The 576,716-nt window shown below is 38.7% G+C and overlaps 3 protein-coding genes across 3 annotated transcripts; 1 reads left to right on the forward strand and 2 right to left on the reverse strand.

The window, feature by feature from the left end:
- Positions 1-53,709: 53,709 nt before the first annotated feature.
- UTRN (utrophin) lies at positions 53,710-378,084 on the reverse strand. Its single transcript, XM_082303315.1, has 75 exons — positions 377,989-378,084; positions 354,605-354,666; positions 339,531-339,623; positions 338,035-338,112; positions 336,214-336,306; positions 335,211-335,383; positions 331,758-331,873; positions 330,538-330,701; positions 329,750-329,953; positions 328,601-328,782; positions 327,744-327,894; positions 326,119-326,238; positions 325,399-325,500; positions 322,295-322,402; positions 321,665-321,844; positions 320,226-320,392; positions 317,848-317,971; positions 316,007-316,094; positions 313,968-314,203; positions 313,516-313,696; positions 310,747-310,892; positions 308,015-308,227; positions 301,839-301,952; positions 300,855-301,010; positions 299,806-299,976; positions 297,377-297,556; positions 295,657-295,791; positions 295,004-295,153; positions 293,502-293,663; positions 293,041-293,169; positions 292,412-292,585; positions 291,681-291,836; positions 290,153-290,323; positions 287,769-287,948; positions 286,025-286,153; positions 285,712-285,882; positions 284,986-285,135; positions 283,762-283,899; positions 282,792-282,944; positions 276,417-276,608; positions 274,452-274,624; positions 270,465-270,615; positions 268,961-269,136; positions 267,937-268,072; positions 266,765-266,914; positions 265,509-265,593; positions 263,751-263,956; positions 262,480-262,597; positions 259,174-259,379; positions 257,468-257,622; positions 251,927-252,116; positions 175,390-175,562; positions 169,878-170,034; positions 146,193-146,322; positions 134,309-134,577; positions 132,042-132,188; positions 130,596-130,674; positions 125,650-125,710; positions 114,516-114,577; positions 113,446-113,520; positions 107,281-107,482; positions 100,370-100,455; positions 93,398-93,555; positions 90,876-91,042; positions 88,360-88,471; positions 80,608-80,744; positions 78,952-78,990; positions 78,644-78,709; positions 75,212-75,277; positions 67,699-67,857; positions 67,073-67,316; positions 60,703-60,811; positions 59,158-59,244; positions 56,524-56,546; positions 53,710-55,866 (listed from the first exon to the last, which is right to left on the reverse strand). The coding sequence occupies exons 1-75, from the start codon at positions 378,080-378,082 to the stop codon at positions 55,858-55,860; spliced, it is 10,449 nt and encodes a 3,482-aa protein (XP_082159441.1). The 5' UTR covers positions 378,083-378,084; the 3' UTR covers positions 53,710-55,857.
- Positions 378,085-442,007: 63,923 nt separating this feature from the next.
- Positions 442,008-442,874, reverse strand: STX11 (syntaxin 11; the record flags this gene model as incomplete). Its single annotated transcript, XM_082277293.1, has 1 exon — positions 442,008-442,874. One exon carries the CDS (start codon positions 442,872-442,874, stop codon positions 442,008-442,010), a length of 867 nt encoding a protein of 288 aa, XP_082133419.1.
- A 31,548-nt stretch (positions 442,875-474,422) lies between these two features.
- Positions 474,423-475,725, forward strand: SF3B5 (splicing factor 3b subunit 5). The gene has a single exon (XM_082302771.1). It carries the CDS (start codon positions 474,602-474,604, stop codon positions 474,860-474,862), a length of 261 nt encoding a protein of 86 aa, XP_082158897.1. The 5' UTR covers positions 474,423-474,601; the 3' UTR covers positions 474,863-475,725.
- Positions 475,726-576,716: the final 100,991 nt, after the last annotated feature.

Here is a 576,716-nt window from a genome sequence, read left to right on the forward strand (position 1 = left end):
AATAGTTTCTGTTAGTTCTCAAACAGCTTTCATTTTGAGTACTTCTATATATGAACACAGTGTTCTAAGTTCCCATTTGTGTAAATGATGAAGGAAATTTTTGTTTCAGAATGTTTCATACAAGCTTTCCTAGGTAAAAGTTATCAGAGACATTTCAAACCAATTAAAAATCAGCCTCAATGTATTCTGTTTTAAAATGTCCCCAGGGACCTTTTCAGTCACTGCTTTTAACACTAGTTGCCCTGCTCTGTAGTCTGAAGTCTGCTTCTCTGTAGCTCACTCTTCCTAATAAACATATTCGTTTTCAAAATTGGATTAGCCTGAAAAGATGCAGGTTTTCCTTGGGGACCAAGGAGAATTTTTCTGCAGAGTGTAAAGCACATTGCCTAAACTGTTTCAGAGCTAAAGATCATTAAAAATAAATTACTCGTTTTTAATATTTTAAGAGCCATTGCTATAAAGATTAGAGGTAGCTATCCGGCTTGTTACAACTTGGGAAATCACCACTAAAAAGGAGAAATAGAAATAACTGGAAGCAAATGAGAACTTGTTTATAGTTTATGAAAGATTAGTTGGACACACATAAGTTAACGTGTCATTTGCATAACACGTTAATAAGTATTTTGTATGGGGTTTTTTCTACTTGTCCTTTGAGGGTTTTTTCCTTTGTTTGTTTTTAATAGAGAAAAATGGGAAAAACCCAGGAGTTACTTTTTGGTGCAGTTGAACAAAAATCTATTTGTCCTGGTGAGGTCAATTGATGAGGAAGAATGGGAGGAAAGCATTTTCACTTCAGAAGTGATCCTCCATCACTGCTTCATTCCACACAGGGTCATAACTAACTTGTGAAAATAACAGAAATATTCACACGAGTCATAAACCTTCCCTTGGTCATTCCCTGCCCATGCCTGCCCACCTGGGTAATTTCCCAAGAAGCTAATGGTACCCATCTCCAAATTATTTGGGAGAAATGAATTGACTCAGCCCTCCTTGGGATAGTATTGACTAGTGAGCATCACCTGCTTGAAAAAACTTGAGAAATGCACAAAAAAGGTCATCACTTCCTCCTTCATCTTTCTCTCAGTCAAGGCATGGGTAAGAGCATGTCAGGAATCTGCAGGAGGCACCAGTCCTGCTGGGCAGAAATATCTCAGCCTGCCACAGCCTGACTCTACAGCTTGGACTGGGCAGGCAGCTGTGGGAGACACACCTTGCCAGCCCATATATGTTGGAGCAGCTGCAAGGAGGAAAATGTTTGCTTGGTTTGCAACTGGATTGTTTTCCAAGGAAGCAAGTCTTGTCAGGAAAATACAGAGAGATGTAGAGAGACAAATAAGGGATCAAAATTCTTCCTCGCTTTCTTGCCTACCCTTGGATGGAAATAAAATTGCAGATAGTCCGTTTTGTTCCTTTACGCGTTTGAAGATAGTAACCAAGCTGCAAATAGTGAGCTGAATGACAAAACTTCTGACCCTCTAACCCTTTTTCCCACAGTCTTACACGAGCTCATTGCCTTTGAACAGTTTGTGGTGAGAAGGTCCAACTTCTGGCCTTTAAAAACACCAATGGTAGTCTCCCAAAAATAAAAATACTCATTTTCCACTTTAATTGCACTTCAGAGGCTCTATTACCTTCCTTCAAAGAATACATTGGAAATTTATAAATCAGACTTTTGCTGACTACTTTTCTGGTGTAAACCTTGTTTCTCAATGAGAAAACAAACACAAAGGAAAGATCTGAAGGCTATTTTCTTTTTTTTTAGAGGCACAATGTGATTCTTAGACTCATAGTCTACGTAGAATTAGAAGTCACAGAATTTAAATCACAGCAGTGGTCCTCATGAATGCTGTGTAAGCTTGTGCTCTAGTATGAATGAAGAACCAGATTCCCTTACATCAGAAAATGTAGCCAGCTAGACTGATAGGACAAATTTCCTCACTACCTGTGGAAGAAAGGATCATTTTGTGGCAATTGTGAGATTTAAGACTCTAAACAACATCTGCTGACAGCTAGAAGATGCACACAGCTGCTCAACTCTGCCTCATTCTCTCCTTATCTGCACTGATAACAAGAATTCAAATATTCAGCTTCCTGACATTACAGCTGAGCATCTCTAATACATCAAAAACAGGCACTTAGGCTCCCAGCTTTCTTTATAGCTTGGCCTTATCCATCAAAGAAAGCCCTTCTAAGCTCATGCCAAATTGACTGGTATATCTGTTTTTTTCTTTTCTTCTCTGTCCAATGCTCTCCCCCTCTCAGAATAAAAAATGTGAGAGCAATATGAAAAAGGTGGCCCTAGCACCTTTCTTTCAAATATGATATTGTTTTCTTTTTTCAAATTGGAAGGTTTGCAATGCAAGTGACCAACAGCTGGATGTATGTTTTTTCCTCAAAATTTGAGTTTGTTAAGCTTACTTGAGGTAAGAGAAGGAGAAATTCAAGTGCAGGTGTATAACTGCTGCATATAGAAACCCATATATATTGGGAAATGTACAGTTGTACAAAACACAGTACAAAACCTGTTAATGGGCAAAATATTTTTGCAAGTTTATGTCTTTTCTAGCTGTAGGCATCCAGTTTACTTTATGAAAGAGAATCTTCAGTTTGCACTATAGGTCTAGGTTAGTGATTAGTAGAAAATTGTTATTTCACATGCCACTTGATATTAATGATTATAGTATTTTTTTAATGACTAGTCTATTTTTTCCCATGTTCCCTTGACAGCAATTATCACATTGTTTTAGGAATTGTGATTAAGGATGGTAATTTCAAAGGGTGTAATTTACTTCTGATTACTATATTGTGTCACATGAATAACTATACTTCATTATGGTGTACACTACTGTGGCAAAAAAGAACTAAAGAGTGCCTTGCCTGAGGCATGATGGAGGGGAAGAAAATTAAATGCTAACATGAAGGAAAGCTTCTGTTTAAACATACAGTTGGTTTCTTGGAATACAGCACTCTCAGATGGTCACTGCATAGTGAAGATTAAGACAAACTGAAGAGAGTGTGGAATTATGCATCCTCATAAATATTTTCTTTTAATCCTCAAAAATTATTCAAATCCTAAGAGAATGGCTGTTGCTAAAGTTGCCTATCTACAGAAGTAACCAGGGTAATATATGTTTATTTATGTAAAGTAACACAGGCAGTACTATTTGATGACAGTGAACTGTTACAGCCTTGTGTAAGTCACCTGAGTTGCTCTTACATGTTTCTTTCTATTTCCTATCATGAAGTATCTTAGCATCCTAGGCTAAGAAGAACTACATTGCTTTATACCCTCCTATATTATTTAGGCTATGTTACAGATGGCTACATTATTTACTCCATTATCCTAAAACATGAAGTACAAAAATTAAGAGGTTCCTGAAACAGCTATTTCACTTGTACAACCCAGTCTCTTGAGCAAAAAGTTTTTTAGACTTCTGCCAGTCATGTATGCAGAATTTTTTGTCATAATATTTATGCCAGCTGTGAATAAGAAGGAGCAAACTTGGAACCCTGTCACCTCTCTCTCTTCCAGCTGCATACTGGAACAGTAAAAAACAACTCAAAATATTACAGATGTTCTACAGCCTTGGGGAACAGCATATTGACCCTTTCTGTTCAAGCAGTGGAACAGTTAAAACAGTACTGACACACTTCTTTTGTTAATATGGGAGCACTTCCTTTGTTGGTACTGGAGCAGGCTGCCATAAAAGTGTCACCTGATCTAGCAAGGCACCCATTATCTCAGGACATTTTGTACATATAACTTTCAGTGGATTACTTCAGCACTAGAGCAAAATTAAAAAGATAACTTGGATCTTACTGCTTTCCAAAAAAATTCAAAAGCATCCTTTCCACCAAGCCCAATCCTTCAAGCTGCTAATACTGATGAGCTGTTGGCTAAGAATGTCTAAGATGAAAAATCAAATTCCAGTGAAGGTCACAGACAAAGCTGCTAGATCTTTTGAAACATTAAGAGGTAATGAAGTAATACACTGAAGAGTAAAATAATCAATAGGGCCAAAAACTTATGTTTAGCTTTTCCTTTCTAGACTCATACATCTCTTTGACATGCAGTTGTGTATGTGGCCACATTATGAAATATTGTATCTCCCCAAAAGGCCCTTCAGCAGGCAAAACTGCTAACCTTCGTGCAAAGACAGCAAGAAGTACCACCATATCACTTGAGGGCCTTTGAAAACTCAAGCACCACAAACATTTTACTTGCTCTGTGTTGAAGTTAGAATTAAACAAACGTCCTGTGGATGGGAACAAAGGAACCACCTATTTTTTTCTGTTTCAAGTTCAAGATGGAGATAAAATCAGATGTCTAAGTAATGGATTCCCATAATCACCAGAACATAAAATAATGTCAGGGCAACCTGGCAATGAGAAGAGACTCAGTCTTGCTTATTTCTTAAAAATTTTCCACTTCAAGTTTCCCATCATACAGTTCAGCCATTTATCAGTGAAGAAAAATTGTGGAGAAAGACAAAGTCTCAAAGAAGAGATGTAGAAAAATATGAGAGATTGATTAACTAGCCTGAAAAGCATTGACAGTGGCTGAAGGAAAAGGGTGAATCATAAACTTAAAATTCCGTATTTGTTTTGTGAGGTACTGCCAAACAGTTTGACATACAAGCAAAGCAGCTGCTGACAAACCACTTTATAGAAATTCCCTTTCCTAATATAATTGTGGGATGGGATCTCAGTAAAGTCTGTAGAGTACAATTATGGTGTGTATGCAGGATATATATATATGGAGGTTATTTTCTTAGTACTAGAACTTTCTAACCAGAGGCCTTGACCAGTCCAGCAATATCACTTTTAAATTTGACCAAATTAGTCTACAGCTGGTGCTAAGCTATGTCCTTTGGTTTAGCATTTTATTTGTTTGATATTTTTCATGGAAGATTGAGATTGCTGAATCAGGGCTTTTCTGCTTTTTCCTTCTTTTATAGAAAAACATCTGGTTCCTAATGATTAAAGCTCAGCAAATGGAAAAGGCTGGGCACTTTGGACGGCATTTTTTTCAAGAATAGTACATTGAAATTCATGCTCACATTCAAGCTCCCATTACATTTCATAAAGATCTAGGGTTCAGTTCAGATGCCTAGATGTGGACCTCTAATACTCTTTGAGTTACACTATGATATCCAAAATACCCACTCAAGAGTTGCATGTATGAATAGAGCTAATGGAGTTTAGCAAGCAGTTCATGTTTCCCTAAAGCTGATACCTAAGACTGAGGTTAGTTGTTTAAATAAAGACACAAAGTGCCATTCCAAAAGACCCAGGTCATGCCTCCAAACCTTCAGTCAGCTATGCAGAGGCACTCTGGTCTTTCATAGTTTCCACATTATATCTGACTACGTGAATGCCTTGGGAACTCCAGGATAACTCAAAAACACACAGCACCTCTGTCAGGGCAACTGTCTTGAATGCAAGATTCCCATTGACTACAGTGGGAGCATAGATAGCTGCCTTGCATGTAGACCCCCAAAGAACAAAGACCTTTTTAAGATGTCATAGTCACAAACGGATTCCCATCCCAAGCTGTGAGTGGAAAAATCCTTAACTCACATAAGTCCAAGGTTCCTGAAGCACAGTACTGGTGGTGTGGTCACACTTTCCTCAAATTTGGTTTCCTCTTTTCCTCTTGCTTTGTTATCTGGAACAGAAGAGAGTTGTTAAGTGGTGTTCTCAGCACTATTTTTCAGTTAAGCTCAAAAGTGGTTTTGGTTTTTTTGCTGACTTATCCAAACTGGATATTTAAGAAATGGCAATATTATTTGCTTGGTGTCGCTCAAACTTAGCCTTCGGATGATTTCTGGAATAGCTTTAACTGAAGTATGTGTTGGCTTTTTTTTTTTTCCTTTTTCTTTTTTTTTTTTTTTTTGCTAATAAATAAAAAATTGTGAGAATCCTAGATTTACTCTTCTGCAGTAAGAAAATCTGTCTTTAGAAGACTTGTCAGTGTCCAGACAACAGCCATTTGTGTCCAAGCAACAGCCTCACTCGTTCTGCTCTTCGACCTCTTCCTCTTAACTGACTGGAAATGTTCAAACGATGACAAATAGAAACATTGTAAACTCTCTGAAAAAGGTTGGCATCGGTGAGGATGAAGCTCACAATGTGAAGGTCACAGAGCAGCTGAGACTAAACATACCTCAGGCAGTAATTCTGGCTCTCAGAGGGCTCTCTTCAACCATGGCATTAACAAGACAGCTGCAAAAAAAATCTTATCTCCAGCAATAAATGATAACACAAATACTTAGGGGACATCTTTTCCATGATGGCTGTTGGCAGAGGCTTCAGTACCCTAAGTGCCCTAATCCAGTGCCTGCTACTGCAGCTCTCTATGGTGAAGATCTACGTGACTTGCAGTCTCAGTAATAGTTCATGTCTCTTACACTATTCAGATGAAATATCAAGGCTTCAAGTACATTGCAGGGGTTTTCTTTGTGGATTTCTCACCCTTCCTGGCTATTTTTTTTTTTTTTTGCTTGAATAATAGGGAATCAAGTTTTTAGGATGATGCTGTATCAATGACTCTTCTAGTCTTAAAGTCACCAATCCCGTCCATCTCAATCCACTTCAAATTGCAATTTAGGATGGTTTGGAACTGTTAAGCAGCTGCTCAGTCCTATTTAATGTTATGCTAAACATTCCAGGAGCACACAGACAAGGATTTAACAGATGGAGCACCATTAGAAAGATTATGGTACAACAAGCATGTCTAGTACACAGGGTAGTCATGGGATAGCAGCACTCTAAGCCAGCTGGTCATCTGGTCTCTTCCCCACTCTAGGAAAACACAAGATTGCTAGCAAGTGTTTAGCTTCTTCCTATAAACCCTTCTTTCCTTCTTCACCATTTTCATTCTTTGTACTTCTACTTCTCTCCAGATGAAATTACTTTCATATCAGCTACATTTCAAAAATCTTGAGTTCTGCTCCTTCTGAATCACATATTCAGGGAAAGGAAAAAAATGTCTAGTAGCAGAGTTATCATTTGAGCAAAGTTCCTCTTGTACAAACCAACTTAATGGGAAAGTAAAGCTTAACTTTGGAAATCCACCAGTGGAAATGAACGCATTAAGAAACAGGCCTGGAATTAGTATAATTCACATTATACATCTAAACATTTCTCTGTATTTCCACACATGAAGAGTGGCAAGTCCCAAGGAATTTAATGGCATGTGCTTTGAATGGTTTGCATTTGTTATTTTTTCCTTCAGGTTCTGCTATGTGTCCTTAAAAACAAAAGACTACAGTTACCGCATTTTTTACAGTTCAGATAAGGGCTGTGGCTAATTAACATGTTGTCTTAGTAATATTTTTAATTTATTTGTTTATTTTATTTTATGTTGTTTTATTTTATTTTATGGTTTCAGTCAAATTATGGCAGAGAAAAAGCATCATATATAATGTTTATTAACTGTTAAAATATACAGTTGATGAATGACTTACTCATGCTACCCAATGGATGCCTAAAAATAAAAACATGCAGAATGCAAAATGCTGCATGAACTATTTGCAAACAGAAAAAAAGGGAATTCTGCCAGCCCCAGATGTTAGAAGATAATACCATTTAATTTGGCATTGATGAAGCACACTTCATTTAAGATACTCCTATTTATAGAAATGGAGTGACTTATCATAGGATCATAGAGTATGTATTTTCAAATATAGAGTACATGAAAATTCTCATCTCTATCATTGTGCTGTTTTTTAGAATTTAAATAATTTGGCACAATCTGACCATCAATACTATTCTTGTAATTCACCAAATGTGTCATTTTCCTTTTGGGCTTCTATAAAAAACCAAATACTTGTAGGTACTTTTTCTCAGGAGAGATTTATTTTCTAATTAAAAAAAAAAAAAAAAGCTGTCCACAATTACCTCCTCTGTGTTTCTGGAGTCACTACAAGACCTTAAAAAGGATTTGTTCATAATGCTTAGTATTTAACCAGAGGATATCTCTTTTCCAACAAATTTCTTCCTTTACTCAAAGACATAAAAGTCTTTGGTTTGATTACAGTGAATCCTGAAGCTGGCTTTCCATCATAGAGTATATCCCACCTATTGTATAAGAACTGCACAAAAAGTCTTTCAAAAGAAATAGAGGCAAAGGAAAGGAAGAAGCTGTTTCTGAGAAGGTAATTTGTCAATTGAAAACAGAAAGGAGCCATAATATAAAAGTGTTTGTAATAACCTGCAAACCTGCTGCAAAATATCTGTCCTTTCTCCTCCAGAATATCTCAAGCAAAAGTAAATTATTATTTTATCTAATAATGCCAAATCAGCCTTGGAATTTTGTACTTGTAACAGTGCTCTTCGGACATATAAAACAGGTGAGGCTTGCAGGGAGAAGTAGTGGGAAGTATCTCTTATGGAAACTGAGAGAATAATTTGTGAAGTTGAACAAGGGTTTTATCATTCAGAAAGCAGATAAGAGGATAAACTGCCCTAACAGAGACTTGCTTCTCCTTCTATAGTGTGTCATTCTCCTGATGTGATTGGATGATTGGTGGTTTTTCTGCTCAGATTTAGCACCATAGACAATTAAAATCAGAAATTTTAGACCTCAGAAAAGGTTTTGAAGTTCTTATTTTTCACTAATTGGAGCTGGTTCAAGGAAGTAGGGTTGCTACAGCAATACAAAAAAAAATCTCTTTGAGTTAATGTACCTTTAATTAATACACAGTGACCCAAAGGGAAAGAGGAAATCTATAAATACTGAAATTCCACATCACGCTACCTTTAAGTGACTAAACAAGATGTATGAAGGAATAAAGGTCTTTGTAAGCCATATTACTAAGAGTTGTTTCCTGGGCTCTGTCACAAAAGGGTGCTGCTTACCTCAAGAAATCCTGTGACTAAGAAAGTAAACTGGATTCTGGATTCCAACATGCAGAAATATTTTTACCCCACAACTAGATCAAGAAATGTCAATGGGCAACAACAACAGCAGAATAAATTAGAACAAACAACAAAAACTAGGTGGTAATTCACTCTATAACCTCTTTCTCTCTAGCAGAGAACTGCAAGAGGAGTTACTTTTTCTATCAAAGCATAAATCACTTTTGAAGTCTGCCCTGCTCAGCCTTTTCAGTTCCTGGCTCCCTTCCATTTCTCTAAAGGATCCAGGAACATCTAAAACTTTTCAGAAAATACCAAAGGCCATCCTATAAGGAACCGCCTTAAGAACAGTTTGATGAAATTTTTATATATGTTTAATATTTTTACATATCCCTCCCCCTTTTGTTAGTACAGTCACAAGTAGGGGAAATAAGGGATTATGTACAATGTAGCTCTTTATTTTTCTTGGAATAATTATTGACCCATCATCTGAAGAGTTATGACACCTTAATGTAACCGGTCACAGTTTAAGAAGAGCTGGTTCAGTCACACAGAAAACTCCCACTTCCACTGACTTGGCCTACTGGTGCATCACCACTTTAACTTTTATTTGCTACAGTCAGAATCAGAAGGTCTCACAGGCAAGACACTGTGCTTGCATGAGGCTCATCCTTTAGCTTTATGCTTGATCTTTATTGTCGACAAACAACCAAGTCACAGCCTCCCCTTGCGCAATGCAGTTAACATATCACACCCATTGTATCTTCCAGCCGTCATACCACTCATGTTAGTATGGAGGTATCGTATGAATTAAAAAGGACTTCAGCCTTATTAAGGGGAATTCTTAATATTCACTTATTCACTTAATACTAACCAAGATTATGCAATCAATGTATTGAACCCATACAATAGTTTAAAATTTAGTATGCAAGAGGTTGATCTGAAATTGTAAGTCAGATCCAGTTTAAAAACACCACAATATTTTTGTTCTGTTTGAAACAGAAAACTCTTCTGCTTGACTATTCCATTTAGACCAGGAGATATCAAGGAATTATTAATTTTTACTTACATCCATTTTCTATAATAAGGTACTAATAACATGGAGTTGGTAAAATCTTCACCCACAGAATTTTGGGAAGGTGCTTGCTGCTGTGGGTAAGCAATGTAAGATGCAGCCCTCCTGAACTGGTAAATTTACAAGTGTGGATGTTTTTACAAAAATGAAAGACAGTGGAGAATGAGAATCGCACATATCTCCAAGGCCATGAAATACCACAGCTTCATAATTCTCCTCCTGATATGCAATTGTAATAAAGCAACTTCTTTCATCCCATCTCAGCAAGCACAGAAAAAGGAATCTCTTTTTTAAAAACTTTTCTTTCAGATTTTCTGTCAGAAATATCTCTCATGTGAAGGACATATTTCTTGAGGTTTTATCTTCATCAGCTGATCTTACTTGCATTTTCAGTTGGCATTTTCAGTTGGCTATGTAGAATGAATATATTACTGTTAAGAAAGAAGTTTCCATCTTTACTTCAAGAAAAAATTTCTCTCGATACAATGTCTTTATAGTTTTGCCATCAGATTGTTTCATTCAGTTTCTGCAAGATCAGTCAAGCTTTATGGACTTAGGTTAAAAAGGGTGACAAAAATGAATACAAAAATTTTGAAGTGAAATTTCCATTAAGACCCCTAGAATTTCCTGTTTCAAGATAATGATCTTAGATGAATATCTCCTTTCTAAAACAAATATCATTTTCACAATACATTTGTCAGTGACCATAAAAAATGAAAAGAAAGCAAGAAATGGACAGTTAAAGAACAAATCTGCCACTAAACACTACTATGAAAAAATTAATTTTAAATCCAGCTGAAAATAAGCACTATTAGCCCAAAACCCATCAGCAATGAAAGGTGATACATGAAATCTCTCCCACTGAATGCCAATATTTTTACTGATTTCAAGTCCTGAATAAGAAATTTAAAAAACCAATCAAACACTGTATTGGTCAGCCATTTTTGAGTGACACCCCAGATTTTGTTCAAATCCAAACCCCAGGAGACTATATTTATGGTCCCTGCCAACTCAGAAACACCCCAGGTGGGGAAAGCAAGCATAACATTAAGGAGACCTTCTAGAGGAAATATTTGGATGGTATTGCCATAGCTTATTGCCAGGAGTCAAAAAAATCCATAGAAATGTTGATACTATCATTTAGAAACACTTACTTGACAGGTTTTCCACTTGTGAGATCACTTGTGATCACTTGTACTTGCATAGATAGCACTCCATGTCCAGTTCTACAAGCTGAGGCTCCTTAAATGGATTTGTCTTTCATTGCTCCATGCACAAGTGTTGCCCCTTTAACTATGTGCCAGAATTTGGAGGTTTTGTAGCAGAAAGGAGAAATCTGCAACAAAAAGCCCCACATTTAAGTTTCCATTTAAATGGAGCCCAGTATGTGCTGTGCAGACTGCACACGGCCAATGCCCTCTCTGACAGCTAACAAACCCAAAACGATGCCCAGATCCTGGGAACCATCCCATTGCAGACACTGCCCTTCACATCTGGAGTAGGCAGCAAGCAGTCAAGAGTGATGCCATGCAAGACTTCTTCTTCATTCAAGGCAAAATGTAACATACAGCTTCTCAAAGCACATGACAGAAATCTAACAACGCAGGGTGGTTTTTTTAAACAGCTCTACTGGGGTACTCCTCTTGTTCCCACTAGGTAGCTTGAAAGAAGGGAGAAGAGCAAACACTTAGGGATTGCCAAGGACTTCAGTCAATGATAACAATAAAAGAGCATGAATCGTGTCTTTTTAGCAAGTTCATATAAACTTTTTCCTGTTGGTTTGAAACTCTTCCACACTAAATAATTGACTTAAAAGAAAAAAAAGGTGGAGAAACATAGCTGCCTTATGAGGCATCAGTAAGAGATCGTTCCAAGGCAATGGATGATGTTGCTTGACAGTGCCACCTTAACAATAAATCTATAGGGAAGTAGCCATCACTCCAATTTGGAGTTACATTTGTAAATGAATGATAGATTTTGAGCTCTCCCAAATTCTTCGTGAGTTATTGAGTCTAGTGCCAGTTCCTATTTTTCTGTCTTGCCCACAGAAGTAAAGTTCAGTTTAAAAGAAAGTGTGATCTGAAGAAAGTTGCTATTACTAGATGTGTGAAGCAGTTTTCAAATGACTTTGTTATGCCAGTCGCTAACAGAAATTACCAGCAATAATTTACAGTAATGATGAAGAATGTGCTGTAACTGGTGGATTGAGTCTGCACCAGTTCTTCACTATCTCATCCACAGTCCCAACAGTGGATGCAGAGGCAGCTGTGCCAGTGAGGAAAGTGGAATTCACTGTATGGGCCATTCACAGTGGGTAAGTGATACAAGATTCTGGAGCCAACTGCAACAGAAATCAACCCCAGAGTTCCTCCAGCTGACCAAAGGTTAAATCAAGAATCTGTGAACACAAATTTTACTTACAGCACTTTGTTCTTGATTGTATGCATGATGAGAAAATATACCTCAGATTCACTCATGAGTTTGGTATAAACATAATCAGATAATCAAAGTTCTATGGATTGAAAGGAGGAAATGACCTTTGCATTCAGGAACTCTGTTTTATCTATCTCTGCACACAAATAACTGCATGCTAAGAATATGAGAAATATACCAAAGGAATTATTATTTTCCAGCAGAAATATGTTTCTTATTGTTGAGTGACTAATTGATTTTTCTGTTTCTCTGCAGCATAATACAATTATTGGAAATTGCAAAGCAATATCAAAGACTCAGCATGAAATGGTTAGAGGACAAGAAATAAAAGTCAGGAAAAGAATAACTGCTTGAGGCATAGATCATCTGTTGTGCTGTAGAAGTAGTTCTAACTACATTAACTTTGTTGTACACCTAAAACTTCTAATTGCAATTAAGGCCAGTGTGTGTTTCCTTGAACTTAGGTGAATTCAGAGCACTGTCAAAGAAATTTAAAAAAAAAGAGGATGTGAGAAGACAGAAAGCTCACAGTTCTACTAAGAAATGTTTTTCCAGTTTCTGTTATCTGTTTTCCATGGTCATTTTTCACACTAGAGTGGAAATGCTGTCGTGATAGACAACACCTGCTCCCCTGGGCAGTCATCCTTGGGTGGTTTCTGCTGTGGTCCTCTTCTGCCAAACACCTACTGTTTAACTCAGTGCTGCTCTGCACTTCACTAGCCATTTATGTCTGTGCAGTCTGGCTGGAAACTACTAAAAATACCATGAGGGAATGAATGCAGGATTATCATCTGGTAGTGATTTGCTTACCTTTGTGCCTGATGTAGCTCATGGAGGAGAGGGAAGAAAGGGGCTGTGGCAGTGCCCTGTCAATTTTTTGGATTCTGCTACTGCTGTTATCCATCCGTGCACTTTACAGAAATGAAGATGACTATGCAAAACACACTGAACACCAGAACATAAGTCAAGAATCATAAGATAAAAGGAATTAAATATTCTGTTGGGAAATATTGAGATATTAGATTACTCACACTGGAATACAGTTTCTGTGTTTGACATACCTGTCTGTTGATATTCAGACTTACTGCCTTCGGCAAGAGAAATAACAAAAAATACAAGTATACTTTGTGAAACAAAATGAATGTTTCTGTAGGTTTGGGGTTTTGTTTTTCCCCAGTAAGCTTATATATTTGCCTTTAAGCCATTAACAACCAAGGCTTAACAAAGTGCTGTTTCTGAAGAGCCTGAAAAAGCTCACCATTATTAACACGCATGACCTTAGCAATCCTTTTGATGCCATTTCTCATTTTGTCTTCATGTTTACTTAGTAAAAAAGGGCCACATCAACAAGGCAGCCATGAAGGAGGAAGGGGTGAGACAAAGTGAGGGAGTGAGCAAAGAAAGGCAGACACTGGGAAAGTAAATCTTAGCTTTGAGAATTGCACCAGCTTATTTGCACTTGCTATCACACACAAGTCCAAAATTTATGTTGCAGAAGGAATGAGAAAAATCACCATAAAGAAAACACACCATTGGATTGCAATTCATTAAAAAGTTGTTCTTGAGTGGGTTTCAAACAGACCTTTGTAGAGTATCTCCTAAGAGTTAAAAAAATCACTCTAATCAATGAGATGTTGTTCAGTAATTTCAGCCAAAGTTGCAAAATTTAATTGTCTAAATTTTTTTCACTATAGGTAACCTCACAGAGCACTCAGCCATTCCTGATGTCAGTTGTAAGCAAAAATGTGATCAGTGCAACACAGTTTGGGCACAGGTTTGTTTGCACACCTTGCCCATCATTCCCTATGTAAAACATGTTGGTGTGCCTTGCCTGCTTGGCTTTTTGTTTGGTGATTCTGTGTGTCTCCAGCTTTAATTCATTCTTCAGAACTTAGGACTTCAAATCACTAGAGTAATTTGAGGTATATTTAAAGAGATGTTTCAATCCATTGATAAAAAATAACTGAGATAGCAGTTTCTAAGCTCTCACACAGGAGTTCCTAACCTCCCTCTGGAGCCTGCTCTGGTTGGAACTGCCACCATTGGCAGTGCTGCAGATCAAAGGTCCATATTATCAGAGTATTTTTCACTGAATACTTAATCTACTTAGCCTATACTTCTAGCTCCCTCAATGCATTGCATAAAGTCCTTTTGCGAGAATAATGTTAGAAACTTTCATTTCCACTGGCTCTTCTTTACTGATTCTTTGGGTTAAAGGCAACTCAGAAACTCACAACAGACTCTATATGAGAGTATATAAGCTCATTAGACATTAGACATTAATTAAATAAGCTACTTAGTCTGCCTTTTATTATCTTTTCTACGGAACACAATCAGTGTTTTAACTCTGCGAGCAGGAGTTCACATTAGCATATGCTCCAGTAAGTGGCTGTGTTTCCATTTCAACACAAATATTAGTAGCAGCCAAAGTTAACACAGGTTTTCACCTTTCAGTAATGTTTTCAAATACTTCAGGGTTTACTCTGGTCAAGCTTATTCTCTGAGCAGTGGAACATACTATTCTTTTTATAAAGCTTGGACTACATTCTGCGGTCATTTCAAAAGCATTTTCATTTATTCCTCATATGTTTTAAAAATATACATCTGTAAATTGTATATTCCTAACAATTTATAGACACTGGGAATGCTCTGACCAGCCTGGTTTGTTTTGTAGTCTAGACTGAGAATCAAGAAATTTTTGTAGGCTACACTGACAATGTGGAAAATTAAGCAGAGGGTTTAAAAAAATGTAAATGCCAGAATGAGTTTCATGGCTGTCCAGGAGGTTCTGCCAGTTGCAGTTGTGCATCAATAGTTTTGTATTGGATATTCTTTTGATGCTGTTTCTCAGGCATACATATTCAAGGAGTTACACATCTGGAAGGCTCTGATGGGCAAAATGTTTTCTCATAACCATTGGTCCAAAACATAGCCCCAGAGAGAAAACAGTCTTTGCTCTCTTTAAGGTCCTGACCTGGCTCCAGAATCAACTTCAAAGAGATTCACTTCTTACAGATCTGGATAAGATCATCCAAATCTCCAGAAGACTGATTGCATAAGGGTTAAAACCAATGCTCTAGTAAGATCCCAAGCCTTGAATAAAGTCTTGAGTTGGTTTTCAGGATTTTAAGTAGTAACTTACCAGCAGAAGTTTGCTTTAATCTTCTAATCATTCAGTAAAGCGTTACCTGTCATTCTTACATATCATTATTGGCTTTTGTTTGCTAACAGATTGTTTTTATAGTTTCACTTCTCAGGTGGTCTTCCAGGGAGGAGAAGCTGATTCTGAACGAGCTACTGGGATCTGCGTTCCTGGCACTGAGGTGACAGCACTATGTTCTCTGAAATAGATATGTCCCATTTGCAAGCCTTTCTCAAGCTCATCCTCTTACAGAAAAATGAAGATATCAAAAAATATCGTCTTTGAACTGATCAGTCATTGTATTGAAGTTTCCCTTTTGTTGCACTCTTAATGTTATCAATTTTATCCAAAACAAACACTTACATGTATTCATGCAAAGAAGTGAATATTCTTCTGAAGGAAGTATTAAAGGAGGCCAGAACTTTATTTTACTTCCTTCTATTTACACCTAACATAGGAGGGAACATTTACCAAAGAAATACTTTATATGTAATTCAAAATTATAATTAGTCCCAAAAGATACAGAGTTGAATATCACATAAAAAGGGGATTTTTTTTTTTTCTGGATGACTCTGACACTGACCCCTCAGTGGAGTTGCTAAAAATTAGAATACTGCAATCTTTGGAAAAGCTGGAATAGGATATTCTGTATTTTTACAGATTGTGTCTTTCTACTTGGTTAACCCAAATTAATCTGCCATTCATTGGCAGATTCTAATTAGATATAAATGCTTATTATGGGAACACTTAAAAACTCTTACTTTTTGGTTTTGGGTTTAGATCACATGTTTTGAAAGACTTACAGGTAAGAGGACTGACACAAGATGAAAAAGATGAAAAGAAAAGTGTACAGGGGAGATCAGACACTAACTTCTCCCAAAACTTAAGTCATTTGTTTGCAAAAGTACAAGGGAGAATGTGTTGGATTCTCCCATTTTGTAGATAGAGTTTATAGGTAATGACACTCCAGTAAGTTGAACCACAGAAAACATATATGTTTGCAAGGTTGTAGCACACTACTGTGAGTGACATATGCAGTGGCAACATTCGTGCACTACTCACCTTCCTTTAGATTGGATCACGCCCCTCACTGCTCTCAAAACTCCTCTTTTTCACTGGAAAATAACTGGCAAAGTTCCAAAATGAAGAAAAAATCCCTAGATCTCTAAAATAGGACAGGCCAGGGAACCATCAGAGCCCCTCTGCTACTGTTTAAAATTAATATTTCGCTCAGAGAGGAGATAAGAGTTGGAGCTTATCAACCCAGGGATAACTTGAAAGACTTTCCCTTCTTTGATCTTCACAAGAACCCATTTATGCTTCTGTGCATCAGCAGTAAATTTCCTGGAAGATCCATAGCTACTGTCATTGAAGGAGTGACTGATGTTTAAAATACAAAGTTCATCTTCATTGCTAGGTGTCACTGCAGCAAGTATACGAAACTTACGGAAACACTGCTTTACATCAGTTGGTTGCTGGGGGTGTGTTATAATATTGATTCATAATTCAGAACAGAAATATTTCCATCACTGTGTGGTAACAGCAATGTCAGTAGTCCTCAAAAGAGTAGGGAGGTTTTTTTCTCATCAGCTGCACAAGTTCAAATCATTACCTTGTATAGCAGGTCTGAAGTTTGAACTGAGAAGTATCTCAAGATACACTGCAAAAGGTGTGCTCAGCCACGTGCACGCTGTTTTTTTATCTGTTTATTTTTATATGGCATAAAATAATTAATAAAGTGAATATCAAAAGAGTAGAAAGAGAAAAAGAAAAAAATACCAAAGAAAAACCTGGGGGGTGGGAGGGGGGACAGAAGCCCAAAACAACCAAAATCAAATACATCCCAGAAGATTCAGCAGCTTATCGGAAGAATTTTTAAACTAAGTGGGTATGTGCCTGAGAAGGCATGTCCTCTCATAAATACATCTGCAATAAGAATCCCTGTTTCAATCCTACAAAAAGGAATTTTCAGAGCAAAGCAACTGTGCCATGTAGGTTATCACGATTTCTTGACTTCAGTGCAGTGATTTGTATCAGTGACAAATTGATTTCAGACAGGAGACATGCATGGTTGTTATGCCCTAAGGCTGTTATGAGAGTCAAGTTAGTTATTAAAGAATTTGAGTTTAACTAGTAGTTAAGTATTCCAAATGTCATGTGAAATACTTGTGGATAAATTTGTTCACCTGATAACTGGGTTCTATAAGCGTAACTAAGGCCAAATTCTCCAGCACTATCTCCAAAATAACAGTACATTTTACATCTGTTGGCCATCTTATGCCAAAAAAAAATAAAGTACAAACATAAAAAAGATAAAAAATTGCTGGGAAAATTTTCTTTTTTGTTTTCTTCTTTGAATTAGCTAAGACCATTAACTGTGGCTCTTCATTTCTTCTTAAATAAGTATGTGATTTCTTGGAATAACCTTACTATACCTGCTCAGTTTTGAGCCTAATAAAAATAACAGGTGTAAATTAAACCTGCTCTAATCATGATCTATCAGACAGCTGACAAGCATGAAATTAAGAGAGCAGAGCAATATGTTCACAGTTTTCAACAGATCACACTATAGGTAAATATGTTGTGAACTTTAATGAGTATTGCATGTCTCCCAGTTTTCTAAGTACCTTTTGCAATGCTGTCCTTTTACTGTGGAATCTAGAGTAAGAATAAAAACCCAAATGGCTGGGAAACGTTTTTAACTTCAATTTAGCAAGCCAAGTTTTGGAAATTTCTTGCACTGTTCACTTGGCAATTATCATTTCCAAATGAACTAACACAAAACGTGTCTTGGTCTGACATGTTTTTAGTTGATTTTACATCAGAGGAATTTCACTGAGGGAACTTATTCAATATTACTACAAGTGAGATAAGAAGCCTGTATTAGTGGACCTTAGTCAAACATCAAGAGCAGCAAAATGTCTGCACTTGGACTACAGATAAATTGTTTTCATAATGGATTTTATTAATTGAATTACTTTTCATGTCTAAACAGGATTTAACTAGGGTCATACTTGCAACTATCATCCAATTTATCAATCACCAACTGATTTAGAAGTGCAGTATTCCACAGAATCATAGAATCATGGAATGGCTTGTGTTGGAAGGGATCTTACCATCTAGCTGCAACCCCTCTGCCATGGGCAGGGACACCTTCCTCTAACCAGGTTGCTCAAAGCCCCATCCGACCTGGGCTGGAACACTTCTAGGGATGGGGCACCCACAAGTTCTCTGGGCAACCTGATTCAGGGTTTCACCATCCTTACAATAAAGAATTTCTTCCTAATATCTAATCTAAACCTGCCCTCTTTCAACTTAAAGCCATTGCCCCTTGTCCCATCACTGCATGCCTTTCTGTTTCCTGTATTTTAAGTCCCAGACTTTAGATGAAGAAACTCAAAAGTGACTTATTAATTTTGCTTGAATGAAAAAGATAATGTCTCAGTAGGCTGGGACAGTCACTTTTTTTCCACCCCAGACAAAGGTTATGGTTACAATATTCATATATGTTGACATTAGGTACCTACCCATATGCTTTGTATTCTCTGGAAAGTAGTCATTCACATAAAATCTTCTATGTTTGCTCAACATAAACAAAAATCTCCCACAGTAGCTGAGAGGTACATTTTTCTTCTCAAGAGAAATGTCACAGACTTCACTAGCCTAGGCTGTGAGCAGTAGGTTCTCCAAAATCATGGTTCATTAGGTAATTTTTCTGTTGTTCTGTTTGTGGGTTTGGTAAGCAGTCTTTGAAATACATTATGCTTTCTCTAGCAATTACTTCTCTTTGCAGAGCTGCCAGACTCTAGCTTTCAACAAGTCCTAAATACACACCCCAAAATATTTTAAAATTAAGGAATTTTCTAAATTTTTTTTTTTTACCTGAAAGTCTGGAAAAACAACCCATAAGCCATTCCTCTAATTGCTTTTATTGTAGAATCACATAAAACTGCCTTTGTATAGAAGGCAAAGCCTTCCTGAAGGCCTCTGTGAATCTTCTGACATGTCTGGTAGAGGAGTAATCAGAGGGCTGAAAGTGATTGAAGAGACAAATGTAGGCAAAGGAGAATGAAAGGCTCTTGGGAGTCATTTTTGCTTGTCTGAAAGGGAAAAGAAAAGGCATAACAAACACAAAAGTAGTGCCAAGTGAGACAGTGGAAAGAAAACCCAGCCACACCGTGAAGACTGCAATGAAATATCTGAGTATGCTCCAAGATGATACCTTGCCAATTATCGTTTAAGCTGATAATACACAGAACTCCTGCTCACCAGAGGTCCCATTCACCTCACTATCTTATTTTCCTTATCTCTAGGCCAAGAAGGACAAAGATGTCCGAAAATATACATGCTATCAAGGTCACAGGACAATCAGTGACAAGTGAGTTAATCATTAGTTTGCAAAATTGGATTTGAAGAAGCAAGGAGCTGAAATTACTGTAGAAATGGAAAATCCTTCTGTATCACCTCTTCTGTTTTATTCATTGAAAAATCAGAAATCAAGTTTTTAAATTTCTTTAGTGTGATCAGATTAAAAAATTCTTGCAATAATCACCCAGGTTATGAGGACAAGACAATTCTGTACCTGACTGAGAAAGTAAAAAATTAGAAAGTCTACAAAGTAAATTATCCTACAATGATTTGTTGCTTCTCGTTGTGACATACTGTATTAACCTGGATATCTAGTAAACTAATCTAATTTAAAATATGTGTATTTTATAATGCAAAAAGTTTGAAAAAATACAGCAGATAAAGTGAATAAAACAGATTGTTTATTTCTTCAACATTCAGTAAAATAATTTGACAAGAAAACATTCCTATTGCTTTAAGAACTAAGGCATCCTTTAGTCAGAAGATGTATAAAGCATTATCATAATGATTTAATGTGTATGTATGTATATACAGCAATACTTTTAAATTGCTTGGGATGTATTTTTTAGAGGAAGAAAAAAAAAAAAAAACAAAAAAATAAAGGTCCTTGAATTGAATGTAACCAGAAATACCCAATAGTGGACCACACTGTAGGTACAGAAACTAGTCAGGTAGAGAAGGAGTATTTCAAGTAGATATGAAGTCAGTCTCTGCTGCAAGCATACCTTGAACGGTTTCTTTAGAGGATGCCTTTCTGAAGGAAAAGACTATATTGGGTATTAGCCTTGCTAATGAGTAGGTGATTAGAAAGTCACACAGAAAAGAAGGAAGAATCAAAGTTGGGCCTTTCAACAATCAGAAAGTCAGTTCAAGCAGAATGAGCAGTAACTTAAATGCATTTTCCCCAGTCACAATATCATAGAAGATATTTTGACAATTAAATACTTTGTGTTTTCAAATGCATTTCCTCCTGTTTGTTTGGAGGTGTGTACAAGTGTAAAGTACAAAAGCAACTGTCAAGAGAATTGTCCAATGACATGTTCCTGCTGAGCTACAGGACTAGCCTAAGGTCTGCCACCAGAGCAAGCTGAGTAGAGTTTCTCATGGGTTGATTGATAAGAAATTGCTGTCAGTCTCACAGGTAAAATTTCCTTCTCAGTGACTTTAAGAAAGAGCAATTAAGTTGCCCAAGAACATTAGTATGAAGGACACTGGTTGTAAGAGCGCTGAATTTCTCTTTGAGTCTTAGAGTTCAGGTTTAAGCCAACTAAAGTCCATGGTCTACCCAAGGCTAAGATGAATGACAAGTAAGTACTAAGAACTAACCACCACCATCAGATATTGATGTCCCAAGAGGTCTTTGCACAGTCATATTGATCATGGTATCCAATACAAAAGACAACAGTCCGGGTTTTTTTGACAGCTTCAGATCCAAATTATTTACAGTGAGACCCTACTGATAACGATATTCACAGGAAAGGCTAAAGAGAAGTAATGCTTGGTGAAAAGGAAGATTTCCATGTGAGTAGGAGCTCAGAACACTAATAATCACTTGTGGATAAAGCAGACAAAACTATATTCAAAAGCCAAATGACCATAATCAGGTTCAAAATCAAAGATTCATCTGCGTCTACTATTTTATATTTTTAAATGTGCAGTACAGAAAGCATATATGCAGATAACGAAGTGAAAAGTTGATGGGACAGCTATTTCTTTTATTTTTTAGTATAAAGTCATGAAGAGTTTGCTTCAGAGAAAAAGGTAGACAGTTTTTCCATTCTAAGAATGGAAACACAAGGTAGCTGCTGTAATTTTAAATGCTGACCTTGTTTAGAATTCTGTATGCCTCTCCAACTTATATTTTTAATATGAAATAAAAATCTTCTGCCTTCTAAATCAATTGTTATATGCCTTATTTTTCTACCACACACAAAGAATATGAATCATATAAATTCCCATTCAAAAATTTTAGTAAGTCACTACAGATATAAAAAGATAATAACCCCAGTTCTAAGCCCTTCTCATTCACAGATTGGTATTGTTCTCATAATTCTTACTGCATGAGGGAACAATATAAGATCTTTCCTATAATTAAATTATCCAATGGATAATTTAACATTCCTATATGTCTGCACATTTTCTTATTGGATACTTTTCCATTTATTAAATAAAATAACAACATTATAGTTGGAACTAATAAACTTCTATGACCTGTAATTACACGAAATATTTGGCAGATGCTTTCTCTAAGTTTTTTGTATATTAATATGTCCTATCTTTCAAAAAAAAAAAAGCTAAATAATTTAGTTCATTTTTGCTAGCGTACTAGTTTGAAAACAAACCAGTGGGAGGCACCAAGTCAGAATAACAATTTAATGGGGAAATTAAAAAAAAGGGAAAAACTAAAAGAAAACACTGGGTCAAATTGACAGAATCAAGATACAACTGTTAGTCACCCTGTTAGTCAGGTGCTGTTAGTCAGGGTGCTGGTAGCAGTCTGGTAGAATGGTGGCTGCAGTCCTCTGAAGTGGTGATCCTGTAGTAAAGGGGTCTGCTCTTCCTCAGGTCCAGTGGTGGCTGTGTAGCTCCTGTCCCCTGGCAATCCAGTAGAAGGGCTACCTCTGGTGTTCAACTCTCAGATTATATCCAGGATGGAATGCTTGGTTCCTCCCTCTGGGTGGAGCATCTCACAATGGGGTAATGAGTCATGAGGCCAGGTGTTGATTTGGCTCATTAACAGAAGATAGTCCGGAGGGAGTTATCTATGAGTCAGGCGGCAGGGCATTGATGGGCCCTTAACAGAAAGATAGTCTGGGGGGAGGAGGCAAGGAAACACTGCCCCACCTGATTTCAACAGCTCATGAGGATGGTAATAGAATACACTGCAACCCAGGACAGCTAGGTATTCTTAAGATATTCTTTTAAGTAAAAAGACACATTGAATACTCGTTTGGTAGTACAGAGGCCTCTTAAAAATGTTATATTAAAGTCCTGATAAAGTTAGTAAAAGATCTTAAAATTGATCTTTTGCTTACTTAGAATATACCCTCCAGACAGGTCACCTTAATAGATCAAAAATATAAATTAATATTTACTATCATTTGCTTTGGCCTGTAAAATTCATACAGCTTTGCAATACAAAACCAGCTTAAACAGAGAGTTTCATATTTATTAACTTTGTAGGTTTAAAAATTAAGTCCTTGTAATTAGTTTTAAACTCGTATCACCTATATACGCCTTTTTTCTCCCAGAAATAAAGGAAGCCATGCTTCAGAATGAGTTGCGAGCAAATGCCCTGTGCAAAAATCTTTTGAGTTGGTAACATCTATACTTCAACAGCAGCCTGCTCTCCAACCTGCCAGGTAACCTGCCACAGATTTTCTGAGCATTTATGAAACCTGATAAAGTAGGAAAAAATACCAAAGCCTCAAGAGGTTTTCTTTTTCAAGTTTTCCAGTACACTGTAATAGTGGCAGACCATATTTTATACACTGCATAAAAGTAACTTCCACTGCATTTTTGTCTTTACGAGGTTTAGGGATGATCTCTGTGTTTACTTTTCTGCTCATGTCTTTCCTCCATTAACACAGGGGAGTGTATTTTCACTTACAAACAGAACTATTTTTATAGAGAGACAGTCACACAATATTAGACTCTCATATCTCCAGCACAGATAACTGTTGCAGAATCCAACACTTCTAGTGCATAAATGTAAATATAGGAATAAACTGTGGAGTGAATAATAATAAATCAATCTACGTGAAAGTTAGTGTTTGTTTCAAAGATTGGAAGTAATATCGTAACTCCAATGAGGCCAGCATCTGAGCAAATCATAATCCAACACCTGAGCAATATATAATTCTGGGAAAAGAAGCATTTGGCAATGTAATGAAATTGATACAGCCAGAACAAATGAGGGTGTCCTCATAGCACTTCCACAGGGAAATAGGAGAACTGCTGTAAACACAGTGGTGAAAAGTCTCTCAGGACTTCTTTCTTGATTTTGCAAATCCTAGATAATAGAGAAATTTCAAAACCATCCTGAGCAGTAGGAGGTTCTTTATCCTTAGCCACAATTGTGACTTCTGCAGGCAATTTTAAGCTTGGTAATTTAAGAAATATATGAAAAATTACATAGAATGGAAAGGTCAAGAAATAATTTCACAACAGGCAAAACACAAGAGTAAAGAAGGTAGATTTAAATAACTAAATAAACCATTCAGGAGGGAACATCATCACAGACTAACATCTCCTCTGAGTTTACATAACAATAGAAAAATAATTATTCCCAGGTGAAGAAGAAGGAAGGAGAAGGAGCCAGAGCTGGACAAGATATCATTTCATATGCAAAAGACAAATCATTTGGGATTTAAAATACTATTGGGGAGGCTTAATCCTGCATAGTACTGTGTGAGAGGCCATCAGGATGCATTACTTAAATTATTTTTCCTGGCTTTTCCTATCCATAAATTGACTTCACTCTGCTTGTCAGAGTCCTGAGGGTGCTTCCAGCCCCCATGGGCCCAACCCAGCTTCCTCGGGGGTCTCCATGTGCTCTGCCCCTATTTCCAGGAGTGAGGGGAGGGTGGCCTGTGCTGGGGTCACCTCAACTGGCCTGCCCTCCACCAGCAGCTGGCCCTTGCCATGCCCTGGTACCTGTCCTTCCTCAGACCTGGTCTTCAAACAGGGTCAGGCTTCCTGCAGGGGGCAAGCAAGCTGAGAAGAGTAACAACCCAGCCCAGATCTCATCAGTGAAGTTCTACCGTTGGGCTCCAAAGAGCTAGGATTTCACCACGGGTTTAATATTCCATATATACCCAAAAGAAAATGATGTTCACAGAGCTGGATGCACGTTCCTCACATCCCTGCACCCCTGAAAATGGCTGCCTCTCCCACAATGTTTTTGGGAGCTTCTCAGGAGCTCAAGAAGGACACTTTAATTTTATCATATATTTCTGTTGCAGACTAGTCACATCTTTCCTAGAAAAATGAAAACAAGTCTAGAGAAAGAGTGTATCACTGTAGACATATGCACACTGGATCAAAAACATGCAGGATCAAAAATATGTCCCTAGATGAATTGCTTCCCACCCAGAGGGCTGCAAAGCATGTAATGTATCAATAAGTTTCCTGACACCTTAAAATTGAAACACCTAGACTTCCCTCCTAGTTTAATTTTTTTCTTTTTTCTTTTTTCCTCAAGGTATGATATGATAATTGGCTTTTTTTTTGCCTCAAAACCCATGACTAAATTTCTTTAATTTTAATGACATTATTGGAGTTCTTCAATCATAGGGTTAAGCCTTTCCTCTAGCTCAAGGCACCTCATAATTACCTTCCTAGAATGGCAAGCACATCAGAACATTCATAAAACAACAAATATTAAAATGTTGCAGTATTGACTCAGAACTCAAATCTCTACAAAAATATCTCAATATAATACATATCCCTAAGTAGTGTCTCTCCTGAGACCTACAAGCCAGCACTGCACTTCCTCAGAAGCAGCACAATGCACAGCACCTCTGATCTGTCCCAAAATGTTAATGAGATCATGTAATTCCATCACAGTAACAGTGAGGACTGTGCAAATGAAGGTTTTTCAAATGAATGAGATATTAAGGCCATTATGTTCTGACTATTAAGGCAATGTCAGAATTTTTTTGAAGTCTGGCATATAAATGAAACAAACACTTTTTACTGTACTTTCATTAAACCAGAAAAAGCACAGGAGCAAAACCAAGTAGTTTTTATGTTTCACTCTGAGGTGCAGAACTCTCTTTGAAATATACGATCTAGACCTCTAGAATCCCATCTGGATCAAATTCCAAATTCCAAAGTCTCTTGCCATTGAAAGATTTGTCAAAACAGATTTCGACAGATTTTTTGCAACAAGAATTTGGCTCTTCCTGAAATTTACTTTATAAAAATCCTGACTAGCTCTACACAACCTTCCCATACACAGAGTAACAAATATGCTTAAAATATAGCAGTGAGGTTCTGCCCGTGGGTATACAGGTGTCTGTGGAAAAATGATAAAAAACTCTGCCACACTGAGGGGCAGCATGTTTTTAAAATTACACACACTAGTTTTAAGATCAAGAGAAAAGCATCCTACTCACTTCTTACTCTTCTGGGTGACAATGAGAAAATCACTTCCCTTCTAACACTTAAAGTAAGTACAGTAACTGCATCTCTTTGCAAAAAGCTGCAAGATCTATTACTGCAATGCACAATAGTTGACATAAGTATCAGAGCACTTTACTCATGACACACATCTCCAGAAACCACAGTTCACACTGGGAGTAGTTAGACATTAAAAAAATTACCAGCACAGGCTGTGGAACAATGGGCAGCTCTGAAGATCTTAGGCCTCCCAGGAGCTTTATGAGACAAAGGGACACAGAAGGGGTGCCAGTTCACTCTTACCTGTCACTCAGAGGTGGTGATTTGCAGCATCTTAGACATAGACATGGACTGCGTTTGTAGGTTACATTTTGCTGTGTCTGGTGAGCAGGACAGGGCTTGAGATTCCCTTGATAAAATTCTATGACACCCTTACCTCTCGATGTTGATCAGCACAACACAGGGATAGGGTGAGTGCAGCCAAGAAAATAGCACTGAGAGTAGAGGATCGACTTGGAAGTTGCTGCTTCTGAAATGGTTCCCTCGGGGACGGTCATCATCAGCTCCCTTTTGCAGGCATTCTGCCTCAGTGAGTTCAGGAAGATACTGATCAGATTCCTGTGTTCCCACTTGTCAGGCTTCAGCATGGTGGCTGTCTGCCCCTGATCATAGGAAGCCCTGCTCAGGCTCTGCTCACCCCTCCCAGGATGTATTGGGTGGCACAGAACCTGCTGGCTTTGTGCCAAGGGCTGGCAGCAGCATGGCTGGAGGTGGGGATCCAACAAACACAGGAAAGCAGAGGAAGGTGAGAGGAAGCCCCCAGCCTTCTCTTCCAGCTCCAGGCTGACCCTGCTTCTCTGCTGGGTGTCTGTAAGACAGCAGCCAGCTGGGGAAGAATGTCCTGATGGCATGTTCAGGGTGTTGAGAGGGGAGAGCACGTTACCCAGTGGAGAGCAGCTCCTCTCCACAGTCTCTCAGCAAACCAAGCTGGGCTTCAACTTATGGCTCTGCAAAAACAGCTCTTGGCCAGTGCTTTTCCACAAAGCAGCTAGAAAAGGGACTGTGGTCTGTGCAGGGCCCATAATTGTCCATTCCTGACAGTCAATTAAGCCATGTAGTGTTTTGTAATCTCTCTCCACATTTGGATGCCGTGTTTCCCAGCTACTTCAAGGCTGCTTGCTGTAGTAGCCAGCTTTGGAGCCCTTGGTGCAGTCTACGTGTCCTTTATTCCCTCTGTCTATACTGTGATCAGCACAGGTACCTGTCTCAAGACGTTCTCTAAAATTGGATTTCTTAGTCATGCCAGATGGCTGCCCTTGTACAGTTGATCCTTCTTGGACTTTGTTCAGATGGAACAGAGGAAAATATGATGTTACAGTCCATGGAGAAGGCACTGGCCTCATCAGAGCCATTAACTCTCTGTACACACATTGTGTCTCCTTACAGCATCCTGCTAGAGACAGCACTTGTCTAAGCCCAACAGGCCAGCTTTCTGTGGTGTGAGGCCAAGGCTGAGGCACAGTGACTGCTAGGGCATTGTGTGGGACATGGGAGACCTTTGAAGGAACTGGGAACAGCAGGGCACAGTCAGACCTGGCAAAAGTCGAATCTATATTGTATTCATGTTCTGGACCCCAGCATGCCTTACGTGCTGGTCCTCACCTAGGTTTCCTGTGATGAGGAAGCACCTCCCTATCACAAGGCTAGAACCCAGACATGGACCAATGTGTCAGTAGCACAGCATGTGAGATGATCCAACAAGCCCACCAGTACACAGCTGCTCAGCCATGGGGGATCTGTATTTGCACCTGGGCTGCTGTGGAAGGGCACAGCATCTACAGCTGCCTCTCTGGCAGAGCTCTGCTAAGATTCCAACAGGTTTGCAAGGGAGGGAGAGAAGAGAAAGCTGAGCAAAAGCCTTTGTGATCTTTAAAGTGTCATTTTGGAAAGATCTGAATGACTTCTCTGAACTCATCTCAACTATTAGGGAAGTTTATTTCAAGAAGAGTGCCCTGGGAGCTATACAGCAGGTGTACACATTTACTGTTGTTTTTACAAAATAAACCATTGTAATTTAATGCCTCTGATTGGATCAGATGGAGGAGTCATTACCCCCATTTTGAATACAGTTCTAATGTCAAAGGACTCCTGGTTTCCATGAAAAACAGTCAGGTGGTAGACTGAGAAATAAGTGCTGGGAACTGGAGTAGAAAAAGAGTATTTCAAACCATCCAGGGTTTCACTGATAAAGAAACTCCATTTATTGCAAAAGAAAACTATTTAACAGTAACAAAGGAATTTTTATTTGTAAATAAGCTCACAGGACCACTCTTTAATCATCTGGGCAGGTCAGTCTAGTGCTTGCTCTGAATTCCTTGAGGTAGTTTTAATTTTCAATGAGTGCAGAGAATTGTTACCATACCAGCCATGCAGTGGAGGACTGAATACTGAATATTGAGCAGAATCAGCTAAACTGGAGGAGGAGCTTTTCTATTGATTTTTAGCATCTGAGGGTAAGTTGTGCAACAAAACGACTTTTACTTCATCTTTCTCTTGGAATATGGATGCTCCCTTGGTTTTAGTAATTAAATTGCTGGAGAGAATCTAATTACAAATTTTAAATTAACTAGCTGAGAATTGTGGCACCATACAAAAGAGTTCTTCATAATTTCAGTTACACCTCTTCAGTAGTAAATATCATCGAGTTTTCAGCTTAGAAGAGACAAAAACCTGTAGAACTGCTTTTTTTCACTTACTGGTAAATGTTGGTTCTGCAGCACCACAAAGTTTTGTAAGACCAAAACAGCATGCAGAATCAAGGCTTCTGTGGTGGGAGAGTATTTTATATGGATAGTATTTTATATGTGAGAGTAGATTCACATGTTTAGACAAAAATGGTTTGAGAGCTAAAGCCTTAAACCATTCCTACTACAGACAATAGGAAGACCCCCATCTGGCTCCCACAGACCCAGCACAGACTGCATGCATTGGCAGAGCCCTGACCTTAAAGGAAATGGCAAAGTCTCGCTTGATGAAATGAAGACCACTCCTGAGCCATCCAGCTTCTGTTGGAGCAATGTTTGTTCACCAAGGCAACTGACTCTATACTCTCTTTTGACATTGAATATGATTGTATTTTTTTTTCCCAGTTCCAATCCCAGGGAAGCCATTTTGAGGCAATTCCTCTGCACTGTAAGAAATCTAAATTACTGGGTAACTTCAGGTCCTCACCATTTGCAAGGCTCACTCTGGTTTTACATGAGCTAAGACAAATTTTAAAAACACCCCTAGAAGGAAGAAATTGTTCCAGTGTAAAACATGTCCAAGTGACACCAGGACTAGGTTGTGTAAGCTTTCCCACCCATAGATGAGCACACACAATCTATTCTAAGTGCTCCTCTCCATTTGCTACTCTTTTTTGTGAACAATATTGCTGCTGGGCTCTGTGAAATACCAAAGTGAAATCAGGTGCATCTCAGTCAAAGTGACACAGGCATCCTGTCATACAAACAACAGTAGCCTGGGGTATCACACATATTTGTCACCCAAAAAATGAAATGGAAAGCAAAAATTAACTTCTTTTTTAAAAATGAAGGCTATTGTTTCACCCACAAAAAATTATTAACCAGAAAATGCTAACAAGTACTAACAAAATATTTTCCACTACTTAAGTATAAAAAGTATGGAATGGCACAACCCATGGAATTAATCTTGCAGAAATTAAACATTTCCACTTTTTAATTCAAAATGGTTATAGATTAATTTTTTTATTTCTTTGGAGATAATATCTCCAAAGCTTATCCCTGATGATTTTTGTTTGGTAAAATTAGATGAACAGACTTATGATAAAAATGCTTATGCATCTTTATTCAATTTGGATCTGGAATACTACTGAAAGATAATCTTTTCAACATTGAATTACTTTCTAAAAGAAGCCCAAAAGCACAGAATCATATTAAAATTTTCTTTTTTTAGAGTTCAACAAATTTCACTTAAAAATTGTTTTAGGTCAGTGATGGAATCCATTCTCATTTTATCTGAGTCATTTTAGGCAGAGCTGTCTACAGATACAGATAGGTCATTTTTACTGAAAAGGGTCTCTGGGAACAGTTCATGTATCAGTAGGACCCAGAAGGGAAGGTGAAATCACAAGTGTACACCTCTTACTTGAGTCTGCAATTACACAAGATCCCTCTCATCCCAGATGTACCATTATGATGTCACATTAAGGAAACAATCTGTAACACAGCTGGACAGAGCCATTACTGGGCCAAGGGCTACTGGTGAGAAAAAGCGCATACCTGTGTTCAGGTATATTACAATAAATAATGAGTTCAATTTTCATGGAATCTTGCAGCTCTGTTATGATGATCAGACCCTCATGAACTGATAAGTATCCTCAACAGAGCTGTAGAGTGGCCTTTGTATAATCAGCCAAAGAAAATGTGATCATACGCTGCTTTTTATGTAAGGCTGTGGAGTGCGAGTAGCAGTGGTGATCCCTAAGTGGGTCACCATGCTTCTTCCCACTTCCCTGTGCTCCTTGTCCTCATTCCCACACTACCTACTGTTCTTATGGCAAGAACCTGCCATGCATTCCTTTCAGACTCCCCAGAATCTTCCTGTTTTTCCCTCTGTTTTTAAATTACTCTGAACAGCAGTTTCTTCCTCCCAACCCTATGGACTGGGCTGGCTACTGGATGCCCTGCAGGCATTAAAGGGTATTTTCTTACCTGCAGCTGTAACAGCCAGGAGGCAGAGGACAGCAAGAAAACTTGTGCTGACCTGTTGAAAACCTGAGCTGAAGTGTGCTCCTTACTTCACAGAGATGGGCTATAGCCTGACAGGTCAGGGTGGGGTGCCAAGGGTGCTTGTTCTACACAAAGAGTTGCAACAAACTGTGGTCAGCCAGGGACCACTTGAGACAAAGTGAGCAGGGCTGCATGGAGGGGGCTAATTTATACTCTACATTTACCATCTTTGTCGTAGATGGAAGTTACTGAAACTTCTTTCATCATATTTTTCACTTACATATCAGCTTAAGGGATGCAGGTATCTGTGGGCAGTTTGACATGTACTTTGCTGGCTTACATGGGAGCTCTGTGAAGGACAAGAGAAAACAAAATTTTTTCATGGATATTAACCACTGCACCTGTCTATTTTCTTGCCTCATTTCTATGCCAGTTTTCTCCCTAAAGATACAATTAATTGATTCATCTCTAATAAATCCACAAGGTGAACTGTAGCTACAGGACAGCTTATTTACCTGAAAGCTATCTGAAAAATAAGGTTCCTTATGAGAAACTGGGGGTGAGATGAAGAAAATATGATACAGAAAAAAATAATTATTAAGACACTTGGGGCAACAGGAGCTTACAATTAAAATTCTATGTGCTATAAATACCCACTTGGTTGAAAAATTTCTTTTAAACTTGACTAACAAAGCCCAACTGTGTTGAAAGTATGCTGACCTATTTGCTGCAGCTTTGGTTCGCATAGTAAGTTCCATAATGAGTTTCAGTCTTCAGGCTAAACACTTCCTCATTTATTGTCTCTTGTTTTACTAGTTGGACTTCCACATCCACAAGTACGTGACATGCAAGTAATTAATGGTACTGTGGGTATTCAGAAGCCGTTTTCTGCACCTACAATCCTGTACAAGGTCATAAGATGTGTCTAAAAGTAATTTAATAAGTATTTTTATGACAAAGGAAGTAAGAAGTGCACTTTGGTATTTGAAGTCTCAGGCTTTTTATCCTGAGTTTTGAGATTGGAAAGATGTCTTCCTAGCAAATGGAAGCTGTGATACTCACCTAATCTGAAGATTTAAGGGCTAAATGGAAAAATCTGAAGTAAAATCACCAGAAAAAATCTCAGTCTAGGTGGCATTATGGTTAGAGACCTAACTGCAGTTCTTCTGTCCACTGGGTCTGATACCTTGAGCTGCATGCACTGCCATGGGAAAGAGCACAGTAACTTCATGGAGAAAAGCTCTTCTCCCCTGCTACAGGGGGAAAATGAGCACTATTTTAAAGGTAGCAAAAAAACCTGTAAATGCTTTTAAGAGCTGCAGTCTCCCAACAAACACACCATGTGTTTTGTCAGTGACTTGCTGGAGCATGGTGAACAACCAGGAGTTCACCAGAGCAAAGGCTCAGTTGCCATCTGTGCTGTATCCTCCACTATGAACTGTGAGTGTTCATGCCTCCAGGTGAGTGTTAGGACATGGGCTTTGTTATTCTCTGCACCGCTTGGACCAGTTACAAGTACCAGGAACTTAAGTTCCCATCTCATCTGCCTTTTGGGAGCAGCCAGACCTCCTTGCACCCTGACACACAGCTCAGCAGTACCAGAAAAAGCATGAGGTGGTTGACCACAAGTAAGTAGGGGATGTTGGCTTCTAGGATGAAGGAGATCAGAGCTCTGGTGCCAGGCTCACATTGGTATTCGTCCGTGAGCCAAGCAGCCCAGCAAGGCTTCAGCCACATGTGTCTCTACTACATCTGCTCTGTAGGGTATCTTGGGCACCCATTATGCTCCCCACACCAGCTGCCATGTACTCCTTCTCTGCATGCCACGTATTCCTTCCCTGAGTGCCTACCTGTGTCCGCAGGAGCCAATTCACTCAGGGCATATTCATGAGTTCTGCTGCAAAACCCATGTGCCTTAAAAGCTGCTGTGGTGTGACAGTCGGCACAGATATGCCTAAATGGCTTTGAGCATCTGGCATTTAGGTGATAGTGCAAGTGAGAATATGACTTAATTTGGAAGAAAATCAGAGGGATCAAGTAGAAAATTATTGACGTACAAAGACTTATTACTGCTAGTGATGAAACATTCATGAAAAAAGTCTTGAACATCAATGTGTCAAGCCTTTCTGCTAATCTAGGACACACCATTACGATTTGCTGTAAACAGCTGTCAGCTTTTTCATCAACAGTTTTCCTTTGCAATTATTGGTAGCACATCCATGATCGAATATTAACACCCCAGACACCAGAGCAAAATGAAAGTTCAGTTATAACTGCGTAGGAATTTTCCTACAGTCTTCCCAAAAGGAAACCAAGAGGCAGTAGGTGCCCAGAATCAACAGAGGTTCTGTTAAATAGTCGAGATTCCATGAAACTCTCTGTTAATGATTTCTCAATTAACAGTCAGAAGCTTCATATTGCTATCATATCAGGCTCACTAGAGGCCCCATTAGCAAAAAGCAAAATCCAGAATTCTTCAATATGTTGAGGAATGAACTGGAAACGACAGAGAATAGATGTCTAGAAACAGGGGAAAAAAAGCTTGCTCCTTCCATAACCTTTGGTAGCAAACATTGGTTTTGTCCAGAATAAATTAACAGTAAATCATTAGAGGTGATTTAGATCAGTTGCTAACAGCATTAGTTCAAATGACTTTTAAAACTCACCTGAAATTTCTCCACTTGTGCCGTGAGCCTTAATTAATCTTATGCTTCCAAAGCATGTCTGTGTGTTTAATTTGAAGACAGGCATTACACAGAATTCGTGCATCTGCATTTGGATTTTTTGGTTGTTTTCTCAGCATGTAAGTCAGTGTTTACTGGCTGCTTAATCCCCTCAGTGAAACAAAAGTCAGCTGGGAGACTGAACAGCACCTTTCTTTTGGGATAATCCAATGAATTAACAGGACAGGGCCACCTCAGAGGGGCTGCCACTCAGTTTAATATTAGGAAGCACCACCTAATCCAGTTCCATGTATATCAGCAGTTTCCATGTGAGGAGTTCAGAAAACAGAGAATCTGCTGCTGTAGTTTATTTCAGTGATTAATCACATCTTCTGGTAAACATAGCAGTGCATCCTAGACTCAACACAGGTCACAAAGAGCCACTTCAAGAAAGTTGTGTCACACTGTACATGCTTTGTGATATGCATTTGTGAAACCATTTTGATATGGTCCAGCATTGTTAAGAGATTGTTATACAGAGTAATACACTAAAAATAATGAAATCCTTAAAATTCCAAGAGTTATAGGACATTTTGAAAGAAAAATAAAACTTGCTTAACAGATGGAGTGGATAAAGCAAACTGATAGCTACAAAATAATTTAACTGCAAGCTTTAAATCTATGGCAAGTGCTGCCAGTGTTTAGAAAGATCTTAACAGTAAGCAGAGAAATGAAATCAGGTCTAAGGTTTGAGGGATTTTTAAGGCAGTGTGAAAATTTTGCACTAAATTTCTTGAACAAACAACTCTTAATCTAACATATTCTATACAACTCATATATGTATTCTCCTCAATAAAAGTCTTTGTTTTAAGCCTAGAAATTAAAGACATGAACTGAATAAAATTCCCTCTGACTCCTTCATGTTAATACATGTGCTTGCATGTGGTTGCAGTAATTTATGGATATGAAAATTCAGGTCAGTTTGAAAAACATCAAGACAAATGTGAGACTTTGCATGTGGCAGAGTCACTAACAGTAGCCAGGCCAGTGGGTGGTGACCAAAACCTTTGTTTTTCTAGGTAATTACAGTAAATACAGAAATCAACTGTTGTAACATTACTGGATTCAGGAATACTTTTTTAGTGACTTATTAAAGACCTGTTATACAAACAGAGAATCACACTCCACATAATAGAGAAAAAACTTACTATTTTATGATGGCTGGTAAGAGACACAAATTCATCCCTAAATTACATATATTGCTTATACATATACTTATAAAGTAGGCTTACAGATGATCACTGTGGGGAATGAATTGCAGAAGAAGGTGTTTCAGAAGTTAGAGGTTATAAATTGAGTTTGTGATCAGAATTAATTCATAAGCTAAGGAAAGACCTATCATTTCAGATAATTCTGAGCAATTCAAAACTGCAGCCTTCTGGAAATCTGGCCCATTAACAGAGCAATGGGAGAAGATTCCTACCTGAAAATCTGTTGCAAAACCATGCAGCGACGTGATTATTAATGATTCACTGTAAATACTTGCACTGCCTATTTAGATTAAAACAAGTTTTCATTTCCCCTCTCATCACAGTATCCTTGTTGTAACAATTCAAAGATATTTAATTGCCTTAGATCTGCATTCCCACATCTTACACCTTCACATCATTGCAGTGGATTAGGTCTCATGCAGGAATATTTTGCATTATTAATGATACTTTTAGGCTTGGGAGATTTGTATGTGATGTTTCAGATGTCCTGTGCGCTGGCAGTGCAGTGAGATGGTGGTGTGGGAAGGATCTGGCTGCGTAGCAAAACAGGACTGACAGAACTGTACGTTCCCGTCTCACTGAAGATTGGCACTTCTCACTGTTGGCATTAAAGATGATTGTTTCTCTTGAATGGCTGCCAGCATTAACACCCTGAGTACACACAAGGAATTTCCCTCCCCCATTGCACCAAATGTGCCATTGGAAAGCAAAAGGATTTTATGATTTTATTTTGAAAAGGTCCTTAGAGTAGAAATGAATCCTTTGCTCACAAACACCTGTAAGTCACTGGGCACTGAGTGTGCTGGACAAGTGCCCCTGCACTCCTCAGCATTCTTGACATACAACTACTGAGGAGCAGCACTGGGGTTTACTAAGCATGTTCACCAGCAGCAGACCTGGCTCTGAAGTCCTCCTCCAGTGGCCTTTTTGATAGAGACTACCAGTTTCCACTGACCCAGAACTCCATCCCCTCCTCTTCCCTCACACAAAGACAGCTGGCTGGCTGACTAAGGAGCCACTTCTTTGCATGTTGCAATAAGCAATTCCTCACTGAGTTAATAAATTTTTGGGGTTTTTCTCCTCTGGATCCTTCTGGTTGTATTTTTTACCCTACTCTATAACTGGCTTTCTGAAATTGGGTAGGTGAATTATACCTTGAGATGCAGACATAATCTGTTACGTGCAAGGTTGTCAAAGTCCTGTCAAACCAAGAAGCGGGCAGGCCTTTGTTTATCCTTCTTTCAGGAGAAAATACAGGAAGTAAAAACAGGATTTGGGTGTGAGGCTTGGAGCATCTTTTGCTGGTAAAAAAATTAATAACTTTTCTCTGGGAACATAATCCAATCTTAAATCTCTCTCCAGACTTAACTCTGATGGCTTGTTTGTAGTAAACAAAAGCCATCAGAGCACTGCTGCTGACACCAAGACATACAGGGACACCTCTAGTGCTGCTGTAGGTTACAGACCAGCTTTACAGGTGAGATAGTTTTGATGCACAGCTGTAACTTGATTATAAGGGACATAACTTGCTGCAATGATATTTAGTGTTTAATCACCACCATCTGCTCAATGCTGCCACAAAAGCCAGAGCATCCAAACCCACATCAATGACTGATCACCTTTGTAGAAAAGAACCTCCCTCATTTACTCTGCCTGTGAAGGGGTAATACAGCTTAAATCTCACTGTTGCCTACATCCCATTTACAAAGGGGGGAGCTGGCTTTTCAACTAGGACTAGTTTTACTAAGTTTCTAAAGCCAGGACAAGATTCTGAGCTTGGATTTCTTCCACTGTGCGACGACAGCAACCATGTTCCCATATGGAGCAAATGTTGGGAGCTGTTTCCTAGACACCTCTGACACATGTAAAGGAAAGTAAATAAAAATTAAAAGCAACTGTTAGAAGTTTCATGTCCAATGTATCTACTGGCTGAAGGAAGATCATACTGTGGCAGGAAGTGCAATTGTCTCTAAGTTACAGAAATATTTAGCAATGTGAGGTATTGTAACAAGAATTAGCACAAAACTGTACCAGTCCATACGAATGTCAATGATAGAAGAAATTACAGGAGAATTAGAAAAACAAGTCAAGCTTCAAAATTCAGTAAACCTAGCATCTTTGCTCCAAATTTTCAATTCCCCTGATTTCATCACTTTGCAATACTATCTCAGTTACGGCTTGCATTAATTTGCTAACCAATTAAAATATAAAGTGAAGCTATCATGGAAAATGTTTTGGACTTGAATTGAGAGGCTAAAGCAATTCTAATTTGAGGAGATATTTTCTAAATACATACCAGTAATTGGAACGAAATTGCCTGAAATTAAGATTACTATGGATATTCTTCACAAGTTTGACTTGCTTTAAGAACAATTACCCTTTTTTTTACTTTTTATGATAATTATACAACTCTTCTGTAGCTATCATTTCAGTCAAAATAATCTGTACATGAACACTGTTTAAAGAAAAAACATTTATAGTTATATTAACCTGTAAATCTAATTTGCAGCCTTGCCTTTAGGAAACTTGGAAGGTAGAGCCTTATCATATACAAGTGGTAATTTGCATTAACCCTGTGGGTCATCAGACTCTTTAACACTTCAGTTCACAAGACACAGCAACAACTGTGGTTTGAACAGCCTACTAATTTTTATAGCTCATGTTCTATTAATTCACCTCCCTCCCCATGGTTATTGCCCTTACACACAGTAGTGACTCCTGCAGATCCTTAAATTAAATAACTAGCAATCAATACAACCTTAAACTATATCAGATTTTAAAGGTATTTTCTCACAACTCATTCTGTACAGGCAGTGTCACTAGCTGGGCCAGCCAAAGAGAGATATCATTATTGTATTACATTTTGTTCTCCCATCACTGTGAAAATACATAGGAGAGGGAAGAGACTGATATGCACAGCAGCTCTCTAACAATCCTGTCACCATCAGCACAGCTGTCACTACTAATTCATAAGTATTGGTACAGTTTCACAGCAGAGAGTTCCTAGGAAATGGCAAAATGCTGTCCAAAGCAGACCTGAAAACTCTTGCCTATCCGACCTCAACACCCTTAAATTAAAAACCAGGAGAAATTAGAGTCCTCTCTCTGTAGTCATTGCATACAAATAGTGGTTCCAAAAGCTACTCCTGTGTTAGTTCTTTGAATGTGGAGGGAGTGATACTCTTATCCTATTTACAAAATATTATTGACAGGGATCATCAAACATCTCAAGGGAGCACAGCATGTGTTACACATCTTGTCGGCAGGGACCAAATGAACCCAGTTTCCCCAAGAAGGATATGGCTTAACTCTGATGCTCACTGATCAAGCAGGACTCCTATCATAAACATTACCAGTAGTCCTAGGACTTCTATTACTAAGTAAAGCCAGCACTAACCAGACAGTAAAACCAAGAACTTTGCTCCAGACTGTTTCTTCACTTGGTATCTGTGAAGATTAGATATGTGTATGATAAAACCAAATGAAAATCCTGAGATGCCTAGCTAAAGTTTGGGTTGTACCAGAGAGTATCACATCTGGCTTCCTGGTGAGGGCACTGTGAACAATACAACAGGAGCACCTGAGGACTCCAGGTAACACAAAGCTGTTGCTTTGCCTGGTACTTTAATTTGGTTTTGACACATTTTCTGACACTCACTAGCAGGACAAAGCTGTGCTGAAGGGGGTGCACGAGACTTACAGACTTCAGAATCATTTTTAAAAACCACATGGGACTCTTGTCTGCACTTATAATGGTAAAAAAGCCCTCTAAATTAAAACTAAAAATGCAATGCATTATGTATTGAAACACAGATGACTTCTGCTGGCAGTGTGACTAATTGCCACTCTCTGGCATTTTTGTACTGCTGAGTCAAGGGAATACAAGAGGTGACCTTCCCACTTCCCTCTCTGAGCTTGCAGAGAAGTAGTACATCTGTCTGTGCAGGGCAGGCACTGTGAAAGCAAGGGGCAGCAGTGCTGGGATCATCTAACCAGAATGTGACTGACAAGCTGCTCTGCTGAAGGTGGGTGCTGCTGTCATTGGTAATATTGGCACTGCAGATCTGGCTGCAGCAAGTCTCTGTTTGAGAACCTCCCTTGCACAGCCTCTACTGCACTTTGGCTGTTTGGGGTTTGACTCCTACGATGTCAGTACCTGCCAGGCTAATGTGTTGGAATTCTGGCTCTCTGCTTTCTGCAGACCAGCCCTGCTTTGCCCTGCTGGGTACAGGCCTGGGGATACAGACCTTGTGGCATGACCATCATGGCAAGTCCCCAGAGCCATGGTGGCTAAAGCACCAAGCCTGCCTTGCTCTGAGCAAGGAAGAAGTAAACTCCTTTCAAGCACACAGCTGGTCTCCTTGCTGGCTTCTATTGTGTAGAGTACTCATCCACAGTCACCACTCAGGAATTTCTCATTTTAACTACAAAACTTATGTGTAATTCTTTGACAAACCTTCTTGCAAAATGTGGTATTTCTAGGCTGGAACATTTTAGGCATCTGCAGACTTCCAGTTTTAAGGGTCTAGGATGAAACACAGGTAAGAACACATTGTTTATACACAGTGAGTAACCAAGGGAGAAGAAGGTAATGAATGTTCACCAGATAAAACCTGACAGTTCAGCCATTTTTTTTCTTTGTTCTCTTTCAACTAATCGAAAAATTTATCCTACCCAAATTTCAGCACATATCTAATACAATATCTAGATGTGTCTATTATACCTATGTGAGAAATCCTTGAATAACAGGGTTTATAAATTAAGAGGCTGACATAACATTATCTATGTCCAACAAGAGGATCTCATTAATGCAGAACAATAATCCCAGCCCTAAGTTTTGAACTGGGGAGGTTTTTTTAAGCTAAAGAGAAAATAATTCATAGACAATGAGAAGCCTTTAATTACACAGTGGAGCACGGAGTGGTTCTCCTTTCTAAACTTTATTGCTTTTGAAAAAAACATACATAAAGTATATTACCATCCATTAATCCTGCAGGCCAGCCAGCTGGAACAGCATGGAACAGCTGGTTATACCTAGTACGGGGATCTACTGCCCTGGAAAAGATGGGGTTGGTTTTTTCCCAAGCTCTAGTTCATACTTCCAGCTCCAGAGTGACCAGAATAGCATCTTCAGGTTCTCAGACCAGTGAGGTCTGCGGGGCCTCATCTGTTCCTTCTGGCTCCTGAGCATGAAACACATCATGAAACAGATCACAGCAAACAAACTCATGCTGGAGCTTTTAAAATACTAAACCAGTATTTTATTCCAGTTTAAGAATAGCTCATCAGATCAACTTTTCCCTGTTCAGAACATTTCTGTAGCATTTTTGACACATCTGAGTCTTTGCTGACATGATGTCACCCAAGGAAGAGTGAAGAAACATTAAAAAGGCACTGGGATGTTTCATATCTCTATGGATGTGAAAATAATATAATGCAAATATTTTTCTGCAATGTATGTCAGATACAGTTTAATGGTGACAGGGGTGATTCATTTTCTTGGAATTTGTTTCAGATTAACTCTGTAATTTTTGTTCATCTCTTCACAAACAGAAAGTTGTGATTTACATTTATAGACCTCAAGTAAAAAATGAAATGGTATCTTTATGTTATACATGTACCATTCATACCTCCAAGGTAACAAGTTTCACTTGATTCAATGAATCTTGATCAGTGGAATTTAGACCTGCTAAATTAAAATAATAATCCATGAGGGTCTTTATCTTCAGTGCTGTCTTTTACCCTCCTCCTCAGAAGTATGTTTAAGGAACCCTCAGGAGAATAAAGTTCAGAGATCAAATAAAAGATAATCCAAGCCAGCACCAAGCTTCTCAAAATTAAGGGTCAGCTTTGAGCAGCTGAAGCAGTGTTATGGCTAGCACTGCTCATCAGGAACCCTTGGCAACACAGCTCAGGGGCACTGTAGTGCCAGCATGATGGAAAAATCACCTGACATTTGCTGAGAAAGGCAGAAGGTTTGCCCTCTCTGAGGTGTGCTCTAATGGGAGTTTTGAACCAAGATGTGCTTTCCCAGACATCAAAACAGTGCTGCATTATACATCTCTCCTCATCCTTAGTCACTGCAGGGATTCAGCTTTACTCTGCAGCTCAGCCACCAGCTCTCCCTTCCCTCAGAAAACAATGAATTTGTGCCAGGAACACACAGGTGTCATGGTTTAGGAATTATATTCTCCAATTTAATACTCCCACTAAAACCAGTCCCACTGCTCGCTCCAGCTGGAAGCACAAAAGGTAAAGGTCATGGGTTGAGATAAGAACAATGCACTGGGAACAGGAATGAGATAAGAAAATGAACAGTAACAACATTAATAACAGAAGGAACACCCTTCAGCCTGGAAGCTACAGTGAGTCCCTTTCTCCTGCAATGGCAATTAATGAGGTGGTACCAAAAAAATCGGGGTCCCAGCCACACCCCCACAATCAGGTTCCCTCCTGGCTACTGCAAAAAAAATGTAACCCTGTCCTGACTGAAACCAGGACAATGGGAAACAAAAATTTTGTTAGGGAAGAGCAAAGATGGGACCAGTACTGCAAGGAGACAAGAACTCTTGAGGTTCAAACAAGCCCTGAGGGCAGCCAACCTGAATGCAGCTGGGATGACTGATGAAACAACAGTTAGACTTCACTGGCTCATTTTGTTCTTTCTTTGTTCTGGTCCCTACATAAGCATCTCCTCTGAGGGGATGGAGATGATGATGGTTGTAAGATGGGCCCCTGCTTACTGTGGGATGGGAAGAGTGATATCCTTGTGTTACGATCTGGTTTAGACCCAGGAAAGCAAAGCAACCTAAGTCTCTGAGCATAAACTGGAAAGAATTTAGAAGGTTCAAAATATTCCCAGAAACGAGATTAAAACCAAACGAGGTTAGGTGTTGATGCCAAATAATGGATGTATTTTATGAAAGAAAGAAAGGAAAGAAAGAAAGAAAGGAAAGAAAGAAAGAAAGGAAAGAAAGAAAGAAATGTGCGTGGGGGGTGGGGGAACAGGGAGAGGTGACAGGGATTAGGTGGAAGCAGATCACCCATCCGAGGGTCCCAATGACATCTCCTTGCTCCCCTCCATCTGCTCTGCTGGTGCTGAGGGTCCCCCGTCGCCACGGTGGCCACGCCGCTACATGCTGCCACACGCCATGTCATGCCACCACACGCCAAAGAGTGCAGAATCCCGTGGGTTAATACACACTTCGGGCCAGGTGGGAATGCCCACGTGCCTCTCTTGTAGCGGCTGGCTTAACACACTGTCCCTTGCAGCACTGAGGGTCTGTTGCATCATCTCTGGTGCAGGGTCTGGAGACCCCTTTGAGGGGGGCCCCTGTGATGGGCCATGTCACCCCCTCCTGCTGTGGATAAGCTTCCCTCCCTGGTGAGGATCCCTCAGCTGGGCTCCTCTGCACAGTGGAGGATGGGCAGTCACTGCACCTCTGACCACAGGCTTTTCCAAGATACCCAGAGCCTCTCCTCCTGCCGCCCTTTGGTGGAGGGTCTGTGTGAGCCTGGCAGCTGATAGCCCTGGGGCTGTGGTCCTCATCCTGGAGGTGTTAAGCCTGTGCTCTGTGAATGTCCCCAGCCCTGAGTTGTTACTTTATCTTATCTTCATCAGCGAGCAGTGTCAGGCCTCAGGGCCCCATTCAGGGTGTGGTAGTCTTCTCTGCAGCTTTTGTAATAGAGTTTTAAAAGTCCTTTAAGAAAATGTTTAAGTCATAAAATATAATAATTCAGTCTCTGACACCTTATAGCCTGAAGGACTGGGGAAGACAGGGGAGCAGCCCAGTCTAGAATGAGACCAGGAGGGGGATTCAGTGGCTGAAAGAGTGTCCCGGTGGCAATGATTCTCCCCTTTATCTTCAAGAGAGAGAGGGTAAGGACTGTCTGCTGGTACATCCCTTATTTAAAACACTCAAGTCAAAGCTGAAAACAATCTTCTCTGACTGCAGTAAATCCATGTTGTTTGTCACTATGGCTGCTGGTACTCTGTAGTTTTAGATGCCAGCACTAATGATTTGTAAGGTCGAATAATGTGCAAAAGGGCTCTGCTTTTAGTAGCTGCCTGGTGTCTCACAGGATGAAGTTACAAAAGTAGATGACAAACAGCTGGGCGATCCAGAGATTTTCTGGTGCTGCAGGGCAAAAACTGATCCAGAGATTTTGCTGCAGGGCAAAAATGGATTCCTTTCAGGCTTTACCAGTAATAGAGACAGAATAAATATCCCGTACTAAGATCAAATCATGTTGGATTTATAGGCAGGAGTTGGGATTTGATAACAAACCAAGTGTTTTAGGAATATTGTATTTTTCTCAAAAACATCCAAACAAACCCAAATCAAAACCCCTCTGGCTTGAAATAAAGATGTGGTAAGAACTATTCCCCTTCTCTGAGTCTGACATTCTTGAAGGTGAAACTATGTGGGAGTACTCATAGCTGTGAACTTTTAATGGTGTAAAAGCCAAGAGACGGTCTCTGATTCTAACATAAGGTATCAGGTCTGAACCCTCTTAAAACTCCCATGACAGTCAAAGAGTGCTGGGGTTTTAGCTCCTTTCCATTTTAAATGTGGATATTTGCAGTGCAGATATCTCAGTGATTGTTCTCAGCTTGCACTGAAGTGGATGGGGAGTAGCCTTTTCCATGGACTCTCTTGCAGTTCCGTTATCTTAAAGACAGCTGCAGCTCACAACTGGTAAGTCTGGTAATGCCCAAGGCTTAACTTGATACTAATTTTCCCAAGAGCACAGCAGAAGTGCAAACAGAAGAACCTTTTCTCATCAGTTTTTTGCTGAGTGGCTTTCCAGGGCTTGTCTTGGTTTTGGGCAACCAGGGAGGAGTAGGAAGAACTGAAGGGGTGCTTGTGACTTAAAAGGGAATAATTTAATTTATAAGACCTTTGGAAAGCAGCAGCTCTGTGTGCATGGTGCTGTGATTTCCCCCCTGCCATTTCAATAGAATGCATTGTGAGCTGCATCTTGGTTGTAAGCTGGAGGAAGGGTCCTAAGACAGGCCCAGCTGGGCCTTTGCAGAGGAAGACTTTCAGCTGAAGAGTTGTCTGATGCTGTGGGGCCCAGGTGAATAGGAGACCCTCAAAGTACTTAGCTTTGCCTAGCTGGGCATTGCACAAGGCCACTGACTTCTCCTGGCTTTGGTCTGATACTGTCTTGAGATGCCTCCCTCCCTCCTGGGAGCATCCATATGGCAGTGATCTGACTTCCTGAAAGGAAATTGCTTGAGGCAGGTGCTTGACTGAAAAGTAATCTTAGTTTAATTCTACATTAGCACAGTGTATGTCTATCAATTTGATACTGAGACACAAAGCTGACAATGTAGATGATGTTGGAGTAGGAATTGAGGCAGCTTTTACTCAGTATTTATACTTCCATTTTCCTGCTTATAAAGACTTTCTCAAAATCTGAAAGCATCTTAGCTTTTTTATGTTGCCATCCCTCTTATATAATCCTGAATCACTTCCAGAGGAGTGACTGGGTCCAGGAGCTCTGACTGCACCTGGAGCAGCTGAGAGAGAGAAAGCTGGAATAGTGTGCCTCACTGTCACTAGTGGTGAAATAATATGTGTATGTGACATAGAGAGCCACCAGCTCGGTGGCTGTGCAACTCTTGAGTACGAAGGGGAAAAATAAATCTGAGTTAAGCTCTCCATGCCAAACACAAATGGGTATATGGGCAATTTTGTAACTTTGGCAACTGGCACTCTTGGGTACTGCCTCCTTCCCAACATACACTGATGTTCTGGATCTGCTCTAGTGAAAAGGAAGGCCAAGACTTTCCATGAGTAAAGAGCAAGAAAGACAAGGGCTGAAAAGCTGTTGTTTCCCACTTTATGAAGTCAGGTAAGGTGAAGGAGATGAATTAGAAAGCTGGCACAGCGTTCAAACAGCTGGAGAAAGGGCTGCCTCTGTTTCTAGGAAGCACTTCATTGACCAGTGTGATTTCATACTTCACTATTTTTTAACTGTGTGCAAAGGGTTGTTTGTAGCATAAAGCCTTACAATAGTCTAAATAGAAAAGTTTTTAATCTTAAGACACTTTCACAGACTGATGGAGTGGTTGAGGTTGGACTTCTGGAGGTCATCTTGCTCAACATCCCTTCCCCACTCAAGCAGTGCCACCCAGAACCAGTCACTTGTACAGCTTTTAAATATCTCCAGGGATGGAGACATCACAACCTTTTTGGGCAGCCTGTGCCAGCACTTGGAGACTCTCATAATAAGGAAATATTTCCTGATGTTCTGAGGGAATCTCCTGTGTTTCAGCTTGTGCCCATTGATCCTTGTGTTGTCACTGAGCATCAGAGAAAACAACCGGGCTCTGTCTTTTTGGACTCTCCCATCAGGTATTTATATAGTTGGTCCCCCTCTTCTCAAGGAGGAACAATGCCCACTCTCTCAACGTTTCCTTGTTGGAGAGATGCTCCAGTCCTTCAATTATCTTGTTGTTCCTTGGTAGTGCACAGTCAGAAAAGCCACCATGGATGGCACCCTGAGCATGAGTCAGTTTCTGTGTGTGAGACATACAAACTGGGGAGCAATTGACTTTAAAAAAAGACAAGTAAAGACAAATGCAGACAAGAAGTGATTATTTAGTGGATAGTAGTAGACTCTTGGCTGAAGTAGGATTAATTTTTTCCTATGGAATGTCTGAACTCTTCAATCCATGCATTTGATACATGGATTTTTTGTTTAGGTTTTGTTTTTTGAATGAAGTGAAGGAATTTTTCCCAGAAGTGGTTTCTATTAAGAAAGAATGCCTGATGGCTGTTGATATTTACAGTGAGGTTTTGTCATTAAATGTAGTTTATATTTATATATTTTAATGGCATAAGGGAGCTCATGAAAATGGGCTATAGGAAAATAGCTAGTAGAAATTTTTGCTAAATTTAGCATCGTCTTAAATGATCATCATTCATTTCTTTAACTTACTTGGTTAAGCCTTTCCCTAGTTGCTCGCAGTGTGATTAAGTTCTTACCCATGAAATATCCTGTAAATGCTTTGACATAGATTGCTAACCTTGGACAGCAGTATGTCATTGTGATAAGAATAAAAATATCTTTCAGAAAGATAAAAGTCATAATTACTGTCAAACATCCATCTGTATTTCCAGCACAAGAAAAAAAACCCTGGAAATATAAAGCTTCTGAGATGAATTCCTTAAGAAAATCTTTTAAGCACCACAGGTTTTGGAGCAAACACCAAGAGTAGGCACGCACTACCAATGAGAAGGGGTTCATTAACAGGTATAAACACTCACAGACACCTTTCAGGGCTTTTACAGAAGATAGGGTAAGGTGTGTAAAAAGCTGAGGGCTAAAGCACACCACAGGCAGGATTAGTGTTGCATTCTTTAGGCTTTTCTTGGTTCACCCTTTTTTTTCCCCTTATATAAACATGTCTACACTGTGATATGAATCTTAATTTTCAGATGCTGGCTGCCTTCTGGCAAAGGTAGAGTGTTTGAGAACCATGGTTTCAGAGTCTGGGCCCTACATTGCTGATTACTTATTCTTGTCAGTATAGTTCTTGGTGTGGGCTGGTTGGTTGTTTTTGGGTTTTTTTGTTTGTTTGTTTGCTTGTTTTTTGTGGTTTTTTTAAACTATTATTTCCATGCAAATGTTTTACGTTGAGATGTCAATACCTAAGATATTGATTTACCATTGAGAAGTCCAGTGCCCTTACAGGAAACCTGCAGCCACAGATGGCAAGTTCTTAATGCCTAAGTAGCCAGGAGCCACAGCTAGACTGTAGGTCTGCTTTTAGAGTTCTTGCAGAAAGAGCATCTCTGAAAAGTCCTTCCCTCTAATGCCATAGCAATGCCATTGACTTACCTTAAATTCAACAATTTTTTTTTCTTAGAGACCCTATTTTTTCTTGTGTGCTGACAACAAAGGCAAACTTCTGGCCTAGAATGTACTTAACTACTCACTGGCAACCTAATTTCTTGAAGTTTGGCTTTTGCTGACACCTTTGCAGCTACATTAGTTTTAAATCTGCTTGAGCCTACTGCAAATGTCATAGGGAGACAGTGGGTTGGCAAATCAATTCCTTGGCTCTTACTAAAGGTATTTGCAGTACAATACAGCACTGGTGGAATACCAGAGGGAAGGAGGGGGAGTCATTCCAAGGCACACACTCGGACTGGCACAGAGTGAGTGTGTTCTGTCCTCTGTGAACTGCAGGAGACGTGAAATGGAAAGAGATGCCCATCTATTCCCAAAACATTTTCTAGGGCTTCTTGTGGGAGAAGGATAGCAGTAAGGAAACTTCTAGCAAAACCCACTATTTCAGTGCATGTTGAAACTCCTTGCTGTAATTCTAAAATGAGTAGTTTATCAGTTATACTAACATTTATATCAAAATTGCCTCAACCCTGCTAGATCAAGGTATTTGGGGAACTGAAAGTGCAGTTAATTCCATGACAGACCTTGTGCTTATATGTATAAAAGATGGTTTGTGATGACAGAAGAATAGTACTTCTTGCATGTGCCCACTCACGGAGAAATGAATACTGATTGTATTGACTTTAAGCAGCAACTCAGGGATACATTTTTAATGCAGAGTCAGTTCCTACATGGCATTCTAAATACTAAGCTGAAGGCTAAACATAAATGTTTGCAATCTTCAATCAAGAAATTTCAATGGTGATGTGGGAATAGGTAATTGGCCAAATTATTTACTGACTTTGATGTGAATGCTTATTCGGTGCTTGCTTCCCTGGAGCTAAAGCAGGAGATAATTGCCCCAGCCTTCAGTCTCTGTTCTTTCTCAAGCTCTAAGATAAGCGCACATTTTAAGGTGATTATTACTTAATTACCGCCTTTATGTTGCTAATACCCACTAGATAAACACAGCTTTCCTTTTCAGTGTTGCTGAACGAGAATATTAAGTGGTCCCAGGTTGGGGATGGGACTGAACTGGGATATCCCCCTTCTTGCCTTGCTCCTTGGTGGGGAGGACAAGGCCTTGGAGTGCCTGATGGAGTGGGAGCCTCCAGGGGCCATTAGTGCCTCTCCAGAGAGGAGACTGCCCTTGATGGGGATGGGGGAGCTCCAGGGAGCTGCTAAGGCAAATGGTGTGGGAGCCAGCTGTGATTTCTCTTTTTTCCATTTTATTTTCTTTTTCATAAATGTTTATTAAACTTTCACTGGTATAATCCTGTCCTTTTACACACAGTTGTCTTCAGTGTGTGTATGTATATAAAAGTATAATATGCTATATGTGTGTATATATACATAACTGAAATAATGCCATGTTATCGTCTGTGTTGCTACTTGGGGGGCATTTCTTATTGGAAGGGTAGTCCTCAGGACTGATTTTTTACATCTGCTTCATTACAGCAGTAATATTTTTGATTTTTGCCTTGTCACTTCTGCCAGTCTAGGAAGAAGGGTAGATGGTTTTGGAATATCTTGGTTTTAATCACATCATGTAATCCAACTTTTTGCTATGTACATTTTGTCTGAGAGGGGCATAATACTACTATTAGAAACTAGGAAAAAACCCACCTCTTTTTCTTAAGCATCTATTTATATCAGCTATCCAAGCAAAAATAGATTAAGAAAAAGTACTCTCATTAACTAAACTGCCATATTTTATCCAATCTCTGTGGAAACAGATGTGCTATAAACTTCTCTTTCCTTTGCAACTGGGTTAAAAGCTAATAAATAAACGCAGTGACTGGAGACAAGGCTGACAGGCTTAAGCTTCTGAATGTACAGTGATGTTTTTTTCAAAGATCCTTGAAAGGTATGATGGATTTTTTTTTTTTTCCTGGATTGGTTTCTATTAACCCTAAAAGCCCTAAAATCAGCAGTGTCAAGAAGAGATCATGTTTGAGGATGCTTGTGGTCACCCTTTAAGGAATAACTTAGTGGCATGTAATGACCTTGTCCTATTCATCAAGTTGTTATTTTAGTCAAACTTTCCAAGAAGCTTTCAGTGGGAGCCCTGCTTTGGGCAGAGAAATGGAAAGTGTACCAGTTTTGTCCACTTGGTAGTAATTTCTAAACTACAAGAGATGGCATAAATAATTAAGTGAGCAACAACATGGACAAGATTACATAATTTTTAATTAAAACACTAGGTGTGGTTTGGTTTTTCAGCTTTTTTACATTCAAAGGTTGACTATCTCTGGACATGTGAATGAAAGAAGTCAATCCAACTCAGATATGAGTCAATGCCTGGGCAAACAAGAGATTCTTCTACAAGAGGAGCAGCTAAATGAAAGGGACATATTAGGAAATATTTGTCTCCTAATACCATTCTTCTAAATAATATTATAAATACTGTGATTTGCAGGGAAAGAGAATCAAACTGCCCACAGTAACAAGAATGTGAATAGTTATCAGAAGAATTTCTGGCAGCAAAGGGAGGGTGTCCTAACAAAACTCTAATCTGCAGATCAAAGGGAGCGACTATTCCCTTTTATCTGGGGAGACTGGGGCTGCGTTGCTGGGTCCAGCTTCGGACACCTACCAAATGGGTAGAACAATCTGCATTTTGAGAAATCAGATGAGTTTGAATGCCAAAATAATTCTCTTCTACTACAGCCATCACTAATTTTCCTTTCACAGCAAGCAAGCAGACATTTTGGGGAGGAAGTAGGCAGCAGACTGACAAATCCTATGGTATATCTTGTTTGTGTATCAAGCTTGGCTCGTATTTCATAATAAACTCAACTGTTATTTTGATAGTTTACTGCCATTTCACTGGTTTTACTTTGCAGAAACTGGGATTTAGGGGATGAAATAACATTGTTATTCTGCTCACGTTTCAGCCACTCGGGTTTTCTATTTGTTCACATCTGTATTTTTATAGAAAATTGATTAGTGCTGTAATTACAGTCTGCTGAAAGCAAGTAGGTCAGAGCTACACTTTCCATTCCAGAGGGGCTGCTGGCACTGGAGAGACAGAGATACAGCTGGATATTTTTACTTGTCTGGGTGTTGCTGCCATTCATTAAACTTCTCACAACTGCTCACCAAAATACTTTCAGAGATACTGAACAAAATCAACCAAATCATCTGTGTTTAAAAGGTCCTCTAGTCATGAGTTACAATTCTCTGGCAAAAGATTTTTTCAGGACTTCGTGCAAGAATTATACTAACTGTTGAGGGAAAAATTCTTAGAGTGTACTGGTGACAATTTCTTCATATAAATGACTGAGAATCTGAGGAGAGGAGAGACCTTGCTGGACCTCCCACTCACAAAGGAAGAACGGGTAAGGGATGTGAAAGTTAAGGGCTGCTGTAGCTACAGTGACCATGAGATGGTAGTGCTCAGGATTCCAAATGGATTAAGGCAAAAAGCAGAATCACACCCCTGGGCCTCAGGAGAGCAGACTTCAGCCTGTTTGGGGATCAAGAAGAATACAGATATACTGCCCAATCCTGCAGGGTTAGGAAAGCCAAGGCCTGGTACAGGATACAAAAGGTGATAAAAATGACTTTGATGAGGACATCAGCAGAAAAAAGCAGGCTGGGGAAAACATGAAGAGCACCTGGTGGCAAGGGACACAGGAATGTCTGAGGTACTGAATCCCATCTTTATCTCGGTCTTTATTAGTAAGACTGGCCAGAAGTCTGGAGCAAGGGAGATGTCCTCCTCATTGGTGGAGACAAATCAGGCTAGGGAACACTTAGGCAAACTGGATGTAATGAACAAACTGGCCATGGGATGTGTTGAGACATACCCATGAGTGCTGTGAGAAGTCGTTGGTATCATAGCAAGACCACTCTTAATTACCTTTGGAAGGTCATGGGAAACAGAGGAAGATCCTGAGGACTGGAAGAAGGTAAAGGTCACTTTGATCATCAAGAATGAGGATCTAGGTATTTCCATTCCTTACTTCCATTTACATTTAAATCATGTGGATTGTCAGTGGCAGTCACTATTGTATCTTCTGTCTGTTCTATTTTTTATTCATGTATATGTCATTTGTAGGTTAGGTGAGTGATCTCTCCTGTCCTTATCTCAACTCATGAACTTTCATTATATTTTCTCTCCCCTGTCCAGTTGAGGAAGCGAGTGATAGAGAGGCTTTGGTGGGCACCTGGCATCCGGTCAGGGTTAACCCACCTCAGTCAGAAAACCAAACATTTTCAGTGTTTATCTGACTGCAAAAAGACAGTGACTAACAAGAGCATGAATAGTTAATCTGTAAATACAGATTCAGAGATAACAGTGAGAGAGGACAGACAGCAAAGCATAGACACTAAGGTGGTGTATGAGGTTTTTTAATTTTTTTTTTCCTTTCCAGTGTACTCAAGACTAGCACAGCAGCTCTCTGGATTCTATGCAGATCTCCTGGATTCTCACTTTTAATAAGTATACTAACATAGAACAGGTTTCAATTTCAATGATATCTTTGTGTTGGCTGCACCAGTTTGCTGCAGTGCTGAGATGCCTGGGAAAATGAGCTGAACCAGCCCACTCCTGGTGTCTCAGAGGTGTTTAGAAAAGCAGCTGATGAAAACACTACCTATCCCTTCTGAAGGTGGCTGCTGCACTTGCATGCAGCTTTTCTTTCTTATTTTTAAATTTAAATTGTTAGGACTGTAATTCTTGCTGGCACATCATGGAAGTGGCACTAAAGACAGAAGATAGGTTCCCAAAGCTATGTGAGCCAAGAATGATTTCACCTTTTCCAGCCTCAAAAACATTGTTTGAGGAACACAACAGCTGATGACTACTGAGAGCTTTTTTGCTTTTAAGATGCAAGAGATCTCTTCCTGCTCAAAAAATTTCCCCCCCCTAGAAGTTGTTTGGGTTTTTTTTTCATACCCCACTGTTATTAATTTACACCTTGCCAGGATTTTAAGACTGATTTTATTGCTGTTGTTGTGGGAACAGAATTCTCAGCCATATGGCATGACATCTTCATTTCTGCATGACAGGAGACAGGATCCATTATTCAGTTTTGCAGTGCTGCAAAAAGGTACTTTCATGAAGGTTTGTCTTGAAGAAACTCCATATTAAAGTAGAGAACAAAAAATACATATAATGAACAAATTCTTTCCCAAGGGGTAATTTGTACTGCAAATGCTTAGAAAAATATTTTGGTCTTTTGCATAAATCCAAAACTTGCCCATTCCAGTAATAAATTTTTAATTTGGCTGAACTTATGTTTGTTTGTTTGTGTTTTTAATTTTGTCATTTGGTGAGGTTTTGGGTTTTGGGTTTTGTTTTTTGTTGTTGGGTTTTTTTCAGCTGTAGAAATAACAGAAGAGAGGACAGAACCCCTGACCCAGGACAGTGAGGTGCCACAAATTGTCATGTGCATACTGATGGTCTGTGTCCAGTATCTCTGACCTAGCAGGGCTGGTGTCTCATAATCTGTCTTGATTTTGAATATCTGAAGAGCCTTCTCTTGGTCCAAGAAGAAATAATACCACCCACATGAAGATGATTGTTTCACTGTGGAAGTTCCCCTGAAGATGAAGCCCCAATAGCAGAAGGACTTCTACCCTCTGATTGTAATTAGATGCATCAACCTTGCATCTTCTCTGAAAAAATGAACTGACATGTTAATACTACAGCTTAAGGGTGCTTTCTAATGAGAATTTAAACAGATATGCTATCGACCAATGCCATCCATTCTGGGCTGTGCAGGAGGGTGTCCCTCCTGATGTTTTGCATAGATGTGTTTTGGACACAGACATAATCCTTCCCATGAAAAGTATCAGGTTGGCTTTATTGGGCCTGACAAAATAACAGCATAAGAGGCTGGTGGGTGCTTAAAGGTAAAGGTTGGGTGGCAAAGTGAGGGAATGCTCACCATTGCACTGTGCATGGAGGACCAGAAGTGGCCAAGCCCTGTCCCCAACACCCCTGAGAAAAGCTCTGTGGCTGGTGAGAAGTGGATGTCATTCTGTTCCCCCTGCCAAGGACCAGGACCTTTGTGGCACAGCACTGAAGCACTATTTTTAAGTGGCAGCATTACAGAGCTCTGGCACCTGCTACCTTAGCAGTCAGGGCACAGAGGGTGCAGCTTGTAGATAGGAGCACTTCCATGAAGTATTCCCAAAGTCAGGCCCTGGTACTGATCCATACCTCTCTTTTCTGCTGCCTTCAACTCTACAAACATATAATTTAAATGTTCACTTTTTAAAAAATGACAGATTGTGTGGTTTAGTACATGCTTTAATCCAGCACTCTCTTCCTCTTAGATACACTTACTGTTCTAAATACAGAACTTCGACTTTTTGAATTTAATATTTGCTAGTTCTGTAGTTAAATTCCTTGCTAACTGCTGAATCACTTGAATAATGTGAAAAACCTTCTCTTTGCCTACAACTTATTTGATAACCATCCTTTTACAAACTGAGGGAAAAGGTCATTACTTTGACACTTATGTTTGACATTTGTTAAAAAAAAACCAAACAAAACCCAACAATTAAACATGAAACCGGTACCAACTGTTATGATAAGGAAACAAAAGTGTTAGGGCTTTGGACTTCTTTTTTCCTTTAAGTGTAGCAATTCTAACACAGTCATTAACACAATTTGCATTAATGCAAATACCTCAAACCAGCACAGGGTAGGAAATATACTTTCTGACTGAATACCTAATGCTGTGGTTCAGCTGAGCATGTTGACTGAAGGCCACCAAAAACCTGAAGACTCATTTACAGTTCTCCTATTTGACAGAGCTTCATGCATTATTGCTGCTCTATAATACATGCACAGAACATTAAAAAAAAAAAAAAGCAGTCTGCTTCTCAGTGATCAGATTTACTATCTGTCATGAAACTGAGAAGGATTCCAGACTAAAATCACTAAAGATGGAAAACTGGAGAATATATGCAAGACTTATGAGGAAAAAACCCACTGCTTATTTATATAAATTCAAACCACACAGAGAAAAAGCTAGGCTATACAAATTGACTATTACAGCATGCTCATGTTAATCTTCAGAATGAAATTTTCAGCATTTAGCAATGAGATGTGCCATCCTTAAAACCCACAAAACTTGGAAGAACTCTATATTTTTTCTCATGTTACTGCAATATATTCCTTTTATTTATTATTGTCTCAGAAGAATGTTACAATGTAGTGTTTGAAGCAGCATTTACTTGGCAGCAGAGGACAAAGGATGCATACAAACACAGGCAGAAAAACAACTTTATACATAGCCTCATATTCAGAACAAAAATAAAACCCACCAAATTCACTACTGAGTTCTTTTTATACTTATGTTGGGAGTATTTTTAAGGATTTTTTCCTAGAGAATTATGTAGCTTAATAAATGCCAAGTACTTTGCAGAGAACAGAATATAAAGCTATTTCCAATACTACTTATGAAGATAGGTCTGAGGTAGAAAGGTGGTCATGGCTTTCCTCTTCTGTAAAATGTGGGATTTCTTCTTCTCAGAATAACTACATAACATTTTAATAGATGAAGCATTTATAGGAGCCAGCATCTTCTCTTTTCACCTTGACAACTTTGCTCCACTTGCTCAAGACTAACACTTAGCAATTCTACAGAGCTTTTCAGATGCTAAATGAGTCCTACATCACCTTTGAGAGGTAAATACTATCACCCCCATTTTACAGATGGGAAAGCAGAGGCAGAGTGGTTAAATAATTTGCCAAAGGGTTCAGAAAGAACTGGCACTGGTGCCAACAGTAGAAGGTGGTCAACACTGTGCCTGAATCACTCCTTGAGCAACAGCAGTTCAGGAGTAAATATTGTGGGTGCAGGACAATCTAGTTGGCAAAACTTCACAAAACCACTAGAAATTCCTTACCTGCTCTTTTAATGTCCCCTAGCATCTTTTTAGTAGCAGTAGAGAATTTTACACCTCTTTCAATAGCATTTTGAGATAAGGTTTTTTTTCCTTCAGTAATAATTAAGAACAACACAGTTTTGTTTCTCTCTACTATACATGAAAGATATTGCATGCAGTTTTACCAATTAAAGGTATGTTCTAGAATTAAAGCAAATGTCCATGCAGCATTGTAAACTCTGTGAAGGCATTAAAATCTCTTATGATAATCTTTAAACTAGAGGTCATCTGATCACTGACATAAGTTTCCCATAATGATCCTTATCAAAAGTACATAAATAAATCATTTCAAAGATAACGATGATCTGCAAGATTACAATGCCAAATGATAACATCTAAGTGCATTGCAGTTCTGGAGAAAGTTCTGTGGCGAATAGTATTGGAAAGGGCTTTCTAATTGTCTCTTCATTTCCAAGAGGAAGACAAAAGAAGGGGATCTCACAGAAATGAGCTTTACTTCATAGACTGTAAATTCCAAAACTTGAAGCAAGTTTGGCACAGCAGGGAACAGCAAAGCTTTGTCTTTGAACAAAGTTGGGAAAGATTACACTAACTTAGTTCTTACTAAAACCAACTTAAGCCATCATCTAAGTCCTCTTTTTAGCTATCTCCTGATTCAAAGTAACATAAGGCTTAGAAAAATAATCCTCCAAATGGAGTGTGTTGGCTGGAAATAACGAAAAGAAAGTTAAAAATACCACTTAGGTACATGAGGATGCTGATTATGACTTGAAATGAGACTTTACCTTGTTTAACTGAATTAAAATACTGTATCTTGCACCCAATGACAGTTATTGTTAACCAGTAACAATAATACAGATTATGGGAACTTCATATACCAATGCTGAAAATAATGCAAGGATATTCTGAAATCTGTGTGGTCAGATGGTTAGCATATAAATAATCAGTACAGAATATTACAGGTGTGAGAAAATAAAACTAAGAATACTTTACAATGCAAAAGCAAAGAGCTGAAAGGAATGTATAACTGTAATGTTTTGCTCCAAACTCCTTAAGCAGTTCTCTTTACGATTATCAAAAAGAATGTATAGAAAGCCCCTGCCCCTTTTCCCCTGGCTGTATATTTATACAAATCAGTGACAAATATTCCACTGCTCATTAATTTACAGTTGCATAGAAATGGAAGAAGGAAAAAAAAAAAGATACTATAAAAACAACATCCTCGTCTTTGGGTATTCAGTGTTGTACTGTTTCAAGTAGAACACGCGGTCAGAGCGCACCGCGTGTCCCGGGGTCCCGTGCAGGCTTCTGATGAGGTGGAACGCGTGGCCGGCAGGTTGTAGAACAGGGCTGTGCTGCACGCCAGGGAGCACTGGCTCACATCCCAATGAACACTTCACATGGCCTGTCGTGATGAGAAACAACATCAGTACCATGTGCTAACACACACAGAAACCTCTAACTGCTCTGGGCTCATTCAGCTCAGGACTGGGATGTCATCTTACAAAATCCCTGTATGTTAACAATTTACATGCATTGGCCTGAGACTCAGGTTAAAAGAAATCTAAGTTTACAATATTGCAGTGTTTAAAGTTCTTGTTGAAGTGCTTGCCTATTTAGAGCAGGCAGCTTAATCTAATGCCTAAGGTGCTGTGTGGCTCCTGATCCTTGTGCACTGGTGCCCATAGGTCCTGAAAGTGAAGCTGCGGGAACCAGGGCACGAGGATATATGGAATGTCTTTGCAAGAACCAGCTTTGATCTTGCAAGCTGATGCTGGCTTGAAACTAATTGGCCCCAATAAATGCAAACTGGTTCCATCTGGTCAGCAATGCCTAACTGCAGAACCATAACACCTTTGGCAGTGTCTGAACTAGTAGAAATTTTCCACTACCTGTGATATGCTGGAATCTGGCCTTTCTGTTGTATCAGTCTAACTTCCAAATAGACCTCTACGGAAAAAAGGAGACAAAAACCACCCCAGCCCCTTTGCTCTAATGGAACTTTTCCACTTGCTTTACTTTGTTTCCAGTGCCTATGCAAGTATATAAACGTGTCTCGTACCTGTGGTCTGCCAGTGAAACTTGCTGCAAATAGAAAAAAAAGGTTAGAAATTTACATGATTCTGCATCTTGACAGTTTAAAAACAAAGCTCTTATTGGGAAAATCCCATACTACAGAAGAACAAAAAGACTTATCTTTAAAAGACTAAACATTTAACTAGAAATGTGTTGTAATGCTGTAATTCTTCACAAACTTACTTTTATCAAATTTATAGCATTACAAATATGTAGGTATTATGAATTATTTCATTTTCACCACTTGTAACCATATAAACCCCTGAGTGATGTATTACAGTATCATCTGTTAAAAATGCTCTGTTCTGGATGTCACTCAGATGCACAGACAAGACTTCTGCACAGTGTTGTACACCTGCCTACTTCTGAGGACAAGTGACATAAATAAGGAAGGAAAAGGAGGCATTATATCTATGATCAGTGGATCTGAAGGACAGAAAAAAATAAAACCAACAAACCACAAAACAGCAAAATCCACCATTAAAAGCCTTGCTGGCCTTACTCTATGAATAATTGCTTCATGAAGGATATTTAGCATAAATAAGACTGATTTCAAGATGAAAAACCCATGAAAACAAACAAAGCAAGTAAGACAACTGTCTCTGTTAAACGATGAAAATGGGATAAAAATTATTTGCATAAGGCTCAGGTGCTAGTAACTCCAGTAACTCCTAATGGAGGTTAAGGCCATGGCAGAAGAGACAAGTAAAGATGAGGTTGCGAAAAAAGTATTTTACTTTTTTTTTTTAATAATTGGACATGAGATGTTGCATGTGTTTAGATAAAATTTAGCTTGGTTATAATTAAAAAGGGTAAGGATGTTGCTCTTTAATGTTAGGAGAAGTCCATGGAATCTACATAATTTAAAGTCTTACAGAACAGGTTGGACAATTGTCCGGCCAGGAAGACAGAACCCTCTTGAATGGCCACAGGAAAAGATGATGGACTTAGATGGTCTGTCATGGTCTTCCTTAGCAAAACTCAGAGTTTAATGCACTTTTTTGGGAAGGCCAGACTAATAATCCTCATTCCAGGCTTCTAAAACATTTCAGATATGAATCTGACACAGTCAAAAAAATTTACTCCCAAGTAAAAGATGTTACAGAATGACTGAATGAGAACAAACATAAGTAGTACCTAATTGGGGCAGTGTGGTTTAGCCTGACAACGGGGAAAAAGCTGCATGAAATTTGGAACTGTGCCTTCTTTTAATCTTAAATGCTCAGACACACTTCACAATATGAAGAGGCCATGGTTTTCATTCGCAGTATCCTCCTGCCTCATTCAAGGTGTTTGTTCATAGAATCAGAATATTTTCTGTTTCCCAGTCCTGGAGAACAGCTGTCATTACCAAGCTTTAAATTAGCTTTAAATTCATTTCGGCCAAATGACCCTGCAGTTGTATAGTCACATAGCAAGAGAGTAATTTGCAAAACCAAGAACAAATGCTTGAGTTGCATTTATACAGATCTGTACACACACACATCCTGGAGGTGTGCTGAGGAGCTCCACCAGCTGTTGACTTCAAGACAAGATGCTCCTTAGAATCAAATCCTTAATTTGCAGAACGATGGGCTCTGAACTATTGAACTCATCAACAACCAAAAAGGACAGCCGAAACAAGACCTTTTTTGCTAGAACCTAATCTGCTTTTCCAAAACATGCAAAGTGCATCTTCTGTGATGCAGTTACTCACAGCCAAGCAATGTATGTACAAGAGATAAAAGGGGTATTTTAACAGGGTTCACAGAGTTTATGAAATAGCACAGAGTTCAGTCTTGATGCTTCCAAAAGAACTGCGCATAAACAGCCACTCTCTCACTCCTGCCTTTTAAAACTGACCATTATTACATTTCATTTGAAACTTTCAACAGTTTTGAGAATATATCAAAGCTTTCACTACTGATTTTCTAAGGCAAAACAGCTGAAATATCTATATAGAGAGACATGTATATGTATAAATGTATTTCACAAGACCCACCAAAATACATGAGATAGCTCCTCACTTTTGCAAGTGCAGTGACACTGGAAGAAGGAGGTTAAGTATGTCAACTGATACAAGACAAGCATAAGGAATCAGCTGGTTTTCCTTTTGATCTTTCTTTAACAGACACTGAAAAAAATATCAGCTTCCACTGTATTTAAGCAGGAAAAGGTGTTATGTGCTGCATTCACAGATTTCCTCTGGTCTATTTAATAACTAGTTCAGTAATTAGTCTAAGGACTAATGGTCTAAAAACTTTTTTTTCAAGCTTTATTACAAAAACGGCATTCAGAAATTCTGAATCTACATTCACTTAAGTTCTAGAAAAGGTTTTTATTAGCAGCTAGTGAGATTCTACATGTCTTTACCCTTATGTGGGCACTGCTGAAAATTCGACATTGAGATACAGGCTTTTCTTACAGTGAACCACTTAAAACAAGAACATTTATTTACCTTCAGAAATAGTGTCTGTGGAGGAATTTTAAAGAACAGAATTATATAGCTTGCATATCTTGACAAGAAATCTCCTCAAAGACACTTCTTTTCCTAGTCAATACCAGAAGATTGAGCTTTTTTTCTTCAAAAGACCACCTCAAATTCAATACTATCCTCAGAGACTTATTTTGTTAAACTTACAGCAGCAAGCTGGAAATGTGTTGTTGATTTGCTCCATAACATCTGTTAGATCTGTGTTGGTATCATGAGGTGGAACTAACAAGTCATCTGCAGATATGACAACAACAAAAAAAAGAATTTTGTAAGAAGAAGAGAAAAAAAAAAGGACAACATTATTCTAAAAGGCATTCTTATCCAACCTTCCAGTTAAATAGGCCTTTTTATTTCAAGGGAAAACACTACCTCAAGCCTCTGTAATGTGCAAGAACTATCACTGATAATTGCCAGCCTTGGGAGAGGAAGTGGAAGTTGCATTATAGATTTGCAGTCAAACTCATTTCTCTTTTATTAAAGCTTAACCATTGCATCCAAGATTTATCTAGAACAAGTTGCCAGCAAGGAACAGTATATAAAAATTTACAGTTAAAATAAATAAAATGTTGACAAGATGAGGGAATTAAACTGAGTAGCTACTCAACTAAAATTCTGTTCCAACTGCATATGATTTGTCATGTAACTTTGAGTGAATACACCTTTCTTTTTCTGAAAAAATCCCAACATTTATCTTTTAGATGGTCTTTATTCAATATGTACCAGCCATTTCAGTAGTGCTAAAATCCTCCTTGCCATTTATTTGAAAAATGATGCTTAAAATTAGCCAAGAGAATGGTTAGGGAACATAACTGGCTCTGTTGTTGGCAGTCCTATTAGACAGCATCTTTCACAAATCTACCACTGCATGAAATCAGACTCAAAGAAGTTCCATGATTTTCCAGATAAAGTAAAAACATATGTTAGTGTTGAATGAAAACTGTTCAGTATGCAAGAGAATATTTTTCCTGTTTTCCATAGAAACAAAATAATATTTAATCTATAACACAAGGTTTAAAAAGAAAAATAGGAAGAACTTGCACCTAAGATAATTTGAGAAAAATATTTTCCCTTGCCCCCTACTTTTGACTATGTGATGATCTGTAGTTATTTCTGCCAACTCCAGTGAAATTAATGAGTTTTGATACTGGAGAATTTAAAATAATCTTTCAAGAGAGAAATCCCTTTATGTGCAGAGCCTGTACCTATAAATACTGAATTGTTCCTAAAGCTGTGAACCTTTTGGGAGTGGGAACATCAAAATACCAGGATAAGCAGAGGTTACACAAGAATTTTTAAAGCAGACAGGAAGTGTAGATTACATGATTTGGACATTTGGGCCTGTATCTGACAGGTCACTTGGGTCCATGTGTATATGTAGGACAAACAGCTCTTGGCCTCTTCAGTCCAATGAAGTCTGGTTACCCTTTCAGTGAGGATGGTTTTGCCCAGTAAATTCACTTGGTCAGAATAGATGGAACCAAGGAGTCTATTGACAGAAGTCTGTAATTCAGGGTATCTTAGGATACCACAGCTCTTTGCAAGTGTGAGGAAGCAACACCTCCAGCTGCACTGAGCAGAAGCATCACAAAGATCCATTCCTTTTGATTTAAAAATCTTTCCAGAAGATGCCAACAAACCTATCCAGTAGTCACCTATGGCCTCATGAAGACATTATCTGATCAGAACACTCACCTGTCTGATGGAACTGTGAGCTTGTGTCCTGCTCGAGCGGGAAGCCAAGGGCAGAGTGCTGGGGCGAAGCACAGGGAGAGGTACCATTGAGCCGGGAGTCTGACTCGGGCTACAGTAGAGACAATAACACACAAATTTATGTTATTTGTATCCACATAATTTAAATGTGGGCTTGTATGCAGCTATCTTGCTCCTTTCCTTTTTTATGTGCTCTTTCTTGTTTGTCCTTCAAACTACTGAAAGTTGGCTTAGGTCTATACAACTGCTGAGGGGTAAAAAAAAAAACCCAACAAAAATACCCAAACCAAGAAATTTTTAGAAAATTTACACTTAAGAACAGTTCTTTACAAGACTCCAGTTGATGGTCTTGTTAAAAATAGTGTTCTGTTGCATCACAAAAACACAACGTCATGTACAACACACAGTATGTCAAGGTTCCTAGTCCAGCTCTGCAGAAAGACTACACAATGGGATTGCTGGGGTTGTATTTATCTGCAGGGACATATACATACATACACACATAGAGAGAGGACATTCAGCTAGGGGCCCCTAAAATCCTTTACGAGGATGACTAATCATGCTTAAAACAACTGTTCAATCAGGAACAGTTTTACAGAACTCCAGAATCAAGTGAAGACTCAAGACAGATTCAAAACAACTTCATTAAATCTAAAAAGTGGTAGCCAGCCATCACTCCTGCTGATGCTTCTTCTCAACCATGTGGAAGACAACAAATTTGCAGGAATCTGTACTACGTGAAAATTTGTACTACATAAACTCCTGAAAATTATGAGAAATAACTTTGAGAAAGAAGCTTTTCTGGACCCTTAAATTCACTTGAAGAATCACTGACATTGATATTACATTTAGCTGTAACCATGTATGTGTTTGAGATGACACTTAAATCTACATATAGGGACAGAAAATAAGAAAAGAACATAGCAGCTCAGAAATATTGGAAGGGACCTTGTTCAGGCATTTTTCCCTTCTTTTCCTTCCTTCTTTTAAAAATTCTTTTGAGGAAGAGACTACTAATACAGTATTTGAGCTCCAGAAGTGATTATTCTGAAAAAAAACCAGAAATAAGTGAAATAATATTTACATATGAGGTAGATGTAGCTGAAATTGTTGCTGCTATTAGCTTTTTGATTGCAAATCATCAAATTACTTCTGAACAGCTTAAGGAGCTGGTTATTTAAGTAAATCTATTAAAAGCAGATACTGAAGTAATACAAAAGATCATTGCTTTTAAGGTCTTTGAAACTGAACAAGTACCTAAAACAGCTATGAGACTTGATGCAGTTAGAATACAGAATGGCTGTTAATTTGTGCACAAGTTTGCTCCTCACAGCCTCAACAGCAATATTCAATTTCTTGAGATGGCTTGCAATTTAACAAAAACAATGCTCAGTAAAACTGAAGACTGTTGAACAATGAAAGATACTTTTTCTTCCATATACAGTAGTGAGAAACAGAAGAAAACGTTCTGTACTCAGAACATGTTGAGCACTCAACAAATCTCTTTTTTTTCTCCTCTAAATCTCATCTCTTTCAGTATAACAATACTAAGGGCCAGCTTTGACTAAAAGAATAAACCAAGAAATAGTCTGCATAGAAGACAAAGAAAAATGGAAATGTTTTCAAGCCAGAGAAGGATTTTACTGTCAAGACACTTCTATGAACAGTGAATTACTATCATGTAGTTAAGCAATTTGCCACTCAGTACCAGGCTTCAATCAAGCTACAGAGTCTAAGCAGAATGAGTGTGATGATTTTAAATCAGCGAAGACCGGGATAACATAACCCAGGCAATTCTGTAATGCCAGCAACCACTGTTTGAGATGTTAGAGCTGTAATGGTAAAGAGAGGAAGCAAATTCTCCAACAGCTAAGAGTCCCTTCAATACAGAACAACAAAATTAACTCCAGCAGCAGAGTGACTGCTTGCCCACCCGACAAACAGATGAACAGAGAGAATGTGAATAATCCAAAATACAAACTTGCACCTGGACTAAATCTCTGTCCCTGTTCAAGGAGCAACTATGAATGAATTGTGCAGAGATGACTGAGGGTGAATGAGAAGATCTGTGCTGGACATACAAAACTACAGTACAGCACAGGCTCAGTCAAGGGTAGTGAGACATTGCAAAGTCAACAGTTCATGTTGATAGATAGAAACTAAAAGCCTGCAAACTCAGGTGATGAGTTAGTCAAGGTACCACTTAATAGTTCTATTGTAACTGATAAAAGAGCACTACAGAGCACAAGGACTACCAGTGGATAAACAGAGAAAACAAAACATACTTGGAATACCTTACATTGGTGTATGAATGAAATATTGCAGCTGGATTTAAAAACAAGTCAAAAACCACAAAACCACCATCTTCTAATCAGAGGGCAATGTCTGATTACTTAATTTCATTTAAGTATACTGATAAACATTACACTACATAGTACCAGTGACTGCAATAAAAAGAAAAGCCAAAACAAACCAAATTCTTCTTCCAAATGAAAGACAATATTGTTAAACAGCTGAAGAGTGGTGTTTGGAGCAGAAAGTGAAGGTTTGTGGTAGTGGTATAATTGCCCTAATATAATAATCAGACACTGGAAAATGTTAAATGCAAACCAGTTGAGGATATAGATATATCTGCATTTATTTATATGGTTTAATAATTTACTGTTAGAGAACTTGAGAAAAATAACAATAGAAAATCATATTCTCTCTGACGCCAATAGCATAACACCTACAAAATATGAGCACTTCCATCAGCCATCTTCACTTCCACTTCAGCCATCATGAAGTTCATGTATTCTTATTCAAAACAACACAGCGGACAACCCTTAAGCCAGAAACCAAAAGAAATCAGCTCTAGATGTTATTATATACTTGCTGCTTCTTCTTGAAAGAAATAAAAGCAGGGATACTGAGCATGCCTCTATAGGGATGAGGGAGATGTTTCCAACTCCAGCCTCAGAGAGTTTTCAAACTTCTTTTTAGGCAAAACCAAACAAAGATATGAAGGGACAGATAGGTTCTTCTCCAGAAAACTCTGAAACCGGAGGGTTTTTTCTGTATTACAGCAGTTTTTAAAGCATTTCAAAGGAGATATTTATTTCAACCAGTTTTAATCTACAGTGCCTTATTTCACTGTGCCTCCCAGTGATGTCTTTCTCAAAGAAGAGCCTGAAGTGCTCTGTGGCTTAACAGATAGCTAAGACATACCTGCTCTTTCCTTGACGACTTCTACTTTTTGTAAAAACTGAACTATACCTCAGTGTCCCCAATCTAAAATCACAGGAAACCTCAACAACGCCAATTTTATTACCACATTCATTACAGAAGTTTCTTCTTGCTCCAGACTTTTTTTCCCAGCTACAAAAGAAACAAACTCTCCTTGCTCTTCTGATAAAGCTCCTCTGCTTTCAGCTGGAGAGGGAGTTGCAGCCCCTATTTACTCTCTCAGTCTGATCATACAGCTGTTGACAGATGATTTAGCTCCCATGTACTTCAATATCAAATTCTATATGAAACCTCTATTGAGCAACTCAGAAAAAAACAGAAAAATACAAACAGACTTTAAATGCCCTTCATAATAGACCTCACTTCAACTTTGCAAATTCAGTATCTATAAAGGCTGAAAGAAGAAAAATGAAAATGAATTCTTTGTTTTTTCTCTGTCTGATTAACATATTAGTATCAAAGCTGTCACATGCCAGTTCTATTTCACCTTCCTCTTTGGCACCCTACTCAATCAGGCAGACAAAAATGACAACATACTGTGACAGCTACCAGTCCTTTGGGCTTGCTAAAATAAAATAGTATGGTAACCTCAGAGCTGTGACCTGAAGTAGACAAATGTGCAGTGAGGATGCATGCATATTTCTGCTAAAGGTTCTCTCTGAATAATGTCCTAGAATGCTGTCATCTAGATCAAACAGTTACTACATGAAACTTTCTTTCATTAACTCTCTTCCCCAACATCTGTGTATAGACAGACTCACTCCAATCTTTTGGAGAAAAAAAATCCAGTATTTTATACTCAGTAGTATAAACCAACAGTCAGGAGGCTAGTGGAGGAATGGGGAGACTTGCTGTTGATAGAAGCGACAGAGATGGCATAAAACGCCATCTGTGGCAAAGATATTGCTGTAAGACAGTTGTATCCTTTAATGCTAGTAATTACACTGTTGTTTTATATTTTGAGATTGGGACTTATGAGAATTAATAAGAAAAGGTATTCCTTTTATCCACTAAAAATAACTGGGACAGCCAGTAAAAGCAAAAGAAACAAATAAATATAAATAGGCTTCCAGTAAAGTCCTTCCTCAAGCAGTGAGAGAGATAAAGGCTTTCATAAAAGGTAGTGGCCAAGCTGACAGAACAACAAACATGCTGAAGAGTGGTCATTTTTTCAGAAAGGGGGCAGTAACGGAAAGCAGTGCTGCTTCATGATTCTATTAATGTCAAAATAAATTTCAAAGAACATTACAAAAAATTTAAACTATTTGTAATTTCTGAATCCCCATCAGGGGAGTAGCTGCAACATTCTGGAAATAGCTTGCCAAACATCTGGTAAATTAAGTAATGATATGTATAGAAAGCAATAGTGAAAAGCCACAGGTATGTTATAAGAGAAATAATGCAGACCTTCTCATATACTTGACTTTGTACCAGCCACTTTATTAAATGACAGAGGAGAAACAAAGACCTTAGGAAATAATACTTGGAACAATCAGAAGCATGGCATGACTCCCACAGAGACAGGACAATTCAGACAGAAAGCAGAAGAGCAATAGTACACAGTAAATGAGGTAAACAGTCAGAAATATTGAAAAAGGTCACCTCTATTCTACTTTACCCTATCTGAACCCAAAAGCTGCACAATGCCTAGAAAATTCCAAAGGCAGAAATGACAGGGAAGAATTACTGTCCCTTCTCCCACCCACTTTATCACAACAAAAATGTATACCCTAAAGGTGTTACTAAGAATGGTATAAGGATTCCAAAAAGATTACAAAATTGTAAGATCATCCTCAGCTACATTAGGGGAAAAAAAAAAAGTTTTAAGGAGTGAACAAGTTTCTGCTCCGAGCACTAAGCTGGAAGTGACCATGGATTTGGCAGAACTTCTGTGTTTCTATTCAACATGTTTCTTTGCATATTTTAAACCCTCTTCTGAAAGACCAAGTATTGGCCACATATCCCAAGATCCTTACTTTATAAATTATTTTTAACAGTGCACCAGTTGCTATCTTCCCTGTGAAATATTTCATCTACTCAAATACTGATTAAAGATGCTAGAATAACAGTAGCAACAAAAAAATTTACTCTGCTAGAGGGGTAGGGAAGTCATTGGAACAGATGCATCTTAATCCTATTCAGCCAAAACTACCTAGTAAAAATAACAAAGTCAGCCAGTGAAACAAACAGCAAACACCTTAATCCCTGTAATGAGTGTGTCATCTACAGCAGGAACTTAGGCCATTTTGACACCTGGTTTATGTAGTCTGTTTCGTGGCTTAGTTAAATCCTCTACTACATACAGCCAGTTATCTGACTGATGGAAGGCAGGAAATACTTGCCTTATTATACTCTGTCCCAAATGTAATGATTAGTTAGAAGAAAACATTCACACAAACTTATCTTCATTACTCAAGCTGCCACACATGATATAGTACAAACTACCATCTCCAACAACACCTGGTATATGTTGCTGCTGTTATTTCTATAACCCAGGTGTGCACATGCTGACTTCCAAAGCAATCAGTGTTCCTTCCGCCAACAAGGAAACCCTACGATCTCCAGCTACCAGCACTTGATAAAAGGCTCTTACCTCCAGCATTCCTTGTGTGCAAGACCACTGCTGTAGCTTATTGGTCTAAATATGCTACTCAAGAGGAACTGGATTTTTAATGTAATTAATTGCTCCTTTGTATTTCAGACATATCTTTGGCCATCTGTCTCTGGCATGCTAAGAGAAGTTTGAGTGACTAACTGTGACAACAAATAAACATTATTTAAGGGAAGTGTCTGGGAAAACTGAAGTCAAACATGGGATGTGGCTGGCATCATTACTTGGAGTAGGGTATATATTTTCTTCTGGTGTTTTTTAATTAATGAAAACCTATTGCTCTTGTTTGTGTTATTCCCAATGCTTCATAAGTTCCCATGATCACTCCAGCACTTGTAATCATTTTCTGCTCATTTGACTTTAACCATGGCCTATACTGGAGGGTAAGAAATAATATCTCATTAGAAATTATTGATTGCAACAGACCAAGAGAGTATAATAAAAATATCTGCAGTAAAATGTCAATGCCTTTGTTCCACCAAGAAATCCATCATGCAGAAACAAGTGTACAGGTACCTGTTCGAGTAGCTGCCGTAGCCGGTGAAGCTGAGACTCCAATTGTTTATTGTGATCTTCCAATATTTGCATCCTTGCTTCCAGACGACCTTTATGTTGCCTTAGGAGTTTAGCTTCAGCAATGAGCTCGGCATCTTCAGAAGCATGCTGAGGTGACACAATGGAGTCAGGAGGTGATGCAAGAGGGTTTATTCCTCTACGAAGATGTTGCTCCTTTAGTTGCTCGTACTCTATCTGCAGACTCCTGGGATATTGAAAAGTGGAGGAGAATGACAACTTCATCAAGTAAATGAAAATAAAAGACTTCTTAGATCAAAAGATGTTAGCACCTCCAACTAACAAGACATACAAAGCTCATACAAAGACAAGGCCTTGACTTGTTTTATGGGGGATTAACAAACAGGCAGTGAATTAGAAGTGAAACTAATTTATTTCTTCACAGACACTCCCTCTTCTATCTAACAGCCAGGCTATGCACAACATATGCCTTGATTGTGGATTGTTGGGGTTTTCCTTTTGCTAAAATCACGATTTCTAGGTCTTTCTCATCTTCAACATTGTACATGCATGGCTCAAACAACAACACCAAAATGACAATTCGGACACCAGTAGGATGATTATGAGACCTTTGCTCTTCCTCAAGGTCAGCAATGATACGCTCCAACTCTCCCCGCTCTTCCTTCTCCACTGACTTGAGTATCTGAGCAGGGCTCTGTGGCTGACTCACAGGTGACTCTCCTCCTAGCGTCTGACAATACTGCTGGATAAGGGCATGCTCATCCTCTCTGAAACAATAAAACAACACAGATAAAGACAGAGCAGTAAAACATTTATTATGTGAGCAAACATCTCTATCAAGCTGGGGGATTTTGTTTGTTTATGGAAAAGGACCAAGCGAGAAGGAATTAAGCCTAAAAAACATACTGGAAGGAAACCATATGAACATACAACACATAGGAAAAGAAAGATTTATCTGTAGTAAGGGATCAGTTTAATCTATGCAGAAAGAACCAATGCTGCTAGTGGCTTGAAAAGAAACAGTGAAAACAAGAATCGGAGATAATATAAACCAAAGATGACTGATTTGAAATGCCTTAAAAAGAAATAAACAAACAAGCATCTGCTAGATCCACTTTTTTAACAATATGTGACATTTTAAAAATCTTTAGGATGTAATTTTGGTTTGCTCAATTTACCCATTAAAATTAGAGGAAAACGTTCCATTTTTTGCCCCCTATTTTGATACAAAGAAACAATACCTTGAAATTCTGCATTGGTAGCAGATTTCCTTCTTAGAGGTTCAGGGATAGAAATAAACTATAACACTGTCCTCCTCCTGACTCACATGAAATTGCCTTCTGGTAAGGAGATAGAGAAGTCCTGACACTTTCAATTATGCTTTAATACCAAAGTGAATTTGGTTTTATATAGATATGCCTTACTTTCCAAGTTGCTGGCTTTTCTCCATAAATAAAGTCAGATGGATAGAAAGTGAAAGATACCACATCCTAAAACCAGTTTGCTTGCTTGCTTACTCAAGAAAGATGAATCAACAGAAAAGATATACTATTCATTTTTTTAAGAGACAAATTGCTGCAGCAGTATAAATGTTGAAGAAAATCCTCTTTAAATTATCTTCTTTACTTGACTACAAACCAGAGACTGCATACCTTACGATACCATGAAGTATTGCCCCTACAAACTTTACCCTAAAGATCTCCTACAGTTAAAGCATGGTCAGAGCAGAGTGACAAACACATAGGCAGTATGCATGCACATACTCAAGTATCATTTAGAAAAGACGCTTTTCCACATTGAAAATATTTCATGTGCTAACTTTTTTCCTCCTATTGTTGGAAAGTAGCAGCTGTGAATGCTGCTATCAACCAGTTATGGAAAGAAAAGTATCCTTACGGACTGCCTTTGAAAGCACATGCAAAGAATCAGAAGTTCATTTTATGCAAAGTATTTCTTTTCCAAATAAAAGTGTAATGGAGCTTTTCAAGAGGCTTTTTAAAATTTCTTGTCAGTCAATTTAACATCTTTCACCACAGAATTTCCAAATACAGTCTCATTTGAATGAATAGTAAAACCAGTTATTTAGAAAAGTATACCCTGGAAGAAACAGCAGTTATTTCTGTGCTGAAAAATAGTCTATAAATAAATGCATGTACAAATAAAACATCTTAGGTGTCTTACAGGCCATGCATATGGATCAGGGGGGCCCTCAGAAATAAGTTCAAACTCTTGGGACAAAAGGAGAAAATGCATGTGATAGGAATAGATGAGAGTTGCATAAATACTGTTTGTGTAATGAAAAACCTTATTTTATCCTGTTGAACCAAGATTTTTTTGTTAGCTCACTATATCAATATCAATTTAAAAGCATCATCAATATTAGAAGCAAGACAAAACAGCCAAAGATTTAATAAATCCTGATTCCTGGTGTCTGTCTCTTGGAAAAGTACTTCTATCATTTAGCAAAATGCTTTTGTTCTTTGTAGTACTGCTTAAGACAAAATTTGTACTGAAGACTAATTTTATGCTAGAACAACACCAAATTATTTCTTCCCAAGGATAACTATTCACTATCTACCCAAAGCTATCATGTGGCCCTCAATTTTCCAACCTGTCATTGAGACTTGAAAATTTAGACTCTTACAATCAAAGAAATGTACATCAAGTAACACTATGCCTGCCAAAAAAATCCAAACAAACAAAAAAAGCCTGTGACAGTTCTGTCCAAATGAATAAAAATTTAATGAATTTTTCATTAAATACATATACATAGAGTTTAAATATAATTGGGGTTGCATGTGCATATAAGTCCTTAAAAAAATAGTGATATCCAAGAGTGTTAGCTGAAAAAGAAACAGAAGGAAACAGAACAGTGTTCCCTTCCCCCACCACTCTTATCTAAAGAACAAGAAAAAGCCTTTAACTGCTTTATCTTCTTCACTACTTGGGTGATCTCAGGGAAACTCATAATCACTGTTATTTTTCATTAATACTTCATGTCTACTTAAAACTAAAACAAAGGCTTGTGCAGTTAATGGAGTTTGGATCAGGTCCCAGTGCGATAATTAAAACCTCACTGTACTTCTCTACCTTTTAGTCATCCTGACAAAAATACCCCACTCCTTATAGCGAAATTTTTGCCAAAGTGAGGTAACCCCTCTGGGGGCTTCAAACTGCGGGGCACAGCCCTGCAAAACGTGCAGAGTATCCTGTGACTGAAATGGCCTGGCAATTCAATGTCACACCTTCGGCCAACACAAAAACAATGTTAAAGCAGGCAGGTGAGAGAACACAGCTTTATCATCCGGGCTTCAAAACACCATTTACGTGTGAATTTAAGTGATAGTGTGTGACTACACATACAGCCTTCTTTTGTGCAAGGGTGATGATGATGTCAGGAAACATTTACTTGATCTAGTTTAGTCTGGTTATTTTAATTAGGCATCAAAAAGCTGCTGTCTACGATTTAAAATTGTGAATTAGTTTATAAACAAAATTTAGGTCATCTAAAATGGATCTTTGTAAAAACAGGGCTCTGTAAAGATGGATATATTATATTTATTTGACTTCGTTAAATCAGATTCTGTCAAAATTTTGCATTGGGTGTAACCTAATTTTTTAATGAAACTTATAAATACTTTTTTTTTAAAAAGAGTTTACATGGTAAATGCTTATATACTCTTGGCTGTATTGTGATCCAGTAGATGAGATCAACACAGTTACAATACAGGTAATTTTATATTTTGGTCTCACGGTTATTCAGTCTAGAAAAAACTTCATTTCCCTCTTCTCCCACTGGTTCAGAGTCTCAGAAAGCCTGCTGGAGAGGTTGCAAATATTGATTGCTCTTTTTTCAGGCATCACACGTTGCAACTGACAGCACGCTTTTTCACAGGCACTTGATAAAGGAAGTCTTCTGAAGCAAAAGTGTATTTTTACCATGTGTTCTACCTTTGGTCTGTCTTGCAAAATTACTAGTTGGAAAAAACACAGCCTTGAACCTGTACCAACAAACCTCATGACTGTAATTAGGACAGATTCATTAGCACAGGAGTCTCAGGACAGATCTTCAAATGACCTACAACATAAGGTCATTGCTCTATGCCGGGCAAATACTTTCGTTTTGAGAACCTAGGACATTGTTCTGTAGAAGTGGTGGGAGATAGCAATCAAAATAAAAGCATCACGTAAAAATTAATTGCTCACTCTTTCGTGGTGGTTATTTTATTGAATACCCTGTGTGCTTTGAGAAAACAACTAGAAGAACACAAAGTCCTTCAACAGCAGAGGCTGTAGCTCCTATTCTGCATTTCACCATAGTAAAAAGCAGCAAACAAGATATCCCAGGAGGTCAGACTTGAAAGAAGTACATCTCAGAGGAAAAGAACACCCCAACAAAGAAGCCCAGGGAAAACAGCCTTTGAAGTATCCTATTCACTTTCTGGACATATATTTTCAACATGTCTATTCCAAAACATGCATTGTGCATCAAGGAAGCAAGAGGCAAATAAAGCTGCATATAACCTCCCTTTTATTGGACTATGCTGTAGAAAAAAAAGATCCGATTTCCTAACCATCACTTTTCACCAGTGCCTTATTTTATCTGATTAAGAAAACTGATTGCTAAATTGGATGTAAGGAAGATGTGGCTACTTGTGAACTTACTTCATTGACAATATTAATTTTTTGCTGTAGCTCTCATATTAAGCATCATGAGTTCTAATCCAAATAAAGTGTACCTTGACCAGCTGATGCTACGAGACATACTAGAACAAGGATGAAAAAGGTACTCAAAAATACTTCATCTAATTTACTTGTTCTTCTCCTAATCTTACCATCACATGAAACAAATTTCTCACTGTGACAAGATACCTTTTCACCACTTACATCATGTCACAGTATTCAGTTACTACACACTGGGGCTCCAGTTTTACTTACATCACATTAAGTAGCAGTGCCAGGTAAAGTATCAATGGCCTTCACTTCTGAACCTGTTCCTACTTCTGGACCTGAGTGCAGAGTTCCCTAACAAATAAAATTTCAGATATGTTCCAACTCTGCCCTAAGATGAGTGTGAAATAGCATCAACAATGCTGCAGACATGAAGATAACTGGTAGTAAAGGCACTAACCAGAAAACAGCTACTAAGCATCTGCATTTATTCTGAAAGTATGTCTGTTATGCCCAGTGCAATTAACTTCAGTATGGGCTGGATAGGACAGCTCCTACACTACAGGAATAGGACAGTTACGCTCTTGTCCTATTTCCCTAAAAAATTTTATTTTCATTCTACTACACCATGATCTATCAAATTGTGAGGTATAGCTTTCTGTTAGGAACACTATTTATCATTCTTTGCTGTAAAGACCTAATTTTTTCCTTATGCTCATCTTCATTTGTGATTAGGTAAGTCTGCTTTAAAGAGAGAGATGTTTTTGCATGAATTAAAGCCAAATAAAATCCATCACAACATTCTAGCCTACACATTTAGAACTTTCTAATGTAAAGAGAAGATGACATGAAGGGAAAACATTTCTAGTCAATGTACTTGTACCAGAAAATTCATGCCTGAGAGCATTAGAATGCTTTAAAGAAGCTGGACATACTACAGTAGAGACTGTGCCTATTTTTGCTATCTACAACTATTTTTTTGATTAAGGAAAATGTATTTTTTTAATGGAATTCACATATCTTTAGGAAAGGGGAGGGAGTTAGAAAAGCTTAGTCAGAGAGACAGAATTCACGACATTCAAGAAAACAGGTTAGTTAAAACCCAAGAATTATCTTTGATGAGTGCTTTCTTAATCAAATGGCATATTGCAAAGCATTCCTGAAAATAAACTAATCATTTTTAACTAAGAGCAGAAGTTCTCTTCTTCAAATGTAGATGACTTCTTACATATAATCTCTGAAACATGAAGCATGTTAGAAGTATTGTTGCTGAGCTGGTGAACCTGACAAGACCAAAGCAGTAACTTTCAAAATCAAGTGCAATACTGCCTCTGTTCTATATTCACAGTAAACTGAAGGACTCTTCAGGACCAATAAAAATAAGATCATGAAAGATAAATCCAATTATGAGAAGCAAAGAATTTGATTTCCAAACTAGTAATTGTTTCCTGAATGTTTCCATTAACACTATAAAAAGAAAAAGAAGTTTGGCTCAGAGGTTTATATCTGAACTGAAAAAACATGCATTCACATTTCAAATTGCTCCTTTGAATTCCATCCATATAAGAATGATTACACCATCCCCATTTCTATGTTAAATGGCATTTAAAAAATAAAAATAGATTTGAACTATAATCCTAAATTCCCAATGTTTCAGCAACTTCTGATCCAAACTGGGATACAAACTGGATAGTTCTCTGGAAAAACCTCTTCATCTAAAAGGGCTGTCAAGCATTGGAACAGGTAGCCCAGGGCAGTGGTTGAGTCAACATCACTGGACATATTTGAGGGAGGTAGATGTGGCACTTGGGAATACAGTTTAGTGGTCGACCTGGCAAATGTATGCTTTATGGTTGGATTCATGAGCTTAAAGGTCTTTTCCAACCTAAATGATTCTATGACAATAGTTTAAACTTCAAACCACAGGCCTTCAGAATTTTGAGTACTTCAGTACTTACACCTTAATGAAAGCATGCATTGTAATCTGCAAATAAAACAGAAGGTGCCATTGCGTACAAGGTTACTTTCTTGTCCATATTTCATTTGTGTAACAGTCCCCTGACTGAGACCCAAATTCAGAGGTACCTATCACATGTTGGTACACAAGCTTTCCATGTTAATTCTTTTTCTAAGGAAAAGGAATGCAGGGAAATTGCTTTAAAATCAACAGGTGATTTGCTAGTAAAAAGTTAAGCATACACCCACCTTTTATCATTGGGATGGGTGGTTGTTTGGTCTTTGGATATGAGTAGGCTCATTAATTTCAAAACACACAACTCAAGTGTATGAGCATTTAGTTGCCTTCAAGTTTCCAGCTTTACTGCCAAATGACAGTGTGTTTGCTCTTTTTTTTTTTTTTTTTTTTTTTGTGGAAGGGAATCAAAAGGGAATATTTTGGCTGCATTTTACTCACTGGTGAGTGTGCCAATGACAGAAACACATTAAAACAGTTCACATGAATAAAAGTTTTACTTGGTATGTAAATAGAGTTAATTAATCAGGAAAGAGGCAACATTTAAAGAGGGTCACATGCTTTTTTCAAGCAATATATTTTAAATCTCAAAATGTTAAGTACACTCATGGATAGAATAATTGTATTATTAGATTTTAAAACAGTAAATGAAAGTATTACTGATACCAACAGCATTTTCTAACTAAAGCTGAACAAGAACAATTTTGGTTTTCCTCTTTAAAAATGCTGATGGTATTTGTTAATAACTTGGAAGAGGCAGAGTCCTATACCACTGATTTAATTAACTGAAGGGATGATAAAGTGAGGTTAAAACATTTGTTTTTACATTCAAAAAAATCGTATTTTATTCATCAGCAATTCAAGGGGTTCTATGCTTTCCAAGTTTACCAATGCATTTTAATTAAGGTTTTTACAATAAAAGTGACACATAATTAAAAAAAAAAAAAAAAAAAAAACCCTGGCACTGGTAGAATTAATGTAGGACTATGTTTATTACATAGTAAAATTCCAGGTACAAACAGATGGATCAGCAGCCAGAAAACTGAAGTATAAACAAGAAGTAGCAACATTGTTCTGGCTCTGAAGAATCTTCAAAGTACCGATGATATTTTATTTTAGTAAGAAAGTTGTCTAGGGTCTAGCAAAAGCCTAGAAAAGGATTTATTTTCTTTTATACTACAATAAAAGCAGGAAAGAAATAAAAAGTAGAACCTACAGATCTGTGGCCTTTTACCAGTCACATGAAATATCCTGACTTTTGAAGCAGAATGGCTGACAAATGTAGAGCTCCCACACGTTGTCAAGTGAACATCACCAGTTTCTACAATTGGTGCTCGGAATAATTAAACTTATGCAGGCATCCGTGGGCTCACACTTATTAGCTGCTTTCACTGGGACTAAGTCCTGTGTTGGAACTGATGAAGATTATACCATGAATCTATAACCAAAGTTCCTGACAGCCTTAATGAGTTACTTACACGCTTCCTGTGGTGGAGCTGCTGTCCATAAGGAAGGAGCCATTGGTCCTTTCCATCTGCGCAAGCCTGAAAGGCAGGGAAAGACCACGACTTTCAAACAACATGCTGCACAATTTAAACACAGGCAGTGTGAAAATTTATTCTACTTAGAAACAGCTCCGATATGGCAATCTTTGTATACATGATTAGGAATAAACTCCTAGATTTTGTGACAAAACCCTGTAATCCAGAGGACTTTTATGAGAAACTTGTGCTATGATTAATTAATTCTACTTGCCAAACAACAACAAAAAAGTGTATTTTCTAACTCTAGTATAATTATCATTAGCATCGCCACAACTCTCATGGCAAAATTAGTTAAAGAGATGTTTTCACAGATGGTTTTCTTTTTGAATTTTCTAAAGCTGGACTAACAAAAGAGGATGAATCCTTTTTAAATATAGCACATGCAACATCTGAAATTATGCTTGGCAAATAATACCACACTCTGGACAGACAAGTCCTGGAAAACAGCAAAAAAGCAGTATAATTACAGGGAGTCATTGCCTACGGTTCCTCATTTTGGAAGGAATTAATTTAAAAAGTCTAGATTATTAGACTGTATATACAAGGTCATGCAGTTCTTTAAAATCAAAGCAGAAATTTTCGATCTATTCAAGTTTCCAGGAAAGATATACCTTATGTACATGAGAGATGTACATAAAAAATTAGGAACACTCAATGCTCTACACATATATTCAACTGCACCAAATACAGCTATTTCCTTTACTATAAAGATACCTTAATTTCACATATATTTTTGCAAGTGCATTATGCATTACTATAGACATCTTCAAACTTCCTTTTGAAGGGAGTGTGTAAGGCCCTAAAGATCTGGGAACCCTGGTGACTTCTTTTAGAATGGAGCAAGTTTGCCCTTCTGTATATTGGTTAGTATTCCTGAGGGTTGTAGAAGAAGAATAAATGAAGGCACACACTGGGTGTCTTCTTGATTGTCTCATCCCACCATGGCTGGGGTGGGACACTGTGCTCCAACACCTCCCCTGAAGGGAAGAGAATCTCCAAAGTGACTAGAGACACTCAGATCATCTCTGCTCTGGGGCATCTCAAACAAATCTAGTTCACAGTGAGGAACATGCTTACAAGTCACCTTTATAAAGCTATTTAGCTGAGCATCTTTAAATCTTTTGATCAAACATAGTTTTAGAATTTAATCTTCACAGTCCCTTTGTCACATAGGGAAGTAGTACAACCACCATTACTTTTCAGAGAGAAGGGTCTGCCCTGAATCCCTTAGTGAGTAACAGATATTCCAACTCACAGATGCAGATTCCACCATTATCATCACATTTAGGATCTCCATCATTAATGAGGATTTGCTTGGGATAATATGTGGAACCAGCAGATGGCCCTAATCAGAGAGCACAAAGTGAGAGGGAAGGGACCCTAGAGTTGCAAAGAGCCTTCAAAGTAGGATAAAAACTGAAAACTGAGGAAGGAAATTAGAAGCTTCTCAGAGGTGACACAGCACAACAGAACAAGGAGATGGTACCTAATTCCAGGCAGGGGATTTTGTTAACAGAAAAGTGCGAGTTGAATGTTCTTCAATCAGTGACAGTGAAGGCTTTAAGCCCTAATATACTGTTTCTGCTGGGCACTGTCTTATTAAGGAAGCCCTGATAATATTTCTTTAAAGATGCTTAACTGAAAAGATCAGAACAATAAAAAAGATTTATTATATGAAAGACACAGAATTATGTCTTCTGTTCTCAGATTTTATTCCTAGAAGAAAAACAATCCTGAGTATTTTTAGATTACCTATGAAGCAATTAGTATTAAGTTTTCAATTTTGCTAAGCAATGTCTGCACATAGCAGGTACAGATTTAGGTTTGTATCCTGAATGATCACCAAGTGGTACACAGTCCACCTTCAGCTAATCCAATCCCAAACAGAACTGATAAGAGCTGAGGGGGAGGAGAGGGAAAACAGCTATTACACTTAGGACATCCACTGATCCTTAATGAGAGTCCGGAGTTTGAGCTTCATCTGGACACAAAAAGCTACAGTATTGTGGCAACACAGGCTGAAAAAAGGACATAGGTAGACAGAAAATTCTTCCATCACCTAGAGAAATTTAATGCATCTGGTTCGGGGGTTTTATTTGATTACAGCATGGCCTAAGTTATAGATTCAAAGAAATGTTGGTTGATTTATGCGAATGACATGTTTCAAATAACTGAAAAGTTCTATAATGACTTTGTGTGTCATTGTGCTATACTACTAATGAAGGATGAAAATATTTGCTGCTGGGAACAAAAAATTTGGCTGACTGCAGCTAGCCCTTCAGCATTATTTCCTGCCCTATTTTCTCTTGCTGCAAAGAGCACGTGCAGCATATCCTAGGCATTTAAAAAACTGCTCAGAAGATTTTTAAGGTGCTCATAAGTAAGACTGCAGTTAACTTAAACATCCAGTCTGAATTTTTATTCAAAAGACTGAAAAAGTTAACATTGATTTTTAGTTGTGGAGATCAGATATAACAATAAAAACACCTGAAGAAAAACCTAGTCAGTTCCCATGGTACTTATTTTTGAGAGGGTATCTCTGGTTAACGTTTCACCATCATCATGCCCTTAACTCAGAATGAGAGGAAATGGCCTTAAGTTGCGCCAGGTGAGGTTTAGGTTAGATATTACAAAAAGTTTCTTCTGTGAAAAGGTGGTCTGGTATTGGAATAGATTGTCCAAGGAAGAGTTGGAACCACCTGGAAGTGTTCAAAAGGCATGTGGGAGTGGCATATGGACATAGTTTAGTGGTGAACACAGACATGCTGAGTTAACTGTTGGGCTTCATGATTTTAGAGGTCTTTTCCAACTTTGATGATCCTATGATTACCAGCTCTCAATGTACAGAAGAGAGTTCAACAAAACACAGGAACATTGAGATGGACTTGGCGTAACAGACATTTTATCATGACAGGACTAGGGTGATCCCACAGAATCCAGAACATAAAACATCCATCATTACAATCTGGCCTGCTAAAAGCCAATAGTAATGCAGAGTGTCAGCCTATCACAGAAGAAAACAAAACCGTGGGTCTAACATCCTACTGGGAAAACCTGGATATGCAACAAGTTCAGCTTATTTCAAAGGTTAAAAATGAAGAAACAAAACAATAATGGCACATTTTAGAAATAATGCAATTTTGCAACAGTTTCCATTCTGTATGAGAGATGATAGATTTAACACATGTATTTTACATTTAATATGACCGTAATCAGAAGTTAATGATTTAAAAACATTCAACTTACTTTTAAGTACAGAGAATTATATATTTTTAATAAATAATTTCCAATCAGCAGTGTGTATTAAAACCTGCAGGAATCAACCACAGAATGCAATGGACTAGTGAGAAACTGTGTTTCTCTTACCTAGTAGCATACTGTTCTATCCTGGAGTGTGTGTCATCATGAAACAGCTGTGGAGACTGGGAAGGACTAGTTTAAAAATAATAATAAAAAAATTAGTGGTGTCCAAAGCAATTCATTATACAGACAACATTATTTTTAAATCAAGTTAGACTGATGACAAATAAATACATGCACAATATTCCTGAGGGAGTTATTGCTTTGGGTCAGCCATGCCCTATAGTTCAGGGACATCAGATTAGCTGCAACTGAGCTAAAAGAAAACAACTGGCAAATGAGGCTTTCCAGATAAAAGGGTTCTGCATACTCACTCATATTGCTCTGGCCACATACTGATGAGAGTGATAGGACTGTAAGGAAGACAAAAAAAAAGAAAAAAGAGAGAGAAAGACTGAAACTATGAAACAAAAAATTTAGTACCATTAAAGCAAGAGAAAGCTGGAGAAACACAAAATGTTTTAAACAGCAATCCACCCTGAACCAGTAACAACTGATGTAGAAAAGAGACAGCAACACTGCCACGTGTCATGGAGAGACAGAAGATTGGCTTACATACTTAATTTTGTTAAATAAAAATCAATTTAAAGAAAAACCCAAATCAGTGTTATTGATTGAACTGCAGTTTATAAACCATAATCAATTCCATTAAAATTCTGCTCAAGCACTGGAACTTTCATTTTAAAGTAACTAATAAAACGTATTAGAAAAAAAAGTGGGGGTGCAAAAACCCCACCAATAAAAAAACCCCACCAAAAGCCACAGTTATCAATGCTTATTTTCCTTACACATAAAAATAATGAGGTAAATACATATTGTATTACATTCTCACACTTGAATAACTATAAAGGATTTTTTATTCTCTTTAATTTTTTTTAAAAGGAATGTATTACTGAGTTTGCCACCTGCAGGGCGGAGAGCCAATACCAAGAGTTTTCTCAGCATGGTGCTGACAATTTATCTGCATATTTCTCACACGACTGGACCGACAGAATTTTATCCTGACCTGTGATTACAGTTTTGACATTCCAGTTTCTGGCAGCATTGGCAAACTTTCGTCACATTAAAGCAGCTTTGCTTTCCTGTGTTGGTGGCAGCTGAAGACTGCCCTGGTGGGTAACATTTGAACATTTGAATGTGCATTGCTTCCTCAGAAGCCAGGCTATCAATCAGGCAGTTTTCAGATTACTTCCTCCTGTATCTTAAACTGCTAATGAGGATGCTCTGTTTACTTATTGCAAATGAAAGCCACATCCCTCCAGTCATGAAAGCCCTCAGACCATGGGCACTGGCACTGAGCTGCTGTGTGAACGCAGAGCATCTTTGCTGAAGTCTCGCATGGGCTGTTGCTAAGTGGCACTGTGTTCAGACAGTGCAGTAGTGCCACAGACTCCAGGATGTGAGGGACAGTCAGTCCATGAAACTAATTCTAGCACCCTGTCAGCACGTCTTAATTTTGCTCTTGTAAGAGTGTCTTTTGCTGACAACGGCCAAGTGAGTAAATAAAGTGGAGCATTTCTGTCAGCGCCATAAATAATACCGTGGAGACACTGAGAGTGCTCTCTCTGATTAGGCCATGATTATTTCTGAAGCCTGTAGGACCCTAATTAACTCAGAGATTTCTAATTCCAGGAATTTTGACATAATCAAATATGCAGTGCAGTTCCAAAAACCCAGTCTTCTCAAAAGCATTCTCTCTAAAACAGCTATTACCAACATTACCTGCTTTGTCCATTACCATGGACATTGTAAAGTCCATGGCTTTATAATGAAATGCTGATGAAAATCTAAGCATAAAATATGTTACTTTAAAAATAATAGAGAAGATCTGCAAATAATGTGAAACAATACAAAATAATATAGCACAAGTGTCTGCAACTGCTGTTGGCTATCTTTTGAATTGCAGCTTTTTGTTTCTGACAGAATAGGCCAGTGACTCCAGGAGCAATTGCTCTATAAATCAAGCTTACGTCTCCAGGTTGTCACCCTCCAATACTGTTTGCACAGGTAAGTAGCCAAGTCGGGGATGCTTTGCAAAATACTTCTTTGACCGGAATTTATTCTTCAGCACCTTTGTGAAGTCCCGTACATCTTCCCCAGATGTTGTCTTAAATAGAAAAAAGAAATAAAATTCAACATTACTAAATAGTACTGATTTAATATCAATATTATTGACTTATACTGCTGGTACCGTCCTGAAAAAGAATATGAGGAAGAACTTTAAGATTTCAATGATGCTAAAATTGCCTTTTCAGTCTTCTGAGATACAGTACAATAATAATGCTAATGGACCTAAAAATTCTCTTCTACTGAAAAATAATAACAAGGCTTCAAATTCCCAGCGATAAATGCATTTATCAATTACCTTATAAATTAGAGAAAAATTGACATAGGTTCAAGTCTTAAGTGAAACATTTATAACCAGCCTTAAAAACCACAAAAAATTAATTTTTCAGAAGAACTAAAGAGGGCAAATCAGTTGGTAAGATACAGCCTTCTGTATTCACAAAGTTTGACAAAATACTCACTGCCTCCCATTTTAGACCTACAACAGAAATCACAAGATGGAAGTGGTATGTGCTAAACCATTCTCTGCTGCAATGGCTGAGATTTTCATAAGCATTTTCTCTAGTTACCAAATATCTCCCTATGGGATTCTGCCACTACCTGTAATACTCCAGAGTCAAACAAACACACAGATGATGTGTACAGCCACTGTTCAAAAGCACAGGCAGACCTGATAAGAACAATTAGTGCCAGAAGTAACAAACTGAGACTGATTCAGTGGTCTCCTTACTACCAAAGAGTAAGATTAGGACATAGATAAGCCACAAGATTCTACAAATCTAAATTTACAAGTTACAATCAACATCTTCCAACCCTCCCAGCAGCGTTTTTACTGGTCCTGACTGATGCACCCTCTTCCAAAACTGCTCTCTGCTCCCTCCCTGCCCACAGCCCTATCCTGAGAACAAAATTAAAATTTACTCAACTGCTTGTAAAAATAATTTTAACTGGTGATAATCACAGCAACAATGGCAGCACTGCTTTGGTAGTACTATTCAGCGAACTTCGGCTACAAAAGCAGGGATACATACAGGCATAAAACACAAGGCAAAAATGGCAATAAAGAGATCTGCAGGAAGAAACAATAATATACAGTCTGCCTTTAAAGTGTATGTGCTCAGACTGTGCTGAGTACTTCAACAGAGCATCTCCTTCCAGACGGTACTATTGAGCTTTTTTCTTTCAACTGCAGTGAAGAAAATGTGGCCATTCACCTCCAGAATTACCTGAAGATTTGCAACAGCTTTTACAGATTTCCAATCCAGCCTCTGCAACAAACTAGAAATTGCATTGCTGTACCCTCTGCTTTGGGAGAAGCCTGTTGGCATCAAAGGATGCCAAAGCGGATGGACAACCGTGTGGAAATAGAGAGGAAGACTTGAGTTTTGTAATCTCTTTCCTGATGTACTACAAAGAGGTATAGGAGCAGGTCAGGCAAACTATTCTCTGCTGTCAAAACATAAAAATACTTCCATATCCATCTCCATATTTTAATGTATATATAATATATGCAGTTACAAACTTTGTAATGCACATCAGGCAAGCAATAAAAACAGTAAATAATCAAACTGGTGTTGGTAAGAGTTTCTCGTATGTGGCTTTAAAAAGTAGACAACAAACAGAGCAAGTTTGTGACCAAGAGGTATTTGAACCCCTGAATTTTAATATAAGTGAATCCAGGAAGGCTTCACAAAATCATTCTCAAAAAGCATCTCTCCACCCGCTGCACCATCCAAAGAAGGAACATGAGGCAATGCAAAAGGCTGCTTACTCTCATGAAGAGTAACTCCAGCAAATGGAACTCTGCCTCAAGGCCAAGAAATGAAAATTTTAATACCCATACGTTGTAGAAATAAATGTCTACTGAGCTGCCAAACTTTTCCTCTGGTGTGTTCTTTATTCGGTATGACAGCCTGATTCTTGGAAAGAAGACTAATATGACTGTACTGACTGAGCACTGCAAATACTAACCAATGAAATTTGAGCAGATTTGAAAAAACAATTTTAATTTATATGCAATTAAGATGCAACTCCGAAAAATGTCTTCTATTTTTTTTTTTTCTTTTGGGCATATAACTGCAAAATACAATCCAAAATCATGCCAAGGGGATGCACTACAATGTTTTCCTTTAAAAAAAAGAATAGCCAGGAACTGTTGTGTAGAATCTATCTTCTAAATTAAAACTAGCAGGTACCTTGTACACTTCCCTACGTCATGACATCTTGACTATTTCCACACAAATCAATAGTACAAATAGCACCATTGTTACAGAACTACTTCAAAAGCAAAGAAAAAATACTTTCCTTCACTGAAAATTCAGTCTAAAGACCATGCTTTCAAACTCAATTTAAAATCTCAGTTCTTAGAGCAAGACAAAGTTCAGGAAGAAACACTTAATATCCATGGCTGCACACACAAATAACTAAAAAAACATTGGTAGCGCAAAGTCTCAAGGTGTCAGTAGCTACAATCTGTAACAATCGACAAACTGGCATCAGCACTCTTCAATACACCAGACAGGCATACAGAGAATTATAAGCAACAAACTAACATACAATTACTTGTAGTCCAATAAAAATTTAAGAAATCAGGATTTCCTGGAAAACAGTGAAAAACACCCCTGAGTATGGTGAAATATGTTTTTCACACATATACAAAACAGTTGGTATATGCCTTCAGAATACTGAAAATAGAACAAGTCTTCATTGGTAAAAAGTAATACCAAGATTGAAATAAACTAACTGTAGAGCTCTACATTAAATAACATGTTACATAAAAATTACAATAAATATATGAAACATGAATAAATCATATAGAATACTTACAATACATATATATTTTTTATTTTATTTCTCACTATTCTTTTTTTCAAAGAAGGAGTAATAATAGAAGCCCACATTCTTATTCCTTTCACTGCACCTACATATGTAAAAGGACTAGTCTGCACCTAAGTCATCATTCTCTTAATTACATTTATTATATCTAACACAAAACCAATTAGCTGTTTTAATATACACAGAGAAACCGATTCCCAGAAGAGATGTGAACCTCACTAATGTATGCTTTCATTAAGCCCAGCCAGACATTCATGGGTTATGAGGAAGCTGGTAACAAATGTACACAGACACTCAATATTAACAAGGAAATTCCAAGAAAATATGTTTTGTATAAAATGACACATTATTTGTATAATAATCTCTGCTCAGAGATGCAAAATTTATAGTATAAAATGACATCTACGTTGTTGAAAAGACTTTCAGTTTATTCTTTAATTAGGTTATTAAAGGTATACTAACTGTATTACGCTGTCACTCTCACATCAGTGATGTCTGCACTGGGTAGCTTTGAGAAGATTACCCTTCTGTGACCACTTTCCAATACGGGCAATTTCTTAGCAATTTCTCACCAAGAGGAGAGATCAATTATAAATTTTGTGGTTTTCAGTTTACTCCAATGACGTCAAGCTGTAATTTCAAGAGTAACTAACAAATAAGCTATTCTTCTCAAGGTGAATGGTAATCTCTGAATTCCACAGCTGCAAGTGATGTTCTGCATGTGAAATAGCCAGATTCAACCATTCTTGCAACTTTCTTTCATCTTCCCCACAGAACAATCCCATTTTGTTAACAGTGAAGCATCATGCCTGGTGCACTGCTAAGCATGTCAGGATGAAACCGCTGACTTAGTTGTGTCAGTTTGTTGCTTATAAAACACCGAGGCTGCTTAATGTTCAGGAATGTATCTGTCTTCTCTGAATGTCGGTAGGAATTAAGTTTTCAGATGACTTACTTAGAGGAGAAGTCTTAACAGGCGCTATTTCAAATAAGCTTTACTGTGCCTGGAAAAAAAATTCACTCTAGGATGAACTATCATTCAGCCAATAATTTCTAATGTCTTGACTATCATGTTCTGAGCTCCTGTAGGGAAATAAAATTCTGGTCATCTGGAAGATGAAGGGGCTATCCTTAGTTAGCATTGTTTTGTATAGAAAGGCTACCAAAAATTACTTCCCTAAAATACGGAGCTGGGCCAGGTGAGTTGCACAGAACTACAAAAATTTTCATTAAGGCAAGAAAATAAGACTACTTCCAATGGGAAAATTTTCAGAACTGTGATTTGATATTTGTGCATTACTCCAGAAAAGCTTCTTTTTATATTCCTTGCTGTGGAATATAGGATTTGCAAAGTGGAAACAGTTCGGAGGAAGAAAATAGATGCAGTAAATATTTCCGTGTGAAATTCAAAGGATCCATTGGTACAGAAACCCACATTAATGTAACACAAGTGCCACTATTGAGAGGATTTCCATTGAAAAAAAATCTAAAAATAAACCATGTAGGTAGTTACGTAGGACTATTCCCAAATTAGATACTAGGAAAATCTAACAATATTTTTACACATCTGTGTAAAATTCTACATTAAAAATCTTACTTCTCCATCTTTTCAGAGAAAGACTGTGTAAAGGTGAAAAATAAATTAGAATAACTGCATTTCTACTACTTAAGAGAGAATTATGTTTTCAGATGCTTCTCAAACACATCTTTAAATTCTGGATGAAAGAAAAGACATAACTGAAGTCATTATAATCTTGTTTGGGTTTTTTTGGTTGGTTTTTTTGGGGGTTTTTTTTGGGTTTTTTGTTTTTTTCTTTTTCATTTTCAGCATCAAGAAAACTAAATTGCAAGAGCTAGGACAAATGCAAAATGGCATTACAGATTAGAATGCAGTAAATACATAGAGCTATGTGGAGTAAATGGTCCTAATCTGAAATTATAAAGCAATTCTTACCTAATGCAAATATCACAAAACTCATTAAAATGGAGAGCATATTCCTTAACCCATTCTCCAAATTATTTTAAATTTAAGAAGAACTTACTATGCTTCTGAGAAATCCCTTTATACCCTACACTGAACTGCTCACCTGAAGACAATTAAATGGTCTTCCTCCATCTGTGACTAAGCTCCAGTTCCAAATGCCAGCTGAAGTAATGGAAGCATTTTTTTTACCTATTTATTGCTAGTATTCTTGATAAAAATTTATTAATATGCATTAGCAGTAACAAAGTGAAGCTGGATTTTATTCATGCAGTTTGATGAGTACATGCATTTGTACTCTGCTTTTCAACACTGGCCAAAAAAGCAACATTTTAACATCAACAGCCTTTGAATTTAGTTGAAAAGATAAAGCACTCTTCCTGCTCAGGCTATTTGTACTGTAATATAATGGATTCTAAGGAACAATTCAGTGGCCTTTGGTACTTTTATTTTATTTCACAGACTCAGGTCTATGCTATTTTCCAGGCATTATTCCATTTAAATATATAAGTTATTCTACTAACTGCAAAAAATTTTGCAATTCTTGACTACTGTATTGCATTTAATGAGTTCAATATGCAGAGAGGTTTAGCAACAAGTTAGTATACCAACCATAGTGTATTATTACAAATAGAAAGAATAAATAATACAGGATTCTTTTTGTGAAATCAATTCTTTATTCCAGACCTAGACCAGGTAAGACTTGTTAAAATAGATTGTATGTGGGTAGTGATTATGGAAGTCTAACAGGCATGTAGGTCTGTTCATATAATGGGTCATTTCTTTTTACAGAAAAGGAGGTAGCAGAGTGTACTCACATCAGGACCCAAGTAAAATTTCAGCTCTCATATTCAGCTTCCAAATTAACAGGGGTCAATGCTGGACCTCTAATGTTATGCATCACCTAAATTATACGCCATTTCTTTAATTCTGCTTTCCTTAAAACTTCCCCGAGCTCCTTCTTTTCCCCCTTACACACTGGCCTTCCTTCATTCACTCTAATCAAGAATGTAATTTTACTCCCCTTATTATGCCAAAGTAGATTCATCTCATTCCTCCTATATGTCATGGAAAGAAGGGACTTTTGCCTTATGTTACCTTATTTTACATCTAACATTGCTTTAAAACGACGTACTTTCTGCAGCAGTAACAGAAATCTTCATTATAATATGAGCCATCCCTATTCCCAGGGACAGAGAGCCATTTCCAGAATATATTTTTCAGTTTGTCAGCCTTCACTGGGAAATGAGATGGCTCACAGTTACATAATGTGGACTTGTTTAACAAGAAGTGAAAATTCCTCTTAGATATCAAATCTGCTGCTTCAGACAAAACCTGGAATTCATCAGAAATATACCATCCTCTTCTAGGGAAAGTACAATACCCCACACCAAATGCAATCTGTATTTGACTAACTCAACAGGAAGGATATCTTATCCTGCAGACCAGCATTATGTATTTCAACACTCCTTACACCTCAATTTCTGAATTTTCTGCATATTACAGGCAGTACCAAAGAACATTTCTGTTCCACTAAAGATGAGGTTTATAAGGAGAAAAAAAGTGAATTTTTAATGATGTCTAATCATAGACCTCCAGATCCTGAGGTTAGAACACTCATGTGAAAAAATATAATAAACATTAGAACCAGCTAAAAAAACAAGTCTATTTTAAAAATATTCTTCAGAGTATACCCTGACATGTCAAATTATCAATAAAATCCTAACATTTGGTTACAGAACTAATGAAAATACATTAACATAATTCATGGTTTTTTCTGACAACAATGAAGTAAAACACTACTTAATAGAATTTGAATTCCATTACAGGAGACACACCAGATGAAAGAGAAAGGAAAAAAAACAGGTAGTAAGTCCAACAACTACAGCAAAAGAGTCAAATAACTCAATGAATTTTTGCTACCATAAGAACGCACAGAATCTTGTAACACTATTGAAAATTGAAATAACTCTATTCAATCAGCTCTAGTTACATTCTGGTCTGAATTTTTCTGAGCATACAGACCTCTCACAACTGTTGTATAGAGTACATACCAATTATCCTATTAATTTATTTCTGAGTTAAAATTCTTGAATGTAAACAACTACCTGATTAAAAAAAGTGAGAGTGGTATTTGCATGTAGCAACCCAGCCACTCCTTCACTTAAGACAGACTCCTAGGAATCTCCTTAGAAAATTGTGTTTGAAATATCATTAGGAAAATACTGTGTTAAAAAATTATTTTTTGTTAGCTACTGCTGGTAAACATCTCACACCATTTCTGGTTAGAAACTATCAATTCTATTTATTTTTTTCCAGCAACACACCAACTTTTATATATCCCAGTAAACAGTAATTACACAGCAGAATGAAACACAACCTATTTCTAATCACACTTTAAAGAAGCAACCAAAATGCTGGACCCAAAACCAAAGATCGCACCCCCCTAAAAATATGAATGTGCATTACTAGAATATTAAATATTCTTTACCATGGTATAGCAATAGTAAAGTGAGTCCTTTTTCTCTGATAGGTTCTTACCCTTACAGTGTGTGTATATATGTAAGTATACAAGAACAGCGGATACATTTAATATTCAAGCTTTGTTTTACCAATCAGAAGTGAAGTTTAAGTTCTCTCAGAGGTGGGTACTGCTACCCATTTCTATAGAATCCAAATGGTACCCACAAAAAATCAGCAAACCCTGCAAAGTTCCTGACAAGCCATATTAAACATATGAAAAAGAAATCCTGGCTAGGTAACAAAGGCTATGAAAAAAAATTTAGACCTAAAATATGGGTTGTTATCCACTAGAAACACTGAGTAAATTGGTACTCACAGGTATACAGTACTCCACCATTGGATAATGCAATTTATGCCCCTTTGCTGTACGGCCAGAAAAGAAACAGCTCTGACAGACATCGTAGTTGAAATGTTTTAAGCTCCGGTACCTGTGGGGACATTAAACCAAGTCATTAGAGTTTCCTAAGTTTACTTCTAATTAAGCCTCACAAAGAAAATTACTCTCTGAAATGGTGTCACCTGCTTTTCAGCAGCAGCAACACAAGGACACAGTGAGTTTGTTGGGATTAGCTCAGAGAGAATTTTGAAGTGTGTGGGTGTGCACAACCAGGACGTGGCACAGCCAACGCTCATCACAGCTGCAGGCCCAGGGACATCAGTGCCACTGCAGCAGCTTCAGGGGACACAGGAAACCTGCAGCCCTCTTAGCCCACTTCCCAGAACCTTCCTACACTACATACCTCACTGAGTATTTAAAAGTTTATGTCTCCATATCAATATAGAGCCATTGTCAATCCCCTGCTGCCCAAGTCGCTTTGATGCAGAAAATCCTACAGGCATCAACTTCATAGATGAACTGGGAAGAATTTATAATTTTTAAGTTTTTATTGACTTTAAGCTATATTGCTTTAGTTTTTCTTTTCCTCTATTTACTATTCAGATGATATCTCAAAAAACCTTTCATAAACCAGACTGGTTTATTTTTGTTTTTATACTGAACAGTTATATTTAATGTTTGTAAATCATTTTGATGCTCAGAAATCCTACACACATCTCAGAAAATTAAATTCTCGAGAATTTGTGAATTGTAAGAATAATTTAAAATTCAGTTAAAAATACACAATGATTTGTTTAATTTTGGTCTTTTTTTTAAAAGAGTGTATGTATAAATAGGGTAACAAACTTCTACAGTATCCCTTGTACTAAATGTAATCACCAGCAGCGTGATTTATTTAGACTAAAGCAACAATTCAATTCCAGATTCCACCCACTGTTTCTATGCTATGGCTGTTCTGACTGGATGAGGTAATATCATTTGTATGCAACTAAACTAACTGAACCAAATTGAATAGCTACTGAATAGTTACAAGTTTAAATTAAATTGCTTCCTGAGAGCAGTTTTCAGTACCCGTCTACACTTTTCCCCTGTTGAGTTTTATGTTTTGTTTTGCAAGAGAATATGTGTCTATAAATGTAAAGGTTCACTTCAAAAGATGCTGATCCAACTTCTTTATAATCTTTTCTCAGAGCCTGTGCATTAAACGGCCACATTTACCTTCTGCTGGGATGCAAGATGTTTTGTTGTTGCAGATCTTTAACTTCATAGTAGAAGTTATTTAGAATGACCCATTCTAAACAGGTCTTTGTCTTTTTTTCTATCTCTCTGCCCTCCTACACATAGTACAACTTAGACAACTATAACATAGCTGAGCTAGAGCTTTGTTACCCTATGCTTCCTCAAACAATAATAAAGAGAACACTTAAGAGAATTTCATCTCCTCTTAAGACAGGCAACAAAGTTTGATCAGATTTATTACTTTTGCAAATACTGAAATACCTATATTTATAATAAAAAAAAATAAAAAGAGGGTTGCTAGCTCAATCCTGTAAGATTGACTAAAGCCAGCATTCCTACAAATAGGCAAGATGAATCAGACCTCAGGATTCATATTATTATCCTCTAAAATAATAGAAAGATGGAGAACAAAAAGCACAGTGAACAAAAATTACTCCTCTACCTAGATATCTAAAGAAAAATTTTAGAAGCACTTACATGATAGACTGCTTTATATTTTTCCTAGATAATACATCAGACTCCATGGCCACAGTAGAGGAAAAAGCCAGTTATGCTTAACTCTAGCTCTAGCCTCTACTGTAGATTTTGGGGGTGGGGGTTGCTTTATACACAGGAGCAATCAATGCACAAATGCATGTTAGTCATAACTACTTACTGAAGGGTACCAACTACAGTTTAGGAGATTAACATGGAGAATATTCCCCATGTAATCTTTGCTTTTAGAATTCACATCTTTCTTTGAAAAGACAAAAGTTAGATTATGTTCAGGGGCATAGACAGGGACTTTGCAAGTCTCATCACAGCAACATATCAGTGTTTGGTTTAAGCAGGGGAAGACTGATGTTGAAGGGTGTTTTATACTGCCTGGCGTAAGTTAGTTTCCCAAGCCTTATGCAGGAGAGCAGACAGACAGTCCACATTTCTTCTTACTGATCACCTTCTTTTGATCTTATGCTTACAGAACACATGGGCTGCATTTCTACTTCATCTGCTGTCTCTTGGATCCACCAATCCAAAAACACCTGATGACAGCCTACCCTATACCTCTATCACTCACAGGACCACTGAGTGTCTAACAGCAGCACTGCATGAGCCAGAACTGCACTGGCTCAGGCCACACTGTGGCCTCACCACACAGATCCCATGTTAAAGAAGGAAAACAGTGGAAAAACAGACAGCAGGAACTTCACTTGTTAGAAGACTTAAAAATGTGGATATTTTCAGAGAAACATTGCACCTAACACCTCTCCTCTTACCTAAATCCAACAATTGGACACTCTTTACAGATGTTGCACTTGGCCTGATGTTTTGCTGTTTCTGCAGCTGCCACACGATGTAGAACTGGTAGCCACACCATAGACTGTGGTTCTAAGCGCATCCAGTCTATAAATTGCTTTACAGTTATTTCTGGCTTATTGTGGTTCTGCGGAGAGAAAAAACCCACATCAAAATTAAAAAAAAAACCAAAACAACAAAACAACAGACACCCAGAAGTAGATTTTCCTTAGAATTCTATGGAAAAAAAAATCCCAACAGCCTGCATGAATTCTTTCCCTGACAGGTTAATCCAAAACCACTTACAGGATACAAGAACTAACCTCATCTAAAATGAAAATAAAGAAAACAAATCAGTAACACCTCAGAAGGCTAAACAGCTGTGATAGAGAAGACAGATAGTAACAAAGATGGAGGACAGTAAAGAAGTAACAGAGTGCATAGTAAAGCCATGTTTCAGCTGTAAGGACTTGAAAAATAAATATGAGCATGAAAGGGAAGCACATTCTGCAGTTCGGACATACTGAAGATATGGCTGTCTTCTGAGTTAAGATTGATGACAAAATGCTAAAAGTCAGTATTGCTTGCAGGTGTGTACTGATTGTCCCAAGACTTATCATTTTTTTATTGTGTTCTAAGCCCACAGTGCTTTTTCTAGTTAGCACATTAAATATAACACACACACATGACAAACAAATAAACAGGCAAATAAAGAACAAGAAAGGAAGCTGCCATTTATAGGCAATCACTTCAAGAATATAGCAGAGCTAATATATTAACATGATTGTTTTAAGAAGCAAACAAACACACTTCCATATCCTCTTTAAGCTGTAACCACCACAGGAGCCTAGCTGTAAAGGTATTATATTCATCAACTTTGTCAGCAATAACAACAGAGGTCACATTTCTGACCTCAGTAGAGGCAATAAAATAAAGCTTAAAATGAAAGTTATTCTTAAATGGTAACACATGATGGAAAGCAATGCTAGGTGTCTTAACCTATTCATGGTCCGAGTTCATTTCTGGCAGTAAGAGGGAGAAGCATGAAAAAAAAAGAAGTGTGTTTCTTCCTCACTAACAAAATATTTGTTTTCACTGGGCTAAGATAACTGACATGCAGCTGCACATTTTCACTATGCTCTCCTAATGACCAAGGACTGAACTTGAACTATTCATGTGAGATGAGGGATGCAGCCTCATTATAAATATAATTGTAATAACACATCAAGTATTTAAACACTACCTTGCTGGTACCCCCTACCCATAATTGAACAGCATGGGAGATGGGGAAGATCCTTGAGGGCCATAAAGATCATTCCTCTGTCACACAGAAAGTCTGCGACTAACAAATGAATGATTTATTTCAGTATGACTCAAACCACTCAAGGCCAGTGACAGGTATGTCAAGCACCATCCCTTATTGTCTGAAGCAGCAATGTTAAAACATCGGGGGAAGCTTTACATGGTTAATCAGTCAAACCAGCTTCCATAAGTATCTACCAAATTATTCATGACCTGGACAAACACTCTTCCAATTCTAACTGCCTGAATCCAGAAATGAATCTAATGTTTCAAAGCACTGGACGAAAATGCAGAAATCTCTACGAAAGAATGGCAAAAGAAAATACTCTCAAAGTTCACTAAAATCTTTAAAGTTCAACTCAATGAAATCAGAAATATTCAAGTTAGTAATTTTGTATAAGCCACGGTGTATTTTTAATCCAAATACAACTTCTGACAATGCTCAAATCAGCTGCTTTCACAAAAATAATGCACTGAAGCAGTATAGCTATCACTAGCTAACAGTTGGAGCCTTAGGCATCCTTGAAAAAGTCAGAGCTAATTGTGTTCCATTACAACATCCTGGTTTTAATTCTCATCTTCTTTAAACAGACAGCCACTCCTTGCAGCCTCATTAACCCCCTGCATGTAGTGTGGAGCTGCACAGCAGGCTGCAGGAGTTTTATTCCATGTTCTGATCTGTCGCAATATAAAAATGACTACGCTTGAAGTTTCATGCAACTGCAAGGTCTTTTGTCAGTAACGTAATGCTAAATAATTTCCTGGTGCACAAGGTCAAAAATTACTACCAACATAATTTGCTTGTTCTGTTGAGATCATGTCTTGTTCCAGCATGGAAAAGCATGTTGTTCTGACAGTATCAGGTTGCTTTGAACAATGCAAAGCAGCATAATTGGCTGCTACAAAATTTTTTAACAGCTTTTAGAGCAGCAAACACTGTCAGAATCATGAAGATTTATAAATTCTTTTGGCTAAACATAATTTGTTTGATCCTATCCTAAACTGTAAACCATCTTTTACATCAGCAGTTTCACATTAATGTCCCATACTTAGTTGCAGGAGCATATTGATTTCTGTTCAAAACTCAGTGGACGTTTTTATATTCCTCTCTTCTTTTTACATCATCATGTAGAAGTGAACCTGTAGACTTCAGAGAGGGTTTGGTTTTGTTTTATTCTTCACATGAAGGTCTTTATCTTACCTGTTGGAAGCAGCTGCGCACACTGGGTTCAATGTTGCTGCCACCGAAGGCTGCCACTTCCCCAAGCTGCCGTGGAATCTGGATAGCATCGTGAAGCAGAAGGCCCAGCTGCCTCTGGTCACACATTTCTGTAGGGCCTGCCACCTCCTTGAAGAGATCTGCAACACCAACAAAAGACACCATCTCATTTCATTTCCATGTACACCTCCTTTCCTTCAGTAATGCTGCAGCTCAAGCTTTTACTTTCTGTATTATTGTTACGGTTACAAATGGCCACTGTCCCATTTACAAGGGTTTACCTTCATCTAATCTTGATTCATAACCATACAAATGAGGAAAATAAGGCCAAATAAATGAAACTTTATGGCTTTTCATGGCACATGGTGGACAGGAAGGTGATTTGAGGCAGCACAGCATCACCAGCAAAAAGTCATGCCTGACAAACCTAGTGACCCTTCTATGACAGAGTGACTACATTAGTGGACAAGGCAGTGGCTATGGACGTCATCTCTCTGAACTTCTGTAAGGCTTTTGACACAGTACCTCACAGCATCCTCCTCTCTAAATTCAAGAGAAACATATTTGATGGGTGGACTGTTAGATGGGTTGGATGGCCACATCCAGAGGGTAGTAGTCAACAGCTCAGAGTCCCAATGGACATCAGTGACAAGTGATGTCCCCCAAGGGTCCATATTGGAACCAGTGTTATTTAATATCTTCATTAATTACACAGAAGAAGGGATCAAGTGCCCCCTCAGCAAGTCTGTAAGTGACAGTAAGCCCAGTGCTGCAGCTGACACACCTGGAGGACAGGATACCACCCACACCTGGACAAGCTCGAGAAGTGGGCCCCTGGGAACCTTGTGGGGTTCAACAAGTTCAAGTGCAAGGTGCTGCACCTGGGTTAGGCTAACCTCCATATCAATTCAGGCTGGGGGATGAAGGGACTGAGAGCAGCCCTGTGGAGAAGAACTTGGGGGTGGCTGGTAGATGAAAAGCTGGACATGTGCTGACAAGGTGCACTTGCAGCCCAGAAAGTCAACTGTACCCTGGGCTGCATTAGAAGCAGCATGGCCAGCAGATTGAGGGAGGTGATTCTGCATACTCTGCTCTTGTGAGACTCCACCTGCAGTATTGAGTCCAGCTCTGGGGTCCCCAGCACAGAAAAGACAAGGAGCTGTTAGAGCAGACTCAGAGGAAGGCCAAAAAACTCATCATAGGAGAGATGTTCCATTCCTCTGAAGAAAGGCTAAGAGAGTTGGGGTTGTTCAGCCTGAAGTCTACAGAGAGACCTTACTGTGGCTTTTCAGTACTCAAGAGGACATGTAGTAATGGTTTTAAAATAAAAGAAGGCTAGTTTAGACTAGGTATTAAGAAAGAAATTTTTTACAATTAGGGTAGCAAGACACTAGAACAAGTTTCCCAGAGAGGTGGTAGATGTTCTATCCCTGGAAACATTCAAGGCCAGATTGGACAGGGCCCTGAGCAACCTGATCCAGCTGATAATGACCCTGCTCATTGCAAGGGGGGTTGGTCTAGATGATCTTTTAAAGCCCCTTCCAAACCAAACTATTCTACAATTGCATGAAGAATGAAATAATATTTCAGAAATCCACATCTTATGCTAAAAAACTATGTCATGCTTCAGGTGGTTGGGGACAGAAGCACGATTACTCTGAACTGAGACTGGAAGTTACCACAAGTCACAACTGGCCATGTGAGAGAGCTTAAAACGAGAGCAGCAGCCAGAAGGACAATTTGACCTTAACAATAATCACATTTTCTTCCTGGATAACCATGTCTGCTTCCATGTACTTTTCCTTCACTGATTCCATTTTCCTAAGGTAGGTGTCAAGCCCTGCAGTATAAATGGATGAACCAGGATGACAGTAACAACAGAAAAAATTGTTGCTGAAAGGGATCAAGAAAATTTTTCCAGATACAGGCTCTGGGAAGGAAGATACTGCTTGTACCTACACTCACAGTAAAGCACTGAGTTAAGAGACCTGTCAGCAGTAGAGTTACTATTTCTCAAGTGCTTTCTTAACATGTTTCTTTGATTGGACAATTTTAATTGTTAAAATGCTCAGCTAAAAATTTTAATGTTTCTGCCAATAATTTTGATTGATGAACTCTGTAGCTGTGTACATTATCATTTAATTGAAAGATTAATCTTTCCTGAAAACATCTTAAATGCTGAGTTTATCCAAGAAATATTTTAAAATTCTGTGATAGGTTACAGAAGAAATGGAATCAAATTCTTCTGTTCATTCCAGCTGGTTTCTACTACAATCTGGTTTTGCACTCAATGGCTGGCTTGGATTAAAGCTCCAAATAATCTTTAAAGAAAAAGAATTCATTTAAATTATGACCCTACTTTTCCATGTTTCCCATCAGAAGAACCATTAATAAATTAGAAATAAATGAAATTTGAAAATTCAGTCTGACTACACTTCTGATTGAGAAAAACACAACCTTTGCTCAGAAACACTCAAGAGTAACTCTTACTGCATGGTGTAAATTGTTTTGCCCTTTATTTGGAGCAACTGTCGAGCTTTGTCAGTGTGCTTCAGACAGTCTGGGCACACTTTTTTTTCCTCTCAAAGGAGGTGGAAGTAGAGGAAAGGATCTTCAAAAGATAAAAATCAAGATGATTTAACTAATTCTTAGATTTTATTGTATTTTTCTCACCCCTTTCTTGCCTAGCCAAACAGCAGCTACAGCATCTTGGCCACTTAGTGTTGAGGAAAAAAAATGCACAGACAATAGCAGTGATAGAATTTATACTGCAGAGCTTCAGGCTCCTCTTGGCAATCCCAGATCCTGGCTATCTTCTTCAGCTGAGGATGGGACAGTTTTTCAGTTTCTAAGAGTCAGTTTAAAAAAAAGGCTAGTTTAAAAAAAAAAGGAAAAAAGAAAACCTAGTCTTATTCTTTCTGTTTGCATCAGTCTGCAGCAGAAACAGGCCATAAGAGAAGAACAATTCACTAACTGCTGGAGCTGGGAGGCAGATGAAGTAACTTCCTAAACCTTAAAACTTCAGTTGGTTGTGGAGCTGGTAAACAGAGGAAACCTATGTGGCTGAAGAGGGAATAGGCCCAGTAGCTAGGAGGAAAGTAGCAAACACCTTTGAAGAGCTCAAACTCCTCCAATTTATTTGTTTCTTAACACTGGCAGCTGTGCCACAACCAAAGACTGTCCAGGTATAAGGGAGTCCACGGATGGTATCCTCTTTTCCAAACACCTCAATGCCTTCAATGCGACACACAGCAGGAGAGCTCCTAAACTGAAGGCATGGAAAGTGAGCATACTCTTGCTATCTGGCCTACCTGCTTCCAATAACCCATGAGCTATTCCCTGGCAAGGGACGCACGGCAAGAGCCACTCTCAAGCGGCAGATGGAGGAGAGCCTGGTTTAGCTCTGACAGGGAGCACCCGGACACCCTATTCACCACACTGGGAAAGGGGACTCTCTACATCACCCACCAGCAAGCTCAAAAACCCAAACTCTTTCAAATGGAGTCTGTTAACATGTATATACACACTAAAGGAGTTTCAACATAAAATGCGTTGATATAAAAGTTAAATTGTATAATGGACTCTACCAAAGAAGAATGACTGAGGAAGCACAGAAAATATAATTCAGACTTGAGTCATATGAAAAAAAACAGAAACCAGGAAAAGAGAAATCAGTCAAATAAATTCAGCCTCACACTAGTATTTTGAGGATTACAACCAGTGGAACTCAAACTGCAACTTAGCTGGACAACCTGAAAAAAATGTACTTAATGATTGATAAAGAAAGGGATACTTGAAAATATTGAAAAGTTTATTAAATTCCTATCAAAATTATAATAAGATAATTAGTAAAACGGTGTCCACAAAACAAATTTTATGTTGCATTGTCACAAACAGAATGCACATTCTAATTTCTTCTTTTTATTTTTTAGTTAGTTCCAAATGGTTTGAAAATGTGCAACAAACCTAACAGTAAAAAAAACCCCACCACATTCCAAGGACATTGTACATCACTTGAAAACTGAACTGATTTGGAGATGAGATTTATCAAGTAGCCCTTCTTTTTCATCTCAAATCATACAGATTTTATACATTAAAGGACATGACCCAAAAGCTACACACTGTAAAAAACTCCATATGGGTCTTTTTCTGTTTCTACTGCCAGATTCGGCTTTGGGTGTTAGAAATGAGTGCAGGTAAGAGTGAAGGACACACAAATGCATTCTTATGTATTTCACAAGTGACCCTCCTGGTTAGAAGAGAAAGCAGAGAATAACATGGTTACAGCCAGACTCGGATATTGGCCTCAACAACAGAAAAGAAGCCTGAGACTCCTCGTCCTAAAGCATAGATGTAAGCAGCTCGCAGTTACTGAATTACTTTTGCAGATCCATTTTTATTCTCAGGAGCACCCAGGCATGTGCTTGAAGTTAAGCATGTCTTAAACATTTTCAAGAATAGGCATTCTTTAATTGAGGCTTCAATGTTTCCTCTAAAGCAATTGGGACTTTTAATTAAATATCCATTTTCACATCAACCCTGAAGTCTAGAATCTTAAAAAGAATCTTAATTAAAAAAAAAAAAAACCAAAACCACAGAAATTTCTCTAAAACATTTGTTAAATTCACATTTGTTAATTAACATTTGTTAATTTCTCCAAAACATTTGTTAAAAATGTGTCAAGTGGAAAGATCCTACCTATACTGGAAATGAATATATAGTCTCTAGGAAGGCTGAACACTTGAGCAGCAAAAGATCCATTCAAGAGTTTTACAAAAGAATGAAAGGCTCATCCAAAAGTTTTTTAAACAAGAAACTTGCTTGTTTTACCACCAGCTACCCTAAGAAGAGCATGCCTCTCCAAAGCTACAGCATTTAAGGCACAGTCTGTGCACTGCTAAGGGCTCTAACCACAACCATCCAATGCCCGTCACTCTTAGAGGAACCTGTGATTGCCAACGCCTCAGAAGTGCTTAGAAGAAACAGCCAAAAGGAGAAGCAAATGCCAGGAGCTGGTCCAAGAAAGGGAAAAATCAGAAGGCAGGTAATCAGTATTGAGCACCCATGTTTGGGGGTCCTGCTTTTTCTTCCAAGTGACTGACTTTCTTGAAAATACTTAGGAATTACAATTTTCACTCAAGGACTGAAAACTCAGTAGATATGACAAAATTTCTCTCAACAAGAGGTGATTAGTAGGGTATGACAAAATCAAAACAAGTAAAAGAGCTCATATCAAAGATGAGTCTGTGACAGCTCATCCCAGAGGACCCCAAAATGCTGACTTCAAAGCCAGCACGAGCCAAGAACAGTACCTGACATACACTCCCTTCTTTAGCAAAATTTCTTTTGAAGAGATTTTTGTGACAATTTTAAGGTTCATAAGGACAATAAAGCTAACAGATATCAAAGCTTGGTACACTGATCAGAACAGGAGTTACAACAACAAAAAGGATGCATTATCTGACTATTAATTCTCTGCTTTGAGAACACGAGCAACTACTTTAATTTCAGATGTATTTCAGGTTGAAGTTATGATCACTTGGTGCAAAAGTTTTCTGAGACTTATTCTCTACTAATATTTTTAGGACTTCTCACAGCATCCTTCAGAGTAAAAGTCCATCTTGTTGATATAAACCATGTAAAATCTGTAGCCCCCATCAGCTGCCATTTTAATTTTACTACTAAACACAAAGCAACAACATAAATATGAAGTTGACCAAGTAATTTCCTTATTCTGCTTCAGTGCCTGTATTTGGCAACTGTATACTAATGTATTACCAATAGCAATTTAATGTGAGTATTCTCAGGTTTTGGAGTTTTTTTTTAAAAACCATCTTTTCCTAGGGTTATCAGTTTATCATTCACAGCCTAACTCCTACACTTTATGAAAGTTTTTTATTTCACACAGAACAGCAGATTACCTTCTGAATTGTCATTATGGAACAAAGGTATGTCTGTCAAGCTCTTTTTAGTTATGGAATACTTCACACATATATCAAACAACAGAAGGAAACTAAAAAACCCAAAGTCTCAGTGTGTCATTCAGATGTCAAAATATGTATGCATAAAACACCTCTACTTTTGTTCAATGTTAATAACTGAGTTTACAAGATTGCCTAAAAATGCTCCTAAGGAAAGCAGAAATTTTTGCAGAGCTCCAAAATTACATGAAGCAAATTCAGTCTCTCTATACTTTTTTTCATGTGTTTCCAAAATAAGTCAAGGAACTACTGTAAAGAACAGCAAATTTAAGATTATGTGCATAATATGTAAACGTCCATCATCTAGAATGCTCTAATACAGTGCTTCATCTTTTTTTCTGTATTTGTCAGGGGGTTTTTGCCACAAAGTTACTCAATCCTCTTCTGCTCCTGCACTTATTTTTGTGAAATACCTTTATACTACTCAGTATTTCTCAAGCTTCTGAGATTACTAAAATCAACATAATTTAAAATTTCATTGTGCAATTCTGGCAGAAAGCACATATACTGGAAAACCATTTTCAGAGTTTAGATAGACTTTCTCGTAAACCACTAAATACAATTGCAGAATTTTGATATATTTCCTTGCTTTATCAACCATATCAATCAATGCAACCAGCACTAACTTGCTTGATTTTTCCCTAAACAAAACATACACACATAAAAGAGAGAACAGAATCAAATACAATACTTCTCTATCTTCCACACAGCTATATTCTCCTTTTCTTTTGGGGACTGCAGTACTGTGACTTCTGATGATTCAGAACTGACAGCAATACTTTCCAGTCGAGATATAAATTCTCCTTTAACCATTGTCACGGGCGATAATGAAAGTATTTCTATTTTACTTACTCAAAACAAAACTGCTTTGCAACAGGCATGAGAAATGTTTTACTACAAATTTTGCTAGGTGCTTTGTCATTGTACATGACTTAATTATATAGAGTATTTTGTAAAAGAAATTCTTCCTTACATCTGTACTTCTCTTCCAGAAGGCCCTTAGAAAGAGACATCAAGCCAATTTTCAGGGACTGCACTCGAATTTTTCCAGTTCGGCCACTGAAATTATAAAGATAAGACAATTCAGTACAGTTTCATTTTATTTCATTTCAACTCAAGTCTATTAAAAAATACAAAGACATTGGAGAGTTGTATTTCAAATATACTTCAGATCTCAAAAAAAAAAAAAATTAACGCTACAAATTACATTGTGAATTCTTCCCTTACAAAAGCTCAGCTTCCCTTCCAAGTGGTTTACATGTCAAAACAGCTTGTATTACTACAAAAGAACAGACATTTAGCTCTGTAAAGTTCCCAAAGTCATTTCTTAATGTGATATAGACAGAAAAAAATACATGAGCACACAGCAGGAAGGCCTATTACTCAGTGTGAAACACAAGGACTGCAAAATAAAACCAAGTTTTCATATCACAGTAATTAATTCTGATGGGGTTTTTTCCCTTTCTTTTGTCTCATTTGTTTTGTTCTGGTTTTTTAGTTTTTTGTTTTATGTTTAAAATGTTCTGACATACACGTAATATTGGGACATAAACAGGCAATCCCATGCACTAATTCAATGATGTGGAGCTGTTACTCTTTTTAAGCAATGTGACTTCAGGCTCATCTTGTCTAGCATGAAAAAAAGTACGTCCAAACCTAAAGAACAACTTGAGAAGAGGTAAGTGGTACCAAAGCAAGTAATGTTACGCCTGAAAGAGAAATGCTGTTCAAAAAGATACTAAAACAATAAACCCAGTTTACATGGAAAAGAAAAATTTTAAAGTTCAAAAGATCAATGCAGAAACATATCCTGAAAAATTCTTTCTTCTTTCAAAAATGAAAAAACATGACACAATTTGTCTTTAAATGAGATGTGGCATAAAAAAAATCATCAGAATAGTTAAACTGTATGTACTACACACATAAGGTTAGCTGGGTCTTTCAACAACAAGTAAGATAACACTAAATTTGATACCCCTTCAAACCTTACTTTGGTCCTTTCTGCACACAGAAATTATATATACTTTAATTACTTCTGGAGTGATTATTACATCTCTCTTTCTATCCTATCCATTCAGCATATGGTCTGCTGTCTGATTTACTTCACAAATGTTGTGCTGAATACAAAATTATTAATTTACTCCTGGGTTCTTGATAAATTAGCTAAGCAACTTACAAATATTAATGCATTTTTCTTTACAACATCATCTCATCTAGTGACACTAGACAGCAGTATCTTCATTCCATAAGATGGAATAGAGGTGCAGAGAAATTATTGCCAAATTAATCAAAAACATCTATTACTTTTACTGCCCAGCTGGAAAATCAGGACACAATTTTCCAGAATGTTATAAAAGTGCCACCTTTTTATATATTCAAGCTTAGCTTCAAATTACCTCTTTCAATCACAGACACTACATCATTCTGGCATACCTTGCCATCTAAATGGCTCGTTTTACACCCTGATAAAGTTATTTCCCTATCCTTTCCTGTGTAGGGTTGTTTGTGTTTTAAATTTACATTCATCAGAAAAAAAAGTGAACATTCATTTGGGTTTGATTTAACTCAGGACTGACCACATCATTTGTTTATTAAAGACAAAGTGAGACTTTGCAGCTAAAAGATATGGGCACTTCTCTCAAGGCTTCAAGCTTCTCCTGATTTCAGGAGATTTCTGTAGGGTCTGTGAAAAACTTCCTTCACACAAAAAGCATTTTCTCAATAAATTACATAAATAATTACAAAGCCTGCAATATTACATTTTTTGAAAGAGCAACATATTTACCCCTAGTCTCTTTCTTGGAGACAGATAAATATTAGCACTGTAATGACATATATACAGTAAAAAAACCCAACACACCAAAACCAAATGCCACACACACTCCCTCTCTGCCCCCCAAACCTATAGACTTTGTAGTCCTGACATTTCCAAGTCAATGGTTTAAGTTTTCCCAGCTTAGTGAATCACAAAACCACCTAGATTAGGAGGGGCTTCCAGAGACCAATGCCTCTGCTCAGTTAGGTAGAGCAGGTTTTCCTGGATCACATCCCATCACTTCAGTATCTTCAAGGATGGAGACTGAATAGCTTCTCTGAGTAACCTGTGGCACTGTTTGATCACTCTTACATTAAAATAATCTTTTTCTCATATGTCAAAATTTCCTGTGTTTCAGGCTGTGCCTGCTGTTTCATGTACTGTCACTGCACAGCACTGAGGGGAGCCTGGCTCCATCTTCTCTTCTGTTCCCATTGGGTATTTATGCACATTGATAAGATCCCCCTGAAACTTCTCCAGGTTGAAAAGCTCAGCCTCTACGGATACACTCAAGTCCTTAAACTGTCTTCATGGTACTTCACAGGACTCATGCCAGTTTGTCCATGTCTCTTTTATCCTGGGGAGCCCATAACTGGAAACAGCACTCCAGATGTGTCTCATGAATGCTGAGCAGAAGTGCAGGATCACCTCCCTCGACCTGCTGGGAGACTATAAGGCTGCTTTGCCACATGCCTGTCTTGCAAGGTGCCTCTGAATGGCAGCACAACCACCTAACTGCCCTATGTGTATGAACATCTAAGAATCAAGGCCTTACAGTAGCAAGGTTCAAGAAACTTTTTAATGCCTGAATTCTTAAAAATTTATGGGTCATATATGCCACAAATGTCAGCCCACTATTCAGACTCATAGCAATACAAGCATCCTTGTCATTACAAAATCAACTGATACTGGTTTTTTGCCACTTTAAGCAGCTCAGATATTTTTTGCTCTGATCCTGACGAAGGGGAGACTGAATCTATTCCTTTCTCTAAGTAACTTCCTGACACAGAATTAGGATCCAAAACTTCTTTGATAGGCAAACACAGTCTATATCATAGCCAAAACAGAGGCATGTGAATCTGTAAATTATAAACATACTAAGTATATAATTAATATGTAATTGCTGAATGTAAGTGTAAAAAATTACTGTTTACCAGCAATGGTATGCAAATATTCTGTAGCATTGTGATGGCATAGACAGACCTAATAAATATAAGCATTTTATCTAAGTATGTGAATGCCAAAGAGACAACCAGTGATGGGCACAGCTGCATACAGGAGTTAGCCAGATTAAAAAAAAAGTTGTCAAACAGGCAACAAGATTAAATATAGGAGACTGCAAACAGGAATACACAATAAAGACTCTTAGAAAACAAAATTATGATATGAAGTCTAGAGGAACCTATGTCCCTGGGGGAAGAGGGACAATAGCATAAAAACATCAGGTACCAACAAGGAAAACTAGAGAATGAAGATGAGCCCAGCGCAGTTCAGCCTTCTCTTGTCACAGAGCTCTCAAGCCTAGAGAACACTGACACTGCAGCTAAGGACTACCAGGACTGCAGCTACCAGATACCTGCACAGCCCAGCAACACGAGGCAGCCTGGTAGATCCATGAAGGTCAGCACAGACACCTCCCCTTGATCACCCACAGACAAGTCAGACAAAGGAGCTCATTCTCCTGCCTTATACAGGGCCACAGCCTTCTTACTGCTATCAGAGCCTGCTAAGCAGCCATCATAAACACAGGGGATACAACTGGAGTGCATGCAGAAAACTTCCATCAGCTACTGTCAAAACCAGCGCATAAAGTTAAGGCTGACTGAGCAGGTGTCTCATCCTCATTCCTCAGAAGTTCAGATTTTACTGAAATGAACACGCTGGTGAGGCCGGGGATATTAACTCAGCCTGGTGTTAGAAGCTGCCAGGTGTATGAGCGCAATGATAAATCACAAAGTTGTGATTTTTCGGGGGAAGACTGGGCCACAGAAAATGATCATGAAAGACAGTTTTGATCACACAGCATAAATACCACAGATACCCTGCTCAGACTAATGTACCAAAGAAATTCAATTTAAAAGAAGGCATTATCAAAAGCATCATAACATTAGAAAAAAAACCTTAAGAAAATTTAAAAGTTGAAATACAGGAAGTCAGATAAACATTGCAAAATGTTTAAACAGTGCACATAAAGGTTTCTTTATGGGTAATTCTAATTGAAATGAGTCATCACCCTGAATCAGTACATATAGAAACAACTCATTTCAAGGGGTGTTAAGTTATTCCATTAGTACTGAAAGCTATCAGTCCTTTTTATATAAATGATGTCTGGAGACTTCAGCAAATTTGACAGTATATAGTTCAAAAGAAAAACCACCAGCTCTTGCTTTTGGATGCTTTAAACACCGGCCTAGCCAAATGATTTTACAGAGCAAAAAATTTCCTTCACAGTTCTCATATTAAGTATTAAGATATTTATCTTTAATTTCATTAAAATAAAAAAAAATAATAAAAAAAAAAACCAACAACTCTGGACTAGCCAAAACAAAGAACTTTAAGTTTGGAAAATGTTTACAAGGGCAGATGTTGCTGTCTGGAAGAACCTTTGAGTCCTTGACATAGTAAAAGTCACTGAGTAATTTTAGTGTTTCTCTCCTCTGCTCAGAATGAATCATTCCTGATGTGCCAGAAAATACCAGAACATAACAGACCTTTTCTAAAAATAAATTGATTCTTTTTAAGGGCCAAAGACATCTGCAGGTTGTCTGGAGAGCCATTCAGTTTGCCATTAATCTGTGAATCTGTAATTAAATCTCAGGTGCAGCATGTGACTAACACATGTTTTTGTAGGCAGTTTAACAACTTGACACATTGTATATGTGTAACACCAGTGCAATATATACAATGGAAATGCCAAGACACAAATTAGCTCTTTTGCAATGCCCAATTTAGAAACAAAACCAAAAATTCCAGCTTAAAATTGGTGCCTGGTCTTTTTAGCATTTCTTTTTCTTCCTGGAGTGAATTTGAAAGGGGAACAAGGAAACAACTGTAAAAGGTAATTTTCTCTCAGTAAACCTTCATCCTTGATTTTTCAAAGTTTGAATAAAGACTCAAGTATTTAAGGGGCTTGAAGAATTATCTACACTATGTTTTAACATAATACTCAAGGGGAAATGGGAGAAACTGGAAACATTATTGAAAAAAAGGGTTGCTGCTTACTAAGTGCATTTTAAATATGAACAGATTAAACAACTGACTTCTAACTGAAGTTAGGAAGCAAAGGTAAGCTGAAAAAAATACAATAGATTTGTGTTCTGTCTGAAAGAAAACAAAACCCAACCAGTAACTACAAAAAATTCTCTGACATTATTATGTGTCTTATTCTAAACTGCCAGTAACATTTAAGTCAAGCAACTCACCTAATCTACTGCAATGTTTGCAAGTGATGTGTTTATTCACTCACAATACAGAACTTTACAAAATAAAAATAATTGCAGGAAGAAGTCCTAGTTAATATTTGATGGACCCTCTAATTTTTCATCAGTAATGAGGAGAAGTCCGACTAACAAGAATGTCACAATATTTAACAGCAATGTTTGAATGCCAGTAGCCACCACATAAATGATAAATGGTTCTATGTACTCTGTTCCCTCCTTCCCTCTCCCCGAAAACCAAAATAAAGTAATATATCCATGAAGTATAGGAGAACTGGTATGTAATCCTCTGAGGGGAAAAAGAAAAAAGCTATGAACTCTTAGAATTTGGGACTGAGTGAACATATTGAAGATAATGCATACATCTGCAAGTAAAAGCTCCCTTTTGCAAAGCCAGGTATAAGAATTTTTATCACTATTCAAGAAATACTTTTGCTCTTTTCAACTTCAAATGGAGAGAAAGAAATAAATTTTGTAACCACCCTCATGGAGCTCAGAAATTCTGATTTGTAATTCTGTTTATAGCTCTGAAGTATAGCACATATTCAATCAGAGACACTGAAGTGACCACAACCTGTACTGCACTGCTGAGACTTTAGTCAGCTCCAGAAGAGTCCTGAAATGCCTTTGCTGAAGCAATGTAAGGAGACACATTATAGGGCACGGAGGAGCTGATAGAAACCAAGTCTTTCTCCAGTTTTCACTACACAATGGAGATAAGAATAGCGAATGCCACTAAGAAAAATAAACAACGAACTCATGACTATAAAGCACAACTTAATTAAAGCAGATTGGTTGCAGGTCATGCAGGCTGACATAGGGCAGGGCAGAGAGGGCAGAGTTCAATTTCCAGTAGAAGAAAGAAGGGGCAAGGGGCTCAGAAAGAACTGGCCAAAACCACAAGGGGCTGCTGGAGTGGACATTCTCATGTTTTTTGGGACTTAGTTCTCTCTGGAAACCGCAAATGTGTATTTATATAAACCCACAAGTTCTTACTGTAAGCATTCCAAAACATTCTTGAGGCAAACTCAATGCCCTTGGGAAACACAGCCTTGCTGCCAGAACAGGGGCAGGTGGACCACGTAACACCAGCCCTCAGAACTGATCCATGGCAGGAGCTGTACATGCTGGCATTGACCCAGAACTAGAACACTGCTGACCCTCCAGAATCAGACAGGCTTTAATGCTGAGATCAGAACAACCTCCATCTGATAGAGGATTCGGTGCAGGGAGCTCTTCCAGGATTATGTGTGCAAGTAACTAAGTGTAAAATACATGAAACAACTGTCCCCACCTATGGCAGAAATAGAATCTGATATGAATGGCAATCAGTCTGGAAAATTTGGAACATTCCCTATAGGAACACAGCTAAAGCAGTGTTCTAGCTCTCTACTCACATACACGTTTCTTGAAATCCTTTCAGTGTTTCTTTGTTAGTAGTGTAAAAGCAGTGTAACCTTAGTTCAGTGCTGAGCAGGACAGCATAAGAAACATCTCATTGCATGCAACTACACTTTCGTTATGGACTCAAAACCATCAAAAGATAACCTTTCAATAAAGAAGCTTTTAAGGCGTTATAATTTATAATTCCTGGGGGTACGCGCAGTGACAAAAAAACCCCATTTTTCTTACCTATCATACACGTTGAGTAGCCAGTTAAGACACATGTCTACACAGAGAGGAACATTCACCATATCTTTGTGTTTCTCTTCAAGTCCACTGTAGATGGTAGTGAGACAGCTGATCACATCCTGGACACCAATCAGCTGATCATTTTGACTCAACTTGTGCTGTTTGAAAACTTCACTTGTTGTGTTCAGGTCCAACAGGTCCACTAATAATAGGTTTAAAAAAAAATAGTAAGTTAAAAAAAAAATAGAAAGAAATTTTTTACAAAAAAGTGTGAATGTAGATGCCTGAGCATAGCATTGACAATAATTGCTCATGTGCAAATTGTGGCAAACACTGCAAACAACTGGCCCAGTGGCTTTCCTTTAGTAACATTATAGTGACAAAACATTCTCTGTGACAAGTCAACAGCATTTTGATACTATATATTTAAAAAAAAACTAGAATAAGAACATCATAATGACCCTGCTCAGAACGGCATTAAAATAGCTGCTGAAGTAGTCTGTATAATTAGAGGATCCTAACTTTGGATGCACACACAGACAATTCACTAGGCTTACAGGATTCTTCGCATTTACCATAAAGCAAAATCCTATAAAATGACGATCACTTTTGTACAAATTCTTAGGTAAGAACTCTTTCTTAAAGGTCGTAATAATGTAATGAGGCCTGATTAACTGAACAGTTGCTAAATTAGGGCTTAAAAGAAAGCAGGGAGAGGGACACAGGAACAGTATTCACTGTAGTTTTCCATAACACTAAATGCTATTTATTTATTTAAAAATATTTTTATCTCCTTTATTACAGAATTCTTTATATAAGCAGTTGGTGATGCAATGAATATCTTACCCAGGAGAAGGGTTTTGCTCTCAAAACCATTCAAATATGACTCTGAAAATCTGGGGTTTGCATGGTGAAAATAAAAGGCCATCAATGAGCTCTTCTAATTCCTTTTGCAAAAGGAAGCAGAAAAGAGGAATACATGGTATAGTCCTCAGTGACTTTTTTTTACAGAAGCAAGGACTTTAAGTAAAAAAATAGTTGCAATGTATTAGTATGCTTGCTACAATATACATAACACGCAGTTGAAGTATATTACAAGCTCATAGTGGGCTGTTTGTGAAGAGTCAGTAACACACTCGCACTATAAATGTCATCTCTCAAACAAAAAAATAAAATTAACATGTTAATCTTTGACGTGCTGTGAACTGCTCTTCATCAATCATCAGAATGAATCATAGAATCAGAAAATGATTTTTGTTGGAAGGGACCTTAAAGATCATCTAGTTCCAACCCTGTTGCCATGGGCAGGGACACCTCCCACTAGATCGGGTTGCTTGAAGTCCCATCCAGCCTGGCTTTGAACAGTGACAGGGAGAGAGCATCCACAACTTCTTTGGGCAACCTGTGCCAGTGTTTCACCACCCTCACAGTAAAGTATTTCTTTCTAATATCTAATCTAAATGTCTCCTCTTTTAGTTTAGAAGTGTATCCCCTTGTCCTATCACAATCTGGCTTTTTAAAAATGTTCCTTTCCCTATTTTTTACAAGCCTCCTTTAGGTACTGAAAGGTTGCTATAAGGTCTCCCTGGAGCCTTCTCTTCTCCAGGATGAACAACCTCAGCTCTCTCAGCCTTTCCTTATGGGAGAGGTGCTCCAGCCCCCAGTCATCTTCATTGCTTGCCTGTTGACCTGCTCCAACAGGTCCACATCTTTCCTGTGCTGAGGGCCCAGATCTGCATGCAGTATCCAAGTGGGGTCTCACAAGAACAGAGGAGGAGAATAAAAATGTTAAATAAGGACTCCAGATTTGCAGCCTGTGAAAATTGTGTAATTCTATCTGGGTTGGAAAACAAGTACAGCAGAAAAAGAAGCAGGAGCAAGATAACATTAACCGCTATGAGCGATTCTGTCAAGAACTCAATAATCATCTACCAAAAGAAGGTTACATTCCCAAACCCTTTTCCCTCATCTACCCTTCTTCACATGTTTTTAAAGAGAGAAACAGTACCTCACAGCCCTTGCCTTTCGTCTCCTGCACTAAAATTGGTACATTCTGCTCCAACTTCACAGCATCAAATTTGCAGAGGTTTACATTTGTTTGTTTTTCATTTTCTTGTTTGTTTGTTTGGGGATATTTTAAGTCCTTCTCTTGGGCTTGCAAACAAATGCCAGCCATCTATTTATCAAAGGGGCAGACTGGTAATTGCAGCAAAACACCTTGCCACTAGTTTGACCTGAGGTAGCCGAAATGTTTGGCAATACACTCACTGCAGCATAATCTTCTACAGCAGCTGGAAAGGATGTGATACACTGGAAAAGGCTCACAGGGATATTTAGAAACAACATGAACCCACAAACAGTTCACAGTGTAACCCTGACTACTTTTTTGAGCTGCGGAGGGTGTGGGGTGAAGCCAAGTGAGGCTAACCTGCTATCCGATCACATAAATACTGAACTCAGATGGCCACTTTTCACACTTTCTATTAATGATTTCAAAAACCTTTATGACAAAGAAAACACCATAAAAATTAATGCAACCAGTTTTCTGGTTTTGTTTTGGAGTTAGCTTTTGGTTTAGGTTTGGGTTGTGGGAGTTTTTTGCTTGTTTGTTCATTTGGGGGTTTTTGTGTTTTCTGGTTATTTTGCAACCTGTTTCTGCAAGGTATTTAATGGCTGACTAAAAGCAGGTAATTAGCTTCATAAAACAGACTGACAGCACACAAAACCTGCCCCTTCTAAAGCCTGTGAAAATTCAGAAAGCTTTGGAATTCCAGAAAGCTGTAGCCTTTGGGTTTGGCTTAACATAACCATCCTTGCACTGAAAACAGCAATTCAACAGACACTAAGCATGCTAACTTCTTGTCTTGACCTTATGGCATTAAGATTTCTCATTCACATTTCTGCCTAAGCATTCCAGAAGGACCTGGGAGAGGTACTTCCAGTATTTTTGTACTAAAAACCACAACAACTCTGATGCTATACTAATGCAAATTAAGCTAAACTTACACTTTCAGATGGCACTATCCATGGAGAACAACCAGAGGAAATTACTTCCATTCCTGCTTACTTCAGCACTCACCTGGCTGAATAAGACAGGCAGTTATCCTGTTATGCCATTCCTGGTACAATGCCTACACAGCTTTCAGTGCATTTTTGCAGTACCATTCTGCATCTGCTTAAATATGCTGAATGACCAATCCTGCTTTTAACCAACCAAAGGGCATAAGGGCCATTTCTTCCCTTTCTGCAGCAAGGAGACTTTCCCAAAGAAAAACTATAAATAGAAACCATATCATTCAGCACTGCTAAAGCAGATGTGAGTGTGTGACTCAGAAGCAAGTAACTACATGCAGCTGCTAATGGCAAATTTGAAGCTGCTGTAACCCCATGGAAAATAGTCAGGCATTACTGTAGAGTTTTTGTATTAAAAAGACCTTGCAAATGATAGCAGTTCCTGCAAAGAGACTGCACTGAGGGAAGTGCTCACAGCTCTCACTTTTAGTCCCTGGTGTCTGAATGTTCCATTTTTTTCCCCTTGTATGGTTGACATTCCTATTAAGATTCTTAAATTTCAAATCACCTAGAGGAACTCAGCAACAGAATTCTGAGTATGCATGGTGATTCTGTTCCCTTCTTGCCTTTCAGTACTACACTTCAGTATCTGGGGCATTATAATTTCTTGAAAATGAGCTAAAGTATGCTGCACAAGAATAAAACATAGTCAGGACCTGGTGCTGCACAGTTGCCCAGTACAATCTGCAACACAGAACACTCTCTCTGGCCCCGTTCTTCTGCTACAGTGGAAAGCGCTTTCACTACATCTGCCCCACATAATCCAAGACAGAGAGGCTAAGAATTTGTTATTTCCAACTTGCAATCTTTCTTATATTCCTGCAAAATACATACATGTATATGAAAATGTATGTCTCTGAGGGAATCTACAAGTCAAAAAACAAAACAAGAAGAAACACAACTCTACCTTCTCATTTTAAAAGGAGAATGAGGAAAATGTGATTAACTTCCCCAAAGCCAAGGATTTTTGACGCTTACCAAGAAGAGATAAGGCATCAGCAAAGTCTTCTAAAGTACAGCTCTCAAATGAACTTTCTAAAGTGAAATTGGTCCTGAATCTGCTTGTAAAGCATTCACACTGTATTATCAGTCCCCACTGCAAAGCCAAAATCTATCAGGTGCAAGTGGAACTGTGCATCCAGCTCCAGCTGTGCTCTTGGCAGTTCCCACCAAACATGCCTTTGACATTATATACACACCATGGCCGTGACAGCAATTTGTCACATTTTACAGTGACCTCCATTTTTGATGATTTGTTTTGATGTTTTCTTTGCCTTAGCACATAAGCCTTTCTGAAGCATTCGGCAACCAAACACCTTTAAAATGCATCTGCAGTTACAATTATAGGAAGTACAATGGAAGACTAAAGTAACTCAGACCAAAGAATGAATGGCAGTAGCACAGAAGACGACTCCTTCCCTACCTTGATTCTTTATCAAGCACATGTATAATAAAGAAAAAGATTTTTTTGGCTGTTGCCCCCTCCCATGAAGCCCAAAGATGGAACAAACAAACAGCTTCACTGATAATGAGGCAGACTGGACTTGTAGAGATGTTTTACTCCTAGCTCTTTCAAACTGAAGTATTCTCTTTACTTCTTACTATTTCCTTCTGTCCTCACTTCCACCTCCCTCCCCTGAAACTGGAGACAACAGGATGGCATTTCTGAAATCTGTGAATGAGGAGAGCTAACCATAGCAGTTATTAGAGAAATTGATATATTTTGCAGTAAAAGCAAAAGCTGAAAGTATGTACCTCTTCAAAGCTTATTAGAAGTAACAAAAGTGAAGCTTGATGTACACAGGTCACTAGAAAAGCTGTATGTCTGTCAGAAATAGGCAGCATGACTAGCATCTGCCACATGCAGTCTGTTGTTTCCCACTCTTCCCTGTGGAGCAGCTCACACAAGGAGAATTTTACTTTGCTTTCTGATCTCTTGCTTTGTTTTTTGTTTTTAGGTACATGTTGATGAATACTTTATACCCAGAACACTGACAAGGAAAAAGCTCGTAATAGTCTTTAGTCTTCATCTGCTGGGAGATGAAGGTGTAGTCCTTGGTGGGACCACATCATAAGAAGAAGTGGCGAGAGGTACTCCTAAGAGCCTGTACTGCACAGATACAGTCCAGCTTCTGGAGTAGCTAGCTACCATCTCAGGCAAAGCTTCATTTAGTTTGATGCATATCTGAAGTCCAGCTAAGTTCAGACTGCTGTCTTCTAGGCTGTAAAGAAAACTAACCACCTGGAGGGTGGGAAGGGATCCCTCTTTGTGCAGCTCCTTTCACGCTTGCACCCCTAGGAGGGCTTTGCACTTCTTGTGTTCCTACTCAGCCTGCAGTACTGTGCACTCCTCAGGGCTGAAAAGTCCTTCCATGCCGAGGACTCCTAATTTATAACAAGAAAATTTGGTAATATCATACATCTTTATACCCTCTGTTGCCAAGACCTTTCAAAAGGTCCAAAATCTGCGACCTTCACACTCATTCACATCCCACATCTCCTTCCAAAATTGTCCAGTTTCCTTCTGCTTTTTCTACTTCACTCTATTTTCTTTCTGTTAGATGTATGTTCTTATGTATTTCATTTTCCATTCATAGTCCTAATAGTTTTTAAAATTCAGCTTGCTTTGCACAGGACAGAACTGCAGTGTGGTACTTGCTGTGTGACTTGAAGTCCCAAGTCCAGAGGCCAGGACAAGATCTTGTGATCTATCACTTCTGAGGCTGCTAAATTTTGAATGAACATGGTAATCCTGCAACTTGCTGCTGAACTAAGTCATAATTGTGATATAATAAGAAGTGCTTTTTAAATACCTACCAATATAAATAATACCTGCAGAACAGAAAATTGGAGATACAAACAATTCTTAGTGGGCATACCATTTCAACTTACCTGCTGCACCTCTTTTTTTTATTAATTTATTTTATTTATTTGCAATAATGACACCTACTGTTAGCAATTCTTCTTGCCATTTTGCTGGTTGACAGTGTGTCAAGGATGACTCTGGCCCACTGTTAATGTTGTTAGACTGAAGCTGACCCTCCCTTCCCCAAATACTGTAGAGAAACAATTTGCCTCAAAGGCCCAACTCACAGCACAGTGCTTTCTGCAGTCTCCGGATTTTGATGGCCGTGCGGTAGGCAGAGAAGCGCACATTGTTCAAGTCGGCTGAAACAGCAGAACAGAAACATGAGCAGCCCTAAAAATAGAGCCCATAACTTTCCTTTATGTATAAATCTTCATATTTTGGAAAAAGTCTGATATCCCTTCTCTGCAATGAATTAATAGAATGTATCAGAACATTAACAACAAATTAAAAGACCTGACAAGTTGGGACCTCAACCTGATCCACCTTTAGGGAAAGCCTCCTGATTCTGACAGTCCAGGACCTTAAAGAGAGTGGCCCTGCAGAAATGCTGACACTATTTGACACATGTAATACATATACATACAGGAGAGTTTCACATACATATAATGCACTGGTATGTAGTTTCCAGGCAATTACTCAAATACAGTAAGTTTCGCAAATAATTTATAACTCCATCAGATAACAGGAAACACAGGGCAGCAAATGTCACATTAACAGAAAAAAATGGTTTAAGCTATAATTGACTTAAATGACTTTGTAAACCGGGCTTTACAGTCACATAGCTGTAAACTCTGTTATAGAAACGAATTGGTACAGTAACATTTTTTCCTCACCTAACAGCATTTTTCCCCTTCCTCTCCTTAGAACGGGAGATTTCACAGTAAACGTTGATGCTATCAGGGTATGTTGAACTAGTTGAACAGTTCATAATACAGTTTATCTTTTACTGAGAAGGGAGCTGCTCTAATTATTACCAAAATTAGTTCCTCGCAGACCAGCACCCTGGTTTAAACATGCAGAGAGACTGTATCACTGGACAATTCCTTGTGAAGTTAATAGAAAAAAAAAAAGGTACTGCATTAAAGCATACAGTCAGAGCATATGGTTCAGAATTAATATTACCAAAAGACAATACATGGCATGACCAAGGCAGTAGGTTTTGGGCAAGGTGTGTCTCATCACAAAATGGGAAATGCTGTTATACTCAGTTCATGGGAACTCAAGCATGGTCAGTATCCAAATGCAGCTTTTATTCATGGAATAAAAATCACAATGTTTTAATGAATGCACTCACCTAAGGACTGGAAGAGATCAGTCATTTTTGGATGATCCCAACAAGTTGTCTGTGTCTCATGACTACAAAGGAACAAAGTAATCAAAGTTTCAGGAAATACACATATGCACTTCCAATGAATAAAATCTTAAAGATTTTCTGATTTTCTGCATTTAAGTGCAAGAAATCCCTCAGCTCTAATTAAAATACATGATCTGTACCACCCAGATCCTTGATTTTATAATCACAATGTTAGTCAGACAATAGCTGATCCCTGTTTAACAACATTTACTTCTGATTCTAAGTGTTATGGTAACAGCTGGACTCTGACCCTGCAGCTAAGAGGTACACTAAGAAGATAAAATAAAAAATTTCCTGTGCTGTAAAACAATAAATACAGTTGCAAAAACAATTTTAAAAGTATTGAGATTTTATTTCAATCTTCCTTGCATATCTGAGCACACGTATCAGAACACAAAGAATTACTTTAAGCTTTACCTGTAACATTTATTTAACATGTAACATGATCTTTTAGGTTGGAAAGGACCTTCAAGAACATGGAGTCCAGTGGGAACCCTGATCACTGTTCACACAACCAATCAATAAATATGTTGATTTAGGGGGTGTGCTCTACACCGCTGTTCACAGAACAGAGATTCAATAGGCTTCATCCCTTAACCTACTGTTTAGTGTTGCTGTTTCAGTTTATCAGGGTTTCAAGCAGGCAGCCATAGAGGTCAAAACATGTCAGGTCCACTGAAATCTCCAATTCCCTTCTACAAGCCACGCTTTACTTGTATTTATCAATATTAACTGCTGTAATGATTGCACATTATCTCACAAAGTATTTACATTTGAATTAGATTTGCAAGGTAATTAATCAGAGAAGTCTTGTTAAAAGGATCATAGGATTCCCCTTAAAAGTTAATGAAAATGAAATTATGCTATGTTAGCAAATTTAACAGTAATGATCAGAGAACACTAAGTATTTCACCTTTGTTTCAACTTAAAAACTGTAAGTGTACCTATTTTTTTTTCCAACATAGATGAATACTTGGTTATAAATAATGACTTTAAATGCCATTTTGGCATTAAACGTAGTGAACTGTATCATCATTTGCTATACATAAATGGCTGTACCTCAGTAGGTGCACAGTAATTTATCATCATTGTTTATTTTTTAATTGAGAAACCAACCAAGAATAAACCCTTTTATGCTAGGTGGTACAAAAAATTGGATAGAAAGTCCTTGCTCCGACAAACTGCAGAGAGAGGACGCATACCATAAGGGAAGGCAAGCTCCTAACAAAGTAAGTGCTGAGGACCCTTTTGTGTATGCATCAGCCTCAAACATACACCACTGGAAAGTGCATGATCTCTGTACATGGGACGTGATCCTCATTTTACAGTCCATACACCAGGATAACCCTTCCAGCTTTGAGTCTAGTCTAGGTATTCAGAGAGAGCTTCTCCCCATCATCATGCTTCATACTCTGCCATGGATCTCATTTGTCTATGTGGCACCATCACAACTTTGTAGGGTGTTTTTCATGGAAGTTCATAGGCAAAATATGTACTTCCTATTAATAGAGTAGGTACAAATCCTCTTTTCCCTCTTTGTGATTACTCCCTAGTAGCTGACTGAAAGGAAGAAGAAGCCCTGCACATGACTATATTTAAATAAGAGAGCTATATACAATAATCAAAACAATTCTATCAGACCTTGGTTGAATCCAAAATACTACAGTAAACTCTCCTCAATTCAGAAGAAAACACTAAAATACATGTTTACATTTACAAAAAACACATTTTGCTGAATAGAAGCTTTTATTTGATTTCATTTTGATATCATTGTCATATGAATTGCATTCACATTTCAAATTTCCAATAAGGTGGTCGAGGCTCTGGTAATGCTGAACACCAAAGTTAATGCACACCAGTAAATCAGTGGGTTTGCACTTTTTAGAAAGACTTCTAAAACATCACTATTCTTATCCTTATCCAGAAAAGTGATTTCAAAAACAAGTAGCTTTTCCTGGAAAAGGCACACCAATAAATCATCGTGGAGCCAGCAACAAGAAAGAATATATATAGATGTTATGCTTTGCCATGGTAAAGGCAGGTGACTGTCCAGCATTTTCACCCTGGTGTCAAAAGAATACAGTATATTGGAAAAAAGAATATGTACAGCCTCAGTAAATACTGAAGTAAATAGGAAGAGAAAATACAATATAATGGTTCATACTGCTCAGCTTATTTAATAATCTCAAAGCTACTCCTGAAGTTGCCAAATGTCTGCACTATCACGTTAAGAGGATGCCACAAATATCATGCTGCTCATTTAGAATTGTTGACTAAACCTATTGCAACTGCCCACAAATGGATACAACATGTGATCAGTTTAATAAAGCTTGTTTTAAGGACACTGCTTTAACTCAACTTCCCTAAGAAGCAACCTCCAAAAGTCATGCCCCAAAACAAAATAACAAACCCCAAAACAAGTGATTTTACCATCAGGATCATAGGTGAAAAGGATTTCTTAGGATATTCTGAGAAAAATAAAGCCTGTGAGAAATGAGACAACTCTTAAAAAGATTAGTTTATTGAAAACAGAAAAATTGAAAAATTACAGAAATCAGAAAAATATAAAAATTTGGGATCCTATGGCTCAGTAGATGGTATGCCCCAGGAGTGCAGGGATATGAGATCTTCTGGCTGAGACAGCACTAGACCTTAGGTACAGAAAAAGAACTTGCAGTGCTGGGTTGACTTTAAAAAATTACTAAAAGCCCCTTAAAAGGGGTAAGGCTTTGAATGCCCCAGCACCAATGTCTCCCACAGCTAGTCTGGAGAGAGCAAGAGGGGAAGAGAGAAGAGAGCCCGCCTCTCGGCTTCGTCCTTTTTATAGTTTTTGCTCCGCCCCCAATCCGCCCACAGCCCGCCCCTTCGGTCCAAGGCGATTGGTGCTTTCCCTTTGATGGATCATCTCTGTCCACCAATGGCTCATCGTTGTCAAGGGGGGTGGTATCAGTTAGAGATAAGGGAATACAATGCCTTCATTAAAATTCAGGTATTCAGGTTGCCATGGAACTTGCCTGCAGAGTAATGGCTCTGCAGCTAGAAATAGCTGCTGGCTATTAAGACTGGGTGGGGGGTTTGGCCTTGGAATCAAAATGCAAGTGAAACACCTACAAAAAGTATTAAAATACATCTAACACACCTCAAAACACTTGTAAAAGTATACAGTAAACACAGGAAAGGTAACTCTTATGGTGTACCAGTGGTTTGTAGCTTGAAAAGGGGCAAGTTTGTGATTTTTTTACTGGGAAAAATTTTAACTGGGAAGGGTGCAACTCTATTAATAAACTTTAAACAAATGGAAACACTGATAATGGAGCTGGATATTTGTACCTGGGCTGATGGGTTAATTGTAACATTCAATTTAAAAATAATTAACTCAAAATTAATTACTTAAAGCACTTAATATGCAAAGACCAAGCACAAATAGGGATTTCATGTACGACAAGCCTTAATGAAAACACCGTCAAACTTCTGTGTTAAAAATAAAGGCAGGCAGCAGTACTGTGAGAGAAGCTGTACATACAGGTATACACAGAAATACATTTCCCTCTATTTTAAATGTTGAAATATTAATGCAAACACTGCATGTAAACTACATGCAATTTAGATAAGTCCTGCTAACTGCCTTACAAACTATGATGTCAAAACTAGCCGTGATTATAGGGACTTCGTTGAATCACAGCTTTTATTTCCCTATTTTCTGGCATTAGAAATATGGTTCCATGAACAAATATATTTCTGACTAGTGGGGGGCTGTAAGGATATTCCTGAGAGGTGCAGCAGGAGTGCAAAGGTTATTTAGCTAGGTCCAGAGACCTTTCCTTTTTTTTTTTTTTAATTATTTTTTAAAAATAGAAGAAAAAATAGTTAAGTCCTTGATTAGGATGTGGGTATAGTTAATTGCAATTTAGATTCCAGCTTCTAAGTAATTTATAAACCCATATGCAATGCATAAGAACTGATTTTACTAATCAAACTTTATCCCTTTAATCAAGTTTCCAAGAATTAAGAACAAACAACGGTTTCATTATTGAAATTGCATACTTTAAATACAGAGTTTCACTACAGTTGTAGCTAAAATCACCTTAATAGTGACAACATGCCATACCAAAAAAAACCCCACTTTTAAAAAATTTTTTGTTTACTTTACAGGAAGCAGAAAAAGTGAATGAGATATCAAAAAGCCCTGTATCCTGCACTGTAATCTTGTTTCTCCATTTAGTGCAGTTTTCTCTTTACAGAAAAACACAAAACATGAAATTTATGCCTAATAAAATAATGACCATAAAATATTTTTATGTTTCTCTTTTATTTGCAAAATTAATACATTTGTGCCAGATTGCATAAAGACCAATGGGTTTTTAAAACTCATCACTCAGTTTCTTTCTATTGCACACAGAATTTGAGAACATGACAAAGGAGGCCAAGTGAACATCATCTGGTGAAACTGAAAAAAGGTGAGAGAGAATCCCTTCCATAATTACCTTGCAGTCAGTACTACCTGACAGCTGCTAAGTGACTACAGAGGGTGAACATGACTGTGCCAGCCTAATCCCAAAACACCTAGCAAGAAACCATTGGTAACAGCCAAGCAATTCTGTACGAGGATCCCACAGAGAAGAGGAATGGGCTAAGAGTGAATGAATCACCAGCTCAACAGTCTGTTCAGGTCACGGGAGGCAGCAGCTTCACTGTCATGGGCAGTGCTGCTACCACCATTAAATATATTCCATGGGTAGGTTTCATTTAGGCACCAAAGCCAGACTACTCCGGACAGAGCCATGGAAAAAAACCCCAGGAATGTAATTTTAATAAGAACTGTAAAAAAGTCATCTCACTGAACCAAAAAAATTCAAAACAAGCACTTAACCAAGAGCAGAGAAACCTGCAGAGTCTTCCCTCTCTGTTACAACTACCATGGCACTTCTGTCCCAGGTAACAGCGATGACTGTGCCAAGGAGCATCTTCTCTTGCAAGTACCCTGCTAATGTCAAGAACTACTCATAGAGTGAGGTGATTATTAACTTTGATTGAAGGTGAACAATAGGACTCATTATTCCTTTCACTTGTAGATGGCACAAAAAAAATTTTTTTCAAGGTGTACTGGAGCCCCGGTTACTAGATTTCATTCTGTTCAGTGGGTGGCATAAGGAGGGATTTCTGCTATTACAGAAGTGAGCTCCTCTACAGGGCAGTAACCCAAGTGGCAAGAACATATTACATCTTTCCTCGTGGTTTAGTCAGGGAAGAATTAAAAGCATTTCACTGAGAAGCAAGGGTTTTGTTACTGTCAAAAGAATGAGTTATTCAGAGCAAGAGTCTTCTAAATCTCTTCTGCCAAACTTATGGACCCAATATGAGCCACACAGCAAAACATGCATGCATGAACATATTACCTGACAAAGCAGTGTAATTCAAAAAGTCTAAATGCATTTGTGTAAATTCCACTAACTAAAAAACATGATAACCATCAAATACTCCAAACTACAAACCCCCCACATGTTAATGAAGTGCTCTAAAGCATAGACAAACATTTGCCCTTACAATCTGTTTTTCTTAGCCATTATGTTTGCTGGCATCTTTCTAATTATAATTGGCAAAGATAATCCATTTTAAAAACACTTCCCAATTGTAAATAAAAAGCTAAGAAACAGTTAACATGTAATTTATTCTCTTTAGAAATGAAAGAACAGTCCTGTTGAAATGAATGGATTGAGTTCTACATCTCCAAGTGTTTCAAGATGCCCATGGAGTTGTGAAAAAAAAATCCATTTGTTCTATTTCATCTTTTTTGTACAAGAAAGAAAACTAGAGACAGATTTGTGGGTCTTTTTTATCATTTCTTATCACGGACAAGGCCTCTGTTGATAATCACAGGCGAACACCACAAGAAACAGCACTCTGGCATGATATTAAGTACCTTTCTATTCCTGTAGTTATCTGCACAAAATATTACCCGAAATCAGAATCTTTACTGATCACTAATGAATTGACAGCACTCAGAACTCTGACTTTGCTACCCTTGCCAAATTTCGAATGGCATAACATCCCCACTTTATGTCGTGGTGTTTTGTCTAGATACTGCATATTTTCTTCTTCTTTTTTTTAAGCCCATTAGAAAATACTGTTTTGTGGTGAAAAGAGTTGGCATAATGCATCACAAGGGAATTGCACCTTAGAGATTGCTAGAACAATTTATATGCAGATATTTTGAAATCACTTCAGAGAAACGTGCTACTGCATTTCTTTAATTGAAAACAAAGACTAGCACAGGAACTGGTAATTGAAGAAACTCTCAAACCCTCAAACCTGTATTACCTCCTCTGTAAATTAGATTTTGTTTTCCCTTCTAAGGGAAACACCTAATACTTACAAGAATGAGATTACGGATATAATTAGAATAAGAAAAAAATTTTTTTTTCCTCTGTTCCATTAGTTCTCTCCCTCTTCCCCACACAGGCATAAACCAAACATCAGGAAAGACTTTCTGAGGAGTCTTAAAACATGGAGATGCAGAAAACATTTTAATCCAGTCTCCCACAAAGCTGAACACGATATAGGAGGTGATAAAATAGGATTTCTAAGACGCTGGTGATGCCAGCCACTTTGCAGGATTACAGAAAAGTAACCAGGGCAACTATGGCATTTGATATCGATCAATTTAATGGTTGCAACAAGAAATTGCTCTCCCAATGTAATGTCCTGCATGAGATTAAACTCACTGTGACCTCTTCTATATTACCTTTTTGTTTCTTCTGCACAACACAAATATCTAATAATTTATACCATTGAAAGGTACATGGCTGAAGTACACTTAAATTATACTTAAAAGAAAAAGTGAGAAATACTAGGGAAATTATGCTTCCTGCACATTCATCATGTTTCCCTCATGGATACTTAATGATCATAGTGTTTCATTTATTATTCTGTTTCTCTTTAGAATATTTTTATTTAAATGCTACGTAATAAAGGCTTTATTTCTTTCATTTACTGTTACGGAGGCCAAGGATGTCTTATATAGTTATAAACAAACAACAACAGAAATTTTTCCCTATTGAATCACAAACCTTTACAAACCAACCTATGAAAAACTTATTCAATAGCAAGTTTGCCAAACCTTTTGTCCAAACCTCACGCTCTCATCACCTAAAGTGCACTGATAAATACTGTACCTTCTGTGTTGTATTCCCCTCCATATGCTTATTAGGTCAATTTAAAAAGTATGAAAGACTATGTTGTTTTTTTTTTTTTAGCAGTCCCAGGATTTTACAGATTAAGGTTTTCATTGAATTTTACTGTGACAGAGAAGACACAGACTACAAAAATATAAAATATTCTATAACTGGCATTAAGAAAAAAAATCAAACAGGACGCAAAAAGGATTAAATAAAATCACATCAACAGAGGCAGCAACATTTCACAAATCTGACTTAGACAGTAAGATGATTCAAGAGAAGAAAAGTGACAGGGTAAATCATGTGTATAAGTTCAGTTCTATCAAATATCTACCACAGCCCAGGAGACACACACCTTGATAAACCTGGGCCAAAATCCTTCTTCCAGCTAAGCAGGATAGTTGATCCTTTCCAAAATGCTCCAAGCCAGACTGCCTCTGTCTGAACTTATAGGGCAGAGGAGGTTGTACCCTGGCTTTTTGATATTTCCTATGCTTCATTACCTGATTAAATACAATCCCAGAAAGGGCAGATGTGCCAACTGTTAGCAAAAGGGGTGGAAAGAACCAACTGGACTCCAAAGCCACCACACCAAAGACCTTCCACTGAGCCACTTCTCTCTACTCATGTAAACTACCTCTGGTGTCAGGAACCAAAGTGCTTCTTATCTGAAAATACAGACATCTTGCATCATTTTGACATTCTCCTTACAGATTAAGTGCTGCCTAAAGTAATTCCTCCTGCCTTCTTAGGTGCAGTTCCCTAGTTTTTTTTTAAACTACATTCTGTGTGCAATAAAGTTGTAGAGTGCAGTTGGTTCTTTCTCTTATTTTTCCCAAATACTCATCTTAACAGAGGCACATCATCATCATCTGCAGCTATGCCACTTTCTGAATATTTTACATTCAAGGACACTTACAAAAAGCTATCAAAATGAAGTAAAGGTATGAATTCATGGTTATCTAAAAAAAAGTGTTCTTATTCAGAATTTAAGTAACCTGATTTCGATTAGCATTTATGTTTCAGAATTAATTTTAAAACTTCTCATTTTTCAGCCACCAATCATCGGATAATACTTTTATTATTCGTGTTCTGCTATACCATAAAATGAACAACTGGTATCTTAAATCTTCCCTCTGAACATAGAAGTCTTCCTGCAAATACAGTCAGTTGCTCTCAAATGATAAAAGTTTTGAGACTTACTGCAACTGTTCCTTCTAATCATGCTGTTTTTTATATCAAAGGCAACTCATTGAAAGACGTTAGTATAATTTAAAAAAAAGAGAAAATTAAGACAGTTTCTCCCTCTTTGCTAGCTTTTCTTTCTATATAAAAACCACCATTAAATCTTATTGACTGTTCTCTTGAATTGTCTTACTCATGTAATCATTCCAAACAAGCAAGTTTTTCTTGTCAGTATTGTTTTTCTCTCTTCTTTAAACTGTGTCTGGAATTAAGTAACAGACAAAGATTTAAAAGGGTATTTAAAGCCAAGAGTACTCTCCAGCCTGATCATAACAAAGCAAATGAAGTTCAGAACTAGCTATTTCCTGCTTTATCTTCCACAATTCTCTGATTTATCTAGATGCTGCTGAAAACAATGAAGTTTAGATCAGTAAGAAATAAAAAATGTAGGAAACTGCCAAGGTCAATCTGCTTTCCAGACTGTGAAGCTTCTGAAATCCTCAAGCTTTTCAAAATAAATAAATCCTACCAGTTACATGTACCATCATTCTTTTTCAAGACACAAGAATCAAGACATTGCTTCAGCAGCATATATCATGTTGAAAGTAGGGTAAGATTACTGGAAAAGTCTTATTTGAGATGCAGTAGTTAATTCTGTTGACTTCATTAAAGCCATCCTGAATATAAAACAGTGGTCTCTGATACTATAAAGACCTCAACCCTTAAAGAACTTGCTCTACACTTCTGCCCCCTTATTAAACTTTCTGTGCAAGACCACTAAAAACAATTTCTAAGAGATGTTGGGGTTTGTTTCTGAGCCCCAGCTGGCTTCATTCCACAGTCTAGCTCTAGGGCTGCCAACACACTACTATGAGAGCAAGGCCACTGTACCAGGGGATGCTTTGCCACCAACTGGTGAAAGATTGCACCTAGTGCACATACTGGAAAGACCTTCTTCTGAATCAGCAATGAAAAAAATGAAAAAAAAAAAAAAGATTTCTCAAAAACTGAACTTTGGCTGAAGTAGGGTAAGAGAGATCCTCAGAAACTTAGAAGAATGTATTAGATAAGAAAAACAAAGATATGCATATGAAATACTCAAGTTTAAAATCTTTGCCTTGCTCAGCACAGATCAGAAGGTATATCTTAGCTTGTTCCATCTGTTCCTAACCCTGAATGTACTGGTGAGCTCCACAGAACACTCTGAGGCCCACTCATGTCCCCAGATCCAGCTATCGACTCTGATAAGGTAGAACAGGAACATGAATCTTTCAACACCCACTAAGGACATAACCACTAGAAAAAATGACAGGTTTAGGGTAGTTCTCCTCTTGTTTTCTGAAGTTTGCCACTTAGGCATTTTCCTTGAATTACTGCTGCAGGTATGATCATTTTAACAGCACTTCTGCCTGAGTCTGAGCAGTGAGTATGCCTCCACATCCAACTTCTGCCCTCTCCTCTTCCACTAGGGAGGGAGGCAGGAACCTCTTCTCCAGCGTGTCACAGTTCTCACTGCCCCTTGCAAAACTTTTGAGCAGAAGCACAAATGCTTTTATAGAGAATTCAAGGATGTTCAAAGTAGGTTTTTGCTTTTTCTGGTTACCTACTCAGACCCTTTAAAGAAATTAATCTTCATATGACAGTTTAAAAACAACTGTCACATCTCAAGAATGCTAACAGCTTTGATTGACATAGATTTATTGCTACCTGCTTTTCAAAGCTCTCAAGTACTTGTAAATTGTTTGAAGCACAAAATGTGGCTCACAGAGTTACAAGCAATATGCAATAGTAAAAAAACCCTCACATTCTTTTAAAATGAACTATCTTCAGGTCCAATTCATAGTCATCCTACAGACTTAAAAACCCTACTCTTTTCTTAAACCAAACTGGTAACATTTTAACACAGATTTCCTTCAGCCTAAAATGAAGTACTCTGGGTCTCACTCATACACAGTACCTTCTTAAAATTCCATTTACCTCTCTGGCAAAGACCTATCTTCCTCTCAAAGCTGCAATCTTTGACCTTAAAAGTACTGGCAAACAAAATAAACATTGGTAGAGTATGAAAAGCAAAGTTAGGGATTGCTCTGAGTAGAACACCTTGAGATCTCTACAGCTCTGTAACTTAGGTATTCCCCATTATTTTAGAAATAAGTATCTTAATCATTCCTTTTGGTAATCAAGATATTTGTAAAATTTACCTTAACATGAAGCACTATAAAAACTTCCATCAAGTAAAGAAGATGACAAAAGGACAGACAAGGCATGTCTACTGCCAAAAGAATTTTGCACAAAATGATGAATGGGCTCAATAGATATTAGTCACCACTGTTCTGCTCTAGGTTATAAACTTTGTAATTTTAAATACATTATTTATTCAGGTTTTTTTCCCCTCTACAGTTTATACTCTGAGCCGCACACATAAGAACAAGTTCAGTTTGAACACTGACAATCTATTACACTGGAGTGGCTCTGCTGTTTCTTGTCTGAGCGAGGTTTTTAATCAGGGTTTGTCATTTACTTCTTTTTACATATTTCTAAGTTAACAGCATGCAAAGCAATAAACATAACTTTATCGTATAGGCAGTGTAACTCTACGTAGAGAAACTCTTGATATCATTTCTTGCAACTACTTAGTACCTATGTTTTTCTGCTAAGTTACGCTGATAGGACCCTCTGTTATGCTTAAGAAAAAAGAATCAAGGCAAACTTACTTGATATAATAGGGCACTTTGTTATGTGAAACAGATCTCTGCCATGGAAACTGTACTGAGGCTGAGGAAATAAAGAGACGGTTGTTATTAGAAAGCACCTGTCATATTAAGAAATCTCTCTTTTATTTATTTTACAATTAATATGGTTATAATAAATTAAATGGAAACAATTAAAATTTCCCAGGCTATTTGCAGTAATTAGAAAAGCAGCAGAAGAAAATTATGGCAATCTATCAGGATGATTACAGACATCTATTTGACGCCATGCTGGAAATAAAACAAATGTGATCATTCTACTTCAAAGGAGGATGATAAATTCTGAGCAAGCAAGCTACCCATTTACAGAAACTGCAGACACTTGTTTTCCTACCTCTGTAGGATTATTATCAGTTTTTGCTTTTAAAATAAATGATTCCACTACTATAAATAATGTTCTACAACAGAACAAGAAGAAGAAACATCAACCTTATTTTTATTAGTTACAACCCTTACTTCCTACTTGCAACTCAAATTAATATTAGCACTGTATGGCCAAGAAAAAATGAATTAATCTGTAATCTTTGCAGAATTTATGCAAATCAGGTATCATCCACAATATCAGGAAGCCTTCTGTACACTGAGTCAAAAAAGACATGAAGTCATGCATGACACTACAACTCTGCTGATCTAAACATCCCAGGGGACAAAAGGTAAGAAGTGTTCAGGCCAACAGGACTGCTGGTGTTCAATTTAAAAACAGCTATTTACTGAAAAACCATAGGTACATATATCAGAAATTACCAGACTAGTGCCTGGGTAATTAGGGTTTTAGCATTGAAAAAACTCTTTGCACTAGATTCTCTGCAGAAGCAAGATTGAAAGAACAGGTAGGACTAAGCAATCATCACAATGAGATGAATTCACATTGCACACATTTGTCAGTGCTTCCAACACAGAGTGTGTGCTCTTGGGTCCTGATGCCTCTGTTTGGAACTTTAGAAAAATGAGGCACTGCTTTGATCCACACATGATCTCAAGTAATTAAACTCTCGATTAATGTAATTTTCTGCAAGCATGGCCCACTTTGGGATCCATCCCTCTGGGAAAAAAAAATCCACTCTCCTCTTCCCTTAAGACCTCTCAAAACCGCAGTGAAGGCTTACAGGCTGTGTAAGCCCCATAGGCTGTTGCAGCTACAGACAGAGGTGGGTCTTGCTCTGCTACCAGCTGGCTGTTCCCCTAGGGGTTTCATGGCTGTGACCACTTCCTAAAGCACACAAAATTTCATGGTTTATAATTTAAGAAATATTCATGTACTGAAAGACAGATTAACTGGGAAGAATATTTGGGAAATTACAGGAATAAAGTAAACCACATTCTTTACTAGAAAAAAATAGAGAAAATTCCATCTTTATTTGAAGAAGAAGATAGCAATTGCAATAAAGAGGTAGGTAAAGAAAAAACATAGTAAAGGCTAAATGCTCAAATAGACATAGCTACCTAAAAAATAATCCTTAAGCCTTCATAAATCTGAAAAAGAAAAGGCAAAATCAACCAAATCGGTGAAGGTGGCCATCAGCTTTGAAGTTTCATTCTCTAGTGTTGCAATTTGATATCTATGGTGGCTCCTGTTCTAGTACATTAATTATATCAGCTAAGTAAGAATTTGCTTAAATACCATTTATTTGCTATGACAGATATAGATATTCTGCACTGACATAAAAATGAACTAAACAATGCAATCAATTAAATTACTAATGATTATGGAACAAGTAATGTTCTATTTATTTGGGAACAACTTTTGTAAAACATTGCCAGCTCTCTGCTGCATGGAAGTCTGGAAAATGAGATTACCTTTTTTTTAAAAAAAATCACTGATAAAAACTGAACATAGTAGTTATCAATTTGGCATTCACTAGCAGGCCTGCAGATATTGGTATGGCTTTGAGCAGGCCGCTGGAGACATAAGCTGTTTGTTAGGGAACATGTGGAGTCAGTGCTCTGTGGATGTTCATGGATTCATCTTAGAAAGCATACAAGAAACATAACAGAGAGTAGTGGATCATCAGTCTTGGAAAAGAAATTAATTATAGAAAAAAGAAGTTACTATTTCTAAAGGCAGGAGACACCAAAAGCAACCCTTTTGCAAAAATAAATGGACCTTTATCTGGTTTAGGGATGTGTAAAATTTACTGCTCAGTAATTAACTTGAAAAGTGCTTACCTTCCATCTCAAAAGCACTGAAAAGCAAATCAACCAAATTCTGCCTCCCAATGAAGGGAGGGGAAAAATAGCTCAGCAAAAAGAGCGATCATAGATTGCAGTGGCCTACTAATACAGCTTTACCTCAGACTCATAATGCAGAACATTGTATGAAGGGCTAACACATTGTTTGGTGGTCTTCAAAAATATTTTGAAGCTCTTTAATTGTGATGGTCTGCATGAATCCATGCAATTGGTGTTCCAAGAAGTCAAGCAGTAGTATCAAATGCTGCACTGTGTCTTTTTAGTAATGAAACATTTCTAGCCACTGCAGAGATGAAATCACTGGACTAACAGGGCTGGAACCAGGGTGCTGGATAATCTCATCTATGCTCCCTTTCCCATGAAAGGTTGGACTACATGATCTTTTGAGGTCAGTCCCTTTCAAAGAGGGCTATTCTGTCATTCTATGAATCTGATGAACAGGCAGAAATAGGTGTCTTGCTAGCAAAAATTCCTGATTAAATGACAGCTGGGATCTAGTCAGTTGAAAACGGTGTGATGGCAAGTTATGGTTCCTTGTAAGTATTTGGAGGAAGAGTAACATGTAGGTGAGGCAAATTGAAAATAGCTGCTCTCAGATAAGCACAGAAAAAAACCTGCTCTCTAAGACAGAAGTGCATCTTTGGAAATGGAGATTTGCACAAGACATGCATATATAATCAATGTCAGTTTTAGGAGTTTGAGATTGTTTCATTCAGACTACTACTCTACTTGTTCCTCACAGTTAGAAGTCACTTATTGCTGCCAAAAAGGTTTGAAAATTTTGATTTAGAATACACAGTCTTTCAACCTTTCAGGATAAAGTCCTCAACTTTCCAGATTTAATCATTTTTTTATTATTATTTTACTTTTGAAGTTACTGTTCCTGACTTACATTTTACAGACATTACATAAAGCTGTAGGTATAAGTTCTTTAACTCTGTCTAAAGCTCTAAAAAAGGTTTGGGTTGCAGGTTTTTTGGTTTGTTTTATTCTGTTGGGTTTTTTTTAAAGAAGCTTTAGTTGTACTTGGTGTGGGGAAAGAGGTTGTTTTTAACAAAGGGTTTAAATGGATGACTACATATTATTTGTTTTTCCAAAACTGTGTTACTTAGCTGTAATTCTTTGTGGTATCTACCAACATGCATCCTGGAAACTTTCCCTTTTTTACTTTGGTATGTAACATAAACCGAATGTCTCTTTAAGCCTGAAGAATATTCCCTAAACATGGCTGAGGAATGCTGATAAGGCACTGCAATAGTCTCTGTGGACATAATTCTATAAATGCTTTAACCAGCAACAAAACCAGTTCACCACTCAGACTTATGGATGCGGTGTTTTATTGTGGCATGCTGTAAACCAATTCAAGGAAATGATCCGGGCCAAGACAAACAAAACCAGCCAACCTTTCCTGGCAAGCTTTACATGTGGACTCTTCCACTGATTCTCTTATTCTAAACTAGAATAAGAGAGCTAGAGTCTGAGAAACTTCTTCTACATTGTTTCCTAACCTGTTTTATTTACAGACTAGACTGACTAGTCTCTTGAACAGTTCATTTGGCATTCTTCAGCAGTGCCAAAGGTAGCACTCTATCTATAGTCTTTTTAATAAATTATTACATAGGTGTACTGTCCATGTTACAAGTTTGAGACCACAAGAGCTACAAAACCACTGTGGCAACAGTATGCAATATTTCTAATATAGCTTTTAAAAAGAAATAAATCATATACTTTTAAAGTTGTTTGCTTGATCTGTCAATTTAAAAACAGGACAAAATGGCTCCAGGAATTGCTGGTTTGCATAACAGCTGTAATATTTTATATACACTGCATCTGGTTTACTGAAAAACTAACTGTCAATTTAAAATAAGAACATCGTTGTCACATAAGTCAAGAACAAAATCAAGATTTATTTAGTGGTTTAAATTATATTAACAGTTTAGCTATACAGTGACATACACTACTTCAGAATCTCTGGGAAAGAGCTGCTCATTTTTATGCTGACTTCTCAACTTCTGCAACAATGTTATCTTTATTATAGAAGCTCTTAGTTAAAAACTGGAGAGGTGACTGAGTTAAAATTCTGTCTCATTAGCTCTGATGATGGCAGGTAGGTTGGAACATCAGGAAACCAACATGGACCTTGATAGCACAACCTATCTATGTGTAACAACTATATCAAAACTGCTCTCTTAGTATATGTGAGATTAGAGGCTTATACTTTTAAATGTTTATTTAAAACATGCAAGGATAGGTCCTGAGGAAGTGATGTATGCTGGCTTTTCCCAGCCCTTTACTTGAAGTTCCAGCAATGTATGACATGAAGTCTTTCATTAAAAAAAAAAAAAAAAAATCCAGGCAGCTCTTCCTTTGTGCCATCCTAGCAAGTGTGGAAGCAAATGAAATGGAAGAAAGAGCTGGCAAAGGATGAAAAGATATGGTCATGAACATCCAAAGATTCTGGAACAGTCACTGGTCAGGCATTGCAGCAGAGGACAAAGAAAAAAGCAATGAGGGCACAACCATCTCAGAAAGATAGAGTGGGAAGCACAGTAGTCACAATGTCAGTGAAGTTATGATGAAACACCCCTACAAAAACAAGGAGGTAGATAATATCATGGAAGAGGAACTTCCTCAACCGTTGGGAAACCTGGAGTAAAGATCAGTCAGTGTTTGAGAAAGCCATCATATATTACATGTATCTATTAAATCAAGGAACTTACTGGAAAGAAAATGCTGTGATGCAGGTCCAAAATCTCGGTGTGCCTCCTGTAACTGTTTAAGGCGATCCTCTACAGACACCTACACATAAACACACACATACTCAAAATCTACATTGCGTGTACTTTGCAACACTAGGGTCATGAGAAGAAAATCACTTGTTTACAGTCCTTTTAGTGAAATCAATTTGTTTGTGTGTCACAGCAATTATTTGGCATCCACCTATTTAAGGCTACATTTTTTTCTTGTATCTGCTTAATGAGAATCATGTTCGTATCTTGCAGTGTTCTTGTGTGAACTGTAGATCAATAATGAACAACAGTAGTTTCATGGTGACTATAGCCAACTGCTGAAGTTCCTGACCTCCTCCCAACCCTTCTGTTGTCCAAATTCCCATAGTCAGCAGGTCTCAGCCTGATTGCATTGATCTCACAGCTGCCTTTTCAGCACAGAACCATTTTGGAAGATACTGCTTCACTGGCTGACATGATGCCCCTCAGTTTAATTTAAACTGCTGTAGCACACCCAGCAGTACTTTGGTTGCTTGGGTAACCAAATTTGAGAGGGCGAATACAACACCTCACCCCTCCAAAAAATCCACAAACAAAACAAGAGGAAAAATCCCACTACCAAACAATATTAGGAAAGAAAATGTCTGATATGACACAATAACAGCTTTGCCTCTCAAGAGTGACTCATTCAAGACTACTGGCCCAGAAACTGGTGCCCAGGTTTTGAAAATTCATTCCCACCATCCTCACTAGAGATGTGATAAGTATTTCCTACAAACACAAAAAAGAGAGAAAATTCAGAATTTGATAAATGAACTTCTAACTGATGTAAGAAACTTCACTAAATCATCCAGTGTGAAACTATGTATGAGTTTCAGCTGTAATCAGGCACATTGATTTACCTTTCTTAGACTATTTAAGCACAATAATCGTAACTAAGCAATATGAATCTCAGCATATCCTCTTCTGCTTTTTATGCTACATTGCTATGGCTCTTATCTTGTTATAGCTCTACTAATACTTAAGTCACTTTAAGTGACATTTCCTACAGAAACTGAACATTGAAAGACAAAACAGCTTTCACACAAGCTGGAAACACAACAGAAATATTTACACCAGTTTTTGGTGACACAGATTTATGCAGTAAAATCTACTGCTACAAGACATACAAAAAAAACATGCAGCATTAGTGCCCACTATTGCCCAGAGTTTAATGCAGTTTCCTGTGTGAATACACTGCTGAAATAGATTGAAAGGAAAAGCTTTTGGCCAAACTACAGAAGAAAAGACAGCTCCTTTTGTTGCATTGGTACCAACAGAATAACACCTTAGTGACAGAAGTAATGAACAAATGGTAACAATGCATCTTTTAAGTAAACAGAGGAGAGTGAGAAATATCCCTCCCCACACACCTACTGCACATATGCAGAAGAATACCTGTAAAAGTTTCCACCGCATGTTAAGATCATCCAGCTGACGAGACATCTTTAAAGATGGATAAAGGTCAAGCGGAGACAGCTGGCTGGACAAATCATTCACTGTTTTAACTTTTAAGTTGATGGGAGCAATTTCTTCTCTAAAAGCCTAAAAGGGTAAGAAACATACGCTGATGTTCAATCCGCATCTGAGCAGCACAGAAGCCACTGTAAGCTCCACATGGTGCTGACCTGCCCAGTGTGGCAGCTTGTGCTGAATAACTACACACAAGTCAGTCCCAGGCAAAGAAAACTTCACTCACTTCAATATTCTATTGTATCACTTATATCCACCTTCAGGGAAAAACAGTATGAAACTTACTGAAATGCCCATAAGCAAAGTGCATCCCTAAACCAATCAAATTTATTATTTTTTGTGGTGCCGTATAGCTTTAAAGCTTTTCTTTGCAAAAAGAAATACACAATGCTGTATTAGGAGCTTTAGCAGCATACAGCCTGCCAAGTGTTCTAAAGAAAAATGTGTTCAGTAGGTATAGTTTCCAAGTATTAAGCAGCTGACAAAAATTCAATTTAAAAACTATTATTGAACTAGCAAAGCATGAAGGAATGTATCTTCTAAGGAAAAGGAGTACAATGTTTTACCTGATTAGAACCAGAGAGTAAAGCTATTACAGTGACTAGAAAGAAGTAAAGGTTTATTGAATCAAATCAAACTAAATACAGTATTAAGACAAAAATGATGCAAGTTTTAGTTACAGTTAAAAAGATGCATCAAATGTCGCTCTCGCTGTGAGCAGTTAAGTGCTCAATCCCATAAACAGCTTGATTAAACATCATGGAAAAAGCCCAAAACAACTGTAAAGAAAGTATCTTCTTTGGACAATTCAATTTACCTCCCTTCAAAAATCACTCTCATCAGGCCAAGGAATAGAAGGAATATACTGTCAAGAAAGAAACACTAAGATTCTGGACAGCCAGTAGGTCCCTATTACTTCAGCAGATGTTACAGTTTTTCCACAGCAATGAAAATCGGCAAGACTGCTTTGGTCTACTTTACGGAAAAAGCTATTAAGATATGACAAATCACTTCTTTGCATGAGAGCAAGGAGCTATTCAACATTAGCATCTTATTTCTTGCTTTAGTATCTATATTAAAATATAAGAGAGGCAGGACGAGATTCATTACGCTTCTCAAATCAACAGCAGTCTGGATATTAACTCAGCTTTGACTGTCTTCGTTTTAAAGATTTCAGTTCCATTAACCTTGAAAGTAACAACATAATTTGGAGAATGAGGATGCTTACACTGTGATATGTGAAATAAGGTAGCCCTGTGAATTCACAGACTCTGCATACATAGCGAGAATATCTACAGAAACCTGGTTGCAGCCCATGGACTTTCATTCTTCTAACACCAGCAACCTGTGCTGAAGACATGGACGGTTAGGTAGACGACCCCCTTTCTAATGCTTTGCTGTTTCGGGTAAATTCAGCACTTACTACTAAGCTTCTGCTTCACAAACACAGCTTTTCAGTTTATAAACTTAAGAATGAATATGGTAGTCTCCTCTACCCACATGTGCATACCCACACATTCTCCTGGAATCCATGATATTCACTGCACTGTACTGTTTCCAGTCATCTCTTCTGGCCAATGCTAATTATCAGAGGATATTCCTTCTTGTGGAGCTCTGCATTACTAGGTCTCTACCCAATCCATGAAGTTAAGCAGGGGACAACTATTACTCATCATGAGCAGCCATGCATTGGGATGCTGAGCCCTGCATGGATGGCCTGGAACCCAGGCAGCAAGAACTAGTTTGCCCACAAAAACATTATAGAGTAGAATGTGTTCTTCACTTTGAAATAATCCTGATGAGAAGCCCAGCTAAAGTAAAAGCAAATGCAAATATTCACTCATACAAACAAAAATAGACAGTAGACGTGTTCAGTTTGTAGAAGTTAAGGAAGAGAAATTAAAACTATGTATGTATTTCTGTATGATTGAAAATGCTATAAATGTTTTCCTGACAAGAAGGTTATATACATGATGGCCAAACAGATCTATGTGCGTATGCAATCCCAGCCAACACCGTGAATACGTCCCAGCACCAGACTTGAGACCTCAGATACCATCTTTAAAGACTTTACACCGCACATGAGAATTTAATCATAAGAGTATATAAATATCTAATATGACTAGAGGGACTAATGGAGAGGTCTGACACACACACACAGGCTAAACATTCTCCAGGAGTTCCACACTTACTGTAGTTTTCTCAATGTGATCTGGTAATGAATCTATGAGCAAGTCTCCTACAGGTTTCCAGCCATTCCTCACATTTTCAGCCTCCTTCAAATCAGCATCAAGGTCATCCATGGCACACTGAAGGTCTTTCAGTTTTTCTAATGCTTTGTCCACTTGCTTCTGCCAGATACTGGCACTGGCATTTAGGTTCTCCCATTTCTCTTTTACCTCTGATGACTGCTTACGCATAGCTTTGGCAATCTTCATGGCCTTCTCCTCAGCGGTCAATTCTGCAGAGGGAAAGAACAGTTACGCTGTTTATTTCTTATTTTTGCCTAGTTAAACAGACAGTGCTCCTGAAATACACACTCAAGACAGTCAGCAAGTCCAGTGTCAACTGATAACTTATTTCAGCAGGTACAAGGTAGAAGAAAGTCCACCTTGCCATAACTGAAATAAACCTCAAGCACTCCTGCTGACAACTATTCCTGACTTCCATATATTATGACACCCACAAAGTAAAAGCAGCTTACTGCCAATTTGTTACTTTTGGAGGCACAGGGAAAGGAAATGTATGATCTTCCTTCCTTCCTGGAAACTTCAATAGGTAATCTTTGGACCATTTCACATAGAAAGAGCAAGGACATTACTTTGTTTCTGGATCTCTTACCACCACCTTTCACCCTGGCACCAGGATGTCTCTTCATATTCAGTAGCAAAACCCAAGTCATACTGAGTTCCATGCGGGGTGTGGTTCTGCAGCACTACATTGGTTTTTCCGTGTTAACACCAAAGTCCTAAAAGGCTGGTTTAAATAGATTTTCCAAACCTACAAATGTTCCGTGAAACTATTGATTGAAAAAGAATCAAGCTTACAGTGCACAATTTCTCACAAATTTCAGGCTTATGTGTCTAGATCCCACACAACCCAGCAAACAAGGAAATCCCATTCAAGTCAGCAAAGACAAGCTGCCAATGGTCTTTGCAATAAGAAAAGCTAAGGTAGGGACACACACAACCTCAGAATGTGGTCACACATTATTTCAGTAAATTGCTTATATTGAAATCCCCAGTCCCTGCTGAGTCTGCACGACATCAGGCATAATTCAACACCAGCCCTCTTTGACAACAAGAACTGACAACCAGTCAGTTGCTGGCTTCTCTCACCTCCACAATACATGATTCCTGCATACCAGTCATGTAATTTTATCCGTAAGAAAACATGATGCTTTCTCTGCACCTTCAGTTTGAGACCGAGAAAGACCCAGACAGCCAGAAAGCTAAAAAGAAAACCCTAAAACATCCCCAGCAGGTCTTGCTGTCTACTGCCCAGAGGGTCCTTGCTGAAAAAAAAACTCATGAGGAGCTTCCTTCATCAGGGAAGAGTTGCTTCAGTAATGACAAACAAACACAGCCAGTCTCAGAGGATTCCCCTTCTACATAAAAGCAAGCAGAGGAAACGATATAATGCAAAGACCAGAGAACAAAAGAAGGAGCAGAGATGTGACACGCACTGAAACTAAGCCAATTGGCCTTCTATTCAGTTCTATATAAAAGCCCTGGAAAAGGTTTATCACAGTACTCTTGTGATTAAAATTCAAGTGTTGCCTATGAATAAATTATACACAATCATGCAAAGATGAAAGTACCATTTTTTTCAGAAGTCAGAGGAGACATACAATCTTCCACTTACTGATAAATTGCCTTTAAAATCCTTTTAACTGTCTAAGCTTGGAGTTGCTAATGTGGTGAAGGAGGGTGAGAGGGCAACACACCAAAAATGGTGTGGGAGGAAAGCTTTTGCTTTACAAAGGCCAGATGAATGTCAAAGTAAATGCACAGTTACGGTTGCAAAAGTTACCCTACTATGCCTCTTGTATGCAACTGCTGTCCCACAGCACCCAACAAGGAAAAGCATATTGCAAGTAATTAATACAAAATAAAACATTAAAATGTATTCCAGTTTGTTGTTGAGAATCCACTTTTTTCCAGATAAAAAAGTAACATGGAGTTGCTTGGATCACAACCAGAGTTTCTGCCCACCAATTTCACTTATTTGTCCTGATTTTTCTTTTAAAGTTTTTTTCAAATCTTGTTAGCCCATATTACTCTTGGTATATGCTTGACTATGAATATCCGAAGAGTATTCAACAGCACAATCCAGATGCCATCTGGGAAAAAAACAAAACCAACCAACCAACCAACCAAAAATCAACCCACAATGAAATTATAATTTGCATTATAATTGTTGATGTAGGGAGGACAGAGTGCTGCCCAAAAGCACAAGAACCTTGCTGGGAAGTGGTTATGTAGGAGAAACAGAAAACGAGGAATGAGGAGCAGTAACCAGAGCACAGTGGAAGGCAAGAGCAATCAGTAAGAGCCAACAGCATCAAGGGAAGGGAGGCACACATCCAGCCTGTGGGTTGTGGTGCATGTTTTGACCTCAAAAGAGAGCCATTTGAAGAAAGAGTGCAGCTGAATGGTACAAAAGACATTGTGAGCTTACCAAAATATTCCAGTGACTTGCTGGGTGTCAAAAGCTATCACGTGAGAGCACTGCCTGTGTGTACTCTGCCTGCAAAAGCAGAGGTTATACCCAGGCTAAGGGACACCACAGTGGCAAGAAGGTACTGCAGAAGAGAAACTTGGAATGAAACGGCTGTGAAAAAAACCTGCAATGCTTAATCAGATGCAAAGAGATATGAACTATATGTGTAGCTCTGAGATACAGAGATGTGGCAGTAACCTACAATTTGCAATACTGACACACCAGAATAAAGATGAAGACCAAAGCTATGCTGTGATAAATTGCACCTTATCTCTCGATTTACAGCATTTCACAGTAGAATAAACTGCATCATAGTAAACCACAATTTTGGAATGATCTTTACCCCAAGTTTTGCAAAGAAAATATTTCTTTATTTCTTTTGAAAAGAAATAAAGCTTAAGCTCTCAGCAAAACTCCTTCAGAAGAGAAAATTCTTTTACACAGAAAAGAAGAGCTACAAATTACTTATGTATAGACATCAAAGAAGTTGTTACCATAAGTAATTTTGGAATTATTCACCTTTGAGAATAATATTATTGAGGAATGAATGGGAATTCACTACAGTGACAAAGGGGCTGTGAACAATCTAGAAGTCAAGCTGCACCTAAGGAGCAAAGTTTAGCATCACAGGTTCTCTCACAGGTTGAGGTATCCTATGATACAGCTATCGGTTGTGGACAACCAGACCTCAGGAGTAAAAGTTGCAAGACTATAAATGAGGACTAAAGGGAGCACCTAGACGTGGAATACTTTACATAAGGCAATACTGAGCTTCATTGGAAGGGGACAGAAAGTCGCAGACCTATTGGAGGAAGCCTCCTCTCTGGTATCTTGAACATGTGAATACAGGGGACACTATACCCAGAAACTGGACTAAGTAGAAGTTACAGATATGCAAAGCTGCAGTCTACCATTTTGATCCAACATAATGCAGTCTCATCATCCTTTATCTGCTGCCAGAGCCAAAACCTACCAATTCTGCATAGAAGAGCAGAATGCTGCAAGGCCTGGGCAGTTCTAAGCTAGATTATTAGCCAGTTAAAAAGATCAACCGCTTGACAAAGAACACATAGAAAGCTTTTTAGTAAGAGCTGAAAAATCTTGCAAAACTCTTTGGCTTAAAGGTACCCACCCAGCAGACCCAATGAGTGCTTCTTGCTCTAATAGAGGCAATAAGAAGAAAAGGGGCTGTAGTAATAAATGGATTGGATGTAGCACTTGGGGATAGGTTCAGGCGTGGTTATGGTGGTGCTGGGTTAACAGGTGGACTAGATGATCTTGAGAGTCTCTTCCAAGCTTGATGATTCTGGTATTAGAAGAGGGGAACAACAGCCTGACTTTATTTGTCTGGCCAGCTAAAACAAGGCAACTTTATTCACAAAAGAACTAGTCACTTATTTGGGGATGGGGAAAAGATTCCAGAATGACTGGGCTGATACAAATATCCCAACAGAACTGAAACCCAAAACATCTTTTAAGACCATTTGTCAAATAAGTGTTATTGTGCAAGGATATCTACCACATATTGTATTTGAAAAATATTCATTCATTGCAAGCCTGTTTTATTTCACAAAAGCCTTTGAAGTGCTTGCAGACTTGCACTAAGAAGACATTTACTAGGGAAATAGAGCAAAACATGTGCTTTTATGAGCTATAAAACCATTCAGCATACATTCATTTAAGAGAAATACATCTTGTATAACTTAATGTTTTCCATCATGAAAGCCCAACTTATTAAAGAGCAACACATTACTTCTTTTCAAGCAGAGATTACATTCTTCAAGATACTGGTTGCACAGCATAGAACTGTAAATCTCAAAGAAAGTGTCTTAACAGTAAGAGTTTTCTCATATTAGTTTGGAATTCATTTAATCAGCCTGTCATCAAACAAACCAGCACACAGAATTTCTTTTTGCTGTGAAAAAATTTTACACAGTAGTCATTGCTCTTTTGTTTCTACTTAATATAAAGTATTCTCAATCATGACTTTGATCGGTGTCTTCCCACCCCTTTTTTTTAATAGTATTTATTACATTAGCTTCACTTCAGCAGCTGCTCAGAGAGCAAGAACAGCCTATATTCACGGGACCATATGTTTACCAGAGAGGACAGATAGTAACTGACCTTGCAGTCAGGGAAAAAAAGTCCTCTTCCGTAGCGAAAAAGAGACAATCTTGATTCTAATATAAATTTTTGTCACAAACAAAGTACTGAAAGCTCCAACAGCTTCTCTGTGTCTCTAGCAAAAACTGAGTGCCACAAAAGGAAAACCTTCAGGCCTGAATTTTACAGCATATAGTTTCCTTGACTGCTTACATATATGGATAATACCAGTGAAGAAAATAGTTTTTACTTAAGAATTTATTTTACATCTCTTGAAGTATTTGGCTGTTGCAGTTTTCATTCTAAGCAACAGTGATTGATCCTTATTATGTGGCCTTGAACTAGTGATCTCTTTCCATCTTGCCAAAATTACATTAATTTCCATTCACTTTTGCTATATTCTTAACCAAATATACTGGAACTGGAAATAATTTCATGTTCCCTCCTTCTCACATGATGTCAAACATTGTCTCTTCCTTGGTTCAATCAATCTTTGCAGCAAAAAACAATGGATGACACAGCACTGTATTCATTATGAAAACTTTCAGATCATTTGAATAGGCACAATGGCACTCCCACGCAGAAGATCCAAAATGAGTGCTATCATTGCATCATGAAATCTTTATCATTGCTGCAGACAAAGCATTGTCTGAGCTTCTAACAATCTTGACAGAAAACTTAGTTCTGATGGGATGGGAACAGGAAGTTTAAAGAATAAGCAGCAATTGGTTAAATGCAGCAATTAGTCAGACTGAGCACCCAACCATCCAAGCATAACCCAGTATTTCACCTTCTCCTATTCAAATAACTATTGCATATTTAGTTAAAACAAGAGCAAAGAGCACAGCCATATTCCTTTATGCCCACTTAGGTTTTCTTATACCAAAACTGAAAGTTCTTTAAACTAGAGAAATGTAATTAAATAAAGAGTGAATGAGAAAAGTCTCTTCAGGAAAAAAGACAAATTATCTCTGGTCTACAGAGGACAAAATTGCAAAAGTAGAGCAAATGAAACTGTTGACATCATGTATGATAAATAGCTCTGGTAAAGGCCTGGTGTATGGACTCCAGATAAAGACAACTGAGAACAATACCAGCAAATACACATCTTTTAATAATGATTGTTGATATTTCCCAGTGGGTCCTGGTGGTGAAGACAAAGAAGGATGAAACAAAGAAAATAGCTTATAGGTAAAAGAGATAATTAAGTCGTCCCATAGCATCTCTCTCCAGAAAACCAATGGAGATAACAGCAATCCTGGGAACCAGACATTTATCCAGCATAACCAGTGTCATTTGTCAACATAAACAAACCACACACAATACTTCTCACTATAAACATGCCAACATTTTGCAATAAATGGTGTGATCCAAAGCAAGTTCACAATACTTCTGCATAGTGGAAACCCAAACTTTATGTTGCTCCAGGAACATAAACGAGATACGAGTTCAGTTTTATTATGGTCCTGCCACAATCCCCTGTTAAAAGTATCACCAAGCTGTGTCTTCTCCCAATTGCTGATAAAGGGAAAGTATCAACAGAGAGAGGGTCATTAACACTGTATCTCAGTTACTCAAGGCAAGCAACAAATTAATCCTGTTTCTTTACAAAGCACTGTGACTGCAGATTGTAAGAAGCCTTTTACTTACTCTGAAAATCAATAAAGATTTTTTTTTTGGCACTGCACATATGGCAGGTAGCTCCTCAGCATGACTGCAGGAGACATACATCCCCTAACAGCATTTCAAAACAAACCAAAGGCACCTATTTTATTCCAAAACAGTACAAAACCAGAAAATACACAAGTTAGGCAGCACAAAAGATACGGCTCCCTGATTTGACAGCACCCTTTAGTGACCACACAGGACTTAAAAACATCCATGTTCTGAACTTTTCTGAGCTTCTAAGCAACTCTTCTCAGCCTGTTTTCTCCTTCAGAGACATTACATTTTTTTATTATTCTGCAATTTCCAATTTGCTTTCTTGAAGCTCATTTACAATGTTTTTGAGCTATGTTTGCTCTAGAGAATAAGAAAGGCATTTTCTTTCACACAAAGGTCCTAACCTTTGACAGCCATCAGTCATCTGCACTGCTCGTGACATAACTGAAAATTTTATTGCAACAAAGCTTCACTGGTTTCTAGGGCCTTTTAAACAAGGCAACAGTTAAGCTTTAATAACATGCTTCCACACGGAAAACATCCCATATTTCAGGTAAAACTGGGACACAACAGAGGATAAAGGACAAGAATGAATATGACTATGTTTGTATGCCAAGGTCCTCATGAATAAAAAAACCCGAAAACAATCAACCAGTAATAAAATTAACCACTTTGAACTTAGGCCCACCTGCTTCCATTAAAAAATCAGGCTTTAAAATCCTCTAAGTTTGCACTCACACCACACCACTCAGCAAGTGGAAACAATTTCCTTGAACTTTACTAATATGTATCCAAGCAGACAACCATGTAGACTCTACAGGAAGAATTTCAAGGCTTTACCCAACTGGACTAACTTGTAGGGTGACTAAGAGATCTACCTTGAAAAGGAGAAAGATAATTACTTTGAAATTCTCTCACAGGTAACTGCACATTTCTCTTACCTTAGGAAGAAACTCTTAAAAGTCCCAAGTGAATGAGCTCCAACTAAAACAAAAGCAGCAATGTTCAAAATAGTGTAAGTACTTTCCGGATATGATTCCACTGACTGCCAGTGGGCCATATCCTCTTCCTTCTCCTAAGCACTTCTAATTTCAGACTCTAGACTTCATACTCAGTCCAACTACACAGCAGAGAAAAAAAATATTCCAGTGGTGTGTGATAGCTAGAGAACAAACAAAAGTGACTGAGAATAGAAATGCTGCCTTTACATTAGTAAAGAGTAAATTGCCTATTTTCAGTGAGATCTTCCTTGCAAAAGGAAAAGTTATGGCACAGAAATTTACCTAAATGTGGTCAGTGGTGGTAAGCAAAAAAGTTCAGCTTTTATTTATGTCTGAAATAGGTGAAGATACTGTGCCTCTACAAGTGTAAATAAAGTATCTACATGCCATTCACTGATACTTATTAATATATTTCTTTTACAATACAGATGTGATTGATGGGGCTTTCTATTCAATTAACAGGAGGTACAGATAGTAAATACTTATTTTTAAATGCTGTGTCTATCACAACAACCTTTGCTACGAAATAGCAGCTTTCAAAGATAGGAATCTAATTGTCCTAAGAAAACGAAGAGTTACTGAAGTAGTTGGATAACACTGGAGACTCCCAGAACCATGTGCTATTACAATGAGAATCAGTGTAGTGGCCTGTGATAACCTGCTAGGATGTTCCACTGCTTCAGCAGAATTTTAAGGACAGAACTTCATCAAAGCTGTATCATCAGTTCACAGAACCCAGGGGACATAAAATATGATTTCTGCTTTCCTTTGTCTCTCCAATAGCCTGTAACCTTACTAACAGTACATGGATTTAAGAAGCCAGCTGTAACTATGCCATAGAGAATTATAATTAACATTTTTAGATCAAAGTTTTTTCCTATACCATGGACAAGTGATAAAAAATGCTAAAAACATGAGCATTTTCAATTTTCAATTTCTTTAACCTGTCCATCCATGAAATGCAGCAGCTGGCTTATCAATCAGTTCCACCCAGATGCTGAGGCAGCTCAAATACAGGAAGACAGTGAAGCTTCCTTTTCGTGATGGGGCCTCTCTACAGAAACATGGCAAAACAAAAACAGAAGAAAAGATAGATGGGAGATACAATTAACTAGGAAAGTAGTTTCCTGGAAGATGAAGAACTCTGTCTGAATGTGACAGTTACTCTCTGGTGTAGCAGAAGGCCAACACAGGAAGCATAAGGTGAAGACGGGAAAGAAGAAACCAAGGCTTACTCATAACCTGATTCTATATTCTTGTCATATACTTGAAATTAACAAGACCATTATAGACAATAATGGGTTATCATAAGGCATCCTATAAAAAACGTTCTCTTTGGATGGAACAATATATGTATATATGCACAGGCCCTCAAAACAGGTCTCAGACAGATAAGTTCAAAACGGATTCTTATCAGTTGTCTCCTAAATCCGTCTCATTCCTTGCCCTTGCAACAACGTCCTCCCAAGCATGAAAAGACCTATGGTGAAGGAAAAAATAATAAAAAATATTGACTTAAAAAAAAATTAGATTGAGAGGTTGAAGAAAATGGAAAACAATTTTACAACCTTTATCATCTTCAGATTAGCTAACCATTCCCCCACAAAGACCCCTTCCCTTATAGAAGGTAGGAAATAACCTCAAGAAACTGTGATTTTCCAATTAATGCAAGTTTGAGTTAGTAAAATAGTTTTGCTATTTGTCCTATAGAACCAGCTAAAGCAATGTTCAAATCAAGATTGTAGTGTTGACTGTTTGTCAATATTTTTAGAAAACAGACTGTCAGCTTAGAATCCATAACCACACTCCTTCACCTTTATCAATATGAAGTGGACTTCATTGGAATTAACAAGTTAACTTTAATCAACTACAGAGAACACCAGTGATCAAGAGGCTGATAGAAAATAAAAAAAATTAACATCTTAAAAGCAAACTAAAGCCCACACTCTTCACTGAAAGTGCTTAATCAGAAGAAAAATGCTGTGTGTCTGGCTGTCTTCTAGCTCAGAGATGAAGTTTTCTGGAGATTGGTGGCATCAGTTGTCAGAAAAAAATTACTAGACTCACTCCTGGGTGAAAATTAACAGCTTATTACATATATATGAGATCAGAAAAAATGATTCAAAGACAACTTTTGGCCTGAAAGTCTATTAATCTACAGAAAGTGAATGTCCATTTTTGCACAGAGTGTGAGTGCCCACTGCTGGCAGCAGGAGCTTCACAGGGGTCTCTGGGAGAAGAGGCTAGGGCTGCCCTGTGCCAGGGACATCAGACTCCAGACAACTCACCACGGGGCACACCTGAGGCCCTCAGCCACGCTGGTGGCACCTCAGGGAAGTGTATTTAAGAAACAGAAAACACCAGAGGGAAATAACAGGAGAAACAGCAGTGGGAACATCAAGATGGGAGGAGGAGGAGCAACCCCATGGTAGGGCAGATATTCCACATGGAGATAGCACACAGAGGAAAGGCATGAGAGGAAAGATGGAGAAAGAAACTGCTAGGCTATAACCATGGAGTCATCACCTTCCCACTCTCTCATGCCACTTGTTGCCTCTCTGAGCATGACCAGCATCACAACAAGGGGACAAGGAGACAGGAATGAGGGAGTCAAATTGAGTCTGTGAAAGTGGAGAGGAAATGGTTTTAACGTTTGTGAGGTTTTTTCCTCACTGTGAACCAACTTACTATTTAATTATTTATTTAAATGGCAATAAATAGTTTGTTTTCCCCAAGCTAAACCTGTTTGGCCCACAACAGTAGTTTGTAAGGGATCTGCATCTGAGACCCATCTGATCCTCATCCTCCCCCATGAGCTTTCTCACTCATGTTCTTCCCATCTCCTGCCTCCATTCCACTGTGGTGGAAGACATAAGTGAAATTAGTGGGAGTTTGGCTAGTACTCAAGACTAACCCATCACATGCTCAGAAAAAAAAGTCCATGGAACTACTGAGTGTGAAGAAGAAAGAGGAAAAGAAGTTCTGTGCACATCTATGAAGCTTCCCAGTCCAAACATATGATTGATTTTCAAATACGATGACTAGACCAGAGACACGCACACATCACTTGCAGACCATGGGTGTTATTGCTATGCAGTTTACCATGGTCATCAAATTCCCTGTTAGTCTATTCTCATTGCCACTGGTATAGCGCAAAATAATAATCATTATCTTCATAACAGACTGGATAACAAGAATTTATGATGCAGTTTATCACCTGAAGTTTGGTCTTGAAGTTTGCATCTAGTCAATCAACACTGACTAGATCATTGATATCAACTCTGTTAGAAAATGAACATTTTACATTGGTAATATTCTATGTACTGGCATCATTTGTGCTGAGAGGTTCTATGTTTTTGAGGAGAGAACCTGCAATTTCAGACTTCTGTATGAAATTTTTGTATGAAAGAATGAACAAATATACAGAGAACATCCTTATTTTTCAACTGCAAGCTTGCTTGTGATTTAGACCAACTAAAACACTGGAAATGCCATATAGCAAATGGGTTTGAGAGTAAAGAGAAACTGAATATTTTCAGGAGTCAGGAGTTCAAAAAAAGTTAAGCTAAGGTACCAGCACTAAACAATGAGACAAATGGTTCATTAGCTTTAATCACCAGCTATTCAAACTTTATCACAGAGTTGAACTAGGGAATATGAAACCACTTGAAAATTTGCACAGAAATAACATGAAGTATGGATGCAGGAAAGACTAGTTATTTCCACTGAACAAACGTAAGAAGTTTGCAATGGAGACATATAAGATGATGTATGGAAAGAAAAAACTAGCTCCCGATAAAAGCAGATGTACTGAAATTTTGTGAATTATACAGAACAGTAAATTATTCACATCTTACAGCAACTGGCAGTTCTGCAAAAGCAGATTATTACATTTTCCAAGAACAGTTCTTGTGTAAGCAAAAGCAAGAACCTCATAATGGTGTAGCTTGTATCAGAGACATAACTGTAGGACTGAGAAAATTTTCTGTTTTGTGGTTGTGGGGGAGTGGAGAAAATTTATTACCTTCTTTTTGGTCTCTGATATTTAGATCAATATCTCAACAAATACTATGCAAAAACAGTTTCTAGGATAGCTGTAGTTCCATTCCTTAGCAATGATTCATTTAATATTCAAATCTTTAAGATTCTGTAATGACAGCCTTCCTAAAGCTGATTTATTTTACTTCTAATGAGATACACCACCAAGTATGCTTATTTCTATTTGTGGAGTAAAACTTTGCAATAGACATATGGATGTTTGAATGTGATTCCTTGAAGTATTATTCTGACTACATTTAAGGTATGTATATTATAGAGTTAAGAAGAAAGAACAGAGCTACCATTAGTGTTTTAAATCAAAAACTGGAAAAGGCAGTAGAGATGTTTCTACTTCTTCCATTAAAATGTAAGTACTTACAAATCAGAGAAGTAACGCTTGAATCTAAAACACCGAAATAAAAGCCATCAGGATGCAATTCAGAAAATTCTGAGGTCTGAGCAAGTAACTGGGATATAAAACACATACTAGAGACATGCAAGTCCTTTCTCTCTTTATTTTGACCTTTCCCAGAAGGGAGTGTTTTCTGACCTGTTTTTGAATGCAAGCTCCTTCTTGGTTCCTCAGGCCCCTCAATTGGTTGGTCAGCAAGGAAAACTCGTGCCTGGTCCACAGCATTGAGAATGGTTTGCTCTTTATCCTTCAGTTCACGCCTCAGTGCCTTTTGGGAAGGGAAAGAAGAATGCATTTGTCATTTGACCTTGTGAACTATACCATATTCTCTGTTTTTGTCTCTCCAACCAGACCTGCCTATTGAGTGAGTAATAGCCAATGTTATTCAGACTGCAAGATAAAATACAAATTTTACAAAACAGAAGCTGCTAGAAATTAAGGCTGGAAGGGTAATATTTAGGAAATTGACTTGAAGAAAGGAATACAAGAAAGGTGATGATGGTAAGTTAAAAAAAAGCCTAATAAACTGAAACTCCTACATTAAAATTCTAATAAAAAGTATATTTAATAGGTTTATTGCTTTTAACAGGATTGCTAACATATAGTACATTGCTACAATAGACTGTTTACTTTTTGGATAGCTGGAATAACAGCAAACTGCATCTACTGAGACTTCAGAAAATTATTTAACAAATGATAAAAAGAACTGCAAAAATAGTTAACGTTCCTTAGAAAATGAAACATCTTGTTTCTGTCCACTATTTACTAATATTTTTAAAATTTAGAAAATACGTATCAGAAATTTTATTATGATAACACATTCTGAAAAGGCCATCTTTTAAATTACTCAAAAATATTTTCTTTATGATGCAAAAACCAATTGAAACTTGCATACAGAAAGAAAAAAATCCATTTTTATATAAGATTTTTTTCGTGGTGATGGAAATTAATTTCAGGGTATTTTGCTCTCCAGCATTTATGACATTATTAAAGGGTCAAGTGTAACCAAGCTTTTTTAAAAAAAAGGTTATAAGTAGCCAACTGTTATGTTTCTTATGAAGCATTTTCTTCCAGCATAAAGCATGAATCTGTCCCACCTAGAAGGAAAATGTGCTTCCTGTTCTATCTGTATTACTTTCTACACACAGAAACACAAAAGAAGATACTTTAAACATTATTAGAATGCTATGTTTATTTTTTATAATGTATTTTTAGTTCTAATTAAAAAATTGAGGCTTATTTTACTGTCACAATTCACTAAGGTCCCATTCCAGATTGAAAAAAGCAGTTACTAGTTTCAACATTATATAATAAAATGAGTGTTCTACTGAAAAGTGTGAAAAACAGATACCATAAAAGCATCACAAATGCCATCTTAGCCTTGTCATTATCAAGTCTCTTGATGCCACAATCACAAAAAACACCCTCATCTCGACTTCAGTTTAGCAGGAGGCAAGTTATTTTTCCTCCCTCCTCCCCCACTTCATCTTTTCAAATATTTCCATTCTTCTGCTTCAACTAAAATAAAAAACAAAACACAAAAATACACAACGACAACAACAACAACAAACCCCCAACAAAACCTAATCACTGAAAACACACTAACCTCCATCACATTTAGGAACCTGCATTATACAGTCCAACTTTCAGTAACCATTAACTATTGTATTTATACAATACTCCTCAGAACAGTGCTATCTCTGTATGCTTTTGAACAGCAATAATATTCTTTGTAGGATTCAGTACATACTGCATGTAATAATTGCCATTTAAAAACCAAGCCCTACTTATTCAAAACAAACAAACAAACAAACAGAAATGGGAACATTTTACATTGTAAAAGCAACATTCCTGAAGAATCTCTTCAGTTCATCACAGTATGTATCAATATTTTAATTTCACATTACTGACACTAGAATAAGACATTTTGAAGTGCCATCCATAGTTTAAAAATTAAAGCATTCTCTACACAGGAATTTGTTTCAAGAAAGAAGGCAGGCAGTATTATGGCTGAAAAAATTCCCCATTTAAAAAAGACTTTTTGTTAATAGAACCTATGTGGATGCATCAGCAAAATATAATTTATTTTAATTTCAAAGACTTTGTCAGAAACAGAGGGGTGATTACTACACTTTGAAGTAGGAAATATTTCTAGAATTACTTTTTTCTCCTCCAAATAACTTCCAAAATATTTCCAAAGCATGCAAGAAAAGGGAGGCTATGTCACATTTTGAGTACAACATGAAATTTCAGCAGTTAGAAACAATCTAGAGATGGATCTCTTTTACTCTGTCTCTCCTGTGTACCCTCACATACCGTGTTTCAGCAATTTCTCCTGATGACCCTAAATAAAACTTCAATCAAGTTTGACCTAACAGACCTTGGATTTAATTCTCCACCATCCCTGCCACTGAAGTTGTTCAAATTGAGGTTGACAACAGAAAGATTTTAAGAATTTGGCCCATACAGCTCATCAACTATAAATCATCCATGGCAATCCTTATCAAGATTTTTGACATGAAAATGATTTTTGACATCAATATTCTTAGCCTGAAATACACCATACACTGAAATACTACTACTAAAGTAATTCAGCAGTCGAGTACCTTGAGCACACCACAGACTTCCTACCTAAATTATGTTTGGGGTCCTTTTTGTTTGTTTGTTTTTTATGCCACAGGTGCAAGAGTAATTTTTGGCAGAGCCACTCAGACTTGCTTAACTTTTTCTTAGTAATACTCAATATATTTCTCTGTCCCTCTTTGCCAGTAAACAAGAAGAGCAATGAGAATACACAATGCAAAGATAACCAAGCATACCAATACTCTCGTCCCAGCAAACCTCTCTGCAACAGAACAAAAAAAAGTAACCCACTTATAAATCTGATCTTGAGCTCAGATATCATCTCTCTTGAATGGACAAAATAAAGATTTCATTGGAAAAATCACATCTAGAGGAACACTACAGAGTAAAAGTAAGTCATAAAAAGCCCAGCAAGGAACATAAAACTTGCAATACTGAATCTGATTATTGTAAAGATTTTTATATAGTGAGAAGTACAATCATATATTTTGGTGGTTTATTTAGTTTTGCAAAAGATATCTCTTCAATGGCTACTCAGAATGGAGGGATCTCCTTCAGTTGTCGAGGATATTACTTCATTCTCCCTTTGTCATTAAGAACTAAAATAGTTAAAGCATTGGTAAGCTTTGAGTGGAGCACAGGTTTTAGTAGAGGGAGAATTCTCCTCCTATTGCTGGCTATGCCTTTCAGGAAGAAAATTAGGAGAAACTGATACAGATTAAATAAGTGAAGGCATGGTAAAAAAACTTGAGAAGCATCTCATAATGTGTCATGGAAAACTGTCCACTAATAAGCCAAACACACAGATGCAAGTGATTTTTGAATTCTATTGAGCATGCAGATATGAACACAAAATGGAAAAGCAAAAGCTGAGCACAGAGATAACACATTTATTTTGCCCACACTATGCTCTTTCACATTTTTAAAAGTACAATAATATTTTAAAGCTATATTTGCCATACAAAAAGGGGCCGTACACAACTTGGGCAGTAATTCATACCACTGTATTTCATACAGCAATTATAAATTGCAAAATTACTGTATACTTCAGGTAATGATTTAAAATGAAAGCTTCACTTCCCTCAGTAATCTGACAGGTTACAGACTATTAAATGGATTTAGTCCATTGGTCTATGCTTTACATGCTTCTGTTGCATTTGCAAATCCATTCTTACTTCCTACATAAACCAGGACATGCAAGAGTCCTGTAAAAACCAACACTAATTTTAGGCATTCTTGATTGTTATGAAGGAAGGGGGAAAAGCCCTGAAAACCTAAAATCTGGTGTATGCAGTGTCAACACAATTTGTTTTCGTAGCTGACCTCAAACAATACTAGAGAAAAATAATTTTAAAAAACCTCCTTTAAAAAAAGTCTTCCACTGGTAGATGGATATGGGCCTACAAAACTACACTCTAGAAATATTTTATGCAGCATGAAACAAAGCAATAACTACAATCAGCACTGCAGCATTCATTTTGCAGGTATGAGGTCCCAAGTTAGCCAACTATGGCAGTTACCCAGGACCCAAGTAACACAATCTTCCTCTCAGGGAAGAGAAGAAAAAGTGTTACCTCCATGATTTTCAATGACAACCCAGTGATTTACTCTCCATTTTGATTTGTTCCTTTTTCAGTGACTGTGAAACATATGTTACTCCCTTTATAACTCTGGAAATTATAGACCATTTGCTCTGTTACACCAAGATAATTGAACCCATTTGCCCTCTCCTCATTAGAGATGCATCTGATTTCTAATATAAAACCCAACTCTTCTTGTAATCTAAGACTTTTTAAAGGAATTTGCCTAAACCAGGGCATTACAAAATTCCTGTTGAGAATGCTTTGCAGCTGAAGTATTTCCACTCTTGAAAAATTGAAAGCTACAAAACTTTTGCTATTGTGATTTTTGACACTGTTTAGTGTATCCTGAAAGCACCTATTTCCTTCAGCTGCACCTTAAAATTATTTTTTGAGCACAGTAAGTAGATTTCCAAAATTACTCACTGTTAATTTACAGTCTCTTTTTCTCTTTTGAATTGTACAGACTTGTACAGAATAATTCAAGGAGCAGATATGCTTAATAGCTCCAACAGATGAAGGCAAAGTTAATTTCAAAGAAAACACATGGGATGTTTCTTAAAAACAGAACATATTTAAATCAGGTCTCATTATGCACTCTTTCAAGGAAGTAAAGATGCATGTTATTGTAGCTCATATCAGTTTAGCACACTGTAGCCTCGTGTGCCAATCAGCAGCTCCTGTAGCGTTTAATTACTTATTCATCTTTATTCTGCACCCAGTGCTTGAAAAACTCCTGTTACTTTGATACACTAAGATGAAATGGAAAAAAATAATCTGTGGCATATAATAGGATGGGAAGAATAATCAAGATGATTGAGCAAACTCAAGAGTGAGATGAGGAATTGTTTCTAAAGACCACACAGAGATCAAGGTAAACTGAGTCTCTGCCAGCTGTCTCCATCACTGAAGAATGAGCTAGAAAGAAAATAGCATAGCATGTTTAAAAAAGCGGTTCCTTCCCGTCAAATACTATTTAATGTACACATAAAATTTCAAAAGTGTTTTGGTCTCTGTACACATCTCTCTGTAAAAGTTTTATAATATATCTAACCCAGTTGATCTAGAAAATATTCAAATAAAGAACAATATTTAATTTGAGATGGTGCATTTACCTTTTACTATTTCATACTAAATCTATGTGGCAAGAGAAATAACAGGAGAAAAATGATTCCTAATACACAACCATTAGTACCTGGGGGGACAAAGACAAATGCAGTGCATGGGACTTTAAAGATGAGACTGAATCCTGATAAATCAGTGACAAACAGTGACCAACACCAGAACAGGGAAAGAAAAGTAAATATCAGAGTGGGGGAGGGGAAAGAAAAAAAAAGAGGAAGCTGTTTACCTCCATAATAAATATATATTGAGTATTTTAGATTTACTTTTTTAATAGAATCTAAATAGACATCTCAAAAAGGACCAAAGAAAAGTGTCAAAGGCTGCATTTTTCTATATTTTCTCTCAGTTTACCATTTGCCACTTGCTTTCTCTTTTGCTGTAGTGTCGATACAAAGTGTGCAAACAGGGTGTCAACTACAAGGGTTTAATGTGAGTGTAGACCTGGAAGTCACATCTATGGCAAATTCCTCTTTTTTGCCTGCAGGCACAAGGAAACTAAACTGACAGAAATATAAAAGCATAGATGTGGGCAAAAGAGAATTAGACTATGCATGTTGGTGATCTTTTACCAGAGGCAAATAAATGTTAGCTTACTTAAGACTTTCCCTTTGATTTATCAAAATAGATGCTTCAGGCCAGAAAGAAGGATACTTTTTCACCAAGACTTTCTTGTCCCTCAATTTCCTTTTCCACTCTGGTCCCTGGAGGAGTGCATGTGCTCATGGCTACTCACTGAAAATATCCCCCACCTCCAAATACCCATTAATAGACATACATTACATAAAATAAGCATCTAAAACATCTCTCAATGAAGTGCATTGCAGTAGTACAGCCAAAGAGGTAGAGGAAGGGAAGTATGCTGTATCAGACAGAGACAAGAAACACAAAGCTGTTTCTGACATTCTAAAAACCAATAACCAATAAACTGACAATCTCAAACTGCATCTGTATATTCCTGCGAGACACTTTAACACAAGGAAGGGTAACTGACTTTCTTCTGAATTTGTTACAGTTCAAAACCAGTAAGGCTATACAAAACCAGTAAGGCACCTTCCTCCATTTTCATCTAACAGCATTTTGAAATCAGACAAAGATGTTTGGAAGCCTGTTTGGAAAAGCCACACTTAAAATAACCTCACAGAGACTTTGAAAGGCCTCCTTTGTGCACTAGAAAGGAATCCAGTAATACAGCACAAAGGCAGAAGTAAGCTTAATTGTCACACAGATTGCATCAAAAAAAGACATTAAAAAGCCATTCTTAAATTAAAGAGCACATGGCTATGCTTTTTCTTAAAAATTGAACTAATTCTTTTTTTACACAGTGATTTTCCAAGGAAGAGCTTCTTTAGTCTTTTCTGAAGCAAGAACTACAAGTCCTGCATTCCCTAGAGATGCTACAGGATCTAAATCCAAGTAGAGATGAAGGGAGAGACTGCTTAATTGAGCAAAGGTTACAAAAAAGGAGGCATAATGATGTTCATTAATATGTCTTCCAGCACCAATAATCTTATGTAACTTGATTTCATATTTCCTAGTCCACTGAAATAAGACTTTGTGTTTCTAGGTCAATAACCAAGACTTGGTTGCCCAGAGAAGTTTGGAAGCTCAACAGAGCATAGTCTTTAGGAACTGGAAAACATGGAATGCCTGAAGGCTTTTCTTTTCTTCTTCTTAAAATTTATTTATTTATACTGGGGGTGGGGTGTGGTTTAAATGTGATCTGGAACTATGCTGGGGGGGAAAAGCCCCACACCATCCATCCTTGAGCAAATGCCAAAGACATTATAGTCAAAAAGTTTTTTTAAAAATATATCATTATTTTCATAGTATTTTCTTAACAAAAAAGTGAAAAGACAGGCTTCAGTGTGCTAATGCGAATTCTCTACTGAACTAACTACTGAAATCCTCAGAAATATAACCATTCTGGCCAGTGGAATCCTTTTGTGACGGGTTTGCTACACAGTCCATATCCACTGAACTTGCTTCTTTGGATATTTTTCCCTTCTTCAAGAAAGTAATTTTTTATATTGAAACCTTACTTCGCATTTCACTGTACCATAAGTACTACAAAAGTATCATATAAACAACAGAACAAAATCTGCTAGAATATGTTTATTTTGCTCATCCAGCAAGTTTCTGATGTAAGTGAGCATATTTTGGTTTAAATCCATTGTGATAAGACAGCTAAAAAAGGGCATGAGAATCATTAAATTTGATGGCTTGCATAAATAATACAAAAGTGGTAGATTAAAATAGGCTTGGTTTACATTGCTACATGAAAAAATCTTTGTAATGGAGCTTTTAGAAAAAAATCTGTTTAACATACCTAATCAGGATTTAATATAAGAATTCATACAGATTGTACCCCAGAGACAGCAAAAATGCCTGAATCAGTGTGGAGTCTAAAAGACGAAGAGAGAGGGAAGCTCTTGCAGCTTTCCACTCTTTCTGTGGTAGAAAAACAGTATTTACTTTTACACAACAGCAGTAATCACCCTACTAGCAGTAGAACCAATTTTCAAATGCCAAACTGCCAGTAAAAACACATTCAGCTTTACATCAAAAGGACTACAGTGTGCTTTTGGTGAAGGAAAACTAATCCCACAAACTCTACTATGGAAACATGACAGCTATCCGATATCAACAACCTTGGAAGACTTGACCTCTTTTTATTTCTTTTAAAATTTATTTTGTAGTATTTCCTCATGACTCTGAGGAAAGTCATGACTAGGTTTCCAGGGCTGAAAGCAAAATGAGGCTACAACTTCTGTATTGTATTTTTCCTGGACAGGACTATTCTTATGAAGGTTGAGAGATTTGGGGTTGTTCAGCCTGGAGAAAAGAAGGCTCCAGGGAGACCATATTGTACAGTATTGACAGCACTCCAGTACCTAAAAAGGGCCTACAAGAAATCTGAAGAGGGGAAGGTTCACCTGCTTTGACTCACTGGTCAAACTTCTACCCACTTCTGACAAAATGAATTGTCAGTGATTATTAGGGCAATTCTCGATTTTCTAAAGTAAACACGATTACAACAAACTCCGCCATCTGTGCAACACTGGGAAAAACACAACACAAATTTTCATGAATGATTCATCCAAACTCTTGAAGACAGTCTCTGAGGATTGTGTAAACCAACAGTGTCATCACAGGCATTTTCACGTATCTCTGATCAACAGAAGGCAGGAAGAAAACTAACCCTCTCTACTTGCTCCATGTTTCTTTTGCCTGCCTCCCCAAACTCTGCTCCGGGTTCCTGTCAGAAACAGGATAACTACTTACATGAAAATTAGGGACAAACCAGAACCTTTTTTCTAAAGTATACGAGAACCAGTGTCCAGACACAGGGGACTGACAACAAGAAATCAGCAAAGATAAAATAACATTTTACATTGTCTGCCAAAAGAACACTGAAAAACCCCATAGGGAAAGATCACTCTACAATGCCAAATAAAGCACTGCACTGAGTCTATTTCAAAGGCATTTAAAAAGATTATATCATCTAAAAAGCAACCTTCAAGACAAGGCAATATATCATCAAAATAAGGATCCTTCCATTTCAGATGAAACTCTTTTGTAGAGCTGTCTGCAGAACAGAAGTTACATTTCTTATACACCCTTCAGTGTTGTACCTCCTTTGAAGAAGCAAAGGAAATTTGTGTCCTCCATGCTAACTCTAATTAGGTTCAAACTGTGTAACTGTGCACTGCACAGTGTACAGCTGGGTAGCTTTGGGTAAGAGTTACTTAAAGAGTTACTCAGTTACATAAAACCCACCAAATGAGTTTATGACGGAAACACTGTCAGAGCATCAAACTCCATCTTTTCTTTATGGGTAGCAACTCGTATAACTTCTGCTTTTTATGCCAGGAAATACTCACAGAAAAAGGGGGAGGGATAAAGAACACATAAAAAAAGCATTATTCTGCTTATGCATCCAAAGCATGTACTGCCTCCAGCCTGACACAAGACACACAAAACATCTGCTGCATATTGAATGGCTTATAACTTAATTGAGCAAGAGCCCTCAAATATCCTGTTAGCACTGCCTATTTCCCTGCACCCTCAACAGAAAGTATCTCTCTGTTCAACAGAAGAGAAACATTGTTCTTTCTTTGCTTGCTGGCAACAGACTGGCTTGGGTTTGCTTAGGCTGTGCGACTGCTGAGCACTGATGAAATGCCATTAGTTTCTTGCTTCAAACGGAGATGATGCCACTATTGGCAAGTTGGGTGCTGCCTTGTTGTTAAGAGCAGTTAAATTCAGGTCACCTGTTGCTCATTTTGTGCGACTAAAATCTCCTCTGCATTTCTTCAAAAAACCATGAGTGGGGCAAGTCAAATATGTCTGGTATCATAAGCTACTTCACTGTTAAATGGTACCTACTGTATTAATACAGAGGTCTTGAGAAAGACTTTTAGTAATTAACAGTTCAAACTCAATATGCTCAAGAGCAACTTTGAGTTATGCAGCACTATGAATATTCATTCAAGATATAAAGATAGGATGCATTTGTGAGCATGCCTACATCTCATGAGAGGTTTCCTCTGTCAGCCTCCTTAGTGCAAGGGCACATCAGCGTCCTTGCCAAAGAATTGTGATCACCAAAAAAAATAGTGAATGTACTATATGACATCACCTATAAATTATAAATAATCAGCTCACTGCAAAAAGTCTCAGGAGAGCATCTCCTGTATGACAATTGTGTAAGGGGAGGAATATTCCCCTCTGCAGGAGAAAGCACAGGCAACAGAGCCCAGCTGAATATTGAAGCAGAAAAAATGCTAGGGACCAGTTGCAGTTTGAGGCTAGCTCTAGTGTCCCTGTTCTGTATGCATGCATGCATACATGAGAGAGGACTGCTACTGGAAATCATTTCAGAAGCAGAAACCCTGTCAACATTAATTACTCCTCTTTCTTAGAAACAGTCACTTTGGTTTCTCTTTGGAAGCAAATGGTCCAGACAGACAACTGAATAATCACCAGTCAACAAACTGTCTTCCTCACCACAGTGTACTTCAATCTCCCTCGTAGCTTTTTTTGCTCTCAACTCTTCCACTATGGCTTCCCACTTTCAAAACTATCTAAAATGACAGCATCTTTTTAAAACTGATACCACACAGTTTGTTACTGTCACGTGACAGATTATACTGGATCTCTGCTTTGGGTCACTTCTCCAAAATTTCCTGTCTCTGGATTGTGTGCTACTATATCTAACATCTGCTCAGTAGGGAAAGATTACTGTAAAACCATTACTTAAAAAAATAAGTAAGGAAATAAAAAGGAAAAAAGTAAGGAAATAATAAGGAAAAAAAAGAGGAAATACTCTACTTCAGAAAATTTTCTAGGCATTTATGAGAGAGACATGAGGAAGGAATACCCTAAGGGCAACATGACTTTCCCTTCTGCTTAAGTCACCTCCTTCAGCTCATTCTAGTTGTCATCAGAAGTTAGAGGAACATGAAAACACAGACCTTGGCACCTATGCCGTATCTGTAAAAGCCAATCAGACTTAAGAAGAAGAAAGAAAAGAAGGACAAAAAAGGAAAGCCCCAAGTGCAATATTTCACATATTCTCCAGCACAGCAGCAATGCAGCACATATCACAACATGGTTATGGTGGGGCTGGATTTTTTGGGGGGGAAGGGGGATGTGAGTTTGTTTTAAGAAGAAGAGAATTTTCCCTCATCATGAACCACACAGAACATAAATAAAAAATAGATTTCTGTGGGGAGTTTAAGCACCTTATCAAACGCGGGACACCCAAACTTGTCACAACATGCAATAGACTGTGTTGCTTTATTAGTTCCATTTATGCCTCTGCAAACTAAACTTGCCCAACACAACAGCCTTGTTAAGTCTTTGCATTTTCGAACAGATGATCTAACAATGTCTCATAAAAACAACAGAAAATCCAGCTGGACCTGTAAATTCAATTAATGAGATAAGAAAAAAAAAAAAAAAAAAAAAAGAATATGGCTGCTATCAGACAATCCTACCAATAAGAAACTAGAATTAAAATACTGCTGGGTATTCAGTATACATATACTAGTACAAAACACTGAGTAAACCTACTTGAAAATTGTCAGTCTTTTCCAAATAGTGTTCCATCATCCAGCCACAGGATTGTGCCCTCCTCCTTTCCAACTGAATCCACTATTTTATTTTAACAATCTGCTTAGGGTTTTATTCAGTAGAAAAAGATTGAAATTCAAATAATCCAGGCAAAGTTCTGCAAAATATCCATGGATAATAAAGAAAAACAAAACTTTGTCTTATTTTTACCCATTGTAAATTCTTTTAATAGCCGTTCACATAAACTATACTCCTTGATTAAAAATAATTCTATAAGAATGATTGTTAACCTGGAAAAAAGAAAAAAGGTCCTACTGACACTTATTGCAAAAGTTGTCATAGATCATTTTTTTGGGATGACTACAAAGCAGCTTTCTGATTATGAGAAAAAAGTAATTTAATATAACTGACAGTGATTAGGGGTAAGTTAGAGAAAGATACTAGCACTTAATAGAATATTTCTGTGAAAAAGGGCTATTTAACTCAGCTGAACAAATACTTTCCAATATAGGGCGGACACATTAGAGAGATCACAAGACAGACTTATTACTCATCTTCACTCACTCCATTTCCTGCCTCTGCTTTGTTTCTCTGTATGACAAGCTTTTTCATTTGTAGCTCTTCAGGCAAAGAATTGTAATATTTTACATATAGTAGAATCAGCATGTATTAAACAGGATTTCTTTTTCTTTAGAAATAGAATTTGAAACCCCAAACAATTTCTCATTAAGAAAAAAAACCAAAAAAACAAAAAAAGCATTGATTCTATGTCCTCAATACTTAGATACAAGTTCTATGCCATGGCAAAGCTACCTAATAAATGTATGAAATAAAGTAAAAGAAGTAAAATTCTGAAGGTATAAACAATAACACTGAGAACAGTTATTATATGAGGGAATGTCTCAAAACCAAAATCCAGAATTGGTTTTAGTGACTGGATACCAATGAGTATTTCAACACATCTGCACCAATTTCCCAGAAATGTAAATTGTCAACTTAAAGCCATTTAACAGAAAGGTGAAAACATGCAAATGCAGCAAGACACCTATATACTGCTCTCTTTCCCAAGAAATGCTAGTGAAAACTGTACACCCTAAATACAGATTTTTAAAATGTAAAGGAATTTCACTTATTTCTTGTATTTAGTTCATTTATACTGCATTTAGCAATAGGGTACCCTAGCTTCAGTGCTTTTAACTCTGAAGTCATTGCTTTCTTAGAAATCTCTTCACATTTTTCTACAAGCATAACCAGAATGCAGTAAGCATGCTTACTTGCAATATGTAGAGATTTTTAGGCCACACACATCATCTAGTACCCAAGCTGTTTTTCCAGAACTGCATTAACAATGTGATTCACATCTGACCTGTGTCTGTTCTTCAGCTTTCTCTCCAGCAAGAAAAGTACCTTTGTTTTTACAACATCACGGGGTTTTGTTTTGTTTGTTTTACATACTGTGCTGTTTACCACTAGTCACTCCTTCATGGATCTCACATTAAGATAACTTCTTCCTCTCTTCCAGTGTTGCTGCACAAGCACCATGAAAAGCATAAGTAGGAAGATACAGGTGAAAAAAGGGTTTGAGAAACTACAGCCAAGCAACCATGCTCACTGGACTAAGAATCTTGTAGCAGCCAGAAATGTCAGAAGGTATTATCTGCATGAACTTACAGAAGAATACAAGATCATCAGAAAATCATCCAAAATGAGGCTGACCTATTGAAAATGAGTAATTTAAACCAAGCATGACTGCTTTGCAGTGGTCTGTGTTTTAGTCAAAGCCTGGGGACTTGTTTCTATGTCAAGGACTGAGGCTCCTGAAAGTGTCCCTACCCAGCATGATGGGAGGCGCTCACCACAGCGCTGATGTCAGCATCAAGTATTGCTCAGTACCTCTCTGCTTCAAAACCTGAGATAGAAAAATCATATGCACAGGATAAAATTATCAGATATGACTGAAAATTATCTAAAAATTACAGCCTCCCCCTCCTTTGCATTTATTTGATGATGAAAATATTTTCACAATTAGTCTTCCCTCTCCTTTCAGGGCATCAAAATGTTATTGTTTTAGCACTTTATTCTCTTGGAGGGTTTCTTCCCTGGCTTGAACCTTATCCCTTCAAGGGAGTGAATGCTTACATAAACTTCTAGCACCTCTCTTCTGAGGCAGATCCATCACTCAAAAACAAGATGGAACCACAAAAGAGAAAATGTACTAATCACTGTTATTTAAAAAATAGAAAGAAACAAGAAAGATTTCATATCAGGTTGATTCCAAGGTAAATAAATATAGACTGTATAGGAAAAGAAATTTTAGATGACCTGCAGTAATATATAACTGTAAAATGATGTATTTGTTCCAGTAATTTCTTTAAAACTATCTCTTTTACTATTCTCTCTTCCATTACTGCTAATATTAAATTCTTGCTGACCTGTTACACCGACTTAATGAAAAATATACTAATAAAAGTAATGATTGAATTCAATCATTCAAGTCTCTGTTGATACTGAAAATTTTAATTTAGACCCAAGTAAATCACACAGTTATAAAGTATGCATTTTTAATGATAAGCATAGTCCTTCCATTATTCATGATATTTTACTTTGTATTTTAAAAAGTCGTCAAGAATGTAAGTTGCAAACAAGCTATTTCAAGGGAGAGGAAGTCTGTGGGTTTTTTAAAAAATCTATTCTATTACCTATATTAGGATTTTTAGACTAAAAATTCCTTAGGAACATAGACAGAATGCATAAAATTCAGTCCAGCTTCAAACAAAAGGGAAAATAAATTTATTAGACCATTTTAATGGTTTGTGGCTTTGGTTTACTCTCTCTTAAACTTATAAATATTGTTTGCAAACACAAAATTGCTTTCAACAATATTATAAAACTGACAAGGAAATACCATTGGCATATTGTGTTATACCATCAAACACTGGCATAGATATTTTTTCTCTCCATTTACACATTCTCTTAACAGGTCTAAAAGATTAAAATGCTATCATAAATTACATGACTTACCGTTAGCAGCAGCTATTGAAAAGCTATTCTTTGAGAACATCTTTGGAATGTTCTCTCTCACCACAAGCTACACCTGCTCATTTAAGGACAGCCCCCAGGGGCTAGAAGTTCAGAAAAACTATGCAGCTTTCCATATCCCCTCAAAATCTGTCCTACAGAGAAACAGGATACAGGGATAACCAACAGCAGCCCCCTAACATTAAAACAGTCATGTGTCAGTAGTTCAACTATCAAGAACAAGAGTTAAGGCTGATCTTTGTTCACTGCAGAACCAGAAGAGGCTGCTCATGTCACAGAAGTTACTGCATTTGTATTGTCTATTTGGCAGAGCGGGCTACCAAGTTTCACATTCCGTTAATATATAGTGCTTGAAACCTCTTTAGGACAGAGTAGCTTCACTACTAGCCCTGACATAATGCTACATTATTATTAAGCAACAAGACAGAAAGGACCCTCAAGAAAACTTAGGTTTTGTACAGGATGCTTTTAAAGTGTCCTCACACATTACAGGGGAATAAATTGTAAGATGACCAACCAGGCATGTAAAATAACTTATTAGTAGTAAATGTGTGAGGACAACATTACACTCCTTACAGAAAGAGGTGCCTAAAGAACCATCCCAAAACCAAGACACAAACCAAAAGAAACCCAACCGCCACAACCAACAGCCACTTCATCGAGCAAATATTTTCTATCTTAATTACATCATGCTCATAGAATTCAGTAACCTACTGATTAAAAAAAAGTAATCTCAGTAACTCTGAGGAATGACTGCAGACACTGCAGACCTATCAGGCACAGCACTATATAGAGGAACTGTACTTGTACCTTAATACTGAATCTCAGGGTACCCTGAGTCTTCCAGTGTGGATGACTACTGATGAAACTTTAAATGACATGAGGAAAGGAATCATGTTACTGGCCTCACAAGATGAGCATTCAGGTTCCAGATCTGATTAAAAGAAAAAAAAAAAAAAAAAAAAAGAAAAAAAAAAAAAAAAAAAAATCTCTTCCCCAAAACAACTAACCCTGAATGAATCTGTAAGTGGTAAGGACCTCCAGCAGCCCAGTGTATGAGTGGAAACCCTTGATCCAATATAATGCCTTTCTGAAGCCAACACTGAATTCACTTTGCAGGAACCACATGTTAGCAAAAACATAACGTCCAGCACCTTCCCTAAAAAGAAAGATCCAAATCTTTAAGCACCATTTTACATTTAGCACCCTTTAGCATCCAAAGTTGAAAGACCAAAACTTCAGAGAAGAAAACTGCTTCTAGCAACATTCCTAGCAATTTCTCAGCCCCACAGACTAACCACCCTGTGGGAGAGAAATTCACTAAAACCCAGGTGAGAAGATACAGATGTGGGGTAATTGTCTAGGAACAACTATTAGCCACGGTTAAGAGCGCTTGGAAAGAAAACAGAAGAAAATACCTCCTGTGAGATTACCTTGCCCATTAAACCAGTACCTACATTTGCATTCTAAAAATGCAACAAAACAAAAATGGGAAAGCTAACAAACAAGTATAAGAAGAAGCAGAATCCCATCCTCTCCCCTATTTTGTACATACATTTTGAAATCTAGCCTTTAATCTCTAGAATCTGCATGAAAACAGGAGTGGGTGGCTGCCATGGAAACAAAAGTTTTCCAATTTATTGCTGATGTTCCTAGGGCAGATTACTGACTGAAATAACAAGGGATTGAGGATCCAATAGTTCAGGAGCTAACTGGAATAAATGTGTTTCTTCCCTGAAGAGTCTTCCTGCAGCAGGAGGAAGCAGGATCTAGATTAAGATGTTCTTAACAGAAAATAAAACAGATTCTTCACCAGTCCCTGTTGCAAATGCAGTCAGTTTCAGTGGTAACAGCCTCTCTTGCTGCATATTTAAGAAGTGCATCATAAACTAACGCTTCCGTTCAATTTCTCCAAAACAGTGATGCATAGGGGACTCTGGTGTTTGCACAAAATTCATATGGAAAAGTGTCAGTTATATAAAAAGGTTCTTAAGATTTGCATTAATCCCTAGAAGCTTCATTCCATACCTTGAATGACAAGTGAAAAGCCTTCTTAAATAAAGTATGTTTCTTCTTAGTGGTCCAGTTTATCAAAACAGATCACAGAGAAATCAAGGAGACCTGAGCTGGTTGTGTGACTATACTGAAAGAATCTCAAACTGTTAAATGAGAAAGGTGTGAGGAGAAAAAACAGTTTTCAGCTCTGTCTAATACAAGCTATGAAAGCTCCTGAAAAAAATATGGCAGTGGATACTGTATTATTGTGGCTCTCTAGCAGCACTCTCCAGTTGAAAAAACAGATTCACTGTGACTGTGCCAGTGTTTTTTTCCTGGCTCTCTGCCTTTGGAAAAACAGACCTCAGCAAAAACCAATATTTGCCTTCAGAGAAACGTCCTGTCTCATTTCCTTATACCAGTCCATCTCTGGGATCGAGTGAGGGAGCTCATCTGTTGACATATTGTCCTTAGGTTTCAGGTGGTACCCAGCTTTCTAAAATCCAATTGAAACACTAACTGATCTTAAAAAAAACCGTACACAGATTTAAATCCATGCACATTTTTCTGGGCATTTACAGCTTACAAAAAAAAAAAGTCTTGGGAATTTCATTGCCAGGTGTCTGAAATAATTTGCTTAGTAGGCCACTGCATCCAAAAAATAGCCAATAAAATATTGAGCATCCTCAGAAAGGACAAAACAAAAAGCCACTGTTTTACTACAGTATAAAACATTGCATGGATGCAACTTCATCCTAAGTATCATGTGCAATAGCAGTCACTTCAGCTCCCTAAGGATATAGTGGAGTCAGAAGAACTCGGCAAGATGAACAACACAGATAGCTAAGGGAACAGAGTAGCTGTCTTATGGGTAGAGATTAAAAATCAGTCACTAATACACTTGTGTTCCATCACCTTCCCTGGCAGTGTTCATGGCTCACCCTTGAAGGTCAGGCCACAGCCAGTCATGGTATCGCAGCTCAAGACACAGTAGTGAAACAGATGTCTGGTACATTCCAGTGCATCAAGATGTTACAAGATTTCATTAGTTCTAGATGGGCTACTACTAACAATGATGGAAGCAGAGTGGTCTTTTGTGAGGTGAAATAAAAAGATACCACAGAAACAGGCACTCAACTCATCGCAGCCTTTTAAGGACAAAGAGAAAGGCTGACTGCTGTGCTGTTTCTGCAACGTAAGCCTAATTTATGACATAAACATTCTCCTCCACAGCAATGTCAGAATGACCTCTTATTTATTTGAGGATATCTACAAATCTTCCTTTATTCAGTGGTTTGAAAAAGACACAGTGAGGTCCTAAAAATTTATATGGGAGTCTTTGATTAAAACAAATGGGACAGGGGTTCCTCAGGAAAGAGCAGCATGAGCTGTATACATCAAAATGATATCATTAAAAAGGCAAGCCCACAGAAATGTTTCATTTATTGTACTGGAAAAGTGTTTATGAATTGTTTTTTCCACAGTAAGACAACCTGCTTTACTCTGCATTAGTAACAGAATAATTTGTTCTTTCATTATCCACGCTATTTATTATTTTAAGTATTGATCCATTGCAACTTTCCTGACTTATCGCAAGACAACCACACTTCTGGGAACAAGATGAAATACAGCCAGAAGAAGCAATTTTTCTGTCAAAGTTAAAAATACACTGCACTGGCATCCTAATTTAACACTTCATTCTTTGTGCCATGCTTTTGTTTACACATCATTCTTCTGGAGAAAAAGCCCAGGAGAGCAGTGACACACACCTGAATCATTCATGTAACACACAAATCAGCTTGAGTAAACCCTTAGTGAGCAATGGATTTAAGTCTGTCCACTTGAGAACCCTCATTTAACCAGGCATTAACTCCACTCTTCCTCTCCTGTAACAAAATATTCCCACCCATGATTTCCACCTCTTCCGCCTAAACACACCACAAAGAAAACTCTCAGTTCAAGATTAATGAGTTGTACTCCCCTTGAACAGTACAAATTTTTGGTATAGTACAATAGAGGATTTCTTCACCAATAATCAACATTCAGGATTCTCAAATATGCAAAATTTCACGAGTTCTTAGAAAACTCTTATCCCTTACAAGTTTACTTAAGGAGCTCTCACACTGCTCAGTAATGCTGACTGACTGTTGCAAAGGCTATTCCCCCTCTTGATAGAGCACATAGTTTTTGAAACCACATCCTCACTTCAAAGAGCCACTTCACAGTAGCATGGTACATATTGCTCAAGCTCCTGCTTCCATCACATCCTTGTCCATCAGACCAAATTGCAGCTCTTCCTCTAAGCAAGAGGCTGTATTGATTTTCCAGTTCCAACCATGGACCACTTAATTCTCCTTTCTTACCCCCTCATAGCTCACATCTTAGTCAAAATTAGTATTTCAGCAACCACCAATTAACTGACCAACCAGTTTAGCTGACCACCTCTAAGCAGCACAGATTTTGTGTGCTTTGTCTTATGTGATGAGCAACAAATTAATAAAGCTCTTTATCATTAGGAGCATAACCTAAAGCAGCACAACCATAATGCTTCTCTTTTCACTCTTAGATTTAGTAATTCCTAACATAGAAGCAGATTTTAAAACAGAAAATATCCCAGAAAAACAAATCTAGAAAAATTAAGTAGAAATTTATTTAAGAATAAGCCCATTGCCCAAAGTCAGACAGGCAAACTGAAAGAGTGAAGGAAAGTTTAAGGCTGGAAAATTATTTTTTTCCTTACAGACTTCTCCCACTGTTAAAGAGAATAACAGAACTACAGGCAACCTGAAGGGATAATACCACATAGAAAGTAGTTTCTGGTTGGCTATAGTAACACTTTTGATTAAGTGAAAATAGCTAAGTAAAACAGAAAGAAAGACTACAACTTTCATTATTTGATTACTTTAACAAAACAAGTCTCAAACATGAAATACATAGACAGCAACCCCAAAAAGTTTGAAGAGTATCTAAAATATTAATGACCTATCCATAAATATAAAATTATCAATCAAACATTCACAGGTCCTTTGCCAATTCATTCTGAGCTCAAATGAAGCTATGTTAAGCATCTCTTTGATCCAAGATGCATGCATTATTTAGCATTAGCTAGACATTTGTTCATTTATGCAGACACATGCCAACAGGATTTATGCAAGAGGAAACCCATTTCTGCTTAATTTGAAATGTCCTGGTTCTCTGTCTGAAATATAAACCATAGTGATTTATAGCTTTTAGGTAGTCTTTGTACCTTAGCAAAAGCACACTTTTAAAAAGCTACAGTCAGGAACTCTTCTAGTGGAAAAGTGAGATATATAAAGCTCTCAGTGCAACTCCAAAGAACAAGGTGTCACCATCTGTGCTGCCTTCTCTTGTCCACGCATGTGACTCTAGGTATTTCCATACACACAAAACCAGCCCACTGATTTTTCATGGCACTTCTGCAGCTTTTCTTCTCCAGCATATTAAAATATACACATGGGGTGGATTTTTCAGGGGTAGAGGCTGGGGCAAACAGGCTTGGGGTGGTATTTTTGGTTTTTTTGTGAGTTGGTGTGGGGTTTTTTCCCTGGTCTATGTAGCTGATCAAAATTTGCATCACACATATTAAAATCCTAAGTAAGTATTTATAAGGAAGACTGGTAAAGAACAGAATGAAAGGGAAACATGAGCTGCTAAGAACTAGCTACAGTGAGAAATTGCAATTATGGAAAAAAATCTGGAAATAAACTCTGAAAAGGTAGGTGCCTTCAGTTTCTTTTCCCTATAAACCATTCTGTGTCCCACACTTCTGGAGTGTGAATGTAGACTCAGCTATAGGTACACTCCATATGAACAACTTCTCAGCTCAGGTACTTCTAAACTTCCTCTCAGTGTCCCAATTTTTCCAGCATTCTTGGGACTTGTTGCTCCACAACCCCTCTCTCAAAGACATTTTGAGAATAATCAAAATAGGAAATTCATGCACCGTTGTTTAAGCTTCCTCTTGATCTGTCCCTTGCAACACACAGAGCAACACAACACCCAGGCTGGATGTGCTCATTGCTAGACTGCACTTAGCATTTAGTATGTGGTAAGACTATCAACTACTACAGATGACGGAAGTTTGGCTGAACAACACAAAAAAAGAGTCAAAAAAAAAAAAAAATATTTGGCACATCCTGAAAGATTTCTGTTAATCTGGGAAATACAGGCTAAATATGTAGCCCAAATTCAACTTATTAACATTGCTGTGGGTAATGTTTGCTTTTAAAGCATAGAAGAATGAGAGATATTTAAAACAAAAACAAGTTTAAAAATCAAAAAGCAAACCATTTATTTCCTCCTGTCCAAGCAGGCCTCACTAGCACCCAAACAATGTGAGCCAACCCAAACTGTCACATAATATTGCACTTATCTATCTAGCACTACTGAAGCCAAGTACTGAGTGAGGGAGATACTAAAAGAGGGAAAGGCCAATAGAATTAGTGCCATTAAGCTGAAGCAAACAAGTCATCTCCTGTACCTGAGGGGTGGGGGGAAGTAGGTTAATAGAATTATTGAGTAACTAGAGGCAAAAAATAATGCTAATACAAGAGAATTCAGAAAAACAAAGGGAAGGAGATGAGACTACCATGAGGGCACATCTTACACAGCTGAGCCACTATTTTACCACTTACATTTTGAAGTGCCAGCAAGGACAAGATCAGGAAAGCAAGCTGGAAATAAGAGGAAACGGATCACAGAGTAGTGGAGACAAAATGAGGTACTGAACTGCTCAGTTTGCATGAAGGCAACTTCAAAGCTACACTCAGGTATGAAACTAAAAGAAGGAGGGGAGCAGAGGCACACAGACAAACCTGGGAGAACCTGTACAAGGTCATCTGATGTGGTGCTGCAGAAACTCAACAAGGGATCACAAAAACCCCCTTTGATCAAAAGTAAATCTTACAAATGAAATGTTCCGGAGGTTTAACGCTTGAAGAAGCATGGATGAAGAAACATTTTAAAAAGTACCAGGACAGCTGGTGATGAGGGGTGGAATAAAGGGAGTATCCTTTGGAGCAAGAGAAATCAAGTCATACCTCTGCAATATTCATCTGATATAGTTACACCTCAAATTCCCACTGAGAACTCCCAGCTTAAGGCAGGATACGTATTCTAAATGGAGCACCTTAAAGGCAAAGCAAACGGAGTAACTGACAACATAGAATCACATACTGTTTACAAAAAAATCCACTGAAAGGACAGTTTTGACATAATGTTTTGAAAATAAAAATAAAAATCACAGGAATAAAACTTGTGTTCCTCAACTTAGGACATCTTTACCCAACATCCTAACCACATCAACCAATCACATAACCTTGCCGAGGAGGAAGAAGGACAAGTTTGGAGTTTTGTTTTGTTGGCTTTTTGCTGCTTTTTTTTTTTCCCTTCAGTTTTCACTTTCTATCCAAAAAACCCACAAATTTTCAGTTTGAGCAATCTTATCAGCAAACTGCAGCTTCAGCAAGGAATGAACAGATGCTACTAAGAAACAGCACTGAAGCACTGCTATGACAATCAAACCAATAGACAGCTGTGGTTCAGCTCCCCTCCTCTGGCAATAGCTAACAAGCAACACTTCAACAGAATGTGAAATGCCACCTGCTAATAATTCGTATTTGGTATAGCACAGTATCAGTACATGATATATGAGAATCTCTTGGCTCCCCCTAACAAAATAACTGCTAGGAAACAGTCATCGAGCATCATCTAAGAAATATCTGCAAGTGTAGAGAGTGCTTTTGCTGGCATAGGTACATAAAAAATAAAGTGATACTCAGGGTTGCTTTAACTTTGTGCTGTTGCAGACCATTAATGCAGTTCCCATTAAATACTTGACTCAGGCAACTATATCCAATACTCACTGTGACATTGCAAGAACATATCTTTTCATTTGAAAAATGAAAGAATAATCTCCAAAAGCTCCCAAATGAACTCATTAGAGTCTTAACCTTGACACATAACAAAATATCTTTAAACATAACAGCAAGGATTAAACAACCCAGAGGTGCTCTCTCCTTCATACTGCTGCAGTTGACTAGTGGTCCAAATGAATGATCCAGCATCATTACTACTAAATTTTTCTACCTCAGAATAAAACCCCAGTTTTACTAATCAATTTGAGTTCTTCAGCTGAGAGGCACTACTAGTATTATTTTGCTACTATCATGCACATACTGTAATCTACACAAGACACAAATAAGTCTCTAGAAAATAACCTGTAGAGGTCTACCACCGTCCATATTTAGCTGTGTTTCAGCCTTTTATTGCTCTTTGGCACTAGTAATCCACCATTTGATCATTATAAAAAAATTCACAGCAGATGTGCCTACAAACAGAGCACGATGCTTTAAGTGGATTAGGAAGAGATGAACTCTCAAGAAATAAAGTTCCTCAGTTTGTGTTAATAAATTTACTTTAAAAGACTAAATTAAGGAGAAACATATGCAGATTTCTTTAAACACTTCTATTTTGGAGCGAAGTTGCAAAAGTGCTGCTCATGTCAGACTACATTTTCAGTACTACCCCACAGTATTCCAAGTATTTCTGTATTAGAAAGTTTTTCCAAACTCAAATTTTGCCCTCACTAAACACCACAGCAGAAAAGACACCAGTGTAGCTGGCAGAGGAGAACATACTTATCATGCAATTAGATATATAAAGCTGCATTTGTTCTCTTTCCCTGTTTACACCATACAGATCAACAAACGAGATGGAACCAGCTTTATTAGAACAAATTTTTCCAATGGCAAAACCATCTTCACTTGATTACTGATCAGAATTGGCAAGGTAGACTCTACATTCTACATGAATGAAGAAATGTAGATGCAACTGAGTTTTTTACTGTGAAGAAGTACTTAGGAATTAACAGCCTACCATGTACAAACCAGAACAGGACAAGCAAAACCAGAAAACTAGAACAGCATGCTATAGTTATAACAGTACAAGGCACAGAAAAATTTTAGTTCTCTAATACAGTTTTGAGTCATCTTTGCAGTGTAAATGTGCATCGGTAGGGGGCTGCTATCACTAACATGTAGAAAGCCACTCCTCATGATTTTACTGAATTTACACTCAACTTTGCTTGGTCAATTCTTACTTTTCTATGCCTTCCTTAACTTTTAGAGTAAAACAGCAGTTTCACTCATCAGGATTCCAAAAATATCAGGAAACTGTAAAAAAAAAGTGTTTAGACTGAACGCATGTCTCAGAAATCCTTTAGATGAAATTTTATAGCATATCTTAGTTGTGCTTTACTGGGCAAGGCGGGCAAGCAAAATGGATGGAGACCTAGAGCTTTTTTCTAGAAATTAGTCACTAGGAAGCATTCATCATTTCTCCTGTACAAATATTTGCTTCATTCTATAATCCACAGTATCATACCCATAAAACTTAAGCAACTTACTTTGCAGTGGTCATACTGCTGCTGTAAGGTTGGAACGTCCCCTCCAACAGGCATTTGTTTTTTCAGTTCTTCATCTTTTGCATTCAGCCATTTGATTAATTCTTCCAGGGATGTCAGCAATCTGTTCCATTTCTCTGCACTGGCCTCCAAGTGAGCCCTGTGAAACAGCAAAGAGCATCTTCAAAGCCCTGAATGGCAAAACCAGCGTGGGAAATCAATAAACAAAATGACTCCATCAGTAAGATGAGAATGTTTCAAGCATTTAACTGCAAAGCAACTTTGTGTAAAAAAAAAAAAAAAAAAAAAAAAAAAAAATCTCTATTTCAGAACACTTTGCACAGCAAATCAAAATAAGCAGAGGAGAAACGGGGGAACACAGACAAATACGTACCTGATGTTATATCTAAAACCTTGAACACTGCATGCATAAGCAACATAACAAAATCCTGTGTTTTGGTGTGACTCCACCACTGTTGTGCAACAAGCACAAGCACATTTTGTGAGCTAAAGCACTGCAAAACTGAACTCTATCATGCCAGGACCTTGACTCTCCAGAAGCAAAAACCAGCATGTTCTACCAGCAGTGATCAAAAGCAAATTGTCTGCGCTGCTGAACGTATCAATCAGTGACACAGGTTATTTAATACATCCTCTTCCACTGATGCTGAACTACTAGAGAATTAACACAGTGAATCCATTCCTCACTTGAATTGACAAAACAAGTCAAACTCCACAATATATTTTTCTACAATTTTCAGAAATACCTTGACTTGATGTGTTCTCACTGCAGTGCCTAAAAGATGCATAGAAATCTTCAACAGGTACCAGTTACCCCTCTTTAACTGCAGTCATTCTATGTTATGGTATCATTCAAGACCAGCACACACCTAATTTATGTCAGCAAAAACCATATGTTTCTTTCTTCACACAGAAGGGTAGAGCTGAATGATTAGTCTGAGACCAGTTTTGCAAGTTCCTCCCCTGCTTCTGATGGATGAACTAAACTATAACTCCCTTTCCTATTTTGCACGCTGAGGGTTCTCTTTTTGCTTCTGATTCACTGTGAGTCACACCTAGAAACTGCCACCTGGCTTGTCTTGTATTATCATTTCAAATGGCATTAAAGTGAATGTTTGGGGATGACACAACAACATTTGAATTGAAGGGATGATGTGCTGCAAGGTCAACTTCAACGCAAGGTTATGTTTGGCCACACTGAGATCTCCCAGCAATGCTAGGATACGTGAATCAATATAGCAGTCAAGTAAGAGTATATAGGGAGGGAAATACAAAGCAAAAAAAAAAAAAAAATCCACATTTCTGAAAAGGATAAGCTAAGCACCTTTAGGAAGAGGAATCTATTCTCCTTCAATCCCGTGAAGGAAAGCACTTGGGTAACTACTTGGGAAAAATATAAAATTTAAGTACTTGCTAGAAGCAACATTTTACTGCCTACAGTTTCGTGTGTTATGGTTTCTATTGTCACTTACTGCTCTCACCGATACCTTTATCTCTACACTGAATTGCTACCAGCTGCTTGTAGCTCAGGCCTACACAGCAGAGTCAGCATCACACCCTGCACTGAATTACAAGCAAGCTGTTGCTGTAGGCCTTGGTGTGCAGGCCAGCAGCTTCTGAGTGGAATGTATTGTCTCCACTCTCCCGATATATTTTCAGGTACTCAGAAGTGGCCCTTCTTTCTCGAAGTGAAAACAGAGTTATACTTCTTATTAATCAGGCAGAGGAGAGAACTGCTCTCTCATCTAAGCCAAGGCAGCCCACATTTAAATTTACAGTTTTGCCATTAGACTCTGATAGTTTAAAAAAATATATACCTTTGAGAATTTCTAGAAGCAACTACAACTAAAACGTTCAGATTTATAGCTTTCTGTACATTTGATAGTGCAATCTCTATTCATCAAGACTTCTTATTGTTTCTCGCACATATAAGCAGCTCTCATCTCTGAAAACTGGCACTCTCTGAGGCTTCAAGATTCTGCTCTAATTATTTAGTGGAACTCTTGAATGCAAAATAAATTGGAGCTTTTTAAGGAGGGGGAAAACTTCTGCAACTAGATGAAGGACAATTTAAGGGTGATCCACCACTGTTTAATGTACAGTGCAATAATATTAATAGCGAAAAAAATTAATCTGATATTAATGTGATTGTTATAGCATATGATACTGAATTAAATGCATTGTAATTTACCACTTACTACTTGCGTGCATGCCATATTAATGTCAATACCAAAATAACTCTAGCACATGGTTTCAAAGTTCAGCACAAGTTAACCCTGCAGGGTAGAACAGTAAGGGGTGGGGAGGAAATGGACTATACTAGCAGGGACTTGAAAATTTTTCACTGAGCACAAAGTGAGCTAGCCTCCCAAAGAAAGATATTAAAAGGAAAAAATACGCAGGGAAAAACTCATTACATCAGCCTGGATTTTTCCAGAATATTAGCCTTTTAATGTTATCAAAAGCAATACTGAAAATGAAAGCAAGATGAAGAATCTGAAGACCATACCCAAATATTCAGTTCTCCTGGGGAGCAAAGAAACACACACTCAGCAAATCCCATTCAAAGCAAATGCTGCACAGGAGCAAGGGAGTTGAGATATGCTTCAAATTGCATTTCAGTGTAAAGTTTTAGTATCACGTTTACATTTGTCATACAGACATTATCAGAGACAGAAGAAAAACTATGCAGAAGTTCTGAAATGTTTCTTGGGCTTCTCTGTTCTCTGAGTTGGGATTTCTGGCCTTTCTTTTGGAATTGGTACTTCTACTGATAAACAACCTGCAAACAAAGCTTCAGGTGTTTGTGTTCACGTGACAAATGAATTGGCAAACTCAGAGATTTACCAGGTCAAGTGGCGGCTTAAGAATCTGCTCTGATCAAAATAGAGGTCAGTTACGTATGATTGTTTTTGAGCACAAGTTGGAGCACAAATATTCACCAGCATCAACCAGCTGGTATGCAAAAGCACTCCTAAGGGAATCCTGGATGAACCTGAAGAACACAGATGCTCCCATCCAACTGACCAGACTGAGAGGAACCCTCTCTCCCCCCCACCCCCCATGCTGAATAAAATCATCCAGAAAACAGCAACTCTGACACAACTCCCCTTCTGTTGACCCTGACAGGCTCTCTTCACAGCTGGAGACCTCCTCAGCTTTTGATTCTGCTATGGAGGTAGCACTTTTCCCACAGAGCCACAAGGGAACACATGGAAAAAAATAAGATTGGTGGGTGGTCCAAATATAGAGAAACAGAGAGAAACTCCTTTTCCATTTCTCCCAAACTTTTACCTCTACCCTCCCCCAAACACTAACATCCTCACACCTCCTGCCCCAGGAGAAAAGAATGTCCCCCAAACATTTAGCTTTTAAAAGCAGATCCCCACAAGTCTGCAGCTTTGTTTTCTTCCTAGGAATGAGATAAAGAGAGAAAAACAAAAGTCTACAAGTAATTTCAAGGAGAGAGACAGTCCTCTCAGATGGCATCACAGACACTACAAGTATAGGTTTAAGCAGCTTCCATGCATTTAAAAATATATCAGAACAGCGCTGCTTTTCCAGTTTGGAACTCCCTTTAGTTATAGTAGCAAGGAAGTAGAGGCAACACAGTGACTAGCAACACCAGCTCTGAGGACTAAAGTGATGAGAAAAACTCATACTATCTCTATTTGGGAGAGCAGTACTTTCAGCAATTAAAAATCAGTATAATCAGAATGTACACATACCTGAAAATATTCTAAAAAGCTTATGGAAATTTTAATTTAGAAGCACTACTCCAAGCTAAAAGCCATAACGAAACAATCAGCTTGTTCTTTCTTCAGTCCTAGCATCTAACAGTTACATGCTGTTCTCACTTGACTCATCTATACAGTTTTGCTTTCCAATTCATCCTTGTAAAAAGATACACCAAGAAAGCAAAACTTCAAGGCAGACAGACTTCATATCAGTTCTGTGCTTTGTTACTTCCATATGAAGGCTTTCAGGACTCTTGCACAAGTTAGAAAAGTGAACTGCAATCAAAGGATGGAGAAAAATATATAAATTCAGAAATACTATGCTCTTTTCAGTAGTGACTGAGATTTGAACGGTTAATTTACTTGACTTAGATTTGCACCAGTATTCTCTTCCTTGCCTATCTTCCTCTTTGATCTCAAGTGACATGTGGCTCTGCAGCACTCCAGGTATCAGCAGAGCAACATAAACATTAATGTTGCCCAGTGGGACACACATACCATATCTATGCAGAACAGAATAACTGTGTCTGTACTCAGAACACATATTCCTATTTTTCTGAGCACTGACTGCACAATCGGTCTTTCCGTACTACAGCTTTGGAACTCATTGCTGTACAGGGTAAATGGCTTGAAGGCCCTTTTTCATGGCCATCCATTTCTCCCAACTTATGACCAACCCCAGAATGGCCAAGCAACTCAATGGTTCTTGCTGGGACGCCACAGTTGATAAGCTATTATTTTAAGAGCATGCTTTTGTCTTTCTCTTACACAGACCTCATAACAACCCAAGTTTACCAGCTCTTGCATTAAACTGCCTATGTGGTGCTGCCAGTCTCTGCAAGCCCCCACACCAAACTGTTTGGTTCTTTGGGTCCAGGTTCTGCCTGTGGGCTTTCACAGAGCTGATGCAACTGTTTCATTTAACTGTTTAGCAGGCTGGTGATGTGATAAGTAGAAATGAAAAGTAAATATCACATTTTCCCATATATCTCATTCAAACTCTTGTGCCTGGATTTCAAGCTCAGCTAATTTTCCTGGCCTTTATAAAATTCATATGAATGCTTAACATTGTTCTCTTCTATTAAAAGAACAGTTTTCTTAAGCCAACAAGCAAGTGGTTGCAATTAAAAGCTCTAGAAATTATTTTCTATGTAATTCACTTTCATGTAGCATTTGATTCATATCAATGAATGTGGCAGTATCTATTTTAAAAATGATTACAAAGATTTAGCAATTACTACACTTGTGCTTGGCACTGGCAGGGTCAAAAAAATGTAAAATGCATTCCTTGATTAATAGGTACTTTAAAAAATTTCTCAATTGAATAGCAGCAATTAAAATTCAATACCAATTAAATGGCTCAAAACACTTAAGATGCAAATCCTATCAACCTATAATTTCAAAACCAAAATTTTGTAAAAACAAAACCATCAACAAACTCCTGATTTCTCCTCCAAATAACTGCAGATTCGCAGAATTATTTCACTGACACTGCCATTGATTCACAATAAGGAAAGACTCAACATACTTTCTGGAAATTCTGGTACTAGGTCAGCAAGTTACGACTGCAGTTCTGGAGAGAAAACAAGTAGCTAAGCCTACCTGGTGAACAAGTTCACCAAGCTTTTACATTTGCACTCGGGGGTCCCTCATGAAAGAGAATAGATATTTCACTTCAATGCTGTGGTCATATTTGTCAAGCCTCTTAGAAGACAGGAACTGTGCCCCATTCACACCTTGATATTTTTACTACTCACCTGATGTTAGCTGACTTTGCCTTCAGGTCATTCCAGCGCTGGTTCATGTCATCAAGCCGGTGCTGGAGCAGAGCAGCTTCCTCAGAGTTTCCCAATGCTTTCACCATTTTCTGTCTGTTTCCATCAATGCTTTTAAAGATGTCATTGTGGGCATCAATCTCAGCTTGGATGTCCTGAAATACCAGCAAGAAAAGTTCAAACATAGTTCTGTAAGCAAAGGAGGGAAGAGCTGACTCTAGTACTCCTAAACACTAGGACAGAGCATGTATTCCAACTTTCTCGGTTGGCTCTGATAAAAGATGCAGAGGAGAAAACCTGCAATCCTATTAACATCACTACAAAAGGTCTAGCTTTCTTAAGTGTGAGAAAAGGAGTCTGCAAGTTGTCCTAGGCTGTGAAAAAGGAAATAGAATTATAAACACCAAGTTTTGTGATGTTGTGTTTTGTAGCACTGAAGGTAACTAACTACCTACTGTTCACCCACGCATTTCACACAGTGTGGCATTTGCAAATGCACTAGAACTCATTTCCTTTCCAGAAATTACACAGATTCAGCCTTAGCTATGTCATCTTTTTCTTCTTCAAAACAAAATGTTGCAGAAACTTTGTACGGTCTAGTGAAATGCAGCCTCTATCTAGTATTTTAGGTGACACATAATGAAAGCATTTAACTAAAATCTGTCCCCTTAAACTGCAGCTAAATGGCTACAGCAACTGAAGGTCCGTTTTTACAATTAAACTACATTACACTATGCCCTGAATATATGGAGAGGTAGACATAAAATAGCAGGATGTATTATAATCTGAATTTCATAGTAAAGACTGCAAAGAAAAAGAAAAGCCTGTGATTTCCATTCAGCTGACTCATTTCTCCTCCCCTTTGAAATTAAACACATTTTATTCTCTCATCTACCATCTGCCTCAAGAAAAACATTACAGATGTTGTCTTCATCTAATTGAGCACAGTATTATTTTTAAAAGACATTATAAGAGCAAACAAAACTTCCTGCACCACTGCCAATGGTTTCTAGCATCCATACATCTATGTATACTCCAATAAAGCAATGTAAATGTGTGGAAAGCCAGGAGGTGCACTGGCTGTCTCAATAGGATTAATCAACGAAGATTATGACAGGAACTTGATGCAGACGTAAATAAAATTCTTTTGCAAAGGAGGAAATCAAATAACTGAAATTCCTTAAAGGTTTTTATTCTTCCAGTCAAGTCCTCAGTAATCACCATCTGTTCCCAGAAGCAGAAAAGGAGGGGGCTCTTGTACCTCCCCATCCTAAAGACGTATTCCTGCTTCCACATCTACAAATTAAAGTGGAAAAGTAGCCATGAATTTGAGATAGCATGAAAGCTTTCCTGAGTTAGGGAAGAAAACAAACAAGTCAGGACACAGGTGAGGAAGACTGGGGAGGAGATATGGGGCAGTGGGGAAGGAGGCAAGAGAGGGTGGGAGGCACTGGTGAAGCTCTGTCTCACCAGAAGAGCTACTATGTGACTTTGGACAACTACCTATTCTTTGCCCTGAGATTAACTCCTTCAAAGCAGGTAAAAGGACAGCTTTGCAGTCCTTAAAACAACCTGATTAAAATCACCGTTCTAAACACAGAAACAAAAATGACATTTAAAAGGAAGAAAACAGAGTGGAAGTGTCTGATGATCAGCCAATCCAAATAAGAGTGCACAGTCATCATCTGAATTAGATGCTTATCTGAAAACATTTGCAGCTCCTGTCCTTACAACTCCAGCGTGCATTGAGACCCAGCTCAATCCCACACAGCAGGAGATACAACCTCGTACAGCAGTTATGATTCTAATTGCAACGAATCTGTGCTATAAAAGCCACGTCACGTCAAATATCTTTCTTTTCCTCTTCAAAATCACAAATGACAACTCCATTGAAAACAAACTGATCTCTAATTTTCCATTCTACAATCACAATATTAATTGTAAACCCATTCATTCGAGAACCTTCATAAAGCATTCTTGGATTTTAGTTGAGAGGCCACTTCAGCATCCACGCTCAAAAATGTTTCCTTCAAAATGGGGCTTGATTCTTGCACTTTCCAATCATCATGTTACACTGATTAAGGTACAATAAATCTGCTGTTCACATTCTCGAGTCCCATCTGTGACAATCATGTTGAGACAACTCAGTTCAAAGAATAAAGTTTCACAATTAACTACTCTGTCATTTCTGATTTCCATTTTCCAGGTTAAAAAAAAAAAACCAACACAAGCCAGTGCCAGCTGATGAATAACCCAACAGGACTGATAAAGTTACTGACTGAGTTTGTCACAGTCCTCAAAGAAAAGATGGAGAGAAATTCAACTAACATACGCCACATCAGTGTGCACGTGGAAGAAGTAGAGCAGGAAGGTGGGATGTGAAAAACGGTTAATGGCAAGAAATGGACACAATAAGTTAGGTATTCTCCAATAATGATATAAAACATCTGGATTTTTATTCACGTATTGTCCTCTGGATGATGGGTTCCCATCTTATCTTAAGACTACTGTAATTGGTAGCAATTGGTGGTTCTCTCCTTTATTCACTGTGTTATCAAAGTCCTTCAATTCTCATTTGTAAACATGTGGTTGCCCTCCTCCCAAATTTCTTTATTCAAAATGGAAAGAACTCTATCATTCTGTAAACCCCACAATTTATGTTCCTCCTAATCTATTATTTCTCTTCCTGCCTTTTTCTTGGTCTTTGATTCTCTTTTGTCCTCTATGAGGCAAAAAATGGGATGAAAAAAGTTGATTATGCCTGCTCAGGCCCCAGTGATGATTAATTCTAGCAAGAGTTAATCCACTTTCAATTATGCAATACTTTAGAAGAAACTCGGAACACTCCCCTATCATCACATGGAAGTTCCCATATTCAGAGTCACAGGGGCAACACACTGAAGTATGCAGGAGAAGAGGGAAAAATTCTGTTGCTTTTGCCACGTAAAGAGGGGATACAACTGTGAAACTCCATCACTGCTCTTAGCCCAATGCTAAAGGGATCTGGGCCAGAGTGGTCTCCCAGTGCATGTGAAACAAATCAAAGGACAGAGAAAAGAAAAACAAAACAAGAACACAACAGAAAAAAAACCCCAAAACTAAAGAAATACACTATAAACTAAAAATGTCTTGCTTTATCAACTTTTTCTGAGGCACTCCTACAGAGATGCCATATTTTGCTAATTTTGCAAACATTTATGTGCACCTATCTGTTAAACTGGATTGATAATTTCTTGTATGAGGTCAATGTATTTGTTCACATGCCAACTGCTTGCAGGATTAATGCCCTGAATTAGAAGAAAGCTTTTTGAGGAAAGAATTCATATATAAATCAATGTGAAGGCTCCAAAGTTTGAAAGATTGAAAGGAGAAGAAATAACTAGATTGGCATTTAGATATGTTCTTAACCGTAGCCAGGTATTAGAAGACTGCCACTTCCCTTAAATTCCTTTGAAATATTAAGATTAAGCTGCTGCCTTTTTCTACTTTGGTCTGGTGATTTCAAAATTCTGTTTCCATTCTGAAGCTTCTCTGACTTCTTTGCTTCTCTCCCTCTTTACCTGTCTTCCTGCAGGACTCAAGCTTTCATTTTATGTTTGGATTTGATTTTAAACCTTGTCTCCATAAGAAGCCTACTTCTTGCTTTAACTTCTACCAAATAAAATACTAAATTGCCATGTGATGACAACCAAAGAGCATGTTTTTAAAGAATTCATAAATATGTGCCACTCAGTAAGGCTACAGATGGCAATACTGAAAAGGACCCAAAGACACAGCTGACTCCCTTTGAAGTTGCTACTAGAACAGCCCAAAGGCAGACTGGAGTGACATGCCCAGAGTAAAAGAAGGTATATGACGATAACTGGAACAGAACCAAACTTATGAGCCCAGCTCCAAGATCAACCAGCTACTAAGCTTTTGTCTTTCCTTCTTACAGACTGCAAGGATATGTTAAAAGCAGTTACAACATTAGGCATAATTGTCCTTTGGAAACTATCAATGCTTTATAAAGGCAAAAAAACCTCCAAGCCAAACCAACAGCATTCCCATGATGATGGGCATTCTAGTGTCTTTTTCTAAATCATGAGTCCAGAAGGCCTCTAACTCACTCTGCAACCCTGTAAGCTATTAACAGATTCACTTCTACTCATGTTTTTTTCAGATTTTGTTTGTCTGTATTGGCAATATACCAGTAAAGACGGTAATACAGGCAAAGTTATTTCCCCTTTTATGGGGCCCAAACACTTTTGCTGAAGATAAAAACACAACTAGTGGAAGAAAACTCCATGGCCAAATTAGAGTGGAAGAAATGACGCATTTTAAAATATACAAAATGTTACTCTATTGAATTTGCACTATTAAAAATGCTGGGGTAATTATACAAGGATCTAAAAGAAGCAAGCTATTTTATTCCGTAAGGGAAATAAACATGTTCCCATAGCATTAAAGAGATTATTATCAAGAACCCTTAATTAAATTTTTCTTACATGTAGGCCACAAAACTCAACTTAGTCTCTCAAGAAAAAAGTCAATAGCATTCTGTACCAAACTATAACTTCACAGAGGGTTTTAAGCTAGGACTCATCAATGTTTTACTACAATGTTTTTTAAACCCACTATATACAGCAGAATTCTGCATTACACTCCAATTATTTTTATGTTTATTAGGAAACAGAATTCCACTGAATTTTCATAAACATCTGATCACAGATCAGGGATAGCAAAGTTATGCCACACAAACCACACATGGCTTGCAAGAAATGGACATACAGGTACAATGCTGATGCTGTGCAACAAGCCTGGCAGCATTTTGTGTTGGCACATTGAGTGCTACATCCTTTTAATCCCCAGGTACAAGCCAGAGACAGGCATTCTGTTGTGGCTTTCAAACCACATGTTTATCTTAAAAGGAATTAGTGGGGTTGAAGTTGACTCTTTACAAACCAAAATCAGCTTGAAAAACTGCATTTTCCCTAGCAAAAGTTACTCCCAGGCTATTTTGCCAGAACAGTTTTGTACGTCTTCCACCCAATGCAAATCATGCCAGAGAGTTCTGTGCCAGGTGCACAGAAGTGCAAGTCCCATGAAAATGAATACCCATTTGCCTTCACTGGCAACGTTGAAGTCAGCAAAGACACATTTACAGAAACGCTGCACTTGTCTCTTTCAAAGGTCAGGAATAAATGTGATGACTGCTCATCAAAGTATCTGCAGAAAAATCTTCCAGCTCAAACAGCTGGAAGAAAAATGTCAATGCCAACCAAAGGACATAACTGCATGCCACAGACAACAGCCAGAACATTGTTCTTTGAGGTCTCACAGCAGGTAGCAAAGGAATGGATTTTTTTTTTTTTTTTTAAATAACAGATTGTTTAGTTTATCTTGAACCAGGTACATTTTACCTGCTCCTGCCAACTGCCTCTGGAACACTGCTGTGTCAGATATTACTCCTTTTAGCCTCTGCTTTACTTGGAGCTTTTCACTTTCTGATGACTCTTAAGAAAGGAGTAAGAATTAGAGCATGATAGAGGTGTATGAAAGTGGCCATTGTAAAAGGGGAATTGGACTTTTATTTGTTTCAGCCTTAAAAATGCTAGGGGTAGCTAGGAAAAAAAAAAAGGTTCTTGTAAAAAGATGGCTAAAAAAATCTCATCTCATCCAGGAAGTCTCTGATGTCAGAGGACAGTCATGCCTTTAGAAAGGCTCATCCCATCTGCTGTCTCAGAGGCCTGACTGCAGCAGCAGTTTCTGTTAAGCAATCAGTTCATAATGCACTCACATTCAGAAGAGCAGTACGCATTGAACACCTTAAAGCAGAATTGCCCTTATCTTAAACCCACCAGTGCCAGAAATGTGTATAAAGATGGACATTAAACCTCTCTCAAGTGTCATACACAGACCATACTGGATATCACTACAGCCACTGCAACTATAGTGTAAGATCAAAGCAATTTACAAATCAATTGGCTGTAGATATGACAGAAATGTAATTAATACTTAAACTCTCAGATATTTCATGAACAAAAAAGATCTTTTTTTGGGGGGAAAAAACTTTTGGACATTTTTCACTTCTAATTTTTAAAGACTTGTACTACCAAATGCCTTGCACCAACACATCAAGTTTATAAAAAGTTGTCTTGACTTGCACTTAAGCCTCTTGGATGGTACCGTAAGAGGTGACATATGGTGTAGTTAAAGATTCATTTTATCACAAGAATGATGATGCACTTACAGGAAGGCTGAGAATGCCAGACTGCCTTCAACAACCTCTGTGGCTCCATTGCATGGCATAGACTCAACATCTGAGAGGCACCATAAATGTGTTAATACTGATTCCAGCAGTCACCTAATTATGACTGAACAAAACCAAAGCAGCCCTGCCTACTGCAGTGTAATGTGACTCTGCTTTCGCATAGGAAGGGAGTGCCGTGCAAGCTTCTGCAAATGCCATCTGGCTTCTGCATTATGGCCACAGTAACAGCACTCATAATTCTCTCTGTAGAACATATATTAATGAATCCAGAGAGCTGAAAGGAGCTTACAAGCCAGGATCGCTGTCATAACGCTGTTTCTCCTGGCAGCAAAGACCTCAGGAAGGACAGGATGGGCGTGTGGGGAATCATAAGAGGGAGAGATGAAGCAGGGGAGGAGGGGAGCTTGTTAAAAAATTTAAAAAAAAAAAAAAAAAAAAGGAAAACTTGCTAAATAAGCACAGATTAAAATTTTAGAATTTGTGATCAAAGTCCACCAAATACAATGCTAACCTTCTTCTCCAGCACCAAAATATCCTTCTATGTTGCATGACAAATTTCAGCACAGTAGACAACAAAATTTCACAGCAAGCTTCAAGCTAAAAAATACACCAGAGCTGTGAGACCTCTAAGTTTCAGTTTTGTTGAGAATTGCTATGATCAATTTCTTTGAGATAAAATAAACACTGGAATATTCGAAGTCACAGGGGAGAGCCTGGAGTTTACATATAGGGCATACATACCGGGCTTGCAGGATTCACAAAATACTAGAAACACTGGTTAAAAACTTCTCTCTTAATGAAGTCATGAAGCATCTCAGAGTCCGGCACGTGTCCTAATCTTTACAGGCTACCACAGCAGCCTCTACAAGAGAAGAGTGAAGCCCAGATGACAGACTGGGAGCAAGAGAGAAGCCAGTGACCTACACAATGAAGAAATCGTGTCACAAATGCTATTGCTGTTACTCTTAGCTACTTTTGGAAGAGTCATGCTGGTGGGACCCTGAATAGTGCCTGTCTCAAGTATACCTCTCCCTGATAAACAAAACTGGTAAACTGGTAACTACTGAGGAGGAGAATGCTGGTTTACATTTAAAAAAAAAAGAACAAACTGAAGTTTAGAAAAACACAGAATCAGGCATTACAAACTGCTCTCCTACCGTGTGACCACATTTTTAAGGTGTTTTATCTTAATCCGTAAATAAACTACTTTGTATTTTGTTACGGACTGCAGTCTTGCAGGACATAGGAAGTTCATACAGCGAAAAAAAAGACAAAGCAAATCTAACAGTGGTTACAAGCATGCAAATGAAGTTTCACTGGAAGTGCTGACAAAGAGATGAAAACAATCTGTTCTCTAACATTCTCATGTCTCTTGCTCATCAGCACAATCACTGCAAAGCCAAACCTCCTGCCTCTCAGCATTACTGTTACCAAACAACCTGGTAAGAGAAAGAGTAACTAGTTGAAATAAAAGAACAGATGAAACAGTGGGAAAGTTGCATATTTACTAGAAATAATTCTACTTATAAAAGCCATCAAGAGATCTTTCCAATTTGACTAAAATATCACTCATCTAAATTTAACAGCAAACTCCAGAGCACTGGCTTTATGTCAATAGTGGAACAAGGTCACAGGCAGCCTGTAACGTCCCCTTACGCCCTTGGCTTAGCAAAGCCCAAACTGTTCCTCATGTCCTTTGGAATTTAAAATAAATAAATAAGTAAATAAAAATGCCCACAATCAGAGGACATGCTCTACAAGTAATCTTGTAGGACCTGAAATGGGGAAGATAAGCAACATTAGATTTCCATAAACACGGTACACATGAGGACATAAACAGCAACACAGAAAACCTAGGTTAAACATCAACCTGCCCTTTTTATTTACTGTGTAGTTTTCAAAAGCATACATAGCCTTTTTCAAAGGCATGTGTGCAAGTGCCTATCATACCTTTTCAAATTTTGTCAGCAACTCACGTAAGCTGAAGTTCAGGCCAATCATCATTAAGCATCTCCCGAAGCCTACATTTTCCTGGTACGTCCTCCAAGCCGAGTCTATAGCCTTCAGAAAGTTTCTCTCTTTTTCCACCTATACAGTCCCAAAATACTCCAAGCGCTCCAGTGCGTGTCTCTCTCCTGGGCTGTGTTTCCCTGGGAACAGTTCACACAGTGCCATTGTCACAGTCTCCCTGTCCCGGCTCCTTCCCATGGGCTGGGCACCCAGGGGTGAGCCACTGACACTGGGTGCTGCTCCTTGCAGGGTAGTCCTGACCTCATGGCACTGTGGGGATCTCCTTGTCTCCACACCTCTCCAGGACTGCCTCCAGCTCACCTCAGCAACGGCCTGCAGGATCCAAGTGCTTCTTGCAGGCCTCAAGGTTAGTGTTTGGTCTCAGTGACCCCAAGTGAGAGAAACTATAACCTGCTGGTATATGATGGGAGGAGAGGAGGAACAAGTCCTTCCATGTTGCTCCATTCAAGGGGAAAAAAAAAACAAAAAACCAAGAGAAATTTCTGTCTATGGAAAGCATCAAAAACCAGCGTCTCAGACAAGTTAAAGTGGGATGAAGCACACTTCATCCTAGGAAACACGGTGTGACCAGACAGAAGGCCATCTCTCCTCTGCCTTCCTCAGAGCCAGCACCATGGGCTGGTGCTGCTACGGCAGTAACCAGGTACCTCCAGCCCTCTTCACTTCACCCAGAAGATGCTGTGCCACAGAAAAGCCAAGGCCCATTAGAAGTCGTCTAAAAAGTAACTTTCTTTGTCTATACAAAAAAGAAAAACGTCCAGCAAAGGATCCTGCTTGCAACCTCCAAAGCCTTCACTGGGGATCTCCTCCTTTGGTGCCGTCTGCTCTGACGGCCGTGTGGTAATCTATCCCCGGCATTTGTTTATTATTGTAATCAGCATCCTCCCTTCCAGCAGCCCTGGTGCTGCTCCAAAGCCAAGCACACTCCCCCTTCCTGGAGGCCTCCCCGTTGGAAAACCACCACCACCCCTGAGGCTGCAGAAACCCCAGACCAAAACCCCTTGCTCACCCCCTTTTCCTTCCCCTCAAATGGAAAGGTGGCTGTTCAGTCACTGAGCAAACTTTGGAGCTGTAAAAGCAACCAGTGCCGCGCAAAGCCACCGCGAGCTGGGGCTGCTCAGGAGGGCAGGCTCGGCGCAGCCAGATTGTTTTCCATATGAGTCTTTGCTCGGCTGCGGGAAACCTGACACCCCATGGGTGGCTGTGAGGAAATCACTCCATTTCAAACCATTCCCACTGGAAACCCTGTGTGCATGTGAAGGCCTATTTAAGCTGCTATTAATGCCTTCCGCACAAACACACATTACTCAACCACCAAAACCAGATTCAGTAATAGCTGCCAGCAAGTCAGCAAATGTATAATTAAAACCAAACCAGCAACCCACCACTTGCAAAACCCGTTACAACTAATTCTCCTATGAACACATTGGGTAGCGCATGTTGCTTTTACTTTTATTTATTTCACCCTACCATCATATGAAGTACCAATGAACTGACCAGTAGCAAAACTATCCCTAAAATTATTCTGAGCTAGTGGATTATACTAATATATCTAGTATGGGTCGGGATTTTACAAATAACTCTGAAGGGGGGGAAAAAACATTGGCATTAGCAGGATTTTTACTTGGTTTATTTGTACTTTGCCTCCTGTCTGTATGCTTTATGTGGGCATATTACACAAACTGCAGAAGTGCTTGCAAAATAAACTCAGGAAAATTTTCCAAAGGTGACAGAACTAAAACAGCCTTACTGCCCATATAACAGATCAGCTCAAACAGTCTGAATTTATTCCACTGCTTCTGCAAGCAAAAAGCCTATTTATCATGTTCACATACTATTATTTTCCAAATTAACTATTTACAGAAGGAAAAACAACAAATTAGAGTGAAAAAGTAAAACCATTCTGAAAGAGCTATAACGAGAATCACTATTTGAGAATCTCCTTCCTTCTCCTTCAAGACAAAGTTTGGATCCTATTCCCCTGCACACTAAGGCCTTCTGCTGCTCTTGGAAAAAAACCCCTGTACAAATCAGAAATGAACAGCCTTTAGATCCACTTCAGAGATGTTAGTGCATATAAATAAAAATGGGTGTCAGGCTGGATTACAATGAAGCTTCATAACTCCAGGACTGAATCCAAATATACAACATTAATTTTACGTTTGGTCACAGGTTTCATACTTAGATAACTTGTTTTCCAATTTTCATTTTTAATCAAAGAAATCATACATTCTAGATCTTTCAGCACTATTAGATGCAAATGAAATGCCCTCTAAGGTGCACACATACCATTCTACATAATTCTATAAAAGGTTATCAAATATTTATGTATACACAAGATGTTGGACCAACGCTGCCAGCAAAAGAGCTTTGAAAATTGTACTGAATAACGACTTTTTCAGTTGCTCTCACATGAAAGCACACTGCAGTATTTGAGAAATTCTGAATTTGTAGAAGACAATAAAGTAACTGAAATAAGTTCTACGCTGACATGGGTTTAATATAGCTTCTGCACAGCCAGCAGTTCTGTAGATATGACAATGTCAGATCGTAAGCTCCAAAAATACAACGTACATTTTAAGACCACTTTACATTACTTATTGCTACTAAAGTTTTTAACGTTTTCTTGATCAGTTTCATCGCAATTTCCCTTAAAAATAGCTCTGCATACACTGTTGGCAACAAAAATGCAAATTTCATACTGAAAACTACTGTTATTACACAGATGAAATATTTGAATTGTAGAGTCCAAACAAATTCACATTTTAGAGTGTAAGCTCTCATGATCTACAGCTGAAAACAAGCACAACACCAGCTGTAACAAAGCATCCTTCCAAAGTGCTCTTGTAGATGCTATAGAACCACAACTGGGAATTTAAGACGCTGGAAACAACATACTGCTGCAGAAGATTATGTGCAGTGAAGCTTTTTGTTACTTTTGGTATTAGAGTGGTTTGGTGCATTTTCTCATGTGTCTTAAATAAGAACATAAAACTGGATAAAAATAAAACAACCAGCTAACAGCATTTTATAGCCATTGGTAATGTTACTAATGGCAGCCTGCAAAATGCAAGGGCTGTCAAAAGAAAAGCACTTCTATCAATGGCAGGAAAAGGATGGTCAGCACAGCAGCCTGTAACACACAACTACGATCACATGTGCTGGAAACTGTTTATAGGTGTGGGTTCTGAAGTGCACATCCCACAAATCCAGGCTTAAGAGCCTCATCATTTAGCAAGGCATAATGCAGAGATTATAGAACTAATAGCAGAATTTTACAACTAAAACCTTATTACTGCAAAGAATTAACTAAAACCCCCCTACTTTTATCAAGTATAAATTCAGAAGCAACTGAATGTTAAGATACTGCAAATGAACCAGCAAAATCAATGAAACCAAGCCTAGGTAAGGAGGAAAAAAGTTATTCCATTTCTACTTGAAATAAAAATACCTGATCAACTTGGAGATGATCTTACACACACCTCTAAAGTTCCATTTCAGAAAAGATAAAAGTCTTTGAGACTTTACTGTGTGAAACAACATTAGATATGTATACAATAAAGAATTTGCTTCACACTTGAGATGATGTGCAAAATACGCAAGAAAACTGTCATGCTAAACACAACTTGATTTTGGAATGCAAACTAAAGAAAGGGGAAGGTTTTTTTCTTTTTCTAGAAGAAAAATGGAAAAATAAAGAACAGCAAGAACCTTAAGAGTAAATTAATGAGGTTGTTTATACTAGGAACATACATACATCTTATGCGACTCACAACAGCAAGTAATGACAACAAAAAGATAAAAAGAAGAGTGTTGCCCTATGTGACTCAGATGTAAAGGGCACAGAGGTCAACTGGTGGTTACAGCAAGTCAATACATCCTGTTTTCTCTCAAGACATGCAGCTTCAGGCAGGAACACAAAAAATCCAGCAGTTCAAAAGCACTGCGCTATTTTCACCTGCCTTGAAAAATATCTGGTGTCAATCTGATCAGACCAGGAGGGGGAAATGCCCTCTCCCTTCCTACAGCAGGTCAGCATTTACAATACAGAGTTAACACACTGCTCCAGCAAGGTCAGTCCTACACTGAGGCTTATTATCAATTGAACCCAACATAAAGGTTTCAATTAAGCAGAGGCTCACTGATAACCTCTGCCAGAAGTCAAATCACTTAAGCACCCATAGTACCTCAAGGACTAGCAATTCATCAGGACAAATGGACAAATAAAATTCTTACAATAGAGAGCTACAAGTGGCAGGATAAGACAAAAGTGACATAAATATGATTACCAAAATTACCAGTTCGGTATCTATTACAGTGGCAATTGCAATGCAGATCATGAATTACATGAACATTCCTAGAGCTTAGAGCAAGGCACTGCAACCATTGGATTTGTCTTTTTTTTTTTTTTTTTCCCTCTATGACTAAAGGTATTGGTTTGCCTTGGAAGGTATTTTTACAGGATCAACCAGACACATTCAGGCCTTCCTCAAACAAATGAGACAAGACTTTAAATCTCAAGAACAAAATTCAGTAGAATTCTAGATGTAGTGTTGATGACAGGCAGTGCTGTACTGCCATGAAAGATTAGTAGAGGACTGGGTGGTTTGGTGGTGGGCTTTTTTGCCCTCTTATTTTTAACTTGTTTGGACAGCACATGGCTTTCAGCTTTATGAATCGACCATGATTTTATAATGATTTAGTCTTAAATATAAACTCTTGTGTTCTTTGCGCTTCCCACAAGAACCCAGCCCTAAAAGCAGAATGTTTCAAATATACTCAAAACACAACAAAAGAAGGAAATATCTCATACTTGGAGTATAACTAGAAGAAATTAGATGTCAGAGGGAAGTATGTAGGAAAAGTACCACCATGGCATCTACTTCATGCATAGGGCATTACAAAATTTACTGAACAACAGACCAAGATTTAAATTCCACTTAAGGGACTGACCAGAACATGAAGATTTGAATCGTAACCCTAAATGACAGAATGAAGGAGGCAGCAGAGAGTATGGAGGAAATCTGGCTTTTATGCCAGGCAGGAATTTCCTCATCAGGCGCTACTTTCTGGTAAGTACTGGTGACTAAATAAAATGTTCCTACTTATCAGCAGTCCATAAAGACTTCAATGGGGAAGCCTCCTGCTAAAACTGTTAGTTGCCTTTCCTCCTCGTTTCCCTCCTTAAGGTATAAGACACTGGTGTTTGCTTGCAATAATCAGACTGGAAATCAGAAAGTGTTGGGGCACCTCGTGGTCTGTCTTAAATAGCATTTTTAACACTGTTCTCTTTCCACGGAAATGAAATAAACACATTATCTTAGATACGAACATTTTTATTTAAAAGGGTGAAACTGAAAAGAAGGTGACTATCTAGTGGTGATATAACATGACAGACTGCCAAAGCAACACATCCAAAAAAAGATTCTACAAGCAGCATTAACGCACACCCAGAGTAAATATCCAGTTTCCCAAGTTTGAGAAATTGGACTTCCGCTATTTTGGCCCAACCTGACAAACGTTTTCCTTAAAAATTTTCTTGACTGTAACAAAAAGTTTTATAGCTTTCTGACAGCTTAGTGCAATAAAAGCCTCATTAAGTCCATGCATATTATACATCTTGAAAAGAGGCTTATTCATATATTTATTACTTAGTAAAGGATACCCATCTCTCGAGATACTAAAACTGATCAATGAAAAGATGATTAATTTAGTATTTTTTAGACAAGTACTCAATCCAAGTAGTGGAAAGACCACAAAAAATACATTTTAATTTCAGAGTTTGTATTAAATAATTGATAGACATCTTAAATTCTACAGCATTAATTCAGTATCTGTGGATTAAAATCTCATTCAAATAATGTATTGCAGTTTCCTCTTATTTCACTTCTTACCAATAGCATTAGACTCAAGTGCCTAACATGGCTTCAGTGCCATTTCAGTTATCCTATGTAATTTATCATTTTGCCACACTCCAAGGTTAAGTACCTTCTGACTCAGTCTGCCCATATATTATGCCCTAGCTTGTCTTATATTCTCAGTTAACTAAGTGGCCTTATCTTGCAGGAAGGAGAAGTATTACCTGGATCTAGTTGATTTTTGGGTTTTATGGTCTTTTTGAAAGCCCCTGAGAATGGGACTCTCCCTATCCAATGAAAACTCTATTCTCAGCCATAAAAATACGCTTCAGTGTAAGCTTTCCAAAAGCCACCGTTTCTGTTATTTGAATATTGGCTAGGCATTTTAAAAGAGTTAAAAGCAATGTAATTGGTGCAATTTCAAGTAATTTTTTGTCTATGAAGTGAGCATTCTTAAAACATTTACCAAGGAATGAGCCTCTATATCAACTTTAACGTTGCACAAGAGAAGAGCAGTAAGAAAATTACTCTTGGTAGTATAGCAAATGGCCATCTACTAAGAGGTTCTATCAAACCACAGGTGGTCTATTTCCTAATCAAGCAAGAAATACTGAAGTGTACCACTGCAATTTACCAGAAAGGTGAAGGTTTTGTTTGTTTTCAAAGTTCACTAAAAAAGATCAATGACACTAGACTATAGGGATCTTCCACTAACATTTAAAATAAATCTTTTAATGCTGTGGAAACTGCATCAAAGCAGCAACCCACAATGCTTCACCAAACTGAGCTTTTGCTGTGAGTGGAGAAAGAAGAGTATCTGATGGGGGGGCTTATTTTAAAGGCCTTATGACTGATACCAGAGGACAACCTCGTGTTCATCTTAATTAATTTTCAAACCACAGAATTAAACCTTAAAAACTGGTTTTAAGATTAGGGTCTAAGTGTTGTAATGCAGAAGGAGTATTCATTTTTCTCATTAATTGTGTAATGATCCTCCAACTCTGCAGTTAGATAAATTAAATGAATAAATTATACTCCTGTATCTCCACTGAACATATGAAGAGAATAGGGTTTTAATTTTTTTTTTTTAACTGAACAAGTTAGTACTTATTAAATCAGTAAGTGTTACAGGTAAAATAAAAAGCCCTAGAAGTCTAAGTTCTGATCAAGGATGACAAATACTCAGTGCTGTTAAGAGATGAAATTATTCTATTTCATAGCCAACACAATTGGGAAGAATCATGCTTACATTCATTGTCTAGAACTCAAGCACATCGAAGGAACACATGAGAGATATCTGTGCTGGAGTGACAGTTCTGCTATTCAGATATTTTTATATGCACATGTAATCAGGAATTAATATTAATTACTTTTATTAGTGAGGCAAAATGGAAAAATTGTGATGCAGCACTGCAAGTTAAAGAATAAAGGTAGAGTACAAATGGAAGAGATTATTTTAAAAACACCTTCATTTCTGTCTGAAAAAGAGTTTCCAAGGCAGTTAGAAAGCACTACAGAAAGAAGGGACAAGCCTCCTCTGAAGGCCTTTAGAATTTAAGAACAGTAAATAAAAGACTTATCAGGAGGCATCAAGGAAGCCAATCACTGTATGTTTTCTAGCTGAATTTTATTAATTTAATTAACATTAAATTCATTAACATTAAATCTTCCAACAACCATTATCCAAGGACTTCCAAGGGAATACCATGTGCTCTTAACTAACAGGATGTTTGAGAGCAGTTTTTCATGTAATGCTGCTGATCTTTCTGGCATCTCCCACAGCAAGAAGTGTTCTCCACTGCAGTGCCTGAATAATTTGCCTACAGTCTTTGCTTCACACAGATTGGTTTGGTCTCTTACCTCTCACCTTTTTTTTCCCTAAATTCAGTCTGTGAAATTACTCCTAGCATTTACCAGAGTAAGAAATTAACGTAAAGTCTCAGTAAGAAGTACACACTTAGATGTACCTTCCAAAACCACACCATACAGCTCCTATCTTGTTTCATTTAAGGTAGTTATACATGATTGCTAGTAGCAAATTTGTGTTTGCTTATTCAAGTGTCAAACTAGCAGAAAAAAAAATATATATCCCTTCTTGTTTACTTATGTACTGTCACCCCTTAGCACAAGGTAAGCAAAGGTCAGAAAACAGGGTGCTTAGGGGAACAGACACTGTGCAGACAGCAGGCTGTCCCCACACTCATGCAGAGACTCACAGCTTGCTGCTGGATTTCCCAGTGCTACTGCTGTAACCGTACTTTTCTTTCGAAATACCCCATCTGATTTAAGTTATGAAGCACTAAACTGAATCTCCACACAGATTTATTATCTTTTTGCATTCTGCGTCATTTTGCTAACTGAAGGCTCTCACAGAGATCTTATTACTGGCCTGTTGACAAAAATAAACAGCATTTACAATTGAAATTATGATAATATTTATTCTTGAAATAAAATGTAAGCTGCATTATCCATAACTGCAGCTTTTGCTCTGGTTTGAACAAGAAGCTTATTTAAATACAACGTGCCTAAGGCTTCTCTAGCCCCATTTTATCACAGGCTACTATACAGGAAACAAATAGGGTTTCCAAATTTTTTCAGACAGAACTTTAATTGTTTAATGTTAGTCAGAAGCTCCACTTCCACTGAATTATTTAATGCTTTTATTCTCATTCAACTCTCATTTAAAGTCAAGAACTCCACCTGCTTTTGAGAAGCACCCAAGTTTGTGCTGGAGGAAGGAAGTTGAAAATTTGCACACAAAAGCCTAGAACGAAGGTTCGAGTCAACTTCACAAGGACACAAAAGCATGGGATCACCTTACAGCATTTGCAGCTAAACCATTCTTGGCTTTTCATTAGGTAGTAACTTCCTGAAAGGAGGTTTTGGGGTTGTTTGGGGGTTTTCTTTGCTTCACAAAAAAATTGGCTAGCACTGAAAAAGTCTGGTCAGCATACAGGAAAATTTGAGAAAATCAATTTTAAAAATATCCACTGCTGTACATTCATTCATATTGAGCATTTTTAAAAAAATTTTACACTGAAAATTTAGAGAAAGATTAGCAATTCTGAGGATTCAGATAAAAACTGTTTAACTCTAGGCATGAGAGACAAAAAGTACACCTGGCAGTCATACTGCTGAAGAAATATAACAGTTCATTATATGTGTGCTAGCACTTCATCCATGTTGGGTCCACATAGGATCAAATTCTGTTGGCCTTTCTGCATGCTTAAAGTCCCAACAAGGGGAGAAGGAGGAGAGGGAGCACATATAATAAAACATAACAGAACAAGAATACCTCATTAGTTGTGAGGGTGGGAGAACCCAAGGCATATTCATGTCTGTGTGGAATAAATAATTACTAAAACGGAGTTTCTACAGAGGACCAGCAGAAGAGTAAGGCAGTAGGCATGCCTAGTAAGGCATGGCAGGTGAGCACACCCATTTTGAACACAATGATTCAAACAGCTGTGAAGAGCAGAGGCACTTGCCCCTTGCATTTCCCCCCACCTGTGGAACACAGCTGGATGAAGGCTAAGAACTGAATAGTCCAGAGCAATATGTATTCCCAGAACAGGTCCCTTCTGCTGCTACATTTTCCATTTTAGAAGTTTGTGCCTAGTCAGCCATTTAGTGATAATGTGAAAAAGGTTCAACATGGCAAAAGATAACTCACTGTAAAATATGCAAAATGAAGAAAGACAGAGAGGAGAAAAGAATAAAAAATAGAGTTAAAAGTTAAAGTAAAATAAAATTTTAAAGCATACCCAAAGCCTATCCAGCTGAAAAGTCTCATGTCTTTGGTATATTTAGTAAAATGAAGCTATAAAAATTCCAGGGCAGAAAGGCACAATCAAATGTGCAAGCTGCACCTCTCTCTAAAACTCTTCTTCCTTGCATGTTGCTTGTCTTGCAAAACCACTCTGTTAAATGTGACTTGTTCAACATATTGAACTATATTACTATTCTAGAGGCACTTTAAGAAGAACAGCAGCAAAAAAACCTTCACCTTGACTGTATACTACTGCAAGATGAAACTTATGCCCTTTCACTCTTAGCCACTGTTTCCTTGAAGAGCAAAGAAGGGATATTCTGAGATACCAGCCTGGAACAGGTCGTTCAGGTCACTGGCATTTCCCATCAGTACTGTCATCGCAGATCAAATCTAAACTACCCTGAGACTTCTTAATAACTACCAAGGAATAAAAAATACCCACATGTTTGTGCATACATGGTTTCTCTTACCTCTCTGCTTTTCATCCATACATTATAAGAGGGGATACAAGGAGTAAGCAGATTTGTAACAGAGCAGATTTGTTAAAAAACAACATTGGATCATCTGTCAAGGATGCCAACTACTTGCAGCAACCCTTGAGACTGTGGAACCTTAAAAGCAATATGCTTCTCAGCAAAGCCAGTGTTTATGCACCTAAAGCTAAAGCACACATGAGTGAAAGCTTGCCTGCAAGGAAATGAAGCCCATCAAAGAATAATATTCTATAGCTCCAAAAAGTCACTGTAAATGACAAAAGCTTCTTTTTATTGTGTCAGACACTTTCAAAAACAAAGAATCCTCAACTGTTATTACTGAAACTGAACACCTGCTAAAGGAATCTCTCACCTGTAACAACCTTGTGCATTTTCCTCCAGTACTTGATAAAAGCCATATTTTCTGATCTCACATCTCCCTTGAGAAGTGAGCATTGTGGTGTCTTTGGCTACCCCACATTAAGGAACGCATGAATTTGAAACTGAATGAAGTAGTTCTGAGCTCATATTGGGGTCCTACTGAAAACATGACAACATGGGGTAGTTCAAACCCTGCTACATAGAAAAAGTAACTAGCACCACGGTCAGCCAACTTTAAATATAACTTGAAGTAGTACCTAGGCCACGCTGTCAGACATGATCTCAAATACTTTCTTTCAGAGCTACATTATATGCTGACAGTTGGTGAACTGCAGTTTTCGTGTACAACATTCATGAAACTAAATATATAACAGCTTCCTCAGTAACAGCAGAACACTTTTAAGACAGCCCTTTTGCCTAAAATGTGTAAAATGTACATGAGACTTCTACAGAGTAGCAGAAAAGATCAGTGGTGGAAATAAAAAGCCAGGCATTTCTCAGAAGGGGGACTCAGGAGGGACAATGAATTTAAAATGCTTAACACTTGTGCAGAGATGGAGCTACCTTACAGAGGACCTGGAAATAACAAAAGACATTCACAAGTAGTGAATTTTTAAAGTTAGTTTTCTTTCTGATGGTTTACTGCCTGTCTAGAACAGCAGAGAAGAAAGCAGCATTAGCAATTTGGCTTAAGGTCTTCAGGGAAAGAGTCTCTGCCCTACTTCAACAATAGCAGTTGCTGAGGCAAATTAGGTCTTTGACAGGGATAAAATGAAGTTCCACTGTAAGCACAAAAGAGCTCCCATTGATTTTGGCCTCTTTCAGCTGATGTAAATAATCAAGTAACCATAAATTTGGCAAGGAATAATTGCTGCTTTATCCATTACAGAGTACTGAAAAAGGCATTTAAAACCACCTTGAGCAGAAGGAAAAGGAGAAAGGAAAGCTGAGCTCGGACAGTTCTTCTCCTTCATTAAGTTCTATTCTACAATGTCACCTGCAACAACACAATCATCTTTCAGTGAAAGTGTAGAAAGTGGTCTAAACAGTAGGTTGGAAATTCCATGCTCTGACAGGGTCAGTGGGCTCTTAATTCTGCTAAAAAAAGGAATTTATGAAGTTTCATTTAACCTGCAGACAAACTCATTTGAAGGTAATCTGTGAGCAGTGGATGCAGTGATGCATGGCTCCCAATAAATTTTTCTCCAGTTAAACTTCCACATGGCTTCCCTTAGTCTTAATGGAAGCTCAGCTCATGTTCTTGCAGCCTCAACAGAACATTTCTGTCACCTGATTTTCTTTCACCTCTTGACCTGTACGCACAGGACTTTTTCCAGCAGTCATCTCCATTTCAGCCAGTACTCAAATTAGATTACAGTGTCCCAACAGGACCCTTCTTTATCGAGACAGTTGTTACATCTAAGGCGGCAAACACCTTTCTCCCAAGTGATATGACACAGGCATCCCCCTAGACCAAAAGTACTCACTAGTCAATTTGGGCTAACATCCATGCCTGGGTGGTGTAGAAAGTAAATACATCCCTGGACAGAGACTCTCCCTATCACCACACGGAAATGATTTTGGCTTCAGAAGCTGCTATGAAATTCTTCCAGCTTTGGAAAAGTTGACAGAGTGGCCTTGCACAAAGTGCGGGCGTTACCTTCCTATTTCATGCAAACAAGAATCAGGAAGGCATACCCCAAATAAAGGGGGTGTAATGATTACCTTTGTTATTTCAGGCACCTACAGACTTGGAATCGCCTTTACAACAAAATCTGGTACCTCAAGTTTTGTACAATGATAAACTACTATTTAAACTTGCTTAAAACAGTTGCTGCAAAAATAGTTGGAAATTGACACTTGCATTTCCTATGAGTCTAAGCATGGGGATTCTTAGCAAACCTGCACAGGTCATTGCATCATAAAGGGGCTACATTTACTAAATAAAAATCATTACACCCCTCACTTTAATTCTTTTTTTTCAAGTAACTGCTTTGGTGATGAATGTCAATGAAAGTTTAAAACTTTTTCTTTCCTCTTGAAGTATATCATTTTGCTAGTGAAGGAAATGGCAAGACACATACATCTCAAATCAGTTTGGATTTGTTCTTAATTAATATAACAGTATTAGTGAAACTTCTGAAGGGAATGAAGGGAGAAACAGAAAAAAAAAAGGACCATCATTATTTCATGAAGCACATTAAGCACATTTAGGAATGCTAGGTGACTTCAGAGAATTTTATGTCCATTTTAGCTGTTGCCTCAATATCTCTCAAAAGAACAAAAAAAGTGGAGAAAAGCTGTACTGATCTCAGAAGAACTCAAGAAGCAACGATAAAAAAAAAGTACCTCAAGTTGACAGGAAAAGAAAAACATACCAGTCTTTATGTTAGAAAGCAATAATGCCTGAAAAACATGTACAATGGCATCTGTGAATGAAAGAATTACTATTAATTGCTACTTTTATTAAGTAAGGAGATCAGGGAATAAGATGTTCATGAAGGCTCAGGTACCCAATTTAGGTTTATTTGCAATGTTTTCGGTATGTCTGAAGAGGCTGATGATATAGTAGAACACTTACAAAAGAAAGCAAAATTAGTCCAAAAGATTTTAGTAATATCAAGAACAAAGGAAGAGACCAGTAAAACCTAACAAAAGCCAACAAAATTAAATTGTATATATTTTCAACAATGACATTCTGAAAAAAAACATGAAACAAAAACTTAGTACCCTGACAACTAGAAAATAGAAAATTTAAGGAGTTTTTAGCTTGATACTTTTGCAAGTACTGCATGACATTTAGCAAATTAACAGTCAGTGCAAAGTCAATACCCACTGAAGGCGCATGTCCCTTTTGACTGTTGCTTTCTCTTTTTCCAGGACAGAAAAGATAGTTATGCTGATATGCAGCTGTTCTGCAACAATGAAAATAAAGCATCCAAACATCACACCCATGCTGCATAAACCTCAGTCAGTGTTTCTCATGTTACTATCTGCTGATGTTCTGAATGCCTAGATAAGCACCTGGCCTTGTTTAAAACACCACTAAGATTTATGCTTCTAATTTTTATTTTTAATGGCTCTCAAAATATCCACTTTCGGAAAACTCCATGGGAACAATAACAGCAACACCAAAAGAAAATCCTTCAAAAATGCACAAAAAAATTTGCAAAATCGGTACTGCTTTCTAAATGAAAGCCCATGCAGACCAAGATATGAACATGCTTAGAAACATCAAAAAACGCTTAGAAACACCAAAAATTAGCCTACACTATTCATCATCTTTAACAGATTTACCTAAAATAAAGTCTGCAATATGGCAGCTTTAATAGAAATGGAGGTTCTGTGTGGAAAAAGCTGTTGAAACAAATGCAAGAAGAAAATTCTCATTTACCACTGCATTACAGGAACTGAGATACTGTAAATTGATGACTAAAAGAAAGGTACATTGAACCCCCCCAAAAATGCAGATTTGTGGTTTTAAGGTATCAAAGATGAGTACAGAACACAACAACTGGAAATGCAGATCAGATCCACCATCAGTTAGACAATAAAGCACCAAAATTCAGCTGGCAGACCTTCAGCCTATGAACAAAATCATTGTGTTGAAAGCATCTATCTCCACAACATGAGTGACCAAACAACCTCTGCTGGGCATCGTCTGCAGGCTAACTTGACTGACTTTCAGTATTTCAAATTGAAAAGCTAATTCTTGTTGACAAGATCAACCCAGCAAATATCTGCAGTGAATCGAAGGCAGAAACCAATGACAATACTATTTGACTTGTGACTAGCACAAGTTCTGAGGATTCATTTATGTGCAATATACTTGAATATGCAAAATATCAAGTCATTATTGCTATTTTTAAATAAGAAAAACACTTTCAATCTATTGTAACAGCATACAGATTCTGAAGAGGATTAAGGGGATAGCTCTTACAAAGTCCTTCATGTATTTTAAACACTACATCTCAAAAACTTATTTGAGGTTAAATTACCATCCTGTTTTTGCAAAATCCTTTCAATCACCCCTGAGACTGTCAGTACGGTTTTCATTATTCATGTCTCTGCTTAAAGGTACCCTACCTTAGCTGAAGCTAATTCCTCTGATAATTAACAGCCTAACCAAATTAAGCTTAGCTTAACTATTTTAAAGTATTTTAAATTATTATACATTGTTCAGTTAAACTTACTTAAAAATTACAAATGAAAACAGTGCAGTTTTCCAGACAGATAATGAAAAAAATTGTAATATCATTTTGCTGCAAGAGGTAAGAATTGAACTTTTAACTTTTAAAATGACTGTGTCCCTAAGAAGTACTTATGCTCATTTTGGAAAAAAATAATCAAATATATGATGCAGGAACTGTCTGTGATCAGCGGTACCATAACTCCATTCTACTACTCTAATAAGAAGTAAGATATCCTTTAAGGCACACCAGCAATTAAAGAAAAGTGGCATGACATGGAGCAACATTAGTGACTGATACAAGTGGTCACTGAAATGCACACTTGACAATGTATGAAGCTCTCTCTGAAAATCTCCAGATTATTAGCTTTTATTTAAAAATACAATTAATTACTACTATATTTGGATGCATTTTAGCATACTTACAATAGATCTTTATTAGTTTTATTGAAATGTAACTAATTATACTTGCAGCAAAGATGCATTTTGAATACACAATTCTTTATTGCTGTAAGTTGCTTGATACTTTACTTCATTAACCTCAAATTTAGAGGACACTCCTAATCTAAAAAGGTTACACAACTGTGAAATCCAAAACTTTAAAACTGTGTTGAAGTTCAACATGTCAAACAGGTGTTTTTTTTTTTTTTAACCTTGATACCATTTTCATCATTTTGTACTTGTTTACAATTCTTACTGATTTGTGTTATGGTCTTATACCAGTACAGAAGCAGGAACCTCCAGAACTGCTGTTGAACTCACACTTCAAATGAGTAAGGGTTGTTGGTTGATTTTTTTTTTTTCATATATTTAAACTGGGAAAGGAGTCTTCCCTTCTCCACAGCCTCTTTTTTTAAAGACTGCTTTCGATTTTTGGCAAATGTAGCACTTGCATCTGCATATAGTAAGGTTTCATGATAAATGAAAGAAAGAAATGAAAGAATAAAAATTGTGCCTTCTAAATGACTTGCAGCAGGCTTCACAATGTTCTCTCTCCCCATAGCACCAGTTAAGGAGACTATTTTCAGTAACTCACAGACTTAATAAATCACATGGGGTACCTCCAGCTATTTGGCTCATGCCAGTAACATGCTGAATACTAGAAGACTGCAACTTTTTAACAGAAGCTCCCCATTTGATCTTATTGAGAAAAAAATCTACTTGAAAATCCATATAATTTAAAGTATACATTAGGGATGCTAAAGCCAACCCAAATTAAAGTATATTATTTTTATTAATCTCCTTTGTTCCCCCCAACAGTGTCACCACACTTATTTCAGGTGCCCTTATCTGTGCATTTGGATCAAATCAACCTGTTTTGGATCAAGTTTTAACTATATCTTATAACGCTGTTTGAATTTTCTCTGAGATATGCAGAATTTTCCTTTCAACACTTTAATTGGCAAAACATACCCAATCCAATTCCACGCACTTAAATTATAGAAATGTCTTGTCTGAAGTATCCACCAATTCCCATCATTTCTAACAGAGAAGGAAGGACAAAGGCTGACTTGTGCTATCAGAAAGCACAGATGATGGGTGAATCCCAGTAGAGAAGGAAAAAATGCTCTTTTTACAGTGATCACTTAGAGCAGTAAACATTCCCCTCCAAGAAAACAGAAGCTGCCAGACACACTGGAAGAAGGAAGTTTTTACTGGAAATCTCTGTAGAAATTCTCTAGAGTGAAAAAGGACTGTAATAGTATACAAAACATTAAACCTAATTTTAAAAAATTATTTTAAATACAGTAAACATGACAATAGTTAAGTAACTGTATTAGTCTATCAAAATTATTTGGAATAAAATTTTTAAAAAGGCATGCCAGATGCTGTATTTGACTTGCTTTTCAAATATTTATTTCCCAACTTGAAGTACTAACTGAACACATGGGCTTTCAAAGCTCTGAAACAACACAAACATGTTTATTTTAGGGAGAAGAAATTTTATACCTATTTTAAGGAAAAAGTTCTATTTGAGATCCACTCTAGTATTCAAAGAGTATTGTTATTGCAAATGTACTTACTGGAAGTGGTTTTGTTTTATGGGACTTTTTTAAGGTACTGTAGTTTTTCCTGCAGTCTTTCATTCATCAGTCTTAGTTTTTGGAAGTGAATATTGGAAAATATTCGTCTCTAAAGCATATTACAATTGAAAAATTAAGAAAATATTTATACAGACTGCAAAATCTTTTCTAAACTCTTCCAGCAATGGGCAAGTTCTTGGTCTTTTTAGCATAGTGAGGATACTGTAGGCCATGCAGCACATCAAATCTGAGCTTAATTTGAGGACGAAGCAAGTGAGAGAAAGTTCAGGAAGTGTGCTCTTCTGACAACAGAATTGATATTGACAGAAGGACACAGATGACTGAATGGCATATACAAATTAGGGCACTTAAGCTCTGAATTACTAATGAAATGAGAAACATCTGCCTCTTTTACCAGCTTCTGCTTAAGCTTTTTCAAAGTCTCAACTGCCCCACATAACTGTTATGTGCAATGTCCACCAAGCAGAGTTTTCTTGGCTGTCTTTGTCCTTGCTTAGTCACAGTGATGGATGACCCTGTAAGACAGACCCTGCAGAATTTGGGGAACATTATTGACCTCAGACTGGAATACAAATGGCTCTTTAAAAACTAATGATGTACGGTATGATTGGATTGAAACTGGGAAGACTGCACTAGACACACCTACGGTGATCCCTTGCAATGCCATCTGGGAAGTGTGGGCTAAGAAAGCAGCTGAAAGCTTCACCACTTCAGAGCTGCTGGGAGCAAGGCAATAGAGATGAAGTGAGATCAATTAAAAAGAAGATGCAGCTGAGTTCATGCAAAGGGCCTGGGATCACTAAAAGAAAAACTATTTCTGGAGAATCTTGTTCCACTTATATCCAGAAAAAGCAGTGTGATCTGATATTTAAGGAGTAGCTACAATGGGAAAGGAAAATTACCAGATGGCAGGAGCCAAGGCCTTAGCCAACAGCTCCAGTTGGAAACTACAGAAAGAAATCCTGCAGGACTGAAACAAGGAGAAGGAATTACTCGTAACAAAGTAACCAATTTTTCAAAGGCGTTTCAGACAGGCAGGTTACTCCTCCAATCACAAAATGACAAAGATATTTGGCTGCTCTTTTGATTGCTGCAGATTTGAGGTAACACAGCAGACTTAGACATAGGAATCTCTTTCTCACTGCTACGTGCTACAAGAAAACTACTGGCATGAAAACTGGACTACATGGGGCACTGACATCTCAAGGACCTGTGTGTCACAGGTAGAGAAGAAACCATCCTTTTCACATATCAACAAGCTATTTCCTGAAGTACCAGTAGCACACTAACAATTAAGAGACAGAAGGGAGCAAAACTGAAATAATACTAAAGAAAGATGCTAAAAACAATGAAGCAGTAGAAACAGCTAGCATACTTATTTGTGGATTAAAGACAAAGGGCAAAGAAGGAAGACAGAAAGAAAAGGCAAGAAGTAGTGAAGGAGAGGTTTTTTTATTCTTTTCTACTTGGTTAAAATTTAAAAAAATGCAAGCCTTTACAAAATGCTGCACTGCAAAGCATTATGAACCAAGTCATTCTGCTGAAGGAGGTTATAAAAATGAATTATAGAAATGATTGAAGACACAAAGAAAAAAATATATTCCTGCTACAGTACGGCTTTTTACTGCACTTATTACTGAAAAATTTTGCTACATAGCATGGCAAGAAGCAGTGAATTTACCTATGCCATAAGCCTACTGTCAAATCAACTGATCATATATCAGCATTTTTAAGAAATGGATGAATTTCCAACAGATCTACAAAGGTGATTCACTGCAGAAAGACAAGCTCATGTATCAAGTAACTTCTATACTCTGCACACCTTAGCTGCTTACTGAAATAAGCACTTTCAACAAAAGTCAAAACTGCACAAAGCACCATCACACAAAAACAGCTGTGGGTTTTGTGTTGGGAGGAGCAATAGTAATTACAGCAGCTTAAAAAAAAATAGCCTCCCTCTTTATTTTGAACATGATCAAACCTAATGTGCCCAGAGCTGAACTCTGTTTTGGCCCCTTCCTTGGCACCAACACTTGGATACTTTCATGACAGAGGCACTGCCAGCCCAGGAACACAGCCACCCCACTCCAGACAACCTTTTCTTCCCTTCTGCTGCCTCAGTAAAGGCTGGAGGAGAGCAGGAAAGCTAATTTTTGCAAGGAGCTGAATGACCCTATTGAGTGATTTCTATAGTGAAAAGGTTGCCAATAATCAAAGCACAACTGAATTGTTAAAACCTAATATTTTGCATTCCCATGTATCACTGAGGAATGCCATTTGGAGTTACAAGTAGTTTGTGAACCAGGAGAGAAAAACATTACTGCTAATGAGAGATGTAGAGGGGAGGAACAGGCATCTAAAAAGGCAGCCCAGTCATACCAGAGATCAAGCAAAGTCTAGAGCCAGAACAAAAGACAGCACTTGTAAAATAAAGTTGGCATTGCAAATGATAAGTTAAAAAAGAATCTTTTGAATGCTCCTAATGCATTTAAAATAAATCTGCAAGAAGTGAATAGAAACAATTGTTCCTTGTCACTGAGGAAATGCCGTGCGTGAGCTTATGAATATTATTAAAAAGAAAAGACCTATTTTAGAACATAAAATACAGTCTTCACCATCAGTAATACAAAAAAAATTCTCTGCTTTAGATTATTCCACAAAATAAGCATTGTTTGAAACATGATCATATCTTCTGAAGCTAATAAGCTACTTACCATGTACCATCCCCAAAACTCACCTTCCAGATGTGAGCATGCAGCTAAATTAACAGAATATTTAAACTGTTCATTTTTTTTGTCCATTTATGGAATACATGCTCTATGTATTAAATATAAAGTTTCATATTTTTGCTGCTTCTACAACTTTCTTTCTATTAAAAAAAATTCTCTCTTATTTTAGATCATTACATATATACCAATGAGGGGTTGACATTAGCATATTATTAGCATTTTGATTATGAAATCCTCTGAATCCATGGAATTCCCAAAATGCCAATATGAGGCCTGCAAATTTGAAATGCTGTCCTCAGTGTATATCCATCATCGTGTATCTGATGTTTCCTGATCAATGCACTAGTTATTCAGTAGTTATTGACTTCATGGAAGAGTATTTAATGCTATTTAGCACCGTATCATTCTCTGTTCACTTGGTTTCTTACTTCTTCTCAATATTTAGTTCTGATTCGCTCTCTGTCAGTTTGTTTTCCACAATAAACTCCTTAATATATTCACCCTATTGTAAAATTCAGCAATCCAGCAGAGTCCTGAAGCCCCAGCTTAGATGAAAAGTCTTTCCATCTTCTAGGCCTGTTTGATCAACACTACAGGCTCAGGCATTCTGCCTTTTCCATTAGTGCCCTCAGCGTCAGACAGCCATCTGTGGCATTTTGTATGCTTTAAAAATGTTAGTTTAACACACCCCCCACAAGCAGGGAAGAGACTGAAAAAATGCATCCATTACATCAGAGATGTGTCATGACCTCAACCAGAAGCTACAGTTTCAAAAACTACAATATTTTAATCTTCTCTACACTTCGTAAAATTTAAAAAGAATTTACGCATATCATGCGAATGAAAGAACACCTTACATGCATCTGAACAGGTCAACACACTTTTTTCTGAGCTATTAAACACACCTGTCTAATAAGCACTGTCTTATTCTTTTCTCCAGAAAATAATTTCACTATAGTGAATATCAAAAAGGAAGGTGCAGAAACTTCAGGATAAGCTATATATTTGCTCTTATTTTTGTTCAAGCTTTCTCTGTGAGCATTCAGTATCTTCTAATGGTTGGTTGTCACCTAAAGAAAAGGTTCTTTTCACCCATGGGATGGTCCTGAATCTGATTCCATTACTACAGAGACTTATTCCACTCATCTGAAGTAAGATTTGCTGTATTATATATTACACAGAAACAAAAAAAAAAAAGAAGCACACTCTATAGATCATACATTTTTTTCCAAGTATGATGGGTTACTGGTTCACCCACAAGCAGCAGTCTTAAAGAGGAGTCAATTAGTATTTCAGCCACATACCTTTGTCTCCTTCACAAGGACATAAAATTCACACTGCTACTGTTGTGCCTTGTGTGGCAGCATTGATCATCCCACTAGAAAACTGCTGCTCTGCTGGACAGAAAAATTCTACAGGGGAGACTGGATTCCAAAATAACTTTCATTAACAGATCCAACCTTTCACTGCTCTTAGCATCTGTATACAAACATCTTTTCAACCAGTACTTCAGTAAATCAGATTTTAAAGGAGAGAGGAGACAAGGCAGACATCTAGAGCAGTCTGTGCTACAGAGCTAATAGGTCAAAATAGTATCACAAGCTTGGACTTCCAGTCCTCATTCTCTCTCTGAACTAGCATCTAACAATCAGTGTTTCTAAAATGTGAAACGCAGACAACACCCCCACACAATGAGTACCCAAAGATGAGGTAGTGAGGCATGGTGGGTGGAACTGCAAAGGCTCCAAAACTGACCATTCCTGTATGAATAAACGCAATTTATCCTTCACCTTGGCCGCCAAACAACCCCAAGTCTCAGTGGTAAGGTCCGTGGTTACATCAAGCAAGCCAGCCAGCTTTGCACTCTACAGCAGGGCTTCTGCTATTGGCAGCACTCCCACAGGAGCTACAGCTCTCAGAGCACTTTCTGGGCTCACCTTCCCCCACACTACAACAACCGCAGCACTGTGACAGGAGGGGGACTGGGCCCAGCACACCAGCCTGGCCCTTTGAGAGAGAGGATTCTCTCCTGTTGTAAAAACAAATCCAGCCCTGTTTAAGAGATGAAAGACACATCTGCAGCTAGTATACTTCATCATTTCTGTGGCAATTTAAATGAGGTTCTTTAAAAAGATAATAGAGTTGGTCATTCCACTTAAAATTTCATTTCAATTATAAACCACAAAATTTAATACCCTGAGATGTCACAGAATGGATTTAATATCAAAGAACAAAAAACAAAAAACAAACAAAAAAACCCAAACAAACAAACAAAAAAAACCCAACAACAACAACAAACCAAAAACAACACATAAGCCTTCCAAGTCAGGCTCAGGTATGAAAGCATAGACAAAACATATTTTCATGTAAGTTGTCTTCATAAAAGTTAACATTGTTCAGTGTTCTTATGTTATTTGCATGTGCAGTTGATTGCTCTTAGCCAAGATTCACAACTATCTCGGCACAGCCTTCATGAGTTCTGACTTTGAAGTACCATAAAGTACTTGGAATCTGACTGATACCAAGCCTAGCAGCTACAACAGCATGGGATTGTGTTTGGGGGGTCACACATTTGTTTTCATACACACACACACGTGTGTGTGTGTGTGTGTATATATATCACACTGTGTACACTCGAATGTGGAGGTACAGAAAGTTATTAACTTCAGCATTCTTAAATTTCTTTCATCAACAACGTGTAACCACATGCTTCCTCAGCACAACCAGATTTCAGTTTTTGACTGATCTTTAAGCTGTAATTGCAAGAGTACCTGAATAGATCTATGGCTATTTCTTACCTTTTCAGACTTAAAAGGAAACAAAAAACATATTTTAACTTTGTGGGGGAAAAAGCCACTAAATTTTCATAAATCTGGGAACACCACTTCTGGGGATAGACAGTTTAAAATTTACATCCATGGACAGTAAGCCAGAGCCTCAAGTCTGGTCATATATATAAATATATATAAAAATAAATAAATAAATAAAAATAAAAACATATCTATTTATCAGCAAACATCTATTTGTGCACTCCTATTATTCTTGCTGATGTTTTCTTTGCTATCTTAAACACCTTTAGGCTGACATTTGATCAGAAGACTATAAACTGATGATGACTGATTAAGAGACTTCAACAGTTGTCTGAAGGATTATTTATTTATTTAAAATATATCTAATTAGACTGCATGCACTGTTTGCAAACGAGCAACATCAAAATACAAACACAAATCAGTCTCCTAGCAGGAAACGATGAAAACAAGTTCTCAGGTGTTGGGAGTAAAGTCAAACCAGTGCACCACTGAAGTCTACTTTGTGGCAAGCAGTTAACTACTGGGTAAGAGACATACCCCAGAATTTAAGCAAGACCAGCTTTATTTTTATTGCATAAAACCTAAGTTCAGATGGGCACTCACATGATAAGCAAGAGAGGATTATGGCTGAAAAATCACCTTCTCATCATAAATAGCTATACTTTCCCTCCAGTTATCAAAAACATTTCAGAAAAATCCAGCCTTGTGAATTTCCCTATTAATGGGCAGCAAGAGACAGCTATTCTCATATTTCATTTAGCTTCTTGACTAGAAATAAAAGGTTAAAATGTCATCTAGTCCAAGTCATTATTTTAAAAGTAATAGCAGTATCCACAGTTCTCTCCATTCTGAAGCTCACCCTTCTCTCTACAAAAAAGTTTAAAAACTTCTTTTGCTAGGGTTGCCGACATACATCCAAAGAGATGGTGACAATATCATGTACACTGAGGGAGAGAGAGGGAAAGCAGTTGGGGAAAGAAAAACCCATCATGGCAATTTTGTAACTGCAATATTTAATATCACTGGTGGTGAACCATCACAGTGATTTTTAATTGCCCTCCCTTCAATTTTTAGAAATATCTCTGAAAGTATTCTTGAAAATATGTGGACAAACATTTGGAAATAACACTCACTTTTTACAAGAAGGATGTTAATGGTAAAAATAGAAGTGAGCACAGATTAAAAATTATTGTGCAAGTAATTTTCTGCTGTATTTTATTTTGAGGAAAATCTCCCCCAAACAAGTTGCTATTTGTATTAATGTACCCCATTCCACTTGTTGTGTTCAATTTTCATCATTTGCATGCTAGGAAGTATAACATCAAATTGCATGGAAGTTACACTAAAAAGACCAGGTCTCCTCTTTGCCAAGACAGCACACTACTAAAGCAAAACCCGTGTGCAAAATTCGTAAGAATTCCCTGAATAATTAAGTTAATGAGCGACCATGAGCATTTAATTACTAATCAGTTGGATAGAGTTTTATCAAGCAGTTTCATTTGTAGAATTACAATAGGGACAGCACTTGCAGCGTTTGGGAGAAACAAAAATTCCACTTTCATAGGATGGCACAACCACTTAGGGCCAAGGAGCTCTGCAGCCCAGCAGCTCAACACGAGGCTGATTGCAAAGCTGGGGTTATACTGCTGAAACCATTGTGCAGTCCAGTGTCTCCTGTCTATGCCCTACTTCTCATTTACAATTTATAATGATTCAAAACATGAGGTGTTTTTCCACATCATTTTATATTGTGCATGTTATGCACTTTTATCAATGCACATTTAATATACCACACATTGAAAAAAAACCTAGGTAAAAAAATTAAGGCAGCAGTTTTCATTTCTTGTCATCTTTCTCCTCCTTGCAATACATTCACATGAACTACTGTAGAAATACTACTTTAAAGTTTATGAGTATGCACTTGGAAGCAGTAACAAATGAAATGCTATGGAAAATGCCACTTGAAAGATACGATCCTTTGCAGAGCAGTATCCTATAAGGTAATTAAAAGGAACATTGCCAAAATCTTGGCAAATCTGCACTAAGAATGCCATTCTTTTGATGACATAGACAAGAAATTGTTCATTTTGTGAAATGAGTATGTTGCATATCAATGTGCAATATTTCAAGCTATATAAAATTATCTTTGCAAAAATATAGTGTAACAGCTTATTTAACTGTAAATTAGTTGCCTTGCTACGTCTGCCATTCATTTTGAAAACAACTTGTATTTGCAACAATCTAGCATTACTGATGAATTAAGAACCAGTTTGCTATGCAAAAATGTAATGAGACTTTAATTTTGGAGAAAATAATGCACTAACTCTAAATTAAATGGAAAATCTCACTTCTGCAGAAGAGAACAAAGCAGTATGTACACATAGGATTTGGGCACTTAAAAACCACTTTGAATAAACCTGAAGAGGAACTATTTTACATGATGTTCCTTTACGAACTAGCTGATAAGACAATGAAGGTAGAAACCAAAGCTAGCTGCAAGTAATACATCTATATTGTGAATATAGCTGAAAGACTTACATTGATTAAAAACCATTATAAATTAAAGCTTTATTGGCTCTTTGGAAACAGAATCAAGGGAAAACAGCCGAATACCCATGTAAAAAAGCTTAACTTTCTCTCCCCAGGAAATGTGCCTAAAGAAATACAAATTTCTAATAGAAGTTTATTCTTATGAAATTATCTAATCTACTCTACAAGAAAATACAACTGTTTTCTGGCTCTATATCATGCTAAGAATGGAAAGGTTTAGAATGAGAGCCTTCAGCATACTGAAGCTTTCTGAGGTAGAAACAGATTTATAAAATATATACAAATAAATGTATATATATTTACATGCATGTCATAAATATAGTACCAGAAATGAGCTCCTGAATTAATTGTAAGATAAAAAATACACACAAGACAAGAAGGAGTCAACTGAGGACAACATGAAGGAGGCAAGCAATGTGCTATGCTTCTTACAAGTTCCCTTCCCTCAACAGGAGATTTCTGGTGTATTTCACTGCTATGAAAGTTCTCGATTCCCTCAAAAAAAACACTGCTATGTGGAAGACAAGACCTCTGCTTAAAGTTTCTTCTCAAAAATAAAAATCCATTCCCCCTTTTTGAAACAGTAATGAAGGAGACCATCATTATTCAAGTGAAGGCCAGAGCCTGTTCACTGATAGGAAAGAAGGAAAAGGGAAGGCAGCTCCCTTCATCTACTCACCACCTTTCTACCTGAACCTCATGCAGACCAGCAGTAGTTTACATTCATTACAAACTCCAGCAATTGCAAGAGTATTACAAAAATTACAATATTACAAATATTAATTAAAATGGCAACTTAAATGAGTAGAAGAGATTCCATCCAATTGCTTATTTTCTTTATGTTCATATAGAAGGGTTCTACACTTCAGAGGCAAAAATTAATTAACTTCAAGGTCTTTGCCAATTATTAATTTTGTATTTTAGATAAAGAAGTGAAGACATTTTTATTAAAAAAAATATATGGGCAGTGAGTATTTCCAATAAAATAAGTCACATAAGTCTGCTTTAATGAATTAACAGATATATTGTTTGCTATACCAGAAGACATCTTAATATCCCTCTCATTTCCTTCAGACATTAAAGAAAAAAATCTAAATCAAATACCAGAATTAGTTAGTTAAAAAGGTTTACAGACATAAATGCATTCCTGTCACGTAAGGAGTTTTATTTCCTTTAATTACACTGATTAACATTGCCCCCAAAAATCAGGCAATGGAAGATGTAAAATACTCTATGACATGGAAAATTCCTGTCATTGCATGTTACTTTTCTAGAAACATACACTTGCTGCTTTCCCCACATGAGATTTACAACATTGTTTCACAATGCTGACACACATGCATACAACCATCTTCCTAGTAAAAATTAAAACAAACAAGACTAAGATCCAAACTAGCCCTTGGAGAGTTTTGATTAATACACCATCCGTTAGCATCTGTTTCATTACATGCTGCAGACCTCTAGATTAGAGCAGCATTAATAACTGTCCACAGACTGAGACATTTACATGAGTTTCTGTACTGAAACCACAATGCACAGTGCAACCCTAGGTGATACATTTGGCCTTTACCATCATATAAAAGTAAATTCAGTTGGGAAAGATCCCAATCTACAACTGATGATTTAAAATCCTTGGCACTTTCTACTCAGTATTATTTCAGTTCAGATGCATTGAAAGTAACACAGGATTTGGTACTTCTTTAAAATTCTGCTTTTACCAGCACCTACTCACAAGCAGATAATGCTTTCTTTGCTTTCATTGGGAAATTAAATAAAAAAACTTCCATTAAAAAAAAATAAAATAATTGGGGTATTACAAGGTAGTTAAAAGGTCTTATTCAATCAAGAGACCACTTGAGTACTTCTAGGCCATCAAGCCTTGATCAGGTTAGCACCAGCTGCCACAGGCTTGTGCTCCTAATCCTCTCACTCAAGCATAGAATGGGACCCTGAGAAAGTGGCACAGGTGTCAGAAGAAATTCCTCAGCACAGAAGGAACAGCACTGTGTGTTTGCACAAGCAAACGTGCCAAGCCTGCTGCTTTCCTCTCTGTCCTGCTGGATGCGGAGCAGCAGTGACCGACGGGGGGCTCGCACAGTCCCCAACCCCGCAGCAAAGCTCACACATGTGACAACACAATAATCTGGCCTGTGAGGGGCATAAAGGGACTCTGTGTCCTGGCAGTCATTTCTAGTGAGACCAATTACTCCTTGATGAGAAGGCTCATTCTCAATGAAATTCCTTGCTGAAAATACACCCAGGAAAACTGTTGTGGCTTTAAACAAATGCAAACACTGTTCTCCTCAGAAGAGAGATGAGACAGGAACTACGGCAGCAAATAACTGGAGTTAAGAGAACTTCACCTGCATTACCTGCAACTGTATTTAGTCACTTCTTACGTAGCCTTTGATTCAAAGTCAGCTTTTCATGATCTTGAGAAGCTCAACCATAGTTTTGCCAGAGATAAACTATAGTTATAACAAAAACCTTGCTGGTAGAAATTACACTTCTTGTTCAAAGAGCAACTGCACATTAGTTTTTCACTATCATGTTGCTGTGTCAGTAAATTAGCACAAAGGTATGCATCTCTTTCTCCTTTGCAGTCAATAACTGATTTTCTACAGTCTACAGTTTCACATTAGAAAAAAAATTATCAATTACTCCAGCCAAGAGTCTTCAAAATCACTAGAAATAAGTGAAATTTCATTCCATTTATCAAGTACTTCAAAAATCTATCTAAACATGGATGAACTTGTTCAATACTAAGGAAGTAAAGCAGAAGACAATAGTCAAAGTATTTCCATTGAATACTTCTTCCATAAATAGGGCAACAAGAGTGGACTCCATTACATACAAGGCAGCAGAGAAGGTAACAGGAAGAGAAATTCACGATCTTGCAAGGCTTTATTTTTAAAACCAGTCAGTGAACCAGAGCACACTTGTATATATACACACCAATCCTTGATGGGTTCAAATAGCCTTACATTAGGAGAAGCTTTCTGTAAAAGTCCATATTTTAAAGATACATAATCCAATCCCAACATAGGATGACTTTCCTGGAATCACATGAAACCATTACAACATGAAAAGACATGTTGTGAACCAATTTTTTGTGAACACTCAGTTTCCATATGTCAGGATTTGAAAGCAACATTTTAAAAATACCTTTCAAAATAACAATTGAAAGAAAGAAAATTATACACATCCCATCCAGATGTACAATATTTGCAAAGTATTCAAGCCAATGTGCAAAACTAAGAAGGTAGCACTTTCCTCATTGGTCCTGTGTACAGTCAGCAATGAAATTAGAGAAAAAATAAATGCTAATAAATTTAGACTAGGGTAGCAAGTACTCCAGTAAAACACTACTTACAACATTTCTGGCAAATTTTTAATAGAGCTATACTTAGTTTGTAAAATCCATGTCTCTTTAGGGACGAAAAGAGAATAATGTATATAATGTGTATAATTAAGATCTGCATACTTATGTTTCAAAGTAAATATGAAATCAAGCTTTTATTAAATTCCCATGTTTAATTCAACTTCACAACCTTTATATTGATTATATATTTATTTACAAAATGTGGCCACTACACTAACATTAGAGTATTTCATATTATTGTTTGATGCATTTCACACATTCATACTGCAGCAGATGAGACGTACTTTGGTTTCTCTGAGGTTAATGCAACAGAATTTCGTGGTTTCATAATTGGTTTCATATCAGCACAGAACTACCATCTTAGAGAAGGTTGTCTAAAGTGACATTTTCAACCATGTTAAATCACTTATTTGGTCTAGAAATAATTTTCAGAATATTTGCAAATTAATACAAATCTTATTGGTATGCAATCTCAACACTTTGACACCCTTTTTCACAACATTTCTCCCACCACTGCTCCTGAGAAAGCTGACAGAAATGAAAGGATGTGATTCTGCTATAAGTAACTAAGTAAACATAAGCATGAGTCTAACTAGGAGTCTGTGCTCACATTCAAAGTCAGAACTTGATCTTCAACAGGTGAAATAAGAGCACACTCTTCACCTGAAACATCCATTAGAACTTCACATGCATTCCTTCAGTTAGAGTCTTGGATTTCAATCTCTTGAGGCAGATTGATCGTCTCTATTCATTAATTATATTCAATTTTTGCTTGGGTTTTTTGTTTGATTGCTTGAAAGATAAACAAACAAAAAAAAAAACACCCCAAGGCCCCTCAATAACTTGCCCTCACTAATATCCCTAATATTTTTATGTCAACTTGTTCCTGTTTACAACATTCCATACAAACAGGAGGTTATAAGGCAATTTGTCTTTTCATTCTCTCAGTAACACTTCTCTACATTATTACTAGTATGATTATTTTTCCTTAACACAAAAGATGAAAATTATCTATATAACAAAGTCATACCAGTATTTTTATATTTTCATAGCTGTATTTAAGTCTATGTGGATGAAAAACTACCCTACCTTCTTTAAAAAAAAAAAAAAAAAAATCTTGTCTGATGAAAGCATGCTCTGCTTTCCATAGTTCTACAGAATGGCTGTAAATATGCTTGGGCTAGAACAAGAGGATTTACATCGAAAACCTGAACCAGTCACCATTTATTTTGTCAATGGAAACACAAAAATGAATCTTTCCAAAGGCAACCCAGAACAATTAAGTTCTCTTCCTAAAGACTGAATATAATTTATCCTCTCCTGGAGCTTGCTCCTTTCCATTAACTATATAGGAGAGACGAGGGATTCTACACATCAGAATAACGAGATTCTAGCACAATTTTCTGATGGGAGTGGTAGGAACAAACAACCAAGCAAACTGTTAAAAAAAAAGTGGTACTATTTCACCAAGAAGCTATTCGAGCAAGCAAAAAGAAATCCTCTACTATACAGTATATGTCAGTATACTTCTTATTTTCTTAGTAGCTCAAATCTCAACAAAATAGGAACAAAACTCATGAAATTAATATTTAAAGAAAGTTTCAGAATTTGGCAAACTTTTGTGATGCAAACTCTGACTTCAGTCTACAGCTGAGGACACATTAAAACTGTCACTGTGTTTCATCATAAAGCCAAAACAAAACTGACTTTGTTTTCATTTACATGCAAACACTTGCCGGGGAAAATTTCTGTTTAGATTATCTACTTAATTTGCATTATTCCTTTCCTAAGCAGTATCTTAGCCAAATACTAAACTGCTGTCATTTAGAAAAATGAGGCGTTCGAAAATCTACATTCTCCATTCATTGAATTGTAATGGGAGGATTATCAGAAAAATTTTTTTCATTAAAAGTGAGTCCTGGGTCTGAACCAGGAACAATAGCTAGGAAATTCCCACACTGGTAATCATTGCCTTGCCTTTCTCAAAGAAGTCAGTAGATATCTTACTGAAAACATGGAAGATGGGGAATGCAATCTTTGTAAGGCTGAGCTATACCTAAGAGAGCACCGGCATTTCCATAACTGAGTCTTAAACATCCTTTCTACTAGCCATAATTTCAGTTTTGATTTCCAGGAATTCAGTGGAAGAGGTCATTCTGTGAGATTGCAAATGTCAAGTACTGCTAAAGATTCAAAACCCATGAGTCAAACATAAAAGCTTAACAGACTTCTGTTTCAAGGGCTTTTAGGATGCACTTTGTTCCCTTTATAGTTTTGGGGGGGTTTTTTGTAACACTTTTTAAATACAAAAAATAAGTGAGATTACCACCTAATAACAAGCTCCCAGAGGAAAAGGGGAAATGTTCCAAAACTTGCAATGATGCTGGCAGTGCTGGACTCAGCTGTAACCCGATTAGGAAGGGATTAACGAAAATATCTGTACATGCATGTATCTACACTTTCTCCCTCCTTTCTGTGCCAAGTAGTCCTCTGAGATGTACAGACACCAGGCTGACTTCACCCAGCAATTGAGGGCTTAGAAATTTATTTGTTTGATATGGTGTAGAGGAGATCGAAGGAGATAGAAATAAAAACCACCCAAACTAAAGCAAACAACTGAGCAAGTTTGAACAATTTTTGTTAGCTCTTCTGTTTAAGAGTATAAGTCACTGTGTAAGGAACAACAAATGGGCCAGCTCTAGCAAGCGAACAATTCACTCATATACGTGAGCCTGTGCAAGCATTTTATACACCTATCCTGCAAATGCATGTCTAGATCTTTGCAAATCCTTTTTCTCCTCTCCATCTGTCACAAACTGTTTCTCAGTGGTTGGCTCACTGATGTCAATCAACACACCTTTTATCTGCAGAGGACAAAAATCACTCCCTAGCCTAAAGCACAGCAAAAAAAATCCCAAACATTAAAAGACTTCAACTTGTCCAATTACGATTTCAAGACAGAATGTAGTTTTGAACCAAAACCATAGCTTGCATTTGAGAGGATCAAAAGAGGACCTTCCAACAATAGTGCTATACTATCAAATAAAGTACTTCATACAAACAATGTGAAACCTGAAAGGATCTTCAGCCTCTTTGCTAGGAAGGAATCTACACTTTACTTCTGCTTCTAAATAAAGGCAGAACAGGTGAATGGATTGCCTTCTGGTTTAAACAAAGAACAGGATACACAGCCATGAACGTAATGTGAAAGCAGCCGTAAGAGCTCAGACTAAAGAGCACAACAGTGTATACAATAGCAGGAATCCCTCCTTTGACACACTCTCATCTTCAACTATTACTAAGCCAGGGGACTCAATGAATCAGACACAATCTAAACATCATGTTTAATAACCCTGATGCACTACCTTTTCTGCCACAATTTTGTCCAAACACTCTAAGTTCATTTTTACATCTGGCCACTGCATCATCTCTCAGAAATGAGTCCTACAATTCAATTATCCATCATATGACAAGGCATTTCCTTTTACTTAATAACTTACTGCCTCATTAGATACCTCCTCATTCTCATGTTAGGAGACATAAGGAACAAATCATTCCCTCTTCATCTTCTCCCTGCTATTCAAAGAGTTTATAGACTTCAATGAGATGAGTATGGGCCCATGCCTTTCCATATCAAGAATCATAATTTATATAGAATTATTAATATATATATTCAATCCGATTCTAAGCCTTCCAGGACATCAGATTGCTCCGCTTATCTTTCTCAGTATCTTTTGTAGTTGAACTACACTACACTGAACTTCAGAGGATAAGGCAAATCCAAAAATCATAGTATTCAGTAACATCATTTACCAAGGGCATGCAGTAGTATAAATAATGCCTTCATTTTGTTCTCTCTTCTTTTATTAGAAACTATTAATTACTTTCAATTCCCGAAACTGTCTTTGCTTTTGTTCAGAAAATTCTGTGTCTAAAACAACACTAAACTCAAACTCAGAATTACCCTGAAGATACTTTTTTGAAGTGTAGCCAATTAAGAACCAATTACTGTTCATGTGTAATTAGGACTGTTTCTTCTGGCACAGTCTTTCATATGCCATTTTAATCACCTTAGAAAGCACTGCAACTCTTCACAGTACATTTTAGTTTCGCTGCTTTTAATACATATGTGTGGGCAGTACACTTCAGCATCCCATTATTCATCCTTTTTTCACAAATCATTCACTAATATATTGAACCATAAAAGTTCACCAAGAAACCTAATCCGAAAGAAGACTCCTTCTTACATCATGACAGCATGAAGGGATTTGGTTTTTTTAACAACAAAAACATCAACCACAGTAGCTTCCCCTCCCCGATATATAGATATATAGGGATTTATAAATAAGTTTTGGTAACATAAATATACTATGCTGACTGAATGACTCTACGGTGGCCTTTTTACTCTAAATTTAAAGAATTCTGAAATATTTTTTGTACTGTGGCATCTCAAAAGCTAGTAACTGTTTCTCAATATGTAACAGTTATTTAATAGCTACCAATTCTATTTCTATGACTTTTAGCTGTACTGTTGGTACAAAAAACAGATTTGCTGGTCTGTGATTTCCAGGACTGGAGTATTTTTTTTTTTTTTTTTTTTTTAAAGCTACCATAACATTTGCCACCATTACACAAATGTATATGCAGACCAGTGAAGGACAAATGTTGTGCACCAGAAACATCAGTTCACCAATGCCCGACAAGATTTGCATGAAAATATCTCAGTATAGTAGTCTGTTTATTACTCATTTTAATGCATAGCACCAGCTTACTGGAACTGCTTCTACAGGAGTTCTGTTTGAGAGAGATCCTCAGGCTTGCTCAGAATAAAAGACACAACCTACACCCGGTCATGCACACCTCTCATTCTCTACACATACAATTTACTTGCTCCAAAATAAAATTCAAACCCTAAAATAGATTGGCTTTTTGGGTTTGTTTTGTTTTTCTTTGAAGGTCTAACTTTTGCCTAATTAACTTCTGGAATACTTATTAAAAAAAAATATTTCCCAAATCTGCTATTAGAGCAAAAATGCAAAAGGGCAGAATCAAATTTCCTTCAAACATTTTTACCCCAGGGTCTCAGTCTATATCTGACTCTTGTACAAACCATAAGGACTAAATAATAAACTACATATCAATAATAAAAATAAATACTGTACAATAAAAATTATTAGTAAAATAATCATACTGTCTCTCCCCTTAAGATAGCATATTTTTATCTCATATAGATTTTGGAATAAATCCTTCAGCTCTAGAAGCCTGGTACAGAATAGCTGATTGCAGATTTACATCCAGTTATGTAACAATATTTTAATGTAACAGAGGTGGCCATAAAGCCAGCACAGTCCTTAATGTTACCTGCATTAACTATAAACCCTTTACTTTTGCTCATCATTTCAGCAAAATTTCAATATTCAAGATAGAATTATCCGTTTTTATGGTTGTTTTTCCCTTTGTCCTAATAAAGAAAGAAAAAAGCAGTATTTCAAATAGCTATAGCAGCATACTTCGGAAGAAGGTGTTGTCTCCTCTATCATCAAATCAAAATATAAACCAACATCAAAATACACCAAAACTTGGCTATTTTTCTGAGGATTTAAATGAACAATAATAAATCTAAAGAAATAATACATGTATATATAAATGAATAAGTAAAAGCCAGCATGTCCACAGACAGGGGAAAATAAAGCTTTAGGAGCCGAAATGCCCCACATTTATGCCCACTCTATGTGTTTCAAACCTGGGTACAAGCTTTCCATGTGGAGTGGAGAATGCCAAAACAAACACAGTTGGCAAAGAAGGGAATAACAAACTGATGGGGTGGTGCAACATACAGAAGAAAGGCTGAACCCCACTGTGGAAACATCTGCAATAGAAAAACCAGAAAGAGCAGGTGGGGAGAGTGGAAACTGGATAAGGAATGGGGAGAGAACCTGGGACCAAAAACCATAGGATAAAGAGAAACAAAGAGAGGAGGAAAGCAGGAGTGGAAGACAAGCAGAATAAGTCAGACGTCCACAGCACTAACACTTGGACCTGCTGAGGAAGACGACCAGGATGGGAACAAGCCAGCATGGAGAGAAGACAGAGTAGGAAGAAAGTGGGACAGGGAGGGTTACAACTGGAAGGATCAACATTTGCAGAAGTGAACAAACAAGAAATGTTGTGCAAAGCCTGCAGCAAAAGACCAGTAAGGGAACCTATCCTTCAGTCACCTCCTTGTCAGCAAAAGAAAGGAAGGTTACTCTAAAACAACTGGACTAGACACTAAATAATAAGATTCCTTACCTATACCTACAAAAGAATCCAAACAGCATGATCTAAAAAAGAATCGGGTCCCATATTAAACTACAAGGAAGAGGGGGGAAAAAAAACTGTGCACGTGTTCAGTAAGCAAGTACTGACTTTTGCACACTAAACAAAGCAAGAGGAGAGTGGAAAGATAGCAAAAACATGTAATTAAGGACGAAACCACAATCCAGGCATAAAACGGAGGCAAATTAAGTTTACATAATTGACCTTAACTGTAACATCTCCTAACTTTATTATTTAACATGACAATAATAAAGTTTTCCTAATATTTTGTGTGCAATAGAAATTAATAATCAGAAAGAAAAAATGAGTCTACCCTCTGGCCTCTACAGTCCTCTGGCTCACCTTTCAAACACAAAGCCAAAAGAAGTGAAGCTGATGCTCAGACTTAAACCTATTAGACTTATTCTGCTTCATTAACACAAAGCTTGAACAAAGGAGCACACGACATGGAGAGCTGGCAGGTCAGGGAGCACCAGTATTTCTACAAAGAATACACAGACACATGTTCTCAGCTGATTCCTGAGTTCCCCCAAGTGATCAAGAAGCATATTTCATACTCAAATCTGAGGAACAGATCTGTACCACTGCAGTACTGAGAAAAGTGACATCCTATTGTACAACATATTAAATTATATTTATCATACTCAACTACTTAGACAAGGAGGGTGGTTGCCCTGTCCCCTACCAATCTGAATACATACCTAGGTCCATTCACACATCTCCTACTTTGCACTTTGGATTAATCAAAGCAGGGAAAATATTTTTAATCTGTTTGCACAGCACCTGCTTCAGTAAGACTGAAGGAGGATTCTGGAAGGCGGTCCTGATTAAGAGCACTCTAATGGCAATGCTTCTCCTGTCCAACTACAAAATTGCTCATGCACATTAATGTAGCAGACAGACTGTGATACAGGCCACATCTATATCAGGAAGCACAGAAATGCAACAGGATCAGACCTGGGGAATGCAAACATTTGCTATGCCCTCTTGCAGTGTTCAGGGCTTCAGGCTCATTCTCAACTGACCCTACAGACTGCATGGCTACCAGTGCCTTTGGACCATGCTTTGGTGCGCCTTGGGACTTATCTTCTAGTGCAGTTTCATCCAGAAGAGTTTCTGCATTCCATTCACTTGATGATATGAACCAAATAGGAGGGACAAGCCTGCTACAAGACATTTCCCTCAAGAGATCATTTCTGATTTGAATGGAACTGCTGATAGAGACAGCCACATCCCACTGGCACTGAACAGCAGCTACCAGCTCCAGCACTCTGTCTCACTCCAACTTCCTAGAGTTTTCAAAATCATTCCCTTCTTTCTAAAGTTTCCCTTTAGAAATTTTTCCGATTCTGCTGCTCTGCTGATAAAGCAGGTAAAGTATGAAGTCTTTTGCACAGAATATGAAACTCATTAAACTTCTGTTGCTAAATTTAAATGTTGTACAATCAGAAGAAAAAACTCCACACGCAGCTGAACACTCATTCTTTGCAAATGCAGCACTTGTATACAACTGATTAAATTCCATGTGGAATTTGCAGTACTTGTAAAATTAGCCATTTGAATGCCAGAGTCATTTTTATATAGAGAAAAATGTATTGAGTTAATAATGAATAAAACTGCAGTAATAATAGTTCTTGCTATCTTTATATCTGCCTACATCCCAAATTTGTTCATGGATGTCAACATGCAATCCTCTGGTTTTTTTGCCAGCTGAACAGATGACACTTTACTACAAAAAAAGGGAAACAAAAACAGAGAATGTTGAAGTAGCTCTGGGTTTACTTGCAGAAACTGGCAGTAGCTAAAACAAAAATCTCACCCTATTTCAGTGCAACAAAATGGAGACATTAACTTTTTGGACATATTTTAAAGGCAAAGATTTTACTTATACACACTTTGAGGGAGATAAATAAAATGCATTCATTCATAGCACAGCACAATTCCTTTGGACATACAGCATTTGGAATTATTTGGGTAAGAAATAATAGCCTATAATTTACTCTTCACATAAAATGAGTGAAAAGTAGCAGTACCACATGAGGCTGCAAGATGTAAAATACCTGCAATAGGACTAAGGAAGCAGGGTACCACTCGGTTGAATTTTTTTTCTCAAGCACAAATGGCTTGAGAACCATATTCCATAACAAACACTATTTGCCAACACTTGTGCTGATACTCTTAATAAGTGGTATAGTTCAAGCAGTTACTACTTTGAATTTTTGAGTTACCAGAGGTTGTGGCTAAAGGCTGTTTCAGTAACACTGCACAGACAAACTACCTTATTTCCATCCAGCAGCTCCATAAACAACAATCTCATTATCTTCTCAGTTATCTGTGACTATACCATGACTTGTTTTATATCAACATTGTTCCATCCCTCTAGGATATTTATGAAGTATATATATTTCTCATCAGCTGCTAGGAAAAAATCCTACACTATCCTTCTTTCCTGTCAGCTGCAGCACCTCTTACTTTCTGACCGTCCCATTTAAATTCAATCTAATCAATATATCTGGCACAAAACAGTTTCTTCCAGTGCTCCAACTAACACGACCATTAAATGTCTCAATTTTCTTTCCAAAGCAATTTCACATGCTGTTTGGAGACTCCCTTCAATCCCCAATCTATGTATTACATCTACTTCCTACATGGCTACCTGGGAAAGATTCCCCTTCCAGCATGCTAAGCTTTCCTACTTACAACTTGTTACTTTCTACTGTTAGCATCACCTATTTTGGTTCTCTTGCTAAGAAAATAATTAAAGGAGTCTGCCAACAATGCACTTGTAACCAAGTGAAGAAACAGACACTGCTTGTTTAGAGCACCTGCTCTCTGATCATGTTTTACAATATTTATCACTTGCTTCGATTAAGACTGCAAGTTTTTCAAGTTTTAATTTCTATTTCTGTAAAGTGCTGCTCTTATCATGCACTATAAATGCTACATAATGATTCAAACCATTAATCTTCTGCCAACAGAAAAATGCAACTGGATTAAAGTAGATTAATTTGTTCTAAACATCAGTCTGATTTGGTGGAACATAGTATCCAGGGTGGCTGCTGTCTTTCTAGGTTGGTTTGTTTTGTTTTCTCCTTATCCCACAGATTAGCTCCCATAGTAATACTTTGTTTTTTTCCTGTAAAGAATCAACATTTACAAGAACACAATTTTATGATAAATTAGCTTTTTCAGTAAATTAAGCACTACATCTCCAGCAATACTGAACTGTGTCACTTTCCACAGACATATGGTGGAATAAACCAAAACATACCAGGACCTTTTTGGTACAGCTACTCAGCATTTTTACATCCCCATGTGCATATTATTCACAAGTGTCTGCATCTACAATGTCATTAACATTCTCGAGCAGAGGAATATTTTTGCAAGTGCCTCTTTCAAAAGCATCATTCCAACAACTGATGAAACAACAAAACACCAAACCTCTAAGCTGATTTTGAATCAGGTCATGTTCAAGCTCAAAAAACTGACCGAGTCTCAGCCCACACTGGTGTCAGCATGGAAGGCACCAAAGCACACCAATGTACCTCTGCTTAATCTCAAGAAAAAGTAAATCAGCAGTAGAATCCACAAGCAGACATTGCTGCCACCAGCCTATTACACCTCTTACATCCAACTTCAAGGCAGTCTCCAGTCCTCTCCAGTTTTCTTTTAAACTCTATCACTTTTTGTAAATAACACGTCCAGGCTATTAAGTGACAAACTATCAAAGACTAATTAGGCAGAAAAGGATTTTAATAACCAGCTGGACAGCTTGAGTACTCAATTTTGTAGTTCTCAGGCGTGCTTGAGACACCTTGATGTTGTTTTGTCTTTTTTCCCAACACAAACCCTAGGTTTACAACCTTGTCTTACAGAGACAGGCACATACAGAACTGTAATCAAATTTTGTATTTACTCGAACTTGTCACCAAGGCCTGAAAGAAGAGATTTGCCAGTAAAATAAGCTCATTGCACTCTGCAGTAATATTTAACAGTGATGAAAAAATTATACTGCTTATAGCCATTCAAGAGCTCACCTTTATCACATCTCCCAACCACTGAAATCTCAGCACAGCCGACCTCCTGAATAAGGTCATACCACAGATACCTGGCTGGGGGAGGCACAAAATGAGTCCCCCTCCCCCCAGGAACAGCAAAACTTGATGCAAGAATCCATAGCACTCACTCACTGCCAGGCAGCTCACTGCTCATTGGAGATTGCTTGAGCCTTCCTGCCTCCTGGCCAGGAACACACATCAAGACAAACATCTGCCTGAGGCTATGGCACAGCAAACTCTTGAGAAGGTACTACATAAAAGTGAGAGAGACTGTATCAAAGCACCAGGCTAAAGCAGGTTAGAGCGACGGCCTGGCATGCAAAGTCAATTTCCCCCACATTTAAGATAAATATATGCCCACAAACAGATCTAATCAAAAGCTGCTTTGCCTTTAGGTAAACACAGTAATTTAAAACAGCCATTTTATTTTTGTAAGTGAAATCACATTTTCTTGAAGGGTGCCATGATTTCTTCCATATATCTGCTGCCCAGAGAGATCAGGACTCTCTGGAGAACATCCTATGCATGTCTGTTGAACTTGAATTTACTGCAGAAACTCTAACATTGTGGTTTGTCAGTGACCTTTTTGTCAGCTGGTCTGTAATGACACAGCAAGAAACTCACTCAGCCTGTACTGAAAGGGAAAATCGCAAGAAACAGGGTATCTACAACCACTTCACAATCCAGGTCACTGGGATGCTGTGAAAGACAGACAGGATTCTTACACCAGTCTCATCCTCTAAAGCAAGCTGAAGTGACAGTAAAGAATCAAGAAAAACAATGACAAAAGGACTCAGTAAATTGAGGTGCTAACACTAGGTAGCAAAAAGACTCAGTTCAGGAGTAGCCTTTTCTAATGCACTAAGAAAAGAGGTAAAAAATCCACCTGAATGCTAACAACTCCTTACATCCAGCAAGTCTTAGGAGCAGCAATTTCACAGTTAAAATACTTACTATCCAAATCCAGAATCCACGGTTGCAATTTAAAATCTGGGCAGTAGGGAACAGGAAAAACAGATTTGGCACTCCCCTTTCAAAAATGTAATACCACCACACTGAAAGTGACCATCATTTTGAAGACATCTCTGGTACTCAAAATTTTTAGGAAGAGGAAATACACTAAAGCTTTATAGAAACTTTAAACAAAAACAAACTCATTGGCTGAGAGGGGCTTTTTTTTTTTTTTTAAACACTGACATGTAATAGACAAAGTATAAACATGAAAAGATGACAAGTTATTCTTACTTCCTTGGAACAGACCAGGACATGTAAACTGATGTAACCTCCTTGCCAACACCACAATCTACTCTGCCTCACAGAGGGAAAGCACTGAATCTAATGCTGCACATTTTGGGTACCATCACAATACACATTAGATGCAGCTCTTGCCCTTAATGACTCTCTCTGTGCTTTCCTATCTTAGAATGGACAGCATTTAATTTTGCATGGTGTTTTCAACTTCCAACAACACTATGCAAAAAAGGGTCAAAGATCAAACTTGCTTATCTGACAGCAGGCTACAAACTTTCAATCCCAAGTGAGTGTAATCATCAAGACCTGGCATTTCTGTCAAGGAAGACACAGTGATCACCAACTGGATGAACTACTGTTTGACTCTAGTCACAGTGACAAAAATATTTCCTGAACAACATCTCTGCATTAAAAACGTAAGTATTGTTTTCTGACGCAATTCTAGAAGATTCTAACTTCAAGATTTTAAACTTCAAGTCAATATTTAACACATATGCTGCTGAACCTAAGTAACAGGCAAAGAAATCAAATCTGTAGTTTACTATTTAGTTAGTAATTAAACTTATGATGAAGGCAGGGAGCAATAAAGTTTCCATTGGAAGGTGGCTGATTCTCATCAACGTTTTATTAGTCCATACTGAGATGGAGCACATTCCCCCATTCTCTTCCTAAATGTAAGTGTTGTGATTCAAATGATTATTGGACTGGTTTATTAATTTGATTTTCAACACGTGGTCAGGGAAGAAAAAAAGAAAATTTTTTATTTTTGTTTCCAAAGGTATAATTCACTTAATAAAGACCTCTAGGCAGAAACTGGTATCTTACACTAAGTTGCCTGCACCCTTTTGCAAAATGCCAAGAATTTACTAAACAAATACATATGTGAACTATAAAGCATGTTTTTAAAATCTTACAAGCATCTTCATTTACTTTAGACGAGTCTGTGTTTCACAAATTAACTCTTTCCTCCAACAGAATTAGCATGTTTTTAAAAGTTTCTCTATTAACAAATTTAGCTTCTATCATAAGAAAAAAAAATTGAATACAATGAAAGAAAAAGGCTGTCATGTCTCTCTTCCCAAGTTTCCCTTTAGAAATTTTTCCGATTCTGCTGCTCTGCTGATAAAGCAGGTAAAGTATGAAGTCTTTTGCACAGAATATGAAACTCATTAAACTTCTGAGTCCTGAGTGCATCAAAAATCCCAGTGCCCAACTCTACTCTCACCACAGGAGTGACACCAAGCAGCTCTAGGGATCTAGGATTTCCTGACATTACTTGACTTGCTTGGTAAGCATAGTCAGAACACCTACAACAGTTAATTTCCACACACACTCCTCCCACCCCACGTCCCCACCAACCCGAGTCTTTTAACAGCCTATTTTTAATTCTATTGATAAGGTTCATAGCTTATGAAAAAAAAAAGTACTACTCATCAGACTGTCTCAGTTTTGGAGACAAAACTTCAGTAGGAAACACTCCGGAATGAGCGTCTCCCCTTTTCCTCCACCAATAAGATAAGTGGGTCACAGCAAGTGAAAGTGGAAAAAAACAAACTGTTTATTAACACACAAACAAAACAGGGTAGAACAGGGGGAAAAAAAACCCACCACCTCAAAATACAACAAATTCCTGGAGAGGGAATAGACACGTGGGCTTGGACCAGCCGGGGCCACCCCGCGGGCTCCGCAGACCAGCAAGGAGGGAAGGGAGGCAGTGAGGCAAGGGGAAGGAAAGGGAAAAAAGAACAAGAAAAAAGCCAACAGAACCTTTTCCCAGCTAGCTGGAACCCAAAGGAAACCAAAAAGCAGCACAGCGCTCCCGGCGCGCTCCCTGCCGAGCCCTGCCCGGAGCCTGAAGCCCTTGGGCTGAACCGTTCAACCGCCCCCTCGGGCCCTGGCTGCGGCCCCGCCCCCGGGTCCGTCCTAAAGGCACAGCGTCCTTGGGCACTGAGCGGGTGGGTAAGGAATAAAGCGGCTTCATAACGTCAGCCCAGGACATAGACATGATATGATACTATTGTGGATAGCTCAGAAGGTTAAAATCATTCAGTAACATGAAAGAACAAAATTATTTCCCAGTCTAGCCAGACTGAGATGAGAGCAGCAGATTTCACTTTATGCTTTTACGAACTAAGTACAAGAATGGAGAGGTTTGAAAGACCCACTCTCTCTTATTACTTAGCAAATGAAACCATTTCCTCCCATCCTTCTTGTCCTGGTTTTGGCTGGGACAGAGTTAATTTTCTTCCTAATAGCTGGTACACTGCTGTGTGTTTAGATTTAGTATGAGAATAATGTTGATAACACACTGATGTCTTAGTTGTGCTAAGTAGGTCTTAAGTCAAGGACTTTTCATTTTCCCATGCTCTGCCAGTGAGGAGGTAGAGAAGAAGCTGGGAGGGAAAATGGCCAGGACAGCTCACCTAAACTGGCCAAATGGATATTCCATGCCACAGAGCATCAGGCTCAGTATAGAAACTGGGGGAGTTGGCTGGGAGCCACCAATCAGTGCTCAGAGATGGACTGGGCATTGGTCAACAGGTGGTGAACAACTGTATTGTCCATCACTTGCGCTTCTTTTTTACTTGTGAGCTTTTTTCCCCATTGCTATTATTTTTATAGTTAGTAGTAAGAGTAGTAGTAGTATATTTTATTATCATTATCATTATTATATTTGTGTTTGTTTCAGTTATTAAACTGTCCTTATCTTTACTGAAATGTTTGGGGTTTTTTCCTGATTCTCCTCCGCTTCCCACCAGGGGTGGGAGGGAGCAAGTGGCTGCATGATGCTTAGTTGCCAGCTGAGGTGAAACTACAACTCTGCATCATGTAGTGGAATAAACACAACCTCAGGTCTACAGCAATATATTAAAAATTATTTGCTATTAGAATATAAAGAACAAGCAGAGAGAAGAATAAAAATTCCCTCTTTTCAATGTATAACACAATCTGAATCTAAATTAAACTATAGGATAAAATCGTTGCATATTAATGACCATGACAAGCAAGGGAATACTTGCTTCAGGGGCCCTTGGACTGTTCTGATCCTCAGATGATCTAAGGACATCCTGAATCAGGTCAGCTTCCAGGCATTAACCTGGTCATCATTAGTAAGTGTCAATCTTGTTTTCTGCTAACTTGCTTCTACCCACACCCAGCCTTCCTGCGCAATACAATTTCACATCTGATATTTCTCATTTCAGTCTCCCACCCACAGATTTTCCTGAATTCAAATGTCATGAAGAATCAAGCAGACCACAAGATGGAAGGCAACATTAATCAAGACAAACTGTTATTTAAATAATTTTTCATTTTATCTTATTTTTTATTTAATATTGCAGAGACTGTTGCTTTCAAATCTCAGAAGTGCAGGAAAAATTGAGAGTCCTTAAATACCAAAGCCAGAGTTCAGTGAATCTCCAGAACTGTTTAATCATTGCGTAAAGTTATACCTTGAACAATACAGAATAGAAGGCCTGTAAGAAAGAGTCAGACATTAGATCATCTTTCTTTGGTTCCTTACTGTTTTACCTCACTAAACTAAGTTTTCTATATTAAGACACATGCTGCATGCCTAGATATTTATTTTTTAAAAATATTAAATTGGCTTAAACTTTAATTATGGACATTTATGGAAATTTTAGGGAAAAACATCTATCAGTAGTCCTTCACCTTAGCATCTCCTTTCATCCAAGATAAGTGTCACTATTACTATTTTATGACTGGGAACAAATTACCAGAAAATCTAGGGCTTCAAGTCTGACTGATCACCAGCTCCAAGTGGGCTGGTAGGTCACCCACTATGGAATGACTGCTACCTAACTCCTGCTTTTTTGCAGATGACCTATCACACATCAAACCCACACAATAGACCAGGGGGTGAGTTCCCCCCATTTGATAAGTCTGAAGATGCTAAATGTCTACAAGAATGTTCTTTAAAAAGGATAAATCTGTTTACATAAACCAGGAGTCATTTTAAAAAGCATGGAAAATCGAGAATCTGGAAGTGCATGTATCAGCAATTCATATCCTTGAAGACCATGTGTGAGTATTTACGTCACACATTGACAGGAATTGTACAGCTATAGTTCTAAATGAGAAAACAGTCATTTTTATACTTAAAATGTGAAAAGTTTCCAATATTTAAACATTATCAATACCTTTTCTGGGGGGTGGTTTTGCTTTTGTGATTTTTTTTTTTTTTTTGGACAAACAATTTATTCCACAGCAGTATCACAGCTCTGTGCATTTAATCACCATCTTTCATGGCACAGTAGGGAGGAGAACCCTAACCTGTGTAGCCATCACAGACATTTGGCAACCACTAGGCCAGTCCATCTTCATAAAAAGCTTTGCGTTATTACAGTTAAAATTTATAGAAGTGGCAAAATGGAGACAAAAGTTAGTTTAGATTAATGCTGTTAAGTGGCCTGCTTATTTGTTTGGAAAAGCTTTTCATTTATGGAACACCCCCACCCTAAATTCTGAAACACTTAAGTAATTTATTATTCTTTACAGAAGCTGTAAAAATATAAATCCCTATCCCCAAGGGAGCCAGAATGATTATAAAAAAAAGGTAAATTTTATATATCAGATGCTAAACAGTGACCTCCCGTGACACCTCAAACAAAAGTAAGCTACATTTTTTTGGATGGCAAACACCCCATGCATTCATTGTAGAGCTTCTTTAAGATAGACATGCTTAAGCCTTGTTTTAATTATTTTTATTTTCAATAAATTCAGACATAATTACCAACTATAAATACTGTTATTTCAAAACAGAAAAACAGTAATTAAGAATTAATTCTTGGTACATAAACTGAGGAGCTTGAAGTGAGAGGAGGGCTAAATAGTTCTTTAGCTTTCCACAGTAGAATGTTACTGCTGCATGCAGAGCTTTTTAATCATGCATTCACAGACCAAAGTTTTAAAACAATGTCAAGAGAGACCAAAAATTCAGTAAGGCCAATTAATAAGATAGGCAGAAAATGATGACCACCCTAAGTCGGAAAAAGACAGCATTTGTTTCAAGTCTGCAAAATGTCATCATCTGCTGAGAATACAGAAAACACAAACGAGCATTCTATAAAAGGATACATGAATATATGGGAGGAAATGCACAGAAAACAAAACCACAACACCACTGCCTTAAACCTGCTCAGACACTAAGCATACATCCACAGAGAGACATGAGTCAGGAATTCTGACTGAAAGGCTTTGACAGTTTTTCTCATTGGTACCACCTCATGGTTTAAGCCTAAGACTTTAGCAAAGCATGATCAGCGCTCTATGATTAATCACTTGTGTTACCCTGACGCCCAGAAACTCTGAGCCAAGCATATCAACAAGCAGAACACTGCACAAGCACAGGCTGCGGCGAGCAGAGAGACTGAAGGCAGTCTGCAGCCAAAGCTGAAAGTGAACCACAGGCAACTGGGAGACTAAAGAGAGACCGTCAATACAAGTCAGCATCAGAGGCAGCAGTAACTAGCAGCAAGCTTATTTTAGCAGAATAAGCTTTTTTGAGGCATTTTAATCTTTTATAAAGTTAATACATGTTGAAAACAAAACCAAAGACCACCCTCCTCTGAGACGCACCAAAAATTGTCTTCCAGTTTGTGAAGCAGAAAACGTATGACAACAGAAAACACCTAACAGAAAGGTATAAGAACAGCAACGCATTTGTATAGTGTATTTGTGCAGTCAGGTTAATTACTTAAATCTTTTTGATCTTTTTGCTGTTCATTGTTGATAAATATATTATCTATTTATTTTCCCTTGTTTTCACTGCTGGACCTAATTTAGAGCCTGTCCTGGGCTGACGTTATGAAGCCGCTTTATTCCTTACCCACCCGCTCAGTGCCCAAGGACGCTGTGCCTTTAGGACGGACCCGGGGGCGGGGCCGCAGCCAGGGCCCGAGGGGGCGGTTGAACGGTTCAGCCCAAGGGCTTCAGGCTCCGGGCAGGGCTCGGCAGGGAGCGCGCCGGGAGCGCTGTGCTGCTTTTTGGTTTCCTTTGGGTTCCAGCTAGCTGGGAAAAGGTTCTGTTGGGGTTTTTTCTTGTTCTTTTTTCCCTTTCCTTCCCCTTGCCTCACTGCCTCCCTTCCCTCCTTGCTGGTCTGGGGAGCCCGCGGGGTGGCCCCGGCTGGTCCAAGCCCCCGTGTCTATTCCCTCTCCGGGAATTTGTTGTATTTTGAGGTGGTGGGGTTTTTTCCCCCCTGTTCTACCCTGTTTTGTTTGTGTGTTAATAAACAGTTAGTTTTTTTCCACTTTCACTTGCTGTGACCCACTTGTCTTACTGGCGGAGGAAAAGGGGAGGCCCTTTCCTCCTGAAGTTTTGTCTCCAAAACCAAGAAAGAGCCAGTTTCCATTACAGTTAACAAGTTACAAACCAAAGATATATTGCCAACCCCAGAAGAAGCAAGTATTCTTCTGTGCATATACAAGTATTTTCTGATCTAAAAGCTCTTTAAACTAGTCTTCAATTTTCTTCATTATTACTAGGTTTCTTTATTGAAGTGTCATTTGCCTTGGTTTTTCATATAATAATTTCTTAAACAGCTGCGCATACCAAATTTGTGTTGTGTATTCCAGAAAAACCAGGTTGTGAGCAACCATGGAGCTTTTCAGAATTTCTCCAAGCAGACCTAAACAATGATACAGTGCCCTCAAACATTTATCATCTGCTTAAAGAATTTGCTACTTACTACTCAGCCTTTCAGAGTCTTTAAAGGTAAAAATGCACAATTTCATAATCCTTTGTAATTCCCTCCACTTAAACTTTCCATGCATAAAGTGATCAGAAGAGAGGTTTTGTTGTGATTTTATGCTTCTTTATGCCTGTTTTCCATATACCATTCAGAGTCAATACATGTTCCACGACATGCTCAGTTTCCAACTAGCAAAAAAGTGTTCCAAAAATGCCATCTTTCCCATTGTGAATGTAATTGAGGCAAAATCCCTGCCTACTTTTCAGTGCCAACTGGACACATTATCATTTCAGCAAGATCTACACAGACACCCTTAGGTAACCAACCTTTCTTGGAAGGGTGTTAGGTAGATCTCATTACTACTATATATAATTCGTTTCCACATTTACCTTTAGGTACAAAGACACTGTCAAATCCTTGACCTAAGATATATGTGGTCTTTGCTCAAAATATGTCTCTGCTTTCCAGTATGATAAAATCAGTTATTTTTAAACTGGATACTTCAAAAACTGGCAAAAGTGTCATATACACACTAATTCAAGCATTCATGTAATAACACACATGCTGAGGTTTAAGGTTCAGATCAGATTGTTTGCATAGTTATTTCTAGACTCACTTCTATACTGTCCTGTAAAAGTTTGCTTCACTGCTTGCAGATCCACTTTCTTAACAATGCAAAGACAAGCTGTTATTTTTATAAACAACAACAACTAAATTACTATATTATTTTTAAATTAAACATCCTACTAAGGAAATAGTTAATTTGCTTTATAGAGAGACAAATTCAATAAATGATATCTTAATTCCTGTATTTATAGCAGATTTTTATTCAACCCAGTAACAGGACCACAAAGGGAAGCTATTAAGTAATTATGCTGAGAAGGAAGGAATGTTCAATACTTTCCTCTGCTTCCAATCTCACTAATGAGGAATATCGTTTCAGATACACAATGCACACAGATGAAGCAGCAAAAATCTGAGCTTCAACTGGTGAAAAAAGGCCAAAAAGTAGTAAGTGTGGCTTTCTCAAATTATGCATAACTTATTAAATCTGCCAAATAATACTTAAATAATAGGCTGTTAGTGTCTAAGAGCTATTAGCATTTATCTCTGAGCACCAACAGAAGATGGCAGAAAAATGCAGATATAACTCTTCTCTTTAAATTAGGGATTAAAGAAGGAGCTAAGGAATTTACTCGACATAAGCTTTACTTCAACTCCTGTTGGGGTCCCTCCCCTGCCATGGAGCCCTGGCAGAGGGGCCCTGAGGGCACAGACACGGGGTCTCCCTGCCCCTGCTCAGGCTCGTTCCCATGGGTTGGTTTGTGTTCCCTGCGCGGGCAGAAGGACCCTCGGTCCGGTGACTGGAACAGTTCCTGGGCAGAGCCCCGGCCATGCGGCTGGAGAAATAAACATCTCTGAAACATCTACCAAGAATCTGTCTGTCCGTATATATTTCCTTTCCACAGGACTCCTGGTTTGGTATATGCATGTTGCAGTATCCCCACTGCAACAAACTCCCATGAAAAAAAATAGCATGCACATCATACATCATGTCAGGCTAACTTAATATCCTTCAGTGACAGGATAACAAACCTTGGTAATATGGGAGTGGTAGTAAGTGTCATTTACCTTGACTTCACTAGTTGTCAAAAACCTGACAGGACAGTCCCAGGTGCAAGCATATCTAGCTGAAAAACTGTATTTAGTAGTCAACATATCACTATCAAGGTACTTATGAAGAGAAATTGCACAAGGACTTGTCCTGTGGCCAGTACTTTGCAATATTTTCACTAACAACAGGATAGCAGAAAAAAGTAATCTTTCTGATTTTCACAAAGAAAACTAAGACAGGAGCAGCTACAAAGATGCTGGGGGGGAAAAAAGGTAAGAATTAGAAACAGAGCTTGGCAATTTTGAGAACTGTTCTAGGGGAAAAAAAAAAAAAAAGACAGGTGGCATACCTCTAAGACAAATATCCTGTGGGGTAATTGAGTAACAAATCAAATTGCAAATGCCTTGTGAAAAGGGATGACTGAGAGGATTGCATTGCAAAGACAGGTCTGGATACTCAACCCCGGGAGTCCTCCAACAAGGCAAATCAGAAAGGTGTGGGAGACCAATATCACCTTCCATTCTGCTCAGCTCTAGCAAGGTCTGAGCAGACAAATTGCACCAAGTTTTGGGCATAGAGCTTCATGAAAAAGTTAAAGGAACTGCAAATTATCCAAAGAGTAAATGATAGTTTATCTAAGAAAAAATGAGAAAGAAGAAAGCACAATAGTCTTTTGATATATATTGAAATATGTGTGAACTACCATGGGAATACATTCTTGAAAATTCAGTTTTGTTGTGAGTTGAAGGACCTTATAATATACTTCTTTCAATTATAAGGAATAAAATTTAATTTACATATCAGAGTAAAATACCAACAAAATGCTTTAATAGCTTGAAAAAGGTGACTCAATTTGTCTTAAAAAGAGCAGTAAAAAACTTTCTTAAACAGACCAAATATTCTTGAGTAACATAGGAAGAGATGATCTCAGCATTGAGCTAAGACTAGGTGACAAGCAAGTCTCTGTGCCTTTATCTGCACTATTTCTTACCACTCACATTATTTCTTTATGTACTAGAAACATGAATATAATGTCACCTCAAATGCCTACTTGATCCTTCTGTACTGAATTCTTATGTACATTTCTGAATTCCCCAAATACAAGGGAAGTATCTTCAAATACACAAGAAGTATCTCCCAGAATCATTCACTTATTTGAAACCTACAATCTGTCCATCTCCAGTGCTATCTACAGCATCACACAACCCTTCTATACACACATAGCTCGTCTTTCCATGTGAAAGACAGAAAATTTGGGGGCTCTACCTCAACAAAAAATATTTTTGACACATTAACAATTCAAAAGGAAATGCTGGGGCAGAACCACAAGCACCCAATTTATACCTCTCTCTAATCTCCAGAAGCAAATTTAGCACATATTTGCCTATCATCAGGAACAGATGTTCTTAAGAAGGTTCCTTGCTAAACTCTATTTGCAATTTCAAAGGCCCTTTCGGGTGTAGTCATATCATATACCTCCACAGCAGTGTGTCTCTCATTTTAAATCAAATCCATTTTATCACTCAGGCTGAATGAATCTATAAAAATACCATGACAGACAAGACAGGATAAGGGAGCAGCTTTCCTTTCTGTGCACAGCTTCACTGCGATCACATAGGCACAGTGCAATTTAGTACTTTCTCTAGTCTCACCCTAAAAGAACTCACATACCATTGGTGCCACAGGAAAACCTTTTGCAGTATTCACTTTTCCAAATCTCAGAACAATTACAAGTGAAACCAGATGGCAGTAGCAGATATAGCAAGTGGACAAAATGTAGGATAACACTACTTTGAAGCCATAGCCTTTCTTCATTAAAAAAATCAGAAATAGGTTTCTCCAAAACACACAGCAACAAAATGTTTCATTCTACTTTATGTTTACAATTACATCTCCACCTACATTGCATCAACTGGGAAAAGGCTCATAGAGAAGAGGAAAGAGGGCTTCCTCCTCCCTCAAGAAGTGAACACCAAGCATTTGTGCTGCCTCCTGCAGAGTAATCAGTAGGTCGCGTTTCAATGCACTGACTTTTAACTGACAGGTGACCATTTTGCAGACCTTCACAAAAATGAAAAGGTGGGGAAGAGGGAGTAATCATTTTCCTCTGGAGCATGTCTGAAAACTAATGTCAAATGATCATGCAAAGGAAGTTGCCACAACCAGCTACAGTAGCAGGGGAAATCAGCAAACAGAATTCCTATGGCTGTGATCAAATTATAAAGAATAAAATTAGCCACAAAATATCAAAAGAAAGAGCATTTTATTTACTTTCCTTTGTTCTTCCTTTCTTCCACTGAGGAAAATTTTACAAAAAGAAAGCCACAGGCAGTGATGGCCTTTGCATCTGCATAGATTTACAGCACAAGAGCAAACAAAAAGAAGGTGTACTTTCTTTTATCTCTTAGTACTTTGTGCAAACCCTGACAGTCTTGCTGCTTGAAGGAGTCAAATCACAGAAATATTGCAAAGTCTGAGAAGGGGCTGTATCAGAAGCAAGAAGCATTCATTTTCTGTTGGTGAAACTTTTAGGGGTCTGGGAAGGGGAGAAAGGTTAAAAAAAAATCAACGCAAGTGTCAGCATTTGACTAGGGATCATAGCTCATTTGCTTCCTGTACTGAGAAATTCTCCAGAGCAGTTACTTCATGTCACCCAGTCTCTCACTCTTCCCCTGCAGCAACAGGAATTTATTCTATTTTCACTTCAGAGCATCTACTAAGACGTTGCATCAAAAGAACAAACCAGACAGTGCTCCAACAACTGGGGAGATGGGTGTTTTCTGTAGCTCAGTGCCCAGTTGTGCTATTTTATGTCTTTTTCTCTTTCCAACAGGTTCATTTACTCTGGCCACCTTGCCTGTAAAAGTTCCAGGCTCCCTTAGAAACTGAAGCCACATACTCCAAGTACAGTAATGACTGACTGCCAGCTCTCCGTTTCAGTGTGTTGACACTGACTTCAAAAACCACCCCAGTAAATCACCATTAGGTGAAACAACAAGACCACAAAATTCATACCATCATCATAAACTGTAAGCCAGCTGTTTCTCTTTCTAAAGTGTCTTTAATCTCATTTTATTTTTCCCTAAGTCACTACACAAATGCCACTGCTAAAGACTTCTCTCTTGCAAAGATGCTGGGACAATACCAAAGCAGTCATAAAATCTAAACATATTTTATAATCAAATTAAACAATGCTAAACAAGACAAATTATTATACTTAGCTTTATGCCCTGGCTTTCTAAGATGATCTAAATCACAGTTCCCTTTCAACATGTCCTATGCAATTGGACTAAAGCCTAAAAAAGAAATCGTGTAGAGACTTCCTACACCTTCTCATTTCTATTTTAAAATTTATTGCATGCTGTTCTAGATCTGCCATTCAGAGAGTATCAAAACAACCACCAGTTAAGTTTCATTTCCCTTGATTTCCTGCAAGAAAAAAATAGATATATCCTATGCATATATGGTTTCTTTGTCCTTGATTCAAAAATTCTGTAGGTTGTTTATACATAGACTGACACAACTTCTAGCAGCACTCACCTGGCACAAGAAACTTCCAGTGAGCATGCTGACAGCCAAGTTAATAAAATATGCAAAAGTAACACCACTAGATGGCTTAATTTCTTCTCCCTTGCAGCTGTTAATATTTTGCTCAGCCTATAATGCCTCTCTTTTTCTAAAATCATGTTCGTTACATTTCAACACAACCAACCTGAACCTCCAGGGACCATACACCTTCTCGACAATGTACAGGACCTCAGCAATATTAAAGCCTCTATTTGCTCATTAACAAAATCTTCATTGTCTCCTCAAATTTTGATTTGGAACATTGAGTTTTAAAGATTAACATACTTAGCCCAGCGTATCATACAGTCTTGGACAAAAGCATAACCTTGGCTTATTTCTAAGTTCAATATCCAGCAGGATTTGGACAAACTGGAAATGTGGGACCACAAAGAACCTTATAAAGATCAAAAAGTCGAAGTGTAAGGTGCTGCACCTGGGTCAGGGCAATCCAAGACATGAATACGGACTGAGAGAAGAACTGATTGAGACCAGCCCTGTGGAGCCTGGGGGCCCTGGCAGGTGAAAAGCTGGACATGACCTGGCAGTGTGAGCTTACAGCCCCCCCAAAGGCCAATGACATCCTGGGCTGCATCGAAAGAGGTGTGGCCAGTGGGTCAAGGGAGGATCCTCCCTCTCTTCTCTGCCCTCATGAAACTCCACCTGGAGTTCTGAATTCCAGTCTGGAGTCCTCAGCACACAAACCTGTTAGAGTAGGTCCAGAGGAGGAACACAAAGACAATCAGGGGGCTGGAGCACCTCTCCTTTGAAGACAGACTAAGAAACTGGGGTTGTTCAGCCTGGAGAATACTCCAGGGAAAGCTCATTGCAGCCTTCCAATAATTAAAGGAGGCTTACAAAAAAGAGGGAAAGTGACATTTTACATGGGCAGATAGTGATAGAACAAGGGAAAATGGTTTTAAAGTGAAAGAGGAGACAGATTGGTTTTTAAGAAAAAAATTCTTCATTATGAGGGTGGTGAGGCACTGGAACAGGCTACCCAGAGAAGCTGCAGATGCCCCATCCCTGAAAATGGTGACGGCCAGGCTGGATGGTGCTTTGAGCAGCCTGGTAGGTGTCCCTGCCCATAGCAAGTGGGGGTGGAACTAGATGATCTTTAAGGTCCCTTCCAATCCAGGCCATTCTGTGATTCTGTGATATCTACCACACATTAGCTATCTTTCCTTTGGTTTTCATATTTTCTCTTCTTTACTTGTTACTCCACACAATTGTTCTTTCATGTTTCTTCTTACAAAGATTACCTGTTAACCTAAATTCAAAGGTTCATTATAAATGCATGGAAAAAATGCACTGCTCTTCAGCCACACAGGATCATTCCACTGAAACTCACCATTACTGTCTGCAGATTGGTGTACCAATGACTATTTGTGTTCCCAAACGAGTATCATCTTCTATGCCACAGGAACAAGTGAGTAGCTTTAGACAACCTCAACTGGTAGTCATTTTACACAAGCAGGCAATAGGAGCTACTCTCCTATTGCAGTCACTTACCAGCAATGTCAAAATAAAACCATGTTGCAAGATCTAGCAATGCTATTCCCACTGACACTTTTCCTTCACTGAATTGACCTTAATCCATAGCCAAAAACTTTTATCTGGTACCGTCAATTTATGAGGCTGACTTAAACAAAGAAAAGCACTCCTGAAGTACAGAAAGCTAGGCTATATTTTAGACTGCCATTGAGTGGTAGTCTAAATAGGAGGTTTTTCCAGTGGATAAAGCCTGCCATAGTCCTTAGAATTGAATCACAACTTTCAAAGATTTCTCCACAATCACAAAATCCATGGGCTACTTTGGGGTTGTTCTGCACTCTCTTCCAATTAAAACAATAGTTGACACCATAATTAAAAGGCAACCTTATTTCCAATACTTTTTGAAAGAACATCCCTCACCTTCAATCCCCCATTTCAGTCACAACCAAACACTTGCAAAATGTGTATTCAGGTTCTGCTGGCAGAGTGATAGTTTCTCCCTATGAAGCAGATCATTACCACACCTCTGCAACTGAAAAAAAGGAGAGGAAAATACACTTGCTTTCGTCTGAAATGAAACTGCTGTGCTCTCCTCATCCCATGGAGTCTGAGATGCAATGATAAATTTCAAGATTTCAGGTAATAGTAAGACAAACTCAGACATCTGGTAAAAAGAACGTTTAGACAAAATAAATATTAAACAAAACTCTAGCCTAGTACAAAAATTCTAGAATCCAAATGTTTTCTAAATCTAAGTAATTGTAACTAAGCCAATGTAAGTGCCTTATCACATCAGCTTGCAAAGAGACAATGCCCGTGGAAGGTCATGTCCAGATCCAAATTCTTCAACTAAACCTCCTTAATTATCTCCCTTATTTTCATTTAGAAGTACCCTTAATATAGAGGAAACAATGCTATAAGGGATGAAAGTCTTCCACGATTGGGCTAAATTATCTGCTTACAGATAACAGCTGAATCATTTAAGACTATTCTTCTTACTGAGAGCTATGGGAAGAAATTGAGTTCATTTATCATTACACTGCTGGGCTACATGAAGTGAAAGATAATGGCCTATAAACTGATACATAGCTATGTCACTGAAATAGCTGAGGGACTGCTTTTTGCTCCTGATGCAAACACATGGCAAAGAAGTGAAATTTCATTGACAGGCTTCTCTCTTTTCTTTCTGGATCCATTTCCCCCCTCTTCCAAAAGAGGAAATTGTCATGCTTACTAGTAAAGAAAAAAGTGGGAAAAGGAGATTTTGTGCAATCTGTAACTTTTATTATGCTTCCATCCTTCTCAGAGGTGCCCAAGAATCCCCAATATTGAGTAACTTTAATTTAAACTCTGAAATTTAAAGTTTAATTTCAGTAACAGAAAGAGGAGAAAGACATTTGTTTCAACTAGCTTGCTGTGTTGGAACTCGTAGCAAAAGAATACCTCTCTTTGTAGCAAAGAAAATGAGAGAATAATAACCAAGAGACTTCCAGTATGTGATATGGAACATCCAAAATTGAACATGAAGGGTGAGTGATTATTTCAGGATTAATAATGCATCCCCTCTTAAAAGAAAGAGAAAGTAGGAAAGCAAAAAGCATAGTTCACAAACTGAGTCCAAATATGGCAGGTGACAGAAAGCAGCGACCTCAGATGACTGTTCTAGGACCATATCCCAAAACCCAACACAATTAGTACTAATTGATCAGCAGTCTCAGCAGAAATGCCAAGAATTGAGCAAGCATTGAAAACCAAAGTCTCCACCTCTCCCCAGAAAGGATGCTTTCTCCAGGTCAGAAATTTGGAACACCAGTGCAGAAAAACCAGCACTTTTCCTATTAGCACAACACTGTGCCCATAAATACAGGGCTCATCAGCAACTGAGGAGCATCTACAGATTCATAGAATCATTAACATGGGAAAAGACCGCTAAGATCTTCAATTCCAATCATTCACCCAGCACTGCCAAGTCCAGCACTAAACCATGCCCTACACAACCAATCTACACATTTTTTTCAACTCTTCCAGGAACTCTAATTCCACCACTTTTCCGGGCAGCTTGTTCCAATGCCTGACAGCCCTTTCAGTACAGAATTTTTTCCTAATATCCAATCTAAACCTCCCCTAGCACAACTTGAGTTGAGCAGCATTTAAATTTGTTACTTCACTTGCAGCACCTACCATGTTTACCATATACCATAAACCATCAGTAAATATAATTACTCTATGACTATGAAGAATTTCTTTCTGTAGCACAACACAGGATTTCAAGTATCAAAAAACACTCCTGACATCTTATACCCACATTCAATTATGCAACTATGCAAGGCTGAGCAAGTTACTTTTGCTTTGTAGTAAAATCCTTTGCACCAAAGCATATCAAGAGTGGCCACAGCATGAAAATATCACAGGGCAGCCAGAACACAACACAAGTCTGCAAGCAGTGGACATGAAATAGAAAACTCTCAGGGCAACTTTGGAACATATCTCCTACAGTTTGTCCTGATTAAAAACAGAGGGGAAGGGGAAAAGGAGGACAGAACTGTTCCAGAGTTCCTGATGACTAACAGTGACAGGACATATTCAAACAGCATTATTTTCCCAGCTACCTAGTGAGTGCAGGTTTTTTTAAAAATAAGCTCAAATGATCTGTCTGAAAAAGACAAGAAAAAACTGCCAGTTCTCTAGACACAAGCTGGTGAAGCACTATGATGTTCTAGCCAACTACTGTTTCATGACTTCATGAATTTGGGCAGGGTAATTAAGCCCTAAGGGAAAGAAGGGGGAAAAATTGCTTCCTGAAAAATAGCAGCAATCAAAAAGCACTGTGGCAAAACACTGTGGCAAGAGGCTCTCATATCAAATATTGATCCAGCTCCCGTGAACATGTGAAGTTCATGGAAGTCAAGTTTCCCATTAATGCTACATTCATGCTTTAATAGAACTACCTCATATTTTAGATTCATTTTTGCTGCAATAGCAAAATAGTTTCAGCTTAAAAATCAAACTTGCCTTTAAATAAATGTAAGAGGATTCTAAATGCATGTCCTGAAGTATTTCTCTCATCTCCTCTCTCCTTTCCTCCCTTCCACATTACTACTGAACTGCTATTAAAAAAAAAAAAAAAACCAGCTATATCCTAGAACCTATCTTAACTTCTGTTAAGCTGCATTTTGCTTACAAATAGGAATGACTTATGCAGCACTTAAGAATACTGAAATTCTGAAGCTTTTTGTCCTCTCCCATTTTGTTTTTCCTTGTTCTTTCACCTTAAAGAAACAATTCTATTTCTAGAGAAGCCGCCTGATACATAGAGGCCTAGAGACCACACGGGTTTACAATAATATACCTATTTATTATACAGTTTTATTTGGCACTGATCCTAATTAGACAAATGGCAAAACAAAGTGGTCACATTTAGATCAGCCCCATCACTCAAGATGTGCAAAACCTGTCTGTCTTCTGCTTTAGTTCTGAAAACATTATCTGAAAATGCAAAAGTGGGGGGCAGATTAGATGACAAAGTTTTGTGCTATATTAAAACGCCTTCTACTCCTAGGCACGTAATTCAGATATGCACCAAATGCCTGACTGTACTGCATTACCACCATTGAGATTAGACTAGAGCTAAGGGGTTTGCAAATGAATACATGCTGTGGCTGTACAGCACACTCATAGCAGGCCCAGATTTAGATCAAAATTCAGCAGAGTAGTAAGAATTTTTCACATGGGGTAAAACTGTGAAGCTCCTTTTCATAGGAAGTGAGCAACCCACGGCTGAAAACTGCTGCACTATCATTTTGACTATTTTAGTCTTCACTTATAAGCTAATAGGGCACTAGCACAGAGAATCACAGAAAATCACAAGTTGGAAGACCTCTGGAGGTCAAACCTCCTGCCAATTCCAGGAACCAATTTCAAAGCTGGGTCTGCTGCTAAGGTCCTTATCCACTAAAACTGTTACTGCCAGAGATGGAAATATAACAGCCTCTTTCCTTGGGCAACCCACTCCAGTGCTCAGGTACACCTCCTGTGCAGAACTGTTGCCCTTACAACCAACTCCCTTGCTGCAGCTTATTCCCACTGCCTCTTTTCCTTCCACAGGGCCCCTCCAAGAAGAGCCTGGCTCCATCTTTTATAGTGACAACTCACCAGGTATGCAGTGACAGCAGATGGGAATCCCTGGAGCCTGCTCTCCAAATTAAGTGAAGTCAGCTCCCCTGCTGCTCTACTCCTACATCAGGTAGGAGCAATGCACCTCCAAGCACTGCACTCTCCCCAGTCTCTCACTGTTTGTCAAACTGGGCGCCTGAAACCAACTGTGGTATTCCAGACATGACCTCACGAGTGTTAAGTAGAAAAACATAAACACTTCATCCTGTCTGGCTACGCTCCTTCTCACACTTGTACCCATGCATTGGATTACTCCTTCAGGTGCGAGAATTGGCATTGGGTTTTTGTGGGGCTTTTTTTAAAAATTTATGGGGTTCCTGTCAGTCCATCCCTCCCACCTGGGGCCCCAAGGAATGGGAACAGAACTGTTTTACACAGTCTAGTATCATTTACAAACCTGCTGAGGGTGCACTCCATCCCACTCTGGATTCATAACAATGCTAAACAGTATCAGTCTCTGTTCCATCCCATGAGGAACATAAATGGTCCAAACAGTTGTCTTTCCACATTTTGGCTCATCTATCTTGTCCACATATCCCTGATTTGGCTGTGACAGACCGCATCCAAAGTCTTTCTAAAACCACGATCAGGGAACAGTACTGCTTTGCCTTGATCCAGAGACACAGCAACAACAGCTTGGGCACCCTTCTCAAAATCCATGATGGCTCTTCACAATTGCCATCTTGTCTTTTATGCTTGGGGGCCCTATTACAGTGTTTTCTTTAAGGACTGAGGACACAGGAGTCCTTGGGGAAAGACACTTAGCAAGCTCCTAAATCTCACTATCAAAAGGTCTTCCCAGTAACTTTACCTACAAGCTTCTCTTTGAAATTCTGCTCATTCTTTTACACTCCAATGACAACCAGAATCCACACCTGTCTTCATGAATCAACTTACACTATCGTAGGAAGACCACAGAAATTCTCAGGATCTCATATCTCTCTGACCTATCAAAACATAAAAATATCCCTCCAATATCCCACTGATATTTTTTATTAGATTCCTCCAAAAGACCAAAGGAAATCAATTAGTAAATAACATGCTAACAGTTAACAACATCTTGCCTACACCCCAAAGCCCCTAATGGTGGTTGTCCATCACTGATAGAGTGTATATAAAGGTGCAATTTGATACCAATGGAGAACTGAATTCCATTAGTTATTACATTTCCAAATAGAATTTAATTTCTTGTCCATATTTCTAGTTTTCATATCTTTTGACTCACTGGATAGTCATTTCCAGCCTTCACCTACCTCATTTTTTTAAAGCTATTAAAAATTTTCTCCCTTCAGCCTTCCATTGCTTCTCTAGCTGCTGTGATCATTCTATAATAAAGGCCAGAAGCAAATCAACTGTCACCTCCCAAGACTACCAGATGCCTATCATTTTAAGTATTCTCCACAAGTTTTCAGCTTTACAATTTTTAATCCAAACCCACAAAGAAATTATGTCCATCTCACTCATTTTAAATGACCATTGACTGACGTGCACTCCCAGCCTATTCATGCTCCTTCAAATAAGGCTTATCTTCTCTGTCACTGAACACCATCAAGGTACCACGTTGCCCTTGATTAGTTGTACGTTAGCCCTGTTCTGTTTACAAAACACCCAAGTCACATTTCATCCGAGCCCTGTGCATACACTCTTCAAGAAATCACACCAAAAAACCACATCTTCTACAATCATTCTCAACACAGCCAAGCTGTGGGGTATTTGGAGGTGGGGTGGTTACCAGTCAAGTTGTTTTCTAAAATGGTAAATCCTAAACTCCTGAGAGGCTGATCACCAGATATTATTTACTAAATCTCCTTTTTCAAAATAGTGATTTTGTTTTCACCAGTTCACTTCTAGCCTCACTGTACTTTAGTAGATAATAGTCATCATTATCCAAGGCTCCCTTAATTCTGGCCTCCTCCCTTCTATAAGGCTTTTTTGTAAAACTAAATCTAATTAGAATGTCCTTTATACAACTAGAACCGTATCAAGCAGTCTGGACGTAACTTTCTCATCTAAAAAAAGAAACTGTCTGCATAATTTAGCAATGCTTTTGACGACACTGCTTCATTTTTCAATCAACAACCTTCTTAATACAATATCCTACTTCAGAACATGTTTCCAAAATTAACTTTTGTTCTCACTTCTGCTGTCCAATGAACGTACTACATTGCTGCTCCTTCTCATCCACACTTGGTTATCTGCATTTTATACCTATGTCAAGTGCCAATGATTTATTTTCTAAATCAACTCAAAGTCATGTAAGCATTAAAAAACTTATCTTTGTTGAATTAATTTGAACCAGGATTAACCTACACATTTCTCAACACAGCCTTCCAGGCTTGTTTTTGCCCTGTCCCCATGACCTTCAGATTTTTTTCAAAATTTCATAGGAACAGAGCCTTTGCTGCTACTCTCAAAATTCAACAGAATGTAAATGTCTTTTGGAATGCATCACCAGTATCACAGCAAAAAAAGGATTCTGGCTGACCCCAGCATTCGCTGTGCTTTTAAATTCCTGCAGTTTTATAAATTTAACACTAGCTATTAAAAAAACAGCATAAAATGAGAGGATTACATTTTAAATTATGTATTCTTAAGAAAAAAAAGAACCACGAAATGTGTTTCTGATGTTGCATAGCTGAGGAAGTCAGGAACTCACCTAAGTTACCACACAAAGACTCATGCTGGATCAGGTTTGAGACTTGAGTATTTTATATGAAGAGTTGAGTATTTATTTATTTTTAAATCAGGTTCTTCTCAAGAATTTCTCAAAAAAGTGAGAGGCAAAAATGAGGAAATACCCTCTCAGCAACTAGGTATGTTTCTCAGCCTGTTTTCCAGTGGATGAATTCTCCAGTCCCTGAACGCTAGCAATGTGTTTCAAAAATACCACAGTCAAATTCCATATGCAGGATACATATTTCAAGGTAATCATTTATCTGTCTGCCAGAGATGCACTATTCTTTACCTTCTGTCAGGGAACTTAAAGAAAGTTTCGCAATTTTGTAGTTTATTTTTGTAAGTAATGTTGTAGCTCTGGTCTCTCAGAAAAGATCGATCAATTTGTACCTTAAAATTCTTTTTTCTGTTATAAATTCATTCTAGTCTGAGCTAGTTGAATATAACTAATAAAAGTCTTTCTTTAAGGATCATATTAGCAAGAACACAGCAGATGACAGCCCCTACAACAGTTTTCTGATTGTTCATTATCAGCATCAAAGTCTTACACAAGAGTTTTGAAACAAAGCTGCTAACAACAATAAAGCAAAACTTATTACATACTGATAACACAATGCCAAGTGCAAACATTTTGCCCTGGTATGCCACTAATTTCAGGATAAAAATCAAGCAGCAACAAGTGGAAAGGTCTATCTGACAAAACTCACCTTGGTATGAAGAAATTAGTGAAAGAAAAAACAGCAACAGAAGAAATATCCTAAACTTTGGATTTCATGTTTTTTCAGCCACACTGCAGTATGTCAGCAAAGTGTTTATTTTTGTTTCTTCTTTAAAGAAATTTGCAAAATGTGGACTATTAATTCTGAGTGCTACTATTATATGAGGCTGTTAGAAGGAACAATTATGACTTTCCCCAGTACAGTTCAATAATAAAGCCTTACTTCTTTCATAAACAGTGCAATTTAAAACAAACACTAAACTTCAAGAATTTATCTTACATATTTCATTGGCCCTCTGTTACACTTCAGCGGACACTTCACATGAAACATTTAGATCTAGTTCATGAAGTATGTACCCTGGATACAATGCAATAATTCATACACTTCATAGTAAATAGCTTCTCTTCTGCAGATCTGAACTATATCAGTGTATCCACAGAATGCACAAGACATACAAACATCTGACATTCCAAAGACAGGAGTATACAGGGCACTACAAGAAATCTTTCCTGGCATGCTGTCATGGTTGCTTTTAGTAATTTCCATACATTTTCTCATCTAAGCATTAACATTTCCATCACCAGACTTCCATCTATCATTGCCTTACATTGACACCTGCTGGAAGTGACTGGGATCGTAAACCATTTCTTTTTTTTCCCCCTCAATTAGTGTCTGATTTAACTGTACAAGAAGACCAACAATCCTACTTTCAGTAAACTAAGCACAGACATCTGAAAAAATAAGCCACATGACTTTTTAACAAGCAAAAAATATACAATGTGTAATTTTAAGCAATGTGTAATTCCCAAGGCTATCAGTGCATGGGTTCTCAATCAGAAAATGTATTTTAAGAACGGCTTTTTAGAAGATTTTTTCACTACCCCTTGGGTAGATAATACTCAGCAAATTAAGTACGCAACCATTTACTGGGCTCTCAGGCTAATTAGCAAATAATTATTACTGTAAGAGTCACTAAATAGCAGCTTGACAAACATTTTACAAGTTTATTCAAAAAAAGTGACTAAACAAGGCAATTATAGCCCATGTCTTTAGATTAATGAAAAAAAAATCTGCTTTATTCACAAAAGCAAACAGGCTTTTTAATGACAACTGATAGACAAGAACAACTGAGAAATGTTTCTTAAAATAGCTAGTATATACACAAACTACTGTCTCTCATTCTTCATAATGAAGATGCATCTATTAGTACAGCTTGGTAAACTGAAGCACACTGAACAGCCATTTGACGGCAATGTTTTTCCCCATATGCCAGAACTTCATCTACAAGCTTCACATCCTGAATGATACTTTTCCCTTACTTTCAAACCCTACTCTAAGGATGGGATCTCTCTCACTTGATGTGACTTTTTATATTCCTCATAACAGGAAGCACATTTCAGATTGAAGCAAGTAGGACAAGTTAAGGTGGCTTTGCTTTATCATCAGAACAAGACTTTGGTTCTCACACACCTTGTATGAAAAACACAGACATATTTTCATCAAAAAACATAGACAGTTTTAAAGTATCATAAGCAGCAAGAAGAGAAAAATTATTTCAAAGGCAGCCAAATAGAATTTATGTAAGGTTATGTCAGTATATATACAGCTGAAGACCTATCAAATTTTATACTTTTGCAACATTTCAAGACAGAATCATTATATTAAAAGTTTAATAATACCTCACCACCTCACCAGGGCATCACACTGCAGCAGTATTAACTCACGGACTTTACAGATCAGTTTTAAATTTATTAATTTTATTCACTTACTTTAATCTGGTGAGTGATCAAACTACTTTTTAAAGTGAATTTTACTAGGTATCCTAGATCATCACCATAGTCTTAAGGTTCAGAACTACAGAGCCTATGAAAAAAACAAAAGGTAAACACTGTCTTTGGGAGTAGAAACAATCAGCCTCCAAAATAGGTACCATCAAAAATACCAGTAAGTGGTAGCCTATGTCAACATGCTTTTCCTCCAACTTTCCTGATTTTTTAACCATGAAAGAACTCAATCAGTGAAGTCAGAAATTAATGGCTGCGTATTAGTGTGCTGAACTCATTGCTAATTAAAAGTTTCAAAAAACTCAAAAGAAAAATAACACTGGGCATGGAAAAACGCAGTTATTCTATATAATGGGTACACAGGAGTTAAAGAATCACATTTACCAAGAGCTAATTATTTCCATGGAAAAGAAGTGGTACTATTTTATAAAAAACAAATGAAATCATTGAACATAACAGTTTACTTCCAGAGACTTGAATGGTGGGCAAGAGAGCACTTTTCTAAAAAAAATGTATCAGTCAGACAAGCATAGGGTTGTTTTGGTTTTTTTTGTATTGCATTCTTCAACAAAACACACATGGAGAGCATTACAGCTTTAAACACACTAGACAGCCTAGATGATTTTGACACTCACCCCATGCTCACTATCTTTTCTTTTTATCTCAGAAAGACAACAGAGTTAGCAAAACACACACGACATTTAAGGCTTACGTTTCTTACCTTACAAAGCTTCTGGTAACGGGGAGAAGAAACTGCCATCCTCTGTAAACGATGCAACAACACCACAACTTTCTGAAGAGAGGATCTCACCACAGCCATCATTTTAAGTTTGCCACACTTCTGAAGATACCTCAGAATTTGCATTATAAATGAAGAGCAACTATCATTTCCTCCCGGTCACTGGACAATGATTTGCCAGCTTTCTGAGCATGCTCTCTTCCAGGACTGCTTTTGCAAGCTACAGGCTTTATACGTTTCAAAGGCAAAGAAGATTGATATAGCATAAGTTTTTCTCCTAAAATAACCCCACAAAACAAATGCAAAAAAATAACAGCCTTCACAGATTCTTCTAATCGGTACTGCTCAGCTCTGTTTTTGCAGAGGGCAAATGAAGTTGAGCAGCCGGTCGTCTGCCACCGTTCAGGAGTGCACTAAATAGCCAGAAAAAGGTTATTAATTTAAGCCTGAAAGCTGCAGGAACAAAAAAAGAATTCCTTCAGGAAGACGGCTCCAGCGTATCACAACAGTTGCTCTTCCCTAGTAGCTGCTTTCTATCAGCAGACTGAGTGTTTGCTCCCTCACTCTGGGAAAGGATGCTCTCGTTCTCAGACTGAACGCAGCTCTGGCAGAGCTGTAGAGTGAGTGAATAACAGATTGTGTTATAAATCTTGAGAGAGGAGCACAGGGATACCTGCTCTAATTATATCAGCCATACGTTAAAGGCTAATAAATCACAAGCGTTTCTCAAAACTAGATTACCCAACACAAAAGGGAAAACTGCAGGGGGTAAACCTCTTCCTATAAAAACTCTCTTAAAGCTAATTTAGTCAAAGGGATCTCAAAGGATTCTCACTTGCATCAGAAAGTAGGAATGCTTTTCACAAGTCACTTCCAATTACATATTTTCCAGAATGACTTTAGACAAGAAAAAATAGGGTTTTGATAAAGTAAAAGCATACAGTTGCATCATCAGCCCCTTCTCTAAGTCATCCTTGAATCCAAAGAGCTAATACAATTTTGATGTATTTCCCATGACAAAGCAGAATTTATTTAAGCCAGCTAAGGATGACAGCAGGACATTCAAGAGCATGGAAGTGTTTTGCTACCAGCAAGCACTTCCAATGCAATACAGCCAACGTACCCCTAGGTGTGGGAAAACTGCAGCATAACCAGAGCCAGCTACTCATTGCTTCCAAAGGCGCTGTGATGAATCTACTTAAACCTGTATCAGAGGGGCTGCTGTAGCAAAGGCTCAGGGAGGCCTGAACACAGTAGGTGGAGCACACCACTACAGGTAATCATATGATTTAATGTGCATATTTCCACATGAAAAGGTACCTACACATTTCAAGCACATCAATCAGCACAATATGCAGGCAACAGCTATCCTGACAAGTTCATATGATCCAGAATAACACACAGCTTAGATATCAGCACATTATACACTGCTTTGCCTCTTCTAAGGCACTTTCCTACCAAGAAGATGAATGCAAGGTTCAGGTTCTTCATACAGGACGTTTAAAATCTCTTCCAACCAGTTATGTGAAGACAACCTTCTCACCTTTATTTTTAGGACTGAATCAATGTTTCTACCACTCCTTAGATAAACCCTGTTTACCTGTACTCTGCTTTCTTCTTGATCTGTCTGCAACACTAACAACATCATTTTGAGTAAACAGATATACACATTCTACTCTGTATATAGAAATCTCACCATCCATATTCACCTTGCCAGGCACATTGTCTTTTCTCATCTCCACCACTTATTTGAACTGTTCCTCTGGATGCCATTGCTCCTGGCTTACATCCATTCCCACCAGAAGTGTGCTTCTATAACCTTCTAGATTGAGCCTACCATTATTAGCTGACATGCTCTTACCAAATATCTTTTAAGGAAACCTATGATGCAGCACAACTCTGAAACCATGGAAGCATTCAGAAATGACTGAACAAAAGCTGAAACCTCTTCTGTGTAAGACAGAGCCCACAGTCCACAACTTTCTTCCTTCAGTTCTGCTTTTTATCTTCTCGGTGTTTCAATCTGCAAGTTTGAATCAAGCAGTGAGACAAACTGCCACTACTTATGCTGACTTTTTTTTTTACAATACAAAAAAATCTTTGAATTATTTTGAACGCCGTCATATCTGTAGGCACAGGACTTTACATATATTGCACTACTTCTTACTATTTCCTACCTTATTTTCTGCATCCCTGTTTTAAATTAGGTTTTAATCTCTTTCAGGTCACTGCTAAACATTTTCCAACACAGACTGTAGTGTTTTGGCACTAACCTGAAAGGAAGACTTCTACAACATTTAGATACTGAGAGAATGAATTTAACTGACTGATGACACAAGCGTGGATTTTTCCTTTTCGAAAAGACATTGCTACCACACTCAAAGTCTGCATTATTTGCACAGTACTGTTGCTGGCCTCAGGTATCACAATGAAAGGCAAAACAAGGCTTCAAGTGCTCAGATCACTGATTCCACAGCAGAGTGACTTGAGCTGCAGCCAAAAAAGTTAGGCCCAAAATGTAATGGAGGATAGTCCTCCCAGATTACCAGATGCCAGTTTAACAGATGATCCTATTTTGAAAATGCATGACGTGTAACAATGGCAACAACAACAAATCCATCACGTTTTGTCCAGGTTCAGCTCATTTCATCTAGAATTTATCACACCTTAAACTTATAGTAAAATTTTACTTAATGCACAGGCCTTGAGGAGCACAGACATCTTCATACAGAGCAGAGAAGGTTATAATCCCTGCATTCTTCTTAAAACCATTTAACCACTACCCTTAAAACCAGTATTTCTTCATATATTCAACAAAGCACTAAGAGAACAACACTGTTATTTTACATCACATAACAGAGGAAGAACAGGAAATTATCTTTGTTTAATCAGATATTCAGCTTAAGAACTTGTGGTGATCTGTTTACCCATTGCTTTTCCTATCCCACATTGTTCCCCCCCTGCCCCCTCCCGTTCCTTGCCCCTGGCCACTCCCTCAGGCTCTCGCTACTGGTTCCAGTACCCCAACTCCACCGATGTACCGCCTGACAAAACCCGCCTGCGCCCGGATCACGAGGTCTCTCTGCCTCTGGGGATTGCCGGGACAAGAGGTAACTATTACAAGATTCTCTTAATCCCTTATGAAGAGACCGTTCTCGCCTCCTTCGCCATCACTGGTTGTAACGCTGATAGCTTTTGGAGCAAAACTGCAGAGCAGTCCAAAATGGACTACGGGAGGGCGAAATGGTCGCACTGCCCTAAGCAGCTCCCTTGAGCTCCCAGGGAAAGCTGCAGCTTGTTAAACTAAATCTAGCATTACAGCAATAACTTGCAAGGGAATGGGCTTGATATTTTGAGGTGCAGCAAGGTGTTAGCACTTCATTTTGTTTTCAGAAGTTCAACAAATATTTGAAAACATAAACAGTGATTTGGGAGGGTTTGTCAGTGACATTCTATTAATGTCTTCGTTTACATTTAAAGTAAGACTGTATGGTGGTAGGAGACAAAGTTCATTCTGGAAGTCATTATGACAGTCTTTGACATGCTCTACTTCACTTCCCAGGGTACCCAGAAAAGGCTTACAATATTATATAAGGTCATGGGTGAGTTAAGTGATGATACTTCATGTGCACAGTGTGTAGAAGCAGTCTCAGAAAAAGATGGACTATATCCAGTTACAGGATGCTGAACCAGGGGAGGTCATGCCACAGCACCTCCATCTGCCTTGTCAGTTGTTACAAGCCAGGACAATGTGCATGGTCATGAGTTGGTTATAGACCTTCTTCTCCACACAGCAGGCAGTCTTGCCCAACAGTGGTCCCCTCACAGAGCAATTTTAATCAGATTGCAGCACAACAAAGAATGGCAAACAGCCTTCCACACTCATGGTGCTTCACATGAGCCAACAAATTGTGAAATAACAGTTGTATCTTGGTGTGATTGACTACATAGAGTGCAAGGTAATGCAGAAATAACTCTATTTACACACAGCACTGCCTTCTGTTGTTAGCTGCCTGTGCCCTGTTTTAGCTCGTCCACCTCCACTACATTACAGTAGTTGGGAGCGCTGCCAATAGAAAGCGTAATACTAAGTTCTAAGTGTCACCACTACAGACTAGTCTCAGCATATCACAAAAAGCCACATCTCTATAGATAAGTTACCTGACTGACTAGAATCATTTGAACATTGATGACATGTCATCTTCAACAGATACAAACTGCCACAAAATACTGTGCTCTTTATTACAATTAACGAGAATAGTTTGTTATCAGATACTTCTAACAGTCTTGTTTCATTTCAATTCAGCTTAGATATGTTCAGATTACTATTACATGTGCTACTAAAAGCAACATCTTTTCATTATAAGCTGCTCAAACCCACTTAGATCACAGATGACATTAATCCAAACCCAAAGTGCAGGATTCAGTAAGTGGTGTCAGTAAAACTCCTCAGTCGTTTCTCAGATTTCCAGTCTGTGGCCTGTACAAGAAAGGAAGGTCAGCTGGGGAGCTGCTGGGCAGTAGGAGAGGGAGAAGGGGTAATCCAAGCACAACAACATCTTGGATTACTGGGAAAGCAGGAGGAAGGTGGCAAGCAGAAATAGGAGACAATGCAGCCCAGGAGGGCTTTACTTGGAGGGAAGTAGATTAAATTGTTTGGTTGGACAATCACACAACGTGACTTGGTTTAATCAAGCGTACACTTCCTGAATGTACCCTCCAAGGACATTTAAGAGCCCTCAGTGCCATGGACATACACTAAAGTGTGTACTTCAAATTTTAGGAAGAGAAATCTGCTTCCTTCATACACCTGACTCCTAAAACACTGTTTCAGGAAACACCTTTCAATAGGCTGCAGCTTTCCCCAAGCAAGTAGATAACTCTTCTTTCTAACATTTGCCATTGAAAGAAAGCCTGAATAACAGCAGTATTATTTAGTTTCTCACCTGCATTTGCTTTCTGAGTTCCCTTACACAGACACTGTCCTGAGCAGTGTTCTCACGCTCGGATGCATCTGCCAGAACATTAACTGTTGTCTCTGCCTCTTGAAGCCACTTGAGGAAGCTCTCCAGATCCTTGTGTGAGGCCTGAACTGTCTTCATCTCTGTCTCCAAGAAATTCTGCCGATCGACAGCTCTGAAAACAAGACAAGTGTCAGAATATTCCCCCACAACATACAGCATTATATACATCATAATGAAACTACTAAAAGGAAATCTGAAAGGTATCTCTACTAAGAAACTACACATCTGTACAGCTTGTTTTATCATTATTTATATCACTGTTTCTCCGGTTAGTATATCTATAGCTACCCACAGATGTCCTGAACTGGTTATACATGTCATTGACCTTTTTAAAAAGGCATGCAGAAGAAACTAAGTTATTAATTTAAAACCTAGATTTTCCTTTTAGAGTATTACCATCATCAACTTATGCTAACTCAAATGGTAGAAATGGTATTTCCATGTGTGAAAAATGGGCTTTTCCCTATCAACAAAACCCACACAGAGTAGAAGCACTGAGTGTTTGGGGTATTTTTGGTTCCTCTTTTACAGTGAGCAGAAACACTGCCATAAATTCTTAAGAGTTAAAGTGCTAAGCGATGAAAAGTCAAATACCTGGTTCTTCTCTGCTAGAAGACAAGACTTTTAACACTATCTCTCAAACAAACAGAATAATACACTGCCATCATAACAGTCAAGCCATTCTCAACAAACTTAAATCTAAAAAAAGACTGGCAGAATATAGTCCAAATTTTCAATCATATAAAAGATTTCTGACTGATAAAAATACTAAAATATGTGTCCGTAAGGGGATTTTTTCATGTAATAACAACATAATCCAAATATTTTAACTTATGAGCAACTTCAAACAATTTCCTAGGAAATAAATCACCTTACACTTTTGCGTAACATACTGTCTCCTTGTGATTGAAATGAAACCCAGATGAGAAACTATTATAGTCAGCAACTTTAAAAGCTCTGATTAGCAACATTAATAAAGCATGAAAAACTAAATTTCATCTATTTGAGGCTGTTATTATGCAGCATTCCTTCTCCCAAAATCAGGACAAAAGAAACAAGCTGTCCCACGCCAGCACACTGTAGAGAAACTTCTAGCAAAGCTAACAGCTAGAGTGCTGCTGCTGCGTAAGTAGAAAGTTCAATTTTATTTTCACATCAAGCACTAACTGTATAGTAAGATTTTAGGGGCAAAGGGATATTTAATTTCAAAACAGACAAGACCAAAACACTCAATATTTGGTATTCCCACATTTCTCCAGACAGGCCCAAACTTGTGTCTTCTGCATCCTCCCATCTACTTCAGCTTTCTTTCGTCCTCATGCTGTGGCAGAAGCACTGCTCAGCAGTATGAAGGAATTGCGAATTTCAGTACTAGTTAAAATATTCCTTTTAGAAAAGAAGCAGTGGGTGTTCAGTACCATTCAGACTGACATTTCAAAGCAAGTAGCCTGGTTAACTAGCACATCAGATGAGGCAGATACAAGTAAAAGCTGTTTTCTTTCAAGGACTGTGAGGAAACCTCATGCAACCCCAATTCTGCCAGGCTCACATTCCTAAGTTTTAGCATAACTAATTTTTAGGAGACAATTTGCACAAGGATTTGCAACCCCTACTTTAGGAGCTCAGGACGTATGTCACTTGTTATTAATTGCTTTATCCAAAATAAGAATCTAAGAATCATTCCTGACTTCATGCTTGCCCAAGTTTTGGCTATTAGCAAATGACTAGAAGAGCAAGAAGCCTTCATTCTTGCTTCTCACTTGCAGCTGGTATGCTTCACCCAGTCTTGAGGAAAAAATAATATGTAGCCATGCTAGGGATAACAAGTAGTTGGATAGATGTAGTCCAGAAAAGATAATAAGCACCAGCTAAAAAATTACAGCACACCAAGGAACTGTGAGAAAAACGTAAAGTAAAAGCAGTTATGAGCTCTAACTTCAAATCCCTCTCCCTCTGCAGGGATTTTCTTCCCTAGCAGGGGGTTAAGGCCAAAGGTGGAAGAACAGGAGTGACAACAGGAAGAACAGACTGGTAATAAAGGTGACCTTCAAAGAAAAAGAACAGCTCCAAAGGATGAAACACTAAGTGACCCAGATCTCTAAGTCTATGTACTGATGTACTAGATAGGAATCGAGACAACCCAAACTTTGTAGTTAACAACCTTCACTGAAGAATATTGTGTTCATCCTAGTTTTAATTTCTCAAGCTTTCTGCTTGGTTGAACTTTAAGGAAAGAATTAAATCCTATTACCGTCCCACTGCTGCCATACATTTGAATTAAAGCTGAAAAACAATCCTTTCACTAAATACGTACAAATTTAGAACTAATGTTCTAAGAGTGTTTTTAAAGAGGACATCCATAGCAGTAGCGAGCAACACTTTTACAGAGCAGATGGAAATACTTTCATCCCCTTCTACTAAAGGCCTCAAACATAAAATAGAAAATGGAGAATTCTGTACTGCATATTAACAACTACCCCATGCTATAAAAATGTAACTCAGACTTTCAAATAATTCTGATACCATTAGAGCAGCCTCAACAGACATAGGATCTGTACATCTTCCAGGATGCAAGAACTAAATTTGAGGAAAAGCTAGAGAATTATTTTCAAATGCAGCTAACTTAATACAGTGAGAGTGGAGAAAGTCCATGCAGATTCTATTGGCAAAGACACACCCAAGAAAAAAAAAACCTTATTCTATTATTTAAGTTTTCATGGCTCTGTTTCAGGTTTCTATTCTACACAATTATTTTTTCAGATTTAAACTAAAAATTTGCAATGCATGTAAGTGTGTGACCAAAAGAAATTCAGAAACTAACATCTGAGACAGTACAGAAAGCAACTATAATCCATTTCCAAGGCAGCACAAACACTCAGAATGACTATAGTTTCACCCCAAAGTATAAAAATGGAACACAAATAGCCACTGGGCAAAGTATCCGATTTACACAATGTCAAGCTGGGGAGCTTCAATCTCTTAATGCCAACAGTTTTAAAATAAGCTCCTTGACTTTACATGCCATGGCTACAATCTTCCTGGTAGTGTTCTTGTGCTGTTCAGGACCACAATCCTTTCAGGTGATGTTACTAAGGACCCTTTCCACAACCTCCACGTAGGGGAACAAACTGGTATTTTAAAGCATTATGCTATAAATACAGATTTGTCCTTACAAAAGCCATAGGGCTACATGTCCACTCTATGTACAACCCCGCATGTCCCAAGATCTGCCACAAAAAGTAAGCCTTGTCACTGGTATTTCTATTTCTTGCATTTAAAGCAAATAAAAACCTTCATCCTGTTGAAAAGGTGCTTTCTTTGCACATTCTCCCCTTTTAATTCTACCGTGTTGCTCAGATGGGGTTACACTGGCTACCAACTGGCTCTTAGAGTTGTCCTTTACATTCTGCCACTAGTTAATAAACAAAGCAGATATTCACCTTCCTTAGGCTGCAGACTTCAAAGAGTAGCCCCAGTGATAATTGAGGAGCTTCAGTTATACACAACAAAATGCAGTAGCTTATTATTTTAAACTTTAAGCAGATTCAAAAATAATTAGAGGCTTCCAGGCAGGAGCTCTTCTTTCTGGTCACCTTCTCTGAGTAGTGGGCAGTCTTATGCCAGTTCTAGCCATAAACACTGCAAAGTCTGAATGTGAATGAGACTATTACAGAATTTTAGTCTACTGTCAGTGCTAATCCAACAAGGAGCTGTTTCCCTTCATCCTCTAATTAACTAGGAAACAAGCTGCCACATGCAAAGCACAAAATGACAGAAGAACCATTTTCCTCCAAGGAAGGATAAGATGATGTTCTACTCTGCTTCCTTCATTACCTGCTTACTGAGAATAGTCCTGCTGAGAAAAACTCAGGAGTGCTGGTGAGTGAGAGGCTGGACATCACCCAGTAATGTGTGCTTGCAGCCCAGAGAGCCAGTTGTGTCCTGGGCTGTCTCCAAAGCAGCGTGGCCAGCAGGGTGAGGGAGGGGATTCTGCCCCTCTGCTCTGCTCTGGTGAGACCCCACCTGCAGTGCTGCAGCCAGCACTGAGGCCCCAACATAAGAAGGATGTAGACCTGTTGAAGCAGGTCCAGAGAACCACTAAGATATGCTGAGGACTGGAGCACCTCTCCTATCAGGAAAGGCTGAAAGAATTGGAGTTGTCCAGCCTGGAGAAACAAAGGCTCCCAGGGGACCTTAAGCAGCCTTGCAGAGCCTGAAGGGGGCCTATGTGAAAGATGGAGAAGGACTTTTTGCAAGGGCATGTAAGGATAAGACAAGAGTAATGGCTCTAAACTGAAAGAGGGCATATTTCAATTAGATAATCAGGAAAAAATTCTTCACTCTGAGGGTGGTGAAGTACTGGAACAGGAGAAGCTGTGAATACCCCATCCCTGGAAGTGTCCAAGGTCAGACTGAATGGGGCTTTGAGCAGCCTGGTCTAGTGGACCATGGTCTGCTCATGACAGGGGGCTTGGAACTGGATGATCTTTAAGGCCCCTTCCAATTCAAACCATTCTATAATTCCACAGTTTCTATAATGTTCTCCTCCTCTCACTCTTCAAGAGGTAACATCAGCTCCATAAGCTTTACTAAATAGGCTTTTCATTCCTGTAACTGACATCCCATTCCAAAAGCAGCTGCTTCTTTCACAGGCACACATATACATATAGAATTTAGTTGTCATCTTCCCCACTCCCACATACAGAGGATCAATTTTGTCTTCTCTCCTTCTAACCACAATGCATATAGCGTTTTAGATTGCAGAGTCAGACACTATTCTAAATGTTAATTGTCTATCAATACCATATACTAAAAAACATTTCTGCAGAAATTAGATTACCCTGAAGGAAAAAATTATGCATAGGAAAATACAATCCTTTTATTGAGACATATCTGCAGATACATCTTAAATAGAGGATGAATAGAAAGATGTTTCAATTAAGTCTCAGTTCCTACAGGTCAAGTATTTTCCAGGTGGGAGTACTAGAAGGATTGCACTTGAGAACCCAAAGCACAGCCCTATTCAGGGGAAGTTTCCATTAGATGGAAGGCCATAATGAATTAATACATGGAAAGATGAAGCTGAACACCTACAGCCTTATGAAAAGAAATTACAATAACAAACTACAAATACATAAATCATACCAGCAATAAAGAACAAGAGAGGAACTTTCAGACACTTAAGAGAGTAATAGCCACAAGAAAACCTGAAACGAAACATGATGAGTCCCTTCTTTTTCTGCTTAAAAATATACCACATGAATGGGAAGTCATACAGAAGCTTTCCATTGTGAACTGTGGGAATTTCAATCACCAAAAGAGCTTGACTGCAATTAACTAATTATCCACAGCAGCCCTAAATGCTGCACTAAAGCATGCAGAGAAGAGACTACAATACACACATATACACAGAATGCAAGTTTAACACACCAGCTGCTACATAGAGTGAAATCCTGTAATTACCTTTGGTTCAGATTAACCCAGCAAGTGTTCATTTGGTCAGTGGTTTCCTTCACCTTCCTTGAGTCATCATCACGATACTCTCGAAGTAGTTTATTAGAAAGATCATTGAATGCTGCTACTGTGATGTCACCTCTATGCAAATCCTGTACTAACAGCTAAAAGCAATTCCAAATGAGACAGATTAAAATCAGACTATTTCTCATATTATGCATTTTATCACATATTATAAACAACTCATTTTTTCTTCTTTTCTAAAAAGCAAAATGTGCATGTTTTTCAGCCAGAAGTAAAATCTTAAAGAGAAAATCTACAGATATTAAGTGTCCTGATAACAAACTAATCAAAACAGAAATAGGTGCGAAAAAGTTGTATTTGCCTGAACCACCAGAGGTTAGAGAAATCCTCTTTTATATTCTACTGGCAACAGAAATAAAAATACTTCTGTATTTTGAGTAGCATGAATAAGTTTGAATTATTAAAATAGCAATATAAGCGGCATCTAAAAGTAGCATAAATGAAATGAGCACTCTGAGAATTTGATTTCATTCTTTGGGGTTTTTTTGTTTTGTGGGTTTTTTTTTTGTTTTGGGGTTTTTTTGTTTTTTTTTTTTTTTTTTTTTTTGTTTTGTTTTGTTTAAAATTAAGAAAATATATTAGAAGCGTTTGTTTATTGTGGCAGGGTATTTGTACTGTACCTTGACTTTAGAGAATCTAAACTCAAGATTATTTCTAAATCAAAAATAATATTTCCATATATATATATACAGTTGCATATTATGGCCTCTGCAGCTTTCTCTTTGGGCATGGGCCTGCTTTCACTTAAGAAAACAAAGTAGACCTAACAGTCCATTTCTATTTCCCTGCTCATGTAGAGATAGACACAAGTCAGATAGTTGTGAAAAGCACACAACTTTACTGTGTACTTAAATAGCTATGGATTGGTAAGCAACTCTCACAATCATACTCCCTGCCTCTTTCCACACCCAGCTGTACCCCTACATTGCCCCTTCATGAATATATATATGTGTGTATACATATATGCACATACTTTTAAAACTCTATGATATGCCTGTTCTAAATACTGTACTAATAAGAGCCTCTCCTCACTGCTTTGTGTCTTTAGTTCTCATACTGTGCCACCTACAGCCTGCCCTTTTTCTGATAGCCACCAGGACAAAGAGCACCAGACTTACAGATTTATCGCAGCACTCTTGACATGATATAAAAAGCATCAAAGATTGCATGGAATCCAAAAAAAAAAAAAAAAAAGAGCATTGGATATGCCTGACTACCCATCAGAAGTGAAATTCAGGACAATTTTAAATACCTTAGCCCATTCCTAAACTACTGTTAAATACTTCTATGAAGTCAATTCTGTGGCAGTAGCATTAAACTTTAACTGGTCTGGGGTTCAAGCTCTTTACATAATATCATTTCTTTGATGCTATATTATACTCATTTCAGGTAAGTTTTCAAAGACACACATGCATGCATGCCACCTGTTTACCTCCCAGAATGTGATTCTTGGGAAAACTGATTTATTGAAAAATATAGACAACTAAGAAAACATCATGCCCAAAAAGAGACAGAAAATAGTACAACAACTAAATTGCATATTCACTCATCAATTGAATCCAGTAGCATTACACAGGAATCAGGACTGAGGAATCTGGTATGGAAAAAAAAATAGGCGTAAGTGGTCTTACTTTGCTCTCTGCAATCTGTTTGGCAAGCATCTCTTTTGGGGCCTGCAGGAGCATTCGCAGACGGAGCTCGCACTGCTCCATGAGGTGCTCCATCTCCTGCCTCTGCTCATGCCACTGCAGGCTGTCTGTCAGCATGTACTTCAGCTGCTGCTGCCGCACCTCCACGCTGTGCTGGGTGTTGTCCCACTGGTTCTTCAGCTTCTCCACTGGGGAGGACAACACAAAACATGCAAAATATGAGGCAAATGAACAAGTAGCCATAACTACCTCTTAATTTTCAGGACAAAAGCCAATAATACAACTCATTCTCAAACACAATAGTCTTCATATTCAGTACTTCAGCTCCCCATGTAGTTGACATTCACAGAAGCAAATGAAAAATTCAGGTGTTTGGCTTCCTCTTGTTTAAGCAGGTCAGCATACAAGTAACAACTATTATTTCTAGAATATTTCAAAGGCATTTTTTACTTTTTAAGTGCACACATGTGGGAAGATGCACTGCAGAGACACACAAGACAGCAGAGCTCCAAGGAGCACAATTTTAGGGTGATAGGACCAGCAAGTCATCTTTGTGCATCTGTAACTTAAACCAGTACAAATAAATAAGTAAACAAATACTGTTTAGATAGCTTGTACAAAGCAAACTAAGCATTCCAGACCATCGTGTGTTAAAGAGTCTCATGGCACCTGTACTACAATTTTGGCCAAGGTAGAAACACTCCAGTAACAACCTACTTTGGCAATTTAATTCCACCACAGGTTTCTAAGACTTAAGTAGATGGCAGAACAGAGAAGTTACTGAGTACACCCCACTTCCTTCAAGTATTCCATTCCTCTCTCAATAAATAGTTAAATTAGGTGATGGATAAACACACTTAACCTTTAATAAACAAGGAGTGAAAAAGACAACATGAGAGCCTAGAACAAAAATTGTGCATTACAAAAAGCAGTGAATCTGTCTTTGGAGAGAAATACATGGCATCATACATTTTCCTGGATACTTACAGACCATTAAAGCAAGTGTATTACTTGAAAGATTATAGAGGTGGAAACAGGTTTGTCTACTACCTGATGTGACAGTTACAGGGAACAAATTATATCACTAAAGAATGCAATAAAAAAGAGTGTAGTAAAAAAGTAAATGCAAAAAAAAATCAAAACCAAAAAAACTAAGCTGGATTTCTTGCACATCTCTCCACTCTGAGCAGTAAGAGGTAGGCAGTATGTAAGACATTGAATGTATTTATTTTAACAGTAAGTATGCAATTTTATTAGAAAATTAACATGCTTGACACTCAAGTCACTTCAATTTTCCATGAAGCAAAAATGTCAAAGGTTGTGCTTAAACTGAAACCATTTAAGTGAACTTTACTTTTTTTTTAACCTTTTGCAATTATACAAAGCCATTGTGCTTCATCTGCTTGAGAAAAATCTCTTTACTTTAATACATTCAACAATATTCTGTTTAGTTCCACAAAGCTCTCAAAGACTCTGGCAGCAAAGCCCACGTGTCAGAGTAAATATCACTCCACCATGCTGGTGGACAAACCTAATAATTTGTGCAATACAGATTCATCCATTTCAACCCACAGGCAGCTTGTGGATCAATTTTTAAGCATAGATATTTGACATTTACATAGTAGCATTACTATTATAGAACAAATACTTATTTATATACTTTTTCTTATTAATGAACCTTACTCTCTATACTGCTGACATATTTACTCTTTTTTCTATCTCCAGCAAAACAGGACAGAAAAATAGGGACATTCCTGGTAGCCTCAGGATTCAGTGGGTTCAAGAAGTAAGTTCCTAGAAAGAGTTGTCATGGGTACCAGTCTGCTATCACAGGCAGAAGGACTGGAAAAGATTCCTGATTAGACTGTTTTTAAAATTCCCAGTGTCTATGAAGCAATTGGGAGCTTTTCTTTGCTCCTATGCATTTGCATAGTTACGCTTTGTCTAATGACACAGAGCAGACTCACAGAAGGTTGTAGGACATCAGTATATTCTGATAAATATTTAGTGTCTGTATATACTCAGTGTTTAAACAACGAGGTGCATAAAGCAGACCTGAGCTTCACTTTTCTTCAAAGAGCAAACTGTCCTTAACAAATGTCAGTAGTAACAAAACCTTCATTTTTTTTTTCATGTTTTATGACAGGCAGAAAATCTTCACACACATCGAAAGTATCTACTGGAAGCTTAATCCATGGAACAATATACAGCTTCTCTTTTCCCACCCTGGACGGGTATGACTATAGGGGAACTCAAACTTTCAACATACAGTCCTTTACTTCTTTGTTCAGCTTTTCTGAAGAATCAGGAATGCTTGACCCAATGTCCCCTCGTTGACAGACTCCCATGGAGTACATGGTTATTATCCTCTCCAGAGTTTCCACCTGACCCCTAGTTCTGAGTAACTGCAAAACTAAGTTGCTTCTTTGAGTCTTACTCCCCCCTACCAATCCATAGTCTGTGAACCTCCGACAGCAGATGCCATCTCATCAGACTCCCAGAAAAGCCACCCATCTGTGGGCTTTCTATCTGAGCCTACCATCTACATCGAGTCTTATGGACACCAAAGAAATTCATGTAGGTGTAGTAAAGGAAAACTACATTACAGAGGAGAACATAAGAAAATATATCTTTCCATCTTTACTTCTAACTATGGTATTCCCTGCTGCATGAATTTTCTAATCTTAGGAACCAGCAAATCTTAAGATTTCCAAAACCAGATCGTCCATTAGTTTCAAATTGTGACAATTGGACATTTCTTAAGTACCAGTAAAATAAATTTTCAGAGGGAGTGGGGGCCTTTAAATTGGAAATTAAATTTTCAAGTACATGTCAGTGACTTAAAATCTCTACTGTCAGTCAACAATTTTCAAAGTACACATGCAAACTCATTGTCCTAAAGTCAGTACATTCATGTTTTTAACTGTCCAGTGCCTCAAAGTTCAACAAAAACAAAGACACATGATTAGCTCCTTTTCTCAATAAATAAAATCCTCATCCCTGTGGCTGTGAAGCAACCCAAATTCTTCACAAAATGTTTTGAAATTCCAGCAATACTATTGACCTTTGAACCTGAAAAAATGGCCAGTCAAAAAAACAAGCAGCAATTCTTGTTCCAGGAATTTTCATTAGACTTTTTAAATGAAAGCCACTTAATTGCCAAGTGTTCTTTTCCTTTTCAAGGAAGGCAACTTCAGCTAGGCTCACTTGAGATTTTAAGAGAAAGATATGAAGATTTTTACTGCCATGGAAACAATGTATTCACAAACACAGGATGGAGAAACTTACTTTTTTCTGTGATCTCTGTCCTAATGTCTGAACTGGAAGTTTTATTTTTCAAATTCTGAGCCAATGTAAAAACAGAATCAAGCTGCGGGTGCCGATGGTCCATATCTGCATTGGTTATCTGTTGAGAATTAGGATATGATTTTTAAGTCCAAAAAGTAGAAATTAGTTAAATTCATCTGTATTATTTGTAGATAAAAAACCACATGTGTCTCCACAAGGATACTGCTGGTCCCATCAGTACTTTAACCTTTGAATTGCTACATTATTATAGCACTGCTTTAAAAAGCTAAAATATTGTAAATTACAGTTACTGAAAATCCAGAGGTGAAAGTTAACTGTACAAGCCACAGTTACCACAGTTGTTGCCCAGTGTTTTCCAATATCTATTTTTCACTCCTCCATAACTTATTTTTCTCCTAACCAAGCTGTCATCATTTATATATCTCAGAAGCAGCAGTGGGTACAGGGGGAAAGTGAAGAAGGAAAACAACTGTAAGGAACAATCAGACCATATAATGTTGTTTTATAAACTGTTGTTCTCTTACTATGGCAATGTACCAGAAGCACATATTACAAATATTATACAGTTAAAGCAAAGCATTTCCAAAGCTACTGTACATCATGTTATTCTTTCAAATTCCAGACTATGTGAGATACTCACAGAAACAGTTTAGCACTTGTTTAGCCTACAGTTTTTACTCTACACTTAGTTAATTAAGTCATATAAAATGAACCTTAACAGCTGCATACATCTCACTAATACTGCCCTTAATCACAGTTCAACATAGCATGAGCTATCAACAGAAATAAAACATTTACATCATAAGCATTTCTGTTACAATTTTCAATCTTCTTAGCGTGCCTCTGGAAATCAATTTAGTGTAACTACAGCAAACAAAACCCATTAGAAACCAGTAAAGAGTGAATCAAAGGTCACCCACTAAGCAAACATGAAGCTTCTCCAAAGTCTTCAGGGTAAGTTAACTATACAAACCCCAAAAGGTGTCAGGAGATATTCTCCATTTTCTTTGTTTTAAACAAAAATATAACAGTGCTTAGCTCACACAGGGATACAAGAATTAACCGGAAATGGCTCTGAGTGTAATAAGAACATCATTTAAAGTGTAACTTTCATGTTATACATTTAATTGCAGTCAGGGGTTTTTTCCCCTTGTTTTTAAACACCTTAATTACTTTTCATTTGTTTACTGAATGCAAAAACTATTAAAAATATGAGACAATTTTCTACTAGCCTTCACAAAAACACATACTTTCATTCGTGCAATAGTCCGATTGATCTCTTCAGTATTTCCCACAGTGACTATGTTTGACTTGAGCATCTGGTCAATCAGTACCAACCAGTCAGCCAGCTCAGTTCTAGTTTTGTCCAGATCAGCAGGTGCAGAAAGTTCCAAAGCCTGCTGAGTCTGAACAGGAATTTCCAATGAAGAAGATGCTAGCACCACCTTTTGGATATCTGAAACAGAGTGTGGGGGTTCTGTTAAAGAAAAAGTAATCATGGCCATATGAGCAGTTCTTGGAATAACAGGGATGTTTTGTAATTCCTATAAATATGGAACAGCGTCTATAGAGAAAGCACAGCAAAAACTGTATTTTAACAACCAGAAGCTAAGTAATCAGAAATTTCTTGTGCACCTTTAAGGCAGCTATTTTTTTTACTGCATGCCAAAGACTCATCCTAATGATTCAGCCTAAATTCAAAATAAACAAGATGAAAACTTGCAAAAACCAAATTACATTAAATCTAATAAAATGAAGCTAAACATTCTCTGATACAAAAGGGAATTGACCCTTATGAAGCATAAAACCCAATACTTTTTTTAAGATAAACATCTAAAATTTTCTTCCTCAGTTTTCTATTATGTAGCAAAAAGGTATTCTCCACTCTTGGCTCAGAATAAGCACAAGTCAAGCTTCTGCAATAGATGCTTCATGGACTTGGCATTCGACAGCTGTCTGAGGCAGGGACAGATGCCCACTAGTTCAGTCACATCCTTTCTATCTTTTTAACCTGACACAACAAAGAAGTGAGGAATGAGGTGAATGAATAGTAAGATTCACTCCAGAAGTTGTGTTCTAGTTCCAAGAAACATTAAGTCACATCAAGCTGGAGCATGAATATTTCACACTTCCCTCAAACAATGAAACACAGGAGCTTTGTTTAACAAACACCTTGTATGAAAGGAGAACAAGCTGAATTCAAGGTTTTTAACAGGATTAAACAGAAGTTGGTTTGCCTCAAATTTTGTTTACTGATGCTGAATTAAAAAAAAAAAAATAGTGAGTTAATTTACTGATGTTTGAGTTGCAAATTTTTTCAGGCAAGGGCTGTTGTCTTTACCTAAATTTCCAAAAGGGAGACCTGGGCATTTTGTTTACAATCTGTATCTGCTGAACTGCCTCCAACAACTTGAAAATATGACCAGTGTCAGTGCCTCATACAAGAACATATATTTGGACAGCCTTCCCTAAGACATTCAGGAAGGTAAGTATCTAGCAGATAAGGGAGATCCATCTGTGTCCCTAACTGAGCCAAAAGAAGCAGAATGGCCTTTATTTATAGGACTGCAAAAAATCTGCATGCAAGAGATACTTTACAAATAGTTAGCTGTATGGAAAGCTTCTAGTGGATCTTAATTAGTCAAAGGTATGACCCCAAATCCACAGGAAACCAGCCTGTCACAAACACAGCTATTTTGGTTTCTACTTTGTACCTAGACCTGATGAAGAAGCCTAAGCCTTACTAAAACCTTTCTCCATTTCAAAACTCTTCGAGGAACTCCAAAAGACTCCCCCAGCCCTGAACAGTAGAGTGACTTCTTCCCTACCCAAACATTCTGTCTCTCCCATAGTAATATGAAGGCAGCCTTAAGTACAGCACCGTGGTTCAACATTTCTTATTTATATTTGTCTAAGTTCATAGAGTTTTTTCCTTTTTCAATTACTTGTGACTGCAAACAGGATTACACTCAAGACAATTAAGCAGAACAGAAGGACTGATCACTCACCAGGCGGCTTTGTCTTCGTAACAAGATGGGACTGCCCAACAAATGCCTCCAATTCTCTCACTTTGTCAGGCACTTCTCTGGACACCTACAGACCAGAAGAGAGAAATAAAAACAGTAACACAACCTATATTAATGGCAGAAAAGTAATCTCTTATTGAAAGACAAAATATTCTACACCACACCTCAGATACATTTCAAATATTTTTTGAAGGTATCCTTTAAAAACAATAAAAACTTCAAGAGGTACTCAAGTGGGTTTTTTTCAAAAGATCCCAGTGTCATACCTAAATATTGAGAAGAAATAAATAAACTATTGTAGACTGGTCATTTACATGTTTTTTACTGTCTAAGCACCAAAACTATAACTCATTTGAATATACTTTGAAGAAAAGATGATGCAAAGCATAATTTGTCAGTCGCACAAAAGTAGAGAAATAGGGAACTAATCGAAAAAGGAAAAAATGTTACAACTCCATTGTAGTGAAAACAAATTTGCCTATTTGCTTTTTAAAAATTTTTAAATGCAGTGAGGGAAATGTAGTATACAAAGCAGTGGGGGAATCCCCATTTTCATGGCTGAACTGGTAAAAACACATCTTTTTTCTTTCTCTGAACTATCAAATGCCCCTTTCCCCAATACATTCTTACCTCTGTCATCCATAAAATAATCTCAAATAATTTAATTTTTTTTTTCATTTGGATCTCCAGGCTTTGCTTGAAAAAAATTCTTGTTTTACTCCAACCAGCCTTTCCAATGAGATTGAACACAGGAGTTTCTAATTTATAGCAGTTATGCTTAAGAAGAAACCCAGACACACTTGATAAGATTCTTACTAAGCTTTACCACAGCTTAATTTCTCTTCTTCTTAACTGCTACAAGCATTCAACTTTCCTACATAGCAAAGATTTATTCTCTGAATTTCAAGTTAATACATTAACTGTTTGACTCAAATAAGCAAAATATTTTTGATCTAGCTGATACTTTTCATCCATCTTTCAAAAAAATAAGCCTACACAAAAGAAAAAAACAAAACAAAACAAAACAGGAAAACCTAAGCTAATTAAATTAACTCAATCTGACGGAAAAACGTCCATCAGTATTTTCGTGTGAAAATTGTTTGGGGTACATTTCCTGATCATTCCTGCATGGCTTCCAAGTCATTTTATGTACACACCACATGTCATAGATACAGGAAAAGGAGAACAACCATTCCATATAGTCAACCTCAGGTACCCAATACTGAAGAAATGCACACCTTATTCCACCTCACATTGAGGGACTGCAGGCAATCAGAAAGTTTGTCTTTTTCCTGAAGACCAATGTTTTTATCCAACAGCACTTCAGGTTCAGTTCTGTTCAGCCATTCCAGTCTGCCACCCAGTACTTCCATCTCTTCACTTAAGACCTAAAATGGACAGAAGAGCTTTAGATGAAATGAAATAAAATGCATACATGCTTAAGCAAAAGAGGAAAGCTTTCTTTTAACTCCAATATTAGGCATTTCCCTAAACATAAACAGAATAGCTTCTATTTTGGTTTCTATGCTTGATCTAGAAATTATTGAAACATTTATTATGTTTCACTTCTGGCATTTATATTAAGGCAGATGACAAGAAAAATTACACTTTGATGACAGTCAGGCATCAAATACTCAGCTGACGTGAGTCAATTTGTTTAGGCAAACACAACTGCAGCCACTTTACATCATTTATAAACACTTGTTCAAGACTTCCCACCTAGATTTGGTCTAAAAGAGGTTGGTTGAGATTTTGTTGGGTTTTTTGTTGCCTTTTTTTAAATTACTGATTTTTAAAAAAATGAGCAAGCAGGTTAGTTGGACTGACTATTCCTCTCGTTCTTTTAGTATTACAGAAACATTCTCTTTCACACATCCTACAAACCAAAGACATTTTGTTGTCAAAGCCAGACACAAAATAAACAGGAAAAATACATACATATGCACACAGCTTACTTGAAATGGCCAAAACCCTTACAGTTTAAAAAGCAGATTAAATAAAATCTCACACATAAAAAAGTATTACAATTGCCCAGTAAATGGGACAATGGTATTACTTACCATTTAAGGTTATCAGCTTTCTTCTACAGGTTTTAGCAATTACGAAGCTGACACACACACAAATCATCTCCTGTGAAGTTCTACTTACTAAATTTTATCAGTAGTATATCTATTTCTCACTCTTTCATACACAGACATCATCTTCTGGCTACATACCAGTTACCAACTCAACCCAACTTCATTTCAGGGTGCATCCTGCCTGTGTAAGTAATCTCACAAAATTGTCTCACACAACCATAATATTTCTTTGCCTATTTGCAATGTGAAAATTCCCCTCGCCAAAAGCCATGTCCTGATGCTTTACACAAGACTTACAGATGTATACACATAAACACACTAATCAATCTTGCCTGTAATTCTTGCAAGTTTTCTTCATGGTTGAATGTAAATCTTGTGTCCAGAGCATTTTCTACATTTTCTAACCAACAACGCAGCTCATCAAGCTTCTTTCTGTACTCTATCAGCTGCTGGTTCTCTCCTTTTAGCCTTAAAAAGTGAAACAAAAAGTCCAGCACATCAGTCCTACATTAATTCTGATGCCACAGTCAAGTGCTTTTCAGTGCTGGGAGCATTTTAAAGGATTCATTTTTATCGTGAAAAGATTCTACCATCATCATTAAAATGCAAGATATTTGCAAATAAATACTACTACCTTCAAAACAGATGTATTTTAGTTCCAAAGTCACAAAACAGACTTTTAAAAGGCTGTGGAACACATTAAACGTAAGCGATAGTAATGACAACACCTACACGCCTAATCATTCCAAGTCATTATAAGGCCACTGAATTTTTCTCCTGGAAGTTTTAGGGACATATATAATACTTTCCCTAAATCACATAAAACTTTAATGAAATTTCTCAAACTAAGTAATTAAGCAAGTTCCTATTACATTTCTAAATGTACCAGGGGATGTTAAAAACACGTAATTACATAAATATCTTACTTTACAATATTGTGGTTCAAGAACAATACAAGTTGTTTCAATTAGTGTATCTATAGCAATGATAAAATAAAAATTCATGTGATGTACTTACAGTTCAGCTTCAGCCAGAGAAAGTAGCTGAGCAATTCTTCCTAAAAAGTCTGGCTTTATAAAGAAATTATTTTAAAAACAAAGTACAAAGTGTAAGAAAAGTAGTTTTGTGGTAGTCATTTTGTGAGTTGTACTAAACAAAGGCTTACTAAGCAGTCAACTGCAGATGGATTTATGAGAAATTTGTCTAGACAACAGTTCCAAACTGAGCTCTGAACATTAGGGAAATTCAGATTAATGACAGGGTGCAGTAGAATGCACTCTCTCTCCCAGAGTCTTCTAAATGAAATTCTCCTTATTGCATCTGGTCAGATATCCAAATTTTTGATTAACTTATTACCTCTGTTGTCTATCCATGACCTCTGTTGTGATTGCTTTCCAGCGTCTATTCAATCCTGCCAGTTTCTCCTGTAGGAAGCTCCCATCCGTAGCAGACAGTTTCTGTATGATCCCTTCTCCAGTTCTGTTCAATGCTGAAACACTGGTCTGATGGCTGTTGACTCCCTCTTCGAGTTCCTGTCAGAAATGTAAAAGCCACACAGAATTTTATTACTGACCTAAAGTGACTTTGATCTGGCTCATGAGACATAGGATGAATCCTGGGTGCATATTATTTTACTAAAAACAGGCACTTAAAACCACCTTACTTAGAAATGGATGCTGTTGATCAAATTATTAATGTTCTGTTATTGAAACTAATTCAATTTTCTAAGTGTCATAGAAAGATACTGACACAGAATAGGCTGCAAATACTACAAAGAATCACAAGAATTCATTTAAGCCATCCATGCTAAAATCTACACTCATATTTGATTCCTTTTCTATTAATGTACAGCACTTCCTAGTGGTTCTAACAGATGGTATGACTTTTAACCTGTTCTTTTCATAATCTATACCCCAGATACTTCTTTAACTTCAGAGTATTTTAGCTAGGATAACTATGGCATTGCTGCCATCATCCTAGATGCCACAGAAAATTCATGAAGCATAAAGAAAGTCAGAAGACGTCAGGATTAAATTTTCGAACATCCCTAACCACTGCAAAAATCTTACACTGTTAGCAAAAATATCTTTGCAACTAGATTAGGAATAAGATGTTTCAAAAAAGAGAAGTGAAATTCTTGAAAACTTCAAGCAGCAACAAGGATAAAACACAAGCTGTGTCTTAGATAGAACTTACTTTTCTTTCACAACTCACATCTGACACTTGGATAACTAATATTCTCAAAAGAAAAAAAAGCCTTGATCCTTAAAGTGATGTTTTCTTCTCCTTATTTAAAAGGTAGTAAAATAACTAAAAAGACATCAGGGAGCTAAATTCCAGAACCAAAATCAGAAGAAAAAAAAAAATCAAACATAAAACCCCTGTATTTGGAATCTTCTTTTTCTAGATTGATATACAAGGTAGTATCTTCAAAAGTTATTTGTTTAAATAAATAATTTGCTAAGTAACAAATGACCTTCACTGGGGTCCATTTTTTAAAATTATGAGTTGAAAGCAAGTGAAATAATATACTGGATTTTTTATCTGATTAACATATTTCTGAAGCTGTAACAAAACTTATAAACTGACAAATTATGCCAACATTTGATTTATCAAATTATCTCAAACCTATCCATACTAAGAGCAATTATAAAACCCCAAACTATAAGCAGGAGTTGAGCTCTTCCCCAAGAATAAATTTTAAACTGCAGCCAAAATAGAAATGTTAAGAGTTACTGCTTTTTGAAGTGTAATTGGACAGCCCCACTGCAAATCCATATGTCTATCTATAAAACTACAATTTTAGACAAAAATCTAGGCTTTTTCCATCTTGCTCATTTTCTGCCCGATTCACACATACCTGCTGATGCAGCCCAGCTGTCTGCAGCTCCAGGCTGCCATCTGGTCCACGGGCATCAGCCAGTAACACTTCAGCCTCTGTTATCCAGTGGGAGAGATCATTGAGATCACAGTGGAACTGCCTCCACACCTCAATCGCTCTGTCAAAGCAACTGTGGGAAACCAAAGGATTGAAAAATTAACCAAACCATTGCAGTTAGAAGGCTAGGAATCCCATTCCACTGCATAGATTTGCCTTGCAGAACAGAAAGACTAACACACAACCTGATTAACCAAGTCCTAGTAACTGAAGGCTTCCTGGCACAGTAGCTAGCTGTGGTGAAAGCCAACAGCACAGACTGTCATTAACTTCCAGCTGAAGGAAAAAAGGGCAGTCCTAAGCAAACTTTTGTTTCTACCACTTAAAAAATAAAGATTAATTAGCTACATCAAACTGGTCTGCAGAACCCTTCCCTCCTTTAATCGTGAAACAATTCAGCTATCAGACAGTGTGAAACATGAAATATGATTAATGACTCTTGCTCCTTTTTCTCCTTCGTAAGCTATGGGGTGCTGATGCCCAGAATTTATTAAGTGAGGGTGATTTTGATTATATAGATTATATATTTGATTAAATAGTATTATCAGTGAACATGCATAAGTCGGTCTTACACAATTTAATCACACAATAATTTACCAGATATTTCATTGTCATCATCTTTGTAGCCTCAAATTAATGTGTTGCTTAACTTGAAGGGCAACATGCTCTAGCATGGAACAGGTAAAATTACCACAGTCAGACGGTTGTTTTTTAATAAAATGAGAGCTCTCTTATGTTAACAAGCTAACAAAGTGAGAGCATGACAAAAACACGCCAGAAAGGAACAGAGAGGTTTGTTTTCTATTCCAAACTAATAAAAACAGTCATCTTTAAAGACATATGAGGCCAAGACTACTGCTAATCAGAGGACACCTATTTTGACTGAGGAATGATCTCATTTGCAGCTCATTATTGCAACAACTGCAAACAACTGCACCAGTAAAGACTCTGGGGTATATGCATACATATAGATGCAATCTGAAATTAGCAGCATAAGAAAGAACTTTAAAGAGCTACCATTGCAACTATTTTTTTCACGGAAATCAACAGTCACAGAGTTCTTAGCAAGATTGTTTTCATTAAAATTGAATCTCATTTTACAAAACATACATATTTCTTGATACATACAGGGCTTTTTTGTTATTATTATTATTGGCCAATTCCAGTAAAGAAGTCCTAAAAATCCCTACTTAAGTTTTTCTAACCTTATCTCCTACTTCTACCATTTCAGTTTCTGGCACATACCTTGATTCAATACCCTAGACCAACCTGTAGACTGACCCCAAACCTCAATCTCCCTTTATTTCTCATGTATGTTTCTGTCCCATGATAGTAACTCATTCCACATTTAATGAGAAGATACATTCCAAGCACTTAAAATAGATTAAATTTGATTCCTTAAAAATTAAAGTTTTTGAAGGAGTTTTGACCACATGACTTTTTGAGCAATGAGCAAAGTTTCACTCCAGTTTTGAGTCAGAGGCATGTGCTGCTGTTTCCCTACAGACTGCTTCCAGTACCAAAGTACTTTTAAAAGTACCTGTGACTATTGCACCAAAACTTGGCTATCCTTTGCCTCCTGTGCAGGAATCCACTGTTTCCAAACCACTTCTCATTCCCAAGTCATCAACACTTTTAGCACTGGGGGAAAACCCATAGCAAAAGGAGAAGAACTAGCAAACCAGCACTGTTACTTCAAAGCTTTAAGTCCATATATACACACATTTTACTCTACACATGTTTAACTCGAACTGTAGTCAGCTGGATTTAGTTGACTACTTAGAAGCTTTGCTAAGTAAAGTTTAATTCAACTTGTGCTTGGCTTTATCAGAGCTTTTATCAAAGGTTTAACTACTTAGCTGGCATTCAATCACAAAATCTTTACTACCTCTGAAAACTAAGTCAATCTTTAGCTGGAGGCTTCAAATGCTGCTTCTCCTAATTTTGTAAAATCCCCACCCACACCAGAAATAGAAAAAAGCCTGAGATGATTAAGGAGATTGTCATCTAGCTTATACTTAGTGCAAAACTAGGAAAAGCAAGATTAAACTTGGCTAAGAATTCTTCTTTGTAACGGAAACAGTATAAAAATACTAATGCCATTTTAATATTGCAATTAATAATGTCTTCATTGACCAAAGTGCATGCTTCTATTAAAATTGCAGCATTTTATATATTCAGAAGGCTACATTCCATTTATCTAAATTGCTAGTCCAGTAGTCCATTTTTGTATGAAAACAAAGCCCACTATTATTCTCAATAATATGCAGAGTTTTACAAACTTTATGAAGTTCAAAATTAATGTGTATCAGCAAAGTGACTGAAGAGGTGATCTGTTCCGTTTTGCCAGTTATTCATCAACACTGAACCTACTCTTTGATACACTTACCTTTTTCAATAAGAAGACTACTTTTCTGGTCAGCCCCGGCTACTTAAATGAAACTGTACTCATACTTACAAAATGTTCACATTAGTTAAAAGTTTTTCAAGTAAATTACAAGTAGGAAGAAAAAGGCATAACTAAAGCTGAGTGCATACAGTACCTATGAGGACAATAAAATAGCTGCAGGCTTATAAATATGGATGGACACCAGGTTCTGGAGCAGTTGTTTCCAAATACAGCAGGTGACCACGAGCAACCAGCAAGAACACAGAAAGTTGTACTTAGCTGGCATCACTGCTTTCTAATTAAAGAACCCACAGTGAAACAACATTGCCTGCTGATTTCTTAGGAATCTTCATCCTCCACTGATCCAGGGATCCAGAATTTCTGGAGGTCTCTATTTAGATGATACCATCAACTGATTTTTATATCCCTACACACACATCAGTGCTCTGAGAAATAGTTGCAAACATCTGCTTAAGTAATACACACTCTTCCTAAAAACATCTCTTCAAAATACACTGCCACATGTGTTTGATATCAGTTTTCTGGTGCTACAAAGCAAGTAAACATGGTTAAACATTACTTTATGCTCTGCAAAACTTCTACATCATTCATTACCTTACATCATCATTAAAAAGGAAATACTGTAAAAGCAAATTAACTACAGTATAAGCCTTTGCATTTAATTTAAAATTTCATAGAATAATTTTCAGTCATTAAGGGGTTCTTTGCATAGCAGCAATTTCAGTGTCCACTGCTGCTTGCAGTGTGAGCACCTTCAGCTTTGTGGTAACTTCCTGAACACAGACTTTCACACTTCTACAAATTCCAACTTAAAATATTCACCTAATACACTTTTCCAAGTTTGACTAAGTTGTGCTGGGTTTGTTTATAAACATTTTAAACTGATTCAGATAAGGTAAAAAGTTTAGAGTATCTTCTGTAAGGGGTGGGGAGAAATCAAACTTTTTGCCCAAGTGAAATTACACCTGTTTGTAGAAAGGAAATTGGAAATACATATTTCTTAAGCACTGATTTTAGTAGTCTCTTGTTTTCCTAAGCACAGCATTTTCTAATCAGGTCATCTCTCATCTTCAATTACTCACAACAAATATTATTGACAACTATCATAGGTGCTGTATTTTAAAGATCCCATTCTTTTAAACTGCATCCTTCCCTCAAAAATCAACCTTGAATGTTAAAAGATGTCCTACTCAACATTATTCTTCTAGAACTTTGCTTTGAGATACCTTTACAAAACCAAAATTTCATGTTTTGTTTATAAAACCTTCTATTTAATAAAGTAGAAACAATCAGCTTCATAAAAGCAGTCAAACTGCAATTTCCATATTAATGGTTTCAACATTGAATAATTCTGGAAATAATTTTGTAATACCAACATATTAAAGCTGATAACTCCCAAACTCATCTTCATCATTAAGGTACATTTGAAAAACACTTACATAAACATGTACATAAAGTATTTACCACATGGCCAGAGAGACCAATCATGCTTGACTTACCACTTACGATCATTGTACATTCTATTAATTCTGTCCCATTCTGCATTCAACTGTGTTAATGCATCTCCTATTTGTATTGCCTCTGGTCCAGATGCTTCCAATATAACATCAGGCTGCTTTTCATGTATGACTGCAATTTGATCCCCAAGTTTATCCAAAATATCTTTTATGTTCTGCAAGCACAGTAATGACACAAGCTATTAGTCAACACCAGCAGGAAATAAAAGAAAAGTATCAAAAAAAAATCTTTTCAAAATTCTCTTCCAAAAATCAGCATTACAGTAAGACCATGAGCACCAGTACCAGCAGTTTACAATTTAAATAGGTTTTAGCAACTGAAATGAATAGTTCATCACACCTTTAAAGCATGTGTCCTTTTCAAGTTTTTATTAAAATGATGAAATACTTCATATATATCCAATTTGTCCCTAAGGTAAAGGGACACACCATACTTCTCAAAACAACAGTATCTTCATTATTAAACAAATCTGCCCATGTCATGAAGACACTGCTCATACTCTTTCCCCATGTAAAAAAATGGACCACAAAATGTGACTTTTATCATGCTTCATGTGACCTCCCATATGCACAGAACTGCAAAAGCATAAAGCTCCATAAAGGTTTTAGATTTAAATGACAAAGTTAAAGTAATCAATTTCAAATACCATTGAACTATGATGTGAAAATTCCTTTAAACCAGATACTGTTGTAAGACTGCCTTGGTATTCGGAGGACAAACAGTCCATGCAGACAGTGGAATTTACTTATCTTTTTGAATTTAAAACAGTAATGCTTCTAAAAATTCTATGCTCTGCTATTTGCTTTTTGTGAAAACACCCTTAGAATATACCAAAACTTCAAAATCAGATGAGACACTTGCTCCAAAATGAAGTATTGTAAACCCATCTTATGATAAACACTCCTAACAGCACTCAAGGCAGCACAGAAGCAGCATAAGCAGGGACAAGAGAATTTCATCAATGAAAGGCTGCCTGCTTTGTCAAAGGCTGGCACCATTCCCATATTTGCTTTTGTAAAATGTATAAAAAAACCAAGACATGAAAAATGGAGTCCTGAACACAGCAGAAAGAAAAGCATGCCAGAAAAGTGGACTGGAATTCTGAAAAGCTTTTAAAGGACCTATACAGCAGCTGCAGGAACAACTAATCCAGCTCTTGGTGAGAGGCAAAGCCTGACTACACCTCAGACATGACACATGGATCCTGCTATGATTCCCAGTCCAGAGAGGTACATGTACACTGCACCATGCCATGTGTAATTCCCAACTCCAATGGATGTTTTCTGGAAAAATCTGTTTCACACTCTTTCGAATGCTAAAAATTAACCAGGACTCAGACTTCTACATACTCAACTCCTATTTCCCAGGAGGATTCATTATTTTCAAACACAATTTCTTCATCCCCTTTTGAAAAAGGCCAGGTCCTTAACTATTTCCTTATTATTAATCACACAGGTAAATCCACTGGCTGACAATAAGAAGAGGGAGTTTAAAACTGAAACAGGTACCATCATCTTGAGGCATCACATATAGCTTTATAAAAAGTCAAGAATCACCCTCTCCTCTTCCTATGTGAGCAATTGTTTTCACGTGACCTAAGAACAGCAGCTGTATTAAGGCTATCAAGCAGGAATGTAAGAAGATTGGCTTTAGCATTTCTCTTAGAGTTATTTAAACTACAATGAAAAATAAAGTGTCTACAACAAATTAAACATTGCTCCCTCAACCTCCCACCCAGATTTCATGCTGCTATACTTTGTATCCAGATTATGCATAGAAAAAAAAATAGTCAACAGAACTGTCATTTTTTAGTTTTCAGTGCATATTGATCCTGTATATACCAAGCAAAACCATAAATACAGCAATACAGTTGCAGTGGCCAGTGGTGGCCTTTATTCTGCTGTTTCCCTTCTCTGCTCTGAATATAATGCTTAGGCATGCAGTACCTTCAGTGCATCTTCCTGAGCTGAAAAATCTTCGTAGATGCCAGTATTTAGCTCTGGTGCATTCAGCAGCAGCTCAACATCAGCCATGGCCAGCAAAACTTTGTTGATCTCAACCAAGTACTCAGCTGAGAAAGGCAAGGTCCTAACTCCTGTAGCAAATTGGCCTTTTAACCTCTGCTGGACAGGGATTGCCTAAAAACATGAAAATTAATTTTATATTTCAAACAATAATCCATTTTATGAAAAAATCCTAAATCAATAAGCTATACTCAGAATAAATACTTTTCTACATTAAAAGACAAAACAAAGGCCTTTCTAGCAAAGTTACATAAATTCGGAAAGCTGCAAGTCCTGCACAGGACAGTTTCTCTATTTATTTTAAAAGTTAGAAAACAGTAGATATCATGCCTCACAATGACTGTGTATTATTCTTGATTAAAACTCCAAGAAATGGGAAGGGTACTGCTGTTTCTCTTACCTTGATCCTTCCCATTTCCAGAAATAATACTTCTTGATTGAGCCTGAATCTAGTGTTACAACCAACTCTGCTTCCTTCATCACAAAGATACCAGTTTACTGAAACACACTTTATTTCACATCCATATTCTTTTCAGTAGGCATCCCCACCCACATTTTCTAACCATTTTTTTTAAATAAATTAGTGCTCCACCAGTACTCCAATATTTTGCAGTAGTAAAAGACAGTAACTCCTCCAGAGCTTGGTAATTGTTTTCTGCACTGGCTGCGAGACTAGGCTATCTAGCCAAGTACAATGTTGGCAGATAAGAGAGTAAGAACAATAATTTAATGCAGCTTTTTCTTGGCTCACAAATTGTGGGCTGGATCTGAAACATTAGGAAGCCTGCAACAGGAAGCTATCCCTCAGCCACGCCTGGCAAAAAATTAGCAGAGGCAGGTGAAGCAGGCTGACAGCAGTTTTTAGCAGAAAACCTTTCTTGTCAAACAGGATTCTGTTACCATCTCTGAAAACAGCCCAGTTCTTTAATAAAATAATAAAAATAAAAATAAAAACTGGAACCTAATATTACCAGCACATGTAGTGCAAATTAAGCAAGGACTGAGGCAGAAAAGGTACGTTCACATATTCACCATTCATTATTGCACGCACTAAATGTTCCTAAGGATTTTCTTTGGTTTGCAGTTTTTTTGTTTTGTAGACAATCATCTCTCTACTGAAACTGAGGACACAGCTTTGCTTCCACGAGACCTGTACCACCAAATACAATTTGCTTTCAGTCATTCATTGCATACCAAAGAAACTGGATGCGAGGGCACCCCAGCATAAGTCTACTAAAAACATGAATTACAGAAATGCATCACAAACTACTCAGTATTGCTTTCAATTCAGTACACCAAGCAAGTGCCACAATTAAAAACAAGGCTTACTCCATACACTTTAGCTACAAACCCAGCATCTTGGTCCCTGATGCTCCCCAAACCTATTTCCTTGAGGTTCTGAATATATTTTATCAGCTTCCATCAATGAAATTTGGAGCAAAAGCCCAAGGCTTAGACAGTGATATGGTTTCCTGTGGAAGGAGAGGGCCCCGTTCCAAAGAAATCAGTCTGTGCAACTCAAAGCATCTTTTCCCTAACAATATGAAACAGGTCAAGGTAAGAAAAAAACACCAGGATGCCTTCTAAAGCAGAGCCATCTGCAACATCTTCACGAGGTGTTTTCTCTAACTCCCAATCAGTCCACAAATCCCATTCTCACACAGGCAACAGTCCAGAATCGACTTCACCCAGATGAATAGGTCACTGGACTTTATTATGTTTCTGCTTCCCACACACTGCTTTGTCTCTCATTAGAAAAAACTTGCACAAGGTTTAAAACAGCGTGTTTTGGCATGCAGCAAACTTGTTTTGTACTTGTGCATTGGCATGTTCTGAAACTCTCTGCTTTCCCAGTAACACCATCCTGGGCCAGATTACTCTGTTCTGCTAAGCAGTGAATTCCTCCTGGTGCTGCTCCTCCAGAGCACACCTCATTGCTAATCTCCTCCAGCTGCCTCCCATCACCGAGATGATGCTTCCTCCTCTTGCAACCTTCATTCTTGAAGGTGAACATATGTAAGTGTTATAAATGCATTAGTGCTTTACTACAGCAGAGTTTTAATTGTTCAGCTGTCCTCTACCTTGCATCACAGACTGGAAGCTTCTAAAATGCAGCATACTATGCTAAAAAATAGAAGAGGAGTTGTACGTAACTCTCTCACAGTTACCTGACAAATACCTAAATATCACAGAAGCTGGTTTTGCTTGCTTGGCTCTGTTGGTTTTTTGCTTTGGTTTGGTTTTTTTTAATTAACTAATAAAAAACCTCAGGTAAGCAAACTTTTCACAGAATCAGAATGATTTAGGTTGGAAAGGGACCTTAAGGACCATCTCGTTCCAATCCCCCTGCCATGGGCAGGGACACCTTCCACTACATCAGGTTGCACAACACCTCATCAAACCTGGACTAGAACACTTCCAGGGATGGGGCATCCACAGCTTCTCTGGCCAGGCTGTTCCAGTGTCTCACCACCCTCACAGTGAAGAATTCCTTCCTAATACCTAATCTAAACCTATGTTCTTACAGATTAAAGCCATTGTCCCTTGTGTTATCCCTCCATGCCTTTGTAAGAAGTCCCCTCCAGCTTTCCTGTAGGTACTGGGAGGCTGCTATAAGAATCTCCCCAGAGCCTTCTCCAGGCTAAAAGGCTCCTCTTAGTCTGTCTTTATAGGAGTAGTGCTTCAGTGTTCCCACAGTTTTTCTTAAGCATACACAAATAAAAAAGTCAATCAAAGGTTATTTAAGAGGAAATCTGACTGGATGACTTAATAGTCCTTTTCTACTTTAATTTCAGTGTTGATAGAGCATGCTTAATAAATTTGCTCCCTCTTTAAATTCTAGCAAAAACAAAAGATTGGGGGAATAAAGAGAATACTTGGTTATTAGTGAACATTCTATATATAAGGCCACTCAATGAGAACTGCCAAAAATACTTTTAATTCAGGGGTCAAATAATTTATTTTTTTTCCTCCTATACTCAGCATACAGTTTAACATGCAATTCAGAATTCAGTTTCAGATATTTCTCCCCTCTCCCCTTTTATAGTTAAATATATTTTGAAACAAGATCTACCAATGATTCAAATCAAGGAGATTTTCTGACTTGCTTCCAAGTGAACTTTGGAAGATACTGCCCTAGACATTAACATAAAATTAAATCGATTACCTCCTTGGATGTTTAACTATATATGCATTTTAACCAAAAGTATTTACCCAGACAAATAGCAGATTGTCTTTGTAAAAAAAAATAATCTTTTGAATAGACACAAACTTTTTTACCATTCCTTGCCCCTTCTCTCACACTCAAAATATTTCAGAGCCAGTTTTCCAGAAAAGAGTTTCCCAAAGCCCAAACCTCATGTCCATTTTGTTTGTTTTTCTGTTAATTAATGCACTCAGCAAACAATTGTTCTTATTTAAGTAATCCAGAACCTTTCCTATAAAATTCATACTAGCAAAAACAAATGTTTTCTTTATTACAGAAATAATACTTCAAGAGCCTTCAAGATGATGCCTGCTTCAGTTTATAGGAAAAAATGCACTGTGCCTGCAATTGCATATTCACTTACCATCTGCAAAATTATCATTTTCACTTCAAAACAACGTCCTAAAACCTGGAAAAAATCTCTCAGGAATTTAGGCAACTAATTACCCCTGCAATTCACGGTTTAATTTTTCTCTTTCCCTCATTCTGAACCAAGCCAGAATAGTCAAATTTAAATAAATACTAAATCAACATTAGAAAAGAAGGACCTCAAGGTTCTGCAAACTTCCAATGCAGGCTTTTCTTGCTAATGGATTTGTGGCAAAACAAGGCTTACTCAAAAGTACCTACTATGCAGAAGGATTACCAATATTTCAGAGATATTTTAACTCCATAATTCCTAGAAACATAAATGATGAGGAATATTTATGATCCAGCTACTTCCAGCAAATCAATATATAGATATGACCGTCAAGCACCATAAATAAGTCCTCTCCTCCACACTTGCTTACAAAAGCATAAATAATGAATTACATAAAAGCTTAATTGAAGTCTACTCCCCCGCTCGGCATCTGAAATGTTCCTTTCCCTCCCTGTTTTGTTCACTTCAAACACCAGTTTCTCTTCCTCTGCTCGCTACAGCTTCCTTACATCAAGGTGAGGGCTTAAGCCACCTGCACACTAGTGGTTCAAGAATTCATTTAGTGCTTCTCAGTCCTAAGCTGAGATGAGCAACAAGCACTGCAATTTTCAAGTCTGGTGGCTCCAAGAAAATTCTGGATCAACAGTGATTATCTAAAATGATGATGATATTTGGGAAGACTATTTCTCCCTTTAGCAACGTTACAATACCACACCATTTTCAGTGCTCAAGATTGATTAGTAGAGCCAGTGATAGAACAAGCCATAAAAGTAAAATAAGGCCACTTGAGACAAGCTGGCTTAGCACTCAAATATCAGAAATCTAGAGACACAGGCACATAAAACAAAAGCAGCAGTTTGAGTTTCCAAGTTTCACACCAGTAACAAAAACTGCTGTGGTCCCTTTCTGACAGTGTGGCTGACCCAGAAAAACCAGAAACTACATCTGAGAGAACAAGGATATTTTTACACAACTTAGCTGATTCTGAGCAAGGATAATGTTTCTCCATCAACAGTCTATTGTAATTGGTACGGTAATCCATATCTACATGACATTCCGCATTCAGCAACCAGATTCACTTATCCAGGCATGGTTCGAGCAGTACCAGGCATTAGCTGCAGTATATCCCTAAAGAAAAGGGCTTTACAGGAAACAAAGTATCTTCCTTAGAAAAAAATCAGTCAAGCTGCAGTGAGACCAACGCTGACAATGAAGACCAGTCTGTGGCACAACTGGGCTGCCCCCATTAGCATAGAGCCATGCAGGTGCACCATTTTTCCATTCCTATCCAATAATTAATTCATTCAAAGGATCTGATGGTCAAACAGAAACTGGATAGTGTTGTTTTACTTTAAATACATATGGATCCCCATTTCCCTCAAACAAATTCCATGGCATCAGTCAGGTCCAAAGGAGCTTATGTCACCAGAAGAGACTGCTGGACACCCAACAGAGCAGTCAGATGTCAGACTGTTCAACAGACCCTGGGCCCTCTTTGCTGCCCAGCTCTGCATGGGAGGCTCATAATGTCAAACAATCTAAAGAGCAGCAGATCTAAAAGGTTTCCTTTCGCAGCTGATACTGAATGGCCCGTGTGACCAAGGACAGCAGACCATCTATCACTGGCAGCTGAAGCCACACAGTAGTAGCTGTGAATGAAGAGCACCACATCACAGTTTTGTGCTGCGAGTCTCACAAGGAGCCAGTGCATTTTACCCCTGGCCCCAATTAACCAAGTTAATTGGTTCTGGGTTAAAAAGTTACAGAGCAGTCAAAAATATTGATAGATGTTGATTACGAAGCTTTATATGCAGAAATTGAGAAGTACTTGACAGATTACCTAGCCCTCAAGCTTGTTCAAGAAATTACTTACTGCTTCACAAGATTCTTCACTGTCCTTGCCTAAAATATTAATGTAATTACCACACAATCAAAGTGTTTTTGAGGAAGGAAAGGAGAAATAAGAGATTTAAAAAACACCAACAAAAAATATCCACAAAGCCCTAACAAAAGCAATCGAAACAGTATCTGCATCCTCAACAATTAAGACATAAAACTTTCTGGGCAGTAAGCTTTATCAGACCCTGACATCACATCAGTTGCAAAATTGTTTGTCAAGACCCACACATGTCAGAAATACTTCAACCTTTATCTGTTTGATTAATATTCACCATGTATAGTAATATTCATTACATGAGGGCTGTTATCCCTCTCTAACTAACCACTTTTGGCAGGAAAAGGCAGTGGAGTAGTTACAATATCCTGACCACAAGATGCAGAGGCACTGAATTTAAGCCTCAAACAAGGCTTTTATCATACCTGCACCAAATTGATACTGAATCAGGCTGTTTGAGTAAGAGTTTTTAAAAGGGATTAGTACAATCCTCATGGATCAAGACTGGCAGAAATTGTCCTGAATCAGGCCCACTGCCCAGATCACGCTCTAAGATTTGGGCCTGAAGGATGAGATCTTTGGGACCTATGGTGGCTATGTAGAAATCCCAAACCAGTACATGCTGATAATTTCCTAACAAAAAATGAATGCTGCCATTTTGAAACACTTCTTTCCACAGAGGTGTCCAAAGAAGTTCCATTAAACCTCAGTGTATGAATCTCCAAAGTTCATACACAGCATTCACTGTTTGCTCTAAGAAATAGAAGCCTCATTTACCTGTAGTTTTTGTTCATCCTCCACACCTTGCAGCCCTGACAGACGGTCCTCAGCCTCATTCAGCCACTTCATTAGATTATCATGTTCCTTCTTATACTGGGAAAACACTGGAGAGAGTTCCACCGCCTGCCTCCTTTGAAATGACCTGCACTCCTACAATCCAGCGTATTGGGAAAATACGGTGTAAAAAGAGGGAAGTAGTGAACAGAATATGTCTTATTTATTTGAAAAACAAAAATATTTGAGGGATTCCTTTGAAGGAGCAAATTCCAAAATATGCAATAGTACTAATTTATTTTTGTAATAGCTATATTCTCTTTATCTGCATACACATGTAATCAAAGCCAGCCTGAGGGTCTTGCCCTGCACATTTGAACTACATCTCAGCTTGCCAACACTAGCAGGATCCAAACAGGTGAGCTAAATGGACCACCTTTGTTCAAGACAAGACCATTTTTAACATGGTCTGTGTATGCAAGCACCACAACATACTGCAGTCTGCAGTTACTGCTAATACCCTCTATAGGAAGGAAGAGAAATTTGGGAGCAGGCTCGATCACAGAAAGGGCTTCAGCTGAGAGGTCAGTATGTTTGTGTACATGTGTATATGTAGTCACTCTTCACACAGCCTGGTGGTGGAGATAAACCTCAGTTCAAGGGCCAGCAAGACAGGTGAAGCAAATGCCCAACTCAATGTACCTGTGCAAATACTTAGTGTGGCTCTCTGTGAAACTGTGAAAAGGACTTTAAAAATCAAAAGCACTCCCCCAAAACCTAGAAATGGGAAAATTCATATTTTGGAATTGCAAAGATTCAGAGACTCAGATTGTGTGCACACACATTTAACTCTCCCCTAGAGAATCACGCATGCTGAAAGAGTCATAAGTTATAAAATATGGATTACAGGTTGTAAGTGGGATACCAAAGGGAAAACTGAATAAATGAGTTGTAGTAACTGCCATAACTGTACCTGCACACTCTTGTACTTTTTCTGCAGAAGCAACAGCTGTATGCGGATCTTCTCTCTCTTGTGGTCCTCCATAGGCTGCTGCAGCAACTGCCCTCCTCTCTGTAAAACTTCTTCAATCTGAGCTCTTTGTTGATCCAGCTAAAATTACACAGATCTCTGTTACCTACAGCTCAGATATTAACAGCAGTTGTACCAAACTTTTGTTTTATTATCCAAATGGGAGCCAAACAAATTCAAGCAGAGATTCTCGTCCACAACTACCAAAATATAAAATCCAACTTGCTCATTTCATAAACTTTATAAAGAGATTTTCTGAAGGAAATTTAATGAGCCAGCAGTATGCTGTCACATCAATAGAGTGTTATGACTTTAGCTCCATTTCTTTTCTAGACATTCCTTGAGAATAATAAGCAAGGTCAGAGCAGAACAGCATAAAAACAAAGATTCAATAAATACAAAAACAGTATAAAAGGAAGGCTATGTTCTATAATAATAGGCCTTTATATAGAAATCTTTTTAAATTTGCTTTCTGTGCCATGGCATTTTCCATAGATTTATATTCAGCTTACCAACTCAGTTTATAGTATTTGAGCTGCTTAAAAGGAAGGCAGATAGAGTGGCCTGACAGGAATTTACCCGACTTTGTAGGCAACAAGGCTATAGTGCACAAGATGCTAACAAAACTATGACAGTTTTATATGGGTGAATAGCAGAGCCTAGATAAGAATCTAGAAGATAAATTTTGTTCAAAGTTATTTGGACTTCCAACAGAGAGCCACATTACAAGACTCTTACTTGCACCTTACCTCCAAGCATCCTCTGACCTGACCTATGCACTGCGATTCATTTTATCATACCAGTTTGAATTTTAACCCCATTACTTTTACAGGAAGGATTCCTTAACAAAGAGCTACTTTGAGTAGGAGACAGAAGATAGATAAACAAAACTCAGAGTTCACTACCTGTATTATATAAAACCATGATGAAAATACAGACTCAAGTATGACTAGTTACTCTCAGCATACCAGCCAAGAGGCAACAGCTACGGGGAAAGTATTGAAAAACTGTGCAGGGTTTCCAACAACCTAGTAATTCCCTCCACCTTCTACCCCTAACTTGAAGATAGTTTCTCAGAATTACCCCACAAAGTCTGGAGCAATGTAACAGGAGGACAAGACAGAAAGGGAGTTAGTCAATTATTTAATTGTTCCATTGCTCACAAACCTTTTCATCTTCCCCACTCAACTCCAGATGCTTTTCCACAACTTTTAACATATTCTGTATGTCAGTCTCAAATCTTTCCAGGTCTAGAAAAGCCACTCTAGACTCACGGGTCTCTGACATGACAGGAAGTCGTTCTTGTCCAACAAGCATCTGCAAGCAAAATAAAACCTTGTTCAAAAAAGGAATCTTTTTGAACAACTAGAACTAGAATGAACTAGAATGAAAATCTAGTCTTGGCTGGCACACACAGTCCCCCATGAACAGGTATATCAGTTTGCAGCACCATTAGATGTCAGCATAAATCAAAATTCTAAGAGTTGTTTGATCTGAGAGATAGCTCAAACACACTTGGTAGTTATTACCAAGTTTCTACCTTCAAACTTCAATCTGAGTATTTTGTTCTCAAAATAAATGAAAAGTTTCCAGTCACATTAGCTTATGGTTGTTTTGTAGCTCACAAATATGTATTGCAATATATACAATTTTCTGAACAGTTGTTTGTAAATTTTCCAAGGAACCACAAGCCATCTCATGCTACTCAGGTAAAAAAAGCAGATGGCCTAAAAATCAGTCTCTCTTTTTTTCACATATAAATACCTACACTTAGAAGAGAACTCAAAAGCAGCAAAGTGCTGTTCTAATGAATAATGATATATCCACTACAGCCAGTTGCCATCTTCTTGGCACAGACCTCCCAAGCAAGTTCTGGCGCTTGTTCATCCTCACCTTGGCACTTTTGATGTGCTGAGACACCTTCTCAAAATTACGGTTCAGTTCTGCCAGTTTGGGCTCAACAAGCTCACGGCACGACACGCCGCGGCCGTTCATTAAGATGACAGCCTGGTCACGTACATTGTCCACTCGGAGACTGACATCATCTAATTCAGATGTTAAACGCTAAGAAGTGAAGAAAAATGAAAATGGTTATCTCCCAGGCAAGAAGAGAGACATTTAAAAATAAACAGGAAGCAAATCTGACGTCACTGAGAATCCATGAATTGACTGGTAATATTTTGCCAAATGACACAACATTTCCTACCTTCACAGTTTCCTCCTTTTGGCTAGCTGACTTTTTCTCGATTTCATCCAATAAGGCTTCAGCCTGATACAACCAAGTACTTATGTGGGCAACATTTTCATCAAAAATTTCCAGCTGGCCCTGATGATTCTGGAAAAAGATGAAAATAATGTATGAATATGAGAAACTTCTAAATATCCACAAAAAAAATCCCAACAAAAAAACCACAAAGAAGCAAAAAAGAACCCACCAAACAAACAAACAAACCCCAACCAAACAGAAAAAAAAAAATCAAAAAAATCAAAACAAACGAAAAAGCCCTCACACCAAAAACCCCCCATAGACCTAAAAACACATCAAATAAATCAACCCTGCCAAAATCTTATGAATAGAAAGGAGATCAATAAAATAGTGTTATGGACGCAGTTTGGAATGAAACACTGAAAATTAGATTGTACCTTTCATCTTCAATAGTATTTAGAAAAATTCAATTGTCATTCTAGACCGTTTGATAATATAGTTCCTAATTCACAGCAAAAGAAGTAAAAGTAGCTGAAATAGTTTGTACAACTAAATATAGACAATGTATTACAACATTACAGCCAGACTACAATATCTCAGTCAACAAAAAAACCCACAGTTTTTTCAGTCAGCACTAGCAGGTACAACAGTACGCACTGTGTGTGGTTGTTGGGGTTTTTTAATTGGAAACGGGTTTTGCCAAATTTACAAATTATAGCAGTCAGGTTCTGATATTTTACTGATTACATTAAAATATTTTTTCCTCTTAAGAGAAGTCGCAAAATTGTAGGCATGTTAATTAGGCCTACAAGAGCGAGGAGAGCGAGGCGAGAAGGCCTATGATTGTGCTTTTTTAGGTTAAATTGTTCTTCTGCTACATGGAGCTATAAGCTTCTTGATGTTGATATAGAGAGCATAGACAATACTTGTCACCAGATATGAACATAATCTGGAACACAATCTCATTACGGATCATCCTTACAGCATTTACATATAAAGGTAAACTACCTGATTACTCCTAACATGGAACCATTGGATTACAAAACAAACACTATCACCTGTAACAGGCACTGGACAGGAGGCACAGGGCTCAGCATCCATGTATACACTAAAATTTCAATAACTTCCACCTTCAGAAGTCCCTGATAGGGCTTGATTGTCATAACTAGCTAAACAACACCAAAATATCTTATGTATATAAAAGCATCAGTCTGATACTAGTGACAGTTGTAGACTGCTTCATGTCCATTCAGCATAACTAGCAGCTTTAGGTGTATAATATGGTTGGTCTTTCATTTACTCAGCCAAACAGATGCTGTTGCCATACTCAAACACTTGCAGTTATGGTCTGTCCAAAAGAGCAATATGCTGACAGAGTCCTAAGTGCTCTGCTGAACACCACTACAAAGTTATCCTTTGTCCATTAAATAGCCATCATCTGGGTCTCAAAAAAATCTATCAACACAAACCCATTCTGTTCATGTTGGAGCTGGCACAGAGGCTGAATATTCAAGCTGAATCAAAAGCAGCACATGCAGCAGCCTAGTTTTCCATCTTCCTCATTGTATACCACCTCAAGACTTACCTCTCCATCTACAGTGTAAACAGAAATCCATTCCACATTCTTTTAAGTCCATAAGGCATCACAGAAGCTTCACTTTACGGTAAAGTGAGACAAGTGAAAACTCCAACTGCTCCAAAGGTGTAGAGGGAGAACTGAATATTTCTCACCCATGCAACTTACCAACAAAGTATCACACCAGTCCTCAGTCCAGGTTCGAACTCTACTCCAGCCAGCATTAAGGACACACAGCTTCTCCTCCAGGACAGTCTCACTCCCTTCCACCAGAGACTGGAGCGCAGTGCAACTTTCTGTGATGCTCTTCAGATCAGCTTTCCTCCTCTCCAGCTCTCTCAGCACATTCTGAAAACAAGTTCAGCCATTAACATTGCACTGCTCCCAAACACAAGACATGAGGGAGGCAGATTTTTACCTCCACAGGAAACAAATATATTGACTGTGTGCCCGTGGGAGGGGCTCACGCTGCAGCAGGGGCAGTGGGGCTGCTGCTCCTGAGAGCAGACCCACGTTGGAGAGGTTGAGAGAGAACTGTCTCCTGTGGGAGGGACCCCACGGCCTCACAGGGGAACACTCCTCTCCCAGAGCAGTGGGAGGAAATCTCGGTGATGAACTGACCACAACCCCCCATGCCCTGTCTCCATGCGCTGTTGGTGGGAAGGAGGGAGGGGCTGGGGGGAAAAGGTATTTTAAGGGCTTATTTTACTTCTCATTATCCTCCTCTGATTCTGTAAGCAATAAATTCACTTCGTAACTTTAAGTTAAGCCTGTTTTGCCCTTGAAGTGTGTTTTTTTTTTTCCTCCCAGTCCTTATCTCAACTCATGGAGCCTTTGTTAACTTTTTTCCTTTCTCTCCTCTGCCCAGCTGAGGCAGGGGAGGGTGAACGAGCAACTTTCGTGGGTGCCTGGTGCTAGGCCATTGTCAAACCACAATAATCACACTACTCTAAGTCCAATTTTAAAAGGCTCTTTTATGCACTGTAAAGCACAGAACACAAATTTCAAGAGACGCTCTGGATTTCTCTGTATCTCTTCCTATTAAAGCACTTTACAGTTGGGAACAATGAGAAATGTGGTAGGCCAAGGCTGAATTTTTTTTTGAGAACCATCACAACTCATTACTGCAGATGTTCAATTCACTGGCTACATATTACAGAATCCCTATTGTTATATTATCTATATAGAGATATGTAAATGTATGTATCTTTAGCTCCGCCCTTTTTTCTAAGTCATCTCTGCTTTTAAATAGTTTTTTTAATCTAAAAAACTCCACCTTCTTTGAAAGTATGTATACTGACATGCAAATTAAGTAATATGTCATCTCTTGAATATTAGTACATTGTTTCCATGTGGAAAATAGACCTCTTGCCATACAAGATCACCCATTATTATTGATGATATCTGCCTACTTAGAAAGCTCTTTGATGTCAGTGTACAGTGTGGTAAAGAATGCACTTAATTGCAACCAGTGCCTGGAGCTCCTTGAACATCTTATAATCTATGAAGTAAATAATTTATTATTTTATCATAACTTATTGTCTTAGGAACAGAAACAAATACTCAAGTCACTACATTTTAAAACTGCCTCTAGAAAACCTTAAAACAGAAAGGACAACTTTGCATGCAACATAAAGGACTTGTCCTCCTGATGGTGCAGCATAAGAGTCATTATTTGCATGGCATACAAACATATGGTAAGTATACTTGCAATAAGGATTTAAAAGTTTGTTTGGAGAGGAATCTTGGGGATACTGCCACAGCAAAACTCTACTGCTAATAATTGCTAATCCTGATTGAAATGCATGAGAACAAGTTATATTAGATGTGTTTGCAATTTGGTGAGCTTTCAAGTTTTAACATTGCAGACAGCCCCATTCCAGAAGTAAAAAGTGACAGAAAACAAAAACTGGGAAGATCAGTATTACTGAACTGTATCAACTGACACTTGTTGCTAACTCTAAATAATATCCAAATTTCTACAGTGTGAGAAAATACAAAGAAAATCTGAAGCAAAGTAGCTAAGACATTTGCCTATTTCAATTAAAAGCTTCAACTTTTAAATGGTGAAAGAAAAGAGGGAATTACAGTAGCCTCTTGGTTTGCAAAGTCATGGTTTTGAAGAGAAAGCTGTTTCAATGAAAAGTTACAAACTAAATTTCTCATTAAATGTATTTTGCATTCAATGCACTTTCAGTTTGCTCTACTAATAAAATATTTGACCCAGTCCACAATTATATTTCCTGATAATTTTAGGAATATTATACTTGTGAAATGTGTAAGAGATACAGGAAGTCTTAAATACCTATTAGGATCAAATATGTAGTAATATCCTAAATATTTCACTGGCCATTTAAGGTTGACACAAGATGCCCAAAATGAAACAGATCAGATTCAGTAAGGTACTGAATATGAACTACTGAATCTACTGAAATTTCAGGATGTGGGAGATTTAGCAACAAGTTACAGGGATTTAAACTCACAGCCACTTCTACATAGTATTGCCATAATGTCAGAGATTTATTCTACAAATATTTAGTAAGCATGCTTACTTTGGCCCAGGCAATTTCTGAATCTAGATCAGAAAGCAAGCTCTCTGAAGTGGACTTCTGCACAAGGTCAGCTTCAGTGGTAGCCAGCCACTCTGACAGAGAGGCAGACTCTTTCCTCATTTTGCGAGCCAGCTGGGTTGCCCTTTCGAGGTCTTGTTTTCCTTCTGTCACCTACAAAAAAAAAAAAAATTAAGAGGAAATAAAGAAAACAAAATTAGATTTTAAAAGACAGCAAATGCAGAAGTGCTAGCCAGCTAAAATATCCACCTAAATATATAAAATCCTTGCATCTTAAAACTGTCTTGCTTTAAGGAAGGACCCTAAAAGGAAAGTTTATAAACATCTGTATCTTACTATACAACACAGAATATATACAAATAATTTTAAACTGAGATACACTTAAAGAAGATAAAGAAACCTGCAGACCAATTTACTTATAGCTAGCAATCACCAAATTGATGTTTATCACTTTATTATGATCCTTTAGCTGAAACTCAAGGGAACATAGAATCCAGTCAGTCACTCACACAGGTAAAATTCAATTCCTCCTAGTAATTTGAAAGGCCTGCTAGCAGAAAGCTGTAAAGAAAAATTTCACTGAACATGTAGTCTGCCCTTGAAAATATATCAGTAAAATTAATATGAAATTTGATGTTTGCTGCAGTATAATCATTTGTGTTTCACACTGGTTCCACAATTAGCCTGGTCAAATTTTAACACAGACTTGAGAATAACTCCAAGCATAGTAGTCAGAATCAACTGACATTTCGAAAAATAGTGCTCTGTTCTCAGCTCAAAAAGAAAAATCATAACATTATACTGCAAATAACTCTGCCTTTCTATCCTTTCCTAATCTCTTGTCTACATGCTTTCTAGAATCCCAACCTTCCTGAATGTTCTCAACTTTACAAGTGCAAAATATTTCCTAGGACCCATTCCAAGATGCTCCAACACTAATCTAACCCTTTACCCACAGTTCATTCACAAAGCATTGACCAGACATAAATCCACTTGGGATTCCATCTTAATTTAGATAGAGAGTCCTACCTGCCCTGTAAGGGTTTAGCCATTTTTAAACATTTCTCTTGGATAAGTAACTATTCACCTAATAAGAAAATTATGCAAATTTAATGCAGTTCATGGAAAATACAGGTTTGCCTGCATTTTCTCTTTCACACTGAGAGCAACCATTTAGATGGACTACAATTCAAAACCATGACACCTCCTAAAAAAACTCAGATTGACTCACACTTGTCACATGACAATCTGACCATAAATTATCTTGAAGGACTTTAATGAATGGCAGGTCAGCTTTGCCAGGGCAATGAAAACTCTGTGAACCTTCCTTCCTTCAAGGATACCTCTCCTCCAGGGAGGCAAGTGTAATCTTTAATCTCTCAACTGATTGCTTCTGGATGCAGCAACTAGACTACATACTATCAGCTTTAGAATCAAACTTAAAACACTAACTACAAAGAAGGGAAATTACATGCAGACAAATATTCATACATATATTTATTTTTCTTACCTGTGCGCCCAAGTCATTGTAAAGAAATTTCAGTGCTGTCAGTTGTTCATCCATCCCTTTGGGATTATCTGTCTGTTGTTTCTGTACAATTTGCCTTCCTGTCTTGATGACAGTTTCAACTTCCAATTTCACCTCACTGAGGGTCTTATAGAGTTTCTAGAAGCACAAATATGTATATTGGTGATCAATTTGTAGTGAAAATTTTCTGACTCTGCTTCCTTTGAGGACCTTAACTAAAGTTAAGGTCCTCAAAGTTGAAGTTAATTGCACTTCAACTCTGAGCTATGAATTAATAGCAATATCTGACAAGAAGATTCCAAACTCCTGATGTTCTATATTTTATTCTAGTTTTTATTTTCTAAAAATGAATAAGATCAATAATTTAACAGTGTTTACTCCAAGGCTAATGTGATCTGTCCTTCATCTTATGTATAGTATTTGTTTTGTTCAAATACTGTGATGCTTCTCCAGAGCATAGGGATGAACCTGGGAAGGGAGTTTATAAAAACTCAGCTGTTCCACCATATCTATGATCAACAGTCCACTACTTTTATGTCCTATAAGAATACAAGGTTTTTAGTTATCAAGTGCTCTGTTAGCACTTTTCAATGAGTTGCAATAGTTCCATGATGACTCTAAGCAAAATTTCCTTCAGGAGAGAGTTTAAGCAACAAGAACCACACACAAAGAAAAGCACCCCCAAGCAAGAGTCATGAACATTGCATACATACCATGCACTTCTCCAAGTGAGCTTGGATTACATCTGGGTCAGTATCTTTCACATCCAAGACGTGAAGTTCTGCTTTTACACCATCCAACACCCGCTTGCAATCTAACATGCGCTGCTCAAAATTGGCTGGTTTCTGGAAAAGCTGGTACTTTGTACACACCTCACGGAGCTTTCTCTGTTTTAATGAATATTATGTTGAAAGATTGTTTTAAATTAGTACATGCACTTCAAAAAAATAACATTTAAAGCATCTCCCACCACAGATTATAACCCATCATACTACCACAAATCAATATATATGGAATATATATATGGAATATATTTGGCTTGGCAAATAACATTGCCATCACCTATTCCTAACCTCTACCTGAGGTGCAATAGAGATGTAATTCTGTATCATACGCTTTGAAAATACCCACTCTGCTCAAATACAGAGACTTCCTGACTTTCAGCATTTATCCCATGACACTTGTAAAATTTAAGCTTCCTTGTTCAGTTCATCTAGGGCTGCTTGTTTCCTTATGAAAGCACATAAAAGCACATATTATTTTCTTCTGAGGTTCAGCTGACTGCACCAAACAATTTACAGGCCAACACAGGAGCGTCTAAGTGTGACTCTCATGTCTTTACCTGCAAAGCATCCAGCTGAGTTCCACCACGGGCAGACCTGCATTCAGGAGAAGCAGGAGGGAAAGAGCGAGCACTTTTCTTCAGCTCCTCTAAGGTGGATTCATGAGCTGCAATCTCAGCTTGAATTTTCTGCCATGTCATAGAAACAGGAAAAAAAATACATTACAAAATTGCTTGCAGAGAGAAGAAGGGGAGCTTTCTTACTACCCAACAGAAGTAAATCTACTTTAAAACTTAAACACCACCAGGTTTATTTTAAATATTCTGTCTTCGGTAACAGCTTGCTAAATTGAAAGCTGCTGTTATTCAATACAACCTTCTTAAAAAAAGAAAACACTCCAGATTACAAAAGATAACACCTGGTGCACCAACACAGGACTGAAATTAATTACTAAGTCTAGGCTGAGCACTATCATGAAATATTTCCAAAAGTTTTGTAGTGAAGAACTATAGAGAAATACCTGGGCCTCCTGGGGCATCTGAAAGGCATCTATTCTATCAGTCAGGTAAGATGTCAGCTGTCTATCCAGATCTCCTAAACTTTCCTGCAAGACCTGCAACATGTGGTCGGTTTCTCGCATGGTCTGAAGCTGCTGCTCCAAGGTGATCTGTCGGCTCACCGCCTGAGAAGGACAGAAATGTAAGACAAGATGGAGCAGTAATTCAATACAAATTACCGTAGACTTCCTCAAAACAAGGTGGGAAAGACCCAAAAAAAAATCCTATGCCTGGAGGACTGGCTAAAAAGAATCCTAGAAAGCAGCAATTTTTAGAGCTTGCTATGGCTTCTGAACCAGTAACTGACAAACAGTGGAACAGAAGGAGAGTTCTGCTGCTAGATACATGCAAGATAATGAAAACACACCTCTCCTATCACCTTTGAAGAAAGTATTCTCTTTTAAAACCACACCAGTTTCAAAAACTAGCTATTCAATGGGAAACAGGAACTTTGCAATAGATGACAGATGAATGTTGTTTGATATGTTAATGTTCACACTCCCTTCAAAACAATAAACTCATTCAGTTATACTGTCAAAACAAATTCACAGTTTTTCTCTTTATTGCCTCTTCCTTCAATAGCATCTGAAGTGTCACTACCTGCACAGGAACACAAATTCCCCACTATCAGCACATGCACAGACCAGTGCATGTGGACACACACACAGAGATGTGGAGAGTTGTCAACAGCCCAGTGTGCCAGTGCTGCAGCTGGCAAAGCAAACAGGTTTTTATATGGCAATGAAGTAGTTTGAACAGGAAAAACAGTAGTCAATGCTAACTTAAATGCCAGCACACATTCATGTTGCTCATTGTAATGAAGATGAACCAAAATCTCCTCTTGCATTTCATCAGTGACAGAAAAATCTCCCATTCTATAATTCAGCAGGGGCTTGTATTATTAGGATACAGAACACAAGTCACAAACCTGTGCTACCTGAAATACAGCTAGTCTTCCTCTGCTTATTAAATCTATAAAAGACTAGACTGAAGTAGAAGAGCAAGAGGACAACCCAACAGATGAGTAATGAGAAGAATGTTTTCCTTCTGTTCTTTATTTCAGTGTGACTTCTTCCTAGCTATTTCTAAGAGTGAAAATGTCACTTATACTCCTCATTTTTACAGTTGGGGAGAAAACGACCAGTATTTATGGCAGTAGCAAGGCAATATTAAGTTGTTAATATTATGCTGTTCCTTGAGTTTGGAATTGCCTTTTTGTCAAAATTATCTGAAAAATACCAGGGCGTCCCTACAGTGCATGGTTGCAAAACAAAACTTGACTCATGGCGAGAAAAACAGAGAAGCATCTTACTCTTTGGATATTTTTACAAATTGAAAACAGCTGAGAACACTGACACTTTTTATTCTTTTCCTCTATTGCAGTCTGGCATCTTTGAATTCAGCTAACAAGAGTTATCTCAGACTTAAGGTGAAGTCTACTTCAACCCTAACCCCAAGTTCTTACCAAGTGACTCAATTCCTCATAGCGGGCATTGAAAGCTTCCAATTTTTCACTGATGATGTCATCGAGAATCCCTCCATCAATCAATGTCTGCCCAAGTTCCCGAATCTGGGTTCGGTTATCAGCTGGGTGACGCAAGACTGATTCCAGGGACTAATTAGAAAAAGTTTTAAAGGTCAAGACACTGAATACTATTGTATTTCCAGAGCTGGAAATCTGGTTGCATACACAAGCTTAACACATCAAATGTCTTGAGAGTGCTCTAAAAGCATAAATTAGTTACGGCTTAATTCATAATGGCACATGGCATTATGGCACAGAGGTGATTTTACTTTAGATAATTAAATTTCACAGCCCTTCTTCCCTACTCATATCATTTCATACAGCTATAGCCCTGGAAGGAATTAATCCATTTACACAGGCTAGGAGAGAGCATTTTATCACAGTACCAAGTATGGCACTATCACATACAGTAAAAGTCCACTTTTGGTGGAGGATCTTACAAATATCCATTTCCAATTCAGACTAATATGTTCATTTAATGTGAAGAATCAGAATACTCAGCACATTTCAGTATGCTACTGAAGTGCAGAATTTTATTTTTTTTAAACATAGCTGTCTGAAAAGTTACTCATCTGATAGAATCATTATAATACCTCAAGAGCATCATTAACAGCATCCAATTTATCAGGCAGATTTCCTGTCATTTGCACCCTTTCTTCCAGATTGTTTAGCCAAGCTGTTTCTAAATCAAGATAGTGAAGCAGCTCAATCCAACAGGACCACACTTCCTAGGAGCAACAGGAAAAAAAAAAAATTAGCCTAGAATGCCAGGCATAGGTCATATACCTTATGACCAACTTAAAGATATGTGTCGGAGAAATTCATCTAAAAGAGACAAGTAGAAAATAATAAAAAATATGCCATGGTACAGTATGTTCTAGATAGAAAAACCTCCAGGTAAATCTGGAAGATACAGAGAAATGAGCATAGTAGTCTCTAAACTGGTGCTAAAACTATCACTGACATAAAGGCTCGTATAACTATGTAAGAATGTAACAAAATGCAAATGTAACAAAATCCTCTTTGAAAGACAGGACACACACACCCTAACCCAGGCCATAATCACATATTCTGATTATTATTGGATTTCAACCTTTAATTTCTGCTAAGTTCCTTTTTTGCCATTTTGGAAAACACACAGATGAGTAACAGGTCTGTGAGACAAGTTTACTTATTTGCCAAAGCATTGAATACAATACAATTATAAAAACAAAGTTAGATGGTGTGTTATGAATTCCAAAGACATCATCCCAAGGGAAAGTAATCTTGGAAAGGAGTAAAATGCATTTATGCTGAAGCTACTGTATTCAGACATTTGCAGTGTCGTTCTCCATTCCCCTTTTTTGCCACCTGTTTTATTTTACAGAATCACAGAATCAATCAGGTTGGAAAAGATCTCAGAGATCGAGTCCAACCTGTGACCAAACACCACCCTGACAACAACATCATGGCACTAAGTGCCACATCCAGTCTTGCTTTAAACACCTCCATGGACAGTGACTCCACCACCTCCCTGGGCAGCCCATTCCAATGTCTAATCATTCTTTCTGAGAAGAAATTCTTCCCAATGTCCAACCTAAACCTCCTCTGGAGCCGCTTGAAGCCATTTCCTCTCATCCTGTCACTGGCCTCAGAGAAGAAGCTGACCCCTACCTGGCTACAGCCTCCTTTCAGGCAGTTGTAGAGAGCAATAAGGTCACCCCTGAGCCTCCTTTTCTCCAGGCTAAACACCCCCAGCTCCCTCAGCAGCTCCTCATAGTACTTGTGCTCCAGGCCTTCCACCAGCTTTGCTGACCTTCTCAGCACCCTAATGTCCTCCTTTTAGTGAGAGGCCCAGAAGTGGACAAAGCACTCAAGGTGTGGCCTCACCAGTGCCAAGTACCTACAGAGGGACAACCACTTCCCTAGTCCTGCTGGCCACACTATTTCTAATACATGTCAAGATGCCATTCTGAGCCACGAGGGCACACTGCTGGCTCACATTCCATGGGTGTGTATCAGAACCCCCAGGTCCTTTTTCCATTGGACATCTTCCAGGCACTCTACCCCCAGCCTATAGCACTATGTGGGGCTGTTGTGACCCAAGTCTAGCACTGGCACTTGGTCTTGTCGAACCTCATACCTTTGGCTTCAGCCCACCAAATCAGCCTGTCCAGGTTCCTCCGCAGAGCCTTCCTACCCTCCAGCAGACCAATACTCCCACCCAACTTGGTGTCATCCACAAATTTACTAAGGGTAGACTTGATACCCTCATCCAGATCATCAGTAAAAGTACTGAACAGATATGACTAAGCAGAGAGCTATCCTTCTTACCTCCAAAGTGTGGCATTTCCCCCGGATCCGATTGCACAGTAGTTGGTAGTTCTCCAGCACAACGTTCAACTCGGTTGCCAGGTCCTGACCACTGGATGGCACTTTGGTGACCAACATCTTGATGTTGTCTTTGAGAATCTTCACCCTCACCTCCTTCTGCAACACATCCTCCTTCGCTCTCTGTCAAAAAAACATGTTACACGATCAGCCTTCAATTGCCCTACACTCAGCTACTCACCACTCAAATCAAAGATCAGCAGTTTTCCACTGGAGGTCTTGTTGCCAATCTATTTCTTGGGCCTGAACATAACATACAGCACTAACTTGCATGGAATTCAGATCATGGTAGCAAGTGTTGAAAGATCCTGTTTTATTAAGCATACAGATATATTTACCATTTATGGTTTGTTCATTAAAAACAATCATGACTCAAACCAAAAAAATAATTAAGTTCAGTGCTATTTCTATGCCATCATGCCAACAGGAAAACAAATTAACCAGAAGAAAAAGAAAATTGACATTTGCTAAAAACAAGCGTATCAGGAATAAAAAGGTAGGGTGAACTTACAGAAATTATGAGTCTCAGAGCTCAGTAACTATCTCCCAAAGTTATCCAGGGAAGATGATGTAATTACTCAGAACACGTGCAACTACAAAGCTGGAACCTCCCCCACAGCTGTTGGGTGTGCTTCAGGAACACACAAAAAGGACAGCTAGAAGAATTCCTTCAATCTAACTACACTCAGAGGAGCCTGGCAACACATATTCATACATAAGTACAGTACAACTCCCAACACACAGATCTAGAGAAACTGTATTATCACTTGTCAAATTTTGCCTTAGCCAGAAATGAGGAAGAAGGAAGCTGGAAGACGGAAGACAGATCAGGCAGACCAGTCTGAGTCTCCCTGCTGAGACAAATAAAACCCTTCAGAAATAGAGACTTTCTTTTCAGATTGCAAGAATAATTTTATGCAGTTGAAATACCTCTGATAAATAAGGCATTACACTTTATTGTAGAATCTAGCATAATTTTTGTAGATATATTTCAAGATGTCTTCTAAACGTAAAGCGATTTTAAAAAATCAGTTAATAGAAGCGCAAAGAATAGAAAATTTTGGAAACACTTTATGGCACGATTATCAAAAAACACCTAGCCTTATCTTAAACCTATTCCTCCAAATGTCAGCAGGAGTTCCACTCTCTGTTCAAATGAGAGCAGAACTAGCAAACTTAAAACCATGTGCAAAAATGTGCCAAATCCAGAGAGTGCTCTTTCCCAGTCCTAGAAGTAGTCCTAGGATAATATTGTTACTGCAAATGACAGAGGAATTGTAAGCATTACAATAAGCTTTCTAGCTCACTGACATAACTGTCATAACATACACAATATAATCTGGATTTGACAAAGGTAAATGTACTCGAAGTCTCACAGATTTGCCAATGAAAGGAAGGTTTTTTCTTTTCTTGGCTTGTGTTCAGCCAGCTGTCAGACTGTGTGATCTCAAATGGCTTCAAAGGACATGAACACATTAAAACTCTTGTTAAGGACTGCTTCAAAAAACCCCTTCAAAAAGAACAATTCAAAATTTCAAATAGCTTTATCAAAGCACTTGGAAGGGAGAAATTTTTTTTTATGATCCATCAAGTAACAGTATAGTGGATACTCATTTAAAAAGTGTACACATAAGTCAAAACATTTATGAAGATATGACTGAGCTCCCAGATTAAAAAGCAGAGAATTATTTACTCTATACATATATCCATGAAAATTATCTCTTCAACTGACAATATTTTAATGAGACAAAAATATCTCCTTCCTTTCCATTTCTTTGGCCACCAGACCCAAAACTAGAGAAGCAGGGACCAACATCACTCACCGATCCTTGTAGATGGCTTCCAACTCATGATATTAAAAAAAAAAAAAAATCACTGTTTGCAACAGATGATGAACACATGATAACCTTAAAACACACCTGTTTTAAAGTGATTATCTAAATGTGGAGTTACAATATTTATGGGACAAGAAACTGAGGTCCAAGAGCTAAAAGCAGAAGAATGTTTTTACAACCACTAATTTAGATAGAAGTAAAAGATAGATGATACTATACCTTTCTCAAGTTTTGTATTCTGCAAAAACTTCCTATATTGTTACTGTTTAATATGCTATACATAAGCCTGACTCAACAGCTGGGGATGCTGTTATTTATTATTAAATCCCTACCCCTCGTAGCCAAAAAGAACATCTGCTTTTATAGTTTATGCTTTAAAAATCAAAAATTCCACAAAGCAAAGATGAAAAATATCACTAATCTTGTCATGACCCAAGTTTCTTTCCACAAATTTAATTCCATAAAAGGTCAACCCCCAAAGCCGTAAAGTTTTGTTTCTCTTTCATCAAGCCTCTACAATGAGCTGGCACTGCTGACCTTCATTTCCTCTACTGCATTCTCTAGCTCTTCAGGGGACTTGTATTCAAAATCTTTCTCCAAATATTCTTCTTCAGCTTGGGTCATCCATTCTTGCATCTCTGCCAAATCCTTCTTCAGATTTACAGCTTTTTCCTGACTTTCAGACAGGCGATTTTTCTGACTAATGATCTAGAATCCAAGGTGGAGAAAGAAATAGCAGCTTTGTTACTTAAACGTCCTTGCATATGTGAAAAAACACAAGTCTTTTTAAAAACATTTCACTACCAAAACCTTCTCAGGCTTTTTGAATTAACAAAGCACTTTTACATGCATACACAGACTTATGAACCCTTTTTAGCAGATCAACAAAATCTAGAAGTGAGGGAAGGAGAAATATGGCTTTTTTTTTCCCCCTTCATTGAATGTAAACTGGTAACAATCCCTGGAAAAAGCCAGACAGAGTAAAATCCCCTTCTGATTACAAGTATCACATAGTTAGATATATCTTTATAATGAGCAAGAGAACACTCTCAGGCCTCACTTCTTTCCACAACCCAGACAATCTGGATCTATATCAACAGCAAGGCTCTCCAACACAGATTTTCATCAGGAATTGCAACAAAAGAAGTATGTTTCTACAGACAGCAGAAAGCTTCCACCCAAAAGAAACTACTAAATACACTGCAGTGGTAGTCTATTTATAGCCTTTTATTTTTCAAAGCTGCTTGGAAGCAGACAAAAATGATGCAGGGACAGAATAATATTCCAGACTTCAGAAACAACGAAAAAAAGTCAGACTTTCCTCCCACACTCCCCAGAAAGAGCAGCATAAAGAAAAGTGAACAAATTAATTTTTAATTACAAACAATTAAAGAGTTTATTTTGCTCCTTACAGTTAGATACCAAGAAATATGTGTATTCAAATTGGACTTCAGCCACTCTGACAGTGGAAGTAAAACATTCTCATCCCAGTGTTTGACCACTTCCCCTCTTCACCATCCTCCCAATGCCACACAAGCCGACAGCTGCAGTAACAGGCAAGCACTAGCAACATGTGGAGAACTCACCTGTTTGCTCAGTTTCTCCCATTGCGTCTGGCAGTCTACTAGCCTAGACTTAGTCCAAGTATTTATGCTTGCAATGGGCTGAGCTCTTAGAGCAGCCTCTACTTCTTTCATCTCTTTCAGTGATGGTTCAATTGTCTCCATATCATTGATGAACATCTGAATACACATCAGAGAAAATTAATGCTGTTCTTTAGCAAGATATTACATTAATTTATAACAGTATCAGTAATTTGGCAACTTTTATTTATTCCAGAAAGACTTTTTGGAGCAGATCAATACTGTGTTCAATACCAGACTGCTTAAAATAGTCCTTCAGTGGTTCAAAACATCAGAACTATGCAACTAAAGAACAAAATACAGCTTGCCATACACAGCATGAACATTTTCATATGCCAAACGCCAACGCCAACACAACACAAGTTTGAAGATTACATGCACTAAATATTCTGCTGTTTCTGGTATGCCTCAATTTCTATTCTTCTCCTGGGAACAAACATTTGAAGGTACACTGTAATTACTTACTATAAGATGGAATTCTACATAACTGTGAACATTATGGGCCACTGACTAGCCAGGAATCTTCCTTGTAAGACAGATGCAACTCTAAACTTTAGGACTTTAATCAGAGTTATTTACTTCTTACTTTTACTGCCCTTGTAAGTTTAATGCAGAAAGCACTTTTCACCCACAAGTTCAATTCCATAATCACAAAAAAATTGGGGAATATATATATAAACTTTTTATAGAGGAAATAACGCCAACTTGTAGGTAATTATTTGTAAATACAGTGAAGACCTTTGAAAAGCACAAAATACTATAGCTACACAAAAGAAACCAACTCAAACATGCCCTGAAGAAAGATAAAAATTTTTCTGGTGGGTTTTATGAAATATGCTATGGAGAATACTTAATAATACAAGCAAAATAATAAAGAAAAGATGCTACTTGTTATTTCAAAAGATTCCTTTTAAGAGCAAAACTCACTGTGCACTGATCAAGTTGCCTTTGAAGTCCTTCACTATCTCCTTGAACAGCCTTTTCTGTCATTAAGAAGTCTTTCACACCATCCATCCACTTCTGAACAACTTTTGAGTCAGTCTAAATCAAATAGAACAAGGAACAGTTGATACATTGCTGTGATGAAGAATGTATGGCTGTTGCATTTCAATTTCTAGCAGCTGGCAAAGGGTATTTTACAAGCTGCTGGCATAGTCTTGGTTTTGAATAAGATCAATTTTGGTTTAGTTTCTGGGTTTGTTTTGATGGGGTTTTTGGGAGGAAAAGGGGTATCCCAAATTTCTCTCTCCTCAAATTTATATGAATGTTAAATTCGCAATAGTGATAATCTTCCATCCACGAGAGGATGGTTTAAGTGACACTGCACTGTTCCAGGCTATCTATCCCACCAAAGCACAGGATCAGGTAAGGAGGAGAGCATGGCTTCAAGAATGATGTGGTTATTCTTCACATGAAGGATCTGGCTGAAGGCTGGAAATATGCCTAAAACCTATGGTAAAAAAAATGTATGACTGTTTCCACTGCACTTTTTTGAAAGACAAATGCATTCCCAAGGAAAAGAGAGGGCCCTATAACAACATATATGTGGAGAAGAGGAGTGAATAATGCTAAACATCCTTGACAGGTAGAAACTGTGCTGGGAAAGCCATTTGCATAAGTGAGACACACATAAAAGGAAAAAAACAGATAGGATCAGACTAACTACTAAAATTTTAAAAAATCAGCCTAGCTGTTTGAGACCAATAGCAGCTACTGTACTCACTAGAGCAACTCCTAGGGGAAAAAGTAAACACACACCCAATTTCAGAATACTCTGATCTAACAATTGGCAGTTGCCTTCTACCCTGCAATGAGGTAGGAAGGGAAGGAGACAGAAGCATGGTCATCTCCTTCCCATGCAATCATGGATGTTCCAAATCATCCTTACAAACAAAACCAACATAAACTTAGACAGAGATTTGCACAGAGACAGATTTTCCTTCCTCTGGTTCAATCAACTTGTGGTTGACATTTTTTACTAATATAGCTGGACTATTTGGTTGGAGTTTTTAATGGACGGCATCTATTTATCCTGACACAATCATCACAGAACTGCTCATCAGCTTCACCTTCTACTCTGCATGTCACAGAGAAGGAAAGCATACACTTCATTTCCTTAAAAGCCTCACACTAACAGTTTTTGCAAGATCAGTATGTTTTACACACTGTTTCTCAAAAAACGTGTGCACTAATGAAAATCCATTAGCCTAAGTTCATGTTTATTTTTAGATCAATGCTACCATTTGAGGTCAAAGTCATGACATTTTCTTCATTCCTTTTCCATTTTGGATTAATTTCCTGCAGATGATTAGCCTGAAAATAATTTTCCAAAAAACAGACCCCAGGATGGTTAACAGTGAACTATGGCTTAATGCAAAAAAATACATATCTATAAAGGGTGTCATTTGACAAGGCACTTCAGCACATAACTAATTTAGCTTCCTTACAATAAGCTATTTACATCAGTAGCTGAAAGGAATTAAGTGGGATTACTCAAAGTTAGACACACATTTAAATAACTTGCTGAATCACAAACCAAGCCTACAAAAGTTTAATTATGTAAATGCTCCTACATTGCACAGGTAAATAATTATCAATGGTCAAATAACCAGTGTAGGTTGTTGATGTACAAGAGCTCACAATTTTTAAAACAAACACCCTCATCATAGAATGGTTTGAGTTGGAAGGCACCCTAAAGATCACCCAGTCCAACCCACCAGCCATGGGCAGCGTCATCTTCCACTAGACCCCATCCAAATGGGCCTTGAACACTTCCATGGATGAAGCATCCACAGCTTCGCTGGACAACATTTTCCACTGCCTGACTGCCCTCACAGCAAGGAATTTCTTCCTAATATCCAATCTAAACCTACCCTCTTTCAGTTTAGAGCCCGTTATCCCTTGTCCTGTCCCTACATGCCCATGTGAAAAGTTCTCCTTCAGCTCTTGCAGTATCACTTTAGGTACTGGAATTCTGCTGTAAGGTCTTCCTTATAAAGCTTCACTTCTCCAGGATCAGTTTTTAAAATTTATTCCAAGCCAGAACAAAGATCAAATGTGTTGAATCTTGTTTACTCCTAGAAAAACCACATGATGTACAGCCATGCAGCAGATTTAAAAGATCTGAAAATGATACATAATCAAAGATGCAGCAAGCCATACATTACTAGAGGTATGATAACAGAGAATACAAGATAAAGAAATTTTCTTCTAGAAAATACAAGATGCAAAACTGATAAAGTGAGCCTTCTCTACTTTTCCTATCACATGAGTATTACAGTCTTCCCGGTAAAACATTACTCCCAGTTCATGTCACTAATGCATGTGTTGTCAGCTTGGGGGAGCCTCCGTCACACCACAAATAACAGAAGAGCCACCTAAGCAGCAGGACACACAGGCAGATCTGCCACTGACATGCTCATCAGACTAACAAGGGCATCTTAGTCATTGTTCACCTGTCTGCTCACTGTCAAAATGAAAATATTTACACTGTTTCTTTTCAAAAACCTAAATGTGAGGAGTGTTGTTTTGGGAAATGTCAGTTTTTAAAGGTGATTTAGGAAATAAAAGGATCATTAAAAATAAACTAATACTTGCATGTAGTTGCACGTAAACCACATGTCCTCCAAGCACTGACATTCACTTTTTTTTTATTTTCTTCCCCACTTCAATTTTTTTTTCCTTTTAATATCCAGGTGCTTCAACCCCTCTCTTAGCCAAGGAGATCCTGCCCAGCCATTCTCCAAACTCATCTTGTATCTCTAGTTTGGTGTCTGCACCAGGAAAAGTTAGATCTGGGTGTGTCCAGTGCTGTCACCAGCATTTTTATTCAGCTTGTTCCAGATTGTCATTTTTATTTATACAGTATTAAACTACAAAGATCTCTGTATAGACAATTACCAAAGGAAAAATCAGAGAATATAATATGACTGTCCCTCCACTGACAGCTTTACAAAACATTTAGTAAACACAGGAATTGTGTACTTAAAAATATAGTTCATAAGAAAACACAATGTAAGCCCCATATTTTGACAGATAGCATCAGTAGGTATTTCTTTCATTTTCAATTATTTAACAATATTAATAGTTTAATTTTAATAAAGCAACTATATAATAATTGCTTCCCTTGTTTCTTCAGCTACAATTTCCTTTTTGGCTTCTGTACTTCCTTTTAAGATAACAGGAAAGTTTTTAACATCTTGCTCAAGACCAAATTCTGTTCTCAGATCTACACAAAACAGTGCACTGCTTCACTGCTCTGCCCTCCATAGCAACTCAAAAGTCAAGTGGGCATAAAAATCCATCTTTCACCAGTGAGTGCTTCATATACTTGGTGGTACCAACATCCCTTTGGACAGCTATGGAGAAGAGGGCACTCCACCTTTGAAAAAACTAAATAACTGGTTACTAACTAAAACCCTGCTATGCTAATATGCACACATCTACCCTACTCTCAATATCCTACTCTCAGCTAAACATAAGAGAGAATTTCAGCTTTGAAGAGCCATTCTGAACATAGTTAGAGCTGTGATTCAGTAAAATAGGTGCATGTACAGGCCACTCAACTGAACATGATTCAAGTGCAGAAAGAAGAATTTTTCACATACAAGAAATTAAGAGAGGAGAAAAAGTGCTGCTAAAACTGATGAGTGATCAAGATTTTGCTCAGTGTATCTACAGAAAATCAAGGAAACTACAAAGTTGCAATCATTTGAAGAACAAGACTGACAGAAAGTTGTTGTACAAAGGACACTGAGGCAGGCTTACATGCAGAATATTTATTCTGTCATGCTTAATAATTAATAAGTGTGACCAGAGAGTGCCAGGAAGCAAATGAGACACGGTGGGATATTGTATATTAGGTCAAAGTCAGGAGAAAAATTAATGAGGAGGTGGTTGCTGGAAAGTAATCACCAAGGCTTTGGCTAAGCCTTAGAAGTTAATTTCTTCTGGGCTCCTGTACAAACCACCTCGCTTTGGGCACTCAGCTCCTGCTGACCAGCCCCACCAGCTGCTCCACAGCTCCACATCATCCCACAGGCTGCTGCAAGTAGCTGCTGTAGGATGGGTTTGAAGGAACCAGACTAAAAGCAGAAGCACAAGTACACATGCTCCTGAATACATTTAAGGCAGAGGGGGCTGGGGACAGCTTTTATCTTTATGATTCAGGTAGAACAGCTTAAAAAAAATTAATGACATTTTTCCTCTGAAAGCCTGCAATTCTTTTTCCTACTCATAGGTTGCTCTGTGGCTTTTATTTACAAGTTCACTACCCTAGACTGGATTACCATACCTATGGTATTCATATGCACAGATCCCACACACATGCTGCTGGGGACAGCTCAAGTCCTAAAATTAAAAATAAGTGAATAACACTTCATGAGCAGGATCAAGTTTTTCCCTTTAGGCATTTTTCCACCAGATAAAACCTTTCACCAGAACATGGGTGTGTACTCTGCTCCTAAGTGGTAGCCTGCTGATAGTTGTCCTTTAGTTACAATCTGTTTCCCCTACCATCACTTCTTCCAAGTTTGCAGTTTTAAAAGGGGGGGGGGGGGGGGGGAGAGAAGCTTGAGGATTTTACTGCTTCTGAGCTATAATCAGTAGCGGGTTGTCCAACTTTCTCTGCACCATCATGCAAGTCAATTACCTGGACTTATATTTAAACATATGCAGCTATCCTGAGTAGTTGTTAATGATCCTGTCTGGCTTAAAATGAAAAAAAAAAAACAAAAAAACACCACCACAGTCAAATTGAAATCTGAATGCACTACCAAATAAAGGATCCATTTTCTGCTTAAGAGGGGTGGGAGAGCAAGAATGTAAAGAAACTTCTTTGGAAAAGTGGTGGTGTACATGCCAGTGTTCTGAAGACAGAGCACACAAACAGCTGTTTATGTTTATAAATTGCATGGTGTGACACATCCTCCGTTAAATGGAAAAGAATGTAAATAAATCCGCACATTAAAATATGTTTATTGCATGTGAAAATACATATTTTTTAGCTAATGCACATGTATCTTCCTCATGAGAGAATTTCTAAAGTCCCTCCTTGGTTTTTCAATTTTAAAATGCAATATGAAAATAAAAACAATATGAAACTTATTGAGAGTTTAGTTAAACAATATTCTGGGGAAAAACAATGTCACTGTAATTGGTCTTTTTATACTGCTGTGATCAGCTTATACATCCAAGCTGATACTAAAGAACAGGCAGTGTCTACTTAACCTTTTGGTCACAATAACATTGCCATGAGCTAAATGACAATATATTTTCATATATATCTTCATAATTTTTTCCTCCCCCCCAGAAGAATACAAATAGTCTAAAAAAGGGACTTAAGCACAAATAAATCAATCTAACCAATAAATATTGAGTCCACTTCAGTTAAGTTACTTAAGTACTCATCTCTCCCCTCTATCAGTAGGTTAAACATCTACACACGCTTACTTTTAATCCCTTCATTTTTAAAAGAGTGGGATTTTCTGTCTTGCAGGATTTCATATGCATGTGTAAATATTTATAAAATAGGGAAGACAGCTGAGTAACCTTAATTTTTTAACTGTCTTTCCTGTCACTTCAGAGGCCATGGTTGACACTGGAAAAGTCACTATACCCAACCATTTTCTTTACTTCCTTTTCTAACTTCCTTGTACTAGTTCTTCATTACTTTTGACCAAAATCCCGCTTGAAAGGAGCAGGTTTTCTGTAGCAGGCATGGAATTACACTTTCCGAGGCAGTGGGCATCTGACACCAATCACATAGGAGATGATCATCAGCCCCAACTGGGATCAACAGAACAGTTGACGCACCCTTGACCTTAGCATAACCTTTGCTTCTGGTACAGAAAGAGAGGGACACTAATTTTAAGTGAAAAAGTATTTCTGTTAGAAGACAAAATAATATCCTGGGCACATTAGAAGTCCACTTCTACACTGCTAGAAATATACTATATATGCCTTCAGCCTCTGCCAGACTAGTGGATCATCAACATTCCACTTTTCAATCAGTGTCATCTGGGCTCCTGCAGGAACACAGAGAAAGAAAGGTCTCTAAAGCAACTGAGTTATGCAACCAAAATAAAAAAATCCTTTTCTTTTACCTCAAATATTCTCAACTTGCGCATAATTTCCTCCAGTAGTTTAACATCTTTGGAAATCTTGAGCTTTAACTTGTCCCAGCGTCCCTGCACTTCCTTGAACTCTTGCACGTAGGTGTTTTTTATATCCGAAGATGCATGCTTCTCCAAAGCTTTCGTTTCTTCAGCAAGTTTATCTACCCTGGGCTTCTGGGCTTCCAGTGTCTCACCAACTGTCTATAACAAAGAACAAAAGTCTCCTTCCAGTATTAGCCATACAACATGTACACACTTACATACAAGTGCAAGTACATCATAAGTTTCATTGTGCAGAGAGTACACTCAGTGAAGAGTGATACTCCAGCTACAGTAGTTATTGCAGTAGAGATGTCCAAACAACCTTTTAAGCACCAAAACATTCAGCTGTTCCACTGGTGCAGCAGCAGAGACTACAGAAGGGGAAGCAAAGCTTGGCCTCATAGTTAAACAAGTGCAGGCCCCCACACCTCTTGTGTGTCAGGCAGTACTGCCACTCAAGTCAGCAAAGCAATGGCTGTGCTACACTCCAGTCACAGAGGAAATGGCAGTGTAGACAGACCAGGTCCTCATTGTTTTCATTCCTCCCACAAGTTTGTTTGTTTTAAAAGCACATGAAAACCAGCTGAGTGTGTTCTTCCAAGTTTTGTGAAGTAAAATATAATGTCTTAGTTGCAAAAAAGCTCTGGATACTCAAGTTTTGAAAACTACTTTTCCAGATAGGATACAGGGAGGACACAATCTGAATATATTCACTATGACATTGCTGATATAAAGTGTCACTTGATTTGGAAGAGCTAATTGACTAATATGAAAAATAACAGCTGAAGGTATAAGTGAAAATAAGAAAAATGCCATTTCATTGAACTCATCATTTTGATTATCCTGCTTCAAAATTTGCTTAAGAGAAACTTGCAATGAACACATGAAATTATTACTAATTTAATGGATTTAATTTTCTAGTATATACATTTAATGTGTACAAACAGGATGTGTACATACATACTTTGCTGTATTTTTACTGAAGAAGAATCTTTTTTAAAATGTTCACGTTCTCAAACCTACTTTACATTTATCATATTTCTTTTCCTGGAAAGCGTACCATTTCCTCTAAGACAGGCAGAGAGGTAGCAATGAGGCTGGAAAGAGGAATGCATGCTTCAGAAAACAAGGGCTTTCTGTGCAGGGGACCACAGATGAAGCACTTATCAGTGCCTGCTACAGTGTGCAGAGAGAGCTGGACAATCCCAAGGTCCACAAGCAGCTCCTCATCTACAGTTTGTTCCCCTCTCTGGCACTCTCATTAAAGCACCTACAATAGCACAGTATATCCAGAGTAATTAGTCTCTGAAGAAAATTGGGCAGAGGCAGGAAAAGACAAGCCTCCAAAGGCCAAATGCCATTACAATTCATGTAGCATATGGATCAGAAAATCTCTGCCAAATTTAAACAATACAGAAGCAACACTAAAGAGAAAACCAAAGAGTCAAAGCTTGTTTTAATCTTCCGGTTCAAAAGAAATCCAAAACACACTGCTGTTTACTGGACTTCTAAAAATCATCACTCTGCTAAATAGAGAAGGCTATAACAACACCCAGCAACCAGAGCTCAAGAGCTCCTCCAGAATCACCTGCAGCCTCATTAGACCACCACACAGGGAAAAATACATGCTTCTGAAGGTAGGGGATGGTGGAGAGGGCAGGAAAGTATTTGTTTACTGAGTTTTTTCAAACAAACAAACAAAAAAGGGAAAAAGTACTGGAGATGCACAATTCACCCCCTGGAGAGAGGTCCATCCCTGCCTCAGTATCTGGTATTTGCAAAGCAACTGTCATCCATAAATTTTTGTCTACTTTATAAGCTCACAACAGGAAAAAATATTGTTTCTAATAGAGAGAATTTTTGTATCAATTACCTTTATGGCTCACAAGCACTGTTTTCCTTTGAAAGGCAATCTGGAGGCCAGAGAAGTACAGTTACTGTCTCCAAACACCCAAGCAGGATGAAGCAGGGTGGGTTTGTCAACCAGCTGACCCTTAGACAGTTTAAGCAGGCAGACCCCTCACACCTGGGTGGGCTTTACCCAGTGCTTGGGGGGGGGAGGGTTGCAAGCCTGCACACCACAGTCCCCTAAGGAGAACAGAGGCAGGGTCAGAGAGTCCACTCTGCCCTAGGGGGGGACATGGCCTCCCAAGGACAGAAAGCCCAATCAGGCCAGGCACAGGCATGACTGTGGTGCAACTCAGAAAGGGGAAGTTCCCAGCTCCTGGTTTTCCTCACAATTGCACTCAGCAACAGAGGAGCAGACCTTGGATGAGGTGATCCAACCAAGCCTCTAGAAGAGGGATGCTCTTGGGGTCCTAACACCCATTTTGGAACTCCTGAGTGCAGGAGATACACCAGAGAGTGCTTGGGGAAGCCACCAAGGCCATCTGAGGTCCTTTTCCCCTGGCTGAACAGTCCCAGCTCTCAGTCTCATCTCCTAGCACAGGCAGCAAGAGAAGCTGTGAAGTCTTGCAGGCTCAGTAGGAGATACCCAGCCCTTGCCTGGACACATCCCTCAGCAGCCTGATAACCCAGCAAGCCACCTCCAAAAGCGGGTTCCACACCCCTGACATTGCTCTGAGCGGTGTTAGCCCCCCCACTGAAAACATGGCAGGAGAACAGAGGGCAGCAGCAGCGGAGCAACTTCCTCACTTCAGTGCAAAGGTGAGGATTACCTTTGCCTGCTGCAGGGCGGTCTCAACCGTGCCGGGCTCGCTGAGCCCGCTGGCAATGGAGCGCTGCTCGCCCTCCAGCTTGCTCAGCGCGTCCTTCAGCTGCTGCAGGGACTCCACGTACTCCTGGCTCGGCTGGCTTTCTGTCTCTGGTACCATGTAAAAGAGTAAGGAAACAAAACTCAAGGTAAGGACTTGAACCCAAATCATAGAAGATGTGAACATAATCAACTTCCAAGACCTAAAAAACTCTCCTGCTGATAGCATTGTTGTTCCTTTAAAAATATTAAATATATAATATACAAATATATTACATAGAATATAATAATAAATATGCAACCTCTCAAAAAATTTACAAACTCAATCCTATTTTCAGAAATTTTTTTTTATGCACTTAAGCACCTAAATCTGTTTGGGTGGGTGAAGTGGTAGAATTGATAGTATTTAAATTACATATTATTATATCAATAACAATCCATAGTATTTAAAATATATAAACCACCCAAATTCAGTATTTTGCAGTTTCAAGTTTTAGACATATCTACTATATATCTCCAAACACTCACAAAGATATCTACTATACATAGGAAACATAGTATAGCATATATAATAGCCATATATTACATACTAAATTAAATATACACACTATATATTGGACCTATATAAGCTAGTATTTCTAAATATATCTGTGTGCATATATATATATAAAAACATAAAACACATTAGTGTGGGCTTGTGTTTTGGTTGCTTTTTTGCATTTTTTTTAATATATTTACCTACACAAATATAAAAAAATAGCAGTTTTCAGCCTGTTGCCAGAACAGAGACACTATCTAGGAATAGTGAAAAGGGAATTAAAATTTGAATGGAGTATCTGCTTGCCATCTTCAACCACATCTCAAAATTTGTTCGATCCAGCCCTGTGTGGAATCCCAGGCAGGAGGCAGCACCTCAATGGCATTTCAGAATGAAAACAGCCAATTTGAATAACTGCACCAAACAGCATTTTGCCTGTAAGTCCTGTACTGTGGTATGCACATTCTGGCCTTGGATTCACAACCAATTTTGTTCCTGCCACAAGTGAAAATTAATCTAAGCCTTGTTCTGACTCACCAGGTAGCTTTTCAACAGCTTACCAACAGAACTGTTGGTTCATTTATAAAAATGAGACAACATTTTTAGAGCGAAACAGAGTTATCCAGCTTCGTTTCTCAAAAAGCCAGGATCAATTTAAAGAGAGGAAAAAAGTTTAATAAAAAGCATATAGGTGCATTGTCACTAAACTACAGCAAATCCTGAAGGAGAAGAAAATAGTTAAAATAGCCTTCGAATGACAAAAAAAAAAAATTGAGTCAATTCCCATTTAAAAAATGCCCATAGAGATGAGACTGAGTAGCACTCCATGGGGGAATTTTCAGAGGCTCAAAGAAAAGCCATGAGAGGAGCTGGCCTTCTGTCAGTCAAAGCCTGCCAAGTTCACAAATACCTAGGTCACACCACCAGTTGTTTCCACTAGTTATATGGCTCTGGAAGTTTTTACCTGGCAGCAATTCAAACTATGCTGTAAATAAAGAGCTAAAACCCTGAACTGACATTTCCCTCTATTCTTCAGCAATATAATTTCTCTGCAGGTTGTCTCATTTAAAAAATACACAAATTTAATGTATTAGAATATATTAGGTGTTTCTGCCAAGCAGTAACTGGTTCAAATATACCAATAACACCTCAAGTGACGCATGGCACAAAAAAAAAAAAAAAAGGTATTTTTGTCACATGAGGTATAATTACCAAAATACAAAATACCAATAAAATTACTTACAAGTACGTGAACTCAAAACAGCTATAAAATAATTCTTCACAGTAAGAATGAAAACATACCCTTGTAATATGAACATGGCTGACAGATACTTTATTCATGCCATTTTCTGCATGGATATAATTGAAGTATGCAGGCCTGGTGCAACACATTATATAGATGACCTAACAATTTAGTAATTGAGCCTATTTTTATTACACACAGAATACAGTGTTAATGCTCTTCCATTTGGAGCTGTTAATAAAACACTTCCTCAAATTCCTCTGAAACAAAAACTGAGAACAAAAAAATCTCTTACATGTCTGTGCTGTTGCTCTTCAGCTGTAAAGTACTACCAGAACTACATATTTCATGCACTACATTTAAAATCCTTTAGAAACCAGCATGACTGGTTTGAATGTTCACAGTGAAATTTTTAATGCAACAACAATCGAAGTAGAAACTGCCTGAAAAGCAAGCTAGATTCCAAATCACTTCAAAGATGAAATTTCCGAAAGGAATTATGTATGACTGATGTGCTCAAAGCTATTAGAAAGAATAAATTTCACACATGGACTTCCATTTTACAACGTTCTCCTAATCGTCTGTTTTTGATTTCTAGAATTATTTATTTCTGTAAGTGCCAGAGAGAGACAGATCTTTGAGCTACATCATCTGCCTTAAATATGTCTTGCTATGTAGTTAAATGACGTTTCAGGAACGTTGCATCCTTGCATAATCGTTTTTAACACCATGGAATGATAAATTTTTGAATTGTGCACAGAGAAAGCCATATTCTCCCAGGTGAATAAAATAATTTTGTCAGTTTGACGCAAAGCCTAGCATAATCATACAAACACTCTACCAGAATTCAATGAGTTTTCAGTCAGCTCAAAACAAACAAACAAAAAAAATGCCAAAACACAAGTAAGCAGGGGACTTTGTGTTAACATACATATTTATGTTTATTTATTTACCTCTTTTTAGCTGTTGGTGACGTTCCTCTAGTTTCTGATGAGTCAACTTGAAGTGATCAAGAAAACCACTCAAGTTCTCCTGAATGAAATTTGGAGGCATGGGCTGAGAGGTGAGTGTCTTGCAGGTGGCTTTCAGATGTTCCAACTGTGGACTCAGGCTTACAAGATGAGTTAACTCCTGCTGTAAAAGATAAATACCAAAACCAAATTCACACTTTCCCTGTAAACACAAAGATTTTATTAGGCTACTGTAGCACAGCTCATCCACATTACTAGGGTGACAACATTAAAGAATGTCTGTGACAGAGATACCAAAATCTTTTAGCCAAATCAGGTGCGCTGCATGCCTTAGAAACTGAGTTATTTTACTGACTAGGCTAAGCTCCTCTAGGGCATCCTATGCTTCTGACTTCAAGCTTCCAATCAAAATCAACAAGTTTTGCCAGACTTACCTGACATAAGTCTTTCAGGACTGCTGAGGACTGGGATGCTGAAGAAGCGTCATTTTTAAGCCAGTCATCCTTCTCAATTAGAGTCTTCTCAAGCTCATTCATTTCCTTTAAATAAGCATTTATATCTTCCTGGTATTTTATCTTTCTGGCCACTTCTTCTAGACTTTGAACCACATCTTTCCACCCCAACAAAATTTTCTCCATCACAGTTTTTATATCCAATGTAGGAAGTCCTTCTACAAAGATTATACAAATTATTGTTATGTTAACTGCAACACATTTTCATTAACAGGCATTTAACCTTTCCTCTCTTCAAATACAGGTGCACTTTCACATTAACATACAAAATGCTTTGATTCCAAGTCCAATATCTATAAATCTATACTTATTACTAGCACCATTTCAGCTTCAGACTTCAAGGGAAATGTAGAGTGAGATACTTCAATTTTGAGGAAAGACATATGGAAGTTTTTTTTTTTGCTGAATCGCTCTAGCACAAGAAGAGCCCAAAGTGCTGGTCAGGGCAGCCAGGCAGCTTCTACAAGAGCACTTGATGACCCTGCTCCATAGATTCCTGTGCCCACACACTGGCCACAGGCTTGGCACACCAACACCACAGCAGCCACAGCCCTACGGGCGGAGCAAGAACACAAGGATCAGTCACTGCCATTATGGCACAGCCTGTACACGTCCCAGGATAGAAATGGATGTAGGCACACATGTGCCAGTGCTGTGCAGTATTCCACGCAGGTGTCGCTGGGCCTAGGTCTGGAAAAACTGCTTGGGCCTGGGCTGGACAGAACATATTATCAGACCCTAACAAAATTAGGGGTTGTAGATTGGTTATTTTCTATAGATCCCAGACTTTAAGATGATAATCAATTAGAAAGCCAATTTGTGACCTTATTTTTTTCTGATACAAAGCAGCTTTTCAACTATGCATTCCTCGTTACGGTCAACAGATGCTGGTTTCATAGCCATGACCTATCACAGCTAAAGGGGTTTGTAGAAGAAAGAAGAAGGGAGGATTTCTGTTCAGGTTTGAAAAAAAGAACATCTAAAAATCTTTATAAATCCAACTCCAGGTCAAATCAACGGCTTTCAGCCATCAGCTTCAGGGCAATGGCACCCACTGTAAAAAGCTTCAGCTGCAGTAGGCAAGGAGGGGAGGACTGGACGTGCTTAGTAAATTGGGGCATATGAACAAAGCATCAGACTGCAAAAAATGAGAATTGCTGAGAAATCCAGTGGAAATCAGCAGTTTCCAAAAGGGATGCAGGTCATTATGCAGGACAGTGACACCATCCTCTCTCCTGTCTAAATGCTACCAGCGATAACTTCATCACAAGTCAAGTGCATAGAAATCCTAAAAGACTGCCTCTAGATGATATGAACACCTTTTATAGAGGTATCATTTCACTGATGGAGTTTTTTTCAATATGAAACAAGATTTTGGCGAGGCCTAAAGATTCAACTTTCATGGATGTCAATTACAAGTTTCCCTGGATAAGTGTTTTAACTGACAATCATTTTCCCAATCATATAGACTTCTCTTGCCTTTGAGCCATAAATTGTGATTCTATCATTAAAAACACACTGACAGTTTTTACAACAATAGATAAAACTATGAAAAAAAAGAGATACACATATAAGTATCAAGTTTAAACTTGGCTTCAAAATTTTCACTTCTCTATAGCAATTATGTTTTAAAACTATTACTTAAAAATCAAACTACTTCCACGAAAGCGTGTAACTGACATTGTTACTGAAATAGAAATAATTTCTTAAAATACTCCTTAAAAGACTGCAAATGAACACAGGCACATTAATCAATAATAATCTTGCTTTTCTAAAAGCTTTAATAAAAACAAAACACATAACTAACTAGTAACAGTAACAATGACTAATGAAGGTATGAAAATTAAGGGAGAGGGAAGGAATAAACTGCAGTGCTTAACTGGAGATAATATATTTCAATATTCTTTCCCAGCAACTCAACTGATTAAATCACAAAAGAGAAAGACCTTCAAGTTGCTTACCCTTTCCCATTTGATCCAAAAGAATGTGTCCACTTCGTTTCAGCTCATCTAACTTCTGGCTTTTTTCAGCTCTTTCCTTTTCAACCACCTTCAAAGTGAATCCCAAAAGAATACAGTGGCAGCAAGGGTTATTTTCCTTGACTTCCCTCTTTCCCCCAGGTAATGTCTCTTTCCTACTACTACCCAAAACACAACCAGTTTTCTTAGATACAACACGTTCTGAGGTGCATGTTAGGTCTGCTTTTCAGAAAACAAATACAAAAGGAGTTAGCTCTCACAAGTACCAGGCATGCAAGAGATCAGTACAACAGCACCAGGAATAAAATACTGTTTAAAAGCTTGATGATCCCACAATGTGAAATAAGATATTGGGACAACAGCTAAAACAAGTCACTTGTGATCAAAAATTCAATTGTAATTCTCTAATGTGAACCAGTGGAGAAAAGACCTTCTTCTTAATAGTCTTCATTTCTACAGTTTCTACTGTGATTTCCAGTAGAAGGGAACAACAGAGCTGTTTCCTAGAAGTCCAAACAGCAAGAAGTATAGCACATTAGTAATCCACTCTCATAAGCTATAGTGCTTTACTCTCCTTCAAAGATTTGGAGAGGGAAATTCTCTGACTACCAAGATTTTTAAAGGATCAAGGTCCTCCCACAAGTTATACATATTGGTGAATATTCCTTTGTGAGTCAATAGGTACAATACATCCACAGAGGAAACATGAGCTCCTTGGCCGCAAAACCACAACTTCAATATCCTCTGTGATTACAACGAAGTATCTCCAAACTAAAATCTTTTGAACCTCATGTCAAAGGTCATTACTCTGATTTAGACTTGCTACAGTAAATTCAGAAACATGCACTTATTTGCACAGCTGGGAAGAACAAACTCTATCCTATCCACTTACAGTCCAATCATTTAAAAACAGTACTGTTCATGGGAACCTGGTGTTCATTTCAGAGCCTCTTTTTTAAGGAGCTATAAACAGTCATAAAGATCTATAAATAAAATATTGGGATGGTTGTTTTGGTTTTTATTTCCAACAGTACTTTCATTCCAAACATTCCTACTGGCACCATTTTGCACTACAGCACTAAGGAGGAGCCTCTTTATACCTATTTTTAAGTATTGTTTTTGATTTCAAAAGCAGATTCAGGTCCTGCTAAAGCTCCAGTAAGCCTTCATTAACTAAGCATGCTCAAGAACCAGAAAAAGGCAAGAATACATTCCTGACACAGAAGGAATAGAAAATAAAATGGCTATTTCACAGCTCCCACAAGCTTCTGTAAAATTATGTAGTGTGTCTTGCAGGTCAGCAATATTGCACACAAGCTGTAACAATCAGGTTTTCTCCAAAATTAATAGAGCAAACAACGTGTCCAAGCATTGTAAACAACAAACCACTTTAGACCCTGGGTGATACAACGCTTGAGGAGTGTCACGGCATGATTCAAGGAGTTTCTAAGCACCCCACTGGCCTATCTCTACCAAAATTATATAAGTGGTGTCAATCAAGGCCATTTCCAACTGTGAAACATGAAACGAAAATATGCTACTTACTGTAAAAGATAATAATCCTGAAGACAGACATTTTTTCAGAACTCCAAAGGAGACATCAGTAGTACACATTTTTAAAATTTCCTCTGGATTATGCAATACCACCAGCAAAAAATGTGTCCAGCTGGTCAGAGATTTCCATGTATGCCCAGTTCTGAAACTATTTAACTAAAAGACTTAATCCCCTCAAAGCATGTGGATCAGCTCACACCTCCAGCTGACAGCCAGCTTAGATACAAAGTATACTATTCACTGAAACATGCTCCATCTCCCCATTTTACCTTCAACTTTTCTTTCATGCTTGAAGTCTCTCTCATCTTCTTATATTCTTTGATGTCTGCAGCCTGAATGGCAGATTTTGATTTCGAAATCCAGTTCAAGAGCTCAGCACTTTCAGCATCAAACCTAGTTTAAAAGGTCAGAGAGTGGTTTGTTTTTTGGTTTTTGTTTCATTTTTTCCCCATTCAGTCACTCTGTCTTAAAAATCAAAAGTCTTAAAGTTCAGCACATTATTTGATCCCAAACCAGCAACAATGTACACAAAATTCGTACTTCTCATATTACCACCCACAGGAAGTAGAGTAGAGACAGACTTCCAAAAGCCTACCATAATAAAAATTATACCCACAGTATTAGCCTTCAGGACCAAATTGAGAATACATGAGGCAATTTATCTTTCCTTTCTTCTTTTACACATAGCTTCACACAAACGATAACTGTTTGTTTTAATATGTTACAGAACAGATCTCTCAATGCTGAGTATTTTGAAAGCAATGAACTAAACTTCAAGAACAAGACAAAGAAGAATTGCAGTTCTAAGTTTCATAAGTCTGCAACACTATTTTCTCTGAAGGAAAAGCTGACACAGGCAGTGACAGCTGACAAACATTTCTGTACACTTCCCTGACTAAAGATTAGCTTATAGCTTACTGGTTTTGTCTATAATGGACATACCTATGGTAACAACTTTCTTATTCTTCCAACCTCTAAGCTACAACCTGACACCATGAAAAAAAACCCCAATCAACTCTCAAATTAACCAGTACTGTACAGAACTTGAGAGATGGACAGGTACACTGTACAGACCACAAGTCAGGTCATATTACAATTACACTATTTAACAGTGTCAATCCTAACATGGAATAACAGCACCCCAATAAATGCAACTGTCAATCTCTCAAACCTTCCATGGGAAAATTCCACTTACTGGCCATTTGTTGGTTTCAACATAAGTAAGTGGAAACACACAAAAACTGTTTTTCATGCAGTTTTGAACTCTAGGAAAACAGATGACAGATAAAACTTTTTTTTTGCTCTCAAAATCTAAATGGGTTGCTGACTGCTTTACTGCCCTGGGACACCCACACGCAGACACCACCCCCACCAGAGCTTGGACAGTTTGACCAGTATCCTCAAGAGGGTTTGGGCAGGTTCCTCACCCCTTCAAACCTCCATTCATCCTCCAGAAAAAAATGAATAAACATCTCTTCTTCGTTGTGCAAATACACATCACCTAGCACAGCGACTCCCTAGTCTTGATGCAGCCTCTATCATATCTCTAAATGACCTGACAATGATTTAAACCAGTAACACTTCATGGAAATGCTAATTTCCTTAGCCAAGCACAAAAAGAAAAATGTTGAGCATACAGCATTTAATTTACCTTGAAACAATTCCTTTAATTTTAGGTATGCTAGTTAATAAAGAGAATTCAATGCAAATTATTAAACATTGCTTAGCCTAAGAGGAGAGAAGGCTCCAGGAAAACTTGATAGCAGCCTTCCAGTACCTAAAGGAGGGCTACAAGAAAAGTGGAGGGGGACTTGTTCAGGAAGTGTATTGATAGGACAAGGAGTAAATTTTAAAGTGAAAGAGAGTATATTCAGATCACATATAAGGAAGAAATTCTTCAGTAGGAGAGTGACAAGATACTGCCCATAGAAGCTATGGATGCCCCATCCCTGGAAGTGTTCCAGACCCAGTTGAATGGGACTCCAAACAACCTGGTCTAGTGCAAGGTATCCCTGTCCACAGCAGGGATGTTGGAATGAGATGAGCTTTAAGGTCCAAATCATTCTATGAGTCTATACAGGCAAACCAGCCAGCCACTCCAGAAACACTTTTCAAAGGAGACACCAGTGTAATAATATTCTTACTACTAAATACAAGGGAGATGGAAAATGTTTCTGAGCCTCTTTTTTTGTGCAGTTTCTTCCATTTTTCTCATATATTTTATGGAGATCAGAAATAAATAATAGATCAATCAAAATGCCACCTTTTAAGCAAAGATGAAAAGACATTTTTCCTAAGGAAAGCAAATATAATTCTATATTTTCAGCAAAGGAGCTGAGGTACAAAGGACTGAAGACCTGCTTCTATGAGAAACAAAACATCCCTGTTTTCCTTTTAAATTAATGGAAGCCACAGGTTTTCTGTTGCTCTGAAAACAAGGCTGTATATAACATTACATTCCCATTCAGAGAATCACAGAATTGTCAGGGTTGGAAGGGATGACTGGAGGTAATCTAGTCAAGCCCCCAGGCCGAACCTCACAACTACAACTTAAGTATTGCTCACGTGCATAGAAGAAGAATCAAAAGCCAAGACAGTCTCTGTAGCATCTAATGAGCAAGGGAAAGTGGCAGTGACGTATACTTACTTTTTCTTTGCTTCACTGTCTCCTGGAATTTGCCTTTTCTTTGGGAGTGGTGGTGGGGGCAACTCCTGTCTGGACTGTTTAACCACTACCTGTTCCTTCAATGGTGTTTCTGCAGCAGTCTTCTGTGAAACCTGTGACATTCCTACGCTTCCTACAGCTTGAGTTACCTACACAAAATAATTTAGGGCAACATTTATGTAACATTTTTATTCAAGCTGAACTGCTTTCTCTTATTTTCTTTTATTCAGTCATAAAAGCCTGTTCATTCACTCCCCCAAATGACCACACTGAGCTGTCATGAAGCACCTTTATCACAGGTGCACTCCAAGAAAAAGATCATTATTCTCATTTTACAGATGGAAACCAAGCATCAACATTCTCAGTTCAATTAGAATCATGCAAGTCCAAGTGAACTATGATTAACAAAACGTGTATGTATTTTCTTTCATAATTTGTTCACAAAAAGAACCAAGGTACTTGGAGTTTATTGATAGCAATTCTACATTTTGCATTTTCACTCCATAAAACCAAGCCTAGATCTCAAAGAGCTGATACATAGTGATTTTGACCCTAAAACTCACTCAAGTCAATAGAAACCTCCCATGCTCTTTATCAGGTTATAAGGTAAGTCCCAGGAGACTCAACCTGTAAGTTCTAAGTATGTGCTTGATATTTAAGGGGAGTGAAGGGCTGGAGACAGGAATTGGCATTCTCTAGTGCTTTGACTCAAACACAAGAACAAATTAAAGCCACATGGCTGAAAAGAACCCCTACTCAGACTGCACAACTCATTCACTATACCCTAAATGGATCATGAATTAGTGCCATGGTTTTCACCATAACATATTAATATCACAAAAAAAACCACATATGAGTTATAAAGCTGTCAAATAAAACTCTCACAGAATCTAGTAGGAGTTCTTTCTAAATAAAAACACTACCAAGCACTCAAAATACTAAAATAAACATTGAACAATCCAGCTTGGCTATCATCATTACATGTCAAACAAACAACTACTCTATGTTCAACAGATGAGAAATCATACTCACAAAGCATAAATACTTGCATAACTCCCATTTATTTATCTATTCTGGGGTTTGGGTTTTGCCTTTGTTTTCTTTTAGTATCAGATTTAATCCAGTCCCAGCACTCTTACAATATTTAAAGGCATTTGCATTGACTGATAATACATGCCCAGCCTGCTTTACTCATCAGAAAAATGAAGCTTAATCTGTGTGAGAAAGGAGTAATAGTACTAGTCAGGTTAACAACTTGGGCTTTTGGAGACCAAAAACATAGGCAGCTTTGTCAGCCCCACGTGAAAAAGCACTCAACTACCTCTCCAGCCTGATGCCTAGACAATTTTGCTGACACAGTGAAGTTTGCATACATACAGTCATATAAAAAGCTAAAAAGTAATAAAGCCTAAAGTAAATACCTGGTTAGAGCAATCCTCTAGCTTCTGAACCAAACTGTCCCACCTCTGCGTTAGTTCTTCTTGATCCTGATCAATTTTACTGGATGCTCTGCCATTTCCAAGGATTTGGGCCACATCCTGACCTAGTTCATTCAGCTGGTCTAGTGTTTGTCGTTTCATACCCATGTCCTCTTTTAAAATCTGTAGTTAAAAGAAAAAATTAAAATATGACGTCAAGTATTCCACTTCCCCTAAGCTTTAATTCCACTGCTAAGAGCAACCAGCAGTATCTCTTTAGTAACAGTTACAAATTATTAGTTCAGGTACAAGCTACTCCAATGAAATTTAAAAAAGCCCACACCCCAAGCCTATACTTTGGAAAGCACAGCTGACTGGTAGCCTGCAATAACATCCAAACCCTGCCAAAAATCTAGGGTAGCTGTTCCAGATTTTGGCACACCAACATGGAATGGCCATGGAGTAAGCAATACATATTTTTTAAATTCAAGTGCAAGAATCTGGCAAGGAAAGAATGTTTGCCTGGCTTCTAATGTATCATGCATTCACAGCTCCTACTAGGGTCAAACTTGTAATTTGCCACTCATCTAGTCTATGAGATTTGATGGGACAGAGCAGGATATCAGTACTCACTGCTAGTTTTCGAACATTCACACTCAGGTCTGTTTGATCTTTAAAGTTGCTTGTCTGGACCTTACTCAAAGCCTCTTCTTTCTCAGTTAACCAAGCTTTCAATAAGCACTGCAGATCATAAGAAAAAGAGCACAAGAAAATACTAAGATTGTCAAACAGCTATTGAGAATTGCTTCTTTAAGATCTTTGCATTCAAAGCACAGTTCTGCAGTCTTTATATGCTGGAATTTCAGTTGACTTTGGCAAAAATAGCACATAAAAGAGGACAAAAATATCAGATATGGGAAGTAAGTAATACTTCCTGCAAAACAGTTTCAACATAACCATTTCTCAATATACCAGAGCACACCTCCCCCAAAATTATTTATACAGCAAACATATCCACCATAAAGCTAACACAGGATTTATAAATCATATTAGAATATGTCAAAATAGCATGTATGCTTTGTTTTCCACCCTTCTTCCTCTGACTCAAACACAGCTGTCACAAACATTTTCCCACAGAAGTTACACCACTAGTAATTCATATTTCTTTTAGTCCAGGCAGTTGATCAAAGACTCAGATACTAATTAGGCACCTGCCTGTTTATGGTACCTACTTTCAGCTGCAAAACAACTGCAGCAAATCCTATTTCATTAACTGTTGGCAGCTGGAGTGGCCTGCTCTGAATAGTTCTAACTCAGGGATCTTTATTTTTTTCCATTGTTTTCCTAGGAAACCTGCCCTGGGTCTCACTTCTCTTCAGCCACACAGCACTCCTGTAGTAGCACCAGCAATAACTGGCATCAAGTACCAGGAAGGATTTTATGTATTCTATATTACGTTCCCACGTAATTCTGCAGCTGGACAGCAATCTCCATCGACTAGGATGCCCACCTCTCTATCAAGCTCAGTTGCCCAGCCATTGGTGTACTGCTGTTCCTCTCTGTTTAAAAACAAATCATACAGCAGGACAGACCTTTTTGTTCTTTGAACAACACACTTTACAACAGCCACTAGGATCCCCATTCTAGACGTATATTTTTGGCACTGTCCCAGTACTTACTAGAACAACTTTGGGCCACAGGGCTAAGGCAGTTTACATTTCCAATGTAAACCAATATGCAAAATATACAGACAGGAAATATGATGGTGGTGGAAATGCCATGAGGCTGTGAAAAAAAGAATTATAACACCACATACTGTCTGGAAAAATCATGCTGGCATACCAGCCAACATATTTTATGCATAAGAGGAGCTCAAAAACCCTTCATGCATTCAGTTAATTTCTGCTAAATCAGCAGTCAAGGATAACTCTCCCTAGAAAACTGAAACATAATTACCACAGTGCTAAGAAGTCTCTGGCACTGACTGAGGAATTTGTTTCCCGAGTGGTAAGGATTGTGTTGACTTGACAATGTGGTGTACAAAAGATTTCTAGGCAGCCACAAAAAGGCTGATGCATCACTGTTGCTCATCTCTCCATGTGGTTGGGCAAAATAAAAAATGCTTGTAACTAAGTGTCTTGGTTACTTTTGTGTTACCAAAGTGTTTGTATTCAATTTTTAAGTAGTTTCAGACAGTAATTTTTATAAGGCACTTTATCATTCTTGAGGACTTGTAATTGAAACCTGTTAGTAATAAATGCATGTTCAGGTGAACGAGTACAAAAAGGCTCATCTAAACCACCTAAAACAAACTTCTATTTCCTCATTATTTGCTATCTGACATTCTACATTAAACACACCAATTGCTTCACTTTTACAGAGCAACAGAGCTACACACAAATTTTAAAAAGCTGAGTTCAAAAGTTCAGCTCCAACCAATTATGGCACTTAAAAAGTATTGCAATGGTCCCCAAACAAATGTAAGGGTAGAAGGGGACAAACATGTTGACAGGATGACATAGTGTCATCAAAAATAAGAGCACTTGAAGTCCATACTTCAAACATACACAGCAAGGATTTTGGGGAAATCCTGATTTCTCAACTCCGAGTTACCATGCCTAAGATTTGCCAGAAAACATTAGCACACAATTTTCTGGTTACACACACACAGTTGACAAAGCATTATTTTAAAGAAACATATATAAACAAATACTTGGCATGGGATAAACCAGAATCTTAACCTTGGGTCCATATTAACAACAAGGTCACATGAGCTACAAATTCAGCTTATCAATATACTACAAACAGATATAGGAGGGGTAAGGGAGAAACACACATGCAGCCCCAAAGAACACAGACAAAACATCTTTGTCAAAGAAGCCAGGCAACAACTGATACCAGTAGCTATACCAGCACTGTTCTACTTCTTTCAAATGTCTAAACAACCTGTGAGTACTGCCTTGTTTAAACAACAGCTTACAGTGATAAATATAATCCATTAAGAAAAAAACCCCGAATTTCAGTAAAACCTTTAAAGACAAAAACATCACATATTTTAAGCTGAGAAATGAAACAACCTCAAGTACTAGGCAGGAAAACAGCACATGTAACTGTGTTACCATATTTTTTATGCCATCAGTTAATTTGTGTTTGAACAGTATTTTATATGTAAAATACACAATACCAGAGCTAGAAAACAATCACAGGGCTATCTTCTTCATAATTCAACTGTTCACCTGAACTCAGCAAAATTAAACAAGCTGCATGCTTTGCTAGAGTGACCAAATGCTCGATGTTACTGATTTTTAACATAGTTATCTATTGATTAGTATTGCACAACTGTGTACATGTGTTCATGCTGGAAGCACATATACCTTAATTAGGAAGATTTCTGTAGTTACAAAACTATCAGATAGGAGAATGACAATGTATTTAAGTATCACAGGTATTCCTATTTCTTGGGCATTTTACAAGATACCTTGGAAATTATTTTATAAGGAGTTATAAACTTTTATTCTTAAACTTTGAAAAAATACTTCTCTTCCACTTCAGAGCTACTCTAGTCCTCAAAAAGCACTGGGAACCCAAACAATAACAAAATCTACGTCTTCAAGGTTTCTTTTCCATGAGTTGCTCAACCCCAGTCAGGGGTTTGACTGTTTGGGCTTTTTTGGTTTGTTGTTTTTTTGCCTTCCACAAATCGACCAGTCACTCTGAGAAACTGAACAGCTACTCACCTGTTCTTCCAGCAGTTCCTGCCATAAAAGCTGAATTTCTTGCAGCTTGACCCGCCGATCCTCAGTCCAACGACAAACTGCTGTCCACCGCTCACCAAGCCTCTACAAAAGCACAAAACACTCAGGAACGATCACAAACCTCACAAAGTAACTCCAAAACCAGATATTCAAAAGCATCATTTCTACTTCACATTAACAGCTTTCTACAGTGTTATCTACTTCCCCATCCATTACTGCTATTGCTGCATTGCCAGAGCTGGAGATTAACACTTTCAAAAACACTTACCAATGGCCCTAACTCTGCTTTTGCTCAAGTCTTTGAGCTATTTGATTGACTTAAAAAGGAGTGAACAAAGTAGCATGAATTCTGCTTGAAAAAATTCTGTCTCATACTCACTGTACTCCAGGTTACAGTCCTAAGTGACAGGAAAAGACTTCATATGATATTCCCTAGATAAATTGTGTTCATGTCTTCAAATATTTTTCCTGTCAGATTTTAACTTCCTAAGGAAAATAACTTACATGAATTGTAAAGCAATGTTGCAGGTTTTAGCTTGAGCTGATTTAATAATTCTTTAACTTATTATTACTCCTAAAGAAAGTGTTATTTTAAATTACTTTCAAAGATAAATTGTCTTCAAACACAAAAATTTTGATTAACAATTACATGCAAATTTCCTAATACTACAATTTTAAAAAAAGACTGCTCTAAGATTTTACCTGCAATTGTTCCTCCAGAATAGCTGTTGCACTTTCCCCACTGCTTTCATCAACAATGACCACCATGTGTGTTAGGGAGTTGACCTTCACCTGTTCTGCCTCTAGGTCACTCTGCAGGCTCTACAAGAACAAATCAGAGGTTACCAACTTTGAATGCATTTGCTAATCTGCTATTTTGGCCACAGTGACTATCACAGCTGCTGTGGTTAAGGAACTTTGGTTCTTCAGATTCAACAGTTAAGCACAGATTTTACCACTGGGAAACCCTGCACAGTTCGAATAAATGTAAGCAAAAGGCTGCTAGAAATGAACCCCAAACCATTCTGATGAAATGCTGTAAAAGATGGAGCGCTTTAAGTTGTATGCCCCATACTTGACTAGGAGAATGAGATGACAACTTCATTGACTTTCCATATGTCTGATATTATAGGTAGGAGAGCTTAAGTGTTGCTACACAAGAGAATGAGATGACAACTTCATTGACTTTCCATGTCTGATATTATAGGTAGAAGAGCTTAAGTGTTGCTACACAAAGCTGCTATTGTTAATAAGAAAGGAACATAGGGCATGCCAAACAGAAATCATTGAGAACATTCATCTCTTAAGAACTGCCAATATAATTTCATAAGCATCAGTGCAATAACTGACCATGATACTCCTAAGAAGTCAAAAAACGCAGAAAACATGCAGTCCTGACTAGTTTAAAACAAATCTGTAGATTTAAATATTCATACAACTTGTAGAAGAACAGATTCCATGGCTAAAGCCAACTATAAAATATCTCTGCAAGATCAACACACCTTTACAGTACTGTAAATGTCACTTTTTATCCCAGCATATCCTAAACTACTCTATGAAACACATGCCTCAAACTCCCCAGACTTTGAAAACAAAGGAAAGAATGCAAATGTGGGACAGGAAACTACACAGACAAAAAATACTCCAGTGTTCTTGTTCCGTGAGGTATGTCCCATGCTGGGGAGAAGGTCAAACCTCAGCACTGCGCATGAAAAGGAAAGCTGCAACCATGACAAATATCAAAAGGACATCTTTCTCCTTCACAAAAACACTGCAGGATAGAAAGGCTGGACTTGAACCCAAAAAGTCAATTGAGAGAAAAACCACTTCCAAAACATTGCACACATCAAAAAGCAGTGTCTAAGCATCCCCTCAGAATGCAATTCCTGTAAAAGCAGGGAATCAGTGACTTGGAAGGCCCTGATCATTTTAACTCCCACATTATTTTAATGTGCAAGTCTCAAGCAGACTTCAGCAATGCCTGCCAGTCATTAAGGGCAAGTTTGTCCAAAGTACCTTTCATACTGTTCCTCACACCAACAGTTTACCAGGAGAGGCCTTATTCTCTGCACAAAGGGTAACAATTTTCCTTAAAGGTTTCATTTACTGCATGAAGCAAATACAATAGTTCCTGCTAGTCAGCAGTGCTCAAGTATGAAGTTAAGGCTTCTAATTCCTTTCTACACCATCACCATCCTTTTCCAAACACCAAATGCAGCCATATGTAACTTCTGACACAATCAAGTTTCTCAGTTAAGGAATCCACCAATGGACACATCTTCCAAATACTTCTCCTATACATATCACATAACAGGCAAAAGGTTTACCTTATGTTCTTCTAGCTGTTTTTTAAGTGACTCCAAATCTTCCCCTAAGAGCTGAGACTCCATCTTCTGAATGCGCTCTTCCGTGACTGTCAGCCAGTCAGCCAGCTGCTGCAACTGCTGCTTCTGGAGCTCCATCAGCATGTCATGCAGGCTGCAGGGGGAAGCACAGAGTTACTTCAGATACAGGTTTCCCAAGGAAAGGAACTAAATTCTAGTTCATATAGGAAAGAAGCAAGGCCATACATACATAGTTATCTATCATCAAATAAAATTTTCACCATTAAGCTAAGGAACACAGATAAGTATCCTTGTTTCTTTCTCAATAAAAAATGTTCATGAATTATGCAATTTACATCAGGGATTGTTTCTTCCAATGGGGGCTTGCTGGTACTAAAGTCTAGGCTGAGAGTTGCAACAAAATGCAGTTTCTCCCTTGATGTGCAGCTCTTACCCTGGTAACCCACATACAGGAAAAATTATTCTAAAATATTTTTAGTTGTGTAAATACCCATAGATATCCACATCCACTGTATTGAGAAACTTAAATGCGTTTCTAATATTGTTTCAGTAGTTTATGTAACTACTGCATTTAAATACCATGTATTTAGTCTGGCACAGCTACATAACAATTCACAAACTACTTCACATAATGACCAAACCCCCCGCCCCCCCCATCAGTTATACTCGTTCCTTTTGTTTCACCTTAGAAAGTATGAAGGTGGATTTTGTGTCACAAACTGCAATGTTAATTCTAAAAAAAAGCCTTACCAATGGATGCAAACCAAATTCTCCAAAACACAGCAAGTACCAGAGGTCTGTCCTGAACCTCTAGAAGAGGTTATGTACCATGAACTCACCGGGACTGCCTGTCCATGCTCTCCACCCTGAGTTCCTCCCAGCGGGAGTTCAGCAGCAGCATTTGCTCCTGGATCTCAAACTCTTCTTCGGGTGACAGATTTCCCTGGGCCACCAGTTGGTTTCCAGCCTGCAGAACATTGCCCACACTGCTCTGGTGTGCAGTCAGTTCCATCATAAAAGCCTGGAAATAGTACAAGCAGACATCACTGTGAGGTCCTATCAGAGCTTATAACTTGGTAAATATCCTAAAAAATTATTATGTTTAAAACAGTGCTGTAGAATGAGCTGGCACCATCAAATGCATGAAGATGGCAGACCTGTTCCTTTCCTTGACACTAAATTTTCCATGCACTAAAAAAATTCTGGATTCAATAAATCAGAAAAAACAGCTGACCACCTCAATGAAAGATCTTTTTGGGAGAAGACAGCCTTCTTCCCTCAACCAAGAATACGAAACTTACCTATGGCCAACAGAACATAAAACAAGATCTGAAATGTATTGTAGGAAAGCAATTAGAACCCTACGAGTTAGAAACACATTTACTGTAAATCCAGAACACTTCTTCCTTTGCTTCATGGCTTTAAAACTGTAGCACAAGGAAAAAATTCCTCATATTGACTACCATTCAAATTCTATATTCTATTTTATACAGTAAGCTGACAGGAGAAAACTAAAACATCTAACATGACAATAAACTTCTAGCAGCATTAGGACATTTGTTCAGATTTAGAACAAAGTCAAACCAAAATGTGGAAACAAGAAGAAATTTGGAAACATCAACATATATTTTTGAAACAAACTATCCTAATCATCGCAGAATTAATTGACATGATTATCAATTTCAGCATTACCCTCATTTAGCAGCAAGTGGCATAAGGCTGACCAGGCTTTTTAGTAATTGGCAGCAGGGAGGTACGACAGCCTGGATCAGACTGCCTTTGTATTATGCACACCAGTAATCCAGCCACCAAAGGCAAATTTTAATAAAATAGATTAAGGTTTCAAAGCATACTCCGCTCTAGGTTCTTCTAAAAAGGTTGATTTTGCCTTGAATAAAGACAAGGAAATGGAAGTTGTGCAGCTTATTTACACACACACATACAAAAGAAGCCAAATCACAACAAAAGAATTTTCAAGAGAAGCTTACTTCATGGGTGGAAAATTGTTCTTTGACTTCTTCAACATCACCAGATATTTCCTCCTGTTCCCGAAATGCATCCTCAGCTGACAGCAACCACGTAAGGACTTCTTCCAGAGCAACTTGGTAGCTATCCAAGTCCATATCCACCTCTGTCACTGTGCTGGGAGTCTCTGCTCTAGAACTGTCCTGGTCTTCTTCAAGTGCTACAGTCTAGGCAGCCAAGAGGAAAGAGATGTCTTAGAAGTGTACAGAAGATGCCCTCCCAAATGGTATTAAAAACAGAACAACTAAGATCTCTTTTAATCTTTCATAAAATGTTAAAAGTAATCATTGGATACATTTTAACGAGAAAGGTCAAAGTCAAAATGAAAGCTCATTAGTAAAAAAACTGGATAGAAAATACAACTTTAATCTTCCTCTTTCAACAGTGAATCTCAAAACCAACCAAAACCTCATGACTAACACTGACCACCACAAGTTCCATGGCAAATTCAGTTAAAGATTCTGGACTACCCTCTTCAGCTGATCAAGACATATGAAACAAAGAATAATAATAAAAAAAGCAGCATAACACAAATGGAACTTATACCTCAATACACAGGATTTTGTACATGTATCAGAAAAAAGGAAGACAGAAAGACTGAAGTTAATGACAAAGATGATGCTATGATTTTTCATATTTTCCCAACTGTGTTGCTCAAGACAGAAGGCAGGTTCCAGAGATAACTGACAAACATGAAGATTAGCTAAAATTATACGTCAAAAAAAGAAAGGCTGACTTTGATGACAGACACCTGCTGCATGCTGAATTTTTCAACCTCACACTCCTGCTTGTATCTTCTCGGAAGGGTTTCCACCTCCCGAATGTCTTCCATTGTGACTTGCTTAGGAAGGACCTCAAACAAAGAGGTTAAATACATAATAATGGACTTTTTGTCTGGAAGCTGTACAGCAACATCTGCATCAAAAAGATAAAACATGGGGAAAAATAAATGAAGACAATTTTTTAAATCATTACCTAGAACACAGGTAACAATTCACATATTGTACAAATCACAGATGCTCCTGTTAATTTTCATAAGTTTTTAACTTAGAGACCAGGTTTGACATACTTTAAAAGTAGCATGAAGGAAGAAAAAAAATATGAAAAAAAAAACTTTTCTACATTTGGAAGTGAATTCACATTAAAAGTCTTGATCTTTTCGATCAAGAACTCAGACATGAAGTTACTAAGGAATAAAATCTGTTTGGGGAAAATCGTTTTGAAGCATCTCCCAAGCAGAAATGTATTTCAAGGACAACATCCTACATAAACAAACATTTCCACTTAGGGTTTATCCCACTTCCTATTGTTAGTCAGGTAGTTTTCTTATTTTCCACATTGGAAAGAGTTTCACTGAACCAGGTTCACTTCTCTTGGGTTATGAGCAGTACCCATTCAGTTAATACTTTTTTTTTCCCCACAAGAAAATGGTGCTTGAAGTTTGAGATCTTGTCTTACAGAATGAATCTTTGGAGGCTCACTTCAAAGCAGAGCTATAACAGCTCAGTATTTTAAAAAGGAGCCATAAAGGTTTCCTGGTAGGCATTCCCAGGCAGTATGTACTCACAGCACTGCTACTGCTACTCAGTGCGCATGTAAAAAATAATCAATTATGAGCTCTTAAACCATCCCATTCTACAGAATGCTCTACTACACCTCAAAAGCACACACGCTTGCAGCATAACTCCTGCCTAAAAGGAAATAGAGCCAGCATACCAACTTCACCTCTCTCAGACAGTTTCTGGATGGAAAGTCAACCCGAACCTTAATATTCAAAACACCAAAGCCTACACATGTGCATATTCTTCCCCTACAAATGGCATTATTTTAAATACAAATTTAAAGGTTTGAAATAAAATAGCACTGCACAAAGCTGATGGAATCTTTATCCATACTTAGTATCACTAGAAGAAATTTGTTTCAAGAGAGCCCAAAACAAACTTCTTGTCAAGTAATATAACTATATCCCACCTTCAGGATCCAACAGTTTCTCAATTCCTAAGTGGTTCTTGGCTATGTTGAAAGCATTTTCCAGTCTCTCAACCGGGGACATCTTTGTAACTTTATCCCAGCTGAACAGCTCAGGTCTAAAAGTAAAAGCAAAACAAGGAAGAAAGCAAATTTTATCCAAAAGAAAATTCCATACCTTGCAGAACATCAGGTTATTCATATGATGGTAGCTACCCAAGTAATATAATCATACACATATATACCAAATACCAACATAAGTGCAGATACACAAATGTAAAAAAAAAAAGCATGTATTTGTAGTTATTAGTGAGAATCTGACCATCAAATTAATTGACTGCATGCCCACAGCAACATCCACCTTCCATTCTGTGTCCTAAACAAAGTCATTGACTGCAACAGGAGATCAAATACCACTAGCAAGAACATATAAGCTTTGTTTAAAATTTATCCCTGAACCAGTCCTCCTCAACGGTTTCTTTCATAGCATTACTGTTACTACACATTTTCTGTATCAGGCACACAAGAGTCACTCTGTTCCTGGAAAACATCATTCCAAACTTGTGATATGGCTCAGTGACCAACCCAAACCACCACAGCCAGGAGGAACAGTGGTCTCCACCCCACTCACTTACCCTTCCCTGTGGTCTTTTCCCCCAATAACAAAAACCAGCCTAGAAGAAAACACCCCATCACAAGCGCTCATGAGTCACAATGCAAATCAGGCCAAGAAGCTGATCAATTTGCAGTGTCAGCAGCTTTCATCTAAAATCAGTGTTAACCCAAGGACACCTCCAGTCCAGCTGTGCACCCAAAACACACTGGTGGGTCTCAAGGGGAAAGAGCAGAGCACACAACAGGAAGCAGAGGGAGCAAACGAGGCCCATTCCTAGCAGTACCTACACCCATGGGGCATGACCAGCCAAATGCTGCAGCAGCACAGCTGCAGAGCCATTAAAACACCTTCCATCCTCTTGCAATAGTGGCTTCTCATCAAAACACTGCTATCGATTCTGTACTTTATAGAACTTGGGAAGGAAGAGATGGGCTTGCCTTTAATTCTTTTAATATTTGATTTAGTTGTAAATTGACCTAAGAGTATCCTTTATCATCTGTCAAGTCATTACATTTGTAAAACAGGAAGGCCATAAGCCAACAGTCTGAGAAGCAAAAAGCCAGAAGAAAGCAGGAAGAGCAGGAACAAAGATATACATAGACACTCGTGGAATATTGTACATCCATGCAAAAGCAACAAGAGTAACCACAGATTCCTATAAATCTTTAGTACACACTGAGTTTGAAAACAAAAGTTTCAATAAATCGCAACTAGGTACTCACCTAAGAGTGAGAAAATCGAACCAAAAAGCAGAATTAATTCAAGGAGGAGCTAAGCTAATATTAGAAAATGAGAGACACCAGTACAGTAAAATGCTAATAAAATTATATGAGGTAATAGGTTACTTACATGCGTCAGGTGTTACAGAGTTATGAGATATCATAGCCAAGAGGTAGTACAACTAACAATTGTTGATAGACACAAAGAGAAGAAAAAAATCTCTTAATGGAATCCACGAAGATTCTCCTCTTTTAAGTGTCATATTAAACTAAAATAAAAAAGCAGTACTGAAAAATGCCCTTTAGGTAGGAAAGCACTACTGTCTGGGTAAGCCAAATAGCTTTGTTGTCCTATCACTCCTGCAACCTGCCCCAATCTCCTTGCTCCTTGCAAGTGCTTTTAAAGTCTCTACTTCAAAGCTGAAAAGAGAAGCCCAGCTCAAGATTTCTCAAAAGTGTGGGGAAAATGGTGCTTCTCTGACTAAAGAACTTGTGCCCAGGGACAACAAAGCTGAATTCTGATATGCCAGCAGCCGTCAGGCTCCAAGGAATAGGGAATAAAAGGCTCAGACCCAGATTTTAGGAAGCCACAGGAAAGCACAGTTATTCAGTCAAAGCTTTCAGCTGAGGCTTTTGCTACTTAACAGTGCTCTGGAAAGGGCAGAGCTCACAGACTTCAGGTCCTGCAAAGCCTAAGCACATAATCATAACAAAATAAGGACAACAAACAGCCTAAAACTAATTTTGCTGCTTCTCTCAGGTCACCTAGGTTTCATTTATGTCTCAAGCTGGCACACTCTCCATCAAAAACTTCACACATTCAGCAGCAGAGCAAGGCCACTACAGGCAGTGGTGCTGGTAGGAAAATCACCACTACTGCTCACACCATCCAGGGAAGGGACTTAGTAATACTTACGATAAATTACAGCGAGACCTTTGCTAGTATTCCTCTGTCTTTGCATAACATTCTTTCCAAACTTGCAGAAGCCCTCTGTGCAGTGCAGGCCCTCCTTAGACACCTGTGTAGGCTGAACACAAGCCAGCTCTGGTCCACAAGACACAGAGGTATGTCAGGGCAGACCTGTCCTGATGCCAGCGAGCCTGTGACAGAGCCTACTGCAGTTACCACAGGCCAAATGGGCATGCACTTAAGAGCGGGCTCAAAGTCAAGGTATGTTCTGCAAACACTTTGCATCTGCTGGGTGTAAACATGAGTGTTTGTAAAGCATTTGTTGTATCAAATACCTAGTGGCCAGGAGGTCTGGTTAAATTCTAGAAATTATTATACTCTTTCCACATTTAAATGGTTATTTATGGGTAAGAACAGTCAGACCTTGCAAAGCAATGAGCTGACTTCGTTTAAAAGACACTGGATTAGAATGGATTGCCCACTAGGTCTCAAAGAGGAGATTTTTTAAAACGAAGTAAAAAAAGGTATGCATCTTTAATAGAATCTGTAATGATGATTTAAACTACTGAAGAGTTCTTCAAAAATCAAAAAGAACAGAAAAGACCTGTGCAAAGAAGCTTTAACACTATTTCTTATAAAGTATAATGAACAAACTCTACAGGTACCTGAAGTGTTCTATTATCCTTTGATATTCTACCCCACAGTTCTCCTGAAAGAGCTGCATACATTGTCTTCCAAGCAAGATTATTAAAAAACACTAGAAAAGCTACAGAGTCTCTCATTCCTTCATTTTGAAGCTTCTGTATCCTCTTATCAAAATTATATGGCAATATCCAATGGAAGAAATGTTTCTATTTGCAGAGGAGGGCAGGCAGAAGGAAGGAAGCACAGGTGAAGGAGACTGTCAACTCCCCCTTCCCCCACAGAGACCCTTTCAATATAGTCGCTGTAAAGTGCATAGCAAGTGGGATGTAAATCCACTCCAATCAGCAAGTGTTTGTGCATGTGCAGGAACTCAATGTTACACTCCAGCCTTATCCAGGCTCTGGCAATGTCCCACCACTGCTATTGTTACCACAACAAAAGACAAACAAAAAACCTGGACAATGAATCACCAAAATAAGCTAGAAGCTGTCAAATGCTCAAGCATAAAGACACAGGAAAAAAGCTGTTTACTTCGCTAGGTCGAAGATAAGCTGTTTGCTACTTACTTGTGTCTGTGAATCACAGCATTAAAGGCCAGTCCATCAGCCCAGCTCGTGGTGAAGTTCAAAACATTGACCTGACTGTAAGGTCTCGTGGACTGCCGAACCCAGCTCAGCAGTATCTTCTCACTGTTGGTCTGCTGCAAATCTGACATGATGTTCTTCATGACATCCTTTACCTGCAAGACAGCAACAAGTACACCTTACAGACATATGCCCATTTCCTCCTTACAAAACCAAATTACTTCACTAGTCATGAAGGGGTCTTCCCCATGAAAAGCTATGAATCAAACTCCAATTCCTCACATGAAATTTGGGAGCAGCAGTCTTCAGGCCATGATGCTTCAAGTAATAATGACACATTACTCTTACATTATGATCCTCCCATGCTCCTTGGTGCTGTCTGTGCTAAGCATAGGAAACAATACTCCTCACTGCCTTGTGCTGTGCTTCCACCAGTAAACAAACTAAAAATACAGCTTGTATAGGCTTTCTGCAAGAAGAATATACCTGCTCCTCCAACAAAAGTAGTTTGTTGTTTGCATACTAGTTATACACATCTACCAAAGTCCCTCCAAGTGAATTCAATGATCTTCCCAGATACTTGGATAAACCAGGAGCAATTCAATCTATGAGACTAACAAACCTACAGAGCAGCATGAAAGATGCAAGCCAAACACAGCTACCTAAACAGTAAAACACTACCTGCCTCAAGTCCTTGAGGAAGGAATATAAATACAATGCTTCAGCCCAAAAAGGCTCTCTGCAATTCACACCAGCAGGAACTAAACTGAGCGGCTGAGCACAACTGGGCATATACAAGAATACAGATCATGGGAGGCAGCCAATAGACTGAGAGCAGAAACCAAACACTGGCCTGCCTTTATTTACCAGCCCAAAATAGAAGCAGTGTTTTCTGCCACCAAAAGCCTGGAAAGGTTTGCAAAAATCCCAGCAGAACAATGTACATGATTCCTGGAAAGGAAGAGATCTCACAGCAGCCTCTCACCTGCCAGTGCAAGATAATGCTCCACAGCAGCCCCAGTGTCAGCTTGTGATTTCCATCAACAATGTCAGTTCCTCCAATATTCACCAACTCCACCTGGAAAGGTTGGATCAACTCTCTATTAAACACTGTTATCACAGCTTCAAGTCACAACTCCACCCCACATCCCTGGCTGTTCAGCCAAGTATTACAAAGTGCTCTGAAGTAAATAGTTACAGAGAAAAGCAGACTTGACAGAGAACTGTTCATCTGAATTTGTCATGACAACTGCTTAAACAGCATGACAAAAGATGGCACCAAAGAAGATACTCCACTGGAAGAGTTTTATTCTCTCCTCTAATATACAGGTGCATACCAGCAGTCAAAACTGAGCAACAGAAATGCAAGCAGGAAGGATCTGATACGACAATAAAAGTTAAGCAAGTCTGCTCCACAATTTTTTTTTTTTTTAATTTGACTGACAAATCAAAAAAGTAGAAATTCCTTACTGGGAACCATTCCACTTAAAGGACAAAGTTCACAGGATCACTTGATCCCCTACACCGTAGGTTGGTCTGATCCTTGCAATATATAGTTAAACACTTCTATAAATTATTTCACAAGTTACGAATATTGCACAGCCCACAAACTCTCAAGCAACAGAATGCAACTGCTTCTCAGTGGATGCCTTTTCCCTCCATCGTAACACACAACACACTTTCTAATGAAGCTAAGCAGTAGGCATAAATCAAGTACGTGACCTTAACAACCCTCAGCTAACTAAGACCATCTGTTTACTTCCAGAAACCCAGATCCTGTCAGCTTAAGGAAGAAATAATTATTTATTGCAATTCAGTATTGTTTCATTTATTGTTATAGTACAATAAATCAATTTCAAGCTGAAGAAACTCATTATTTATCCTTTAAAAAGTTAATCAATATTTACAGTACCTCAAAGAACAAAAACAAACAACCCACTGCTAGCTTTGTCTGCTTCCAAGAAATATGACACTAGTCCACCAACACAGAGGGGAAATTGCAGTATAATACAGCATGTTGGTATCACTCTCAATCAGCAGTTTATATAAATATGCCCATGCCTTCTTGTATTTGATGTATTTTATTGCCAAAATGTTCTTATGAAGTTATTTTAGTGACCTGACATTCACAAATAGAAATTCTAAGTATAGAGAGCACACTTATCAGGAATTGCTCTTCAAAAAAGGAAGAAAAACTAAAATCACTTTACTATAGCACTACTGTCTTCCAAGCAGTACAACAAATATTAAACCAAATTATTATTATTTTTATTTTTCTTAAAGGAGGACTTGATTTTGTTTGCTTATTTGTTCTTTTGATCAGTTACCAAAGCTGCAAATCAGAAACACTACACGTTTGACACAGAGCTGATAGGTCAACGAAAAGACCCTCCTCGAAACTGAGAGCAGGACACAAAAAACAGATCCAAGAAACCTGCCATCCCCTTACAGATTTCTGCACAACTTATGTTGCATTACTGGAAATTATTTTTTTATCCTGCTGTGTTCATCAGCTATGCAATTGCAAAGTTTCAAGGCACCTTTTTCTTGGTAGCAGCACACATCTCAACAAACCACAGTTCTGCAGTTAGTGACTTAATACCATTATTAAGTTTGCATTTTAAGATCTCACAAAATTGCTGGACACTGAAATTCTATATCAGGTAAGAAACTATGATGAGTTTACCTGTCTCAATGAAGTCTCATTTTAGGTACGAAAAATCTTTATTCTCTGCATTCTGAACTCATTTACACACAACAGTAAACTAAAAAAATCTCTCAAAAAGTTGTGAAAAAACATGCTCACATTGTTCTGATGCAAGACTTGTAGTACTCGGTTGACATTATTTAAGGCATGTACTCGTGTGGAACCTCGTTCTTTAGGCTGAAAATAAAAAATTACAATCTGTTGAACAACAGAATTAATGGACATACCAAGCAAAACTAGAGAAAAGTTCTCCAGATCTTAACTTTTTTTTTCTTTTAGTAGTAGTAAGAAAAACCAAACAAGATCATCCACAACAACTTCAAAATGAAAACTGGTCAGAACAATATTCCCCAATTCAAGGCACAGGACAGGCTTGGATTCAAAATGTGTTTCAGCTCATCTTCAGCAAGTTCAAAACTTTTATTCCCAGCATCTACAGAACTATAAACTGGCAATGCAAAAGCAAAGAAAGAGCTCCTGGGGAAAATCTGAGGCTTTTGAGCATTTGCCAGAGTAGTTGAAATTTTTTGGCTCCTAAGAGAGAACAAGCAGCAATTTGTTTTTCTGGCACCAAAAGCCTGCTAAACCTTTGCATATTGGGAAGAAGTTACACTTCCTGACTTTCCCTTCCTTTTAATATCAGGGGGAATAATAAAAAAAAAAAAAAAAAACCACCAAAAAAACAAACCTCCAACTCTTGACAATACCTGCCACTCCATTTGCCTTTAATCACCATAATTTCATTCCTGTGGCAGAAAGTGATCATACTGCAAGAGCATGGAGCTGAACTTGCAACACAGTAAGCAACTTAGAAACAAAAAAAACTCCTGTTGTCTTCAGCACACTTCAAAACACACCACAAATTATTAAATATACGAGTAAAATACATCTGCATAAAAAACAAGGTAAGCTTGTAACATGAAATTTTATATGACTGAAGATTCCTCATAAGGTCCATAAAGAAATTTGGGACTTATTATAAAAAGTGAAATCAAGAAATTAATCCCAAGTAATGGCACAGGTTTCACCATATCTCATGCATCTTTCTGAAGAGCCATCATTGTTAGCAGGGGAAGACTTTTCAGCCACACACACTTTCCCATACACAATTTGAGCAGTTTTCAACATTTTCCTGTCTGTAGTTGACAAAGTTTTTCAATGGAGATGCAGATTTTTACCTATTAGCTGTTGTCTTTTTACTTTCTTTTTTTTCTTTAAGGGATCTTTCACAGGCTTACTAGAAGCCCACAGGGATCCAGCTGAAGACAGGTATACCTGATCATCCAGAAACAGACCTTTAAAAGATCTCTATTACACTATATGAATAACACCGCTGGTTTTACATGCTTTGCTAGACAGCGTGTAAACGCTCAAGAGAGGGTTACACAGTTAACCTTCAGCCTGACCCTGTAGCTCATGAGTGGAGTTCATGGGAATTTCACTGGAACTGCAGAGAGCAAGTACACATTACAAGTAAAACAGGGTATTAAATAAATTAAAATTTTTAAAAATCACATGCCTCAGTTTGTGTTTTGTTTATTCATTCATTTGGGTTTTTCTAATAAATGGAAATATGGCTCAGATGTTTCCCTTACCAGAGGTTTCCCCGTCAGACCCTCCAAAAGGTCCAAAAGCTTCCTTCCATCTTTCAGATCTGTGAACATGTCCTTAACTGGGGCCTTCCCACTCTGCAGAAGAAACAAAAGCAGTAATAAAAACAGTGTTTAAGCAGAACTTCCCTGAAAATAGATACTTCTTCCTCTGTATCTTTTAATTTATTCTTATTTGGCACTGTAAGTAGTAAATGAAAGCTAGGGGACTGCTACAGTGATCAAGAAGGAACCCTTCCCTTTTTAAGTGGTTTTTTCTTTCCTCCCCATCGCTGTGGTTCTGTGCATCAGCAGTCTTGTACTAAGGAACCAAATCAGTGCATCCTGGCTCAGATTAGGGTGGATGCATTAACACACAAAGAAAGAAAACTTGGCAAGTTTGAGGAATCATTTGAGAAGGAATGCTTTGGTTTAGCTGCGTCTAAAGGAAGACGAAACTGAGGTTTTTCAGAAAGAAGCTACTGGGACAAGTTCCCTGACATTTAAAAGAAAGACAAAAAATTACTTGGAATTGAGCCCTGTGTAAGAAGATGCCACTGTTCTACACAAACCAGCAGATCAAAAGGTATCATATTTATTGAAACAAATTAATCACTTTCTCTACCATGGAAAAGAAGCGTAACGTGAAACTCAGAGCTACTCTAAATAATAAATTTCTAATTTTTGCTTTCTTTGGGAATGGAGGGACTCTGTACAAGAATTGTGATAGACAAGAGCAGAAACATGTTAACCTTTTCCATGTTTCCTTTTTATCTGATCTCTTCTTGGACCATAAGAAAGTTATTGTGGGACAGCTCTACAGGGCAGGGGGAGAAGACACAGCCAGTAAGTGCATTTTCTTTGTACTACTCACCTGATGTCTGCCAAGAAATCAATTAAACTACTGCTTTCAGTGTCCCTTTCAAGTGCAAATTTGAGGAGAAGAAAAATATTTTCTAAGTATCACAAAAAGTTCCAATATTGCTTTTTTCTATCACCTTGACTTTTTAACATTGCTCTTCAGAAAGAAGGCTGTCAAAGACCGGCCTTACATGACATGAACTAGCTGACACAGATCTCTTCTGCCTTCACTTATCTCTTCCTGCCCTACAGCTGCTGGTAATTGCCAAATACTGGCTAACAAATCAGAAAAAGAGAACTGAACAGCTCAACGAACCCTGTTTTTTGGCAAATGTGTGGTTTTCCACAAAATCCATACAGATTTTTCTTAAGTGTCCAATTTAGTTAGATCTGATACTACTAAAACTACCAACAACACAAAAAAGTCAGAGTTGAACAGCAGCCAAGCCATATTTTATTTTCCTGTACAAAAATGTAACTAAATGTAACTCCATTGCAATCAGCTAAACAGTGGTAAGTATGATCTTCCTCTCAGAGCATGCACTTTTCACAGATGATTCAGATGCTTCACAGCTGCATAGCAACTTATGCTGGGGCATACAAGGGGACAACTGGCTGGAGAGATGAGGGGGAGAGCAGTGGCTATTGTCTGCCTGGACTTCAGCCAATCTTTTGACACTATCTCCCATCATATCCACATAGGCAAACTTAGGCATGTGAACCAGACAAGTGAAAGGTGAGGTGGATTGAGAACTGGCTGAATGGCAAATCCCAGAGGGTCATTATCATTCGCACAGGGTCTAGTTGGAGGCCTGTCAGTTGTGGAGTCCCTGAAGGTTCAATATTGGACCCAGTATTGTTTAACTTCTTCATCAATGACTTGGTTGAAGGGACAAATGCTTCCTCAGCAAGTTCACTGACAACACAAAGCTGGGAGGAGTGGCCAATACCCCAGAGGGCGGCCCTTCAGAGGAACCTCAGCCTGGAGAGATGGGCAGAGGGGAACTGCATGAAATTCAACAAAGATAAGTACAGGGTCCTGAACCTGGGGACAGGTACATGGCTTGGGCTGATCTGCTGGGAAGCAGCTCTGTGGAGAAGGACCTGGGAGTCTGTCTGGGTTATGGACAAGAAGCTGTCCATAAGCCAGCAGTGCCCTTGTGGCTAAGGAGGCCAAAGGTATCCTGGAAGAGCACTGCCAGGATATCAAGGGAGGTGATCCTGTCCCTCTACTCATCCCTAGTGAGGCCACATCTCATTAGCTGTGTGTGTGTGAGACTCACGAGTGCTGCGTCCAGTTCTGGGCACCCCAGTACCAGAGAGATGTAGAGCTCCTGGAGTAGCTCCAGCAAAGGGTGACAAAGTTGATCAAGGAACTGGAGCATCTCCTACAAGGAAAGCCTCAGGGAGCTGGGCCTGTTCAGCCTCTAGAAGAGACAACTGAAACATGATCAATGTCTATAGGTATCTGAAGGGAAGATCCCAAGGGGATGGAGCCAAGCTCTTCTCAGTGGAGCAACAGGACAAGAGGCAACAGGCAGAAACTGATAGAAGTTTCACCTGAACATAAGGAACACCTTTCCTGTGCAGATGACTGCACAACGAAACAGATTATCCAGAGAGGTTGTGGAGTTTCCCTCACTAGAGATATTAAAAAAACATCTGGGTACAATCCTGAGTAACACGCTCTAGGGCTCCCTGCTTGAGCTAGGAGGCTGGACTAGATGATCTCCAGTGGTCCCTTCCAACCTTAACCATTCTGTGATTCTATGAGTCAGAGAAGAGGGTAACAGAAATGTAGATGCAGAGAAGCCTTTCTACAGTTTATGGTGTAATACAGGAGAAGATGAGTCACAGTGCAATTAACCCAGATGCCAATAAAGTTTAGTTCACATTTGGTTTGCATCACCACATTGAAGACAGTAAAAGCAGGTTGCTAAGGGCACAAGGAAACTGTTCATATGACCAGAAAAGCAGGCAGTAGGAGCTAACAGAGGTCTCTGGATGCAGTAATATTCAAACACTCATTTTGGAAGCAAAAAACAAAAAAACCAACCAAACAACCAACTAAACTTGTTAGTCATTGAAGAGAGGGGGAGAATCACTGCTGACCTGCTAGCCACACTTTTTTTTTTTTATGAAGCCCAGGATATGGTTGCCTTTCTGGGTTGAAACACACATTGCTGTCTCATGTCCAGTTTTTCATCCACCAGTATCCCCAAGTCCTTCTCCCTGTGGAAAAGGCTGCTCTTAATCTACTAATCTCCCAGCCTGTACAGATTGGGGAATGCCATGATGCAGGTGGAGACCAGGACCATGTACTTGGCCTTGCTGAACTTCCCGATATTCACATGGGCCCACCACTCTAGCCTGATGTCTTTCCCACTTGCAAATCAACGGCACTTGCTCAGCATGGTGTCATCCGCAAACTTGCTGAGGGCATACTCAAACCCACTGCATGTCACTGGTGATATTGAACCCTACAGATGACATTATGGACCCCTGAGGGACAGCACTTGTTTCTGATCTCCATTTGGACATTGAGCAGTTGACTGCAAATTTCTGGATGCAGCTGTCTAGGCAATTCCTCATTCATCTAACAGTCCATTCATCAAACCCCTATCATCTCTCCAATTTAGTGACAAATGATGCTGTGGGAGACACTGTCAAAGGCCCTACAGAAAGAAGGCCTTTTTATATAATTATAATTAATTGTATAATTATAATCAGAACAACACACACATATAACACCAAAACTGAGAATGTTATAGCCATATATCCTCAATGAATTTGTTGCCTTATGTCCAGAAGTTAAAAAGGATTTGGATCTACTGAAAAAGCAGAAAGATACATCATTTTATACAGTGCAACAAGGGTATTGAGAGCATACAGCCTTCTTTCTTTGCTTCCATCCCCTCACTTCACATGCATGAAAATAAGCTGAATGACTTCCTGCTTTCAGTCGTTCATTTCAACATGTCATGGTATGTTCCAGCCCCACGCAATGCACCCTGTTGTGATGGTGGAAATAATTCAGATCTGCTTTCTCAGGAGAATGATTTTTCCATTTCACTGGCCATCAGAGCACCATGTTTTGCTGTCTGTTTAAAAAGTCAGCGGAAAAGTATTAAATTATTTCTGCAACTAAGCTACTCATTCCTGGTTTGTAAAAGTATATACAAAGTATATACAAAGCAATATACAAAGCCTCTGTACTTAGTAAAGTCTAGTATATGCTCTCTGACGGAAAGAAGTCAGCTCACAGGCCATATTTCCCCACATGCAAGGTGACTCAAGTTTGCTAATAAAAAGTTGCAGCACCCACCCCACCAAGCCCATCACCACAGAAGCACACCCACCAGGAAAACTGAAAACCTGCTTCTCCAGCTTCCCATGCCCACCTGAATCACATGCAGACACCTGGTGGCAGCTGCCACCCAGACAGCCTCAGCTATCCCATCAGGGCACAAAGCAGCCCTGATAGTCAGCTGATGTCCCAATGGAGCAGAGACTGCACAGGCACTGCATCCTGCTCTGCTCACACTGCCTCCTCACACTCATGCATTTTCCTCACACCTGAACACACATTTCCATGCAGGATCTGCTATGTGAACCATACAGTCTGCAGTCAGAAATATCACTGCTCTGTCCTCCAGTGCAGCTGGATACTGGACTGCTTTCTTGGGATGCAGTTCAATAGCAACCCACTGTCCTTCAGGAAGTCTTCTACTTTCCTTATCCAGAGAGAACAGCTACAGATCCCAGCTTCTGACAGTCACATGACTAATGAAGTTTATTAAGCATGTAAGGGTGTAGGAAAATAATTTATTTAAATGGCAGCCCCAAGTGATAGTCCCATACATTTACCTCCCCAGAGAAGACAAGGAAAAGCTCTGGGGCAATGCTGACAAAGCAGCTATGCATGCCCTCCTGTGCCAGGCATGAGCCAGCCCAGAGCCAGGCCAGGCTGCTGCCATCACCCTCTCTTTGTGATAAAACCCACGTAGAGCCTCATAACCTTACAGGTAGGGCCCACCACAGAGCCTTCTGGGGCAGGCTGCTGGGGCAGTGCAAGGGCAATCTGGGAACTGCAATATATGGCCTCTAAGGCTGGACCTGTGCTTCTAGTCCAGGGGCCAGGAGCACACTTGAACCCTGGCTCTGACCCAGCAGCCTGACTCCCAAGAGGGCACCTGTTCCATGCAGACTGCACTGGGGTGAAGCAGGCAGCCCTGAGACCAGCTGTGTGCTGGGGCAGTCTGGTGTGCTGCTGCAAGAACCTGGGCTCTGGGGGAGGACAGAAACTAAGGCATGGGGCTCTGTAGATTGCTTCCATTGCCATCCCTACCCACATCCATACTGCTCACTCCTAATACCCCAAAAATATTCTGGCCTTGTGAAAATTAAAGCCTGTACCCACAGATACACACAATCTGCAGTACGCAAAAAGCACATATATTTATCTCTCTAGAGTCTTCTCTGGCATACAGTATGCTAAAGCAATCTAAATTTCTCTTCTTCAGAACTGGCATTTTACTTTCTAAATACTTAGACTACACAAGTACAAAGTAGTTCAGTCCTGTAAGGAGAAGCAGTCCATCACTGAGCAAAATGGATCAAGAAATTTAAGTATTTGTCTAATAAGAAAGTGTGACAGTGACAAACCATACCAAGCCTTTCACAAGGGCAAGTGGCTAGTCACGGTTGTGTTGGTAAGCACTTAAAGAGCAGCTTACATTGTGCTAAGCACTATACAAATACGAGGCAGATAATGGGTCCTTTCTCAAAGACAAAAGAGAGTCCAGTTTACACAACAGAGATAGTATAAACGACAGGCAGGGACACACTTCATACCAAAGAAGCTGTGCCGGTTCAGGGTGTAAAGCACTCACATCCCCCTCACCGAACACTTTCATCGGTTAACAGAAGGTAGTTTTTCTCAGCTTTGCTTATGTTTGCCGCAAGGGCAGTAAAAACAAAGAAACAAAACAAAAAAAAAAAACACCTGACAGAAATCTCTTTCCCTCTGCCCGTTCAAAAGGGCTTTGCCAGCAGAGCTGTACACAGTTACTGTAACAGACACAAGGGGGGTTTGACAGAACAGACAAAAGAACATAATTAATAGACTTAACTTAGAAAGAGGCAGTGTTGGTTCCCCAGTGTTTTAAATTAGCACTGATAGCAGGAAAGGGGTTGATTCACTTAACAGGGCTGCTGTAAGGGAAAGAGGAAGAAGAAAAAGGAAAGGGAGGCAGAGCAAGGGAAAGGAAAGTAAAAAAAATAAGAGCTAGGGATTGTACATAAGCTGTGGGCTAGGCTTGTGTCCTTATGAACTTTGCGTGGTGACATTTGTTATGCACCACTAGGCGTACACACACAAGGATCAGAACCAGATCCAATCCATCATGTTACATTTATTCCAGCAAACATTTTGGTGCCAGCCTTTGTGTGAACACAAGTAAGGGAGGGAAGAGACAAAGAGCTTGTGCTAGTTATCCACAGCAGAAGCCACTTTTTCTGTTGATTTACCTCATGAGGAAGAGGCAGTTTATTAATGATCTCTGAGCTGGAGACCAGATGCTACCATATGTACACAAGACCAGGCAACTCAGGCATCAGTTTTGCACGTTCCAGCAAGACACTGGCACTATTTGGGACTGAGATACCACACGCAGTGATTTCCTCACAGCAGCAGCCTTCATATGCCCCTTTGGCCATCTTTCAAGTCCCTCTACCTGGATCAGGTTTAAGAGGGTGACTCACACTTCCTTGTGTGCATCTAGAATTACTCACAAAGAAGGGTCATCCAGGCCAGCCAACATGACTGTGCAGAAATCATTCCTTCTCTTTGCCAGAAAGCATTCCCAGGAAGTGGGTGACTTAAAAAAATCTGATCTGGATTTTGTTTAAAAGTCATCTAGTGTTGCTGACAGTAGAAAGCCCAGCCATCAACACTTATACAGTTTATTCTATTAAAGCCACCACAGCTACAAAACAGTGATCACTCTTGAGTATATTCTACAGTAGAACATTCTTAATTGTCCCTTTATTACCAATGGAGAACTGAATCAAAATGAGCCAAGTTAGAGAGAAAAAGGGAGTTGCAAATTCTCAGTAGGACAAAACCTCCTTTTTTTAAACACCAGCTATTATGTATCATATTATCATGAATATTTATGTTCTTTATTCTTGAACATGAAATTATATGCAAAGGCAATCATTAAAGAAGTTGAAATGTTTATCCAGTTGTTTAACTAGAAACATGAAATTTTCTCATATTAATTACCTGTGCTTTAAATCAGTAAGTATTGAAGGTACATTATTAAACCTAATTTTTCCAGTTAATGAATGCCAAAGAGATTGGAAAATAAGAGATAAGCCACCTCTATTTCACATCCTTCTTGGAGATACTGATTCAGACCTCGTAGTCACAACATTAAAACCAGGATGAAAGGTCCTCTCAGTTTCACAGGTAATACACACTGGCTGTCACCAGGAAAGTAACACATTTCATGAAACCATACAAATGACCTTCACCAGCCACTAAGGGAATGCAGCAGACAAGTTCCAGCTGCTCAGAGCAGTGCTGCGAAAAGCCCTGGTTGCCATTTACATCAACTGCGACTTCAGGAGCACCAAAGCAACCTCAAAAGACATAGGAAGCAGTACATACTGACTTTCCATCAGGTTCTTCTGATCTTCAAATGTCACTTTTATGAAGTTAAGAGTTATTTTAGCTAATTATTTTTAACCAACATATGACAATTTTAAACATCTAATAAGATGCTCAATAAATAAGTCAAAGTAGTAGTAGAACTGCAAAGACCCCTTTCCTTTGAGAATGGGTAAATATTGGACAGGCTGGGCTCTTAAATGAGAGCTTGAACCATTCATAGTGTTCAAGTACATTCCCAGGAAACTCATGGTAACTAGTTTAAACTCAACACAGGAGCAAGAACTACATTTTATCATGACCAATACCAAGTAAGAAGCATGTCAAGTGCTGCTACATCATAAGGCCAGTACATGGGAACTCAATGTGGGAAACAAATCAGAAAGCAAAAAGGTCATTGCATAAAGTAAACAACCATGTCAACAAATAATCTTGCCAGTTTCTAATTTAAGACCACAGACATGGTTTACAGCAGTATTTTTGTTAAAATGTGATACTTTTTTCCATTCTACTTCCACTCACATTCAAGAGTTACGGGATTTATCATTTATGTATTTATCATACATAAATACTAGCTATACTGTGACAGATATATTTTCCTTGAGTATGCTCTACTCCATGCTGAATATTTCCAAGGAGTTGTGGCATCTCAACACAACACTAGTACCAAAACTATGAATTCAAATACCAAGTAAAACAAATAAATTAAAAGTTACAATCATAAGAGGAAGACACCTTATAGACAAAATTATATATAACTACTGGTGGTCAAAAATAAAACAGTTACAAGCAACTAAATAGCTATTTAAAACCCCAGACTAACAGGGGGTGGCAGGGGGAAGTAAGACTCATCACTGAGATATGCTGGAAATTTTGATTCTCCTAGATGACAGACATGAGTTTACAGAGCAGTAAAGCTGAAAAGCTAAAGACAGTTCAATTCACAGAACACCTAAAATATTTGACTGACAACATGACCAAAGGAAGGAAAATCTAACAGTGCAAATAGCATAGCAAGGCATCAATAACTGCAGATCTTTCTCTCTCCAGCGTACTTATTAATGCATTTACATAAGCTTACGTTATAACACATTTAATGTAGCAATACTAACCTCAGCATGCAACTAAGCCTCATTATGTTATATTAGCAGCAGGAGCAGCTGGGACCATGCTTACCACTGTCAGTTATTTCTCTTGTAAGACTGAAAGGTTATCCTTTTATTTATAGTTTTTCAAGCCAGATAACTTCAAATTGTAACTTGGATCCTTAAAAAAAATTGCTGCTAACCAGGCTGACTATTCTCATTAGCTAACAGATAAAGGAACAGACAGGCTTTGGTGCCTCTACTAGGTCCAGCTCTAGTGCCTGAGAAGGTCAGACAAACACTCCAACAACTGATATGGTAACCTAGCTCATGGATCAGAGTCATACTCTATCCCAAACCCAGATCATTAACCAAAGTCAGCAATAATTAAGTCCATATTGCTATACCAAGCTTTCAAGTCCAGCAAGGGAGATGCTGCCCACACCTTGTTCTTAGGGCAGAAGACAGCAGCAGTTGAGAGGAGGGCAGAAAAATGGCAAATTTTTTGCTGTGGCTATAGCTGGGAGAGATCACGAATGCTATGTATTATTGCTTTTACGCTAAAAAGTAGTCATCCTTACCATAACTCATTAGCGAAGAAAAAATTATTTTTGTGCTTCTTGGCTAATATATATCCTAGGCCTAGAAAAGGCCTATTTGGTCTCCTCATAAAAAGAGACTAAGTAGACTAAAAATTGACTTTTTCAAGGCCGGCTCATGCAAACACTATTTCTTTTCCACCCAGATTATTACTCTCTTTCCACCAAGGCTGTGGCTTTTTAAGCTTCGGCCATCTTTGAGTGATGTTACATTTTACAGTTTAATTCAGCATTGAAAAATATCAGAAGCAATTAGACTGTATTTTACCAGCCATCAAATATTTCCTTGCTTGTGCCACAAAAACTGAACTAGAAAAAGGACTAGACACTACCTTAGCTGATGTCATCTTGGACAGACAAAATTGCCTAATCAATCTTTTTGGTCTCTTTTCTTTCATGATTAATACACTGAACTCCATAATTCTCTTTTTCCCCCAAAAAACACTTCTGAAATGTCTTTGACCTCAGGTATCTTGGGTCATGAGAAATTAATTATCGTGAATAGGTATGATTTTGTCTTTAAAAAGACTTATTGTAGTTCCTAAGGGTCAGCGGTAGAGCTGCAAAATGTCTTCAGAAGTACAGGACCTGACATTTACTATTATGACGAAACAACCCTTAGAGGAAAGCAGAAAATTAAAGAGCAAAACTGGAGGAAAACATCTATTCAGCACACCACACAAAAAGCTAAAAGACTTTGCAGGTAATGAATGAACTAATGCCTGGTCTAATGAAGGATGAACTGTGTTTCAAGATGCACATAAAGCCGTAACGTTCCAAAGCACTCCAAGTACAACTCATCAGTTCTCCTACTGGCCCTGTCTTCTCTCATCTTTCTTTGGTGTCCTTCCAGGGGAGGGGACACATCAGAGCCCAGGAGAGGAAATGCACAGGAGCCCCACACTGAGCACTTGCCTTCTCAAAGGCTAACTTAGAGCTCAGCCCTGGAGGATGCATTCTGCTCCCAAGCTACACCTCCACCTCTTCTTTACTCTAACCCTAAAGTGAAACATATTTTTGGAAGACCACAGAGTAGGAAAAAAAGAGCTTAAGATGCTGTAAAAGTGTGCGATGTCTGGCTTTATCCACACTGGCAGGTCCTGGCCTGGCTCCAAGCCCTGTCAATGTTGGCCAATGCAGATGTCAGGGCACTAGCACAGGACCTGGAGAATCAGAATCAAACACATGCAGCAAGAACACTGCAAATGCACAAGTAAGACTGTATAAGGCTTCTGTACATTGAAAAAAAGAAATTGAGGGCTTGGATTGGAAAGCGATGGGAACACATGATGGAAAGGAAACAGAGGCCCAGCATTCAGGCATGCAAGGGCTTTGAATGCAGTTCCTGACACCTTGGAACAATGCCCCAGCTGGCTCCATTCAACAGCCTTACATATCCAAGACTTATAACTGAGGGGCAGGGAAACCTAATGTCATTTTCAGAGTGCAGCAAATCTCTGGGCTTTTATGCTCTTTTTGCAGAGCACAACCTTCCTGGCAGTAACGCTTTTTTTGCCATCCCTGTGGGAAAACTTCCCAAATGTAACGAAAAAACAAGTCTTTGGTAAAAAGACAGCCTCAGTTTGCCCATGCTGGATCTGTGAACTTCCTCTAGTGAGTGACAGCACTAAGTTCCAACAGGCTGTGACTGACCTGACTCCATGGGTCTAAATTAAGTTAGGGCATCGTGTTTCTTGTGCTGACTCTGTATTCCACCTGCCAAGATCAGGAATAGCAGAAGAGGAGAGGAACCAATCTAAAAGCAAACTTGGAAAAGTACCACCTCGGAAAATGAGAAAACTAAATCCAGCAAAGACTGAATCCTGCAAGAAGGTAAAGAGAGGGCAAGGTTACTACCACTGAGACAAAGGGAGATGCAAAAATAGGACTGACCACACAAGCATCAAATCCCATAAAGGCTGTAGAGGGGAAATGAAGGGCAGACAGAGCAGGTCTGGAGCTTTGAAAAGAAAAACTGAGTCTTGATGGGAATATACAGTATAGTGACAAAGGCAAAAGTGAATATGAAATAGGCAGGGCAACCAAAACTCCGTATTTGCCAGGCAGGAAAGGCTTCTGATATGAGAGGGTGTAATAGTAAGTGAGAGGGAAAAAAAACAAAAACCAAAAACCAAACCAGAAACAGGGTCAGAGAGTAGGAGTAAAGAAAGAAAATAGGGCAGAAAAAAATTGTACTTGCAGGGTTCTAAAGTGGGACACAAGACTCCTGAATTCCTTAACATGCCTATCAAGTTTCTAGAAACCTTCTAGAGTTACAAGTATGAGCATCCAACTACTTTGTTCTGTAATTATAAGCAGAAGCATCAGAGATGCAGAGATGCTGCAAGATGGAATGAAAAATCCCAGGCCTGCTGATACAACATGTAAGTAGATAAAGAACAAAACTATTCAGATATTTGGATAAACTAGGGTTGATTTCAAAATCTTTGTTCACACTCTACCTATGTGAAACAATATATGGGTACCAGAGCACTACATTATCCTGCAGACTTGAATTCAAACTCCACTGTTAGCCAGAAGTTCCCCTGTGACTCATCACAATCATTTAAAACACAATTTTACATGCAATTACTAACTGTGTGCCAGATTAAGAGACTTCCTTAGATCACTAAACCCAGTCCTTGCTGACACAGGCATAATCATCTTCAAGACCCTTTTCTATGCTGATCAAGCTCCATCTGAAAACCAACCAGATATTTTGGATGGTTTGACAGTTCGCAGAAGAATGAACCCTCTGAATTCTGTCATAAGACTCAAGAGTTCTGTTTTATAACAAGAAATGTCAAAGAAATGTCAAATTCTCTGGGATAATTTAGCTAAAGTCTCAGACTGGGCACTCAAAATTAGTAGCCAGGTCTGATGTTTACTTTTCTTTATTTGCAGTTGCTAAAAACCACTGTGACAAGATAGCACTTTTGCACTGCAGAAAGGAGTTCTGAAAATAATATATAGGTATGAACTGGTAACTATTAATGAAGATTAATATAGAAAGGGATAAAGGGATAGAAAACAATGCTACATAGTGTGAAGAACATATATTAGTTATCCATACAACTAGAAGCTTTAATTGGTAAGGCTATACCACAGGGAAACAGCTAAATCTGACTCCTGAAATTAGACTGGACAGAGCAATGGAAAAAATACAGAAAGTAAAAACATTACATGGCTTTATAAACATATGCTGAAATGCTCTGCCTCAATATTTATTTGAGTGCAAACTTCCCTATTGGTTAAAGCTTGGTAACAGACTATTTATCTAACCACTTTTATTGCCTTTAATTTTAACAAAATATCCTTCCTACACAGCCATCACAGGCTTGTGAGTTGTAGTGCGTACAGCTCTCCTAAGGTATTTCTACAGTGAGCATTGAGTCTTGGCTGAGTACATTTACTGACCTTAAGATTCAATCCACTTAGAATGTTTGTGCCTTGAGTTCAAACAACACACACAAATAGAATGCATTGTTCTAGCACAGTTTAAACTAAGAGCACAAACCCAAATTACTGTACTGGAAACTACACCAAGAGCTCTTATCTCACTGATCAGGGTACCGAAGCAGGCACCTCACAGCATAATTGAGATACTTTAAGTGTTTTACTTACCTACCTATTCTCTGATGAGAGAAGGGAAAGACACTGCTCTCTTTGTAGATCCTTTGTAAAACCCTACTGAATTGTCTTAAATCAAACTTGGCATTATGCAATTGCAATTTTAGGATTTTTGTACACTATGCTAGTTTACAAAGGCTCAACGGATTGCTTTTTATTTTCTTAAATGAAGGGTAAGTACAATATAATTAACATGGAGGGACAAGTAAAATTTTTTTAGTGAAATTTGCAATTCCACACAAAAATTTTGTTTTCTGCAGTGTAAGTCAGATTACTTTTAACTAACCTCTAAAAGCTCTCTATCCTATTAAGCAGCTAAATCAATCTAGTTCACATAAAAGGAATTTTAAACAACCCAAATGACTTTGTACATGCAAAAACTTTGACACAGCAGGACTGAAATCAGTCCCTTAAAAATATAAAGGTACAGTTCAAACTAGACTTTCTTACACGAGGTGATTTCTACTTAACACCATCAATTTCCTTGCAATTTGAACGTGCCAGTCTTCATAAATCCGTGTCTTGTCATGCCAAAATAGTCATGCTCAAATTTGAATTGGACATGCAGCAGTCAAGAGTATGTCCTTTCATAAGAGTCTCTTTAATCATTAACAAGGTTTTCATAGCTTCAGGTGTTTAATGGGCCATGAAGTTACAGAGTTATGAAGCTGCAGTTACTTCAAATCCTATAAGTATCTGACCATATCCTGTGCCAGGGAAATTGAGGAGCTTAGCAGGATCTGTCTGATTACACAGTATAGAAGGAAAGATGCTTTGTAAGATATACCCATGGGTGTCCTAGCAGAATGACTGAAAACAATTCTACCTTCTTCAATACAATGTCCACAGCACTCACAAACAAGTCACCTGGCACATTCTCAGTATGACTGTCATTCATTCTCAGTATCACTGTCATTTCCATGTTCATGCCATCTTTATGCCAGCTACAGGACTATGAACAGTCCTTTCCTTCTCACCACATTTTCTTTCCTTACGTGATCCTGCCCCGCCTAATGCTCCTCCTGCAGGACCACCACTCCTCTGGGCAGCAGTCAAAAGCCGAGCATAGAGCAACCAGTTACCCACACACACTCTTCCTCTAAAGAGCAAACTAGCCAAGAATGTATTGGATGAAGAGTGCAGGATATCAGCTTTCAACCAAAACAAACCTAAGCCAAAATGATTCAACCAAGGCCACAAGCCTTGCATTGCCCAGTGCCCTGTTGCACGGGAAGGAAAGGAAGGTAAAAATTCCTTACATTGCTGATCAAGAACTCCAGAAGGGCAGAGCTCCAGAAGCAGCCATTCACTGCTAAAGCACTTTAGCAGCTTTATTTGAGGAGAAAAAAAACCAACCAAAACAAAACAAAAAAAAAAACCCAAACCAAACCACACATCCCTTCCTTCTATATTTATATCTGCTTTTAGGATTTCACATGCATGCCCCTTTTCAATAAGGGCACACAAAATAGTAGTTACCCCATTTGGAGCACCACACTAGCTAGAAAACACATGAGATTTCCCTGATAATATCCCAGGTTCTTTCACAAATTCAAACCATGAAGTAGGAAAACTTTCCACAGACACTATGCTTCTGGGCAAAGTGTCATTTTTCCCTATCAGGAGAACAGTGTAAAAAGCAGGCTTTAAATAGCATTCCAAAGCAAACTTCACTTCCTTTCTCATCCCAAACCATTAAAGATCCACAGTAAGTTTCAAGCCAGTAAAGAGAATTAAAATGAGAAATGTACAGCATGAGAGCCAAGAAAAATTCAAAATGAGCAAGTAATTATATAAAATTTCAGTCAAGACTCGAGTAGTAACACCAGGTGGCTTCAACTAGAGGTTTGCAGAGTGAGCAAAGCCAAGTCAGTAACAGAATAAGCACAGTAATGAAGGTTCAAAATCTGCTGCAATGCACTCTGAAAACTGCATGTAGAAATCAACTAAACCAAACCAAAACTAAACAAAACCAAACAGACATGCTCATGCAAAAAACTATTCTAATATATTAACAAATAGACTTACATTTTTTTCTTGAAATATAGTATCAAATGTTTATGTGCATGAGGAAATTGAGGGAGCAAACACTACAGTATTTTATCTATTTTCACTCCATACTGGCATTTTACTAGGAGTATTCAACTAGAGTAAGAGCAAAGCATGTTTAACCAAAATTGTTCTAAACAGTGAATCAAACAAAATAAAGTAGTATATCCAAACCAACGTTACCTTGGAAAATCGAGCATTTATCCATTTTGTAAAGGTTTTTTTCTGTACATCATTGTGTTCATCTGGAGAGAGAACAAGAAAACAATGAGTAAAAATGCATTCTTCTTACTCCTAGATTGTTCAATACAGGTCACATTAAACACTGTCCTGAAAAGTGGGAGAATTTTTTGCCTAATCTGTCAATAAAGCTGTTCAACCATCCACAACACTTTGGTACTTGCAGAGTCACACAAATGTTTTGCCTTTGCTAGTAACCACAGCAGCTCCTTTGCAGTAGAATCAGCCTCACAGCACCTCCCAAGCGGGTTTCTGATGCATAAAATTCACAAGCTCCCCATCTGGTGAAAACAACCTATGAAACCATGGGCTTTTAATTAACAGACTTTGTCAACACCTTTTTGCCTGAATGCATTACTCCAAAGGGTGCCAAGGCCCTTATTCAAGCTTCTGATGCAGATAATAGCCTCCTTCGGTACACAGCACAGCTACTGTGGGAGCAAAGCTGCTGGAACAGCCCTTGAAAGCACTTCAGCCTTACCCACCCTCAGCCTGGTTTTGCGCCTGGATTCAGAACCATGTTAGTGATCAGTCACAGACAAGTTCAGCTGAAGCGTGGGAAGGGCTGCTGAGCCCTTCCCTTCAAGTGCCCTGCCGGTGTGACACCAAAGTACCACCACGTAGGGTCTGGGAGACAGCCAGGAGGACCCAGCAGGACAAGGAGGAAGGGCAGGCAAGTGCCTGTAGGTCAAGAGGGAGGAGCAGTGGCCTCCAGCTGTGCAGAGAGACAGCTTCCCAGGATGCTTAAGGAAGCCATTTAGGAGTCACCTGCAATTTTACAGAGCCAGTCCCACTAAACCAGGGTGAGTCACCTCCAGCACAGGACACTCCTGCCTGTATCACAGGACACATCTTGGGTAAATTGCACTGAGCAGTGCTAAAAGTGAGCCTATGCTTCATCACCTGTACTTAAATGACAGTGAAATAACTGCTGACAACCAGACTAGGCAAAGGGGGTTCATCCAGCATGGATTTCCAGGTCTGCTTGCTGCAGACAAAATACATACATACATGCATGCAGCCTGTCAAAGGCTTTAACCTCCAAATCCCTGCACAGACCACAGCCAGGGCAGCCAGTGCCTTACACCAGGCAAACTGCTTGACAGCTGCAGCCCAGATCAGGAGTCTCTGAGAGCCCTTCAAGACTCCACCAGCTTCTTGGCAGATCAGTCTAGAGATACCCTCCAGGCGACCACAACACGTTGCTGTCTGGAATGCTCTCTTGCAGAACCTCTTGGTGGCAGCTGGCATCAATCTTTCCAGACTCCATACCACAAAGCAGCACAACACGACAGTGTTCAGACTAACAGTCCCTGCACTTGGAATGAAGCCATAGAAAAAAAAGCCCAATTGCAACTCAAATTTTCTACTTCACAAAATCATGAAAATTCATGCAGTCTGAAGCAATATCAGATTATGATTAAAAAGCACCACTTACAAGATCATATACCTCAGCAGCAACTGAGACTGTTGTACAATAAAGTTTTATCTATAAAATTCAGATATTTATTTAAAAAAAAAATTTAAAATCACAGAATAAAACCAGAAGATTTCTTATATAGATGACCTCAACATTTCTCATTTCTGGCCTGACATGCACCTGAAGCTGATACCATCCATGTATTCACATCTAATATCTAGCCAGAAAGCTGTTACAGAAACCAACGACCAGGTATGCTTTACCTAACAGCAAGGAATAGTGGCTACAGCTCAGCCCAGATACAAGAAGTCACATCGGTAAGAAATGAAGTTAAATGAAACTTAAATTGTATGAAATTGTTCATATCCATTTAAAATAAACCCTCAGTTCTGGGCTTCTTCTAGGCTACAGCTGAAAAACCTGCTTGGGACACAAAGGGTGCATGTCAGCCAGGAGCCATTGCTTCACCCTTCTATGCCTCTCCTCTTTGGCAGCTAAAGCTGATCCAACAGACTCTACTCTTGAGTCACACCTTGAGCTCAACCAGACATCAAAGACAGACCAATGCATGAAAAGATTTTTCTGAGGAAGATTCAAGATACCTGTGGCAGCTGCACAGCATGCCATGCTCAGAACATTGAAACTCAAGGTGCTGTTTCAGGGGAGTATAATTACCTAAGAAATCTTGTTAACCCTGTCTTTTCCCCTCAGTGGCACAGAGCTCCTTGCCATCAAAGAACATATAGAACCAAGTAACTCTCTGGTAGTTCCTAAGTATCCATCTCACAGGAGCCTGGCAGACAAGATGAAACTCAAAAAAAAAAAAAAAAAAAAAAAAAAAAAAAAAAAAAAATTGATCCATTTTTTCCCTACAAGTCTGTTTTCTTTTTTTCCTTTTTAAGACACAGGAATGGACTAGATTGGTCCAACTGCCACTGTTGGACCAATATTTTCTATTAACATTAATTGAAAACAACATTTGTATTGAACATAGTGAGATTTAAACATGATTCTCTTTTTAAATATCATCTATTAACCTGTCTGCCCCTTTTGTGCCAACACCCGCAAGTACACAGCTGTGAATGATGATGTTTTCCTAAGGCTGCATCTGCCTTTTTCCTTCCTTAACCATCTGTGAGAATGAAGAGTAACACCACAGTTTGAGGTATCACATTCTTCTAACATTATTACTCCTTAGCATGACAAAGGCAAAGAACAGAGAGGCCAAAAACAGTTGTATGACTGTGTAAAAGGAGAGCAACCATTATGAAAAGGATCTTGGATTTATAAATCCTGTGCAGTAGAAGCTCTAGACACCCCACTCTTGGAGAGTTCAGCCCCTTCCCCAAGCACACGAATGGCAGGAGGTGACAGCTCTCCTCAGCATTCACCAGCTTCAGCCTGCCAGGACTCCCCCAGCAGGCCTTGCTCGTACACCTGCTTGCTAGGTGTGCTGCAGTAGCATGCACAGCTCACTAAAATCCAGCGCCTTTTCTCTCTCTTTTCAAAAAGAGGGTTTTCTAGGAAGGGGAAGGAAAAAAATCCACCAAACCCCACATTTTTGATCAATAGAAACTACTTAGTCTTGGTAAAAGGTTTGTTGAACAAAAGAATACAAATATATATACCCCTACTATCTCCTAAGGAGCAGAGCATCTTTTTTTCTTAAGCAAGGAATGAGAACCACCACAACTCCCGTCTTCCTAAAACATCCTAGTCAGTTATAAAATTCATAGACAACCCTTGCCAGTCAGGCTCTGCTTTTATGTTTGCTTTATAAAAGCCTCTGAAACTCAGATTTTTGTAATTGACCATTACAGACATGGTTGTGTCAAGCTTTCTGCTACAAACCCCTGCAAAAAAAAACCAAACCAAAACAAAACAAAACAAAAAAAACAACAACAACAACAACAAATAAAAAAAACCCTGAAATGTTGGTGCTTTGATAGCAACAGTGACAAGTTATTTTATCCCCCGAAGTAATTTTCTTTAGATTCCTACAAGTCTGTAAGGCTAACCCCCAGAGGCCGGCATTATGATTTGGATAACAAATTAGCCACATTCAGTCAAAAAAAAAAAAAAAAATCACCATTCAACAAAGCACACAGTAATCCAGCCAGTCAAGTTCTCACACAAGACATTAAAAATGTCAACAAGTTACAGCCCAGTGAGAAACAAATTCACCAAGTAGCTAAAACATTTGTTTCCTTTCACACTGCAGCAGCCTGACAGTGAAAGCCAAGGACTGACTCCGGGCCAAATTCTGCTTCATTACCTACCATTTCCTCTGGCCAACGTGGCTGTGCCTGCCCTCCAGTCACTTAATGGACTAGTAACAGAATGTCAGAACAGTTTGTTCCTTTAAGAGGAAATAAAAACAAACCTAAACACACACACACAAAAAAATTAAACTCTCGTGATGACAAAAGAGAGAAGAAAAGCTTCCTATCCCGGATGCCTGTTTGCCGAAGCCTGCTTCTGTTACACAAGATGATGTATGTCCACCCAACTGGAGTACGCTCTAAACAACCGGCTCCTGTGATCAGATGTCCAGGCTGTGTCCTGGCACTCAGTCGCCCCCAACAGCCACTTTTGTAGCCTTACATACATACCTCCTCCACCCACAACACTGTCCTTTAATTTCGTTTAGGGCACCTTGAAAACACAGTTCAAGTCCAATCTATTACCTGGTGAAATATGTTGGAGAGCAAAAAGGAATCTAAATTATCTGAAAATAGAGGTAAAAACAAAAGCCTCACTGGACTGCGGTTCGTCCTCTACTCAACCTCTGTTTCGTACTGAAAGAGAAGCTTCTTATTTCCCCAAAACACATTAAATGCTTGTATGACAGAACTGTGTTATTTAGCTTTTGAAAGACAGAAGTTATCGCACCCAAAACAGCTGGCAGAACAGCACTATAATGAAAGTGCCCTGGAGAAGCATAGGCTTGATTGGCAAATAAAGTACAGAAATTGCCCAACCACTCCAGCGCACATTACCAAGGGTCATCTCACATTTTAACACTTAAATTTGCCTTCACCACCTCATTATTTAGGTTCTCAGCAAAGGAATTTAGAAATAAAAGAAGGAATTAGCCTGTGGGTTTCAATTAAGACACTTGGAATGCAACGAAGTTAGAAACATCTCTTTGCCTAAGCCTTTAGGCAGTCGGGAGTATCTCTTGTAGATACCACCCCACCCAAGACTCGCACACCTATGAAACCCTGACAACAGTAACAAAAAGAGGGATAAAGGTTTGTATTTCTGGACAGAAAAAGCATTTTGAAGGCAACTATCTTTTAGTCAAGCTCAGACTAATTCATATAGCAAGAGACACAAAATAAGTATCTAAAATTTCAGCATGGAAACCAACATATTTTTTATCTTTTTAAGTTTTTTAGTTTTTATCTTTTTAAGATCATAGTTTAGTCTTTTTAAAGGAACAAAAAGCAAAAGCTGAGATTGTTCTGCAGATTCTCTCTTCTCTTGCAACACCATGGTAGAAAAAAATAGCTCCAGCAACACATAATTCACTTGTAAACTTTCACCTTTGTGCTGCAATTTTAATTTCTGCAATCGGTGGTATGCACAAAGCTTTCCCTCATTCCTTTTCCTTCTCTCTCCAAACTTCAGCAGCTGGGCAAAACCAGAGTTATATTAATAGTGCATCTAACAAAAAAAAAATCTGCCTACAGCAACTGGCACACAAAATGCAGTTGCCCGAATTGTAAGTTTCCTGTAGAAACCAAACTATGGAATATAAACATTACCAAAAAAAGACTAAAGCAAAAAGAAAAGTCATGCGCCTCACCACCTGGTGTTTCCCAACAGCAGACACCACCAAAAACAAGACACCATAGACAAGTAACGAGGACCACCCTCTAGTTCTACCAAAATGTACTGGAAGTTTAAGCTAAATTGTGTTTACTTCACAACGAAAAACTCCCCCAGCAACTGATAACCTAGAGGAAGGCATCCTCACAGCTGAAGGAATATTAAAATAGCTGTTTCCATTTCCCAACAAAAGCAACCTAACATGCCATGCTGTGGTCTCAGCACATTGGAATGATGATTAAAAGGGAGGTATAGATAACCAAGCTCTCAGGAGACAGAAATAATGCCCAACACGGAGCCTGACAGCCCACACTGGTCAGCCAGTGACCCTGCTGATTTCACGGGATGACAGTGCAAACCCAAGAGCTGCAGGCAGTGTCCCAAGGCTGCTCCAGAGCTGCAGCCAGTACACAAGGCGCTCCAGCAACCCCACGTCACTCCAACAGTCTGCAATGACCCACTAACACCAGGTCTAAGTAAGCAGTGTCAGCTCCCAGTGCAAGACAGCCCTGTGAAGCTTTCACATACAATCCAAGTACACTTGAGCACATATTTCACAAACTGCCCAGCACATGGAAAGAAGAAAAAGGCAGGTAACGCCTGCCCAAAATCTGGCAAAGAAGATGTTTCTAAGCACACAAACAGGAAAGCACTTTAAGAAAAAAAGACAAAGTAAATTTATGAAGACAAATAAAATCACAAACTAGATTTACTACAGCTGGTTTTGTTATGAGCACAGATCAGGTCTTTGAATTTCTAAGTGGTTATAAAGAAAACAGAATCACTTTCCACAAGTTGGTGTTAGCCATCTGCTCCTTTTTCTCTGCCCAAGTTAGGACTATTATTAGGCTCACTTGCACTTGTGGATGTGATTCACAGGATATAAGGTCAGAGGGATCACTGTGATCAGCTAGCATAATCTTCTGCATAACAGAAGAGCCATCCCCACAAAAAGCCCATCTGCATACCAGAAGGAAGCAGAGACAACAGATGTCAGAGACCCTGCACAGGCACAAGTAAACAAGATTTTTAGGACAGAGAAGGAAGCCAAGCCATAAACTGTATCTATGCAAGTAGCTCTCCTAGTTATGGCAGTTTCAAATCAGGCAGACATCACAAACAACCTTCTTTGAACATCTTCACAGTACAAGAGACAATGTTATTTTGTTCTCTGTGACAGGCAGGTAAAGACAGTAGTTATTCACAACACTAAGTTTTTCTGCCCACTCATTCCAGAGTCTCTTCTATCCCAACTCTTAGTCAGAGGTTTTCCTATTTTTCTTTTCCAACAACCCAAAGGCTGCAATCCTAACACCCCCTCATTCCCTGTCTTTTCACTCCAAATATTAAAACCTTTCCTGATCCATCCCCTCAGAGCTGCCTCTCTTTTACCCAAGCTTCTAGAGTCTACCATCATTCCTTTCTAAAACTCTCTAGGTCAACAGCTTATCACAGACAGAATCCAAATTCCTGAGATTCAAATAGTAATACCTGGCTCCTACATATTACTACATGCTCCAATTTCCTAAGTAGAACACAAAGAATGTTTGGCCTCCTATACATCAGTGGATGTCCCACTAGTGTCAGCTCCTCCCACCTCTTCTCTGGCCTCTCACTGCAACTCCCACCCCATCCCAGCACACAGGTACAGGGTACAGGTAATTGGGTATGTACCTGGTTGTTCCTTCACATGCTGACTGGCATATTTGGCTGGTATGTTCACATATCCTCTAAGTGCTTAATTAGCTTTATAACACACAATTAGGTTTATTAAACTTCCACTAGTTACTACAAGTTGAACTAGTTGTGATGGGGGAAAAAAAAATATGGAAAGACTAGTTTAATCAGAGTATCCTACTTTCCTTGTGAAAATGGATTAAATTAAAAGATTTCAAAAAATTGTATGCTGTTAACATTTTCAAAATCACAAGTGCTATTTAGATGTTTCTGAAAGGAAGTTAACCAAGCATCTCTGGATACAGACCATATAGGACCCATTTCAGTGACAGCGGTGTGCAGAGTAGAGTTACTTAAAAACAAACGGAATTTATAACCCCATGGCATTTAAGTCTTTCCTAGCAGTCCAGTGTAGAAGACAATCATAACGTAACACCTCGAGCAGCTGAGTTATGCAAAGTCAAGGTGTTAGCTTTCTGGGTTTGATTGCTTCAAACCTCTAATGGTATTTAGAAGTCTTGCCTAAAGACCAAAAAAATAGCATATGTGTGCAAAAAAAAAAAAAATTAAAAATCACACGTTTTCACAGTTGTATTTCATCTATGGAAGGTAATAAAAAAATAAACATTTCAATGATAATTAACTCAGAAATTAAGAAAAAAAGTAAAGAAGTGTCTTTACAAAGCCTTAACACACTATCTCTTGGAACAAGATTTCTAGACCAAAAACCCCAAATACAATGAACACACAGTTCATACACCCATTGCACTTTTGTAAGTCTTATAAACACTGTTATATCAAAAAAATTCTCTGGCAATTTTATGTGGCTGTCTCAAGGACTAAGCAAGCTTCCACCTGTATGAATCCACTTCTCTTTGCACTGTTACTAGAAAGTTTAGTAAAATTTTGGATTGAAGTGTTTTTATAGAAAGTACAGCATGGTAGAGGTCAGAAGGCATCTACGGAGATCATTTGTCTAATCCAAGCCCCCAGTCAGAGCATGTTGCCCAAGGCCATGTCCAGTCAGATTTCTAACATCTGCAGTGACAAAGACTTCATAACCTCTCTGAGCAACCCAAGACAGGGTTTTAACAGAAACGGAGTTTCCCGTGTTTCAGTTTGCTCCCATTGCCTCTTGTCTTTTCAATGGCCTGACTACCTTCTTTGCACTATCTCGTCAGATATTTATAAACTTCAGTAGCATCACTTGGATTTTGATCCTTTTCTTCTGGCTGAACAGGCCCAGCTCTGTCTTTCCCCACAGGAGAGATGCTCCAGTCCCTTCATCATCATTGTGGTCCTCACTCCAGTATGTTCACATCTCTCCTGTACTGGTGAGCCCAGAACTGGACCAAATACTCCAGGTGTGGCATCACCAGCACTGAGTAGATGGGAGCACATCCAAGAATGTGCAGCATGCTCATGCCTAAAGGAATGACAGAAAGGAAGCAAGCTCCTTTTTCACAAACTTGCCAGCAGTATCCCCAGGTAGCCAAGAAGGCCAAGGGCATCCTGGCCTGTGTCAGAAAGCCTGGCCAGCAGATCATACAGTGATCATCTCCCTGTACCTCGCACTGATAACATCACATCTCAAATCCTGTGTCCAGTTTTGGGCCCTGCATTACAAGATGGACATTGAGGTGCAAGACTGAGTCCAGAGAAGGGCAACAGTGAAGGCTTTAGAACTCAAGTCTTATAAGGAGCAGCTGAGGGAGCTGGAGTTCTTTACCCTGGAGAAAAGGAGGGTCAGGGAAGACCTTATCACTCTCTACAACTGCCGGAAAGGAGGATGTAGCCATGTAAAGTTCAGTCTCTTCTCCCAGGTAACAAGCGACATGGCAAGAGGAAATGGCCTCCAGTTGCACCAGGGGAGGTTTAGACTAGATATTAGGAAAAACTTCTTCACTGGAAGGGTGGTCAAGCATTAGGACAGGCTGCCCAGGGAGGTGCCAGAATCGCCATCCCTGGAAGCATTCAAAAGGCATGTGAACATTTAGCAATATGGTTTAGTGAAAAGCTAAATAATTTCATTTAACAAACTACATATTAGAAAGCTTCTACACACTTCTGTCCAGCTTACAACAATTGACAAACACATTTCATTCTTCACAATTAAGACTCATACCCAGTGATGGTACCTTACATATTCCTGGGCAGGCAATGCTTGGAAGACAGAAGTGGAAGAAACTGTTGCATACCCATCTTGACAACAAAGTTAAGCTCAGTCTTTACAGAAATCAAATAGACAAAGGAAGTTCAAAAAAGCATAAATTGTTTATTTTGTTTCCAGACAGGCCAAGTCTGAGCTTCACTGGCTATTCCATTATTTTGTCAAGGATCAGTCACTGATGCCAGTAAATTATTTACCTTAGCCTATTAACCTTTGCAATTATTAAGATGAAACCTGAAACATAGAAGGTTTAAAGGAAGCCCCTAAAATTCACATGGTGTAGTAGTGCTCTAAAGATGAAGCAGCCAAAAGCAAAAAGAATAAACAGGATAACTGAAGAATTTAAATCCACAATATTTTTTAGTGCAAATTACACCAAATACTCTCATTTCTATCCCTAAAATAATCCAGCAAGTTCATTACAGAAACGGTCACCATAAGTTTGCCTGCTTTTAGCTTCGCATGACCAACCCAAAGTATGTTAAGTGTCTTATACTGCCACCCAACCCTAGTGAGGAAGATTAAGTGAAAGGCAAGTCCAATCCTTGAGATAAATTATTTCCTTTCCCAGTTACATGCCTGTGCTGGCCAAGGAATGGGGAAGGGGGAACACCTTTGTGCAGAAACTGAAATGCTAAGCAAACCTTTGAACATTTTGTCCATGACAAAATTACTGTTCTTCCTCTAGAGGTAACAGTCATAAAGGTGCCTTAGCCACTTTGTGTTTTCAGTGAGACATCTTAATGGAGAAAAAATAAAAGAGAATTGGAGTACAGTACTATGAATGGTCCCTTCTTATGGCTTCTGGCAAACATAAAATTTTCTTTTGTCATTTGATCAGAACAGCAGTAAGTTGAGGCACTGCTAATCCTATATCCTAATTAAACTCTCATTTCCTTCCCTGGCTTACTCATTAATTAGTCCCCAAAGCTGAACCCCCTCCTGATTAAGTGCTTTGAAAGCACATAATTCTGTTTGGGAATAGCAGGACAAATATCTGAACACATTAAACCAGGTATTTATGCAATCAGTTAAGCCACTGACCACCAGTGTGAGCTCACTGAATACTTTCCACTTCAATATAGAAACAGTGTGGAAAAAACTGGAGAAGATAGCCCACTCTCAAAAGACTCCACCTGGAGTACTGCTTCCAGCTCTGGGGCCCCCAGCACAGGAAGGACAAGGACCTGTTGGAGCAGATCCCAGAGGAGGCCACAAAGATGATCTGAAGGCTGGAACATCTCTGTCATGAAGGTAGGCAGAGAGAGTCAGGGTTGTTCAGTTTGGCAAAGAGCAGCCTTCCAGTACTTAAAGGGGGGCTACAAGGAAGCTGGGGAGGGAGACTGTCAGGAAGTACACTGATAGGACAAGGAGTAAATGTTTGAAAGGGAAAGAGTATATTTAGATCACATATAAGGAAGCGATTCTTTGCTATGAGGGTGGTGAGGCACTGGAACAGGTTGCCCAGAGCAGCTGTGGATGCCCCATCCCTGAAAGCGTACCAGGCCAGATTAGATGGGGCTTTGAGCAACCTTGTCTAGTGGAAGATGCCTCTGCCCACAACAGGGGGTTTGGAACTAGATGGTCTTTAAGGCCCCTTCCAACCCACACTGTTGCATAATTCAATGAAAATACAGCAACAGAGCAGTCAAAAGGAGACCAACCAAAGTTCAAAGCCTACCAAGCATTTGGCAGAACCTGAGCTATAAGCTTTCAGCTGCCAATCATTTAGGCAAAGGATTACATGTACACATCCCATTCCCCATGCTTGTATTACTTAATGACAAGCTTTTAAGAGAATTGTGGTAGAACCTGTGCAATTGTAGCATTTGCTTACTGTCACTCTAACATATCAAGTGGGTCTGTGTACAACTTGGAATAGACACATCACCTTTACCTTTGTAGAAACTGGCTAAACAACAAAAAGATCACCTAATAAAAAGAGATAATTACATGTCATATTAATACTGCTGCCTCTGGCAACTATTCCAGTAGATCAGTCACACAGGTATGATCCTGTCCTGGGTGCATTTTCAGAGAGGGTTCTTTTGCATGCCTTCCCAGTGCTAAGGAGTCAGGCAACAAGCAGGCCCAGGATTCACTTTTTTGCCCTCTACCAAAGGTCAATGTCCCTACAGCAGACAGGTGGTGTCTATGCCTCAGTGAGGATAGAGCTTGTAGCTTGAATGTTGCTAGCCTGAGGACCAAAATTATGATAATCACCAGTGAAACTAGAAAAATTAGGGTACTAGTAAAAACTGGCTGAAAAAGAAGAGACAAGTTTATGGAGTTAAGAGTCCACAAAAAGACAGCTATACTTCATGGTTGAAGAGATGCCTGAACTGCAAACCAAAATAGGAAAATAAGGTGATTTAGAGGAAGCACCATTAAAGATGTGCTTATGGAAGAAGTATAAGCACAGGGTATCTACCTGTGGACACCACTACAGGCAATGATGAGGAAATGGTAACAACTGCATGGCAGATCAACTCTCTTTGCCAGCAAGAAAGGCAGGCTATACAGCAAACCAAAATACCAAGTACAGCCTCTGCAGCAGACAAAAGCATTTGATGCAATGCAAAATAATCATTTCCTCAACTGAATGGTTTATCTTGAAACTCAGAACACTTGGTCTTGTATTTTTTAATCAATAAAAATACTTATACCTTTCCAGTGTCATAGTAGACTAAGAAATAACAAGATCAGTACTTAACCCCCGCCCCAGAAAAAGCCAGGACAAGATCACCTTTGCTGGGTCACATAAGGCAAGGGGGAAATTATTCTAAGGCTTTGACACTCCCACCCTCACCCCAACTCAGAAATAAAAGCTATTTGCAAATAGTGTCAAATAATATCTCTAGCTACAAACACTTTTACAGAACAAGTACTTCCTAATCTCCCAAACTGCATGCTATAAGCATAGCTAGAACAAGAGCTGTGCTTAAAGTTTGGGGTCAGTACAACATCCCAGTCTGGTTACCTCTCAGCACCTTCTCTGCACATCCCCAGTTCTCCAAAGAGCCAGGCACACATTAGTTTTGTCAGACCTAGCCATGCAAACACTCCCAAGTACCAGACAGCTCTGGTAAAGCAAAGCCCAACTGCTCAGCGTATTTGGGCAGGTTGTGAAGGGTCTACATTGATGCACAATTGCTCAGAGTAAAGGGTCAAAAGAGGGAAAGAAAAGAGATGGGGATAAGGCAAAGACATACTCCCAGAAGCATACAGAGACTGGCTCTCTATGAAAGAAAAGAAACTCATGTGGTTCCCCAAAGGGGTTAAGAGAAGCCTGTTTTCTATTTAACATGTATTTGCACTTCTGAGTGAGAAAGCTACTGCAACAAATTAACTTCATACACATTTACAAGAATTTCAAAGTCTCAATAAAATGATGCATTTAATTTACCACAAACTATAAAGCTCAGTGGTGAAAAAAAAACCAGCAATGCATTCCACACTCTTCAGGTTATGCAGATAAATGCAACACCTCAATGATGGTAAAAAAAGAAAGATTCTTATTTCTGAAACAATAACATTACCTTCAAAGAACAAACAAGTGGTATGAACAGGGTCAAATAAACAGAACAAATCACAAGATCATCTCCTAAGGATGCTGCTATCATCATATGACTCGCCTTTGAATATTTATCTTTGTGTACTATAAACTACATGAGGAGGAAAAGTGGGGAATGCATTTAGAAAGTATTTTTAACTCAATTTTTAAAATTCATTCCTACAAATTAAAAAGCAAAAAAGATTTACCTTCAACACTCTGCACTGCTAACTACGACAGATAACTTCAGTATTTCTCATAGTCTTACTTGCATCACACAAGGCAAAACTAAAAGCAATGTGATTGATGAAATTTGCTACAACTTTTAAGTTGTCCCACTTTAACATATCATTTTAAACCATTGTAACATAAATACATTTGAAAACCTTAACAGCTTTAATATTAAAGTTATTACAAGATTTTTCTACAGCTGTTTGTTTCTTTGAACAACAGTCCTAAAAACTAAACCACAAAACCACTTATTTTTTTAAGAAACACCATAAACACTTTTTTCATCCCCAACACAATGACATAAGAAGCTTAACTCACATAACACAGATTAGACCTTCATATCTGAAGACCTCTAATTTCACTTGATGTTGACTACCACTTCCAATTTTCCAAAGTATTGCTACATTAAGGCTACTCTTTTAAAATTACAATATTTTCTTGTCCAGAACACACAAGCAAAGCAGCAGCACAAAAAAAGAATAAAACTTTTTAAACTGCAAAGAAGCAAGGAAGTGAGAAACAGTAGTAAGGATGTACAGAAGGGCATATGAGCTCATGCACACTGCTGTCTGAAGATCATGGAGCAAGCTGCAGTACAGTGTTCATTTTTCAGGCTGTCCGCTGCTGACACGCGAGCAACCTGTGGCAGAAGAATGATTATTCACAAAACCCAAGTATTCATGAAGTCTACCACAAAGGGAGAATGGAAAGAATTCCTACAACTGCACACACATCTGCAAGTTGGTGTAGCAGGACCAAACGCATCCTAAATGTCAATCACCTACCTACCTGCTACTTGCTCAAACAGCACAAGAGACATTATCACCGTCCAATAGGTTCAGAAATGAAAATTCACAATGATGAGTAACTCAAGTGGCCAGAAGACACACAGTCTTTTTCTTCATACAATTATTCCACTAAATGTTGCTATGACTGCCCTCAAAGTTACACAGTCCAGCTAAGAGCAGCTCTGGGAGTGCTTAAAAGGCAATACAGATGTGCTTTATCCTGCAGCATCTTTTCAGTCCAACTATGAACTGGCATGACTGGCTTCACAAAATGACATTTGCAGATTTCTGTTTATTCAGAAACAGAAGCCTTGGATTTTGTAAATGACAAGTGAAAATTGATTGAAAGGAAAAATGAGCAAAGGGCAAGTGGAGTTTGAAGGAAGCTAGGAAAAAAGGAATATATGTGAAAATTTTTGCTCTCAAAAGAATTAGCATGATCAAGAGATGACTTAGCAACCTTTTACACTTGTTTCAATTTTGGTGCATTTAATTATAACGTTCTACATGTGAGAGATACTTGTCTCCAGCCCTGCAGAGATAAGTGTATAATAAAAATAACTTACTAAAAACTAAACAAATAAAATCTCAGAAACTTTAGTCTTGTCACATTGTCACTCTTTCTATTCATGTCAAAACTCTTCATTGTTATTCCTCAAGTGTCTACACGGCTGCAAAAACAAAAGCAATTAGGACTGACTACCAACCTTCTAACCCTTCAAATGCAGAATGAAATTTGGGCTCAGTAAGGGAGCATTAGAAGATGACACAGAACTCCAGCTACTCAGTTGTAATAACTGCACCTCCTAAACATGAACATTATAGAAAAAAAAATTCAAATCTTCAGGAAAAGCCTGAATTCCTACCTTTTGTTCTCTACTTTTAGCATATCAGAAGAAACCATATAAGAAAGCAGTATGTGGGGATACTCATTCTTGGGAGAGACAGAAGAGTTAGAAAAGACTAAGAGAGCACAAGGATGAAACATTTGTGTTTGTATTTATCATATCAATTATGACAGAAGTTCTTCATCTGGATCGTGTCAGTCTCCAAACCACAGGGCAGCAGAAAAGAATTTGGAGAGGAAGAAGATGCAGACAGAAAGCAGGTATCAGTTAAAACAAAATCTTAAGACATAAACGCAGAAGTGTCATATTATAGGAACAGCAGGAAAAATGAAACAGGCCTGAGAAATGGAAGATATTTATCAAATAACTTCAAAGAGGTATTTAAGCATAATGACAGGAGGAAAGTTGAAGGTCACACAAAAAACTACCACAGCAGCAGTAAAATCATAATTGTGCAAATTTAAACAACACACACCACAGCACTTACCTATACCAGGGAGATTTCCCCAAAAAAATATTTCTTTGACAACATAAGATACTGTTTTGGAACTTTGTTCTAACTTTCTTAACTGCACATTTAGTTTGTTTCTGGCAAAGATGAAGGCTCAATAATTCACTTATACTTGCATGAGAACACAACAGGAGAATGAATATGCAAAGAGAGACAAGAAAAAAGCTTCCTTGATTTATTAGACATGAGAGAGCATTTTTCCACTGCAAAGCAGTCAGTAATAAAACAAGTCAATCAGAGGTTATCTATTTGTTTCAAAAGTCTTCAAGAGCTAGTGCTAAGCCAGTAGAGCATTTCCCAAGACCTGTTGCTGTTTGAGGCATTTTACAGGAACTTCTACCAACCCTAGAATCAACTTTGCTCTGCTCCCCCAGACTACACTATGAAAAATAAGATGGCTACAGATTTATTCGTAGTGTCACATCCAATTTTTAATTGAACAGGGAGCAATGGCCCTGGCAGAACTGCATGCTAAACTACTGAATTGATGAATATTTATTTTTCCTAATTCCTCCAGCCACTGATAATTTGTATACACAAATATGTTTGGTTCTGTTTGGATTTGGTAGGGCTGTTTTTTGTGGGGTGCTATGTTCAACGGCTAGAGTAAATTTTTCTGGCTAGTCCAATAGTCTCCCATCTTACAGATAAAGAGCACATTCACACTGTCAAAACAGTAGCTAATTATTTACCTGATATGACACTGCTGCGTGTAACATTCAAGGATATTCAGCAGGACAAGACTCTTAGAATATACATGTTCTGTCACTGAGATCTGACTCACCCTCTATCCCTCTGGAGGGTGACAGCTACTAACCATGCAGCTTTGTGCATGCTGCAGAGGGGACTGGAGACAGGGCAGTATGCAGGAATAAGGAACACCAAAAGGGGCTAGAAAACATCCACTACCCCTGCTGATGGTGTCTGTAACCCAGCCTGACTGCTCCTGCAGGCTCCTCCAGTTGATGCCATCAGAAGTGGGAGCAGTGTTCACACACAAGCAGCAGAACACCGCACTTAACTTAGCGGCTGACCAGGACCATTTCCAAGGTGCTGGAAATATCCAATGCAAGTCTGCATGTCTCAAACATGGAGTTCGTTTGTGTAGGTTTTTGAGTCACGCACAATAAAGAAAGGCACAAGGACACAGTGTCAGCCAAACCGTGCTCCCACAAGCATTAGCATATTTGCTAAACCAAACTTTGAATTATTTTCACACATATTTAAATTTGTTTCAGACCAAGAGTGCATTTTTACCATCTGAAAATTTTTGGACCGTAGGTTTTTAAGCTCATACTCTTGCTGAGAGTTGACTGCATGCATATGCTAAGGAAATACAGCTTTTCTCTCAAATAAAAAACATTCCAGGTGAAGATACACTTTAAATAAGCAAGCTTTTTCATTCCTTTGGGGGAAGGGTGGCAAGGATTTGGGAATTAAAGAGAGAAATTGAGTCTGGGAAGATAGGGATAGGTAGGTAGAAAGTGTTTTAGTTTTTCTTCCTTGTTTCACTCTATCTTACTCTAATTGTCAGTAAGTTTAAAAAAAAAATCCCCTTGATCAAGTCTGTCTTGCCCACCGTTAAAACTGGCAAGTGATATCCCTATCCCTATTTCATCCCATGAGCTTTTCAGTCTTATTTTTCTCCCCCTGTCTAGTTGAGAAGAGGGAGTAGTGGGGATGGGCATTTTGCAGCTATCAAAGTCAACCCGCCACAAGGACCGAACAGCAAACTTGTTATGCAGAGTCAAAGACTACAATAATGCACACTCACAGCAATTTATACAGAAAAATCTTTCCCCTTAGCTCAGAGAAGAATGTCCAATAAGATAGCAAACCAGTTTACCTGGCCATAAAATAGTTCCAGCTCAACTCCTGAGGGCAAACTCTTAAAGTTATTTTTATTACTGTAACAAAAACAATAGAAGACCCACAAAAAAACCAAACACCAAATACCTTAAAAAAAAGAAAAAACAGAGAAGCAAGGCGAATGCTCTATATACAATAAAGCCTATTCTAGTATTGCTTACTGTAGTTCAAATCATTTGATCCTAATGGTGAGTTAAATTTCTGATATTAGTCCCTTGTAAAATGAAATCTCTTGGAAGGTTAACATCTTGCATTATTAGCAATACCTAGGTCTTCTTTCAGATGAAAACTTTAAAAAAGTGCTTATCTTAATCAAATGATTTTTTACCCTTAGTGACAGGCAGAGAAATGACTTAAACAAAAAAGCACCTCCAACAGAAAGCTGGCACTGTGCCCTGAAGTGGGAATATCTGACAGTCTGATTATTTTCAAGAGTATACCACATGACTGTGTTGGAGACAGAAATGAAACTGCATCAAAATCAGCTAAAAACACAAGACGTGTACTGTGATTGGTTTAATTCTGTCTAGGTATTCAGATTGACAACTCTTTCCACTAACAACTTTTGTATAATCAGCTCTGTTCACAGATCAAAAACTGAAACGATACAATACTTATTTCCATTTAACTGTACAGCACATTTACTGCTTGCTTAATACAGCAAAATACACTATCACTACATCATTTGATACTCACGTTCACCAACTACATTTTCTGTCACTTTTATTAATGAGAAATGAGCTTGAACATTGTGGGAGAATCTACCTGCATTCAAGACTACTAAACAAACAGATGAGGCATGTTCCCACAGGAAGGTTATCTGTGTAACCCACACTTGGAACTTTTTTTCAAGCTACTGCAGTTACTGGTTGTAGATTAGATAAGGAATGCTTGCGTGAGATTTTAGGGCAACAGATATGGAAACGATGATAAGACATCAGGTGACAGAGTTTTATGTCTTTGTTGCACAAGGCTAAGAATCCCAGTCTATTATCCTTCAATCTCAAATTGTCATCAGCAAGCTAAAGCTTACAACTTACTCACTGAAAGGAAAACTACAACAAGAATCAGTAGCAAATTGTCTGGTAAAAAATACAATGCAAAACCTACATTATACAAAAATCACAGGAAACAAAATGGATGCTATTTAGTAATACAGATTAGCTTTCAAATATTCAATTCCAAGTTCACATTTATTTGCAGTAACTAAACAGATCATATTCATTTGCTTTCTGCCTTAGAAGCGGAGAAATGGCAACTAACCTTTTAGAAAGGGGTGTGCTTGACAAATTTGGCAAAAGACTCTGCATAAGGACTGTAGGAGGGGGAAAAGTAGCTTTAGAGGGGAACTATTATTCTGCTTTCTATCTCTTTGCTGCCTTAGAAGCAGCAGTGGAAATGTTTTCCTTGTATATAAGGCAACTCTGGTCACACAAGCGAAGTAAATATTGATTTTATTATAGCTGAGCTGGGAGCAGAAGTTAATTTCAATGGTCTGCATAGAATGTTTTATGAATTGCTTTAAAAATATTTTGCATTACAAGGTATTAAACCAGCTAAGAACCTTTTAAAATAATCTGAAGCTTAAAATGATTGAGCTGGACAATTTTATCAGGGTAAAAAGTATAGCTGAGAGAAAGAGAAACAGTATTAAAGGCTGCACTTCAGCAGCTCATAAAGCCAAGCAGGATGCTTTCTTTCAATCCAGGGCAGACAGTCCCAAAGCCTTTATGTTGGGGGACAGCTCAGGGGCAACCTCGCAAAAGCTCTGGGCTAGAACCAGTCACTAGCACAAGAAGGAATGGGCAGGGATAGGACCTATGTGCTCTTGGTCGGTATAGTTGGTATATCATATCACAGGCCTTCATTTCAAGTTAATCAGACCCAGGACAGTTTATCTCAATAATGAGGAGATATGTCATGACCACAGTACAATATCCACACTGTACTGAAATTCAGCAAGTCAGATACAATCATTCTGCTTCTATCTGCATAAGACATATGGAATGCTTTGTTACTGTCAAATATGAGCAAGGGCTGCCAGTGCACACTTGTGGGACAGCTTTGATTCAGGCAGACAGACACAAGGGGAAAGCTGATGACTGTCACCCTGCACCGCACGGAACCCGGACAGCACATTTCCCGATCTCTGCAGAGAACCCTCGAACCATTTCCTGCTTTTCTGAACACTTCGACAGAAATTCATCTCCACACGTAACGAGTGTCAGAGTAAAGGCATCTCCTTGCCCTGCAGCACAAGCCCGGGTTTTACCCGCTGGAAGGATCAACCAGGGAATTACTGCAATTCGCTTTCTCAGCTGCTCGCTTAGCGAAGATTAGGGCGCGCTCCACCCAGACGCCACACAAATGAGGTCACATAGCTGACCACACTGCTGCCAATTCCTGCCCTATTCATCAGGGACGAGGGCAGGAAGCAGATGGAGCCCTCAAGTTAAGGGTCGCAACATTTCAGTGAGAACATAAAAGGGATCCAGCGGCAGATAATTCACCGGCCGGGGGAACGTGGTTTCTCCACATGGCAGAGCTGAGTCACGGGCACCGCTCTGTCCCATACAATGCAGAGGGGCACAGGCTGCGTTCAGCAGCAAAACACTCCCCCCCTACAGCTTAAAAAAGGGACTCTACTACACGACAATAGAAAATATTTTCCACTTTTTCCATACCTATGTGCATTTAACAGTAATATACATAAGAAGAGTTTTTTTAAGTCCTTCAGATCTTGAAAATGGGTTCACTTGAGGACCCAAAAGGCAACAATATGACGTAATTACTACGTAAACCTGTTTCTATTTACAACAACGCTGTATTTCAGAACGCATACTTCATCACCTGCTGCCAAAAAGGAAATATACCATTTTCAAGTGTTTAAAAGCTAGAGTTGTTTGAAATCAAACAGATTTGAGGTCCAACACAGCTCTACTGAACAACTAACTAGACCAGAGTTTACAGTAATATGAACAATATCATAAATATTATTTAGACTATTGTAACAGCTTGTGTGTGGTCTCAAATAATTTCAAGCTGCTATCAGTGCATCTATCTTGTGGGAACACAAATTCCTTCCCACCTGGAAGAAAGCTTATCATTTATAGGCTAGTGCTTCTGAGATTTCCAGAGACAAATGGTAACAAGCTAAATGCAGAGTTTCAAAAGACATGCTTTCAAACTATCTGTTTGCAAAATGCCTCAGTCATGTCATTGCCATTGCCTTCTAATGCTATTAAAAAATAACACTCGTTTCAATCACTGGGGTGATGCCTGCACAATTAATTCACTCAACAAAATATAAATTGATCTCTTGCTTCTGTTGACAACTGTATGAATAAAATAACAAAACAATATCTAGCTGCATAATGCTAAGATGCTAACATAGATTATTCATAACTGCAGAGTGCTTTACTGGCTTCAGGAGCTGACATTTTACAGAAAATGTGCCACAAGGCAACCCCTTTCAGAAGGTTTCACAGGACCGGCATCTTTTTCTGCCTCCATAATATGGGTTAAGCAGCCTCCCCCTCCAATGACAGGGTGATATCCATCTGGGTAATGAGGCAATTGAGGTGAAAAAAATATTTTAGAAAATAATCACATTAAATAGTGCTACAACAGTAGAATATGTTTATTTAAACACAAAATAGCCCAATCATTTTCTTGGAACAGTTTCAGAAATTTTACTAGAAGAATATCAATTATCTCCCATGGCATGGAAGAGCAACAAAGAAAGCTCATTTTTTTGAATGGGTGAAGAAAGTACAAGATCCTTTCTTTTTTCCCCTCCCGGATAAAGAGTAAGTTTTGGTTCCAGTCAGGCACTACTAGCCTACCAGTGCCACCACCAACTTGAGAGTTTAAAAGATTAAGAGAGATTAGACTGTTATAAAGAAAGGCATCCCACCAGATGATCTAAATTGCTTAGTATGTTTTAGACCATAAATCAATCTCTGACAAAACTTAGTTGTGCTGCTTAGGCTTCAGAGAACACAAGTTAGTCTTACCCACTTTGGTTTCACCCAAACTAATTCATTTACAATCAGATACTTTATCAGGTATGAGCTTCAACCTCCCTTCCTCCAGTCCCTGCCAATTCTCACAGCAAGCAACCAAAAAAGCCAAAGCCACACCTCTGCTGACTGAAAAGTGTCCCTGTTATTTATATTCTAGATTTCTGTGAAACACAAAGGACATGAAGGAACAATTACATGCGCACCCCTTCCAACTTCTCCACCCATTTTTTCCGACTATTTCTAGTACTGCATCATTAAAAATCCTGTCCTCTCAGAGAATGGCCTCTCCACCTTAGCACACGCACCATTTATTTTACCTTCAGGTTTTTTCCTCATTTTCCCTTCTGTGACTCTTACTTTCTAGCTTTTTTCAGGTTTTTTTTCAATCCTGTGTGCATTTCCAACACACTAAGAAGCAACCAAAGCCACAAGTCCCTCACAGTCTCTAAATACATTTTTAAAAAAAGTGAGCAGATGACAGTGAATTTGAGACTCTGACTCTACTAGAAAGCAAATCTACAGTCCTACACTTGATGAAGAGTTAGGAAGAGTATAATTCAACAAATTTCCTGAAAAAAATCCTGCCACTTGATTAAGAAAAATTACAATTGCAATATACCAGCCATGATCTATGTGCTTTCAAAAATGGAGGGCTCTCAACTCAGACTTAAACAGGCTTTAAGAAACCATCACTAAACACTCTTCTCAATCATATAAAGCACCTGAGCAAGCAGGTAGCTGCTACTCAACTAGGAGATTTACACCTTAGCCTAGCTGCCCAGAGCAGGCACAAGAGAAATCATCCATAGACACACAAACATCGCCAAATATTAAATGTGTGCACACACCGGCACTTACATGTTAAAAACACCTGAAGGATTGAGACAGAAAACCCCAGAGAGATTGACCCTCCTATTATACCATAGGTGAACATTTCAGAGATTTCACAACTGCAGTGTTCATCAGTTAACGACATGGCTGGCTGTAACTCTGGTCCCAAGTTTATGCTCTTCTAAAAATATAACCAAAAAAAGAAGGAAGGAAAAAAAAAAATCCAATAAATAGTCCTAAAAAACCCACACCAATACACACAGAGCCAGAACAAACAACTGCCATGAACAGCAGCCCAGGTTAAAAACCAAGCAGATTGATTTTCTCATACTGCTAACCTTCCAACAATGATCAGCTGCAGCTGTCTCACATTTGAGGGCTGAATACGTGCAGATTTTGAAGAACACTATAGATCTCTCCAACCTATAATTTACTGAGCTCTCCAGAGTCAGTCAAAAGCAACTCCACTCACATTACTGAGTTTTCTTGACGTTTTTGTCAGTTTCTTAAGAAAGCTTGGACTGAGCCACAAAGGAAAACTTTCTGCTCTCAGCTAAACTGGCATATATCCAAATCCACCTCATTGTTCTAGAAGCAAACATACATGAGATCAGAGTCCCAGCCCATCATTTTATTCTAAAGTTAGCCATTACACTGATACATCTTAAGAGGATTTTAGTTTCTCTTTCCAAAAACCCATATTCAGACTCCAGCTTTGTACCAAAAAACCCACATCAAAAATCAAGTGGACCAAATTCTTTACTGATCAACAGGTTCTGATTTCATGAAGCTCTGACACCACAAAATAAAGTTCCCATCTGTCAGTTACTGTATCCACATAGCATATTCACAGGTACTAGGAATGCTCAAATTGTCTTTTCCTTGTCAATCTGTGTTATTTGGCCCTAGTCACAAAACAGAAGAGACAATCCACGAAATTTCAATTAGAATAGGTATGAAGGATGGCAAAAGGAAAAGGAAAGAATAACATCCCAAATTTCTTTTCGAAAGCATCCCTCCACAAAACATTCTTTCCAAACTACTGGAAACATTGCTCTCTTGAGATACCACCAAAATGAGGATAAAACCCTGTGATGGGTCAAGGAGCTGCTATAAGTTTTTACATTCAAAAGTACCAGAAGGCACAGTAAGTAGAACTGTAAAGAATCAAAAACAACTAAATGCTGAAATTACCGTAATTTAATGCATGGTTTAAGAAAATTGGGGACACTAAGACATTCAATCAGACAGAAGAACAATAAAATTTCTACCATGAACAAGTTACTGCTATAGGCGAAAGGGAACCCCACAACACAAGCATTACTAAGAAGATCTTGCGGCTGCAGGTGTGACGCAGCCAGAGCTCACACAACACTTGCAGTGGACCAGCGCCACAGAAAACAGCCTGCTCTGTTTCCTGCCATGCCTTCCACAATCTGCTCTGTTAGAGTAAACTAACTTTTGCAAAGTTAAGAAAAGCAGCTTTCATCAGGTGTAGAAGACAAAAACAGATCTACATGGCTGGATCCTTTCATCTACCACAGCCTTCAGAACACAGAGAAGCACTCACCCAGCGGAGGGTAACAGGGCTGCCGGTCGGTATGCTGAGGCACAGCAACCTTGTACTCTTTCCACTCAACTTTTTTGGCTGTTTGAATGCTCATGATCAAGCTCACTCTTTGAATAACAGGAAAGTGAAGATGCAGAGGAAGTACACGCTTGTACCCACGCAAGAACTGCATGCTGGGATTCAAGGGGGAGGGAAGCGCTGGTTTTCCTCAGAGGGTTTGACACATTCAGCCACACAGTGACTGACAAAACCAGTCAGGAAACAAACCTTTAAAAAGGCTGCATGTTAGCAAGGAACATACTTCAAGCTAATTGAGATTTCTTTTCTCTTTAAAAATCAGATTAGCATGCTGCTTTGCTACTCCTTATGAAAATAAGGGGAAACTCCAGCTTTCAGAGAACTGGCAAGTTAAATTCTACTAACTGAAAATAGGAAAGCTGATGGCAGTTTTCCTTTTCTGTTCAAATCAAGCTCTATGGTCAAAAACCATACTCATTTTAAAAATCCTGAATATTTTTAGCATTCATTCTGTAAAAAGTTTGCCGTATCACTATAACACTTTTTTCACACATTCAACAGAACATAAAACCAGCACAACTTTTCAAGGTAAGCATCCACATCTTTTAATGGCCTTTCAAAAGGGCACAAGAAATTTTAAACACAAGATTACAGCATAAAAAGGAAGTTGTACAAATAAACCTCCAAGTCAAAATAACGAACTCTGATTAGGCATGCCCTTTCCACTGTGCAGTAATTCCAAATAAGACAGAGCAAGGAACAGTAAAGCAGAAGGTTGATAATGTAAGACTATGATAGGATCAGAGTTATTTTACAAGTGAGCCCTTAAACTATGCTTACCACCAGAACAGAAAGCAAATCCAATCCCTCTGTCTTCAAAAGCCTGCTACCAACTTAATAATCAAATTAAGAGGACTCCAAATTTTGTAGTTATGAAAGACTCTCCATATTCCACATTCGGATACTGAGCTGTACAGAATCCCAAAAGTCACAACAAAGTAATGCAAGAAGAGATTAAGTATAACACATGACCAGAGAGGAGAATTCTAAACCACAGAATTGGTTTCAAAAGTGGAAAGGGGCTGTTTGATTTGTCTGCCTGTTTCACTGCACTATGCTATAAGACAACTGTTCTAGATACAGCTCTCCTCTCTTCACTGATACCCACTTGGGACAGTTTACTGTCTCACACCCCAGACACTATTCAGGGGAGGGAAAGAGGGAGAAATCAAGATCAGATCTTTCTTTTAATTTTTGTGGGCCAGAAGTTGGTCTTACTTAATTTTGTGGGTTGGAGGTTTTTTCCCCAAATTGAAGAATTCCTTGAAGTTAAAGGCTGAAAGGCTTCACACAAAAGGAGTTTTGTTTCCATGAATAAAGATAACCATACATTCAGGGGGCTAAATCAGACATTTGTATCCAAACATTTCTGTGAACCATGCAAGCAAGAGTGAAGTGGAAAGGCAATAAGAGTTTTAAAGCTAGGATTTCTATTTTAGAAACAAACAAGGATGTATTTTGTAAATACAAATACAAACATTACTGTGCCAAGCACTTCACGAGCACAAAGCGAAAGGACACTGCCAACTCCACCAAGCAAACAATGAGAATTAGCAGACAGACCTGCACATTTTCCAAAAGTCTTACCAACAGCACTACATCTTCCTTTTTTCAAGCCTTGATGAGACTGGTCTGAATTCCCTACAAATGTTCTCCTGTGTATCCAATACCTCACTTCACCTTAGTCCCTACCACTCCAAGATAAGGCCCACCCACACTTGGCAAGACTGAAGAATAAGCACAAGTTTCAGGAATAAGCTAGTTTGTGACAACATTTCTGGGTTTACCACTTCTCAAATGAGAAAGTGTTTGCAGGCAGTGAGAGCAGTTAGAGAAACACCAGTCTGACTATCAGTCCCTTGAACTTCCTTCAATGTGAAGCTATTAGAGAAGCTGCGTAAAATCATTCATGCACCAGAGCTTCCAGAGAAGCTCAGCTCTCAAGCTCTGCCTGCCATCAGCAGCTGCCCCACGTACATCAGAGAAACCACTTTTATCTAACAGCAGGTTTTACATCAAAAATCCAACATTTCAATAAGAATATACACTGAGAATATTTTTTAACTTGGGAGGGGTTGTTGCACTATATTTAAATTAAAAAATAAACAACTCTTGCCTAAATGGAGATAGAATTACTAGCATGAAATAATTGCATATCAGAACCCATCTGAAAGAAGTTAACTTTAGGACGGCAGGAATATTTTTAAGCTAAATTTTACAAGTGAAACCATGGCCTCTGTGAATATCTGAAGTATTGGGTGTGAAATCCATACATTAACTGCAAGAGCAGATAAGCAGAAGTGAAATGGAAATTTCTGGTCAAAATAATCTTTGAAAAAGGCAAAGGAAGACTTCTTTAAAATTTTTTAAAGCAAACTCCAGAGCTCAAAATACTAGTATACTCTCTACCCATAAACCACTTCATTCATTAAGAGGAAGACGGTCTTATTTCTACTACTACTGAATTCAACAGGCCATTTATTTAGCAGCTCTCTGACTGGAGTACGTGCTCTCATCTATTCTCTCTGGTGTTGACAGCAGTAATCAAATTTTGTACATGCCACTGGCCCTATTATAGTTCCACAGCAGCTGGCTGGCTGCCTAGGCTTCTTATCATGTATGATAAAGACCAGCCGAACAGACCAGCTGAAACTACTGTGGGAAGACAGGACAGTGAAGCCTAACTAGAAGCCTAGTAAGTAGAAATCATGTCTTTTTATGCTTGCCTATGTATTACAAAGCATGAAGAACAAGGCTACACTCAACACATGACAAGCTTGCTTTAACAGTTTTCAGAAGGACTGGAGCTTAGATGACAATTCAGACCTTGTTGAAGAGCAGGTCTGAATACCACACTTCATATGTGAAACACTACCCACCTATACAGCAGGGAATGGGAAAGCAAAAAAGCATATAGAGGTGCAGGGAAAAGGGGAAAAAAAAGGGGAAGAACCCCAGATAACTGTACCCATTCATTTGAAGGTGAGCTCATCAAAACTTAAGATCACTTTTCTATCACAGCCCCAGCATATACACAGTCAGCACTGGGTTCAGAGTAAAATTAAAGTTCACAGAAGCAAACAACAATGGGAACAGAGGCCAACATCCTTTAATTATAAAACTCCCCTGTATGCAAGACAATCTATAATGAGATTAGTTTCCATTTCTTCTTTGCCTTCTGGGAGCCTTCCAAGAGCCTTGAATGCCTTGACTCTGAGAAGAGGAAACTGGCTTCTTTTTCACAGCCTGCCTCCTTCCAGCTGCATTCCAAGTAGGCCTTGGGTAGCCCTGCTCTGAACTTCCACTCTTCCATACAAGTCCATAGAGAAAGGCTTGGGTTTATGGCAGAGGAAAAAACAAATCTAAGGGACTTCTTATGGGAGCAGAACAAGGAGGTACAGAGTTCTTCCTTCACCAAGGTGAGAGCCAAGCAAGCCAAGTGTTCTCCTTCCTACAAGGAAAGCTCAGTCTTTCTCAAGGTTCCTGTGCTACCTGTCTAGTCCTATCCTTTATAATACTGCTAGAATAAGCATCTAGTTAAGAGCTTCTCACGCTGTGGGACATTAACATCCCATAATTTTGTTCAGGATGTTTTATTTCACCACAACAACCTGACAACTTTTTTTGCTGGCCTGCCAAACATGATTTGAATTAGCAGGCCACACCATTCTTGTTTGAGCAGGCAAACGAGAGCTTCTAGGCAATGCTAAGGAGAAGGATGGTGAAACGGCAACAGTAACTTGAACAGAAAGTCATGTTTCAAATGCCTGTTGCATTTTGATGGTAACTGGTTATTAGTTTAACCCCTACTTCCAGGAAACCCACAGCACCAGCAACTTCAAACTGAGAACAGTGAGTTCTTAGCATTTCTATTGAAACCTCCTTTCACACAGCCAGGTTCATGTCAGCATAAAGCTTTCTCCTGGAAAGAAAATTAGCAATATAGTAAATGCCCTCACTACTGTGGAAGAGGAACAGCATGTGTGGCAGCTAGTGGAGCACTGCAGTACAGATAACACACAGATATTCTCATTGCTTTCACAGGCAGCTCCAACACAAACCCTTCCACACACAGCGCTTCAGGGACTTGACACATGGGTCTCATAAAACAGCATGTCTGTGGCTGCCACAAATAACTGACTCATCCTGCAAAAGAAATAATAGTAGCAGCTGTAGATAAATTGTGATGCCTTTCAAGAATCACCGTAATTTTAGTCTTTTTTGACATTCCTCTTACAGCTTCCCTTTTCCTTTTGTACAAGGGAATATTTTGAATGTAAATACCAAGAAACATAAATACCTGGGGACCACATGAGTCTCCCAAAAGCGTTGCTTACATTATAATCACACCTGTGAAACCCAACCACAACCAAACAGTACCTGCTTTTCACAAAGCATCCTGGGCCACCTATTTACAGCAACTCAGAGGAGCGACAGGAGGTTCACAGGACAAGTAGCAGCCTTCTGCATCTTGCTTCTCATTTAAAATGCTGAGCACACCTTCCAAAACAAGGTTCCTGCCCATTCATATGCACCTTTATAAAACAAATCCCAATGAATCCATGACAGATGCACTGCTCAACACTTGTGTGCTCATATTCTGGGGTGCAATGTGTATTTCAGCAGAAGCCCAGGCACTGAGCCCTGAGTGACAGCATGCAAGCCCAAGCACAGGAGAGGGGCCATCACTTGAGCTGCCCCAGCTCCTCCAACCAGCAATGCTGGTGGTTCAGTTTTCAAATTCACTTTCCCTGCTGCAGTAGGACAGACTGGGTTCAAGCCAGTGGCCAAGCACCTCTAAGAGCTGCTGGTAAGCAATTCCACCCAGGACAGGTAACTGCCTTTAGCATACCCCACAGTACCAGGAACTGCTGCAGAAAAAGGCACTGCTTCCAAAAAACATCTCATTCCTCTGTCCTTCACATGCCAGGACACAATCCAAGCTTTGGAAGCAATGGTTTAGGCAACATTAATTTACTTGTACACTTTCCTGTCACTCATTTTGTAGATGAGTGTTTGTACCTCCAACAACAAACATCTCAAAGCTTCCTTGTAAATACCACTGGGTGTTTGTCTTCCAAAGAATTTTCTGATACATTCTTTTCAAATCCTCCCAGCTTTCCCCATCCAGACTTCACGGCTGTGCATTGGGGTGTGCCTCAAGCTGGGCAGAGGGAAAGGAAAACATATCAGGAAGCCTGGAGAGCAGCTCTGGAGCAAGCACATGTCCCTCCACTTGCCCAAGTCTTCAGGCCTTCACTCTAGCTGCTAGGGCTGCAACCACAACCTTCATCCCAAAAGCTAAAACTCTCATCTCCTACCATGGTGAGGAGAAGGAGGGGACATAATCACAGGCCCATTTCAAGAGTTGCACATCCTGACCAATGACCACATTCATGGTCAGCAGGGTGCCACCGACACTGAAGCTCCAAAAATCTGGAAGTTTGGTTTTCGTTTTTTTAATGCCCTATAACAACACATGGGTGATCAGACAGCACCCTCTAAGACATTAACTCTTCAGCCATACCATTTAGAACATGCTGTTTATTTGCATACTGACACTGAGTGTCTCACATATACGCATTACCAGTCTTGTTAAAATTAGCGTTCAATTTCTTCTACCCAGACAGTCTACTTCCCTTCCTGCTTGCAACAACGTATTCTATTCATGCTTTTCCACAACAGAAAAACAGAGGACAAAGAGGGACAGCATTGTGCAGAGCTGCCCTGCCTTCTGCAGGAACTAATAACGAAATTCTTTGGACTTCCCAGTCTCTATGCGAGGGATGGAAAGTTTTGCTCACCTGGAAGAGGGATCTGCAGAAAGCCTGTATTAGCAGCCCCAAGTTTCCCTATTCCTTTCTTGAGTAGCAAGCATACTGTAGAGAGCTCCCTAAGTTAAACAGGCTGTTTTTCCTCAGTTCAGAGAGCTAAAAATCAGTAAGAAACTATTAGAGACATCCTAAAATCAGGAAAAACAAAACTAAGCCTGTTCCCTACAGACCTTGGTCAGGTCCAACACAAACACACCTCCAGTTAAACTCCCCACTTTTTAGAGAACAAACCTGTCTCCTGCCAAGGACCCAAGGGAAACATCCCTCTTTCTGAAACAACATTGCTGTATCAGAGTCAAAACAGAAAAAAAAAATCAACCCAAAGCACATCTACTCAGCTCAGTGCAGGAAGGCTGCACTGGGTGTTCAGGACTCAGCACAGTGACGCAGCACCCAGCTCAGGTGCAGGCACCCAGCCCAGAGTCCTGGAGCAGGCAGCTTGATGAGGGCAGGCATCACAGCATTCCTTCTGCACAATGCCAGAGCAACAACACGAAATTTTCAAAACTACAGAAATCCACCTTAGAATTAGCTACACGTGGTACCCATCTCAAAAACTCCATCTGTGTGTCTCAAAGTACTGTGGCACAATGACCAATTCTGCTACTGCATAAGCCTTTACTTTCATGAAAGACCCCTTTACCAAGAGGAAGAAAGAAAAAAACCCACACAAAACATACTCCTGTTCAATCCTCTTTAAACCCTCCAGTTAACTTAATATAGGCTTAATATATCTCTTGTTCATTAGTCCCAATAGTTCAATTTACACTCACTGCTAAAAGCTTACACAGCATTCACAGCCTTTAGCCACTGATCTCCTTTTAACAGCTACAAATTGAAAATCATTGTGTGGTTAAGGTTATCAAGACTTCAACAAGGACAGAGTATATTTCAACAGATAAACCAACATTCAGATGTTTTGGTAGGTATAACATTCTACAAAGGCTGTATTGAAAAAAAATTGCATCAGTTGTCAGGTACTAGAAGTGCATCATTAAAACTGTTGTTAAAATTAATGGCCTTCTTTCTCTCCTTCCTCACCAATTAGCACAGAAGAAAAAGAATGAGGTAAAACCATGTGCTTTGTTAAATATTGAAACTACTGGAACCTGCAAAATAACTGATTACTAAACTACTCTGAGGCTGAGGTCGGTTTACAGAGGAACCATCACACAGCAGCTATGGCAACACAGAACCACCACACTGCACTGCCAACTAGCAAAGGGAAACATAAGAACAAAGAGCGGAGCAACAAACAGCATCAACCTGCTTTCCTAGGGCTGCAGAAGTGACAATTAAAGCTCTCAGAGGGACTGCTCTTCAGTTTAGCACAGCATTTCTGTGTAGCAAGGGACTTGGGAATGAGTGTGTAAGAGAGACAAAGCACATGGCACAACTGAATCATTACCTAAAGGAAGATTAGACCCACACAACTAAACATCAAAAAGCCTTAAGTCTCTCTAACAGTAATGGTAGCCACACTCATAAGCAGAGATCCAACAGCAGTGAAAATGATAGTGCATTTTATTTGGGACAGAATGTGCACCTATCTATCTCAAGCCACCTGCCCAGGTTCCCAAGCAGAGACTGGGGAGCAGCCCAACTCACACATCAGCTAAAGAGGCTAAGTAATAGCTGGGTTAGCAGGCACCTCACTCAGCTCCACACTGGCTAAGGAAAGCTCACACAAGCCATGATCAGCAGAGATGTGCTAAAAAGAGGACTAGGCAGTGCTAAGCAGCTCAGGGGCAGTAACTGATTCAATTTTGCAAGCCAGCAAAAGATTGCATGTTTACACTCTCGCTTGTTTTCAAGAAATTTTCAGCAAGCTTTCTGTGTGTATACTTTGCAGGCTTCTGCCAGGTCAAATGGAAAACACTGGGCTCAGTTATTTAAGCTCAAGTGTGCAGAGGAGTAATTACCAAAGCTCCACTGGACAGAAGGATTGCATTCTTTTATTCTTCAAATGCCACCACCCACTAAGATATGATAATAAAACTCTCAGAAACCTTGTAAGCAAATCCAGCAAACACTGTGCAGAAGTTAGCCCACAATCACATGGTACCCGTCTCAAAAACTCCATCTGCGTGTCTCAAAGTACTGTGGCACAATGACCAATTCTGCTACTTGCTGCCACCACCATCATTCTTTTTGTCCATAACCAAGTGCTAGTTGGATTTAAAGCCTAAATCATGTGAAGGTTGAGATTGAGGCCACAGATACAGTATATTATAAAAAGTCTTTCTGTGCAAAACTGACTGGAAAATCATACACATTCCTAAGCCATACAAATGAAGTCCCAAAACACAACTGCTCCTTCACAAGTACTGTGATGCAACAGATGCAGCACAGCATTCCCATATAAATATTTAATGTCAACAATATACATGTTTACTGGCCAATTTTAAAACAATTTAAGGGTTAAAAACAGATGCACACACTATAGTAATAACATTATTGGTCACTTTACAGAAGCATCACTTGAAGTGTGAGCAAGCACAGTCTCATCCATGGTCTGAACAGCAGCTTTTTACCTATTCATTTCACACCCCCATTTTGTGCTACTGGTTACGAAGCCATCTGATATTTCCTGCAACAATCTTACAACAGGCTCAATAAAATTTCACACTACTTTTACAAAAATATTTTAAGGCTGAAGCCTTTAATAATTTGCTTTTTCCCCCCTTTAAATTTAAGTGTTTAAATAACAATCACTGTTTTCATGTATTTCAAAAATATGTATATCGTGGCTACATTCGCAATGAGTATATGAGTATGTAATGTAAATATCTTTGAACAAAAGTTTTTACACCAAAGTGGATAGATTGAGATTCTGAGACACCACACACCACCCTGTGTGTTCAAGACCTTCACTCCATTTAGCAGATGAGCTTTTATAACTCCCCAGTCTCCCTAGCACAGGAAGCAAAGTGCTCCAAATAGCACACGTTTATCAGTTTGTTCCTTACTTTGTCTTGTCTTTCCTCCTACCCCACTTGTTTTTGTTGCTGCTACCAAACACTGAGTGGTTTTTATCATAGGGTTATTTACTTGCTAGCTTAACTTCTCCTGCTTGAGCAGCAACAAGTTGCAACTGAAAAGCAAGCCTTGTTTCTTTCAGCAGGCCTGCCAACACATCCAGGCAAAAGCCACTTCAACTTCACAAAGTTAATATTGAAGTAAGTTGTATTAAATTTGTTCACAGGTGTACTTAAAAAAATAATTCTTTATAGGTTGGTAAAACTCCAATATAAATAAAGGAGGAGATGGACAACCAAACACAAACAAGCTGCATGGCAATTGTAATTCACTCAAATATGAGTGTGTGACTGTCTTTGTTACTCTGCCTTCAACTTGCCCTAGAGTTGAGCACTTCTCTGTAATACCTATACTCAACCGAACATTATACTGCCTTCATTACCAATCATTTAATATCTAACTTTTGTATTCTCACAGTTAACACTGTCACATAAACTCTTCTATTTATGTGCAGTTTCCTCACTTTGACTGGACTGGTTTAAGACAGCTGCATGAATAAAGCATTATAAACCTCCACTGCTTGGTTTTGGTTGGGTTTTGTTTTGGATTTTTTTTACTTTGTAGCATAACCACAGCATTCATACCGTCTGTTTTCTTTAATCTGCCTGTAGGTGATCTTGTTTGTTTAATTTTAAATCACAGCATTCTGACACATTCTACTCCCTATAACAAAGTTTGCCAAAAAAAACACTTTTGAATCACAAAAGTATTTCAGGTCAGCAACAGAAAAAATATATAACCCTATTACATACTATCTTCATCAATATGATTTGAAAGAAGGTATTCACACAATAAAGATCTTTACAGCTTACACTGAGATAAGCAAGGCAGTTTAGGATATAGGTGGCAAGTTTCAGAAACAGAACTTCATACCAATGCAATTAAGATGCTTACAACACTATTTAAAAACAACCTACTACAACCTACCTTTGCAGAAACCTGTGCTATTAAGACTGTGCATGTGAGACTCTGGGTCACTGAAAAGTAGCTCTAGTGTACATGCAGCTAAATGACCACAAAGAGGCAAGAAGCTGCATTACCCAGGGGTTTTCAGAAATCTACCTTTACACACAGGATAACTTCCCCCAGCCCTGCAGTTTTCCACCAGCTACCTGACTTGCCTCCAAATACTCATTTATGCTTCCTGTAAATGATAAAAACTCCACTACTGTTTAGAAAAAACACTCTCAAAGCAAATCACAGGACAGTTCATTCAGTCTTCTCACTCACACATAATCATCAGGTGCAGTCACACTAACAATTTTGTACCTACCATCTCACCATAATTCTTAATAACTTCATCTTCCTTACCTAGTTCTACCCCTGATCTACACAGCTTTTCATCAGGGAAGGGGGGGGGGGGGGGGAAGGGAGAAGCATTTTCACAAGAAATCTAACTTGCATCAGATGTCTCTATGATGGCATTTTAGCTACCAGCTGGACCATGACTCATGGATCCCCAGTACCAGGCTTCTGACTAAGCCCAACTTCCATCTGACAAACAAGACTGGGGAAGCTCCCAGGGCGTACCCCAGCCCTTGCTGCCTCCCCCAAGAATTAGCAGGAATTGCTTCAACACATTTCAACCTCTATATTTCAGTAATTTGTAGAGAAGTAGGACAGTACAAGGATACCCATCCAACAGTAGACAGCAAGAACTTTATGACTACCACAGGAACAGCTGGAGCAACTCTCAGTTCCCATCATAACATTTCATTCCATTCCCTACACACTGTACAGCCCATTCTGGCCAAAAGCACAAAGAGGACTCCAGTGATGTAGCTGGTTTGCCATTTATTTCACTGCTTCAGAAAACCAGTCTCACCAACAGCCTACTCCCCAACTAAAACCAGGAAGTCTGCTGGGAAGCCATGCCGTGGCAGCAGTGGTGACAGGAGGGAATTCCTCATGTCTCATTTATTAGCCACTGCATCTGGCCACAACCAATTCCACACCCCACCTGTCCCTCAAAACCCAAGAACAGATTACAGACAAAGTAAGCAGATCAAAGTTCTTTTGGTAGGTTACCCCCCTGCCCCAAACCCTCTCTTCTATAGCAAAACAGAAGAGCCAAGAGATTTGTTATGATCTGGGAGCTGCAGGGCATGTTTGGGTTCTGCAGTTGCTGGGGAGCAGGAAGGGTCAAACAGCAGCAGCAATCCCAAAACAGTGCACAGCTTGGGAAGTAGAAATAGAGAGGGTGAGCAATTCCAATCCAGCCCACTGCTTACAGAAATTATACAGGGCTCCTGAAGACATCAGAAATTTCACAGCTTCAGCCAGACTTTTCTCTGAAGATAAAATGGTCAAACTTTATAATTAAGTTTCACGGCTAATACCCCTATGAAATGCAAATTTCCTTCATTATCTGTAAAAAAATTTAACATATATTACATTCCACTCCCAAGAGTGCTGTATCAGCATAGAAAAAGGAAAAAGCCACCACACATCAGGATAATGTTAGAAAGGCTTAGTAAACATTGCAAGTACAAAACAGCACTCTCATCTACAACAACTTCACAGAAATGCAGAAGTGGTTCAGCACTACCAACCTGAACACAAGTTCTCCAAAATTATTTTGGAATAAGCCACATGCCTTTTAACATAATCCAGGTTCAAAAATAGGCACTGCCAAGATCCACTTACTCAAATATATTGTCTTTTAGAGGCACCACTGTAGCACCCAAGTATGTTCCAGTTCAGTGCTGCAGAGAGCTCAGCCCTCTATAGTCAGTCCCTCCTCCTTTTCTGGCACTGTAGCAGTGCAAAAAGTAGCAAATGATACCCAGTGTGGGAAGGATAGATCACCACACATATCACAGAATCTGCTAAGGTAGAAGAGACATCAGGACCATTGAGTCCAACTCCCGGCCCTGCCCAGGACACCCCAAGAATCAAACCATACGATGTATACCCCTTGTGTCTGGATACAAAATCCACTATGAAAGTGGAAGCTATGCAGACTAGAACAATGCATCTCATGTTTGCATTAACAAGTTATTGCCAGATCTTTGACTGTGATTTATGAACAATGCATACAGGAAATGGAATAAAAAAATCATCAAGCAACTATCTCTTGTCTGAAAAGCTGGGCACATGGCGGTGAAATCCCAACACAGTATAAAACCACAAGGAAACTATATACATGACACTTAAAGGCTGAGTTAAGTTTTTACTTCCACAAAGCCAAGGTCACAGGAACAAGCCCAGTGCAGTCACCAGCACAGAACCGCAGAAGCCTCCCCCAGCTGGGTGGGGACCTCTTGCTGAGAGTGAAACTGAAACTTTCCAGCAAGTTCCTGAAACCATCACTATCCCTCTTCATTCAGTGGAGCTATTAAAGCACAACTTTCACAGTTCCATACACAAGGAAGTACACGACAAAGAAGGAAACAAGCATATAGAAAGAATGAAAAAATATAGCTACAAACTTCCAAATTCAGACATTGACCAGCAGGAGAGCCTTAGCATATCTTGGACCAAGCAGAAAAAAACCCCCACAACTACCAGCTTTTCTCCAGCAGAGTTGTAAGGAAGCAGTGAATCTACCTGCGTTTTCAGTCCAAATGCCAATATCCAGACACTACATATATAGGAGAAACTGATGGATGTCAGAAAATGAGGATACCCATGAGAACCCCTAGGAGTCAACTTTACCAAACATGCAGAGTAGCTGAGCTCAACGTCCATAAACAGTCTTGAGAAGTGTTTGACTAGCTCTGATATCTCAAATGAGAAGCAGACTAGGAAAGGGGGGTGGGTTGGGGATGGAAGGAAAACAAAAAAGAAGTAGAAACAAATTTTATCACACATATACTGAATTCCCTCAGTTGTTTGCCTCAGTTGTTTGCACTTTTTCTGTATCTACTACATGAAGTCTCTGATCTCATGAAGCAGTAAGCATGTCCTCTGTCTGCCACTTCTGTTCTGAATGTCTCTGACCCTTAAAAACCTTTTATGGGTTGAGTCAGATGATTTACCTTTAGCTCAGTTATGGCATTGGTTTTTTTAAAAAATGTGAATATGCAAGAAAACATTGTCCACATGGCATTTGCTCATTCTGGAGAAAATTATTCCAGTCACAACCTAGAGAACTACCATTAAAAAAAATCCAAAGGCTTTAGCACTAAAACACCAATTCTTACAAAAAATTTCAGATAGTTTTAAAAAAATTACAAATGACCATGTTTCTAGTAATTGTAATCACTCAGGGTTTTCAACAGTTATCTTCTATATCCCCAATGCCCAGGAGCTCCCCACACAGTCTGGATGTGACAAAGAAATAAACCCATCCCTTAAGCCCAGTCACATCAGTGATGTACTCCCACATGTGCCAGCACACACACACTTGTTGCTGGCTGCCTCCAAGCCACCCTTGTTAGCTGGAGACAACTCAGGGGTGTTCAGCATGGGTTGCAAGAATTCCCACCCCAGCATGTGATAGGAGTAGTACAGACATATGCTTTAGTACGAACTGAGGATTTACCATACTCCCAAGCAACTAACTGGAAACACCTCATTAAAGACAGACTTCTAACAATCTCATATCCACACACTTCTGTATAATTACTCTCAACTTGAAAGGGCTGCATTTCTCAGGAACATCACCATTTCTAAATGCAAGTCCTAGAAGGGGAAAGTAGGTAGAGGTCTATGCATACCTATGTGTGCACAGGCATATATATCTGCATATATATCTACATATACCTCCTTCTCTCTTATCTTTAAGTGTACACAACAAAGATGACAAAAACCCATCCCCATTGCATCTTGTTCCATCACTTCAAAACCACTGCCTTACCTTGTGGCTGTGCTTTTCTACATCAGGAAGAAACATCCATGCCAGAAAGTGCATAATTACATTTCTATTTACTTTACCATTCACTTTTATGAGAGGGAGGGGTAGGAACATGAGCAGTTGAAAAGATGTCCTTCCCTGAGGGCTGAAACTCATGAAACGTATTTTTTTGAGAAACAGTGGGGTTTCTTCCCCTTGGAACTCTATCATCTCCATTCCCTGACCCTTACAATAACTTCAGTGGGTACATCTCATCACTGTGCTAAGCCCCAAATAATCTATTTAATATTCAGTATTTTGTTTGAGCCATTTCTGCCACTCAGGAGAAATCTTGTAGCCTTTCTCTCAACATTAGTCACAAGTGACACCTACCTATCCAGTGACTAGTTATAACAAAAAAACAAGGTATAGGAACATACTAATCTTTGAAAGCTCTACCTTCTTTCAGTTTTGAAGGCATTAGTCCACATCTGCAGTAAGAAAACAGAGAAAGGAAAAGGAAGTCAGGGTAAGTTTTTTGTTTGTTTACTCTTACAATTTGTTTGTTTTCTCAAAGAAGACTAGGCTATAGTGCTAAAGATCAAGGCTGACCTTCCTGGATATTTCTGCTATTTACCCTGAAAAAAAGCACAGCTCTGAGTTATGGATACCCCAAATGTTACATTCGCCTGTCAAGCCCAAGGTCTGTGACGATCAATAGTTCTGGAGAGTAACAAAGATGAGGCCAATTTTACAGTTTTTCCTTCTGATTATGAGCAAAGGAAAAAAACCCCACTGTTCTGCAGTATAAACAGGTTTCATCTGCAGATGCCTTAATAATTGATAGCTACTATTGTAACATGGTGACCCAAAACTATAGTATAAAGAGGTCTTTACCACTTCAAATGTCATCTGGATATCCATCCTTAGGAACACCCTGCCTTAACAGGATAAAAGATCTGTTTGATAAGGTAGCTCTGATGGTAGGCTGAATACAGGTTGAAAACCAAGAAAAATGTTAAGCCTTTGAAATATACAGTCATTCACTGAACAAACCCAAAACACATCACTAAACCTGGTAACAGCGAAGACGAACTATTTACATGCAGTTGGCACTATGGACAGATTGCGCCCAAGTGAAACAAAGATTTTTAAAGTGCTCCACTGGTCCAAGGAACACCACCAAATGGGAACCAAGTTCAAGAAAACCAAGCACATGGGAACTTAGAGCTGCTTCTTTACTCTTACCATCTCTCAACAGAAGTAACAGTGAGAAATAACTAGGGGGAATGAAAGAAAGTAGTAGAGGGATGGAAGAACACCCCACTTAAGTAAAAAAAATAAATAAAAAACAAACACAAACAAAAAACACCTAGCCATGCTGAAATACAGTACTTAGATTAGATTCAGCTACAAGAGAAATCAAGGGTATTCTTTAGTAGTAAAGGGGATCTAAATTCATTAGTAAGTATTTAAAAACACACTACAAGGAGGCAGCTTGTATCAGACAGTTCCATCAGCCAGTATCTACTAGACACAGCTGCTTACTAAATTACTGTGTGTGTTATGTGTAGAAACTGCCTTTTTTTCAGCCACTGTGTTTTTATTCTAAGCTGAAAGAGGTGTCTAAAGCATTTCAGCATTTCCACCTACTCCCCACTTTTATGCATCAACACTGCTCTCTTGCAAGAAGTCATCTCCTGGGGTTAAATTTTAACAGATCATGTTATATTTGCATAGGTCTAGTTAATGAAGAAGTGACTGGCAGAGAGCACAATATCCTGACCTTCTGTCATGAATTTTAATTGCCTACAGATGGTTAAGTTTACCCTTATCTTCCCACATGAAGAAATCCACATGGATAATTTCTCCCTCACCTTATGTAGCACACTGGCACCTCATGGAACCCATTGCTGTGCCCTTGAGTTACCTGCAACACATCCTGTGGTGGGTGAAGTGGAGCAGTGGGTCAGGTGTGACCCCTGCATGGAGGAGCTGAGGTGGGTGCTAAACTGGAATTACTCTGCCCAAACCCAGTTAAAGAATTCTCCCTGTTAATGCCATGGCTGCTATAAATAGAGTAATTTCTAAACCAGCCCAGTTGTTCTGACTTTTATGATCTCCACTGCTCTTCTAAATTTGTCAAATTTCTTCAAAGAGAATAATTACTCATCCCCAACACAGGTTATTCAGGTTGCAACAGAAGAAAAAGGCCATTTTAAGAAAAAAGTCAGCTTGGAAAAATTGAGGAAAGGAAGCAAGCACTCTTTCATGAAACGAAGAATTTCACTTCAAGTGAACAATGAGAACCTTTCCTTCTACAGCACATTAATGCCAATAACAACTGAGAACAGACCAGCAGATTTATCAAAGCTGAGGTCAACTTGCAATTTATGAAAAACCTTTAATAAGGTCTACAAAATTCAATTACATGAATTTCAGTAAAATTTAGATGTCCATTGGAGGAGGCACAAAGCTTTCCCCCTGTATAAGCAATTTTTAAAATCAAGGTTTCACTGAATAAATGACAATCCAAAACAAGATGCCTTTGCAAAAATCACATTGCTAGATTCAACTCTCAACACCCTTACTCAGCACATTTTAGATGTGCCTTTTGGGTTTTTCCAATATGTGCTTTGCAAAGAAACCACTAACTTTGCATGCAGCAACTTGCAAGATCCTCAAAGATTTTCTGCCAAACCTCCTCTACACTACAGTGTTAATTCACCATATAAATATTCAAAGATATTCTTGATTACCTGCCAGAAGTGAACACACTCTTCTGTAGCTACACAGACACATCCATGCTTACTTAGCTCACTATAGTAATGTCCTGCCCCAGGGTGGAAATGCAAGGCCAGCTAACAAAGTTCTACTAAGACACGAAAAAAAATAAAATCCCAAGAAAGAAGCAAGCCATCTTGGTCACTCCAGGACACCTTTATCTTTTGATATTTAGCTGCCTAGAGCAAAGCAGGAACCTCAAAATTTTCCTTGTAAAATAAATAGTTCATAACGTTTCCTTTGGCTACTGCTTCCACATTTTTTACCCAACAATCCAAGACAGACCCGAGAAATTCACATCAGGATGAGTTTCTATATCAATAGCTGCAAGGGGACAGAGAGAAAGGTGACCACATTCTACTTCACAAATCCCTCAAATACCGTCAAAACCACTGAAAAACTATCACAAGAGCTCACCATGTCACATCTCAGCTAAGAAGGGAAGCTAAACAAGCCTAAGGACACCCAACCACGTCTTCTGCAGCTGATGACCAGATGGACACATCAGCTCCAAGTTAAAGTAAGTTTGGGAACCTACAGGCTTCTTTTACACTAAATAGAGACAGACTGCAAGGCAGAAGTAGGCATGAAGGGAAAACCAAGTAAAATTAGATTCTGTTTTGGTCACATTTTTCATCTGTTTCAAGAGGTTAATTTTGTCATTTTAGAGACCAAAGAACTCAAGGCCAAGGTGATATTTTGGACCCTTATTTAACCTAGCTTTACATTAAATAAGTATGTTTTCCTTAAGGATGTCATTTTAAAAGTAGTCTCTTTCTCATATATATTCTTACTTTAACAGGAATTTAAAATAATCTTCAAAATTAAATATATGGTTATTTATATTTGATTTAGATGTTTATTCTTACTTGAAGGAAATTTTAAATAGGACTTTACAAATTATTTGAAGGTGAGAGAACTTATTTAACTAGTTCTACTTATTATAAAAGGAAATTAAAATTATTGAATCAGCTCTTGGTAAGGTTCTAGCAAAGATATTCTCTCACCTTGTATTAATACACTGCCTTTCATTACTGAGATATAATTAGACCAGTTTGCAAAAAGTGCAGGGCACTATTTTTGTACTTGAATATTAGAGCAACAGGTTACCTGTTTACACTACAGATATTTAAATAAAGAGCAGATTATTGTTTATAACAAGCTGGATGATTCTGGAAGACATGATCTAACTGACTCACCCACTCCTCAGCTGTACTCTCACCATTCCAAGCCCTGCAGGACTGGAGGAGGGTGAGGGAAATGTCTAAAGACTGTTAAGGGATTCATTATGTAGTATAACCTGTATCTTGTTCTCCTCGATTAAGATACTTCAAGAATGTCTCAGTTGAAGAATAGTAATTTAACCAGAAATTCTCTTTTGTTACTATTTTTTGCATTAATTCAATACTTAGGTCTAAAAATAATTGTCTGCAAAATAGGATTTATAACTCTTTTAACTATATCCACCTTACACAGAAGGTGCAAGATCTATATCATATACCAACTCTCACTGAAATTAGATTTTACAATTTGTCAGACTTTCCAAAAAGGCTTTTTTGATACCTTGCAGATTCCAAACTGTAGCTGAGTTCAATTTATTCATCCAAAAGGGAAAAGGATAAAAAGAAAGGGGAAAAATATAGCCCCTATTAAGTATACCACAATACAGATACAAAGCAGTTTAAAAAAAAGAGTCTCACACAATTGACACACATTACTTTTCCCCCACTTACACCACACCACATCCCAGATAACAGATCCAGATCAAGATCCAACTCACAGCCACAGATTCTCACCAAGATCAAACATAATTAATTTAATTGCTTTTTAAAGACTTCCAGTAACATTAGTTATCTTAATTACCATTCATCTGCTCTGTCAGATGATAACCTCTTGGCTCTGCTAAATTCGGAAGTGCCAAGAATGTACCATTTCATTTTTTCCGTTGTACTGTAAATGACAGTTGAGTCTCTAACTTCTACCTTTTTACATTTTTTTGGCAGCACAAGAGGTTTTTAATAGGATAGCAAGTTAAGGTCCTTTTTGAGTGCTGGAAGAATATGAAAGGAACCTTACTACAAATGAGAATACAAGGCACACATAATACCTTAGGAGGAACAAACCCCCTTTTTCTGCCTTCTGCCCTCCATCCCTAGGAGAAAAACAGTCATGTGCATTCTGGTATGAAGGGAAAAAAACCAGTCAGATTAGTGAGCATAAGGACCCACATCCATAAGAAAACAGACTTTTCCAACTGAAGGAAACAAATTTAAAGTTCCAATTCATTTCACAATTTCTCTCCTCCTTCCCATACCCACACAAATTATGCAGAATGCTTTCATAATCAGGTTGCACTTCTCTATGCCACATAAATTTGTTTCAGATGATCACTATAGTACATTACCATTTTTCAGCATTTGCAGTCATGTTCTTTAACCCCTTCCTTCTTTCCATAGACAGCAAAATGGAGTTCAAATGAATGCTACATTTTCAGCAATTTTTACTATCTGGGGACAAATGTAAGTTAAAGCCAGAAAATGCAGGGCCAAAATAAGCAGCTATAACAAAACAAGATGAGAACTAGCAGGGAATATAAATTAATCAGCAAAACATTTCTAAGCAGTCTTCATTTTGCCTAGCACTTTCTCTAAACATTATAAAGACACAGTCCATTTTCACCACCTGACTAATGGTTTGTGGTCTATCCCAGCTTCCCCTGCCCAACAGCAGCAGGGAAGCACTGTGGAAGAAAGGATGCATCAAGACTTCCACAGCAAAAACCAGCAGCAAATTTAGAGATTTCATTTCCTTTTCTGCCCAAATCACCCTAGAACCAAATTCTCCACTGAGTACATCAGACAACAGGAACTAATTTTTCCTAGCCAGCTCCAAAGTTTTGCAGTGTATCCCATTTCCTCTAAAGGCCACTCAACAGATCTGGACTACTTCAGAGAAGGCTCTGTCAATCACAGACTCAATCCTGAAATTACATTTAATCAACTACACTAAGGACACTGAATCCTTTAAGGATGAGTACAGCAGCCCAAGACCTTTTCAACATTGTATCACAAAGAGAGTAAAATTAAATTTGACATGCCTACCAAAAGTCATGGCTTTTATGACCCCCCACTGCTTTCACACTAGTTTTCTCAGTACTAAAGGCACCCTGCTCAGGTTAATAGGCAAAACAACCTCCACATCACATGTGATATTTTGCCCAGAACACAGAAAATAAATTAGCATTTAATTACATTCTTTATACATAAAGCCACAAGCTATGGGATCCACCAGGTATTATATGTTCCTCTTCTACCCTAATTCCTGCTGAAGAAAAATTTATCTGCCTCAGAAGTGGGCATTACATGCTACTGTGATCCCTGACCTAACCCAGTAACCTCTAATTTAGGTGTAGCATCAAGTGAACCAGTAAGAGCAACATTAAAGTAGCTGCAAAATGCAAGAGCTCCTGCAGTGTGAAAGTGCCCTGGAGCAGAAGTACCACTCGAATTCCTCTTTGGGGCAGAGCTGCACTTACTGACATAATGCACATAGCATGAGATTCCTGTGGGAATTCAGGAACACCAAGGATAGCAACCTCTCCCAGGAAGTAATCAAGAACCAGACCTCAGCTGGGCCAACCACAACATGCCACATTGTTCGCCTCAGTACTGACCACACGTGAATGAATGCAATACAGAGATCATAGAGCTAGGAGACATTTGACCAGGATAACCCTACATAATGCCCCTCTAAGCACACTTGTTACCTCAATGCCAGATGCCAGAGCACCACTGTGCTCGAGCAAGCACACTCTGTATTGTGCATACCCTGCATCACAGCTCAGTACCCACTTTTGCACCAAGTAAACAGCTCCCCATGCATATCCCCCACATTTCCTCCAGGCAAACATGGACTCAATCTCTTGTCAAAGGGTCCATCATTATCTATGTGGTGACATATTTCCTTTCTATATACAGCCCTAACCTCTCCTCCTTTCAAAGCATCTCAGCTATTTGCGCTCTGAGACTGACATAAGTATTGTGAGCATTATCTCACCTCAGGTAAACAACTACAGCAATAACATCCCTCTTTTTCCTGCAATGGGTTTTTGTTAAAAGGAATGTATCAGAACTGTCCCTGTGTGCTGGCCAGCCCGCCTTGCAACACAACAGCTGTTTATCATTATAACACTACATTCTCAAAACCATCACCAGGGCTGGGGGCTGGATGGTTGTCAATATAGGCAATGGAGGGGTTTGTTGTGGTTGTCTTATTTTGGAGAAGAAAAAGGAGAGCAATGCTTCTTTTCTCTAGCTCTTAATGTCATTACAGTGTCTTTCTCCTGGAAGAAGGGTGGGAATCAAGAGGTACTGCAAGCCTCTCTTCCACTTAGACCAGCATCTTTCAGCATCAACTTTTCCATAATTATAGAATCATTTATGTTGGAAGAGACTGCTAAGATCATAGTGTCCAACCACTAAACTAGCACTGCCAGGTCCATCACTAAATTCCTCTTTTTGGCCTACAGCTTTGAACATCACCATTGAGCAGTACCTCTCCAGAGCAGAAACACATACAAACACAAAAACCTTCTGGCCCAGAAGGTTTTGGGACTCCCCTAATTAATTACAAAATGCCCTCAATGCTCTCTGGCCCCTCAGTCTCTTCCTGGTACATCTTCTCTCTGTACAATACACCAGGAATGGGCCCCATCTCATTCTACACTGCAGTCAGGTGCTCAGTGGAATGGTCAGTGAACCCTTTGAAAACTTGAACAGTGACAGAAACTTGTCAGCAGTGACAAGCTGGCATGGGGGCTCTAATTAGGAAGCAGTGGCAGGAAAGACAGGTACCACTCCAAGTATGCCCCCAGCCACTTTTTGGAAAAGGTGACCCCTTTGTCCCTGTGCATTTTTCACAGTGCTCAATGGCCAGGGGCCAGGACAGGAACCAGGTGCTTGCACAGCAGGCAGGTGCTGAGAACCATGCAGTCGGTCTGTGCCAGCATCCCGGCACATGGCTCCGCCATGGTGACAAACAACTCCTCCAATAACCTTTGGGGAAGATGCCTTAAAACACCTTGGCCCTCTGCGGTTCCACTAACCGCGAAGGGCTTTTTCCCCACCCAGCTGCTCTGGGAACACCAGGCCCTCAAGTCTCCTTGGTAATTACTGCCTTCAGTTCATCTTCCACCAAGTCTTCACCGTACAAATATTCACAGATGTACCTCTGTAAACAATCCTGACTTCACTGGAGTTATCTTCTGTGAAGATGATCTAAAGCAGCAGCTAAATCCCTGAGGATTCCTTTTTTCCCTGCAAATACCTGCCAGGACAGGAAGGTGAAGCCAAGGAGGCAACAGAGTCCAGCAGCAAAAAAAAGTATGACATTTTCCACCTGTTTCACTAGATTTTCAGACTGTCTCTAATTGCCTTCTGTTCATAGCACAGAGGAGATGCTGCCTGAAAAACAGAAGCACAGGGGGCCTCGGGTGTCAGCACACAGCCCCGCCACACATCAGGACATGTCCCAGGGCAGTGGGAACCAGCACTGCCACATTCATCCCTTTACCCTTCCCGCATACCATGATGAGAGCAGGGGGGGGGGGGGGGAGGGAATAAAAAAAAGGTATCTCCAGCTCTTTTTCTTTTGCTCTTTCCCGGTACACTGTGCAACATACACTGAATCAATCACTGCAGTCTTCCTTCAACTGCAAGAAAACCCATGAAGCTGAACAAGGCAGAGGAAGTAACAGAGTATGCGCACATGCACACACACAAAAAAGAGCAACTTCTGGGAAGAACACAAGAATGTTTTTCAGAAATAAAGGCTTAGGGCTTTTTAGTTTATTTTGGATAATTATTTTTAACTGCATATTATGTTCAAAAATGATTATCCTTATACTTGGAATTGAACAGGACATCTATTTTTAAATATTATTCAGCCAGTCACAAGTTATCCCCTGAGACAAGACAAATAATAAATGAATGCCTCCAGCAAGCACGGAGTCACCCCGGCTGTAAATTACTGTGGCTGGCCTTTCTATGTTGCATTCCATGTTCATATTTTACATGCATCCCTGGCTTGTATGTGCAACAGAACCTTTCTAATACAGGCATCTCATCAGACTCAAGATCCCACATTTTAAATCCAGTTAAATGCTCCAAAACATCTTTCAAGCCTAGATTCTGCCAGCCAAACCAGCTACATACACTGAGGCAAGTTTATACACTCTGGCAGAGAGCAGGCTATTATATTTTATCTTTATAAAACATAGCCTCAATTTGAGAAGTAAAATATCCCAGTCTTGCAACTGATAGTAGATCACTAGTGCTAACAGGAGATAGATGAGCACAGAGTTTGCTTCAGTCCAGTACACACTTTTCCAGTTTGTTCCATTTATTTTGGGGACTGTAATTTATACAGTGTGACACACAAAAAAGGCACATTACCACCAAGACACCGTCCCACTTGATGCCTCAGACATGCCTGACCATAGGATCCCACCTTCACCACTGCACTCCCAGCATTAATTTCACTGTTTCTCCAAGAGGGAGAATGAGTCTCAAACTAGCAAGGGTTGATCACCCTCCAAAAGCAATCCATTTTGCAAGGCCAGGTATTGTTCTTTCATCCTAGTGCACACACCCTTACCTAAGGGAAGCAAAAATGCTTGAGTGAACACACTTCCTTTCTTTAGAAATGGTACTCTACAACCCTGTTGTGCACCTTGCTTAAAAATAACTGATCTTGTAAACCAGAGAGTTTGTGAGTTTTCGATCAGACTTAGTCTGCTTGTTTTTCAAAGTCAGAAAAGGTACATTCTGTCTCTGTGCTTTCTTCAAGGAGATGAACACACCCAATACTGTTAGTCACTATGTAAGCAAAGTTAACTACTATCTTTTACCAGTGATGAAATATTTAACACTGTCTGCTGAGAAGGGGAAGCTATTTACCACGTAGTGACAGAAAACCTACTTCAGCGGATTACAGGTATAGAAGGTCTCAAAGTCAGGAAATTCTTAGCTCAAAGATTTGGAAAGAAAACCTTCATGATCTAGTATGGAAATTATTTCCCCTCTTAAAACAAATATGAACAACAAAACACAGTTTACATGGAATTCATTAACTTCAAGTCTCCCAAGTTTTAGGAACCACTTATTTCATTACAGCCTAAATGAAAACCTTTCTAAACAGCTGCTTTACATTAAAAAAAAAATCTAAAAGTTGGTTTCTCAGGTCCATGCCTCACTTCTGTCCAGAGGAGTATCTACATAAAGACCCTAAGAATTCAGTCCTGAGATTTCACAGCAGGTTCTCATGCTTCCTCCTGCCATGCATACACAGATGTGTAAGAAAGATGAAGACAGTGCATTAATCCTTTTGGCATAAAAAGGCATTTGTCCAAACTCTGCAGAGGTGTCATTCAAGGAGAGGCTCTGCAGGAGGACTGAGAAGTAACAGACACCACTGGCTGATGCAGCAGTCACTCCATCCCTGCATATCAACAGGTCTCTAAGTCTTGATTGATCTAGTTGTTTGGGGGTTTTTTTTAAATAAGTATATACATGGAAGCAAATTTTCCAAGCAGTGGTATGATGCATCTGGGCACTGGAAGCTTCTTGCTAGCACTAGAGTATACTCACAAAAGCTTGACCTCCATACCTCTACGTTTCTTTCACCAGGGAGGGGAAAGAAGAGAGCAACAGGGATCTGCAGAGGCAGCAGTGCAGAACATCAGGTTAGGAGCCTGACATCTACAGACTCTGAAAGAACTCTGCTATTCATAATTTTAGTGTTTTACAATCTCCTTTCTTTCAGTTCTGATTCTCCTGTAACCAAGGAACTTTCAGTTAACATTCAAAGGGCAAATAAACTTGAACTGGGTTTCAATAGCCTTCAAAATAGAAATAAGCCCAACACACAATGGTATGATTTCTGACAATAGCTCCATTTGAACTCTTCCCTTCTCTTTCTCCTTTTCCATTTTGAACATGCTGATTGTGCACATAAGTATAAAATCACTTCCACATTAATACAATTGGCAACATTTAACTTGTCCTATCAAGATTACAATGTAATCTTCCAAAAGTATGTTTCACAACTTTAATAAATTATCAAATGTCTGGTGAAACCAGAAAGTGGTTGGCAGGGGTGGGGGTGGGTGTTTCTTTAAAAATGTCCTTTTGTCCTGAATTAGCTCAAAGCTCCCAATCCCAGTGTGCCAGTGAAACACAGCATCCTCACCATCAAGTACCTGGCACGGTGCAAGGGACACTGTCAGAGTGAGTACTCCTCCACACATTATAAACTGTATAAATGTATTGTTTTGAGTACGAAGACCAGAGTGAATACTTCACATCTGCATTGTGACCTTTAATAACTCTGATTAAACTTCATAAACTCTATTCTTAATGAAAAGTGTGCTAAAGAAGAAAATTATTTTGTTTTAAAGCTCAGTAAATCAAACCAACAAGCTCTAAATTCAGCACGACAGCCAAGTCGAAGAGAAGAATTCCTGAGCATAGAGGACAAGACTCACAGCAGTGCAATTACACATCACTATTCCAGAGTGCAAAACTATATTCAGAAGAACACCACCAGACTTTCTTGACAAAAGACTGTGGAAGCTGAAAGATGCACGGTGCTAACAGAGTATGTTCCCGTGAATTTCCACAAGAAGTCTCATCCAAGAACAAGACGTACATGTAGAAAGCAGGAAAATAAGGGTGATGAACTCTCTCTGGAAATTATTTATGCTGACCATAGCTGTTGTTCATTATAAAGCTATAACAGAAGTAAAAGCCTGGAAAGAAGCAATAGAAAGGCTTTGGTCTGTTGGCATTTAAATACTACTTCATTTATTCTCTTCTGTTAATACAATCATATTTTATAATATAACAATTAAAACAACATAGAAACCAAAAGGCTTTGCTCTATTCCCAGTGTGCTCCCATAAAATGTTCAAATAAATCTCCATTTGTTATTTATGCACAGACTGCTGCTCTTTGCTCATACAGGATAGTGTGGTAAATTAAGAACAAAAATAGCTAGCAAAACATTTCAGAACTTACCCATCATACCACTTTTTCTCTGATCAATAATTTGTAACATAACATTTTAGGAGCATATTCCATCTTTGGTCCTCTGCCATGATCTAAATTAGGAGGCGGGAGCAAAAAAACATATTACAATGTGAGGAAATAAAAGCAGAGTACATGGGAACTAACTAAAGTTATTTGTGGAATGAATTACATAGACCCATCAAAGCAGGTTCTTTCATGGCTTAATTGCATGTTTCTCCACAGCTGAATTCCACTGACTGTCCTCATATGTTTGTCTAATTCCACTACAAAATCTTTCAGTTTTTGGATGGTGGGTCCTCCTGCTTTATAATAAGCTGAGGAGAAAAGATGTTGAAACCCAGAAAAGACCTTCATTATCAATTTATGGCTGGAAAGTACTGCTGTACATTCCCTATACTGATCATCAAAACAACCTTAGGATCACGTATCATATCTAATCTCTGTCATGTAGCCAGACCCTTTCGCACCAGCATGCATGCCATGTTTTTGAGATAGAAGTTGGTTTTTTACTGAAACACACAGTCACCATCTCCTACCAGATACAGGTTCAACAGCTCTTCACCACTTCTTCCATATCCAGCAGAAGTCCCACACACCTGAAAAGATGCTAGGCTGCTAGAGAATGCTTCCCCAGCACAGGAGCTGCCTCCTTACAAGAGGAACTACTATTAAGATACATAACTCTCAAGTTATTCCTCTCTGGCATCTCAACATGTTTAATAATGCATCTGTCCCATGCACTCAACAGATTAAAGAATACCTAAAACCACAATTTATTAAAGAGTGCACATATTTCTGAGCATAAGAAACCTTCACAAGTTCACTGCCACAGCTGCAGATGTGTAGATGTCCCCACTGATAACCAGTCTCCTCTGTGCGGCTGCAGCTCTCATCCAGAGCTGGTCAGACCACCAGAGGAAAGATGCAGCCCAAAACACACCCAAACTTAACCCCACCCTTGGCTGAAGGAACTGGAACTGCCCACACCCTCTGTTAGAGCTGACCATCTTCCAGCAGCCTCCCCACTGACAACAAGCTCCCAGTCCAGGCCCAGCCTCTGCAAGCACCATCTACAGCCATGTCAGTCCTCTCAACTGCTTGGATATGGACCTAAAGTCAGGAGCAGTGACTCTGTACCAGCTCCTACCTGGTGGTCTCACAGATAAGTGAAAACAAAATATAACTGCAAGTGTTTTATTTCAGTTCAGTTCATTTCTTTTCTTTGTTTGTTTTGGGGGGGCTTCACTCAGGCCGAATAATCAAAGTTTCTCTTTTTATTCTCTCCAAAGTATAAGTTAGATGTCTTTTCAAAGAAAAGGCTCAGAGATATCATATCCTAATAAATAAACAAATGGCAGTTTGACTCCTCCTTCTCAATGGCAGATGTTTCACTGACTTCACAGCTGGTATATTTACAAATCAGTAGTTCTTTGCCACAGTCCCAAAACTAAAGCTTGCAACAGAGCCCTACCATTGCTTCTGTAAAACCCACAGATTCCAATGGGCTGTTCTATTTCCTTAGGCTGTCATTTTTGTTGCTACCTTTAAAACTCCCAGCTTTCTTCTGAGAATATACTGTCACTTTCTGAAATTACAGCTCAGCCGCATCCCCAGAACACACTGGCGGAGGGGAGAAAGATATAAAACAGACTTCTGCCAAGGTACAGGGCACTATAACTTATTCTTTCATCAACACCATAAGGAGTCAGACAATGAAACTCCTCCCTCCCACCTCACAATGTTTAAACCCTGATATTCGTTCTTCAGACTGTTATTAAGGCATCCAAATAAATGCAGTTCTCCATAACTTCGTGCTAGCAGTGCCTCAGTTCCCAAGATAGGTGGAATCAGCTGTGCTTTTCTAATTGTGAAATTTCCTTTGAAGGAGGGATACTGTGCAACACTTGAAAAGCAGATCATGCAGGCTCTGAGCACACCAATCCACACCGCTACTTGGCAGCTAGGATACCTACACTGTCCTGAAACAACATCAGTTCAGCTCAAGCCCACGTGCTCCTCCCCTTTCACACCTACACTGATGTACCTATTCCTTACTTGTATTCAAAAGTTTTTCATAACAGTATTTCCCTACTCTTCGTTGCTCACAAGAGTCAACCCCAACACACTCCATGGACAAGTGATTCTGCTAAGAGAAACAGTCTAGGGGAAAATCAAAATTAGGAGCAGTTACTGAGAGGTGGTAACACAGCCCAGCTAATTATTTTCTAAGCTGCCCAATGCTGTGAGCTTTAAAAATTTCTTTGCACATGATATTTTCATGCTACTGTATGAGAGTCTTCCTTCTTTCCCCAGACGTGGGGGAAGAAACGGGGATGGAGTTTCAAAGGGTGCTGGGGAAGGTGTAGAAAGAAACTCCTCATTGCCCCTGGTCTGCCTAGGCACCCCTCCTCCACAGGATCCTCATCAATGGGGGACTCCCAGAGCAGCAGCCTCTCCCCACACCGGCTTTTAGACCTCTTTTATAAACACTTAACGCATGACACACAGTGCCTCACATTGCAGCTCTTGCTTAGGGTTATGGCCTCCTTTCCTGGCAGAGCACGTGCAAATCAATAGGCTGCTTTTATGGTTTGGGTTTTGGGTTGTTTTTTTTCCCCCTCCCTGAGGAGCCTCAATTTCTATTCCAAGGCAGAGTCGTGCTTCAAACACACGGAGTAGCATATGTTTATTTCTTCACCTACCAATCAAGATGCTAGAAGAAACCAGCCTGGTACTTCTATATCTGTCATTTCATAAATGCTAGGCAATACCCTAGAACTGTCTTCATTGCAGCATCCAATCTGTCCCCACCAGACAGCCCAAGAAAAGGAAGTGATACAGTTGACAGAAAGGAGTCAGGCTACAGCAACCCAAAAGCTTAGTCTTCAAAAAGTCATTTCAGTGGCTAGAAACAAGGAGAGCAAGTTTGTCACTCATCTTTAACACCCTGTCCGCACACACCCTGCACAAACATCCCTGAAGAGTTCACACAGTGCAAATCTGGCTACACCAACTCTGCATCCACTTGACAGAATCCTAAGGGTACACCTGCAACTGTGATGACTCCTGACAGTTTCACACCAATAGAGTCAAAATGGAAAAGGAGAAGCAGCACACTTGGCCTGTAGTTATCTGGCAGCGAGAGACACAACAAAAGGAACTGGTTCAAAAGATAACATGTGGCATCATAGGGTAGGGAGATCCCAGGAGCTCCCCAGGTGCAAGGGGTTTGCCAGCCAAGTAAGTGTTGCTTCAGGGGGCAGGGGGACAGAAGACAACAGTAGCAGTTCTCAGAATAAGCCTTGCCCCAAAAGTCCAAAACTAAGTTACAATTTCTCAAACCAGTCTTTCAGTCAAATATATTTGAGGAGAACTAAGTTCCTCTCAATTGAGAGAGAGCTAATATCTTAAAATGCACCAGAGGTGCAATCTTCTAAAAATGTTTTTCCTGCCACATCTTACTGTTTAATTATGTATTACCATTCCAAGCTACCATGACAGATTTTAAGTGAGTTTGTCTTTTTTCCATAATTAATCATAGCAAAGACTCATCTGTTTTACAAGCCCATGATGACAGCACTGTTTTCACCACTGTAAGGCAATCATCCCACAGCATTCCTTCCCGAAAGCTATTGCAATGAGAAAACCTCACCTATCTGCACAAGATGCCTCTCAAAGATATAAATCAGCTCCACATACATTACTTCATACTACAGGTAAGTAAAAAAAAAAAAAAAGTTAAACTGCTTTTCCATAGGAAGCCATTATACAGACACAGGAATAGCACGGGCTAATAATGCTAAATAATACCAATCATAAATATATAAACCTAGCATAACCATCCAGGAACAAATATCCTACCCAGTAAACACCACTCAGCCATCAACGTCCACCACTGGTGCAGAAAGAAGGGAGGCAAACAGATTGTTGGTCTGAGAACAAAAAGCAGCTTCCTTTATAAATACAACAGCAAAAAGTTATTTTATAGGCAGCTTTGGGAATCGTCAAATGCTATTCCAAGGGCAGAAGATATATTTTCAAAGACAACTTGTAGCTACATGTAGATCAATGCTAACAAACTACTTAATCAAAGAGGAGCGATATCCAAAGCAGAAAATAATAAATGCCAATTGGACAACATAAAAAAGTCTTTTTTTTTTCCCATCAAAAGTCACAGAAGTGATATTAAGGGCATGGAAAATCTCTGTTCAGGAAAAATCAAGCACTTATCACTTATAAGATGTTAAAGCACATTCATTTAAAGTTTTTTTGCTGACCACTAAAGGAAAAAGTGTTTCCAGTATAATCAATAACATGCAGAGACGCCCATTCAAAGTGGTTTATCCTTTATCCTCTCAGTTTGAACTCTCCAAAGAACAAATGAGATACTTGCAAAATTACTTTTTCCTATTTGTGAAATCCTGTGACACACACTTCTGTTTTTTGTAAAAGCAACAAATAGAAATCCTGTTATTGATTTTGACTGCTCTACAAAGAAATTATGATTTTCTGCAGTTCTACATCCTTACACTGGTAGCTTTCCAATTACAAGTCTAAGGAAAAATTACACTGCTTGTTCTGCTGATAAAAACAAGCATAGATGGGCCCCACACAGCCCTGAGCAGGTGTAAAACTCTGTGTCTTAATACAGTCTCATAAGAGTGACTTTAGATCAAAGCTCAGGTTTTCAATAACCAACACACTGTGTGTATTGACAGTGCCACCTTTATGGCTTTCCAGCTACTTCACAGTTTTACAAAGATAACTAAAGCAGCAATGACTACCAAAAAAAAAAAAAAAAGACAATATATTCAGTTGACAGGCTGCTAAAGACTGAAGTTTACATTTGTATCCAAATATTTAGAAACAGTTTTACTAGTACCACTCTTTGTTAAGGCCTGACCCAGAAACATTCTGGCATTATAATTTTCTTCCAAGTTGTTACAAGAAAAACAACAAAAAAGACTTAGTGATAGATCTTAAACATCACTTTTAGAATATGAATGTATTTAAATAACCACAATATCCTGACAGCTTGGTGATCTGTTCAGAAGAGAGGAAGACAAACATCGAAATAGACAAACAGAAAATTGCCTAGGAGAGCACAGAGAAAGTGATCTTTACACATTTATCTTCTTTTATTTACAAGAATAGAGTAAACTATTTTCAGTGTGCTTATTTAAAAATGCATAGGAATAATACACACTAAAAAAATATTATGACATATTAAATCACTTGATCACATATTAAATCACTTAGACTTTTTCACCTACTGTGTGTTTTTTATTTATTCAGTGAAAATACTAAATGCACATTTGCATGTGCTCCCTAACCAAAGTGTTAAGAGACTTCCCACATCACTGGTGCTAAGAACTTACAGAGCAGCAAGAAACAGAACAGCCTATTTTCAGTGACAGCAAATGATTTTTTTTTTTCTGATCTCTTGAGCCTCAAAAGCCATACAGATGGCCTTAGCTACCCCAACTATTAATAAGATAACACTTCTACTGTATTTCAAGTCATTTAGACTGAAGAGCATTTCATGCTGGAGAAATCTTCCCAGCAAAAAACCCTCTGTTTTCCTTTCTTAGTATCAAAAATGGCATTCTCTTTTCAAAATACCTAAGGTCCTGACAGCTAGCCTTTAATTTACTATCACCTGTGCTTCAGGAAGCTTCATTTTTCCTTTCATTAGGAAAACCTTCCCACAGATTTACTTGTAGTGAATGGTTCAGGTCTCAGCTACAGTAGTACAGTAATTTACTCGAAGAAATCACACATCCAGATCCAAACCAGCATAATATTTAGAAAAAATTGCTTAAGGTCAGTCATCACTCACTACTTTTAATTTAGTGCACATGTTTTTTACCCTGGTATTAGAATTTACAGCATTTTCTCATTCACACAGATGGAATTTAAAGTGGTGGTAACAGGAAATTTACAATCATGTGCCCCACCAAAACAACAGAACTTACTGTACAATTTGTTCATTCATGAAAAACCTCCAATACATCCATGTTTCCTCACACATCCTATAAAACTGTAGTACTCGCATACATACATGCATACAAACTGTCTGCAAGCTATCCCCACACCCAAAGCCCTTAAAGACACTGACTATACACTTACAATCAAACTAAGTTATGTCCAGAGGTTCCAGGGTAACAGCAGAAAACAAACCAACACTATGGAATTCAAGATGAAAAACCCACAAGCATCTTCCATAAACTGCTCTTCCAGAAGAGGAAGACTCAGAAAGCGAAGCTCTAAGAAACAAACTATTCAAACACCCATGGGATCCAGATCAAACCTGCATCCTATGTAACTTGACATATCAAATCACAACCAACTGAAGACCCACAGTTTTTAGTGTGTGGAAAATTTAAAAAAAACCAAAAAACAAAAAAAACACTGCTAGGTTTGCTAGATATCAAAGGAAAATCTTTTGATAACAGAAGCATTTTGCCTGTCAGAAAGAAAAGGAAGCCTGTGAGGCTGAGGAACCAAGCATCCAGTCTCTGAATGGAGCACAAATTTCTACCAATGTTTAAACAACTCACAGCTGTCCCTCCAAAACCTCTGTTCTCCCCCTGCTAAAGCAACGGTACCTCATTACCCACCCCAGCATCCCTCAGAGCCTCAAGAGACCACAACACACTGCGACCAAACAAAATCCACGTTTTCCCAATAACCTTCAGATCTGTTACATGAATGTTTTGCTGAAGGAAATGCCTGAGTAGCCATAGACAACTGTTTTACATTAAGGAGGAAGCACATTAATTTACTGCGTGAGTACTGCCGCGATGCACTTTTAGGAGGTACAATGTTGCAGCCACAGTTGCCATTTTCAGTGTCTGAGAATAAACACAAAAGCTACCAACACTAGGTTGCATAAGAGCACTTTAAGCACATGGCTATTTATAAAAGTAGAGGTAATTATGATGCCGGAGGTGGATCCCAAATAAACAGACTTGACTAATACTGACAAAAAAAAAAAAAAAACCAAAACAAAACAAACCCAGAGACCTACAATTACTATTACTCAGTAACAGGAGGGGAGCTGCATGAACAACCTTAGTCACCCGCTGTACCACCAACATATGCCCAAAAACACAGCTGGACAAACGCGCTGTTTAAAAATGTGAGCTTATGTCAGAAGCTATGAGTAGAGGAGAAAAGGGGAAAACACTGTTCCCCTCGACAGTTTACCTGATCTGGACTTGATGATGTCGCTGAACTCGCTGTGTCCCCCGCCAGGTCCTTCCTCCGGCTCGGAGACACGAGCCATGCTCGCGGGCTGCGGTATGCCACGGGCGGAGCCTAAATCCGTCGGGAGAAGGCTCCCATGGAGGGCCACGGCTCAGCACCTACAGCACAGGACCAGGAGCAGAAAAGCACGGTAATTCCACGGGCTACTCCAGGTGTGACTCCGCGTGTGAAGGGAGGGATCGAGGCTTGCTGGCCATGCCCACGCGTGTTGCGGGGCAGCCGACCGGATACTCGCTGTGCCCCTGCCGCGGGGTGGCATTTTACAAGTGGGATGCCCCTGAAGGTACAGCCGCGTAAGCCAAGCTTCACTCACCCTTGCGCGGCAGAGCACCTCGTGCCCAGCCGTGACCCCCAGAGGGGCAGGACACGGCCCTTGCCTCGACACCACCGCCACCACCCGTCACCTAGCTGGCCCCGAGCGGGACGCCCCCGCTCGAGGGGCAGGCACAGCGAGGGAGCTCCACTCCCACCGCTCTGGAGCGTGTGCCAGCAGCAAAGGGGTACAGGCAGGGGCGCTCCTCCGGCCGGCCCAGGGCGCGACAGCCGCGTGTAGGAGAAGCCACGCAGCCCCGCTCCCGGGTGAGGGAAGCGGAGCTCCACGGGGCAGGCCCCGGGCACGCCCGCCCCCGCCCGGCCGCCCCGGCAGAGCGGCCGCCGCCCCCGCTCGCCCGGCGGGGATTTTGACCCGGCAGCCGGCCGGGCGCGCCGGCACCTCCTCCCCGCGGGGTACGCGGCCGCAGCAGCGGCGCCGCCGTCCTCGGGCACCCCCACGGCGGAGCCGCTCCTCGCCCCGGCTCCCCCCGGCCGCCCCGTCCCGCCCGCAGGTGCGCCCGCCGCGGGCACTGCCCCCCGAACCCCCGCCGCTACCGGAGCTGGGGACAAACTTTTCCTGCCGAGGCCCTCCCAGTGCCGCGGTGCCACCGCCTCCCCGCAGGGCTACCCCGCTCCCGGAGCTGCCGGGGTACCCGCCGACAGCAACTCTCCTCGGCCGCCACTCACCCCTCGGGCACGGCGGCGAAGGCGGCCGCGCTGCCCCACGGCGCAGCCCAGCTCCTCCTCGCACCCCGTCCCCCGGCGGCGGCTCCCGCTGCGCTGCGCTGGCGGACCCACAACTTTCTGTGCGAGCCGCTGCCGTCCGTCCTCCCCCTTCTCCTCCCCCTTCTTCCCCGCCCCTCGCGGCCCGGCCCTGCGGCGGCCCCTCCCTCGGCCCCGGCGCCCCCTTTGTTGGCCGGGCCAGCGCCGCGGTTGCGGGAGGGCCGCCCCGGCCGCGGCCCCTTCTCCGAGCGAGGGGCGGGAGGGGCCGGGGCGGCGCGGAGGGGAGGGGAGGGGACGGGACGAGAGGGGCGGAGCGGAGCGAGTCCCGGCCGCGCCCCCGCCCCGCGCCCGCGGGCGGCTGCTGGCGCGGCCCCGCTCCTCCCAGGGCCCCGCCCGAGGTGGTGGTGGTGGTGGTGGTGGTGAAGTGTTGTCCCGCTCCGCTCCTCCCCTCGGGCCTTCGCGTCCGCACCTGTGCGCTCCCGCCTCTCCTTCTGCTCCTTTCCCTCCCCGAATGAGCGCTGTCGCGCAGCACTTCGGAGGTGAAGCGCCCCGCGGCCTGCCATGAACACCAAAGTCAGGAAGTGTGACAAAATTTGAGAAGTACTTAGGAAATTTACGAACAGCCGGAAACAACTCTCCCGAAACCCGCCTGCTTTGGCCAGGTGTCCGTGCCTCATCTCACGGGGTCACTTGACAGTGACAACTCCCAGTTTTCGGCTCGGCAAGAACAGTTATGGATCAATAAAAATGTGCTGATGCTTGGTGTCCGCAATCATTTTTGATGTATGAACAGACATAAATGCTAGTAAAACATTTAGCTGACACTAATTAATTTATTGCCACATTTGCAATCCGGGAATGAATTTACTCATGTTTGCACAGGCAAGTAATCCATGCTCACTTGTACAGTGAGGCTGCAGAACATGTGGCTGTATTTATCTCGATAAGCATTAGTCTGAAGTTTCAGCAGTATCAGAGAGAAACTATAACTGAGTAATTCCTCAGTGTTACCTACCAGGCCTCAGGCCATGCAGCCCAAAATGTTTTCAAGGTTAGATGAACTCCCAACACCGAGTACTTCACCACCTAAACAACAAAGGCCAGCAGTCTGCAGGAGGGGAGGTGCAGAATTTTATTAGCTAGCAGAAAGGAGGGAGCTTGGCAACATACTTACTCTGTACCTCCAGGTGAACAGAAATTGGTAGCAATGTGAAATGAGGCAGATTCGTCTTCAAAAGTCTTTTTTTTCTTACCAGTAGACAGCTCATGGGTTTACTAGGCACTACAGATAACAAGAGTAAACAAAGACTACGTGCATGTTAGCCTAACCTAACTTTGATATTTACCCTTACTTTACTATTTCCCCAAGGAAAAAACGAGATACCTCAAAGAAAAAAAACTACTATACTATAAATTATGATGACCATAATTCTAACAGCATTTAACATTTTTTTCCTCAGCCTTTGATTGGTGCAGTACATGTGGAACAGGGACTGGGTCTTTTGTTTTTCTGTTGCAGAAGAAGGCCTTGCAGAGAGTGTGTTATATTTTTGCATTTCAAAGAAGCCTAAAAATTAAGATGCCTAGTTTGGATCATTCCATAGATTTCCTTGGTGATTCAGTGCAAATTAGTTAATTCATCCTTGATCTGCTTAATCCAAACCACTGCATGAAGTCATTAATGGTTCTTACTTATAAAAGGATAATAATAATATGTCAAAAAATTTTGATGACTGGAGTTGTGAATCTATTGAGAATTGCAGCTCATGGAAGACAAACACTATAAAACCATGGACATCGATACTTACCAGTGTCTAACTGTAAGGCAGTGCTGGGCAGTAGGCTGGATTTATTGGAAAGGTATGGTTTGGGTTTATGCATATTTATTTACATTACACTGAAAAACACGTACTGCAAACATAATGTTTATGGTTAGAGGAGCATCACTTGTTCCCTGCTGCTCTTGCTTCTCTGCCCCATCCCATGCATTCCCCATGTGCTGGATTTTCAATGCCCAGTAATGAAAAAACACCCAAATACTGGAAACCCGCAATCCAGACTCAGCTGCTTTTCATACAGTTCAAGAGACATAAAACCCTGTGTAACCCAGTGTCCACTCAAGAGTCAGCACAGATGGAGATTGTCCCTTCCCACTGCTGGGTACCTAGCAAGCAGTGCAGGGACAGGGATCCCAAAGCACTGCATTACCTTGCCTAATTAGCATTAAGTGAAAAAATGCTAATGAACTTAGCATTAAGTGGAAAAAAGCGCCCTTTCCTTTGTGGGCTGCACTGGGGGGATTATTCCTTTCACAGAGGTTACCCAAGATAGCTATCAGGTAGCAATAACTTTGATTGCTAAAAGCTGCAGTCAAGCTGATAAGCAGGAGGGGAGAGCTGGTATATCCCATTTCAAATCTCTGTGTGTAAGTCCAAGGTCCCAATTGTTATAATCTTGCTCTGAAAGCACCTACAAATTATTTCTCAAAAAGAGACACATTTCAGTTTAACCTGATAGTGTTTCATCTTTTTTCCTTTTCTCTTTTTTTTCTGTTTTAGACAGAAGTAGCATCATTATGTTCCTTTGAACTGCAAAGTGCCAACAGAAAGATAATAGAATAATGAGACTGCACACTGCTTCAAGGGAGCAGATGAATTTCTTCTTGGTGTGTTTCAAACATGCCTCTCTCCAGAGCCATACTCACTCTACTGTTGATCAAAGCCTGAGTTTTCTGAGCTAGTTGTTTAGACTATAGGCTTCTCAAGCAAGGGCTATAATTTATATACATACAATTATATATATATAACATATAATTTTTATAGGGTCTTTAGGCACATCTCCATCAGGGGAAAAAAAATGAAAACACCCTAACCTTTAATACTCTGTACATGTACATGCTTTAGGTCTCTCTGATTTTTTATTTCAGTGATTGGCAGAATTAGAAAATGATGACTAGCACAATTTTAAAGTCAAACAACACAGTCTCCACCCAGTTGTATTTCTAAAACCTGCATTCATCTACAAATACCTGCTGACCATTAATATCATGTGGACTGTGTGGCACAGCTTACTTTTCTGTATATGCAGAATAAAATAATAAAATAAAGGAAAAGTCCATTAATCCCTTAGGTGATGTTAAGAAAGACAAAGAGAATACAGAAAAAGAAATGGTGAAGAAAGGGGCTGACAAGATGCAAGGCCCTTGAACTTTGACTAAAGTAAATAAATACTTTATTCCTTGGTGCATGAAGACAATGCTGTTGTGAGGCTCTGAGCTCATCTTACCTTGTCTCCTTCTCTTTTCTTTGTTCTTAGCATTTCTGTTTTTAGAATACACTCATAATTTACAGGATTACAATATAACTAGGAATTTTGTGTATCTCATTACCTTGAGATTGACTGCTATAATAATGCATGTGCCCATTCATCAATGTTTTGTCATGATTTCAGAAAACCATTCCATATTCAGGAAGACACAAGATACCAAATGGATTGCTTTGTAAATAGAGCATCTTTATTGCCCCTTTCTACATAGCCCATTATATTGTCAGTCTCAGTTATCAGATCAGGCAGGCTGTTACTCAGCAGACATTTTTTTTCCTGCAGAACTTGCATCAGAATTCAAGTTAACAGCTCCTTGGTGCTTTGGTGCTGACATACTGTACTAACCAGTTAGCACAAGTACCTTACTAATTTCATTATCTCTAATCCAAGGAGAAATATATATTAAAAAAACTATTAAATAAACATTCTGTCTCTGTATGTTCTTCTGGCGAGAAAAATGACCAAGTTTTTCTAAAAGCTTGGGTCAGTTTTATCTACAATTCTTTTGGCAGTACCTCTGAAAAACTTCAGTACATCAGGATAACACAGTTAGCTGGTTTCTCATCCTTTCAATTCCTGTAATTTAAAAGCTTTGGAGTTATCTTTGTTGTTCAAGCCTCTCATACTAAAATATTCAAAGTCAGCACAACTTTTAAAGGTGGGACAGCATTTTCTACCTCTAATTTTTTGGGATGGGATCTAATTTTAATATTAATTTTTTTTTTTTTGCTCCAAGGTCAGCTGCTTTTGTGTGCAAGCTCCTTGTGAGCTCCTCCAAGAATATCAACATAGCTTAAGAAATTTAACACTGTTCTGCTACACCAAGTTAACCATACATCAGGAGCTACCAGGTGCAGAGAAGGGACTGAGGCAGAGGGCAGCAGGAATCCTGATAAAGACACCAGCCCAGGGTGCAGATGCCCTTTGAGCAAAATGCCTGTCACCTTTACTGCCACAGGTCCACCTGCTTTAACCTAAAGAGAAAGCAGTGTATTCCCCTTATAAACTCCAATTTCTACAAGTTGGAATCTGTATCTTCAGTAGATTCTTTCCACTCTATTTATATCTCGTTATATTTGGCGTATCTATTGATTAGATCAGATTCAAGGGAATATTGTGTGCATAAAATATACTGGAAATTTGTACCTTAAGTTTCAGCAATCTTTTATAGCTTCATTATAAAACCCCAGAAAACTGCCCTGTATTAATAGAAATGCTTACATCCCTTTAGCTGCAGTGACATTAATTGGAGTTACCATCATTTATCATCATTCTGAAGAATATAACCTCTCAAAGTACATTAAATAAGAGTGCATTCATGAACAATTATACTAATCAATTTACTCTCCCAACATAACTCCCTTAACTGCAGCAGAGGATTGAAAAAAGAAAACCATCAACAAGAGAGATGCCTGTGCAAGACAGGAACCTTTGACCAACACCGTGAGGCAATCCCCTGCAAGGGCAGGTGCGAGTTTCTAGTGAAAAGTCACTCCTAACACAAGTTGATTTCTGTTTATTTCTCTCACTCATGGCTATTTTTTCAGTGCTGTTCCATTCCCATTTGAATAGCCTGTGCCATATATAGGCATAGGTTTGTTCATAGGTTAGACACATAAATACCTAATGCTTCTACAATTATAAAATATGTACACTTTTTCACCAAGTTTATCAGTTAGGGATTAGGCAAAGAAACAGAATTCCTGTGTAAACACAACACAGAAACTTGGATAACTTGCTTCATTTTAGTAACTTGTTTCACTTTTTGTAGTAGGGAAAAAATAGCATCTTCCATCACGAGTACATTGAGTGAAATAATATGATAATTGGACAAAGACAACTTGTAAATGCTTTAAAAATGAAAGATGTCACCAGTATGCAATGGAAAGGATATGTCTTTTTAAGTCTTTTTACTTTAAAGGTAAGCAGTGGAAGAAGACAGTTTATTCTTACCAAAATTAACTAGTAGCTCCTTAGCACTCCATGAGTGCTCCCAATATGGAATGACTACAAACCAAATCTGGGGAAATGAAACAAAACTATTTTTCACAAATTCTTAGTATTTTTTACATTTATTTCCCTCACTTTAGATCAATTAGGTATGTCACCTTTTCTCTGCTGTTTCCTGTTAAATTATCAATGTGGATGTTTTGTACTTGACCCCTTAAGATGTTCCCCAATGAGAATTTAAGGTTTTACATACAAAATTGCCTAAGTGTTAATAACACGTTTCTCTGCTGGCAAACACAATTCATTAATGTCTTTAGTGGGATAATGGCACCCCCTGGGACACCCAAGGCACCAGCAAAAACCTGTGCTATGGATGTCCCATCTTCCCACCCACTAAACACTTTCCATCCAAGTACACTCCCCTGCAGCTTAGACTTGACATCCTGTGGCTTTTGCCTCCCTGAGTCACACAAGGACACAGATGGTTACAGGGACTGAGACAGATACCAGGCTTGAAATGCTTCAGCATTGATCCCCCCAGCTGCAAGACCACTGCATTACAGAAGATGTGTAGCAGAGCTCCCACTGCCCTGGCAAACTCTTGCACATTTGGCTTTCTGACCACAGGTGGACAACCTATGGCCAGGAGAAGGCTTGGCCAGGTTTTACCATATCTGCCACTGCAAGGGTGCCCTCAGAGCCTCCAGAAAGCCCCTCTCTTAACAAACTCTATATGGGCTTGCAAGACAACCCCCAGCCTCATATTTCCATAACATGTAGGTTTGCTAATGTGCTGAAAGCTTAAATGATTTTTAAAGTCAGTTAAGTGGCTTTTTCTTTCCCTGAAATGACAAGGATTTTGCTTTTTAACTAAAATAAATATAATCACTGTGATAACACTAGATCTGAACAGGTCAGATTTACAGGTGTGTATAGAAATTTATTTAATTCTGAGGAAATTAATAGCCCTTTTTAGTCAACAAGATAAATTATGTGAGTGGAGTTTTATACCCACCAGAGACTTCAGTTATGAGTTTGTTTTCTGGTGTCTGGTGTTCTGTGGCTATGCCTGTAAAACAGGAGATGCTCTGCAAGCTGTGGCACCTGACAAAGCCCACTTGCAGATCTCCACACTGCCTAGGTAAACTCTCTCTTGGTCACTTTGCATTTTCACATGTACTTTACGGGAACTCAGCCTGAATGAGGTCATTTACCCCATGATTCTGTCAAAGCAATTTCAGCTAATGGTTTAAATCATCTTGATGAAGCCTCTCATCCCCTTCCCAAGTTCCTCCTGGACTGGACAGCAGTGGGGCTGCCCCCAGTGAGGCATAGGACAGAGATCAGCCACTTCACTGCCCTCCCTTCTCCACATGCCACCATCTGGCTGGAATGTCTACTGTGAAATTTCCCCTACATGAGAAGGAAATCTTTGCTGCTCCATTAGGGCAGCGCTCTGTCTGCTTTGCACAGCCAGGGCCAAGGGTGAGGTCTGAACTGAGTGAGTGCTGTGGGTTTCCCAGAGGGAAGAGTACTCTATTTTTTTTTTTTTTTTATTCAGTGGTAGGATTTGAAAGGCTAAGATTTCCAGAATTGATTGGGAGCTACAACACCCAGCACACAGGGCAGTGATGGGGGTGAGCTTCGCAGCTCAGACAGGCAGGAATGCCAATGGTGCCCTTGCTAGTACTGCTGGCACACTGGGGCTGTGCCTGCTGCCACTGGAACCATGTGCCTAGTTCAAGGAAAAATGTTTGGCTCAAAGCACACAGTTCTTCAGGGAACAAGATATTTGTGTATACCTTAAATTATTTTGCAGCTACTTAAATAACTGTGCTACAAGTTCTGCAGGCAGTAATTATTCTACCATTTTCTTCTATTAGGCAGCCCTGAACTAGCCATCAAAACTGCTTTGAAATCACAGCAGACAAAGAAGAAACTTTTGGACGTAATTTATTTTAGGATGTTCCAAACCAAAGCAGTAGTGCAAACCAAAAAAGAAGTCCAGCCCTGCCAAGTCCTTAATCACTGAAATGAAGAAAGAGACCACAAAACTGAATGAAAAGAGGATTGAAACAATTTTCCTGCTCTGAAAAAGCCCCTTTTTTGGAGTTACTGTCAGAAGAAAATAAGGGAGCAACAAAACCCCTTAATACATCACTGATGTATCTAACTGGAGGTTACTTGCAGAGGCCAAACCTTTGAAATGGGAGCAATGCTGGAGTTTGTCCTTGCTGCAAGAGAGCTCGTATGTGGACTTTGCATTTCAGAAAATAAAGCCTCACTAGCATTTCCAGGGAAATTTCCAACCATGTGAGAGCAAGAGTCTTCTTAAGAGTGTCCACCATACACTGACATTAGAACATAATTGTAACATAATATCCAAGCTCTTACACTTCAAGCACTTATGGACTCATCTTAAAAACATTTAGTGGGTACAGGATGACCTGTACCAGGTACAGGTATTATTCCTAGCACAGAAGTAACAAAGAGCTCACTCTGTCAGGATCAGGAGCCATTGAGCTTGAATATAAACACAGAGCAACAAAGTCTCTCAACCATACAGCTTATATCTGGAACCAGGAATGAAGGTATATTTTAAAACTCTGTGACTATGATCTGACAAATGGTGTAACTTCTGTTAAAAGGACCAATGTATATTTAAAATACAAATGTATCTAAATTCTGGCAGATTCAGAGTTTAAATCTAGTCTGGAATATGATGCCACAAACATGAAAAAAAAGACAACAGCAAACAAAATTGTATGATTGGGAAAGCTAGCTGGGAATGAGACTTCATTTTAGCAAATCCTGTGATATATTTGTTATGAAATATAAAATCATCTGTACTAACCCTCAAGTGTCAATCACCATCTAGCAATACTGTGTCAGCATCAAACCAGAAAAAGTCCTGACAAGGGACATGAAGAAGCAGAGTGCAGTACAAAACTGGTTTCAGCAAGTATATTTCATCTCACGATGCAAATGCGCACAGCACAGTTTTGCTCAAGTTACTAAACACAAGAGCACAGTTTCTGGGAAAAAGCCCTGCAGGCTCACCCCTCATCCCCTCCCTTCACTGCTGTTTGCTTAAACCATTTGTGTGTACTTAACTCCCCAATACATGTTCCTTGGTGCCTCTGGGTGTGATTCAATGAGCACATAGACATCCCATTTGAGCCAGGGACCCTGCAGTCCCAGGCACCCCTGTGTCCTGCACCTCAGTGTGTTTCTGCCCTCTCAATGCAGCCAGTCCTAGCTCTCAACCTGCCCTCAGACAAGTGGGTAGAGGCCAGGAGAAACACTTTTACTCCTGTTTCATCTGCTACATTCACCAACTTTTTCTTAAACAATCTCTGAAGCCCTTTTTTTTTTGAAGTGTGTCCTCCCTGTCATATGTATGGTACTAAAGCCCACAGAGCACTATTCAGTAGCATTTATTTCCTCAGGAGCCATGAAAGTTTACTTTTCCACAGAAAGAACTTTGCTATTTTGAGCATGGAATGAGGTGCGTGACTGCTCCTGGAGGTCCCACTCCCAAAAAGAGAGCAAAGCAAAACCCTGGATTCTTCCCAGTGTAGTGCTGAGCCCAAAGAGCTCAGAGAAGAGCCAAAAAGGGCATTTTCCAAAAAGGATCAGAAAAGCCTCAATTAGATGTTCATAAAACAACAGAGAGAACTCTTAAAATATCCTAAGAGTATTACAGCAGGCTCTGAGGTGTATACACAAGATGCCTACAGCCCACCACACTGACCAATATCAAGGCAGATGTGCTGCAAGTGAGACTGCCTGGCCCCCAGGAGTGTTTGTGGCAAGGTCTGCAGGGAGAAGGAACAGATTTGAGATGTCCAAATTTTGGACTTTGGTACAGTAGAAAACCAGGTGAGTTCTGGGCACAAAAACACCTCTTCACATCCTAACATTTTGCTGTTTCCCTGTTCTCCACTACATAGCTCCATTTGTTATTTCTCATCAGGTAAAAGCTTTGGGCCATTTCAGTCCTGTGTTTCAGCAATGCCCAGACCTGAGGTGCAAAAGAGTGTGACTCCTCCATGCTACAGTTACACCACGAGTCATGAATACTAATAACACCAAGGACGTGTGTCTCTGTTACAGCTGCAGCTCAGCGAGGCTTTTTGTCCTATTTTTTTCTTTATACCTCCTTGGACATAAATTCTAACTACAGCAGGTCAAAAATACAAACCAAACATTTAAAAATCACAATTCTTAATTTAGATGCCATTAAAATATTCTGCCCACTCCAAACAATAGGTGAGTCATTTGTGAAAGCTGATGATTTATTTATAAAGATGCAAAGTGCAAAGCTGCACCAAGATCTCAGGGCAAGAGAGTAAACCAAGCAGTGTATTATGAAACCCTCCACTGACACCTGCAGAAGATACTCACCTAAGAGAGAAACACAACAGGGAAATGTCCTGAACCTTAGAACAAAAGCAGGTAAGGGTTTCTTTGGACTCCTCCATTTCTGTCAGAAATAAACCACTTGAATAGCAACTTTAAAAATAGCAATTAGCCCCACTTGTAATATTATCAAATTCCACAAATCTTCTAAAGGCCCTTCCTCTGTTTCCCTACTCCATATCCTTTTCCTTCAAAAGCCATAACCTAGATTTTTTTTTAGGACTAGTAACCAATAAACAGAGGAACAGGAACACTAGCAACAGGAAGGAAACTTTACTAAATTCAAATGTGAAAATGTGAAAAATGAAGGAACACAAAACCTTTTTAACAATGCCTGAGGAAGTCTACAAGTCCTAGGGTGGGTCAGAAATTCTGTTAATCCAAGGATTGCTTTTCACCTTTAGGATACACTTTCAAATTTGTCCAAATCTGTCATTAATCATTAATGTAGTACTAATTTCTGGGTGCTGTCCCCTATACACATTCAAGATTAACCATTCCAGCATGAAATTTTTAACTAAATAAAACAACTTTATTTGTAGAGTATTTCCATGGGTGGTGAAGTGATTCAGATCACTTCTGAATGCTCTGTGCATTTTCCTCACAGGGCATCTTCTCCAAACATGAGCCATGCCCAGTTTGGTTTCAGTGCTGAGCTATGATTTTTTCATGAGCTTCACCTGGTGCAGAGAGAAAGGAACAACCACAGAAGGCAGTGCAAATCCCTGACTCACCATCCCCCATCCCAACAGCAGCAGAAGCATCCCTGCATCCCTCAAAGACAACAGGCACAGTGGGATGGCACCAGCCCATCACTAAAGTCTTTACCAGAGTTAAGCCTCTAGTTTTTCTTCCTTAGCAGGAATTTTCCATCAACTGTTTCAGCTGGAAACTATCCACCTTCCTGCACCAGGAGAGGCAGAAAGCAGTCAGGGAGAGCAAGCCTCAAACACTACATAAGGTTTTACATTTGCCAGATGCCCCAGTAAGTTTGCCAGTCTCCCTTGGCTGCAGGGATGGGGTCTCAGATCCACCAGCCACTCACTCTCCCATCAGAGAGCCAAACCAGCTGGAGGAGTTGTTCCCATCGGCATCCATAACTCTGCTGCCTAAGAATTTTCCAGCCCTCACAGACTGGAACAAAGAGGCTTTTCACAGAGATCCAGATTGCCTCCAGAGCCTGTCCCTTCTTTATTTACAGGAAGGCTCTTAGGTTTAGTCTAGGGAGGTCTGCAGATTGCCAGGGGCCTCTAGGGGAAGAATTCTGTCAAAGAATGTATGTTGCAATGCATCCTCAAAAGGGTCTGCTTTCTGATTCATTTAATCTTCCCTGGAAATCAACTTCACAGCCCCAGCTCCATTGACTGTGCATGATTTATCTTCAGATTATATTTGCCTTTCATGCCTTTATGATCTACTTTTTTCTCAAATAGCCCAATTACTTTGGATTTGTAGAGCCAAAGACAAGACAACTTGCAGGGCCAAGTGGGAACCTAACCAGGAAGTTCTGTGATAAGGCTGGGCCAGAGGGCAGACTTTCCCTTCTCACTTCCATGTTCCTACCAGGTCTGCACCTCCAGCTGTTCAGCTGACTCCAAAGCAGACTGCTTCAGCACTGAGGGGAGCAGTGGGAGAGTGATGCCAAGGCAGAGAAAGTAAACACAGAGAAAGTTGCCCCTTCTGGCCACCAGCATATATGTATCTACTCCAGCATAAACTGCATCACAGAAGTATGATGAGAATGAGAGCCCAAAGCAGATGGCAACACTGGTGGGGACCTCAAACTGCTCATCTTAGCATATTGTTTTCAGACTTAGGAAAAGGATTTAGTAACATACACATTGGTATTTAGTCCTACTTAGCCACCCAGGAAGGCGTTACGTATAGGATTGATGATTCACCTGTAAGTCCCTGAAGCAGCAAAATTCCACCTGAAGTTTCAGATATCAACCTAGAGCTGTCAAACACCAGGATGGTCCAGGACTGAGCAAAGTTCCCCTGCAAACAGGGGAAGGGCCATTACCTCCATCCCTCTGGTTGCTGCTGTATACACGCGGAGAGAAACAGCAATACTATCAGCTGATAACAAGCTCATATTTATCTTACCTATCATGTACTGGTCTCCTTCTAATTAGGCAGAGAAGTCAGATCCTTATTCTTTCTTTCATCTAGCACAGGCCTTCTCTCTCTCTGCTTATGTACATGTAGGCAATGGGGCCAGCCACTCAAGGTAGTATTATCAGACCCTACTTTTATAGATTTCCCATAGAAAAATAAATGCAGTCAGAGGAAATAAACTTTACCGTCAGAAAAATAAATGCACTCTTCCCCAAGAGGTGGAAATATCAAATAAGTAAGGTAGCACTGAATCCATGTCACACACCTCCATCAACCACATCAGGCATATGTAAGGACAGGACTGTATTCAAGCTAAAACAATAATGGAGTATTTGGGGCATGGAGCATAAAAAGATATTTTTAATTTGGACGGTCTCATGATAGAAAAGGAACAAGATTTGAAATAGATTTTATTGGGTCACCTGATACACATAGTAGACAAGTTTTCAGGCACAAAAGAATCATGAAGCAGTTGCTTTAATGACAGAACAGCATCTGGTACAAAACACTAGCAGCAGCAGTATGGAAATGAGGTGAAAAAGCATAATAGAAGAAATTATCCAAAGATTCTCATCAAATAAAAAAATCCTGCATTAGCATGATGGAATAACTTGGGATACTTTGGAATTTTATGATCCACACACATGTGTGATGAAATTGATACTTTTTAAAAACAGCCCTGCTATCAAGCTAGGATGAATTGCTGGGATGGTTTCTAGTGAAAAAAATACAGTGCAGCTAAAAAGAACTGCAGCACTAAGATTTCATTTTAGTGAAACTGCATTAACATTTCACCTAATGTAAGCCAATCTTCTCCTTCACTTGGGAAAAAGCATCCTTTCACACCCTGTATTTAATTTGATTTCACCAACAGAATCCTACAGCAGCCACTCAGAGCCAATCAGCAATGCCCTTTTTTGTACAACAGACTGAAACACCTGTCTCTTATAATTACATGATTTTATTTTTGTTAACAGTAAAATAAAGACAGTTAAATACCAACCTGGTTGAAATAAATACCTTCAGGTCTGAGGGACAGTAACAAATAGTTCCATTGCTTATCTCATTCGTGGATTAGAAGTCACCCTCACGCTGAGGTTAGTTTGGGTGGGACAGCATTACAAGTGTTTGAGCCATGAGAACAGCATTCTTCATACAGTTGTTTTAGCTAAAACATTGGTTGGGTTCCCAGAGGAAACTATCAAGCAGCATTACTATATGTTAAAATAACTTCGGTTTTAAAGCAGCCAAAGCTGTAATTGTTGGTAGGACTATCTGAAGAACTGAAGTGCTCAGGAAACGATTGTTTCAATGATAATATCTTCACAGCAGCAGTCATCAAATGTTCATATGAGTACTAAAAACAAGTGCTAAAGGTTTTATAACAAGTAGAAAACAAAAACAAATGTATGTTGATGAATGCAAACCACCACCATGCAAGGTAAGTTACATTCTGACTATCCTTTCCACTGAGACCAGGGTTTTCCAGTATTCCTCCCCACTTATCTTTAGAGATTGAACATGCATGGAATGCAAAATGTTTTTATCTAGAAGCACCAAATCCCTTAAAATACCAGACCTTTGTTCCCTCTGACCTGAAGTGACAATACGAGAACTTAAGAATTTAACAGCTAAACTAGCAGTTACTAGGTACGGCACTCATGCATTAACCAAAGTAAAAATGTATTGCAGTTCTGAACGATTCAAAAAATAAAGCAAGAGTGAGACTTGGTTTGAGAGCAGAGTCATACAGAACCAAGTTTTTTACCAAAGATGGCCAATTAAATTTCTATTAAAAAAAAAAGTAAGTTGTTTTTTATAGAACCTTTATCAGTTAGTAATTATGAGGTTAAACACAGGGCTGTATGTCTATTTAAAATGTCACTTACGGATATTATTTAGTCTAATACTTTAGATTTTCTTGAGAGAATTTCCCTGCAGTACAGTATTTGGCTAAGTTGGAGAGGATATGCAAAAACAGCACACGATCTTGTCAGCTCTGGCACACACATTTAGGCACTGTCTGTGACAATTAGACACACGAGGACTGGATACATGGAAGGGTCACATGCCATACCACCACTCCCCCTGCAAGAACTTTTTCTGTGATTCCCAGAGCCACCTGACTCAGATTGCAAGGAAGGTAATCGTCCTCCATCGCTCTCTCCTTGGCAAGGTATTTCAGGATCATGGCCAAGGCTGTGCTGAAGAAACTGAAGGCAGGGGGCATCATACAGGGTAGGATCAAGTGAACCACAATGTCTCCATCTAAGGACAGAGAGGAGGGGTCTGGCAGCTGGCAATACTTAGGCTGCTGGTCATCTACCAGAAGCTACCGACACTCAGTGAGCGAGGTGATCTTCAGTGTGATAAAAGGAGTTAAAAAATCTGCTGGGAAAACAGTAGATTTGAAAACCTGGGAAAGTAATATTTAAATGCAAACTGATAGCGCTCAGAGCCTGGGTGAACAAGAAAGAACATCCTCGAGTCACAAGAGAAAACAGACAACCTCCCATAAATAGTTCCACTTTTAGTTGAGTCTGACCGGTTTTTTTGTAGCCCTTGGGCTGCTCTCTGGCTCTGCGTAAGGAGGGACATGCCTGAAGCTCTGCACGATTCCCAGACTTTGTCTCAACAGTTTTCATATACAGGCAGCCTTCAGAGCCCCTGACATGTGGCCCTGCAATCCTAAATCACAGGTGATGTTACCAGTATCTCACTCTCTGCTCCTTCCTCTCATGAAGTAACTAAGAAACAAACAGTTCAGTAAGGCTGGAAGCTAGACACTGCTTTCTGCTCACGACCAGACTCCTGTCTGGTTTTGCCTGTCCATTCCCTCCACCAGTTTTTGGGGCTGTCCAGTCTGACCAAAAAAAAAGAGAGCGTCAACATGACAAAAATGAATGCAAGCCATGCTGATGAAAGCACCATTTAAATGGGTGAATTCTCCCACCACCTTTGGTGAGAGCAGCATCACACAAAGAAATTAAGAACAAATACAAAGCCCACTAGGGTTTTAATTGTAACTATCCCACCATCCTGCCTGGAAAATTCTTCCTAGACATGGTAGCTAAACCATGACATTAGTGTCCTGATGCAAGTCCCTGACAAAACTACACTTCTGCAACCTAACAGAGAAAGAGGGGAATGATTCAGTGATTGAATCATACAGATGTAACTCCTAAAGCACACAGTCACATCACCCAGAGGTGCAGACCTGCCCACCCCTGCTCAGGTCTGCTCTTGGCTCAGCTCTGCCCTGCTTCTTATATAGCAACTGGTTGCACCTGTGAAGAAGGTAGGATTGCTGACAGTAAGCCACTTAATTCTTTCTTAAACCTGTCTCTATACCTATAGACTAAAACTGGTGTTTAGTACAAGGTATTGACAAGGATACATCAAGCCTTTGAAACTCAAAGTAAGTGCAAGGGAAAAGAAGGATCCCCTCTCAGAAGTGGTGAAGAACACAGATTCATTTGCTCACTCAGGGCCTGACCTTTCCCACTCTTAAATAGCCTGCACCAATCCCCATTTAACCCTGGGAGGGCATTTACCCCACACCATATCCAAGGAATTAAACTCCCTGCTGCTATTCCTAGGTGTGCACAGCATGGTACAAGAGCAGGTGGAAAGTCCTGGGATGCCACTTAGAAGGACCCAGACCAAGATCAGTGGCTTACAGAAGTACACTCCAGCCCCTGTAGTCCAGAGGGGCCACTGCTGGCCCTGTGGCCACAGAAGGGGATCCTGGCTGCTCCTCCACAGGCTCTGGCAGCAGTGTTGTTTCACTGTCCCTGCACAGCCATGACCCCAAAATACCCTTCCTCCACAGCAATTCAGTGCTGTCACAGTACTGTCTGTACCCTGACACTGAGGCTGGGTACAGACCAGCCTCCTCCAGGCTCATTCTGACTTGCAAAAGCCACTTATAAAATGGACACTGTCACTTTGCAAAACGCAGAAGAAGGAGACAACAAGGAATACTATTTCACTCCTAAAGAAGTTTATCATAAAATAAAGTTATCAAACTATATCTACAGTCCATCTGTGTGATTGAGGAATACAAGTTCCCATTATGGTTAGATTTAAGGTTAGTCATCTCACTAAATAGCAACTGTTTAGGCAGTAAGATTATGCTTGATGAGAAGCACTCATTTCAGAAAGTTTTTCTGTTACTGGTAAAATTCATCTTTGGATGGATCTCTTTCAAATCCACTCAGTAATTTTTGTCCTGGAAATACACAAGGTATTCCAAATATTTGTATGAAAATTTTTTATCCCTGCACCTTTTTTCAAATAAAGGCTCTAATACAGAGTGCAGCAGTCACCTGAAACATTATTTTTTTTGCAAAACATATTAAAAAAGGATCCAAGTGTTTTCTAAAAGAAATCATCCAGTTCAACCTTGTTAACACGAACTGTGCCTTTATTTTCCAAACAGTCATGAGTTAATAGTAGTCTTTAATTTATCACTTACATAAAGTTATGACCAGGCTAGTTTTTGGAGCTCTTATATTCCCCAAAGAATAGTCTGTGGTTTAAATTACTTGATGGCATGGGAGAAGGGCTTTTCAAAGAGTTTACAACCTATATCTCTTCTTCTGCAGAAGCTAATTGCTTATGCACAATTTAATTTTATCCATATAGATTTATATCCTGTTCTATCACATAATATTAAGATGACTCTTACAACTTTCCTGTGAAATAGGAAAAATGCTGTAGTCCTGCCCTTGCACTAGAAGCCCCACCCTGTACTCTTCACTACCCTTAATGGAATTTTTGCCTGAATGGCTTGTGTTTTCAATTTCATTTTGTGCTGGTTTAAAGATCAATAGAGGAAGGTGACACCAAGGCACAGTAATTTAAAGTATATAACTATCGTGCAAATGCTACAACTTTAATTATACAACCAGGCATCTGTGCCTGTCCAAACAAAAAGTGACAAACAATCTGCTTACACAGTGGCAGCAACAGGCTCAAGAGCCATGAATTTATGTCCATAAACATTGGCTGCAGCAGCAGAACTAATTTGGTATATCCTCAGAAGCGCATCCCATATAGCTACCTTGCTGAGGGGAAGTCAGCTACCTTCTTAACTAAGTTATACTGTCTTACATGGAATTTTTCATGGATAAACCCCAAGTCTTTAAATTGCTTTCTCTGGCTCCTTTTTTCTTTTTCTGCCTGAACATATCTAGTGAACTAAAAAATAAGATTAAAAAATACAGCTTTTTTAATAGCTCAGTTTTTACAATTGCCCAAGTAATGACCTATGGATCAGAGGGGGTCACTGTAAATACAGATGTGGTCTGGGACAGTGATTGAGAAAGACACCACCTGAGGTACTGGTTAACAGATAAACAGCAGTTGGCAACTTCTGAGGCAGTTCCAACATCTCCCTCCAGAGATACCATCTCTGAGGTTTTGCCTCCAAAGGAAGTGGAACGGCTTTAATTATGCCAGGATGTATTTACTGCCTGGGAAGCAGTCATGCCAAGTCTGTTAAAGACAAACAGTACACAAAAGGAAATAATGTACAATGCAAACTAAATGCATCCCAGTTTGACAGCTAAGACTACCTTGGTATAATAATTTTTTTAAAAACATAAAGCGTTCTGAGATAGTTAACACTGCAATCCAGGCCCATTCCTGGCTATGGAGGAAAGTTTGCTAAGGACTTCCTGATGAATACGAGGCCTTTAACTCTGGCCATAAAGAACCCCCAGAAGGTCCCTTTGGGGGCTGTGGGTACTACCAGGCACTTGGAGATCTCCTGACACATTCTCTGCAGAGCTCAGCCTAAAACAGGAGCACTCAAACTCTACCTAAAATCCTCTTGGAGACAACTTAACAAGAAAAGCAACAGAAACAGGCATACGAGAAGAATCTCTAACCACAACAACTTCTGGTTTTACATCATTTTAATGACAGTACCCAATCCCACCCCATTTTTATCTCATATATCCATGTAATTCATAACAGGCTCAAGTTTGTCAATATTTCAGCTGGACAGAGTCATCCTACCTCCTCCTTTGTCATACAGGTCCTTTTTCTTGTGTTGATGGCTGACCTCTCTCCCTAACAACTTCATACAGAGCAGAAACCTTATCTCATCCATGATGTCACTCTGTACTGTCTATTGGGAGGGATTAACTGCTTTGTCCCCTTAAAGAAATCTAACTTAAGCATTCATACCATACAACTATTATTCTACTCAGTAATTTCTTTTTTTTTGTGGAAAAATATTTTGTTCAGAGACATTAAACAGAGAGAGACATCACAAACACTGGATCCAGTTGCATTCAGTATTCCTTCTTTACTGATGTGTCAAGTAACTTTTGGGGCAGGTCACCAAAATGAATGCAGCAAAACAGGTTGGACATGTCTCAGTCTGTTTTCAGTCACAGAACACTATAGGATTTGTTAAGTGGCACAGATACAACTTGCACTATCATAGTGCCATCAAAATACAGATTGTGGAAACCATGGCTATAAAGCTCACTACATAAACCTTAAAACTATATTTAGCCAAAATAACCCCCCAGTTATTCTCACAGCAAAGAATACTGCAAAACAAACAAAAATATTCAACATATTATGGTAAAAGATAGACATCACAGTAACTAAATACATAAATTATTTATATTCTGAATCTAGCAACAAAAGGATTTGGAAAGCTTTACTTAAAAGGAATTTCTAAAGCATATTGATGCTTTCCAATTCCTTATTCACAGGCAGCCTCTGGATCTAGGATGAGGAGTCATTAGCCACAGTACTGGATGCAGGTGAGTGCTGTAACTTGCACTACCTCCCCTCAACTCAACAGAGGGATGTCACTGGTTTGCACTAGAGCTACCAGACCATTCTGAAGGAAAACTAAGATCAACTTACAGTAGTCTAACCTGCAGAGAACACTTATTTTTAAGACATTAAAAAAGCCCATTTTTCTTCCTGTGAGGGTGTTCAAACACTGGCATGGGTAGTTCAGAGAGACTGTGGTGTTTTTATCCTTGGAGATACTCAAAACCTGACTCAAGTTGACCTTCCTCTAAGCTACAAGGTGGACTACACCACCCTCAGAGGGGCCTTCCGGCCTCTGCCATTCTGTGATGAATAAAATCAGTGGATCTATACTGCCTACATCAGGGAGTTCAAAAATTTTTTTGGTAAAAAAATTGTCTCCAATTCCTCATTTCTTCACAGAGAATTTATTATGAGATAATATCAGAGATTAATTTTAGATCCAAGTAACATGAAATTAATTGGACTTTTTGTTACGTATTACTTGACAATCAAAGACTGAGGGACACAAGAGGGAAGCAGTAGGAATGTGCAGTACAGCCAGGGCAGAGGAAAGGCAGTATCTGTGCCTCTTTTAGCAGCAGCTAACTGCTAGACCAGCTGGATCTGTTTCTTGGTATGCACACAAAAACCAAAAGGTGGGAGTGTGACAGAAAATAATTACAGATATGTAAGGACAAGTGAAACTAAAATACATATGCTCATCAATCACCAAACGGATTAGTTGCAAAATAGTTCTCATTAATGCAGTCCTTACTTCCCAACAGGGATTCCACTCTCACATGAAAAAGTTTGCAACAGTGATGAAATAGCAAGAGATGAGTGTCACAAATCTGTCAAGTCGCATGGCCAGTGAGGGATCTCTTGCCAAGAATTGCATGAACCACTTCAGCAAGCACTTAAAAATGAGGCCGATGAGGTCTGAAGGAAAGATCTTGCAGCACTTCCAAGCCAGAAAGAAGGTCACAGTTGAGCAGATGGTGAAAGAGAGGGAACAATCCAGGAAAATGAAGGAATATGAAAAGTGCGTTCTTCTCTCAAAATATTTAGGGGAAGGAAGGCATTTTTGTTATTGCACATTTAAGAAGACTATCTTCAAAAGAGTGTGTACATTTTCTATGGTCTTCAGACAAAAGCTCTTCCCTGGCAGCAAGAAAGAATCTATTCATTTAGGTAAGTTTAACATAGCCAAAAATGTACCAGACAATGAATGCTATCATGCTTTAACACCAGTGCTCTAAGATCCCAGAAATCTTAGCTTCAACATTCTGCATTATGCTGCCTTCATTTTAGGGCACTCAGGGTCCCTCATTAAGTAGGTGCTCTGGCAAACCTTGCTGCTGCAGTGTAAATTATGACTTGTCTGCTCTGTCCTTCTTATAGAGGCTGCTGTCCCCACAGCAAAGCCAGCACAAGTGAAAATGTTCTCAGACTGGAGGTGTTCTAGTGAACAGACCAGTCTTTTGACACTTTCAGCAATGTACTTTGGTAATAATGCTGTGCTGATTTAAAGTGTTACCACCTGCATATATTCCTCCTGATGAGATAATGTGGCAAATGGGAACACGTACCCCACATCCCTTTACCCCAGTGCAAAGCTACTGTCCTTTGCTCTGCCAGTGAAGTGGCTTTGGGCTAAAATGCCAGACACCAACCTGAGCAGTTGAGTGGGCACCTGGTCTCTTCTGATGGCTCTGTTAGGCCATTTTCACGCTGGGGGTGATGATGTTCTAAGTGACCATGGCAAGACTTGCAGGGCTTATCTGTCAGTCGTAAGAGTGAACCTACATCCACCTTCACTGTAAGCAAATTGAAGGGTTTTGCACTCCAGTAAGTGATATGCAGACCCTTGTTCCATTCCATCAATGTTCTACCACAGCACAATTCCCCAGAGCTTGCTGCTTGGACTGAACCAACCAAGCAGAAAATCCCTTCATTTTCCTTATCAAAAGAGAGAAAAACAGTTAAGCAGTAAAATGTTGCAAGGGTCTGTTTGGGAGCATGTGTTGTAGCACCCTGGAGAAGGAGGCAAAATTAGTTAACATTGCTAATGACACTTGGTTGCTGTGGCTATCAAGTCCAACAGAAATTATTCTAAGAACCTGCAGGTAAGATTGAAGGCAGTCAGCAGATGAAGAGCCCAGCACCTTCTAAAAATGAATCTGTATAAACACATGTGTAAACAGAGACACAACTGTCTGCATTAAATAGTGGTAATTTTTGAACAAGTGTCCTAAGAATGACGGGAATCCAGAAAATAGTCTACCCCTCTTACTTACCAAAAAAGTCCCAAAATGAGAACAGTTCAAGAATTAACAAGCACTTTACATGCAGTTACTCCTGCTAACCTAAGAGACTGGTCCTACCTTACAGACTTTAAATGAGTCCGTAAAATGAATAAGAGGGTTTATTGATCATCATACATACAAGATCGTGCAATAGATTAAGAACTTCACAGCCCTTTTTACAACTTTTATCTCAACATGAAATAGTGGTCATTGGGGACAATAGAAGAATGTTTTAACTCAAGTAAAAAATTACACGCTTCCATCACACACTAAAATGCAACAACAAAAAAAAGTTGCTGAAATTTTTTTAAGATTAAACTATTTTGAAATATCACCTAAATTTGTCACCAATAGGTTACCTTCTTATTGATTTGAGCCCCTTCTGTTTCTTAAGTGAGACAGAATTTTGAGTTATGCTATGGTTTGCTGTTTTCCTGTAAGACTCCCACCTTGTCCAACACACATCATGTGGTGCTTGCTGGTTAAGCAGTTGTTCAACACTTTGCAAGGTCTTCACAGCTCAAAGTGTGGTTCTGTACCTTGTTTCTTTCATGTTATTTTTTGAATTCACTGATAGTCTACTCATAGGCTTGTCTAACATGTCCAGATTACCTAAGTGTCCATCTGAATTCTTTGCAAACAAGAATGAATTTACTTCATATCAGCTCATTTTGCAAACAGTGTATTTTTATTACCTCAATTTTATAATGGAGGTATGGAAAGATTCATATCAAATATTTCCAATAAATTTGACTACTTAGAGTCACTTTTTTTTTTCAAAGACAGCTTAAAATATAGGTGATACATGGATTTCACCTGTTTTTGCAAAAGCTCTGCATTTCCACAAATGAGATTGAGGTTCCCAAGACAGACCACAAAATAAGGAACACGAAAATGAATGATTGCTTTAGAAAAATCTATTTTAAATTACTGGCTTCTCATCAGACAGGAAATATGCAGAGGCATGAAAAACACCCCTGGTTCATCAGGGTAGCATTCAACTGTCAGCATATGAATTTTCTTTCTTTTTTTTAAATTCCAGTTTCTAGCACTAGTCATTATGCTTTTTCCACTTTCTTCAATAAACAAGGCAAGGTTCCTTCAGATAGTGACGTTTTTAGAAATAAACTCATCCACAGAATGGAGTCCAACAGAAAGCAATACTGTTTAAACTGAAGGCCAGAATATAACAAGTGAATGTAAGAATGTCAAATTGCAAGGGCAAACACCAAAAATTCATGAGGGTTTAACAAGGAACCAAAGAAAGGAACCTGCTCAATAAAACAAAAATCGTAAAGATAATATCAGCTCCAGAGCTGAAATACAATACATCACCCTGTCACTTCACCTAAAATAGAAACCAATAACCCCAGCAGATTATGCTTTCCTTTATGGAGAAGTGTAGGAAGGGATTGGGACATACTTGTTGTGAGTAGATTCTGTGGGTATTTCTTGAGAGCTGGAACACTTCAAAAAAATCTGTTCCATTCCAGATCAGCACATGCTCTAACAAGCTGTTTTAAGAAGCAGGGAACCCGGGTTCACCAAAGGACTGAGGGAAGTTCATTGCAAAATACATCTTTTCAGGAAAGAGAAAGGCTTTACCTGAAACCGGAACACTTCAAACCAAGAAATCCAGTTTTCTCTATTGCTTCATCTTAAAAACTGCCCCCCTTTTTTCTGTTCAGCGATTACCGTTCTTGTAAAAATTGTGATTATTTTTACTTTTCTTTTCTCTTTCTCACAGAGCAGAATAGCCACTACTAATTCATCCTTGTAACTGACATAGCTGGAACCAAGTTTTCATCGAAATCAGCACTGTATCAACAAAATTGACATGAGCATTTATCGTAGGCACAATAATGCTTGTAAATAAGCACATAAGCAGAATTACACAATTTGTATGCAAAGATGTGGGTTTCCAAGGGCAGCATTTTACCATTATAGAATTACAGGTGAAGTGTACCTTCAAACATGCACCCGTTTTTACTAATTTGTACTTTAATGAAGTATAGCAATGATTGTTTACTTCATAAAACATCTGAACCTGGCACTACCACTTCTTAATGAACAGTTCTAGAAAGTGTGGTGTGTTTTGCATTTACAATTTTATTGTGGTAACACTCAAAAAAGACAACGTACGTACTTGCATTTCCTAGAAATTCACCACAGACCAGGCTTCTCTCCATAATTCTTGAACTGTCATATTTCTGTGTTTTTACCATGCTCACATTTGTGATGCCAGATCATCTTATATGGGCATGTAATAAAATATCCTGACATATTTCACTTTCTATTTCATACTACATTGAAGGCCCACCGTGAGTTGTTATCTCTTTCTTGAGTGTTTATCCCTTAATTAGTCTGTATCATCACTTCATATACCTGGACTGAAAGTTTAGAATAATTTTTCAGGTCAAATTATTTGGAACGGTGGCTGGGAACAACAGAATTTACCTGTATTGGAATTTGACCAGCATGCTCTGACAAACACTAGTATTTAAAAATGTGCTGGTCAGCGCTTGATTTGTACTTCCCACACCTTCAAATATATTAAACATGATACTACTCTATCAAAAACCCCACAAAACCCAAACAACAGAACCATGCCCCAGAAAATTAAGCACTTCAACATGTGTAACAACTGCTCCATGTGTCCTGCCAACGAAACAAAAGCAGGACGTCAGTCTGAAAATCGTGCATGCTCCTTCTGCTTACCTCCTAGCTTATCTCCTGGCACAATTTAGGGTACAGCCAGCACTAGGGACCATTCCCTCAGAAGCGGGGATCACCTTTCCACCATTCTCCAGCGTCAGCCAAGGACACCTCAGCAGGCTGGACACCTGCAGACATCCCATACCCCAGTGCACGCAGAATTCTACTGATTTTCACGTTGTAAAAGCACTCTGATGGGCTGACATATAGCCTTTGAAGGGCTTGGAATTGGGAAAAAAACCGAACCAAAAACACTTACACTAAAAATCACCTAAATGACAAACAACAAAGTCACGATCCAGGGGCAACAAAGCTGGAGGTGCCTGTTGCCCCTGCCCGAGCCTGTGGCCGAATGTGCGTACGTATGTATATAGATACGTATGTATCTATACACATGTGTATGTATATATTTATATATATACACGTATAAAGGCGTGTATACGTGTTAATGTGTCTATGTATTTGTGTATACACACGTCTATATACATATATTGTATATATGTATAGATGCAGAATTTATATACGTATATTATATGCATGTAAATATATACAGAAAGTCTTTTTAAAAATTATCTTTAAAACGACTTTAACGCCGGAGTTGCGGCAGCTGCAGGGGCGCTTCCCCCGGCTCGCACTGCCCCCGCCGGCCGCCCAGCGTCGGGACACCCGCGCGGGCTGCCGGGTGCCGCCATCCGCCCCCGCTCCGGCGCCGCTCCCCGCCTCCCGCCGCGTCCCGGCGGCCCCCGGCTCCCGGCGGCCGCGCCTCTGCCGGGACACCGCGCCCGACCCGGCATCGGAGCGGGGCTCCCGATAAAAAAACGACAGTTACCAGGAGTGGGGTTCGAACCCACGCGGACATACGTCCATTGGATCTTAAGTCCAACGCCTTAACCACTCGGCCATCCTGGTGCAGATACAGGGACCGCTCGGAGCCGCTCCTACATTGACGGCCGCACGCCCACCCTCCCCCCGGGCCGCCCGCGACCCTCGGGGGTGCCCCGTCCCCGCCGCCGCGCTCTCCCGCCTTTATTCCCAGCGCGGCGGGCGCGGAGCGCAGGGGGCGGCGCGCACGGGCGGCCTCTCCCGGCGGCGGCGGGAGGCGGGCGGGCAGGGCCCGGCGGGGAGCGCTGCCACGGACCCGAGCCGAGCCGAGCCGAGCCGAGCCGAGCCGGGCCCGGCCGAGCCGAGCCGAGCCGGGCCCGGCCGGGCCGGGCCGGGCCCGCCGCCACCGCCTTCCCGCCGACGGGCGCCGGGCGCCGGGCCCCGAGCGGAAGGGGGAGGCGGGGGAGGTGCGCGGCGCTGGCACGGGCCCGCCCCTGGGGGAGAGCGGGGCGGGCGGCGCTGGGCCGGGGGCGGCGGGGTGCGAGGGCCGCGGGCAGTGCGGGCTCAGGGCAGTGCGGGCTCGGCCCCCTCAGAGCGGGCAGGGCCGCGGTGCCGGCGGGCTCGTCGGGCGTGAGAGGGCAGCGGAGAGGTTGTGCCGATAAGGCACCGACACTTCATTATTTCCGTCCAAGTGTTTCCTGGACTGTATCTTGTCTCGCTCGTAGAAGGTGAACCAAAACCAACTAAGCTATCAGTTATGCTTAATTAGTAGAAAAATATCGCAGGTGAAAGATTTTTTTGCTGGTCTGCACTATATGCCGGGTCTACGGAAGCACTTAATTGCAATATTCCTGGTTACTGCCTGCCCTGGGACTTCCTTCTTCCTTACATCAGAGGGGGAATGGGAAAGTGTCCCTTCACTGGTTTTAGCCCTGGCACTGGCTCCCACTCTCGCTGCTGTTTTTCAGTGGAGAAAATGGACATCTGCATGCCACCAAACGTTGGCACCTTTGAGGTGCGAGAAACATACTCCACATAGCACAGGCTGAGGACACGGGCCTGTGCCACCCTCCAGCACACAAGGAGGCAGGCAGAGGCCGTCTGCTTCCCCACAAGCAGAATAGCAGCACACTCCCTGCTCGGGTGCTGGACACTCTGGCTGTCCCTGCCCCTCTGCAAGGGGTCTGGGGCTCGAATTTGCAGGTGCAGGTGGTACCTGACCTCCTCGGCTCTTAATGCTCAGAAACCCCGGGGACACTAGGCATGCTTGTGAGGGAAAATACTTCTCACATACCATACAAGTGAACTGTTAACATTTTACATACATGAAAAACAGATGTGAAATTCACATCTTTTTCCTTCATTTTATTCACATGCTGGAGTTTATGAATGAAACTTCCAATGGAACTTGCCATGCTGTATCATCAGCTTGAAATGGGTGGCATGCTATAGTTCTCTATTCAGTAGGGTTGTGCCTTTCAGCAAAGTATTGAGTAGAGGAATACCATCAGTTAGGTTTTCTCCTTTTCTGTTCACATCTAACATTATTTCTAAGAAACACAGTAAAATGTTACTTTTTCTTGTTCAGATTTGGTGCCCTAACAATGTGTGCACTGTAAGGTGTGATGATGAAGCTGTCTTCCACTGGCTCTTACTTGTTTTGGCTCAGTCATTATGAAGACACTATATAATATGCTAAAAATGTGGAAGATAGATCTGCTGTTGCCTTCTTACATGTTAGAGAAACAAACAGCGTGGCTCCATGTGAAAATCCTATTGCATTGGAAATTTATTAACCAGAACCACCACATACAGTATCTATTAAATTACACTGTTTCTTGCCTTCATTATATCTCTGATACTTTACTAGAGATAGAAGCACAACCCCACGTAGCTCTTAAATTCCATATAGCTACCATGGCTCAAAAATCTAGAGAACATGTTTTGTTTTCAAGAAATAATAAAATACAGCTCAGGCTGTGCATTCAAAACATTCTTAATGCAGGTTAGATTAGAAAAGCAGCAGTTTTGCATAGCTACTCAGTTCAGCCCTCAGGGAAAAAAGTATCTGGATCTTAAGAGCTATCCCTTTACTTCAAGAAGTTTCTCCCAAAAGACGTGCTCGAGATACCTGCTTATGTGTGCAAGTGTGTCCACAGTCTGGTCCTTCATTTTGAGGAAGCAATTGTCCCACTGCCATCTTGCTAAAATGAAACCCATGATTAAAAAAAAAAATCAAAAGAACTCTCTCAAGATGAAATGGAGACGCATACACATATCCATTACATACTAAACATTATATTTTGTAATAGGGGACTTTTTTGTCTCCTTTATATTTATGCATTACTGTCTTACATTTTTTAGAAGGCGCAAAGTGCCACTGGTTGCCAGTTCTTCTTTGTTCTCCTCAGAAAGGGCTGAGATTCACGGCTGGGTGGTTGGTGGTGTGGGTTGTCAAGCTTCAGCTTCAGTAGGAAACAAAACCAAAGTAACAGCAATCCTAAAAGCTAAACCATCCCTTGTCAGATTTTAATTTCTTCACCCCTCACACCCTGTTGAAATATTTGCCATATGAGGGAAGAGGGGAAAAACCCCACCAACCCATAGAATAGGCTACACACATCTCCACAGAGTTGTGCTGACTTTTAGGAGGAAAAGGCAGCTTTCCTTTGAAGATGTCCATTCCACAGCTTCTGTTATTAATACACTAGCATATTATCAAGCAACTTTTATCATCTTCTTCCACTCATCCTGTGTGGCATGAGTCCTTGCAGCTATAGTGTGATCAGGTTTTTTTTCAAAAGTCTGTTTAACTGTGATTAGGCAAGTTCATGGGCTGGCTAAATTTGAGTTCTTACACAACTGAAGGGTAGAAAAAACCCCATAATATTAAGCAATGGACGTGTTTGCAATGAAGAGAATGATTGCTTCAGTTACTGGAAGTCATTTTTAAGTGTCTCATAACTCACAGTGCATCTTAAAAATAGTTTTAAAGGGTCTCAGGTTGGTTTTTGAATAATTCTCATTTTCTTCCTTGCAGCAACAGCCCTAAGTCAGGAGAGAGAGTCTACAATTACCTTTTCTTTCCATTCTCTTTCTCTGTGCCTCAATCAAACTAAAAATTTGAATACTAGTTTTGCATATCTACTAGTGAAATCATCAAGATCTCTCAGAACTGCCAGAATAAATTTTTTTTCACTAGAGATTCATCTTAGAATGCATGAAACTAATTTTTCTTGGTTTTTTTAGGAAAAAAAATAGTAATACTTTATCTAATAAATATTAGATTAGAAAATAGTAGTATTATCTGTCTCAATACGCAACACATTTCATTTACCCTGGCAAAAAATATTAGGACAACTGTTTTTTTCTAGGCCTTGTTTAATCTCCTTTTACCAACTCACAATTTAGTCTAGCAACTTTTAAACTAAACTTTGACAATGCAAAAAACCGTTCAGAGCTGCTGATTCAATGTACGCCACTCCGCACTTTCCTTTTTTTCTCCTTAAATCTTTATTCCATTTTCCATGTAGATGAAAAAAGGAACCAGCACAAAAAAAAAAAAAAAGAAGTACATCTTTTTTATCAAGGTCTAGGAATATGCATGCGAAAGGAAATACATTATTTCATTCTTCATTGATTTATCCCCACATGCTGACTCTCAGAGGTTTAGGGTATTTCTCTACAAATGCACAGTTCCACTGACTCAATGGCAGTACCTACAGAGTAAACAGCTGTGTCTTCTTGAGTAGCACCAAAGCCACTGGCTGTGGTGCCAGCTCATCACCCTCCTTTCTCCCCCTTCAAGTTTGAACACTGTTGTTGGAGGGTCCTCAGACAAGCATAACACTGATATCACCAGTACACCACTGAGTATCAAAATATCTTATAGTTTAGAAGATAGGTGTTCCTCACTCTTCCATGTTACCAGAGAAAAGTGCTACAGCAAAAGGGACACTCAGTTTCTGAGAAGAGTTATCCCTTTAGTTTCTATTTGTGTAAAAACACCTGTCTGGCTAAGCAGTGTTTCCCAGTAAGATATGAAAGCTTGGAAGTTGGATTTATTTTGCTGTTTTGTTATATTAATAAAAATAGTAAGAAATGTTTGGGGCTTTTTTTCACATATAAATTTAGGGTGCAAAAAGTTAGAAGGGAGAAGTTTCACTGCGACTGGTGCAGGAAAATGCACATCTATGCACATCTGAGGAAAACTCCCAAATACAAAATATTTGAAATGTTGAAATATATTTATTAAAATAGGTACAAATAGGATCATCAGTTAAAAAAAAATTAACTTCTGAAAAAAATGTCCTGCATTATTTCAAAGGATAGCAATAATCACAGTGTATCAGGAAGCCACTTAGAAATACAGTTGGAAAGCCTCCAGAAGCAGGAGCTATGATCACTCACCAGACTTTATGAACATGTTTCGCTCACAATGCTCAGTGCTTACCAGGGCTGCACATTTTTTATTTCCTTACCATACTCCAAACCTACTGGTTTGCCCTTGTGTAAGGGCAGACTCCCATCACACAAAAGAAGAATTTCCTTTTAAGCTTGAAAAGAGGACTGAAATGACATGAAACTGTTTTCTGTCTTCTCCAGATGTACTAAAGAAATAGTTCTATTTGCTTTTCCAGGTGGAGATTTCCCAACAATTGGAGAAAGTAAAAATTTTTGTACACCAGTAAGACTGCATATTAAAAAAAAAAAAATTAATCCTTCATCTTATTTTAAATAGATATAAAAAAATTCTTATTTGATCAATGCTTATAAAAAATAAAAATATACTGACAGGCCAGTCATTCCACTAAAACTGCTTATATGTATGTGCCAGTACAGGAGTCCCTAAAATGCTTTCTCAGTCCCACAACTGTTGTCTTCTTATGCTTGTTTCTGCAGAAGGCCACTCCATGTTTCTCTTCCGGCTGAAGTGCTAATTGGCAGAAAAATGCATCAGAATGTTTGAAATTGAGAGTCCAGAAAGTGGCTCAAGTTAAAAGTGAGCGAGATGCCTCAGTGCTGCAGTGCTTTTAGCCACCTTGAGAGAGTTGGGTACTCAAAATGGAAAAAAGCAGTCACTTGCACACAGATAGAGCAAAATGTGCATAGTATAATTTAAGGTGCAGCCACTTCTGTTAAGATTCAAGACAGCTGGGAATCAAGTTGAAAGAGAAACTAGTTCTGTGTCCTGCTCCTGCTAGCAGGCTCAATATTTTGTCAAATTTGCATCAAGCAGGCTCCAAACTAGTTAAAACTGAAACCTTTTGATTCTATGGTGTACTGTGTCACCCGAAGCAGTAAGGCTTCACTGCCTGCAGCCTCACTTGGACAAATAAGAATAAAGGTACTTTTTGAAAGTATTCATCTTCCCTAGGCCAAGTTATTAATTCCTCTTTCTTGCCTATCTGAAACAAGTATCACTGCAGAGATCTTGCACCTCTAGTTACAGTAACAGGAGCTTTCAATAAAAATTAGATTAAAAATAGTTTTATCAACATTTCTAAGAGTTCATAATAGAAACAGCCTTCAGCACATTTAGTAAAAAGGCAATGAACAAAACCAACTGCAAAATATCCCCCCTATTTCTAGGGCTTGTCATTACAAAAAAGTCTCTGGAAAGAACACCTGATTTTGAAGACATTTGAGTCAGTCTGTGATAGCTCCCGTGGGATCATCACCTTCTGCAACATGATAAGCAGCAGCAGAGGATTGTTCTGAGGGGATGTTTTCTCCTGTATTCCAAAGCTTTTTTCACTTGCTCTTTAGCATCTCCTACATAGTCCTCAACATTTTGCATATTTATCTCAATAACATCAAAGGTGTCTGCCTGTTCCTCCACCAGCAGGGCCACCTGCAGAAAGAGCTCATGAACTTCCTTAATGCGACCTTCTAACTTCACCAGCTCCTTATGTCGTGTCTCTATCTCATTCAAGGCTGAGCGAGCCCCCTTAACATCCGACAAGAGATTCTCGGAGAAGACATCCCATTTGCCTTGCTCAATCATCTCCTCAATCTGGTTGCCAGAAACATCTTTGCCCATGATCTCCAGCTGCCGCTGAATTCGAATCTTGCAGTTCTCCCGCTGGTTCATCTCCGTTGCATTGTAATCAAACATAGCGTCCTGAAATGTGTGCATGAGGTCAACGTAGTGGTTCTTTGCCACCCTGGCAATGACAGACATAGCTCCGTATTTTGTTATTGCATCTTCACAAAAATCTCTCATTACCTGCAGTTTCCTGTGGATGTTTTCTCCACGGGCCTTAATGTCTCTGGCAATACAGTTAGTATCTCGTTTGATGCTACTGAGACGGCGCATGGAAGTCAGGAAGCGGGTGTTTTGCTTTCTGAGACGGTTGACATCGGCTTTTAGGTGGTCATTTTCTGTCCGGATGTTCTGTATGTCCTTATGAAGAATTTCCAAGGCATAATCCGTCTCATAAAGGAGAATATCCTGGGGTGAATTTTCATCATCATCACTATCAGAAAACTGCTGGTTGTGTAACCTGGCAAATTCACGCAGCTCACTTAGACGGTCTTTCATCCTCCCTGTAAAACAGGAACAGGAGGAATGAGTTTAAAGTAACTAAAATACTGCTTTATAAGAGTTGAAGATTTGTAACTAATAACTACATCATGGTGATAACTAAATCATAGATAACAAACATAACTACATCAAAGATAACCCAAATATCAGATTTGAAATTTGTTCACAATGTTTTATACAGTGATGGATTTCACATCCAAAACTCTGCTAGAACACTGTTCTAGAAAGTACAAAGATTAGAAACAAAAACTGCAGGAAAGAGGACACCAAATCCTGAAGACAAATCAAAAAGAATAGTAAGACAATCCCAAACTCCCCCAAAAATGCCAGTCTTTTACTTGGATGGAAAAAAAACAGACTCTTGATAGAAAGCCTTCAGCTATCAGCATCTGTAGACAGGTTAATAACTGAACACCTCCTACTGCTGCTCACTAGGGAAATCTCCTCTAGCTCCTGATCCTTCATTGCATCAACTGCCCAAGATGTCACAGGGTTTCCCTTGTTCTGAGTTTGCTTTTCCTGGGAGAATACTAAGAAGCCTCTCAGAAACGGCATTTACAAATACAGTTGGAAAAGTTTCAAAAAATGGTGTGGAAAGTATCAAGATAGGGAGGAAAAAAAAAAAAAAAGGACGAGCAACTTTAGTGTCTCCAGATGCTATCACTGACCATAGAGTATCAGGCATCAACAATCAGGGTGTGGAGCATCTCTCTTATGAGGAGACACTGCGGGAGCTGTGCCTATTTAGAGAAGAGAATACTGAGAGGGGATCTCATCAACACATATAAATATGTCAAAGGTGGGTGCCAGGAGGATGGTGCCAGACTCTTTTCAGTGGTACCCAGAAAAAGGACAAAGAAAAATGTCCATAAGCTAAAACACAAGAAGTTTCACCTCAACATGAGGAAGAACTTTTTCACATTGAGGGCGGCAGACCACTAGAAGAGGCTGCCCAGGGAGGTTGTGGAGTCTTCCTCTTGGGAGGCATTCAAAACCCACTGGACACATTCCTGTGTCACCTAATTTAGGTGACCCTGCCTTGGGAGGGGGTTTGAACTAAATGATCTCCAAGGTCCCTTCCAACCTTAATAATTTGTGAACTTTGAAATCTGTGAACTTTGTGCTTCACCATTCCTTAAACTTCAGAAAAATTAAATTTCATCGACCGTCCACAAAGAGCATAGTAACAACTGGCTCAACAATGATTTCATTTTCTGTTTGTGTTCTCTTTGTCAAGCAAAGACTGAGTAAAGCTCCTGTGTAATAAACTCATCATTTTGTAAGAGTAGGTCTACTCTTCCTTCCCCAGGAAGAAATAGGGAAGCAAATACATAGTAATTCACAACATGAAAATATTAATGCTGTAGTAAATTCATGTGTATACTAATCCTGCAGCATCTCTAAAAATACTGGGTTTTTTTCTTTCAATATAACAGGAAAGGTTAAAAAGTCAATCATTAAGAGAATAGTTAGGAGCTGTTAAGTGTGGCCTTGCATTGCACCACAATGTTGCCTGCACACAGGAAGATCACGCAATTAAACACTGGCCTATGTACTATCACTTCCACCAAGTCTCTGCCTACAGTCTGTACGTGCTGAACAAAAGTTGTACAACATAAAATTTAATATTCATCATTCAGTTCATGCTATCTCATTGACTATGTTGCTACTGTTCATTTCCTCAGGGATTTCCCCTGCAAAATCTTTGGAAAATTCCATAAACTCATACCAGTCTTTTGGGGAAAGGCAGATCTAATAGTCAGGTTTCAGCCCAGAGTCATTAAGTATAGAATGATAGACTCTTGATGATTTATGACACCCACTTGAGACACTTCAAGCACAATTCTTTGTAGCTGGGATGTTCAGAAGTCAGCTCCTTCTGACTTCAGTCACTGCTGCAAGCCTCGAGCACTTCACTGGGTAAGATCGCAGAGGAACAAGCTGGACATCAATGAATGAACACATGGATCAAGGCCACTTGTGAAGAGCTCCTTTCCCATGACAAGGACAGCATCACACACGATCTCCGTGATCCAGCAGATCCAGTAGAGTCTAGCTGTAAGCGGAACAGAGGGATCAAGTTGCAGTTGCACTGACAATCTTCAAGCCTGGGTTTTCCCAGCTTCCCAGTACTTAATTCTAAAAGCCTACATTATTTGTACCTATGTACCAAAACTTACATTCAAGGTAGTCAACATTAGTATCTTTTAACTCTGCATTGAGGACCTGTACCTGTCTGGGATCTGGCTCCACAGCTAAAGTATTCACACTTTTGTCCCAACAAATGGATGCTATCTCTTTAAGCCTGACTTCAGAGTCCTGCAAAATCAGGGACTTTTTGGCACCTTCTTTCATTCTCCCCAAGTCCTGTCTTTTACACTCTGTTTCTAAACTGCATCACCTAGCCTGCTTCCCACCTCATCTTCACATTTTCAAGATGCTCATCCTTATCTACACACAGTACCTGGACAGGATGGAAGGACAGGAAGTGAGTAACTTTGTGCCTGTATGTCAGCATCATATTAGGCCACAAACACCACAAATTACAGAGGACACCTGTTCAGCTCTATGCTGAACATGTTCAAGTACTCAGCATTTGCAATATTTGGCTGAAGAGATTCATAAGGTTCAAGAAAATGTTTAGATTTCAGCTTTCTTGAGCACCTTTTGCTCAAGGAACACAGTAAATTTATTTGGGGTATTTGGAAACTGTTGCTTTGGGAAACACGATTTGTCAGAATTTCATGATTTTTTACATAAACAGCAGGCTGGAATGTAACATCACCACAGAAGTCTTTTCCTATTTCAAATTCTCATTTCAAACAAAGGGGAACCAGATCTTCCCAAGAGAGAACAATAACTTCCTAGCATTCCTTGGGTGGTGTCAGGAACAGAACTGACACTAAAGATCTGAAACAAATAAGCAGAGAGAGAAAGGTGGAACAGCAATTTGAAACATTTCAACTTAGCAAATCAATGTTTAGAAAAGTTGACCTCCTTTATCAGATGCTGTTCTACTCAGCAAAGTTTGCATCTTCACATATGTTGATAGTATTGTTTGTAATTAGAACAGAAATAAATTAATACATAGTACATTACTGGTTGTTAGGAATAGCCTCAGACCTCAATCTGTAAAATGAATGTCAGTCTCTCCCTTCATACAGTGCCTGATGCAGCAGTGGAAGTTGGGCTCTCTGGGAAGCAGCTCTGCAGGACCTTGGTGTGCTGGTAGGCATGAACTGGAACATGTGCCTTGCATCCAGGCTGGAGTAGCAAAAGTGAGGAAGAAAGGGGACCCCTCCTGTCTGACACGTGGGAGGCCACACCTGGAGTGTTACTCATCATAGACACACTGGCATGAGCCCAGGGGAGGCCACAGAGGTGGTCAGAGGTGCTGGAGCACCTGACATATGAAGAGAGCCTGAGAGAGTTGGGAATGTTCAGCCTGAGAAACAGGAAGCTCAAGGGAGATCTTGTTGCCATCACTAACTGCTTAATGCAAGGCTAGACCCTTCATGGAAATTGTACAGCAATAGCACAAGAGGCAACAGACCTAAGTGGAAACAAGGCAAGAGCCAGCCAGATAGGAAATGGGGGAGAAAGGAAGGGGAAAAAAACCAAAACCGAACATTTAGAAACAATGGAAAAGGTACCCAGAAAAGTTTTGGAATCTGCATCCTTGCAGATATTTAAAACTCTACTTGACATGGCCCTCAGCAAAACTGCCTGTGTGCATTTTGAGTGGGGCTGGATTAGACAATGTCCAAAGGTCCAGTCTAAATTGTTCTGGTACTCAGCCTTAGATAAAAGGTTTGCTAATTCGAACATAAACACTAAATATATTCAACTGCTTGTGCAAGTCTATGTAAGAGACATCTAACACATTAGAATATCAAGACAGCAACTACTCTGGAGTAACAGCTGCAAGGGTATAATGCCTTAATTCTAAGGGTGTGAGGTTTAATAGATTAGCTGTCAGTTTTATTTTATTTTAAAATGCTACGTATATTCAAACTGGAACATGTACTTCCATGTTTGTATTTCTGGGCTAGATAAATCTGTCCTTGCAAAAATGAAGTTCCTTCTGCAGTCCATCATGATGTGTACACCCAAACACACACAGGAAGTACGGGCCAAGTGATGACTGGAGAGGTTTGAAGGCAGATACCCAGCAAGTACAGTCAGCTGAGGGCATATTCAGTGCTCATCTTTTTATGTTACTGTGCTACTTATTGGTATTAATCACCACAGTGACTAGCTTTCCCATGATGCATGAGAAAGATACAAAATGTCCTGTTGCAATAAGACTGCAGTCCCACACAACTGTGTATAACATGGGATTTCAGACAAGAAAGAAAATCCACTCTGAAAATCAAAAACTATGCATATGCATAAACCCCCTTTCTGTTATCCCCATATACATACAAAAGGGAGTCCTACAAAGCATATTTCCATTGCCGTGCTAATGTTCTGAAGCATGCTGACTATGTAGAAATAACTTAAGGATAAAAAGTTATTTCTATAGAAACAAATGAGTTGCACACCTATGTTTATTTCAGCTTTAACATTTGTATATCCACACTTGATCTCCGTATGGGCCATTCACTTAAGAATTGGGCTCAATGATCCTTTCGGGTCCCTTCCAGCTCAGAATATTCTGTGATTCTGTGATCAGAGTTTGGGGACAAATGGTGAAATAATTAAGCAGTTTCAGCACAGCCCAAAAGTCTAGTCAGTAATCTTTTCAGCCTTGAGTAGGGCCTTACAAGATGAAGCTTTTACTTCAGTTGTTTGAGGAACAACAGATATTTCAAAACAAGCCAGTTAAAAATAATTTCTGTCAGTAGTTCTTCTCGACCTTGGAAGGTAAAAGGAACCCACGTGGCTCATCCTGGCTCTGAATGGCATGTGATTTTGATTGCATGACACACAATAGACGTGAGCCAAAAAACAAGTGGTGAACAATAATAACCCGCTCCTAGGCAAAATTACTTCATAGCTTAGTGTCCGTCAGCACATTTCAGTGACTTCCCATATGTCTTGTAGAGGATGTAGTAGTGATGGAAATCTACTCAGATGGACTTGCTGAATTGAACACACTCCATTCCAAGGCAAATAGTGTGCTGCTGCTACACTAAAATGCAATTCATGCATAGGTAAAAAAAGTGTTACATTTAGCTGAAGCCTTTTGTTTTAGAGTTGGAGTCTCAGATTTAATAATAATTTTGTAGTAAATTTCTGTTTTAGAAACAATTGTCTTAGGCCAGATTTAATACTTTTGATTGGTATCTGTTGTCTAATAATAGATTTGACAATATTAATTAACTTAGAGAAAAGACTCTTTTTTTTAACAGTAGGTTTTCCTCTTTCCAGAAGAGTAACTGGCTTATAGCAGAGTACTAGTCATCTTTCCAGTCCAAATTCCCTGTCTTCCCAACCATGCCCATCACAGGTGGCACAGCAGGCTTGAATTTTTCAAATCATTCATCTTTTTTTTCTCTCTTCTCCTCTGTAAGAGCCTGAAAAAACAAAAATTATAATCTAATGATTAGGACCGTTTGCCTTCTCAAGCTGTTCTAAGATCACATCTGTGTACTAACTCCAGTACTAACAACTACGACAGAGATCAGCAGTTCAAACTCTTTTTGTGGCCTCACTGAAAGGAAGTTATCCTCTCTGGAATTTCTTGGATTTCTCAGTGTTTAAGATTAGACAAAATGTATTCAGGAACTAAAGTCCATCAGTTAACACTGAATGCCAGTTATAAAGCTACAGAAATCCATCAAGAAGTTGCAAGTGTATCTGAAGACTACACCACCCGGCTCATATGCTCATCAAAGCCTACATACAGCAGATTACCACCTTTACACTTTCCATCACCCTAGTGACAAATATCTGCACTTGCAAATGTCTCAGGGTATTATTTTTTCCCAAAAGCTTGCATGAAGTGTCAACTTCTCTGTTTGTGCCAGGACAAGTTATTCAGAGAAGTAGGGATGACTCCATTCTTTTCAGGCTACTTCTGCAGTTGGCAGAATCTCCAAGACTTCAGGGGTTCCTTTCCTACCATAAAGGCTAGGAAAAACTGGGGGGGGGGGGGGGGGGGGGGGGGGGAAAGGGAATTAAAATTCAGATTGTTGCCTCTGACTCAAAGAAATGAGGCGATAACTACCAGAATACTGATAGCTTTGGAGATTCTTCTTTGACTTATCTCAGCTTCTTTACCAGTATTTGATCTCTTCAACAGAAAGGAACTCTCAATTTTTGTATGACAGCAATAATTATAAATTCAAGGATCTAGGGTGCCTTTCATACTTCTCAGATGTACTGAGTAAGGTTAACCACCCTGGTGTTTTCCATAGACTGGCTATCAGGTTTCCCAGACATTAGTATCAAAACTAGGAGAAGATGCTGGTGTGCATTAATTGCAATACAAAACTGCATTGCATTTTTCACATATTTATTATAAGACTGACAAAAAATTCTTAAGTTTTAACTTGCTATTACTCAGTAACCATGAGAGTAAACATTATTCCTGCATTGGAGAGGACAGATTGTTTTACATAGGTTGACTGCTACTATTTACTAGGTTGTCTAAATTTTCACCGGAGAGCTACGGATCACCACTGACAAATTTTCAACAGTGCATAGATAAAATGGATTCTCGGTATGTCCTCTTGACATTTTTCTCACAAGTCACATAAATGAGCAATTGTAACTAGATGTGGTGTTGGTTGGGTGGGGTGGGGAGCAGTTGTAACAGGGCTGTAGACAAAAAAAGTTGCTCCATCTTCACTGGTTTGCAACACCAAGGTCTTCAGGTTAAATTGGCCTGGATGGAGACAAGGGAAGTGTGAACTGTACCTCCAAGGGACTGGCAGATGGTTAAGACAGATCCATACCACTAACATAAACAGTGAGACAGCCATCCATGCATTTCTTGTCAATTACTACAGCTCAGCATCACTACAAGTCACTGTGCAGGGCAATTAGCCAACACACTCACAGGCAGTGCTGGCACTACGGCACCATGAGTATGTACATTATCTTATTAATCACCTCGGCTTCCCTGAAACACATTGGCTCAGCGAAATAGCTACGTACATACCACATGTAGATAACTACTATTGCTACCACACAGTGGTATTTATAAGTGATTAAGACATTATGTTGGCATGCAAACAGAAAAAAGAGGTTGCATGTGATCATCAGTCAGAAGCAACATGTTCTACGGACATTTTTAAATAAGCAAAACTGCATTATTTTTTAAAAAACACATGTATTTAAGACTTGTGATAAAGTGTTATGATCTGAGACCAAGTACTCTTGACGTTAAAAAAATTCATTTAAGGTTAAATACAGGGTGTTTTCTTGGTATTTGTTCATGTGGACTAGTACACATGAGGTTCAGTTTGGGACCTATTGCAAAATCTACACAACTGTACCTGCACAAAACTAGTTCCAGACAGGAAATAAGCCCTACAGCCACATATCCATACCCACAGCCTCAGCCCCAGGACGTGTCAGGCTTTATGGCAGTTACTTAGCAGCCCCTGGGTGTTTACAGGCCCATTCAAAGCACCAGTGAAGTTAAGACAAGGTATAGATGTAATTAGGGACACACCTGACTGGGTATATCCAAAGCTCAAGCAAACTTTATTCTTGCTTTCAAAAATAAGTGAGTTGTCACTGCCACGAACACAGCACAGAGAAAAGGCATAGCAGTAAAAGCTGGAGCATGCAGTAATTCCCTGACTTTTGCGAACATGAGCCTTGTTGAGAATAACTGTGGCAATTAATGGGTTAACTGCCATAGCAGATTAATCAAAAGCTTCACAGATGATAAGCCTTCTGAAGTCAAGATATGAGACATCATTCTCTCTCTGGTAAAATGACATAAATATGGCCTAGATGTTAAGTGCCAAACACTGTGCAAAAGCTCTTGCTGACTGCATAGAGTGTCTTGATATCTCATCTAGCCTATCAAAGCAGAAGTAGAAACCAAACTGCCTTGCTTCCCTCATGTGGAGCACCTCCCACTACCCAAGAGGGGGTTCCTGGGAGCCAGCCCAAGACCACTCCCTGGGAATGATGTTCCTCACCAGAGTTGGTTCATGGCCACATCTTGGGGAATAACCCAAATTACAAGTATAATCAAAAATGGCTTCACTGCAAAAAGCAGTGACCAACCACGCATTTGGTGTTGAGATGAGTTTATTGGATCAAGTTAACATTGCTTCTGTAATTTCTGCACCATACTTTGTCATCCTTGAACTCCAGAGATGACCAGAGTCAAAGAAAATTGATGGGCCAGAGAAAAGATAATAGAAAGTGTATCTGGTCCAGCACCTTCATACTTGACACAGCAGTTGTCTTCTCACCATCAGAACTGGTTTTGAACATGTCAGCATTGGGATGGCTATCTGTCACACTCAGAGGTTATCCATATTTTCCATTAGTAACTTGGAGAGTGGAACTAAATATGAGATTTTACAGTCTCCGTGTGACACTGAACTGGAAGGGAGTGGAAGCAAGTTTTTGGTGGAGGCAGGGAAGGAGAAATTATGAGAATTTACGGTGGTTTTAACAGTAAGAGAAGAATTAACAAAAATAAAAGGAATATTCAATAGAGACAAGCCTGGCACAATTAGATAAAATTATTCACACAAATCGAAAGCAGGAAACACCTAGTTTGGCAGCAGAAAAGTATTGGTGGGGTTACAGCTGATTGCAAGCTACAAAACAAGTTCACAATATAATGCCATTGTGAAAAAAAACTAACATCTCATGTCTTGTATGAGAGATGGCTTGGGAAGGACTGGTTTTACTCTGGTTGGCATAGATAAGGCCTCAGTTGGAATAGTACATCCTGCACCAATTATCACATTAGGAAAGTCAAAGGGAGCACATTTGGCATTGTCTCCAAACAGTTTAGAAAATACAATCCTGGAGAAAGAGGAGTTGAAAGAATTATCTTCATTTAATTCAGAAGACCAGGGAAAGAGACACAGCACTCCAACACATAAAAGGAGTTTTCTATGAAAAGGGAAATGGTCAGTTTGGTCCCTGTGTCGACATTGGAAACATGCAAAGTAATCAATTTCTTTCACACAACACCTATTTTGAACTGGCTGTGACTTGCTGACAATTGGACCACTTCTCTCTGGAAGCACTGTGGGACCCCCTTCCTTGACAAAGAGAGAGAAGACAGATAAACCCCTCTCAGGCCTGGTTTAGGTGCACAGCTATGGTGCACCAAATGGATTAAGCAATGTCTTACAGTCCCGCAGTGGCCCTGCATTCCCATGATTTGCTCAGTGCCCTCACCCCCAGTGTCATCGTGTGGGTCCAGCTCAGTGTCCTCACCCCCAGTGTCATCGTGAACCATACATGTTCACACTGCCTGTGCTGGGGACAAATTTAGGTGACTCTTTTCACTCAGCAGATTTTCTTCCTTCTCTATCATTGATGCACCAGTGGCAACTACCATTTCTCCTTCTGAAGCAGGTCTTGGTTACTGTTATAATATAGTGGAAGATGTTGGACATGGAGCCTAATCCCACAGCACCCAAATTCTCCAGGACTGATACAATATGCAGTTGCATTCCATAGCATCATGTTTATCTGCAGTGCCCAGAAGGTACTATATTTTACTCATTTTTATGTCTCAAGAGATCTTCTGTACCATGCTTACTTTCTTCATGGAGATGTCTTTCGACAACAGAGTTTAACTTGCAGTTTCAGCCTCAGCCAAAACACCAGATACCATATGACTGAACACGCAATTTTGGTTTCAGAGCAGTGGTCATACAAGGAAGTCAGAGAAAAAGTGTGAGAAAAAGGTCATTGTAGGAGCTGGGCACCTAAACCATCCTTTCCTAACGATGACCTTTTATTCTGTTCATCTGTTAGACCTCTGGTCTGTTTTGAATTAAAAAAGTTATGGTCATCTTGTAGTATCACCACTACTTAAATAGTGAGTATCAGCACCAGTAAGAAAACATCATCCTTCAAACTTATTCTCATCCTAAAAAGTCATATACTGCCATTTTGATCCCTGACAGCTTCAAAGACAGCTCCTAAAATACCATCTAAAGAATAGGGGAAAAAAGTGCAAGCGTTCATTTTCGGCCAGTGTTGTTATTCTAGTCATTTCCTTTCTCCGTATCACAGAGTGACATGTAGTTATCTCAGGCATACACGAGTGCCAGTTCTTCTTGGTAGGAAGGAAATGAGTATCAATTTAATAGGAAGCAATCAAAGAACACTAACTTTTGCACCCACTTCCAGATCAGGCCATGAAGACACTCAAGAACAAAGGAAAAGCTATTATATTTTGCATATAAACCAAATTTTCTGTAAAATCTCCTCTGGAGCTATTCATAAGCATGTATGAGCACTATGAATAAAATGTTAATACTCGTTAAGCCAGACAAACAAGGCAGTGGAAATGCAGACATCCGTTGTGACTACATGAAAAGACACATATTTGAAAGTGCCTCTGCTTTTCTCTCATCCTGTGAAAACCTAGCCGTCCATTTTGCCTTCCACGAGGAGCAGGGCTAGCTTAAGGCACATTCGGACCCAAAAGCCCAGTCCGCATTTCCTATCATCTCTCCTGCCTCCGGGTTTCAGACTTCGCCTCTCGACTCAAAGGGGGCAGTTTCGTCTGCTCTTGTGCAAAACCGAGGTGCCGAGCGCTCCGCACACCCCGCGGCCCCTCCGCCTCGCCGGCTGGGCTGGCTGCCGAGCACCGGGAACGCCCGGAGCGCGCCCCAACAGCAGGGGAAGGGGCGGCCAGCCCGGGCTCCGGCACTGCCCAGCGCTGCCCTCCCTCCGGCAGCAGCTCCGGGCGCGTCGGCGTCAGGGAACTCCACCTGATGCTCAGGGGAGCTCGGGAATACGGCTGTGCTCCCGTCCCCGGGAGCCGACACCGGCTGTGCCCGGAGTGAAGAAGCCAAACCCTGCCCGGCACCCGAGGAAAGCGCTGTTTCGTCCTATCCCGCCCCGGCAGATACTCACCCCCGGGCAGGGCAGTCCGGCCGGTCCCGTGTCGCTCCTCCCGCGCCGCTCCCCGAGGTGCCGGTGCCGCTCCCCGAGGTGCCGATGCCGCTCCCCGAGGTGCCGATGCCGTTCCCGAGGTGCCGATGCCGTTCCCGAGGTGCGGATGCCGTTCCCGAGGTGCCGATGCCGTTCCCGAGGTGCCGGTGCCGCTCCCCGAGGTGCCGATGCCGTTCCCGAGGCGCCGGTGCCGCTCCCAAGGCGCCGATGCCGTTCCCGAGGCGCCGATGCCGTTCCCGAGGCGCCGATGCCGTTCCCGAGGTGCCGGTGCCGCCGCAGCGCCCGCGCCGTCGAGGCGAGCGCTCGTCCCCGCGCAGCGCCCCGCCCCTCGGCCCGGCGCGGCCGCCTATTGGCTGCAGGGGCTGATTTGCATGGTGGCGCCCCGCCCCCTGGGGGTCTGTGGCCCGGAGCGGGCCGGGAAGGGCGGGGCGGGGCGGGCGCACGGGCCCTGGGCCGCCCCTCCCGGGCCGCCCCCTCCCGGCCCTGTGGGAAGATGCTCGGCTCACGTCGCTTCCCAGCCCGGGGAAAGTCCGCCGCTGGGTGCCGGCAAGCGTGGGCGCGGTGAGGTGGCCCGTTTCTTCGCCGTCGTCCCCGTGGATGTCCCCTGACCTTTCTTGCCCTCCCCTGCCCGCCGGCAAGCGGGGGCTTTCCGACTCTGCGATTCTGTAATTCAGATTGCTGCTGCTTCGTGTAAGGAAGATGTGCTCTTCGCTTCATGCGTTAGAGTATGTGTCAAATTAGGTCCATTTTTGCATTGTGACTTCAACTCTGATAACTTTGAGCATTCTTGAGGAAGAAACCCAACACCTTCCCCATCATTCTAACTGAAAAGAAACCTAACAAAACTCTGGTGTCATAGTGTTCAATACACAGTAATAATACACATTCATTAGCCACACAAGTAGTTATATAGATTGTTCCAGTCTTTCTGAGATGGGAAGTTTTTGCTTTTCTTGAAAATCTTGGACACATACTTTATTATCTTTTTCATCACGAAAATTGGATATAATTTGAATCCAGAAATTTTAAAATAGTTACTTTTTTGTTGGTGCCAAGAAGTAGCTGAAAGAGTAACTGTGCTTTCCTGAGCAGCCATCAATTATGAGGCTCCAAAATTTCTTACATTGCATCCCACCCTGGATGACGGAGAACAAATTCTGTCATGATGGAGACAATTGCAGAGACATAGGAAGCTTCCTCCCTCCTTATTTTCTATGCTGGTTTTGTGCCAGGAAAAAAATGTAAGTAATAGGTAAATAATTGGGGTTTTGTGGTTAACAGTCAGTTAAAAATGTATCTGACAGAAAGGCTCTTTCACCTTGAAAAATCCGGGACTGCACTGGGCACTTTGCTGGGATTTTTCTCTTAGACCTTAATGCTAAAAAAATTTAGGTGTGTGGGTCTCATCAGTCCCCTAAAACTACCTGAAGGCACTGAACTATGAGTGGGTTTCCTCTTCTTTTTTCTTCACAGCTGCTTTGTGAGACCAGCTGCAGCATCCCCACACGTGGGCAAGCAGTTTTCTCCTTGCCACTGGACCGCAGAACGCAAATTGGCCTTTTGTGTTGTTTAGTGTTGTTAATGCAAGCAGAGCTGAAAATAGAGCTGGGCGTTAATGCAATGTCACGGGTAATCAAAGGTGCAGGCTGCTTTGCGTGGCATGGAACAACAATTACAAATTAACCTGCTGTTGTCTCAGCAAAGGCAAAGCTGTGGGTGCATTGACTGATGTGTCTGATGATCCAGTCAAGAACAAAATGGTCCTCTAGAAACATCTGGTGTCTTCCGTATAATTCATGTGGAGGATATGGAAGACCAAAGAGATGAATGTCAAATCTCCCCTGCTTTGGGAGAGACTTCAGTTAAAATGTCAGTAGCTGAGTAGCAGGCAAGGTAGCAATATTGTTAAAATATTAAGCTTCTAAGAAAGGAATGGAGAGTGAGAGAAATTTATTATTTCTACAAATTTTGCCACCTAGATTAGATGAAGATAAAGAAGGTTCAAAACTCTCATAAAAAGCTTGCTAATTAAGCTACACAAATAGGTAGCTAAAATAAATCAGCATTGCTGAACAAGTATCCTGAAGTTCTTGAGTGTATTATGTTGCTAGATATTACAAAAGGTGCCATTTGCATGGTGTTATGAGAAACAAAACCAGATGAGTCATATGAAAAGATTGTTGTGTCATCATATGTACCAAAGACACTTGTTTTGGATTATTATGCTCATTTCAATTACTTCTGAAATAACATGAGCAGTGTAGATTGGTAACGGAAATGATTAGAGAGAGGAAAGGGATTTTCCAAAATAAGGGATAAAGAATTTTCAGTCTTGTAATTTTATTCTCCTGTGAGTCCTGAGCAGCATTACATACCAAGCTACCAAAGTAACATAATAATTTTTTTTCACTTTCTACTATCTCTTATTATAAGAGAAACACTTTGTAGTTTACCAGTGAAAGCAAATACTCAATTTACATAGATAAAGGCAGAACTTGTTAGTATAGGGATCACAAATGCCAATAAGTTTCTAAAGGAGTTTGGGCAATAAAAATGTACAATACATCTGCAGACAGTAAGCCTCTCTTTTAGTTCTTTTTTTTTTCTTCCCTGAAGAGCTATTGCATTTTTTTTTTTCCTTAAAGGCTTCTAATCCTGACCTAGCTCTTGAGAGATTGCTTTGAATGAGCCAGGTTTTTCTTCCAGTTCTCTCATCTCTAGAAAGAAGATAGACATAATTACTTTCAGTTCTCATAAATGTGTATTGAAAAGTAATATATAAACAAATTGGAGTCTCATGTGTGTGAAAATAACTTGAGGATGTGTAGTATTTCACGGACAATTCACTACATGAGAGAGACCCATAATCTCCCTGCTCTGGTGCGTGATGCTTCCAAAGACATTTCCAACCAGGAAACTGAGTTTCTTCCAAAGCCTAAGAAATTAGAAATTATGTGGAAATGTAGATTTCTCACTGCTACCACTTGCCAACATCTCAGGGCATCTGGGAGTTCTGGAGAATCTCAATTTTTGGGAAGAGCAGTTTCACTGGGCGACTTACATACAGGTGACATACAGGCCCCTGTTTGTCTAGAGCTTACCCATCTCTACAAAGCAGATTGTGCCCATAACATCTGTACTGTTTTCAGTATGAAGTTATAGTAGTGTCAATTATCACAGCATCCCGCCGTGGTAGGGAGAAGAAGAGAGATCCAGCAGGCAGGCATTGTGCAGCAAGATTGATTTATTTACTTATTTTACAAACTCTTTTATAGACCTTTTTCTTCATAGTCCAATTGGTCAAAGGATCAGCCACCCCTTTGGGGTGATTGTCTAAAATCCTAAAACATCCATTGTCAAAATATTTTTCTATTATACTATAAACAAGGCTTTGCAAGGTCACAGGTGTTCATAGCTTATAGAACTCTACTAATATCTTCTGTGAGAGAGAAAACCATCTCACGGGACTGGAAAGAAGCAAGAGAAATTCTTGCTAGCAGCATATTTGCATCCACAGTCAATCTGTAATAATTGACACTTGTGAAACTTCTGGCTAAAAATAGAACAAATTGCTACCAGTTCAGTTGTGTATCCTAGAGCTAGTTCTCAGACACCTATAAAATTTATGTACACTTTTCTGGATGTGCAGTACACATGAGCCTCTTCTAAGCTAGAATCAGATCTGATGTCATCTAGCTCACATTGATTCAATTAAAGTAATGATTAATGGTCCTGGAAAAATAACTTTTTTCTTTTAAACCTCATGGATCAGTAGAGTCATTCTGGCAGTATATGATTTGTCAATTTCCAGGTGAGTTGAAGGGAGACACCAAAAGACTGATGCTAGAAAATTCTTTCACTATATTCATTTACCAGAGAAACTGAGCCTTCATCTGATACTTCCAGCTTGAGAAAGGTCCAACATTCCTTCTCTCTTTTCACATTTCACTGTAACCTCTCACAAAAGCTACTGATGTTATAGAACAGCTTCATCAATAAATGTTGCTGATGTAAAGAGATTCTCCTTGGCTGCATGAGGAATAGAGTGCTGAAAAGAATCCAGAAGCCAAGTATCTCCACAGGTAGCTAAATCCACTCTAATTCTTTGTTGAAGCCCATGGAGTTATTTGGATTTACATAGGGATAATATAGTGCTCTAGGTATTGAGCCCTGCAGATGTTTTTCTTTTCGCTTTCCATTTCTCTCCTTCATTAGGAAGGAAGAAGAGTGTTACAAAAGGATGGAGTGCTGAGAACTGTGCAGATGTAATTGCTGTGGAGTCAGAGGATGCCCTGTGCCAGGGCCCTCTCACTTGCTTATTTAGGAAAGGATTTAACATTCTTCTCCAATTATGCCCAAAAGGCATGTGAAGCCAGCCCTGGGTGTATTGCCCCTGAATTCCTTGTGAACCACAACTTGGCACTCATGCCTGGCTCTGAAGGTTCATTACCTATACACGAGTTCATAAAGAGTTGCAAATCTAGTTAGGGCTGTATCAAATGCCAGATTGGATGCACGGGAAATAGCCCTGGGACTCCTGTTGACTTCAAAGACGATGGCAGGTGCCAGCATGTTTTATTAAGCTAGTAACCAATAAATGAACAAGTTCAAAATGTTTTCACATGATGGATGTAAACAAGCACAGTTAACTGGAGCCAGTGGAACTATACTGATGTCTGGGAACTGAAGGCTTGGTTGATTATCGGGTGAGCCACTGGATTTCTCTGCCACTGTCACAGCTTTTGAATGCAAGAGCATAGCCCACACATCCAACATGACAAAGGCCCCATCACATCAGCTGGCCTAATGAGAAGTATTACCTAACCCTGTTCCTATACTTCAGTAGAGGTGTGTGTTCTAACTCCTGTTATCAGGCAGGAATGAGGTATTTCTCCTGCACATTTGTGTGCCCATAGACTGAGATCAGTTAACTTCTGCAGTATGGGGAGCACTTTGCAACCTGTCAGAGCAGAGACAAGGACATCTTTATGTCATTCAAGAGGGATCAAAAAGCCAGGGGAGGAAGGCACATAGCAGGCACTCAGATTTGGGTATAGTCCCAGTAACAGTCGATTCTAGGGCAAGTTCATATTGCCAAAAACTACATGCGCTATTTTTGCCTCATCACTACTCTCTGAGCAGAAAATGGCCAGGCTGTGTATTAGGTATGAAGGGAGAAATACCTGGGGAGTAATAAAAAGAGATTTTTTTTTCCCAGAGGTTAAAAGCCTTAAATGGCTTAGAAGGGTGAGGCAAAGAGTAAGTAGACCTTCACAAAGAGAGCTATTGCAAAATGAGGATATTTCCATAGCTTTTTTTGAGCATCCTTTTCACATTAGTCATTCAGAGAAAAGGTGTTATTTTCTAAAACTCACTGATTTTCAATGAAATAAAACAATTTTATCCTAGAATTGTGTGAACATAAATTTTATACTGCCATGTTGATGGCTCGCCTTATTCAAGCTGCCAGTGCTTTTCAGTAAGCAATATAACATCCAGAAAGTGGTGGGGAGCCTGCCTAAACTGCACAAGGTGCTCCTGTACCATGCAGACTATCTTCTTCTGAAGGCATGCTGCACATGTGGAAACCTTTTAGGTGGCTTTGTGGCTAGATCTAAATACCTTGTGGTAGATCTTCCCAAAGGTAGCATGGTAGTGACGTGCTACAGATCTGAGAAGAAAAAGAAAAGCTTTTTGTTTAGTTGAAGGCAAGGGAAGAATTATTTGGGATCATTTAGCTGAGAATACCCAGACAGGGAGTAATATGTTTCACAGCCCAGTCATGACCGATTGCTGCCTGGAATCTTCTGTGAATGGCAGGGCAGATTGTATCTAAGCAAGTTGTACATGACACAGTAATAGCATGAGAGATTTCCTTGGAGTGAAACGAAGTCACTGCTGATGCGTGCATGTTGTAGCTAAAAAAAGAAAAACAAACAAACAAACAAAACCCCTAAAAATTAATGGTACTTGTCGAAGTAGAAGGGTATTTGTCAAACACCTTGCAAAACTTATCTGAGAAGAGTGAAGGTTTACGTTTTATCTTTGAAACCTGTCTGATGGCTGTGGCAAGTATCCCAGGATTCTGAGAGGCAGCTGCTACCAGCCACACTGCAAACCTCGCAGTTAAGAAATGCAAGGACAGGAAGTACCGGGGGCACTGAGCAGCTGCACAGTAAAGCCACAGGAGCCCAGAGGTCTCTTCCCATTTACCCCAGCCAGGGAGCATCTCTGTACATGAGAGTGAGTAAGGCAGAGGGGCAGCTGAGTACCTGCACTGCTTTTATAAAGCTGCCAGCTTTTGATGGATGCAGCTGCCTTGGTGATTAGTCACAGAAAGATCAAACCTGCCCAAACCTTCTGGATTCCTGGGTGAGTCCCTGGCGCTTCCAGCTCTCCCCAGCTCACCCGGTGCTCAGAGGTAGCAGTGGGTGAGAGAGGCTCTGCAGCAGCCATCTTTCCATAAGAAGCAACTATTAGCTTGCAATTAATTTAATGTGCATCTAGGCTGAAGCTGGGCACTGGCACTGTTAAACATATCCTTTAACTTCTGGATCTCTGAAAACTTTAGATTCTGGCCTTTGCATTTGCCAGGTTCATAACTGAGTAAGCAAAATGATGTGGAAATCACAACAGGTGAACCAAAACCAGAGCACACAGCCTCTCTTCGAATTTGTCAATCTAGAGAATTATTTGGTGTGAAAATGTGTTTCACATATATTAAAAAATAATAATAATAATAATAATAAATATATATATACACTTTACAAGTTACATCTGTGTGTAGGTTGTGTAATACTATGGCAGAGAAGGAGTACTGCACTGTGCTTACAGGCTCAGTTCTTATTTCTTCCTCTTCCTCGTGCCCTGAGCTTCAGCAATGCAACCTAGCCTGGCTATGCCTCTTTTTTAAGCTGGATAAGTATCTACTAGGAGTAATTCAAGTATGGCTGATTTTAAATTGAGGTAGAGAGTGGATTAGATGACTTTCTGAAACTTATTTTAGCCTAATTTTCTAAATCTTATTAAAGATATTAACATGTCAAAGATATTGATAGAACATCTATATATCCTATATATACGCTGTATATTTGTAGAAATACAAATATTAAAATACACTAAAACATAAGACTACAGCTTCAAAGGGGTAAATCAGTTCTCCAAAATTAGAGCCAAATGTTGAAAGTGGGTATATTTTATTAAGGTAATAAACAGTTGCAAGGATATAGTAAGATTTTTGACAGATTACAGGAAATCTATTAATATCATACTAACAAATATCATAAGGTAAATCTGGTAGCTGTTCTTTCAATCCTGAGAAGTTAATTCACCCTTTTTTCTTACTGGAAGATAATGGCTTCTAGAAATATCTGTCATCTACTATGCCTTTGTACCGTGCCTACCAACATAAACCTTGCTTCCTGGCCAAGGTCAGCAGCAGCTCCCCCCCAGAAATACCACTCAGACAGGGAACAAGCACAGAAGACAATGCTCCACGCTACATGGCTTGGAACCATTGGTTTCACTCAAACCTTCTAGCCGACACTGGCAGTGTTACACCTGTATGTTACAAGGATGTTAAACACAGCTTCCATCGTACAGAAGAAGAAAATTTTTACAACATGATAAATGAAAGAAAACCCAACTAACATTTAATTATGCAAGAAACGATCCAATATAAATAATAATTTAACAAACTGCTCATATTTAATTTTAATTACAACATATACAATTGCTGTGAATACCAACAGGGTGTGAATTTAAAATTAAGTATAACTTAAAAAAATAATTTAATAACAGATAAACGAAATAATATACTGAAGCAAATTTAATATAATATTTAGTTAAAAATAATTAGTTAAAAAAATTTAATTAATATAAAGCAGCAAATTTAAAGTTCACCAAAATTGGTACTACATCTAGAATCCATCTAGAGAAGTGAGTCTTTACTTCATTCCAAATGGCACTGAATACCTGCATATCAAATTTCCACATGCTCACTACCTGAAGATGACAGGAGAGAGACACATCAATTTATGATGAAAAATGTTTCTATTTTATATTATGTTTGAAATCTTGCCATATCTGCAGTTTTAGTGACAGTTAAATTAATTACATCGAACATAAGCCTTCTTTAGAGACTTTTTCTCCCCCTTTGTTCCCCAAAGGGGTCAGGTCACCCATTCAATTGATGCCACGCAGTCCTTTACACCCTGTAGGAAACATGGAGGAATGGTGGGGAAAAGACACATTGAAATGACAGATTCTCTAAATTTCCATCTCCACCCATCACAGTTTTCTTAAGGTTATTCTGTTACCCATATGATGCCATTCCTCTGTCTCCCTCTGACTGGATTCTCCACATAAGACTTAGCCCCTTATTGTTCAGAGAGAAGATCATAAATACTTTTGCAATTCAAAATCACAGCCAATCTGTGGGGATACTATGGTCAGTGAGAATGTATTAATGTGAGGTTTGGAAACCTGAATAATGTTCTCTCTGCTGCCCTACACTTTGTTTACTCTTGGGAACGACCCTCCCTGTTGCAGTAAAACTGCATGGCCTGAAAATATGTTATAGGCATAGGAAGAGTTCTTGCTCCCTTTCCTTGATTTTTCTAAGAAAGCCAGCAGTTCTGGGATTTCCATTGTGAGGAGGATGTTGATGAACTTGAGTGAGTCCAGCAAAGAGTCACCAAGATGGTCACAGGGTTGGAGTGTGTGACCTATAGGGAGAGGCTGAAGGAACCAGGTTTGTTTAGCACAGAAAAGGAAAGATTTAGAGGATCTAACAGCAGCCTTAATGTACTGAAGAGATTACTGATACAACCCAAATGTATGGCAGGAGAATGAGAAACAATGCTCATAACTGGGATAAAGTTCCAATAGGAAATAAAGGAAAAATCCACATTATGAGGGCAGTGAAGCACTGGAACAGGAGATTGCCTGAATAAGTTGTTGAATCTCTGTTCTTGGAGATTTTCAAGACCCAGCTGGACAAAGCACAGAGATCAATGTTGGCTCTGAGAGTTGGAGCAGCAGATTGAACAAAATTACTCCCTGACGTCTCCTAACGTGTGATTCTAATGTGGTCCAAAATCCACAGCTGTAGAGATCTTGGTGCTGAAAGATCCCTCTAAACAGGAAGCCCTTAAATCCCACATCCTACATACCACAGTGCAAGAACAGTCTGGCTGCTCATGCAGTGCCTGTTAGTGCATGAACAGTGTCTAAGGAAGGCTCATTAGCTGCTGCAGCAACGTCAGCTCTTCACAGGCAATGTTCTCACAGCAACACACCTACATTTATTGGCTACCGATCTACTGCACTTGTTTTCCTGAGATTTGTTATTTCTAAGGATACATATCTGCAGTTATATCATTTGCAGCTTTCTTTGGAAACAACTGTCTTCGCTCAGGTTTCTGGGTAGAGCAATCTCCCCACACTGTCTGTCAGTGCAAGTCACAAAACACGCTTCCCTGGCACCAGCTGGTGGCCTGATGGGGAGCATTGCCAAACTCTTACGGGATCAGTAGGTGCTGAGGTATATCCCAGATCTTTGTGACTTGGACAAAGAACTGTAGCAGGCAGTGTCACACTGTAACACATTTGCAGTATATTTCAAGTGATAAGAGGGATTTATTAGAAGCTGACAAGTAATATGCCCATCAGTCTTCAAACCTGTACTACATGGAAATTTTCAGAATCTTACTGCCTGAAGATGAAAGGAGATAGATGTGCCAGTTGTTGAAGGACAACATTAGACTTGAAGGATGATTTTCCAAGTAACATTAGAAACCCTGCCATACATGTGGCTTTGGTGACAATTAAATTGATGGACTAAGCTAGGTTTTTATGTGACAACAATAATAATATTGCATTACATTTATAAACTATGCTCCACTTCAGGCTCTCTAAACCAATTTGCAAGCAATTACTTTAAAATACTGCTGTGTGTATTGCTACCCATGTATTATAGATGGGAAAGAAATCACAGAAAGTGTCAAAATGCCTAGAGGTGTACAGCAAGTCTTGATCTAACTAGAAGTTGCATCCAAATCCCCTGAGTGCTAGCTCTCTCTTTTCATGAAAAGACTACATGTCTTTTCATGTCTCTGCTTTTCCCTTACAGATATTTTGTTTCTCTAAAGGCTTGTGCCTCTGTACAGCCATCTTTCTACCTAAATAATTCTCTCCCCTCAGTAATTTCTTAGGTGTGAATGCTATTCAGGTGACATGGAAAAAACTGTGTGCTACTTAATGAGCCTATGCCAGTTAAAATTAATTGCCAGATTCTGCTCTCAGTGAAGTCAGTGGAAGTTTGAATATGGTATCAAATGAGACAGGCCCAATATTAAAAACTACAGGAAGCATAAGATGGAGGATAGGCAGTGGGTTGTTTTCTTACTGGTATAGAGGAGAATCAAAGTTTTTATAAGGATATGTAGTGAGAGGAAAAGGGGAAATGGCTTTAATCTGAAAGAGCATAGGTTTAGATTAGATATTAGGAAGAAATTCTTTACTCTGAGGGTGGAGAGGAACTGGCACAGGTTGCCCAGAGAAGTTGTGGATGTCCCATCCCTGGAAGTGTTCCAGGCCTGGTTGGATGGGTCTTTGATCAACCTGGTGTAGTGAAAGCCGTTCCTGCCCATGGTTGGTGGGTTGAAACTGAATGATCTTTAAGGTCCCTTCCAACCCAAACCATCCTATGAATCAGTGATAAGGATCATGTATCCAGGTGAATGAACAGACCAAATGTGTCCTCTAGCCAATGCCCTTAAGACAAGACAGAAAGCAAAATGAAATTAATTATATAAATGCTCTGGCAGCTGCCTTTGGCAGTTAAAATATTTATTTTTAATGAAATGTTTCCCAGATCCTAGAGACAAGCACAAACTAGCCCCCAGAACTCAGATACTTACACAACTGCAAATCACAACCAGACTTGTTAGTGTCCCATCTTCCTAATGAGCTGATCCAAGAATCCCAACTCTGATGCCCCAAACCTTGTGGAAGAAGGCATTCACAGCCAGATACAGGCAGAGTAATTCAAACCCAATAGTACCACACATCTGTAAGAAATGTTTTGTGCTAGTGTACCTTTATTAGAGTACCTTTCTTAGAAAAAAAACTTCTACCAAAGGTCTGTCTAAGCCCAAAGGCTGTTTCTTTTACAAGCCATTAATTCCACTCAGTAGAAAACTAAAATAGAGGTTGACAGTGACCTGTGTCTTCAGACAGCTGCCCAATAACCAACAGCTGTAGGATTTCTGCGATGAAGGTTGCATTCAAGCATTCAAACAGCTGAAAAGGTGTCGTCAGGGCCAACGCACAAGTTGTTGTTTATATGGAACATATTGGTTGAAGCAATTTAAAAGTGCATTCCGATTCACCCCCACCCCCCTTCCTCCAGCTCATCCTGGGCAAACAGAATTTCATTTTGGGTAAAAAAGTGGATATTTTCAGATTTGCTACAAAAATGCTAGAGCTCGTTGTAGTTAATGATATAAGTGTCTCTGCATACCAGTCAAAATGCAGGTCTCAAAGGAGCTCCTCAGCACAGGGTGAGGAGGATGAGAAATGCGTCAGCACGTGTGTGGGCTCAGTTCAGACTCTGCTTGAGGATGTAGGAGGAAACAGAAACTTAACTGACAATAAAATTTTCCAAAGGGCTCATTTACCTAGATCAAACCATTTCAGACATAAACAAGGCTCACCTAGAGGTGCTGTGCTGTGCTGTGCTGTGCTGTGCTGTGCTGTGCTGTGCTGTGCTGAGCTGAGTCAGTGAAAAAACCTTCATGGAGAGCTGGAGCAGAGCTGGGTGATGGGCACAGAGCAGTACCAGCAAGGAGCCTGCTCTGACGCCAGGTCAGCATGGAGTTTCTGGCAAAGGATTTCATTGTCTGTGTCAACATCCTCATCTATTTGATTAGGGCAGTACTTTCCTTTCTTAGTATGGCCATCAAGAGTTAGTGCTTGTAGGTTACTATACAGTACTCAGAAGAAAGGCTACTGTACTTTCTAATATGTTTTATAAAGGAAACAGTGACATCCATGAAGTACATGACTGCCCTCAATGTTTTGTTTCCTTTTCTCTCTAGACTTGTGGCTAGCTTTTTCCTAAAGCATGCTTCTGTTTCTTTAGCTGATAGAACCTCTGACAAACAACTCTCAATGCAAAGGTTTCTCTAATTCCACCTGAGCATAAAATATTCTTAGCTAAAAGGCCATTTTCTTCTTCCACAAAACAGCAGTCAAAATAATAGACCTACACTTGCAGAAAGATTGTGGCTTATGATTTCTATGCCACCATTTTGGAATTCTACACACACATAAAAGATCCACCTTATTTCCTAAACCTAACTTACTATTGAAAATAGTCTTTTAAATAGAGTAATAATAGTCCCTTAAGAAAAGATGAAAAGTACAGATGCTGTTTTTTTGATTCAAACTCCATGGGAAGATCTGTTAGGATCATAATGGTGAATAGTTTTAATAGTGAAGGAAAACACAGATAATTTTTTTCCCCCCTGTGTGAAGGAAGAAGTACTTGGCCTCCTCCCAGGGATTCTGGGAGAAGAACTAAACAGCAGAGTGTATCAGAAGGAGACATTCCATGGGTACCACTGAAATGATTCAAACTGTAATTAACTATCCCTGCTGTCTCAAAATACAGGTGCATGTGCATTTGGGAATGAGAGGAGGATCAAATTACAAACTGAGTCACTCGACAAGCTTGTTTTACCCTTCCAATTATGCAAGCCAGTTTGTGACTCAGCAGCTATACAAGTCTCTTCTCCAATGGCAAGACAAATCAGTTCTGCAGCTGAGTCATTCAGAGCAGCTCTTCACACTGTTAAATTCAGCAGTCAGCCATGGTACAGAAAAAATTGTGGAGCCTTTATTACCTATGTGAGATACAATAAATATATTTTATAGGAGAATAATCTGCAGCTCATCTTCACACAAGGAATTCATTGAATAGGAGAGAGAAAAGATGTCATGAGATTACACTGACCAGCGTTTATGGTCCTTTAACTAAAAGAGACTAGGGTTTTTTTCTGATAGTGTTTTCTGTTGTGTGTTCATCCCTTACTAATAAAAATCACCTGACAACATGCTGTAATTGCAAATGTAGTTGAGAATTAATTTATTTAATTGTCTTTGACTTTTCTTTCAAGGTTTGCAAATAATTTCCTACATACTTGAGTGTGACAAGGTGTCGTGACAGCTACAGATAGTCACAGATTCATGCACACATTGGCTTGGGAATCTCTGCCCCAACCTGTTCCTCGAAAATGCTGACTTTTTGCTGGCACCAACAATAAGTTTTCCTTAACCTTCAGGCTTGATCCTTTTGAGGTGCCAAGTATGAACGACTGCTGTCAATGGTCCTGGCACTTGAAATACCTAACCTAAGTTCTTAAGTCTACTGGCAGAACCTCTAAATGGTATTTGGAACTTTAAGTGAAGAACCCACAGGTTAGACTGCACTTCTCTTTCTCTGCCTGTTAAAAATACATCCCATTAATCCTGTTCAAAGCCAGGTGTCTTTATGCCCAGAGGTGAATATCACAGATAGCCGCGATATTTGATATAACAATAGCACCATGAGGCTGTGAACGAGGCCCCACTGGGTGAGTACAAACAGTGTAGGAGAACGTCTTAGCCAAGAGGAGCCATTGTCAAGGTACACAAGGCTGAAAAAGATAGAGAAAAGGGAACAGAGAGTTACAGTTTTCAAATGCTGTCATTTCATACTGAAGGCTTTTCCAAAAATGGGCTGCAATACACAGCTGTATGTGTATACCAAATCATCTGTGCTTCACAGCAGCTATTCTGAGAGTCGCATAAGCAGTCATCAACACGATCTACGCACATCCTGTTGGGGCTCCAGATTACAACCCCAGTGCCAGAAGTTTTCACAATGACTGGTGCTTTTCTTAAAGCCTCTTTCCCTGCAATTGAGTATGTGAACATTTCAGCTCTAATCTTCTAAAATTAAGTACCTTCAAACATCATAAAAATAAATACTTTCAAACATTTATGGAGAAAAGCAATTACAAAGTGAAATATGGAAGCTCAAAATGCAAACAGAAAAAAAAGAGAGCAAACAATACACACTATTTAAAAACAATGGCAAAAAATATCCCCACATCTTTGACACACTTAAAAATGTCCAGGTTTGGGGGATGTTTTTGTCAAATAGCTTTTGGTTTTTGTTGGTTTCAAGGTTCTTAGTCTGCATGGTGCTGAGGAGGTGGGAAGAAATATTACAGTCTAAAAGAGATCTTTTTGCTGTACTCCTTGAATGTTTGCTTTCCAAAATCAGCAATTCTCTTTCAAGCTCTCAAATCACATTCCAAGATGTATAGATGGGATGGTTATCATCATACATTACTAACGTTACCCAGCCCTGACTATAAATAGCTTGCTTCCAGTGGCTTATTCCTCGCCAAGTTTCTACATTCTGGGCTTTTTTTTTATTTTGAGGATCTAGTCAATTAAGCAATTTTCAGCTTGTGACGAATAAGATATTCCCAACAATGAAACCAACAGTCAAAAAGACAATTATTATGAGTTACTAAGAGCTGGGATTTGAACATATTCATTTGTCTATGGTGCTTGGTGTTGTGAAAAATTATGTTCTGTTTGCCTTAAAAGTAATAAACAGCAATACTTTGAAAAAGCTGAAAGTGAGATACGCTTCATCATCTTATTCGTGAGAGCTTTACTTTCACAGTAAATGCAAGAGGCTTATGTACATTTCTTATTTCAAATGAGGAAGTTCCCAACCCAGGCTGAGAAACAACTGGTTTATAGCAGCCTTATAGCAGCCTTCCAGTACGTAAAGGGGACTTACAAGAAGGTTGGAGAGGGACTTTTTAGCAGGGTGTGTAATGGTAGGACAAGGGGAAAAGGCCTTAAACTGAAGGAGGGTAGACTTAGACTTGATTTTATAATTCTGTGGTGAACTGGTGGTAATTGGTGTGTGCCATTTCCTAGAGACACATGGAAGGGACAGTTATATTCTTCCACCTGCAATGATAGTAATATCCTAAAAATCCATTGCTTCCCCTTCTCTCCTTTGCTGTTTGTCCCATGAGCAATCAGTCTGAAATTTCACAACATGACTTAGTACAACACACACCAAATAGATGAGCTAATGACTGACTGTTATCAGTGGCTCCATGTTTCTCCTGCTCTTATTTTCTACTTTCACAAACTGACTTGCTGTGCACTAACAGATGAGCTGCCCCTGTGCACAATACAGATGATGGATTTTTTTGTCTAGATAAGGGTGATGACACCAATGTCCTCTGTGCTTACTGCAGAGAAGGAGGTGAAATGATGAATACTTGTGCACTATGTGCGTAGTGGAAAGCTGGAGAGAGAAAAGGCTGGCTACAGATAGGCTTCTTGGTACAGAACATTTTTAAATACTGTTCTGAAGACATCAGTATTTTTGAAACATGATGATTACATGGCAGATAAAAAAAGAAACAGCTGCATTAAGCAGCTTCAAGTCAGACTTAAAAAAAGGAAAGTTGCCTCCTCTGTTCTTCCCTTCCTTGCATATAGAAAGAATACAGTGATATGATACACAGAGCTACTCAATGGCCAGATCAATTTCTTCTAATTTAAGTTTGTGTACATTTCTAATATCTTCTCTAGGGCCTATTTAAAGATGTACCTTTCATCACTGCTACTTTTTTTATACCTTACTGAACACAATTAACAGCTGTATTAAGCTGTGTCAGTTTATCTGGAGTAAATGAAGAAAACACACCAAAGAAAATGGACAGAATACAGCTGCTTCTTGGATAGTCCTGTAGTCTTCCTCAGTTTTGTTGTGTTGACTATTATTACTTCATTTTATTTCCAAATGCATCACAAGAACAAACCTTTCCCATTACAAAAACATGTATGGACACAAGTCCTTTCAATTCACCTGGCAGACTATTACTGGCTCTATTTTTAGCCTGAAGAGGTAACTAATCACATTAGTGGACAGGTTTTATTTTCAAAGTGATGGCTTTGGAATAAAGAACTTCCCTCTAAACAGCAAGTGAGAGCTGCCTCTACCAGGCCTCCGTTGTGCTCCATCTCCCTCCACACCACATTCCTCAGATCACCGCATTATTTCCGAATCTCACCTGTAAGCGCTGTACTAGTGACCCCTACTGTCTCTCTGCTTTTAGCGTGCTCCTACACCTTGTTAGGAAATTCTCAGGGGCATCTGAATGAAGCTAATTCAATTGTGCTGCGCACCTAAGGCACACAGCTGTTATTCAGACCCATACAGAAGGCGTAGAGCATCACAGTGATATTCACAAGCAGATAATGGAAGCTACAAGGCCCAGTCTTTGTGATCCCTAAGCTGCTCCTGGGCAAGGCAGCATTAGTGCAGGTCACAGGTCTACTCAGTCTGACAATTCTTCAGCAGTGAATTTCTCTAGCTACAGTCTGATTTAAGATAATATGATTGATTACGTTGATACAGAGCAGCCTGAAGTGTATGCCTTCAATGGTATGATACACAGTATTTCTTCTTTCTTGATTTTTAAATTCCATATTCTTCCAATCTATAGCTTTGGCAGAGAATCAGCCATACAACCCTAAAAGAAGCTTCCATATGTTGGAGTATTTATGCACTATAAAATCAAAGCAATAACAAAACACAGTTTCTAGTCGTGGAAGAAACTTTGATACTTAACCATGCTTGCAAGGGCAGTGTTTCCTCTGTCCCAGCAGCAGCCCAAAGGCTGCAGGTGGCTGCAGTGTGAAGGCATATTCTTACCCTGCAGCAAAATCATGATTCTGACTGCAAGGCAAAGAAATCAGGGCAGTTTACATAAAACAAGGTGGAAAAAGAGACTTGCTTGTGAAAAATGTTTTTCACAGGATCTTTGAGAAAAGCAGCAAAAATGCCTTCCACCTCTTACAGGGCCAAAATAAGGGCTGTCTGAGGCTGATAATGTTGGTAGGCTATAACAACATTTGAGAAACTGCATCACAGTTCATGTGATAGCATGGGAAATGTGAAAAAAGCCCCAAAACATGAATTAGAGAAAGGTAACTTTTCCAGCCTAAAATTGCTAAATGGTAATGTAACCTCTGAAAATAATGATTTAAGAACCCTGTTTTAGCAGAAGCAACATATTTCTAATAAAACACATGCTTTAAAAAAATTCACATGCCACATAGACATGGGGTTTTTTTTCATTATTTAATTTCCAGCACCATTCCTTCCAGGCTAATGCAACCTCAAACATTTTTACCTCTCTGTATTTGTAGGATAAATCAATATAGTGAAGAACAGAGAAATTTCGGGGAGGCGGGGGGGAGGGGGGAAGGCATGTATCCCCATCTTATCATCTTTCTGGGTGTGTGTTGGATTTATCTATTAAGAGTGTCACATCCTCTTGTTTGCAGAGTGCTTATGCCTCCACTCTTCTACCCAAAGAGTCAGTAGGGAATTCAAAAATTTGGTCGTGTCTTGCAGTGGGCAGCCACTGACACTGTCTTTCTTGGTCCAGCAGCCCCCTCTACCGTCCTCCTCCACATTTCGGAGGAGCAACCAACCGCTCCGTGTTCATGGAAGAAGAATTTTTGCAGGTCCAACCCTGACACCTAGTGGCCTCCGCAGTTCCTTACGTCCTCCCGGTCTCTCCACCTTTTGAAACTTGGATTGAAAAGATAGAGCATTACTCTCCAAATAAAGAATTTCAGCTCTTAAATCCACACATTTATGCAATTTCCATAAGTAAGCATCTATTTTTGTATATTCTGATAATTATATTTATTGGTATTCAGTACAAAAACCTTGACATAACCCAAAATGTATCTTATTCAGGAATCCTTGTCACATGAGCATATTACCACTGAGCAATAATTCTCTCTCTCTATAGCTGCATCTGCTTTCCCCCACTCATTTAGTATTCCTAAACTTGAAATGAAAGTGCTGAAGTGCAGCCATTCATTTTGTATGGGCCTAACAAGAAAAACAAGGCCCAACAACAGATTTTATTTTTGTATAGAAGAAATGAAGAGAAAGTGAATACAATTGAATATAATTCTTCAAAGCTAGCAGATGAAACTTTTTATTTTTTGAGTGAAATTGAAGTTCAGTAATTACATGTAAACAATTGTCACTTGCTTGTCAGCTGGTAATTTTACTACCTATTTTTTCTTCCTAATATTGGTAAGCTTGTCTGGCAGTCTCAGAGGTTTTTGATCAAAGCCAATATAGAGTGGAGTTTTGGTGTGTTTTTCCAGAACTTTGGATGCTTGAATGCAGCATTTTAATCTGGCCCACTAACAAACATGCTGAAAATTTCAGATTTACACTTCCCATTCAGGTTTGGAGGGGGTTTTTTGTTTTGTTTTGTTTTGTTTAGGTTTGGTTTTGTTTGGTTGGTTTTTTATTGCTCTTATTTCATTGGTTTTTTGTTTTGGTTGGCTGGGGGTTTTCTTCTCTCTCTTTTTTCCTTTTCTTTTTCTTTTCTTTTTTTTTAACTAGAACTCTTATACCTGTTTAATTTAATGCAGTTGCTGCTCCTAGAAACTGCAACATCTGCAAGAGATGGATAAGCTTCTGGGAATCTTTTCTGCTCCAAAGACTGATTATTTTAATCAATACATCTCCTGGTTTCCAAGAGCTTCAAAACAGCTTCAAAACAGCTGTGAGGGCAGCCTTATGTGTCACTGTGTTGGCATGGAACATCTGTTAAAAGCTAGCATTATCCTTTCCATCCCACTCTTTAGAAAGATGCCATTTAAAAAAAGAAATGAAAGCTTTCCCATGTTGAGAATGCGTCTTTCTGTATACCAGCATACATAGAAACTCCTAAAGTGTCATGTTTGTTTATTTTTCCTCTCTTGGTCTCTCTGAAAGCAACCACAGAATGCAACTGCTGTATCCAGCTGTGTAATCTGCTTCCAGCTAAGTAAGCCTTGGTAGCAATGACTCAACAGATCCTCATAAAAATAACAGAAATAAAAATTTATAGTCCTCATTTAGCTCTTTGCACTGAAGGGTAAGGACACTTCAGAACATTGTTTTTACATTGCTTTATATGGCCTTGGTTTTATAAGACACTCACTTTCAAACAAGGGGCATAGAATCATCTGGGTTTTCACACAACATTTCTGTGGATTTCTTTTTGGCTACAGGACATTTACAAGGACAGGAAGAAATAGCTCAGTGTCCTACTGAAAATTTTCTGGCAATGTGTCTTTCCTATTTTAAAACAAATTATTAAAAACATTACTATCATATGAAAGCATGAATCATTTAATGCATTTTAAACTTAACATTATGTAAGCTCTTGAACAGAGCTGAAAAAAACTTCCATTATGGTGGATAATAAAATTTATTTTAAGTTTGACTTTGACCAAAAGAAGATAGACAACATAAGTTATATTTTCTGTGGGTTTTATATGTGCTTATGGATTTAACATTCAGATAAAATAGTACTTGCACTGTCAAAAAATCATTTTCAACATTAATATTTAATGTTGACATAACCCCCCTGATCCTGCTCAGCTCCACAGACTGCCTGGGAAAGAGTAACTCAGAGCTCTTCACTTTACAAAGGAACAGGGATGGGACCTACACGACTTTCCTCAGTTGTACGTAGCAGAAGTAACCTCACCAAGCTTCTTATTTTGGGAGGACCTGCAAATGCTGTGCCCTCTTCAGCCCTTCTCTACGTGGACTTGTATGAGAGTGACCACAGAAGGTGCTGCATTGCCCTCTCACCAAGCAAAGGGCTCACGAGAAGGGGTGTTGTGCTGCTCTAGGCACCTCCTGGGTGTTTTTGTGGTAGCTTTTTCTTTCTCCAGAGCCAGGCTTGCCATGTCACTTACTTGGGAAGCAACTCTGAGTTGCGGTTTATGCAGAGACAGTGCCAGGAGCTGGGATTAAGCTGTGCCCTGAAGCGTGAGCCTCGCGGCTTTGCTTTCCTGTTTTCTGACACCGTCTGGCAGGAGAGACTTTCTGATGTTCCCCATTATCCACTACGTGGGTATTTCCTAGCCAGGTGGGACGGTGCATGTCCCTTGGATTCCAGGTGAATTGAGCAGTATCAAAGCTGCTCCTTTGCTTTACGAATTAACGGGGGCTCGAGGCTTTAGACCGAGGCTCAGTTGAGCATCTGGCTCAGTCTGAGTCGCAGCCCCGCACCCGTGCTCAGAATACGAGATCTGATCTGGAGCCAGCCCTCAACCCTCACGTACGGGCTTTGAAATAACTCTGTGTTACAGATGCCGGTCCGGCCTTGTAACTACCTCTTGTCTTACTATGGATTATCTAACTGACGTGACCGGACCGGGAGTAAATTATGTTATTACGATATCAATATTTAATCATGCCGGGGCCCAGCCCCCGGCCGCGGCAGAGAGGAGACTACAACTCCCAGGAGGCCCTTCCCGGCGCGCTCCCGTCGGGCACCGCGGCAGGAAAGGCGGCGGGAAGCGCTGCTGCGCCCGCCGGAAAAGATCCCGGCGCCGAGACTCGTCCGCGTCTCCCAGGCCCTTCCGCGTCTCCCAGGCCCTTCCGCGTCTCCCAGGCCCTTCCGCGCCGCCGAGACCCGACCCCAGCGCCCAGGCCCTTCCTCCCCGCCCGCCATCCCGCACTCCGCCCGCCCGCCCGCCGCGCCATGACGGACCGCTACACTATCCACAGCCAGCTGGAACACCTGCAGTCCAAGTACATCGGCACGGGGCACGCCGACACCACCAAGTGGGAGTGGCTGGTGAACCAGCACCGCGACTCGTACTGCTCCTACATGGGCCACTTCGACCTGCTCAACTACTTCGCCATCGCCGAGAACGAGAGCAAGGCGCGCGTCCGCTTCAACCTGATGGAGAAGATGCTGCAGCCCTGCGGGCCGCCCGCCGACAAGCCCGACGAGTCCTGACCTCCGTCCTCCTGGTCCCGGCCCTCTCTCCTGTGTGGTTCCCGCCAAGGACTGACCGGGAGAAGTCTCGCAAAATTCCTGCTTCTGGACTCTGACTGTGCGGTCGTTCGCATTTTCTCAAGTGGAAAATAATAAAGCTTACTGGGCATTCCTAATGTTTGGTTTTGTAGTCTCCTTGTAAGAGCTTTTTGTTCCCAAAGGAGTGCTGGTACTCGGTATTGAGCGTTTCGTTGCAATCATCCGAGGTGCAAGTCTCGGATACTCCCAGACAGCATTTTCCTGGCATGATGGATTGATGCTTGCTTGCAAAACTCAGTTTTTAGGGGAGAGAGGGGAAGTTTGTTGATACTCAAGGAGTTTGATTTCTCGGTTGACTTAACCATTATTGTGTGTAATGGTTTGTGGTATAGCATAAGTCAGTTCCTCTAGTACTTTAAAACTCCAAATTGGTATTTCTTTAAACACCGTTTTCTTGCTTCATCTTTCTTGTACTTTAGAATTTTTCAAACCTTGATTCTTTTTGATGCAACTTTGCTACATTTTTTCCCCCTAATGCTTTCTAGTAACCTAGCATTTTAATTTTTTCTGCATTACATCAAGCAAAGACATTAATACTGGGCTGGCCTCTGTTAATATGGAATAAGAATATAAGGGTTAGTCCCATTTAGAAGTAAAACGGTTTGACATGATACAGTCTTAGATCAGTTTGCATACTGAACTGATGTTGATTCAGATTTGTCTTTTAAAATAGGCATTCTGTTCACTTACAGTTAAAATAAATTCTGAGTTCCAATGGATGGAAAGGCCTCAGGCCAAAACTGCGAGATATGTTGCTTGGAGAAATAAAATGCTCTCATTTCTGACATGTTTGTTTGTATTAACGTTGGAGGGGAAAGTGCAGTGTTTTGTGGTCCTATTAAGACACTATGCAAGCTTATTGATTATTTTCTGAAATTGGTGATCTCTAGTCAGTACATCTGTCCTTTGAAGAATTTGAAGATGGCATTTTTCAAACTTTGTTGCACGTAATAAGATGAGGGCATAGGTGAAGTGGACTGAAAGAAATTTTACCTGCAAGTTTTGTGGGGAACTACTTCATTTTCCAATAAATAAGGCGAATACGTAGAAAACTGGTTTTCAATTTGCCTGCAAGCTGGTGCAGGTAATTTGAAGAGCATCTGTTCCTCACATACTGAGGAACATGGCTGAAAGTTTTTCCAGAAAAAGTTAAGTTCAAGTGCATAGGCACAGGTACACAAGGCAGTCTTGCAAAAATTGAACAAAATTTGCATGTAAATAAAGTAAGTTTCCTGTTCAGTTTAACAGTTCTTGTTAAAATTCTGCTCTGTTCCCATCTCTTAGAAACTTGCCTTCCATAAGGTGTCTCCTGTGCTGGCAGCCAGTGGGCAGTTGGTGTGTGCAACAGGGAGCAAAGGAGCTTGAGCCTTAGTGCTGGGCCTTGGCAAGTGGAAAGACTGGAGGGAGGATAACAGGTGCTTTTGTAATGGTTTGCAAACTGAACTTGCAATGTTTTGTGAAGTCTTGAATCTCCTACAGTAAGGAGAAACAGAAGCCATGCAATTTAATCACTTCCTGCATAAATTAGAACTTTGAACTATTTCACAGGAGATTTCTCTTAGGATAAACTAGCAATTAGCTCTATCTGTGGAGATTCATTTTAAAATGTGAGCAATAAATATGTAATACGTAAGTAAAGATTAATGCTCTTTTGCAGGTCAGCTCTTCACTACAAAGGCCAAACAGCCCTCAGGGACAAAAGATTTTCATGGTGAATGAACTTGCTGGTTCTTCCAGGTACACTTGCTTGGATCTCAGTTAGGCACATACCTCTGTTTTAGCATGGTTGAAAAGATGTTTTTGAAGCATCTGTAGTAAGTAATGATTATGAAACATTAGCACTTCCTTAAGAAATTGAGAAAACCAAAGGGAAGCTGTAATTCCTAAGAATTCAAGATAAACTTGACGTGAATTGGGAGACACTGAAGAGTTCATTTCTGGACGGTGGTATTTTTCCTAAATCCCAAAGCATTTTAAAAGCCAGCAAAGGCAGTGAATTAACTTATACATTACTGAAAAGGGTAAAGCCTACAAAGAACAGAGTTAATTACCTGTCCTATTGGGATGCATCTGATTTTTACCTCTATCCTGATTGAAATATGACAGGTACTGTTTGTTTATAAATTGGTTTGATATTTGCATTTATGCTCTTTTTACATCCAAGCAGTATGATTTTTAATGAAAAAATAGGTGGATACATAAAAAAGCTGGTAAAGCTACCCAACAGGAAAAAGTCATTAGCTTTTTTCAGTGGGGTGGTTCCAAGGTTCCAAGTGTGTATTACACCTTTTTTTCACAATGGGTGAATAGAACAGTATGGGAGTCCTAGCACAATACCATCACTCTATTGCTTGGAATACCTTGATCTTTTTTATTATTTTCTGATTTATCAGAATGATAGCAGTACATTAGTTAACATTTGCACAGTGCAGCAATTATATTAGTGAGCTGTTTTCTGCAAACTGTAAAACTTGGGTCAATTTTTTCATTTTAGTCATGTTCAGCATAAAACTCAGTTGTTTTTTAAGATTATTTGCATATATTAAACTTTCATAGATGATAACATTTGTAGTTTGTTTTAGCATCAGGGTTTTACTTCAGCACATCAGATAATTCCTTGTTAAAGCTGAGCTATTTTAGGCAACACTGGTCTGTAAATCCTCATCAGAGCTCCGTTGGTTCTGTGATGTTGCACCACTAACTCTAGATTTTTTGTAGTAAAATGAAAAAAACCCCACAAATGTCCTTCCCCTTCCCCCCCACAAGAGGCATTTGGTTTCATGGTACACAAAGGGGTTGTTTCTTGGTTGTTAGAATTTAATCATGCAGTATTTCATTTTAGTTCTGTTGTTATAATACATCCATAAATGCATGCTCTATCCACTTTCTACTGCCCTAGTGCTAGCTTAATTGCCCCAAAGAACTTAATTACTTTTAAAATGGATTAAAGTGTGGCACATTGCTGCAAGTTAGACAATCGTGTTTGAAAATACCATTAATGTCCCTTTATTCCTTGTCTATTTGCCATTTTCCTTCTATATTCATCTCTTTGAATCAATCTTTCCAAATCAATCATATTTGATTTGGAAAAAAACCCCTTGTGAATGTAATAGAGTTCAGTGTATTCTTTGTTGCCTTTTGAAACTGAGCCATCATTCTATGCTATCATGAAGAAATGTGTAAGGATGCTGACATACCTGAAAGCTTCTGACTGCTCTAAAAATAGAACTAGAATAACATTTTTCTTGGGTTCAGAACTTCACCATTTTTCTTTCTCATTTTCATACCAACTTGGTAATTAGTTTTTATTGCAAAAATCACCGAATACATTGGACTTCCCCTTGTAACATGTACCAGAACAGTCTCTGCCACAAACAGTTCACAACTGGAATTTACTTTGAAACCCACATCAAACGGCTGGAAAAGTCCACCTCATATATGTCTATGCAGACTCCTTGTTTTTTGTGAAAAAGAACTTTAGTCCAAACAATTGATACTCTGATCATGGATGAATAACAGTTCAAACTTCTTGTAAGTTGCAAAAAAATAAATCCATTTTGAGGTGATACATGTCAAATTAGGGTTTTTAAGCAGGTAAATTACAACAGGATTTACTCAAGTTCAAGAGAGGCATGGTTGCCCCATGTTTTTTTCTGCTGGACAGCTGGCTTAGAAGCTCTCAGAGTCCAATGCCTCCCAGGTAATGCTGATATCGGTGCTTGTGGGGCTGCAATGTAAATCACATTGCTGAAGTGGAGTTAAGATTAAATTTGCAAAGTTAGGGTTTGTAAACATCCTACAAAGCCCTGAGGTTATATTTAATGTTTCTCTTCTCCCATCAGGTTTATAGCTTGACTATACATGGCACTGGCATAACTGAGCAGGGAGCTGCTATGGACAGACTGGGAATAAAGAACTGGATGTGAAAATATCTTAAGTGGCCTTTGCTAAGAAATCTACATGTTTTATATTCTGAGCCAGAAGTCATTACAATCTATGCAAAAGCTATGTGCAGGCTGCTGCGGGATTTGGTACATGCACAGCTGAGCACGCATGTAAAGCCCAGAGAATCAGAATTAAACATCACCACAGCACACAGCAGAGCAGACATCAGATGGCACAGGCAAACAAGTTTTGTGTTTCCTCATGTTTGAGTAGCATGTAAGTAATGTTCTTTTCATATAGCATTAAAAGAAATTGAATCTGCTTTCTAGTTTTTTAAAAGGCAAATCCCAATAGTTACTAGCCTAGCAATTTTCCCATCATATATCATCAGCTACACTCGATCCTCAGATTTTTAGTATGGTCACAGACTAAAAATTTATTATTTTGATTACTGTCTGAGCTATAGAATTAACAGAGAAGGGTATTTAAAGGAGGTGGAATGTTTTTGTTAAATGTAGTTTTCCAAAAACAAGCAGGGAACTTCCAATGTTATGTTCAGGACAAAGATAAAATTAGTTAAATTTGAAGCATATTTCTTCACATACTACCATTTCCAGTGATAGCATGGCCCCAGTGTTTAAGTATTCAACTTAACCTTATTGTTCTGGTAAGATTTCCTGGAGGAACAGAAAACATGAGGAAACTGGTGACTTGAACAGTTACTGTCCTAATAACATTGGAATGAAAAGTCAAGGAAGAAAATAAAGCAGCTGCTTTTCATCCTGTGCCAGCCCAGGTTTGTGGGGGAAGAGAAGCTAAAGGGGGCTTATACGACAGATAAGGACAGACTAAAAATCAGGGTTTGTTGTGACAGAACAAGGGGTAATGGTTTAAACCGAAAGAGAGTAGTTTGAGACTAGGTTTAAGGAAGAAATTTTTTACTATGAGAATAGCAAAACACTGGAACAGATTGCTCAGAGAGGTTGTAGATGCTCCGTCCCTGGAAGTGTTCAAGGCCAGGCTGGATGGGGCTCTGAGCAGCCTGGTGTAGGTGATGACGTACCTGCTTATCGCAGGAGGGTTGGACTAGATGACCTTTAAAGGTCCCTTCCAACCCAAACCATTTTCTGATTCTATGATTCTAATGTGAGTGGGAAAAATCTCATCTGTCAAAGTGTCATACCAAAGTGTTGGTACCTGTCAAGCTGAGCGAAATAAAGAGTACTTTGTTTTGCTCTGGAAAGGATCAGAGCTGTTGCTAAGGTTGTGGAAGTGCTCCCAGTATCTCTCTCATGTCTTTCCAGTGCAGGGCATGTGACAGCGATACTTTTTAACTGTAAAGCCCACAGGCTTTCATGTCATTGTGCTGAAGGATACAGCTTTTTTTTCAAATGTCCTCCTGCTAGATCACTTTCAAGGCAACCTTGCATCTAAAACATTCAGGCCTTTAGCTGTTACTTCTCTGATGTCCATTTTGTAGAACAACCATAGTGTGAAACTAAAAAACAAGTTAAAAAAGATTGAGGATGTAAGAATATGTGGCACCTGCCCCTCCTTACTTCTTTTGTGAAAATAGTCTTCACATTATAAGACACTGAAAGCTCTTGTTCAATCTGTGGAGTAGCAAACTCAATGAGAACTAGAAGGAAACATGTTTCTTTAGAATTCCTTTCATCTTTCTGGTATATCTGTAATGCACCAGTCTGGTGGAAACCAAAATAAGCTCATTTCTGCTATCTTAGCCTGATACTGTGATTTCCTGACATGCTGTTGATTGCAGATGAGGCTGAGCTGAGACTCATGCAGGAATTTTCTGAACTTTGCAGCATTCATATTTTATGTCCTATTGGGCATAAATAAATAAATATTGAAAAACCAAATATATGGTGCTGATTAATGGAGAACAATAAATGCTTGTGTTTTCTGTTCACTGATGACAGGGTATAAATGCTGATTGGCATAAGTCACTTTCCACTTGGTCATCTTGACTGACATGCTGACTGACAGATTCAGTACTTCATATTTTAGAAGCCTGAGAGTGTCTTTGGCATTATCAGACCACTATTTGTGATGTTTTAAGAGATGACAATAACTGGGACAGCCAAGCTCACTGTTTCACCTGCAACTGCTCCACAGTGCCTTTTGGGGCACCTTTCCACTCAGGGGACTGGACTCTGCAAGGTATCACTGGGTCAGACTTGGTGAACAGGGCCTTCATGGGTTATCCTGAGAGTGCGGCAGACCCATCCACAGGCTGGAAAAGTGTCCTGTACCCACACCAGAGCTTCAGGACTTTGCTAAGGAGCTGCAATAGGCCTTCATACAAGTGTTTAAGGAGCTATGTTCTGCTTTTCATTGCTTGTTAAAATGTTTTCCTTCTAAGGCACTGATTGTGAATCATCTATTTGCATACAAATCTGTGAGCACTGCAGCTGTCCTGGGAAGACCCTGGAAAGTTGCAGTGAATGAAGGCTTTGGCAAACAGCTCCTCCAATGCTCCACTTTGTGGTTTTATTCCCAGTATTTTGATTGGTTGTTTATGATGAGGCTTTAAGGGAAAGAGACTAGCCATATGCTCATCAAACAAGTCACAGGAAGCAAGCAGGCCTTTAGGATCTCAGCAGCAGGATGGCTGTCTGGGTGGAAAGTGAAGACTTTGTGGGGCAGTGCAGGCCCACAGGCTTTGCTCCCCTGCAGGCTAGGATTTACCAACCTGCCGAGCAGGGCACTTGGACATTCAGTCTGTTAGTCATCCAGGCCTGGATCTTATCCAGCTTTTGCCATCTCATCTGGAGATTCTCATTGAATCACAGTGTTCAAGCACTTGGTGTCTCTCTGGGTCAGGCCTTTAGGTGATTTTTCTTCTCTGCTGATGAAGGCTTGTACCCTGCCAGGTGCTTTGCAAGCAAGGGAGAAGCCCCAATAGGGCCTGCAATCTAGTCAGAAGAAATGTGTGTGTGAAGCCCAGTGGAAAAGAGGATCCCTAGGAAAGCTGATGGAATCATCTCTTTCCAGCTGCATGAACTTCATACCAAAGTTTTGTGGCTGTGAGCTCCAGACCATAGGCCTTATTCTTCAGAGCTGCTTCTTGGCTCTCAGAATAGGAAGCATGGTGCAGAAGAGACAGTGAAAAGCCAAACTTAAAACACTGAAAACTAATTGAAGCAACACTCCTAACACATGCACTGGTGAGACTGCCAGCATCGGTAGAAAAGTGGGCTGAAGTCAGCAATGTACAAGGACTGTATTATCTGTTGGACATGATGTATGTTTTCTAGGAAATGAGGCAGCAGGGTTGAGGGATCACAGTTCTTAATAATTCTTAGAGGAAGAGATTTCATTCTTCATGCTGCCCTTATGGCAGTTAGCTGTAAGCCTTTTCCTGAAAGCTTATCTACCCCCCTCAGCTCTACAAGGACACTACCAGAAAAGCTAATGTCATGAACAGGAACAAAGCATTTTTCTTGGCAAAGCTGAACAACAAGCTTCAGGTGTTGTCTACAAAAAGAAAGCAAGGGAGGATGTGAATGCAAAGTAAAATGCCTGTTTCTGGCTATCGCTCTGTGAGGATGCTCTGACTATGCTCTGTGAAGATAAGGGCTCAAGAACAAGTTACTTGTGGTAAACTAACTGTGAGGGCTTACCTGCTGCTCTGTAGCTAGTGACCATTGCACATCTTTTCTTTAGTGTCAAATATGAGATCTTCTGCCTCTTTCTTGGAGGAACTTTCTTCACATCGCGGAGGCACTACAAGGAAAAAAACAGGGCAGAAAAAACTCCCTCAGGCAGCTGCCCCAAAGTAGGTGATTACAGTGCGCCGCAAGTTCAAACCCTGATTTCCCAGGGTGTAACTCCCATGTCTTTGGTGTAAGCCATTAAGGGAACCAGCTGCAGTAAGTCAGGGTAAGTCTCTCCTGCGGAAGTGTAGGAGTGCCTCGACAGACTGGAGAGCAAAGGGTTGCAGAGAATTTACCAGAGCCCTGTGACTGGGTCCCAAAACACAGGGGATGGCAGCCAAGACAGCAGGGTATTCCAACAGCACCATGACCATCTGTGGGTCTCCCTGCATCTGTGTGAGCAGAAGCACTGTATAAAACCAAAAAGGTTAAATGAAAAGATCTACTGCCAAGGGAAACCTCTTATATCTTGTGAACAGCTTTCTTCTTTTTAATGTGTTGACTCCAACTCAAAACTGCATACTGGTAAGAGACCTTTTTTGCCCCTTATAGGAAATGCATACATTCCAGATAGAAGAGCTGTTTCAGATGCTTGTGGAGGATGAAATATGAGTCTGCTCAGTAAGTTGGAGAGAATTTTACTCTGAAATTTGAAAATGGCACAATATCAAGTGTAGTTCTGCAAATACCCTAACACTTGGGTATTTTCAAGGCAGGACAAAGCATAGGTATGAAACAAAAGCATTCAGGGTTTCTGGGCTTCCCCCTTAGGATAGCAAAAACAACATCCAACTCTTACTTCAGCTTTCAAGATGGCCTTGCAGCCAAACATAGCTCAGCAAGGACTAAACTCTAAGCTGGTTGTTGTATATATAAATCATCTCAGTGGATTTCTGGAACTGATCCTCATTATTTATTTGCTTTACTTGTACCTTTAAAATATAGGAATTTAGACACAGTACAAGCTCCCATCCTGGGCACATTCATCTCCTCCTTTGCCTTGGGAAAACATTTTGATCCTAGTTTGGCCAGAAAATTTGTTCATCCATTTTCTATGTTCTCCCTCAGAATAAAGGCGTGACAAAGATTTAGGACTGAAGACATCATTAATTTATGTAATACTTGCATTAAGACACTCCTCAATCATGTGGGGAGTTAGAGTCGTCTTATTTCACTATAGTCAAGCACGTAAGCTTTTGCTTTTTTAATTCTGAGGGACAGCAGGCCAGTGGGTTTGTTTTTGCCTTTAGTCCTGAGCACTGCCTGGCAATGCAAGGGCAGCAGCACTCGGGACAGGCCAAGAGGAAGGCTCAGGTCTGATCATGCTTTCCCTGCTGAGGTGAGTAACGAGGCCTCGGGCCCTCTGTCCCAGTCACACCTGTCCTGTCCCCACCCATCCCATTCCAAAATCCCCTGTGCCTGGAATGGACTAGGCCAAGCCTCCAGGAGCCTGGGCCAGGACAGGTCATTTGCTTTGCTTTGCTTTGCATTCACATGTAGGTACTTTTTACACTCTCTTTGGTCGAGTCTGGGGCAAAGTTTGGCAAGGGAGTCCACTTTGAACCCTGTGACTCGACAGGAGGGTCTCCCTTATTCTCTTTAATCCTCACTGTTCCCTATCCTTACCCTTCCCCCTGTCTCCACATAGATAATGTTTGGGTTGAGTTCACTTTTGTACTGGTTGATTTCAGGTTTCAGATTTCAGTTTGCTTTTTCTCCGTGTGCTTTTACCACCTAGTAACCAGTAGAGTGAACCTTGCCTATGAACTCCATCGTGCTTTCTCTTTTACCTGCCTTTGCTGATGAGAACTTTTGGGGATTTTAATATGATGCATTTGCTACCTTCTTAGTAACAGCCATAGCTGATACCCGTCACTAAGAGATAATTTACAAAAAATACTGACCTTTGATTGTGTGATAGTTTAGGTGTGATATGGAAATTGCTCAGATAAAGGGACAGTTAAAAATCACTAGTCTGGAGTTAAGAATGTTCCATATAGAAAGCTACTGTAAGCCAAGGTTTGACATGCTGATCTAAAGAAGACTTTTTTGCCCTATGTTACTTCTTATGAGGTCCTATGTCTTACAGTTCCTCTGATGTATTTCCCGGAGTGCATAATATGATCTGCTGACATTAAGCAGTTCCTGAGGTTGATAATCACACTTTCATTACAGCTAAAGATATGGCAATACGTATTCCAGTCTCAGTGTCACAAATCTATTTTGTTCTGTTTCCTGACAGTGAATTTTTTTTTACAATATTTGGACTTTACTCATTATTGCAAAGGCAGTGGATGTCAGGAACAGCTAAGGAATCCAGCCTGGGAACCTTTACAGCCCCAAAATAATAGGATGAGTTTTGTCTGTACTTTGATGGCTGTGGAGCAGACCAAAGAAAAGAAAGCATACTCCAAACACAACACATCCTGCCCAAAAGCAGAAACAAATTTGCAATTCCTATTCTGCTAGAAGGAGAAAAGCAAGACTTTTGAAAAAGAGAGAACAGTAATTATGGATGCATGGAGAATTTGAATGGATTCCAAAGAACATGCTTACTGTATTCACCTGATTTTTCAGTTTCAGGGGCTTCCCATTATCTTACATTTGGTATATGTGGAAAGGAACATGGACAAAGACGGTATATTGTAGTGTACAGGTAAAAAGTTTGTAGATATCAGATACATTCTGAAAATCCTTCAGGAATTCTAGAATGATGAACAATGGATCAAAGTTTTTGTCAGCCTAACTTTCAACAAAAGGTAAAATCTGTCACATGCAGGGACAGCCTCTAGGTGTCACTTGAGTATACAAAGTAGGAACAAGATTTGGGGTTGGATAACTGAAGAGCGTTAACGATACAGTGCTATTTCGGCAGAAGTTAATTGTTTAACTGATCAGTGGGTTATTTTCTCATGATAGCAAAATGTAATTGTGTTTCTGGTATTTGGTATTCTGAGCAAATGATCTGATTGTTTGACATAAGTTGAAGCTTGAGAAATTTATGGGGATACCAAAAGAAGAATTTAAAATATATGATATTGATAAGAAAAAGAGGCATCAAAAAGTTAAAGTCAATCACCAATTTCTTTAATAATTAGAGACCAGTTGTGCAACATGTTCTGCATCCTGAGATTATTGTGTCTTGTGTTCTAGATTTCTAGTACTTTGAAAACAAGTCATAAGGACTAACTATGCTGGAAAGCTGATGTGCCCCAAATATGTGGATATTGGCAGTAGAAATGTCTGTATGTGGTTTTTGGGCGATCTAAATGTCTGTGGCAGCTTCTCAGAGATCTGAAAGTCTTTGAACTGAGAAGATTTCCATGTTAGTTCAATCCTTGACTCATTTCCTACTCCTGAAGTGAGTGTCCTTAGTTCAGGAGGGCATGTAAGCAGTCCTTTCTCAGAAAACAGTTTTGCATGTGTTTAAGAATGCCCTTTATCCTCACTGACTTTGTTGAGACATAGCTACCATCTCAGCATGTTTCCCAGAGTAGGTACAAGACCAATTATGACCATGGGTTTTCTTTTTCTTGTGTTTTATCACCTATTGTGAGAGATTCTTCTCACAAAACTAAAATTCTGTAATGCAGAAAACTTATACCACAGTTTTTACTTGTAGGCCAGATACAAAAAATTCTTGCATTAAAATTCAGCAAAACATTTAAAGAAACCTACTTTTCTTTTTTTCCCCCTATTTGAACATACTTCCAGTTCAGGATCTTGAAGTGTTTTAAGGAAATCAAGTCTTAGTCATCTTATTAATGCAGAGACTTGAAGCAAGGCTGGACCTACAAAGTGGCACAATCCTAGGATCTGATATTAACAGGAAATGTAAGACTCCTAAATTTTTAATAAATTATTTTATTTTTCATTTTAAGTTAGCTGAAGTTACTAGGAGCGTCCCATGAACACTCCCTTGTATCTCAGATTGTGTACGAATATTTTCAACATACCAGAATATATGTTTATTTTGCAACATGAGGAAAAGAAGGTAATCTCATTTTATTTCAGTGCCAGAAAACCAGGTTTCAGAAGCCATGGGTTCAAATTTTGTGTCCAGACAATGAGGTCATGGACCCTCTGAAGGAAAATTTTATTGTGTTTTCACTGAAGCCAGTGCTTCTTGAGCAGCATTTCCTGAGATATAGCTAAATCTCTACTGATGTTTTCCTGTCTTCAGAAATAGAATGCTAAGTCTTTTTGAAAGGAGGCTATCATTTGGAGAACTCTTATGTTTCCAGAAAACTTCAGGTACTTTGCCACAGGATGGCAGTGTAACAGCACGTCGTTAAGTCTAATTTTTCTGAAGAGTTCTGAAAACATTGGATATTGGAGATCGAATATGTCTGTAACTAAGTGCAGCAGTGTTGCTTTTTAACTTTTCAAAATACCATTGTTCCCCTTGTTTGGTTAGTGCATCTTTGTATATGTTTTAATAAAATTGTTTTCCTTTTGTGCTGTCTGTTAGCTATACAATAAACTTTAATAAAGAATAATGAATCTCCTGAATATCCCTATTGTATCCTATGGTTAGTAGTATTTTATTTGTAGACTAATTCCCACCATCTTTTTTTTTTTCAGAAAAGTAATTTATTCTTTAAAATGTACTTGTTTTATTTCAGAATGTAACTGTTGATGTGGTTCATCTGGTATCTTTTCTATTTTTTAAAGGATTGGGGTTTTTCATGAAATAGGTTTGGAGACTATAGTTTGTAGTCCTTTGGTAGGTTCTCATAACTCTTTTTTTTCCAGTCTTCAAGCCTATTTTTTTAAACATTATTGTTGATTTGTTTATAACATTATTTGTTTATTCTTCAGTATTTTATTAATGTTCAGTTCTTTCCATGCTTCCACTGCTTTCTTGAGTAAGAATCACTATTGTCAGCAAGAGAGTAGCCATTTTTAAACTTAGGAAATGCTTTCATAGTTCTATTGCAAATATGGTGTTGTGAATCCTTGCTGTTACCTGTTTCTAATCAATCTGTTGTGGAATCTTGCTATACCTTCACTGAAGGTATCTGAGAGGTAAGTGAACCAGTGTAAATTTGTTTGCCTTCGTGACAAATTTTCAAGCCTTATTTATTAAAAACGTTACTGTTTTGTGCAATTTATGTTTTTATATGAAAGCCATTAAAGTTTTTAATCCTTTTGTGATTAGCCAAGGGGCAACGCAGTTTTGGATTTGTACTGAAATCCAAGTCCTTTCTAGGTGGACTCAAGGTGATCCACTTGAATGTGTTGCACTTGGCCGATGCATAAGATGGGGCTGGTTTTTATAGAGAGCACTTTGTGCTTGAGCATGTCTAAATAGCAGTCAAAGGAAAGATAGCTTGCAGTAACTTTTAAAATTTATTCAGTCTCCAAGAAAGATGGAATAAATTTTGATGGGGACCAAATAACAAGAAAAGTCTCATCTTAGTTTTGTACTGAAATTCTGCATTCAACCTAACATGCAGTTTATTTCTGCAGTGAGGGGCACTGAGTTATGTGGTAATTCTGCCTCTGCTAGATTGATGTGCTGGTACTGTGCTATAGTCAGTTTTGGTATCTGCCCAGCAAAAACGAAAACTTCAGCTTTAATTTGTCTTACTTAAATGTACTGTTCTGTCAAACTTACATATGAGGTTTATAAAGATGCTTTAGAAGTCAGTGTAAGTTGACATTCAGATTAATTTCTGAGTAATATGAACTCAAAATGAAACTTAGTGAATTACTAATTAAATATCTAAATGGTTTGATGATTGAAAGCAAAATGAACAGAACACTATTTTTCATGAAATGTTTCTCCTTAACTACTGTGCACAGCAAGAACACAAATTACTTGTAAAGATGCTTGTAGTTTTTAAAAAATCCTGCAATTCAGATACCCAGCACAGACAACATCTAAGTCTTTGTTCTGCCTGTTCTGTTGAGCAAGAGATGAGAAATTGACTGAAGATACTTTTCTACTGTTCAGTTTTCAGTGCTGACTAACCTTACAACCTTCTATTGCCATCTCTAGAGATCTTTAAGAATCCCATCTTGTCAGGGGTTTTTAATATATCTTTACCCTGTCATGATTCATAATAAGTATCTCTTTTAGCTATTGTTTCTATGTACATTTTATCAATTCTACATTTTCTAACTTCTACTTACATGCCTGTCTTGATTCTGTTACCTTCTGAGCACAGGCATGACTTCATTTATAAAAAAAATATTGGCGAAGAGTTTTCTCTGTTTCTCATTTTATTCTCCATTTATTAACTTAGTTATTTTGTTTCTGAAAGCAGAAATCTAGGAATTGTCCTTGATCCTTCTTTTCCTTCTGTGGGATGTTTCTGTCAGGCTTTCTCTGTTTACTCTTGGAATGCAAACAGAATTTGTACTTAACATAATATTGCCTCTTTTTTCTGTGTTTGTTACATTTTTTCTTTCCTGATACAGCTTCTTACAGCCTCTCTGTATCTTCTTGCTGTTTAGCCAGGTAATCTGAAGGCAGCTACTCCTTCTTGTTGCTGCAAGAGAATAGAGATCAGTTATTCACTTCAGGATGCAGAATTTAATACCCATGTGTTTTGCTACTGGTTTCTTGTCACTGCAGAAAGGCTTTTTAAAGTGAGGGCATAGCAACCTGACCACATCAGGGACAAAGATCTCAGATGCAGGTACATAAATCACTCAAATGGAAAATGTATCACGTAATACCAATATATTGGAAAATAGCAGGATCGAGGTTAATTGATTTACTCCTGAAATACTTATTAGATACTTTTACTTATCTCTTTGGTATTTTGATGAGCAAGGTTTCTTGCTAGGTGTTTGTATGATTTTGCAAACTGTTTCATGGCTAAGGTCATATTACTAGCAGTCTTTTCCTTACATCATAGGTAGACTGGCTCTGTCTAACAAATACAGTAATTTTCTATCATTCTCCATTTCAGCTCTTAGTTCAATTATTCTACTTTTACATGATAGATCTCTGGTCTCTTGGTCATTTCTCTTACTCAGGCCCACACATCCTCAAAGAATTAAAGATTATTTTTGTATTACCCCAACGCTGTCAAGCTTTCATGTATAGCTTATTGAATCATGTTCTCTAAATGGATTTGGTTTTCTGTTTCCCCACTGCAGCTCACTTCTCTGCATTATTGGATAAAGCTGGAGTACACTTGAATCCTCATTCTTATATACATATATAAGTCCAGTTACTAGTGAATGGTTATGAAATTACTTAGAGTTCTCACTATGCTTTTTACTGTACTTTGCATTATTATGTCATTTTGATGTTTCATAGCTCTCATCTTTTTTTTGCACTACCAAAACTTCTTTCTTTTTTAATAAGCTGGTAGAGCTGCCTTTCTCAGCCTAGATCATTGTATTAGTTCTACTTACCACTTGTAGTAGTTGCAGCAATTGGTACTAATCAAATGAGCTGTGGGGAGAAAAATCTGTTTGTTATGCTTGCCCCAGAATCATAGAACACAGGACTCTGAAGCAACCTGCAGTTCCTTTGGCCTCTCCAAGGCAAGGCAAATCATACATGTATTATCACAGACTGTTCTTAAAAATCTTCCAGAGTTGGAGTTTACACAGCTTCTTCACCCACTGTTTCCAGCTGTGTTTTTACTTGTGATCTGAAAAAGTTCATAGAACAATATGTGTTGGAAAAGACCTCAAAAGATAATCTGGTCCAATTTTCATGTGAAAGGGAGCCTACCTAGATGGGCATATCTGTCCAGCCACATCTTGAAAACTGCAGTGATGGGGCCTCTACCATGTCCCTGGGGAGGCTGCTCCAATGATTGACTGCTTTCACAATTTCTGTTTCATACAGAGATGAAACCTCTCCCAGTGCGACCAGTACTGATTGCCCTTTGTCTTTTCCATGTAGCTCTTTGTGAAGAGAGAGCCTCTGGCCTCCTTGTGGACACCCTTCAAGTACTGTGATACTGTGATGAGGTCCCTCCGAGCCCTCTTTTCTTCAGGGAGGAAAGACCTAACTCCCTCAGTCTTTGATCATCTTTGTGGCCCTTCTTTGGACCCTCTCTGGGCTGTCTGTATCTTTTTTTGTTGGGACCAGAACTGTACAGCAGGTGTGGCCTGTCAAGTGCTGAGTAGAGTGGGACAATTGCATCTCTGTCTGATCTAATAATGCCTTTTTTGCTGCCATGCATGTGCATATTACTCCTATTACCTGCGAAGAGAGTAGATTATTACCTTCCTCTATGTGTCAGTCAGGAGGAGCATTCTTCAGAATTTGAACACTAAAACGATTTTTCCCCTTGGTGTCTTCTTCAGCCTGAATAATCTCAGTGCTTTCAGTCTATCCTCAGATATGATGTGTTAGAGACTTCAGCCATGCATGTTGCTTTTTGTTAGACTCTGGAATTTGTCCAGTCTCTCTTAAAATGTACCTGAATTAAACACAGTATTGCGGGTAAGTGCTTAGAGTTGAAAAAGGTAAAATAACGACTTTATCAATCTCCTGCATGGTAGTCACGTGTGCTTTTTACCAATGGCGTTGATACTGTTGACTCATTAACAGTGTGTCGATCCTCTAGTTTCAAATCCTTTTCAGCACAGCTGCCAGCTAGACATTCCCCAGCTTGTATGTATGCTTGTTGCTCTGCATCTACATCTTGCGCATGTCCTTACTGAATTGCAGCCTACTTTTTCAGATTTATTTCCTGTTTGTCAAGATCACTTTGAATTACAGCCCTCCTGCCCCAAACACTTGCAGTTCCTCACAGGCTGGTGTAACTGCCAGGTTAAAAAGCTTCCTCTTTTCTTTACAACCCACTTCAAGAACTAATGCATCAAACAGTATCAGCCCCAGGGCAGACTCCTGCAAATGTCACATTGGTACTGAATTAATGATAGCTACTTCTAGATAGGTTTTCCACCAGTTTTATACCTTCAATGTGCATATTTCCTCTGGAGTAGGTAACATTTGCATAAGCAAACTAGGGATATGTGAAAAAGTGTCAAAAACTCTATGAAAGATGGATATATGGCATCTGCTGTCTCTTCCTTATGCACAAAGTGTTACCCTCTCAAAGCACGTTACTCTTTGCACAGAAAGGAACTATGATCTGGCCCAATTTATTTTCAACACAACTATGAGTGCTGTTTCAGTCATGCAGTGGTTTGATTATTCATTCCATGATTTGGTTTTCTTTTTTAATAGGAGCTGCTGCTAAACCCATGGTTAGGTAATTTCCAAACAACGCTTTTAATCTTTTCCCTATGCTTTTATATTTGTCCTTGCTCAGCCTTGAAGTTCCTCAAGATGGTTCAAAGGAGGATCACAAAAGCAGAACTGCAGAAGAGTTACAAGGTAGGACTAATTCTCTTTATTAGAAATAAAGTTGTGCTGAGGTACTTTCAAGGCTGAGATGCTTACTAGGCTCATACTAATACTTTCAGAACTGGGAAAGAGTTTTGTCTGTGGGTAGACAAGAACTCTTGCTTCCTTCAGCAGTTACTGGTATGGTTTGCCTGCTGATATCATTCATCTTGGCTTAGTTAGTATCTGTCACTACTGAGAGCCAAACCCTTGTCTATGCTTGGGACATACACTTCAATCATCTGAGAATGGAAATATTTTATGAACAGATTTATGTACAGGTACCTGGGTAAAATCTAACGGCCCCTTACCTCCATAGGTAAGATCAAATTAGATGATTTAATGCAATTGTAGTAGCTTTCAACTACTAAATATTATGAAGTTTAAGAGTAATATATCTAAGAAAATTTCTTCAGATTTTCTGTTCTGTTTCACTAGTAAGTTTGCCCCTTTTGATTATTTTACTCCAAGTTTATATTAGTGCGCAGTTCTGAGTTTTGTGGGAGACATCCATATTTCACAGAATAAAAACAAACATTTCATTGCAACCTCTGATATGAAGCCACATACTGACAAATTATAGTTGTGGGTTGCTGATTTGGAAATTCTTTTCATACACTTCAGCAACACAAGATCCAAGTTAGAGGCAAATAATAATTTGGGTCAAATTCTGCTGCTTCAAGTAAACTGAGAGTCTTTCTTGCTTGTTCTACAGAATTAGTCTTTTACATGTTAACTTCTTAAAAAGCTTCAATTTTTACATAAAGCTGAATCACCATTCTGGTCTTAAGTTATTTGTAATATTAAATGCTAATATTTCTTTTACACAAAAGAAGGTCTGAATGCTGAGATATTTTCAAGGTGGCTGAATCCTATTATCATTTATACTAATTCATAGGCAGTCTAAAAATGCTGGGAAAACAACTCCAAAGGCATGCTTTGCCTTCTTGTAACCACTGCACTGCAGCTACACAAAACCCTTTTTGTGGAGTAAGAGAGTTGGCCTCATCTCTTAGAGGCACCTTGAAAAGGAAATATGCTTACATAAAAATAGAAAAATGTATTATTTTTTGCATGTTTTTTTGGGAATTAGCTGCTGACCCTAAATGGCTAAAGATACTTCAATTGCAAAGTCCTCTTTGCACTTTAAAAAGCAAAACATCAGTGTATATTCAAAATATAACCATGTTTCTTAGACAGAGGTGTACTAAATTGTCCCGTAGTCCATGCCATTGTTCCAGTGACCCAAACATGCTGTGGAACATAATAATCCTTTAAGCTGTTTGCAGCTGATGGCATTTGCTTGCTTCAGACTTCAGTTTCTCTCTGATAAAAATAATCTATTAGATAAAAGCAGACTTTTTTCAGTAAATGCACTGCTTATTGTCTTTTTAGTAACACAGAGATGTAAAATTATATTAGAAATGGGGGGGGGGGGGATCGTTCATTGAAAAAAACTTGTTCTGTTAAACTTGCTTTAGTTGTATCTTTACATGTTTATCTCTTTCCAGTTAAAAAACTTTAAAGAATTTCAGTTTTTCTTATGTTTTTCTGCCCTGTCCTACTCAGCTGTGATATAAGGCAACTTGGATGACAGAGGCATTGATGTCTTGAGCCCTTGTGTCAGACTGGTTTTATATGTAATATTCTCACATTTGGTCAGACATTTCGTCGGCTTTGTGTTCAGTCATACAAACCTCGTGCTGGTCTGCACTGCTGACTGACATAGTGTTTTAATGAATTGCTGGGTTTCAGCTGAAACTGTGGTGCCTGTTCCAATGTCTTCCCAAGCTGCTTGAAAGAGCATCCTTAGTCCCAGGCCAGGCTTATCTTGGTCATCTCTGTGGTACTTGCAGTGTCTCGGAAGACAGGCCATGCTCATTCCTTGCCACTTCAGGAGCCTGGATTGGTCTCAAAGCCAGAAAGGGAGAAGTAAAAGAGCCCAGCTGCCTGAGGGAGTTGTTTTTTTTCTCAGCCTGTGACTGATAGAATGATTTTCTTTATCTTTTTTTTTTTGTCCTGGTATAGAGGATGAAATGCTCTACATGGTAGCTTAGAGAAAGTAGAGGTGAGATAGAGAAGAGTAGAATGAACTTGGCAGCAAGTTTGGTTTGGGGTCCACATACTTGACAAGTACAGAATAACAGAATTCTTGTACAAAAACTAAAATTGTCTTTTTTGCTATGGTCATGTTTGGAATAAGACTAGATGTGATTAAGATACAGCTAGTAAAGTTATACCTTACCTCCATCATTTTCTCATTCATGGTCACATGTAGTTGTTAGAAAGAGCCAACAGAAATAGTATGCAATTATTATAAAATAGCTCAAGTAGATTAAATAGCTCAAAAGTATACAACTTAGCAAAATTATGTAGTGAAATGAGCTTGTGTGTGCAAATTCTAAAAAATTACCTGTCATGCTCAGCTTACACAGAGAAGCCACACAATATAACCATGTGTTTCTTTGTTGATAGGTGAAGTATTAAACCTCTGTAGAACAATCCAACAACAGGCTGCTTTTTAGGGAACAACTGTATTTCATTAGCAGAGAAGTTGAACTTTCTCTCTATTAAAATAACTACCAAGATTAAAGATTACCAGAAATAGGCAAGGGTGTATTTACACTCAGGTGGGTTTTCTTACTATTTCTTCAATTAGTAGTTCTTACTCAAGAAAGTTGTGCCTGGGAATGCAGCTCTTTCAAGAACTGGGTCACAATTTCTATCATGGCAAATATTTTCCACCAATTTCAGGTCTTGGTTCTGCCAACTAACCAAAGAGACATTCCAAACAGAAGATCCAAAGGACACTACGTGTATTTTTGTCATTTGTCTTTATGTTTTTCTCCAAATGTAGTAGTGGATCCTTCATAATATAATCATTGTAATGTATTGAAATAAATTTATTCTTACTTTTCTCTCATGTCTTTTCTGGTCTCTGATTTGATTGCATGGTGAGAAATAGTAGATGCTGTATTCCCCAAGGATGGGAAGATTAGCAAGTCCTGACTCCTCTTAGAGCATCATGTGGTTATAGCGGTTGAGAAATCATAAGGAATCTGGTGGGAACATCTTGAGTGAACTGAAATAGCTTTGTTACTACTGGTGACTTGAGTTCCAGATTTGGAGGAAGAAGCTTCTAAATGAGTATGGGTAAATGTCTATCTCTAGAGAGAGAAGATCTGATATTCTGGGATTGTCTTAGATTGCCCTGTTCATACTCTGCAAAAGACTGACAAGTTAATGGGCAGACATACATTTTTCAGAGAAAAGAAGCTGAGGAAAAGTGGATTTTCAAAAAAAAAAAAAAAGGAATTTTTTTCTCTTGTAGTGTTGGACCACTTCTACTGTCCATAAATATTCAGACATGTTCTCTCACTTTTTCTTGTGGAGGATGGCATTGTGGAGACTGGAGAACACAAGCTTTCTTCAGGAAACAGAAAAGGAGTGATTGTTTTCTGAAAGGAGAAATCAGAGTATTCATGTCGGTTTCTCTGAGGCTAGGAAAGGTCTAGAAGTGAGCGAGGTGGGTGTTTTAACTATGTGAAAATTGTTTATGAGAACCTCAGGACCTCCCTGAGGAATGAAAAGATCCAAGAATGGACTAACGAGGAAGAGTAATTTGCAGTTGGTCCTGGTTTTGATGTTCACGTGGCATTGGGGAGATGAAGGGAGATCTAACCTGAACCCTTGTAACATCTCCTTAGTAAAGATATCCTTCAGAGCAGTGAGAGAACATTTAGGTGGTTGTAGCTCACTCTCACTCCCCCTATGAGGATCACACAAAGGCTTTTAACTGTGTCCCTTTCAGCAGTTTTGCAGTAGCCTTGTGTTTCACATTTGGCACATAATACACACATGGGGATGTAAACTGAGTTCACAAAAATCCGTAAAGAACCAAGTTTCCTTTTGAGCAAGGAGAATGCTAAGCCAGCATTTCTTATGTGGTTTCTGTTCAAAATTGCTAGAGTTTTTAACAGAAACTGAATACACTATGCTTAAATTTACTGTTTGTAGAGTGTTGTTGTCATCTTGGATTCTCTATGCATTCCTTTTCTCAAGGGAATGAGACCAGGATTTTTTTTTTTACTTTATGACAATTTTGTACAGCTCTATCCAGTACTGAAACGGATGATGGAAAAAACCAAACCAACCAACCAACCAACCAACCAAAAATAACAAAAAAAACCCCTACAAACCCCGCAAAGAAACAACAAACCTCCCCCCCCCCAAAAAAAACCCCAAAACCAAAAGCAAGCAAATACTTCTTTAAAGCAAATGAATTTTATCTGAGTGTTATATTCTGAATGGAAGCTAAAAATCATAAAAGTAATGATCCTTTTTAAAAGAAGTAGGAAATGGTCTAAGTTAAGAAAACAATATCGCTGTTCTTGTGTACCTAGAGTTCTGTATGAGCAATAACTAAAAAAGACAATGTCCTTTTGTTTAAAAACGCAATTTATTTCCAACTTCTACGTGTGGCAGTCAAGCAAAAAGGATTGTCACCTTTTTGCAAATTTAAAACATTGTTTCATATTCATCCAGCTTTTGTTTAAATGCCAACTCTTTTCCTCAAGTACTGCATTATTATTTTCTGAACAAAAGTGTGTTGATCAAGTTCCTGAATAAATTTGTGTCCTGTTTCCTTGTGATTATCATATTAATTTCCACTTATTCCTTTCAAAATGAACTAAATGGAAAAGTAGAATAAAATTTTAAAAGAAACTTTGTTCTTTTATAGTGTCCTATGACAGACATCTATACTGTACTGTAGAGAGAAATTAGCAGATATTCTATAAGGTGATGAAAGCTGATTTTCCTGTTTTTTTCTCTGGGTTTAGGTTTGTTTAAAGCTGTTTTTTTTTACCCCTCCTTTCTTGTCCTGGGGAAAACCAAGGAAAACTAGCACCTTGGGGGTAATGTTACAGATTTAATCCAGAGATGAAATATTTTCAGCTTAAAAATAGTCATAGTGACTTTTTTCCTGCACATACTGAGTATGAAGTGGGACTAGCTCTTCACTGATACTGAAGACTAATGAGCAGTGGTGAATCAATCCAATACTAACGTGCTTGCTGCAGTTATTTGTTAAATATTTCATATCAGTTTTGTCACCTCAAACTTTTTTTTAAATGGGTTACAGGTGTAAATTCATCCATTGTTTAACTGTAAAGCAGGTTTATGAAGCTTTTTTCTTACCTGTTTCCTGAGCTGCAGTAGTGATGTATTTGCTCCCATGATCTTCATGCAGTCCTACTGGGGGAAAGAAAAAGATCAACTCTCAAGCATTTTATTAGAAGGAAACGGGAAAACTGATACAAAGACTTAAACCTTGCACAGTGAAAAAAAGCGAACTCTTACATCTCTTCTGCCCTAAATCCTAAGCATAACACTCACTTTAGCTATCTACAGCCTGGCAACCACCAGATACCAAATAATCTTCCATGAATCTTTCATTGCTTCTTCTTGCATCAGCACCAGGTTCCTTGCAATTTCCAGGATAAACGCAGGTCTTCAGTCCTTACTAATTCAAAACCTGACACAATCAGACCTGAATCCTGGCTTCAACTGCAGGCCCACAACCCATACACTGTGCCAGATGAACGGTGAGCCAAAGTCCATTTGCCAGCTCCAGCCTCCTGTTCAGCCTTCCAGGCTCTAGCAGAAAGCCTGTCGTTTCAGCCCCATGCTTCACTGGGAACAATGCCTCCAGCTACATCCTAAATCTGGCTTTCAGAGAAAATTCATGCAGTGTTTGGGATTCTTTGTTCTCGAGGAACTGTCTACTGATTTTGGTGAGCAAAGTTAGGCTAACTCTCCACATTTCCATAATGCAATAGAACTCTCATTTTGAATAGTGCCAGTAAAGCAGAATTATTTCCTACCACTGTAGGTTAGCTGGAGTATTTTTGTACTAACTGAACTCCAATGTTGCCCATTTAAAGTAAACAGAAACAGAAGAGGATACATGCTGTTAATATTTGCCCCATATTTTATTAAGTTAACAAGTTGCTTTTCTGCAAAATTTCATTCTCAAATTTGACAAGCAGGTGCTAAATTTTAGCTATGTACACCTAGAACTGCATTTTATAGCTTGAAGCTGTATAGCTCATGGGAAAAATAACTGGTGCAGAAGAAAAATTGAAGGTCATCCTTTATGCCCACTGATACTTGCAAATAGTTTCAGAACCACAAGATTAGTCATGTCTTTCTATCTGTAGTGATTGTACAATTGCACCTAGGAACTGAAAAATAACCAAGTACAATAGTACTTAAATTGTGATTTTCAATTATTAGTACTTCTTATTTTCAATGATTTTGGGGGGGGAAATTGAGAGTATTTTGCTTCATATTTTTTCTTCTGTAGGCTTTGTTCCATTCCCATGATCTCAGATAGGAAAAGTAACTTTAAAGCTATTTACTAAGGTTGCTTTAAAAAAAAAAAAAAAGTTTTTGTCATCTTCTAAGTAGTGCTATATGCAGTAACAGTTTCACTAGGTGAAAGGAAAAGCTGGTCATTAATATTTTGTAATGTGCTTTAATAACCAGATGCAGTAGCAATATCAAATGATGTTTTATAAGACTGATGTGAATACTCCGACTTACTAAGAAACTGAGTTCATGAGCCCACAAATGAAGAAAACATGGCAGATTTTACTGAAGTCTCATGGTGCTGTGTTATTCAATTAATGTTGCCTTTGACATACTGACCTTTATCAGCACAAATATGTCAATATACACATAAGTTGCTTCTTGACAAAATCATCCTAAAAGCCTCATAGTGTGATGAATTACAAGACTTCCATTTTTAAGCTTTACAGTGAATTCTTTCAGGTGTATACAAAATACAAGGGGACTGTGTGGTTAAAAACACCTGCCATCTGACAGCTCCAGGCAGGGAGGAGGATCAGCCAGAGCCAGTCCAGACCACCTGGCAGCTTAGATGGGGCTCCTGAGCCAATGGACAGAGGATCTGTGAGAAGTCCCCAGGTGATGCCGATCATGGCTATTAGGCCCTCTTAGAGCACTTAGAGTGTTGGCAAAGGCATCATCTGGCTCTCCTGAGCCAAAGCTGTGTGTTAGCATGGGAGCTTGGCCCAGGTGTGCTGCAGAAGACAGAAAGTGTACAACTCCTGCAGTGCTCACAGATTAACAGCCTACACAGTTGCTAAGTACAAATGTTTCCAACAGTTCAGTTGTGTGCAGCATTGACCCAAGAATCTCCTTAAACTCAACAAGCAGCTCAGCTTCCATAGATAAATATCTTTTACACACTCAGAGTTTGAGAAACCTCAAAGGTTTCCACTTTATGTGGTTGTGACTTTGGAGATGTAAGATGAGCCTCCACAGAGCTTCTTCCTTCCTTCTGCTGTGCAGTGAACCCACAACAGGAGTGTTTCCAAGCACTGCATCCCAATGCACTTCTGAGCTCAGTACATGCAAACAGCGTCCAGGCCTCTTGGGCTCACTCCCTGTGACTACAGAAATATGTGTTTGTTGTTAAAAACAACAGCTGAAGTTTACTTTATCCCTTTGTGCTCTAAAATTTGTGTTCTTGTCCCTACTTACATCAAATAGTTGTATTTTCTTTTGAAACGGCTTTTGTGCTAACTAGTGCAAGCTGGCAAACTTAATTTCAGTTCCATGAAAAATTTCAAGATTTGGAAATATTTTTCATCCCACATTGGGACAAAATGTCTAGATGGTACTCATATAAAGAACTAAAGCCCCACTAAAATCCTCAAATATTTTGCTTTGAAGACCATATGTCAGAATAGTATATTCGTAACTGTTGGATGTTTAAATTCAAGTTTTTAAGTCTTTAGTAGCTAGAAGTAGATAGCAGATCCTCATTGCTTCTGTTGTCTGCGACAACCCACCTGTTTTAATAAAGTAGGTTTTTTTGTAAATTGAAGCTTCCATTTATTCTGAAACTGAATCTGGATTCTGAATTCTGAAATTAAATCTGAGAGGATGCTGTGGCAATGGTTTTATCTGTCATGAGCAATTCATAACTCCAGATGTGCCTCCAGATGGTATACAAAGAATGTGAGTTCAGTCTCATTACACAGATTTTTAGTCCCATGTAAACTAGAGAAGGCAATGCCTACCTGTGAAGGGAGAGGGCTGAAGGTATGGTAAAGGTGAATCATTGCTCCTCATTTTTCTGGAGCTTTTTGCATTATTTATGAATTCTGCTATATACAATGAACCACACTGTCTCTGATATATGTGCAAATTCTATCAATAGTAATGAGAACTGCACATGCCCCTGTCAAACACTGTTTCTCTTTCATTGTCTTTTCATAACCTTTCACATGGCATAATTTAGTTAATCTTAGGCCTTTCTTTATTATTAAATGTTCAGTTTATTATTCTACTTAATTTTAAACCAGATTCTTCCTGTATTTAAAGTCTTTTTACCTTCTTATCATATGTGAGAGTCTATTTGGCATTCTGGATTAGAAATATTTTTCTTACAGTATTTCCTCCATCTCACAGTAGTTTGTTACAATCTGGGAGTTTTGGCATTTATTTTATTTTATGAGCAGAGCTTTGAAATGTTGAGTTTTATTTTGTTTTGACCCTTTTGCCCAGAGAATTACGTGAGCACTGTAAAAAGATACAAGAAAAATATTTGGTCACATTTTTACCCTATCACTTCTGACGATATCTGTCTTAGTCTAAACAGAGTGTCAGTCTTTTAAGCCAAAGTCTACCCATCAGTGTGCAGGCAACCTTTTAATTGCAGTGGCAGCAGTATATGCATATTGAAAGAACATGGCATAACCTTATATATATAAACTTATCTTCTTTTGTAACACAGTTTCTTGTTTGTGTGGCTGAGATAATTTTCGAGTCCAGAGAAAGGAAAAGTGATATTTTAAGAAACCTACTATCTTTAAGAAACTTTTCTTTTGAGTAACGTAATAATTATTAAAGATTAGCAGTATCTAGATCCTTGCACTCTCCACCAAAGGCATCTTAGGAATTTTAGAATGACACACCTGAGGTGGTCACGATATCATATAGGCTCTTTAAAACCAACTTCTGCTGGAAAGTAGAAAGTATGAATCTGTCATAAACATCAAGCGATGATTTCTACAGAAATCCTATCTGGTTTTGGATGTTACAAGGGCAACTGCAGTCATGAGATAAGTGAGACCTGCTCAGAGGGTGTTGGAGCAGTTTCATGGTCTCATGAGCTGAGACTCTTTATGGAGGACTCTGCTGAGGTGCAGAAGATTTCTTCACCAAAAGGGCTGTCCAGCATTGGAGCAGGCTGCCCAAGGAAGTGGTTGGTTGATTCTCCATTCCCAGAAGTACTTAAAAGACCTGTAGGTGAGGTGCTTAAGGACACTGTTAGTGGTGGAATTGGCAGTGCTGGGTTAATGGTTGGACTCTATGCTCTTAGAGGTCCTTTCCAGACTAAGGATTCTGTGGTTCTATGACTGTGGTGAGTTTCCAGTTGCTGTGGATGTGACGTGGGTGTGTGGTGATGGTCTCCACAACTGACCAATGCTTTAGGGGTGCTTTGCCAGGCTTGCTTTGCAAGAAGGGAAACAATGAATGAGGGTGATGGAACAGTTTCATCATGGAGAGACAGTTGCCTGTACTTGGCTTCCCACTGCTGTGAGGACAGTGCAGATGGGGGGATTGAGTTCATGGGCACACTGCTGTCAGGACACGTTCAAGTGGACTTCTGGCCTCATGAGAGGGTACCCCACACTGGAGCCAGGCTAATTTTGTAACAGTAAGGTTCTTTTGGGAACCCAGTAACTAGGAGCTGCAAAGAGGGACTTGGCATTCAGCATGGCAATTCATGGGATTGGGAACATGCCTTGGAGCTGGAGTGCTTCTTGGGGTCTTCCAGTGCTTGCAGCTTGGTGGGCTGCTTTGGTCTTTGCTTCTAGATCTTCTGGGGTGTTTTTTTCCAATGTCCTCAGGTTCAGTCTCTACTGCTGGGAAAGATTGATCCTGGTTAGAGATTCAAGTATCCATTCAGCTCATGTTAGCAGTCCCAGAGCACAGGTCCCAGGGCACAGCTCTCAGAAGCAGAAGTTTGCTCAGAAAGGCACATGAAAGGGGGCCAGAAATCTGCAGAAAGCCATGTGGGACTCATCAGCAGCAGTGTTGCACCACAGGCCACAGTTCCCAGTACCAAATAGAGTAACTACCCCTGGCACAGCAGAAGCTTCTATTTAAGTTACAGCTCCAATGGGAGGATAAAGCTTTTCAGATCTCAGACTGCAGAGCACAGCTGGTATGTCTCTCCAAGGTTGCGCAGGAGAAAACTGTCCTTGCCTGCACAAGGTGTGCACTAAATGGGGAAATATTTTGCCAAGACAGGGAGCTGTGGGAGCAAGGGGACAAACTGCACAGAAGCAGGGAGAATAAATGGCATCTTCATAGACATCCTGCAGATGCAAAAGCTTGAACCTATAACTTCACAGAGCGATGGCAGCCAGAGACCACAGTCAGTTGTGGGAGTCAAGTGGAAAGCCCCAGCCTGGGAAAGACTTGTGACTCCTAGTAAGGGGAGGATGGCAGACCTGCAGTTGCAGAGCTGGTTCAGTGTGCTGGTAGCAGGCAAGGTAGAGACGGCCATCCCTGGGGAAGAAGGTGAGCCTCCTGGTGAGCCATGCTTTAGTATCAAGTGGAAGCCACAACTGACAGTAGTGTAGGACTCACCTCTAGGGGTACAGAAAGCTCAACATGCTTATCCAACTTGCTGTCTGAGAAGTCTGGTGCTTGCTGGGAACTCAGATCCAGCATGCTGCAAAGAAACTGCCAAGGCTTGTCCGACCCATGTGCTGTTTCTCTTGCTGCTCAAGTACATTGGCAGCATTAATACACCTGGAGCAGGAACCTTGAACATACCAGGAGTGACTGGACTGCTGTGGGAATGAGGGCCAAAGTAATGGAGACCTAGGTGGTGTTATGTCAAGCCTTGCCAGTGCAGAGGAAAGACTTGGAGAAGAGCAGATGGTTTCCACGGGTCAATGTCTGGTTGCACAGCTGATGTCATTGACAGGAATTTGGATTTTATGAGCATAAGACCTGCTTTGGACAGTAGGAACTACTAGACAGAGATGGTGAAAGGGCTCCGCAAAAAAGGCCATGGGAGTATTGTCAGACAGCAAGCTGCACATGAGCCAGCAGCATGCCTGGGCAGTAAAGAAAAACAGCAGCTTCCTGAGCTATGCTAACAGGATCAAGAGAAGTAACTAGTCTTCTTTGCTCAGTATTCATGAGATCTACAGTCATGAAATGAAATCTGGAATGCTGTGTCCATTTTCAAACCCCTCTGTTTTAGGAAAGACATTAATAAACTTGACCAAGTTCAGCAGAAGGCTACCCAGGTGGTCAGAATGCTGAAGCACTTGCTTTGCAGAGAGGCTGAAGGAACTGAAGGATTTTCTGAGCCACAGAAAATGTGTTCTGTCAAACTGTAAGGAGAAAGCATATTGAATCTTTGACCTGCAGTGGTCACCAAGCCAGTAGTTGGATATTGTAATATATTAAATTTTGTTTTCATTCAGTGATATTGGCACCAGTTAAATATGGAAGTTGAGCAATAAGTGCATTACAGCATTTGACACTTAAAATGAGTTATCCATTCATCTGATGAGTGTCAAACTGACCTGTTTACATATTTCTCACAAAACTATTCTCTCTGATTTACAACAGCTTAAAAACCTGAAATTTTGGACAAATACCCCAAAGGATGCCAAGTCTTTGACAGGCTGTTTAGCAAAACTGTATTTTCCTTTCATATTCTCACTCGCTCATCTACATTCATACGGTCCCTGTACATATGGCTGGACATTTCTGATGGGAGAATTTTTTGTTTGATATGGCATGTCCACAAGCTCTTCCCCACTGTCAACTCTTTGGAATGAAGGAGGGGATAATCCATCTTTTTTACTCTTCTCCGCCTTTTTAAATCTGGACAGTTAAATCTGTGACATTCATTGTTTTGGGTGAAAATTTTGTTAGTTCCTTTTGAGGTTATCTGATTCTCTTTGTAGTGTTTGTCTCAGGAGTCTCTTCTGAACATTATCTAATATTCCTTTTTATGGACAGTCCATGTACCTGCAACCACTGGAGTGGGCTTTCACCTACCATCAGAGCAGCTTTCACTGGTGACAAGCAGTGGCTTTCTTGGGCCAAGAATGACTTTCCCCTACATTGCTGTAGCTATCTCTGTCATGGTATAGTAAAGCTCCACAGCAGCATCTCTATCACACTATATAACTGTGCTAATTCTTCCTCACCCCTTCTTACCATGTCAGTTACATAAAATTAGGAGTGTGAAAAACTAAGTAATGAGACTCAAACAGCATTATATACACTGTAATTTACAGTTACTTATTTCAAAAGTAGTTGTCTATTAAAAAAAACCAAAACAAAACATATACACCTTTTCCTTACAATAATTATTTCCCAATGCTGAAATGTCTGAAGAAATAAAATGTAAGTATTACAGCCAAATTTTAATTTTCTTATGCTCTTATCTAGAGAGGATTGTTGGACTAAAGGACTGACAACTTCTTATTTTCCAACTTTGCTACATCAAAGTAAGTGGCTAATAGCCAGAATTGACAGTAAGCTGTTAGTCCAACCTCTGAACTAAACAGAATTAGTTTAAGCTGTCAGCAGAGCACCAGAGAGTGCACATCTTTCTGTGTATCTTATTCAATTAGTACACACTTTAAAAAATTGGAAAAAATTATTGTAAAACTATAAAGACACTGAAGGCTAGTGCTTTTGACATAGTTTTTCAGTTGTCATTACAGGCAGGGCATGTTGATTTTCTATTTAATTGTGGTTTCAGTTAGAAACTCTGGTTTCAGATTTCCCCCTTGGTCACTTAGTTCAGTTCCTACGAAGACCAGCAGAAGGGTGTTCACATAGTAAATATTTTTGCAAAACCTCCATTCCAAATTTCTCTGACTGTCTTAGTGGCATACTTTGGGGCCCATCTGCTATTTTTAAGGAGGCCTGAAAGGATAGAATTTGGGAACCATGACAACTCTCTGAGATGGCTGTATCAAAAAGACATGAGAACATGGGGAAGTCAAAACTCCTGACTTACTGTAGTGGTGGAGAGCAGAGTGGCCCCCAAAGGAAGTAGCTCCCATGTGGATGAGGCGATGGTGCTCTTTGGTGCACAAATCCACTGGAGATCACTGCTCATCCCTTTTGTGTTCTTCTTCCCATCCTCCCTGTGCTGGAGTTGAGCATCCAGGGAGTTCTACTATCTTCAGCACAGTCTTCATACACCAAACCATGGCCAAATTGCTCCTTATCATTCCTCATTTTTCTTCCCTCCTCTGCTGGAGCCAGCAGGACCAGAATTCCTTAAAGCCCAAAGTCTGTGGCATAGCCCTGAGACCACAGACTTATTCTGGCTAAATTTCTGGCTCATTCCTACTCGCCAGATCCTCGGTGTGCCTCTTCCAGCTGGTGTGGCAGATTCCACCAGCTCTGTTAACACTTCACAATGTTTCTGGAAGCTCCCAGTTCCAGAACAGAGGAGTGCTGATATAGAGAAAGATGAGGAAATATTTATATAAGCTGTTGAATGAAATCAAAACTCCTTTGCTGCTCTCAATTATGTTTTAACAGAGATTACAAATAAAGACCCAATAAAAACTGTTTCTAATATTTGCTGGTTTATTATACTTCTGAAAGAGTAAATCGTAACAATTCGGTACAGAATCTGCTATTTATTCAAAATGCAGGTCAAACACAGCAAACCAAGCTGCCAAGTGATAAATTTCTCTCTGACACCATATGTTGCAGCTCCTCTTGAAAAAAGTAGCTACTGAAAGTGATGACTGTAGGTGAATACCTTGTCAGCCAGGATGCAATATGGTGCTTTGCATTATCACATAGGACGGGGGGAGAAGGGGGAAGTTCCTCAGGATGAGAATGAGCATTTTGTGCTTGGACAGATAGGGAACTCAGCTTTTTCACTTCATAGGGGCAGTACTGCATATCCCTCCAGGAAATCATACTTACTACTCAAGGGGTTATTCCTGCATTGTAGAATATTTTGGGAAGTGTAGAGCTGCTGTAGTATCCCTTGTTATATTCACTCCTATTTTCTGTGCAGGCAGCAGCACTCTTTCTGTTGTCACATTGTGCTGTAATGAACCATACACTTCTGAAAAAGAGCTCTAGACTATACAGACTAGGATGTGCTTTTCCCTGGATTGTTCCTGGACCCATTGTTTAAAAATTGGATTATTGTTCTTTGCAATTTTTTTTGCTTTGGTGGGTCTTCCTGGATTCATTGTGTATTCTCTAGAACGGCAGCTCCTCAATCTAAAATATGGTATACTATCAGTACAACCTAGGGGATAATCAATCTGCTTCACTCAAGAATTCAAGATTTCAAAATCTGACTTCATTTCAAATTGGGCAAAAGCCAAGTATTTTGAAATTTTCAGAAAGAAAAAGAGAAGTAAAATATATCGATCAAAAGGTTTTAACTGTAGTATTTGCACTGGAAGTAATTTTAATATCTTAACATAAATTGGATCAAATTTGTCACTTTTAAACAGAAAACCCATGTTTTATTTCAGGAACATGCTTGTGGAATAGTTTGAGGCTCTTGGAGCAGCTTTTAGTGTTTCTTATAGGAAGTTCACATAAAGCAAATATGGTTTGAAAACATTCTATTTTATCGTATGAAATATGTCTGTTAAGCTTTATTCTCTTTGTTTATTCACTAGACCTTCTATGAACTATCACAAAAATAGAAAGAATTGTAAGGCTTTTTCTGGAAGCTTGAACAGAAAATATGAAGCAGAACCTCAGCTGAAGTAAAAGCTTTATTGAACTCTGCCGTCAGAATTGCAGCAGTTCCTGATTAGTGTTTTCCACTACATGCATCTGGAATAGCAGGAAGGCTCATTTCTGAAGTGTTCAGTTAGATAGGCATTTTCATTAGGCAGTTCTGTATGTGTGAACATGTGCCATCTAATCATGGGCACGAAGCTTAGAGTGTAACTTTGACTTCTGTATGGGCACCCTGTGTACTGTAAGTGTATTTTAAAATACTTGTGGTTTAGGCAGGGCATCTAAGTTATGTTGTGGTCAATATTGCAAATGGGCAGATGTTCAAGCTTAAATACTCAGGATTTACTTTTTAAAATTTCTGATGAGCTAATTAAAGCCACAGCTAAAACAATGTTTTGCATCTCAAAATAAAAAATTTCCCTGCAGAACCCAGTAAATATGCAGTGGTTCAAGATGCTTCTACTAAAAACTTAGAGGAAATGAAGACATACAAGGTATTTTGATTCCTAGAAGTACGAACCCTTTAAAAAATATATGTACAACTTTTAGTAGCCTTAAAAATATGTAGTATGCACTTTTTTAGTGCTACATGGACATTTTCCTATCATCTGAATTTAAAGCTGGTTTGCATCAAACCTATAGTTCACCTCTCTTAGCTGCCTGCAGTAACTTCTTAGTAGGGTTGTGTGTGGTGTGTGTGCTTAAGAAAACAACATTAGGCTGTGCTATCTGATCTTAACATGCTGTACTGTTGTGGTAAATTTCTTAATGCACCAGGGTGTCCATCAGGCCCCAGATACAACCACAAAGCCAAGCCAGTGACGCAAATCAGCAGCTGATATAAACAAGTTGACACAAACCAGAAACTAAGCTAGCAGTAAACCTCCGGAGATGCTTCTTTTTTCTCTTCTCTTCTTTTTTTTTTTTTCTTTTTTCCCTTCTGTTTCTTCTGAGTTTTTTTTAGTAAAGCAAAAAAATTCTCAGCAACTGAAATGCTTTTCCATTTGTCTCCAGCTTCACAATTAACCTAAATTTGGCTGTGTGATGTGCAAGTTTGTGAGAAGGAATGTGATGCAGCCTGCTTGTAATTAGTTTATAGACAGACTGTGTGTCCTAGACTTAGCATGTTTGATGATTTTTAAAAGCACCCCAATGACATCTTTTCCCATTTATATGCCATTTAGTAATTCATAAGAATACTCACAGAAGAGACCATAGTGATTCATTTAAGTCCTGTAAGTTTTTCTTCACCTCTCTGCTATTTGGTGACTGTGTAAAATCACATTCTTTACAGTTAGAAATATCTCTCTCCGTTTCTTTCTTTCCAAATTGTATCCTTCTTTTAAGGTTATATTTAACACTTTATTGTTGCTATTCACTTCTCACTCCTAAGCACAAGCATCATCTCATCTGGATTTACAGCAGGCATGCTTTGCTACTGTATTTACTGTGGCTACATGTTGTGTTAGTAGCATTACGTGTGAATGCAGCTTTGAGTAGTGGTAGTGCTTTGTTCCATGAGGCACCTTGTCCTGCTTTCCTCCTCCATTCAGGCAAGTAGGGTCTTCCAGCCCATACACAGGTCCGTTTGTGTAAATGCATCTGCAGCCAGGCTCTGCAGCTGCAGTGTTGCAACCCCCTCACCTGGCAGACATAGCCAAGCCAGCAGGAGTGCAGGGGAACGTGGTCAGGACTATCCACCTCCTCTCTTTTCCCAGAATAATTACTGTTTAGTCTGCTGTGTGTTTTCATAAAGTCATTCAGGTACCTTATTCTGTATAAATAAATAAGTCATTATTAAATATGATTATAACACTATTTTCAAACATTTTGTGACTTTTACTAAGTAAATTCCCTCCTGGAAAGCTGTGGTTTTATTCTACACTTTTTTTTTTTTCTGAAGGTGCAATACTCTGAACTTACTTTGTTTTATTCATCTCCAAGTTTTGGTTTCACTTTAAGAGTATGGGACAAACAAAACAGAAAACACAACCTGATCCTAAAGGCTGACAGTATTTAAAGTCATGGCAGCATGAGATGTATCAGAATTCCCCATTCTGACTGACACTCTTGTTTTAAATGACATCAGTTTAATTGATCAGCCTTTGTTTGCAATAATTGTATTTACAAAACTTAAAGACTGTACATATATGAAATAGCTAGCATTCATTACCAAAAATTCTTTTCACTAATGAAAATGATGTCTGTTAACATATAAGTTGCAGTGGAAAATAATGCTTGTCTCCTGCTAGGGAAATGCATATATGACCATGCTAATGTGTCTCATCAGTCTACAGATCTGTTCCTATTAAAGGGATAATCAATAGGATGTAAAAGGTCTGTTACTCAGAGCTTCTGTATCATGTATCCAGGCCTGCTGGAAAATACAAGAGAAGTTGTCAGTCAGGCCTCCTGGAAGTGAATGTCTTCTTTTTAATCGTTCAGATAATACTGTATCAGGAAATTGTTTCCATATGTGGCACACACATGTTAGGAAAAAGCAGGATATTTTTGTGTCTATTAATAGAGAGATGTCATCTACTGGATATTACAATTTACTGAAGTGTTCCCAGGGTTAGTTAGGAAATGCTAGCTGTTGTTGCAATTATGACATTTTGCAAAATTGCTTTTAATGCTTTCCCACAAAATTTCGCCTTCTGACAGAAAGTGGGTTGATATACAAAAGATAAGGAAACAGAAGTTCATATGTCTTTTTTCTTATAACTTGTATCCACTAAATAAATTACAGATAATAGTGCCTGCATTTTTTTATTTTCTGTCATTATTGTCCCTTAATCACAATGTAATACAGAAGACAATGATAAATAGGTATCTTTAGAGGCAAAAATGTGGAGTCTTGAGAGGGTCTGTAGACTGAGACTGATATTTTTTTCTTTGCCATCCAACATTTATGGTTTTATTATCAATTTTAAAAAGATCCTCAACAAAAAAACTTACAAGAAACTAAAACTTGAAGCCACTGTGATTATCTCTGTTCAGCTTTGGGAAAGGGTTCCAGGGACTAAAATTTAGGTTTACAGATTATGTATTCAAATTCAAAAATTCTTTTCTACCTAAGCACATATTTTTCCTACTGCACAGTTCATTGAGGTATTAGTAATACACAGTATAGTACCATCTATTTATTGAAGAAAATAAAAACATTATCCTCACTGTGTCCTTGCTTTCAGCTCGGGATTTTACATTTTATCTATTGTAAGATGTGCTCTTGCAATTTGGGGGGAACTTCTTGTGAATCAAGAAAGTTTTTTTGTGTGTGGACTCAGCTGGATGCTGTCAGACTCCTTTGTCAGACAGAGACAGTTGCAGGCACATCGAGCTTCAGTCCCTCAGATGCAGATGGGAGGACATTGAAACTGTGGCTGAGTATAAGCATGGTCAAACTAGAGTTGGTGTCTGCAGAGACTAAGAGTGGCTGAATCATGTCCTTAAAGAAAGGACAGAGGGAGTCTCATCTTGAGCTGCAGTTGTTGCAGTTCAACTCTGTAACGGTGTTACTTCAGTGTGGCAATAACAGCAGCAGAGCAGTTCTCATAGGCAAGGCTCTCACCCAGCAGCCCAAGCAAAATCCACAGTAATGGGTGCTGGTAGCAAGCCCTGTAATGTGTGTGCTCATCCCTGTTCTGCATGGTCCTCATCTCCACCTCTTGCAGCTAAAGGAGAGGTTGTGTTGCCAGTGGACTCACGGAGTGTAGACAGGATGCGGTATGGAGCCGAGGGTGGTTACTCTGCCTCCTCTGTGTTCAGTCTTGCCTAGAGTGATGAAAAAGCTTGAATTGTCCTGACTTACAACAATGAGGTAGCCACATCCTTCATGAAGTCAGTCTTCTCCAAAAGCTCTGCTGGGGACAGTGGTTTGAATGTGGAAATCCCCCAGACAGGAAGACAAAGAAATGACGGTCTAATGCAGAGTCTTAAAAACTGAACTGCTGGCAAGCTCCAGTGCATGGGTGGAGGGGCAGCTAAAAGCTTTTATCTAGGCCGTCTTTTGACAGCTGCCCTCAGCACAGCATGTTTGGTCATTAGGGACAGCACACCTCCAAATACAATACTCAAGTCAGTGGAGGTATGTGACTGATAAGTAAAGCTTTGTAAAGGGAAGGCCTGGTAAAATCATGGCTCTGGCCTGTTACTTGGCCTAAGCAGAAATGGGCTGTGGGAGAGTGACTCAGCTAGAACAGAGGAAGTGAGGAATGCTGCGGGAATGCCTCGTGCCTGCACCGTGGTGTGTGGTGGTTGGTAAAATTGGGTTTGTTGTGCCTTAAAACGATGTAAACTAACAACTGACTAACGGCATAAAAAGGCTGGGTTTTTGTAAATAAAGGTCCTCCTTTGTGCCTGCCTGGGGACTCCTCACTGCTCCCTAGTGTTACAGAGGTACAGCAGGATGTCAGCTACTCCCTGTGTGAACTGGCCCAGCCAAGAGGCCACCTGCAAGCAGCTGTGCAAGTAGGTGGATGGGCTGCGGACAGTGCCGTGCTCAGGGCCACAATTGCAGAGGCCTGTCACACCCTGTGTTGACTTATCCAGGGAAGCTCTCAGGCAGGAAGCATAGGAAAGGCAGAAAAACAGAGATAATATTTTTATTATAGTAGGGACTCTTTGTGGAGCCAGCCAGGAAAGAGGAAAGTATGCTGCATGGAAGGCAGATCCCATGATATGGAGGAGAAACTTTTGGCAGTATTAAGGATGGGTTTGGACTGGGTTTCTCGTCTCCCAAGAGTCCTATGATCTCACCTGAAAAATTGCCCAAAATTAATCCAAAAACCATCTACAACAAGGAAGCACATGCACATAATGTCTCAACCTCACATGGTCTTGAAGGATGAATCCCAACAGCAGAGTCCCCAGAGGCTAAAGGGAGGACATGTATACTGTCAGCCCTTGCCTGGAGGTCTGGCCTGGGGGACATACAGAAAAACTAAGTACAGTAAATATTCTAGAGCAGGCAGGGGAAGCCAGACTGCAGTCTGAACAGCCTGCAGGGATCAGGGGCATATGCAGACCTAATGTGACTGTGTCTAATACAGTCTGAACAGTCTGCAGCTGAAAGGACCTTATCAGGACTGCCTGACAGGATTTGTTACAGGCTGGGAGATGTGCTAATGCCGTCTTGCACCAGGGACATTATTCAGATGACAAATTATGCTGTTAAAATGACAATCTGTAACAGTGTTATTAAAAGGTCTTTAGAGTTGTATTTTTGTGCAGGACTTGTATAAAGTGGCAGAAAAAATGTACATTGTAAAATTCTGCATGCTTGTGGAGTGGAAACAATGTCAAATGTGAACATGAACAGCAGAAAAATGAAGGAAATGGACCAGTAGGAGAGTACAGAATAGGGAAAGGTGCTACGTAGAAACTTAGAGAGAGTGGAACATTTCCAAAGTCTAATTTGGAAGCAGTCATCCAGATTCTATGTTTTTCTAAATCTGGTCAAAAATATCTGAAACGGTGGACCTTTAAAACCCTGGGGCAGAAGTGTTCAGAGGCTTTTTTGTAATCTATGCTAACTCATACTCATTAGTATTTCTGGGCAATACAAACTGTCGAAGAAGATCTTGTATGAATATGTCTTGTTCTAAAAAACCAAACTAGAAACTTGATGCGGTGAAATTAAAATTATATGAAATATATAATGATTGATTGAAATCTGGCATGTAAACTCATTAGATTTAAGACATTTTAGATAAAAGTGATACATGGGATAGTTACATATTCTCTCAGAATATAAACCCCCAGTGTATATTAATGACATTTTAAGGTAGTACATTTAACATAAATTAAAAAATAATAACAGAATTGAAATTTACTATGTAGAATGGATTTGCATAAGGCAGAATAGTCTAGAATTTATGAGGATTCAAGATAGTTTAAGCTAAGAATACAAAAAAGCTTTATAAATGAGGTTTAGAAAGTTAAGAAGAGATTCAATTTTTGCACTTTCCTATAATCTTTTATTCTGAATCTGCAGCAGATCAGCTGAGTGCTACTGAAAATAGAATAGTAATCACAGCTCCTGCTCTGACCACCTTTTCTGATTTGGTAAGTAGGTTCCTATGTTCTGTGTTCTTCCTCCAAAACCACTTTATGACTGAAAATCTTTGAATCAAATTATTTGAATATCAGCCGCAATTACAAAGCTCTTTAGAATTTTAAGGAGCTTCCTTTTAAAATGTATTGATCTGGTAGTGCTGTCTATCTTGAGTGGTTCTTTCAGTGGAATGAGGACAGGACAGAAGTTTTGCCTGTACTTGCTGCTTCACTGCAGCTCTCCACAGCCTGTGTTACCTTCTTTCATCAGTGACTAAGCCTAGCTTAGTCTTTTTCTTAGAGATACATAATTCTCTTAAGACCTAGTCTAGCTGCTTTTGTAAGAGTTTTCATCTTCATGTTTTACAGTCATAGAAAATGGTTTTACTAAGCTATCTTTACCAAATCCAGTTCCTAGTGTGGGTGCCATCAAGGAGGCACGGGAAGATGTAGCTCTGTAGGAGAGTAGTAAAGATATCTATAGGATTACACAGGTAGGAAACCTGTAGGGTTGTTTTGTTGGGGTTTGGGGTTTATTTTTAACGCCAGTCTATCACTGTATTTAAAAGAAATTAAGCTTGGGTTTTTTTAAAATTATGGGCAAGAATAATCAGCTTACCAGAGCCACTCTGGAGTTTTAAAAGAGCTCAGATATTAAAGCAGTGAATTAAGAACTGTGTGTAACATGCCACTTGTAGCAGTTACTTTGTCTGAGGAGGTTAAGGAGGAAAATGTGATAGCACACTTTAGAAGTCCTTGAGTGCTCTGGCAACTTACAGAATCTGTCTTCATTAACAGCATTCCCAGAAAAATCTTTATAAATTGTAATAATGAATAGAACTAATACCCAACACCAAAACCCTTTTGTTGAGGGAAGCCACTCCTGCTCATTTATTGAGCTTCTTAGAAAGAGTCAACAGCATGTGGATGATGGTGGTCCAGTGAGTCAAGCATACTAGTATTTAAAAAAACCCAGTGTTCACAAAGTCCTTCACAATGGTTTGTGAAAAGGCAAGACTTCTGCAGAAGAATATAAAAATAGATCCTTTCAAGGATAATGGTCAAATTATGAGTAAGTTTTCATGGTGTTGGGAGATTTCCATTGGAGTCTCACAACAGTATGTTCTGGACAACTGTGCAGCTATTCATAACGAGAATTTAAAAAGTGGAGGAACAAGGATATGTAGAAATTTTCCAATAATCAAAAATCGTTCAGGATGGCCAGAACTAGGGCTAGTTGCCAGAGGACTTTGTGATCGTTAGCAGTGGGTAAAAAGATTACTTGTGAGTCTTAATATCAGTAATGTACAAGGGTGGGGGGAAAACTCAATTATGTTTGCCAAGCAATCAATTTTAAGTGAGCATACTTTGAAGGAAAGACTTGGACTCCTTGGGCAGGCCTCTGACAACACCAGCTCACATATTACTATCCAAAGCCAAGAAAAGAATGAGGAAAACAGCGGAGAATAAAATAAACAGAGTCATTACACCACTAAATAAATCCAGGATATGCTCACATCTTGAACATTACTTGCAGTCATGGTTACCTCATTTCAGAAAGTAGATATTAGGATATAAAGTACAAAAGTAAGTTGTATGAAGTATGGTAAGGAGAATGGAACACAGGGAGTTAATAGATTAGGAGAAATCCCTCTGCTGTGGAAAAAGACCAGAGGTGAGTTGAGAGGAAAAAGCATAATAAAATCACGGAGAAGGTGCGTAAGAAATCATTATGCACTTTGTAACACAGGAACTCTGAGAGCAAAACAAAGGAAGCACTCTTTCACACAATGCATAGTTAAGTTGTTGGATTCATCGCCTCAAGATACTGAGGCCAAAAATACGATTGTTTTCAAAATGAAATTTAAGATTCATATTGCCAGTAAACATAATGACCCAAATACGCCTTCTGTCTCAGAAGGTCCCTTACTAGATTGCCAAAATCCTTTCTAGAGAAAGGATCACTCTGTTTGTCTTTTTTATACTCTAAGCAACTGCTGTTGGCTGTTGCCAGCATTGCTTTTGGCACCAGTGTAGCCACTCTGCTCATGAATTCTCTCATTGCTAATTGAAGTTGAATACCTTTTGAGTTTTGAAACTTTTAATCAAGGATTTGAAAACTGCAGTTCACAGAGGCCAAGGTTTCATATACTTAATGGTAAAGTTTGAAGGATTCTGCTTATCAGAATAGGTATTAAAAGACATCTGTGAGAAATCTAGTCCCTTGAAGCTATTGCAAAGTAAAGACATGAACCCCTGTTTTAAAATGTTTATTTATTCATTAAAGCATATTTTAAATATCTGTGTATAGACTTGAAAATATTTCCATTCAATGTTCATTAATAGTTAGGGCTTGTTGTAGCCACGTCAGATAAATAGTATTGTTTCGCTACATACTTATGAGGGTCTTCAAATGATTAAGCTACTGAATTCTGCTAGGATTTTTTTGTGTCCCACAATTTCAAAAAGTTTTCAGGCTCAGATGGGTTTGTGTAATGATCCCCATTTGAGCTGGGGATCTGCAGAGAACAGGAACTCTCATGAGACTGCTGGTATTTCCTGTTTCTCATCAGAGCAGAAATAGAGTAGCAGAGGAAGAGCTCTTCTCTTAGCACTGTATTTGAGCTTCTGCCTGAATCTAGGAAGTGCCACAGTGCATAAAACTGAGAGAAAACAAACAAGCAAATTTAGTGTAACCTTTTCAAACCCTAGAAAACATTCCTATTTGGCTTTTGTTTGGACAGCAGTGGTTCACCCCTCCCTAGTCTTTTGTTCAAAATTAAGAACCGGCGTGCCTGAAATTTATGTTTCTGAAATTAACTACATGCTTTCTGTACATATGTTGGCTATGAAGCTCTGACAGAAGTATTTTATGTTGTAAAGACAGAGGTATTGTAGAGTGGTACTCATCAAGCTGAACATAGTGGAAAATTTCCTTGTATGACTAAGAATATTTGTCTAAAGATATCACCTAATAAGGTATGCATTAAATTAAAATAGGGCGTAATTTATTTTCTTAATAGCTATCTAGCCATGTTTTCATAAAATGTGCAGTTATGGATAAAAATTGATATATGTATGGATTTTAAACCCAGAAGGTCAAACATCAATTTCAGGCAGCTAGAAAGTAGACAAGTTTGAACAAGCACAGAAGGTTTCTATTGACATAAAGGATTATAGCATCACAGAATGACTAAATTACATTTGAGTCCTTCCAGAACATACCCATTTTACATTGCAATGGTTTTTAAAATTCACATTAAAATGACTGTAAAATTTTTTGGCTTTTTATAATTGTTTATTTTAATTATATATTTATAATAAAATGCATTAAAATATAACTTATTCTAGACAAAATAATGCTGAGGAGTAGGTTGTTTTGTCTTTTTATATTTCAAATGTATTCCAGCTGCATCAGGCTTCAGTTGTTATTTTCACCTTGCCGACCACGTGATTTTGCTGTGGTGAATATGTGCGTAAGTGAGGTTTTTCTTGTGGATTTCCTGCAGATACTGGGGAGTTACAGATTGTGCAAAGGTAGCAAGACAGTTTATTATTCCGGATGTCAAGAGATGTAGAAGGTTTCTAAATTTTGTTTTTTAAATATTCTTCTTTTGGTATATTAGAGGAAAACCTACTGTGAGAGCCCAAAATACAGTACCTAATTATCCTATCTGCGGTGTGTTGCTATGCTTTAAAGCCATTTCCTGTGAATAAATCACTAACAAAAGCAAATTTGTATTGCTACTGCTGAGACATTTTAGAAACTCTACTCAAGATATTTTCTTAAAACAACATAGATCACATATATGTAGTCAGATTCTTAATTTTCTTTTTTCACTAGTTTTACAAGATTGGAAAAAAACATTTTCCTCCTACAATTAGTACTGGAAAGACTTTTAAACTGGGGAGAAACATATTGTTCTCAATCTAAATTCAGATAGCAAAAGTTTGCTATACTGTGCAGTTACTTTTGTTTGCCTCAGTGATAGAACTTCCTTGGCTTGAAGAAGTAGTCCAATACAGTAATTACAGGAAATGACTAGTGAACTTGGAGAAGATGAAGGTTCTTCACCATCTGGAGGTGGGCCCTCCCATGCTTTAAGCAGCTTCTCTGGTGAATACAGAATCTGCACTGGCCAAAGTTAGATCCATCTGTTACTTAATTGTTTTTCAGTCCATTTCTCTTGGTGAATTCAGAACACTGAACTAGCATCATGTGTCCCTCTTCAGTGTTTCTGGCAATGGAGTGCACCAAAACAAAATTCAAAACCTGGAATACTTTAAGGATGTGATTGCCTAAAATCAACAGGCTGCTGCCTGAAACTAGCAAAGTGGTAGGAATGCTAAAAAAGGAACTGCTGAGAGTAGACAGCTTTCTGAATGTTTCCCCTTTCTGGAGCCCAGGCATAGTCTGCTCTGGGCTTTCAGAAGGATCTCCTTATTCTATGGAGGTGCAATTCTCAGAGCACAACTCTAAACTCTTTCTTTAAAAAACACCTGGGCAGGACTTGGCTATTTTTTAAGATATGGCCAGAAGCACAGCTGGTGATGCCTGTCTTTTGTAGTATAGGTTACTGCTTAGAGCATTTGTATAGGAAGAACAATATAGGAACTTTGGTTAGTGATTTGCTCTGCTTAAAGGCTTTTATATGAATTACTTTCACCACCTGTAATAAAATTCAATTCAGAGACTAAAGAAAAGTAAAGGAGGATATTTTTCATTGCATTTATTGAAAGTGTGCAGGAAAAATTTCAAGAAACATTGAGTCAGGAAGAAAATCTATGAAGAATCAGCAATCTTTTGTAGTTTGCTACTTGTGTTTCTCTAAGAGCAAAAACTCATGGTCTCTAGGGTCTGTTCTGAGTATCACTCTTGTGTTTTACATAGAAGAATTATTTAGCAAAATACAGCAGTGGTCTCACATGGTAGTTAGCATGTCCTGAATAGAAGGCAATATGTAAGTCTACTGACGTTTAGGGTATAATGTGGAGAGAGTGTACAGACAGAAGCTCCTCTGCAGGTCCTCTCTCTGAGCAGAATGCAACTTTGCTAACACATTTGTAGAGACCCCAGTGCTCCAGGAGAGTTTCATGAATGGTTTGAGAATACTAATCAGACCGGTCACCTCACATATTTTAGCAGAAATATATGTCTTCTGGATGCTGAAATTGATCTAGGCATCAAATTATCCAGTTCATTGTCACTTGGAAAATTCTCATCATCCTTAGAAGAATGCAGAGGACTCTAAGGGAAAGAATGAAGAGCGGAGAGTGTCTGGGAATCAGATTTAAATGCATAATCACCATTTAAATCCTAGGTGTATGCTAGGAACCTAAATTGTCTGTTGCATCTGCCCCACAAAGCCATTTTTACTTGCTGTTTTGCATTCTTTTTTCTTCAGTCCATTCTGCTACATCTCTGTTCCTTCCATTTATAATGGATTACTGCAAGGACTTAGGAATATCCTTAGATCTGCACACATGTGCACACATATTAAGTCACTGTATGTTCCTGCAGAAATTCTTTGCACTAGATTGTATGGATTTTACTTCATCAGTTCAAATTTATTAGATAGAATACATGTGCTGTAGTTTGAACTGCTTTATCAACATATCATGAATGTACTGCTGGACAGTACTTTCACTCTTAGTGATTTCAAGATGGCGTCATTTGTTGCGATACTACAGGAATGTGAGGCTTTTGGAAGGGAAATTCCCAGCAGGTTGGAGCCATATGAAGTCGTAACCAGATATCTAATCAAAGTAATGTTTAGACTCCTCTATAAGTTTTCTCATGTGAATCCAGATGTTCAAAACCAGATAGTATGTTGCTGCTTACCTGGTAACCCTTTGGAGGTTATTAGCTCTAAACTCAGCCGTGCTGCCTTTGGTGTCTTCTTTAAAGGGCACAATATAACCTCTCATCAAAGTGTCTCAGAAAGAAGATGCAACAGGTAGGTAATATGCAAGGACGACATGTATTAATCACTGCATGATTCATGATTTCTTTTTACTAAACTCTTAGATTGCTGCTCCTTTATTTTAAGTTTGTCAATGAAAATGAAACTTGCAAATATCAGCCTTCACAGAAAATTCTCTTTGCCCTCCATTAAGTATGATTCTTATTGTTCCTATTACTCTCAAGACATCGCTAAATGAAATTTTCAGCAGGGTTAAAGATTTCATATCTGGCAACTATCCAGCAACACAAAGGACTTTTAACATTTATGAATTACAAAAATTTTTAATTAAAACCCTTCCCCAAAACAACAACCATTCTGTCTCCCAATAATTTTTAAACGCCTCTAAGAGTTACACAGGCATGAGCCTTGGAAGAGATTTTTAGTCAGTGCAGAATGTAGCAGGAAGTTAGGTAGTTTGTTTGTTTTGCAGTGTCAGCAGAACACTGCTTACTCAGTACAGTCCAAAAAAGGGGTCTGCTTTTTAAATGGAAGTACAGTTCCCCGTGCTCCATGTTCCCACCAGTCCCATGGTGAATGTTTGTAAATCAGTGATTTCCTGTAGTGGGAGAGAAATGGGAATCCTTTGTCGTGAAAAAATACACCATAACCTATGGGAAAATTAAAACTTCCTAGTTTGTTTTATCCTTTCTGATCATGTTTTCTGTTCCTGGCTAGCACTGTGAGTGAAAATAGGTGAAAAAAAGCCCCAAACAAAACAAAACAACTTTTCCTGTTGCTTGAGATTTGTAAAACACTGTCCATGTTAAATTCAAGGTGAACATTTTTACAAGATCTGACTTTGTCCTAGTCTTCTTACCACAGAAAAAAAAATTCTAGTCTAGAGACAGTGTGTATTTGACCATTATATACACTGGGATATGTGTATAGACAGCTTTTTCCTTCATTTCTAGCGTTTCTTGACATGGGTTTTATGAGAAAAAAAATCTCACCATGATCCCCTGAAATGATCCCTCCCTGTTCTTCCATCTGAATGCTGGGCTGGCACTGCTGTCTAGACTGCTTCAGCTATGCCTAAAATCTATGTGGTGTGCAAGGGTTTTCTTTCTGCATTCTGACAGCTCTTCACCCCTCTATGTACCCATCCAGAGAGAGGCACCGGCCTTCATGGGAGATAGTGCCAGGTAGGTACTAAGCTTAGGACATGGGCAGAGTGAAGTCAGGTGAGATTTCAGGAGTTAAATACTGGATTGTTGAAGGCAGAACAAAGGAGAGATGAGATGATGAGATGAGATGAGATGAGATGAGATGAGATGAGATGAGATGAGATGAGACGAGGGAATGTTCCAAGTGGAGGTAGTGGTGTTTGTGCATTTATGTGTACATGTAGAGAGAGGAAAAGGGAAAAAGACCAAAGCAGATAGAGAAGCAAGAATATCAAGCAGGTAAAAAGCACAAGATAAGCGATATTTTTAGTATTCTTAGAAGAGTTTTCTCCCAGATCATCAGTTTTCAGCATAAGCAAAATCTTGGTAATATCAGCAAGCTCTACCCACACCCAGCTTATCCACCTCTGGAGACTGGATTGAATAGAAGGATTTCCTGGAATGAAATGTGGAGAAATGTTGACCAAAACATTAATAAGTGAGTGCCATGTAGTTATCAAACATACATCAGTTGTCAAAGTCATCATGAGCCCTGTAAACCAATTAAAATGGTTAGTGTACATTTTCATTCTTTTTATGGTAAGAGAGGAGACAGTAATACAATAAAAGGAAGATGTGCCAGAGTAAGGTCTAGAGTTCAAGCAAAATACTTGAGTGTAGTCTGTTAGCTTCAGCTTATCTGCAGTAGTCCTAAAGATATTTTTAAATCAACAAATCTGCCCTCAATGTGATAAAAAAACAAGAGAGAGAAACAGGAGAGGTCTCATGGAGCAGAGATATGGGAGATCTGGTTTTCGTTCCTCTCTCTCCCATTAGCTTTTGGTGCACAATAATGATGGAGAAGTGAAAAGGTTTTCCCACATTCCCACTTTTCCTGCTTATTTCTTGTCACATCTACTTGGCATCTTGTCTACAGTTCATGCTGATATAAATCACATCCACAGTGCTGTTACAGTGGTCAGCAAGCATGTCCTGCACTGACCCTGCTCAGCTGCCGGGATGGGTGCAACCCCACAAGCAGCCTTGCTTTAGGCTGCCCAGGGCTTCTGCTTACCCCTCACAACAGGGGCCTTGTAGGAGGGACCCTACAAGTATGTGACATCTCTGTGAAATCCAGAGAGACAGCGGGGCACAGCATGGCACAGCACACCTGCCCCGTCCACACCTAGAATTGTGAACAAAGGTCCTCATGAAGGGATGGCATAAACCTGATTTCCTTGCTTTGAATGCGATCCCTGAAATAACACCAAGTTTTCTCAGCTGTTCATGCTAAAAAAATGTGCAAGGCAGGCCTGTAAATGATCATGGACCCAGACCTTTACTTGTGGCGCAGTGTAGATGTAACCATATGGACTAGCAGAACAGGGGTAAGTATGTACAATGACTTTCTCTCTACTAAATAATAATATGCTGCATAATAATATTTCCTTCCACACACATATTTCTAGTATTTTCTTTTAAGGGAGTAATGCAATGAACTGTGTTTTTTACATTGTAATATTGCTTTTTAGATATTTATTTAAAAATAATTTTAAACTTCTAACTTTCCAGGAAAGAGTTACTTCATTATTACAGAGATACTAGCTGTTACTGCACATCTTGGCCTGTTTCCACAAAAATAGGAAAATAACTTTACCAGATGCTGAGGAGTCTTTTGCACAGTGGGAGTAAGTCTATCTGAAATAATGAAACAACATGAAGAATGATGCCGTCAAAAAGCGTTTCCTTAGGAAAACACTGAGAGTCTTCCTTAGGATTCAAAATGTAAATGCACATTTTTCCACTTTAGTGCTATGAAAGGAATCCTCTGTTCCAACAAGGTGACCATAACGTTCAAAGGTAGAGCTATCAAGTAGTTAAATATGAACTAAATTATTTTTGCTACTGCTGACTATGAAGTGGAAGGTTGCACCTTCTTTCTCTGCTTTCTTCTCTTTATGTCCTCAGTTTTTCAGAGCAAAATTAGCTTCCTATAATTTCTTTCTGGAAGAGGTCAAACGGCAACAACAGTACCACTGTTGATGCTGAAAGATTTTCAAAATATGTAAAAAGGAATATTGTATTCATAGGATCAGTTGTATTTTATAACCCCATTTAAATCAATGAATATAATAGTTACTTAATATGACAATATTTGACACACTTTGTGCAATTTCTAGTTTATTCTGGATATGTAATTTCTGATAATAAATTTAAATAAAAAGTGGTACATTGGGCCTTTTAAATACTGCCTCTGCAAAGGAGATTTTTGTTTTTTAATCTCCTCCTACCACCATTTTGAAACAGCTTTTGTTCCCACATTTCCTTGCTCTCATACCAAAACTCAGTCTGGATTTTAATGCTTATGTCAAAAAATCTTTCATATTGGTCTGTAAGATGATGTTTAAAAAATCAAGAACCGATTCACAGAATTCCACAGAATTTTGTGACAGTCTGAATGGAATCATAGAAGTGAATGTCAAAATCTTATTTTGAAAGATTGAAGGACTGCTAACAGAAGGAGTAATAGTGAGCAAAGCACTGTAGGTTTCCTACAGTGGAATAACTCGGAAAAAAGAGAAGCAGAAAGACAATCATGCTGAATTTACATTGCATGTGTTCATGACTTCTCTAGGTTACCTGAGGTGGTATCTGAACATCTCTTCTAAAGTTGCCAGTCTCTAGGCAGAGTGACATTACTATTCTGAGACTGTCCCAAGCATATGTGTGAGTGGTATGTTAGTATGTTGAGCCCAGCCTCTTGAGATAATTGGAGACAGCTTGGAAAAAAAACTGCCAGTGGAAAAGGAAGTTATTCTAAAACACATATTAAGTGCCACTGCTATTTAATACACACATAATTAGAAATACTATAAATAGACACGTTAGTCTTCTGGTTGCTTCAGCTGTAGCAGAAATGTTTAAAGTGAATGATTGTGTAAGTCCCTTCTTGCCATATGATGAAGGAGAAGGTTGGACATGACCTATCCATTAGCATGCTGACATTTGCATCACGAGGTTAGAGTAATGTGAGATAGATTATAACTTACGTAATGAACTTTTGAAAACCTGTTTAGAAGTGGTTCCAAGAGGTTGGCTTTTTTATTATGGAGAATCTGAGGCTGGGCCCATTGGGGAATTTGAGCAGAGATCCAGAATATGTTCCCAAATCCTCTTGCAGAAAAGAACCTCAGGAAAAGGGCAGGAAGATGAGAGTGGGATATCTTTGGAAGATTAATTACTGAATGTGGAAAAAGAGTCTTGAGGAGTAACAGTTCTTCCCTCCTTTGAAAAGTATTTCCCATAACCACCAAGACTAATCATGAGCTATGGTTCCTCTGTGTTCCATCAGCTGAAGTCTTGGAGATTTAGTTGTAGGCTGCATTATTAGAAAATAGATTACTTTGATTGTTTGACAGATTCCTAATAAAAATAGAATAAAAAATATAATCAGTAAAATTTTGGAGACAGCATGAAACAGAACCCCCTTCTGTTTCACTGTAAAAGTTTTGTGAGGTTTTTCTTTTTCTATCTTGTATTAACCCATTTTCCTTTCAATTTTTTAATCCATGGTTTATACTATGCATTACAGAATGTATTGCTAAATTACTTTTAACTGTCTCAGTGTAGTGATATATACAAAGTCATAAATACATTAGCGTCTTCAAACCTGTTTGTTAAAAACTATTTGTTAAACCAAGTTGTTCACAATGTAGTTGTTAAAATACACTACATTGTTTCCTTTCTTTTAATGATCAATAGTTAAATATAGCTCAGTTACAACATCAAACATCTGAATAATAAACTGAGATCTAAATTAGTAAACTTAATTATACAAAAACAGGGAAACATCTGTCTCCCATTGTATAAAGCATGCTTGCTTTGGAAAAAAGAGACATCAAATCCTAAAGTTGTAGTTTGGGATACAGTGTGTTATTTTTTCACAGGATAGATCAGTTAATAAAAACAATATGCATATTTTTCTGAGTCAGACTCTTTTTTTTGCTTTCAATTAGATCTGATTTTCAAAGCAATTTTAAATCTGAAAATACTTACTCTGTAATTAGGGTTTATTTACCTTTGAATTGCAAGATTTCCTGCAATGACAAAGCCAGTATTCTTGCAAAACATTTTTGGTTTTGAGCAACAGGTCCAAACTTTTTCAGAACCTATAGGTCTCAGGTTAAATAATACCACACCTGGAATATAGTAAGAAATAATTCAAGGGTTGTATTAATAGGGAAAGAAAGTAAAGAAAATCAACATGAACAGGTACCAAGCCCATTTTTTTTCTCCTTCTCATTCCCTAACTGATAAAAATTTGGATCTTGAACTGTTCTCACATGCTTTTAAATTCTTTAAAATCCTACTGTGCTTGTCCTTGAAAATCACCTTTTTCTTGAGCTTTTCTGAAAACTTCACAAACTTCTGAGTATTGAATGGTCAAATTGATGTCTTAAGGCAAGATTAAACTCATCTTTAAAATAGGATTTATCTTATTCACTTTTTAATAGGATTTAAACTCTAATTAGCATGGAGTAAAAAAGGTGTAGAGCAAAGTAATGTCTCTGTAATGATAAGTCAAATTCTAGGGCAAGGACTAGTACTCAGTCTTACATCTCCAAAACATGGGTTTCTAACCACCCAGGTAAATGTCACACTTTTGGTTTCAAAAGGACTCTCAAGTATTCTGAAGGCTGAAGTCAGTCACATGAAAAAATCCACCAGCTGTGTGCCACTAAAGTTATTTCCAAAAAAAAACCCACCTTAAATTTACAGAATCAGAATTTGAACTTAAAGGTGGAGGAGTCCTGAGAAGAAAAGCTCTGTTTAATTGTTACATATTTTCTTTACATATAATGAGCATGTAATTGTTCAAGAAATGAAGCTTTGTGGAAAGTTTGAAAGGTTAATAACTGAGTTTCAGCATTTCAAAAGAAGTCAAGGAAAGAGAAAAGAACAGAATCTTAATCTCTGAAACAATAAACCTTTGTGTTACCCAGGAAGTCTCAATGTTTTCTTGCTAATTGCTTTTAACATCTATACCCATGCTAATATAAAACCAAGCTAAACATAATCTCTTTCCTAAAAGTACTTGAAGTTATGCATTATAAAATAACATTTTATGTGGAAAGAAATAACAAGTACAGGGGGTTTTAGATGTGGGGTTTCTCCTAAACACTCACCAGAGTAACATTTAAGCAGCAAACCAGTATTTTAATGAGTCATCTCTCTGGAAATGTGTAAGTAAGTTTGGCCTTGCTTTTTCGGTTTGTTATTTTCTTTAAATGGTTTTACAAATAAATGTCTTGATTGTATTTAGTAACCTCAGCTTTTTGTAATTAATAGTCTTTGTTAGGAATAATAACATGTCTGATCTTTGTATGTTAATTTGTTAATACAGACTTAGTTTTAACCCAGAATTTCAGTTTTAGTATCTCTAACAAAAGAGATCACATCTGTGATACATGTTCATATCTAGAGAACATTGGGCTCTGTACATCGGGAGTGAAAAAGAAAGTGCCTTGTTATTTAAATGTTTACATTAGCTGGAGTGCACAGCAGCATGTCTCAACACTATGACAGTGTGATGGAAGGAAGATCTGATATGTATTAACTATAGGAGCCATGTCTCACTCTTCCCTATATTATATTGGTTTCCATAAATATGATAAAAAGTCAGTGTCACATGAGCACCATGTGGGTTGGTACCCAGAGATGAAATGGACTTTATTATGTACATCTATGATGTTATTTTCAACTAAGAAGTCACCTTGGACTTTCTCTGCTTTTCAAATAACCCAGCTGCAAGTAGTAATCAATAATTTAGTTCATAGCTTTTATTGTTGCTTTTTGTAGTCTCTTCATAAGGAAGAAGTTGCCATCCATTGTTTTAGGCATAGGCTTTTCCCCATCTTCCCATGATCCTCCATTTTATTGGAATAAGATTTATATTTCATCTGAAGATGAAGCAGAAATTTTATTGATATGTGATGTATGATATGTGATGGTTGGCTTGCAGAAAATGTATTTTGTTTCATTAATGACAGCTGCATATAAGGACAGCATATAACTTCATCCCCTCCATAGTATAAAACAGTTTACCATAACTTAAGGATAGGTTCATTAACAATTATGCTTTCAGTTTAAAGGCAAAGTTTTCTTGCCCCTGTTCGCATTAACTTCTATCATTTTTGATATATCTGTATTTCAAATACTTCTGCCCAAAAAAGTTTAAACAGCTTCTCTCAACTTCAGAGAACATCCTTTCCCCTAGTAGAAGTTAGTAATTATATAAATGGATGTACTTACATGTACTCTTTTTTAACAGAAGGGCTTTCTAAATTCACTGTCTTCACATTAGCAATTTACTTATCACTGTCATCTTCAGGTTTATCTAACTGAGGTTTAATCTATTCAGTTTTAGGAATAGCTGCAAAACTTTTTTCTGAATTTGTAGTGTGGGATTCAGAGATTCTTTTGCTAATGAAGAGCTTTTTGCTTTGCAAATTAAGGGCAAATAATCTTGGGGACATAGGCTTCAAATAGATTATGCTAAAGATGAATGTGACTTTGACTTTTGTTAGCAGCTGAATTTCATCCACGCTGAATATTAAGAATAGCAGTAAAACAATTTAATTCTGAGGGCTTGTCAGATTTAGGAGTGTATCTCTACAGTACAGTGGAGCACAGCATGGAGACACTTCTACTTTCTCACAAATGCCTGGATTCTGGAACACAGTTTACCACTACCAGATTGTTTCAGGACCTTAGCTCTGCCTGACTCTAGGTTATGTGGATGATTCAGATCACGTTTTCACTGGCCTTGAAAGGGCTCATTGAAAGGGTAGAGATACACTTTTAATCCTTTTGCAATTGCTGCGTCACTGAGCAAACCTAACGTAAGGTACAGATTCTATCCTGTCCCTTTTAACCTTGAAGGCATCTGACATATCTCTTGAGGTTGCCTGGGATGTTGACCAAAACAATTAAATTCCCTTGCACTGAACAATCGTATTTAAACACTGAACTGTATGGCTGTGGTTACTGGCTGATAGGATGATAGCAAAGACTACTTTAAATAGTAGTTTAAATGAAAAAAAAAAGTGGTAAGAGTGCCTGAGAAACTTTAAGCATTTACAGTCATTATCAGTCTTCATAATTAGATACCCAATGCACTAGAGCAATAGTTTTAGGTTACACAATATTTCCTTCTAAAATACAGATTCCATTTATATTCCATGTGGTTGTCACTTCTACAGTTTATGATACTGACATTTTTATACTTTTGATGGGGAAATACGCATCATCTGAAAAAAATCCTGAAGGTCAGCCAAGCAATTAATCTGGTATTATCAGTAAATCTTCCTTTGCTTTATATCACAGTGTATTGACCATCAAATGCCCTCCCTGCTGGAGGAAAAATTGCTGAGTATTGTGTGATATCATCCCTGTGAGGCAGCAGGAAAAAAGGCAGGGTTAGTAGAAACATGCACGTGGCCAGGGAATCGTAACAAACCCTAACAGGTGCTGGGCTCTTACCAGTGGAATAATCTGGCCAGCAGCTGATGTGCTCCTATTTTAAGGTCACTCAGTGCTATTGACTTTTCAATGGAGTCCTCTTGGTGCGGTGTTTCTCAGGGAAGCTGATTGAACAGTTTTATAAGCTAACAAGGGACTGAAGGGGATTATCATTTACAGGTGACTAAGGGAAATATGGTTGATCAGACCACATCTCAGTGTCTCAGTTAGTTAGAGAAGGTCCTGAGATCTTTCCAACAACTGTTTGCATATTTGGTCTGTGAATGCTTTCTTTCTTATATTGTAGAAAAGAAAAAAAATGTATTTTTCTAAGACATAATTATGCTGATGTGAAAATTCCTCCTTTGGGATTTACTTCTCCTTGTATGCTAGGATCTGCTTGTTTCTCTTAGAACTGGAAAGAAAATATAGAAGCCTAAAACACAGTAAAGCATCTTGCCTTACCTATTGCCTCTCTGTGTCAGCTTGCTTTTCTGATCTACAGATAAGGTGAAGTTGTGGAAATACTTTAGTCTATAGAATAATTTAAGTGATTTTTCATATTGCATGTGATTGCAGAAGAAATAAAATATCAGTAAGTTCTTAGCATACAATAATTGACTTTGACAGTCATCCAGAGGTATAAGTACTACTTTGATGTATGCTTTATTTCTATATCTGTTTTTCCAACAAGCCAGTAGCTACTAGACAAGCCTGGATAATTTTTTAGCAGGCTTTTTGAGATATTTATTTGATAGTTCAGTTTGTAGCTAAGAAACAGACAACCCATAACATCATTGATTGAAACAAAGTGACTAAAATATTTTCCTCTTTGGCCTATGAAATGACAATTCTTTCAACTTAAATGATATATCTTTAGGGTATATTATGTTCAGAATAATATTTTCTTGTAAATCTCTGGTATATACTTTGCCACACACTGGCAAAAACTCTGGAGAAAACTCTGGAGTGGTTGATAATATCAGTTATTCTTTTTCGAGTACTATATCAGAGTCTCTGTAGGGGCACTGCCAGTATTGTATCAAATAGCTGCCACTATTGAGACAGTAGGCCAAAATTACATCTTCCTGTCTTCCATGGGCAATGGACACAGGGATCCCAATTCTACATCACACCTCTGAAAGCTAACACCAGAATAATGCACATTTTTGAATGAGGATACTCACTGGTAGTTACACAAAAACTACTAAATCTGCTGCTGTGTTTGAGCTTTCTTCTGAGATAATGCAGAAGACCTTTTATTGCTTTTTGAATTTGATGATCTTAGAGGTCTTTTCCAACCATAATGATTATAATACTGTCTTTGTAAGGTGCCACATGCATAGCTTCATACTGAGGAATAGATTGTTAGAGCAAGCAAAATAAGAATAAAAACATATAAATGTGAGACTTGTTTTTAAAAACCTACACTTTTTTTGTAATGTGAATTTTTTTAGACTTTCTGTTCTGATACTTGATGGTAATAGGAGGTTTTTGTGTCATTTTGTTTTCAGTATCTCCCTTAGCCTTTCTCACTTTTCTAACTAACTCATTAATCTTACCGGACATCTCAAACTTAAGCAATTCAGTGTGAGAAGGTGCAGTGAAAACTGTCCACTCTACTGCAAATTGCTAGGAGTGCTGTGCGCCTTTAATATATTGAGGCAATAATTTTTGTTAAAAACTTGTATAAAGTTGTATGTAATGAGTGAATTACTAATTTGAGATGACTTTGTTGCTCTAGTATCAGTCATTCCTACCACTTTCATTTCATATGCACCATAGACATAAAAAAGGCTGCATCTTTCAGTTTAGCAAGAGTCTGACAGGAAAAGCCAATTATTTATCTTCTTTAGCTCACTGCCTTGCATAATCTTGATTTTGTGAGATGTGTTTATCTACATTATATCTGCATCTTAGTTAAAAGGACCACAAAGCTCTGGTGAAAGAAAGGTGAATCCATGTTTTATCAGTATCATGGGATATTAATCCATGTTTCCTCCACCTTTAGAGGCTCATCCCCTCCTTTTCCAATTGCAAAAACTTTCAGACTCTTTACATTTTTAACTCATCCTTCAAAAGCAGCTGTTTCATTCAAAATGCTGTTCTCTAACTTGTGTTTGTGTTTTGAGGGGCTCATAGGGAATACTTGAAGGGTGTGTGAAGGAGTGAAGGGCCAGGATTTCTAAATAATTCTCTATATCACAATCTTCAAAATGGAAAATTTCCATGTCTTAGGAGTCCCCTAGCCTTTCATAATTCCCTACATTTAACAACCCCATTAGTGTGATCCTTCTTTAAACTATAGGTCTCCCTGTATTTAGTCTTCCATTAAGCCTACTTCCTTGCATGCTTGCTGCTGAAACATCCTTTTCCCCTTTTTCTTAGGGCATTTTTTAGTACAGCATCTCATGATTGTTTCCCTGGATCATTTATTATCTAGAAACTAAAGCAGGCAAATTAATTTAAACAACAATACTGCTTGATGCTACTCTTCTCTACAGAGAGACTCCCACACAGAGTAATGCCTGTTTCCAAATCTATTTCAGACCTATTTCTGCGTTCTTCTCTGAGAGAGTAAACAAATCTGCTTCTTTCAGCTCTATCGCCATCTGAAGGGAAATCCTGTGTGTGCCAGTACAGCGAAGCAGGTTGTTGTAACACATTAGGATTAGTGAGTGCCAGGAAGAGCTAGAGGTAGCACAAGAAACATGAAAGGCTGACCTTCCCCTCTGGAGCGGAAAACTCTGATGTTCTTTGCAAGGCCAGCTGGACACCATCTGATCATTTATAGGAGATGCAATCCCATAACTGCATGGCCCTCTGACACTCAGGGAATAGCTGGGGATTTTGGAGGGTTTTGGCAGAGGGCTCAGTCTCACTGAATTGTGATTGTTCTGATCAGGCATCACAGTCTTTGCTAACACCACATATCACACTCCAAACATGGTGCTGGTTACCAGTCATAGCTCAGTAGCATAGTAGTGCAGTACTGACAAGTCCATCTGAATGGCTATCTCTCCTCCTCTTTCTTGCTTATCTTTATTCAATATCCAAGACATGTGCATCACATTCCAGGGTCGTGTCACACTATGCATCCCCACTTGGATAGCTACAATAATATCATGATGGGTATCATTACATCAGATATCACTGTAGGATACAGTAAGGGCCCAAATCAGTCAGCACCATCAAATTATGCAAAAAAAGTCAAGCTGCTCTTTTCGGGAACTAGCTCAAATTCAGTACTTATCACCAGGAGTTATAAAGCCTCATGGAGGGTGTTTGGTTTATGCTCAGGAGATATCTGGTTGTGTCTAGCTTGACACAACCAATGTCAGGACAGTCATTAGCTTGCCTGCCAGAATAGGCTTTGACCTTCATCTGGGTTCTTTTCTCTGAGTTATTACCACTGCCAGTAGAATAAGGTGTATTTATGAGGCAGAATGCATACACAACCATCATTTTTTCAGAACCATTTGAAAGTACTTTGACCAGGCAATGTTTCATCATAAACACTAATTAGTTATGATTACATCTCTTTGCAGGAATGGATCAATTCTGATTCCATTTTGATTAAAAAGAACTGAGTCAAAGCCAGACAAAATTACCTCGCACCTGAGTAACCAATTTATTTGTGTTCAATGGTAACTTGCTCTGTGGCAAGATAGCAAATAGAAAATGGTCTGCCTTCTCTCAGATGTTGTCAGCTGAAATCAGGTAATGTTTGTGTTTATTGAAATATTTCATTGGTTTTGCTATAACGTGGACTGCAGCAGTATTTTATACTTTGTCTAGTTTTCACAAGTGTGGACAGTGTTCTGAAGTGAAATTTTAATTGGGTTTGTAGATTGGTTGAGAAGTCCACCCCTGGTTTGCTGAAAGATTTGTAAAAAAATTGTAGCAAATTTTCACTGTCTTTGTCACTAGATAAATGCATATATGTAACAGGTGATCTACTTGGACATCTCAGTTATAATTTGGGGGCATTTTATGAGTCCTTACATTCAGACTACAGGCTTCTACATCAGAGATGATTTTGTTTGCAATGCTCTGGGTGTTCAGTCTTCTTGCTTCTGGCTTTATCTCATCTTTGTAATTCCAGTATTCTTGTGACCCCTGTGCAATACCTTCACTATTTTCTGATCACCTGAACAGGGACTATGCAGATGTCCATTTTTTTCAGTATATTATTGCTTTTCAGTTCTTCACAGTATTTTTTTAAATATGGGGTCATAACTAACTTTGCTGATACTTCAAAATGAGTTGAGAATCCTGTTAATCTGTCAGATTTTCATACTCAAAGAGTGTCTTTGCTTGAAATGCAGCTGTGCACATTAGTGATTTGCTTAAACTGTATTTGTGTAAGATCAGAGTGCCTGAGAGTTCTGTGTGCGGCTCTCAGTAATCTCAGTGGTCATAAATCACTAATGATCTCTTTTTCCTTGAGCATAATACTTAAGCACTTAACATATGCAAACAACATTGCATATTAGCTTTTTATATCTGAAAGGCTTTGGGAGTTTAAAAATTCTGATAGTATTTTCATTAATTAGTACCTGTAGATCTGTACCTACACTGAAATGCCTTTGTCTTTTTCTTGCTGCTTTCTCTGAGGGGGAGCTGCAAGTTTCAGAACTTGCTTTGAAAAAACAGACTGCTTTTTTTTTTGAAAGTTGAGATTCATTTCCTTACCTCTTAATGACACAAATGAGGTCTGTGTGCTCATATACCAGAAAGTGAAAGATATACCTGAAAATCCCTTTAAAATGTGTCTTACTGTCAGAAACAAGTAGCCACATTGTTTGACTCTAACATCACTAAATTAGTAGGCACAGATAATAACAGTAATAGTGCTATTCTTCCACTGCAGATTTCTAGAATCCTTTTCTGTCTGCTGAAATGAGAAAAGGAATGATTTTCTCATCCACTTCTATTTTCCATGATATTGGAAAATACTGTGTTTAACATATCTGTAATATTCTTCACTTGTAGGCATGTAATAGATGTATCTCTTTAGTGCTTTTGCCTACACTGTTTGGGCTTTGCCTTGTTTCACAGGATGACAAGTAATCTTGGAGGTTTGTTGCTCTAGACAGGAAGCATTATTTTCATATGCTTATCTACTACAATTATATTCATTTACTCCTATTGCATTCATTGTATTCATGAGCTACTACTCCTATTATATGTATATTCCAGAAGTTCATTAACTGAGAAAATAGTATTGAAGGCAGATGGTCTTCTGGGTCAATCAATTTATTCAGCTTGAGATACAGGATATTTGGGGATTGGGTTCTTCAAAAATATCTTGGCAAATTTTAGCTATTTTGCTGCAACTGTGTCAGGCTGTATTGTTCTCCTGAATAATTTTTGGTTTGTTTGCATATCTATTACAGTAATCATTTCTCTCCGATTTAATCTTAGATTTCTACATTTCCTTTCTTTTTTTTTCTGGAGATATTGACTATTGTAGTTTTTGCACAATTTTAATATTCTTCATACTTGTGATTAATGTTGCTCCTATGGTCTTCTTCAATTTGATTTGCCATTACTATACATAGATATGTCATCATGTTAGAATGTCCTCTTTTGGGGAGATTTCTGCCACAATACTGTAACTGGAATACAGATCACAAGAGGTTTAGTATGGCTTCAGGACACTGAAGGGAAGTTGCCTTTTAGAACCTTACCCAGGTTGATTTTGAGACATGTTTGCTTTTAAATATTGTCAATGAAACCAGAAAAAATATATACATATTTAAGTATCAAATGCTTTATATAAAACTGATAATCTGAATTTCTATGTCATATCATACCACAGCAATTTGAAAACATTATTGGTAGGTCTAATTGATAGAGGTATTTATCGTTTGTTACCAAAATATAGATAAGTGCTACGAGAGTAGTCTAGATGTGTAGCTGCTGGGTTACCAAGAAGTTACTGCAGCTTCTGATTCTAGCTAGCCTTTCAGTTGATAGTTTAAACATGAACTTGTGGAATATATACTGGTACATCAGGAACTAAGCTTGTTTCAAGTGGTTGAAGTAGCATAACCAAGGGACAATGTTCAGAAACTAAATCTAAATCTAAACCTAAATCTAAACTAAACTATCTAAAATCACAAAATAGCTATTCAGTAGTAATTTTGGTATTTCATTATTGTCCATAGTGTATTCCAAGAGAAAAAAAGCTACCATAAATACAAAAAACCACTCCTCTAGATACTGACAATTTCTATATGGCAGCATTTAATACCAGTTATAAGGATTTTGTCTGTTTGGAATGTCAGTAGGGTTCGTATGCATATATAGACTTTCTGTAGGAACCAGTGATACTTATTTTGGGTCTGAGTTTAGCAAACCTTACCCTGTATAACACCTAAGGATATGCTGTCTTGAAGAGCAAAACATTTTAACAAGTGTTTTCGTGGTTTATTTATTTAAGAATAGTTTTTGGGAGAATCAGTCTTTAAAAGACTTGCATGTTGTCCCACAAACAAGAAGTGGTTAAACTGGTTAGAGAAAATAAACAAAAAAAGGACTACAAAATTCTTTCCCAGGCTCAAAGGCTTTTTAATTTTTGCAAAGACAGCAAGGGGAGTATTTTTACCTGCTTCCAATGCAAGAATGGAAGGGTTTACATCTATGTAGCTGGGCAGCTCTGTTAACAACATTGCTATGCAAAAGGCATTTGTTTACTTTGCTGATGTTGAGCTCCATTCTTCTGTATTTGTTTTCTTTTTCTTTCCTAGGGTGATAGGGTTGAAGCAACAGGATGAGAGATCTCAAGCATGCTGCTAAATATTGTAGTCTGACAAAACTATATGGCTTCCTTTATCAAGACAGCTGTGTTTTTACATAAATAATCTTAATTTGGCCTGCTCAAGGATTACGCCTTGTACTCAAGCACACTACCTTGAAAGGTCACCTTGACTTCCCCAAGGAGTTTACTTCAAGGCATTCAGGATGCCAGTCCAGAAAGCCTCACAGACTGAGGTATGTTCTTATTTCCTACTTAAAAGAATGGTACTGGAATGAAAAAACCTTCCAAAACAGCAAAGAAAGTTATTTGCCCCTCACAGAATAATTTTGAAATGAACTGCTGAATGGGCTGCTTAATTTTGACAGGCACACCTGGTATGGATCACAGGGAATAGTTAAACTTTCTTAAATTCTTAAATTAGGCTTAAATAGATTTTTATCTCTGTTAACTGGCTTCCCATTGATGTCATTAGTATTGTTCACAGAAGCAAGATAAGGCTGGGACAATGAGTAATTCACAGTAGTTATATATGCAAAACTGCAATTTGCAGCAATTAAACAAATTGGTCTTTTATTTTAATAACCATTTATTATAGATAATTTGGCCAATGCTCAGAAAAACTCATTCTTAGGAATGTCAAAGATACTGCCCTGTTTATTAAAAATCAATTGCATGAAAATCATTATTTTATACTTTCATACCAAGCTGTATATTCACCACACAATACAAAAAGGAGAGATTTATGAGAGGAATGGGTCTACTACTCTCTATGGAAATATTACATAATTTTCTTTGTACTTCTGTGCTGGTCAATACCCCCAGATGACATTTCATGTCATGAAAATTTTGAAGATGTTTTCCTAGGTCTAAGTGCTGAACAAATAATTAAATATGCTCCTGTGTCCTCTAACTACAGACTTCCATATCCTGTCAGTTGTTAAGACACCCAAAAATCATATGCTTTAGTGGTAGAATTCACAGCTGATCATGACATCAGTAGTATTGAGGCTTGGACCTTTATCTGATTCGGAATCTGTCTGAGGCTGAGGCTTTAACTTCACAGTCAAGAGTGCTGAAACACATGAAAGTTAGACATATTTTTAACTAAGTGAACATATGCAGAATGAAGAGGCTCACAGTAACCCATTCAAGCTTTCTCACTTTCAAGATGAGATTGAATATGGGTGCAGTGAATTAAACAAACACAAGCCATGTCCCACTTCCATTATTTTCAGTTTTTTGGCTTTTGTATGCTGCCCAAAACAGTATTTGGACACTAAAGTAGTAGTTTTGAAACCTTCTAGCCTGTTTTTTTTGTTGTTGTTTTCTATGTGCATACTAACTACAAAAGACAGCCCAAGTTTTTGCATTCAGATACATACTTATTATTTGGAACAAATTGCTAGTACACTTGATGACATTCTTATTTTTCAGTGTTATTGTTTCCTTAAATATGATGTTTGTGTGGCAAGAAGCAGAAGGCAAGATGTTTTGCAACATAACTTGTAAAGATTTCAGTATCTTACCCCTTTTTTGTGTACAACCAAGCACAGAAAAAAATGCCCAGAAAGAATTTTATCTAGTCATGGTTAAAATAACAGGGACAAAATGCTGAAATTAAGACGTTCACAGCAACTAGTATCCTGTCATGTAATATTTCCAAAATTTTATGCAGAGTCAGATATACCAGGTTAGACATAGGGGTTTTTAGAAAGCTCCTAAACACTGATTTGTTTGGTGCACCGTACCTTATGTCACCTGACGAACCTCTGGAAACCTCCTACTTGGGTAAGGTTTAGCTTGCCTGGATCATACAGGGCTTTGTCTGTGACTCTGTTGCTCAGAGTTTTACAGTCTGCACTCAGGAACCCCTGAAAGGAAGCTTTGCTGATCTTAGCTGATGAGTATTGTGTAGAATCAGATACATGATCACAGAACAAAACAAAAAAGATTATGCAATACAAACCTATACCTAAAAGCAGAAGTAATGTAGCATATCCACTCTTATATGCTTTATTATTTTTTCTTATCAGTAAATATTTAAAAACACCAGGCAGGGATTTCTTTCTGTAGCAACCAAAGACTGCCTGAAATGAAACACAGGAGTTGGACTTCAATGATTCTTGTAGATCCCCTCCAACTCAGAATATTCTATGATTCTGTGATTTCCAGAGACCCCTCTCATCCAATGAGATGACACGTTATTGCAACAAATGTTGATTTCTGAACAAGAGGGAGTAATTTGTGTCTCAACAGAAGCTTGTGAAGAAACCTAAATAATTTAGTAAATATTATTAATATGCACACTGGAATGTGCACAGTGAGCAATCTAACCTTTTTGATTTTTCAAAATACTGTCCCAAATTTGTTAGGAGCATAATTATTGTTGCAATATTTGTCATGAAGTCTCCCATCATTTTCAAAAAGTTGCAGCTAGGTGAAATGAAAAAAGTGTTCTCTTGAGTATTCAAAGATACCCCTGTATGCAAAGTATAATTTTTCAGTGTGCTGCCACAGGGATTTTATTCTGAAAATCAAAATAATTACTTCATATGTAACTTGCTGCTTGTCTACAAGAAAAGAAAAAGATGAACCATTTGTTCTCAAACCTGCAAGTATTTCTATTTGTCCTACAAGGAGAAATCATGTTTGCATAATCTCAATTCAAGAACTGAAATTTTCGGAGTGATCTTCGCAATGATTGACAGAATGAATTTTAAATGAAAATACTTTATCTGTCTTAGTTATATCTGTCAGTAGTACTTCAGCTAGAGCTGTGTTCCATGGTTCAGCTCAATGTTTATCTTCAGGACCCTCTACCACACACTGTCCACTACCTCCATTATGCCCTAAGTATTCTGTAAACTTCTGCAACATGTTGGATGGCCGCTTTTAAAATTAGCATAAAATTCATCAATGTAGAGTAATAACATAACATTTTGTTCCAAAAATATTGAGTCTATTATTCATCCATTTTGATGCCTTCTTCCTGATGAATAACTTAATCAGGAGAGAGAGTAACTACCTCACAGAAAAGTAAGGGTTATTTTTATGCACATATACAGACTAAATAAATTTATAAGTGCAAATTATGTTAATTTTTAGCCAATTTAAAAATGATTTTACCAGGAAAGATACTGAACTGTGAATGAGGAGACAGTAGCTAATTATATCACTCAAGAGGTTTTGGCTTTTTCTTAGTATATATACATGATTGTATGGTGTTTCTGTAACAGACAAACAAGATACAATTCCAGAATGCTTAATTTTGCTGTGAGTTGTTGGTAACATAGAGTAATGAATTAAGTTGGAAACTTTTTAGACATAGTGCCACTTAAATCACAAAATCATAATATTAAATATTTTCACCAAAGAGAAGAAATAGAGATCTGCTATAACAGTTCAGCATTATGAACTAACTCATGGAAAATCAAATCTTCATTATAGTGAAAAATGAAAGACAGTTAAGTGACCTGGAGTCTATTTTTCAATCTCCGAATGTTACATGTACTTGTATTAGAATATAAAGGAATATAAATTGTTTGTAATCAACTGCTGGAGTATCTTGCCAATGGAAACAGAACGGATTCTCATATAAACAAAGAAATTGTAAGTCCTATTCTATCTGCTCTGTAGAGAAAATATAACCATATCCGAACAATTTTTCTCTATATTTCACATATTCCTTAGGAAGACTGGGCTGTGAAACCATAGGCCATTTAAAGTCTTGTGTATCCCTTCCTTACCAGTATTAGTCCCTGCAAGTCTTAACACCGATCTTCCTCAGCTCATCAATGACCAAATGATCTGTAAAACTTTCACTTTTTGTTAAGTATGGGTAGGCTGTAAATTTGGGCACTTAACTTCACATTTGAAACAGAACTAACTTACAGCAGTTTTCTGAAGCATTTTAACTGAAAAACTGAAGAGCTTCTTAATGTTCTGTTTCTGTAAAGCACATCTGCCTCACACGTTGAAATGTTGACAGTAAATGACTGGTGAAGTTTCAGTCTAGGTTTCATGGGAAAACTTCTGCTTCTTCAGATGTGACTGAATCTTGAAGTACTAGAAAGTAAGAACTCAGCTCAATGCAGAATTTCTAAGAGTTGGCTAGTATACCTTTTAATTTAGGTACTTGCAGCAGAGATATTTGAAGTGCTCTTAATGTTCTATAATCATATTAGATGTAGATAAAATATCTTAGATATAGTCGTTATCATCTGATAAGGAATTTGATGGAATATACTTGAATTGTTTTTTTCTATGACTATGTCAAGAAAATTATTTAATCTCGACTTGCGAGAATCTGATCCAGTCAGTATTACAGATTTTATATATGTAAACTCTTAACTCTACCTGCTGGTTTCCATCATTACCTCCCTAAAATTTCTTCTAAGTAATACTGCAGGAGACCTAATAATGGTATGCAATCAGATCTAACACCTTTCTTCAAGTGCATTATTCCAAGGTGTGAGTCCACATTACAAAAAACCATCAAATCATAAAGAAAGACAAACATGGCAAAACTGAAATCATAGGACCTTTGAATTGTTATATTGCTGGGTAGTATTACAATCTTTTACCCATTCTTTGCAAATAGTCACAGAGTTAGTGTCACACACTGTTTAGACATTTCTTTGGCAACTAGCTGTATTTACGCAGTGAAAAGGGAAATTGAAATATGAATAGTTAATTAGTGTCTCATTATTCACTTCTCTAGTACTGGACAGCTTGAAATATTTCAGATATTTATCTGAGATTTATAAGGAGATAAACTATAATTCACATGGAATTAATAGCTACTGCTTGTCAGCACCTCAGGGCAGGTCATTGTTAATATGTTAACCTTGTTAATATGTTACCTCAGAATATGTGTAAACCATAGTTTCTGAGTGCTTCATACAATGATAGAACTGAATGTCAGATATAACTACTTGACTCTGTAGCAGTCATGATATGATTTAGTTTTTCCCAGGTGCCAAGGAATTAATTGACACTAATCACTGATCTGTTTTTGTTAAGGGCTGGCAGTACTGTGTGGTATATTTCAGCAACATGAAGATGCAAAAATAGCTGTAATATGGCTAAATAGAGGCTACTTATTTCCCAGTACTTTCACTTCAACTCTTACATGGTCAGTAAGTTGATTCAAGGTGTTTTTTTAAATTGCGGGAAAAAAATGCTCTAAAGCTCATTTTTGTATTCTGCTGTTGTTTGCATTATACAGATGAGTCTCTGCTGTTGTGTCTGCGGAAAATTAGTTTTCAGCAATTAAAAGGTGCATGCAAAGAGGTAGGATTGTGGTACAGCATGGCTGATTTTGATGTTCTGAGAGCACCTTTCAGACCAAAAAAATTATCATAAAATCAATGTTGTCACTAAGCTACATAATACAGAAGTGTAAATCGGTGGTCTGGAAATAGAGCAGAAATCATGCAGAGGCACAAAGTAATCACAGTCTTCCTAGAAGACACATGGCGAGATCCAGTTAGCTTAAATCACATACAGACTTTGGCTAACAGGATTGCTTCCAGTGATGCTGAAAAACACCTTCTTACCTGACTGTAGAGAAAATGAAATGCTTCATTTACAAAGAATGCTTCAATATAAACCCAAAATATATCTACCCACACTGGGGGGGAATGGACTGCCACTTGTTTCTCAATCTACGAAAGGCTAAGAGACCAGCTACTTAGAGGCAAAACAGATTATATATGACTTCACCAGTAGTCATGAAGGCTGAAACCAAGGCAGAACACATCACAAAGAAGTGTAAAGGAGACAATACGAATGTCAAAAATGTTTACAGAACCTGAAGTAGAAAAATCAGTCAAGTTTTAAAACAGAATTTCATCAGGATCTGTATACAGTGCTCAGACATCCAACCACCCTGACAGAGGACTGGATAAGGTAGGTGCTCATTCAGGACTTTTCTCTCATTTGTAGGATGCAGTGCAAAGCCTTGGGAATTAAAAAAAAAACAAAACTAAGAACATATAATAGAAAATTAATGCATGAATAAATAGATTAGGTACCTAAACCAGGTGTACCAGTGTCCATCAATATAAAGAGGAGGAAATTCAGAGTGCAAAATGTTTTCCAATTCCTAATTAATGCAATATGCAACTATTTTTGCCCTCTGTGCTCTCATGATGAGATGTCATTTTCAACAACATAGAATTAAGTCTCAATAAAGGAATCCCCGGATGAGACTACTTAGCCTGTGATGAACTGGTCTAATAATTTCTTCTGTCCTAAATATAAAAGTGTTGTATCTTTAGGTATGGTACATCCCATTTTGTTGGACTCATGGTTTCTTTCTTTATGCCTTTAAATCTAGATATTTAATGTATATGTATTAGCATTATGTATATTTATTATTGTTATTTCAGTTGTATCCAGTAAATACACAAATGGCAGTGGGCACAAATTGAAGCACAAGAAATTCCATTTACTCGTAAGAAAAAACCTTTTTACACTGAGGGTGATCAAACACTGAAAGAAGTTACCCAGAGAGACTGTTGGAAGCCCATCAGGGCGTGCCTCTGAGCAACCTGGTCTAGTTGTCCTGGCCTTGAGTAGGGGGCTTTTACTTTATGATCTCTAGAGATGTTTTCTATGTTTAGTTGATACTAAAATTAATATTATGGGAGATTTTTATTTATATTTATAGATCTGTACAGAATTAATTGGAAAATCATGATAATGCAATTTCATGTTAGACTCCAAAAGTACACTATATTGCAGTACTCACAATAGGTCATTCTGAATTTGAAGGCTTTGCAGAATTATTCCTTAGTGAGGCCCAGCTGGGCTTGTTTTTTTGTACCCAGATGAGAAACATCTCCCCTGTATTGATGTAGCAAGAAAGCGAAATCAAATCTCAAATTTAATTAGAGAGTGTTGCACAATGAAAATGTGGTATGGACCTGCACCAAAAAATGCCATAGAACAAAGGAGACAGGAAGCATGTAGTCTAGAGCAAGTATGGTCTTGGCACTGAGGGTATCTGGATATTGTGAGCAAGTGTGAGCAAGTGGAAATCAAGACAGATTTCCAGACTAATTAGTCCCATTTCCACCATTTGTACCTGAGGTCGACATTGCTAAGAGTGCTCCGTTTTGGGTAGGACAGCAGAGTGCATGTGCAATCCTGATGGGCCGTCAGCCGGAAGTGACTGCAGTGTCTGAGCGCCTGTCAGTTCCTGTCATGCTCTTCCACCACAGCTCTTGGCTGTCTGTTCATGGCTGTCGAAGAGTCAAACATTTCCTGCTAGGCAGCCGGATGGAAAGGAAGTTCCATCTGCTTCCTGGTGCTGGAGGTGGCATGGAGAGCCAATAAAAGCAAACGTATAAAGTGAGACAGGATTTGGTGACCTCTCAGAGTAAAGCTTTGTGTCATCTTGCTGGAAGGCAATTGTTGTTCCTGTGTATAATTAATTGCATGACTAAAACCATATCCACAGTCCCAAAACAAAGAGGATTAGAGGGTTTAAATGTTTAGATATTCCTGATTCTTGTTTCCGTTTTCTTTCATAAATGTATCTTATGATCCGTTACTGGACTTGGATCAGTCAAGGTTTTATCACTCATATATCACCTCAGAAAAAAAAAAGGATTTTACTGATTGTTTAAGGTAATTTAATGCTTCTGAATAGTGCCAGACAAGTTGATAGCCTTAAAGCCTTCCTCTTCTGGAATGATTATCCTCTGAATTATATTATATGCAGTGCCTTCAGATACTGCTTGAAACCCATTCCCTGCATCTTAAATCTGTCTCTTTTTCTTTATTTTCTGACCAGCCTTGGACCCTATATTGACTGGTGTAAATCACCATAATAATGCATCTTGACTGACATACTTTTAAAGAGCAGTAGAAGTAGATTCATTTTTGGCAGTCTTAAGGTAGGTAATTTGCTACCTTACTACCTAGTAGTAATTTACTACTACTATTGTTCTTCCTTTCTTGTTCCTTCTTTTAAAAAATGGGATTTGAGTTTGGGGGGCTTTTTTGTATTTTTTTCTTTTTTCAGTAGACTTCTCATGTTCTTTTGCATTTGAAGATAATTTTTACCATTATCTTTGACTTCACATTCTTCTCAACAGTACAGTTAACAAAGCATACAGAAAACTCGACCAATGTCAAGTTGCGTTATGCTTATATTAGGGAGATCTTTTTAGCTTTTCCCAGAAAAAAAAAAAGAAACAGATAAGTTGGTAATATGAATAGTTTTTAAACTGGAAATTTTAGTGTTTAGTGTTTTTGCTCTCTTTCTCATATAAAAACAGGTCACAGACAAAACCATGGCAGTCAGTCTTTTAAAATCTAGATCACACAAACCCTATCATAGCCATTAATTTTCCATTACAAGCAGTTTATCTGAATGTAGTGTCTATTTTATCTGGTTACATTTTATCTGGCACAGGTGTTTTGCTTTGCAGTATTTAACAATACAAGACTTAAGCAGTGGGGAAAAAAATATGGATTCTAGCTGCAGTGTTCTGTATTTCTGCAAATATGGGCAGCAGGGTGACTTAGGAGAAAATAAAACCTACAAACATCTATCAATAGGGCATAGGTGATGATGAGCAGTATTCTAAAGGCATAAGACACCAGATAAGTGCTACACCAGAGGGAGGTCTTGAAGTGGAAGACATGGTCCAATATTACCTAACTCTTCATTTTGCATCATGGTATGATGTTCTTCAAGGACATGTTCTAGACCTCCATGAGGTGTCTGGAGATCAGGGATGTTAATAAAAGAATAGCATCTATGTTCTTCTGTAATTCCAGCATCCACTTTATTAACAACATTTAATAATATCAAAATACTCAGTCATGCCATGCTTTTTTGTTATCAGTCTTGTGAAAGATTGAAATTATACTTTCCATCATTTGATGAAGCAAACACCCAACATGTCCAACAGCAGATTCTGAAGCTGTGTTTGGGGAAGTATAATCATGGCCAAATTGCTTGTCAGATCTCCCTCAGAGTCCAAAAACCGATCTTCCTGAGATCAAGATCAGAAGAGAGAAACTGCTAAAATGATAGGATTTAAAGATATCTCCGAGGACAGAAGGGATGATTGACGCTGGGCTGACTGATATGTACATTTATCCTCATAATGCTGCCAGTTTGAACACTTGAACCAGTTTTGGCACAGTCCTCTCTGTGGTGAATAACCAAAGACCAAACAGCAATGGAAGTTTTAGATCAGGGCCATGCAGTTTCTTTTCATTGAAGTATGAGGTATTTCTTGGAGAAGTCACTGTCTGAACTTGAATCCATTTGAATTGTTCTGCTCTAGACTTCTTGTTCTGATATTGCTTGCAAAGCATTGAAGTGTTTCTGTTCTTTAAACTTGAAGTGCTCAGGTTTAAAAGTTATTTATATCATTCACAGTATTTGCCCATTTTCAATGATTGAAATAAAGTAATTTACAATGATTCAGAGTGTTTGAACATTTGTTTGTAGAATAAAATTTCTTGTCATTGCTGAGAGACAGAAGTTTCTCTTAGATGTTAACTGGAAGCTACTCATGTTTTCTTATCAGAACTTGCTTCAGCGGATAAATAAATTGAGGTTTCGGTTGAAGGGGAGTGAAACAGCTATGTGAAATACTGTCTCATCTCTACAAGCGATTACATACAACAAAGATATATCTTAAGAAATTAAAATTATTAGATGAGGCTATGAAAAGTTAAAGATTAAGATGGTAGGTATTCTTATTTTGTATTTCTTAACCCTCTTGTCCAAGACTGTCTTTACTGCATCAGTTACAATTATATTGACAATCCTTATCCTTGTGCTCTGCACCCTGTTTTCATAGCCTATCTCATCTCTTATTTCCATTCTACTCAGTAGTACCCCATGACTTACTCCTATCACAATTTACTCCTCTTTCTTCATTAAGTTTTTTTCTCCTCTACTTTTAACTCCCTAAATCAAGGGGTATCACTAGGAGACCCAAAGAAGTGCTTGCTGACCTCAGTTTAGGTGCTCAGACTTTGTACTTGGAGCACAAGTCACGATAACCTCATGTGCAGTCCCTTACGGATGGCATCTTTGAGGAATTAAACTGTTAAAATCTTAATTTAAACTGTTAAAACCTTAATCTGTTGAACAGGTGTGAACTTCCTTCTACACTCACAAACACACACACACACACACACAGAGATACCATCCCCCAACAGTATGAAATCTGATCAACTAGGGTCAGATTTCAGAGGGATGCCAAAAGGCACATCCTTTATATGACGTGTGCTTACTGCTCTCTCTGTCCCAGGTTTTAATCTGAAATGTGAAACAGTTTAAGGTCGCTGGAATCAGTTCACATGGACAAAACTTCTTTTTCCATAACCATGTCCTTGAAGGCAGTCAAGGTATTTTTGCTGTAATATACCCAAAACAAACAAACAAAAAAGTTAAAACTCATCCAATGAAGACAGCTAAGATGGAAAATTTTATCTAAAATGATTGTAACTTGGCAGTGATACAAGTACCTGGAAAGAAGAGCCATTAAATGGGAGGTGTCAGGGACTCTAAATAGGTTTGGCTATTAGCTTTGGCTTTGAAGTATGTATTAAAACCATTACTTTACAGTTCCCAAGGTGTTAATCAAATGCATTCATTTTCCTTCACAATTGTCTGCAGATACAGTAACCTAGGCAGCAGCTCTAGCACAGGTAATGGTGACTAAATATAGGTGCTAAAACAGTGCCTGTACTTTGGTCTTCTTGTTCTCTGTAAGAAGCCCAGCACTGTTCTTATGCTTTGATGACCCATGGGACCTGTATAAGTCTTGAATGTGTATGGTGAACTGAACTTTTACTGTTCAAATGCTTAGTTAGCGTGTTAAGGAGGCCACATGATGGAGAAGTAGAGGGCATAGGCAGAGTAAACAAAATTGCCTGCTGCTGTTGTCACTGAAGGTGACCAGTAAGAAGAGATCCTATGTGCTGCTGATAATTATCTTGAACAGACTCATATCTGTGGAGGCGGGTTTTTCAGACATCCTTTGGTCTAAGATATGGCATGAAGTGTTAAATGACAGTAAGATCAATGGAACTGGTTAGCACTGTTTAAACCACTGAGTTTTAACTTTCTTTTGCCCATGCTAGAAGTCACACTTCTGCAGCTACTGCTGCCTAACTTCAGACTTCTCAAGCTTTGAAGACCTTCTGAGTAGTTCTTTCCAAAAACTCTGAAAAATTCATTTTTCATTCCAAAGTTTAAAAAAAAAAAAAAAGGCAACCCCCCCATTTCCAATAAAAACAAAAAGGTTCTGGTCTGTCACTTAAAAAAATTATTTTATTTAAAAAACTTGTGGTCATGGAAAATTATCATTTGCTTACAGGACCACAGCATGTACGATTACAAAAAACCCTGAGTATCCAAATGTAAATTAACTGCTCTTTCAGAGTCCACAGGATATTCACATTGGCTCCATTTCTTTAAGACAAGATCCATACCATTTTTGTTTTGCCTTAGTTAGCACAGTTGATATCTCAAAAGTACTGAACAGGATTAATTTTTGTTTATTTTTGTCCTTTTGGGATTTTTCTTCTTGTAGAATGGCCATCTGTAGATATGGTGGTTACATTACTTTTTCTGAGAAATGAAACAAGGATACTGAATTTTAAACACTAGTCCATTTCCTTTTTTAACAAAACAAACAGCCTGAGTAAAAGATTTTCTAAAGTCTGTAGGAAGACTTTCTGTCTCTGTGAATAATGGTTGAAAAATCAGCTTCTGTAGCTCAGTTTGACATTTCCTATGTCACCTCACTCCATGAACTACTGGGCAGAAACAATCCCTGAAGTATGTATATTGAGGCAATTCTGACAACTGTACAGAATTTATTTGCATCCCAGGATAATTTTTCCGAACTGTAGAAAAATTCCCATACTAGCCAAATTATGCCATTCTTAAACCATTTAAACCCTGTTCAATTATCTGCTAAATTAGTTTCAGTAACAACAATTTTGTGTACTTTTTATACCAAAGCTGTAGGCCCTGAAGACGTCAGGAGGTGAAGGTCCGATTTGCCCAATGCTTGTGGTTTTCCTTTCCACCAATGTTCTATCATGGGGATCCCAAAAACATTTGAGTAGACTATATTCAACTCCAATGCAGACAGTGTCTCATGATCTCACTTACCACATGATCACTAAGACCGTTTCACATACCCTGTCATCATATAACATTCCTCTGGAAGAAATGAATTTGTTTACATGGGAAACATCTCATGTATTTTAGGATTTTTTTTTCATGTGATATAATACAGGAAAACAAAGATAACAGTCACTTTTCAAAGAGAAATACAAACATGCACCAAGTAGCCCTTTAGAAATACTTTTCCTAGCTTCAATACCATCAGAAATGTTTATTTTGGATTTTGGGACATCTGAAAACAGATCTCCCCTTTGCAGCAAGAAATCTGAGAGCGGCATATAGAGGCATGCCAACAGCCAGTAGTTCAGCATTCTGTTTCTGACAGGGACCTCTATCAGCTGCCTCAGAAAATGTTACAGGATCAACTGCCCACAGAAATGTTCTTCTTAACCTATGTTTGTTAGATGTTGATCTGCCTTGAAGCCTAACTCCCTCCACAAACTCCTTTGGGCTTTTAGAAATGCTTATTTTGGATGTTCTTCTTACCCACACATACCCAAGACTTTTCTTGAGTTCTTCTGGACTCTTGACCTAAATCATACTTCATGGCATGAATCCCAGACTGATTGCATGTTCTTGCTAATTGTTTCATTCATATTCCATTCCCCACACCACAACTGGGAAGCAAAGTTTAGGTTAAGCAGTTAGCTATGTATGCCAGAGCTACACTGATTTTTTTTTTTAATGTAAAAGATTGTTGCTTGTTTTGCACTAGCAGTGCAAGTATCTAATACTAAATATTTGGTTTATGTCATTTGACTTAAAAGAAAAGGTTTTTATTTATCATCCTTGCAGAAATCCCCTCTATTCTGGTAGCTTTGAAACCTTCTGGCACGACTTCAAGATTTTACACCCACTCTGAGTCTCTTAAGTCTTAGGAACTGAAGTAATGTTCTAAGCTATAAGTTAAATAACTAGTGGTAAATATGTACAACATATTTAATCAATATAAATGTAAGATTTTATTGTACTTTTGGTCTGAAGATTTTTACAAATGTTAGTTATGAATCTTTCTGCTTAGCAAGTGTTGAATAACACAGAATCAGAATTATAGTAATTTACACTACAGCTACATTCTTTAATGTAATCCAAACATGATGCAGAGCACAGGAGAACTGTGATTAGTATAGTGACCTGAATCCACATATTTATTTCCTGTTTGATTTGGAGACTGATGTTGCCTCTATATCCACAGAATGTAAACTGCTTTTAAGGTCACTGCTGTACTGGTGGGGGTCATGGGGGCTTGCGCTAGAGACACCAAGACCTGTGTGGCATTTCCTCAGTGATGCACAAACAGGTAGATTTTCATGGGGACAAAATGCAGTTGGAACCTACCAGTGACTCAGTGTGGCCAAGCAGCTGCAGAAAATAGTAATTTCTGGATTACTCATCTGACAGGCTCTGTCTTCTGCAGTACCTGACTGCTTCTTCCAGCTCCCACCTTCCCTGGCTCAACCATTTTTCAAACCTATCCCCCTCTAAAATGTGCCCATTTAAACATTTTGTAAAGCCAGAGATGGCTGGGTTAACCTGAATTTTTCAAGGAATCTGTCTCTTATACTTGGTTCTGTTCCTTTTCTCTGGTTTTTGTTTTTCATAAGGGCTTCAGGTCAAAGACTGTATTATCTTAATGTTTGCAAATTATCTAGCACAACATGTTAGACTCCATATTTTTGTCAGAATTAAAAAGCAAGATATTTTTCAGACACTACAATTCATCACCATTGTCTGTGGCTACTGAAACATGGGATAATACTCAATTAAAAATACAGGAGACCAGTATGTGTCCCTTATTTTTTGTTAATTATTCATCTGGACAGTGATTCCATTCAAAACTGTATATAAAAAATGCCGTCATAGCTGACACGTAATTAGTGTTAGCCTGGGTAGAGCTTCCGTTTCAAATACTCTCTTACTTAGTTATAATGCCGTATGTTTTAACCTGACATCCATTCACGGCAGTGTGGAGTATCCTGTACTGGCTGTACAACTCAGGGTCTGCACTCTGCAAGTGTGAATTCTCTCCTTGTATACCTGAGGTATTTCAGAGAGACAAGGAAAGGACCACGAAACAATGCTGGCCACTTAGCATTAACTCAGTGCATCCCAGATGCAGTCCTCAAACTGGGAGGGCACCTTCAAAACAAAGGGGCAGAATAAATGTCCTGACAGAGACTGGGCCACTGTGCTGACACCAGTAAAAAGCCCATCTTTCCTTTCACAAAACAGGATCTGAACCGGGCTGTGAATCATAGTGAATGTTGCCCCTAGTGAGCTCTAGTGTTGACTTGGAGTCTGCATTCACTGGGGCTTGGGTGTGGAAACAGCTAACCTGGAAGTGCTCCCCCAAGACTACTCAACTTGAATTTCTTGGCTGCTTCCTTTTTTCCTACAAGGTCTTTGTTAGGGGAATCTTTTTTTCACTAAGTTTGTGTGTCACCTTTCATGCAGAGAGAGAAAGAATGGGGGATGAAGGCATGACTAGACAGCTAAGGGTCCAGGCACACACCCCCCTGCAAGACTGAGGACTGACAGCTGCGTCTGCCAGTGTGTCTGGAAAACCACAGCTCCATGTGGAATGAGAAAAAGGACCTGGCATCAGCATTTCTGTGTAAGAGACAGAAGGAAGCTCTTCCCTCACTATATTGGTACAGGAACCTGAGGTCCAGGTGGGAAGGAGGGTGGTAATGTGACTACAAAGTTTGATGGGAATATTGTCGTAATAAGAAAACAAGAAAGAGTGTTCCTGGGGTGTGATTCTTATTGTGTATGTTGGGGGTTGCAATATGTATTTAAAGCATTGGATGTGACCTTTAAAGTATTGGATACTGTAAAACTGCCCAAAGAATGTCTTAATGCTGCCTTAGTTTCTGCACTTGTTCAGCTTTGCGTTACTCACTGCTGAAATGAGGACAACTACATCAAAAGAGGCTCAATAAAGGCTCTTGCAAAGAACCAAGCTTGGAAAAAAGGGATGCTGGTCTCAAACAGTCTCAGATAATTCACCTTCAAAGCAACTAAGAACTATATTAGTAGTGGGCAGCTCCCTCCAAACTAGGATAATAGCGTACAGGTTTGGACAATAGAAGGAGGAGAGTGAATTCAGGGTGAGGCAAATGCTAGGCTCAATATATAGTAAGAGAATGGAAGACTGATTCAAACCACTGGATATTTTTTCCAGTTATATCAACAGTACCAAGATTTCATAGAATTTGTTTTGTTTCAGTTATTTATTTTTCCTCAAAAAATGTTTGTGTTAGTATAGCATTCAGGAAATATGCTGGTTTGATCTCCAGAGCACTAAAGAGGTCTACTCCCAGCAGAAATGCGTCAAGGGCAGCAAGAGATCAAAATGCTTCATAATGACATAGTTATGGTCTATTTAGTCAGAATCTGTTGTCCTTTTTTCGACAAATACATTGTTTTTCATGTAATCCTTTTGAAGTCATGGGGCTATCCATTGTTTCGAGGATGCAAAGTCAGACAACAGAAGAGTTCCTTCTAAGGGGAAAATTCTGATTATTTGTTCCACCCTTGATATTTTGGATATAATACCTCACAGCCATGCTAACTGTGATGACTCTTGTTTTCGTGATGTTGAAACTGTTGGCTAAAGTCTTCATCTGCGTAATTCAGTATTTGATTTTTCATCTGGAGGAAGGAAAGGAAGGAAGAAAGGGCAGTCTGATTTTCTTCAGGTGAAATTTTTTTCACAAATAATAACAAGCACATTAGCTAAAGAACTAAAAAAATAATTAGAGATCTGTGTTACTTTCGGAATTGTTTTATAGTGTGTGTCATTAAAAGCAAGGAAGGCTTGATATGGCCAATGCAAAATTTTAGTCTGTGCTTGATGTAAACATATGTGGTATCAGTAGGAATTCTTTTTATATACAAAAGGATAAGCAAATATCTCAGTTTATATATTCTAGGAAAACATTTATTTGCTGAGTACATGCTGAGCATCTTTCCTGCCTTTTCTCAGAATAGGCTCTTGTCTCCCTGTGGTTAGCCAAGCTGAATACATAGTTCGTGTAGTTTAAGGATTATTTAATTTAACAAACCTCTTTCCTTTGTACTTTTCATTTATGTTGCTGGCACATCACGCCAATGGCCGGATGTGCATTACTAATACAGTGCTTTTCATTTTGATTTTGCCATCTTCGTCTGAATCGTATGTGCAGCACTGGATTGTTACTGAGCCTGTACATATAGAAGGAAAGTTTCTTTCTTCCTTTCTTGTTAATCAAGAGAGTACTGATGGGAATTGTGCCAAAATATTTTAGTAGAAGCAGAAATAGCATAGAATCTGGTCATCAACCCCAAAGGCAAATGGCAAGGCAAGATCTACATGGCTAAGAGTGGCAGAGACAGCAAGTGGGTGATGGGGTTTTTTGATCATTTCCATGATGAAGTTTATGAATTGACATCAAAACAATTTGTGTATCAGTAATTACAGATTGCTATGTTAAGGAATCATAGAATCATCGGAGTTGAAAGTGACCTGTAAGATCATAACATTCAACTGCCTACTCGGTGCTGCCACTGTAACACTTAAGCCACTAAACCACATCACCCAGCCCCAGATCCAGACCCACCTTAAGCACCTCCAAGGATGGTGAAGGAACAAGCAAACTGGGATAATAGCAGCAGATAACCTCTTAAGCTTAAAAAGCCTTTTTATCAGGAAAACAATGTAACTGGAACCCAAGTCTAAATCTCAAAGTTTCATCTTCCTTTATCTTACTCCTTACCTTCAGCTCCTCTGCCCGCGAACAACTAAGTTCTGTATATATCAGGACTTTAACACAGAAAAATGTTTATGACACAACAGTTTAAGTTACCTCTCTTGTGTATGTGCTGCATACACCTCAAGTGCACTTTCCTGGGTCTATCCATGTTTCAGTTATTCTTACCTGGCAAATTCATAATCCACAGCCTGGACACCTGAGGAGCCATTCTTTATACTTTGTGGTTCCAGTTAATGGTCACAAATTGGAAGTGAGATTTATTTAGGACTGGGAACAAAGGTTCATCCATCAATATAAAAGCCACAGGGCTTCCATTTACTCAGCTTGTAACTTTCTTAGTGAGGTAGGGAATGAGCCAAGAGACAGACACAGTGGCAAAATTATTTACTCAGAGCAACTGGAATTAGGTTAGGAGATGCTGACCTGGGACAACAGCAGGTTTAATGACAGTGCTACGGGAACATAACTACATTGATAGGGGCATTTGGGAGAAGAAAAGACTTCTTCTAGAAGGCTGTGAAAGGCATTGGATGAGCAGGAAGACTGTAGCAGGCATTCAGAGTACATTGTTCTGTAAATTGGGTTTGACAGTAGCCATGTCTTCATACCCTGCTGTTTGGAAAGGTAGATACAGGAAAAGTCTGACAAGTCCGTGAGCTAGATGTGTTCTACCCATGAGCTGGCTTTATACATCATGTTTTTGAGGTCTTTCTAAGCAATATATCTTCCATAAAGGGACTCAACACATAATCTTTGGGCAAGTTCTACTTTGAATGTGTCATGCTGGTGATCATATCCTGTGATCAACTCTCTGAATTCAGGGCGGTTTCAGAATGAGTCTGATCCCTCATAGGCAGTTGCCAGCCCTCACCCTCCAGAAACTTGAGGAAGTTGCTGGGGACGTGCTGCTTTTCCATCTCCCTGGTTATCAAGTTGCTCAAGGACAAAGGGTTCAGAGAAGGAATACATGGAGCAGCATTCCTTGGGCACTAGGGAACAAGAAGAGAATATTAATATCAGGAAACCCAATACTGGTTTGCAGATCATCAGCTGCCATGTACCTATGCAGGAACTCACTTGATGGCATCTGTTATGTTAATCCTAAAAGTTACAGATATCTGACCTAATTTCATGAGACTGGTCTTCATTACCACTGTCTGACTAAATCTCTGGAGAATGCTATAACCTTCAGGAGAGATAAACCACAGGGATGGGAAAGGGAATGGAAAATGGAGAGCTGCCTGCAGTGAAAGATGAAAGGGAAGATTAAGAAGCCTTCTCCAGTAAAGGGGCATTATACATCAGAGAATAGCCCTGGTCTGTCTAAGGAAACAAATCCAGGAACACACCCCACAATAGACATTATGGTTGAATAGGAGGAACATCCCCTATGTGGTGGTTGCCTGCTGTACAAGAAGTAGATGTGAATAACTTTTCAAGAAAGAGGAAGAAATATCTTTCAGGTGAATAAAAGAGTAACAAAGTAGTGAGTATGTTTAAAACAGACACCCTGATTTATTATGAAAATTAATATTGAAATCGCATGAAGACTAAGATTTAATAAGAATAACACAGTTGCCCTAAAACTGTCTCAGAGGAAGCTCTGATCATCAAACTAAACTTTAATACTGGCTGCTTTTGCTACCTTCAGCTCTGACCAATTTACTTTGAAATTACTGACACGCATCCCACCCGATGTTTATGTTAGCAGAACTCAAGAGGCAAAGGTAAAGATCTTTATTATATAGACTCAAAGATGTCATGCTACCAGCACTGCAGAGGCCATGAAGGTGCAGGGATATGTGAGAGGCCAAGCTAATACAGAGAGACACGTAGCTTCCTTGGATAGCTGAGAAAAACAGAGAAGATTTACAGTTCACATGCCTTTCCCAGTCAGTGCTCCAACAGTCAAGCTGGGTGAGGGTGGTTCAAGCATTCAGTTCATATTGATGCCTGAAATTTCTAAGCAGAATTCTAGAGCCTGGTTGCTTGCAGCACTGGCTCCCTCCACCTGCTGTTTGCTTTGTCTCCTGCAATGACAAGATAAGCCACCACTGAAGTAAATGTGCACATGAGCAGGGGGCAAATGTGGCAGCCAGTGCTTGTCTTTCATTGCAAAACACATTCAAATCCATGAAAGAAGATCACTATAAAAGATGTTGGTATTTATTTTGTGGTATTACTAGTACAGCAGCTGCTAGACAGTATATGGCATCACTTGAAAAGTTCTCAGTCAAAGTTGCTATTTGTTCTGAGCACTGATTGCTTGGATAAAGCTTGTGAGAAGTTTGTGTGTGCAGTATGTGTGCAGTATGATCTGGGCAAAAATACTTGTTTCATAAAAATGCCATTAGTTTGAGTAGAGCTATAAAGTATGCTAAAAGTATTTCCTTGGAGGTTTCAGGTCAAATAAACTGGCCAGGCTCTTAGCCTTGAAATTAAACCGAAGTGAATAATATATTTTGAGTGATTTGAATGTTACTTCTCTTTCTCCTCACAGGATAACCAAAACATATCCCACCTTCCTCAATTGCCTTTTGGAAGTATTCAAACATTGTGTGATACAATTGAACTCTAAATTTTATGCGAGCATTTGACATTTATTTTAGTATGCTATTTCATTGTTAATGTCAGGTATCACATGAATTCCTTATCACTTTCAAACCGGTTAAGTATAAAAATGATTTATTGCAAAGAGTTTTGTGCTCTGTGGTTGTAAACCCAACAGCTGTCAGCACTAGCACATTTAATGCAATATTTTGTTTTTGATGTAAGTTTAAACCACTTCATCCTCACTTTGATATTCATGGATAGCATCAAAAACAAGGGACACAAATATAAATTTAGCTCATAATGGGAATTATTGTAGAACTAGTGTCAGTGAATTATTACAGATGGTGAATTATTACATCTTTTCTGTAGCATTCAATCTTCCCTGCTGGATTGTTTGATTCAATATTTTGTCCATCATTAAAAAAAAAAAAAAAAAGCCACTATACTCTGTGTTCTGTGTGAAAATATCCTTGATAGTTGGAACTTGGATTTTGTACTCTTCCAGCCCTAGCTGCACTTCTTCCAGATGCTTCTACAATGGTGACAAATTAGAAAGGCAGGTCCTAACCTGAAGTGAGAACATTTACCCGGTCTGTTATTCCACAAGGTATTTCTTTTGAGTCCTTCAGAGTATTCTTTCTCAGATCTCATGAATTTGCAAGTCTGTAAATTTCCCCCTAGCTGTGGATCAGGTGAGGAATTTTATTTTTCCAGTGCTTAATGAGGGTATTGTGTACACAAACTGTCAGAATCTGCCATCATTTACTTTGCCATTTACCAAAGGCTGCATTGGAGCAGTGGTTGCAAACCCCATTCACGACAAACTGCAGCATGAAGTTCTGCACTGTGTCACACTTGTGGGGCAAGATCTGCCCTGGCCCATGCACTCCACTGGGAGCAAAATTGTGTGTATGTTTTGATTCTTATGGATTTCCCTGAGATGGGATCAACTGCGGGAGAGGACTGGCCATTAAGGTTTAAATAGTGCAGAGTTGAGCAACCTGCACACACATGGTAGATATGAAGTGAAGCTTTCAGGCTTCTCACGAGATTGGATGGGTCAGCTTTGCCATAATACACTTGATGAGAACATTGCAGTTAATTGTGGAACAGTAGTACCTAAACTGTACACTCCATAAACTGAGGTGGAATAAGGTGAAATAATGACATCTCTACTTCAAGTTACTGTCTGTTTTCAGCACCCATCAAAAATCCCTTTTGGAAAGTGGTTTCCAGAAACCCAGGCCTGAAAAAGCACACTTATTTTATTACTGTATTTTTAAAATTCATTTTATAAATCCACTGCAGGAACAGATTTATGTAAGAGCTCCAGTAGGCTCTCTTCTTTTCCTGGTATAGGTGTATGATTGCTTTCTGAGCTCCCATGCTTGGCGCAGGCAGGGGCCTTGGGACTCTAGGTCACACTGCTGTCAACTCAGAAATGCAAATCGGGGCTACAGTCTCCTAATATTTCAAAAAAGTCTGTGAATGCTTAGGCAATGATAGTGACCTTTGAAGAAAATCTATTATTTCCGTCTAATTCCAAATCTGGTTTTAGGCAGGAGTGTCGACTGTGGAGCTTAAATGATCCCCCTGTGTTTTACAGCTGGCCTTGAAGTGGTTGAGCTGAGATGTGCAGAGGTTCAAAAAAGTAAACCAGAAAAGGGAGAAGTTGTGGGACAGCTGGTTGAGAGAACAGGGATGTTAGGGCTCTGGGTGATTTCAGAAAGTGGCCTTCAGAAGAGAAGTATAAATGCAGCTATTGAATGAACCATGCTGATTTATTCCTGCTCCCTGAAAAGGTAAAATGGCCTTAGATTCAGCATTGCCTCACCGCAACCCTGGCCCCTAATTAAAATTTCTAAATTTCTATAAATCTAAATATTTGGAAGCTAGAGATGGTAGTAGATGTTGATTATTCATCAGACAAAATGTATAAATCCCTCTCATAATGTGTGAGGTCTTTTTAGGAAATCACAAAGCCTTTCAAAAAGGTGCTGATGAAGTTCTGCTTGTTCATGCTAGCAGACGCAGCTCTTTAGTCTCTATAGGAGCCAGGACAAGTGGTAGATTTCCTCTAGAGGAAGTTATTCCCAAATAGGCTCTCCAGGGACAGTACAAGAAGAGCCTTTGGTTTAGGCAGGCAGCTTTCATAGAACCACAAAATCATTAAGGTTGGAAAAGACCTCTTAGACCATCAAGTCCCACCTTTAATTCAGTGTTGCCATGTTCACCACTAAACCATGCCCCAAGGTCCAACATCCACACACTTTTTTGAATACTTCCAGAGCTTGTGATTCCACCATTCCCCTGGGCAGCCTGTTCCACTGTATGACCACCCTTTCAGTGAAGAAACCTTTCCTAATGTCCAACCTCAACCTCCTGTGCCACACCTTGATGCCATTTCCTCTTGTCCTGTCCCTTGTTGCCTGTGAGAAGAGGCTGACCCCCACCCGCCTACACCCTCCTTTCAGGCAGTTGTAGAGAGTGATAAGGTAAACCTTGACCCTCCTCTTCTCCAGGCTAAACAGCCCCCTTCACCAGCTCTGTTGCCCTTCTCTTGGACTTGCCCCAGCACCTCAGTGTCCATCCTGAAGGGCCCAGAACTGGACATAGGATTTAAGATGTGGCCTCATCAATGTCGATTACAGGGGCTGGTATAAATATCAGTGTATATGGATATAGTGGTGTTTCCATCCACTGTGAATTCAGCAAAATAATGAACTGAGATTTGGGGTTTTTAATGAGGGTCCAAGGGCTTTTTTGGAGGATGCAATTTCCATTTGTTGTGAGCTGTACAGCAAGGGAAGCTTTGTCCTTGTAAGCCCTGCTCAACTCCCGACAAACTCTGCAAGCCCAAAGGTTGTGACCCTGAATTCCTACCCCTAGGTGCTCTGCCAGTGGGAGGTCTTGCTGCGCTGGACCCTGGCCATCACCGTCAGTTTGTGGGTGTCATCATTAATTGCTAACCTTAATAAAACCGAAAATACATTTGCACTTTCCTTTTCTTAGAAACCCAGATAAAAGAGGCACTGACTTTCATAAAGTGCTTTGGCAGTATGCATTCCCTAGTTTATCCCATCAGATTGGACTACAGCTGTGTGGGACATGCTGTACTTCCTCAAGGGCACTCTTCTACACAAGCCAACAATATCAAAACCTCGTGAGCAGCATGAGCAGGGGCTGCACATGCTTTCAGACTGCACAACCATTTAACCAGCAAGTGCTGCAATCTCTCTGATTAAAAAAGGTACATATAGAGCCCTTTCTGACTTTTTTAATGCATTATGGGGTCCCCTTATGAAATGCAGATTGTATCCCATGGGCACACATCACAGGGGGGAGTGCGCATCAGCAGTGGCTCTGAGCTAGCGTCAACACCCAAGGCAGTATAGCAGTGATGACATAAGGTGCCCTAGCAGGTTACTTTATTTAGCTTCTGCCAAGTTTTATGTTTGTGCTCTGAAGTTTGGAGGAACCAGAATTCATCAGTGAAATATTCGCAAGTGTTCAGTAAGAGAAGAAAGTTTAAATTTCTTGAAGCATGCTAAAAGAAACAGCTGAACTTTTTTCTTTTTTTTTCTTTCAAATGAGAAAAAAGGTCAAGTATGAAGCAATGAAGCAATGAGGAAAAGAATTGAATAATATCATTAAGGTCATGAATTCTGGCTAAATTTATAAGCAACTTGATCTGCTCCATTTTGACAATTATTTGGTTCTTTGTTAGGGTCAGTCCATATATGAAGAAATAGAAAACGCCCAGTGCATTTAATATGGATGCTGTGCTTAAGGCAACAAGGTAACCCTTTCCAGGTAATTACTGGGGATCTATTTATCAGAAGTAGTAATCTCTGTGTAATTTCACATACAAGATCTTGACTTGCCTAATTGCTGTCAGATGCTGCTGTCTGGAAAGAACACCTTTCCTCTTTAGGCAGCAGTCCTGTAATCTGAGCAGCCTGAGGAAAATCAAGATTACTGGTTAATCTACTAACCTTCTGCCTTGAAGGCATCTTCTAGACAAATTCAGGAAGCACAGGTATTTCCAGACAAAGACAGTAAGTACTAAACTAGCATCTTTGAGATGATTGCAAGGAATTTATTCAGTATGATAGACAAATGTAAGAGGTGTTTCAGACTCACAACTCTTGAACATTTGATGGAACAGTTCCTGACCTCAGAGTGACAGTAACTCTTTGGGCCCCTGATTTTTTCACATTTACAAGTACTTTTGTCTCACTGTCTCAGTCCTCTATTTTTGTTTGGTTATTATAACATCAAAAGAAAACAATCTTGGCAATAGAGTGACATTGATAAATTGCTTCTTTAAAAAAGAAATTAGAAACTTTTAATTCAGACCACAGCTGTTTAAAAAATGCACAATGACTTGTTCATCAATAACCTATTTAGATCCTTTTTAGATGGAAAGATGATAAAATACATTCACAGAAGAAAAAGAAAGAGGCAAGCTACAGATTAACTTGCTAGGGATGCATAACACATTGCAAGTTATACAAGCAGTAAGTGGGAAAATACTGAGCTTTTATATGACATGTTCCAAGAAAAATATAGCTCACAAAGAAAGAGATTAAACATATAATGGAGTTGACATAATACACTGAATAAATTTACCAAATTTGTAATGTTCAGTAGAATAAAGAAAATGTAATATAATGTGAGCAAACCATACTGAACAGGGTAAAAGTCTTCATAAAATTAATATATAATTCACTGCACCAATCCAAACTAATGAGTCAATAAAAAAAGCAAATGACTAACACTTTTATCGAGCCTGTGAAAGATACTGAGTCAAAAGGAGCACTGGATCTGAGGAACTGTGCAGTAAGAGATTTTGCTACGCCAACACTATAGGTGTGTCTTTTTTTTAAGGACTTTCCCTGTCCTTACCAAGATTTCAGGTTTTGTCCCCACTTTGTTTATATTTTTACTCCTTGTAGGCTATTTGTCATTTCAACATTTTAATAAAAATAACTGAAAGAAAAATTCCTGGTCAGTGTTGGTATTCATGGTTTTTGTTCCTTGAAGATGGTCAAAAGGTGTGCCTGTGTTAGACAAGCAATTTTTCCCTCATTCATTTTAGAGCTACTAAGAGTTACAGTACTAACTTTGTCTATCTAGATCTTCTAATGTTGAAAACACCTTGTGACTATCCAGCTTTTGGTCACCAGGCACAGTCCTGGAGCACAGAACTTTTATCTCCATGTTCAGCACGTCTATCACCACCAGAACAGATTGTTTCTCCACCTTCAGCACTGACTTTTGTGAACACGGGGAGGTTTAATTGTTCTGTGTCTCTGTTCTCCCACCTTTAATATGGCAAAATCAAACTATCAGCAGTTGTCTTGACATTTGAAATAGAGGGATAAAAAATTCTGGAGAGAGACACGTTCAATTCTAATAAAACAGTATAATTCCAGTGTGTTGGGGAGATTTGGTTTTTAAACATCCTTTAAAAATCTGAATCGTTTTCCAAAGGGAGGCTGTGTGAGTTCTGTGGAAACTGACTATTCAAACTAATTTTACTTTTTCTCTCCTTGTGGATTATTTCTGTACTTTCATTCTTTGTTGACACAGTTCATTGTACTTTGCATGAAGACTTAACTTCATTGTCAGTACCCTACAGTACAATCTGTAGTGTTCTGATAGATAATCATTCTTGGAAATAATCTAGAGAAAAGACTTTGATTTACACCTTGGTGTGGACTTTAGCAAGATTCAATCATAAAAGATTTCTGAAACTTAAAACAAAATAAAATCCCCAAGGCAATATACTGGAAATGGGTCATAATTAGTCTAGTCCTTAAATCATTATGGGAAAGGCCACTACCAAAACAAGAACATTTTGATATCACTGTTACATGACTGTTCCCTTGTTTACTGCAGAAGAAGCTTAGAGTGAGAAGGGTGGCTGAATGGGTGACTGAATGAGTGAGAAGTGCTTTTGCCACAGTCACAAAATTAAATTTCAGATAACAGCAGAACCAGATCTAGAATTTATGGCACAGTGTCTTACAGGCTAGAAAGCTGCTATAAGTTTAAGACCTCCTACCATGATTTGATTTCAGACAGCTGTGTTAGTTTAACACTCCATTATTTTTTGTTGTGGAATGTGATAGAGGTGATATATTGAATTTTCTCCTTACAAGAACTTTGTAACACAGAAAAATGACTCAAATTTAAATATTTTCAAATAAAAGCAATGTTTTACATATGAAAAGACAGTTACATACTTAAGCCATTGCGTCTTGATTTTTGTCTACTATATTTGCACATAATATTTGCACTATAATGTTTAAACCTTACAGAGAATTCATCTTTGCTAGGATACATACTTGAATAAATACATGAATGTTCATAACAGAAAGAACTCTGTCTTGATAGGAGATTTTTCCTTTCTCTCATGATTAAATCCAGGAAATAATTTCATATGACAGAGAAATTTAACAAAAGAGAATTTACTTAAAAAAGAAAATTCTCTTCTCCCCATGAAGAGCCTGAGGCTAAAGTGTTTGTCAAGTTTAAAACTCAGGGTCTGGAGCAGGTCAGATCTGGAGCAGATTAGGAAGAGAGTCAAAGAAGGAAACCAAGCACAATTGCTTCTTGTTTAAAGAGTGGTAGCCCTTTGGCTGAAGCCTCTGTGTAGCTCCTGACAGCTTGTGTACAAGAAGACATTTTCTGAATAAACAAATTACACAACAAAATTACTTATGATTGCTTGTAAGTGATTTCTGCTCTGAATGCAAAATGGGTGTGTTTCTTTTTCAAAATAGTCATGCTATTATCACAAGCTTTATTGCTTCCTCATTCATTGCTGCTTGCTTTCTCTCCTTGTTGGATTCACATATTTTGAAGTGTTCAATGAGCGACATTGAAGCAGAAGATGAATATGTTATCAGCCTAAATAACCCGGAATCATTAATTTTAAACTTGGCGCTGGAATATGAGCCAACATCGCATATGAAACAATGGTTTATCAAGGGAATTAAACAGGTTCTAGAAGTTAAAGGAGGTTAAAATGTAGGGCCCACAGATACAGAAGTTCTCCACTAAGGAATTATTTGAACTAAATATACAGGTAAATAGCAAACTGCAGTAGACTCAGTAGATCAAGGACAAAATATAGATTTTATCTGGTTAAAATATCTTATTTACATGAAGATTTTATTGACTCACATTTTTGCCCCTCGAAAATTTCGATTGTGTAGGAGAAAGTGGTGGAAGTGCTGAACTTTATATGAACAAAAATTAAGTTTCATAAAATTAGAAAAAAAAATTGTAAAAAATTTCCTCCACGTAGAAAAAGAGAAATTTTTATACAGATAGATAAGTATTTTACAATTTATCTTCAAGAATCAGGAATGTGCCTTAAAAGTAACAAAGAAACAAAATGCAAATTTATGTACAAATAAAAAACATTATATGGATATAATATTTTCATCTTACTAGTACTGAAATTTTTTTTCTGGGCCCAAGGGTTTTCAAAGGAAAATGCAACCAATTTTAGGAGGAGTTCTTAGTATTTCCTGGAATTTCATTAAATGCTTTCATGTAATTCCCCATTCTCTACAGAAAAACCCAAAATATCAAAAACAATCAAAACAAAAAAGAATTAAGAATTGTAACTAAGAATTAAGAATCCATGATAGGGACAGGAAATACTTTCTAAAGGTCTCAAATAGCAGTACTGCAGAAGATTGATTTGCTGGTCACACAGAATGAGTAATTGGGAGACATCTTCTGTCAGTGGAACAGAAAAAAGTGACCCTCTTACAAATTAGAGAGATTTGTTTATGCTTACTAAAGTTATAAGTTAGAGACTAGAAACATCCTACGTGTTCAACATTATCCACATTCATCTGAAATTCAAATATGCACAGTGGCTTCTACAAAAATAATAAAACAGTTAGGCTTTCACACCTGGCATAGTAAACACTGAGAGATATTATATAGGGTACCATGAAATCAAATGTTTTGTGGCGAGTAGAGGCTTCCACATGTGACCACCAGGTTCTGCTCTCCCTTCATCTAAACAATAGAAAAAAACCTGACAAAGTTACATAGAACTTCCAGAAAAATGGTGTGAGATTTGATATCAAGCTGCATTTAGCGTGATTATTTTGTAATCATATACAAGCACCAATGAGTAAGGAGCTGTAAGCAGACATTATTTTAATTTCTGAATTAGAATACATTCACTTACAGAAAATAATACCAGTCACGAGTGCGAAATATTGATGCAAACCAATGTGGTTTGCTAGGTATTTCATGTTCATTGCTGTGACCAAAAGCCTTTCTGCAATATCTAGCAAGTTTCAAATCCTGAATCCTGTTTTAACACAATCTTTGATGTCAAGTCACTGAGCATCCCTACTTCTATTTATCTATAAACTTGTCTTATTACATTCTTATTAATTTCTTATTTTTGAGGAACCATTGAGAAAGAATTATATTAATTTAAAATCAAATGAAATTTAATAGTAGAAAGTACTAGTCTTGTTAATAATGAAGATAACCGCTGTCATATGGGTATGCAGTGTCTGCTTATAATAAAATGGAGAAAAAAAAATTGGCATAGATTATTCAATTGGACCTGCAAGTCCTGTACTTGTTGGGGCAATGAAGAAAAGACAAACAGCATCCCAAGATATATCCAGAGAGGCATCTTCTGGAACAGATAGCCTGTGGAAACCTTCATCTGGAAAATTGCATGCAGTTCTACTCACTTATTTTTTAGGTTCATTTGTTCAAATAAAATAGAGATGTAAAGAAGGCCTGCAGTGGCAATCAAGGAGATGGAGAGACTGTTAGGCAAAATGAGGAAAAAAAGGCTTGGCTTGTATACCCTAGCAAATAGAAGACTGAGAAGAAATAATAGTTGTTCTCCATAAATGCATTGGGGTGGTGCATTTTACCAGAAAGAGAATACCTATTAAACTTGCCATAAAACACTTAGGTGGGAGATTGGAATAGAATTTCTAACCACCAGAGGTACAAGACTCTAAAAGAGGATCCCAGTAGGAGTAGCGTAGGTAGGCATTGTAACCACTTTTTGATTCCTTCATGAAAAGGACTACATGACATGCAACAGCAAGAGATTGATACACTTTTATGCTGTCAAATATGTAAAATTAACATTATAATTCCACCTAAATTTGAGTTATAAAAATTACTTTTTAGAGAGAGACAAGAATATACTTTGAGTAATGGAGGAAAATTTGGAAATGCACATGGTTTTAAGGGGGGAAGAAAGTGAGAACTGCATACAACTTTCTAGGTGAATGCTTTCATGGACTACTTGATATTTTCTAGAAAATATGTCTCTGGATACATCTTGGGATTGTGTATCCAATATAATTTCATTAGTTTCATAGAAACTAATGATTTGGGTTTAAAGGGACCATAAAGATCATCTAATTTCAACCTCCCTACCATGGGCAGGGTCACCTTCTACTAGACTAGGTTGATTAAAGCCTCATCCATCCTGGCCTTGAACACTTCAAAGAATGGGACATTCACAAGGTGTCTGAGCAGTCTGTTCCAGTGCATCACGACCATTACAGTAAATAATTTCTTCACAGTATTTAATCTAAATCTCTCCTCTTTTAATTTAATTTTAATTTACCCCTTGGTCCTACCCCTTGTAAAAAGTACCTCTTCAGGTCTATTGTAGGCCCCCTTTAGGTACTGAAAGGTTTCCCCAGGCCCTTCCTTTCTTCAAACTGAACAACCTGAACTCTCTCAGTGTGCCTCCATAGAAGAGGCGCTCCAGCCCTCTGATTATCTCTGTGGTCTCCTCTGGACCTGTTCCAACAGGCCCTCATCCTTCTTGTGCTGAGGGGCCCAGAGCTAGACACAGCCCAGTGTGGTCTTATCAGAGTGGAGCAGAGTGGCAGAATCCCTTTCCTCACCCTGCTGGCCACACTGCTTTGGATGCATCCCAGGATGTGGCTGTCCTTCTGGATTGCAAGATCACATTACTGGTTCAAGTCCAGCTTTTCATCCTTCAGAAGCCCCAAATATTTCTCTGCAGAACTGCTCTAAATGAATTCTTCTCCCAGTCCATGCTTATGTCTGGGTTTGCCCCAACTTAGGTGCATCACCTTGTACTTGGAGAGCACTTAGAAGTTCTCGTGGGCCCACTTCTCAAGTGTGTCCAGCTTTCTTATCCTTTCTTCACAGTCACAAAAAATACAAACAAATAGTTTCCAATTAGCTAACCTGGATTGGGGTTTCTTCTTTTTTATTACCAGATGCAGCTTGTTGCTTTTTTATGCTTTCCATGAGAAAGACATTATGATGCAATGAACTGTCTGAAGACTATGATTACTATAATGTGTGGAGAATGTTTTCGAACAACACATTATTGGCTCCATTCATATAACTTGGAATTTTTTTATTTAGAATTTGTCTGGAATTGAATATAAAATAACAAGAAATTAGTTCAATGCAATTTGTATGCAGTGTTTGAGAGTGATTATATCCATCCTTGTGCATGGATATTAGCTAATTGACTGGCATTCAGTCCAGTCAGCCTGAGCTAATCTTGGCGAGCTGTAGGAAGTAATAGCATATATGTAGTGGCTCTACCTCTTCTTATTCATTGTTTCTGTTTTTCATAATTTATGTTTAACAAATACTCTAGTGTTGAGGCCAGGCTGCTGTAAAATTATCAGTTCTGGTGTTGCTGGGGAAAGCTGTTCCCATCTTTGGCTTTGTTGTACTTTGAACACAGACAGGGCTTTTTCCATTTTGAGATAGATTGTTTGCATGTATTATGAGCCTTGGAATTTAAATCAATCCAGAACCCATAGCTGGTACAGAATGTGACACCTGACACTTAACCACTGCATTTTGGCAGCATACAGGCCAAACTGAATTCTCACAAATGTCCCTGTGAGTTTCCAGATGCAGTTGAAGATATGAATCATTTTTCAAGAATGAATTGGAACCTACATACTTCAGTTTTATGCCCTCTATCATCCTGCCACAGGTCTACCCAGTGGAAGCATTTGAGCTGGATCAAGAAAATAGAAAAAAAGAGTAAGTGAAAAAAGAAAGAGACAGAACAAGTAAAGATAAGTTGTTTTTTTTCTTTCAGGAACTTTCAGCTTTGAATTTAGTTGTTTTCTTTTCTGGTCCTATAGCATAAAAATTTAATTTTCTTGTGTGTTCATGAGACTATTAACCTCTTTACCCAGACTGTAAAAAAAGAAAAACATAAGAAAATGGCATTTGTAAAAAATGAAAATGTTGTTGTTGGATTTTATTTTTATTGTAGAGTTGTTTTGTTGGTATGAGAGTATAGAAGCAACATTTAAATACCTGGTTAAAAATTGGGATACATACTCTGCTTTTATATGTCAGATTTTACAACAGAAAAATAAGTGGCTGCTTGCATTTTAGTAGGTAATGTGAGACTGAATCCCTGGAGACCCAAACTATCACTTCTGTTCTCCAGAATACAAGATTTCAGTCATAACTTATTTTCCTCAAGGTTCCCGCCATCAGTACTAAAAACAACTCTTTATTACACTCAGGATATGAAAGATACGTATAAAAATCTAATGTCAAGGTTCCTTCTGTTTGTTTTTAATTCCAAAGAAAGGCTCTCATTCTTTCTTGTGTGGGGATTTTGAGGAAGATGACAAATAAATTACAAAGCTTGAGAAAATTGCTTCCAGACAACACTAGGAAAGAACAAAAAGCCACTGAAACCATTTGACTCAGCCTTGGTTTCTTCCAGTGTTTAAGAAAAAAAAAAAAATCCATCTGGTCTCAGAAACAGAGGATTAACTTTAGAATGAACTGAGATTGTGATGGATAAAATACAGGTTAAATAAAAAACCTTGCTTGTGTTCGTACAGATGAAAAATATAGACACCTAATTGCGACCTTCCAATACCTAAAGGAGGCTTACAAGAGAGCTGGAGAGGGACTTTTTACTCTGTCATGCAGTGGCAGGACAAAGGGGAATGTCTCCAAACTGAAAGAGAGTAGGTATAGGTTAGATATTAGACAGAAATTCTTTATATTGAGGGTGGTGAGGCACTGGCACAGGTTGCCCAGAGGAGCTGTGGGTGCCCCATCCCTGGAAGTGTTCAAGGCCAGGTTGAATGGGGCTTTGAGCAGCCTGGTCTAGTGAAAGCTATCCCAGTCAGTGGCTGGGGAGTTAGAACCAAATGATCTTTAAGGTCTCTTCTGACACAAACTGTTCTATGATCCTATGATTGGAATCAAAGTTGAGGAGTTTGGGTGTTTTAAAAAGTGTTTATAATCAGGTCTTATAAGAAAAAATATGTAGAGAAAAACCCAACATGGTGGTGCACTTTTCTGTATGTGGAGAGCTCTGCTATTCTCTCTCACAATTGTCTCTTCATATGTTTTGTGTTGGCAGCTCTGCATTGCAAAACTTACAAATTGCATCAGAGCATCATTAGCTCATGTAATGAAAGCAACACAATGACTAATAGGGGAAGGGTTGCACATCTCCTTGCTGCATTACTGTTCCTTGGCTTCCTCCTGTCATGACCTAAAATATGAAATGCATCTAGTTAACAGGTTATTAACATCTGCAGTGTCTAGCAGATGGGAGTCAGAACACTCCAGAGATGCTTCAGAACTGCACAGCATAACGGGAACATATAGGTCTGGTTGGGAGGGTAATCTTGGAAGACAGTGTGAAAGTCTCATGCTCCATTCATGACATCTGGCTTTCAGGTGAGAGGCTTCTTCAGGAGAGGGTGATCATCTCAAGAAAGGTATTAGTATGTTCAATATTTCAGTGATAGCCTCTTGAGAGAAATTGCATTAACATTTAGTGCAAAAACATTGATATGTTCTAACTAACCATACTGAACATAGTACAAAATGTATATGTATGAGAAAGTGCCCACCCTGCCCAATCCACAATATAGCTTCCAACACAAAGGCATCATTCTTGGAAGCTGGATGCACAATGAAGTGAAAGGACTTGCCCAAGTAGCTGGTCAGGGATACCACCAGGAATACAACTGCCTAATGTCACTCTCCACTGCTACTGAAATACCGGACCAGCAGTGGTCTAAAACCTGTTCTTGCTTATTAATGAAACTGTAAGAAGCTGTCTTACTGTAAACATGTTCCAGTTTATGAAAGCATTGATTTTTCTTGGGGAATGTGATTGTGGTTTTCCAGCATAAAATTCAAACTCTTGCCATATTTAAAATAAATGAACTTGCTAATGAAAAATATATATTCTCTCCTTACTAAGTTACAAAGGCAAATGAAAAATGGAAGGTTTTCCTTTTAGCCAATTCTTCTCAAACCAGATATAAGCCCCAAAGAGAAACAGCAGGGTTGGCTCTTTCAAAAGCAGGGGCCTGAGGCAAAGCTAGAGCCTGGTAGTGCTGCTTTCATCTGATTCAGCTCAAGCAAAGAGACGCACTTCTCAGCTGAGGAATGCAAGGCCCTTGCCACCGGGTCAAGTCCTGGGAGGGGAGCGTGGGCAGTGCCCTTTCACTCCACTTTAACAATGCAGTGGAAAAAAAGACATCCACCCATGGACTTGCACACACGTGCCCAAGGAGTATGTGCATGCACAAGTTCTTCTCAGTGTTTGCCAAGCCACCTAGCCTGCTTCACTTTCCTCTTGGGTTTTTTATGTAATCCAGCTAAGGCAGACTTCTCTGAGCTGGAAAGGAAGTATCAATAATGAGAGTTTCTGTCTCACTGGAACAACACCTGACAGCTTTGTATGAATTGCCTGTGCTGCTGGGTAGCCAGCAACTCCTTCTTCACAAGCACATTCTTCAGGCATTATTTCCACTGTTACAAATTTTTAACCATCCTTCATTGCCATCTGAAGTGAACTGACATTAGTTTTGGCAGAAAAAAAACCAAGGCAGAAAAAACACAGCTCAAGTAAACCTATTTGAACCTTCAAAAATAAAAAACCCCCACATTTTTCAGGAGAGGTTCCGATTAGATATTTGGGAAAAAAAAAAAATCAAATCACTGAAAGGGTGTTTAGGCATTGGAGTAAGTTGTTCAGGGAGGTGGTGGAGTCATTGTCTCTGTAAGTATTCAAGAAGTGCCTGGATGTGGCTTTTGGGGATATGGTTTAGGGGTGATTATGGTGGTTCTGGGTTGATGGCTGGACTAGATTTGAAGGCCTCTTCCGGCCTTGATCCTGGTGTGATTCTGTGACATGTAAGAAAATGTTTCATAGTTTACTATGTGATCATAGAGACACACACATCCTATAAATCACTGAAGCTGCAATGGGGATATGACAAGAGCAGTGCCAAATGACACTGGGATGCTGTTAATCACTGTTCTCATCGAAGCCTATGGTTATTTTTGCGCTGTGTGATTTATCCTGAAAGAATCCTTAAATCAGGTTACTTATCTGAATTCTCTGGAGTGCTCTACTGCAGTGGGGCACTTAGAAACTTGGGCTTACATTTTGTTGAAAAGTCTCATTGCTTTCTGGCCAAGAATTCTTAGGGGAAAACCCTGAAGATGCAGATGAGGACTCTGTTTCTGGTTATAAATGGCAATAAATCAGCAAATGCAAGGTCAGAAATAAGATATTTTGAGTTTGATACCTGATTCTGTGAAATCTTGTTTCCCAAAAGAAACGTGAACATTTCTTTCCTTAGGCAGAAGATTCGTATCCTCTCAGCCCCATCTCCTTTATTTCACCAGCTGTTCTCCCTGCTTGTGTGGTCTCAGTAATGCATGCTATATCGTTCATTATTGTGATTCTCCCTAAAGCATGAAAACTTCTCCTTATTTTGGTTTAATTTTCATTCAGGAGTTTAATAACCCTCCTGGAAAGCAGCAGAGTACAAAACCGATGCTTTGTGACTGTGCTTTGTATAGCCACTCTACTTGGAGGCTACACCAGACCAGCTGTACTGGAATGCAAGTGCTCATTGCCACCACAGCTCACTAGAGCTGGAAGCAAGTAGATGGTCATGCTTTCCCTTACCTTCCCTTTGCCACTCAATGTATGCTTTGGCACAGCAGCCGTCCGTTTTTACTAAAGGAGGGAGGGAGTCAAGATTACCAACATTCTCAAGAGGATATTGCTGTAGACTTCCAGGATCTCCTGGTATTTGGTATTAATGCACATTTCTGAAGCCCTCACTTTCTTCTTGGCTGTTTTTGACCGGTTCTTACTGACTCCAAGTGAATGGATAATCACATCTAAATAGCAGTGTTGAGGACAGAGTGTATACCATTCCAAATCAGTCATACACCTGTCATTAATTTTGTTAGGATGACAGAGAACTGTATACATTTGTAGAAGCAGTGGGTATTTAGGTTTTGCGTATTATCACTGGCCTATCTCACAAGACATGAGAGCAAAAAACAAAGCTGGTTTTCATGTCATCACATTATGGCAGCCAGCACAGCAATTCCTGTCTTCTGATAAAATGCAACCCTTAGGTATTCTTTCACTTCTGACTTGCATTTGGCAAATTCTTTAAACCAGACAGTGCCACTAAGTCACCTTTTTTTGACTTCCTGCATAAGACATACTATTTCATTCTCTAACTCCAGCAATGAGATGGTGTTATGGTAAAGCATATGTTCTTAAAGAGACACAGATATAATTTGAAGATGTCAAGAGAGCAATTCAGTTACTTTCTGTTGTAGGTTGTTGCAAAATGATTCAGTGAAATTAAATATTTATTCTTTGCAATACCTATGAAATTCTGTCCTGGGCTGAAACCTCATTATGACAAGTTTCATAGGCACATAGTACAAAAAGACCAGATGGACTGCTGGATGGGGCAATTATTTAAAGAAGTGCTAATCCCTTTCTTTTGGCTAGACTCCTATCCAACTCTTAATTCTCTTGCAGGCTGTCTTTCTGGGCTTACTTATTTCTGTTGATTTAGCCCACAAATTCAAGTTTTAGTAATTCATTATTTTGTTGCCAAATTGCACAGTGTTATAACAAGTCTTGTCCAGAGTTACAGATGACATTTTGGGTAAACCAAACTGTAATATGGAAATAATTTTCTGTAGCTGTACTTACACAGCTGGGTCTGCAGAACCTGATATTTGAAAGAATTCAGTAAAATGGATATAGGTGGCTGTGTTTCTGGTAAATAAAAGCTAATGAGTTGAGTGTACAGTTCAACCAGACAGTGCCAATCATAACACTTAAAACACTTTCAAGTTCTTCGGGATAGAATGTGCTTGTGTTTGGATGGGGTATAAGTGGAAAAAAAGAGGAAATCAAGCAAAGCAGCAATGTGTATTACCTTTGTTTACTTTTCAACACCCGTATGTTGTACACTATAAGCATTTTTGCCTCTTCTCCACAACAATCGCATATTTTGAATATATAGTCAGTCACAATCCCCTCATCTGCTGCTCCTATTTCTCAGGTTTGACTTCATTGCTTCACTGTATATGGGTTATTTCATGACTGCTACATTTTTTGCAAAGGGAGGTAAGACTAGAGTGAAAAGAGCAATTTTTAGGAATGGAAATTTGTAGAAATTTCTTTATAAATTTAAAAAATACTGTGAAGGTTTTTTTAGATTAAAAAAAATTATATACAGTGAATGGCAATTGCAATGGAAAACTAAACAAAACAGTTTTGCTCTTTTAGCTCTTACCTGGAATTTGGAGGTCTTCCAGCTTTGCCTTTTAGCATTTTAAGTATTGTCCCCAAATGATTGAACAAACCTGTTTCAAGACCTCTGTTGTTTTGAAAAACCTAGATTTTGAAACCTCTGAATGTTTGCTTCAAAAATGAAATCAAGTTTCTGTGTGGTTTATTGTGAAAGAAAAATTTTGCCAAATGCCTCCTATTTTCCTCAGTCAGTTACTTAATGTGGGTTTTGATCTGTGCCATGGGCTGCCCTCAACCTTCTCCTTGCTTTGAATTTTTAAAACAAGAATGGATTTAGTTGCGTTGTAATGCCTGCTGAGTGAGAAGTATTTACTCATGGAAGTCTGAACTAGCAAAGTTTTAAGTCCTATTGGAGCAAGAATATAGCCAACAGTATTTATGTAAAGAGAGAACTTTTTAAAATACAAGTATCATTTTAAGTACAGACTAGCACCTAAAAGTCTAACTTGTGCTTAAAGTTAGGCCTAGAGGGACACATTTTGGAAGTCAAATTGGAAACAGTCGATAAGCCTCCTTAGCTGAAACATGCAAAGGAAGGTGGTTCTCTGTTAAGCATTTTCTACATGTGTATTCATGTTATGATGTGCTTTTATATTGCAGGTGCTTAAATCTGACCCTGTTTTGCCTTAGATATATCTGGAAGGTGCTGTTCTTCCATGTCCCTTGCATCATCTAAGCTACTCAGCTGAATCAGAACACTTAGACACTCGAGAGAAACATTTATGACAATACAAAACTCCTTCTATATAATATCTTTTTGCCAAAATAAAATGCTTTTTATATTATTTCATTCACAGGTTTTGGGGTGGAGTTCTTTTTTTTTTGTTCTTTTTCCTACTAATTTTTCCAGCTCTGTAAAACAATTAGAAGGTTGCACTCACCTGACTCCACAGTACCTTCTGTGCCCTTTTTGCTTATGGTAACCTGAAATATCCATTCATGTTAATTAATAATTTACCTCCATATTTCTATCATGACCTTGCCAGTTTCTGCAGCTAGTTTCATCTTTCATCATCACCATCTTTTCGCAAGTGTGTTTTAGCCATAGACTCCCATTTAGGTTTTGGACAGAAGTTGCTGTTCTTTCAATTTCTGGTTACAAACAGAGCATGATCTGTACATGCATAAGAATTTCTTGGCTAGACACGGTTTTCTTTTGAATCTAGACAGGCAATAGGCTTTCAAACTGTCAGGAGGCTTTGGCACTCAAGCTGACTACTAATCCATCTTTGTTGTCAGTTCTGGAGAAGACTGATGACCTCAGCTCTGAGGGCATCAGGTCTTCTAAACTGGCATAGAATAATACCCTTACACCTTCATTCTCCTTCTATTTTCCAGGTAGATAAGAGGGCAGTTCCCTTTGACCAGGAGTACCTGCAGGAGAAGCTTGGACAGAGCTCTGAGGAAGAATGCAGAAGAACCACAGTCACTGAAAGTAAGTTTTCTTTCTCCTTTAATACTTATCCATATGCATTAACACTGTGGGTGATCCTTTGCACTTCAGATACTTGCTAATTATCTAAAGCTAAAACTCCTGTTACAGCTTCTTGTGAAAGACAGGGTGGGGGGACAGGAGTCAAAACACTCATTATTGTGGAGATCCAGAAACTGTATTCCTACGCGTTAACAATGCCAGAGAAGAGATCAGAAAGGGGGGTAAGGTTCTGTTCTGAGTACAGGGAGAAAATAACTCACAAAAGTCTTAGATGAACTCTGGCAGTGTGGGAACGGCTCAGGACTTCAAACTGGTTCTAATCCATACTAAGAGCAGCAACAAGGATGGGCATGAATTGGTATGAGCTGAAGCTGTTCCTTGAGTAAGAATGTTTTACACAATCCCTCAAGACTCATAATGTGATACTGCTAGGTACAATTTATAATTGGGTTTTTTGGTTTTCTTCACTTTTGTAAGTTTCCAGTCTTGAAATCAAGAACTTTAGCTTTTGCTTTCCTTGATTAAACTTTAGTTTTTTGCTTCTAAGCTTGCGTGGTGAAAAGCTTGACTCTGGACAAAAATTCAAAGAAAACCAGTTCTCTAGATAGTAACTAATCCAGCAAAACTGTTTGTCCAGGCAACAGCCTTCCTCCTGCAGTAATCTGAGATATGACTTTCAGCAGAGTATAAGGACAAGTTTGAAGGTGCAATGAGCAAGTATTCGGGTTTAGTGGCAGAAAGATGATGTATAGATGCAGGTACACCTCAGATCATCAATGTGCTAGTTTTTAAAATTAAAGCAACATGCTGTTGAAAATTTCTCCCCAAATCTTCATGAATTTTTGAAAACAACCCATTAAATCTCTTGGTTTTGGAAAACAGAAGTAAACTTTAGAATCAGGCAATGTTGATGAATTACCAGAAAGATCATGTTGTCAATCTTCTAAAAATGCCCTGGTAACAAGTCCTGGTATTGTTTTTCAATTGTTGAGTAATTTATTTCCCTTCACAGGTCCAGTATTATCTCATTACCATTATTCCTACAATAATGCAAAATAGCTGAATTCCAATTTTTCTTAGGTCGTATGGTCCCTCAAGACAGAACTTAGGATACGGCTGTGAGTGCATTACTACTCTGATTAGGATTTGCTACTATACTCTTATTAGGATGAAAGACTATGCTGGACTGAGGCCACAAGTGATCTGATTCCAATGACCACCAAACTAAAGGTCAACTCGAAGAGCAGGGATCGAATTTCTTTCCTTATAGTCTACTTCAGACGTCTGTGAAAGTGTTGTTCATGTTTGTTAACATCTGTTGCACAGGATTTTTTAATCCACTTGATAAAGCAGATCAAATGTTCCACTTTTTTCTCTTGCTTGACACAAAGAGATTAAATTCAGCAAATCATACTGAAAATCCTTAATTTAGTGGTTTTGTCTATGGTCTGATGGAAACAAAAAAAATTAGTGGTTGGTGAAAGTTAAAAACAGCTAATAAAAATTTTTGTAATTCCACCATTTTCTCCTAGGAAACAAATGTTTGGCCTTTTTTAAGTGTAGGCAGAATAGTATGCTTGTAAACCTAATTTCTTGATTGTGCACAGATACTAAATATTGGGCAGCTGAGAAATTCTGGTGGAGAATGTTTGATTTTCAAGAACTCTCTTCAAGATCCAGTCAGCCACTACAACATTGCTATTTGTGATGCTGAATATGGTTTTGAGCACTGTACAGATGAGTTAGTTCTAATTCATATTTCAAGCCTTTTGATGGTAGCCAGTCATACACAGAGTCTCTGATAACCTGCTATTTGATGCAGCTGCCCTTTGAACTGCTTAGCATCATCATTTCCTATTCCTCTAAACATAATCCTAAAAGCAGCTAAATAACAAATGTGTTAGCAGAACACCGTGGATATCTGTGTCCTGATATTCCAGCCTGGGATTACTTGGCACTTTCGCCTCTCTGCTGTCTAAACACTGAATTTGCTAAAATCTAGAAGCAGAAACACTCTGCTATCTTCCTGTCATACTTTCTTTTATGTAAGCTACGAAAGTCTCCAAACTCTAATATTACTTACAACATTAGCACAAAAGCAAGCACTGTTGGAGAAGATGGCTCAGGAAGCAGGGAACATCAGGATACTGGATGAAGGAAGCATGAAAAAATCAACCCCAACCAATGTTTCTTGCAGGATGAGAGTCCTTTCTCCAAATTCTACCAAAATCAGCAGCTGCCAGTGACTTTGTGGGTTGAAATAAAGACTGAAGCCTTTTCTACATTCTTTGGAACGGTTCTCTCATCGGTTGCCTCCAGAGCTCAGCTTTGAATCTGTAGGCAATGCTGCAGGCAAGTAGCTTGGTCCTCTCAGGAATATCCCAGTCTGTACTCATGCTCCTTTCTCTTTCTCTTGTTGTCTTTTCTACTCTGCATTTAAAAAGTCCTGCAGAGCTGAGCCTGCTCTTCAGAAAACAAACAATTCCCTCCTTCCTTCTCCTTTCCAGAAGTTTCAATTTTACTTAGAGTACAGCAGCCAGAGTGAGGTAAATATGAAGCCTTCTTCTTGCTTACTACCAATCCAACCTCTTTAAGATAACAGAAAATATGCACTGGATTCATGCAACAAACTGGAAACAATCTATCATTTGTAGCCACAGAACTACAGGAGCAAATAGTTCCAAAGTTAGACAGTCTTTAGTAACAACTTGGAATTAAGGAGGCCTTATTGTACTATATAGAAGTTCAGCTCTGTCCACTATTATTTCACCAGTTCCAGGAAATACTGGTGTTTGCTTTTCAGCATATAAGACACCTATTCTTATATCTAAATACATTTTTCTTGGGTTTCACAATGGACAGAGCTTATTATTAAGTAAAAGCCATTCCATTTAGGTTTCTTACAACAACACTGGTCCGTAACAAGGTGTTATGAGTTGTATGAGCTTATTTTACCTGTGTTGTGGTAAACCTGTATTCTGTTGTGGTCAACTCCTTGAACACAGAACTAGCAATATGCATCTGAACAATTTCTATTTATTTTAAATCACCTGGGGATTATAAAGCCTGAGGATTTCCTATTCCTGCCATTGGACAAATAACATACTAGAGAAATTGTTCTTCCAGTGTTTGTCTGTGATACTCTCTGCTAATCTGTAAATTCTTTGATTCAGATCCTGTCATTTTGAATGTGTTTCTACAGTATCTAACTCCTGCCTTCGTTAGCGTATTTAAATACCAAAATGAATGTAGTTGAAGTGTCTTATTCTGCAAATGCAGAATTCCATAGAAGGAGTCTGATTTATTTTGTTTGCAAATCTGTATTTTAGTGAGCAGAAAGTAATGTCTGTTTTTCCCAAACATGGGAAGCAGGAAAGTGAGGACATATGTTGTTACTAATTTTAACTTTAGTAGCCAATTTTGAGAAAATTTTTGTTTCCTATGGTTAGACAGAATCTTGTGTACCTCTAAAAAGAAGTGAATAAATTGAACTGATTGCATTCATTTCTATAGTGACTATATTAATATGAATGCTAGTACATTCTAATATGAAATAAGTACTCACAAAAGCTTTTAGACCAGCAGTTTTGTAATCCCACAGGGTCAGTAATTTTTGTAATTAAATGCAAAACTAATTTCTGTGAGTTAACTTCTCCTCAGTAAGTATTTTAACAAAGGTCTCAATTTACCTACAAAACTGATGAGAAAACATTGGTGGTAAATGTGAGAACTTTTTGAATATATGTTTCTATTTGAAGTGTCAAACAAATTACAAAAATCTGTTTCAATGTCATTGTCTTATTACTTTGTGTTGAAATTTTGAAATGAAGTTGAAGTTATCAGTATACTATTTATTAGGAAATTAGTGAATATAACCTAAAATCTCTACAACTCCTTTCAACTAAAAGGGAGAAGCATAGCCTTCTAAATACACTGTGCAAATGGACAGCCAAAATGAAAAAGCAAGATAAAGCTGAACCAGAGGGAGAGAGAAGGCTTTAGAAGAAAAATTGTTCCTTTGAAAACCCCATGTCATCAAATGCACCTGCACATTAAGGGTAGGCAAGAAAACAGTTCCGTTGTCAACACTGGGTTGCAACTATTCTGTCCCAGTCAGCCGTACCTCATTTTACGTGCTGGGTGAGAAAGGAGGCATCTTCACGGCTCAGAATCCTCTCTGGAGAAATGGCTGCTGCCTGTGGGCTCTTAGCTGACCACATGAATGGGTCTGGAGCAGGGTACAATCTTCAGGCAGTGTTTTGTATGAGCCTGGCTGAGAATAACTCAGTTCTTATTTTCAGGATCTTTTGGCTCCTTCAATGCTACTGATTACCCAAGTAGCATGAGAGAAATAAAAAATAAATACAAATTTTTAGAAAGTTCCCTTTACAGTGTCTCAAGTATTTCTTCACTTATTCTCCTGTATATGTTTTTTTGTGTTTGGTTGGTTTGGTTTTGTTTTTTGGGTTTTTTGGTTGGGTTTTTTTTTTTTTGGTTGTAAAAACCAGTCCTCTCAAGCATATACAGTATATATTACTGCAGAAATCTGTACACTTGCAGCACTGAAACCTGCAACCCCTTGTTATATAAATGTACTTAACATTGCTTTCCAAAATCAGTTCCTGGTCTCCTTAGCAACACAGGCTGCAAAGAGCAAACCAGTCTGGTGTTCTGCTGCATGCATGAGCTTCCAATTCAACTGGAAGAATTTTGGTTTAGGATTCAGAACTTCCCTTTGACCACTTCAAAATACTGGTGAGGGAGACTCTTCTTTTGCATATGGTCTCATAAAAGCTATAATTTCAATGTTTATCCTTGAAATATATAGCCAAGAGGAGCTTCTGAGAAAAGAAAATTTTCGTGGCAGAAGACTGAACAACTTATTCTGTTCCCCTGCACCATGACCATAGAACAAAATACCTTAATACTGCAACTAAATTCTTTAACATAGCTCCCCTTAATAACTTAAAAGGATGCAAAAATGTATACAAGAGTAATACTGTGTCTTTCCCAAAGCTTCTAGAAACTAATAATTTTTCTTCTGTTATGAGGCAGAAATGTGAGAAATCTTACTACAGACACACCCATCTGTGT

This window comes from Coloeus monedula (genome assembly GCF_965178545.1).
Source record: "Coloeus monedula genome assembly, chromosome: 2".
In the NCBI taxonomy this organism is placed as follows: Eukaryota; Metazoa; Chordata; class Aves; order Passeriformes; family Corvidae; genus Coloeus; species Coloeus monedula.

Bases quoted from the DNA above. Each gene is read 5' to 3' on its own strand.
- UTRN (XM_082303315.1), bottom strand. From the start codon at position 378,082: ATGAGCATTCAAACAGCCAAAAAAGTTGAGTGGAAAGAGTACAAGGTT. The intron at 301,011-301,838 runs GTGAGTTTTGCT...ATGTGTATTCAG, and splicing joins GGCAACTTGATCAGTGCACA to ATGTTCATCAATGATATGGA. The intron at 91,043-93,397 runs GTAAGATAAAGA...TTCTCTCCGCAG, and splicing joins TGCGCAGCTGCTTCCAACAG to AACCACAATAAGCCAGAAAT.
- SF3B5 (XM_082302771.1), top strand. From the start codon at position 474,602: ATGACGGACCGCTACACTATCCACAGCCAGCTGGAACACCTGCAGTCC.